Below are 493,924 nucleotides of genomic sequence, written 5' to 3'. Positions count from 1 at the left end.
TAGGCGAGGTGGCGGGATGGTGAGGTATGTGAAGCATGGGCTGGACTGCATGGAACTTCAGGTTGGGGATGGCAAAATTGAGAGCCTCTGGGTAAAGATTAAGGGACGAACAAATAAAGGGGATGTTGTTGTGGGAATCTATTACAGACCACCCAGCCAGGATGACAACACTGATGAATTACTCTTTGCAGAACTAAGAGATGCCTCGAGATCAACTCCCCCAGTCCTTATGGGAGATTTCAGCTCGCCAGACATCAACTGGGATCACCACATGGCCGACACGAGCAAGTCCAGGAGGTTCATAAAGCACCTAGATGATAACTTCTTGGTGCAGGTACTAAGGGAGCCAACTAGGAAAGGTGCCCTCCCAGAACTGCTGCTGGAAAACAGAGAGAGTCTTGTGGGAGACGTGGCAATTGGCGGCCGTATCTGTCATAGTGACCATGAAGTGGTTGAGTTTAGAATTTATGGTGACAGAAGGAAAACTGCCACCAAAACTTCAGCCCTGGATATGGGGAAAGCAGACTTCAGGCTGCTCAGGGAACTAGTCAGCAAGGTGCCCTGGGAAACTGCTTTTGAAGGCACTGGCATCCATCACTGCTGGTCAATCTCTAAGCACTGCCTCCTAAAAGCACAAGATTGGGCGATTCCAAAATATTGGAAGTCAGGCAGGTGGGGCAGAAGGCAGTCCTGGCTGACCAGGGATCTTCTACTGGAGTTTAGATGGAAAAAAGAAATGTACGGCTGCTGGAAGGAGGGTCAGGTGATGAGGAAGGAATACAGGGATGCTGTTCGTGTTTGTAGGGAGAAAATTCGTGGGGCCAAAGCCCAACTAGAGTTGAAGCTGGCCATGTCTGTGAGAGACAATAAAAAAGGTTTTTTTAGATATGTTAACAGAAAAAGGAAAACCAAAGAAAGCATAGGTCCGCTACTTGATGGGGAAGGCCTCCTCACAGACAATGACATAGGCTAAGCAGATATGTTTAATGCCTTCTTCACCTCTGTCTTCAATGCTGATGATAGGCTTTGGGACCCAGGGTGCCCTGAGCGAGAGGACCATAACGGTGGGAGTGACAAACTCCCAACCAACCCCGTACGTGTGCGGGATTTGCTGCTCCACCTGGATCCATACAAGTCCATGGGTCCTGATGGGATTCATTCCAGGATGCTTAGAGAGCTGGCTGATGTCATCGCAGGACCTCTCTCAATTATTTTTCAGTGATCTTGGGAATCTGGAGAGGTCCCAGTAGACTGGAAGCTGGGAAATGTTGTGCCAATTTTCAAGAAGGGTAAGAAAGAAGACCCTGGCAATTGTAGGCCTGTCAGTCTCATGTCAGTGCCTGGTAAAATTATGGAGAAGATGATCCTTGAAGTTACTGAGGTGCACCTGGGGGACAGTGCAGTCATTGGTCCCAGCCAACATGGGTTCATGAGGGGTAGGTCCTGCCTAACAAATTTGATTTCCTTCTATGACAAGATCACCCATCTAGTTGACCAAGGGAAACCAGCTGATGTGACCTTTTTGGACTTCAGCAAGGCTTTTGACATGGTTTCCCATAGGATCCTACTGGACAAAATGTCCAGCAACTTAACAAAAACATCATATGATGGGTGAGCAATTGGCTGATGGGCAGGGCTCAAAGAGTTCTGGTTAATGGGGCCACATCTGGCTGGTGGTACTAGTAGGGTACCTCAAGGCTCCATTTTAGGGCCAGTCCTCTTCAATGTCTTTATTAATGATTTGGATGTAGGACTGGAAGGTGTTTTGGGCAAATTTACTGACAACACCAAACTTGGAGGAGTTGTGGACTCTGGTGAGGGTGGAAAGGCCTTGCAGAGAGTCCTGGACAGATTGGAGAGCTGGGCGATCACCAACCAGATGAAGTTTAACAAGAGCAAGTGCTGGGTCCTGCACCTGGGACAGGGCAACCCTGGCTATATGTACAGACTGGGCGATGAGACGCTGGAGAGCAGCCCTGCAGAGAGGGATCTGGGGGTTGTGGTTGACAGCAAGTTGAATATGAGCCAGCAGTGTGGCCTGGCAGCCAGGAGGGCCAACTGTATCCTGGGGCACATCAAGTACAGCATTGCTAGTTGGTCGAGGAATGTGATTGTCCCCCTCTACTCTGCGCTGGTGCTGCCTCGAGTACTGTGTGCAGTTCTGGGCACCACAATACAAGAAGGACATTAAACTGCTGGGGAGTGTCCAGAGGAGGGCGATGAAGATGGTGAAGGGCCTAGAGGGAAAGACGGATGAGAAGCAGCTGAGGGCACTGGGCCTGTTCAGCCTGGAGAAGAGGAGGCTGAAGGGGGATCTCATTGCTGTCTACAACTTCCTCGCGAGGGGGAGTGGAGAGGCAGGTGACCTATTCTCTGTAAACACTAGTGATAGGACCCACGGGAATGGTGTTAAGCTGAGGCAGGGGAAGTTCAGGCTGGACATCAGGAAGAGTTCCTTCACCGAGAGGGTGGTTGCACACTGGAACAGGCTCCCCAGGGAAGTGGTCACTGCACCGAGCCTGCCTGAATTTAAAAAGCGATTGGACTGTGCACTTAGTCACATGGTCTAAACTTTTGGGCAGACCTGTGTGGTGCCAGGAGTTGGACTTGATGATCCTTATGGGTCCCTTCCAACTAGGGATATTCTATGATTCTATGAACCATGTAAACAGCAAAAGGAAGACTAGGGATAATGTGGATCACTTGCTGAAGGAGGGGGTCTCCTGGTAATGGGAGATGCCGAGAAGGCGGAGATACTGAATGCTTTCTTTGCTTTGGTCTTTGCTTCAATAACTCCTGCCTGGGACTCCTCGACCCTGGAGGGAGAAGAAAGTCTGGGAAGTAGAAATCTCCCCCCTTGTTGACAAGGGAGTGGTTTGGGAGGGTCTGAGTGGGCTAAACGCACATAAATCCATGGCTCCCGATGAGATGCATCCACGTGTGCTAAGGGAATTGACAGAGGTGATTGCCGAACCGCTATCATCTTTGAAAGGTCCTGGAGAACAGGAGAGGTGCCTGAAGATTGGAGGATAGCCAATGTCACTCCGGTCTTCAAGAAGGGCAAGAAGGAGGATCCAGCCAGTCAGTCTCACCTCTGCCCCTGGAAAAGCTTGTTCTGGATGCCATCTCCAAGCAATTGGAAGAGAAGAAGGTTATAAGGAGTAGTCAGCATGGATTTACCAAGGGGAAGTCCTGCTTGACCAACCTTGTTGCCTTCTATGATGGCATCACCAGCTGGGTGGATGAGGGGAGAGTAGTGGATGTCATCTACCTTGACTTTAGCAAGGCTTTTGATACTGTCTCCCAGGACATCCTGATAGCAAAGCTGAGAAGGAGTGGGATACATGAGTGGACAGTAAGGTGGGTTGAGAATTGGCTGACTGGCCAAGCTCAGAGGGTGGTGATCGGTGGAGCAGAGTCTGGCTGGAGGCCTGTGACTAGCGGTGTTCCCCAGGGGTCAGTGCTGGGTCCAGTCTTGTTTGACATCTTCATCAACGACCTTGATGAGGGAATAGTGTCCACCCTCAATAAGTACGCCAACGATACAAAGCTGGGAGGAGTGGCTGACACGCCAGAAGGCTGTGCTGCCATTCAGCGAGACCTGGACCGGCTGGAGAGATGGGCAGGAAGAAACCAAATGAGGTTTAATAAGAGCAAGAGTAGAGGCCTGCATCTCGGAAGGAACAACCACATGTATCAGTACAGGCTGGGGGATGACCTGCTGGAGAGTTCTGAGGAGAAGGACCTGGAGGGTCCTGGTGGGTGACAGGCTGACCATGAGCCAGCAGTGTGCCCTGGTGGCCAAGAGGGCTAATGGGATCCTGGCGTGCATTAAAAGGAGTGTGGCCAGCAGGTCAAGGGAGGTGATCCTCCCCCTCTACTCTGCCCAGGTCAGGCCTCACCTGGAGTACTGTGTCCAGTTCTGGGCACCCCAGTACAAAAAAGACAGCGATCTCCTGGAAAGAGTCCAGCGGAGGGCCACAAAGATGATACGGGGCCTGGAACATCTTCCTTTTAAGGAAAGGCTGAGACACCTGGGTCTGTTCAGGCTTGAGAAAAGAAGACAGAGGGGATCTCATCAATGTATATAAATACCTGAGGTGTGGGGGACTGAGGGATTTGGCCAACCTTTTTTCAGTGGTTTGTGGGGACAGGACAAGGGGCAATGGCCACAAAATGGGTCACAGGAAGTTCCGCACCAACATGCGAAAGAATTTCTTCATGTGAGTGTGACAGAGCACTGGAACAGGCTGCCCAGGGAGGTTGTGGAGTCTCCTTCTCTGGAGATATTCAAGGCCCGTCTGGATGCCTACCTGTGCAGCCTGCTCTAAGGAACTTGCTTTGGCAGGGGGGTTGGACCTAATGATCTTTCGAGGTCTCTTCCAACCCTTTCAATTCTGTGATTTTGACCTGTAAGAAAGTGCTGCTTAGGGGATGATCTAGGGCACTGAAATAAACACAAGAACTTCTCTGAGCAGGAAATGTCCCTTATAGCTGGTTTGCAGAAATGTAGCCCCACAAATCATGCACTGGGAGGATTCACACATTGCCTCTTTATATTCAATTTTTTCATCTAAGCTTCCCTTAAAGTATCCTTAATGACTTCGTCCTGAAAACATACCTTAATGAGTGTTAGCAGTCTAAAATCAACTTGGATAGAGCTAGTAAGATACTGGAAACTAATCAGAGATTAGAGATCATCTCCTGCAATTTAGATGAGCGGGGAGATGGAATCCACTGAGTAAACAGAGCCAAGGATACAGTCTAGACACAACAGTTTCCAACCAACACATCACCTTCTCTTAATAGCCTGTAGGGTCTTTAGACAGCTAAGTCGTATTGCTACTTTAAGTAACTGGATAAGCAGATTTCCTTTGCGTTTCCACTGCCTGCAGCCTCATCCAGCAATAGGCAGCTGCTAGCAACAGACTGCTTTTGCATATAAATGTATGTCCTGAGATTCTTGTTTGCTGTTTATGGATATTGGCCTTGCTGATTTCTGGTTTTGCAGTTCTCCCCCTTATCCCCCACAAATCTCCACAGTGGACAATTGAGAAGTTTCCCTGTTCAGAGGGCATTGTCCTGAAGTTAGGACATGCTCTTTATCAGGAAGACAACAAGTAATTAAAGGACTACAATGACTTACACGCAGTAGCGGTTCTACTTTGCATGATGGTATCACATGCCCTCACCAGTGTACTCTGGTACTTTAGAGTTATTGCCAGAGACAGCCACATATCAGGCTGACTACTAACAAAAGCAGTTAAGGCCTGGAAAACACATGGCTGCTCCCATGCAGTGCAGAACACAAGGCAGCAGATGCTATGGGATTCAGTTTGGGGCAACCTGAAGGGCTCTGCACTGCCTTGCTTGGAAACAAGGTACAGGCACCACCTTCCTTCCCTCTGTCTGCAGAAACACATGCTGTTTTTATTATGCCCCCTATTTTCCACAGCATTACTCAACAATAATGGTTTCATCCTGACTGTTCTAAGCCAGCACTGGAATTCACTTTATTAACAGGAAGACATTTTGAAGACCCCAAGAGACATCCCTCCCTCTAGTGGCCCATGTGTCTTTCAAAACTGGCTCAGCAAACAACTCAAGTAAAGCAATGATGGGTGAGGAATCCAGTGCTCATCTACTTTCAAACAGAGCACCGTTGACAGAATTTCTTTATTAAGTAAAACCACTAGCAGACAAGCTTTTCTATAACACTGCAAATTCTTACCTAAAGAAAGAGTAGTTAAGGAAAAAAAATACTCTTCCCAGTATTCCATGACCTTTTTCATACTCACTTCTCAAATTCTCTTGAATAATGTATTGATTGATTTACAGGCTACTAGTTGCTAAAGGAACCCATAGAGTGGTTTTGTTCTGGCTTCAAGTTCTAATCCAGATCTCTGCTCTGACTGGCAGTTGTTGCAGGACAAACAAGTATCAGTTTGCAGGGCCATCTTTTTCACCAGCGTTACCAAATACAGATGTATTACAGTATTTATTGAAGTGCAGCCTGTCATTCATCTGGAAGAAACCCCACCACTTGAGTAGCTCTCTTCCAGAGAGAGGCTGAGACTAACTCCTCTAGAACAGGGGTAGTCCGCTAGTCGATTTTTTCAGGATTCCTGGGTATGGACCATTTTTTAACCTTTCTTGCTACTTAAATATTGATGCAAAGATCAGAGAATCTATTAACGTCATTTGCTGGGTCCATCTAAAAGAACAACCTTCTAGTTCACATGGTGGACAGCTACCAACACAAGTGTAGTGCCTCCTCTTTCATGGAGTTCAATGTTCCATTGCGATATCAAAGACTTGTCCTTCCATACTTCCATGTTTCCCTGATTGGGAGAGGGACCACAAAAACAGCTACAACTAAATCCCCTCTTTGAGGTGCACGGCCAGTCTTCCTGCAACCATGGCTGCAGAATTGAGTTAATCTAAGCTTGGAGAATTGAGCCTAGATTGTTTTTTTTTTGTTTGTTTCTGTTTTGTTCTGCATAATCACAGCAAAGATGATTTAAAATAAACCAAAATATTTTTTTTTATCAGTCCCTGAATGAATTTCAGAACTGTGATGTCACATTTCACAGGTGAAAGGCATTCTAAAATAACAGACCAAATTTGAGCACACATTACTGGCTTCATTTTAAAACATTGTGCATTTTGCTTATTTAAGAAAATGCATGATCCTCTTTTACCTACAATTTTAGACCTCAAGCCAACAGCTGTCATTTTGTTTTAGTCATGATCATCCCAGAACAAGTCACAGTATTTATTAAGTCAGTTAACATGGCTTATGGCAGAAATTTAAAAGAAGAAATAATATCTCTTGAAGTAATCAGATGGTTAATTACAAGAGGATCACATACATCACCATTAAGTTACACTTTAACTTCCACCAAAAAAAAACAAAAAAACCCACAGGACTTCTTAGCATAAAATTACATTTGCTTTAGAAAAACATACATAAAACAACGTTGGTATATTTTATTTCAAAAGAGTGTTGTATCAACTCTCTAGCAATACAGTTTAAGACTTGTTCATAAAGAGATCTATCACAGGCATGTAACAAAAATTAATGCATGCCAAAAAGTATAAATCCTGGTTTGATATTTTTTTGTATCAACTGGAAAACAGTAGGCATGGAGCATCCGGAAAGGAAACAAGAAAATATTCATCTTAAGAATTTTTGGTCTGGCAACTTCTATGTTGCTGTGCATTTGGGACATGCTCCTGACTACACCAAATAAAGATGTATGGAGAGTCTTTGGAGGATGGCAGATCCTTACTGCAATAATACACATGACCCTCTAAGAACATTTCCATTTTGCTAGCAACAGCAGCACAGTAGAGCAACATTGAGTGACCCTGTAAATCAACCCCAAACACATGAAAAGCAACAGTAGTCTGAACTGTTCCCCAAATTAATCTATAAAAGGCCCGTCATGTTCTTTAACTTGCTAAATACCAATCTCATGCACACTTCCACATAATGCCACTGAGCCACTTTAACCAAGGGTGTCACACAAATTCTGTACACTAAAGCCATCCAGGAGGATTAAGGGAAAGAATTGCTGTCTAAAACTCAAATAATCTCTTCTGCCCTATACTGTAAGATTAGAATAGTACAGTCTGCAACATTGCAGCACATTAGGTGAGCTCTTACACAGGCTATAAACAGGGTATGGTTTTACAGCAGTGTACGCTGCCTACATAATCTCTCCTTACTGGAAGGTTTCTGAGTACATTATGCATCTTTAGGGCAACTGCAAACTGATTGTAATCAGGTTGACAGAATAGGATAAATGCAGAACTGATTTTTGTTTAATATTTAAAACTTAAGCTTCAACAAGGGTTCATGATTTCAAGTTTTATAATGGGCTTAGATAAATTTAGAACCAAGCTCTCAAGGAAGTTTAATTACAGCTTTTAAAGATACACAAACAGGAATGGCAATGTTAGTGGTCATTCAGTCCAGGAGAATCTAAGTTAATAAAGCAGATTTAAGACAAACTTAAGTCCTACTAAGTTTTTCCACTTTTCTCCCCCACCTCCCCCCAGCCCCTGCCCCCAGGAGTTCACCAGAATAAAATGCTTTTTTCTTTTTTCTTTTTTTTTTTTTGCAAAGAACGTGTACAATTTGGCAGACCACAGGTGAAGGTCAAGTCTCTGATAATTTACACAACTAGAAAGTTTACATACTTAAGTCACCACATCTCATCTGCTACAAGTACTGACTGCTGCCAGTTTGAGAAGCAATTGTCTCATTGCTCACAGCTGCATTAAATAGGCTCTAAAAAGACAATTCAAATTGATGCAACAGCTTACTCCAGTTTATTAGCTGAAAGCCAGCTGCAAAAGCCTAACATACCTATGTAAATCAAGGCTATGAATTTGAAACAACAATCCATTCACACAACCAGAGCTAGTGATTAAGCCTAAATATCATTCAGGCAGTGCTGGAGATTTGGAGTACACATGCCAACAAAAAGATACAACCACTTTGTCATCCAAGCTTGCACACTCTCAATCCTTATCACTGGGTTTTAGAAGTATTTTCTATTACTAGCTCCCTTTTCCTGTCTCAAATATTATGGGTGACACACTATCTTATTTTCTAACTTATTTTGAAATATGTGAAAAGTTTGAAAACCGCCTTCACCATGGAAACACGTATTGCATTAATTCTTTTCTGAAGTCCCGTGTTTTTCAGCATTCTTGAAACATCAGCCTGTATTTCAAATAGGCTGAGCTCTGAGAAAGAATTTCTAGTATTACACAATAGAATATGAAACTGTAGAGGCTTTTCCTCTGTAAAATGCAGATTTATAACTAACCTTGAGCCCAATCTCAAGACACTACTCTTATTTAAAAAACATACAAGTTTCTCTTTCCCCCTCTAAAAGATGAGGTTTTGTTCACTGCCACAAATCCCATCTATTTAAACTCAAAATGTACTGTTTGTTCTCTCAATTTTGACCTTCAAAGTCAAAACACAAAACCCTACCACTACAGCACAAAAATCAAGCTCCCTATCAACTCAAGATTCCTCCTATCAGAAAGGACTTTCAAATGAAGGGAAAGTTTTTTTTTTTTTTTCTTATTTCAAGTAGAATGACTACAGAGAAATGACTCAAGCTTCAGCAATAAAAGTTAATGGAACATCATCTGAAATGAAGACTGACTCGGTAACATGTGAGACTTGTTAATAATTTGTTAATCTCCAGCTCAAAAACCCACTAGAAGAATTCATGTAGTAACACTGAAATAGCAGACTACTGCTTTTTTTTTTTTTTTCCTATTGGGCAGGAGAACAAGCTTTAAGTGTCTTTCTGGTATTTGATAAAATGGAGATCAGTAAGTGCTATGTATCCCCAAAGGATTAATCATTTTAATACTCATGAATCTGGACTAGGCAAACCTGTGGTACAATGACTTTATTCTACTAATGTGTTAAGACTAGCATAAGATTTCAGTTGTGTGCGCTGACATTTTGTTTTGCTTTCCTTCCTCATCCTGAGTACATTATACCTTAAGAGTTTACTGTTTTCTCCAACACCCCGCTTCTGGAACAGTACAAAGTGTAACACCAGGAAAAAATTGTGGAGTGACTGGACACTGGATTCTTACAAGTAGAATTACCTAGACAAGAGTACAAAGTTGTCATATGAATGCTCTATAATGGTTCTCTAATTGTTGTTAGCGACATAAGATTTCATATCTAAATTAATTAAATGAATTAAAATGAGTTAAAATTTAGCATTTGTCTAGAAAGGCAAGTCTCTGAACTTGAAAGAGTATGGATACAGGCAGTAAAAACTAATGTTTTGCACATTTCCTGACTACTTAGGTAGTCACATTTTTCCTGAATAAGCTGCTAATAAGTTTCAGTAGTAGAGAAATCTTTCTTCCTTTACAAGGAATACATGACACTACAAGGCTTTTTTTTTTTTTTTTAATTAAAAATAAATAAATAAATAAATAAAGAAAGAACTCCCCACTATTCTTATGGTTTGCCAGCTCAGTGTTGTTTCAGCTGTTTCAGAGAAAATTTCCATGTCTACCTCACAATGAAGAAAGGAGCCTCATGTTTGACCAGGTAAAAATCATTTCATTCTGTTAAGAGTCTTATCTTGCAAGAATACCAAACACTGACAGCTAACTAAAATTAGATGAGGAGCTTGGTTTAAAAAGTATTATAACTTCAAATAACACCAAATTAATTACTTGCTAGAAAAGTAGCCCAAATCATCTTTCTGTAATAACACCCAAACCCCACAGCAATAAATCTCCATGTTAACCATTAATCACAGTAAGGCTTTTCAAACTTGGAAAAAACTTTAGTGTGGAGCCTGTTCCCTCCTTTACTTCTGCAACTAACACTACCAGCTAATTAAAGTATTGTACTTGCCAACATTAAATGCTCAGTCATTGCAGAAGCCAATTCAAGATCCTTCTCCTTCGCTCACTAGCAGAAGAGATACAAAATTCTATGTACTTCCTTCAAATCTTTTGGCAGTAGCATCTAAGACCTAGATGTTTAACATGCTCTCAGTAACAGCAGCTTTAAGTATTTCAGCTTATGTTAGTCCTATTATACTTAACACTACTACTACACAGTCACTGTAGTAAGTTTTGGAAAGAAGACTCAGTTACTCAGCAAACAATGTCTTACTACACTGCTACCTAGATATGCCTACACAAGAGACTTAAAGCTCTCGTTTTACCGCTACAGCATATGATCGCATCAAGCTAGTCTACTAATTAGCTAATACTTCATCACATAGATTTGCCAATTTATTCAATAAGCAGTGAGATGTACTTGCCACAAATCAGTTTTAGCCATCCTGTAGCAAGGCTACTATACTAGTTTTATACTTAAGCTCAAGCATTTCAAGATATTCCAGAAAATACATGAATAAACTTATATTTTTTAAGCAATACATACTATTTTAAGACAACCCACGCAAGTAAGTCAGATGAAGAGTGAAACTGAACAATCATCACTAAAACATTTCCATTGGAAATGTGCTGAAGTTCACAATTGTCTTCATTACCACCTTACTGAAGTTTTCTTATGTGTTTCTAGTCTACATACCATACATTTCACACAGTCATACAAATCTGAACCAGATTTTAAACATTCAGGTAACAGGGAAGTCCATTCACTGCAAAGATTCATTTTTCACAGAAGAGCCAGGCTAGGTAAGACCAAATACTGCAGGATTCTTCACAGGAGTACAGGTATTTTAGAAACCATGAACTTTCAGTTGTTCTTCCTTGACAATGCCAATCTAAAGGAAAAAACCAACATATTTCAGTAAAGCTTACATGTTTATAGAGTGTTGTGATATCAAATTACCACAATCTTGTACTTTGATCAAAAAAACTGAAATACAGTATATCCTCAAGAAAGCAGCGTTCTGTTTCCAAAACATTTCTGGTTCACACAGAATTTACTATTCAAAAAATATAATTTTCTTAGATACTGCATTTGTTCTGTAGTCCTAGCAATTACTCTTTGGCAGTTTAGAAACTCTCCACCATGGTTTACACCAGTAAGTGAGTGGTGATTGCTTCTTTCCTCTGTAGTAGTTTCAGTCTCAAAATTACTGTTTGCAAACACTTCATTTTACAAATAAAGAACCTGAACTGTACTTCAAGAAAACAGGTTGTATGTTGTAGTGCGGTAAATGCACTCTAAGGCACTTTGATTCTTGTAGGATGAGAGTAAACCTCCAATAAGTGATTCAAGTGTCAATTTACTTTTTGGCTGCAAGCATAAAGGAAGAGCGGACATCTGCTCAATTAACATCAGTGGTCACCTGTTACACCATTGCTTCCACACAGGTTCAGAATATTGCAAGATGATTATCTTTACTCTCTCACCTCCAAAAGGAATTGGCAAATATTCTTCCTCTGGTCACCTTGAAGCTGGATAACTTCACCGTATTCAGGATGTTCAATCACAGTACCATTACAAGCAAATTTCTAGAAAGAGACATTCATGTTTTAAGACACTGAATGTACATTATGATTTTGCTTAGAAAGTCTTTTCTGCTTTTCTTTTTCTGAATCTTGTCACAGAAGCTGCTTGCTAAATACTGATGTCAAGCAAGGCAAAGGCGTGATCTGGTCTACACTAGTTTTGAGAGTAAATGGAGTATGTTTGGTAATGCTTACAGAGACTAACCAAGCTGCAGATAGTAAATTCAAGTAAAGATAGGATTAGCCACCATGAAGGAGGAACTAGCCAATGCTCATTACAAGAATGAAAAACAAAGGCTTAAGATACAGTCTTTCAACTCTGCATTACTTTAAAATATTTTCATACTACTACAAGAATGATCTCTACTTCAACAGTAACCCAACAATGAAAGAAGCTGGAATGCAAAAATAGTTCTACTTTGAACTGATCTTATACTTCACATCAACACCCAGAATATTTTTTACTTAATTCTTTATAGGATAGAAATCTTTAGCTTTTTAGCATGAAGCAATGTCACTGGACACCAAGAGGAGTTTTGAGAAAGACAGAGAAAGGGATCAAGCTGAATATGGAAGTGATGTGCACAGGCAAGAATGAGATAAAACAACTGTTTTGTTATTTAGCATTAATAACTATCATTCTCCTTTATATAGTACCTTTATTCTTAAAATCAAATCAAGAACTTCACCTTTTTGAAGGCTTTCACAAGTTTCTTCTTGTCATAGTCATCTGCAATTCCCTGAACAGTTGTTAGTGTCTTTCTTCCGTTTCGCTGTTGGATCCTTATATGAATGTAATCCTCAGTCCCTGCTGGGAGTAAGTCGTCACCCTTTGTTGCATCAGCAAAGGGGTCTGCAAAAAGAAAAAGTTTTTTTTAATCCCCATGCAAGATAAACTCAAGCTATCAGACAAGTTCCTCACCTCCCAAAGGTTGGTCTTTAGGGGGTAACTTTGCCATTTTCTCACATTTTAAAACACATTCTACTTTCTTCTACATCTGTATTATCCCTTACCTAGCCTACTAACTCACCACAGTGCTCTCATGCATCTAGCTTCTTTAATACCTTCCTGAACATGGACAATTGCCAGCTACAGTATTGATTGACTGCACTATTTCTTGTAAGCCATGAATCATGAAGCTCTGCACCTGAAAAATGGTTTTTAAAGAACGTTAAGTGCACATAATGTTTTAGACAGCCATATACTTTTTAAGTAAAATACAGTTTGCAGGGAGAGGTTATATCTTTTATCAGATAATTGGTTTAGAAAAATAAAAGAGCTCTTGCAAACACGCTCAGTTCAGGAATCAAGTTCCGGAATCTTACTCTCTTGACAGCTACCGCACTACCAGCTTAAGCCATGAATGTAATTTGTAACTCATAACCTAAACAAAACACAGCAACAGACATTAACAGATGACTACAGCTGTTTCTAAACCAGCACTGTTCAGTCAGTCAGTAGTTTTAGGCCATAAGTGTAACACAGTTCACTTATACTTCAACTACAGAAAGGTCCGTTCTCAAATGCTTCCAAGCTTAAATATACCTAACATTTAAAACTGGAAGGCATTGAAAAATAAAGGTTTCCAAGTTATGCTTCTTGTTTCTCCACAAAAGCTTATTTAATATTGACGCTATTCTACCTAGAAGTTTCCTAATCAGTAGGTCCTCCAAATAAACCTTGAAGAATGAACTGCTTTAAGTTGTTGGATTTTTGTTTTGTTTAACTTGGTATTAACATACCAAATAATTTTTGGATACTAGTCAGAACCATATTGAAGAACCTCATCTACAGGAAACACAGGTTCAACATTTGTGCAAGTTACGACTTCCTGAACTTCCATCCAAAACACAAATCTAAGAACACCAATCAAGTTTTGCCATTCACTTAAAACAAACATACCAAAAGAATACAACTTCAGCAAAAAAAAAAGGAACGGAATTAATATTTCAAAGAAAAGGTAGACGAAAAAGGGAGCCTTGACACAAAGGTGGCTTGGCAGAGTTTAAGCTTAGGTTGGAGATTAGCCAACACTGTAGGAGTTTACACTGGATAACTCAAAAGAAATCCTGTGGGCTAAACTCCCAAATGATGATTTACATAACCTCCTAATATGTCTCCTACGTGCACAAAGCCAGAGTTAAAACAATAAAAGCTTGACAACATTATCTTACAAAGTCTTTTTTTGCTTGCTTTTGTTATCTATAGATGAGGAAGTTGGAGAACCACAGCCCAGTAAGGTAAACTTCCATACTAATACAAGAGAAATAACCTACCACCCATACAGCTCAATCTGTGCAAATAGTATCATAGGTAGGGCATATCATGTTTTGGGGCATTAGCAAGGAAAAGGCAGTCTTGCAGTAAAGCAAGGCGCTTTTTTAATTGGAGCAGAGGCAGTAAGCAGAAAATCCCCTTCCCTGACACCATACCCGGCCTCCCTCTGCCCACCTAGACGTTAAGACCTTGGGGGCTGCAGCCATCAGCGAGTCCTGCTCGGGGTGCTCCCACACACCCAGGCAAGCGACGGGCCGGGGAACAGGAGCGGGGCGGCGTAGGCTCCCCTTACCGAAGGACTGGAGGTTCTGGATAGAGGACATGCGATTCTGCGGCGGGACGCTGGCACAGCGTGGAAAAGGCCGCAGCTGGCTCCGTTCCCGTCACGGCTCCAGCTCCGCAGCGCTGCCGGAGGTGAGGAGCAAGGAGGGGAGGAGCAGCGAGAGGAAAGGGAGGGGTAACGCATCTGCGAGGGAGGCGAAGGGGGGGGAGGACTAAACGCGAGAGCTAGGAGGAGAGGAGTGGTGACAGCCGCTTGTCCATAGCACACCGCCCCACAGCATGGTCAAGGGGCAGCAGCCGCCGCGTCTCCCCCTGAGACCACGGGCAACTGGAAATAACTTGCCTGGACACCCACTTCCACACAGTATAAGCCCTTGGTCACAGAAGCTTCTCATTATTGAGGCTAACTTTTGGGGTGCCCCCATGGGGTTCCCTTTGCTGTCCGGTTGCCTCTGTTTTGTGTGCTGCTGTTTCTTGGGTCTGTGTTCTCTGTGTTTCCAAGCTGGGCTGACCTTCCAAGCTGTCCTCGAATCGGGGTGAAAGAAAAAATTTCACCTTATCACTCCCCATTCAGACAATTTGGGAATAAAACCTCTTCTTCAGGTATGTCTTCCTGGACAAAAAGATGTTCAGTGCTAGGGGTGTGTTGGGGGAGACAGTCAGCACCACACAAAGCACCAGTGTCTCCTCACGTGCTTCTTCCCTTGTTGGGACTGCAGTGGTAAAAGCTTGCATTTAAACCTCTGCCTTGAAAAAACGTGCTTGCATTACAAAGCTTGACAGTCTTCAGGAGGTGATTAATGGCTTTGCAGATGTACAATAACCTAGTTGCATTGGCATGCCTGCCAGGATATTTCTCCCTTCCTCCTTCCCTCCATCTCTCCCTCCCTCCCTGCAAAATGCAGGGAGGTTTTCCTCTTTCCCCTGGGGGAAGCAGGATGATTTGTCATGTATCAAACCCTCTACCTACCTTGTGCTGCCATCAGTGAAGCCTTTCACTGCAATATGGCTTGCAGAGAAGGGTTGTCTAAGTCTTACCCAGGTGGCTGCAAAGGGCAATATGGGGACAGCAATGGGAGGATGGGGAGATGCTTCAGTCACAGAGGTGTGCTGCAAATTTGAACAGTGTATGTGTATTGAGGATGCCAAGCTAGTCACAGAGAGACCTTCTGGGCAGATTGACCAAGCTCAAGACACCTGTTATATATGGAGTGGTAATTCGTGTCGAGAAGATGGTTGATATTAAGAAAGAAGGGGGAGAGTTGGGAGCGTGGCCATGGGTGTCAGAAAGCCCGTGGTTGATGAGAACATCAGACTCTTAACAATGAGGCCATCATGAATGTAAAAGAGTTTAGAGGGAACAAAGAAGGGTGATTCAGGAGACTCCATGCAGTCTTGGGTTTCTTGTTCTCCAGGCCTTAAGGCATGGAAGTTTCTGGGTGTTTGCTGTTGTTACATGCAAAGTTGTTTGACCAATGGAAAGTTGTTTTTGAAAAGGACTGCTGTGGGGTAAAGGGTAGAAGAGGGGAGCCTGCCCTCAAGATAAAAAAAAAAAAGGCAACACGATGAAGTTATGTGTAAAGAAGCAGGAAAAAAGGATTGAAGGGGAACAGGCTAGCAGGATGGAGACCAGGACGGGAACAGGCACATTGATTGCCACATGAAGATAGGTTCGGCCAAACTCAGCAAACTGCTCAGAAAAGCTCGTACAGAAAGTCGCTGGAAATAGGCACACCGGAGCTGGAAAGAAGCTCAAGCTGAGAGAAGCGGACCCGCGCACACAACTGCCCCTCGCTGGTAAGCAGTTGCGCATTATGGAGAATCATACGTCCTTAGAAACAAAGACTGTCCTGGTAACCTTACAGCTTATTCTCCTTATTAACAATCAGACAGTTTATGAGCCTCAAATATGGGACCAAACTGAGGTCAAGGTGTGGGACTCTGCTACTAAAAACGACAAGGTTGCAGTGGAACTGCTGGGCACCTGGCGAGCAATCTCTGAGGCCTTAAAGAGCCCTGTGGGACCACAGTCAGAAACGTGTGGTTTGCCAGATAGTGAGGGAACTGCGGGCTCCTTTACTGATCCGACTGCTACGCCATGGGCCCCTCTGCTGCTACAGCCATCGAAGGCCTTTGCTGTTCTGCCCCCTGCTGACCTGGACGTGCCTTTTGACCCAGGCCCTATTGGCCTTGAAAAGGAGATGGATATGCTTTTCTTCGATCCGGGAAGAACGGGATACGTAAGGTCCAAAGACTGAGTTGCTTGACAACTTAAAGCAAGACATATTGTTCAACAGGAATGGAAAATGGAGACTTGTTAGTAATCAAGAAAAGGAATGGAAATTGGAGACTGTTAAGTCATGGAACTTAAAGGATTGTTTGTTACCTTTCCTGATTGTAGGTATGTATAGGCATACTTGGGTTTAGTATGTAAAAGCAATGTTAAGTTGTCAAGCAACTCTGGCCACGCTCCCAAATCTCCCCCTTCTTTATTAATATCAACCATCTTCTCGACACGATTTGCCACTCCATATATAACATGATGAAACTTTTTCCCAGCAGCAAAGCAGGCCTCCTGTTTTGCTCTTCCTTTTTTCCTTTTTTCCCTTTTTCTTCCAGCCCATAGTTTCTTTACCTTGTCTGGACAACTACCACTGTCTCTGTAAGGCATCATGATGAAATAGATCAGCAAACTGATTGGGGTTATAAAAACAAACTCAGAGTTTAGAACCTCAACTCCACTTCACTTGCATAATACTGCAGCAGTTCTGCTGGGACAACCAAAGAGGATGGGGGCTGGGACAGGCTGTGGATGAGAGGACAGTGGATCTTCAGACACAAAACGAAAGCCTAAGTGTGCAGGCTTAGGTGAGTTCTTTGCTCACTGCAGAAATCCTTGTACTTTGAACCTTTATACATTTTAAATAGTTTTGTACTTGTAGTTCTTAGTAGGGTTAACCCAGGCTCATGGGCTCATGGTGCATCTGTGAGATTTATTGTACAGTTTACAAATGAGAGATTTGGTGTCTGGGAAACAACAAAGCTGCTTTATAAGCCAAGAAGGTGTGACTTCGTTGTCCTGACAAAATCAGACCAGTTCTTAAGTGCAAACCTTGACAGCTACAGAGGGAACGGAAACAAATCCTGATTGCATCTTGGCATGCAGTGGGTGACAATTAAAACAAGGGCCATGTCAGGCATGCTTATTGTTCCCTTGGCAGCCAGCCTTAGCATCCATGTGCTTTGGTGTGCGGTCTCTGCAAGGTTGTGCCAATGCAAAGAGCTCTCTCTCTCAGCTGCCCTCCTCAGAGGGAGCTGCAGGTCTCTATGTCATATCCATCACTTAGGTCTGACACAAACATTGTCTTTGCCACCACCTTGCACCAGGTTTTGGTCACTGTGGGTAGAGACAGGTGGCATCCTGCTGGAGATGTGCTGCTTGTCCTGCTTTTGCCCTCTTGGCAGCTGTCCTGAGGTCCCTTGCCTTCACTGAGTCCTCTCCATGGCCTTGAGCAGCCACTGCTGTGGCTGTGAAAATCTTGGTAGTGAAGGCTTCCAGCTGCATCTGGCTGTGGAGGCGTTGTTGCTTAGGGTTAAACTTCAGATTGCAGCTAATTTTTCTAGATACATCTATTTGATATCAGTGCTTAAGCAATGGTCTGGGACCAATACTCTTGCTATTCCATGACTAATATAGAACTTGGCAACTATTCTGCAGAAAAAGAACATCTTTTCTAATTATCCTGATCATGGCTTCAAACTATTTAGGTGTAATGGTTGCAAGACGTGGTTATTAATAGCAATTAGAGCTTTCCTTTGACAGTATTGCAGTTCATCTGTCAAATGGTATGTGAATCACTGAAGGTTATTTATGACTGGATCAGCTGCAAGGATGAAATCCAGGGGCTCACTGGCATGCAGGTGAAAAATGCGACACAACGGAGCCATCAAGTACACTTTTGCACACAATGCCATGGTAATTCAAAACCCCACCTTTACTGAGTACCCCCAGAAGTACTTCAGCTGCCCTTCAGGAGTAACAAGTAAGCCAGACAGTTGGGAGAAATATTGTTCTTCCAGAGAATTGTTGTGTTGGAAATTTGAGCCTGAAATAGCACAAGAGCTATGTGTCAGGAAAGAAGAAGTAAACCAAGTGGTAAGGGCTAAAGCCTTGCTTTAAGTACGATTCTGAATGATATCTGTCATGGCATGTGTACACATAAGGATGCCCTTACCTTAAGCTCCCTTCAATCATCTCTGTAATAAGTGGAATGAACAACACTGGGGTTTTTGTTTGTTTGTTTGTGTATATATGTACACACATATATATATACACACTTTCATGTGCAGCACCCTAATACTGATTTTTTTATTTCTTAGGAGCCTTTACAAAAACCAAAGGTCTGTTAATTTAACCGGGGTTTGCTCATGTAGGCAGATCCCCTGGACATGGTCCTGTGTTCTGCCTTACCAGGCCATAGCAGGCCCTGTGCCGACTGTCCTTTTGCTACAGCCTGGAAACCCAGACAATTATTGCTTGAAGTATGCAGTGTTCAAACATCAGTTTAAGTTGCCTGACAAAGCAATTGTGCATGGAATGTGCAAATAGCAGATAGCAGCACTTATCCTGTATTCCATCAATGCAACTACTTTATACATAAATTCATCTCTACTCCAGTACCAGAAGTATGCCTGTTCTGGCCTAATATTGATAATCTGAAAATAATGACCAAGTGCTGGAATACAGTGCTGGATCCCTCAAGACAGGCCAAATTACTTCCATCCTTTATTTCTTGAATTGTACTCTTCCTTGCTCCTGCTACATGGGTCTACCTACTATAGCCAGCCACATTTGTCAGTCATGCATATCTAAGTGCTATGCTGAAGGCTGTGTAATGCTTCTAGCAGAGAGGAAGAATAGAAAAAGTTTCAGAAGAAATCTTCCCTCTATCTAGACTGTCAGCGATGTGGTTTTGAAAGTGGATGTAACCATGCCAAATCCGGCTTGAATTTTTCCATCTGCACTCTAAAACTGATACAAAGCCTCCACAGTGTGCTAAGGAAGGGCTTAGGGAACTTGATCGATGCCCTGATCTGTAGCCCATGCCTGAGCTGCCCAGCTGCTGACAGTTGTTCCAGTAAGCCTATGATAACTGGTAGAACTGTGCAAAGCTGGCACTGTGGTGGTGGTAAACACTTGGATATGCACTCCAACTTGTTAGGGAGCTGGCTTATACGCAGTTTGGTTTAGCTTTAGGTACATGTTTAGATTTTGAGATACACATGCTTTTGTTTGAACCTAGTGGAGGTTCATTTGTTGCTCTGTGATGAGCAAAAGGCTAATTTCTGTCTTAACCACTAGATGGTCCTGTTTCTCAAAGAAAAAAATTGCTCCAAAATAAAACCTGTCTTGGCTTTTCTCTAATTCTGAATAATGTTAGAAGAGAAGAGCTTCAGTGTAAATCCAGACATAATTAATGGTCACACCTTGTTGCTTGACTTGACATGGTTTTCAGAATAGACTGAATACAACTTTCCATGAATCCTCCAAACTCAATTAGTGCAATCACTGATAAAATATTTCCTGGTTAGTCAGGTAAGAATTCCCAGCTCCAGACAGCACAAGTCTCAAATCTCTCCCTCTCATTCAAATATAAGCAAGATCAGAATGGCCATATTTTATCACTTCATTCCAAACACAGAAGTAATTTTCTACCTCAGTATGAAGGCTGGGCAGATTCATGTAGAAGTTCAACATTGTGGTATTTTTGAACTATTCTCATGCTGGTATGTGAAACAATGAGAGTGGTGGGCTGGAAAAAAAAAAAGTTTGTGTTTCTTTATCCAACTGCATTGAATGCCTTTGCTGTGGTGGTTTTCATGTTTAGTTTGTGTGCATGTGCCCAACTTCTCAGTAAACACAGAAGAAAGAAGGAGGTAGTAACAACTCTGCCCCTTCACTGCATGCCCCTTCACTGTCCTCTAGATGATCTTCCCAGTTCATGCTTTCATCACCTCCTTTCCCTTGATCATTCTTTTCCAGTTCCTCCTAATTATGAATGTTTTTGCATTTCTGTGCTGTCTTGCTTTCCTGAGCCAAAGCATATGTCTTGCTATGAACAGCATATCTAAATAAAATAAGAACACAACTTCCTGAAAAGACTCTGAGAAGTCAGGATGATTTATTTGAAGCTTCTCAGTGCCATACATAGCACTAAAATAGTTTGGTTGTGGCCTGCTGGAAAGAGATGACAACTTACAGTCAATGAAGATGGAGTAAAATAGTACTTTGGTAAGAGAAATGCCTGATGAGGCTCATTTAAATAGACTGTCTCATAGCTGGGGACAGTGGATCTCCGTTGCCCAGAACATACAGTAACCTTTCATGAAGGCAGAATGACCAAAAGCAAAAATGAAAAATAAATGCTTGAAACTGGCAAGTGGTGCATCCAGAATAGATGCATGGATTTGATCCTTCTTGTAGCAGGGAGAGAGCTGTGAAATCCCTGGCACGTGATGTGGATACTGAGAATTAACATGGGTTCAAGAGGCAACTCTGAAAGATAAAGTAATCCATTAAGGGCTACCTGCTACAAAAACATACTAGGCTTAGGAAGTCTCTGAATCACAAATCTCTGTGGCCTGGGAGTGTGTTCTTGTGGGGAACATCAAAATATACTGCCTTGTTTGCAGAGTCTTCCCTAGATGTTCTCTGTGGGCCACCATCAAAAGCCAGATACTGCAGCAGATGAACCTTGGGCCTGAGTGAAAGCAGCTGGGCATATTAGAGCATTTTAAATGCTGGCTCTTCTAATAATGATTTTTCTTTGTATGGCATATTATTTTTCAGGCATCATTTACCAATAAGCATATCATATTTACATGAAGATTTTATTTTACATGGTCATGTAGGCATCAATCAGTAAAAATTATTAGTGCTATTGAAAGTCTCACATCACAATGGTAGCAAGACTAGAAAGAGTAAAAGGGATGAGTTTGCCTTTTACTTCTGTTTTAAGATGATATAATCACTTAGCAAAACAAGAACAGATGCTATACATCCTGAAGAGAAAAAAGTCACTCCAGCAATTGCCCACTAGAGATCAAGAAAGGACACCTACATTTTCTGGTCCAAATAAACATGTAGAGTCATAAGGGAAAAGAGCTACGATGCAAAACAATGAAGGTTTTTACTTACGAAGATAGACCCTCCATGCATGCACATAATTAGCACAATGGAGGCACGGCTATGGACTGGTTCTTGGATGCAGATTGATTTTTTTAAGTAGTGAGTGTTTGCAAGGTTCAAAGGGAACATGCTAAAAGGAGGTTGCTGAAGAAAGAATGTATATTGATTGTGTTAGCTGTAGAAAGACCTCTTGTGCTGTCATGGACTTGAAGTGCTCTTCATATGTTGCTATTGTGATCCTAAGTAGTCTGAGTAAACTCTTGAAAACTTGGATAAGGGAGACACTTCTTTTAGCTGTTACTAAGTAGAATTTGGAGAAAAGAGTATTTCTTAGGCTTCTTTACTGTGTGTATTCATACACAGGGCTGTAGAGAAAACTACTACACATAAGGGAGAAATTTATTTTAACTCCTATATTAGTGATCACCCCCTCCCCTGGATGGTGGTGGTGGGGTCACCTTGATGCCTTGATACTGAGTAAGATCAGGGCAAAACAGAATTTCAGTCATGCTTCCTTGTACAAGTACCTCACAGATTACACTCTCCCCGCCCCACAAATAAATAAAAAATAAAAAAATTACTAATTTCTTTTGGGAGGTGGTTGCAGTGAAAAAGTGTCATTTATACTTTGAGGTTTCCTCAGATGGAGGTGTCTTTGTAGGAAAACTAAATGACAGATCTGCTATTGAACTCCCACTTTGTTCTGTTGGCATTGCAGTATCTCCTACTTGGTCTCAGTTTATGGACTGAGTCATGTCTCAGGGCCAAGTCTTTTAAGCACAGCTTTACAAACTGTTTCTTCAGGTGTTCATTCTCATTAGGAGCTGAGCATGACCCTGAATCTGCAACAGAGCCCGCGGTCTCCAGACAGCCCCATGGCCCTTCACATTTCAGCCTCTCCACAGAGTCGCAACAGAGGAGTGAAATACCTGCCAGGGTGAATGCTGCTCTTCTACAAAACCTCACAGTAAATACAGTCATAGCTGTTAAAGCTGCGGGATCTGTAACAGCGAGAACTAAGAGTACAAATGCAGTATGGCTTGCGATATTAGCCTCATGCTGATGAAACTTTGCCACAACTCTTGTAAGCATGTGCTTGGACACAAAGCTGAGCCTGATGGTGTTTGATCAGTTGCTTGGGTAGATCAGTTGCTTGGGTGCTTTGTTGCTGAGGGGCCTCACGTGCACAGGGGTGAGCTGGCCCCAGCTGCAGGTCAGGATGAGAGCTGAGGACTCACGCAAAAAGGGGAGGTGGGACAGCAGCCAGAGAAGCATGGGCAGGGAGCCAGGTTCTGCCCTGTGCTGAGTGTGGCAGCCAGCACTGTCCCAGCCTGCCTGTGGCCCCCTGCTCTCCGCTCTCATCTTGGTGTGCTGGGGGGCCTCAGCGAGATGTCCTTCCAGGCCCCCGCCTCCCTGTGGTGCCGCCCTCAGCTCTTGCTCCCTGCCCTGATCAATAGCTTTCTAAGGGAGCCTCACTTCTCTTCCCCTCCCTTTTGTGAATTTAATTTTTTCTCACTAGCACTGCTGACGTCCTCCTGGCCCACCTCTTGACTCCCCCCGCCTTCAAGCCCACATCTCTGCACTATAAAAACCATGAGCCCCCAGCAACCACCCTGCTTCTGCTCAGAGCAGCGGCTACCTGAGGAACTGCCTTGGTGCAAACAGGTGAGTGACAGCTAGCTGCTTTGGCACTTGTCCTAGCTCTTTCCTGCTGGATTTCCTTGTTTTAATTTTTATTTTTTGCTTTTGCTTCTCTACATTAATGTACATAGCTGTGCTCTGTGCTCAGTCCCATGCACTTTTCCCCAGTTTTGGCAGTGAAGGAGGCAGTGCCTAGAAAACCTGTGGACAGTTTCGTGCCTCTGCAGGGAGAGCACAGGCTGGAGCCTGCAGCACAGTGGTGATGCGAGCCTGATCCCAGGCCTGGAGTCACCCTAGGTTTGAGCTCTTGTGGAGGTTTCCAACACTGCTTTCAAACCTGAAGACCAGTTGGATTTGCACAGGAAAAGCGTAACACAGTTGCTGGTCTTGAGTAAGATGCTATTTTAGGGTTTAGAGAGTTAATAGCACCTTGTCTTCTGAGGATATCCACTGTAGGTTTAGACCAGATGGACCTGTAGTACAACTCAAGTTCAGGGTGCTTTGAGCCAGTGTGCCCGGAGGGAGGGCCAGGCTGCCTCCCACTGCCTGTGTGGGGCATATCCACAGAAAGTTATGATGCTGACAGGGCCAGAGGTGCTGGAGATACTTGCTGTACTCCAAGGCTGCTGGAAAGCAACATTTCTTTGATATCCTCAGCTGGGAATAGCATGGTCAGAGCTGACAAACAGGACCTAGGTGCAATGGCTTCCTTAATGGCTTAGCTGGAAATACAAATGAGTCGTTTCACTGTAATTTTGCCAGTTACTTAAACAAGCTGTAACCTTCTCTGATGTTGATTGAAGTTACTGGACTGCTGTCACAGTTATTGCTCAGCCAAAGTTTAAAGGCTCTTTCTGAACAGGGACCAAGCAGAACCAGCAAGCTGACTGAGTTGGCAGTGGTGCTAACTTCATGCTGCACTCCACGAACAAAATTGTTCCTGAACCTTTTCATTGTGTCAAGTTTTGTTAAAACTGGTAAATTTTTAAAACTTTTTTGGTGATTATTTGATGGTTGGAAAGGGAGACCAGGCAAAAAGACTACACAAGGTCTTAGTTTTCCAATTTTCCCTTTAGAAGAAAGCTGGTGAGCTGTGGGCTCAGGCAGGTCTGGATCTGAGGAGACCAGAGACCATCTCCCAGCCCTGTTGCTTCTCAGGGGCAATGCAAAGGCCTGTGAGCAGGTAACCAGAGTTTTGTACTTCTCCTTCATGCCTACTGACAGGGTGGAGCTGGAGTTGGAGATGCTCAGCATCATTTGGGGTCAAGTTTGTGGCAGCATCTGTGCCTATGTTTCTCCCCATACAAGCAGGGGTAGAACAATTAGGAAGAGGAAAAATAGGGAGGATAAGAGGTACCGAGTCCCCCGATTATGGCATGACATGTTACTTAGTGAAGAGCAGTGAGCACCATGTGCTTCACTGAAACCCCAGCCAGGTCAAGGAGCTGAACAAAAAGTTTGATAAACAACAGCACTCTAGTAAGTGGCCTGAATGGCTGATTTAGGTACAGGACCCCCTGACGGAGACTGAGACACAGCATTGCTTAGGAAATTTTTGTCTTTTATTACCAGTGAGCTCAACATCAGGTCTTCCATTCAATCACTCAGTTCCCAGAAAAGCTAGACACAAAACCATACAGCAAGTAATCTGGAAATCCTGTCTACAGCCATCTAAGGACACAGGAGAAATTCCTCAAAAATCTTAATTTTGTCTCACTGAGTTTAAAGCATTGCTAAACATGGAGCAACAAGAGAAAACTGAAACTGAAGCCAGAATGCATCCCATGTGGTTTTACATGCTAAGATCATTTAGTTCTGATTGCCTTGAGATATTAAATAAAAAAAATAAATAATTTACAGTTCAGTTAAAATTACTGGTTGAAATCACTTTCCACCTAGCTGCCTTCTAAGTAACTGCCAGTGTGGGGAAGGAAAAAAAACAACACAACCAACCAACCAACCAAAAAAAACCCACCTTCACTGAATACTAGGGCTTAAAGAGCTTTTAGACTGCATTTTAATGAAAGATATAGACAGATTTTTCATGTGCTCTTTAGTTGCTATTGCTGTGTTCTTGGGAGCATCTTCCATCAAAAGATTCTCATTCCTGCTATGCCCACACTGAAAGCGAGCTAAAATTTTAGCATTACAATGTCAGGCAACAACGGGGGAAAAATCCCGCCCTTACACAGCATGCAGCTTCTGTGTGGGTATAGTCAAAAGTACTTCCTGTAGCTCTTTGCCTGTATATCTACTCTTAAGCTAATACTTAAGCAAGCAGGGCTTCTACTGACTTCTGTATGCAGAGGCTCCAGACTGTAAAATATGGCCAGATTTTGCACATTACAAGGTAGACTCCTAGCATTACAGCTGGGATGTAGCTTGCCCAAAATGTCACATAGACAGGATGTGGTGATAACCAGAGCCCAGGATCCTTTACTTCCTGGATGCTGTTTGCTTGACTAGGCACAGTCCTCTCTTGGGGATTTCTCATCTGGTTGTATCTGGATGCATTAAGAGGACTGGGACATCTAACAGTGGAAATCATAACTGGAAATCATACTTTTGCATGCTGTCTGTGAAAGGATGAGCTGACAGGAGAGAAACATTCATTTTCAGTAAATCTTTCTAATGCACTTAGTTTTAAAGAGATTGTGTAAATAGCAAATGTTAAATGTATTTCCAACTGTGGAAAGGATGATAAGAGATAATGGCTAAAACACACTCTGATGGCCAATGCCCATGGCTGTACGGAGGGGCACACAGAAAGTCAGCAAACAGCAAGCTCAGGGCCAGGATTCAAGTGCCATGTAAAGCTGTGCCATAGATTTTTATGGATGATGGGGGAAAAGCTCAAGTTGCAAAACTTACCTCAATAGATGTTTCACTGTACAGTCTTTGCCTTTAAACAGAAATACCCAGGACATTCCCAGTGTCTGGGTTTCAGAGGACTTAAGTCATGAAATGGCTCTGATAGGAACACACTGTTAAAATTAACACCTTCCTTCACCTTGAGGGCTTTAACTCATTTGTGTTCCCTATGCCCATTTTTCTCTTCACAGCCTTCCTACCACCACTCCACCATGTGGCATCTGATCTTGTGGACACCACGCACCCAGTGGTCACCAAAGCACTTAAAGTTGGTCACTGTCTACATGCTGGTGCTCTTGGTATCTCTCAGCTTTGCTTCAGGACACAGCAGGCCATTTAAACATCAGATAGACAACAGAAGTAAGTATGAGTCTCACCTGACGTAATGTGATGGACCCCTATATGATGACCTCGTGGCCTCTGGTGCATCAAGGGATCAGGGTCACACTGTCAGGCAAAGATCAGCAGCAAATCCACGTGGGTGTTTCCATGATAATGGATGGATAAAGGGTGGTGTGGAATCCTGTTCTTCAATTTACATTAACTTAATCTCTGCCTCATGACGCTTAATTTGCCAAGGAAAATACTGCAATTTTTTATAAATACCAGAGGAGACACCAATTTACAAAAGACTGACAAAGAAAATGCAAAGCAGTACACATAGACTATTTAAGCATCTAATTTTCAGCTATGTTCTGCAGATCTGTGGCAGGTCATGGCTACTTCTAAGAAGTAACAAAGCAGCATGTGCCATTAGCTTAAATTTGCTTTACAGGGATCTTCATGGCTGTCTGGAATTACAAGTTGTCTGAAAGTCAAAATACAAGTGGTTGAAGCATACTCATTGAGATATACTGTGAAGAACGGCACTTGCCCAGATGAAGGATAATTTTGTATGTCCTAAGGAAATGTTAACACACAATACAAAATATTTTTGAGAGAATCTGGATCATGATATCTCACCTTCCCTCCAAGGTGCAATGGGTGATGATTGAACATGGAGTGGGAGAGAGTTGGGTGTGGGGAGTAAGGCACGTGGGTTCTCAGTGGCACATCTTTCCCCTTTCAAAGACAATTAGAGATGTGGGGAGCCTTGGTTTAGGTACTTGAGTGAAAAATATGAAATGGCTTAGGTTTTGGTGAGCAGTGGGATGTTAAACACTGTGCTGAAACACTTACAGGGTGTATGGAGAAATTTACAACTGAAGTGGATTTTTTGTTTTGTTTTGTTTTCTGTGTTAAAGCAGAGATACGCCCAGGTGAAAATACTGCTGCCTTGCTTGAGACTTTCATGTGACTTGGATACTGTATGATGCGCTTAAATTGAGATCTATTTCCTATTCCTGACACCCCATTGGCTTTGGAATGATTTGGCTTTCCTTGGGGAAGCTTCACCTTTGCATATTTTTCCTGCCACTATATCTTAGTCTTCTAATACAGCTATACCCTTTCCACACCTGCTGTAGAATTACACCAGGCTGTAAAATAAACCAAGTATGAGTATATTTCATATGCATTAAAAGGAAAAAAAAGTCATCCATGAAAACAATTGAAGGAGAATTAGGTTTGTATGTGTACCTCTAGCACAGGAACCCTCCTTGCAATCCAATGGAGTTGTTAGTCTTTAGAGATGGTACACAGAGCAGAAATGGATGCTGCAAAGTAGGACCTTCAGGATTTTGGGCACCTTAGAGGGGACAGTTTAAAAGTGGCAGACCAGGGAACTGCTGTGGTGTTCCTGGATGTAGGCTGCTTTGTAACCTCTTCCAGAATTGCAAGTTATGCAGACCAGACAGATGAAAATTATTTTTGCATCTGAATGCTCTTTCTTTAGGTTCAACATTTGGCAAGTGACCCTCACAGGCACCAGAAAGTTGTGTCTGACTGCAGCCTTTCCCCTTGGCTTTTCTCCTGGGCTACTAATAAACTGTTTAACACCCTTGAGGTGTTCAGGAAGTGCTGCCTTTACATACAGTAGTAGATGCTTCACCCAGTGCTTTGAATTCCAGGTCCCCAGATTGATCCTTTTTGGTATGTGGGTCGTGGCGTTCGCCCCATCGGTCGGTTTGGGAAGAGGCAGCTGAGAAGCAGCCGTGGCAGCTTGAGGCCCATGAACAGGCACCTGGATTTCATCTTGAACACCATGTGGGAACAAAAAGTGTTGGATGCAGAGGACAGTGACTGGTGATGTCTGTGTCCTGAGGTGGTGACCTAACTTCTGCTGTCTGAATTGCCCCTCCCCTGCACATCAGACCTCTACTTCTGCTTTTGTCTAGCAATCCCATACTTCTCCTCTTTCTGCTTCTTGTGCAAGTTCCTTCAAAAAGAAACACATTTGGGGTGCAGGTAAAAGAAAATGTGTTGACGCTAGCACTGAATGCAAACATAGCTTTTAAAAGGGCTTCTTCCCTCTTACATCCTCACCAGTCCCTTTCCTGAGCTGTAAAGATGCTAAGCACTGTAACATTAGGTTTAACCAAAAAACAAACAGCTTCTGTGCTGGGATTTAAACTCTGCAGTGTTAAACATATCATGAAACCTTCCTGTCACATTTCACAGTCAATGGCTATTGGTATGTAAAAATAAAAAACAATAGTTGGAAGAAAGAAAAAAGACTCTCACTAATTTTTAATGTACCTTCATTAATGGCATGAAAAGCTGGTCCTCTGTATGTACACGTTATAGAGATTGTTAACATCCACTTCCAGGAATGCATCCCTAAGCAACCCATTGGCCTTTTATGATTCTTCCCATGCTTCTGGAGAGATACGTTAATGAATAAAAAGGAGCTTCTGTCAGAGATAAGTATTTTCACCCTGCTGAATGTCAGAAAATGAGGAAAAAATTGGCTAATTAAACTCTTCAGAGTCATTTTGTGCTTACTGCATGTAATCGTGTATCATTATCCAAAACGGTTAAGGGCCTAAACTATCTGATACCCTTTAAAACAACGTTGCTGTTTTTAAGTACACTATCTGATCAAGCTGAAGCCATTCTTTGAGGATCACAAGCAATGTACAAACTACCACATTAGTCCACATCAATAAGCCTTGGGTTGTGGCTTAACTGTCATATTTGCCACAGTAATTAACTTTGTTATACTCATTTTATAAGAAGTGTTATTTGCAATATGTTTAGTTTTGACTGATTACTACTACCAGCAAGAATATTCAAATGCAGTTTAATCTATGGCTTATATCCAAAAAGATAGCTTACATTTTAGCTAATGAATGATGGTTAAATCCAGGCCATGAATCATAATGCAAATTAGAATGAACTTGCATTTCTAGTTGTGCTTTGCTACAACTACTACTAAAATTTGCTAGTGGTTGAATTAATTATAACAGATAATTCAACCCCTTTTTTTTCTGTTTGTGAGTGGTCTGTCAACAAGGAGTGGATTTTTATATAATAAGGTAGTTATTACTATTTATAATACAACATATCTGCTTACCCAAAGTGTTACTTACTTAAAAAACATTAGTTTAAATGAACACCCTCATGGTGTAGAAACTAAGCTGATAAAAATATATACATTATCACTTGTCTTATGAGGCTCTGAAAATACCAGACTAAGATTATTGGCAGGGCTGTTGCTCAGTTTATCCTTTGGTAGCAATCCCAGTGAGTTACAGAATTTCTGCTTGCTTGAGATTGTATTTCACCCCACAGGCATGACGGTCTGGAGAAGACACCATCAAATATTCTTAGCAGGATCCCTCTTGCCCCAACCCAGTCAAAAACAACCTGAACCAAGTGTGTTAATGCATATTCCTCCTCTCAACTGAACCAGGTGCCTCTGGATTTGCCCATCTCCCATGTTTAACAGAGAATGGGTGGTTTGTGATGTGGCACTACCTGAAGAGCTGTGTGCAGCAGCATAGTCAGCATGTTTCTTGACCAAAAAGGCACATAAATCCATACCACAGAGGAGAATGTCTGTGTTTTCTTTATGAATTAAGTCCTTGAAAAAGGCATTCTTTTCATAAATTGCTTTTACTCTTTTATAATTTTCTTGACAATAATTCTTGGTGAGTATGCTGATAACAACAACAAGGCAAACTTAATATTCACTCAGACTTAATCAAATAGATCATATAGTCTTCATTTTACCCATTAAAATATTTTCATTTATAAAAATTAATCTAAATATAAATATTAACACTAAAGATTGAAATCACTTGATGACAAAATAATTCTTCGTGTGCTATATGTTTTTATGATTTTTTAAACAGTAAATTATATCTTTGCACATATTTGGCACAATAAACGTTTGTAAAAATTCAAATGCCTTATAGCAGGTAGGATTTTTTTCTTTTTTCTGTTTTCTTTTTGCAATGCCTACACAGTACACATTTTTCTGTCAAAGAAGACTGAATATTTTAACATTGTAACATGATAATAGTTGCTTTTCATGCCTCTTAAGGAAAACAACCTATTCCAAACTTTGTTGGCTTATTTAAATCACACTAACAAAACAAAAGCCAAAGAGTTATTCTATTAAAATTAGTAATTTCTGCATTGATATTACATACACAACATTAGTTATTATTATTAGATGAATATGTAGACCAACCACCATTAATGACATAACACGCATACCTGCATAAACCAGAACCTGGGAATGTATTGTGTACATATACAAGAACAGTCAAGGGAGGAGGAGGAGACTGAATAAAAGAAAATTCTTAAGCATCCTACTCTGTTTAATCTCCTTTACTGGGTTGCATAAATAAATAAAATCTATCATATATATATATATATATATATATTTATATATTAAACAAAGCGGGCCAAATTCTGCCCTCACATCTGTACAAACCAGTTCCAGAGAACTAGTATTGTGTGAGAGTAAGAGAAGGCATAATTTCACCCAGAATAAACATATCGAGTCAGACCTTCGGCAGATGGAAATTCATCAAAGAGATAGAGCGAGACTTGTGTCTTCTAGCTGAGAAGATGGCTGTATATTTTCTGACAGTTCCTTACATACAGCTGGACATCAGCATGCTGACAAACTTGGCTTCAAATGTAGGTGACAGATTTGTAACTGGAACTGTTTTCTCAACCATACCATCCTGCTATCCTTTACCAACCCCACCTGACCCCCAAGCCCCAGTGTAGTCAGGAGATTTGCCGAGTTTTGCTCATACTTGCCCAAGCACTAGCATGTCATGTCCCAGGGTCGCAGGGGACCATGTTCCTGCCTGCTGTCAAGTAATGTGGGTGCTCTGCTAGCTGGGAACCTGGGGAAAGAAGCAGCTCTCCTCCGCTGGTACCTGCTGCTCTCAAGAAAGCTCATTGCCAGCTCTGAAAATCAGATTACTGTCTTCTGAGGGGACTGAAAATTTGGAACAAACTGAGACCAGTCTCATTTTTTTTTTCAGTGTTTCATGTCTTGAGCTCTCTGTATGCTTTAACAGCAATTAAAAAAAAAAAAAAAAAAAAGCCATGAAGTCAGCCAGGTGCAATCTCAGAGCCCCCTATCTAGTACCAGCAAAAGATAAAACATCTCACAGAATGGAGTTGTTCTCTGGCCCAAGACTCCTTAGTGCTGACGGGGAACTTACCAGCTCATGCCCTCCTTCACAGCATGATTTCACATCAGTCCAGAATGCATTTGGGTACTTGCACTGCGTTTGATGTAGAATATCAAAATCACCTCCTCAAACTACCTCCTTTGTATTTCCCAGAGCAAAAGGTACCACAAATTGGCAAGGCCCTCCCCCAGAAGGGTCAGAGGAACACTCTGTAAACGGCATCTTCGTTCCTGGGCCTTCCAGGGTTTGGCTCCCCTTTTGAGGGTCTCCAGAAATGAAAGAAGAAATTTCACTGTTCACAATCTGATTCAGAGTGGTCCAATGACAGTGGGGTGCACATGGCACCAGTGACAAGCCCCAGCTACTCTACGATGGCTACAGACTAGTAAAGGAAAAGACTTCTGCGCTACATTTGTCCCCTTCTCAGAAAAGGAAGCAACCAAAGGGAATCTCTTATAGTTTGCAGCCACCCTGCAGCCATCAGCCAGTCAGCAGAGATCTCATCCACAATGCTTTTACTTTCTTTTTCCAATAAAGATTTGGTCAGAATTTATTCTCAACTACAGCATGGTTAGATGCCATCAAGGGGACAATGATACCAAGAAGAATGAGACAAAGGTGTCACAACAGTGTTCAGATGCATCCAGATGCTGGGATTGTAACTCAACAGACATCTGGTCCACATGTGCTGCTTACAAACAATTCATGGCTCAGCATGACATCCACATTCCCCCCTGCCACCACCTGTAAAATACCTAGCTCTGGAGCTAGAACATTAACTCTGCCAAATTATTTTCAGGGAACAGAGAAGTCTTTGCATATCACATCTCCTCCTACCAACCTTGTCAAAACTTCCACCGGCTCCTGGAGAGCAGAGCTAGGTACACAGATTCTCCACTCCTACCAAGTAGCTGAAAAGCAGCACACACTGCACAGAGTTGTTCTTATTGCTCGACAAGACAGATGCCTACATGAACATTAAGAGGCCAGAAAATGTGGATCACAGGTCTGCTTTGTTCATTCTTTTTGAATGAAATATTGGCCTATAATTATGATTGAGAGTACAAAAACATACTGCAATTTAAAGATGACATACTTTAGTACAATCAATGGGGAGAAAAAGTGCATCTTAAAATGTGGAGCCTTGCTTTTGAAACTCAGCATCCTTTCTAGAGTCTTGTGAGAACTTTAAGGCAGAGTTTCCTTTAGCAGACCACAATGCTGAAGACTTGGACAGCTTTCTCAGTGAGGTATCCGAACGAAGCCCTATAACTGAGGCATTGTGGGTTCTTGAGGGTCCATTTTCAGCTGGACTGACACAATGGCTGTTAAGTAAAGGCACTCTAGTGTACAGCCTTAGGCAGTGTGTTATTGGCAGTAGAGAAGTGTAAGTTTAGTACATCACAGCAGATCCTATAGCAGGTTCCTAAAACAGAGAGGGACAGGAAAGAAAGAAACATGAGTGAAACACAAAACAAGGTTGCTGAAGGGAGCCAGATCCTTCCCTTTCTCACCTCCCTGCATGTTTTACACATATCTAGTGGTAGACCACTTAGTCATCTTTTCTTCTTATGTGTCTACATCTGCTCTAGAAGAAGTGATTGACAGCTGTACAGTGAAACCTACTTGTTCAAATCCTTCTGGGTCAACGTGTAGCCTGTCTCCTCCTGAAATTTCACTTATGCTAGCTTTAAACTTTTCTCAACAATCACTAAGATTCGAGGTGAATCTCACCTGCAGAATTATGCTGTGAAATTGGTACTGGGAGGGTCTGAACTGCAGGTCCACTCATTTATTTCTTAGTTTTAAATAAGGATAGCACATGCCTGTAGACCTGGCAGCTGTGATACATTACTACAGGCTAACATTCTGGAACACACAGATGCTACATGCTGCTATAGTCAGCTTCCAGGACACGGGATGCATTTGTTCAGAGTTACCTCAACAGTCTCTATTCTTTTTCCTCCACCTACTAAGAGAAATTTTGTGAAGATGCTGAAACATATCTGCATACGCTGATACCTCTATATTTCTACTTACTGCTTTTAACAGCATTTTTGAAAACATTTATTACGATTTTACCATTAAGTCCTTGGCAGTGCTTTTCCTCTCTTTAGCCCTTTGCGTTAGAGATCCTTGAAGCATGAGGTTTCTATTAAATGTTCTGACAGTGGTAATTGGAGAACCATCTTTTTTTTCACCTGCAAAAAATACAAAAATTGAGATTTTTCACCTAACAGATTGAAGCGAATGTAATAATAATCTTGAAAAGTCACAGCTTCTGGAGAGAAAAAACTTCCCCTCAGACATGTAAGACAAGCTCATTTTAAGTTACATGAAAAACAGCAGGCTGTGCACCTCAAAGTTTACTAAAGTTTGAGGTCGTGTCAATCTTTAGAATTACACAAGAGTAAAACAAGTTGAAGCAGGCCCCAGAATTGTCACAGATAATGCACTGAAGGTTTAGAAAAGAAAAAAGAAAAAAGAAAAAGAAAAAGAAAATGAAAAGGAAAACTGTATTAAAAAAAAAAAAAAACAAAACACACACACACACAAAAACAACTCACAGCCATACCCTAACATACCAGCAACATTACTGAGCCAGATAACATGGACTGAGTTCAGTAGGCATAGTCTTTAAGAAAGCGGCTGTGGGCTGTGGAGAGTGGCAAGTGGCTAGTCGTAGTTAGCACTGTGACTGCTTGGCCCTTGCAGCCTAAACCTGGCCACACCTCAGCAGTGGCCTAACTTTTACAGGACAAGCATTTAGCAGTCCTCATTTGCTTTTCCCAACCTTCTGTTCTTTTTCTGTTAATTTGCCACTGTCACATTTTCCACTAAAATAGGAAGTGGTGATGTTTTATGTGCCAAATGTATGTTTTGTTTTTGCAAATGCAATGGGAAATGAGGAAGCTAGACACATCTGTTCATTTTATAACTTCATCATTCCCCTACTCTGTTGAACTGTACATTGCATTGAAACTTATGAAGAGCGACTATAAATTTATCACATGTAACAAGTGCACCTTTTATTGGTGGAGCCGGAAGTTTCCTCCTCTGCTGTCTTGATGTGTCTATTGTATGCATCTGTAAACAACACATATGCATTACTCAACTCCATTACAGAAAAAGAGGTAAGATTTCCCCAATGTATTTTTGAATACTACATAATGTTCTGGCACCTGATTTGTTTGCTTTTGATCCCGTTTCCTTGTCAGGCGAACACATGGAGCCACATTCAAGCCTGCAACAGTGAGAGCTGATATTCTGCTCTCAATATCTGAAATCTTCAAAGAAAATAAGAGACAGAGACAGACAGATGGGGAGGGGGAAAAAGAAGTTTTAAAATTACTATGGATGCCACTACTAAAACATATCCTTCCCCCCACTCAAATCTTCTTTAATTAAAAAAATATAAACAGATAGCTGTTTCCTTCATCAATTCTGACACTTTGCTCTCCTTCGCTCTCTATTCTTTAGTCCTAATGTCAAAGAGGGGTTAATTTGTTAGTAAAGATGAAGTACAAGAACATTCCAACCTACCATATGACTCCAATGAAGAGGCATTTTGTTCCTTGTGAGGAAACAAAGAAAGCAGAGAAACCCCTGCCTGCCATCTCCCAGTAACTACTAGCTATGTAATTCCATGTTCATTCAAGCATGTGTTTTTCAAAGGCTGTATTTAAGCAATTACTTTGTGGAACACATTTCCTAATTCAAAATTAATTTCATGCACGCACAAGGTATATCCTCTGTCTCAAAATCCAAATGTTTGATCTTGAATATTTGTTATAATTTGAATGTACATGTACGTCAAACAAACACAGACATGCAAGTACACACTGTGTAAAAACACTCAAAGAAAAACAAGTTGCTAGGTAAAACAAAAGGCCAAGGAAACAAACAGCTGGGGAGAAGCTATACTGAGGCAGAGACTAGCAGATAGAAGTGTCACCAAAAGGGAAAGAAGTGTCAGAGAAGTCAGACTTCAGCTGCACATATAATCAGACTCCTGATTCACGACGACACCTGAAGCTGGTCACGCTGCAGATGTATCAGTTGCATGTTACCTTCTTTGTCACCCTACTCTCATAGGTCAGGTCTCTCCCCTCCTCATTTCTCATCTCCATTAATATATGTAACATAAATTAGTAACCAAGGCCAACAAGATGCCGCTGCCAGGTTGCCATCTATTTCATCAATGCACTTCTGACATCAGGAAGGTGTCAGACTTTCAGATCTTTGCTCAATCCTAGTTTGAATATGCTGTCACTGAAAAAAATAAACAGGTACATCCCTGTTAATGCCTGGCATAGGCATGTCAGAGTGCATCATGTGGTACAGACTGGTCAGTAAGCCACTGCTGCTAGCCATATGTGGAGGTCATTATTCCCTTGCAGTCTGACAGCCTTACATCATCCAGCTTTCTGCACCAGGTCATGAAGTTCTGTTCAGAGCCCCAGACTTTCTGGAGCCTACTAGGGAGAAACTAGACCACTGCACACATGAGCAATTGTCTTTTGGCTGGGATGTGTACTGCTCAGCAGCTAAATCCAAGGCAGACTTGCAAGTTCTGGGTTCTGCCTTTGGTCTTTTTTGGTAGATTGGTACTGACACTGGCTTCTTTTGCCTCTACAGTCTGCTGAGTAGAAGAACTACCTAAGACCATATCTGCAGTCAGACAACAGGCATGCACACGACAGAGCACACCATGCAAGCTGCCTGGGAACAAGGAGCAGGTACAGTATTAGTACTACAGTAACATGCTGTTGTCTGAAAATTAGCTGGGGGAAGAAACAATTGCAGTACATCTGGCTGTACCGAGTGACACATCTCAGTTATACTTTGCTCAGCTCCTGTGATGCAGCTGTGTATCCTTGGATCATGAGTTTGCTGAGATACAAAATAATATTACAACTAAGCGTGCACAGACAAAAGGTAAGCACAAGGGAAGTCAGTGTGAAACTGCAGGTGGGGAGGAGCTGCCGTCCTCACCTGAAGCTCTGCGTGATGAACCTGGGCAGCTGCTGTGGCCACCTGATCCTCCAGCTCGGCCAGCTCTGACTCTGCTGTAATGCTGTTGATTTTGCGTGCTGCGTCCTCCAGGCTGGTCAGCTGCCCCTCCAGCCCATACACCGTGACAGCTGTCAGATACACCTGCAGGGCCCAGGAGGGAGAGCTGTCAGTGATTTCTGTTTTGTGAGCATGGAGGTTTGAGCAGACTGCATTGTCCATGTCACCTCACCACAAAACAGAATTATTCCATATACACCAGAAAATTAAAAAAAAAAAAAAAAAAAAAAAAAGAATGCTGAAAAGTTACCTTTTTTTTTTTTTTTTTTTTTGGTATTCAATTTCATAACATAAATACTGCAATTAAAGACTGTCACACTGTTTGCAAGCACACTCAAGACTCCAGTCAATCAAAAAATCTGTGAGAATAACTGTTCATCAGCATATTGATACAAACTTCTTACACTATACGTGTGCTTATTGTATGCACAATGGAGTTTTCCACTGCACCCTGCACTCACCCAATTATACAGCAGCCCAAATCCTTTACATCTCCTGGCCCTTTGGAGTGAATCTGTGGAGGGTCAATAGGCTTATTTGGGCTGCGTAAGAATAACAGACTCTACTTCTCTGAAATTAAAGAATATCTCAACCCATCTGCAATACCTCTGATCACTGGGGGTGAAGGTTTCATTTCACATTCAGCTACTCAGCAATAATTCATGATAAATTGTGTTTTATGTGTTTCTTTTATTTCACAAAGAAATCTAAGATACAGCTGGATGAAGGTCCCTAGTTTATAGAAAATGCTAATTTTCACACAGAATCACAGAATCATCTAGGTTGGAAGAGACCTCCAAGATCACCGAGTCCACTCTGACCTAACACTAACAAGTCCTCCACTAAACCATATCACTAAGTGCTACATCTAAACGTCTTTTAAAGACCTCCAGGGATGGTGACTCAACCACTTCCCTGGGCAGCCTATTCCAATGCCTAACAACCTTTTCAGTAAAGAAGTTCTTCCTAATATTCAACCTAAACCTCCCCTGGTGCAACTTTAGCCCATTCTCCCTCATCCTATCACCAGGCACGTGGGAGAATAGACCAAACGCCACTTCGTTACAGCCTTCTTTAAGGTACCTGTAGAGAGCAATAAGGTCGCCCCTGAGCCTCCTCTTCTCCAGGCTGAACAACCCCAGATCCTTCAGCCGCTCCTCATAAGACTTGTTCTCAAGACCCGTCACCAGCTTCACTGCCCTTCTCTGGACGTGCTCGAGCACCTCAATGTCCTTCTTGTGAGGGGCCCAATTTCAAATATTATCTTTTGATAACTGTGTTTAAAATTGTGCTACTTATGTGAAAATACTGCACCTTCTGCCTGTTTACAAGATTGTCAAGAGACTGTTTCCATGAAGCTGGTAACAGGACAGTAGAAATAAATCTATATTCTGATTTTCCCCACTGGCAGCATCACTTACTCCAATACCAATAAAGGCTGCAGTGCTACAAAACTACCATGAATATTCTGTGGCAGACTTTATGGGTCAAGGGGCAGGAAAACAGGATCTGAACAAGATCCTTGAGCACATACCTTCACTTCATATGTTTTCCACTCAAGTCATCATATCTGCCCATAATTCCTAGCCCCTGCAATCCACTGGTAACAAGTGTTCAAATAATTTCTGGCCATGCTGTAACTTCATGGATCAAAAGTGGTAGAGAATTACTATTATTTTTATTGTTTTATTGATGTTTAATTGCTTGCAATAGGTTTTTTGTTTGGTTGGTTTTGTGTGTTTGTTTGTTTTTCTTATTTGTATTACTGGTTTCAGGGCATATATATATATATACAAGGTATATACATTTTGTTCCTGTACATGACTTTGCTAAGAAGCAGATTCACTATGTCTTGTATGAACTGCATCTTGTTAGATGACAACGTAACTTCAAGCATGAAATTCTTGAAAAGTGTACCTAGGACAAATAAATCATTTGATTTAACATCTTTGCTGAAGTACTTGGAGACACAGGTAGTTAACATTCTGATTTAAATAGAAATGTTCCTACTTTGTGGGTTTAAATTATTCTTTCCGTTCAAATCAGTGAAGGTTCTTTTTTGATTTCTCTATCATATCTAAGTGTCAGAGAAAGAAGAAAGAAGAGCACTATGATCACAAACCTCTAGGAAGATGAACGAAAGATGCATTTAAATGCTATGCCAAAATTCTCTTCACAATAATTTGGATATTTCACAAGCAAAAATAAATAAATAAATAAAACAGAACAATAAAAAAATGTGGCAAGAGGTGAACAATATTTTTGTAACTTAAGAACCCCCATATTTGTTACATTTTGGTTTAACTTAACATTTTCTGTCTAGATTTAAATAGAAGGTTTTTCTTAAGATTCTCTTTACCTGAACAATCATTGCAGTTCAAGCAGCAATGGTGTACTTGCAGGTCTCCACGAAATTATACCCTTTTGAATTACACCCATTAACAATCAGATTCAGGAGACTTATTTTACCAACATTTAGGCATGCATAGCTTCTACTAACACCCACCAGACCTAGTGCTGGGACAGGTGGCCCCTACATTCTCCCCACTGATGCATGTACAATCAACAAAACACTGAGAACAAGAATGAACGCAGTAAGGTGTCTGTCTACATGTGCACCCAGATCCTCTTTCACAATTTGCTGCAAAGAAGATACACTGCATGCAGGTATGCCCCCATCGGCATTGGGAAAAAATATGGATTCCTGGATTTCTAAAGGTTTTTTAAATTTACACATTGACTGTGGTGATGAAATCATGAAACCATGCAGTTTTGTCATGTACTTCAAATCCTGTGTGGATTTGTGTGGACAAAGATAGTGTGGGGACACAACAAGGCTGATCCAACTGGATGCCTTATGAATTATGCAGGCCACTGAGAGAAGATAAATCAGCTATATGCTGCAAGCAGGGAAACACCACAGAAAGAAATGCTCTGCATCAGTAACCAGTGAGGAATGCTTGGCCCAAATGAACAACTAGGGGTCACAGCACCATAGACGTCAAATAGTCACAAAGACACAAAGGATTGCTGGAGCTTGAGTGCAGAAAAATCGCACATCACACAGTTCTCCACAGAAAAAAAATAAATGTGGTAGAACCTCTCTGAAAATTGCTTTCTTTCTGAGGAATCCAGGCTGTTGTGGGAGTGGGTTTTTGTGAAGGAAACTGGTTTTATCCCCCGAGAGAAGATTCTGTCTTTGAAAATTTTCTAGGGACTAAAGACAAACATGATCTATTTTCTTGAATTGATCAGGATGTTATAATAGGACAGCCTGGATTCTTGTAAGATTTTTAAAAGTTCCTAACAAAGAGAAAAATCACAGAAATGTAATCAGTTCAATGTGGGAAGAGGAGAAAATCGGAAATTACAAGTGTACCAACTCCATTAAGTGGATGCATGAAAATTTACAATGAGTAGTGGCTTCCCTCTCTGATTCAGCATTACACTTTTCCCTGCAGATGACAGGTACTCATGAAAAAGGACAGAAGATTCAGATGTGGCTGAACAGAAATGTTTAACTCAGCTTCTCTAGCCTGCTGTTTTTAATAGCACAGTGGGCAGCTCTGGCTCCCTGGGTACTCATCTCAGTATACTGGGAAAGCATGGGTGGAGGAAGAGGTCCTCCATTTCTTCTCCAGGTGATTTGGAAAATGCTTTCCCTGCCTGCCCTTAAAATAATCAGACTGTGCTGGGACTTGGAGACATGTGGTTTCAGCAAGGCATGGCACACCAGCACAGCCACATGGATTCAGAGGGCTTAAAATAATTTTTAAGGTAGGGGTTCTGAAATAAGTTCTAAAATTCAGCACATACAACGCTTCTCCTCCTTCAAATATTTTAAAGTACACATTAAAACAAAAAAACAAAACCACAGCAAAATATCAAGCAGCTGAGCACCTCTTTGAAATAAGATCTTTTGTTCTCTCTGTGTATTGAATTAATAACATGGGATCCATTCTCAACACACACTGATGATACCTACCTGAGCACTCTCTCTTTTCAATTGTTTCACACACACACATACACGGATTCACATTCTTACGTTTTCTTCCAGTGTAGTGAGCTGCTCATCAAGTCTGATGGGGTCTGTCCCCAGTGGGAATGTCCCTCTTCCCTTGTCCTGAGCATCATCTGGGAAATCACAGGGACTGGTGGATTCTGCAATCAGTTCCTCTGTGGCATTGATGACTTTCAGGACCTCTGTAGATATGTTGCAGAGCGAGACAGCAGAGTACTTCTGTTTTGTTACAAGAGCAAAGAAAACAGCATTAAATTAGCACAGAGAGGTATTATGCAACATGGCTTAGCTTAAAGCTGTCGCTTTAAAAATGCTAACGTATCATACAGTTGGCTAGTTGCTGAGGAATCTACTTTTTCTCCCTCCCTTTTCAACACATGCACACTGATACAGCATACAAAATAACATACACACACAATTATTCCACAACACTAGTTCTACTAGAGGGCTGGTCCAAAACTTATGTCAAAGGAACCTACATATATCCAGCTTTAAAACCCAAGTGAGCTAGATACAGGTATTTTTGCAATAGCTTTTAGACGTTTTTTTTCACCACATTAATCTTTTTGGGGTCCTGCCAAACAGATGTGAAATCACCTGTCTCCATACAGGAGCTATCACATTGCAGCTGTGTACAAGGCAGATAAATCTTCAGACTTTTAGAAGCCCCGTGAGGACAGCAGTTTACATAGAAGATTGCGAGGAATTATATGATGGCCTCAAAAACGAAAGGTTGAGATACAGGCATGTACACGTTTGCATCCCATTTTTTAAAAAAATCAATTAACCAGTATTTAAAAGTATTTATGAAATAACTTACATCAAGTACCAAGGAAGAGCATGCAGTTTTATCCATGTTAAAAAAACAAACAACAACAACAAAAAAAAACACACAAAATACCCCAACAACACAACTGTAAGACTTCTGTTTTTTTAATCAATGTGCAATTTTTAATCAAATTGTGATTTGTTACTACCTATCCCAATTCTGATGATTCTTACAGAGCTTTAGCTTTCAGGACAACCCCTTTGAGGGCAGTAAAATTTTACCTGATGTTCCCTCAAGCATCAATTTCAACATCTGAACTATACAGCTTTGAGATCAAGCCAGAGCCTGTTGAAGTCAATACAAACACTTACAGAATTTACGTGCAACACTTTCAATGTTGCTTTCCCTAAAAGAAAGTGTGGGAAGTTCAGACCAAAATTTAATTAATTCCTCAAACATGCAAATACTTATGCATGTGACTGAGGGATCCACCCATCTGTATATTTTCCCCAAAACAAAATATCTGTAGAATCAAAAATGAGGAAACAGTGTTTGTATTCTACACAGTAAATCATACAGTATGGAAAAGTGTAACTGGTGAAATATGTCTTTAACTACAAATGCACATCACATAAATATATTTATCAATATCCCAGCTGGCTTCCCTAGCATGATATAGGAGAAATAACATTCCATTCCTTCATACAGACTCTACTGGATTTAACTGGAAAACCTCTTGTATTATGTATTTCCTTTAGTTTTCTGTTCATTTTAATGTTAGATAAGACTTTTACTGAAAAACTACTTCTTTAGCAGTGTGTGCTCAGTTGTATATCAGTACATTAAGGCATCTTTAGCACTGTTATTTCTCTGGATTACAAGACATAATTAGATACATGAGATTAAAGAGAATGAGAACAAAGCAAATACAGTATGCTACTGCATACAGATCTTTAGCTTGTTAGGACAGCTAACGCAGATCTGAACAAGGAAGCCTAGGGCTCTCTTAAGGAGAACAAATACTTGAATCCCACAAATAGACTACTGTTTTTTCCATTTATTTTCACAAGTGCCAATTAGGCTAAAAACAGATCAATAATTTTATACGATGGCGGAGGAAATCAATGTTACTTTGTTTTATTCTTTGCTTTTACAAGTGCCTAATTCTTATTCTATTCTATCAGTAGTGAACAAAAAAGGATAAAGGCCAGACACTACATTTTCATCATGTACATTTCCGTCATTATTTTTGTTGATGTATGTTCTCCATTTCAAGAACTGCAGCCCCAGTTCAGTGTTTATTACTTTTAACTTTATTATTATTATTTTTTGTAGCTAATGATGGATTTCCAAGGAAGATTAAATTAAACTACAAAAAGATTTTCTTACAGCAGACTATAAGAATCCATACTGGCATTTATTACAGAATCACAGATTCATCTAGGTTGGAAGAGACCTCCAAGATCACTGAATCCACTCTCTGACCTAACACTAACAAGTCCTCCACTAAACCATATCACTAAGTGCCACATCTAAACGTCTTTTAAAGACCTCCAGGGATGGTGACTCCACCACTTTCCTGGGCAGCCTATTCCAATGCCTCACAATCTTTTCAGTAAAAAAAGTTCTTCCTAATATCCAACCTAAACCTCCCCTGGCCCTACTTTAGCCCATTCTCCCTTGTCTTGTCACCAGGCATGTAGGAGAACAGACCAACCCCCACCTCGCTACAGCCTTCTTTAAGGAATCTATAGAGTGTGATAAGGTTTTCCCTGAGCCTCCTCTTTTCCAGGCTGAACAATTCCAGCTCCCTCAGCTGTTCCTCACAAGACTTGTTCTCCAGACCCCTCGCCAGCTTTGTTGCCTTTCTCTGGACTCACTCAAACACCTCTATATTCTTCTTGCAGCGAGGGGCCCAAAAGAGTGGCCAGCCTTCCTGGACTCTTCTGCCCTTCAGAACCACCTCCCAAGGGACTCTACCAACCAGTGTCCTGAACAGCTCAAAGTCTGCCCTCCGGAAGTCCAATACAGCAGTTTACTGGTCCCCCCTCCTGACTTCGCCAAGAATAGAGAACTCTACCATTTCATGGTCACTCTGCCCAAGACAGCTCCTGACCACCACATCTCCCACCAGCCCTTCCCTGTTTGTGAACAGGTCTAGTGGGGCACCTCCCCTGGTAGGCTTGCTAACTAGCTGAGTCAGGAAACTTCCACTCTCTCCAGAAACCTCCTAGCCTGCTTCTTCTGAGCAGTATTGCATTTCCAGGATATGTCTGTGAAGTTGAAGTCTTCCATGAGGACAAGAGCTGACAATTTTGCAACTTCTGCCAGCTACCTATAGAATTCCTCATCTGTCTCCTCATCCTGGTTTGGCGGTCTATAATAGACCCCCACCAGGGTGCTTGCCTTGTCGGCCTTGCTGCTGATCCTAACCCATTGGGAATCAACCTTATCATTCCCAGTCTCAGTTTTGAGTTCAACAACAACAAAACACTCTAATATTGAGAGCCACACTTCCACACCTTCCATGCTGCCGGTCCCTTCTGAAGAGCCTATAGCCAGTCATTGCAGCACTCCAGTCATGGGAGTGGTCCCACCATGTTTCCATGATGGCAACCAAGTCATAGCCTGCCTGCTGCACGATGGCTTCCAGCTCCTCCTGTTTGTTGCCCACAGTGAGTGCATTAGTGTAGATGCACTTCAGCTGGGCCTTTGCCATCTCCCCCAACCCTGACATTTTTCCCCTGGCACACCTCTAACGAGACTTATTTCATCCTCCTCCCCCTTCCTACCTAGTTTTAGAGACCAATTACTGCTGAACACAGTTATTGTTTTCCTGGTAAAGTGTTCTGCGACAGGAAGCTTTATTAAATCAAGATTTTGAGTAAAATACCCTTCCTTCTTAGTACGTAATGGACAGAGAAAGAAAAGTTCAGCAAGTAAGAAATGTTATTTTTAGCTTTTCTAGATTTCTACTAAGTTCTTAGTGCAGATGCTGCTTGGTTTTTAAGACTGAAGATTAAGATTTGCTTCACATCAAATGTTGTACATGGCAGCTATATAAACGCTCATAAAATGTTTGTCTCTGTGAAAACACCTTGATTCTAGTCTGCAGGCATCTAGACACAGGAGTCAAAGAGTTAAAGCTTTTTTTTACGCTTGTGAAACATCTGCTTTTATAGCATAACAAAGATATGGCACTAAACACTGTAAAAAAATAAAATGGCCAGAAGAAGTGATTTTCCTTAGAGTACATCTGAAGAGTACATCTCACAAAACTGAAGAGTACAAGCAGTATCTTGGAATTATTTAAATTCAAACTTTGTGTAAGTTTTCTACTAAAAGATAGTTGGAAATCAGTTTTACTTTGGGCTGCGTACTTATAGAAGTGAAATGAGATTAAGGACTGCCTGAGGGAGGCAAAGAGTTCAGGCATTTTCAAAATGAAAAAACACACAAACAAAAAAGCTACTCAATTAATGTTTTTGTCTCATACGTTTCTATCTCTTCAGCAAATGTCAAAAGCTGTTCAAACTGCTTATATTCCAAAATGGCCAGTTTGCAAACCTAGTGGGGTAATCTAGAGAAAATTATTTGAGATATGTAAAGGGAAATAGAGAAAGAGAAAAAAAAGTGTTATCCTGGAGTTTTAGTCTTTCACAATCCTCTCCCCTCCCCAGACACCCACGTCAAACTAAGAAGTTAGAAGGTTTTGTGAAAACAACCTAAAATTCACAGACGCGCACACAATATCATGCTGGTAGGTGAACATTTCAAATTGCTATAAAGACCTTTGGCTGTCTAATTTGATTTTGCCTTTGCAAGAAAGGTCACTGTTAACACCTATAAGTGATTCAAAGAGACAGCTGACATGCCATGATTGAGTCTCTCCCATCCATCTCGTCAAGCAATGAACTAATATGAATGGGGGACACAAAAAGCAATCTCTGTTACAAATAGCTATCACAGAAAAAGCACAGCCATTGTTCTTGAAACACTGGGATGCATCCTGATTTCATCTGTGCTACCATGCTGCTCAAATTAAATTGATGCAGTTGATCCAAAATTGAATGTATATACTGATTATGAGAATTTATTTTCTACTGAATTTGAGATTAAGAGTTTAATGGAATGAAGAAAACATATATATGTATATCTAATGATAATTCCTAACCAGGCTTACAAATACATTAGACACAATCAAAATGAGAAGTTCAGGTTCCTGAGTTCTTGTTGGAACAGTTTTAAAAATGATGAAATACTAAAAAAGTATGTGTGTGTGCAAACACATATACATACATGTGTGCCTGTATACATTGAATACAAGAAAAAGCATCTTATAAAACATCTTTACTGTCATTTCTATGTGTGGTTGGACAGATGGAAAGGATTCCTGTTTTGCTTAAGAGAATGTTTCAGTGTTCTAAACTACCTATCACTGACCTTTAGCCACTTTCCCTCTCTGATGCTGTCTCTCTTTTCCCTGATTATGCTGCCAGAATTTATTTGTTTTTTAATTAGGGATGCTACACTGGAAAGTGTTTTTTACAACAGTGTTTGCATTATTGTGCAAAGGATGATGAGCAATGGAAGTAAAGCAGATTTATAATCCTGAAGCAACATAAGTGTCCAAACTGCCAAGAGTAGGTGAACATTAAGTACATGTATGTAACTCAGAAGCCTATGACATCTCCACATCATTTCTTTTGCATGAAGATTATTTACTTTACTGTTCAATAGAGAACAGCTGATATCAACAGTTAGATCCAGAAACCGGGCAAGGGAAGCTTTCCATCACTAACAGCCCTGGCAGTATCGCCCATGTCCTTGGTGACCTCTAGTGCAGTCATTTTCAGCTCCAGTCTCAAACTGTTCTGTCATGCTCTCAGTTGTGTGCCTGTTTCTCAGTCAATAGCCCTCATCCTTGCATGAGGAATTGAGAGGGACTGGGCAGAAGCTCTGCTTTGCCTTTTCATCTTTTCAGAGTAAGTGGACTGAATCCAGACTTGACAAAAAAACAGAACCAAAACACAACCCTGCCTTTCCCCTTCTCCCAGCACCCGTGGGAGTTCATAGTACAGCCTTGAGAAGGCCCTGAAAAGCCCACCAAAAGTCCATCTTCTGTACAGGCAAGCAAGATCTGGGACACTGGTCAAGTCACAGCATGGGACAAACAAAGCCATCAATTCTCGACCATCAACTGCAGTCATCAAGCCTGAACTTCAAAAGATCATTTGACCTAAAAGTATGTCCTAGCTAATCAATACCACAAAGACTGGGAAAGAAAGCTAAAATTTCCTTTGATAATTGATTGAAGAAAAGTGTACTATGAAAAGACATGCTATTACAAAATGACTCACAGGCGTAAGTTTTCTTGCCTTGACTTTGACGTCAATAACTTCATTTATGTGTCCTCATTTAGAAAATGAAAGTTAAATTACCTCACAGCCAAATTACCTTATCAGGTATTATTCTGTCTTTTTGGTTGTGACAGGTAATTCTCAATACTACATTTTAACTAATGAATTCAGTCCACTGTGTTAATATAGTTACAGATTCTAATTTTAATAATTTGCAATGTCTTGTTTATAAAACCAAGGTTCCCATACTTGTGAGGAAGAAAATTATTTTCCAGTGGTTATAATATTATGGTCCAAGTTGGAAATGGAAATATTCAAGTCTTAAAATCTGCACAGGATTCTGTATGAGTATCTACAGGATGATGATGTTGCACAAACGGAAAAATATTTTTTCTTTAAAATCATCTTTGATATTTTTACTAAAGAAAAAAATAAAAGATCTAAAAGGCAATTAAAAAATACAGGACAGAACTTGACTCAAAGATTATGGAAAAAAGAAAAGACTGAGGGGGTTATGCGTTTTGCTGAATTAAGCATCAACCTTTGACACAAAAAAAGTGATTCCTTTTTTTATGGCTGAGAGAATGCTACAAAATTAATTTGCTTAGTACTACATAAGAGATACTAAAATAGCATGCATTTTAAAATACAAGGTAAGCATGTATTTGCTCAGTAAATAAAATGAAAACCTGTTCTAAAAACCTGATTCCAATAAGCTAAGACTCAAATAGCACAGAATATGAAACCTCATCCCACCAAGAAGAATGATAAGCAATAGACACTATCAGCAATGTGAGAAAGTCCCTGTGCACTGTCAAAAACCTCTACAATGAATTAAGGGTTTTGTTTTGTTCAAGGGTTTTGTTCATTTTTTAAATCGGGTGTTAACAAAGAGTTTTGGAGACCACCATGGTCAGAAACTGCTAAAGACATATTGCTGAAATATTTTTTTTTCCTTCCAAATCTCTCAATATAGGTGAGTACATCAGAATATGAAGACCGTATACCATATATTTATCTTCTGTTCTTCTTAATTGATCAATACAAATTATCATAACGAATCCAAATAAGAGAACCAGTCTGCTCCACTTTATGCTCTGGCATAAAGTCTGGCATAAAGGTCTGGCCTTGATGAGGAAATCATTTTCTGTAATGCTTATTGAATCTGGCCAAGAGCTTTGGTTTTTCAGGCCTGACATTTCTAGGAAAATAATTTGAGTTTGAGAATTTTGCTTGGGAAATGTGGAAACCATCAATATCACTTTACAAGATCTCTTACTATGTAAGAGATGTCAAAAGACACAGACAAAATAAAGTGCTCTCACCTGCTGCAATACAGTGGATAAAAACTGCAGCTTTAAATGAAGATCAAAAGTCTTTTGTTTTTCCTCGATAGTGGAAAAGCAGTTAAATAAAAAGGCAGAAAAGTTATGTTAACATCTACAGAGGTTAATATCCACATAGGTTCAGACTTAGAAGTTTGGGATGGACAGCAAGGATAAAGAAACTACCAAATATAAAATACCATAAAGTTTAGATATTAGCTTTACTACCAAGGTATTTAAAACAAAGCAATACCTATTATAATTTTGTTTGTAGGATTCAAAATAACCAATCTCATAAAGGCAGTTTTTGCAAATGATACATCGTTTTTTATAAAATGAAGCAGATGGGAAATACTGATTTCCACCATGACAAAACAAAGCAGCACTAGCAACAGAAGGAAACTTTTACAGTGGTGTTAAGAAAATGAAAAGCTAGCCATCCCTTCAATTTTTGGATGCTGCATATGTTTCCAGTTACAAAATGGTGTGTACCTCACTAGTGCCAGATGCTTACATCTGAAGCACCTGGGTGAACTGAGATATCTTGTGCCAAATCACTTCCTATTGCTTGCCACTGTCCTTCACCTGGAGTTCACTGTCCCAAGATGAACAAACAAAATCCTTCACACTACCACTCTCCAGTGTCAAGTCAGTAGGTTTACCTTAACCTCCCCCTAACTTAAGTCTATTTAAACTCATGTGGTTTTACCTCGAAGCAATGACACAACTACAGTTGTATTATAGGCTGTGCTGTGACAGGTATCACCTAAGTGAGTAGTAGCATTTTCTTGAGTGTCTTCCAGCTATATCTGATAGAACTCATCTGTCACTGCCATGTCTCTTGGCTGCTTATAAAAAAAAAAAAAAAAAAAAAAAAAAATAATCACTTTTTTTGTTGTTGTTACAGTCTATTTTTCCTACCATTCTGTTAAAGCAGCTTATGCTAATCTTCACTGATTTTCTGTTTCTGGCTGTACCTGTAAAATGGCTTTTACATTTTCTTGGTAAGTAAATAAGACTTTGGTAGTCAGACATCTGAATGAGATCCCCATTTCATGCATATTGGACAAAGCTGGCTTGGGCAAGCATGCACATAGATAAGTATCAAATTTGAAACTATGGGAATCCTGTTTACAAAAGTGCTGCAATCCCTGTGTGAAGCCAGCTGAAATCTTACATATTCTTCACTCCTACAGGTAGATTCTTAAACACAGGCAGACAAGGTACAATTGGAAACAATTTAAAGTACCTGAGGACTTTCAAACAAAGCTGATGGATGTGATACACGTACAGTACCTAGAAGATAATGTCTCCTCTGAACTAGTAGCTTATGACCCTGTAGGATATACTAGGACATCTCAGGTGGCACAATTGCATTGAGCTCAGAAGGTGTCAGAGTTGGAGGAATGCAAACATCACCAACAATGATTTAAAACTTAAAAAAAAAAAAGCCATTAAAAATGCTCTTGAAACAACTATGTTGCCTGAAACCAGACTCATATTCTGACAAAACAAACTCAGGATCAATTTAATTTTCCATAGTAAAGATCAATAAGTAATAGCAAGTATCTGGGAGAAATCTCTTGAATGGGATTTGTGTCCAGCAAATCCCCAGTTCAAAACAGAACATATCTTTGACTGCTTCGTTGAACTGAGAATTTAAAACTTTAGATCCATAATCCAATATGAAGATTGAAGTCTCATACCTCTTTTAGAAGAAAAAAAAAAACAACAAACAAAAAACCACCAAAACGCTATTTCACATTGTTTTGCAAAAAGATCTTTACTGTCATTCAAAATCACGTTTGTAGGTTGGTTGCAGTTCATAAACTTTAACCATCATATTACAATGCTGCCTGTTTTCAGTTTTCAATTCCAGACTTTGGAATACTGCCCAGATAATTAACATCATAATAAAAGCCATCATCCACCAACATACATGAATTATTTTGAGAATATTGCATGTAAATATGTGAAACAGCAAATATCTACTGAGATACTGAGAAGATACACAAGCATCTTCTGTCAGCCCAGGAAGATGGCCTTGCATTATACTGCTCAGGTTTATTAGCATAGTAATAGCGATGTAGTAAAGCTAATATGCTATTAAATTTCTTGATCAGGTGAGCCACAGAGTTCTGTTTCTTTGGGAATTTTTACTCAATCATTTCCAAAGCTTTCAGGCATACAAAGCTGGATGGCAGTTAACCTGCCCAGACAAACCAACCAACCAAGACATCTAGCAGTTTGTCAGAAAGTTTTCAGTTCAGAAAGCTGCAAGATAACCACCACAAAAACTACCACATTATCTTCTATGAGGATGGTGTAGGCACTGGAGTAAACTATTCATGGAAACCCAGCCAGAAAGAGGCGTAGGCTCTCTCTCGTTGTTATAGCACCACTGTTATAACATTGCAGCCACTTGTACTGGGATGCTGCAACAGCTCTGTGGTACACAGGAGGGATTCACCATGTGGTGCACTTCCAAAGCCAACAAGCAGCTTCAGACCTCTAACTAACAGGCAACCTGCCTGAAAGAAAATGAGACTGCAGTTGAGTGAAACCTCTCACACTTGCAAGAACAAATGTTTCCTCCTGCCACAGCCTGCAATTCTTTGGAAAAAAACAGCACTTTTGCAGCTACATCAAGATCATGAACATATTCTCCAGCAACCAAGTCCCATAAGTTCTCTTTCACTGAATCTCCCTCAGTGAGCCCTGGGCATTCCAGGCATAGCCACCAGCACACACCTCAGGGAGTTGGCTGTCTTTTCTGCTGTGGAAACATGCACTCACATCCACAGCTACCAGCTATTCCTCACACTGGAGAGAGGTGCCAGGCAGATTTTCTAGAAAATGTCAATCTCATCATACTGGTAGTTGAGAAGTCCTAATTCACCTGGGAAGAAATGTAAGATGTACTCTCTCAAAACAAAGAACATGGGACTCTGGCACAAATACACATGAAGATGGTGCTTGTAGCTCATACTTTACCCAAAATAAAGCTTTATAAAACCTAAGATGAGCAAAATGTTTCCAGAAAATGAAGGCATAAATATTGTATGGGAAGAATATTTATGCTATTATTCATATGATCAATGAACTTGAAGGAGCAGGATCACTTGAAGGAGCACTTGGGGAGCAGGATCTCACTGCTACGTAACAAACTTACTCACAGGTTGCTGTTGAGAAAAGAATAGTTGTGTGCCTAGTCACGTAATAATGTCAACAGAACACAGGATTTAAACAAAAAGTTCCTAAGCCTTGGTTGTAAGATTTTATGAGCAGAAGTAAGTGCAGAAATGGATTAAAGGAAATTCCTCAAGCACACAGCAAGTTGTGAGCAGCAAATTAGTGCAACAAGGACAGAAACTGAACATTAGTACCAAAATTTATCTTCCTAATTTTTGTACCTTAAGAAAGAAGTACAAAATGAAAGCAACCAAAGCCAGGGGCCCAAGTGAGGTTTTAACAACTATTTCAGTGTTTATGCTACATGGGAAAATTTGTAAAATTTGCAAGAGCTAGTCTGTTTTTTAAACAGTATCTCTATGTGTTGAGGGATTTTTTGAAACAGCAAAAATCCCATGGCTTGCTGTAGCTGAGCAAACCAAGCTACCAGGGCAACTATGAGAAGTTCCCATGACAGTGTTCCCACATCGCCCAATTGAGGAATTCAGAAAAATATGGTTACCAGTAGCTGGCTTCAAGGACAAGGTCTACGTGACTGCTAATCACAAGGGGGTTGTTTTCTTGTAGTTGTTTGTCTGAGTGGTTTTGACCAATAATCTTGTGTGAGACACTATCCGCCCCTGTTAAGTTCACTATAAAAGTTAGGCTATTCGGGCAATAAGATGGAGCATGATCTGACTCTACTGATGTCTGTTGTGCTTTCGGCCGTGCTTTCTGCAATATCTATGGCTTAGTATCCAATAAAGTAGTCACAGTGATAGACTGCATTCAAAATGCCACATTTATGTAGGCTCTGCTAAAATTGTTTTCTAGAATGTAATTCTGTGGTGTACCATGAAATATAGACCTGGCTTGTTCATCTTCATTAAAAAAATAGAAGGAAAGAGGAGAGAGCAAGAGCTAAATATACCCCATTTATCATGCTTGGCATTCTCAGGATTAGTCATTAAGATACTGCTGAGGGGATTCAGATTTTTCTTTTTTCTTTAAGTGTTTGGTTAGTGCTTTAACGAGAAAAAAAAAAAAGAAAAAAAAAAGCAAGGCACAAAAAATATGTAAATCACTGTGCTAGTCCAAGTTGCTTCACTAATAGAACAGTTGCACAACATGAACATGGTTTGTTCACACCTGAAATCTAGAGAAGCTGCAAGCTAACTCCAGCCTGAGCATTCAGGACCCCATAGCCTTTCATTACACAGCTGGAAAAAGCGGGCTTTTCAGGAATCTGCAACCTCCTCAAAGACCACAAATTGCTTCTGTAGCATAATAAGCACAAAACATTATCTGTAAAGCAAGCCTGCTGTAGGCTTATATTTGCTTTAGAGAGCTGTGAATCTCCAGAAGAACATTTTAGGCAACCATAGGCTTAGAAGTGTTGAAGATGGTTGTGCTGAAAGTCTAGAAGGGTTTACATCTAAAGCATAATACTAATCGGTGTTAATACCTGCCTAAATCCTCAAATATCCCACATGACCTAAACAAGTATCTCAAAGCAAATATTTTCAACCTTCTATCTCAAACAAGTTTTTAGTTATACAGTTCAAAAACTCGGCTTAAGGGGAGAACTGAGAACCCATAACTTCACACTGAAAACCCAATTTCAGCTAACTCCCCACTGAAGACTCAAGCTGTGCCAATTCTTCCCATTGACAAAAGTCTTAATGTAATATATAGCCTATAAAAGTATCAGCTCAGTGCAACTACGTGAGATGCCTACTTTCCACCGAAAACCAGAAATACAGATTTTTAAAGGTGCAGACATGTAGAAGTCAGATCTTCATGACCAACAGGTATCCTATTTTCAGTGATTCAGTGGAAGAGTTTTTTTTTTTTATTATTCTTTTTTATTCTGTGGTCAGGTATATTGTAACAAAAAATTCTTTGTGATTTAAGGTTGCTAATGTGTTCCAGTATAAAGCCAGAGAATAGAAAACTAACAGCTAACAAAGACAATCAGCACTGCTAAAATATAAGCAGGATGGCTAAAATACAAGCAGGATAGCTAAAATACAGTATTTAATCTGTGTTCAGGAGCTCAAAGCAGACTGTGGGCAAATGAGCTCCCATTATAATTGCTCAGAATTAGAGCTTCTGTAAACTTAATTTGAAACTCAATGCCCCTATCAGAAGTCTGTGTCTCTGCCTGAGAATGTTAAATGTCATTCTGAAAGATCAATTCCCTACACATGTATTCTTCAGAAATTGGGCTTTTTAAAGAGACAGCATACTGGGACATTTGGCTTTTTGAGGCATCTAAAATTACTGGTTCCCTGAAGGTAAGTTTTCTATGCTTGTCTCCATCGAGATATGTCATACACTCATTTTAAAGGTATTGCATGTTTATATATGATTTTACTTTTGGTTAGTTCTGAAGTGGTTAGGCAAATGTACCAGATGATATTTGAAGGTTCCTTCCAACTGACCGATTCAATTCGATTTGATTCGTTTTGATTCTATTCTGTTCTGTTCTTCTGTTCTCTATTCTGTTCTGTTCTGTTCTACTCTACTCTATCCTAATGAATTTAGGTATGTCTTCATATTTTAGGTTACCATAGCCACACCTGGTATTATACACCATCACCTTCTTCAATATTTCATTGTAAGATGCTGGACAGCCACCTTCCCAAAGAGAAGGCACACATCAGAAGATTTAAATCACCTTTAAAGACAACTGTCAGGGATAAGAACAAAAGCAGGCTGTTTGTTTTTCTACATCTGAAGCAATTTCTGCTGTCAATTCCTCTAAAGCCATGACCATGAATAGTACTGGGATATTTTGGTTTCTTCATTGTAGACAAGAAGAATATATACTGCAATTAGGAATGACTAAGACTTTTTTTTTTTTTTTTCCCCCAACCAAAACCAATAAAGAATTAAAACTCCAGGCATTCACTTTTTTTGCTGAACATAGTGTTCCTCTTCTTTTTTTAAACTTAAGGAAACTATACTAAGAAAAAATATATTAAGCTTTGCATTATTTCAAATGTTGAATTTATATAAAATTAGAGGAGGAAAAGCAACTAATATTACTTTGTAGATGCATGCGGATGAATAAATACACCACAAAACACAGACAATGGACAAGGAATAAATTTAGATTTTGCATGTCTTGCTCAATTCGTTTTAGATCATGAATCTGAGTGGACTTCAGCCAATCTCCTCCTGATACCTTTTTCTTGGTATTTTTCTTAACAAATACCTAGAGGTCTGGCTATAGGATGTGAAAATCTCACCTGTGTAACATAAGTGCTTAGCCCTAATACTGTCACCAGAGGCAAAAGTTTCCAAAGACCTGCAGAGCGAGTGCCAATTTACTCAGTTTAGCCATTTCTTTTGTTCCTGATGATTACATAACTGGGGAACTTCATCAAGTTGTTTTAAGCCAAAAATCTACTGCTTGCATTCAGAGAAATAGAAAACACAGCTGAAGACTTTAGGCCAAACAATGAAGATCGAACAGCAGCTACCTTGAGTGTATGGTAGGTAAGAATATACACAAGCATAGGTTTGAGGCAGTCCATAGGAGCAAAGGGCTTGAAGCCACATCCACAGACTGTCTTAGGTGAAGGCACTCTCCATCCTTCCTGCTGAAAATGGGACATTAACCTTGGGCAACAAAGTCATTTGTGTTTCAAACCTTGCTCCCAAAAGGGGCTTTTATTTCATTCAGAGATGGTCAACATGTCCACACAAGAAGACCGGTGCTGCCTCTTGCTAGTCAAGCACTCTTATGCCTCAGATCTACTTAGGCTTGTTCTTGTCTGCTGTGTGTACACCACTCAACTCTTAGGGTCTCGACTGCAAAGCTCAGCTTTGAGCAAGAGTTGGACAACTTTGTAAAGGAAATCTATTCATTTGAAAGGTAAGGTATTTTATTCAAATGATATAAAGAACTAATACACCAGGATGTGGAAGCAGGATCAGCTGGCCCAGATGTATTACAGAGACACTGTCCAAGCATGTAGGAATGGTAAGAATGGTGCCAAAAAAGTCAAAAGCCACCTGTAGTTGAATCTGGTGAGGAACACAAAGGGCAAGAAGAATGGCTTCTACAGATAAACCACCAGCAAAAGGCAGATAAGGGAAATTGACCCATTACTGCAGAGACCTGGTGACACAGGACAAGGAAAAAGCTACGCTATTCAGTGTCACCTTCATCTCAGTTTATACGTAAGATTTGCTCTCAGTAATTCCAGGCCCCTGAAACCCATGAGAAAGTCTGGGGCAATGAAAACTAACCCTTAGTAGAGGAAGAACAGGCTAGCAAACATTTTAATGAATGTGACATGTGCATGTCCTTGGGACCTGATAGGGATGCACTCTCAGGAGCTGTGGAACTGGTCCCTGTTTAAGTGAGACCACTTTTTTTAACTTAAGATTTTAAAGATTGTGGCAATCTGGGGATGGTTCCTGAGAGCTGATTTAGGAGCAAATACTCCTTGAAGCCATTTCCAAACATAAGAAAGATGAGAAGGTGACTTATGAAAGGGACATCATGCCTAGTCAACCTGATAGCTTTCTATAATGAAATGACTACTTCACTGGACGTGGGGAGAGCACTGAATGTTGTTTATTTTGTTTTTAATGAGTCTTTCAAAGCTGTCTTCCATAACATCTGCATAGACGAATTGAGCAAGTAGGGACTGAATATGTGGACAGTGAGGTGGGTTAAAATTTCCTGAACTGCTGGTCTGAAAGTGTTATCAGAGGCTTGAAGTCCAGTTGGAGGTCAGTCACTAGTGATGTATCCCAGTGGCTAGTACTATTTAACATCATCATTATTGACAGAAGCAATGAGACAGAGTATATCCTAAACTGAGAATAGTGGTTCATACCTGAGATGGTTTTGTTCCCATGCAGAGGGACCTCGACAGGCTAGAGAAATGGGCTGATAGGAATCTCATAAAGTTCAACAAAAAGAAATGCAAAGTTCTGCACATGGGGAAGAATTATCCCAGTACATGCCAGAGACTATCTGGCTGGGAAACAGCTTGGCAGAAAAAGAAACAGGGTTCCTGGTGAACACCAGGTTGAATGTGCCCCTGTAGAAAAGAAGGCCACCAGCATCCAACAGACCAGGTGAAGAGATCATTTCCTTCTATATAAAACACATTAAATTTAGCTCATCTTTGGTTTACAAAGACAGACCAGCAATATCAAATTATTCAGAAATACATAGGCTAGCTAAGTATGACATGACAGAATTAAAGTCTAGAAGTAAAGACTTAATAGGACTTTCTGAAATTCTCCTCTATGGTGAAATGAGCACAAAAAATGGCTGAATACCACATTCCAGTACACTGTATGATATGAAGAGAAATTCAGAAGCAGGAAAGGAAGAGAGCAGGTGTTAGGTGGAGTGACACTTTAAGTCAAGACAACTTACTGTAGGGTGAAATGGTGTGAATGGAAGATCTCATTCATTATCACAACTGACACTGGATTACTGTTTCACCAGAATACATTACTACTGGCAGAAACCTATTAGCTTACAATGTAACAGGGCCATAAAGTTTTAGGGAAGCACAAAATATTCCAACAGAGAAGCAAAAGAAGAATCTATGATATCACAGAATCACAACATCGTCTAGGTTGGAAGAGACCTCAAGATCATCAAGTCCAACCTCTGACCTAACACTAACAAGTCCTCCACTAAACCATATCACTAAGTGCTACATCTAAACGTCTTTTAAAGACCTCCAGGGATGGTGACTCCACCACTTCCCTGGGCAGCCCATTCCAATGCCTCACAACCCTTTCAGTAAAGAAGTTCTTCCTAATATCTGACCTAAACCTCCCCTGGCACAACTTTAGCCCATTTTCCCTCATCCTATCACCAGGCACGTGGGAGAATAGACCAATCCCCACCTTGCTACAGCCTCCTTTAAGGTACCTGTAGAGAGCGATAAGGTTGCCCCTGAGCCTCCTCTTTTCCAGGCTGAACAATTCCAGTTCCCTCAACCGTTCCTCATAAGACTTGTTCTCCAGACCCTTCACCAGCTTCGCTGATCTTCTCTGGACTTGCTCGAGCACCTCCATGTCCTTCTTGTAGTGAGGGGTCCAAATCTGAACACAGTACTTGAGGTGCGGCCTTACCAGAGTGGAGTACAAGGGGACAATCCCTTCCCGAGCCCTGCTGGCCACACTGCTTCTTATACAAGCCAGGATGCTGTTGGCCTTCTTGGCCACCTGAGCACACTGCTGGCTCCTATTCAGCCAACTATCAACCAATACTCCCAGGTCCTTCTCTACCTGGCAGCTTTCCAACCACTCATCTCCCAGCCTGTAGTTCTGCTTGGGGTTGTTGTGCCCCAGGTGGAGGACCCGGCACTTGGCCTTGTTGAACTTCATACAGTTGTCCTCAGCCCATTGGTCCAGCCTATCCAGATCCTCCTGCAGAGCCTTCCTACCCTCGAGCAGATCGACACACGCACCTAACTTGGTGTCATCTGCAAACTTACTGAGGGTGCACTCGATCTCCTCATCCAGATCATCAAGAAAGATATTAAGGAGGACTGGCCCCAGTACTGAGCCCAGGGGGACGCCACTAGTGACCGGCCTCCAGCTGGACTTGACTCCATTCACCACAACTCTTTGGGTCTGGCTATACAGCCAGTTTTTAGCCCAACGAAGCATATGCCAGTCCAAGCCAAGAGCAGCCACTTTCTTGAGGAGAATGTTGTGGGGCACAGTGTCAAAGGCCTTACTGAAGTCAAGGTAGACCACATCCACAGCCTTTCCCTCATTCACCCAGCATGTCACTTTGTCATAGGAGATCAGGTTCGTCAAGCAGGACCTGCCTTTCATAAACTCATGCTGTCTGGGCCTGATTGCCTGGTTGTCCTGCAAGTGCCGCGTGACAACACTCAAGATATCTGCTCCATGAACTTCCCTGGGTCTACCCTCCAGCCCTTCTTGTAGATGGGCATCAAGTTTGCTATCCGCCAGTAGACCGGGACCTCCCCTGATAGCCAGGTCTGCCAATAAATGATGGAAAGCGGCTTGGCCAGCTCCTTCGCCAGTTCTCTCAGTATCCTCGGGTGGATCCCATCCAGCCTCATCGATTTGTGTACATCCAAGTGCTGTAGCAGGTCGCCAACCATTTCCTAGTGGGTTACGAGGGCCACATTCTGCTCCCTCTACCTTTCTACCAACTCAGGGTGCTGGGTAACCAGAGAACAACTACTCTTGCTGCTAAAGACTGAGGCAAAGAAGGCATTAAGCACCTCAGCCTTTTCCTCATCTCTCGTCACCAAGTTTCCCTCTGCATCCAGTAAAGGATGGAGATTCTCCTTAGTCCTCCTTTTTGAGTTGATGTATTTATAAAAACATTTTCTGTTATCTTTAACAGCAGTAGCCAGTTTGAGCTCCAGATTAGCTTTGGCCTTTCTAATTTTGTCCCTGCACAGCCTCGCAACATCCTTATAGTCTTCCTGAGTGGCCCATCCTCTTCCAAAGATTATAAACCCTCTTTTTTTCTCCTAAGCTCAAGCCACAACTCTCTGTTCAGCCAGGCTGGTCTTATTTTGCGCTGGCTCATCTTTAGGCACGTTGGGACAGACAGCTCCTGAGCCATTAAGATTTCCTTCTTGAAGAGTGCCCAGTCTTCCTGGACTCAGAAACACCTCCCAAGCGACTCTACCAACCAGTGTCCTGAACAGCTCAAAGCCAGCCCTCCGGAAGTCCAATACAGCAGTTTTACTGGTCCCCTTCTTGACTTTGCCAAGAATGGAGAACTCTACCATTTCATGGTCACTCTGTCCAAGACAGCTCCCGACCACCACATCTCTCACCAGTCCTTCCCTGTTTGTGAACAGAAGGTCTAGTGGGGCACCTCCCCTGGTAGGCTCACTAACTAGCTGAGTCAGGAAGTTATCTTCCACGTTTTCCAGAAACCTCCTATACTGTTTTCTCTGGGCTGTGTTGTGCTTCCAGGATATATCTGGGAAGTTGAAGTCCCTCTCGAGAACAAGTGCTGACGATTTCACAAATTGTGCCAGCTGCCTGTAGAATTTCTCATCAGTCTCCTCATCCTGGTTTGGCGGTCTAAAACAGACCCCCACCAGGATGCTTGCTTTGTCAGCCTTCCCGCTGATCCTAACCCATAGGGAATCAACCTTATCATTCCCAGTCTTGAGTTCCACAACATCAAAACACTCTAATATAGAGAGCCACACCACCACACCTTCCATGCTGCCTGTCCCTTCTGAAGAGACTATAGCCAGACATTGCAGCACTCCAGTCATGGGAGTGGTCCCACCATGTTTCCATGATGGCAACCAAGTCATAGCCTGCCTGCTTGCACGATGGCTTCCAGCTCCTCTTGTTTGTTACCCATGGTGCGTGCATTAGTGCATTCAGCTGGGCCATTGCCTTCTCTCCCAGCCTTGCCATTGTTCTCCATGGCACACCTCCAACAAGCCTTATTTCAGCCCTGTCCCCCTTCTTACCTAGTTTAAAGCCCTCTCAATGAGCCCTGCCAGCTCATGGGCTAGGATCCATTTTCCCCTTAGAGATAGGTGGGACCCGTCTGCAGCCATCAGGCCAGGTGCCAAGTGAAGTCAAAAAAAACAAAATTTCTGTGTTGGCACCAGCCTCTGAGACACATGTTTATCAGGTGGGCTCTCCGTGTCCTCTCTGTACCCCTCCCTGCCACTGTACAGATGGATGGAAACAGCATCAGAATGACCTAAAAAATACTAAAAACAGGGGAGCAAATAAAAAACAATAACAAAAACAAAAATCTTAAACCTTGCTTGCTGATTAGTAAGGAGAAAAAAAGGAGATCTGAACATGCCTTTAAATAAAAATATACAAGTACATTCACAGTTAGTATAAACAGACATAGTTTCTTTAGTATCAATCAGTTAACATGTTTATTACAGAAACTAAGTTCACTGCTTTAGAGTTAATGCTGTAGGCTCACAGGAAGAAGCCCACACCTTAATTGAAGTTTTACTTGCACAAGTATTGCAGGCTCAGACCCAGTTTAAAGGACCTACTTTTTTTCAATCAACTATGTTTCATTCTCTAACCACAAGCATCTATTTCTGGATTCTAACTTTTACAGTATTGAGCTCACTCCCCTATAATGACCACTTACCTTCTTTAACTCTTCCTGGATACTTTTCTCATTTTCTTCTGAGGACAAACTCTCCTTTTGGTTTTCAGGATCTGTTCTAGGTTCAGACTCTTGTTCTTCACCAGATGTTTCCTTGTCATTCATTTTAGCTTCAAGCTGAAATAACCTGGTTTTAAGCTCCTCTTCCATAAGGTCAGGCTTGATATTACAATGCTGATCCTCACTGCTTATATCTGTTTCTGATAAATCATCAAAATCCTACAAAGAAATTGGAAGAACAGTAATAATTACTGTATAGGTACAGCAGGAAAACAAGCAACTTCCTAGAAAAGGGTAGGTAAGATCACTCTGAAGAGAAGCTAGAAAGAAAGCAAAGTATGCTGATAAAATGTTACCGCATCTTTATAGAAGGCCAGTAAACCCACACCTGTTGGGTAATATTTATCATTCCTGGCTACTTTTATATTATATAGAAAGGAACTATCGAAATCATTACGTATCTGTATGCAGCTAATAAAACAAAAGCATAAATGGCGATTCTTGTTCTCAGTACTGCATTTCCATCACTCTCAGTTATGGTGCATATAAAGAAACTGAAGTGTGGGAATGAAATCACTTATCCATGACAACCTGACAGTTGTGTCCACTTTCCAGCTGAAAGCTGTGCTCAAATTCCCTGCCAGTTTGTCTTGAGCATTATCCTTATTTTCTTATGATTACTAGAAACAAGTTTTTAAAAAATCTTTCCTTTTTTAAGTGACAGATTTTCAGCTTTCCCAGTGAACATTTACATAGGTGGATCCACTACAGCTACAATTATTCTCCAAACACCAGCCTCCTTAGAACAATTTCAATCTCCAGGAACACCTTCTTTTCTTACTTTTGGATCCTTAAAGGTGGGAAGTAGTCAGATGCTTGGTTAAATATGGTTGGTGCTACAGACTTGACCATGACAAGTCCTTTACTTTGCAGGCCGAATAGAAGAAAAACAAAATCCTTTTACAAGTCTGTCTGGCCTGTTGCCTGCCCAATATTTAATGATGTGGAAAAGTTTTTTTTTTTTTTTTTTTTTTTTTTTTTTTCCTTGCAGGAAATCTAAAAGTGCCTGATGACTGTATCAAAAACTAATGTCTGGATATGTACCAACTCATTTTCTGGATCTGTGCTGTCTGATTAAGACCCAGTTTCCTACTACAGTTCATGGAGGGAGAGAGCATCTCCCAGAACTACATAGCCTATAACATTAACTGCTTTCTGGAAATGCTATTCTTCCTCTGCTGACTGCTAAGAGAGAGCTCAGAATAATTGGACACTTTGTTCAGTGCTTCAACCAAGTGCATAAAGTAAGGTGGAATGTGACGGGTTTCAGAAGTGACAAATTCTTTGACACAGAGTGCAATCATGACAAAAACACGCAGGAGGAGGCTGTAAAGAATGCAACCTAGGGCCCAGAAGTGGCAGGCACATTGCAGCAGGTCTAAGATGGTGATTTGAAGCAATTCTCGGATAAGAAATTATTCCTATTTGCCCGGAAATTATTCCTATTTGTCATATGCTCTCCTACTGTGACAGGACCAGATTTGTCTGGAGAGACTAAAAGCTCTGTTTTCTTTATCATTCATTTGGAAACACATAAACAGGAGATTTGCTTTGCACAGCTACTCTCTCTGCAGGCTTAGCAGTCATAGTTATGGACAGTACAATTACCTCCAATTCTCACAGGAAATGTTAACTGACAACTTCCTCAGAAACTCTACCTGCTCAAGTGTTCTTAATGGATCGACATGTCATGTTTGTAGTGTCAGCATTCATCTCTCACACGGTAAACTATACTGTATTGTCTAGAACTTTCACAGATTTTTGGACTATTTTTTTCTGCAGTTATCTGTAAATCAATTACACAACTAGATTATAGCTTTATAGCTCACTTTCAAAATGTGGAAGGCCCTTTTAGAAAATCAGGATTTGAAAATACATGGCAAGCCATTTTAAAAGGGGAACCACAGGCTCATGTCATCATTTATTTTTTTCCTGTACAATCAGCTTTTGCTGAGTAAAAGGCCTTTTCTTTCAAATGAACTTCCAAACTGTTTTGAGTAAGATCAAGAACAAGATTTCAAATCAGTGAGTTTCCACTTTGGTTTTATAATATGTTATGATATACTTCTACTACGTGACTGGTACATTTTCAACATTTTAGTAAAAAAAAAATAGGATCAATATATTTTTTTTTCAGATATACCTTGCATTTCACACAACAATTCATTACACTCCCCTCCAACAATTTGGTAATGAAACATACATGTTTCTAAATTACAATAAAATCTGAAAGTTGTTGCTGAATCCATCTGTCCATCAATTTGGAGAAAAACAATCATAACTTAGAGACTTTACAGGACAGAAAGCACAGCTAAATGGTGCACTTGTATTTTAGGAGAGAATACAGTTTAGTGGAGATATATTGTATTAAAGTTGAGATATGTATTATTAGTTATCTGGTCTCAGGTTATTACTAGAATCCCCTTTTATTTAAATGAGGTACTTGCATTTATTTAATAGGTACCTCCAAAGACCTACTCTCCCATCTACCAAATCATGTGGTTTAGGATTATGAGATTTGCTAGTGAGTTCTAACAGCTCTGCACCATGAATGTGGGCTTCCTCTAGCAATGTCTAGACAGAAAGAGTTCACTTTGGGGCTGAGTCTGCAAGGGAGAGAAAACAAAACAAAACAAAGCAAAACAAACAAACACCATCATTCAATGCAGACGTTTGAGCAGATCAAACTTGCAAAAACAAAAGTTTAGTAATCTTGTTTAAATAAGCTGGGTACTAGCAGAGCAGTGAGGAAGGCTGTCAGTCTAGAGATGTAGTTTTCTTACATTTCTACCTCATTGCTGTACCATGCAAGAAGTGCACAGTTCCTCTAGGGGCCTGAAAAAAACGCTTGTCTCCCAGATCACACATGGCAGCACCTGTTAGGTCGATTTTCACTGCCTCTACCCAAAGTTCAGCAAAATCACCTGGAGTCTACCAGCTGGCCTGATGGGGTGAAGGCCTGATGGGACAATATTGCTAAGCTGTGAGGCTTCAGTAGGATGTAAAATCAAAAACATAATTTCCTAGGCAAGGGGAGCTCATATGCTGCTGAAAGAATTGTCCTTCACCCTGTTGTAACAAGTCATGAAGGCTGGGCAAAAGGCTCTGTGTGCTACAGATGATGTAGGAGAGAGACTGGACCATGCTGGAGACAGGGGGAAGGAAGACAGGAAGGCAGACAGGAAAGCAGGGATTCTTCTTTGGGCATCAACAGGTGACACTGTCACTGATACATTCCAGTTCTAGCTTGTGTTTTAACATATGTAAAGGAATGTTCCTAATTCATTAGAAGGGAAATAGCTTTTTGCTATCTTTTTTTTTTTTTTTTTCCCCTACATTTTTATGATGATATATTTTCACGATACATTTTTGCTACATTTTCACAAGTGAAAGTCATGAGCTACCTTGTCATCCCTGGGGTTGTTCTGTGTTAACTACATGTGTGTTACTGAATACACATCTTTTCCTGGGGGAGGGAGGGGGGAAAGAGGGGGGGGGATGAACTTACCTTGAAGGTATTTATTTTATTACAGCTGGATTCAGATATGTCTTATTATTCATCTTTCTGCTTGTAGTAGTTACATTTGCGAGAATTATTAGTTCCTGCTTACATGCAGAGATAATGATATCCTATAATGCTATACTTTGCTGTTTTAGTTATGGGTAGGCTGCTTGGCTTGTGTGTTGAGATTTTCAGGTGGTGGCAGTGAACTGTTTGTGATGAGATGAATTAACAGATTAAAAAATGCATTAAAAGCTGTGACAATAAATAAAAATAATAAATACATTGAAATTAATTTTTATTTATTTAATAGATGCTATCTTAAACTTCCTGTTTCTTTACTGGTCACTCTTTTGCTCTATTTGTTAAGATTAACAACATCCTTGTGTTTGTAGAAATCATTGTGTAAATTCCCATTTGCATCTATCAGAAGCAAATAACACTAACACCTGAAAACAAGAATAAAGGGACACTAGTTTATCTGGAAAGAGCTTCAGTGAGGACATGGCAGACTGACACAGCCACAAAAGTCACTAAAAGTAAATCAAATGTTTCTAATGCAAGCCTAAATCCTTCAGGAGGCAATGAGATATGAAATACACCTTTCCTAATGCACACTGGACAAATCCTTGTGTACAAATGGCTGATAACTCAATGTAATCTTAGTGAACTCAAAGCCTCAAAATAAGCCAAGCAAGCAAAGTACTGGCTAGTTCACTCTAGACACAAGTCTCTGCTACATCATGGACAGAAAGCTCCAAACTGAAACAGGAAACAGAGATTAGAAACTCCAGTTTTTAGAAGATGACACAAATTGTGAGGTTTGCAGGCAGTTTCTCAGTGAGTCAGTGTAATTTCAGGACAGCTATTTTCAATAAATAAATACAAAGCGCCATCCCGTGGGGACTGGCAGTCCAGCAGCGCTCACCCCTTACCTGGCTGCAGGGCAGCAGGGTTAAGACAGCTGTAATTAACAGGTAGAGTCTTCTGATAAAAGAAGCTAACTCATAACGAGGACACTTCTTTCACTGGAAGCAATTAAGTGACTCCACTTTCCATCAGATATATAAAAATTACAGCTACAATAAGCAGCATATCCTGCTCTCGAAAATGTAATGAAAGCCAATAAAACAACAATAGTAATGATGAAAGCAGACAGAGATTGATGGTTTGAGTGGCTATTTCTTGTAAAAAAAATAACAATTTGGAAAATAATTATCATTAAAATCAGAGAAGATAGTTTTAAGGTTGCACATCTCAATCTATGTTCCCCAGGAATTTGTTTCCTGTGCTACATAAGCAATCAGAAACTTGCTACTGTAGGATTTTGTTTTTATCAGGACATTTTTAATGTCCTGCTCTACCTGCATCATGATGGTGTTTACAGCCTATCTACAGAAAACCCACTAAATCAGGTTGCTCTTTTACCTATCATAAAGCGGCAAAATGTCTCCCATAACTCAGCACATCTTGATATCTGTTTTCAGGTTTTACTTTTTAAGACACTGCAGACTTCAGACTATAAATTTTCTGTCATACATAAAGTCAACATTCTAGTTTTGAGTCTGAAACACATCTTAAGACATGCCATAGCATTTTTCTAATCTAGGTACTAAATCTGGATTAAATACATATATATATATATATATTTAGATTTAGTAAATTTAGAAAAGTATACATATATATATAAGATTTATTATATTATTAATATATTATATTATTAATATTATATATATATATATAGCATTTAGAAAAAAAAATATATATACTTTTTAATAGAAATTCAGTTATGAGCTATGAAATGATTGTGATTGTTCCAGAATGTTACTGCTAACATCTCTCCAGATTTGGAGCAGGGAGAGAGGAAAGGGCCACTTTCATTTTAGCGTGTCTCAGGGAGCCACAATCACAAAATCAATCTTCACTATTTGAAAAAATATAAAAGAAAACCCAATGTTTAGATGGCTAAACTGAAATCTACAATGCTGATGAAAACACAGTGGTTAAGAAGTTATCCCGTTATCATTATAATGCAGTAAAGTAAGGAAAAAATAACTTTCTTCACTGTCATTTACATATGATCAGCTGTTCATTGTCTGATGTCTTGATGCAACATGGTTTAGGAGAACATTGTGTGTGGTTTCAGTAAATTCTTACTAATCTCAGCATGTGAAAATCTACAATGGGCTTAACGTCACACAATGAAGCTTCCTTAAATTTACAGTCTGCAGTTTACCACATGTATGATATTACTTTGTGCAAACTGTTCATATCTAGGGCTCTCTCTGCTTCAGTCTACGTTTTACCTAGATTAATACATTACTTTGGGGACTACACAAGATCCTGACATCTCTTTAATCTCATTTTTTCTAAGCAATACAAATTATGCCTGGTTAATTTAGAATAATACCTCAAATCACATTCCTTATGGTCTTAATCATTTTAATTGCTTCCTAGAATTTCTCACCTAGCAACATCCTTGCTATAAATTGTACTGACCAGTCCATTCCTGCTTCGACCAGTGCTTTCCCTACCAGGGGCTGGAGGAACAGATGGCTGCTGGCAGGCACCAAGTGTCACATCAGCCACCGGGGTCTGTGTGTGCATCTAAACACAAATGAAATGCATGCACACCCACCCATATTATTATACATAAACTTCCTAATGAGAATTTAATTGCTTTGAAAACATGGAACCAGAGTGCCACTGCCTGCTCCACTGTGGCTGAGGGAGCAGGAGAGCAGGAACAGTATCTTTTTGACTAAGGTAAAAAGGAGAATGGCTCAGAATCCCAAGCCTTGCATTTTGAGCACAACATCTCTGAGCAGCAGTGAAGATACAAAGCAACTCACAAGAGAGTTGGAAAGAACTATCACTTTCTGCACCAGCTTGCTCTTTGAAATATACACTGATCTGCTAAAGGGTGCAGGCACAGCCTGGAAGCACCCTGCCTCTCTATTCTCTCCTGGAGGGGACCTAACCTGTTGTAGGCTTATGTGGAAAGGGGTTTGGTACCGGGGGGCTGCAGGGATGCTCTCTGTGAGCAGAGCCCAGCAGCTTCCCCATGTCAGATCAGAGCCAGCTTCAGCTGGCTCCGAAAGCGACTCACCGCTGGCCAGAGATGAGCCAGGAAGTGATGTTCGTTGGGCCTCTGGGAGAGCAGACTTAAGAAAGGGGAAAAAAACTGCTGCACAATAGTATCTAGGAGAGAGGAGTGAGAAAACGTGAGCGAAACAATTCAACAGACCCCAAGGTTAATGCAGAAGGAAGGCAGGAGGTGCTCTAGGCACAGAGCAGGAGTTCCCCTGTGGCTTTTTTCCCCCCATTTTATTTTATTTTATTTTATTTTATTTTATTTTATTTTATTTTATTTTATTTTATTTTATTTTAGTTATTTTGCTAGAAGTTTGCTTCTAGTTCTCACTGCTCTAGTCTGTTAGTGATAGGCAATGAATTACACTAATCTCCCTATGTTGAGTCTGCTTTGCCCATGACAATAATTGTTGAGCAATCTCCCTGTCTTTATCTCAACCCCCGAGCCCTTTCCATTGTATTTTTTCCCCCTCTTTCTCTGAGGAGGGGGAGTGAGAGAGGGATTGTGGTAGAGTTCAGTTGCCCAACAGGGTGAAACCACCACACCTGTGAGCAATGCTCATCTGTACTCTGCAGAGCAGTAGTATGTAGAAAGCCGCAATATGAATATAAGCACACACATACAGAACATACACAAATATGCAAAGCCAGAAATGGAAATACATTTCTGTGTACAAAACATGGTCTTTGTACAATCCCAGAAAAGTTCTGTTACTCTGTCTGATGTTCTAAGAAGTCTTTAATGGCCACTGATTTGTTGTTGGAGCACAGTATCATATCTAAGTCCCCCTCAACAGCAGTAGATCATAAATGTATGAGGACATGACTATAAACGAGTCAGTATAGAACACCCACACCTGTCTCCTAAAAGCAGAAGGAATAGATACAGAATTAACTATAGTTTACCCAGCATTAAAAACCTGCTTGAATCCTGTAACCCTAACCTTGACTTATGATCAACTGTGCTGATGTTTTTCAATGGGAGATATAGGCTAGTAGCACAAGCAAAGAGTAACAATTCCAGACATTCTACAATTGCTTAGACAACTTTAAAGATTGGATCGGGTTGCTTGTTGTCTTCTCCCTATGCCTCTGACTACATTTAGCTCCTTGCTTCAGGTTCAACGTTTTTGTACTACAGCAGTGGTCCAGCTACAGGATGTAAGAGGAGTAAGATATGGGAAATGGAATTGAACAAGTATTTAGTGTTCTCCCAGAGTTAGAAGTGTGTTTGCACTGCTGAAAAATTCTGGGGGACAACTGGATCCCTTACATACTATCAGTCCATAGCCTGGAAAAATCCTTGTAAAGAAGATTTACTTTCTGGTTATCTCATAATCGTTGTTTAAAATAAATGTTTGGGGACTGCTTTGCTATCTTAAACATCTATGGTCAGTTTTTCCAAATTTGAGCACCTTTTTTTTTTTTTTTTTAATAAATTGTCTATTTATTTAAATCAAAGTAGTTTGTAAACACTCACTAAAGCACTTTAGAATTGAAACGATCAAGTGATCAATTAAAAGCAGACATCATTTGGACCGTATTTCAAAAACATTCCTTTCTGAATTTCTGCTGCTCATTGTCTTTATCCCATACTATGACAACAGCATACCAGAGATTCCCAGGTATATGAATTACTTCTTATTCCAACAACAAAGGTGTTAGAATAAACAAAAAAGTCAACAGGTAATTACTCAATATTTGCTAGCTGTTTACAAACCCTGCCTTTTTACTTTTTTTAAAAAACACTGTATTTTACAGTATTAACAATGTCATTGATCAGATGGAAGTGGCATATCTAAGAAAGAAACAAAGCCTGTTCATGATACACTTTACCTTTGGTTCTTCTTGGTTATGAGGCATGAGGAGGACAAAGCTTGCAAGAACACTGCACCTTCCACTCACAACTCACATGCTATTGCCAGCATGGCTTGATTAGTTTTGCCCTGCTATTTTTGAGATTGCATTCAGAAAGATCAAACACAATTACCTGACTTAAATTCTTCATGTTGGCTTTTGTGTGTTTTTTTGCTTCCCATTTCTCTTCAGATATTTTGTTCTTCCTCCACCTTCTTGATTTCTTTTCTAAATCATAGTGGATTTCTTCAGTCTCGCTGGTATCCGAATATTCCAAGCTGGTTGCCTGTGGATTGAAATTTACATCCAGTTCTCCATGGAAATGCTTTTTTTCTGTTCTGGGCACATCACTCTGAGTTCTGCTTTGTAACCAGAGAAGTTTGCTAGGTCCTTTAGCTTCCTGGGAAGAGTTTACTGAAGATGTTTCAGAATCAGAGAACAGTGTCTCAGTATTGGTATATAACCCAGAGGAAGGTGAGGTTACTGCCTGGTACTGATCATTACCATAAACCCACTCAGAATCATACTGGGAACGGGTATAATAGAAATCATCTGGTAATTGCCGAGGTCTTCGACGCAGCTTGTTCAAGGCCACATTCCAGTCATAGTCATCCTCGCTGTCTGAGCCCATCTCATCATACGTGGACACAACACTGGATTCATTCTCCAAAGCTTCAAATACTTGACTCTTTGGTTTGGCGAGCATTCGAGGACGAGGCAAAGTAACATTCTGCAAAGCCACCCAGTTTCCATCAGTGCTTTGTAAAACAGGAGAAGGGTCTAAGAAAATGAAAGAATAACAAACTCTTTAATTACCACTATGTTATCACAGTGTGTAAAGCTCATTCTGCTCGCCAATTTGCAATCAATTGGCTGCAAATTGGAAGGTTCGGCAAAACTAATGAACACATGAATGCACTGTTGCTACTATGAATTCTCTCATTCTCTGAGCTATGCTACTATATGTTTACTCAGAAGTCACCATTCAAAGTCATGGTGATGACAACTACAAATGTGAGAATGTTTGGAACAAGGCTTTTTTTTTCTGAAAGAATTTTTAGGAAAGAATGAAGAAACATCAATACACATAAATCCCATGCTTCGCATACGTCTGATTCTGTATGCAGTTTTGGTGCCCCATCTTGAAAAGGAAAGGTAGAAAAGGATCTGAGAATAGCAACAAAGTGTGAGCCAGGTTCTGAAATAGCTTCCTTTTAAGGAATGATTAAATCTGGAGGAGAGCAGACCAAGATTCATGCTAGAAAAGATGGGGGAATCTCCTTCGATCTAACTACCATCAAGTAAAACTAGTGAAATCTAGGATCAAAACAAACACAAGAAAAAAAGCGAAAAAAAAAAAGAAAAAAAAGAAACAAAAAGAGGGATGCAACGAGTACCAGACCCGTGGAGCTTCTTGCCAAGGGTGTTATGGATACTGGTAATTAATCTGCAATAAAATGGAGATGGCTATGGACATGCAGGAAGAATCCACTGAAGGTCACTAAATACATCAAAACAGTTCCAGCTGAGGCATACTCTTTATTGTAATAACTGATATAGGAGAGAAAAGAAAAAAGAGGACTTGCTATCAAGCATGAGAATCTTTCTCCTGCATGAGAAGCTTTCTTGTGTTTTCTAGCTATGCTCACTAATCTCAGTACAGGATTCTCTTGAGAGAAAGAAGACCTTCTTTCCTTAAAAACATTTCTCCTTTCAAACAAAGCAACCAGCTTTGGAAGATATAAATCTCCAACAAAAATTGAATTCAGCTACAGTACATTACACAAACATCATGCAGTGGAGGGCCATACTGTTATGTTTGTTTTTTTTTCTCTCCCAAAACACATCCCCTTATTTTGCTTAGCAGCTACACATAAGAATCAGTCTAACATCCTCAGTTAACTGAAGAAAGGACAGGATAAGACTTGATTACATCTTAGAACGTAAGCAGGACAGAAAAGCAAGCTGCTGAGAATTTGTTTGAAAATACCTGGTTCAGTTTTATCCCAACTTCAACTAATGTCAAATGGTTCCTTCCTGATTTTTCAAAACAAAGTCACTTATTTGAAAGAATGGATTTTGTACACAGCTCTTTGGGTATACATTATAATTTATACATGTGAAAATGAAAATAGATTTTAATAAGTCTCATTGTGAAACTATTGCTAAAGGAGAAAAAAAGCACAATTCAGGATTTGGCTCTTGAGTCATCATTTAAACCAGTGCAAATTGTAATCAAAATGAATTGTGAACAGCTACATGACAAAAAAATGAATTGTGAACAGGCTACATGACTAAAAATGCCCACTAACGTTACCACTCCAGACACTTGGTGGAGACTTCTTGCATTTTCTGCAGCCTAATACAGAACTATTTACTACTGCATAGGTGAGATCTTATTTACACATATTAACACACTCAGCTATTTAACGTAAGAAAGAAGCAGAGCAAATCCTCTGAGTAGAGCACCTGAAACTGGGTCAATTTGCCTTTCTGCTATAATTAAGCGACTGTGAAGTACTAAATTGCTGAACAGTTGAATTCAATGGAATTTAAGTGGGTTCTTAAATTTAAGCACCCTGGTTTACTGAAAATAGGCCTTCAGCTAAAATGCCCAGAACAACATTTCTGACAGGAGGTTGAATGAAGAGTTCACTAAGTAAAGCATACTTAGTTTAGTCAGATTTTAATACTACTTTACTATCACTTCATTTCCAGGGGGAGGAGACTATTCACACTGTCTAATTTCCAGCCTCCCAAGTTCTGCATTACAGCAACATGAATCAAATTGATGGGTAGCCTTGTCAGGGATTGCAGAGATCAGATGATCTCTACAGCTGCTACAAGAAAGGGCACAGGAATGAGCAGCCCTGTGTCATGGGAGAACAACAGCAAGAGGTACGTCAGCTCTGCTGTTCCCCATCACTTGGAGCCAGGGGCTGCTGCTAAAATGAGCAGTTCATTGTTTCCCATTGTGTCAACATGATCATTAGCACACCTGTGAGGATGACAGCTAACCAGCTCTTTTGCGCAGCAGTTGCCTAATGTGGCTTCATGAACAGTAAAGCCAGAACAGGAAAAGCAGAAGAAATTGGACCCCCCAAGAGCAAGGACCAGCTTTCTCAATGACAGCCTGTACTTAACAGCATCTTGAAGTAAGCAGGGAACTGCATTGTAATCCAGGGTGCTGGCTGAGTAATGGAGCTGACTTATTATGTTACTCCATACATTGTCCACATTCACATACATATCTAATGCACACAAAGAGAGAGGACATTGGTCTAGGGAAGCTGACGGTCTGTGAAGTTCCTACCCGTACAGCTTCCTGAACGCGTGCAGAAACAGCTGTTTTCAAGGCTGCAAAGCACGCTGTGCTGGTGAATTCATCAGGGCTGAAAATAAAGGTGTGAAGGGGAATCTTGAATTATTTCACTGTTTGGTTCACTATGTAACCTCAAAAACAATTAACTTGTGTAACAGAAGGGAGACTGTGGGCATATGCAGACTCCTTCAACCGAGGACAAGTAACTAGGCAAAAAAAAAAAAAAAAAAAAGCAGGCCCCTTAAGCTCTTGTGTCTTAGAAGCTCTGAAACACATCCAAGTTAGATACCTAATGTTTCCTAAAATTCCCAAATCAACTTCCCAAATGCCCAAATTTTGAAAATTTCCTTGGAAAAATGCAATGGTATGATAGGCAATGATACAGCCCAATGCAACATGACACACAGCATCGCCAAATTCCCAGACATTTTTATATGTGACATCTGCAATCACAGATGTCAACAGAAATTTTGTGAGCAAAGTTCTTGCTTTAAGTCTTACTTACTCCACATGGGTGTGAGAACCAAAAAAAGGTTCTCACTCGTACTAGGTTCATACTCGTACTAGAAATATTTACTTGTTTCATTTAGCCTGTCCACGCTTTTCCAGCTGGGTAATGCAGAGAGCTTGCGTTCCTTCTGTTTCCTGAATTGTCCTTTCTGCTGCCTCCAAAGAGCCTCAGACACAGATGATGCAGGGTCTAGTCCTTTACTGGGTGTATCTTCACTAGCCAGGGAAAATGCAGACTGAGACCTCTGTGGGAATAAAAATCAATGAGCATAATATTAAGATAGAAATATTTAGTTAACTCTTCAATTACTATGAGCATGGAAGTGTGGGGACTGCTAGCATCCAGAAATGGAATTTAAGTGGAACTTAATGAAACTTGATAATCTTTAAGGTCCCTTCCAACCTGAGCCATTCTATGATTCGATGACAGTTTCAGTGCTAGATTGCATGCTTATGTGCATTTCTGATGTTATGCAAGGAGGCAGGAACTTGTTTGTACTACAAGGGACCAGATGGAAAGAAGTAATTAAAGTGTAGCTGTTCTGAATATGCTTGATGAGGGCTGATATCTAACCGTTCCCAATTCAAGCTATCCAGAAAGAGATCCCATTGTGGTGAGACATGATGATCTATTGTTGGCTCAACAGGCCATCTGTTGTAACAATTTTCAGAAGTTAAAAATTAAGAAGAAAAAGCAAACAAACAGCCTGTTCCCCAGAAATAAAATTTCAACTCAACTAATTTTAAAGCTGAATTATTTTGTTTGCTAGGATATGCATATCACACAATATGCTGGACAGTTTTATAAAATCTTGCTAATGCATTCAACATAGCCTACAATTGCACATCTATTTCCAGTAAGGTCACATTTCAAGCAAAAATGAAATAAAATACTGTTGTGATTGGTTAATGAGCCCTATTAAAGGGCCCTATAAAGGGTTTCCCTTTGGATCCACATAGATACATCAGATATTTTAGTTTTGATTTAGGGATCACTTTTTAATTTTTTTATTATTATTATTTTTTGATTTGGGATCAGTTGCAGAAGTCATATTTAAATTTGGCCAGTTTTTAAAAAATGGTGAAAGCTGGCAGTGCCCTACTGATTTCAGGAGAATTCACTCTTACATGTCATATCATCTATGTAATTTTAGAGACATGGCTACAGCAGATTGACTCAAGTTTTATTATCTGTCTGACACTATTTTGCTGTAGCACAATTTATTTATTTTTAATTAATAATTTTGCTTTTGATGACTATATGTTTAGGCATCTTGTAAGGCAAAAGAGATCACTTTTTGAAATGTCAATTAGCCTTTCCCCCCTTAACTTCTTACCACTCAAAAACTCTTTCTAGGCCTTCCTTGCAAGGTCATTTGCCTGTATACACTAGGGTTTCATTAAGAAGTATGCTTTCAAGTAGCTCAGCTTCTTTACGCAGGCCACATTGGCACTCTCAAAACTTTGTACATTTTAACTCATGTTCAAATTACAAATAATTAACTAAAACTGTTATTCTCAGAAGGGCCAGTTTTTGCCTGCATCAGAGCTCTGCTTTGCACTGTTGCTGATGAGGAGAAGGATAGCTTGACTTTGAGGTATTTTCAAGTCCCTTCTACTCCCATGTCAGCATAAGCATTGCTGCAAGTCCTGCTGGCTTGAGAGCAACACTTACACACCGCTCTTCTGGCTGTAACTCCTCCCATCTGAAATGCTCCTATATGGAACCTATGCATCATGTCAGAAGATTTAATTAACTGCAAATCTTCTGTTATCTTTGGCTCAGCAGCATGATTTCATAACAGATTCAGTAAAATGAAACATAGCCATGCACTAGGGTTTAGTTTGGCTTCTGAACTCTGGAGGAAGAGCCAGTATTATTGTCCTAGAATCAAATATTTTACAAACTCAATGACCACACATCTTGGTGAAACCTGTCAATGCAAAGACAGCTCCTAATGTGATGCATAGGAATGTTTGCTTTCAAATTTGGTGACATGAACAAATAAGAATCACCTCACAGTCCTGTATAGTTTTATTTTGTGGAGTCTTTCAAGTGAATCACTTTTACTTTCATAAACTTCACCTATAGTCAGGTATATATTCAGGCTATTACAAACCTCCAACCAAATAAGTAATCAAGATCACCTAAATCCTCTCTAACCCTGTAAAAGGGTTAATAATGTAACAATATAGACAGGTCAATAAACTATATCACTATAGAATTTGCTCCTTTTACTTTGTTTTCCTCCTGTTATACAACTTGGTGAAAAGCAGGATATATGGACAATATAAATAATTCTCCCACAAAGCAGCTGCCTAAACTATGATAAAGCTGAACTTTGCTGTGACTGACTTCACTTAGTTATAAAAAAGGACTACCAAACTTCACATTCTTACAATCAATTAGGTCCACTTCATGCCTGTCATATACTCTGATATTTTTGTGTTTAAGTTGTCACGTACTGAGAGCAGCAAGTGGTTGTGTCTGTCCCTATCTGCACAGGACGAAGAACATTCCCTTAAGTGAATATTTTTGCCACCTATGTGGCAAACACGAATGGACAAGAAGAACTGCTGAAGAACCCAGAAGGAATACCCTACAGTAATAGTTTAATCACTATTATCTCTTTTCCCTTATTACTTAAAGAACTAAATCAGAAGGAGGAGAAAAAAAGTCATGAAAACCTTAAGTAGTCTGTGTAATGATAACCTGGGCTTAGATAATGAAAGCAACATGTTTTTTCTTATTTATGTAAAATCTGTAGGTTTGACAACTTTTCTGGTGTTTTGTTTAAATGACAGCTTCTCGCCTGCCTACTCAACATTTCATAAACATCACAGTAAAGGTTGCATCATGGCAATGGCACTGTTTGCACTTAGCCCTCAGATATCTTGAGATCTGCTAACAGCTTAACTATGATAATGCAGAACTTGGCATGGGCTGCAAATACCATGGAAGGAGCTCAGCAAATCCTGCCCTAAGACCTCTGCTTCTGCAGCATCACTGAAAGAAGGAACCTGAGCAACTTAAAGCTCGCTTGGAGGCATCTGCACTGTGGGGTAGATACATCTTTCAGATGGATTAGAAAATACACAATAGCATGAAGGATTTTAAAAGGGAGAAGGCTATCACGAGGGACCTGATGGACAAAAAGCACTGAAAGACAGAAGCACAGCAAAGACACTGTCCCATGTGGTGATGGAGCCTAGGACCTCAAATACATTGGATGCTTATAGAAGACCAATTGATTCTTTTGAGATTCTTCAGGTCAGGTCAGAGGGAAACTGTTGTCCACAGTTTCTATCAACTTACTGTGGACAGCACAGAAACAATATGCCAAACTATTGCTAATTCCCAGGAAAATTCCTCCAAATGCAAGAAGGTGCCTCTAAGAGTTGGCTTGAAGCCTGCTTCATCCTTTTCTATGCCTTATGTGAATCTTTGATAAAATGTGTCTTGGATTGCTCTGCTAGAAGTACAACCTCTTCTCACTGAAGATGGTTCAATGTCACAGAAGGCTTGAGGAAAGAAGAGTAATGCCATGCTATGACAGCTGACTGCATCCCAGCATTCAGATTCTGAAAAAGAGTAAAAAGATGCTACTGAGGAAGCTGTTGAACTAACACTTTTCACTGCTACTTTTGCAGTTCCATGTAGTTGTTTTATCTGGAGAGATTAAAAAGATCAGAAATTGTAATTACTAATAAGCTGCAATTGAGTTGTAAATAAAAGAAGAGGGCTGGGCTATCTCTTGTTCTGAAAGTCAGTTTTAGGTAAGGATGGAAGGACAAATAATAGAATTGTTTTACTCAGACAAATAACCGCATGAAGTTCAATAAGAGCAAGTGCCGGGTCCTGCACCTGGGACGGGGAAACCCTGGCTGCACGTACAGACTGGGCGATGAGACGCTGGAGAGCAGCCTAGAAGAGAGGGATCTGGGGGTCGTGGTAGACAGCAAGTTGAATATGAGCCAGCAGTGTGCCCTGGCAGCCAGGAGGGCCAACCGTGTCCTGGGGTGCATCAAGCACAGCATCGCTAGTAGGTCGAGGGAGGTGATTGTCCCGCTCTACTCTGTGCTGGTGCGGCCTCACCTCGAGTACTGTGTGCAGTTCTGGGCACCACAGTATAAAAAGGACATGAAACTGTTGGAGAGTGTCCAGAGGAGGGCTACGAAGATGGTGAAAGGCCTGGAGGGGAAGACGTACGAGGAACGGCTGAGGGCACTGGGCCTGTTCAGCCTGGAGCAGAGGAGGCTGAGGGGAGACCTCATCGCAGTCTACAACTTCCTCGTAAGGGGGTGTCGAGAGGCAGGTGACCTTTTCTCCATTAACACCAGCGACAGGACCCGCGGGAACGGGGTTAAGCTGAGGCAGGGGAAGTTTAGACTTGATATCAGGAAGGGGTTCTTCACAGAGAGAGTGGTTGCACACTGGAACAGGCTCCCCAGGGAAGTGGTCACTGCACCGAGCCTGACTGAATTTAAGAAGAGATTGGACTGTGCACTTAGTCACATGGTCTGAACTTGGGTAGACCTGTGCGATGTCAAGAGTTGGACTTGATGATCCTTAAGGGTCCCTTCCAACTCAGGATATTCTATGATTCTATGATATTCTATGAAATATGGGTGGAGAGGAAGTGTAAATATTAACTCCTGATAGCAGTTCAAATGACTGGTACAACCACAGGTAACCCTGATAACTATACAAAAAAGGACAGTCAATACCCAAGACTGGGGCAGGAATATGACAGAAACATGTCTTGACATGAGAAAAAATTCGTCTACAGTGGCATAGACATGCCCATTTTATTTATTATTTATTCATTCATTTATTTATTTATTTTCAAAGCACAAAAGAAAATGTCTATGAGTTCACCTCTAATGAATTACTGGCCTGACAGGTGACTGTATTTGAAGAACAAATGACTCAAGACCTCCTTTGTTGTTTTTTCATAATTAAGAGAAGAGACAAAATAGAAATTTAGTCATCTGGGTTGAGGTTACACAGGAAAAGCTCTAATCTTGATTGGCACATTTGCATCACCTTCAGCTCAGTTGGCACTGCTAACTCAGCAGCCATACAGCGATAGTTGCATGGCCTTCTGCGTGGGCCCATGTAGATGCCTGCTGACTGCACTGCTATGCTTACTCCTGGCAGACAGCAGAAGTGTATATTACTATGTTGCATTTGTGCCTGCCTTCTTCCTGGAGATAACAGCCCGTCTGTAGATGCACATGTGATGCTTTTCATATTGGAAGCATTAAACTTGAGGTAACAGGACTGAGAAGCCTACCTGGTGCTTCATGTAGCTGCATGTGGAGGCAGAAAGGAGATAGAGGTAATGCCAGCTACACTGATAGGCTCTTGGATCAGCTGGCATTGGAAAAAGGGCATTTACTGAGTGAATGGAGGAATCGTAGCCTAGAATATTTATCAATTACCTACAAACTTGGACAGAAACAAGATCTCAAGCAGACAAACCAATCTAGTGCTTTTGCCTGAAGCATACAAATAATACAGTAACCTAAATACAATTTTCAAAAGGAGACAAAAATGTAGGAGCTCTGGTCCTGATTTATAAAAACACAAGAAGTCCAGACCCTTCCCTCCTAGTTGAAAACACTGATACTTTTTCTAACCAGAAGTTTTGGTTTCTCAGAGAGAAAACCAAAACCAAAACCAAACAATCATACACTTGTCAGCCAAATGGTATTTTAGTTGTATTTATTTGTGATGAATTACAAAGCTGCCCTGCCCTCTATGTTTGCAGTCAGACACTAAAGTCCAACTGTTAGTACCTGCAATAAATTAGTATATCAGGAGATGGCACTGCAACCAGACAGGTTGTTTGCTATACTCCTGGCACGTTTCCTTCTTGGAGATGCATGCTGCATACCAGATTGCTGTGCAGTACAGCAAAGTTTGCAAAATACAGTTACAGTATTGATAGGCGTTTTCCAACACTTTAGTTAGATGAGTTGCCCACTGAATCCTGCCTAATGGCATCTGCCGTGAGATATTTTGTTTATTTTTAAAAAAGAAATTCCAAACACATTATTTTTCTACCCTACCTCTTCAGGCAATTTCTGGTGCATAGTTTTAACATCTTGATGGAGAGAACTCAGCCTTCATTTTGTATTGGGGTAGCACTAAAAGGAATAATTTTTGCATGTACAATCTCATTTCACTGCTGTCCTATGTAATTTCTGAAGATCAGAGAAGGATTGGATAAAAAGTAACCAGATATGAAGATATGTGTTATTTAACAAATAAAAATATTTCATCTTCTGAACAATTTACAAGCTTCTGGCCACTGGATTGATAAAACCAGAACAAGTAACCTAAGGGAAGAACATCTATTTATAAAATACATTTGTGAATATGGAAATCTATTGATTATTTACCTTGAACATCTCTTACAATAAACTATAATATACTTATTTTGAGATAATATACTTATACTTATTTTGTTCTAATTCTTCCCCAAAAGATGAAAAAGTATAATCAGTGGGTAATTCCTTTTGCTTTTAAACAGAAGCCAAAGTAGTAATACAATATAGATCCCCAAAGCAATTGGTTGAATTCTACAAAGAATATTCTGGATCATGCATGTTTTTCTCCTCACTTCTCTCCCATTTCCCCCTATTTCTTTGGTCTTGTGTAATTAGTAAAACCTAAATTTATTCTGCACTTATTTACAGTAGATAAAGGACTGTTTTAAACCACTGGTGCCACAAGGCAGCTGCAGAGCCACTGTGACAGGAGCTGTTGCAAGCATCAACACAGGGGTTGAGAGCAGTGAAGGCACCCGTGGATCTGAGCAGCAGAGCCCTGTGTGCTGTGCAAGCTCCAGCTTGTGGGGAAGCTCTTAAGTTGGGCTTTGGAAATTCCTGTTTTTATTCAGCAGTGAAGCCTAAAATTGACAGCACAAACACAGGTGATTTAGGTACAAATATAACCATCCCCTCTCCTCACCTGCAAATTTTACAGCTACACCTGTTAGTGGTGCAGCAAAAAACTATCACCCACTTCTCATCTGTGCTCTATAAATACAGTCAGTGCATAGATGGAACCAGCAGGTCCCACCCACCTGAGCAAATACTGTAGCAATCCTTAAACATCAACAGCTAATGCATCCTTTGGTAAGTAAACTCCCACACCAGGAAGACAGGATGAGCCTGAGAACGGTGACACTCTGCCACAGCATATTTATCTCTGCTCAAATGTATGCAGTCCAGACATTTAGCAGTGGGAGTGAAATACCAAGGGTTTCAAGCATCTGTTCCTTAGTTAATCTTGTATGTGGCAAAGTGTCTGTTAACAACTCTATGGCTTCTGAAAAGGGGCAAGAACAGGCAGACAAAGGGGAGATTTTCATACTCAATTGAAAGAAAACTCCCTTCATGCTTTGTTCCAAACCCTGCTTAGGGTATCATACTATCCTGAAATGCCACCTCAAGAAGTAGCTTTGTGCCTGAGCCATCAGGGCAAATCCTTGAATAACAGACTGGGAGAAAGCAAAACTGCTCTCTCTCTTGTAAAAGGCTCAGAACATCCATCCCTCCAGGGTCTGCCCAAGATGACTTGTTTGCTAATGACAGAGGAGACATAGCTTGGCTACGTGTTAGGTAGGTTTTCCATCCTTTCACTATCTGCTTAGACAGATACTCCCTTTAACATTCCTATAACAGGAGTTCAAAAGTAATGCTCAGTTAATCAGGGATAGGTCCATCAGCAAAACAAATTGCACAGCTGCATAAGAACATGTAGAGCCACATTCGGGTGTGCATTTGTTTTGGTTCAGCCTAGATTAGCTGACCTTGAGGGCCTGGAGATTATAAGGAGAGAGACAGGAGATTATTCCCCAACAACCCCATTGATGCAGGGTATGCAAGCAGCTCTAGACATTATTACACAGAAGTATAATCCGGTGTTTGATGGATTTTTTTTTTCCAAATAAGAAAACTCTATTGCTTTTAGTGCAAAGGATTTGTAAGCTAGTAGTAAGGCATATTTAAATATTGGTACCGTAAGATGAGTACAGACATTCTTTTTGTACTTATGGAATTAACAATTTGGGAAAGTGGTAGGATGCTTAAAATAGCATAGTTCAATCAATGTTATGGATGTATGTGAGCAAGTCTGTAGAAGTTTCTGGTAAATCAATTACTACAAGCTCTGACAGGAATAGACAGATGTAACAATGCAACTGTAATCTAAACAGTACCTTTGCAGTAACTGACCTTTTTTAGGTCAGTTGTTATTACTTATCACCAATTCTTCAGTGGCTCACTCCTCCTGGACTTTTAATGTTCTATTATGTCTCTTTAAGAAAACAAACAAAAAAACAGCAGTGCAGATGCTTCCTGGTGACATAATACCATTCATTTGGGGACACTTGAGAGCTTAGTTAGCATCCTGTGATGACAGTATCATTGTATTATTTACAGATGAGAAAGTAGAGAAACTGAAAAGGACAGATACCTGTTCTGGTGTAGGGCAATATAATTATAAGTTGGTACTAGTCTACTCCACTGGAAGAGTGGATGTGTATAAAAGCATAGGTGAAACGGCATTTTCATCTCAAGTCTAGTTGCAGCCTCACACATAAACTCACATTTTCTTCAAGGGAATACACTTTACTGAACACAATTAATCTTTTTTTTCTTTAATTTCTAGGTTGCTCAACCTTTCATGTCCCTTTCTGACCCTCATTTACAAAGTTGTGATCAAAAAAGCACCCATCACAGAGGATCAATGCATGTCCTAGTCAAACAACTCCTTGACATAGAAAGCCCTAAGTGTTCCATGTTTATTTGCTTCTCTCTGTGACAACATACACCCTGTTTTCATCTAAAAATATAGTAAGATTTGCCAGACAGCCTCTCTCTGAGCATCACAAGTTTTAAATAAGACATTAAAGCTTTGTGATACCCAACAGTGTGTTAGGATAGCATCTTTAAAAAAATAAATAAACAAAGGAACCATATATGATCTATATTCTTCAGAAAATAACTCTGTAGAATGGCTACATTTCTCTGTCCCTCTCCTATTCCCTTTCATACCTTAAAACCCATCTTGGCTTGCTGGCAGTAAATATAACGCATTTAGGCCTGCATGGGCTTGAACATATATCTAGCATCCAAAACTGTCTTTTTGGATGTTTGTCAAGTGCATGAATAGTACTATACAACTGAGAATGAGTAATCTTCTGCAAAAGCTGCATCTCAAACAAATTCTACTTTAAAATAATTCTACAAATACTACTTTAAAAGAACAATGCTGTTGAGACTTACAGTGTATGTTTAGCCACCTGAAACCTTAAAAACTGATAATAACTGCCGAGTGAGGATTGCTAAGGCCTATCCTTTGATTGTTGTAGCCTACCCTTCTGCTATAGTGGAAGGTGGGAAATTAACAAGATTGCTATGGCCAACACTGTCTTGATCTGAAATGCATAATGTGTCATATAGTAAGGTAACTCTAGATCATTTTTCCAGTGAGACTATAGTGTTACACCTGCAAAACCAGCAGATTTTGTAGCGTGCAAAGTACTTAGAGAAAGCTGGATCGCCTCAAAATAAGTAAGAATAAAAAAAAGACCCATTATTTCTAAAGTACCAAGAGCTTTTCCGTCTCAAAGTTTATTATTCTTTCTTGTTCTGTGATAGGCTGTGCAGAGAAAATGGTGCTGCAGCTGGCTTTTGCTGGAAGGAAACAAGACAGTACATAACTCGTGAGGATATGGCTGATGGGTTTTCTGGATAAATGAACACCTGCCTTACTGGAAGTAGGTCTCAGCAACACGTTCTGTGCAAGTTTCTGATCCCGGCTTTTGCATAAAAGCTAAAAGCTCCACCTATGACATGATATATTTGTTAATTAGAAATAAATATGATGCTTCTGATGCGAATCATTGACAGGTAAGAACTGATGTCTGCTGGCATAAACTTCTACAGTGTTATGCCTCCCTCATCTGAAAGCAGCTCTCCTGCTGCATCATGAAACTGCTAAACAGGACTCCTCCTTAAAAATGTTTTACTTCAGATATTTGTTTGGGACAAACCTACAAAGGTACAGAGCATCACAAAACCTTCAGGGATTTCCAAAGCAATGTAGGACCTTAGGCTTTAAACCAAATCAAAAGAAAGAAAAGAAAAAAAACAACTTGCAGTACACAGTGGACGTTATAATCAGGTTAACCAGTAAATTTCTGCTTCCCTTGAGGGGCATCATAATGTGTGTTTAATGAAATTCTCCTTTTCCCTATATCCCTAGCTGTTTTAAATACTATAAATTATGGATGAGCTATTATAATATTATTTATCTATCTATTATATTATTTATCTATGCAATCTTTTAGCTGTAAAATAAAGACTGTTAATACAGAACTTAAAGCACACCAGGATACCTGCACTCCATCAGTGTTTAAATGGGATACAATACTCCAACTGCTCATCTGCTCTCACTGGCAGTGATGTATGAGAAGAAATGGAGTGAGAAAGCACAGAATCATCTGTTCATTGCATTAAGTTCCTCCTATCCCAACACTATACAGCCTTTGCTTATTGGTAATGAGAAACAGATGGTGCCATCCATCTCTTTTTATGAGATGGAGAAATAAAATATTCAGCCATGCTAAAAAAAAAAAAGGTTTATTTTATTTATTTATTTTTTTTAGCATGGGGAAGGGATCTTAAAGAAATTGAAAAGATAAAAAAGGAAAAGACAACAACTTCAGTACTGCAGTTAATCAATCAATAATACATTTCAGGGAGATACAAGGGGGGGGGGGGGGGGGTGTGAGCTCATTAATGCAAAGATCAATAGATTTTGTTCTAATTAAGCAAGTCTCACACAGTTGGTCTGCTGGTGCTGTGATGTTCCTAGCTTCCAAAGCTCAAGTTTTCTGCATACAGCATCTACTTCATACTACAAAGAGGTAGAATAACTTATCTAATGGTCATTTCAAAGCAAGTGATTTTGAATGAGCAGAGAGGTAATGCAGGGCTTCCAGAGCTCACTGGAATTTTCTGGCTGATGTGGATGAGCTGCACATAAATAGCTGTGATTAGAAGAAAATTATTTGGCAGCTGTAACCACACTGTTAGTCATCTGGGATTACTACAGATCCCCCCACACTGTTAGCTAGTGTCTGATAATACAATGCAATGCAATAAGGCACTTTCCCATGCCTTTCTGTCTTTCTGTTTTATTATTCATTTATTCTTCCCTTATGTTTAATCTATACTGCTTTTGCTTGCTTCTAGTAATAAGTTGTTTGCCAAGTTACAAAAAAAAGCCTCACACAGACAGAGCTCTACTTAAATAATCCTTATGGGGAAACAGGTTAATGTAAATAACTCCAGCCTCTGGAGTTATTTATCTATCTATTTATTTATCTATTTATTTATCTATCTTGGATAGATCTGAAAGAAAAAATAAACTTTTATTTTTCTTCCCTTAGGGTTGTTGTGGCTGACCTCTGCTCAACTAAGGCAACAAACACATACAGCTCAATGGTAGGATGTGTACATGAAAATTGAGGGTTTGCATTATTTGGTGTCATCAGTTAGGAAATGTGAAAACTTCACTTGTTGTAGTGGAGCCCATGAAGATTTTCTGTCACACATTTGGACTCAAGAGCTCCAAAATCCTCCTACAAGGCTGTAAGGAGCTTTTCCTGGGAAGTGCATCTGGGCATAGTTATAACTGCTTCTCTAGAATAGTTTTTGTTTTGGAAAGGAAAAGTATTGCAATAATTTTGACAGAAAAGGTAACTTTCTCAAATGATAAACAGAAGAGAAATTGATGCAATTCAGTCCTACAAATCTACTGACAGATGCATGCTTACCATTCATAGCTGTATGAAGGCAAAGTTGAAATGAAAGCAAGCTTAGAAAAAAGAATTTGGATTGTTCCATTGCTGCTGCTGAACATCAAACAGGCAGTAACTGCTTTATACTTGCTCTGTACAAGTTGCCTTTCAGTACACTTTCCTAGCAGGCTAACATAACTGCATCAACATCAGCTACTGGGCTTATTCTAGTTTTCCGAGGATGTCTAGTTATGCTCATTCCTCTCTATTTAAAACAAAGCAAAAATAAACACATGCATACTTCAAAGGACAAAAACAAACAATAAATCAACACTAGCAAAGCAAAATGTAGAAACTGCATTTATGGAAGGGTTTACAGAATTTGGAGCACTTGGTTTAATGGAAGACGAACCAAAATGTGACAAATCTGGAAAAAGAAACTTTTCAGAGGTACAGTTTTTATAAACCACTTAGCACACCTGAATCTCTCATATTGACTGATAGCTGCAGAAGTTTTGAAGCTGTTCTTTGCAGCTGTTCTCACCTTAGCATGAACATTTTCCACGGGTCTACCTGTGGATGTCTACCTCCACAAAGTTTACAGTTTCTCAAATGAAAGGAGAACCTCCCTCTGGTGAAAATTTGAGACTCAAACTTGTTATTTCGGAACAGAATTTCAAAACGTGTTGGGTTCAAGTTTAACTCTCCAAACTCAAAATAGCAACAGGCTTCTGATGTAATAACTGAGGATATGAAAAGTGTGTTCCCCTAGGCTCTGTCCTTAAACTCCAGAAAGAAAGCTTGGTTGTGTCAGAGAGAAAATCAACTCTCCCTCTCCTGGCTCCTATGTACTACAAGCAAGTTGCCTAGGAGCAAAGCACTTAAACATGCTTACTCTGACTTGTGATAGCTCAGTAAACAGCCACAGCTTAAAGGCATTAGTCCTCCAGTTTAGAAATAGATGGGGGAAGATACTCCCTTACATATCTCAGTAGTTCTGGCTCACAGTCTTAGATTCTGGTGTAAATCTATTTTCACTGGCAGCATAAGCTAGCATACTAAACTGGGGCTAAGGCACAACGCACATTCAATTCTGATGGCTTTGCTCTGGGGGAAAGCACACATGAGTGCAATAGCAGGACATCTGGGAGCAGCAGCTTAAACAAGTGTATCAAAATTCACTGGAACTCATCTGCCACTGTCTTTGTTCTACTATTGTGAAACAGCCTATCCAAGCCTATGGCTTATTTTCACTTATTTTCCCTTGCTGCTCTTCTTAAAATGTTACTAATGCAGCTTGTCAGATTTTCTTCAGCTTTATAAGCAGGAACTAAAGGCACTGTACTGAGAAATAAGTGAGAGGAGGAAGAAACACTCTTCAGTGAAAGGCATAAATGGTGCTCTAAAGTTTTTACTTCTTTGTTATTGTGGTATTGACTGTTTTCTTTAAGATGGCTAAGGTACAAAATATGATTTACAGAAATCTAACACTGTACAAAAGAAGACATAACATTCAGCAAAAATCTAAATTAAATCTAAGTAAGCATAAAAACTTTTAGGGAATAAACACTGAGGCATGGCATCCTGTTAGCTTTCAAATCAAGCAGCAAGACTGCTTGTATTATGATCTTAGTTCTCCCTTGTATTATGATCTCATTTCTCCCTAACACACTCACCAATGCAAGTCAATGTCTCTGATGTACTTCCATAGCCCATGATGTGCTATGGAAATCAAGCAACTGAGCATTATGTTTTGCTGTTCTCTGCAAATCTATATGTACCCTTTCTAGGAGGCAGTAAGTATAGTAATCCAGGATTTCAATATTCCAGTTTTGTGCATCAGAAAGCATCAATATTTGTATTTAGTCACTTACCCATAATGTGTAGGATCCCCTGCGACTCCCTGGAAAAGTCAGCATACTCTGATCCGAAACAGCAATGGATGCCAGGCCACTGCTCCTGGATGGTGGCCATTCAAAGTCAGCTTCAGCCTGCTCGGTTTTGTTTTTCTGCTTCTTTATAATCTGTAAGTTTGGGGTAGGTGGGGTGGGAGCACAGGAGACAGAGAGAGAGAGAAAAAAAAGTACTTTTTTTTTTTTATTTTATTTTTAGAACATCACATTAACTCTGTGTCAAGGCAAACTACCTAGAAAGAACACTGGAGTTTCCCTTTGCTTTTTTCACAGTTCATGCAGGGATGATTCTGACAAGCTGCTTGCAGGTTTCTCATCTAATGTCACACTGCTTGCAAGCATATAAGCAGCAATACAATAAATCATAATCTGTGCCTGTAGGATTATTAGAGGTGAATTAAATAAGCATGGAAAAATGTTGCTACTGTAACACTTTAAACATTAGCAGCATCTAATGTCAAGTATTTTCTCAGATAAAGAATGCTTGCAAAGAAACATAAAATACAATATATGAGGGGAATTTCAAAGGCTCCCATGACATCTAGACATATTTCTACTGAAAACAAAGAGGTTTTAGGTGTCTAGACACTATTTTTGTTTTTGCAAATCTACACTGTTTTGAGAGAGACATCATATAAATTACCTACCACCCTACACTGACAGATTATTTCCTGCTACACTTGATTTCCACAACTTTCCTGGCTCCTGTTTAAAACATATACAGGGTATTATTCTACAGCATAAAAGATCTCCTTAGGCAACTTTTGATAAAAGTATTAGCAATTCAAGTTTAGCTGATACAGACTTTGGACATTTGGATTATCTCCTGATAAGGAGAATGGATCTTCTAATATCCCTGTTAAAAAAGAAGACAGATCATTTCCCACTGAGCATATATAGATGTGATAATGAGCTTAGTTCACATGGAGGCAGACTGAATAAGCAGAGTGGTTGCTTCACTGATCCCTAAAACTCAGAATCACTCTGTTCATGTCTGGTCTTGCCTTGCTCCAGCCTGTCCAGACAAACTCAAGGGGTATTTGTTCCCACTAGCCCTCCATTTTGGCCCTGCATCTGAGCCAACTGCAGCTTTACAGTCAGAAGACCAAGCTTCCCCAAAAATGCTACACAAATCAGGGTTCTGTGTATTTTGCATCTCTCTCATAGAATCCTTAACAGAATTGTACTTTAATGATTAATGTTTTCTTCTTATGTTTTCTAGATGCAGAGTTCAGTAGAGTTGGTACAGTCAAATGCCTGCTCCTTTATAGTGGAAAAACTTTGTGCCTTTTGGGAACTGAAGTATATACATAAAATCCTAGTAAGGAGGGTCCTCGTTTTCCCAGCAAGCATATCACAGACCTGAAGGAGTCTTACGTCTCAGCTCTGAGGGTGTAGGCCATCAATTTAGGCACTGGATTAAGCTTATTTATAGATTAATCTCTCTGTCAGATACAGTTGATTAAGCCTAGATTGTTCTAGTTCAAGTTGCAACTTGTCATTTACTGTGTACTTACTACAATAGTGTCATCGTCTTCTCTGTTAGCAGAACCACAGCTCACCAGACTAAAGAACTATGTTTTGGCTACTGAACAACCTATGGAAAAAATGCCTGCCATACCTTCTGCATGATGGTTGTGGCCAGCTCTTCTATGAGGTCCTCCTTGTGTTCTTGCAAGTAGCAAGCCTCGTTCTGCTTGTCCTGCATGAAGACAGTTATCTGTAGATGCTAAGATCACATAAAAATGGCCTTTCCACGGAAATTGTATAGATCAGAAGGTGGGTAATATGCTGTACTGTGGGAAGAAATTGCAGGTACTTACATCATGCATCACCTTCTGAAACACAGCATACATCTTGAATGCAAATTTGTAAAACTCATACCTAACTCTGCAGGTGATGCACACTTCGTCACTTTTTTTTTCCTTTCTCTTTTGTATCTACCTGTTTTCATACTACTACCCGAATTAAAAACATGATTGTTCTGTTCAAATTAACAAAATGTGTTAGAAAATGTTACCAGACTGTCACTGTAGGTCTCTGCCTTAGAAATAGCTTCTTCCACTGCTTCCTCTGCAACACGTAAGGCCACAGCAAGGGTATCCATCATGCTGTGTCCTAGGTGAGGAAAAAATTGAAATCACTGTGTTCATTATATACATGTATTTTGCATAAAGAACTGCAAAATTCAGACCAATATTCTGGACATATTTTCAAATCTCAGTTTGTTCACGGCTAAATTTATTTCCTCAATCCATAACCACGCATAGCAAAATAAACACCTTAAGAGAGAGCAATATATCTCAATTTCTATTTAACTTGTTAAATTTAGATATTAAACATGATAAAACACAGTATTTCTAAGCTGTTTATCTTAGAATCCAGAAAAATAGTTAGGAGGAAGTCATAGGAGAAAAATCCATAAGCTTCCTATAAACACCAAGAGGATATCAGAAAAAGAATGAAAAAAATATAGGAAAGAAAGAGAGAAGTAGCAAATAATGAACATTAAGACAATCATGTTAGAATAAGCATGTAATATTTGGGCTAGTAAAAGCAAGAAATCTGAGCAAGGTTCATGTGAACACAGAGGATTTTTAGTATCTTGCTAAACATTTTAGCTAAAAGACTATTGGATCTGTAAACAAGACTTATCAACACTCTAGGCTATTTGTCCAGTAAGTCAGAGTGTAAGGACTGAGTTTTAATTGAATGAGTTTTTAGCAGTGTACCTTCTGTCTGTCTGTAGAATGTAGAGTCACTGCCACAAATGCTTCCTTCATTTTCAAAGCTCCCTTCAAGAAAACCTCCGTCTGCTCAAAAAAAAAAAAAAAAAAAGACAGTACCATGAGTTAGTATAAGAAATATCCATTCACAGCAAGGATATTATTAGATTAGAATATTCTCTTAAGGTACAGTGGCACCACACACAAAGAGGGATAACCATATATTTCCTCCTACCTTTTTGTATAAAGCATGATTGCAGCCATTTTTGCCAAAAAAAAAAAACACCACACTGCTTTTATATGAAAGCCCTAGAAAATTAATTGTACTGTAAACGAGAGAAGAAGCTACTAGAACATAAAACTTACATGGTGAAAGTTAAGTTTGCGGAATTTGCTTTTAATATGGCATTTGGGGTTGAAATTGATTATATATTTTAAAGGGCAACACTGTATAAATAAGCTAAAACCTAGACATGTATACTGGCATATATCTTCAAATGGAACAAAAGATTTACCTAATAGTCACATGAAGAGTAGAAGAAAGTTATCAATGACATTTAGACTCAAAGGCCTTCCTCAGAAAAGTCTCATAGATCAAGCACATGCCACTCCAACTCGCCATTGCACTGTTCACAGTTCCACTCAGGGACAAATTCAGTTAGAATACGGCTTGAGGAAAGACAACGCATTATAGTAAAGTTCTGAAGGATCCATCCCCACAATTTTTAAGTCCTCTGTCCTATTTCCATTCTGACTGGTATGAACATTCTTGCCTTTACATGTATTTGTGTATTGGCTGTTAAAGAATCTTCTCTAGAAAAATGAATTGATTGCAGAGACAGCAGAAAGACTAATATATCAGAATTTAATGCATTACTCATTTCTTCCTAGAAGTTTTTATGCCAATATTCATAAGAAACACCTAGGATTTTCACTCAGGATTAGAGAGTCCACTTACCATCATATAACTTCAGAAAAAGACAAATTAAATACTACATAAAAATTGCAGTTGTTGTAGAAATTTTGAAGGAATTATATTAGAAAAGTATCTGGTCTAATAAAGCCAGTGAAATCTCAAACATTCAGCCAGTTGTGCTTTGATTAATTCACTAAAATTACCACTCTGACACAAAATACCATTTCTTCTAATCTATTTTACATCTTCAATTACTATTACAGGGTTTTTAACACAATAGTTCAGGAAGGATTGTGTCTCTTCATTTAAAAGGGTGCCACCAACACAGCATCATTTAACCATTTACAAACATAATCAAAATAAAATGTGGCCTGTTTGAAATCTTTAAGAAAGCAAAGCCTTAAGTGAGGACAATCTAAATTTTGGTCAACTTGCATATATAGAATGTATCCAATGTTAACAAAATTTTGCTTCAAATGCCATGAAATATGTTCTTAAGCCAAATGTTGAATGCAAGATTATTTTCTTATCAATTGCCTACTCAGAACTACGATAAATTCTGGGACATGGACTAGAATGCAAACTGCAATTTACTTTATGGACTGAAGATCACAATTCTGCTGTTAGAAGCAGTGGCATAATTATCAGTGGCATAATTAAAATTAAATATTCTTTGAATTATTAAAACAACTCTCTAAGGCACTTCACCTCTTTTTCTCTCTCTACTATGATATTTCTGAAAAAAAATATAACCTTTAAGTTATTTTTTGAAATAATCTCAGAATTTTCATTGGTTTAGCTCGTGTGTTAAAGTAGGTAAACTAATAAGACATGAACACAGCTGTTCTTACCTATTACATCAGGACAAGCTCCGCTTTCCAGTCTATGCTTCTTGTATAAGTTCTTCAGGACTTTGGCACTTCCAAAACACTTAAAGCGGCTCTTCACATTATTATAGTACCAATCCAGAGACTGGGTCCTCAGGAGCCTAAAACGAAAAATAAACAACATATTTGGAATGATTCTACAATAAATAAACTTAACTGTTTACTGTCCATTTATATCAAAAGAGATCCTTACAGCGTTAGAGCATAAAAATACTAACTTCTGAATAGTTCTTCAGAGTTTGTATCTTTTATGTGTCTGGTACTAGAACAAAAAGTAAAGGCAATTACTGAGCAAATATCTGCTTGGCATTACTCAAAGTTTTGTTTTGTTTTGACTATTATCAAAACAGTTGGTCTCCCCTGTTACATTACAATTCCAACACTACAGCCTTTTGAAAAGCATAAACAAGCTTTGGAACTGCACAGGAAGGTTTTAAAAATAGCCTTTATTTCCACAGATTAAGACATAATGCAAGAACATTAGCCCACTAGTACACTCAAAAATAAATTTTTCCTAAAAGTATTATCACTGCTTTTATTTATGGAAAACACTACGTTGAGGACCTCAAAGCAGAATGAGAAAGAGAAGCAGGCAGACAACTTTTGGGAGGTTGTTCTCACAACTGCGGTTTGGTCTGTTACATCCAGCAATAAGCATCACTGATGTTAATAACCTAACCTACTAGATCTGTCCCCAGAGCTCACACACTTTTAGAAAGCCATGAGATACTGTTCAGCTCTGTATTCTTTTCTACCTGGCAGAGGGCACTCACTTCACCTCTTCAGTGGTTGGTGGTGGAGCATACGACATATGCCCAGGAAACATAACCACAGGTTACTGCAGGGAAAGCCACAGCACACCCACGTGTTTCCTATAGAAGGTGACAATGGATCCTAAGCATCGAAGCTCTAAGGTCCTACCTGTAAATTAAAGCTGATTTACCCAGATGCCTGCAGGAAGGAGAAATAAGCTTGAGCCAGCAAATGAGAGCTAATTCTGTGCATTCTCTTTCCTGTCTGAGCCCATTTGTTCCTCTGCATACTGCCACAGTTGTTTATTTTTAGTTAATTTACTGCACTTACAAGTGCAGGAACCAAGATATTTTGATATGACATGAAAACAATACAGGCTACTGTCCTGGTTTCAGTTAGGATAGAGTTAATTTTCCTCCTAGTAGTTGGTAAGGTGCTATGTTTTGGATTAGGATGAGAGGAGTGCTGATAACATGCTGATGTTTTAATTGTTGCAGAGCAGTGCTTGCACTAAGCCAAGGACTTTTCAGCTTCTCGCTCTGTCTTGCCAGCGGGCAGGCTAGGGGTGCAGCTGGAGCTGGGATGGGACAGACCCAGGACAGCTGACCCAAACTGGCCAAAGGGGTATTCCATACCATGTGACCTCATGCTGAACAATATATAGGGGTGGCTAACCAGGGTGGGGGGGCCGGCTGCTTGGGGCATTGGTCAGCGGGTGGTGAGCAACTGCATTGTGCATCACTTGTTTTGTACACATTATTATTTATTATTAATATTATTGTTATTATTATTTTCCTGCTTTAATAAACTGTCTCTATCTCAGCCCCCGGGCCTCACTTTGCCATTTCTCTCCCCCAGAGAGGGAGGGGGGAGGGTGAGCGAATGGCTGTGTGGTGCTTAGCTGCCAGACAGGTTAAACCACAACAGCTATGAAGGCAATTCCCCCCTTGTACTAATTACTAAAATAGAGGTCTTAAACCTAGAAAGCCCATGAGCTTGTTATGTAATTAAGCAGAAATGATGCAGAAGAACTTAGAAATCAAAATGCTAAGGTTAGTGACCAGTGTCAATATGCTAACCCCTGCAGAAATTATGTTACTGTCAGTAGTGCTGGACTCTCATCACTTCCATGCTTGAAGAAATTCAACGATTTAACTCCATTTATTAAATCTGGGGCCTTGGGTAAAAAAGCAAAACACAAAACCCAGTCTAACCTTTAGATTTTTCTTCAGGGACTCTGGACTTTTCTTTATAACATGAAAAGCATATAAAAATCCACAGTTTTTGTTTAACATATGCCATTTCACAAGGAAATAAAGTCTCACCTTTTGTGAAACTAACAGTGTAGTTCTTACTCAGCACTAACCTTTAAGAGATGCTCAATAGAGACCAAGTATGCAGAGCAGAGGTTTCAGCTAAGTGCTTCCAGTAAATCTCTGGATTTTTTGATTGTCAGTATGGTTAAACAGGAATATCTGCTTCATGTAAAGCAGAACATCATGATCTAGTCCATTCCTCTGTCACCACTGGAGAGTGTTTAGTAGCAAACAACAGCAGTGATAAGAAATGTGTGCCTGTGGTGCTTAGGGACATGGTCTAGTGGTGGACTTGGTATTGTTATGCGATGGCTTGACTATGATCTTACAGGTCTTTTCCAACCTAAATGATTCTATGATTCTATGCATAGGTCTGTCTGTGAAGTGGAAGATTTCTGAATTCCTGCAACTCTGCCACTAAGGAACCAGTTATGATCAGGAATCAGGTCCAGAGCAGGGCTTGGCAGCTGGCACATCAATGAATCCATGAATGGAGGCAAGTTGCTCTGCAGTTTTTTGGTGTTTTGAGAGCCTACCTCCTTTGTTGGCAGGAACAAAGGCAGGACAGGCGAGGGTAGGCGAGGTGGTGGGGTGGCGATGTATGTAAAGCAGGGGCTGGACTGTGTGGAACTCCAGGTCGGCGATGGCAAAGTTGAGAGCCTCTGGGTAAGGATCAAGGGACGAACGAATAAAGGGGATGTCGTTGTGGGAATCTATTACAGACCGCCTGGCCAGGACGATAGCACCGATAACTTATTCTTTACAGAACTAAGAGAGGCCTCGAGATTAACTCCCCTTGTCCTTATGGGGGACTTCAACTTGCCAGACGTTAACTGGGAGTGCCACACGGCTGACACGAGCAAGTCCAGGAGGTTCATGAAGCACCTAGATGATAACTTCTTGGTGCAGGTGCTAACGGAGCCAACTAGGAAAGGTGCCCTCCTAGACCTGTTGCTAGAAAACAGAGAGGGTCTGGTGGGAGATGTGGTGATTGGTGGCCGCCTCGGTCATAGCGACCATGAAGTGGTTGAGTTCAAAATTTACGGTGACAGAAGGAGAAGTGCCACCAAAACCTCATCCCTAGATATGGGGAAGGCGGACTTCAGGCTGCTCGGGGAACTAGTCAGCAAGGTCCCCTGGGAAGCTGCTCTTGAAGGCCTTGATGTCCACCAGTGCTGGTCACTCTTTAAGCGATGCCTCCTAGAAGCACAAGATCAGGCAATTCCTAAATATCGCAAGTCAGGCAGGCGTGGCAGGAGGGCGGCGTGGCTGACCAGCAACATTCTTATGGAGATTAGGCGGAAACAGAGAGTGTTTCGCTACTGGAAGGAGGGCCAGGTGACATGGAAAGAATACAGGGATGCTGTTCGTGTCTGTAGGAAGAAAATTCGTGTGGCTAAAGCACACCTAGAGTTGAAGCTGGCTGTGTCTGTGAGAGAAAATAAAAAGTTTTTTTTTAGATATGTGAATGGAAAAAGGAGAACTAAAGAATACATAGGGCCGCTCCTTGATAGGGAAGGTCTTCTCACAGACGATGACATAGGCAAAGCAGAGACGCTTAACGCCTTCTTTGCCTCTGTCTTCAATGCCGATGATGGGCTTCGGGACCCAGGGTGCCCCGAGCTGGAGGACCGGGACGGTGGGGATGACAAACTCCCAACCGACCCTGAACGTGTGCGGGATCTGCTACTCCACCTGAATCCCTACAAGTCCATGGGTCCGGATGGGATTCATCCCCGGGTGCTGAAGGAGCTGGCGGACGTCATCGCGGAACCTCTCTCAATTATTTTTCAACGATCCTGGGAGTCTGGAGAGGTCCCGGTAGACTGGAAGCTGGCAAATGTTGTGCCGATTTTCAAGAAGGGTCAGAAAGAAGACCCTAGCAATTACAGGCCTGTCAGTCTCACATCAGTGCCTGGTAAAATCATGGAGAAGATGGTTCTCGAACGTATTGAGGCGCACCTGGGGGACAATGCAGTCATTGGTCCCAGCCAGCATGGGTTTGTGAAGGGTAGGTCCTGCCTAACTAACCTGATTTCCTTTTATGATAAGATCACCCGTATGGTGGACCAAGGGAAACCAGCTGATGTGATTTTTTTGGACTTCAGCAAGGCTTTTGACACGGTTTCCCATAGGATCCTACTGGACAAAATGTCCACCATACAGCTAAATAAAAACATCATACGATGGGTGAGCAATTGGCTAACGGGCAGGGCCCAAAGGGTTATGGTAAATGGGGCTGCGTCAGGCTGGCGGGCGGTCACCAGTGGGGTCCCTCAAGGCTCCATTTTAGGGCCGGTACTTTTCAATATTTTTATAAACGATCTGGATGTAGGAATAGAAGGTATTTTGAGCAAGTTTGCTGATGACACCAAACTTGGAGGAGTTGTGGACTCGAATGAGGGTGGAAAGGCCTTGCAGAGGGATCTGGATAGGTTGGAGAGCTGGGCGATCGCCAACCGCATGAAGTTCAATAAGAGCAAGTGCCGGGTCCTGCACCTGGGACGGGGAAACCCTGGCTGCACGTACAGACTGGCCGACGAGACGCTGGAGAGCAGCCTAGAAGAGAGGGATCTGGGGGTCGTGGTAGACAACAAGTTGAATATGAGCCGGCAGTGTGCCCTGGCAGCCAGGAGGGCCAACCGTGTCCTGGGGTGCATCAAGCACGGCATCGCTAGTAGGTCGAGGGAGGTGATTGTCCTGCTCTACTCTGCGCTGGTGCGGCCTCACCTCGAGTACTGTGTGCAGTTCTGGGCACCACAGTATAAAAAGGACATGAAACTGTTGGAGAGTGTCCAGAGGAGGGCTACGAAGATGGTGAAAGGCCTGGAGGGGAAGACGTACGAGGAACGGCTGAGGGCACTGGGCCTGTTCAGCCTGGAGAAGAGGAGGCTAAGGGGAGACCTCATCGCAGTCTACAACTTCCTCGTAAGGGGGTGTCGAGAGGCAGGAGACCTTTTCTCCATTAACACCAGCGACAGGACCCGCGGGAACGGAGTTAAGCTGAGGCAGGGGAAGTTTAGGCTGGACATCAGGAAGGGGTTCTTCACAGAGAGAGTGGTTGCACACTGGAACAGGCTCCCCAGGGAAGTGGTCACTGCACCGAGCCTGACTGAATTTAAGAAGAGATTGGACTGTGCACTTAGTCACATGGTCTGAACTTGGGTAGACCTGTGCGGTGTCAAGAGTTGGACTTGATGATCCTTAAGGGTCCCTTCCAACTCAGGATATTCTATGATTCTATGATTCTATGAACTGTGTGCTTTCATGTAAACTGTACCAGAAGGGAACAAACACTGTCTTCTGCTTGCTGAATTTGATTCCACTTAATTCCATTTTGTCCACTCATTTTCTGCATGTGCTAGGAGCATAATATATCAGTCAATATCATGGAGTCACAATCATTACTATTGATATAACTAAATTTGGATAACTGGGCTGGAAGAGGCTTAGCAAGAGGTATTAGCCAGGAAAAATGCTCTTCTGCCCCATATTTTTTCCCCATGTTACTAAGTTTTCCTGGGTCTTATCAATGCTGTTTTTGTAAGAACAGAAAGCTAATAGCACTGTTTTCTTAAAAGGATGATATGGTGCTTTGCAGCTAACACAATTTAAAGGTAGGCTCTGTATTTGTAATAAGAACATTTTCCATACTTGAACATTGGGAGAGTAAAATTGATAAGAGATTACACATCTCAAAGAAACAATGAAAGAAGACATGCTTGCTTTTTTATACTAGCTAATCTGGTATAAACAACAGGGTTGGGAATTTTTTTAAACTTCCTCTTTTCTGCAGGATTAACACTTTGTGAGTAATCTAATTATCTCATGCTTCTCTCTTATATGTTGGAGAGCTACCAACAGCTCCAAATCTATGATTCTGTCCTGCATACATTTTACAGGAGATTGTAAAGTCTCTTCTAAAGCTTTTCAGCCTCTTAACTTTCAAGTAAGTCACAATGTGCCTGCTGACTCTTCCTGGGAAGAAAGGATTTGGAGAACAGAGCAGTTCTTGTTATAGATACTAAAATAAAGGGCCCACTCAAAAGAAAAATAAAAGCATTTTACCCTTGTTTCAAAATCCTTTAATATTGACCTCTATTTTAAAGTCATGCAAAAGAACAGCAAAGGCTGTTCCATGAGGCCAGAGTAATGAAAGACTATGCCACTACTAGCATTAAATTGTAAAAATTTAACGCTTCCCTTATGACCACTAATAGAATGTGTGCAAGTTCTCTCCACAAAATAAAATTCACACAGAAAGGATATTAATTGTATGCATTTTAAAGAAGCAGGAATAGTTGAAGCTATTTCTCTTTATTTCCGTGCCACAAAGACTGCTATGTCTTTATTTTTAAATACCCTTAAATGCTAAGGACAGTCTTTGTGTTACATAATATTACCATGTAGCTGAGTTACATTTTGACATACTTTTCGCAGTGGGGAATACTGTGATTTTAAAATTCTGCTTTACTGGAATGTGTGAAAGCTAAGCAGACACTTGTGCTTTAATAACAGAAAAACTTGAATGAGTATTAAAAGCCCCAGCCTTTTTTTTTAGTGTACCAATTTGTTTGCTTTAATCAAGTAGCACCACAGGAGTAATGGATAAACTCATGCAAAATTTTTATAAGCAGGAATATTCCATGAAGTTTTCAATACATTTCTCACCTCCAGCTCTCAACCACTCAATTTTTAGGCTTCTCCTGAGGAAAAGAGTACACCAGCTGTGCTGGGGAGTGAGGACATGAACCATATCTGTCCTTATTAGTGGTGATCACAGGAAAATCATGTGAAAGACTCCACTTGTGATTTCAAGCATTCACTAATCAATTCAGAGGATATTGTTTAGCAACTTATTTACCACTTTATTTTTTTCTTCTAAAATGTGAGGTTTTATCTGGTCTGAAGGCTGTAGGAAGCTTCTGCAGTAGATTTTCTCTAAAAGGTAGTACCAATGTAATGTTCACGACCTTAATCTCTACTTATAATGCAAGGTAAACTACAAGGAAGCAGTTTTTAATGACATTTTTCCATGAACTTTGTGAGAAGTTTTCTCTCAAAGTAATTCAGAAGAACTTGTCTCTTTTTGACAGGAAAAATTGTTCCTTCAAATCATTTCTTCTTGTTTAGCTCATTCCTCCCCTCCCCTTACTAGTCCAGCACTGCATTTACTAGTAACAGATTTAGGGACATGGATGTGATTTTCATTATTAACTCCATTTTCAAGGGCTTATAACATTGTGATGAAATTTTCCCTGTGGTTCTTACTTCATAAAATAATAAAGAAATAATGAAAAGGATCCAACAGCAGACCTACGGAAGTGATATCAGCCATATAGAAGATCTTCATAAACCAGCTGCTAAATATTCTTGAATGGGTATCTGCACTGGTCAGCCCAGAAACACAGACACACAGCAGCAATTTCTCAGGCAGCTGATGATCAACTCACACCAAATCAAGCTCACAAGAAGCCAAATAAAACAGCTGCTGAAAATAACTTCAAATAACTTCTACCTGGGGGGAAGGATTTTAAGAATTGTTACTCTGTGCTTCTCGTGCTGTGTCCACTTACAGCAGAGGTCTCCATGTAGTATATACAATGTCAGATCTCTCCTGACTTGTGTTTAGCAATGGTCTGGATTCAGTCAGGAAGGGAGTTGCTTTACAAGTCTTGCACATTTTCATTTTTGTGGATATGGTATTTTTTTTTTTTTACATTAAGTAATCAAAACTAAAAAATAAAAATAAAAAAAGGCAAAACTGAAACAAAATGAAACAAACCATAAAAAAATACAACAAACACGAACAAATCCAGCTTTGAAATACAGAACAGGACTATCCAGAGACCAGAACTGCTGCTCTGTGGGAAATTCCAATAGCAATGCAACCATGTCAAATCAAAAAAACAATCAAAGTTAAAATGGCAATCACAGAACCTCATACACCGACTCTATCCTTCTACTGTCCTCACACAGGAAATGAAGCTCAAGATCCTCATTTCCATTTCCCAGGCACTACATGGTCTCAGCCTGAGGCCCAGAGAAACAATTAAGATTTAGCCTGTCACTTCTTATTTAACCAGTTTTAGAATAAACTTGCTTCAAACTCAGCATCCTGTAGTATTCTTTCTGTGCCAACAGCAATATTTCTTTCTTTTTACTTTTTTTTTTTCCTTGCACTGATATTTTAGGGCTTATAATGTACTGGAACTAAAGTGTTTCGGTTTCTTTCAGTTTCAGTGAAATCAAACTTAATTCTAGGTTAAAAATCAAATATACTACCAGGGTAAAGAATACAACTTCATTTTCTCTTCCTTCAGGATGGACCATTACTGTAGTACACAAGCACAGCACATATGAGTATCCTGCCAACGCTTAGTTCCCCAAAAATCAGACTTAAAAACATAAATTGAGAAAATTCAGCTCCCAAGGTCCTGAACATGAACTTCTAGACATCAGATTGAGGCCAAGCTCCTGTCATTCCAAAGAAGGATATTATATTTGCACATACCCTGTCTGTGAAAGGCAGCTTGTTCACACCTCAAGAACAACACCTGCTAAACACGAAGCCCAAAATGCTGCTGTTAACTCTTTATGACACTTCCTTCCCAAACTTAACATTGAAAACCTATTTCCTTATTTCTGTTTTCCCTTTCTTTTCATTAGAAAGTGCTTCTCTTTACGCAGCTGATTAATATTACCAGTCAGCCCTGATGAAAATTAAGTAAGATGCCACTGGATATTTGAAACCAAATTGAAAGAAGTTCAAATCCAAATGCTTGTCTAAAGCTGGAAAGCTCATATTCCCAAGATGGAACGCTTGACTTTTTAGCTTCAAAAAGCTTTTTATGAGGGTATCTTAAATTACAGGATACATTCATTCTATTTGCGTACGATCTACAGGATTTATTTTATGATGTGGAAATCACAAATATACAAATAAAAATGTTGCTACTGAAACAAACCTTCCCCCATAAACAAAAGGAAAGATTTCACTTTATTGGAATGCATTTTCCCCTAGAAATTTCATTTCAGGCAAAATTCTGTATTTTTGTTTTTCCCCTATCTTACTTTGCTGTAAAATACACTTCAGTATCTCAACATTTTTTCAAAGGGGAGAAATTTTGTATCCTGGTCACCCCTGTACTGGATATTTTTAAGGCAAATAACAAGAATTAATCAATATGCATCATTAGCAAATTTATTACACTCATATGCATGCAACATGCTAAAGCAAACATTACAAATGTATTCTTTGTATCTATCCATTGAAGTAAGGCAAATTTCAAACAAAAAAAAATCATAAATAAACTTCAGAATGCAGAGAGCAAGATCAAAACACTCTCAGGAAAATCTGATCATTGAACTTTGCATTAATACTAATGAAATGAAATTATTTTCAGTCCAAATATAACAACTAAAACATAACAGATACCAAATGAAACTATAGAACATTAAGCAATTTTGATTAGTTATCTAAATTACCTAAGTGAAGGATTTTCTTTCTGCAAACTTCATTTTTAATCCACAGATTCTTGAAAAACAGCTGAACAAAAAATAAGCGAGGTCGATGCAGCATAAAAATTTTCACAGAAGAGATGCAAACTCCACTCCATCAGAAAAAAATACCAGAGGATAAACCATGCAAATTAATTCTGTAATCCTGATTAGAAAAATACCCAGGGCTTTTAATATAGAGCTAAAGAACACCAAAAAGACAACAATCCTCTGCTTTAAGGTCTGTTTCTGCTCTTGTGTTGGGAGAAAGCTGTGAACAAGCTGCTGTGAAATGCCAGCAAAGATGAGAAGAAACATCACCATGTAAATTCAAAGAGAAAACAGAGCTCATTTCAAGATTATTTAAAGAAAGAAATTTTAAAAATAAAATAAGCCAAAAACCCTAAAACTTTGATGGGTAGTGAAGAGATGCAATTTCTCATCTTTTGTAGCGGTACTCTCTCCCTGCAAGCCCAACTTGTGCTAAACTAGGCTGTACAGCCTTCTTCTGGGAATTAAGTGCACAATGACTCCACCACCTGCTCCCTGAGATTACATGTATTTGTAGCTTTTCAACTCCACAAGCCACACTACAGCTTAAGAAACATGCTGTTCAACTGGAGGCACTGCTTTCTTATATATATACATATACATATACATATATATATATATATATATATATATGTATGTATGTATCAGTATATATAATGTATTATATTCACAGCAGGACCATAACACATCCAAATCCAAGTCTCACAAGCTCCTGAGCTGGGGGATATAAAGAAAGCATTTCCTTGCCACCCACCCAGCCATGGCAAGGAGGAAAAATGAGACGGAGTGATGCTGCACTCCCCAGAAAGCAAAGCACCCAGACACAGTTTGGATAGTTATCCTGCACAGTTCAAGCAAAAAGATTTTCTTGAATTACAGTGGGAAATGGGCTAGATGGGAATAGCTGGCTAGTCCTAGAAAGAACAGCTCAGCCACCAACTGCACCTCAGCAGCTCTTCCCAGCATGGACCAAGAGCATGACTTGGGCAAGACTGAGGTGAGGGTATCAGATGCTGTGCAATGGTGCTGTCTGTTACTGCATGCCAGTGAGCGTCCTGAACATAAAGTGTGTGCCTACTGAGCTTTTTACCATTCTTTGCCTTTAGCTTTCTCTGTTTTGTGCTACTTGTGAGTAGAGCTCTCTGATTAAGATGTAAAAACACAGGACATTTTTTTTTTTTTAAATATAATTTCTTTTTTCAAACCAACTCAAGTCACCACATTTAAAATGCACATTTTTCCCTTGTGTGTTGTACCTTGTTGCACAGAAAATATTTTTAGTTGGAAGCTTTATTATGCAAGCTGTCCAGCAGTCTGACAAAGCTAAATTCCAGCTTACAGCTGAAAACCGTAGGAAAAATTCCAAAGCCTTTAGAAATTATACAAATGAGACTTTAATCCCAGCTGGCCTCACTAACATCTGGGCACACATACAAATATACTTTTCATATGGATTTTCTGCTATTTGAATAATGAAAAATAGAAAAAGAAAAAAAAAAAAAACACCTCTATTTTTGTAAATAGTTGTATCACAATGATAAAAAGAAAACAGTACTATAAGTACAGATTAGCCATACTGTCAGAGTAATAAAGCTGTTTCTGTAAAACAGCCCCACTCAGAGCTCTTGGGTAATATTGAACTGCTCTCTGGAGCAGAATTCGCTTCTTTAACCATCAAAAAGCTTCAAGGCCAAACAATCCTCCTGTCTTCTACAGGGCCAGCTTATGCTGTTCTGCACAAGGGCAGGTGGTATCCTCACAGGGCCAGCCAGTTTTGATAAGATGCAGAAATGCGTATGTGATATCAGCATGTTTGTTTTAAGTTTAATCAAGAGCCATCAAGAAAAATGTAAGAAACTAGAAGAAAGGATATGAACAGGAGAGGTTAAAGCAGGTAGAGGCTGCAAAGCCACCTAGACATGCAGCAAAGATGACTATGTGCAATGGATTGTCAAGTCCCATAGTGCTGGCTTGCAACTGCTGGCAGTGAGTAGAGCACAAAAATCACAGCCCTTCTCAGCTAGATCCATGGTGTTCATTCAAGAAGAGCAATCACAACAAGGATTTTGCTCAAAAAGCACACCAAGGATTGCTGAGTTCCCATAACACTGAGATGGAAATGCATCCAAAGTGGCTGTTATTTGACCAAGATCTCTCTTCTTTCTCTTGCCTTATTTGCTTTAGTTTCATTAAAAGAGGTTTTCATGTTTTGCTAAGGAAAGGCCAATGAGGCGTTTTGTGGCATTTTTTTTCCAACTATGCTGCTTATGGCCTAAACAAAGGGACTTACTGTCAATCCATTGTATACAAGGCTGCATACAGTATACATTTTTGCATTAAGACACAGTTGTTTCACCTGATAGTAGCAGAGAAAGTCTCAGTGCAGTAAAAGGAGGAATCCTGTGTGTGGTGGCCACAGGGAGAGACAGAGACAGAAGAAGCTACCTGTCTTACCCTCATCTCCCATCAAAGGGGAGAGAATATGGGTCTCTTCTCAAGCTGAACTCATCCCATAAAGAAAAGAAACTTGACCACATTTTGGGGAAGCAATCCCTGCTACTAGGATTTCCAGCTGAGCAAGCTGGTTGCACTGGGAACTGCTGCCTGCTGGTGTGGCTCGTGGTGCAGCCTGCCAAATGGCAGCCGAGCCCAAGAGGGTCAGACACTGAGGGGTGTGTGTGTGACTCTCCTTCTGTGCATCTAAGGCGGGAGCCTTACAGGAACAAATTAAACCATCATTTCTCTCTGCACATGCACAGTTCTTCTGTCAAAAGGCTGTCGAGTAACTCTCAAGCTCTCAGAGAAAGTTTCTTGTAATTCTTTCTCCATTCTTTTATTTTTTTTTTCCTTAGGAAAACATGAAGGTGGGACAAATGATTCACTTGCATTGCTGAAGATAAATTTGGGGAGTACTGGGGCAGTCAGTCAGTACAAGGTGGTGCATTAGGGGTATCTTCAGTGTACCTGCTGCTCCATTAGCGTACCGACCTTATTTTAGGAGGTGAGAATAAGAGAAATCACCAGCCATTATGCAACACATCCAGGGACAGGAAAAAGCCTATTATATAAAATGTGAAAATATTATCACATGATTGATGTCATTCTTTACTTGCCCTATTAGAAAGACAGGGCAGATGCTGAAGTGGATTCTATTACATACATATCCATGGGAAAATCATTTAATGACAAATTTTTAAGGATAGCGCTATGGACAGTGCAAGCATGTTTTCATCCAAATGATGTACAGCTTTGTAGAGAGACCTCTCAACCTCCCTCTGTCCCACCTTACAAGAGAGCTCTAGCCAGGTCACACAACAAAGACAAGATTTGAGGTGGATGCATGCACATAGGATCCTGGGACAGGCACATAGCTGGTCACACGATGCAGAGGGACAAAGCTTTTGTGGGGTAGCATTGCAACCTTGGTAGATTACCAATTTGAATCCTGCCTAAGGTTCATGGTGCATGAAGAGGTCTTGCATGTACACTTGTGGGATTGCATTAAGACAGGAGCCACAGCACCTGCAGCTTTCGGTATACTAGGCAGAACAGGTCTGAAAAAGCTGGAGAATACCAGTCTTATATGAGACAGAATTATTTGACATGAAACAGAACAGTTGAGAAAGATAGACTATTGTGATTTGTTTTCAACCAAGGCAAAAGACAGCCTGCCTTTAGAATGATGACAAACAAACGACTACTTGCTCAGGACACTATAAATGGAGAGTAGAAATCAGAAGAATAAGAAATACAGAGCTGTGCTGTCCAAGGCCAGAAACTTCAACCAATGCCTCTGCAAGCATGTTTTAGAAATCACAGAATACTCTAGCTTGGAAGAGACCTCAAGATCATCGAGTCCAACCTCTGACCTAACACTAACAAGTCCTCCACTAAACCATATCGCTAAGTTCAACATCTAAACGTCTTTTAAAGACCTCCAGGGATGGTGACTCAACCACTTCCCTGGGCAGCCTGTTCCACTGCCTCACACCCCTTTCAGAAAAGAAGTTCTTCCAACTTAAAACACCCGTGGTGCAACTTTAGCCTGTTTCCCCTCGTCCTGTCACCAGGCACGTGGGAGAATAGACCAACCCCCACCTCACTACAGCCTCCTTTAATGTACTTATAAAGAGCGATAAGGTCACCCCTGAGACTCCTTTTCTCCAGGCTGAAAAATTGAAGAGTGGCCAGCCTTCCTGGACTCCTCTGCCTTTCAGAACAACTCCCCAAGGGACTCTACCAACCAGGGTCCTGAACAGCTCAAAGTCGGTCCCCTGGAAGTCCAATACAGCAGTTTTACTGGTCCCCTTCCTGGCTTCTCCAAGAATGGAGAACTCTACCATTTCATAGTCACTCTGTCCAAGACAGTTTCCAACCATCACATCTCCCACCAGTCCTTCCCCATTTGTGAACAGAAGGTCTAGCTGGGCACCTCCCCTAGTAGGCTCACTAACCAGCTGCGTCAGGAAGCTATCTTCCACGCTCTCCAAAAACCTCCTATACTGCTTTCTCTGGGCTGTGTTGTGCTTCCAGATTATATCTTGGAAGTTGAAGTCCCCCACAAGAAAAAGTGCTGATGATTTTCCAACTTTTGTCAGCTGCCTGTAGAATTCCTCATCAGTCTCCTCATCCTGGTTCAGTGGTCTATAACAGACCCCCACCAGGATGCTTCCCTTGTTGGCCTTCCCGCTGATTCTAACCCATAGGGAATCAATCTTATCATTCCCAGCCTCAAGTTCCACAACACCAAAACTCTTTCTGATATAGAGAGCCACACCACCACACCTTCCATGCTGCCTGTCCTTTCTGAAGAGCCTGTAGTCAGACATTGCAGCACTCCAGTCATGAGAATGGTCTCACCATGTTTCTGTGATGGCAACCATGTCATAGCCTGCCTGCTGCATGATTGCTTCCAGCTCCTCCTGTTTGTTACCCATGCTGCGTGCATTAGTGTAGATGCACTTCAGCTGGGCTATTGCTTTCTCTCCCAGCCTTGCCATTGTTACCCCTGGCACAGCTCTAACAAGCCTTGTTTCAGTGCTGTCCCCCTTCTTACCTAGTTTAAAGCCCTCTCAATGAGCCTCGCCAGCTCCTGGCCTAGGATCCGTTTTCCCCTTAGAGATAGGGACCCATCTGTGGCCATCAGGCCGGGTACCAAGTAAAGCACCCCATGGTCAAAAAAAAAAATTTCTGTGTTGGCACCAGCCTCTGAGCCATGTGGTTATCAGGTGGGCTTTCCGTGTCCTCTCTGTACCCCTCCCTGCCACCAGAGGGATGGACGAAAATACCATCTGTACTCCCGCTGCATCCACTAACAGTCCCAGTCCCCTAAAGTCCCCTTTGATGGTCTTCAGGCTTCTCTCTTCAGTGTCATCACTGCCAGCCTGGACTATTAAAAGAGGATAATAGTCAGAGGGGCGAACCAGGTTGGGAAGCTTTCTGGCAATGTCCCTGACCCTGACCCCAGGGAGGCAGCAGGCTTCCCTACGGGTAGAGTCAGGCTGACAAACAGGTTCCTCTGTTCCCCTGAGAAGGGAGTCGCCCACAACAATCACCCTTCTTTCTGTCCTGGTGGAGGCAGTCCTTAGGCGTGGAGTCGACTTCCTCACCCTAGGCATCCTCGTGGGTAGACTTTCTACCTCTAATATCTCTACCTCTTTCTACCTTTAAATACTACAAATGTTTTCACTAACACAACTTCTATTCCTCAAAATAAGTTTAAAATTACTTTGGACCTAGAAAAACATTAAAAGAGTCATATAAGTGAAATACAGAACAGATTATTATCCAACATGACAGATTAGTCTATATGTGTAATGAAAAGCGGAGTGTCAAAAATGATTCTTCTAGTTATGAAGCAAAAGATGTATATATTGTCTACTCAAGGTTGTTTGCCCTCACTGAGTTTTCTTTCAGTTATGATGAACTTTCACACATACACCAAACCAAACCAACCAACCAACCAAAAAAAAACAACAACACATTATTTTTTTTCAGAAGTTCTCTTCCAAAATAGGTAGAGACCACAGGGTAGAAACAGTGGGAAATGAGAAAAAAAATCAGGAAAAAAAAAACCAACAACAATCCTGACTTGAGTTTCAAGATGAAAAATATAAAACCTTCTTTTCTCCTTCCCCCCCAAAGTAAGAGGTTGTACCAATATAAAGCAGTAGGAAAATCTATTTACTCTCAGCATATTGAGGAAAATAATAGAAAGATCTACATTCACGGACACTTGACTCCTAGAATGAATCATACCATGAGTGATGACAGCTTAGTACTACTGTTAAAAAATATTTGGATTTTATATGTCTAATCCATCTACAATATTAGTGACATAAGACAATCTGAGATAATATTAAATACTCCACTAGTTGCAACAATAGGAATATTTACTGAGTATACCTAAAATAGGACCACATGTAGGGAACATAAAAGATTTTTCAGAAAAAAAAAAAAAAGTCCAGAAAGAGAATTAAAACCAAGAACTTCTTAAATTACTAGTAACAAAAGTATTTTTTGGATCAGAACCAACTACTAAATTCTGTGATCCAATTCCTAATCTTTGGACAAGTAATTTTTTAAGAAACTAGGTGTCACAATTCTACAGTTGGTGAAGAAACTAATAAAAATATTTGATATATATCCTGCTTCATGCTTCATTTTTATTTAGAATTTTATTACTCTCTACAATAATCCACTACATACCATATATCACAGTTACTAAAACATATTTACTCATGGACATTAGTGCGACTACCTGAGAGCAATTAAAATATTTGAAAGGAAACCCACTAAGTCTCAGCAAGTAAATAAAAGAAATGACTAAATATCCTTTAAAGCCAGTTTATAGGTAAAAAAAAAAAAAAAAAAGAGACACTGAAAGACTTGCTTCTAGTTACTTTGGAAATCTAGCATGTTTAGACAGGAATTCAGATAACTGCCTCCAACCTGACTCTAAAGATGGTGTTTTTGACTCAAGCTGACCCATCTCCCCTCTGAGGTGTAAAAATTTTTGTAAAAGCTCTGCTTTTTTTATCTGCAATTTGTTTGGATTAAATATTTTATATGAAATATTTGTGTCAAAGAGAAAAGGAAACCAACACTCTCAAAATCTTTAGGCTTTTTTTTTTTTTAGGCTTTTCAGTAACTCTGAACAAGATCAAAGGGTTGAGTAAGTCAGCGTGACAACGCATGCAATCATCTTCCAAATCCAGTAGACAATTAGCATATCTGAATTTGGAAACAACCTTTAGCCAAGGATTTTGCAGATTGTTTTGTGAAGATATATGGCAAGAATTATAAATGGCTGTATATGTAATGACAGATACAAACTTGAAAAGTGATCATGTGCATTAAGCTTATTTAGCACTATTTTTATTACAACAGCTACATTTCTTTACTCAGAAACTTATCAAAGAAATAACACATTCACACTTTGCAGGCAAGGATCCACAAATATATATAATGTATCTCAGCCAGCTCCTGCTGTACAGGTTCCTTTGTGCAACTCTGCACTCCCTGTGGCCCCAACACTGTCTGGCTTTATTCTTGGAGGAATTTGGATGGCACAGAAACCTACATGCCCACACCTACAGGCTTCCTCACAGTTTCTCACGCTTCCTCACTCAGAAAAGACTGTAATTGCTCAAGAGCCCAATTATCAACAGGGCAACACTTGTAAAAATATTTTTGGCCAAGGTGATAAAAAATACTCTGCATTCACAGAGACATCACAGCAGCAGGAGTCAGGTCCACTTAGTTGAATGCTTTTAGTTTTATTCCCTTTATAATAAAAATCATCTCTCTATGTTTGGGTTTACTGAAAGCAATTGAAATCTAGTCTAACTGAAAGCTCCACAAAGTAGGAGATTGCAGGAGAAAAGGGAGTTGTTTCTTCACCTGACATCATCCTCAGATCCAATGTCTCCTCTGAATTCACCTGTGGCATGTTAGCACCAAGGGAAAATTGTGACTGACCAACTTCATTGCCTTCTACGATGGCATCACCAGCTGGGTAGATGGGGGGGAGAGTAGTGGATGTCATCTACCTTGACTTTAGCAAGGCTTTTGATACTGTCTCCCAGGACATCCTGATAGCAAAGCTGAGAAAGTGTGGGATAGACGAGTGGACAGTAAGGTGGGTTGAGAACTGGCTGACTGGCCAAGCTCAGAGGGTGGTGATTGGTGGCGCAGAATCCGGCTGGAGACCTGTGACTAGCGGTGTTCCCCAGGGGTTGGTGCTGGGTCTGGTCTTGTTTGACGTCTTCATCGACAACCTTGATGAGGGAATAGTGTCCACCCTCAATAAGTACGCCAATGATACAAAGCTGGGAGGAGTGGCTGACATGCCAGAAGGCTGTGCTACCATTCAGCAAGACCTGGACCGGCTGGAGAGATGGGCAGGAAGAAACCAAATGAGATTTAATACGAGCAAATGTAGAGTCCTGCACCTGGGAAGGAACAACCACATGTATCAGTACAGGCTGGGGGATGACCTGCTGGAGAGTTCTGAGGAGAAGGACCTGGAGGGTCCTGGTGGGTGACAGGCTGACCATGAGCCAGCACTGTGCCCTGGTGGCCAAGAGGGCTAATGGGATCCTGGCGTGCATTAAAAGGAGCATGGCCAGCAGGTCAAGGGAGGTGATCCTCCCCCTCTACTCTGCCCAGGTCAGGCCTCACCTGGAGTACTGTGTCCAGTTCTGGGCTCCCCAGTACAAAAAAGACAGGGACCTCTTGGAAAGAGTCCAGCGGAGGGCCACAAAGATGATACGGGGCCTGGAACATCTTCCCTATGAGGAAAGGCTGAGAAATCTGGCTCTGTTCAGCCTTGAGAAAATGAGACTGAGAGGGGATCTCAACACTGTGTATAAATACCTGAGGTGTGGGGGACTGAGGGATTTGGCCAACCTTTTTTCAGTGGTTTGTGGGGACAGGACAAGGGGCAATGGCCACAAAATGGATCACAGGAAGTTCCGCACCAACATGTGAAAGAACTTCTTCATGGTGAGAGTGATGGAGCACTGGAACAGGCTGCCCAGGAAGGCTGTTGAGACTCCTTCTCTAGAGATATTCAAGGCCCGTCTGGATGCCTACCTGAGCAATCTGCTCTAGGGAACCTGTTTTGGCAAGGGGGTTGGACCAGATGATCTTGAAGTCCCTTCCAACCGCTTCAGTTCTGTGATTCTGTAATATGGCATAATGAGGGACAATACAGTCACAGGGCATATTTTATGCAGCACCTTAGGACTGCAGTAGATCTATGGAGGCTGCTTTGGAGGTACAGAAGTCTTGCATTCCAGACAACTCTGCCAAGCCAAGATACTGCAGTGATTATTACCTGTTTCAGTTGGGTTATGTCCAAATTACCTGTCACTCTGGGGCTGCGTTTACCGGTAACTTAGCACAATGATGAAACTTAATTTGTAGAGGGACATGTTTCTTCATGGGGAAGCTCATTTCTGTTAGCCAAACCTCTGATACCAATGGAGTAGTATGTTGCTGCCTTTGGGATTGAGTCATTTTAGTAGAAGGACAGGGAGGATGAGGAGAATATTGAAAGTTTTTTTCAACATTAAGTCTTCAAACACATCATAACCCAATTTGTACGGATGCCAGCCACTCCTTTTGGCAGACTGCAGGATGTGTTATTGTATTCTACAGACAATTTGTTGACTCTAATTAGCAATTTGAGAATAGAGTAAGAAGAAAAGAAAAATAAAGAATTGAGAGCACAGTGCCAGTTACTACAGCAGGACACACACTCTTTCATTATTATTTTTCTAAATGTCATTGAACAATGGTCACATCCAGCTGTTTCTTCATAAGCAACTATGCATACAAGTGGCCCCTATTACATCTGACACCGGCTGAGTAAACGCTTGCTCTCCTTTCTGTGTAAGCATCCTTTGTGATTTCTTGGGGGAACTCCAACATGCAGCCTAGCAGATAAAAGCAGACATCAACAAATACATGTTTGTTTGTTGTTGTTGTTGTTTTTTCTTCATATCCCTTATGCTCTATGTTTCAACTTGATAGCAATGACCTGGGTGTTTTGCTATTCAACATGGCTTAAAACACAGATCAAATTCAAGTTCACCATGTTGCAGGTTATCTGGTCCTCTTAAAAAACTTACACAAACATTTTCAACTTTTTCTCTAGTAATAAGTGTAACAAACTGGTGGTGTCAACACACCAAATAACCGTAAAACCCCCAATATATCTGCACAGTCACTATGTTCTCTCATATGAACCCCCATGTTTATGTGATATATTCTCTGACATGAACCACCAAAGCATTTCCACCAAAAATCCCTAAGAACCTGCAGATATTGACAGATCAATTTTTCAAGGTTTAAAAAAATAAAAGGCAAAAGAGAAGACTGTGATGATTACTGCAAAGAAAAGACAAGAAGTGCATATATTTTATTTCTTCCCCTCACACCCAGGCACCTTTCAGAGATCCTTAGACAAAAAAATGCAGTGGCAGATGTAATCTTTTCTGATGCTTCCTATATACCATCTTTAAACCTTTCCTTTGCAAATGCATCTTTTGGTCCCTTTTGCCCAATTTATCCTATCTGGAGAGATTAATTTTTCTTGCAGATAAAGAATTGATAGTTCATCACATCTCTTCAGCAATAAAGCTGGACGCAGGGACTCATACTGCCTGCAAATGGCTTGTTTTGCCTGACTGGGAAGAAACAGCCAAAAACATGAAAAGTCCTCAGCTGGCCTTTACTTCTCATGTATTGAACTTTTGGCTTATGACTACATGTCTCCCCTGGGGCTTTCTCCAAAGCCTGACTTCTGAGATCAGGCAGTGTTTCACTGTGGGAGTAGCAGACAGTTCCATGATCTCTCACAGCTCAACGGATACTCCCATCTCTCTTCGAGCCTTCTGGTAGAAGATCTGGGTAACACTGCTTGGTGAGCTCTGGCTACAAAGAAACAGTATCCAGGAAAGCAGACTCTCCTCTCCTGTAGGTATCACAGATAACATGTCTCATTTGAGATAATGCAAAAGGAATTCTTTCAGATATTTTTGAAGGGCATTTTGTAAACTCTTCCCTTTGCAGATGATGGGGATGTGGGGTGGCAATCCATGCACATAAGAAAGATGGGTAAAACACTTTGGTTTCTACATCAGTCATAAGAGATTATCTTCACTATGGTCAGAACTGACATCTATACCTTTGCCAATGTCCTTCAGACCTTCCTCCCACCATCTTTCCTGTTTAATGCAGTGTCTACTCTTACACGTGCAAAAATATAAATAGAACAACTCTCCCTACTTCCACCATTGCCTTTCCTCTTTTCTCAAAACCCTAAGGTTTCGGTAAAGACAGCTTCTATCACAGCTTTTGTTGTTGGCTGAGTACAGAGCACTTCAGTGGCACAGGAGGCTACAAGATACTCATCCCTGCTGGAGCAAGTTTTCATTATTTCTTTCTCAGCAAAAGCAAGTATATCTTAAGCAGATGCCTTCAAAAGAAATGGAGAAGGAGTGAGCTGAAGACTTGCAATGGCTTTGGCAAGAACTGCCATTAAAATATCAGTAACAGCCATGAGCATTCGCCCACAGCACTACCTAGCATGTTAAAAACATAGAGAATGCACAAGTAATACAAAGTTTAATGATACTCTTTATAGTAACTGATCAAGACTGTATTTTGAAAATGTATGTTCCTAGTGAAAGATGACATTTGATTTGGAAACTGTAACTCCGGACAGTGAGGCATGAATATTTGGCTGCTAAGCCATTAGTATCTCTTTCAAGAAGAAACCGTTCCCAAGGTGTATAATATTTGTATTGAAATGTTCAAATTTCCATTATGACAGTAGGACTAGATACAGAACACTCACAAATCTAGAGCAACTAAAGACACTACATGAATATAGTGTGCAGGGTTCCTCTCTTTTCTCCTAACCTTTCCCTTCACCCTCTTCTAATAATCGTGTTAGGTCAAGAGTTGCATGTTTGTACTCCAGACAGTCACTGTCTAGTGTATCTGCTGGTTTTACCTACTGGGCTAGCTCACAGATCTCTGGCATGCCGAGCAAGTGACAGGCACTGGCTGGCTGGTGTACAGCAACCAAGCATCCATTAGATGGTCTATCTAAATGGATAGGCTGCCCATTTTAGCCATCAAGTCTAGGTTAGCCAGAGCGTGTGACTGCTCTTCCTGAGCCTGCTAGCCAGAGGTTATAAATCTAGCAAGAACTTGTTCCTGTGGTGGGGACAAGACAGGCGACATAAGGCAGTACTGGAGGTAGAAATGCAAGGAAGAGTGACAGATCCAAACCAAGTTAGCTTGCTTTTGCTTGTTGTGCATCTTTGCTCTGAAAAATTTAGGGCAAACCAGGACTGAACATTTTTACAATTTGCCAGTGTCACCACAAGCTACAGCAATGTACTAGAACTATTGCAAAAGATGAGAATACTACAAACCATACAAAAAAAAATCCCTTTCCTTGAGGAGAAAACACAGTGAGTGTCACTAACAATCACCTAAGACTTGCAAAAATTTGCATGCCTGTATGTGTCTGTTTTAAAAGCTCTGTTAATATGTGAATACCTCAGCTTCACTAGGGAGATAGCAAAGAATATGTGTTTACTACATAAAAGAGATGAGACCTAACAGTCTGACACAAAGGATGAAACAAACAAACAAACAAACAAAACCTCTGAAAGACCTGCATTATTTTCTGCAATTTTGGGGATTTCCTTACATGACAAAGTCATAATGCTTAATGCTTCCACCTCAGCCTAGCTCTAGCCCTGACACAGACTCACTTGGCCACACTGATGGCAAGTTATTGATGTAAAAGTATAATGCTTTATCTGGAGAAGTGTCTGAGGGCTGAGGTAGTCTGGGTTACCTGTGTTGCACTTCTTCCTTCATACTCTCATCATCATTGGTCCAACTCTTTTGCAGTCTAGCTCAGAGAGAGGTAAGCAAAAATCCCAAATTCTTCCTCAAAACAAAATTCCTATATGAAGTCTTATTTTTTTGCATAACTCACACTATGCCAATTTCACATGAACACTATCCCACCAACACCTTAAGCTTAGCAAAACCTCATATAATTAAATGCTGCCTCCCACCTTGGCTTCAGCAGATGAATCTTCTTATGTTTACATATACTCTCCTTACCTACTAAATTTCAAAGCAAAAATAAAAATGTGAAGATCATCTGTTTCCAAAAAGTTTCTCCACTTAAGGACCTACTTAAATTTTTCCACTTAGGATCTTGGACAGCAGCTTCTTGTTCACACTTAGGATGCTGGCATGAGAATTAGCCAGGGGTGACCAAGTAAACCAGCTGCTTATTGTTCAAGTGAGACCTCCTAATGTGCTGGCTGGACCAGATTGCCTTCCAGTGTCAGCATGTTGGTAGTATCCTTCAGAAACACAGAAGAAAACAAATAAAAACTATCAACCATCTAATGCAGGTAACAAAGAAAAAAATAGATTTTATGTAAGTGTAGTCCAATGGTGTTCCAAGTTAAAATGGTCAGAAAAACTGTAAAAGTAAAAGACAGCAACAATTTTTTCCTAATTTTTTTAGAGAAAGGTGGATTGACTGCACTTGATATAGAAGTGATTCTGTCAAGTACAGAATGTTAAAAACAACCTGCAGATTTAAGTGGATTAAGGTATTTCAGAAGGTTTGAGAGAAACTACATAGAATTAGCATCTTTGAGGAGCACTTTATAAAGACATATCTCAGAATACTTGCAGGAAGAGAACTAGTGTGAGAAAGTATGCATTTCAGTTCAGTTCAATGAGAGGTCAGAGAGGTCATTAATTGCCCCAATATGTTAAATGTCATTTCTGTGCTTTATGTCAGTCAGGCAGTTCAGTATAGCATTAGGACCATTATTATTTCATGATATTTGATAGGAAGTGGTTTGTAGCAGCTGCTTCTGAAATTAATTCCTAAATTCTCCACTGAATCATTTGGATAATTTGTCAGGCATTTGTGGTTTCACTAATCAATAGCAGATAAACCTAAGCTACATTGGCTGGGCTTTAATATAAAAGTAAAGATTCTTGTTCATATGCAGGTCCAAGGAAGGTTAATGAGTCATAAATATACAACACAGAAGACTAAGGATGTTCTGTGTTACAGACGGCCCTCTGACCCAGACACCAAGACATATTACCAAGATACCAAGACAACACATGTAACAGATAATATTAAAGGGCTTTATTCTTAACATGTATTTTAGGATTAGGAAGTGTAATCACAAGATTGCACCCACCTACGTCTCACATATTTGAATTAGCCCTAGAATGCTTATTCAGATTAATTCAGTATCAACTTTAGGGAAAAAAAATATGGAGGACTAACCTAAATGTTATGAGGTGTATAATAAAAAACTTAATGTTAACTAATCTTTCTGTACTCCACTTATTAGATTTTCAGTGCAATCAGAATTTAAGTTTGACAGTTTACAGAACTTATACAGGCAAAAATGAAATACTGAACTTAAAGTAGGATGACTGTGCTACTGAAGAAAAATTTCCAAGCATTTGTTCTGTAGATATTTCTTCCAAAAGGTGTAAATCTCTGCTGCATCAGAGAAAAGGCATTCCAAAAAGAACCTACAAGATTTCTGTAGAAGAATCACATCTTTAAACTCTTCTGATTAAAAGGTACTTTTAATGTCAAACTGCTTATTATTGTACTGTCAATTTGTTCATCCTTTGCTATTCACAGAATTTGGCTAGTTGAAGTAGATGGGTCAGCTTTATTTTTGGAAATAAATAGTTTCTAGAATCCTGAGGATTTATACCCAAAACGAGCAGGTATTTTTCCCCATTAGAAAGTAACACAAAATATTTGGATGAAGAAATGCTCTGGTAAAAAAGTTATGTGCCAGTTTACCCTCTTTACATTAGCATCTTCGTTAGCACTGACACTATTTCAAATCTTTCTTGGTGGTGTTATGCTTACGACTGGATTCCTAGAACGGCACAACTTTCCTCTGCATTGACAGCTGTAAGAAGATGCTGCTGTAGCTGTAAAATTCACTTCTCAGACTTTTACTGGAGCCTTCGATAAGTAATAACACACCCAAAACTGTTGTGCAAAAAGGAAAAGTGACCGCCACAAATTCCAAAGGCTGCCAGTAGTGCAATTCTGGAGAGAGGTACTTTCTCCAGAAAACATGTTAAAATCTGCACTGGGGTGGCAGCAACTACTCAGAAAGGCACTTAGACCTGCATTGGAGGTTCATGACTATTATTACTGTTTACAGTAACCTCAGTAAACTCAGAAATAAGGGTAAAGGGCATTCTTAGCTTTCAGTACAACAAGGCCTAATGAATTCTTTATCATTTAGCACACCACCTTCTTTTTTTCTATCAGAAACATCCATTTAAAAGTCTTCACTAACACTAACACTAATTTTCAATTTATGAACAAGCTAAGTGACATGACTGTTGGAGCGTTTGAAGATAACATTGCTGTTTCAAATGAAGCTGCCTTTCTACCAGAGTGGCGCTTGTTCTCAGAGGTTCAGGAACACCACTTCTCCTTTTTAGCCTCAGGCTCTTAGGCCTGCCTGTTCTCTGTTCTTCTCTCTCTCTCTTTTTTTTTTTTTTTTTTTTTTTTTTTATGCCACAGTGAGGCTGCACAGAGAGCTGCTCCATGGATAATGGGACTTCTCCAGGCAAGAAGCAACCTACCCTAAGGCCTGCAGAAATAAAAGGGCATCTCTGACTTCAGGAAAATTCACCCAGTAAGCACAGGTGATGCACGACATGTGAAAGTCAGGATCACCACTCAGGTACTCTCAGTGTTCCCGTAGATTCATACACAGATTCTGGGTTAAAAACCATGCTGCTCTGAGCACCGTGGAGTACAGCTCAGGTACACCACGTGATTTCCAGGTAAAGCAGCACATAAATCAATTGCAAGCTTTTTTTAGTTTCCAAGACATGCATAATGCTTCAGCAGCATCAACATGACCAGATGGCCAGTGTCATTCAGGAACCACACTGAAATCCTACAGAAATATATAAAAGGACAGAGATGTTGAAAAGTATAAGTGTTTGGGTTTGTATTCATCAGTGTCCTCAAACAATGATGCACAAAAGGGGACAAATTTACATGAACTGAACCCCACTTCTTCCATAATTCTATTGATACTCAGAGCAGATCATGGTTTTCTACGAGATTGAAAACACCAGCACAGCTGGGAAGTCTGCCCTGGCATGACTAATCTCATCTTAGTTTCTTGCACTGACATGCATGATATTTGTTCTAACACTGCTGACCTAATAGGTTTGTAACAGTGTGGTTGCAAAGCAGAAAGGGATGTGGAGTCAACACTCATATCCACACATCTGCACCAAACAGGACAACATGTCCCCAGCCATAGTGACACAGCAGGTCACTCAGAAAGACGGAAACCCAGGTTCCTTTGACCCCTTACTCCATCTATTTATTACCTGATCATCTGACATTTGCTAAAAAATGTAGCCTGGCAAATGCTAACAGAAGGGAAGAAGTAGAGAAGATTGTGCCTACATAGATGGGCTCACAGACACAGTGTTGTCTTTGCAGGAGCCCAGCCAAGTCATTCACCAGCTCTGTAATATTGCTGGCATAACAGGAGAAGGAGGGGGCAGACAAGCAAATCCACTAAAAATGACTCAGACAGAGTCGTTATCAAATGACTCAGAATAACAAGTGAATAATAGGGCTTATGAAAGTACAGACACTGTTGGATGAAGTCATTCATATGACTTGTGTTTCCCAGTGACGCAAGAAGCAAATGAACTGAGGACTATTGACAATGTACGATTTCTATCTTGCACTCTGCAAAACAATTTAGAGGATGTTTTCAGAGAAAGTCTGAACCATAGATAAAAAGTGACATGAGATAGCTGGGGAAGAAAGAGAAACAGACTAAGCTGAGGTTTTTTGCACTTTTCTCCCCAGAGTCATGAAAACAAAATGGATTGCTAAAAGCTTATCAAACAGAGCTCATTCTTCAGTCGCACTGCTTATTTGTCCAGAGAACTGGAGAAGTTTTCTGCGTGACTGAAAGGCTGTCTGGAAGCCTAGCTTCTCAAAGCTAAGTATCTTTCACCTGCCACCATGGAGCACCTTTCTCTATCAGCCAGACATAGTCTGGCATGACCAGCAACTGAAACCCAGGCTAGTACTTTCCACAGACCTCAAGGTAATTACACAGAACACAAGAATTAAAGGTCTGTTTGACATCCCAGCACATCATCCAGTGTCTATGCCAGGAGAATTGACTATACTCAAGTTTTTTGTGGCACATATAGGTGTAGTAATAGTTATTCCCATAGTATTTTATTCACACAATGGCACTTATATCACTATTCCAATGCAGTAAAACAATCTTAACCTCGGGATATGGTTTAGTGGGGACTGTTAGCATTAGGTCAGAGGTTGGACTCGATGATCTTGAGGTCTCTTCCAACCTAGAAATTCTGTGATTCTGTGATTCTGTGTGACTTCTTTATCTGCAGATCTGGAAGCCTGATGAGCAAGTATCCCAAATCTTATCTGCATTTTATAGATGGGATACAAGAGTGATAAGCACACAATGGAGTGCTTTAATGGTAGTTAAAATCTCTTTGGCATGTAGCATACAATTGAAATGGTCACTCATTGGTCACATCAAAAGAGTAAAGTCACCACAAACACTCAGCACTTCAATATACCTTAATCGTTGATCCCCTTGCTTTGCATTTCTCATGTCTGACAAAACTAAGTTCCTTCCAATTCAAAAGCATTCAGAGTCATATGAAAACCATACTGAGTGACAAGAGATAAGGAACAAATGATAAATAGTTCAGATTGAAAAAAAGATTATGCAGGTGAGCAGAGGCAATCTCACCATCTTCCAACATGGAACAGAACAAGGCCTGTGAAGCAGAAGCAGCTTGCTTCCCTGACATACATAAAATCTGGGGCACCTACTTTGTCTCTGGATGGAAGCCTCTTCAGAAACCATTGGTGCTACTTTCACTTAGCTTGATTGTCCCTCAGGAAGTCAGGAAGGAAGAGAGGGTTAAGTACACACATTGTCCTGGCTTACTTTGTGTGAACTCCTCCATGGGACAACTGCAGAAAGAATTACACAAAATTTCCAATGAACTATGTGTTACACTGGTAAAATAACGGTAGATTTAGAACTTTCTAGTATGAAATAATACTAAATGAATGCCTTAATCTTTCCCCCAAAAGGCAACTTTTTGGATAATGTTTGTCACCACTTTTAGCTATTAAGGATCTCTTGGCACTTTATGGGAGTGTTAAACCTTGTGTTACTGCTGAAAACTTACTTTATGAACTCTATTTTGTCTACCTGAACACCTCCTCTAACTGAGGCATTCTCTGAGAGACTTTTTATCTCATCATTGTAACCTAGATCAGAGAAATGACACGTAAGATCTGATGGACTACTTACTAAAATGTTCTTCTCATTTGACTTCATGGATTTTGATAGAGACTCTTTTTCATGAAATGTTTGTGATTAATTTGTTATTTCACTTGTCTAAACAGAGGACATACCATTTTTCTAAAGCTACTTTTCCCCCACAGAGATGCGATTTTTCTTTTCATTAAATATGATGATAGCCAAAGTAGGACAAAAGCTATAGCAGCAGCTCGAATGATACTGAAAAGGCAACAAGTATGCCAAGCTCATTACAAACATTAAGAAATGTAAGAAAGTTACAAACTTTCTCTGGTCTAATGGAAGAATTGTATTTGCTTAGAAACTGCAAATCTTTTTTGTCCATCCCTCATGTGATATTAAAAACAACACTCCTCCCTCCATCTGAATACCCACAGGCTTATAGACTGACTCAGCAGATAGAGATCCTAGACCCTTCTTCCTCTTTTATCTGGGTTTAATTAAAACAACAACACAGGAATACTTCTTTCCTCTTACACTAATTACATAAGAGTTATGAAATACAAGGAGGCCATACTAATATCTGAAACAAAATCAGTATTCCCACTTCCATTCAAGTCTTCTTGTGATGTGGCTTTTGAGTTGATGTGATTAGTAGCACAAAAAAATCAGCTTCAGCCTTCTCCCTAAAAACACTTGTTTGCTGTTGTAATGCTTACAGCAGGGTCAAGTTACTGAGCTACTGTAATTCTGTGGATTAAGATAATTAACTCCACAATTTTTGAAGAATGACAACTTCTGAAAGCTGGGCAGGAAAGTGGACAGAAATACCTCACCAGTTCCCATGCGAATTTTAAATTCAATCATTATGTTACAGATTTTCCACGCTGGATCTGTTCTGGAGTTACAGGCAGGTCTCTTAACTCACCAACAGAAGAAGTGCTATAAAGCAAGCCAGGATTTCTTCTGAATTACCCAAACAACTTATTATCAGCACTGCAAAATACCATACAGATCTGCTTCATGCAACTTGAGTGCATTTGAAGCAATATTCCTGATAAGAAAGTGCAGCACCAGCTTTAAGCTCCAATTGCTACACTCCATGCTTCCTTCATTCCTCATCTTTAATCATTTCTGTATCTCTTTAGAAAGATTTATTCCAAGGCATATTTAAAGGTTATTAATCTATTCTCACCAGAAAGCCAATGTACTCATAAATTGTTTCACAGAACATAAGTCACTTTTGTTGGTCACAAACTCTTCCTTCCTTGAATTATGCTGTAGAGTTCACTGGCCTCTGTAAGCATTCAGAAAAATTGGGAGCTGTTGGTAATGCAAGTCTTGAATTAACTTCTAGCAAAGCATTACTTCCCCAAATCCTCAAAACTCAACTAAGTGCTTCTGCACCACTTACTGGAAACTGTGTTGTTTGTTGACAAGGTGGTGCTCAGTCCCTTCCTTTCGGGCCTTTCTAACAGGCTGTGAGAAGGAGACCCTGAGAAGGCCAGCAGGGCTTGGCAGCTGTGATGGGCTACAGCACTATGCTCTGATGGGGAAAAGCTGAAAGCCACTGAGGAAAGAGTCAAGGTGCTCTGCCAAAAAACAGCAACCTCTTGTGTCAAGGCATGAGCCGTGGCTCTTACATTTCAAACATGGTAAAGGAATGAGAGCTTAAACTAAAAAGCATAAAAACACTGACCTACTGCAGAGGTTAGGTTGCTCCCAACATGTATGTGCTGTCCCGGGTCACTCAGCCCAATGGCAACTGCAGAATTTGGTCTGCTTTAAAAACAAACAAGCAAAACCCCAAAGTTTGTTGGTTTTGTTTGCTTGTTTGTTTGTTTTCCTTGCAGAGTAGGCACAATGATCAAATCTGAGCACTGTAATATTTTCAGCTCTGCATGTCTCAAAAGGAGATTTTTCATTTACATAAATTCTAAACAATTAAAAAAAAAAAGACAAACTTCAGGATTACTTATTCTTTTTAGAGATAATACACTTACTGATAGTTTGTTTAAGATTTTGCAGGCCAAAGAGGAGGCTGGAGTATTCAATAATTGTAATTAGATGTATGTAGCTCTTCTAATTAAATTGATATTCTAATTAAATTCTAATTAATTCCAATTAAATAGATAAATCTAACAAACACAGGTAACTTTTTTTTTTTTTTTTAAATTCTTGTTAAAAACAATTCATAAAATTTTAATTTTCTGTGTCGATAAACTGAAGGTGGAGGGAAGGGGCAGGACAACATAGGCTGCATTTAAAAGTAGGATGAAGCAATAATAGTTGCCACTTCGGATATTACCAACCAGAATCTCAATGGGAACAAATCAGGTTCAATTTAAGAAGTTTAATGAAGCTTGTGTAAGGAAAGTAGCCTGAGTTACATATAGACAGCATCAGACACAAAAAAAGCAATGTTATCTCTAATTCTAAACAATGATTTCTTCTAGGAAAGCTCAACCTGCATTGCAGCAGTGGGGAAATACTATGAACTGTTTTTAGAAAGGGGAACACCAGGACATAGGGGGCTACGTGGATCCAGGCAAGATTTACAGCTGCAATATTACAGACACCACTTAACAGCCTTTTATCAGCATTATCAAGTTGCTTCCTAATACTTTCTATATTTTATTTTAACTACAATTTTAATCTTGCTGAATTCTTTAAAAAAACACAAACAAACAAACCCTAAAATCAAATATCCTCAAATTGTTTTAATTAGAGATATGGAGAATTTTTCTCTAACTGCTACAATTTTACATATATTTTATGGTCAGAGAATGTAGAAAACGTTGAAGAATGATGATAATTACTGTCATATTTTGCCCAGATACTTTATACTCTCCCTTGGAGATTAAATGGATTTTTCATTTTTGTTGCAAGTGATTATTATTTTCTTAATATAGTGGACATTGAGGCCATGCAATTATATGGTAGTTGTTACCATTACAGGAGCCTTGTGTAGCAACAAATATTTCTGAACTAAGCTTGTGAAAGAAGACATTAATTCTTATAAAATTCATTTGTTCATTGTCTAAAGGAAATTAGCAACTCATTGCTATTTTCTGCTCACCCCTAATCTTTCTGGAAAAAAAATAAAAATAAAAAATCCCCCTATTCACCAAAGGAAAGCATTTTAGAGGGATTGGAGTGACTAGAACCATAGTGCCTAAAAATATTCAGCCTAGTTATTCTGCCAAAGTGAAGGAAATGCCAGTAGGGACATTGAAATTGCAGAATGAAAATCTATTTACATGTCATTCTTGCATGTATTTTTACCTTTTCATCTACCTAGTCACATGCTGCAGCTGGAATACAGCCCTCAACAAGCCCTTTGCGGTGCAAACAGTAAACACTTGCACTTCAGAAGGTGGTAGGAATTTTGCAATGGAGTTTAACATTGTAAAATGAGGCCATTAATGAGAATGTCATATACAATGGTGCATTTCTGTCTGTCATCAGCCACATCATAACAGTAACTAATAAAACGATAGAAATGCTTTTGATCGTTCATTTATGATTAACTCTTCTTGCATTGTGAAACTGTCTATTGTGATACATCAAGGCACTATCAAAATGGCTCTGTGACTAAGCATTGAGTTATATCTCACCTAACCTCAGTGCAGAAGGCATCTTTGTGTTCTGTATCATTCATGAACTTAACGGGAGCAGTACAACAAAGCTAATTGTATTCTTGGCATCCTTCTTCAGTGATTGCTTATTCTCCATTTCTTCACATTTATTATCCAGCTCTTACAAATGAAATTAATTAACAGGTTTTCATCTTGTCAACTATTGGGAAATGGCTATTATGTATGAAATAAGATTTTGTATGTAGCCAGCTGGATGAGTCTTTCTCCTACCACTTGCACCATTAGAACGACTGCTTTTTTATGTCTTTTTTCACATACAAATATACAAAGAGGTACATGGTGGTAGGATTTGTATTTTATTATATGAACACACACAAATAGTCTGCTGGTTGCATCAGCAGACAATAAGCATCATCTAATATATTAAATAATCCTTTTTGCATTTTTTTAACTTGTTTGTACATAGTGAAAAGACTATTTTATCAGTTGGAGACATAGTGGAACTCCCTCTAAAGTAGAATAAATCTTTTAAAATGCCGTCAGGTAACCATTTTGTTCTGGACAAGAATCCACCAGTGTACAAAAGCAAACACTATGGTATGGTGTTCTGTGATTTTATCCAGAGAGGTTTCTGGTTGTTCAGTGCTTTCCTAAAGGAGAAAGCATGAGGAAAGCCTGAAATATTTCTGATATTTCTTTGTAGATAGCAGAAAAGTGTACAAACATTTTTATTTATTTATTTTTAAAGCATCTCCACCACTTGCTATTTTACTAGTAGTTAAGGACTATTTGTATCAGTAATTGTCTTTTAAATACAATGCCAGGCTGGGGTAACTTTGTATCAATTTTAAGATTTCCCAGCAGATCTTCTTTCTTTGTTTTCAAATAATTTTTTCCTAATGATGTTTAAGCCACAAATCCACCTTTATTATTTTTAATAATAATAATAATAATAATAATAACAACAACAACAATAATAATAATAATTCATTGGTAATATTATGCTCACTGAATAATATATATGTATGTTTTTTAATTAGGAAAACTAATCTATATGAGTAATTTCTTGGAGCAACGGGTTACCTAATTGTGGACTTCCACCTCCTGCTCTTACCGCTAGGGCAGAACCAAGGTCAGAAGACCAGATCCACCTCAATGTGGAATTGTCAGCATTTCCAAGTGCAAGCTGTGTAGTCTTTCCCTCTTCTCACTAGACTTCTCTAGAAAAAATCACAAAATTATACCCAGAAGTTTGAAGAGATCTGCAGAGAGCCCAAGAGCAAAGGATCAGCAAGGAGAACTTTATAGAGCAGAAGGGGGCAAGGTCCAGCTGCTCCTTAGAAGAGATTGGGGAATGGCATGTTAACAGTGAGCTGAACCACGGGTGCTTGTGCCTTGCATGTAACCAAACGCTAAGGAGAGATTCCTACAAATCACTGAACAGCCACACAGACACTAAAAGCGGAAGAGGTGAGAGTGTGTGAAGTGGCAGACCTGAACCCAAAGACACCTGCCCACACCCTGCACTGCAGGGAACTCCCAAGACATTTCCAGGATAAATGTTTGTAGCTCATCAGCAACTGAATCTGACACCTTAGTTTTCCATATGCTGTTTTAACTTTGTCTAGCAGCCTCCTCTCTGTACCACTGTGCCTCCCTTTTTGTTCTTTCCTGCATCAAACATTCACCTGACAACTCAGACATTCAGAAAGTATGTCAGTGCATGTAATTAAAACAACTGAAATCTGGTGCATGTTACCCTGCACCTGCAGAACTGCTTGTAAAAGTGTGACAAAGGCAACATTTTAGTCATGCCTGCTGCTGCATCCTCATATTTAGTTTCTTGTTTAAGAGACTGAAAACCCATTTTGTAGTGTGAGCTACAAAATCAGAGCAATACTCTGGCAGGTGTGCTAAGTGTTACTTCACCAACAACTTGGCCCAGAGGGTGAGCAGGTTGCTCCAAACCCCCATACCTTGCCTGCAGCTCCCACCCAGCAACCTAAGCTTCATACGGACAAGCAAGTGGCTGTCCCACCCTGTTGGGCAGTCCCTCTGTGGCTAACACAGGCACTTGGCTTGCTCATGCCCTGCCTTGATCTTGTCTGCACTACAGGCTTTCAGGAGCTACAAAGACTTGTCTGGTTTCTATGGCTCTCCCTTAGCATTCTTCCTGTGCTCTCTTTAGCAGCTTATATGTATTTTTCCATCGTAAGGACTTTCTCTTCTAACTGCAGAAGTATTAGCAGGGATTGGAGAAAATTCCCACCAGTCTCCTAGCAAAGGAGGAATTTAGGACAGAAAACAACCCTAAACTGGTTATCAAAGGATGGAGCTCCACACAAGCATTATTATTAAAAAAAATGGGATCTCAGGGCTAGGGTCTCCTTAATATCATCAGATCTTTGCAGCTAATTCTCCTACTGACAGCCACAGCTATGCTTTCAATTGCCTCTAGAATTACAATGACCAATTATTCATACAGCTGTATTTTCTATGAACAGCATAGAGAAAGACTGATAGTAGTAGATCATCTCCTAAACACAGAGAGCAAAGATGGGAACAACTCTGCAGCAATGAGCTCAAAGTACAGTTTGTAATTGCTCTGTATCAGTTTTAATTTATTATACTTGCAAGAGAGACAATTGCATCCTTTAAAGCTGCCACCACTACGGAAGTGTTTATAGACAAGCAGGAATATGCTTCACCGTGACCCAAATGAGATGATTATTTGAGCATGACTAACTTCTTTTTTTTTCCTATCCATCCTACAACAAAAATAAATATTCAAGATTTTGAAGCTGCTGTGGCTGCCAAGGCAAAACACAGAAGGGAGAACTATCGTCCCAATACCTATACTTAAGTATATGCAGTGTAATGATGCTTCAGCTTCTGCTCACTTTAGAAGTTATGATACCCTCTATGCTAGTGGGATAACATATCATTGCTCCATCATCACAACACAGATGCTGTGGTGCATCTGAGAAGATTTCACATTGATGCCTGTAAACCTCATGTTATGACTGCAGCAGCATAAAACAGTGTTTAGTGTTAATGCTGCTTTTCTGAAACACATTTAAAAGGCATTAAGAGAGAACATCTCCAGAAGTGCTAAAGAATCTTTGTCAAAACACTGTCAAGACAAAAAGAAAAAAAAAAAAAGCAATGCTGAAGGAAACCTGTCCTACCTCTGTTACAAAGAATATCATTGATCATCAAAGCGGATGATTAAATCCATCAGCTATTTGCATCTAAGAGCTCTCAGCATATCTATCTGGCCAAGAAAACTACTGCTGTGATTGTGTCCACTTCCCTGTGCAAACCTCACAACACTGCACTGCTTGGGATTTCAGCAGTGCCAGTAAACACTGAGTATACATTTGTATTTACTCACTAATTTGAAAAGTAAAATTATTTTATTCACATATACCTCTATGTTTCCTTTTTTTTTTTTTTTTTTAAAGTCTGCATTTCGGGACAAAGCTATTTCAAAACATCTTTTAAAGTCATTACAAATGTAATGATAAATCAAAACCTCTTTAGGAAAAACAAAGCTCCCCCTAGCTAATTCAGTAAATGCTGTGCAGAGATGCATTTGTCACAAGTTCAAGAAAATGAAACTTTAAAATTTCTCTGCATCTCAGTCTCCAAAATTGAAAGATACTCTCAGACCTGTGATTAAATCAAGCATTAATGTTATGAACTGAAATAATTGAATTGCAAAGACAGTGATGCACAACACAACAAATGAAGTCATCTCATTTTAATATCATGCAAGACAAAGATACGGGTATCATCAGTACAAATGATAAGAAATAAAGCAATAAGCAGATTTACCTGGAGTAGTTACTGTGTTCTAGTTCTGCTCTGTTTCATACTCCTTTCAGGACAATCACCCCTAAAGTATATTTCCTGCTTTGTACTAATATTTTATTCATGACATGTGTGTTCCTCATCATTAAGTGAAGAACTGCAATGTTTTCAGATGGAAGGCAGAGGGAGGGGGAACAAAAATCCCCCCATTCCCAGCCCTTGAAAATACCTCTCGTGATGCAGGTGGACGGGAAGATTCTGCTGAAGAGAAGGCGCAGTGCGTGCAGCTCCTCTCAGCAGTACTTCTCTCCACAGCAAATGCAGCTCACTCGCAGTGGAACAGCCTGCAGTAGAATAATAAGAGAATTTCTCAAGTGCTAGTGTAAGCAAGGGAGGGGGGTGTGAGGGAAAGCAAGGAAAGAAAATGCTCAAGAAGCAGCTTCTCCCTTCACAGCTCAGGCATGCTGCATGTCCCTGGGGTCTTCTGAGGACAGGCACACAAAAGATTTCAAGGGTCTGAGATACACTATGTGAGATCTAATGCAGACAGCTAGCTAAAATAACCAAGGTTAGGAAATGCAAAATAGTAGGTTTCCAATAGCAACATCAACACCTCCCTGTTGTAGCTCTTGTAATGTGATGTACATTTTAAGACAAACAGCAATATTGTGAGATAATATCTTTGGCCTGAAATCTAGTTGTAGAATCAGTTGTGCTCTGGTACCCCTCCCCAAGACTCATTTCTCACTGTTTTTCTTGTTTGAATTTACAGATATCATTTTCCCTACTGTATTTTCTCTCTGATGCTGAATAAACAACTTAGACATTAAACTTCAAAGGCACTTAGATCTGTTTGCAGCCCATTGCTGGATGGTAACTGAGGTGACCATAGAGAGGTGACCATACAAAACTATTTTGTATGTACAAGCCACCAACAAATCTACACAGCACACATTCTAAAAACAAAAAGAAAAACAGTTTCTTATCAGATCCATGCAAGGCTCATCCAATCATCATGCAACTGGGGTACGAGAGACCTGCTGAGCCTCTTTGTGGAGGAGGGGTATTCATCTGGTGTTCCCTTCTGCGGCTTCCGTCCAGCCCCAGAAGGCACTTTTCTGGGGCCAAATCCTAGGTGTTCCCTACACCTAATCTCACAGTTAGCCCCAGTTCTCTGCAAATGGCACCTTTTGCACAGGAACTGAAAGTCTCATATGCATATTGCTTAGAGATAGAAGAGTTTTGTTTGTTTGTTTGTTTGTTTTTAAGGAACTAATTCAAATTACTACAGCCTCTCTTGTCCTTGCTTACTTTAATTATCAGCTCTAAGCAATATGAACTCAGTTCTCCCTCACCCACAACCCATGTTGTTTAAAAAAACAACATTATTTATGATTATTTTTTAAAATCATTGTTCTGCTAATAGTATTCACAATGATATAGTAATGACTACACTTTGTAATCTAGTAACAATAGCTCAGAGAAGTTACTCTCAAGGAGAATTTTCATCCCAATGTGGTTTATATATGATAATTGTTACGCAGATTAAAAACCCACTGACACATCCTATTATAATACTTGCCTACATTGTACATGGATTTGGTGAAATCATCACACTCATATAATGCTTTGGGAGAAGAGCATGTCCCAGCCTGTCTGAGAGCAGCACACATAGTTGCTAGGATGAGAAATGAGATATGCTCTCATGACAGATCCCTATCCTCCACTCTGGGGGGTGGGTGTTTACTAAAATGGTATGGACAGTGGATGGCAGCAGGTTATCATTTCTTTCCTACATTACATAATCAGTACTGTCAATCCCAGCCTTTCAAAAACTCAGAGTTTAAGAAGCAGAATAAACAGATGTGTTTTTACTTATCATTTCAATATGATAAGATATCCATATTCCTTTAAGATTCATATTTTCTGCTCTAAAAAGCTGAGCATTGCAACTATTTTTAAAAGGGAGACCTCAGATTTCCACCACTGTGTAAACTGAAGCTTTAAGGGAAATCACGACAAGATCCATAATAAAATGATGATTGTCAGCAACCTCATGTAGTATGCAAAGATGAAATCCCCTAACAACATGAAGTTGTCACTAAGCTCAAACTGTTGACAACTTAGTAGGAAGGAACAGCAAGTAACACAAGCTAGATTGTGCGTGTTGTGTTAGTGAACAGAGTACAGTTGTGACACTTCTGGAGGGGAAAGGGGAAGTGGGTTGTACTTGGCAGGGGAGGGAGGCACAAATGTCAGTCCAAGTGGCAGTGCCCTATGTATTGTACTGAAAGTGTCTGCTCTGGTGAGTACCATGTCAACAAGGCAAATGCAGTTACTGAAAGACTTTCAAAACAAGAGCATTCCCTCAAGGCTGACTGCAGAGGCCCTCTAACAAGCCAGGAAATGAAACATCATTACCTTGTAGCACTTACCTCTCCAATAGCTAGTTAATGATGTGCACCCTGGTTTGCTTTTACATGCAAACCCAAGACATGGATCCAACCAGTGCAAAGAGAAGACAACACTGTATATTCTCTCTCTCATCTCATGCAGATCTTGATCTCAGACAAAATATAATCTCTTTTGCTTTTCCAGACTTCACATGGCAATGCAGACACACCAGCCAGGGCTACAGGTACCTTGAAATTTTCTGTGTGGTTGAAAGCTGTTGCGTGAGCTTATCTGGCAGATATGCAGGGCTGACTGGCTGGCAGAGCCAGCTGACTGGCTGATGTGCTATCTGATCACATCTTACCCTTTGGCCACCCACACAAGCACAGGTCATGCCACACTCCTGCATGTGTGACAACAGTGTTACAGAGCAGGAACAACACCTGTATGAGTTCTAGTAAAAGCACTGGGGACAGAATGGGTTTGGCACATCAAAAACAGAAGAGCCTGGCAGTTTTAGCTATTTTCCTGTTGTACATTAGTAACACAATGGCCAGGAACTTCCATCTCTTTGTGAAGATTAGGTTCCTCGGATCTGTATATCAGAGACAAATCTTAGTACTCATGTGAATCACTATTGTTATATTATGGGAGACCCTGAGACTTCAGATGAAACCCAGGGAACTGTACAAACAAGATGCATTCCTTGCCTAGGGGAGCTAATCATCTAAATGAAAATGACAGACAGAGTTGGAGGGGGAGCACAGAGAGGTGAAAGCAATTTGCCCAAGGCCTGTCAGCCAGCCAGTGAGTGAACCAAAATTGATGCTGACCCCTTGATTGTCGTCCCACTGTCCTCTCCACTAGACTGAATCTCCTATGGTGGATGTGACATTAAATTTGTATTTCTATTTTACTGCTGTAATTTTAAAAAATAAATCACGATGGCAACATCTCTGTACTGAGTTGCTGTAATCAAGGCCACATAGGCACATTTTAAAACAAAAACACCAGGAACTTTTGCTAAGAGAAGAAAGCAAAGCCCTTGGACACTGGGTCTAGAAAACACGTCCTGATTACCAACTACTCCTCTGCTGTTAAGTATAAGGACAATTTCAGTTTTGAAGGCTTTCGGCATCAATAACTTTTCCAGTGCAAGAAGTCCAGCTGATGAATGCAGCTAAGGGCAGATGCCATTTGTGGTGGTTTTACTCTGGTGGCCGAGCTCCACCACAATTGCTTTCTCACTCCCCTCCTCAAAGACGAACGGGGAGAAAATATGATGATAAAGGGCTCAAGGGTTGAGATAAGGACAGAGAGATCACGCCGTAATTATCATGATGGGCAAAACAGACTCAGAATATGGAGATAGTAAGATTTATTACCTATTACTAACAAGCTAGAGAAACGAGAAACAAAGGAAAGAAACCAAAAGTACCTTCCCCCCATCCGCCCTCTTCTACCTCCTCCCCCAAAGTGGCGCAGAGGAATGAGGGAATGTGGGTTATGGTCAGTCTATAGCGCTTCTTCTCTGTCTCTCCTTCTTGGTCACTCTTGTCCCCTGTGCTGTGGGGTCTCTCCCACGGGATGCAGTCCTTGCTGAACTGATCTGGTGTGGGCTTCCCACAGGCAGCAGCTCTTCAAGAACTGCTCCAGATATGGGTCCGTACCATGGGGTCCATTTCTCAGGAGCAAACTGCTCCAACCTGGGTCCCCCACGGGCAGCAGCTCCTGCCAGGTCACCTGCTCCTGCGTAGTCTCCTCTCCATGGGCTACAGGTCCGGCCTGGAATCTGCTCCGGCAAGGGTCTTCCACAGGTGGCAGCCTCCATCGGTGCAGGTCCACCTGCTCCACCATGGTACTCCATGGGCTGCAGGGGGACAGCCTGCTTCACAATGGTCCTCACCACAGGCTGCAGGGGACTTCTGCTCCAGCGCCTGGAGCACCTCTCCCCCTCCTTGTTCACTGCCTTGGTGCCTGCAAGGCTGTTCCTCACTCCTCTCACTCTCCCAGCTGCTGTGTGGCGCAGCGTTTTTTTTTCCTCTGTCTTAAATATGCTCTCACAGAGGCGCAAATCAACATCACTTGTTGACTCAGCTCTGGTCAGCAGTGGGGCCTTTACCTAACATGGGGCAGTTTCTAGATCCTTCTCACAGAAGCCACCCCTATAGCCCCCTGCTACCAAAACCTTGCCATATAAACCCACTACACCATTGGGAACCTAGAAAGCATCTGGCCTTGCAGAAGGGTTAAAAGAACAGGAAGGATTTAGGATTTTAAGCGTGTTTTAAAGTGTCTCTCAAACTGGCTCCTGAGCTGAACTTGGCGCTGCCAAACCTGGACTATTGCAGGTGACTGATCAAGATCCTGGTGTCTTCTGTACACCACTCCCAACTGCAAGGTTTTCATATCCTTTAAATGGCACTTTTGGAACATAGAACATGGCAAAGATTTCCATAAGACTAACACCTATGTTTATAAAGGCTGTACCAGTGTTACTTCAGGCATTACAGATGCAAAACCGGACTTCTACCAGTGTGTAACCAAAGCAGTTTTTCAAAAAACCCTAATATGTAACATAATGCTTGCAGGCCTCTGCAGGAGAAACAGAACGAAAAAATCACTTAACCTGTGTTTCATCACAAGCACAATTCATTCTGAGTACATCAACATTTTACCCCACTCATTTTGTAACAAAACCACAGAGAACTCTTCCAAGCATCTTTTTAAACACACAGCTTCTTTTGTGCACAACCTTAGTCCTCCAAACTGGAAGACAACAAATGTCTCTCCATTCTTCAAGAATGGCAAGGAGGTGGACACAGGGAACTATAAGTTGGTCAACAAGATGAAAGCACTAGAGCATCTTTCATATGAGGAGAAGCTGAGAGGGCTGTTCAGCCTGGATACGGAAAGCTTATGGGAGATCTTACCAGTATGTATAAATATCTGATGAGAAGAAATGAAAAATAGGGAGCCATACTCTTCTCAGTAATGCCCAGTGACAGGACAAGAGGCAGTGGGCACAAATTAAAACATGTGGAACTCTATCTGATCTGAAAAAAAAACACTTTTTTTTTTTTTCTTTCTCATTTTGAGAATGGTCAAACCCCAGCACAGGCTGTCTATAGAGGTTGTGGAGTCTTCATCCCTGGGAATACTCATAACTTGACTGGACACGGTCCTGGGCAACCTGCTGTAGTTGAACCTGCTTGAGCAGGGGCATTGGACAAAATGATCTCAAGATGTTCCTTCCTATCTGAATGATTCCATGATTTGCCAAAGCTTCAGTCAGTACACAAACAGTAGTTAGCTTGCAATGATCAAACTACAATGACTGTAAGCATATGGAAACATCTCTTCTTGGTGTATTTTTTTCCCCTTCTGCTAGCAGCAGATCACATCAAATTAAAGGATTTAATGCTACTTTTAAGACTTAAATTCACTCCTTAATAAGCAATGGTAATTCACCGTTATATCTCGTACCGTTCATACAACTGCTGTGCATATTCCAGCACTTCCAGCCTTTTGGCATATGAACTACCTTCAATTGCCTCATTACCACTGACAGTGAAAATGTATAAATGAACTCAAATTGAAGGCAAGTACACAATCATGACTTCATTATAATAAACAGAGGATACTATTTTAACAATCACATTGGACAGAATAAAAAAATAAAATGAGAATGAAACAAACCAATTTTAAAAGAAATTGCAGTCTACTATAAATAGCAGAAAGACTGAGTTTTACATGCTGATATGTGTCAGAACACCTTACTTTAAGTAAAGGTAAGAAGATAACATAAATATTTTGTTTAGCAATGTTAGAAACATTGTAATGTTCTTAAGCAACAAGCAGACAAATTTCAACACATAATTAAATATGGATCCTTTGCAATTTTTCTTCTCTTGGGAAAAAAAAAAGCATAGGAAATCTGCTTTTTTGATGTATTAAAATTTTCATTATTCTTAGACTGACTTAATTTAGAAACTAGCAGTTCCAGATGTCTGTTACATGGATTTCAGTCTACTTCTGATATAACTAAATATAAAACATCTTTGAAGGTAGAAGGCAGAAAAACAAACAAACAAACAAAACAAAACAAAACAAAACAAAAAAAAAAAACACAAAACAACACATAACCACATTTCCAAAGGTATCTTGGGATATAGTTCTTTTCAATAATGTAAGAAGAAACAGAATGATGTCAGAAATTCAATTATACAAAATACTTATGCATAGAATTTATTATAATTTCTCAAATAAAATAAGCTACAGATAAAGGTTTTACAGAACTCTGTGCATAGGCTATTCTGTATTTTGAGGAAGAACTGTGTCTTTCCATATATTTGGATAATACTATTTAGTTCATGGGTGCTTTTAGAAAACAATAGTAAAATAAGTATCTCTGGATGCAACTTCTTTCATGAGAATTCTCTTCTCATTTAAATCAGAAAGAGGATTAAAGACTTGCTGCATTGGAAAAAATAAATTTCCTATATTTGTAGCTACGCACTGCATTCTTAATTTTTAATACAACTTCTGCAGCAACACTTGGCTTTACTTTTTAAAATTAAAGACATTAAAATTCCTAAATGTATACAAAGGACTTAGTGTGGTTTTAGAGAAATTAATCCTACTGACAAAAAAGCAGTACTTATAGAACTACTTTAAATCTCTGTAGTTTTGAAATACAGTTCTAAAAGAGAACTCTATGGGGCTTGGAAATTAAGATAGACTGGAGAAGGGCGAGACTTTCAATTAACATGGCAATGCAAACAGTTATAAGTTCTCATTTCTTGTTTGGATATTACCTATTTAAGGCTGACATCTACAAGCCATATGCTAAGATTCATCCCTGAACTTTGGCACAGAAACTGGTTCAATAGTCAGCTTCTAAAACCAGTGGCTATGGCAACACCAGCTTCCTGTTGTACTCCTCACAGCACAACAACATTTCAGAATACAATGTTGTCAGAGTAGAGTAAAAAACATCCTCAAACTCAGGAAGTGTATGTAGTGCAATTCTCTGTAAAAATAAATAAATAAATAAAAAACAAACAAACTAACAAACAAAAACTCTAATAAGGTGGCAAACTTTGAAAAAGGAAGATTTCCAAAACAGCTTAAGTTCATTCACAGATTCATAATAAAGTAAGAAAACTGAAGTTCTGGTTCCCCTTCTCTAGGTTCTAAAATCTCTCATGTACTTAATTTGCACAGAGATGTTAGTGCAGTATAAATCATATTCAGAAAATCTGCAGAAGCCGCACAATTTGCCATTTTCAGGTCAACACTGTTGTGTAACCAATCAAAGCAAGAGGCTTCTTTAAAAAAAAAAATTACTAAATTTTGTTTCTCTTATGGTTCCAGGTGGAATGTCTGCTATGCCTATGGTGAGTTGATTGGGAAAGTTTGCAAAGAAACGGGCACATTTGCTTCCACTGAAATATACTTTTTTAGGATCTGCAGATATGTGGCATTCTGTGGGAATAGCAGGTTGCAACAAAACAAAAAAGCAGTTATGCTAGGAAAAAATCCATTCTGCCACCAAGGTGGGAGAAATTTGGATGACTGGTTGAAGACTTCACAGCAGTCATTCCAGTAGATTTTTCACATTGATAAATATACTCTGTTCTACCTGTAAGTGAACTGTTTTGCCCAGTAGTGCAGGAAGCTATTAAGAAGATGGTCACAGCTTCCCAAAGGAAGTATCAGATGTGGGAATGGTGCAACAATTTAAAACAGGATTTTTACAATGTTGAAGTTCCTATTTATGTTTGTTCTGGTAGAACAGTGCAAGGTGCTTAAGAAAACCCCTTGCTCTTTTAGGTGTAATGTTCAAAGAGGCCATTGAGAAACTGAATTGGAAGGTTTTTCTTTATATATTTCTAAAACTGCAGGCCTACTTTGCATTTAAACTGTTAAATCCAGTGGCTCCCAAATAATCAACAAACATGTCTGCAAGTTGAAGAAATACGGCTCAGAATGTTCCTGATCATTATTTAAAATGCTCATTCATTGTGCATTTATTGCATCAAAATTGCTCTCTTGGGTCTGGCAGTAGTATAAATATGCATTTATGTAGGAAATGTTTCATTAGGTACTATTAACATGAACCTTCCATGTACACATACATATATGCAAATATTTATCATATCTTCACATACTGGTACTATACAAATTAAAAAAGAAAAAGAAAAAAAAAACAAACACCAGCAACAACAACAAACAAACAAACAAACAAACAAAAAACTCAATATATTTTACTTTAGGGTAGTATTGATCTTGTGCTCTTGGATTAAACTTCCTTAGAAAAAGATGATTGCAGCATATAGACAGTAAAATTTAAAGAGAAGTTAGCAGTACTTTTAATTAAAACTTCAATATAGTCCGCTGTTTGCAATGTCACCTTTCAAGTCAGAAAGACAATCTTCCCCCCTACTAAATTTTCCCTTGCATGATTAACTCTTAATTGATCATCAGGAGCAGTAAAATAATTCTGAGTTCAGCCTGGATTGCAATGACAAGAAAAACCACAGCATGTTCACACCGTCAAATAATCCCCAGCTCTGTGTTAATTAAGGCTTTAATTTGCTTTTCAGGCTCTGAAGAAAGATTCCACAGGGGGCTGGGTGGGGAGGAAGATAACTCCCCCGGAAAGACGAGGGAAACCAGCAACAGTTTTCTGCCACATCTCCTGTAGGACTTCTGTAGCAGGTCTGTCACTGTTAGGACCCTACTATGCCCCACAACAAAAAGCAGCGGGAGGAAATACCTCTGCACAGAAAAGCCAGCAATCTGTCAGCATGGGGAACAATCCAGGAGATACAAGTTAAGCTTGCTGAACTACTGAAGGATAGCTCTTACATGGAGCACATGAATGGCTGCATGGCAGTGACATGCTCCAGACTTCTGAGCAGTCTTTGCTGTAGCAAAATCAGCAGGTCTTCCTGCCACACAGAGCAGCACTACAGGGATGATATTATACATTACATCCACACACAAACTCAATATATCTATATAAATCTATATAAATATATATACACACACTGGTCACCTCCTTTACAGATTAGAGACATGAGTGCTTTCGTAGAGTACATCTTACTCCTCTGGAACTGTGCAATAGGAACAGGTCCATGATCTCCACTACGTTAATGGACACAAGGAAAAAAAGAGCTGAGAACTGAAGTAACACTCTTGCTTCTTCCTGTTTCCCAGTATCTGCTGGTTTCTTAATGCTTTTCAGCAAATGAAACTGCATTGCAAAAACTGGTACAGTTACAAAAGAAAGTGATAGGGCTGCAAGGCTGTAAAACACAGTTGTATGGAGTCTCACTTGCTGAAACCATCTGCTAAAATGTAGGGGAAGAGGAGCATGCCCTGTACGGCAATTATCTTCTAAACCCAAAAGAGGCACAATGATCAGAAGAAGATTTATTAACATCAGCTATGGAAATATACAGAAATAACTGGAAGTACTAATCAGTGATAGCAAGTGTATTCCTATTAAGTTAGCTAATTACATGACTGTCAGGAGGTGGGCAGGCAAGGTCTGAAGTATAGCATAATCTGGCTTGTCATTTGCTGTTCCAGTTATGATTACCTGACACATCTCCATCTGTTGCTCATTAGTCGGATAAACTTGAGCTCCTTTGAATTACATGTGCTATGGACTTGTCTTAGTTTAAATATTTTGAAAAAAAAAATAAAATCATAATAATTCTGCAGTTTCTAAGAATGAGGCTAAAGAACAGCATCGCATGCCTTCCACATGTCTGAAAAAAATAATCTTGTGATCTTTGAGATGGTTGGCACTTGAATGCAGTGGAGGATAACATCTTAAATGGACACAAGGAATTCTGTGCTTCACCATGAAAATTCACAAAATTTGGCAAAAGTATGTCATTTTGTGAAATCATAGTTAAGTTTACAGGAGACTTAGCAGAGCTGTGTGACTTAGCTGCCCCTCAGATACCCCATGCTCCTCCACACCTACATGTGTGAATATACTACACCAGTGAAAAATCAGGTAATTTGTGAACACACTTTCAATTAAAAAACATGTTTATTAAATGCTCACTAAAGCAAAGACAGGAGTGGAGCCTGAGTCATTTGCTGTTGATAGATCTCTGTGAAACAGACTGACAAAGCATCCCATTTCCCTCTCGCGTAGTCTTCCAAAGGATAACAGCCTGCTACTCCTCTTGCCTTGAGTGCCAAAGACATGCAGTATTTGCTGAAAGATGCTGGCCTTGCTAAAGATGCACATAGCTCTGAGTCTAGTGGCACATGGGGAAGACTTTATTTATTTCTTTATTTGTTCGTTTGTTTATTTATTGACAGAAAGAGTACAGAAGCTTGGAGTTGGAATCCCATGCAGGAACGTAAACTGTGTCTCCAGCTTATTGACCACATTACTGACAGCTTCTGAGGCAAATGAAGCAAGTGTTTAATTTTCATCCACTAGATAGTTCTTTTTTACTCCCACAGTAAGGCAGATGTGCTGTGGATAAACTGGTAAGAAATCACAAACTGAAGAAATATATAATGGTCATGTCTGAGCCATCACTTCACAGTCTCTTTAATCATTGCATCACAAAACTTTTATGTGCTTACCATTGCAACTTAAATGCCCTTTAAATATCTGTGTGTGTCACTGTGGTAACTATACCATCAGATTGTCTTTAAATAATCCCAATTATTTTATTTTGGTAGCCTTCAAGCTTTTACAGAATGTTAGAAATATTTAAAGAACTGAAAAGCTAAGAAGAACTAGATCACCATTAATGCAAAGAATAAAACTACTGTATTAGCTGATAAAATATAACAGCAGTAAAAATATCCAAGACCACTACAATCTATCTGAAGTGTATATTTTCTCAACAATTGCCACCTCTTTTATTTCTAGGTAAAGGTAGAAAACAGGAAAGCAGAAAAGTGATGTTATCATGGAAATGTTTGACACCAAAGGGCTCTAGAAAAATGGCTCAAGTTTAAAATAGCAGGTATCAAGTGTAAGGACTAATCATCTCCAGAAATGAAGGATTTTTTTTTCCCCTGATATAATTTAAATACATAGTTACAGTTCTTCAGCCTTAGTCTCACATTGCATTTGAGAGTCTGTAGCAGTAAACTCATGCTAAAAAAATCATAACAAAATCAAAAAAATCAAATTTGTGCCAACTATCACAAGAAAAACTGACATTAACTTCCATCTCTAATAGATGCAGTTACACAACTGCAAAGCAGGATTACTCAAGCAATTAAAATCTATAACCATTACATCTGCTAAGTGTACACCTCTGGTGAATGCACAAGGTTCACAAATTCCAGGTTAGATTTTAAATACTTTTAAAGAACATTTTTCATTTCTACTCAGACTGTACTATGACACAGCAAAAGTTATGGTTCATTTGGGAATGCAACATGAACATGTCTGTACTGCACACTTCAGGGATAGTTTAAATGCAACGTCACCATCTTCACAAGAAAGGGCTAAGATTTAGTCCCTGTAAGAGATCAGTAACATGCCTTTTAAAAGACATCTGTCCTGCTGAACAGAAGAGTAGTGGAAGTCACCTTGAGAGAGGGAAGGGATTTAAACAGTTTGTGACACTGAAAGATTATGTTTTCATTCCCTGTTGAGAAAGCAGCTTTCAGATATAGAGAATGGTGGAAAAATTATGACTGAAGAGTATATTCTCAAAATATACTCAACTGCAAATGGTTTCAGTGATTTAGTGTAATAGGAAGTATAAACAGCCTACCCTGTTCTGCTATTACTTTATACTATGGACAGAAATTATTTAGAAATTAGATTAAATTAAAATTAATCAAGATACTTATAAAATATTCAGAATATTTACTTCAATCCCTAAATATATTTGTTAGTCCTAGGAGTAATATGAAGTGTCCTTCTTGTGAAGTATCCCTCTTACGATGCTCTGCTTCAAATATTAAATTAATTTTAATATTAATTATGGAAGCACAAACAGCACTGGCATAATAACATCAAGTAACATTTCACAGATGATGTTAGTGAATATTTATTTACATAAACTAAAACAGGACCACATAATAATACCAGATATCTGCATACTGACTGTAGAAGTCAGATTTGGTTTCAGTGTTTTTCCATGACTCTGACAGCACCACTGTGGATTTTTAAACACTCCAACTTAGCATCTCTTGTGTGCTTTTTGTACCAAGGCCGAACAGTCTGTAAACACACAGAAAAGCCATTTACATGTGGAGCTTTTACACACAACTGAACTCATGGCATCAAAGGAAATGCAGAACCTGCAAGGACTTCTCACAGAGACTTTGAACTATGTAAAAGACTGGAAGCATTGTATAATCCAACTTTCAGTGTAAACTTATGAGAACAAGAATAATTTGGGACAAAACAACCAGAAATTGCAGAAATTGTAATAAAGGCATAACAGCAGAAAGCCAGGCAACACACCCTCACTGGAAGAGTTTGTTATCACTTTGAAAAAAAAGAATTTTTCCTTTGCAAAACCACACAAACAGCACAACATTCCATGAAACTTCAGGCTCTTTTTTTTTTTTTTTTTTTTTTTTTTTTTTTTTTTTATTAGTTATAAAGGCAGCACTCTCAATAAATCCCAACAGTAGGGATAATGGCAAAGTCATTTTACTTGATAACATCAAGATCATTTTGCTTTATGAAGACACTCAGAGGCAGTAACTGCTACATTTATTCTGAGAGCAGTGTTCAGACTGGAGATAAATCTGTCGAAGCATCTGGAGACAATTATTTAGCAAGAATTAAAAGCAGAACAGACCTGTGAGATTCGCATCTGAGGGGAAATCTCTCTGGAAATGATGGTCTGCCAGGGCCTTGCAACCTGAGGCATTAAAGATTTTGTATATGGGAATTGGTTCCAGAAAGCATTTGACTCCTTCTAAGAAGGCATTGCACTAGCAAAACTACTTGTTTTAAATGAAGAAAGGTGAAGATTTTCTGCCTGTCGTATAAATTACAGGGATTAGGAGAAATCACGGGGCAGCAATAATGCTATTTAGCATTTGGTTCCCCACCTCAACCCTCTTTGGTTTTGCTGCAGTATGCTACTGCAGGAAGAAGACATTTTTAGCTTCACAGAACTATGGCAGGACAGTTCAGCTTTCTAGCCCAGCATCACAGAAACTTCTTACTACTAAGGAGAGAGTCACAGTTAAGAGCATTCCCATAAGAAGCTGATTTTTTCCCCACCAGATATTGTTTCTTTACTGCCATAAATAAATAGCTGAATGTGGGAGGTGCTGCCTATACTGCTTAACTAGCAATTGCCAGAGCACTGTTGCAGAATGATCCAGATCTTACAAATGAAGGGCATCATTCATTTTGCTACATGCTGACTTTATCTTCCATGGTTTCTAGCGGTGAAAATTGTAACATGCAGTTTTTTTCTACTATTCCTACTAAATGTAAAGGACTTTCAGAATCCCAGTTCTCACTAAGTTCTTACTCCTGCCCCCAGATGCATCATCATCCTTGAAAAACTCTCCAGCTGGACCCAGAGAAGGGTGAGGAGATTCTGCTATTTGTATTAGGATGCCCACAGCTGATTCCATGAACAGGATTTGCTATGATTTAAGAAATCACATCTCTATGGACGAGGTTAATCATGGAAAATCTCATTAGAAGAAAATAGTTATAGTTTATATATCAGCTGCCCGTTTTCAACCCAATCAGCTAGCATCAGATGCCAATCTTAACCAGCCTGTTAATTGGGATGAATGTCAATTCTGGTCTACATGGTAATTAGGAGAATTACTGTGTTTAGATTCTTTCTCACTATTAAATAAAAAAATAAAACCGTGAAATCTAGAATCTAAAGACAGTATGGAGGAAGTGTTCCTCCTCACTAAATGCAAGGCTCATTTTTATTTCTTTCTGATCAAGACCCCATTTTCCATCTGTTATGTTAGCAACTAAGGGAATTTGCCAGCAAGCTCTCCTCACAATTCACTTGAAAATCATTTGGACAGGAAATGCTGCTTTTCCTACAGAACTCTGATGTTCAATTGCATTGCCTTGACCATAGAAAAAAACACCACTGCAGTAACAGCAGTAATTAAAAGTAGTAAAAATCCGGTTTGGATCTGATGGCAGAAACCTCAGATCTGATTCCCCTTGTTACAGCAGACATGGGAGCAAATTCTAACCATTTTGTTACCTTTTTGATTCAGTATGAACCTGGGGGATTACACAGTTCTCCAGCAAAACTGAGTGACTTACACTCTTCTAACCTGAAAAATCCTTCTTCAATTTCATATTCTTGCACAGGCTGCAGAGCAAGCATGAAAACAGTAAAGCTAACAAAGAAAAGTTGACTGTTACATTCTGATAGATGAGACTCTGAACTGATTCTTGCAGAGGGCTTGGAAGGAGAAGTTTTGAAAAGTCTCACCTGGTTGTCTGGATGGCATAGCTACGGTTCCTTACTAACACACCATAAAATTATCAGATCCTTCCAGAACCTCCGTTTCCCTTATGGTTCCCTCACATCAATGGTTTTAATTGGACACTCCGGGTCTGTACAATCTCAAGTTGAACAACAGTTATACAAAGGTTATACACATTGTATCAAGGTAGGGATTACTCTCTCTAAATAAAGCCAAAAAGGCAAAGGCAGGTTGGTCTGGTCACCAGGCAGCAAGTAAGGTATGTGTAGGAAGCAGGCTCTAGGTCCACTGCCTGCTTCTTCACCTAATGAATTCAGGCACCTACAGAGGAAGAAAAAAAATCCTCTATACACTGTACAAAAACAAAGAAAAAACCCAAACAACAATCTGCAAGCCTTTCTATATGACTTTTATATAAGACATGGAAAGACATGAAAGAAACACTCTTTTCCTCTGTGGCAAAATTGTTGTATTCATTTTCTACCTTTATATATACACTAAAACTGTGTTTTGAATTTGAAGTTCTTCTGCCCTTCATAAACTATTTAAAGACATTTGAAATGCACAGAATCAGCATCAGCAATTATTCAGAAAAATGGAAGTGTCCAAATAATTGTGGAAGCCACAATGATGCCTTTATAACCTAAATGAAAAGTATGCAAATATCAGAAAGCTCACGAGATTCAGCACAGTCCTGAAGCTTTGTCAATCAAGATTACATAAATTCACTTTCTATTTTAAAAAAGTAATTCTGAGAACTAACACTTTTCAGCCTCAGTAATGCTGGGACAGCAACTTTCTTTGTGATACAGAAAGGGTAGAAGTGTGCATGGTGTATCTATGTCCTTTTAAAAATGGAAAAGTACATTTGAACTGAAAAAAGCATAATCTTTGTGTGACAAGAATTAACTAAGGTTTTGCAAAGGCTAAACTACGTATTGAAAGGCACCCAGTTGTAAGAAGCTAGAGTTCAGAAATGGTGCTGATTTCTGCTTGGATTCTAGTAGCAGTCATCATCTGTACCCAAGATTTGGGCAGGATTCAGAGGCGGTTCTTCCCTGAGAATCTCTATACTAAAACATAAATTTGCCACCATTATCTATTATATTTCCCCAATAAAGAATTAGGGCATACAAAGTTTAACGCAGCTGCCTTTAGACAGAGATGGTCTGAAGGAAAACTGGGAGCTAAGTCCGGGCTTGCAGAATTTCAAAGTGGTAATTACATCATTTGACTCCTTAGCATCATCAAGTGCATCTGAGCAATTGAAATGTCAAACACTGCCAAACCTGGAACAAGCCTTGAAAAGTTTACATATATGCTCATTTAACATTTACATATATGCTCATTTAACATAATGCTCTGTATCCCTTTTAGAAGTCAGCAGATTTAAATAAAGCCCCCAAAGAGCCTGGAGGGCTGGAGTCCTTGCTACCTCAGATAAAAGAGGATTTCTATCCTGAAATCCTACTACTGTAGCTTAGTCCAGGCTGATCACTTGAGAAGTTCACTTGGTATCCATTAATTCCACTATCAAAAGTGAGCTATCACTAACAGCAAGTATCACAAAAGTGATACTATGACTACAGTGAGCTCAGCAAAGTGCATGGCTTCAGGTTTATCTCTGCATTTTTCCTAAGATCCTTATTTGCAAAGAAAAACCATGAAATAACTTTTGAGTATCCAGCTTTCAGACATTTACAGTTAACTAAATACCACAGAGTTTGTGGTCATCTTTCAGTCTTCTACAGGACATAGGCTACCAGCTCAGACAGACCAAGAATATGGCTCCAGTCACGTCCCATAGTCTCCCTGTATCTAAACTGGTGAGTTGACTTCACAAGTAGAACCCTGGGTTCAAAGAATTGTGAGCAGCAGTACAAGGTCCAAATGGCAGCCAGTTACCATGGACTCATATTTAGGCCAACCATGTTAAATGTCTTTATTTATTTGAATGATGGGATGATGTGCACTCTGCCAGTTTGCAGGCAAAACCAACTGGGGAAAGCAGTAAATACGTGGGATGGCAGGGCTTGCTATTCAGAGGGACCTGGACATGCTGGAGAAATGCACTGACTGGAAGATCATATTGTTCAAGAAGAGCAGGAGCAAGGGTTTGCATCTCAGGAGGAACAACCCAGGCAACAGCACAAGTTGGGCACTGAAGGGCTGGATGGATGCTGGTGGACAACAAATTGAGCACAAGTCAGCATCATGCCTCAGAGAGGCTGAGGGAGAGGTGTTTGTGTGGCCTCTTGGGCTATCAAAGGCTTGGGGTGTCAAACTGCTGCCCACAACAACCTTAGAAGAGGGCTTGGAGAAGGCAGCACCCAGTTCTCCTCAGAGGTGACCAGGGATGGGCAAGAGGCAGAGAACACACGAAAGCATTGGAAATACTGATTGGATAGCTGCTAGCTACACCCCATCCGCCAATTTTTATTTTTATTTTTATTTTAAGCTATTCATGAAGCTGGCATATTGCATCATCACAGCCAGCTAGCTATGCAACTGAATTTCCGGTTTTGCTGTATGTATTTATAGTAAGTATTGCAGTATGTTAGTGTACAGCACATGTGAGGCAGGTATCTGTCAAACAATTTGCAAATTATATACTGGAAGTGTTGTTCAGGATCCTGAACATTGCTCTCCAGAGTTACTGATCTTTTATGGAGATTTGTGCTGTTTAATTGCAAGTTGGGAATTACGACAACACATCACATGACTAATTTTTCAAACTATAATTGTACTATTCCCCTCAACCTCCTCCTCATACTTATCCTATCAATCTCCTTTCACTTTTCACTTTTTGTTAACAAGTAAAAAACATCAAAAGTGGAAAATATGGCACTTAAATGCACTACACAGGACAGACACAAGAGATCTATGCTTTTGCAGGTCTGAAAAACAGCCTTCACTACTCAAACTCTTCGTAAGACTGTTTGGAAACCTGGTGTTTCCTGAGAATTTTCAATCTCTAATAATAATTTTATTGATGAGAAACAAGAAAATGTATTGCCACACACTATGTTTAGGAGAAACAAACTCATTTGTTAAGTATCTTTTCCATGTGAGAGGTCTAGTTTCTATACTCTGAGAATCTAGTTCATGGAGCAAAGGTAATGCCAACAAATTCTAAATTATTAACCTCAAATTCCATTACTTCCAACAGCCCTCTGATCCTAGAGGCAAAACACAAACAGGCATTTTGACAAAGTTCATGGAGTTTAAGACTTAAAGGAAACAATTGCAACATTTGTTGTTTTTTTTAGTTTGTTTTTGTTTGTCTGTTTAAGACAAACAGAATGCAACTGAATTACTCCCCTCCAAAAATGAATAGCTCAAGACTTCCAAAGCACAGAAGACAGAGGCATTCAAAATGTCATTCATGGTGGGCACTTCTTCACAGTACAACACTCTATAGTTCTTTTCCCCTCTGGACAATTTCCAAAAACATTTTTGATCAGATATATATGCACTGCCATCATAGAGAGACACCTGGATATCTGTGAGTTTGCAGGATGATGGAACCATGTCATAAACATCTTTGCCTCTAACTCTTATCATGCCTGAGATTGAAAGTGCTTTTGAGAACTGCAGCTATCTGAGATACAGAGAACCTAAGAAGTCCCCTAGATTATGAAACACTTGCAAACACATCCGTGGGGCAATTACGACTACTGATGCAATTTCTACCATTCTTTACAAGGATTTCTTCTATCACATAAGCATTCATTCAAGCTTCCATGCTCCAGTTTCTACTCTACCCGCCACAATATTGACACTCTGAAAAAAAACAAAAACAAACAAACAAACAAAACAACAACAACAACAACAAAACACCAAATACAAAGCAAATTTGTCATCAGCAAATTGAAGGCAGCGTGAACTATGCTGTCTTCATTATCCTGTTAACCTGTATAACCTCACACTATGGCAGACGATGGAACAGAATATTTACTAAATGAACTAAGTCTTTCATTCACTGCTAATTATCTCCTGGAAGCCTAATGAAAAGAGAAGGAAGTGTCTCTCAAGCTGAGGCCTGGAAAAGTATCTGTTAGTCTGCACATCAATGGGCAAAAGCAGGGATGAGACCTAAAAGAATCAGTGAGGACATCTGGCTTGTAGCTGTTGCCAAAGGACATCACTCACCAAATTCCAACAAGCTTTGCTGCATAGTAAATTTGAAATCAAATTGATAAGGGCAATCACCACTACAACCAGAGCAGCAAAGGCTATCTCATTACCTTACAAAATTTACCTCCCCAAAATAAGCAAGATCTCTTGGTCACAAAATATCCCCTAGATAACAGGACAATAAAAACAGCTCCAGAAATGTGCCAGCAGTTTGCTGTTGGCATTCAACAATACAGAGACAAAAGTCAAACCATAAAACCATATCACATTAATTCCCTGAAAGTTACCAGTTTAAAATATTTTGGAGGACTATGGGGAGAATAAAAGAGATATTTTAAAATAAAATATTAAATACTGGGAAACTAACTGATCCACCTGATTCTGAGGAAAGCTTTTAATCTCGGCTCCCATGTTTCAGGGGACTGTTCGTTTGTAAAATTTCCATGTTGGACCTCATAATTTTCCAGACAAAACAAGTGTGCCATCTGTGAAGAACTTCCATTTTTCACTAACACAGTTTTCTGATGAAAGTATTTCATCAAGGAAGTTCTTAAGCACACTGTAAATCCAACAGTAATATGGAAATGAACAGGAAGCATTCTTTTGCTATGATCAAACAGCAGATTTAAAAGTATCTTGCTTTTAGAAAACTTTTATTTAGGCACTCTGTCAATATCCAATCTTCATCTCTAAAGCAGTTTCTGCAAAAAAAGATACAACGACCTGAAATAAAGGCAGATGCAAACTCAAAAACAGCTTTGTGTCACAGATTGTTTTCCCCCTACATTAAAATTATTTTATTTGTGGATACAAAATAAACACAAGGGTTGCCTACTAATTGCTAAGCTAAAATGATGTTTGCCTGAATAGCTGTAGCACAAGATGCAGATATGTGCAACAGGAAAAAGTAGGAAACGTGTTTACAATACAGGTACTTTTGACAGGCATAACCACTTATTTCACCATCTACAATTGTAGGGTCATATTTTGAAAGCAGATAGGGTGGAAGATGCAAGAGACATAATTAACTCCAATAGCCATACACTTGTCCCAGTATCTGGAGAAAGACCTTAGAAACACCTGACTGCAGAAAAGATATGCTACTACAAAAAAAGTACAAAAAGCCATATACTTAATTTTGCATACAAGTTTAGTAACCACTCCTTGTCTTTGGCAGAAAGACACGGCAATTGCATTTTCCACCTTTTTTTACACCTAGGTCACAGAAGCAGGATAAATTCCTGCCTTACAAAATGCATAATTTCTTAGTCTCATAGATTCATATTAAAGATAATAAGTGGTATGTGCTTCAGTATCTATTTCAAGTGAGAGGTGTGTCTGAAGAATAACAGCATATGAGGGATTTACTTATCGGTGTCGTTGAGCTTTTAAAAAATGACAAATTAAATTTTCATGTTAACTTCTTTGGTAACAGAAGAAACTTTTAAGATATTGTTCCTAATAGCAAAGCACACTAGCTATGGAAAAGACACATTTATTATTGCCAGTCACACCTAGTGGCTACTAATCTGGAGAATTTCCAATTTTATCACCAGGAAAAGAAAACTTGTGCAAACCACAGCATTTATAATGCTCTAAGTGCACCCACACATAATTGGTTAGCTGTTCACAGTTAACAGGATAAATCTCCATGAGTATAGAAACTACACAAATGGAAATAATGTCCTATTACTGATAAATCAGCAAAGAACCCCACTGTCTGGCACCAAGTATTAATCCAGAGGGCAGAGCAACTGTGTCTGGAATCTACTTAGCCACAAACACTTAATAATACACGTATGTACAGACTGCTGCCCAAACACATCATTGTATGTGTGTCTAACTAGAATACATTGTACAAAGCTTCTGAAGAACCAGAAATGCACTACACACAAATTGAAAACTTGACACCGATAGTATACAATTTTATCATAACATACTTAGAAATTAGAAAGATACACATGAGCAAAACAAATAAACAAACAAAAACCAAAACACTAGAATGTTAATAAAGGCCTTCAGAGATAAATCTAAACCAGAATGTATTAGCAGAAAGTGTTGCAGAACTGAAAAACTGGGAAAATGAAGAAAGGTTCTGCAGTTCCTCACAGCAACATTGCTAGAAAGCCATTTCCAAGTATTGAGATTCTATGCTGAGACGAATTTTGTAATACCTAAAAGATGCATCAAAAGAAGAGATGCACTTTAAAGAGTACAAACACTTTTTTTTTTTCCACCCCCCATTGGCTTACAGATGAGCTTACTGCCTTTAGAAGAAGCGAAGACTGTAACATTTTGGCCCCATTTTCTACAAATGTTTTATGTTTCAAATCCTGACCTGCATTATTTGCTCTCTGCTAAATGTTTAATGTAGATCTCCATTTTGGAAGATGAATACCAATTTCCACTGAACATGTAGCTCCAGTAGGGTCATGCCTTGAGAGATTAACTAAACATACCAGATTTTCTTCAGTGTCAAGACCACCCCCATGTAGAAATCTACCAGGAAACTACAGCCTGCAGAAGTTGATGCGACTCTTTTAGAGGAAGCTTATAGAGAAAATGATGATCTAAAGGTAAGGACACAGCTCTCAGAAGTGTTTTAAATTCAAACCCAAGTGACTCTTAGGCAATGCATTACTCTCCAAAATAAAACAAAACAAACAAAAAACATCTCCAAGTCTTTGGTCCTGGTTCCCAAATCATAAAGGAATTTTAAAGATTTTTTTTGCATGTATATATAGACACAAAGCAGCTTTCAATTCACCTAATTAGAGTTTCAAGCTCTAATATATGAGGTTAACCGTCTTTAAAAAACCAATTACTTCTAGGAATGCTTTATAGCCTTTTGTACAGTAAGAAACTGCTTCCAACATAAGAATGGTATGACATATTCCAAATAAAAGCTAGAAGTGAAACTCAGGGTATTCCAGCATTGCTCTAGAGTGGAAGAGAAGAGCACAAGCAGGTCATTAAGGAAAATCTGAACTGAAAGTGTTCATACTTTCCCAGTTCAACTAAGCCCTTTCTACCTAGCAGAGAATTACAAGATTAATTCTTACATAATTAAAGAAATATAGGGGGGGGGGAGGGGGGAGAGTGAACAACCTGAAAGTGCAGTCCTCTGAGATGTTTCTAGCTCAGTATCTAATAGTGTAGTAAGACATTCAGAGAAGTAGCAGCTAAACAAAGAGCTATGTTTACTACTAGTGTTATCTTATTATAGGAAAAAATAAAAGACATAAGAAAAAGAGGACATCTGGAGGAATAGGAGGGCATAGTCCATGCTCCCTCCTTCTATGTCACTGAGAAAGGGACTGGAACTGACAACAAACTCTGGCATTTCCCCCCAAGTTTTTCCCTGGGAGAAATACTGAGTGGTAGTTCAAAACAATACCCCCTCAAATAAACCAAACACACACAAAAAAACAAGCCAAACCACCTCAGCAGCTTCCAGGGAATCCTCGCCCCAGCTTCCCCTGCAGGGACGTGTAAGTCACATGGTCCAGTAAACCAGGGCATAAAATTATTAGCATCAGTGTTAGTTAATTTATTTACTGAAAAATAACTCAAACTGAGTCCCATGTTTCATAAATGAGGAAAATGTTTGTAAACACGTTACAATTGAGAGAAGTGGAGGAAAGAGGTGTCATGAAATGGTTAAATAAATAAAGCAGAATTGAACACTGTCTCTGCAGCGCTCTGTGCTGCTGGAAAAGAGACTCCTGCCATTCTTCTCTTGCCTCGGCAGGGGTTGGTTGGTGTAGGTTTCCCTACGGAAATGTCAGAGGAGGATCAGATGCTCCTGGGGAATACATTCTCCTTTCAGCTCAAAGGCTGGCATCTGGAAACAGAGTCATTCACCCAGGATCCCTATGATCTTAAGCCCTATGCAAAAGGGCACACACTTCATTCACAGATATGATATGAAAACTTAAGATTCAAGTGGGTGTTGATCAGAAGCAAGCAGAAGGAGTGGCTGGTAAGCACAGAAATATTGTACAACATTGGAAAAGGACACAGCTCTTGTCTTGATGCTCCAGCCATCTCAGTCATATTTGCTCAGCTGTTTTACTTACCAATGTTCAAAATTAAACTATGAGGAATTGATCAAATTCATCTATGCTTCTCATCCAAGTAAAGAAGTCAGAGATGATACTATGATACTGCAGCTGAGGCTGCTTTTGGTACCTGGCCTACAATGCAGACAAGAAAGATTATCAGAGTCATCCTCCAAGGAGTGTTCCCTTTCCCACTGTTATGTTTGCTTGGATTAGCTTTGGTTTTCTGGTGCTGTCTTTAAAAGTGTTGGCTATATTATCCTCAAAAGAGTGAAACAAGTAAACCACTGATACCATCTGTAAACAGAGGCCTGACAGCATATTCTTAACAAATGTTAAGAATTATAACAGGTTGCACTACTGTTTTGTACAGTTATTTGCAAAAGTAAGCCCAAAGCATTCCAGCATTTGGAAAAGCACTCCAAAACACATTCACAGATGGATGATCTAGTCACCAATATTCTTCTTTCCATGCCCCACCTATCAACGGGATTTGCTGGAAAATTACTAACTACACGCAGGTTAGGTTAGTTACCTAGACATTCACATTCAAGATCACAGACATGTACAAGCTAAGTCCAATTAGTGTTTGTTGATTCATCAGATCAACTAAACAAACCTGGGAAATGCAACAGGTAACCAAACATTCTTAGAACAAATTAACCCCTAGAAAAACAGGTACATCACGTCTCAGGGACAAATCAACCTCATCATAAACAGGTACTTTGTGTCCCCTACTGACAAAAAGCGTAGGTCAGGCCAGAGCTGCTTTATACAGGCTGTTGAACAATAGGTCCCTACCTTGTTTGCTGGCAGACACTGCAAATCCAAGCCTTCTCCTTCTTCTGGTAAGAGCTGCAGCTCTTGCAGATGTTGTACTTGCAATCTCGGCACTGTCGCTTGCTGTTGATAAGAAAGGTGAAAGGGGAACAGCAGCGAATACAGCAGTGCTCATTGAACTTCTGCTGCTTGGAAAGGATGTTGCATTTGTTACCCTCTTCATCCAACTTCTGCTTCATTTCACTGGAACAAAAAACAAAAGAACAGATATAAATCTCTTTGCCTTTTTCCTCTTTCAATATTCTCACGTGATACTATTTAAATAACTTCTGCAGGTGTAAAACAAATGTCAGAAATGCATATTCTAAATCCAGAATTGGGAAGCTAAAGCTCCTATATTCTCTGGAGTCACATGTGACTGGTCCATGTAAACTCTGCTGTGAGTCAGAGCAAACAATTTTGGTTCACACAGCTCCAGTAGCACTCTTCAACACCAGACTGCTTCTCTACCTACTCCAGCTGTCACTCCCTTGTGACATCTGACAATTCGCTTTCAGAGCACTTCGCAAATCAAAAACCATGCTATGAAAGTCAAAAGACTTGGTGTACAGTAATAAAAAAAAAAAAAACTCTGTTCAATAGTTTTGAAAACAAACGTGCTAAGTTTTCTGAGTTCTAATTCATGGAGTCATATTATGCATAATAGCTCAGTCAAGGAAGCTAATAGCATATTTCTTTCCAGAGTTTAAAAAAACAAACAAACAAAAAAACCAAACAACTAAACCAGGACCAATACTGAGCCAACTGCCAACTGCCTGTGACAAGGTTTGCAGACCTCTATTGCAGACCTCTAGAAGGTCTGTATTTCAGCAAAAGAGCTCATTTATTAAAAAAATAAAAAAAAAAAAGAGAGAGAGAAAAAAAAAGAGAAAAAAAAAAAAAGAAAAAAAAACGATTTTATGTGTGGTATTTATTAATTTGCTATCTCCCATTTTATAGTGCTTTTGATATTTTCCAAATTAAGCAATATATTACATGATATGAGTAATGAAAAAGTCAGAATGAACAGTTGTGTGAGTGGATAGTTTCTGGCATTTACAACTAGTATCTGCATTAAAAGAAAACAGCATTCATGAAAAACATGTTAGCAAAAGCCTAGAACAACAGTGTAACTATAAATATATCAATTTTCTTCTGTTTTTCAGAGTTAGTAGTAGCTAACTGGCGGCTAGCAAAAGTGATGCCCATCTACAAGAAGGGCCGGAGGGCAGACCTGGGAAACTACAGGCCGATCAGTTTGACCTCAGTGCCAGGGAAGCTCATGGAGCAGATCCTCTTGAGAGTCATCACGCAGCACTTGCAGGGCAAGCAGGCGATCAGGCCCAGTCAGCATGGGTTTATGAAAGGCAGGTCCTGCTTGACGAACCTGATCTCCTTCTATGACAAAGTGACGCACTTAGTGGATGAGGGAAAGGCTGTGGATGTGGTCTACCTTGACTTCAGCAAGGCTTTTGACACCGTCTCCCACAGCATTCTCCTCAAGAAACTGGCTGCTCTTGACTTGGACTGGCGCACGCTTCGTTGGGTTAGAAATTGGCTGGATAGCCAAGCCCAAAGAGTCGTGGTAAATGGAGTCAAGTCCAGTTGGAGGCCAGTCACTAGTGGCATTCCCCAGGGCTCGGTGCTGGGGCTGGTCCTCTTTAATATCTTCATTGATGATCTGGACGAGGGCATTGAGTGCACCCTCAGTAAGTTTGCAGATGACACCAAGCTATGCACGTGTGTCGATCTGCTCGAGGGTAGGAAGGCTCTGCAGGAGGATCTGGATAGGCTGCACCGATGGGCTGAGGTCAACTGCATGAAGTTCAACAAGGCCAAGTGCTGGGTCCTGCACTTGGGGCGCAATAACCCCAAGCAGAGCTACAGGCTGGGAGATGAGTGGTTGGAGAGCTGCCTGGCAGAGAAGGACCTGGGAGTGATGGTGGATAGTTGGCTGAATATGAGCCAGCAGTGTGCTCAGGTGGCCAAGAAGGCCAACAGCATCCTGGCTTGTATAAGAAGCAGTGTGACCAGCAGGGCTAGGGAGGTGATTGTTCCCCTATACTCGGCTCTGGTGAGGTTGCACCTCGAGTACTGTGTTCAGTTCTGGGCCCCTCGCTACAAGAAGGACATCGAGGTGCTTGAGTGGGTCCAGAGAAGGGTGATGAAGCTGGTGAGGGGCCTGGAGAACAAGTCCTACGAGGAGAGGCTGAGGGATCTGGCCTTGTTTAGCCTGAAGAAAAGGAGGCTCAGGGGTGACCTTATTGCTCTTTACAGATACCTTAAAGGAGGCTGTAGAGAGGTGGGGGTTGGTCTATTCTCCCACGTGCCTGGGAGAATAGGACGAGGGGGAATGGGCTTAAGTTGCGCCAGGGGAGTTTTAGGTTGGATGTTAAGAAGAACTTCTTTACCAAAAGGGTTGTTAGACATTGGAACAGGCTGCCCAGGGAAGTGGTGGAGTCACCATCCCTGGATGTCTTTAAAAGATGTTTAGATGTAGAGTTTAGGGATATGGTTTAGTGGGGACTGTTAGTGTTAGGTCAAAGGTTGGACTCGATGATCTTGAGGTCTCTTCCAACCTAGAAATTCTGTGATTCTGTGATTCTGTAACTTACTATTTCTAAGCACTGATTAGAACCACTTATAAGGCTAGAGTAATAGAAATGGTGCTGCCTATGTATTAACTGATGATATTGTCCCATTAAATTGTTTTAAATTGTTGTCCAAACCTTGCCTTTGCCACTTAATTCAAAAGGCCTACAATGACAGAGTTGCCTTCAAAAATCAATGTTAAAGATTCAGTGACTACTGTGCATTCAAACTGAAAAGGAACAGTGTTGACTTTTCTCTTATTTAAATGGTTATAAAGCAGGAATGGATATAGCAGGGGTGATGTGCACACTAGAAAAAGTAAAAGCAGCATCCATGCACATAGGGAGATGAAGGAATTGGGCCGAACGGATAAGATTTTTAAAAAGCATCCAGAACTGATGTAGTAATGTTCTGCCTAAAATCAATAACAATTTTTAATATTGACTGACAGCAAGCCTGCTATGAAAGCCGCTACATCCGAAGCACTCACCATGTGGCCACCGTCAGTATGAAAACCATCAAGAAAATTGCATCAGAATTAGACACATGTAAAGTGAACCGAGTAGCATGCAACTACCATCAGCAGTCTGATCAGATAATGATGTATTAGGAGTTTAGGATAACTTATTTTTATATATAGGTAAGGCTAAGTGAGGTACACAAATAAAAACCTATTTCAGTACTTCATTACTATTATTATTTTGAACAAGGCTTTGCAACAAGCGTGTAGAGTCTAAATGGATCCTGTATTACCCTAGCAACATACACACCTGCCTAGACTGATGCTGAACAAATTCTCACTGAAAGAAAGATGTATATTTCACCTTTAACGAATAAAGTTATCCTTCTACAGTCTGGGATAGCATTGTGAAAAATAATTGGTTACCTATACAAAAAAGTATCATGGATTCTGATGACAATTTCTTTCTAAAAAGAAAGAAATCCACAACTGTGGTGATAATGTCTTTGTTTTTTGTTTTTGTTTTGTTTTGTTTTACATTTGCAAACAGTTCTGATAGTGAGAAAAGAGTTGCTTTAACATCTTTGTATCTCTTATTAAATACCATAAAATAAATGTGGTGAATAACAAGCTGAGAAAACTGAATACTAGTCACAGTTGAACAAATTCCACTGCTGATAGAACCAGAAAAATGCCAACATGCTTGACACTTAGCCTTGTCTTAAAAACACGTATCAGACAATGAACTTGCTACATAGAGAACAGAGTCAATCAGCACCAAGTTCAGATGTAGCTCACTTGCCATGGACTGATACCTTGTTTCATGTATCAGGCTCTATCCTAATCTGTTAATAATTTTCTTACTTCAGGACATGAAGGATTTGTCCTCTATTATTCTATAGATGCGGTACTAGGGGCTCTTAAGGAAGATTTCCTTTTCTGTTGCTGTCAGTCAGTGTCTATCATCAATGGGAAATGACTTGACATATCAGAGTGTAGTTAAATGAAATAAATACACTGGTATTTTAAAAAATTCTTCTCACCCTGTAAACCTGTAAATTGTCAAGAGACTGTATTTAACCCCATTTTCTTTTGTAACATTGGATATCACAGGAGCACAGACTGTGTACTTCATCTAGCTGTTAAGACTTTGAAATCTGGGTGCAAGGGGAGCAGAGAGGGAGAAGCAGGTCTGAAATTTCAGAGCAGGTATTCTGGGGAGCTCTGATGACATCGGATATCTCTGTGTGAAAGTTGAAATTATCTTTTCCAACAAGCAGTGCCGTGAGTACAGACTGCTTTGTCCTCCTGTTCTAATAATGCCACATGGAACACATGGAAATAAATCTGTTTCAACACTTTTTTCTCACTTTTCTTTCTATTCTGCCCTTCTAGCTCAGTTAAGAGACTGCTTTGCAGACAGGTGGGGTGTTCTGAGGTGAAATGATTCATTAGTATTTGGGACAAGCACTTCTTCTGCAGGTTCAGGACCTTCAGGTTAAATCCTGGGTTTATATTATATCCATACCAATGTTTACCACTGGGCAGTGTGAATGTTAAAAGTTAACACAGATCCAAAGAGCAACTGGAAAAAGTAATAGAAGAAAAATGTGTCCTGAGTTAGTATATACAGAGATACCTTCTCTGGATTAGAAAAATCCTGGTATACTGGATACTCTGAATACTCTAGATTTCTAGAGTATTCAGAGAAGCAGTACTATGTTTGGTTGTCTATTACCCTTTGGCTTTATCTTCTCTTAATTACCCATTAGGCAGTTTTAGACTGCCAGTAGATTCTCCCTTAGTCTTCATAACATTGAAGAAACACAGCTCCCTCAGCCTTTTGGTGCATGTCATATGCTCCAGTTCCTAACCATCTCTGTGGTTATAGTGGTGAGGCTTATGCTCCAGTTTGGCAATGCCTTACTTGCACTGGGACACCTAATGCTGTACACAGTACTCCAGATACAGACTCAAAAGTACTAAAAAAAGCAGAATGATCACTTGCCTCAACCCACTGACCACTGCTACAAGGACTCACTGCTTTAAATTCACTGTCCATCAGGAATCAAACGGTTCCCTTCAGCAGAGCTGATCGCTGGACAGTCAGGCCCAAGCCCATTCTACTGCAAAATGCAAGATTGGTATTGCTTTTTCAGGAAGTTCCCAGCAACCCATTTCTCTCGAGATTGACCTTGGAAGGCTGGAGTAGCCCCATCTACCAGTATGTCAACCCTTCCAACCAACTCTGTGTCATCTGTGGACCTGAAGAAAGTGGACTGCATCTCAAAGCCCAGAACATTAATGGAGTCATTAAACCAAATTAATCCCACTATCAGTCCCCAAAAAGTAATGCTTGTAACCAGTTAGGCACTGACCACTACTATCTGAGCTTACTCATCCAGCCAGTTTTCATCTATTTATTTCATAATTTCTTCTTTGTATATAATATTCTCCCCAATCTGACTACCAATCTTTACGCTTTGATTAATATTTTATTATTTTGTGATATCTTTCTGTTAGATTACAAACATGTAACACTACATTGTACTACCCCATGAAAAATGTCAACAACCTAGCAAAACTGTATTAGTTTTACCACCTTTCTCAAATTCCTACTCTTTTTTATAGTTCCAACATCTTATATAGTGATTCATGTTTATACAAACATTTACTACATTCCCATCTATCTCATTTCCTCTCAATAAATGTCATTTTGCTCTCCCTAAAAGTGTATTTCTCACTGCCTACGTGGTATTGACATTCTATAACTAGAATGCCAATATTTCTTGCATATCTTAGGTAATTATGGCAGAATTTTAGAAATGCAAAACATATCCATAAATATCAAGAAGTCTACGGAATTGCACTCTATCAACAGCAGAAACTACTTTTGGGAAGCAGTTATTGATTTGTCCTGCTAAACTCCACAGTCTAGCAGCTATCCCTTCTCTACCATCCATTAAGGGTTAACCTACATATTAAGCAGACCAAGTGTCTAAAAGCCTCTCAAATACATTATTTCTACATCAGTCACTGCCTCTATTTACCATTTCACAGATCAGGATAGTGCATTTTGTCAAATATCTAATCCTGACTTTTTTCTCCTTGTTGCAATTGAGTGGGAAAAAAAAAAAAGTTTAATAGAGTTAATTCCTGGGTACATCTAATTTTAAAGGGATAAAAACTGAATTTCTGACCACGTTGACCAACTTCCTCCTTCTTCAAGTATTTCATTGTGTATTCATGACCACTAAAAGAAAGTAAATATTAAAACAAATACTTTACAGTGGTAGCATTTATCTACACTCCTCCCTGCAATTTGTCATGCTGTGCCTCTTGCCTGTCTCTCTCACTAGGAAATTTCATGTTTGTCCTGTCAGCTCCTGACTTGCAGTAGAAAGTCATTTGAGGTTAATGGCCTTCATGTATCCCATTTGGTTGTACCCGAACAATAAATACAGACTAGCATTCTTAAGACTGAAATATTGTTCAGTGTAAACAGAGCAAAGAAAAATTAATGAAAATATTAACATTTACACACTTTTCCATCACAAACATGATACCTTCTCTGCATTTCTAATGGCATCTGTGAGTCTACCTTTGATATGAATCCATATTTAAGCCTGTATCAACTTGTACCATTTTCTTTAAGAACAGAAAGGCCCCTACTACATTAAACAGTTCTTCTTCCAGTGCTCCTTTCACAGTGTAATCCAGTTCAACCTTACAAAATCTGATTCATAGCCTGGCTAGTGTACAGTGGGACAGTAACTCATACATCTCTGATAAACTCAGAGTATTCACCGTGAGTCATCATTCCCTTTTCCTGGTGGGATTTCAAACAACACAGACCTACTAACATTTGTGCTAGAACCAGTGTTGTTGCTGAGTTAATATTATTTACTTCTCTTTGCATCAGAAAATGAAGGGAGTTCTCCTTGACCCTTCCCAAGGAATGTGCAGCAGAATAAACAAGGCTATGTAGCAGAATAAGCAGCAGAGCTTGCTACAGAAGCAGGCTTTACAGTGTGAGAAACGATAACATCAGAGGGCTGTGTGTGTGGTGTTAGAAAACAACACAAAGGCCACATCACATGCAGATGAGATGAGTAATACTTCATATGTGGGAGTCTTCTGCCTCAAGAGGCTGGTGATCAAATCTGCCCATCATGACTGCTGCCTTCTCCCGAGAGCACCACTGGCCACTCCAGAAACCTAGTGGGATGGGAGCCGGGAGAGACATTTTATCTGCCAGCACTGGGAAGCACATAATGCAACACAGGCAAATCCATGCAGTTTTACCCACAGAAAACTCCACGGAGTATTTTTCTACTTCCTGCAAGAGCCACAGAAACTGTACTATGCAACAAGAAGAAAGCAGGTGTTACTAAATGCTCTGGGCCATTCAGACAAGCAGGCATTTCCTTTAGGTGAAACTCCTATGCAGTCCTAGGAAGCACACCAGACTCATACTAAGTAAGGTGACAAAGAAAGAAGAAAAAGAAAGAAAAGCCTCAAAGCAAGATATTCTACATAGGATCTGCAATTTAAATATATATTTTTTAGTAAATTTAATCCTATAAATAATGATTTTCTTGAGTATAGGAATTGCCTGCAACAGCCATGTGGGGTTTTATTTGTTTTAAAGACCAAGACTTGCAAGTTTAAATTTACCATATACCTTTATTGTACACAAGACAGTACTTCGGCAGACAAAAGAATCTGTTCTCACAGAAAACAATTTACGTTTAACATAAATTACCCCAGAGTGTTTTACAGTAGCAGTATTAACACCTCATAGAAGTAATAGTGTGCCCCTTACAACAAAACAAACAAATCTCTGCAGAGGAGCAGGAAAATATCTACAGCACCCCCACCTCACCATTCAAACACGCATTTAAGGTAGTTCTTTAAAAAACATAGATATTGCTATAGTAACAGCAGTATTTACCCAAAGACCTAATCTTCATTCAACCTGTTATAAATGAAGATACAACTCAATCTGAATTTAGTAATATTTATAAAAGGCAAGTAAACAGCGCTGGGAGCATGGGGAGTCTATGCTCTACCAACACACACCCATGAACATCAAACTTTCTAAGTATACAGAACACTGCTTTTATATACTAAACCCAAGCATGCATATACATATGTACAATCAGAAAAAGTATCAGTTGTAACATATCAATTGAAACATAAACATGGCAAAGTTTTCCAAATTCTGGCAAGTATTTAACAAACAATCCTTTAAGTATATTACTATTAATGTCCATTACTGGGGGAGCATCGTTGGAGTTGGTAATCCTGATTGAAGTGCTCCCATATCTTAAATGACTTCATTAATTTTTCTCAGATAATATACAGTCTCCATTTTCCATTCATTTTCTTGATTACAAACACCGGAGAATTCCAGGGCTAGTCATGGGAACAATTGTCTTGCTCTAAGTTGTTAAGCAACTCGGCATTCAGGCCTTATGTATCCTATTCTTCATGGATTGAAGGGAAACATTTCCATCTCCTTTTCAAGGCCAATAGGGACTGGGTCAAAAGGCACGTCCAGGTCAACAGGGGGTGGAACAGCAAAAGCCTTTGATGGCTGTAGCAGCAGAGGGGCCCATGGCGTAGCAGAAGGATCGGTGGACGAGCCTGCAGCTCCCTCATTATCTGGCAAACCACACATTTCTGACTGTGGTCCCACATGGCTCTTTAAGGCCTCAGAGATTGCTCGCCAGGTGCCGAGCAATCCCACCACAACCTTGTCGTTTTTCATAGCAGAGTCCCATACCTTGACCTCAATTTGGTCCCATATTTCAGGCTCATAAACTAAACCATATCACTAAGTGCTACATCTAAACGTCTTTTAAAGACCTCCAGGGATGGTGACTCCAGTACTTCCCTGGGCAGCCCATTCCAGTGCCTAACAACCCCTCCAGTGAAGAAGTTCTTCCTAATATCCAACCTAAACCTCCCCTAGTGTAACTTTAGTCTATTCCCCCTTGTCCTGTTGCCAGGCACGTGGGAGAATAGACCAATCACCACCTCGTTACAGCCTCCTTTAATGTACCTATAGAGTACGATAATGTTGCCCCTGAACCTCCTCTTCTCCAGGGTGAACAATCTCAGCTCCCTCAGCTATCCAGATCCTCCTGCAGAGCCTTCCTACCCTCAAGCAGATCGACACATGCACCTAACTTGGTGTCATCTGCTAACTTAGTGAGGGTGCACTTGATCCCCTCATCCAGATCATCAATAAAGATATTAAAGATACTGAGCCCTGGGGGATGCCACTAGTGACCAGCCTCCAACTGGATTTAACTCCATTCACCACAAATCTTTGGGCTTGGCTAAACAGGCAGTTTTTAACCCAATGAAGCATATGTCAGTCCAAGCCAAGAGCAGCCAGTTTATTGAGGAGAATGTTGTGGGGAACAGTGTCAAAGGCCTTACTGAAGTCAAGGTAGACCACATACACAGCCTTTCCCTCATCCACCCAGCATGTCCCTTTGTCATAGAAGGAGATCAGGTTTGTCAAGCAGGACCTGCCTTTCATAAACCCATGCTGACTGGGCCTGATTGCCTGGTTGTCCTGCAAGTGCTGCGTGATGACATTCAAGATAATCTGCTCCATGAGCTTCCCTGGCACTGAGGTCAAACTGACAGACCTGTAGTTCCCTGGGTCTACCCTCCAGCCCTTCTTGTAGACAGGCATCACTTTTGCTAGCCGCCAGTCGACTGGGACCTCCCCCGATAGCCAGGACTGCTGATAAATGATGGATAGGGGCTTGGCCAGCTCCTCCACCAGTTCTCTCAGTATCCTTGGGTGGATCCCATCCAGCCTCATCGACTTGCATACATCCAAGTGCTATAGCAGGTCGCAACCATTTCCTGGAGGGTTATGAGGGCTACATTCTGCTCTCCATCCCCTTCCACCAGTGAAGGGTACAGGGTATCTAGAGAACGACTGCTCTTGCCACTAAAGACTGAGGCACAGAAGGCATTAAGCACCCCAGCCTTCTCCTCATCTCTCATCACTAAGTTTCCCTCCGCATCCAGTAAAGGATGGAGATTCTCCTCAGTCCTCCATTTAATGCTGATGTATTTATAAAAACATTTTTTGTTATCTTTAACAGCACTATCCGGTTTGAGCTCCAGATGAGCTTTGGCCATTTTCCCTCTTTATAAGCAACGGATAGGAGATCTCATTCATGCAGAGCTCATAGCACTGTCAGACCCCAGGCTCAGTTCACTCATTTTGCTCAGACCATCTGGCTGTGTCTGAATGAGCAGATAAGTCAGCATACCAGAGGCAGAGCAGTAGACTGAACCAGACAGTGCTGAGGGCCTGCACTAACACTGTACATGGTTCTGTAGGTTTGCTTCAAGGAAGATGGTCTGATTCCATGGATTAAATATTCCCATCTTGCTCACAGTTCAAAGCTAATGCAGGGTGTGATTCACATTGTATTCAAGATGGATATGCTTAGTGGGGTTGAGTTTATAACCAAACAGGGCACTTTTAGAGAGCACCTAGAGGTAAGCTTTGGCTTGGTTTCTTCCAGAAGGCATCTAGTTTGTGTATACCAAAGCTAACCTATGAAGTAAACCATGGTGCAATAAATAAGGATAAGTAGATTCACTCCAAAACTGCATTACTGCTCTTAACTAATATAACAAAAAATAGTCACAGACAACTAGAAGAGCCTCTTACAACACAGGTACTTTCAGCAGTTCATTTTTCACCTACAATTTTGCCTGTAACAGCATTGTCTGAATTTGGAAAACCACACACACAGCTAAGTTTTATACATTTCTACATCTATATCACTGAGAGTTAACAGAGATGCAAGATGTTGATGTATAATTATACATAAGAAACAAGAAGTAGTTTCTGATTAGAAATGATTTTTGTTCTAAAAAAAATAAATCAGTTGTACACAATACTAGTGCATGGGTTTTTGAAAATGTTCCTTGTAACAGCATTAGAAATCCAATGTATAATAGACTCACTTTATTTCAAGATATATCCTTGGATTGCTATACTTAAAATTTAGCTTTATACAGCACCGCTAATAAGAACTTAATTTGCACCAGTTATTTTGAAATACCTTTAAACATAACTGATCTAATTCTCCATATCACTGCATCAGTTCATGCTGGTGTTACTCCACAAATTCCATCAGTGCTGTGATATGGTGAGGCAGATAGGGTGATGGAGCAAGGAATCAAATGTCCATATTTTGTACCTACAGCCTGAAATGCAACCAGAAGAAGGTCGGACTGTCAGCTTTCATTCGGTAGTAGAAAGTGAGTTCAGAGCAACCTATGGGTTTTCTATGGAAAAAAATGTCATTTTCTCAGGCTTTACTGCTGCTTTAAGATTTGTGCGCTTCAGTCAACTCCTCCTTCCCCTCATCATGTTTCCAAATTAAACCAAAGCTCCTCTTTGTATATGTAAATCTCCCAAGTTCAGCTGCTGGACTGGGCAACCAGGCACAGTCCTCTTCTAAAACCCACTCTGTAGAGTTGGGCTGATGTACAATCACCTGAGTTACAAATCACAGCTGCTTCTCATGTGTGACAGTCAGTGATTTAAAAAGTTAAATACACCTAAAGGGGAACTGTTGGTTTAAAGGCGACAATTCATTCTTATAAACAAACATTTATTTTCAAAAATAAAGAAAAAAAAGAATAACATGAAACACTAATGTCCTGGTTTCAGTTAGCACAGAATTAATTTTCTTCCTAGTAGCTGGTGGAATGCTGTGTTTTGGCTTAGGATGAGAAGAGTGCTGATAACACCCCGATGCTTTAATTGTTGCAGAGCAGTGCTTATACTAAGCCAAGGACATCTCAGCCTTTTGCTCTGTCCTGCCAACGGGCAGGCTGGGGGTGCAGTAAGAGCTGGGAGGGGACAGACCCAGGACAGGTGACCCAAACTAGCCAAAGGGGTATTCCATACCATCTGAAGTCATGCTAAACAATATATAGGGGTGGCTAGCCGGGGGGAGGGGGCCGGACTGCTCGGGGTTAGGCTGGGCATCGGTCAGCGAGTGGTGAGCAATTGCATTGTGCATCACTTGTTTGTACATACTATTATTACTTTCGTATTATCACCATTGTATCATTATTGTTATTATTGTTATTATTATTTTGTTATTATTATTTTCCTGTCTTATTAAACTGTCTTTATCTCAACTCACGGGCTTCACTTTCCATTTCTCTCCCCCGTCCCAGAGAGGGAGGGGGGAGGGTGAGCGAACGGCTGCGTGGTGTTTAGCTGCCGGCCGGGTTAAACCACGACAACTAATCGTTCAAAAATAACTTGCTTACAAAAGCACTGACATCTCCACAAATGCAGGACTACAAAATTCACAGTGGTCACATAAGTGGTCACAAGGGTATTTCTCTGTAACTGAAATATCTGTTCATTTATTATAAATAATCAAGTGAATTTAATTAAACTCCAAGTCTAGAAAGCTCTGCCAAAGGGAATTCTTACTAATTTAATACTAGAATTCTAATACTAGAATTACAGTTCTGACAAAATAAGTACTTTTAAATAACCAAATTACTCAAAGCAGTTTTACAGATTTAGTTGCATGTGAAAAAGCTAAGGAGTGACCAGCTTGATTCTTAGAGGTTAAGGCAAAAGCAAGAAGAAATCTCCTTCAAAACTGTCCTAAAAATGTGTAAGAACTTAACCAAGATTTTACTGCTCAGACAAGGTAAAAGGCATAACTATATTTTGCATGAATATTCCATATTGATTAAGGAGGCACTGGGGAGGCATTGGGGAGGCAAGGACAATCCCCAGACAAGGACTGTATATCTCGAAACAAGACACTGGAACTCATGATAAGGAAGCGGCAGACGGACAGAGAAACTAATGTAAGGACTATAAATCTCAAAACTGGACATTGGAATTCATTATAAAGATACAACAAACGGAAGAATTAGCAACAACCAGCTCTTGCAATTAAGAAACATGCCAACTCAGCAGATTCCTGACCAAAGGTGAAAAGTACAGTGTGAGGAAGACTCGGGGTCCTCCTCCCAAAGACCCCTGCCCACGTCCCAAAGACCCCTGCCCACAGTTCTTGGGAGGCTCTACGAAGGCACAAGGTGCCAAAAGGCTAATTAGCATGAGAAGCAAGGGAAGGCGGGGATAGGTAATGAATATGCATAGGCGCTTGTAGAATATTGATAGATTGATTGTATAAATTCAAGACTGCTTTCCGCTTTGGGTATGCACGATAGGTGGAGAGATCCCCCGTGCATCCAGCGCTGCAATAAAGAATATACCACTTCAAGGAATTTCGGCTTCGATCTTTGAATCACTACCCTTATGATTTGCTTTAGATCTCCTAATACACGGGGCAGTTATGTCATGTAACAGAAAACCAAACCTAATGATCAAAATGTGATTACTAGTCATTCTGCAATGAAGCTTCCCGTTCTTTTAAAGTCATAAGAATAAGCTACTTCTTCTTCTTCCCTGCACATTCCCTTCATCAAAGAAACCATTAACGCTAATAATATCATCACTGCCATCTGAACTGATATTAATGGGATAGTTTACACTCCAAAATATAATTTCAGCTTTTGTTTTTTTGCAAATTCAGGCAAACATGACTGAATTGGTTAGGTTCTAACCATGTTTTCCAAAGCTTTTTCCATTATGCAGTCAGATTTATTTTCCCCATGATAGTATGAACTACTAAACTAGCATCCAAATGTTTTGCTCAGATTTTCAAAATCAGAAGGAGACATACCTGCAGGAAATTTTTATACAAAAATACTCACGTCCTAATAAAATGCCCAAAGTACTTCAGAAAGAAGGAATCTACTGTAGTTAATTTACAGAACGACATCTACTCAGGAGCTGTCAAATGACTGGAATAAAATACAACCATGTATTCATGAAACATCCCAAAGTCTTCCAGAACTGATGAATAATAGCAATATTGAACATTGCACTGCTATTTTTTCATTACAAAGTAATTCACTTTAGAAGTCATTAGACAATTTCAGATTATTTAAAATGAGATGCTGAGCTGCTGCTACTGTTTTGTAAGCCTTTGATTCCTGACTTCAGCCTGTAGTTATGCAATTCTGCAAAAACAGATCCCTCTGGTTTCCAAGAATAGTTTTACTGCGTATACAATTAACTAAGCAAGAACCCAGTGGTTCTGCACATGATGTAATGCTCTTTATTATTTCACCTCTAAACCTGATCATTTCACCAATAAACCTCATTAGCTGAGGTCCTGTACAACACCAAGAAAACAGACTGCAAGCAACAGTTTGCTTGTGTTCTTGATTGTGTACCATAATGTTCTGTGAGAAACACTCCATAGCCAATAACTTAGGCTCAGGCGAGGATCTCAGTGGAGTAGTAATTTATTCGCGATTGCAATGGTGGGCGCCCCACAAGCAGGAGAGAGCGCATCTACTAGTTCCAAAACACAGTTTATATACCTTTTGATGGCAGGACCCTCCCCTGTTTCCCCACTGAGTGGGTAATCCAGGTTCACAATCTATCTGATGCTTCACAAACAATGCATGGCCTTCAGTTGCCGGCCTGTTAAATTTCAAATTTCTTTTGACATTTTTACTGCTTGAAGTGGTAATGTTTCTTCACTTATCTGACTTGACTTGACACCGTGATTTTCACCTAATTGTCCTAAGGAGTCTGGTTGTCTGCATTTTACAAGGTCGCCTGCTAAACTTTCTTATCACTGTAAGCATATCTCAGTACCACATTCCCTCCTTCTAAACAATGTAACTCTGCAAAAACAACATTTCTATTACCACAGTTCTGCTACATTACCTGCTGTAGAAAATTAAATTATGTGCTTACTAAATGAATTTTCTCACCTGCCAACACTGGAAAGAAAGCTGTTACATGAAAGAAGTTTATTTACATCATAGTTTATAATTAAGCACAGTTTGACAAAAGATACTGCAATTACTGTTTTATTGACTTTAATTAACAAAATAAAACAGCAAGTGTATGTACTACTACTAAGTATCCTATGACTTAATTCAGTAATATTTGCTCTGCTTTTTGATCTTGCAAGCATGCAACATAATTATTTTTAATTTATTTGTTAAAGTTTTGGGCTTAAATGCAGTTATAATATAAATTTCCATTAATCCAATCTGGTACATTTTGGACTGATTTCCTGTAATGCTACAGGAAACTTCACCACCTGAAGGGATTGAGAAATTTTTGCTAGAACAGAGTTACAAGCAGAGCAGTTACAGAGCTCCAGCAGCCTTGTACAGTACGTGCCAAGTGTACACAACAGCTTGTCAAACAGGGAAGAAGATGGAGGTGTTTGCAAGCAATGTGAGTTCTACATAAAAACTCTCAGACCATCCTCCATAGCAGGATATCCCCTCGTGACATACCTGACATAAAATTCTTATATGATGACAATGTGAATCAAATTAGAAATACAGAAGTTTGAATTGTAAAGGTCTGTGTAAGCTCACAAAAAGAAGGCAGAAAAACTGAGAAGTCATATGTGGCACACCAGGACAGAACTGCTTCATTTCAGAAGTATGAAAAATTACACGAATACCAGTAAAAGGGTTGGACAAGGCTGCAGTTTTTTAATTATTATTAATTTATTTTTACAAAACCAGTTGACAACTCATTTCTAAACAGACTCACATTTAGAGAATTAGCATATTGGGGATGCTAGGACATTGCACTCATTCAGTGAACATGAAAACTGGTTCTCAGACACATTTTTGAATTTTTCATTTTTCAAGGAGTTTTTGAGTGTGTAATAAACAGCTCCACCTACTGTCCCAGAAACAGGAAAAACATTTCCCAAATCTTTGTTTCCCAGGCTGCAGGAACTATAAGAGACCTCCCACAATCCACCTTTTAACCTGCCCCTTTGTAATGAAGGGCTACATCTATATCAGAGCAAAAATGAGAAAAGGCAGTCATGAAATTTCTCACTTTGAAGTTCTTCAGATCTCCTCTGTGCAGCTGAAGGTCCAGCCAGAAAAAGCATAAGGAACCCACTGAGAAGCAGACCCTCCCATTCCACTCCTGACACAGCTCTCAAAAGAAAAAGGAGAGCCATTCCCCAGCAGGTCCCCCTTTCTTGACGTCTTGCAAGAATAGCAGTGTCTTCCTGCCACCATCTTTCTCCCAGTAAGAAAAAAAAATATATATATAACTGAAAAACACTGAAAAGCATTACCTAGGCCAAATCAAAGCTTAACACAATCTGTTGCAGATTTTTTTTCCTGAATTTTGAACATGTAAGCTTCTTGAGTGCAATAGCGAGTATCTAGAAAAAGGAAAAGACAGGCAGCTTGAGCATGACATCTTCGGCATGACATGAGAAACAACACTGTACCAAACCCTATGACAACAAAGTGAAAAATTCATCAGTTCCTACACTCTCAATGTGGCTCAGCTTTTTTGGTGCACTGGTCAGACTTTTACTCACACCAACCGTAGTTTACAAGGAGAGTTTCACTCAGTCAGTTATAAATAGGGAGGATGGACAACATGATCTCCAGAAGTCCCTTCCAACATCAACCATTCTGTAAGTCTTAGAAATAGTAAAGAAGGAAAGATTATGCACTTTTCTTTCAAGAATCAGAAAAACATTTAAATCCTACAGTATGTGGTACACATTAAAACATAACAGATAATCTTTGAGACTGTGTCCCCAGACTATGGTTTGTAACTCATAAGAGTCCTCAAAGGTTCACAGAATCATAGAATCATAGAATATCCTGAGTTGGAAGGGATATTGTAATCATAAGGATCAAGTCCAACTCCTGGCACCACACAGGTCTACCCAAAAGTTTAGACCATGTGACTAAGTGCATAGTCCAATTGCTTTTTAAATTCAGACAGGCTTGGTGCAGTGACTACATCCCTCGGGGGCCTGTTCCAGTGTGCAACCACCCTCTCGGTGAAGAACCTCTTCCTGATGTCCAGCCTAAACTTCCCCTGCCTCAGCTTAACATCGCTCCCACGGGTCCTATCACTGGTGTTTACAGAGAATAGGTCACCTGCCTCTTCACTCCCCCTCGTGAGGAAGCTGTAGACCATGATGAGGTCCCTCCTCAGCCTCCTCTTCTCCAGGCTGAACAGGCCCAGTGACCTCAGCCGCTCCTCATATATCTACAGGTTCTCCATGTAAGCAAAAGTAACAGTTTGTTTAACAGTGTTTAAATAAATAAATAAGTTAAATTAAATAACCAGTAACTTAATATATAGAAAATTAACCCAGATGCTACTTATATGCTCTATTGGACAGACAGAAGTTGTATGATCCAAATTCTGCAAGTACAGACCACCTGTAACTTCTACTCTAAGAAGCAGACTTTTAGCATCTTAGAAAAGAAACAGAGCTAACAAGTTCAAGAAAAAAAAGAAGAGCACATCTTGTCTGGCTGATTACTTGGTAATCATCTTGAGACTGCTCTGTGGCAGTGTACTGGCAGCATTTACCACCATCACCCTAGGGTGGGATGATGACCCTGGATTTGTAAGTAACACCATCTCTTTGCAATTACTGCATACTAAAGATAGAAAAATGCAGAAAATAAAAATGTTTGGACAGTTTTTTTTTTTTTTTTTTTTTTTTTTTTTAACCATATAAAACTAGGATGATTCAAATAAATTACACTGAAGTTAATTTTGCTGAGAGAAACTTTTGCTCATTTGACAGCCAACTGTCAGGAACTGATCATAAAACACCTATTTTAGTAGGAAGAGTTGTGCTAGGAATTTGAGAACAACCCAACTTCATTTGCTTTCTCTGGGCTACACCAAAGTAATAATGTTAAAGGAGAGAGGTGTGCAGAGCAGAAGTCACCGTAGCAGCATATGGCTTCTCTTTCAAACAGTCCTGCTGTCTTCCCCTGAATGTTCAAGTTAGATCATTAGTCACACTGCTTTACCATGATTTCCAGTGCTTTTGTAAATGTCACCTGACAAATTTGAAGTCATCAAATGCAAGGCTTATGGCTCACAATGCAAACCTGCAATGAATCTGCTAAGATCCTCATCCTAGTGATACTTCTGGCTCACTCTGACTATACTCTGCTTTTAACTCCAAAATTTAGTATCTGTTACTGTATCAAGTAGATGGCACTACAAGCTTTGGCTGAGTAACAGTGGAGCACGCACTCAGTAGAAGTATATTCTAATATACACAGGAGGATGTGTAAACTAACAGTATAACCTAACCCTTCTAGAGAAAAACAGCGCCTTCTTAACTTCTGCAAGGGCTACTAACCAGACAGATATGTGAGGCTACTGGCAGCATACAGCTGCCCAGAGGGGCTTGCAAAAACAGAAATTTGCAAGATACAGATTATCATTTTTCATAAATATAGTATATAACGGTATAAAATAAGTATTAAAACTTCTTCTATAAGGAGGAATTTATATTAAATACCTGGTATCAAAGGATTATTTTCTTTAATTATTAGGATAGCCCAGAGCAATGTGTCCATTTCAAAGACATTACAACTTTTCCCATTCCTCAGCAGCAAAAATCATGGCTGGATGAAGCCTAGTTTCACCTCAGACTTCCACAAGGACTGTCCCACTTTATGTTATACCTTGCCATGTCAGCACATCCCTTACCTGCCATTATTTACCCCCTGTGAAGAGAGCTGGGACACAAAAGCATTGAATGTGCTGGTAGCTGGAGGCTGCACATCTTGCTTTGCATTCAACAAAATACCTACCAAGAGGACTTCAAGCCCCCCATGAAGCTAGACCAGTAAATGCTTTGGTGCACCTAGAGTAAATTTCATGTAGTTTCTGCTACCTTGCAAACAGGTGTACCTGAGTTAGCTCTAAATTCAGGCACCACCTAAGATGATATAACTGCAGTGAAGGTGCGGCTTTTCTGCTTTATCTTGTTTTGATTTCCATATCCAACGAGACAGAAAAGTTACAGTTATTTATTCACATATGCCTCTTGATATTTATGTCATTGACCACTGCAAGACTAAAGTTCAACAAATTCAGATAAAAGAGAGGCAATTTAATAACAGCTCTTGGAAAAGCAGAAAAGGATTTGTACATTTGCATTGATATGGTTTGATGATTAAGTTTCCTTAATATGTGCTGTGAATCTAAACTATGGCCTCTACTACTGCAGATTAAGCAAACGAACTGTCCTCCTTTAGAAAAGGAGGATCAGAAAACACTCAAGACCTGGCAGCACACTGTACCGATGTCCAGCAAGTAAGTTTAGTCAATCTCTCTTACAGCCTTTTGAACTGTGTGATAAATGAAATCAAAGTTTTAGCATCACTGTAATGAAAGTTATTAATTCAAACAAAATAGTAGTCATGCTTTGCTTGTCTCTTGGTTTGAATATATTTGTTTTCTTATGGATGAGCCAGGTAAATCCTTCATTTCTTAACAGGTGTAAGCCACAAAATCCTGTAATATCCTAGAAAACACCAGGTGTCTAAAAGCCAGTGAAACTGTCTGACTCACACAGTATCCTTAAAATCACATTATTTCCTCTATTTTCTGTAATACCCTCTTTTACTCAGTACAATAAAGCAGTTCAGTAAAGGTGCCTTCACACTGAATTCAAGTTAGTGTTCTATGAGAGATTTTAATATAATTTTATGACAAAGCTATCTGTCTGAAACAGATTTAGTGTTTACACCTATGAAGGGCTTTTATTCTCAAATATTGTAACATGATTAACTGAATATTTCTAACATTCTCAAAAATGGAAAAATATAAGAAAAAAGTGGGGGAAAGGACAAACACGTGTATAAAATAATTCACTTTGTTATTGGCATCTTTATTATGAAGACACAGTGAAAGTTATTGTGCTGAAAAAAGTAGCAGTAGCTGTACCAGTGCCAAGCCTCCAGGGCTCCATGTCCTAATACCTAAAAATCCTGAGTTTATTGATTTCCAAGGAGAGAAAAAAGTTCACAGCTAAGAATCAAAGTCACATCTTTGTCTTCAACATTTTTTAAACAATGCATTTGTGTTAATTTAACAGTCTACATTCAACATAAAATATAGAATTAAAGAAAAAAAAAAAAAAAGAAAAACACCTGAGCATGGGAAGACCACTCTGGCTGCATCTAGATATGCATCCTAAGAAGGGCCAGAGTACAGGTTAATCAAATTTCAGATTAGGTCCGCTGGAGCGTCAGGGTGAATTTCAAGGTTTCCCCAACAAGAGAATCATTCCTGATTCAGAAAAACACAACTCCTCTCTTTTTTTCCCAAATCCTCAGAAATATTATAAGGATATTTTAGAAAGCAGTAAGAAAATTAAATTCACTGCTTTGATACACACACAAGATGGAAATTTGAGCCAGTAGTGTGTTTGAGCTAAAAATTCAGCTGAGTGACTCATTATTGAAAGAGTTAGTTTTCCCTGCACTTCTTCCATATTATTTATAATCTTCTGCAGTGTTAAGAGTTTAAATAAAAGCACACCCTCAGAGCAACTCCAATTATACAGAAAAATTGAGTAGGATAAACTTTCCACACAGTCCACTTATAACTCAAGTATATTTGCATGAAGAGAACGATGACCAATCATTACTAACTCACTTTGGTTCCTGCTGGTAGAAAAACATCCAGTGAAACCAAGATCTACTTTAGACTAATAGGAATTACTGTTAACAAGCAACACTCTGGACTCTTTGCCCTCTTAACTTGAAATCCCATCTGCCTTGGTTGAAATGAAATGAAACACTCATATTTTGCTCACTACATTTGCAGATCTCAAGCAGGTTTATACAGGTGATGGCCCTCAAGCTCTTCTCTAGCCCCAGAGAGCAGAATCCCCATGAAGACTCAGCCTTCACACATCCTTCAGAGTGAACCTGCAATGTAACACAAATGAATACAGTGCAACTTTTACCAAGGGGGGGGGGGAAATGAACAGATGATGCGCAATGAGCAGCTTTTAAAGAGAAGGGAAAAGTCAAACTGCTTCCATCTTCTTCATGATTCTATGGTTATGCTCGAACCTTTTCAACCCTGTATTCCTTTGGGTTGGCAGGCATGTTCTATCATGGCAGGACTGACTGCTCATTTAGGTGGAGCAACTAGGGCTAGCAGAATTAGAAAAGAATGCTCTCTCATAATACGCAAGTTGTCAAAGGCCTTGTATCTTATGTTGCTGTTCTTCTATCTCCCTCCCAACAGCAGAGAACAGTGTTTAACAGACATCAGGATTACAAGTTGATAGACATTATTGTAACCACCCATCAACAAATACTAAAGCCAACTCATGGAGAACAGTGTCTGAGAAGAAAAACTAATGCCATTTCCAACCAGTACCTTGATCTTTCACTTCAAACATGAAAATACAGGTGATTCAAATGGACAAGCACAAGTCTCTGGACAGACTGAAGTGTCCAGTAACTCCTGCAGTTAAATGTTGTCAGTGAAGTTGTGACTTGGTGCTTACACTTGCCTTTTCTTTGCTCTCAGTCATGCAATTGCTCTGATCAAATATTTGTAAATATATAGGATTTGGCACAGGGCCTCAGTTACAATCCTTAAATGCAGAGAACACACACACACACACACACACACAAAAGACCAAGAGGAATTGTAACATATAACATCTCACATGAAACAGCAAGCAGATTCAGAATATGATTTTATACAGTATCAACTCTGCATGAAAACAGAAAATGGAAAATATGAGATAATAAGATTTTTTCAAAATAGTCTAATATACACATACGTATATGAACTAATATAAAATAGATGATATTTTAAACACCAGAAAAATTCTAACTTTCAAAATGTTGCTTATCTGGGGGGAAAAAAAAGCTTTCAGCAATGTGAGTCAGTGAAGATATTCAGTGGGTATATATAAACACAGTTGAAAGCACCTATAAGGAGTCAGTTGACAACAGCTTTTGTGAACTCTTTGCTTAGACTAGACAGACCAACTGCCTGGGAAAGGCCAGTCCACAGATTACTAACAATAATGGCCAATAGTCACTGATACTATGAAGTTCTGTCATGAAACAAACATGATTTACATCCTATCATTGTGTTTCAGAATACAGGCAAACACTGCTTGTACTTCCCAGATTAAACAAACAGTATGAAAATATCAGGACATACTTTTGTTTCTAACACAGGTTAGGTAAGAAAACATTGTTACTCATGTCATGCTGGATACCCCAAAGTATCACCTGGCTAATTTACAATATCAAGACATTTTATTACTGAAGCCTTAGCTGCAATTCCCTGCAACCTTGGCTGCTGCAGCTGCACAAAGAATGAAAAGATAAGTTGAAACAAAACAGACTAAATTAAATGTTTCCTAATTTGTTCATAGTTCTTCATATTTCATTAAACTAAACTCTAAACCTTTGTGGCTGACAGAAAAAAAAAACAAAAAACAGAGCGTAAGTAGTTGTTGTGAAAATGGGGTGTTGTTTTTTCTTTGATAATATGGCCAAACAGTAGCTGAGCACCTTGTATTCACCCACTTTTATTTATTTATATATTATTTTTAACTAGAAGAAACATTTTATTCAAGATTCAAAGCACAGAATTTAAAACAACTTTTTAATACTAATTCTTTCAGTAATCTTCAGTGCCCTACTTCTTGTCTTTTGTTCCAGTAAGAGACCAGGTGACTAAAATGTGCTTCAAGCAACTAAAGCAGAAAACTGGACACCTGAGATATTTCTCTTAGTGCTCCATGTGACAGAAAATTCTAATTTTTAGGATATGTTTCATGGAGGTAACCAGACAACCTAGGTAATACATGAAGAGCCAAGGTAAACTGGGCAGGGAAGGGTCCACATGAGATCACTTAGACCATACTTCACACCCAAGGCAAAATCACATACATCTATATATCTTCTGGCAAATATTTCCTTATTCTTAAAACATTTTCTTAAATGGAGATCCTTCAGTCTTTGTGAGTAAGCATTGCAGGGCCTCACTGACCTCAGGGTTTAAGGGCTCTACAACATTTACACTTGCTCCATTTTAAAGCCATTAATTCATATCCAGTAGTTTAGCCCCTGTCTTTTTATACAAACCTTTTTATTTTTTAAGTGTATATGGTACAATTTAGTCTATCCAAACTCTGAAGTATAATATCTACAAACTATTCCAGACTCAATCCAGAATTTAGTGCATGCAATATTTATTTCACCTAATTCAGGTTTCTCTGTCAATGCTGGTCAATAAGCAATCAGGATAACAGCTAGAGGAGCTGTACGTTTATTGAATGACAGCTTCCTCGCCTTTCAAAGTACATCAGAGATCTTCAAATGGGGAGCACATAAGAGGACATGGGAAGACCACACACACCTTTGTTTTCTATTTTAACAGACTTTGACCTTCATTCATTAGTCCACCTTTCTCAAGTGACTGTTATGGATCATTCATCCTTTTCTGAGAAGTTCAAGCCTTTCACACTTATTCTAAGTAGCAACTAAAACAAGTTTTTACCTACTGAAAATAAATAAATAAAATAAATAAATAAATAGACACATGCAAGGAGCAGCTTATATGTCTTACAAGATAGTTTCCCAGGCCAGCTTAACTCACTATAAGTGCTTTCCATATTTCTGTTAGAATTATAATTAGATCCAAAATGCATGCACCCCTTACAACATGCCACCCTGGCTTTCTCCCACTTAGTGAAGTCTGCAGTGGAAAGGTAAACACACAATAATATGAGTCCACTTATTTTCCATACAAAGGCTAGTAGTACATGATAAACATTTTAATGTGGTTGGTATTAGGACAATTTAACCTTTTTGACTCAAGCATATATTATACACATACAAACCCCAGATTAACAAGGCTAATCTTTTTTTAAGAAAGAAATGAGATGGTCTACTACAAATTCATGTAATACTTCTACACTATTAAGAAATACTTAAATTATTTGAAATCCAATAAATCTTTCTAAAACTAGACTTCATTACTTCTACTATTCTACTACACAACCGTGAAATTAGCCTTTGTCCTGTTTTTATGTACTCTGAGGATATTGCTTTCCATTTTGTATTATGTACCCCCCTGACTCACTTATTTGATCAGCCTCTGAGCACAGAATGAAAACATTTCCTGAGTAGATCACACAAATTGGATTATTCTGAAACAATTTCATCCAAACTGAAAAAAAAAAAAACAACAGCTGTGTAAGAGGATAGGTTGCAGAAACTCAGTGTAAAAGAGCAGGTACATGTGAAAGCTTTCATCTAAGGAGAAAATAGTTTAGGTTTAACAAAATGGGTAAAAACAACCACAAGTTATTGAAATCTGATGCAGAAGAGAATGTCAGGAAAATGGATATAACCAAAATCATTACAATTTAAGTTAGTGATGTGGAATCCATCTTAGAGCAATGGAATCCTCACAACTATCAACAGTCTTAAATAATCACAAATAGTAGCTAAAGATCTCTCTAAAACTGCTAATTCCTATTCATTCAAAGTAATCAGAGTTTTCAGGAAAAGCTGTAATATCCTAACTAATTAAAATAAAATATGAAGATGTGTCCACATTAGGTTACTACATTCAAGAGAAGTCTCAAAATCCCTTTAGTGGAGGGACCATTTTTTCTGCCCTGAATACGGCTTCAGATGAAACTGGAGCATGATGTTTTGTATTGCACCACATGCAATTAGGCTTTAACACTTGGATGTATGAAGTAAACTTATCTTTTATTCTTTGTAATTCATGTTTTCCTGTATTCTGTCTTGGTCTTCTGAGCTTGAATAAAACTTGCCTTAATGGTCTTAATGCTACCTACATGTAAATAGTTGTCGTACACAATATAAGTCAAAAATATATTTTGTTTTTAATTGAGCTAAAACATCTGGCTATAAATTCGCAAAAATGAAGTGTTCTTCCTTCATTTCTTAGGTATGTAATTACTCACAACAGCTTCAGTTAAGTGAATTTCAACAGATAAGGTCAAATCGTAAAGGCCTAATTAATTTAAAAAATACTCAGCAGGATAAACTAAGATCTCCTTGGGGATTTAAAGAACCTGAAAGTACTAATTAAGAATGAGAATAAGACATGTTAACCTAAATTGATTGAATTTTTGCATACATTTGCATTCTAGTTGGAACCCACTCAAAATATTTCATCAAGTTCTAGTTCAAAAGTAAGCCAAGAATGTTGAAAATCTGCAAAGAAATTATTATTTTTCCCATTCTGTTTATCTTCATTTTTAATTCAAGGGAAATTCTCAATATTTTATCTGTATATACAAGAGAGAGTAGGATTGCTAGCTATTTTTAACCAATGTTCATTGTTTTCTAGTTTTACAATACAGTGGAATTCATTTCTATAACAGAAGAAAATGTCTATATGAAATTCAGACCTTTTGGAAGTAAAGAACAAAGAAACAAAAAATAATATATGAAAGGGATATACTTGAAAGCCACAGATTTATTTAAATACTATATTGAAAAGAATCTGACTGGTTGATTTCAAGATACTGATTTCTTCTACTTTCATCCAAAAATAAAGCATGTAAGTAGCATACATTCGCATAGTGCATTCATAAGCACACAACAGTACGCATAGAATTCTAACAAACCTGAATACTTAGAAAAGTTTGAGGGTCAAACAAATCTGAACAGAAAACTAAATTGTTAAACTCCTTTATGCAAGTTACAAAAATACTCAAAGTTTTATTTGACTTCAGAATTTTATGGTTCATTATTTTCAACATTTTGGCTCAGCTACATGAAGAGAGTTTTATGATATTGACTGCCAGTGAATAAAGTGGGATAAAAAAATATCAAGATTCATTCAGCCATCACCTGTTCCACAGTGAAAAATGAACAGGACTACACAATATATATAGTTCTACCTTGTATGTAAAGGACATGTGATACAATGTCACATTGCTCTGTCAAAAGAAGCAGATAAAACAGTAAATATAATTAACTGCATTTTTTTCTGCTGTATGGATTTCTAGTCCCCCAAATTATGGAAAATTAATTATGATATAATAGAATACCACATCTTAGAAGCGGCGTAAAAATATTACTGCTTAAATAACAGCAGAGTTTGGAACTTTAAGTCTTTAGGTTTGGTTTGGTTTGCTTTTGGAGAATCCAGTATTATTTCCCATATCCATTATTTCCCTAGGCACTCAGGACTCATGGAGCTCCAGGTTGAAGCTCTAGACCAGTTTTGTCACAAAGAAATGAACAAATTTCTCAAATTTGTTTAGATGAAGCGTTTCTGGTGAGATTCTGACTTCTTGCTTTTCAAATTGCTTGGGCAAAACAAGTCTTGTTTTGCTACCAACAAGCACTTAATGGATAGACTTCCTACCTGTCCTAACTGGATTCAGTTAGGACACAGTTAATTTTCCTCCTAGTAGCTGGTAGGGTGCTATGTTTTGGATTAGGATGAGAAGAGTGCTGATAACATGCTGATGTTTTAATTGTTGCAGAGCAGTGTTTACACCAAGCCAATGACTTTTCAGCTCCTCACTCTGTCCTGCCAGCAGGCAGGCTGGGGGTGCAGCAGGAGCTGGGATGGGACAGACCCAGGATAGCTGACCCAAACTGGCCAAAGGGGCCACCTGACGTCATGCTGAACAATATATAGGAGTCGCTAGCTGGGGTGGGGGGGCCAGCTGCTCAGGGTTAGGCTGGGCATTGTTCAGAGGGTGGTAAGTAATTGCATTGTGCATCACTTGTTTCATACACATTATTAGTAGTAGTACTATTATCATAATTATTGTTGTTATTATTATTTTTTTTTCCTGTCTTAATAAACTGTCTTTATCTCAGCTCACAGGCTTCACTTTCCCATTTCTCTCCCCCATCCCAGGGAGGGAGGGTGGAGGGTGAGCGAATGGCTGTGTGGTGTTTAGCTGCCGGCCGGGTTAAAACACAACACAGCCATCACCAAAATAAGAGAATGTACTTTCAAGAAATAGGATATTTTACTTTTAACAAATAAAAAATAAGCCTTAGGGCTTGCATAAATCATCTCCCAGATACAGTTTTACAGTGTTCCTTTATCAAATATCTCACAAGCATACACAGATTTTTTTTCTGAAAATCTGTACTTTCATTAAAAGTGTCTTCTTTAAATAAAAATACACTCTAACCCTGGTTTTCTGACTATTTGGGGCTGACAAACAGCAGAGGCTGTAATTTCTATGCAAATTAGCAAAGAATCAATAGCATCTGGTCAAAGACTATAACTCTCAGAAATGAACCCTTAGCTATTGTTTACTTAAAGCACCATTAAAGTAGTTCCATTTAGTTCATTTTATGAGTTCACTTATTATTATTATTTTAAATGAACAGCTCACGATTTGCATTTGGGATCGTTTTAAAAGGCTGAAAGTGATAGGCAGACAAGGGAATAAACAGTAAATAAGTAGATTGCAGAGAGAGGGCAGCACAACAACCAACCACCAAAGCAGATGAGGGAAATTAAGGAGGCTCTAGATTCACGGAGACTGTCACCTGTCAATAACCTTTCCCTATTTTAAATGGGAATGTTTTCACATTAACTTCTTTCATATCAGCTGAGCTAGCAGCAGCATATACACACGCCAATGAGGTCTCCTAACCAACAAACTGCCTGGGTCTCCAAAAGGCTAGCCCAGCTCCAGAAATGAATTCCACCTGGGAAACTGATAACAGTCTGGATAATCCTGAAAGTGGTATTATCTGACTTGGCTTTAGCATCCAGCTTTGTTAGATGGTTATTATATTTTGCACAGCATTTGATTGCTGCACAGTTTCTGGACATGCAGTTAAACACTGCAGCGCACAGCAGCACAGTGTAGCATGTTTAATGCTACACTGGCTTCTTATAAATTGCGGAGGTCACAATGACCCTTCTAAGAAACAGTTGGAATAAGGCTTCTTAACCCTTCAAGCACCACCTTCAACCTCCATTGCCTCACTGGAAGTACAGGGTTATTAAAAATAATAAGAGTTATTTTTCAAGCAAGATCCCCAGGCTTGGATTTTGGCCAAGCTATAATAAGTGAAGGATGCAAGAGCAAAGGGTGAACAAATCGACTGTTCACCTCCTTGCAGCTGCAGGCACCGTGTACAGAAACTCCAGACTTTTATAAATTATGCAAACTTGAAATGAGGCCGCTAGCAATCTACTAGCTACTGAAAGGCGATTCATTCTTCTAATGCATTGATCAGCCCAGAGGATGCTCCTAGATTTAAGGATATGGAAGTCACTTGCTCTGAAACAGAGAGGAATACCCAGGTAGGCAACACCATTCAATGTACAGAAGGTCTTGAATCTAGCTCCAAAGTCAAAAGAGCTGCAATCACTTGGTAGAAAATGCAATGTATAATGAGCATGGTGAGTTACAGGGGATTCTGCTCCTTTAAGGAAAGGAGCAGTTACTAAAACACAGACAGTATTAATTCTATAGCAAGAAGCATCCCATTTTGTTGCTAGAAAACAGAGAGGGTCTGGTGGGAGATGTGGTGATTGGTGGCCGCCTCGGTCATAGCGACCATGAAGTGGTTGAGTTCAAAATTTACGGTGACAGAAGGAAAAGTGCCACCAAAACCTCATCCCTAGATATGGGGAAGGCGGACTTCAGGCTGCTCAGGGAACTAGTCAGCAAGGTCCCCTGGGAAGCTGCTCTTGAAGGCCTTGATGTCCACCAGTGCTGGTCACTCTTTAAGCGATGCCTCCTAGAAGCACAAGATCAGGCAATTCCTAAATATCGCAAGTCAGGCAGGCGTGGCAGGAGGCCGGCGTGGCTGACCAGGAACATTCTTATGGAGATTAGGCGGAAACAGAGAGTGTTTCGCTACTGGAAGGAGGGTCAGGTGACATGGAAAGAATACAGGGATGCTGTTCGTGTCTGTAGGAAGAAAATTCGTGTGGCTAAAGCACACCTAGAGTTGAAGCTGGCTGTGTCTGTGAGAGAAAATAAAAAGGGTTTTTTTAGATATGTGAATGGAAAAAGGAGAACTAAAGAATACATAGGGCCGCTCCTTGACAGGGAAGGTCTTCTCACAGACGATGACATAGGCAAAGCAGAGACGCTTAACGCCTTCTTTGCCTCTGTCTTCAATGCCGATGATGGGCTTCAGGACCCAGGGTGCCCCGAGCTGGAGGACCGGGACGGTGGGGATGACAAACTCCCAACCGACCCTGAACGTGTGCGGGATCTGCTACTCCACCTGGATCCCTACAAGTCCATGGGTCCGGATGGGATTCATCCCCGGGTGCTGAAGGAGCTGGCGGATGTCATCGCGGAACCTCTCTCAATTATTTTTCAACGATCCTGGGAGTCTGGAGAGGTCTGGAGTAGACTGGAAGCTGGCAAATGTTGTGCCGATTTTCAAGAAGGGTCAGAAAGAAGACCCTAGCAATTACAGGCCTGTCAGTCTCACATCAGTGCCTGGTAAAATCATGGAGAAGATGGTTCTCGAACGTATTGAGGCGCACCTGGGGGACAATGCAGTCATTGGTCCCAGCCAGCATGGGTTTGTGAAGGGTAGGTCCTGCCTAACTAACCTGATTTCCTTTTATGATAAGATCACCCGTATGGTGGACCAAGGCAAACCAGCTGATGTGATTTTTTTGGACTTCAGCAAGGCTTTTGACACGGTTTCCCATAGGATCCTACTGGACAAAATGTCCACCATACAGCTAAATAAAAACATCATACGATGGGTGAGCAATTGGCTAACGGGCAGGGCCCAAAGGGTTATGGTGAATGGGGCTGCGTCAGGCTGGCGGGCGGTCACCAGTGGGGTCCCTCAAGGCTCCATTTTAGGGCCGGTACTTTTCAATATTTTTATAAACGATCTGGATGTAGGAATAGAAGGCATTTTGAGCAAGTTTGCTGATGACACCAAACTTGGAGGAGTTGTGGACTCGAATGAGGGTGGAAAGGCCTTGCAGAGGGATCTGGATAGGTTGGAGAGCTGGGCGATCACCAACTGCATGAAGTTCAATAAGAGCAAGTGCCGGGTCCTGCACCTGGGACGGGGAAACCCTGGCTGCACGTACAGACTGGGCGATGAGACGCTGGAGAGCAGCCTAGAAGAGAGGGATCTGGGGGTCGTGGTAGACAACAAGTTGAATATGAGCCGGCAGTGTGCCCTGGCAGCCAGGAGGGCCAACCGTGTCCTGGGGTGCATCAAGCACGGCATCGCTAGTAGGTCGAGGGAGGTGATTGTCCCGCTCTACTCTGCGCTGGTGCGGCCTCACCTCGAGTACTGTGTGCAGTTCTGGGCACCACAGTATAAAAAGGACATGAAACTGTTGGAGAGTGTCCAGAGGAGGGCTACGAAGATGGTGAAAGGCCTGGAGGGGAAGACGTACGAGGAACGGCTGAGGGCACTGGGCCTGTTCAGCCTGGAGAAGAGGAGGCTGAGAGGAGACCTCATCGCAGTCTACAACTTCCTCGTAAGGGGGTGTCGAGAGGCAGGAGACCTTTTCTCCATTAACACCAGCGACAGGACCCGCGGGAACGCGGTTAAGCTGAGGCAGGGGAAGTTTAGACTTGACATCAGGAGGGGGTTCTTCACAGAGAGAGTGGTTGCACACTGGAACAGGCTCCCCAGGGAAGTGGTCACTGCACCGAGCCTGTCTGAATTTAAGAAGAGATTGGACTGTGCACTTAGTCACATGGTCTGAACTTGGGTAGACCTGTGCGGTGTCAAGAGTTGGACTTGATGATCCTTAAGGGTCCCTTCCAACTCAGGATATTCTATGATTCTATGATTCTATGATTTCTCAAGCTTGAAATCAGTACTAAGAGAATCCTGTTTCAATTACTACATGAGATTGTGATGTATGGAGTAATAATTAGTGTCAAGAAGATGGTTGATATTAATAAAGGGGGAGATGTGGGAATGTGGCCATGGGGGTCGGCAAGCCCCGTGGTTGATGAGAACATCAGACTCTTAACGATGAGGCCATGAGGAACGTAAAAGAGTTTAGAGGGAATGAAGAAGGGTGATTCAGGAGACTCCATGCAGTCTTGGGTTTCTTGTTCTCCAGCCATCATGGCATGGAAGTGTCTGGGTGTTTGCTGTTGCTGTTACATGCAAAGTTGTTTGATCAATGAAAAGTTGTTTTTAAAAAGGACTGCTGTGGGGAGAAGGGTGTAAGAGCAGAGCCTGTCCTCAAGATGAAAAAGGCAACACAATATCACGAAGTTGTATCATCAATAAAGAAGTAGAAAGAAGGAATGAATAGGGACAGGGTAGCAGAACAGAGACCAGGACCGGAACAGGCACTTTGATCGCCTCATGAAGATAGGTTCGGCCAGAATCAGCAAACTGCTCAGAGAAGCTCATACAGAATGTCACTGAAAATAGGCACAACAGAGCTGGGAAGAAGGTCAAGGTGAGAGAAGTGGACCCGCGCACACAACTGCCCCTCACTGATCAGCAGTTGCGCATTATGGGGAATCATACATCCTTAGGAACAAAGACTATCCTGGTAACCTTACAGCTTATTCTCCTTATTAACAATCGGACAGTTTATGAGCCTGAAATATGGGACCAAATTGAGGTCAAGGTGTGGGACTCTGCAACTAAAAACGACAAGGTTGCAGTGGGATTGCTCGGCACCTGGCAAGCATTCTCTGAGGCCTTAAAGAGCCCTGTGGGACCACAGTCAGAAATGTGTGGTTTGCCAGATAGTGAGGGAGCTGCGAGCTTGTTTACTGATCTGACTGCTACGCCATGGGCCCCTCTGCTGCATTGGCGGCCTTTGCTGTTCTGCCCCCTGGTGACCTGGACGTGCCTTTTTACCCAGGCCCTATTGGCCATGAAAGGGAGATGGATATGTTTGTCTTCGGTCTGGGAAGATTAGCATATATAAGGCCCGAGTTGCTTAACAACTTAGAGCAAGACAATTGTTCCCACGACTAGCCCTGGAATTCTCTGGTGTTTGTAATCAGGAAAATGAATGGAAAATGGAGGCTGTTATAACTCATGGAAGATATGGGAGCACTTCAACCAGGCCAACTATGCTCCCAGTCATGGACATTGATAGTAATAGACTTAAAGGATTGTTTGTTGCCTTTTCTGATTGTGCATATGTATAGGCATACTCGGGTTTAGTATGTAAAAGCAATGTTCTATATATCTAGAATGTTTGATGTTTGTGTGTGCGTGTTGGTAGAGCATAGACTCCCCGCGCACCCAGCGCTGTTTACTTGTCTTTTATAAATATTACTAAATTCAGATTGAGTTGAGACTTCATTTATAACAAGATGATGTGCAGCCTCCACCCCCCCGACATGCCTTTAGAGACCCTCTGAATGAAATTCAGGGAGTAACTACAGCAAAATTGGAGATACAAAAAAAAAAAAAAAGAAACAAGCCTTAAAAGTTTTTGGTATCTGATGAATCAGAGGAGTCCAACAAGTGCTCTGAGATTTTACAGGCTTTGCCTGAATGCTTAAGTGCACAAATGCATTGGCTTCAGGTCACTTTTGTACTGCTGAAAGGATAACTTCTCTGCTGTATATATCAAAATATATCATGCATATTTCATTAGCCTCCTAAAAGCAGATTCAGCTTCCTAGGAGAAGATTACAAAAATAACAAGTAAGGACCCAAGACTTCCATATATTTATTGACATTACTAACTGCTGCTTTAAAATCTGGACAATCTATAATAACTTACATACTAGCTGGCTCTGAGTTGACTCCATGATTAAGTCATTGTAATTTATGTCTCTTAACTAAATATAAAGTGAATGGGAAATATCTGCTTATCGCTGCAAGGGATGCTTTCATTTTAAACTACAGTCAAGTCAGATATTTCTTTCAAGAAAGTTCAATCCATAATAGTTTAAGCATCTTTATTAAAAAAAAAAAAAAAAAAAAAGAAAAGTGTATATGTTTATTAATTTTAAGACTGTACTGTCACCTGTAGAAAAAAAGAAAAGAAAAGAAAAAAAATGACAAACACAAATAGGCTATTCATTCCCTGGCCTACTGATGAACTTCTATAATACTTTCTCTATGTGCTGAGAAGTATTTAAAAAGTGTAAGAACTTTCATTATTGTGAAACAAACATTGAACAGGTTCATTGAACAGGTCTGTTGCTTTTGAAAGCACTGCTCGTCAGAATTAACATTATACATCCAAACATTTCTATGTTGTTTTGTTTTGTTTTGCTTTGTTTTTTTTTTTTCTTCAGCACATACATCCTGAAAGTATATCATTTTTGAGGTGAAAGAAATGGAATTGTCGAAAAAAAATATAGCTGCTCCCTCGTCTTTTTATAGGCAAGGGAGGAACCAAGCAATACACAGATTTGAGGTATCTGAAGGGTTCTGCCCCTCACAGCACATCAGTCATACACTGACCTCTTCACCTGCATGGTTTTCTTCTCCATTCAAAAATAAGCACCTAAGTAAAGCCTTCATCTCACTTCAAAAATAAACAGTTGCACAAACAAGCATTAGGATTGTGACTACATAGTAGCGACAAACATTGAGCAGATAGGAAAGAAATCATCTTACTACTACAGGCAATGTCTCACACTGAGATAAACAGAAATGGTTGGTAAATTTTGTTCAATTTGATGCCTTTAAACAGCAATACCAACCATTGGGTTTTCTTCACAAAAACTGAATACAGTAAAACAATGAAATTTGTTTTTACATTTGAAAAGCAACCACTGTTTTGAAATGGCAACATAAGAAGTTTATTACTTACATTTCACACTACTAATAATTCAGACACATCGCAAAGTAATAGCAGCACAGTCTTCTTTACACTGGGCATATGATTTTCCCTGCTTTTCAGATGGCACAGTATATAATTTCAATGTATTTTGCTTGCATTTCAGAGGCTTTGTAGTCAATATGCTGAAGTGGCAGAAGATACGGTTGACCAATTTCAAATAACATTCCAGGATGGTATAATATAGAGTTATTTTAAAGGTTATATTCTGAACCCCCTCCAGATTTCAAAATATGAAAGACATCAAGCATGACTTGGACTCATCACTTAAGATTCTTTCACACTAATGTATAAATGGCTGTAATAATGTTTACTGCAGTTAACTTAATAATGTGTTTGCAAATGGATGCAGAAACCTGTCTGTTTAGAAATATTTTCTTTCATCTTGGTCACTCTTCTCTTTGTGATAATAAAAGCTACCCCAATTTCATAAATGAAGCATAGTTTACTCCTAGTGTGAGTTACAGTTGTGAGAAAAACAAACTATTTCAGTATAATAAATGAAAAGTGAGATAAAAGGTGAAATCAAATTGTCAGACTAGTCTTTAATTTTCATTGGAATAGTGGTATTGGAAAATTTGTGTTTTGGTGCATTTTGTATATGCAGTTGTATTTTTGTCTTTGAAATCTGCAAAGTTTAACTACCATCAAAAATAAACCTGGTTAGTGTAATGAAATAACCATATTTCATTAGATGATTCAACTGAGACCCAGCAGCAAACTTAAAATGTTTCTCTCTTCTAAGATAAAAACAGTCTAGGCTCAGCCCTGACAAATCAAATTAAAATTCAGCACAATACAATAACAAGTCTCTGCTATTTCATCTTTCTTGCACAATTCTCTAATGAGCAATGCTGAAAATCTCCCTTGAAAATAACAGGGACTAAAGCACATCCATTATGTAGCTCTGGCTTTTGTGTACAATAATCAGTTTATCCACTGAATAAGCTATTTCATTTGAACTTCTTTATTCCAGCATAACTTTCCCTTAATAAAGTAATCCCCTACACACCCAACTTCTATCCATTACTGTCAGTGTTTTAGAGGCTTGATGGTATAAGCAAAACTAACTTTGATACTTTTAATTTCTGCTAATTTTCTGTCCTGACCTCTCTTCTCCAGTTCCAACTGCCAGAAATCTAATAACCAAAAAAAAAAAAAAAAAAAAAAAGCATCCATCCATCTGAAACAAAAGAGTAGTGCAATCTACTGGGACTTTCTGCATACTTGTCTGCAATGCAAGACAAGAATATACTGGAAACTGCTGCCTAAAGAGAAAAGCAACAAAACGGGGTGAGGAGGTAGGCGGGTGGAACTTTGTCCTGAAACATAGGACTTTTAAATTTGCTTTTGTGAACAGAACAAGTTTACAGTTTATAAGAAAGGATCTGATCATTGGAAATCTTAATTTTTTAAAATAAGTTGATGATAAGATTTTAGAAAAAGTATTAAGAGTATTGCAGTGACAGATATTGTAATGGGATGTAAATGTAAAAAATCATCAAATTATAAACAGCCATGAAACAGACATTTAGCTTAAGTCCAAAACACAACAAAACATGAATGACAAGCTACATGTAACAAAAGCACCAACTCTCTAGACCTTATCAGGAAGCATAAAAGGCAGAATGAGTAGGTCAAAGAATGCAGAAATTATCCATATCAAGGATCCATACTATAAGGAAATATACTACAGATTTCTATCCAACACTGGCAGCATACCCAGTCTGGAGACAGAAAAGTGATCCAGTGAAGACAGAGGAAAGCATTCACTCCTGACATGAGGACTGGCTACCAGCATACTCCCGAACTGGACATGGTGTAGCTGTGCCCCTTCACCCTCAGAGGATGTGTAACCTTCCAGCTGCTATCCACACTCCCCAGACATCCTACCGAGCACTGGGAGGAAAACCAAACAAGACAAGACAAAGAAAACAGGAACGGATCTGTAGATGACCAAAAGAAGGGGGTTAATACAATAGACATGAAACACAGCAAACAAAGTGTGAGAATTTCAAACCCTTTTAGAAGCAAAAGCAATATCCAACACCTTTGATTCAGAGCAGCAGGACAGACTGCTTTTGGAAGATATGTGAAGGACATTTTTTACAGAACAGAAAAAGTTCAAGAAATGAAGTCTGGCATAATTGGCAGAATTACAACAGGAATCAATCCTAGTTAGCTGTAAGTAAGGGGCACTATTACTAGAAACTTTGAAAAATAGAGGACGAGAAGTCTGACTTAGGTGACTGCAGAAAATCAAACTGATGAAGGAATTGACAAGCCAAGTGATCAGCTTAAAGGTTGAAGCATGCAAGGATTCAGGTATTGCGATTAGACAGACTGAAATCAAACTGTATGCAATGACCAAGGCAAGGACTACAGTTCTGAAGGCAGATAGACAAAAAAGATTCAGTGTGGCAACTCAATCAGGTGGCATCACGTGCCTGTATCTTTTGTTACAGCCCAGAGACTGGGCCCTAAAGGTAGGTGTCAAGGATGACACTTGGCTTGCAGGGTCAAAGTGACAGGCAAGATGATGAATTAATCCTCTGCAATGAAAAAGGTAGTGGAAAAAGCCAGGTAAGCAAAGCTTAGGAGCAATAGTTTAGCTACAAATAGGTAGTAAGAGTCCCATGTTTTTCACCACCACCACCCCAAACTCCATCCCCCTTGCTTGAGAAAGGGAGAGAGAGATAGGCTAGAGGTTGAGTTTGTACCAAAAAGGAGATAAATGTAGGGTAGGATGAATCAACTCACTACCAGTAGAAAGACAGCCATCCTCCAATAAGACATATCAGATCAAAGATCCAGGAACAGATCTTGTGGGATGCACAAGAAAAAATGGAACCCTAGAATACAGGTAATGACTATATAGCAACAGTGTTGCTTATAATAATAAAAAGAAAAAACAATTAATCCTGCACGTACTGGAACCCACACCTTTGAACCTTTCTACTTTCTGTTCTTCAAATAAAGAGTTTGAAATGCAGGCAAAAGGTGGCACAAAAATGGTAACACTATAATGCTTCTGTTCCTCCCCCTCCCCCACACACACTTTTTAAAGATTTAATTGTAGCACTAAAAGGCCATTTTAAAACTGATTTATTTTTTTTCTTGTGGATCTCAATCATGCTAAATAATATTTTTATCAGATTAAAAGGGGCATAAGGGACATTTACAGCAATGCATTTCAGTCAAACTAATAGTTACAGGAATGGGTTGACCAAAGCAAAAAACCTCTTCATTAATTCTTACAAAGGAAAAAGAAAAGCTTATTTCCAGTCCAAGAAACCATTTGTTTCTGTGTGTTGTTTGTTTGTTTGTTTTTAATTTATGAATATTAACAAACAGGACATTTTATTTATGAACAGTACGAGACAGGCCAACTTAATGGTTGACATCACTGGAGAAGCTCTGTTCAAGTAATCCACATGAAAAATTAATCCTCCCAAACTATAACTTAATAAATCCCTGTATACATTACATTAAACAACCACACAGAGATATCTAAGCTTGTGTTCATATCATGTCGCAGCTTCAGAAAAACTCAGGGCAAAGAAAATGCTCAGAGGCAATCCATTTCAGGTTGACTACTGTCTGACTGCATATTTGCAAAAACAAATATACTCTGTAGGAGTTGTAGAATAATTAAGTGCCCAGATGCCCATTCAGTTCTTATCCTCTGGCAAGCTTGATCACTCCCATGCTATTTGCTACATGGGCACATTTCCACAGGGCTCTAGACTAGGACCGGCAAGTCACTGCATGAGCACAGGGCAACTACTTCGTCATTGCCTTTTATATCTGAATTTGAACTTGTGATCTCAAGGTAAAAAGCTTCATATCCTGGCAATGCCCTAAAATTATTTAGCTTTTTAAACACAGGAACACTAATGCAAATCACATAGGCAGAGGAAAAAAATGGAGGAAGGAGTCTGAAGTCTTTGCCATGACATTTTTAACACACTATGTTGTACCTTTCAGCTTTTCAGCTTCTCTGTTAATATTCTTGTGATACCCACTGCTCTCATCTTAGGGTAATACAGGCGATGTACACAACCTATCTTTTTTGGCTTGCAAGACAGGAGAACATATGTCTCATTTTACTTATTATCATGGAGTATAATCCTGCTTAATTGTTGTGTTTTTTTTTTTTTTTGTTGTTGTTGTTTGTTTGTTTTGTTTTGTTTTTAACATTGTATATCTTTATTAATGGCAATTTAGCTTTGTCAATAGTTTCATTATTAAAGAGTGAAAAATTATATTATTCTAAACTTCTATATTTTGCAATTAATTTTAATAGGCAGTGTTCTTAATTATGTGTTTTATGTAACTCAGTTCTCAGAATGAAGGAACATAAGTACATATGTAGCCCCCCGTATAATTACTGTCTTTTATTCTGCCATGGTACATGCAACAACATTACAAAATAGGATGCTACCCTTTAATTTTGTACTTTCCCATGATACTTATCTAGAGTGTAACATCATGTAGCTATTTAACACTGCTGCTTGACCTCTACTACAGTGGACCTCAAAAAATTCCACTGGGTTGCATATTTTTCTTATGATGCATCATTACTTACTTACTAGTCTACTAGTCTTACTAACTACCTTGCAAGACACTGCTGCCTTTAGATACTACCACAGACACCACAATTACAGGATAATACTACTTCACTGTGTAGATGATGGAGCCCTGACACAGGTTGCCCAAAGAGGTGGTGGGCTCTCCCTCCTTGGGGATCTACAAAAGCCGCCTGGATGTGGTCTTGAGCCACCAGCTGTAGGTGGCTCTGCTTGAGCAAGGGGGATGGACAAAACAATCTCTAGTGGCCCCTTCCAACATCGGCCATTCAGCAATTCTAAAGAACATTGAGCCTATTATTTTGAAGTCTTACAGAGTCATCTTGACCATGCATAGGAATTTAATAAAAGTTACTTCTGACAAAAAAATAAATAGCCTGTCAGCTGAACAGAACTGAAGAATAAACACCATGATATAACACCATGCTTAATTAATTTTCTTTTCTATCAAAACATCAGGATGCTTTGTGGAACAGTCATCACTGGGAGATGAGTGGTTGGAAAGCTGCCAGGTGGAGAAGGACCTGGGAGTATTGGTTGATAGTCGGCTGAATAGGAGCCAGCAGTGTGCTCAGGTGGCCAAGAAGGCCAACAGCATCCTGGCTTGTATAAGAAACAGTATGACCAGCAGGTCTAGGGAAGTGATTGTCCCCCTGTACTCAGCTCTGGTGAGGCCGCACCTTGAGTACTGTGTTCAGTTTTGGGCCCCTTGCTACAAAAAGGACATCGAGGTGCTCAAGCGAGTCCAGAGAAGGGCAACGAAGCTGGTGAGGGATCTGGAGAAAAAGTCCTATGAGGAGCGGCTGAGGGAACTGGAATTGTTCAGCCTGGAGAAGAGGAGGCTCAGGGGTGACCTTATTGCTCTCTGTAGGTACATTAAAGGAGGCTGTAGCGAGGTGGGGGTTGGTCTATTCTCCCACGTGCCTCGTGACAGGACAAGGGGGAATGGGCTAAAGTTGGGCCAGGGGCGTTTTAGGTTGGATATTAGGAAGAACTTCTTTACCAAAAGGGTTGCTAGGCATTGGAATGGGCTGCCCAGGGAAGTGGTGGAGTCACCATCCCTGGAGGTCTTTAGAAGATGTTTAGATGTCGAACTTAGTGATATGGTTTAGTGGAGGACTGGTTAGTGTTAGACCAGAGGTTGGACTTGATGATGTTGAGGTCTCTTCCAACCTAGACAATTCTGTGATTCTGTGATAATGATCTATTACTTTGCAACATAACATTACACACTTACACCCAGATAAACAGAAAAATTACGTTGTCTGATGTGTCCAATGATTAACTAAGAATACACCGTCACTGCTTCCAGTTCAAAAACATAACTACAAATTATACCTATACATATTAAATTTCTTCTATATGCATGGAATACTGAAATTAGCCTTTGTTCCTACTTAATTTTAAAATTCAGAAACTATCTTTGTAAAATCAGAACAAAGAGACCACTAAGCTTCTGCCAATAGAAGCAACCATGTGCTATGGGATATGAAGCATCAATATCCACAAATGTTTCCAAGAGAGACAGCATACTCTTGACACACCCAGTCTTGGGATTATTTGAATTCTCTTATTAATAAGAAACAATGTGGATCTGTCTGCAATTATTAGATCAGTACAAAACAGTTTTCACAGACTGCAATATTTTTAATGTGGCTTTAGTCCATTTCAAGATAGTGTAAGGACTTGGCAAAAATCATGAGATTGCATTGAGTTAGGCTGCAGTTTGGGGATGAAAAAAGTTAGACTCCCACTGAGAGAGTGTTAGTTTTCTTCAGCTAAAACGGAAAGCTTGCCTATTCTGCAGCTTGCCTATTCTGCAGCTGGTTGATAACATTGGCGGGCCAGGCAGTAAGCACATGCTAGCGCAGGCTACAGGCAGACTGACAGGGACCTGCACTTACCAGGATGGAGGACAGGCTGCCTCTGTTCACAGAGCACTTTCTGTACGCTCCTTTGTCATTCTAGGGGAAGTTGTTTTGATGCTATTTTTAGCTGTATATCCAAATTAGTATTGAATGAACTGGAGTAAGAGGATGTATCCATGGGGCAGTCTGCCCCAAAGTACATTCACCGTAGCCTTCCACTGCAGTATGCATTGCTGCTGTTCTGCTCTCCCAACCCCATGCTGGTCCTAGCCACAAAGCAGAGAGTGGTTATTGCTGCTAAGAGCAGCATAATACGCTATGCATTATACATCGCAGTGTTCACATGCGCACATGTTCCCTTTCCTAGCTCAATGGTCTAAAATACTCTAGTAAACAGCCAGGCACCAAACACCTCAGCTAAGCATCATTTTCCCCATGCATGCATTCACAAGACAAATTAACTCATTCTTTGTGAGTTTCCTTACCATTTCCTAACTCCACACACTGTTCCCCTTGAAGAAGCATTCATCCCAAGGAAAAAAGCAAGTTTACAAATCTCAAAATAAGATTAAATAAAAAACTGGTTAGTGTTAGCAACCCTCTATAAGCTGCAGACTGTCATGTCAAGTCACACACATACTCAATCCACTACAGGACACACATGGTTGGTGTTTTGGATTCAAGCACTGAGGAATGAACCTCAGTGCATAACCTCACTTAACCTTAAACACAGTGAAAACTGCAGCCTTGAAAAATAACATAATTTATTACACTGCACACTGCATAGTAAAAGCAAACAAACATATAAAAAAAATCATTTTGAGTCAGCAAAAGTTCAAAGGCAGTGTGATTCAACTAGGTAAGTAATAAGAAACAAAACCAGAAACTTTGATTTTCGTAAGAACCATGGAAAATATCAGGACTTTGCAGAAAACATGTAATTTGCATCCATTAAATATGAAAATATTAATGAATATGTTACTGAAAACCTTGGAGAAGTGCTCCCTGTTAACTCCAAAACAAATGGAAACCAGCACAGAATTTGCCAAGCAAATCCTAATAACCACTCTTCAAAACTGACACTAACAAATTCCCACTATTACTGTAGAAAGAGTTTTTTTTTTTTTTTTTTTTTGTAAACATCATTTTGCATGTTGCAGTACTAAATTAATTTAAGAGAAGATACTCTTATCCAAAAGGGCTTTTCATTGTGTGTTCTACTATTCATGCCTGTATTTTTTCCATGAAAATACTCCTAGCTATTTCATATCATGTATGACACAGATGTGGTTAAAATAAATTCCAAGATACACATACAAGACAAGACATAATTCATTCCGCTTATTCCCTCTCCACAATTTCCATTCATATCCATAATTTCAGATGCCCTAATTTATGCCATCTGCCAAGTGCCAAAAATAACCTGCTATCCCAGCTATGCCTGCACCACTTAAACCTCCAAATAGCACTATGAAAGGAAGATCACGCACTGATTGCTGGGCCAGAAGAATAATGGAAAACCAGTTTAATGTAGGCAGGTACATAAACCAGCACATCACAGTTAAAACAGCTGATTCACAGTTGTTTTACTGGAAATACACATATGTTTATGAGAGTTGTGACAGAATGCAAGAAGTATTTGCTTGGAAAATGCTGATTACCAGAGCTAAATTCATTGCCTACCCCAATGATCTTGAGAAAAACCCTGACGTTATGAGACAGTGTCTATTGGTAACACCTCAGAGGAATGCCACCGAAATTTTCTCTCCTCAAAGGGTTTGAGGAGAGAAAGAGGAGAGATAAAGGACATAAGCTTTCCAAGTCTTGGCAGAGGCTACAGAGAGCTCATGCCATGCATCTGCCTTTAGCTCATTAGCTGCAGAAATGGGAGCATTTCCTACCTTTGTCCTTCTTTTCCTCGTGTTCCTCTTGTGAGGTTTTTAAGGGAGCAAGTTGGTGCTCCAAAAACAGTGGTTGCCCACCCCACCCCATTAGCCCCTTAGTAACTAATTTTTTTCTTCTTTCTTCTTAAGCATTGGTTAGTGTGCCTGTAATATTTTAACCCGGAAATTTTATTTACATGATACAGAAGTAACTAGATGTCGTTATCACAAACAAAAAAAATTATCTGTAATTAACTGTATTCTTACACAAAACACTTACACGGATTTCTTCTTTCTCCAGTCAGCACCTGGCTACTTTGTGATTGAGTAGGGACTCAGTACTCAGAATCTTATTTAACAAATCTTGCAGAGCTACGAAATACTGTTAAATACCTTTCCTGTTTGGATCCCATTCATTCCATTTGGATTCAGTGCAACATCATGCTACCTAGTCCCAAAGGTGAAGTCTTTGAGAACAGACACTGAATGAATTTACTGGAAAACCATTAAAGCTCTTTGCCTTGCACTGCTCAAAAACAGTGCTTTCTAATATACAGAACTACATCACTATAACCAGTACAACAGGGTAAAATTAGAATGAGAAACTTTAAGTTATCCACAGAAGGGTGTGTGTGTGTGCGCGTGTATGTGTGGAGGGGTGGTACATCTGGCGGGCTGTACTCCAGTTGACTGAAAAAATCTCAGATTGACAGTATTGATGTACAGATTGCTAAAGACAGAAAAGACAGGAAAAGATGCCAGAAAGGTTACTGTCTCTGGAGGCAGGGAGGTGGAGAATGCTGCCCCACATTCAGAGCCATGCCAACCTCTAAAACATTTTGAAATAACTCATATTTTGAAGCATTATGGACATTCAGCTAAAGACCAACAGAATTCACCAGTCAAGTCTAGACAAATTATCCTGATCCTGAAATAACGGTGTAGCATAATAAAGAGTAGAATATGTTGTTCTCATACTGACAGTGTCTTTTCAAATTAAAATTTGAGTCGAGCATTAGTGCACTTTTTTTCTTCTCCTTTAGAAAAAAAACAAAGCCACTCCATTATTTATATTTAATCAATCATTTAAACACATCCACTGTGTCTATTTATAATTCCAATGTTTAAAACTAAATATAGTGTTCTGGTTACTTCTTGTGTTTTTCAAGTACCATACGATAACATCTGAAAGTTTATTTAAAAAACAAAACAAAACAAAACAAAACAACAACAACAAAAAAAACCAAACAACTCAATAGTATCTATAAAACTAGAAACAAGCACCTCACAACCTTAGCACAGTGATGCTGACTGCTAGGACTCCCAGACCCAGTTTGTGTCCAGTGGTCTCCAGGTAGGGTACAGCACTGGAGAGCAAAAAGGAAGCCCCCAGGAAGCACACAGAGTGGGGCAGGAGGAGAAAAGATAACCAGGGAGAGGCCATAATATGACTGTAGTCAACTGATGCTAGCTGCTTCTTTCCCCACTGACTCACTTAGCCTTAATATTTTTATCTCCAATCTTCTTGGGGACCAGTATTTCCACTCAGCTGTACACCCCAACTTTTTGAGAGCAACAGAGATGGTTCCCTATTTCCCAGAAGATAGTTTGAAGAAAATTTTGAAGCATTTTGAAGAAAATGTTGTCTCCAGAGCCCTTGTATTTGGGATACTGCAGCAACAACAGGGGAAAAATATGAAAGACCACAGAGTCAAGTTGTGTGCTGGGCAGGACTGCTCTGATGTTGTCTCTAGCTCCTGATCAGGGCTCAACTCCTCAGACCTCTCTATGGGTTTCCCAGATCCCTCCCAGATCTGAAAGGACTGGGCACCTGCTCCTCTTGGGAAAGGAGCAACCTGGCTCAGCTTTCTGAAGACACTGCACATGATTCTGGCACTCCTGCCATGCCCTCTCTGAGCACAGACACACATTTTCCCCCATCATTACCATTTCTAGCTGTTCACTGTTCCTTTCAGTGCCTTGCTAAGAAAACTCCCTCACTTATTCTCATGCTTCACACATTACAGACTCACCATTTTCCCCATGGGTTCAATGGAGTAAGAAGTGACTACAATGAGATCCATGTTGTTTGATGTGCAACACGCATGAGTCTGACCTTCTCAATGTACTAAATACTGAAAGAAATAACCACACCGGTGGCAGAGGCAGGAGAGAAAGCCCCCAACTAACACTTTTGCAAGCATAAGTCACACCCTGAACCCACTCTAAATATTTATTCAAAGCCACAGCAATCATGAAGGATTTTTAGCCTCGCTCTTCACTCAGTCTGCTCTCCAAGTGAGAATCAGATGAAATGAAAGCAAATAACAAGAAAACTAAACAAAACACTAGAGTATCCCATATTTAAGTTGACAGCATCAGCTGAAATAAGCCTGCCTTTTCTAATGTGGTCATTGCTTTAATGATACTGCTTGAATCCCTTTTGGCCTTAGTTAAAGCATCTTCATATTCAGTCATCTCTAAAGAGGCCATCCACATCCTGAGATCAAGAAACAGGAGCTCATCTGAATGTTGGGCATGAAAAAAGGTAACTGACTTCCTATCACCTTAACAGCACATTACGGCTGCCATTAGATCAAAACATGTTTGCAACTGAACACCAAAGTGAGGCTATACACGGTGCACAAAGAAAAGGAGACTGCTGGCAACACTGCATGTCTGCTTGGTAGTTGTGCATATCCTGACTGACAGTATCCATCTCACAGAGGGGTTCACTCTTCTTTCTAATCAGTAATGGATGACACTAAATTCCCTTTAAGTAATTATGCCCACCTGAATTAGTTGTAAAGATGGATTTCACACCACTAGATAACCAACTACCTGCTCTCAACATTGTGCCTGCATGCCCAAACAGTTCTTCAAACACTCCAAGTTCTGCTCCTTGCTTTTCTGACCTGATGCAGTGCATGTTATTTGTTGTATTCTCACGAATCACCCTCCTGAATGGCTGTTGGATCCCTGTCTCTACCTGCAGTGATAACTGCCACCCAACCAGCCCCTGCTCCAAAACACAGTCCATGCAGAGTTCAAGGTGCAAGCAGACCAGAACAGAGGAAGCCAATGTTACAAGGAGGGAAGTTACATTAGAAAGGTTAAATTCACAAATTTATTCTCTCAGATTATAAGAATGTTTATTTAAGATTCAGTGCATTAAAACAAAACAAAACAAAACAAAACACTGTTGCCAACTGCTTATAACTCACGTTTCAATCTGGATGGACAAATCTTCATAATGATTTTGTAAACAAAGAATTACTGCTGCTGTCATATTCCAACCTGAGTAATATTGATTACCAAACCATGATGATCTGTGATTGAGTAAAAGGGTTGAATAACTTCCTAGTTGAATTTTTCTTCACTTCTCAGTGAGGTAAGAAACAATTAAAGGAAGGAAATGCTTAGGCACAGCATTTCAGAAGTCAGAAGCAGTTCTCGTAAAGCACAAGAATAGTACAATTCAAAACAAGGAAAGCCACACACAACTACAGGTCAAAAAGTTGAAAGCATTAAAGGGGAAAACTGAAAACATTAACAGCCTAGAAGGTCAAAAATAAATAAATAAATAAATAAATCAGAATCAATTAGAACAGACCCAAGAAAAAATACAAGAACGAAGTGAAATTTGACAGGGCATCAAAACACCAGGACAAAGGGATATATTCAGTACAATGATGAACCTTCTGCTGTTCAATGCACTAAGAGTTTATGTCTAGTAGAAAGGCTCGGACACAACCCTATTTACTACTATGTCTCCTTTAATTCTCATCCAAAATAGTCTTCTGGTATTTTCAAATGGGCATCTCAACTAGGCTTTCTTTCCATTTCCTTCTCCTCTTTAGCTCCCCAGTTTAGCAACTACAATCTAACAACATTCCAGTAAATATCAACCAAGATACTTGAAACTAAAATGAACACTTAAAAATGAAGTAATGCTATGCGGAAACCAAAACAATATCAAACGGAGACAGTCTAGATGTCAGACTTGACTGTAGCTCTTTTCAGAGAAAATATGCTAAATAACCAGAAGGCATCTTTGCTTTTTCCAGATTATAATTTGCCATAAATACAGATCTGAATCTGGTACAAGCTATATGAAATTGTACAACTTTTACAGCTATGCATACTAATAACATGCAAACTTCATCAATAACTAAGTTTCTTATCTGGAAGAAGAGCTTATCAGTTCAATGTAAGGAAGACTTAGAAGATAAGTTTGTAAAAAATAAGGTTACATGGAAATACGTTACAGGCAAAATGGCTGTGCTGCAATCACATTGCCCTCCAGTAATGCTTCTTGCTTATTATGGATTAAAATAAATGAATACATTTTTGTTTTTGTTTGTTTTTAGTATTACCTGTGATGCACTTTTAAAGTTGGCCTTGGAAAATCTGGTTTGGCTTTCATCATTGTGTTTCTATATATATAATGGCAAAGTTCCTTTTTATTTTCTTCAGTGGATGTGGCTGTCAGTTTTTGAAGGATGCCTTTCATTCTGCCCTTCCTCTTCCTCCCCCCCCCCCCCTTTTTTTTTTTTTAATAATTTTTTGGTCTTTTCAGACTTTCCTTTACTTGATGGGACATATTTACTTGAGTCTACAGCTTTCATCCTGCCTCCAAGTGTCTTCACTTTTAGCTGTTCTTTTTGTTTTGTACCATAAAATAATTTTTGTCATTCAAAACACTAGAATACAAGACAAAAACAAACAAACAAACAAACAAACAAAACCACCACCACCACCAACAACAACAAAAAAGACAAAAACAACAAAAGAGAGATACAACAGTGCCACCACCTCTTCTGTTGAAATTGCTTTGCAAACAAAAAGAGGTCTTTCTGTTCAGCAGCTATCATTATTCAGTCTCTGGCAAAAGATGCACGATATCTAGGAAAAAATAAATAGTAAAAATCAGAGACACTTAAGTTGTCAATGTAACTAAGAAATTAAGAACTAAATGAGAAAGATTATACAGGTAGTTTCAAGCATCAATTTTCTTTTCAAAAGTATATTATGTATATTTCTCTGTAGCTAAATTTGGCAATAAATCCCTTGAAAAGCCTGAAAAAAAAATAATATTGCTAACTGTGAGTCATTGTGTAGAAAAAACAAACAAGTAAGCAAGCCAAACATAGGTAGGCTTGGTAGTGTTTTGCTTCATTAGGTAAAACACAGGAGGACCATTTTCTACACACTAAATTTGTACTTATTTATTAAAGGTTTGGGACCATGTACATATCAGTGTCTTTTTAATTTACCATTTTGAATTCCATATTTGCATCAAGTCTTCCAGTTTATTCACCCTTCTTACTTCTATGATCTCTAGGGCTCAGCCTTGCCCCATAAACTTCCCAATACTTGTTCGGCACAAATAGTTCTGTTAAATCATAGGAGACATAGCTCCCAAAGGACAGCTCCTCTGACACTCTCAGTAGAACCCAACTGCTTTTAGTGACCAAGAAATAATAAAGTGAACAATAAACAACTCTATCCAACCCAAACTCAAGGACTACATTTTCCTTATTTTCACTTTCTGTAGATAATAGCTTTTGCAATATGTCTTTCTCATACTGTACATTCATATTTCAGGGTGATCTTCTGCCAGATTTTGAGATGTTTAACATCTTAAAATTCTGTTCCATATAAATAAAAATATAATTGCTAACACTGAATTAATTAGGCCTAAAAGTGACTTAGATTAATGCTTTGTATCATGTGAACATTTTTCACAGTCAGCTGCTGTGAAGAGTATTGTAGCATCATATGCAGAGGATTATGATGTCATGCTGGACACGATCAGGAGTGGATGGTTTTATAAGAAACATTGATCCTGCTTTCATGGGAAAGACAAGAGCATATTTTTCATTTGCTTTCCAGAATGCAGTAACAGGAATATTTTCTAGAAAATATATATTTTTTTAATTAAAAAATGTAAAAAGTGCATAACAAAACAAATCCAAAGGATATACAACTACTGAAAAGCTCCTACTGGTAAAGAAAGACAGATTTACTGAACTATATATTTGCCATCAGCTCACTGTGACTTTTTGTGCTGTGCTTACAAAGAGGTCCCTTGATTTAATCCTCATGTAACAGTGCATCATATACCAGAGCACACTGAGCCAGTGCAATAGCTCTTACACTTCTCTCCTTAGCACACTAGAACATCCCTGCCTAAAACAGAACTATTCTCCAAGAAACTGCTCAAACAGGAAGGTCCTAACTTAAAGGACTAAATAGTTTTTATTAGCAAGTTTATTACTAGAAGCTGTTTCAGAAAGAATGCTTTTTTTTTTTTTTTTTTTTTTTTTTTTTTTTTGTGTGTGTGTGTGTAATACACTTAAACTTAAAATATAAAAACTTTAGGAGAATGGAGAAATGCTGCAGTGTCCAGTGTCCTGAGGCCTGTCTGCCCTGTCCCAAGCTCTCCTCCTTCCTCCCCCCCCCTCGCTTCTTGGTACATTTTTCTTTAAAATGAAGTCCTTAATAAAAGAAGAAAAGGAGCTAATTGAGGTCTGGAAGCTTTTCCATTTTCTCAGACATTTTTCCTCAAGGAAAAATTCCTCTCAGCAACATTCCTCAAGGACTGTCTACCCATATCATCCTGAAAAGTTAGTCCTCTGTGTCCTCACTGAGGAGCTGCATCACTGTGACTTGCTTTTCAGAAATTCACAGCTCTGGCCATTCTTATGACACCTGTTGAGGGATTTTTGAAACAGCAAAGATCCCATGGCTTGCTGCAACCGAGCAAACCAAGCTACCAGGACAACTATGAGAAGTTCCCATGACAGTGTTCCCACATCGCCCAATTGAGGAATTTAGAAAAATATTGTTGCCAGCAGCTGGCTTCAAGGACAAGTTCTACATGGCTGCTAATCACAAGGGGGTTGTTTTCTTGCAGGTGGGGTTGTTTTCTTGCAGTTGTTTGTCTGAGTGCTTTTGACCAATAATCTTGTGTGAGACACTATCCGCCCCTGTTAAGTTTGCTATAAAAGTCAGGCTATTCGGGTAATAATGAAGAAGAGCATGATCTGACCATACTAGTGTCTGTTGTGTTTTCAGCTGTTCTTCCTGCAACATATGGCGCCTGAACAGGCTGAGACCTGCAGAGGCTGAGAGACATTGAGAGACCTGACAGATGCTGAGAGACACTGAGAGACCTGAGAGACTTCAGAGACATGGAGAGCCCTGAGAGACATGGAGAGACCTGACAGAAGCTGAAAGACCTGAGAGACACTGAGAAACTCCAAGCACCGACCCAGACACAGATAATTGTGGTGAGACGCGGAGAGAAATCGTGGTGAGACGCGGAGATTGATTGATAGAGATCACAGTGAGACGTGGGAACAAAGGAATTGTGGTAAAATGCGGAGATTGATAGAGATTGCGTTGAGATGCAGAGATTGACTGATTGATACGGATTGCGGTGAGACACAGGAACAAAGGAATCGCGGTGAGATGCGGGAAAGTGACATAATCGTGGTGAGACGCGGGACATCTGGGATCGAGTTGCTATGGGAGACCAGAGGCGTCAGTGAACAATAGCAGACGACCCTCGCTGTGTGGCGAGTTGGCATACAGCAGAGGGGTGGAGATCACGACCCTGCAGCCCGTCTGATGTAACCATAGAGGAGGAAGCGGCTGTGCAGCTTCTCTCTAGCATTCTCTCTAAGAGAGGCGTATCTTGCAATGTAAAAAAGATCATATCCTTGGTACACTGGGCCCAGAAGGAGGGTTTGCTAAAGGAAATCCTTCTAATTTTTAGCCCAGATGAGTGGTAGCTCGTAGAAGATCATTTAAGGGATACAACCATCACAACTGGAAAGTTTGATAAAGATCTATGTATGACCTGGCATGAGGTGCTTAACACGCTGTGCGGTATAAAAACCGAACGGCAGTTGGCTATGGCGGCGGCGCAAGCTTTCTCAGTACCGTCGGGGACTGACAGACCGCCGAGTACGAAACCTGAGACCTCAGGAACGCAGCTGACACGATTTTTATCGTCGGTTCCTGCACCCACCCTGGTTCAGGGTATGACCTCTCCAATAAATCAATCAGTGGCGGAAATAACTGAGGGACTATTGGAGCAGAGTGCTAATGGCAAGTGGGGGCTGCCCTCCCCACCCCCCGCGCTGGAAAATCTTGATAAAGCTGTGCTGCCAGCATCTGTGCCACTGCCAGGCAGCAATAAATCCACTCGGGATGCTTCACCAATGAGAGGTGCAGCAGCAGCTTGCGAAAATCGACCTTCACTGAAGGAGCTGATGGGTACAGTGCAAGGAAAAGAAGACCTGATTAACAGACTGCAGACTCAGCTAGCAAAACAGAAACCGCTGAGGACTGAGGAAGTCAAAATTGTTCAAGAGAAAGCTGCCAAGATCAAAGAGTGGGTAACATTTAAGCTGAGAGAGCTTGAGCTAGAAAACTACCACCTGAAAAACTGTAATCAGAGGCTGACGGAGCAAATTGAAGCCCTTCAGTTTACATTGCAAGGTATGACCAGCATTTCTCCCTTTAAATCTCTTTGGAGCTGTGATTTTCTGAAGTCCAGAGCACCACAGGCTTCTTTACCTGAGAAGATAGACCAGAAATCTATGCTTCTTGCACCTGGTTTCAGGCAGCTATGTCAAACAAGACCTACCAAACATGTCTTCTCTACAACAAGCATCGTCCTTGCCAAGGAAACCTTCACTGAGGATGGAGAGGACAAATCTCTGCTTTCTCAGAACACACTGAAGCTCATGTCTGACCCATCAAGCTGGAATCTCTCTGCAGAGAAAGACATATTTTCAACCATAAGCTCTGAACACAGGTTAGGGTGCTCTGATCCCTCCAGGTGCTCTGGACCCTCCAGCTGAGCCCACAAAAATCCTTGAGGCTTAGACTTTCTGGTCTTCACTAGAGGGAAACCATTGCACTGTGAGCACCTTGCAACAAGTGTCTTTGGACGGAGCCGGCTCCTCTGATGATCTGAGTGCCAGGTTCCATTCCCACCACCTGGATTCCACTTCCTCAGGAGAAATAATGAGCATGCTTGAGGGCACCCTCCAGACTGCTGGGCCACCCCTGGCCATGTCAACGTCGGCTGTTACAGCAGGTTCCATCTGTCCAAGGAGGGACAGGTGCTCCAATGTCATATATGATGACATATATGATGACATATATGATGACATAGAGGGGCATAGGCATGCTACATCCTTGGCCTGCCCTATTATTATCGACCCTGCGCAAGGCACTGGGTTGTGGCAGCCACATGATTGCAAGCTTCTACAACAAGCTCAAAAAATGCTTTTGGACTATGGATTACAATGACTAAATGATTTTGGACTATGGGTTACAATCCCAGGCAGCTCGTCAGATAATTCAATGGATTTTTCAGGCAAAACCAATGTGTCCACTTGACTGTCGAAACTTGGCGCGCTTATTGTTAACTCCTTCCCCATTGTTATTGTTTGAAAGGGAATGGTTGCAGTTACCACAGGGGGAAGTGGGTCAACTGCGTCAGCTGGGGAACCCCCTGTATGGGATTACTGCAGAGATGTAAAAGGGAACGGTCCTTATCTCAATACCCAGATTCAGTTGCAGTTCCCTGCGATTATTCACCAAACAGCTGTGCCGCTCGCACTGAGGGCTCTTCTTAGTCTCCCAGGGGAAAAGAAAGCACCTCCATTTACCTCTGTAGAACAGGCCCCTGGGGAACCATATGCTAAGTTTATTGATCAGTCCAGGCAACCAGATGTGGTGGAACAGAATTGTCAAAGATTTGCTTTTATGGTACCTTCCATTAACAAACAGGCCCTGGCAAAGCGCTATGAATGGCTAGTGCTTCTACAGGGGATGAGGAATCCCCCTACATTATGTCAGTTATATGTGGCCTGGGCACTACAACCAATTTGGACACATGGTGTGACGTAATTATTTACCGTTATATGGATAACATTTGGTTTGGTAGGCCAGAATGCTTCCAGGTTTCAGATTTAAAGTTTATTTGGGATACTTTGGAAGCAAAAGGGTTGAAGATAGCCCCACAGAAGGTTCAACAGAAACAGCCATGGCTATACTTGGGATGGAAAATATCAGACTCTACTATTCGTCCCCAGATAGGTGATATAACTATGATATTACATAAATTGATAAATGTATGAATGTTCCTGGATAATATTCAGTGGGGTTGCCACATTGTACGGATTACTAATGACAACTTAGCTATATTACTACCTTCATTGTGGTGCAGGAGTGCAGAGCCACAGATTACACTAACAAAAGACCAACACCGGGCTCTTTCACAAATAGGTTGTAACGTTGCAGCCGGCACTGCTTGCAGACGTATAGCAGATGTTGCACTCTCTTTCCTAATTAGTGATCATGTGTCTCATCCATTTGTGGTGATTGGTCAGTGGCAAAAAGAAAAGGGGGAGAGTAAGGGGCGACAAAGACAGAAACAGTACCAGGAGGATGCACTGACACTAACAGCACGGGTAATAGGAGTAGCATAAGTGACACAGGTGATGGCAAGGGTGGAATGATAGGGCAGCATTTTCGAGTTCTGGAATGGATTTTCCTACAGATTCAGCCAAAAACAAGTGTTCCATATTCTCCACGGGCCAAGTGATGGTTGAACGATCATGTCAGGTTTTTAAGGAACAATTAGTGAGTTTAAAAGAGAACAAGAACAACAATGAGTGATCGCCCGAGGCATTGGTTGTCTTGAATCACTTATGTTTGACTAGGAACCAAGAAGACCCTCCTGCAAGTATTCTTTTTCAAACAATAAATATAGCAGCACCAAATGTGTTACCACAAATAAGAATGAATTAACGACATCCTGCTACAGGAACTTGGAAAGGGCCATACGGGTACAGAAATACAGTTAACACCTGTGATTACAATGACACTGCTAGGCACGGTTTAGGGGCTTATGGCACGGAGACAAGGGGTAGCAACGATAGTGTTTAGAACAACCGTACAGCTATGGCCTTACCTCCTGATGTTTTTCTGATTTGTGGGGATAGGGCCTGGCAAGGTATCCCTGCAAATGCTATTGGAGGTCCATGTTACTTAGATAAACTCACTATATTTGCTCCTAGCTTGTCGCAGTTGCATGAGATCACCAGACAGAAATGGGCATTGCTCGCATCGGATTGCAATGATAATGTTGAATTGCTTGGTGTTGCAGCTAGAGCGGCATTGGCAATTTTTGTGCCAGGAGTGGCATCTGCGGCCGCACTTAACAACTTAGAAAAATTGGTATGCTGGGCCAAGAAGCAAGCCCATGCCACAACAGAGATATTTGAGGAGATGTTACCAGATCAAAATAGTCTGCGACATGCGCTCTTACAGGATCGAGCTGCTATTGACTTCTTGCTCTTGGCTCAAGGGCATGGGTGTGAGGACTTTGAGGGAATGTGCTGTTTGAACCTTTCTGATCATAATGAGTCAATTCACAAATCCATTACTTTCCTGAAAGAGCACATGAGAAAGATTCAATATGGTATCAATTCTTTTCATCAATGGCTCACTGATTTGTTTGAAATGATGCACAGATGGTTACTGGGATTAATCAAAGAGGGATTAAGGATTCTGTTTGTTGTGGTGTTAATCATCATTGTGTGTTGTATTGTAATGAATGTGGTTAAAGGGTTACTTGCAAAACTGTTACATCAGGCTTGGTTTGCTCAAAAAGAAAAAGGGGAAATTGTTGAGGGATTTTTGAAACAGCAAATATCCTTTGTTCCTTTCCCAAAAATCCTTTGTTCCTTTTCCTTCCTTCTTTCTGCTTCTTTACTGATGATATAACTTCATCACATTGTGTTGCCTTTTTTTTTTCATCTTGAGGGCAGGCTCCCCTCTCATACCCTTCTCTCCACAGAAGTCCTTTTCAAAAACAACTTCTCATTGGTAAACAACTTTGCATATAACAGCAACAGCAAACACCCAGAAACTTCCATGCCTTAATGGCTGGAGAACAAGAAACCGAGACTGCATGGAGTCTCCTGAATCACCCTTCTTCATTCCCTCTAAACTCTTTTACATTCCTCATGGCCTCATCGTTAAGAGTCTAATGTTGTCATTAACCACGGGGCTTGCCAACCCCCATGGCCACATTCCCACATCTCCCCCTTCTTTATTAATATCAACCATCTTCTTGACACAAATTACCATTCCATATATAACATCATCAATGTCTATAAATACCTGAAAGGAGGGTGCAAAGAGGGCAGAGCCAGGCTCTTTCCAGATTGATTTAAAGTCATCAATTATTAACCTTTTATGGAAAAAAATCTGAAAATAAGTGTACCAAAGCATCTTCCCTAATGCTCTGACGCATTCAATCAAAGCTTTTGGAGCAGCCCCACAACATGTCTAGTGGATGGCTTCATGTGAAATTAATGAGAAATTTCGTTTGACCACCCAAAACATGTTGTTTACAGTCAAACCCTTTAGTATCTATCTCAATTTGTATGTGATACACTATTCTACAAGTGTTCTCTGATTACAATGCCCAAGATTTTTTAGGAAAAAAATAGTTAGAAATATTTCTGAAGCCTCAGATTGTATGCAACACATGTTTTTTGTAATTACAGGATCTCTCTCTTCACTGAGCTAGTATCATACACCAGATCTGTTGTTCGGGCACTGTGTGTTTTCAACTCTCAAGACTAGGTAGCATCCCTGGCTTCATTTATTGAGCATAATGCATGGAAAAGATGATGATGAGAAAACTGTATTTATTTTTATTTATTTTTACTTCCAATTAAAAACTGAATCATTGGGATTGCAAATTAGAGAGTGATTGATTAAGAATGAATATGTGCTATATTTGCGATGTACTGCACCTGTGCTGCGCTTAGGCCTCCAGATAACAGGAGCCCCTCGGACCCCAAGAACCAGATCAAAACAACCTTAAGGCCCAGATTGTGAACAACACCTCAGAGAGCATGAGCAAAGAGATGAAGTGAAAAGTTCAGCCCTGATGATGACATCTTACTTTACCACACGACCCTCAGCGCCCACCACCACAAGGCACTGAGCAAGCGCAGACAAGAGGAATTTATGGAAATGACTTGTTGTAGCTAATTTTAATACTAAGCGGGGACAGGTTATGCCTATGTATAGGTGTATCGGGAAACTTCATGCATATGTAACTCTTTACTGCATATAACCATGGCAAGTTGCCACGTTAGGTGCGCAGAACTTTGGTGGGACTGCCCCCCGTGCTGCCCAGCAGTGAATAAACATACCTAAATTTACAATCATACTGATTGTGAAGTCAGCTTTCCATGAGTCAAAACGACTGAGAATTTCATTGGAAAATAAATAAATAAATAAATAAATAAAGCAGCATAGCTTGCACGTCATGCTTGCACAGCTAAACAAGCATCAGGAAACTAATGAATTCATACAGAACGTGTCGTAAATACTGTATCAGGAGACAGCTTTTTATTACATTATCTCATGCTGTGGCTTCAACATACTCTTAAGGTCTCCCACAGACATACAGAGTCCTTATCTTCAGGATATTTTTGAATCCTGAAGCAGATACTTCTAGCATGAAGTTTTCCTTACTTTTCATGCTATTGTCAGGAGTTATTGCTATCAGAAGTCTTGACTAAATTCCACTACATAGCCTAGTAATATATACATATATTCACTAAGTTATCAGTTTTGCTTACAACAGAAGTGTTCCCAACACTCATTAGTTTAAGAGTTTGAGCCTGAACTAAAGATCTCCTCCAAGGACCTGAGAAAAAAAAAATGGAACTCTCAAGCTGGCTAACCACCTCATGCTGCCTTCATTTAACTTTGAGTGTTTCCCAGCATCTGGGAGGTGGAAGGACTAAAGACGTTTTTTAAGATGGAAAGGCTTTTGTTTAAAAAAAATTTAAAAAAAAGAAAGAAAAGAACAAAACAAAACAAAACAAAACAAAACATTTAGCACAACACAAAGAGAAAACCTGCAATAACAGAGTTATTGTTTATGACCAGTGCCCCAGTGCCCCAGGAACATGCACCTAATAAGTGAGATTTTTTTTTTCTGTTATCTGATGAGAATTGTCTTTAATAAAACCAATCTAGCCTTACTGAATAATACATGCCAGCTTCAGACAGAACAAAAGAACAGTTACTCACTAAAAAATGACTTCTAGGAGGGAAAAAAGGCACATCCATACTCAGATCTGCTTCCTGATACTTTCAGTCAGAAAGATAGCCATTTGCGCATATATTTAAAAATTACCCCAGAAAAATCACCTACTCTTGTTGAGCCAACATTGCCAAGAAGCAGCACAAGCCACTGTGATATGCTTCTGCTGCCAGAGCTACTCCTTCAAAAGCACAAGGCAGGAGGGTTTCTGCAGCACTGTACTCAAACAGGCCTTCACCTGGGTCTTACTACACCACAGAAGCAACAGGTCAGGGATGTTGTGAATCAAGTCAGAGAGAACCGTAGGAACACACAAACAACTAGCCTTAACTTAAGCTGTAAAAATAGCTCTAGCCACAACCAAGAAGACAAGAAACGCAAGACTTGAAACAAATGTGGAATGAAACCCACTCAGTGAAAAGGTGGTTGGCAGCTACAGCCCAAGCAGCTACCTTGGGAACTATTTATACCTCCGACTGAGCTGTGGTTGCATTTTCAACACAGGGCTTAACAAACTGACCGGATAAATGTTCTACTGGAAGTATATGAAGGTTAAATGTCCATCAAACAAATTACTGTACCTCTGCCTGCTGTGAATTACTGCAGCAGTCACTTCAGTTTACTAGAAAGACTACAAATTATTCTGACAGTCTTTGCTATCCTTTAAAACATGTTTCAAGCATTATGGTAAAAACAAAAGGTTCAAAATTTAGTGGAAGAGCTATGAAGCAAACTCAGAACTCATGTCCTCCATCTGTTGGTCAGCAATAGCTTCTAATTTAGCTCTGAATTGTATTGTAATTACCTTTTACAGAGGTACTTGTACCAAGGCATAGAACCTGTCCCAAGCAGATTTTAAAAGGAACAACATATACACTTATAGGCAGCCTGTCACTCATAATATATCTGTTCTGAAAGCAGGGACTGGACGATTCGGGTTCATAGGGATCAGTGAAACACTACATGTCAGGCCCAGAGAACACTGTACTTGAAAGCCATTAGTTGAGGGTGGAGTCTGTCAAACACAGAAGATAAGGCAGCTCTGGAAGATTTTATCAATGCCTCTGAGCAAACAATAATAGAACCCAGTTGGGAGTGAACTTGTGGGTATGTATGTGTCAGCAACCAACTTCAAACCTTAGAAACAATATGGAAAATGTAACACCACATTAAACAGAGCACAGATAACATGAACTTCAAATGTATTTTATTTACGTACACACACACCTTGCTTTTTGAAAAGGATACCACAATTGACAGATGGAAAACGACAAGTTCAATGCAGTGACCAACTTGAGCTATGACAAATCTGATAAAATCCTCACTGAGATCAGAAGTACACATACACAAGAACAGTCCCCCCAAAAATATGACATCTTAGAATTTTAGACTTCTTTATAACGCAATGGAAACGATGCAAGACCAGCTCCATTTACTGTCTTTATGATTTTGAAAACAGGAAAGCATGTTGATGCAGTAAATGTTTAAACTGAAGAAAAAATCAAAAAACTAAAAACATAGTTTTCAATAAGATATTATATAAGAAGTCATCACAATAGCAAAATAGGATGGAACTGAAGAGGGTAGCAAAACAGACAAAAAATGACTTTCAGTTCATAGTTGGTCTCAGCACCACCACCACACTGAAAGAAAGAAAGAAAAAAAAAAAAACAAAAAACAAAAAACACACACAAAACTTTCGCACCTCTTTATGTGTATTACCCCCACTTTTTGACCCAAATTCTAGCTGTTAGCACCAGTACTATGTCAAAGCTAGACACACAGGATGTTCCTGAGGGATAAATTTGTATGCAACACTAACCTGACCTGCCTTGTTTTTTCCTTGCATAGCTTAACACAGCCAAACTTATTTGTCCTTCTGTGCTCATTATTCCAGAGAAACTGTTCTGGCTTGACAAGTTCTCCCTTCCTACCAGTAACCTCCATTCTGATTTTATTATTTTTTAAGCTGCATATCCAGGTTGGCAATGAACACAGAAAATACTTTTTTATATATTACTTCATTAAAATAAAAATAGAGCTGATAGCTCATTGACATATATTTCTTTAACACATAAAAGAGAAACACAAAGTTTAAAAGCATTAGGCCCACTGTTGTAACATGAAAACAGCATGAGCCAAGGCAGCAATAATAGCCTTCTTGTGCTCTGCTGAGAGGGTCCATATAGGATTAAAGCTGACAAATCTCCATGGGTGCATGGTTCCAGAGAATGCATGTCTTAAACTTCTGGCTTTTATTAATACTACAAACAGCAAATGGAAGAACAAACCTTTGTTAAAGCAGATACACAAGTTATTTCAAGAAATGCCAGTATTCCAACTCAAATCCATGAAGCTAAAGAAACACTCTCAGGAAGGCTGAGGCTGGAGATCAGGTCACTGTACACAGCTAATCCTTTCTAAGCAGAGGTCTTTGCCCTCTACGGTCTTTGTACCCACAGAACGAACCACAGTGCTTTCCTCAGATCAAGTATGCACTCGGCTAAGTTTGCAAGTCTATTAGAAAAGGATCAGCTTTATTTCCCAGGGTGCTTAAATTGGCTCTCAGCTTCTCCACAATCTACTGCAAACTTGTCCACTTTCAAATTCCTGTATGAAGGGTAGGTAACTGGATGGGCAACCTCCAAGGAATGGCATAGTTCAGAGCCAGACAGAGTTGCCACTATCAGAGTGTGACCGAAGACCCACAAAAACAAACCATGCTGGATTGGTGCAAAAACCACGAAAACTAACAGAACAGCCAACTTCACACTGAAGTGCAACACTCCCTTTAGACTGTATTAGAGCTGCTCTTGCACTACAGTAAGAAAGAGACACCTTGCTCATGGACACATGTTCAGCCCTCTTTCTTTCTGCTCCTAGACTCACGCCAAAAAGCACCAGAAAGAAAAGCTGCAAACCCAAAGCAAGCAGGAGGGGGGCACGGAGCAAGAGCACACACAGATTAATCAGAAACAGCTAACAGTGAGACATATGAATCAAATATGATTTTTCTGAAGAACTTCTGAGCATCCGAAGACATAAAGACAAAGTGGTAGTGCTGTAGTAACAATCAGAAATGTTCAATGGAAATAAAAGCAATTATGCTGACATCTTTAAAGTGAAATAATTTTTTTTGTGAAATACTATACCGCAGCAAGTACAAAACTCTCCCAGAATGATTTTTATAGGAAGGGATGCTGTCAGAAATCTGATTTAAAAATCAGTTGTGGGGAATGGGGAAAACAACTCTGATTAAGCTTATTGCCCCCAAACAAAGTAACCTTTTTTAATTCTGTCAGATTAGTGCCTCTGTACCCTGTGGTCCCTCAAGTAGTATTAAACCCATTACAGGGGATTTTACAGATCTTATGTAACCCTGAAAAATTTATCCCTGCCAGGTACATGTGATGCACATTTGAAAACAAAACAAAAACAAAAACAAAAACAAAACAAAAAAAGGCTACTATAACACACTAGACCCCATTTATCACTGCATTATCTTGGGGTAAAACCATAGTCCACCAAATTAAAAGACTTTCCTGATACAATGCAGAGGTTTGTCCCTCCAGGTGAATGAGTAGAAGATGAGTACAGCTGTCAGAGTTAGTTATATTAATGAACAGAATTTTGTATACACTGCTTGCAACGATAAACATTTTGAAAAACCATCAACTGTGTTTTACCATTTATATTCAGAAGACCCATGTTCACTTTCATTAAGTCAGGACTAGGTTACTTAAAATTGTGACACATTTCTACTTACATAAGAACAAGATAATACAAATAACAAGACGGGAAACTTGCTTTATGTGAAGATGAAAGATGAAAGAAAGACTCCTAAGAATCAGGCCTACTTGCCTAAAGACATGTCCAATAAGTACAGCTCCAAATAGTCCAAGGGACGAGTAACACGGTTTTTACATACAGGGTAGAGAATGCTACCATAAGAATTAAAGAGGAAGATTAATAACTCTTGCCTTCCAGAAAACAAATAAAATGAAGTTTGTACTTATCATTTTAACCATAAGCATTTGAAAAATTATTCACTGAAGGGCAGGCTATATTTCTAAAACCTGGGCTGACAATAATGTGTGATTGAATTTCTCCCTTCCAAACAGCTATAGGGAAGCATCATTTACACAGAATTGTTTGGTTCTCAGCTGCAAGCCCCTTTCTTATAAGTTCTTTCCACATGCTATTGACAGGACTGCATCTATTCTGGAGCACAGTAAAATACAACAACAGATCTGCTCACCTCCATAATCAATAGAGTCACATTTGTACTGCCCCATGAGGACAGATATACTCTTTTCATCCTTGAGTCTATATGTCACTCAGTAGGGCCTGGTACTACTGCACAGCCTTACTGACAGCATGGCTCAGCTAGCTTCAGTGCCCAGAGGAGGAATTCCCCCAAACAAGAGCAACAAAGTATGCTGCCTAGCTGAGCAAATACCACCCTCATCTTCCACTAAGTGCAACTATTAATTGATCTGTAAGGAAAAACAAAAGCCTTGGAAGGACGTCTGAGCATCTGGCAACTAATGCAAACCTCTCTTTTGCAAGTGTTCTCAACTTGCTGTCACTAGGAAGAGACAGGTAGGAGATAAGCAGACTCTCCCATATCTTCATTACTAGGAATTATTTTCCCAAATTGTTTATGATTTTTTGTTCTCTTTAGAGTTCAGGTTTAATGAACCAATGCCAGATCAACTGGCTTGAACTACAGGAAGATGTGTTTGAGTAGATGGGTCTGTGATTTCTCTCTGGAACAGTGTCTTGGGGTAGGAGGTTGGTCCATTTCCTGTTTCTGTTAGGATGGAAAATTGGCCCTGGCAATGCTTCAAGAACACTCAGGTGGATGCTTATGCACTGCCAGAGCAGTAAGGAGACATTAGCTACCATGTACTGAGTTGTGAACCATTTCTTTATATAAGAAGATAAACTTCTTCAAACATTATTTGTGGTTAAGGACAAAGACTTCAGCCTCCTAAAGTTTCCTTCACATTCTCTCTCTATAGATGAGCAATATAGCTTTGACAATATTATCCCCTAGACAGGTAAGTACCCTGACATCTATCTACAGGGGACAACAGCTACACAGAATGTTGAACCATGGCCTTACTGCCAGATGCTGATACAGTAACTATAATGCATTGCTATGATTGGTAAATAAGTGTTTATTGTTTGATTTTTTTTTTCTTTTTTTTTTTTTTCCTGGAATAGTCAGAGGTTTACTCTGGAGACATAAACATTACATTTATCCAAAGCATGAATATAGGAAGCCTTCAACTGCAAACAGTGGGAAGGTAATACTACCGTCCTTCCATATCAGAAAGGGAGTGGGAAGAAAAAGAAAGGAGGAAGAGCATTCTCTTTTGGTCTACAAAAACAGGAAAAAGATGAAAACATGGCACTTCCTCCATCTCTTACTACTTAACCTTAAATAAGGGAAAATTAATTATTTTATAGCCTAAATTTAATCATAAAGTAAAATATATGATCAAATGAGAAATTCATACAGTAAATAAATTGAGACACTTTCAACCACAAGTCATAGAATTGTAGAATGGTTTGGGCTAGATGGGACCTTAAAGACTGTATAATTCCAACCCCCCTGCCACAGGCAGGGATACGTCCCACCAGACCATGTTGCTCAAAGCCCCATCCAGCCAGGCCTTGAACACCTCCAGGGATGGGGCATCCACAGTTTCTCTTGGCAACCTGTTCCAGTGCCTCATTGCCTGCACAGTGAAGAATTTCTCCCTCATATCTAATTTAAACCAGACGTTTTTAGTTTAAAGCCATTATCCCTTGTCCAATCGCTACACTCCTGTAGGTCCCCTTTAGGTACTAGAAGGCTGCTATAAGGTCTCCCCAGAGCCTTCTCTTTTCCAGGCTGAACAACCCCAAAGTCACCATTTGTAACTTTCTCTACTGCAATTTATTGCACAGTGTGCAAACAAATATTTTACCGAGGCAATTGGCTCCGGGGCAGACGTGTACTGCAGCAGAATGGGTGATCGACATGGGCAGTGCTTTTTTGCGGCACCAAGGCCACTTGAGGCAGCCGAGGGAGCCACCAGGGCCCAGCAGCCCTCTCAAGGGAGGCTGAAGAGGCGTAGGCAGAGCCAGCAGTGCCCCTTTCCCTGACGTACAAAGGCAGCCCCTGTGGAGCGCAGCAACCAGGGTGGGCAAACAGGGTGTGGTGGATCAGTCAGGGCATGGCAGGGCAGTTCGCTCAGGCAGGGCAGAACATTCCACCCTGCTCACATGAACAACACATCTACTGGCTGTCTACCTATGGGTAAACTGCCATGGTCTCCACTAGGCGGAGAGCTCTTTCTAGAAAGTCTGTGGCGACCCAGATGGAGTTCTCGCTCAAAAATGTGGCAGTTCAGATCCCTGGATGCACGGAGTGTCTGAGCCTGTTGCTGCCATCTGAGGACGGCAGAGGCACCGCGTGTGTGAGGTGTGAGCAGGTGGATGACCTGCTCAGCCTGGTGGCAGAGCTCGAGGAGGTGGAGAGATTGAGGGCCGTCAGGGAATGTGAGTGGGCAACAGACTGGTGGAGAAATTCCCTGCAAGGCCTGAAGGAAGGACACTGCGGTGAGACACCCCAAACAGGGGTGGACCCCCTGCCCTGTCAAGCAGAGAGAGGGGACCTAGGAAATAAGGAATAAAGGAAAATAAGGAATGCCAGGTCCCTCCTTGGCATTGCAGGCAACCCACCTCCCTACCAGCCCTGCCTTCTCAGGTGCCCTGACACAACAGGTTTGAGGACCTGGAGCTTGAGAGACCGGTGGGTAGGGATGAAGTGAAAAGTCTACCCAGGAGGATGTCTGGGGCAAGGAAGTCAACTCCATGGCTCAAGACTGCCTCCACTAAGAAAGAAAGAAGGGTGATCATTGTAGGCAACTCCCTTCTCTGGGGAACAGAGGGCCTGACCCTACCCGTAGGGAAGTCTGCTGCCTCTCTGGGGCCAGGGTTAGGGACATTGCCAGAAAGCTTCTCAACCTGGTTTGCTCCTCTGACTACTGTCCTCTTTTGATAGTCCAGGCTGGCAGAGATGATATTGAAGAGAGAAGCCTGAAGGCTATCAAACGGGACTTCAGGGGACTGGGATGAAAAGTAGATGGAGTGGGAGTACAGGTGGTATTTTCGTCCATCCCTACAGTGGCAGGGAGAGGTACAGGGAGAGGTACGGAGAGGACCCAGAAAACACACTTGATAAACATGTGGCTCAGAGGCTGGTGCCAACACAGGAATTCTGGTTTTTTTTTTTTTTTTTTTTTTTTTTGGTTGGTTGGTTGGTTGGTTGGTTGGTTTGTTTTGTTTGTTTGTTTTGAGCAGTGCGCTTTACTCAGCACCTGGACTGCTAACTGCAGATGGGTCCCACCTGTCTCTAAGGGGAAAACAGATACTAGCCAAGAGCTGGCAGGGCTCACTGAGAAAGCTTTAAACTAGGTAAGAAGGGGGACAGAGATGAAAAAAGTCTTGTTAGATGTGTGCCAGAGGGAACAATGTCAGGGTGGGGGAGAAGGCAATGACCAAACAAGTGCATCTACATTAGTGCACACACCATGGACAACAAACAGGAGGAGCTGGAAGCCATTGTGCAGCAGGCAGGCTATGTCTTGGTTGCCGTCACTGGAATGTGGTGGGACCACTGCCATGACTGGAGTGCTGCAATGACTGGCTATAGGCTCTTCAGAATGCACAGCCAGCACAGAAGGGGTGGTGGGGTGGCTCTCTATATTAGAGTGTGTTTTGATGTTGTGGAACTCGAGACTGGGAATTATAAGGTTGAGTCCCTATGGGTTAGGATCAGCAGGAAGGCTGACAAGGCAAGCATCCTGGTGGGGGTCTGTTACAGACCACCAAACCAGGATGAGATGGATGTGGAATTCTACAGGCAGCTGGCAAAAGTTGCAAAATCGTCGGCTCTTGTCTTCATGGGGAACTTCAACTTCCCAGATATATCCTGGAAGCACAATACAGCTCAGAGGAGGCAGTTTATGAGGTTTCTGGAGAGTGTAGAAGATAGTTTCCTGATGGAGCTACTTAGTGAGCCTACCCGGGGAGATGCCCCGCTAGACCTTCTGTTCACAAACAGGGAAGGACTGGCGGGAGATGTGGTGGTTGGTGTGGTCTGTACTCAAAGCAGCTATGCCAAAAGCTTACTGGTACCCTTTTGGATCCTTGAAGTACCCTCTCTTGAGATAGTCTATGCCAACGATGCATGGAGCCTCTGGGCCAGTCACAATGGGATGCTTTTGCCACTCATTCCCAGTTAGACTCACTTCAGCTTCCAATACAGTTAGTTGTTGGGATTGCCCTGTCACTCCAGAGATACAGGTGAGTTCTGTCCCTTGGTAGCCTGATGGAATTAAGGTACGTTGTGTGCCAGTGTCCACTAGAGTATTGTACTCTTGTGGTTCCGATGTGCCAAGCCATTGCATCTACTCAGTCCAATAAATCCGGTTATCCCTCTCCTCTACCTGGCCAGAGGCATGGCCTCTCTAGTCCTGTTTGGAGTGTCTGCCACTTAATTCTTGCAAATGAGAAGCAGAGGTCCCTTCATCAGGGTAAAGAATAACATCAGCTCTTCTACTGCCTCTGGGGAACTGCTCAACAGAAACTGGAGCAGCATTTTTCTTAGGAGCCCCTCTTCTTGCTGCTGTATCACCTTTCAGTTCACATACCCGAGCAGCTAGGGTTGAAGTAGCTCCCATGGGATGAAGTAGCTCCATCCCATTTCCTCATATCTTCCCCGTGGTCACGCAGATAAAACTACAAGGTGTGTGTCTTGGGTACTCTCTCTCTTGAGCAGGAAAATACTGATTCTTAGTGGCTGAAATATCACTCCATCTGGATGAGGACAGATATGCTCATTCTACAAGGTGGTCAAGTCTTTTGGACAGTTTCTCCACAGCTGAGACACAGGCCCATAGTGGAGCAGAGAGATTGTCTTCATATTTTTGAAGCTGGCAGGACAGATTATACACTATTGGTCCCATCCCCTCATCCCAGTTAATTACTGCCAGCATACTGGCATGTGCTGATGGTACACTCTGTACAAATTTACGCCACATGGATGTTGTGCTCTGGACTTCATTGGGATCTTGAGGTGTCTGGGCATTGTCCAAATCACTATAAATCATCTTCAGCACAGCTAATTCCTGCAGATGCTGGAGACCTTTATTCACAGTGGCCCACTTGCCTACTTGATATATAATATCTTCCTTATGGGGATACCTTTCCTTCACAGTTGCCAGGAGTCACCTCCAGAGGCTGAGAACCTGTGTCCCTCTCCCAATTACTTTGTCAATTACCATTTCTCTAGAGAGGGATCCCCACTGCTTGGCTTCATTGCCTTCTAATTGTTGGCTGTTGGCCCCAGCATCCCAGCATTGAAGCAGCCAGGTGAGGATGTGTTCACCTGGGCGTCGACCATAATCCTTTCATATTTCTCGCAACTCACTCAGGGAGAGGGATCAAGTGGGTTCTGATTCCTTTATGATTTCCATCTCTTCTTCCTGCTGTTTTTGTGATGGCTCTGCTTTAAAGGTGCCTGCCTTTTCCCCTTTTCCCTCCTTCTTAGGAGAGTCTTCTTCCCTTACTAAACGAGCTGACTTCCGTTTCCATTGTTTTGACTTGACTATGGGGTGACTGATACCATAGTCGGTTGGTCCTTTGGGTCAGCCACAGTGTGTGTTATCTAGTCATCAGACACAGAGACTTCCTCCCTCTCTTCAAGGTGCTGGATGATGTTAAACAGTGTTTGATAGGAGTAAGCCAGGACCCAGCACAATGCTGCAAGCTGTTGTTCTCCAGCATTATCAGGGTCAGGATACACGACTCTCAAACATTCTATCAGGTTTTTAGGATTTTGCACTTGTTCAGGGGTGAAGTTCAAAACTATTGGAGGAGACATCCATGACAGATACCTGCCTATATCCTCCCAAACACCTTGCCACCTGCCAGAAGCCTGTTTTGAGACAGATTCCCAGGTAAGCTTTCTAAACAATCGGCTAATCTTAGAGAGAAGAGGAAACCCATTATTCAGAATTAGAAATAGCAATATATGGGTTACACATGGATATTCAAAATACTCAAAAACTGTTGTAATTAGCCCACTGTGAAAGAAGGAGGAGGTAAGATTCCTGATATTATTCATAAACTGACATCCAGATGATGAAAGGAAGGCAGTGTAGTTCTGAATATTCTCTAAAAGATTTTCCATGAGAGAGAGTTTCCATGAGACCCAAATGATAACAGTGCAGAGCCTGAATGCCAGATTAAACTCAAGGCCAGTGCTTGGCAGCACAGTGTATTAAAAAAAAAAAAAACGAACACAGATTGTAGCACATTCTCGGATTGGATACAGAGAACATGACATGGATTGCACAACATATGATCAAACAAGCCAATAGTAACAGGACATGAACATGGTGACTAGCAAGTAAGTGTGTTAGTTGTAAGCGTTTTAATCAATCCTATTGTTATCTCAACCTGCCGTGCCCCACGTTGGGCGCCAAAAAGGACTGTGGTGGTTTTACCATGCTAGGCAGCTACACACCACAATCGTTCTCTCACTCTCCCTCCTTAGATGAGAAGGAAAAGAAATAAAGTAAAGAACAACTCATGAGTTGAGATCAGAGTAATTTAATTAAAGGGAAAAAAATAATAATTATTATTAAGGAGAGGAGCGGTTTGTCCCCATGTACCCAAAGACGAGCCAGCACGAAAGAAGACCAGCCTGGCTGAACAGAGAGTTGTGGCTTGAGCTTAGGAGAAAAAAGAGGGTTTATGATCTTTGGAAAAGAGGGCGGGCCACTCAGGAGGATTATAAGTATGTTGTAAGGATGTGCAGGGACAAAATTAGAAAGGCCAAAGCTCATCTGGATCTTAATTTGGCTACTGCTGTTAAAGACAACAGAAAATGTTTTTATGAATACATGAACACAAAAAAGAAGACTAAGGAGAGTCTCCGTCCTTTACTGGATGCAGGGGGAAGCTTAGTGATGAAAGATGAGGAAAAGGCTGAGGTGCTTAATGCCTTCTTTGCCTCGCTCTTTAGCGGCAAGAGCAGTTGTTCTCTAGATACCCTGTACCCTGCGCTGGTGGAATGGGATGGGGAGCAGAATGTGACCCTCATAACCCACCAGGAAATGGTTGGCAACCTGCTACAGCACTTAGATGTACACAAGTCGATGGGGCCAGATGGGATCCACCCAAGGGTACTGAGAGAACTGGTGGAAGAACTGTCCAAGCCACTTTCCATCATTTATCAGCAGTCCTAGATAAGAGGGGAGGTCCCAGTTGACTGGCGGCTAGCAAATGTGATGCCCATCTACAAGAAGGGCCGGAAGGTAGACTAAGGAAATTATAGGCTTTTTAGTTTGACCTCAGTGCCAGGGAAGCAGCTCATGGAGCAGCTTATCTTGAGTGTCATCACGCGGCACTTGCAGGACAACCAGGCAATCAGGCCCAGTCAGCATGGGTTTATGAAAGGCAGGTCCTGCTTGATTAACCTGATCTCCTTTTATGACAAAGTGACACGCTGGGTGAATGAGGGAAAGGCTGTGGATGTGGTCTACCTTGACTTCAGTAAGGCTTTTGGCACCGTTTCCCATCTGTTGATATTACTGGAAACCAGCTACAGAAAGGGGAAGACTGAGTATCATCCACTGTATTTTTACTTGTGATCAATTAAAATCTGCCTTTCAAGGTACAATGTAATCTTTATCATTACTTTATCATTAACATTCCATTGCCAATTGTAAATAGATGGGCAAAAGACAACTCAAGTTGTCTTTTAAGTAATTCCAAGTTTCTCCAACTGCTAAAGATTTATGTCCATAACTAAAGCTACAGACTTTGTCATGGAAGATTCATTTTATCTATCAGGCACAGAAAGTAATATTTTATTTTATTCTCATCCAAGGTAAGTGAAAACATGAAGACAGCTGTAAATAAGAGCTCTAAGGAAAGGTTCAGTATGCCTAGAATTTTTAACTTCTGAGGTGTTATGTCATCAGGGTGTGTTCCTTGGATGATGGTTCCAGAAATGTTAACTTGAACTGAAACTGAACAAAAGTCTCTATTTTTATTTTAAAAAAGACTCTCTCACAGTCATATTTGTTTGATGAAAATCAGTATACAACTTCTTATTCCTCAGAAGCCCTGAAGACACATCATTGCTAAATGGAAAAGCAGATAGTTTTATTACTTCTTGTGCAATATCTTACAATAAATAAATAAATAAATCTGATTACTCACAATCACACAAACCTAGCAGCAATGAAAAGGTTGCACAAACAATACTTCCATCTTACCAATGCTGCAAGGACTTTAAAAGGGCAGTAAGGCATGAAATTGAAAGAAAGCTCAACTTTTAAAGTAGTGGTCAAATTCATAGTTAGTATTAAGGGGACATGGAACACATTTGGTAAGAGAACACCAAGAAGCAGTAGATATGGGACAAAGCATTTTTACATTTTATCTTTCTGAACTACAAATACATTAAAGGGTCTCATTCAGCCAAATACAATCATACCCACTGCACCTCACTAAGTCTCAGTCAAAAACTGTTAAGTTACCTCCTTCCATTCCTCAAACAAGGACATTCAGAATTTTAGGACTGTATTCTGGCATCATGGAAAGAAACCTTCTGCAGCCCCAGCGCTCTGTACCAGCAGCCTGGAGTATAGCAGTACCAGTGGCTTTTCTGCTTTCTAAGATAGCTGCTTGCCATAAAAGTATCCTCGTGGAGTGCCACTGTGCCAGGTTCCCATTCCAGGGAGTTTTTTTCACAAAATCACGAGAACAAATAGACACTCCACCAAATGATTCCCGCCAGGAATCCAATCAGCTTTTATTAACATACTATCAGTGCTAAGTGTGAGCTTTGTTTAAAAATGTATTTACATTGCCTTTTCTGAGATCAATAACAGAGACAGTAATTATATAACTCAAATGTTCTGTAATGAACAATGCTGTGGTTTATTATGGCCATAGAAATAGATTTTTTACTGTCTCCAGCTCTAAAATTGTAACAGTATGTACAATCTTCTAAATATTTGCTTACCCATTAAAGCAAACCTTAAATATTTTTCCAGGAAGGCTATTATGTGCGATGAATACAAATTAGTCAATAACAGCTCACAAGCCAGGTAAGAAAATGTTACCACAGTTTAAAGCTTTGCAAAGCAGTGAAATACTTTAAAACAAAAGGAGTTGAAAAAAAGAGAATTGTTACAGTATGTATACCCATGTACGTATCAGGACATACATCTATTCAGCACTTGAATAGATAAGGCTTCCTCTGAAATCTTCTATAGAGAACTAAGATCCCTAAAATCAAAATCTTCCAAGACATTTATGACATGTACCACAGTACCTTGATTTTGAGATCTACATGACTCTACACAATGAGAGAGGATAGGCAAATCATCCCATTATGATTCCCTGTTTCATGCTTATTTATTTTTAACTCAGCTTTCTAATTTAGGTTCCTCTCTCTGCTACAGAGAGTATTTTAAATGGAAGTAATGGTTCAAATGAACCAGTAAAGTTTATTATGTAGTCACAGGCTTATTATTAACACAGAAAAAGTCTGTGCTCCACTGCTACCAGACAGTTACCTCTGAAGTCAGTACAACTCATTAGAAAATGTGCAAGTAATGTGGGTCCTTCTGAAATAGGTTTCATGGTTTTTGATCTATAGCCAAGGAGCTCTACTGGCAACTATTAAGAGATGTAAAGGAACAAAGGTATTATTTACTCAACCCTTTATTAAATTTCACGTTTTCAGGGAAGACCAGACCCCTCACTAACAATAAAGGACAAGAATTTATCTGTTCCCTAAGAAAAATCACTCAAATAGAAAAAGAGAGGCCTGTGAAGCTCTTTGTATCCTCAAGCTTTTCTTCTGCCTTCCCGAATCCCCCCAAAAGCCATAATCATAAATGGTTTTTAACATATTCAAACATAAGATATCTGGTGATGTTTTACTCAGAACATGGCACCATTCAAATTTAACTGCTGGTAATCTGTGACACATTTTCTAGCTGCAGATTATCTGTGGAGAACCTGTTTGTTTTTCCAAGATTGGAAGCATACCAAAAAATAAAAATAAAAAAACACAGTGCTTGTGATTTCTGTCACATGATTTCTGACAGCTTCACAAAAGCTAATATCCATTAGCATCTCAACAACAAACTGTTTCAGTCTGGTTTACTACATGACACATGTACAATGTAGGATGGGAAATATGACCAGGTTCCCAAAATGCGGAAGACTTAGGGCTTCATTATTTACTTTTTACTATTCAGAAGACAGAGGCTAAGCCTTGACTTTAAGTCCTCTGTGCTATCCGCCGCTACCTAAAGTTGAAGGTGTTTGCTTGTAAGTGAAGAAAAAATTTATAATACTGAAGAGAAGTTTTATCCATGCAAGGCTAACTGAACTAGATTCATAAGTCATACTAGAAGCAGCAAAATCATGAAAACATAAGATAAAATGAACATCAGCATCTGATTTCACTGGATAACAGTAGCTTCTGTGATATTCTTTCTTACTGCAGGATTCCTCTCTTTTCCTAATCTTCGTTGTTTCAGATAATCTCAATTACCATTAAAAAGTGTTGTTTGCTTCAGAATTTTACAAATCAAGGGTAAACACTACCATGTTGAGAGTGTTAAATATGGAGACAAAGACACACTGAAATGTTCTGCCAAATTTCTGAAGTTACTCTTCTGTGGCATTTGGTAAATACTGGGATTAGACTTTTTTCCCCCTCTGAATCAAAAAGGCATCATAGCTCTTTCCAAAATACCTCCCTGTTCACACATGCTACAATTATGCATTGCTCAACATGCTAGTAGTACTTAATGCTCATGTTAATTACTGATGCTAAAACATCAATCTCTGCAATACCGAGATATCATTTCTGATCATACAAAGATCATCATTTCTGCTGAAAGGGATGATACCAGACAGTCACATTCTCCTCCTGCAACACTGCCCTCTCTGCTGATTTATTCAAAGGTGGTGTTGGGCTGTTGTTGCGAAGTGGTCTACTGCAAGACAACACAACTGCTGAACCCCAACAGCTTCAACTGTCATTCCCAGTAGAGGTCAGTACTGCCTCTGAGGCACACCTTACTTAACACAGATACATCATGCCTGGGAGTGAGGGGAATTTTCAAGCAACATACATGTCATACAATGTGCCAATGCTATCAACTTAATCAGGGACAAGTAGATCAAAATAAAGCACTACAAAAAAAGTAAACAAAGTGAATTTCTCTTATCAGATGATGATACAGTTGCTGTCTTCTTCAAACTGAGTCCTAAATTGATTAAATAAGCTTCTGCATGTTTTTACATAACCAAAGGGCAGAAAGTCTTTAGAGCGCTTGAGCTACTTCCTCAACTGATTAAAGACAAATGAAATCTGAGAGAATTGCTGACCAGGTGAACGCTCTTAGAGCCTCATGGACTGTGCTAAGAACTAGAATAGTGTGGGGGTTTTTTTTGTTTGTTTGTTTGTTTTGAAAGAAAAAATATGTATTTTCACAAAATCACAGCACTGAAGAAGTTGGAAGGGACCTCGAAAAATCATTGGGTACAACCCCCCTGCCAAAGCAGGTTCCTTAGAGCAGGCTGTCCAGGTAGGCATCCAGATGGGCCTTGAATATCTCCAGAGAAGGAGACTCCACAACCTCCCTGGGCAGCCTGTTCCAGTGCTCCGTCACACTCACATGAAGAAATTCTTTCCCATGTTGGTGCGGAACTTCCTGTGACCCATTTTGTGGCCATTGCCCCTTGTCCTGTACCCACAAACCACTGAAAAGAGGTTGGCCAAATCCCTCTGTCTCCCACACCTCAGGTATTTATACACATTGAGGTCCCATCTCAGTCTTCTTTTCTCCAGGCTGAACAGATCCAGGTCTTTCAGCATTACCTCATAAGAAAGATGCTCCAGGCCCCGTATCATCTTTGTGGCCCTCCGCTGGACTCTTTCCAGGAGATCCCTGACTTTTTTGTACCAGGGAGCCCAGAATTGGACACAGTACTCCAAGTGAGGCCTAACCAGGGCAGAGTAGAGGGTGAGGATCACTTCCCTTGACCTGCTGGCTACACTCCTTTTAATGCACGCCATGATCCCATTAGCCCTCTTGGCCACCAGGGCACAATGCTGGCTCATGGTCACCCTGTCACCCACCAGGACCCCCAGGTCCTTCTCCGCAGAGCTCCTCTCCAGCAGGTCGTCCCCCAGCCTGTACAGATACATGTGGTTGTTCCTTCCCAGGTGCTCCACACTTGCTCTTATTAAACCTCATTTGGTTTCTTCCTGCCCATCTCTCCAGCTGGTCCAGGTCTCGCTGAATGGCAGCACAGCCTTCTGGCGTGTCAGCCACTCCTCCCAGCTTTGTGTCATTGGCGTACTTGCTGAGGGTAGACACTATTCCCTCATCAAGGTCGTCGATGAAGATGTCGAACAAGACTGGACCCAGCACCAACCCCTGGGGAACACCGCTAGTCACAGGTCTCCAGCCGGACTCCGAGCTGCTGATCACCACCCTCTGAGCTTGGCTAGTCAGCCAGTTCTCAACCCACCTTGCTGTCCGCTTGTCTATATCACACTTTCTCAGTTTTGCTATCAGGATGTCCTGGGAGACAGTATCAAAAGCCTTGCTAAAGTCAAGGTAGATGACATCTACCACTCTCCCCCCATCTACCCAGCTGGTGATGCCATCATAGAAGGCAACAAGGTTGGTTGAGCACGACTTCCCCTTGGTGAATCCATGCTGACTACTCCTCATAACCTTCTTCTCTTCCAATTGCTTGGAGATGGCATCCAGAACAAGCTGTTCCAGGGACAGAGGTGAGACTGACTGGCCTGTAGTTTCTCGGATCCTCCTTCTTGCCCTTCTTGAAGACTTCTTGGCTATCCTCCAATCTTCAGGCACCTCTCCTGTTCTCCAGGACCTTTCAAAGATGATAGAGAGCGGTTGAGTGATCACTTCTGCCAACTCCCTTAGCACACGTGGATGCATCCCTTCGGGACCCATTTGTGTGCATTGTGCCCACTCAGACGCTCCCAAACCACTCCCTTGTCAATAAGGGGGGAGATCTCCACTTCCCAGAGTCTTTCTCCTCCCTCCAGGGTCGAGAAGTCCCGGGGGGAAGTCCTTGAGCCAAAGACTGAAGCAAAGAAAGCATTCAGTATCTCCGCCTTCTCAGCATCTCCCATTACCAGGACACCCCCCTCATTCAGCAAGGGACCCACATTATCCCTAGTCTTCCTTTTACTGTTTACATACTTTAAAAAAACCTTCTTATTATCTTTTATCTCTTTTGCAAGCCACATCTCTAGGTGGGCTCTTTAGCTTTCCTTGTCGCGTCCCTGCAGGCCCTGACAACATTTCTATACTCCTCCCAAGAGGACAGCCCCTTTTTCCGCATTTCATAGACCTTCCTCTTCTTTTGATCTTATTGATGAGCTCCTTGCTCATCCATGCAGGTTTCCTGCCCCCCTTCCCCAACTTCCTACTCTTAGGGATGCACCTATCCTGGGCTTGGAAGAAGTGCTGCTTAAATGTAGCCTGTTAGTAAGGACAAGGTCCAGGAGCACCCCCTGCCTCGTTGGCTCCTCCACCACCTGTGTCAGAAAATCATCTTCAATGAATTGTAGGAACTGTTTGGACTGCACATGCCTGGCCAAGTTGCTTACCCAAGAAATGTCTGGAAAACTGAAGTCCCTCGTGAGAACCAGTGCTCGTGATTGTGAGGCTACTACCAGCTGCTTGTAGAAGGCCTCATCGACCTCCTCCTCCTGATCTGGTGACCCGTAATACACGCCCACAACAGTGTCCCCCATACCAGCCCAGCCCTTAATTCTCACCCAATTTTCACCTTTTCCATACTTACTTATATTCTGAACACAACAAAATAAAACTAACAGTCTGCAACTGAATTAAGTGTACTGAAAATGAGAAGAATTTAAAGATTGTTCCTGCTTAAACCCGATATAAAACATTAGAAGTACATTTTCCAGAAGTTACTTACAGACTACTAGATTACTCTAAGCCAGGAAAACCTGTTATAGCTGGCTCACCAATGTGCCATCCAAAAGACTATTTTACACTATTCTAAGTGTACTAATGTTAATTCAATCTAAATGCATAGTCTGTCTGAAAGTGAGCCGCTTGAGAGACTCTGAAGTAGTTTTTCAAATTTCAAGTTTTAGCTCTCCAAAGATGCAAAGACAAGCCCATGTTCACACAAAACAAGGTGCATGTTTGACTTGCTATAAATCTCTTATTCCCAAGGCTGTCAGTCCTCTTCCATTTTCTTACCTGTTCTAGCACTCTGAAGGCACTAGCTGACAGTGTTGTTGTGAAGGCACTTTGACAGTGTTGTTGTGCTGATTATACAAAGTTAAATATAAAACTAACAATGAATTTTTAAATTGCAAAAGAAATTAAAGTCCAGATAGCAGAAGGAAAACCAACCATTAGGCTACTGTACTGTGCCTGGTAAAGCACAGACAATCCACTAGCTCTAGACTGATATATAAACTGCTTAAGAGTTCTGTTTTGAACTTAAATCCACTCTTGCTTTCACACAGACTTAACTGTCTATCACGGAACAAAGCTGTTCACTGGGTAACTAGGTTTTATGTTATCATTAAATAAATGTTTTCAAGAGCAGGAATGGGTAAAATATGAAAGGGGAAACTATGATAAATTCACAGTAATTTTAATTAATGGTAAAATGAAATTTGTCTTCATCTAGATGACTAATCAACTATACTTGAAATGTAAACTTACATTCTACTCCGACTAAGTGCCTCTACCTGTAATAGCAGAATAGTCATACAGCGACATTAAATATTTATGAGGCATATAGAAACTTCAAATGATATCTTACAGCTTGAAATAGATTTGTTCACTAGTGACAGTATCATTTAGATTACAGTCTCCTATCTAATGAGATACTATGCGTCTGTCATAGAAGTATTTGTCTGTTTTCCTATTAGTTCATAACCCATTAAAATGAAGTTTTCAAGATGTATAATCACAGTTAACAGCTTCCCATCAAATGAAGCAACATTAATTCCAAAGACAGTTTCATTCTTCTGTGTGACCAAGAAAGATAGCCACAGGTTTCCTTCCAGGATGCTTTACAGCCTAGATGCAGTTACAAAGACCTTAAACATATTTTCAAAATTCCTTCTCAAAACACACTTTTTTTTAAAAATTATTATTATAAAGAAAAGTAAGAAAAAAAGAGGGAGATCAAACTCATCACTTCATGCAGATTCAAAACCGTAAAAACTATGATAGTGGCAATAGTACAGAACCACCCTCCTGTTAATGAACAGACTTTCTATTGATATGCATTGGTTCCATGCTTTCTAGTGTTATGCTCAGAGCAAAACCCAAAAGTCTTGATTCATTGATGAAAAATAACGAGTGTAGGGGGAGAAGAGAACATGCCATTGGCATGTCATCAGCAAACATCATTGACAATGTTACAGAAGCCAAGTGATAGAGATTGTTGTTCCATCTCACTCAAAGTGTTTCTGAACAGCAGAAAGGTTGCTCAAATCTCTGCCACCTCTAACAAGCTTCTCTGCTATGTTCTTTTTGACTTTATACATTTTTTTTGCTTTTATTTGCATAGAGATTTATGTATTTTTCTTCATTGAATTTGGATAGTAGTCAAGAGTAAAAATAGTAAGATTATTTTAGTATTTTAAATTTTAGTAAGTACCATAAAGGAAACAGAAAAATAAAGCCCATTTGAGTTCACAAAGTTTTCCTGAAAGCAGATAAGTCATAACTAACAGGAGAACCAAAGAATGAAAGTAATAAAGACAGAAACATAAGCAAATATATTGACCAGTAATAACTCCAGTCAAATATAAAGGAACAGGCCATTTCACAATCTTATTTGATATGCAGTTCGAAGACTTTTTGTAGCCTCAGACACAGAGGTTACCACATCTGTGGTTCCACACCATCTGCAAATATGATTAATAGTATATTAACAAATTACCCTAAGTTCAATTACAATGAGAAGTATTAATCTATAGTAACTGTCCATATGCATACTCCTACCCCAAAGTAAACATGAAGCTCCATACCTTATCCCTCATGGGTAAATTACAATTACCTCACATTTATCATGGGGTAGAAACATATACTCAGGTAGTACCCATTACAACAATGTTTTGTGATACATTAATTTTCATACCATCCTCAGCTGATACAACAGCTGATGTTTGCATGTCTAAAATATTACAAGTGTCAAGTGTGAAGTGTTAGTTTATGCTATTTAAAAAAATAATTTTCACAAAGGTATCAAAAGCCAATACATTTTATTTCATGTGTTCAACCAACAAAATGTACCTACAGTAACAAAGCATCTCTGAAGACATTTCTGAAACAACATTTTGGAAGCGTTGAAGTGTGTGGGAAAATCACAAATGTCAAAACATGTATGCCACATTTTTCATTGAGGCAAAAATATTCACCAATTTTGTTTAGAAAGAAAAATGCTGAGAATTTTGCCATTTGTAAAAAAAAAAAAAAAAAAAAAAAAAAAAAAGATAATCTCCCTTTAATATACCCCTTACTCTGGTCAGCTCTGTACTGTTCCCAAAGTTGTCTAGCAGTCCTTTGAACTCACATAAACACAGAACATGTTTACAAACAATAAAAATTGAGCTTCCCCATAACTAAATGTTGTGAGATTTCTGGAAAGCAAGCAGATCGCAGTTTGTAACAGTTCATTTTGAAATGTGATAGAATGGTGAAGAATCGAGCAGTTCTATCAAACTTTAACTTCCAAAGCAGCTGTCTTTCCATGAACTTCTCATGACATAGGCTCCTAGAGTCAGGACAGGTTTCTAAGAACTGGTGTCCCATTCATTCCAAAGCTCATTTCTAACACAGAGCATTAAGTAAGAAGCTGCATGTGACAACTAAAAGTTGTAAAGAACTTGAAGGATGAAGTATTAGGCAAAAACAAAGTCACCATGTCAAATTTGTTAAAATTTATTTTCACCTCCACTGATTCAATAACTTCGGGAAGATCCTGTCTCACTCTCCCTAATCTTCAGCATAGTGAACGGTGACATAAATCACTTGTTTCGCTCATTCTAATACAGTGGTTTTACCTTCTTTAGGTGTTTCTTCTACATCCTACTCATTTGTTTGCCATGCACATTCTGACAGGCTTTCAGTTCCTCATAGGCTTTGGAAAGGATATGTTAAGAAATATTCAAAATTCATCTTTTCACAGCTAAAACCACTGTCAATAGGAGACAGCCCTACTCTGATTTGAGTGCATGAAAGCAACTCAACATCGTCTCTTCCACTCTGACATCTCCCTGGGCAACTACTTACATGTGTTCTTGGTTCTGCTGTCAACCAAAGGCAGAAGAATTGGCCATAAGAAAAGACCAGGGCTTTTCTATGAACAAAAAATGAATGAATGGAGATTCTTTGAGTCTTATCACAAAATAATAAAAGTTCAAATTGTTGCAAAAAATAAAAAGTTAACAAAGGCAATGATTGTCCCTTGATTCACCACAGTAGTTGCTCTGAACTGAAACATCAGTGAATACGTTTTAAGGACAATATTACTTTCCTTAAATATATTATCTCTAAAATATGGAAGTACTTTTTAAGAATGGTTACTGTTTTGTAGGTGGAAGGAAGTCTTTTACTTTTCCAGATATGATGGTTTCATAAATATTTCAAATTGACAAACTTCATAATGATGAGCACTTTCTGATTTGCTTGAAAACCAAAGGCAAGTATATTTAAGATAGGAAGCCATACAGCTTCAGACAGATCCACAAACAGATTAATGTGCCACAGGACAGGTCTACAACATGTTGCTATAGAAACTCATAAAAACAAAGTTCCATCTAGCATCAAAAAAATGCATTTTAAATATACCACTTCTTCCACAACTAAACTTGGTACTTGCTGCTTCCAGTTGGTGAACATTTTATGGAAATGGATTTTGAGCATTTATGTATCAAGAAGTCTAGTAAGGAGATTAAGTCATCAGTTACAATATGTGTCACTTGTTTTCATGTTTATTTATATTTTACTGTAACTTAAGTAAATATTGAAAGTTTTATTACTATAGTAACACCTGAATAGAGAAACCAACAAATAAAGTAGACTTAGGTCCTGTGTAAATAAGTACTGTAAGTTGAACAAGACTTTGACCCATAAAGCTATTTATTTATTTATTTATTTTAATCCAGGTTTTATCCCTGAACTAGATAAAAACACTCCTTCAAAAAAGCCATAGGTTTCATACAATGTATCCACTGAACCTTGATGCATTACACCAGATATAGGCCTTTTAATCACTTCTGTAATTGCAGCAGCAATCTCTATTTTATTTCATGCACTACAGTAACAGCTATTAGATATCATAAAAAACAAGCCCATGAAGTTACGAGGATCCAGTAGCTGGATCCCCACTCCACAGTATTTATTTGGCTTTTCCAGATTTGGATCTAATCACCCTTCCAAAGTGCAGATGCCTTGTCCAGAACTTCCTCCTCTGGAAAAACCCCTGAAATTCAGCTGCCTGGGACCTGACACATGTGCTCTTCAACATTCTCCCCAGCTCTGTAACAACTGATTTCCCAGAAGGTCATCTTTGCAAGTACTATTGTTTTCAGTTTTCATCTTCAGGAACATCAGATTCTGTATAAGTGACTTATTTCCCTTTCATAAAACCTTATTTACTACTTTAGATAGCCCAACACATACACTAATCAAGCTATTTGGTGCATCTTTCTAATAACCTTCCTGGTTGCTCAAAATAAATTAGGCATCTCACTGGAAGAATTATTCTCCAGCACTCTGCTTCATTTAGTGTCCATGAGGTCATACTACCTTTCCATCTTTCTACTAAGAAAACAAGTTTCCTTTACCAAAAGGCTGAATGTTCCCAGTGATTACATGATAGAATATGGGTTTTTCCCTCTCTTAGGAAAATTATCCACCCAGCAGTGCTTAGTGGAGACTAGAAAATTATAATTTTTGGTTCACATATTAGCATTTTGTTCCAGTATAGAGATAAACAGATGACAAACCCATAGCAGACAAGCTCAACTTTCAACACGATGTTTGCCCAGATCCAGATAACCTCTAAAGGATCACAGAATCACCAAATCATCTAGGTTGGAAGAGACCTCCCAGATCACCGAGTCCAACCTCTGACCTAACACTAACTGGTCTTCCACTAAACCGTATCACTAAGCTCTACATCTAAACATCTTTTAAAGACCTCCATGGGATCAAAAGGTTGGAGTTCAGGGGACAATGGGAGACAGAACTCAAGAGGTCCAGAAGGTTCATCTTCATGCCCAAAGCGGGATCTAGAAACTGATGGTATTCAGATAGAGCCTTGAATAACCCATCCTTAAAACCTTTAACACTGACTATGTGTTAAAAGGTTTTCTTCAACTTCAACAACCTCTTCCCTCATCAGATTCCATATACTATCTCATGAACATTTGTGCATTTTTCCCATGAACTAACAATGAGCTCTAATAAAGAAGTTTCCAATAAATTAAAGCTGAGTAGCATATTAAAAAAGATTAATAATCTTGTTTCTTCAGAAAAAAAAGCTGAAACACTTTCTCTGCAAAAGACAATATATAATATTTTCAACAACTATTTTCACCATGATTAGATTGTATAGAAATTATATAGACAATACTCCATACTCAAGAGAACATCCCTGGCTGCCAGTGCAGGGCTGCTCAGGTAAGAGATTAATCCTAATGTTAAGTTACATTTAACACCTTAGACTCCTCATACAGAAGATACTGAAGATTAAATATTGGTTTTACATTATTGCCATTCATTACCACTAGGCATGCTCACTCCTTTTAGCTGAACTATGGCTGTTAATTTGACTAGTCATCACCTGTGACAATGACCAAATTACCACAAAAAGCTTGCAATAAATTTTATTAACTCTCAGCAAAAACTCTCTTTTTATTAAATGCATGCCAACAGACCATTCAAATTTGGCACAGATCGAACAAGCATCTCTAAAATTCACTAAAATTAGGCTTCTTCCTTTTTGCACCATTTCATAAAGATCATCTCATATTTATTCACCCTTTGTTCACTAGCATTTCCTCTCAGACAAAGCTGCATTTGTAAACACAATTAAAACAGAATACAAAATTCCCATCTGGAATTGTCTGTATTAAAACACTTGGCATAAAATTCAAGAAAGACAGCTTGGGGAATGAGGTCCTGTATTTGCCAGCTTGTTGAGCAGTTCTGGCCACACGTTCCCTAGAGCAACCAAATGGCATTCAAATAACAACAACAGACATTGTGGGCTACCACTACAGTCAAGAGCAATGGAGAGCACAAGTAAGCATGTCCAAGTGAGTGGTACAAAGCTGCTTTTAGAGATACCTATGCATAAGCTGCTCTTTTTAGAAATACAATGGTATTTAATTCTTAATTAGGCTACATAAATATGGACCTGTAACTTCAGCAACTAAAAGCTCTTTGCTACTAATTCTAGACTCTTTCCAGAGCCCTGATTTCTCTTCAGTAAAGCACAGGCTAGATCCTACCCTGCAGTCAGCTGCAGTCACATTCTCTGATTGTAGGTGGAGCAGGTACCACTGCTGAGCCAGCGGAACCAACCCACTCTTTGAACTAGGACCATCAGGTGTTAGAGCAGGGAGCTGCTAGAGCTTTGCTAGAGCAAACCACAGAAAGAAGAGCTGCAGAATCCCAACTCAACACCGCTGCACTGCACATTAACAGCCATGTTGTATCACTGCTGAGATACCTACTTCCTTGCATAATTCCAAATACAGCATAATTTGCCTGCAAGCAGCACATGGGATCAATGTTTCTTGAAATTAATGACAAGTGCCAGTTTCTAAATGCATTTTAAAGTCCTTACTGACTTTGCAGCCAAAGCAACCATTATCCATTATCTGTCTTTTTTTCAGAATTAATCCAGGTCATTAACGATTTCTTGACAAGCAACTTATCCTGACCCAAGAATACTGTTAAGGGATTTCTGTTAAAACATTAAGTATCACTGTTTAGAGAGGGCTACAAAATAACAGTATATAGCATCTAGTAAACAGATGAAGTTAATGATGACTCTTAACTCTGTCAACCTGCATTACCTCAGAAAAAGGTTTCTTTACATTTTGGAACATTATGTAGCAAATTTAGTGATAATCTATAAATAAAAATGTCTTGCTCTTAATCTTGTTACTGAACCTTTACGTCCATGAAACAGTGGTACTGCCCTAGATATATTTAATTTTGTCTTAAAAGCCAAAGCAGTAGCAAAATAACATATTAAGTTGCAGCTACAATTCTGATGAATCATTCGTTGTGCTCAAAAATAAATTTAGATAGATGAGTGCTAAGCTTGTGACAGCTCAGTACAGCCTTGCATTGGAGAAGTGTGCAGCTGTGTTAACTTGAGAATAGCAAAGATCATCATCCTTCCTCAAAGGACTAAATTGTTCCAAGCTTTTTTTTTTTTTTTTTTTTACCATGAGAACACATTTGTCAGGACAGCCCACAAATAAGTGCTAACCATTTTCCTTAGCACTGCATGGGGCCTTGCTCTTGGAGCTAATGGGAAGAAACAGATATGAAGTGGTATGTTACAGCCTCCTTCACCAGATCCCTTGAGGAGTTAATGAGCAGGCACAGGAAGCAGAACTGTGCCTACCTGCTAGAAGATATCAGAATTCTGGACAAGAATGTTCTTTGTGGTCTGCCCATGCTGTTCACTGGGGCAAAGGGCAGGCAGACTGACCTTAGGAAATCCCTTCTGACAACAGGTATTGATCAGCAGTTCACTTGCTGGAACTCTGAAGCCTGTGGAGAAGACGAGACCAATCTCCTACTCCCCTCTCCCCAGGAAAACAGCTTTAAAATGGCTTTGTTTGGACTGGAGGGGAGGAGGAAAGAAGGACAGCTTTGTTTTGTTTTTATTCAGGTATTTGATAATCTGCCACAGGAAGAAGGAACAAGAACTGATAAGCTGAATCAACAGATAGCTACCCAAATGTCAAACTTGGTATTTTGCCTGTTTGATATGACTCATATGGACAATATTTCTATTAACAGAGGTTAGGAGGAGTATAAAATTTTATCCACGACAAGACCCATGACACATACTGTGCATACACTGAAGCCTACTGTAGTCTCACAAGAAAAAGCATTGAACTGGTTTCTCAGTTTTGTCAGGTATGAGCATTTGTACCCTAAGAAGCCTCTTCACAGTCCTACTCATGCTCCAGTGAGCTACAGTGTGAAAGGGACAGAGAGGAAAAAGTATGTAAAAAAAGCAACACCTGATTTAAAAGGTTTCATCTTCTTCTACACAAGGCTCTATTCTAGGCCCTTACCAATTATGGGTAAAAGAAAATCGGAACAACCAGAATATAGAAGGCCTTCCAGTAAGCACGTATGTGTAATGTTTTCTGCAAGTAAAGCAATACTGGAGATTTGATCACGGACCAGTGAAATTCATCTTTACTACAGCTGAAAATGTAACTGCATTGTAACAGCAAAGCTGATTTTCACCAGCTAGCTATGACATACAGTATCAGGCACAACATGGCACTGTGTTCTGCCTGTGAGTGACAGTCAACTGACAACACTTCTCTCATGCTGTCCTGGTGACCCCACGTAACGTACGAGTTGCTTAACATGCTTATGACAACATGTCCATGTGGTACCAGAAGGTCAGTAATTTTTCCTTGTAATTCTGTTTTCCCATATGATTAAGACCAGTTGTTTAAACCAGGCAGACCCATGCCCTCACCCCCACAGAAACATTTTCCACCCATGCCCCATGCAAGTTTCCATAGTTTACCATGAAAATACCACCCCAGACATAGCTGATTTAGTATTCAATATGGGGATGGGAACTTCTGTCATTAAACGCTTATAGAAATACTGCTTATGTGGCTTAGCCCATGGCCTCCTGAAGCAAAGTAGGTAGAGTATCAGCACTGAGTTTCCTGCCTCACTGAATCCCTTCAACCCCTGCCCGCTTTCCCACCCGTCTAACTTTTTTCCCCCTTTACAGTTCTTCTGAACAGTAAATTCAGTATCAGCGCAGCACCTATCCTTCAATCTGTCCACATGGACAAAACATAACAAGTTAGGAACTGCTCCAAGCAGTAAGAAAATCCATCACTTTTTTCTTGTAAATTATTATTTTACTTTTAAAAACATTCTTACTTCACAGCAGCCCTGACCTGGAACAAATGGGCTAGCACATTGATAAATATAACAGTACCATAAAAACAAAACCAATGTGGGAATATATTTTGCCCACAGTGGAAGAGACCATAGATGACCAGAGATCACCTTCCTGGATGATCTGGAAGATTGTTGCCTTTTGTTTCCATTTACTGCTAGTGCATTCAATCTCATTTACACAACTGTTTGTGTAAAGAGGCCTATCTCACAAACATTTGGCTTTCTAAGCTCTAATAAGCTCTTCTGTGCTGTTTCTTTTCAAAAAGCAAACTGCAGACATGACACAGAAATCATACAGAGCAAAACATTAAAGGTTCAATCACACAGAGCAAAACATTAGAGGTTCAACCCTCATAACAGTCCAATCTTCCTCTTTGCTCACTCAGATACATGAAGTCTGAAATTCAAGATTAAAAATAGATTGTCCATGAGAAAACAAACCATTAGCATGTGCAGCAAATTTATTCTAAAAGCAAATTATAATAATTAGTATCCCAGTAGCCAACTGTAGTAGCCTGTAGAGCTTCTACGGTAGAGGTGAAGTACACAAAGCTGTACTACCACAACCCAGTAAAAAGCATGTATGCTAAGCAACTCAAACTGATCACCTACCTAATTTTGCCAGATCTGCCTGGTTTGCCTACTTCTGATTCACAGAAAAACAGGACCATCTATTTACAAGACTGTGTTATAATTTTAGCCTCAGTGACTGTGGATGATTACACCAACACTAAAGTAAATAAAAACATAGCACTACTGCCAAAGAACCATCACAATTGAAATAGAAAGATTATGGGTGAACAAGCAACAAAGAATAGTAAATATTCTTGATCTGATATCAGGCTGAGAGCCACAGGGGATAAAAAAACCAAACCAAAACAAAACAAACAAAACAAAACAAAAGCAAAAACAAAAACAAACAAACAACAACAACAAAAAAAACCACTTTGCACTGACAGGAAACAGCAAGGCATAACAAATCAACCACACTAATCACTAACTATATGAAGTTATCTTATTGTTATCTTCCTATTTTTACTTTTTTTAATCCACAAAATATACAGGAGCCAGTCTGGTAACACCAACACAAAGTGAGGAGAAAAATTTAAACTAGAGAACCACTACTAAAATTTCTCACTGTAGAGACTCAACTTTCTGCTTTGCAGCAGAAAATGCAAATGATGAGTGTGTCTTCTTGCATGTTTCATTTCATTTCAGTATTTACATAGCACCCATGTGAAGGATGACAAAATTTATATTACTGTATTACTGGGAGGAGAGCTTCAGTGTGCACAGGTTTTATTCATAAAAATATAAAAACAAGACCAAAACAAAAAAAAAACAACAAACAATCAAGAAAGGCCTTTGACTCCCCCCAAACTCAACTCTCATGAAGTTGCAGTGTTGCTTCAGTTCTTCTCAAAAGATGTATAAAGTCAAACTTCCCCAGGCTCTGAACTACTGCCTATGCTTTAGAAAGATAACAAATTTGATTAGCAGCACATCTATGAAAGTACTCAGACAGAAATATGCAATTGTCTCCACACATTCATTATATCATTTTGTCTATAGAATACATAAAAATAAATTAACATGTAACCAGTTGCAATGCTGTAGAAGACGTTGGTGTCTAGCTCTGAAACAGCTGCCTTAAAAGCACCTGCTGGGAGTAAAGATAAATTTCAGTTCCTGTGGCGTGTTATTTGACTCTTCAGCTCCTGCTAGCAAAGCAAGACCATCTATCAAGGCTTTCTGATCAACTTTCTGTGGGCATGCCTTACATCCTCCCCTGTCCTTCTCTCACTAGAGGATCTAGTTGTATAGAAGAGGAAAGATGCCCAGTGCTTGCTAGCTGCTGTATGCTTGCTCCCGGTAAGATAAAAAAGACACACAAATGAGGCAAGAGAAAGCCCCTGTAACTCACTCTCCTTAACCTGTCTCTATAATATCTCTCGGCTTTATTGTGAAGGACTAAAAAATAAATAAATAAAATTTCAATAAATAAATAAGTACAACCCATGACAAAACAGACAAGAAAACCCTTCTGAATGCCTTCTTCATCCAGTCTTTCTTCCCAGCAACAAGCTTGCACTACCAATCCAAGCAAGAAGTCTTACAGCACATTGAAAATTAATCAGGCCTATGATGCAAGTCTTCTCTTGTTACTGATGTACCAAGTAGTTTCAGAAAATAATAGAAAATACGTGACAACGAGAGGATTTCCCTCAGTTCATCATTGCACATAACATATACACCTAGTTTCACATTAATTTCAGTCATCTTCCTGCTCTGCTGACTTCAGAATGGTGGTATATAATAAAGAAACAGGTATCTGTTATGAGTAGTATAAGAGAATGTGCATTTGCTAACTAAAATATAAAATACCACGATGTGTTCAAAGAAGGTATTAAACAAAAAAGAGAATTCAAGAATATATTGTTGAAACTACAGGAAAAGTAATGCATCCAATTCCTGTCTCCGCCAGTAGCCCCCCTTGTCACACACTGAAGTTCCAGGGCCGAAAGTTTCATTTACTTTCTTCTGGGTTGTTTCTGCTTGCAATCATTTTGTGTTTACTGAAAGCAAAGTTAAGTTATCAGTATAATGGATAGCACCCTACTGTTTATTTTTGGGGAAAGAGATGGGTTGAGTTTCTTCACCTTCAGATGTTTGCATATAGACAAAGTATCTGAATAGAAGAAAAGCATGCCAAAACAGCTGTGTTCTTCAGCTTCTCCACAGAACAGGTTGTAATGGTCCAGAACAACTAATAATTCTAACCACGTTTTAAATCTTACCTCAGCCTTTCTTCTTCTTTCTTACGAAGGCTGAAATCTCGCTGAACCACCTGCAGCACATGCTCAGCTTCTTCATCAGTCAAGCCAGAAAGATCCAGTTTTCTCCCCATTATATACTCTGCACTGGATGTGAACAACTATGAGGAATATCTGAAAACAAAACCAGCAACAAAACACAACATAAATTGAAAGTACTGATATTTTTCCCCGAGTGTGTTAAAATCACAGGTACATCTCTGCAACACAAAGTTTCTGCCATAAATATTAGAGAAGAAAATGATTCGCTGCAGAACTGTTTTTTTTTTTTTTAACATCCTATGTGTTGAGAGTAATCACCCTCAAATTTAAAATGAAATGCAAGAGATCTATTATTTGTGATATTAAATATTGAAAGAAGACTGTAATATTGCCCTCAATGAGAAATACATTAAAATGACTGAACTGAAATTAGGTTTAGAAATTTCTTAAGATTTTATGCCAGCAGTTTGCAAAACTTTGCAAAATGCAACCCCTGAAGCTGTGCATGAACCAAGAACAAATTATTCTATAGCAATCACAAGTGTTTGTACTACCAACTAAGGATCAGGAATTATTTTAAAACACCATAAAAAAAAAAAAAAAAAGAGTAAGTGTAGATATTTCAAACACTTTTCCCAGAGCTACTGGAAAGATTTAGATGTACCTAGCACCACAGTATCATTATTTCCCCTTCCTGTGAAAGGCAACTGGATAAAAAAGTGGTCAATGTTATGTGTGAATAGAAGGTATTATGAAGTTTTAATTAGAGCTTTAGACCATTTATGAATTAATGAATTATCATCAATTTGTTCCAATTTATTTTCTCATGATCTAATTGTGTTGAAAATTAGTAAATTCAGCTCTGAGAATTAATTTCTACAATTTGATTTATAGAGTTATTTGAGTAATCATAAAGGTATCCATCTCCACATTAAGTTACAGTTTCAGAAACAGCACAGTTTTCATAGTTCTTTTATGAGTTCCTCACAATGTAGATATAATAATTAAGAATAAAAGTTCTTATACTGTACCAAAGAGGTAAATATTACTTAGCATCAAGTAAGTGTTCCAAATAATAAAGTGATATATACAAAATATAGTCTATTGGTACAGACTAGCAGTCTGTGATTCACCTGTCACTGCTGACTGCCAACATATATTAGATGGGGAAAATTTACACCTAAGTTCTGCGATACACGTGCAGCCCCTCTACCTCTGATTTCTATGGGTTGGCGAGGACTTGATCTCAAGTCTATTTAGAATCACCAGATACTATAAATAAAACACATGAAAATCAGTATGTAAATAGAAGACTCAGTCTGCATCCCAATATGCCATTAACCTCTAAAGAACTTGGTTTTTGCTTTGTTTTGTTTCCTCCAGGAAATTATTTTTCTTCACATTGTCAAATCACCTCTGATCTAGGAGTATCACAGGAGTATATAAATATTTATAAACAATGCTCAAATATCTTTTTCAGTAGATCCAGATTATGCAATGGAAATATACAATGGCAAACTCCCTATAGAAAGAGTTACCAGGAAAACAAGTCCCACCAAATAGTTTCTCAGCCTAAAATAACTTCTAGCCTTAATTGAAATTACTTGAATGAGGCTGTTCAGATGTTTGCCTTCATTACTAGTACTTCTTTACTAAGTATCAGTTTGAATTCAAAAGTTAAGCTCTCAGAGAAATTACAGTGAATAATATGATTCCCTAGAAAACTTCTCAACAAATTAACACATTGTAACAAAAAAGCCTAGGCTTACAATACTTGATTGTGTATTGTTTGTATAATACTCTAAACTCAGTACTACTTACAGTCTGGTTTAAATCTAATTAAAACTTCCACATTGAAGACATTTCTTGAAATTAGCCCCTTCTAAACAAACAAAAGAGACAAACCAAAATAAAATGTTTTTAAGAAGTGCAAATAACATTTCTGCATTTTAAGACAGACAAGGGCATCAACACAAGAAATGAAGACAAGTAACACATTTCCTTGTCACTCATATGAGAGCTAAATTGTTTGGGGTTGCAGTCAGCAGAAGATTAGCAGTACATGAGGGTGGGAGGAAAAACCCACAAACCACCTTCCCCACCCCCCTTTTTTTTTTTTTTTTAAGTACTTAAAACAGATCCTATGTATGGAAGAGAGCCAAATGACAAAGTTAATTATACAAATGACCGTAGTGATTATTGTAGAACAGAGATACCTATTTTACTTTAATGCTGCAGTGAAGCATTAAAGCACTAGCAAGGTTAGGGTTAGGGGTTAACCCTAACCCCACACTAGCAAGACTGCAGCTGGACTCTGTGTTCACTTCTGGGCTCCCAAGCACAAGCAAGATAGGGACTTACTGGCTCAAACTCAGCACATAGCCACAGAGATGTTGAAGGGCTGAAGCACCCTACATGTGAGGAGAGGCTGGAGTGCTAGGACTGTTCAGCCTGGAGAAGAGATGTTTCAAGGGGGCTTATAGCGTGCATCTGGAAGACATCCCTCCAATACCCTGGTGCTGCAGACAAGAATGCCCTACATATTCCACTTACAAGCAAATTTGCATTGAGATTTCAAGCAATTTGACAATGCAGTATCCTTTTTGATTTGAGATGTTGTTCCTATGCATTAATAAAATGTGATACTGGAGGAGCCAATCTCATAAACTCATTCAACCCAGCTACTTGCAACTGAAATATTTCACATAAAATACCTTTCCCTCGCCTGTTCTCAGTTTTAGAGTTCACCAAACTGAACACTAGAGCTTTCCTACTTTGCTCAGCTACTTTACTACTTCAGGTATTTTTCTAGGTAGAAAATTGTGAAGAAAAAGCACGCTAGCAATTATATCTTTGACTCTGTCACCAACCAGCACATCTTTATGAGTCCTGACACCAGTAGACTGTTGGGACTTAAGTAATCCTACTCAATCTGTCTTGTCATTATAGTTGGGCATTATGTCAGTTTCTGCAGAAGCCTTCTAGAACCATAAGAAATCTTTTTTCTAACCCTAAAGGTGAAGATTTTGACCATTTAACATGTACAAGACAGAAGACAAGCACTTTCTACACAGCAGAGATCCTTCACTGTAGTCCATATTTAAAATAATCATATTAAAAATTTTGTTTAATGTATGTCCCAAAGAAGTAATAACATTGAAACAAATGTAGTATAATAACCTTTTGCTGACAATGTAAATGTCCTACAATATATAACATCTAAAGCATATTAAGGCACACACTTTATTTGCTGACAAAAATAAGCCCCAGGTGTTGAAAGTGTAAGGAAGTTCTTGGTTTTGGAATTATCTCAACACAATTGAGCAAAACAGACTTTATCCAAAAGAAATCATTTAAAGAACACTACTGTCCAAAGTCACTTCAACCACAGCTAGTACATCATTAAACCTAAGATGAGGCATAATCATAATTGATCAGAAATTTCTTAATTTTTTAAGACTCCAATAAAGTCTAGATGCTGCAGTAAACAGCACTAGGCATATTCTTTCCTTTTCACTGGAAACAAACTAATGTCCCAAAATAATGAGATGGGAAAACAAACTCATTGGAAATACAAAGCCACCTCTTCAGCTGAAAAATAAAGTATGGTCAAGCTGACTTCAACATGAGGACTTGTATCTGGTGTGCCACAGCTTAAATCAGACATAAAACAAAGATCTCATGAAAGAGGATGTTATTCTTTATGTCCAAAATGATTTTAACTGAGATTTACTGCACATATTTCCTGGTCTATAACCAAGCTAAAAAATTATCTTCCTTTCGGCCTTGCAGTAATCTTACATGAGATTTAGATGACTGAAGAACTTGCAAGTCCCTCAGCAATGTTAGGTTTGTTTCACTGGGGATAGGGGTAAAGCAGCAGGTTTTGAAAGGAACCATGAAGTTCTTTTGTTTCCTCCTAGAAGTGTTCCCTATTAATGCAAGTTATCACTATAACTGTGTGTTATTTGTTTAAGAGTACTGGAACATACTATAGTAAGGGAAATAGTAAATCTTAAAGGTCAAAGGTTAGCACTGTGTTTTTCTACATGTCAACCTTTTTATGAAATAAATAGGAGTTTCATATTCTTCTTGCTCCCGTATCTTATATTAGCTTAAGTACTGAGTATGAAGTACAAAAGCTCTACTAAAATCACATTTTATTTTAAAAAGACTGGCATCTCTCACCTGTAGGCAAGAGCCAGACAAAGGCAGAACACAGCATATTAAACTGTTTCTAAAAACTAGAAAACTACTTTGTTTAAATAGTAAATAAATGTTTTTACAGGATGAAGACCAGATATTAAATTGGAGGACTTCATTTCTGTCATCTACATTTGACAGATTAAAAGAAAAGATGAATGCCATTACAAAAAAAATAATCTTCATAATAAATCATGGTCATTTTATACCTATGAACCAAACCTACAGCTGATACACAAGCATAAACACCAGTGGAAATTCAAACGTGATATAACAGCCAAATTCCTTGACCAGAATAATCTTCTCACTGGCAACAGTGAACTCCTAAAGGAGAGACTGATCCAAGATGTGGCCCTACACTTGAGAAAGATCACAGCTCTCCTGGCATATATTTTTAGCATGTATTTCACTGTCATTTGCTTTCTAGTTCCTGTATACTCTCATTTCACTTCAGTCTCATCTTCCACTGTTTATGTTAAATTTAGGCAAACAACGTTCAGCCTTATTTTCTCTAGTTAGCAGCAACTGTCTTATGAAAGAGCGTGTAGTAGTGATGATCAGTCTGACAGCATTCTGGCTGTGAGAGACAGATTGTTACTTCTCCCAAAACGAGGAAGACAGCTTAGCAAGAAAGACAAAATTGGAGCAGTAATGCGCTGAGACACAATTGTACCTTAGATGATTGGCCTCTCTTCCACATGCCTTCCATGCAAAGCATGAAATGCAGCTCATTACCCTAACGGACTGTCAACAAGCCCCAGGTGAATAACCACAGGTCTGGGAGAAAGCCAGCATGCGGAGTTAGGTAGGGCATGCAACTGGTCTCAAAGAGCCCAACACATTTAGATGTTTGTACAGCTCTAAGCAGGAGACAGCAAGAGCTTCCTGCTGGGTGCCTGACCCACACAGTGGGACCCTAAGCTCCCCGCACAGAGAACAGCAGGCTGCTCAATGGGGCTGTTTCCTTTCTTCTACCCTCCCACCAAAACCCACACGATGGCACGCACACACAAACACAACCAGCACACAGGTCTTCACACTGCACTTTCTAAGCTTGACCTAACAGGAGAAAAATACTAAACAAACAGCTCATTTACATTCCTGCCTCTCTCCTGAGCATTAGCATTAGAGTGAGGACTGCAGAAATGCACTTACCCACCTGGGTTGCACCGTGCATGCCACAACCTTCTCCCATGACACCTGTCAGTCTCAGCATCACACAATCAATGGCCATGCAGTGAGCTACAGAGATCGCAGGGAGATGAAAGAAAGAGCAGATCCTCCTTTGTTCCTTCACAGAACTGATGGCAGTTTGTATCTTGTTTTAAAAGACAGAGAAGATGGGAGAATTTGCCTTATCTGTGTGACAGTAATACGTGGAAAAAGGCTCAGGTTCAATGCCACATTGAGCCAAGGAATGTTCAAATAGATACTCTTCCACAGGGAGGGAAATAAATATCTAATCTTGAGAGGTTAAACAGAAGCATTTTCCACCTTGTATGCTTTTAACTCTGCAAAAAGTAATATAAAACTCATTCATGAAGAAAGGCATATGAGAGAACACAAGTCAGAATATCCCCATGCAGATCCGTGTTTCAGATGCTAACATCCCATCTTCTGGAAGGCCTAAGGAAACTGAATGATAAAGAAGGTCCAATACCATATAAGCTGGAGAGTGGCACGTGACAAACATAATTTAAAGTTAAACACTTTCTCTAGTACCACAGAAATCACTATTTCAAAGAACAGATACATATGAGCAACCTACAGAAAAAAAAAATCAATAAGCTAGCCAAGAAAGCATAGATCCATGAAGGCAATTCTTATAAGTTCAAGATACCAAACCACCGTTACTATATAAGGCAGTGGTAAGATCTCTCATCTGATTTATTCATAACTTTAATCTAGGGAAGGAAACACTGAAAGGAAAAGTGAAGCTTTTGTAAGACCTCAAACAGCTCTGGAAGCACCACACATTTCATATCTGCATAGGAATTTAATTTTGCATTTTAATAAAACAGGAAAATCATTATAATAAATTATGAATCTCATCATAACTTGAAACCTATATAAGTTACAAAAGTAAACAATTAAATGTATTGTTCACTACCAAAATATCTAGACCAACCAATAAACACACCACAGATATACTTTGAATATCCTACATGATAAAATGGACTTTGCCCCCACACCATATGTTATTTTAACTGACACCTTACACCCCTCTTACTAAATATCATTCATTTGAATATCCTTAAATTTTAACCAAGAACTGATCTTTGACTGAGAGAATCTTTTTGTAGGACTGGAATCAGAAATTTGGGTTTTCAGGGGTAAGAAAATACTTCCAGCAGCAGCTGCCACATTAATACAGTGTTCTCTAATAGTGCCAGATGTGAAAACAAATTTAATACAGTAAATCATGACTAATTCAAACCACTAACAGGAAAACCCACTGCAAATTACTGCATTTTACAGATTAGCAAGTAAATGAACAAAGTAAAAAAACAACAACAACAAAAAACCACATCATAAGGCTGTGCCTTCTGCATTCACCCTGACATCTGCAAAGTGCTTCTAGCCCTGATTTATGCTATAGCAAACAAGAATGCTAAGAGTTATGGCAGAGCAGAGTGACATCTGTAAAGCCACATGTCCCAGTTCACTGAGATTTGGTGATGAGCTGCAGTTGGTCGACACATAACTTATGCACCACACATGGAAAAAAGGTTTTCAGAAGCAGGCTGTCTTTGAATTTTTTAGATAAACATTTGTTAAGAGATATAAAACAAGAGTAAAATAAAACCAGAGCTGTAAAGAGCCTCTGAAAACTGAACTGGAGGCTGGGTTAATCTTTCAGGTGGGAGCATTAATGGTTTAGTTTGTCACCACAGATTTGACACTGGGACCTAAGCACAGTGTGGAGTAGAAGAGACATTGGCTTTGGACGTGAGCTTGGCTACTCTTACACATTAACATGGCACAATGTGGAATTACCCTGTTATCTGGCCAGAAAGTACACGCCTGAACTTCTCAAGTTTATACAAACAAAGAACATTTACGTTCAAGTATAAGACCCAGTCAGGCATTTGCTGGAGTCAAAGACCAACTTCACAGTCATGTTTTGACTCCTGGCTCACTCATATTTGACTCCAAACTGGAGCAGCCATGCTGTTTAGATTAGGGAACCAAAAGAGTTCATCCTCTTACATGCTTAGAGAATCAGCCAGACAGCACATAGACACCTTTATTCCATCCTTCTTGGGTCTCACAGTGACTATTATCTGGTCAACTTAACAATTACATTATTAAGCCACCACCTTTAGGGGCAAGCTGGGATACCTCTATACCCAATTAACTTGCTTTTTTTCTCTTTTACTCCCCCTGCCCCCTTTTTTTTATTGATCCCTTTATCAAGGTCTACTCTCAAAATTGTAAGCAGCATTACCAGTACACTGAAAAAGCACACTTCTACATGAACACCAGCTTTTCAAATACCTAGAAAATTACAGTTTCTAGTCCCCTATGTTAGCTTCTCCAAATTTTTAGATTATCCTGTATCCTTCATGGGTCTTATGGATCTTGATAAAACATTGACACCAGTTTCCCAATTGAAAGCATATTCTTACGTATTTTTCAGCTACCACAACTACGTAGCATATTTCTACAGAAGAGGCGCAGACCACTTAATCACACATAAAATCCAAGTCCACAGTATTTCCTCCATTGATTGCCCTCTTTTTGAACTGTGATATTAACTACTAACTTGGAAGAGGAATCTAAAGCCTTATCATTAAATGTTAGAATAGAAAGGGGAAGGAGGAAGGATAATCAGCCTGACCTTCCTCTAGAGCTGAATTGGTTTCTTCATGATTTGGGACTCAATCTATTTCTTTTATTCTTTTGTTAATCAACATACAGACAAGTTTTGGCACTGACTTTTAGATCAAACCTGACATAGATTGTAGAAGACAAAGTGTATCTTTTAGAATCCTTCTGAAAGCTCTTTCAATTGCTTTTAAAATCTGGTGTTGTTCCAATTCATCCACAAGAGTTGTTAACTTAAAACCTATTTGTGGTCTGTCATACAGATGTCAAAGCACTTAGGACTGCTAGTTGTCAGTGTTGAAAGAACGGCACACTAAGCAGTCTTGGGGATGACCAGTGAAGGGGGGAGGGATCGGTTCTCTTGGCAGAGGGGCATGGAATAAACCTCTTGCAAGATTTACAATGGTTAGAAAAGAACGTACGCTGTGCAACTTGAGGTATTCCAGGACAGTATTACCTATATGTCTGTCAACAGCACTTAAATCATATGCTGAGCATCCATACCACAGCAATTAGCAATAATGGCACAACCCACCAGCACTTTTCTATTTGAACTGCATTGTGCCACAGCATCCTGTTCACACAGCCCAAAAAGGGAGAGAAGAAAATTGTGTTAAAGTGACCTTTTGTATCAGAGGTAATGCCTAATGAGCAAAGAAGTTCTTCTTGTATTAGTTTCAGAGATGATAAAACACCTCATTGCAAGAGCAGAACAGATAACTTTTTATTAAATTTACTCCTCAAGCTGTAAACATGTTTTGCTTTCTTTTCTTTCCAGAAGAAAAACAACAGATTATGTCCTGTCTTCTCCAGGAACAGAAAGTTAGATTACAACAGCAGATCTACATCTTATTCTGCATGCAAGGGGGCTGACAGTGTTGGTAAGGGAGTGTTTTGTTATTAAAGAAGAAAAGCATACAACGATTTCAGGTGTTTTCCTGGCTTCAGGGCTTATTCAAACCAGTAGGAACGTAATGGACTTCAACAACCTTTGCACAAGGCTCTACATTTCCGACTGCAACAACAAGAGACTCATGTCTCATTTCCTACAGTAAACTACCTCAGCACCCTTTGAACAGACTTAATGCAGACAGTTTCTGGATCGAGTCAGTTACCTGCTTATTTTTCTCCATCAACAAGCAGTATCTGTTTCTGGATGCTACCCTGCAACAGAAGATTTTTTTGGAACTGCTGTTCCAAAAGTTCTGTGCAGCACAACTTGAGCTTGGGTCTTCAGCAGGTAGGGCAAGCTAGAGCCTCCCTGCCTGCCAGCCAATATCAGCAGAAGTCAAAAAAACTACTTAATTGATTACCACGAGTCAACTTCAGACAACGCCAATGAAAACGTCTCATTTGAAAGATTAATCTCCACAGTGTTTTTTTCATCCACTCCAGTAGGCGATATTTTATTTCAAGGTGTACTTTGCCTTGGACAATCCAAAATTAATTTCTTGCAGTAATATTTTATCTTAAAACAATCAGGAGATAACTGCAATAATCTGAACATCAAACATCAATTTTAGTTTTTCTTTTATGACCATCAATAGGTAAAAAAAAAAAGCACACAGGTAATAGGAAGTAAAAGGAAGTCTTGTTTCCTTGAACTTGCTCAGGAGCTAGTGGGTCAGTACAAATTTGCACAACAAAGGTTTTTGTTAGCATGACATTCTTCAGAAATAAATTTTAAAAATAAGAAATAGAGAAATCAGAATTGCCCTGCTGTTGAACTGTAATGCATATTGGTCCAGAAAATTAACGTGTTCCTAGAATGATATTTATAAGAATTTAAAAGCCTGTGCTTACAATAATGCTGAAGTTAGGCTATGACCAGTCAAGACATTATGGTCCTTATACTCTACTAATACTACACTAATGCTGTTAGGTGATTCATTGCTGCTTTCCACTACAGTGTTTATTCATTTGTTTTCAGGACATAGAAATTTGAAGAACTTTATTTACTGAAAATAAAGTTACAGAAAAATACTATGCTTTTTTTTTTTTAAGCATTCTTAAAAAACAAAGAAACACGGTAACACAAATTTCTACTGAAAGTTAACTAGCAAACAGGTCATAATCACCAGTTTACACCACATGAATGACAGATCCTAATAGCGTGGGTGTCACATGTAAGGTGTCAAATTGAGGTCTCCTCTCAATAAAGTTTGGAGATATGTATCTTTGCCCAATCTCACAAAGATATGCATAAAACGAGACCATGTCTTGAAATCTTCTTTAGCCCTCCTACTAAATTTCCTGTTTATACTATATATCGGCCAAGTTTCTTTGATAATTTGAGCAACAATGCAGGGTGCTTCCCTCCACTTTGCAACGCAGCAGTTACCATCCTCCTCAAGTCCAATAAGTTTCTTCTGAAAGTACACTGTTCCAAATCTATAAATATAAAAAGCTTGAGGCTGAGGGTAGTTTATTTTCTGTCTCTCAGCGGTTCAGTAGTAAGCCAGAAGCCTTTATCATCTCTATGTATTTATCTAGTAATTAACCTACGTGGACCCAAAACAAAAGCAAATACAGCACTCTACATAAAGTTGAGTTAGTTCACTCAATCAATGGGTTTTCCTGAAGAGAAAAATTGTCCCTATGGATCTCTGCTTGACTTGTTTCTTTCTACTTATCCAACTCTCTGAGGGCAAGTTAAGGCAGTTTACACTGCCAAACTGCAGTTTCTAATCTGATAACAATAGGTCATGTTAATGTTGGCAGCAACACAAAGGAGTCACATTGTCATACAGTTGTGCTGTTTATGAACAATAGCCCTTTTGGTATATACAGCCTTTCTTCAGCATCAGCCAAGCATTGTTCGGGACTTTTTTACTTGTTTAAGTACAAGTTCTTCAAGTGTTCTGTTTACTGTGACTATGAAGTCAGAAAGATGAATTTTTACCATGCTCATAAAGTTGGGTACACCCTAAATAACCAAAAAGCCTGGTTGAGTAATCAACTGTCAATACACTCAGCTATATTCATCAGGTTAGGCTGGAAGCAGGAAACGAACTCAGGAAAATAAATAGAAGTTTTAATTTTGCTTTTGTCTTGCTCTAGAGTATGATCGTGTATCACCCCTAGATAGCACTAGTTAGGACGAAGGCAGTCTGTTAAAAAGCATTAACCTGTCTGAAAGGATGGTATTGTGTCACATGAATCGGAAGCAGCTTCAAGATGCAAGTCCTGTAACAGAGGCAGAGCTCTTCATGAAGCATCTCTCATCATGGGGGCAACTGGGGTGGAATCAACTTCTGAGAGTTCTCACAGGCAATTCATGTATTGCAGCTGTTGAAAATGATACTCTACTGTTTGTGTCTGCTGCATGCGTTGTGCCAAGCTATCTAACAAATTCCACAGGAAGGCTACAGAATTGCTGCATACATTTTTGTATCAGCACATGTGTACTGATGCCTTAAGCCTGAGTGTTCAATCTGGTACCTAAGTAATGATGGGTAAAGCAGGAGGCTGAAAGACCCAGTAGAAGATAACCTTCTCAAGCAGATGATGCTGTAACAGAGCTACATGAAGAGCTAGAAGGGACCAGCAAGCACTATGGTTTGACAGTTAGCCACAGGGACAGTCAGTGGTTTCAATGCAGCTCACAGTGAACCGGTACCACCATTAATAAGCGAGTGAAAAAAACCAAACACCTGTCTAGCCTGATGACCGCTCCCTCAAAGTCAGAGAAACATCTGGTAATACAAGAACCAAACAATCTTTCCCTCCTTTCTCTCTCTAGCCTTCCAGAAAAGGGTTATCAGAGGAATGAGTAAAAGCCTTTATTCCCAAATCCTTGCTGTGCCTATTCTAAAGAACTCCAGGCTCCAGAGCATGACAGCTACCCACATCTTCAGAAAAGCAGGAAACAGTGGAACGGCACATATAAGGCTAAAACCCAACATCTGTCAACATACATATCGCCAGACATGGCTAACATTCCCGGGAACATGCTTCAGGAGGGATGCACGCGCATTCCAAGGCATTTTATGACCGAACACGGTTACATTAAACTGAAACCCAACACAAACCACAGCATACCACGTAGCCCTACTTAATTAGATTCCCCACAAAGAGTCAGCCTAAGCCATATGGTATTTTCCTCGTGAGTTGCGATAAACTGACCTTGATACTAGGAAAACGCATGCTCTTCACCCCGAGGCATACATTACCAGCGCGGAGTCCCGCGATGCTCCGGCAGGGAGGGGAGGCAGGCACAGCGCCCCCGCCGCGCCGCACCCACACCCTCGGTGCTCTCGGAGAAGTTAACGAAGAGTAAAATCCCCCGTTAACAAAAACAACAACGCCGCGCTCCAGCAGCCGTTCCGCCGGCAGAGCGCCGCGGACAGCCGGCTGGCGATGCAAGCGAGCCGGCTCCTTCCCTGTACGCGCATCCCCGAGCGCCGGTGCCCGCAGGAAGGCAGGGCGGTGGCAAGGACCCCTGGGGGGGCGTCCGGCCTGCGGTACTCACCCGGGGGCTGCAGCAAGATGGAACACTGGCACAGTGCCACGTCGGCGGGGCTGCGGACCCCTGGAGGGGGGGTATGGGGAATCGCCGGGCACGGGCACGGGCACGGGCACGGGCACGGGCACGGGCACGGGCACCCCGCTCCGGGGAGAAGCCGCAGCCGCTGCTGCTGTGCGGCCGCGCGGCTCACCGACACCTGCCCGGGCGCCGCCGCCGCCGCCAATGGCCGGGCGGGGGCCGGGCGGGAGGCGGGGTGGAGGCGGGGGGACCGGGGTAGGGGGGGGAGCGGGCGCCGCAGGGAGGGGCTGGGTGCCGGGTACCGGGTACAGGGATGGAGGCCGCGAGTGCGGGGCAGGGAGGGTCCCCGCAAGTTCCGCAGCACTGCTGGGGTCTGTGAGCCGCATCGCTGGGGGATCCGCGCACCGCGCCCACCTTCCAGGTTGCTCAAGGTTCCTTCCCTCTAGCTCCAGCGTGTGCCCAGGGATCAGCAGCGATCCTGGCCATGTCGTAGCGTGGTTTCTCAACCCTTGCCCTGTCCTGCCACAAACACGCGTTCGAAATGACCGCAGAGGGTCATCTTGGCGGCTTGCCCGCAGCGAGAGAGCTTCTTCGCCAAATAAAGCAGGGGAAGGCAAGCAGATGCTGCCAGGTGGTTCTTGTTTGAGCCTTTCTGTGAGTACCGCACGCAGGCCGTGCGTGGAGATGTCTTCTGAAAATGAGGCCAGAGGTACAAACCGACAGAGGCGCTGCCGTAGGGATTCGGTGCTCTGGAGAATCCTAATGAAGATATGCCATCGTCATCCATTCAAGTGATCAGTGCGTCACTGCTGTAGTGCGACCGTGCGTTTTACACATCTGGTATCACTGCAGATTGCACTGCATTGGGCTGATTACTTTTCCTGTGGTGTTATTTTTCACCTCTGTTCTTCATGCTTGCTTAACTTCATTTTAAAATAGCTGCAGCTGTTCACTGCGAGGTACATTTTTATTTGATCTCAGTTGAAGCACTTTGTCAAGACGTATTCAATTAATCTTGGCAGTTTTTCAAGGAAAATATTTTCTAGGAGAATATTTTTGTTTATATTAATTTCATTGTATTATAAATAGACTGTTTTATCAAACGTTTATTTCTATGTTAACTTACACTTCTATGTTAGTAAAGCAAGTGCCACTCTGTGAGACAGACACCATGTTCATTTTCAAAAGTGCTTGTAAAAATATGTCAGGAATTGTTCTGAATCAGATAGTGTTTTGTATTTCACAAACATAAATGTAACAAGTACCTATTTGTGTATTACCCAAGCAGAAAAACAACAACGAAAAATGTTACTTCTTTGAATAAAAGATAGAAAAGGAAAAAATCATCTTCAACAATAACATTTTTCAGGAACAATATGACATGGGAACAAATCAGGAACTGACTAAAACTAAAGGTCAGTCATTGCCTTTTTCAGAATAGTAATCAATAATATGCACCAAGCATTATTTAATAATTGAAAAAATATCTGGGTAGAAATCCATCTACAATCTTATACTTCTAGCTGAATCACTGAAATAGCTATGTTTTAAAAACAGCCATTAACATCAAATAAATATAATGCCCATGACTATATAACCATTAGATCAAACAGGAGAAACTCTGTGACTACTCCTCACACTCATGCTAGTAAGCCAATATTAATGTTGAGTTCAAGAATAATGTTTCACCCTCACCTCAGTATTGTACAATTAGATACATGCAAGTTTATAACTTGTACTATTTTATGTTCTACTGCACTGGAGGCAAAGTGTTAGAATAGATGATCATATATTCCCTACTAGTATAGTAACCAGTAGGTTTTTTCTATGCACTCCATACATTAATCCATTGGGAAGTTATTAACTTACACCACACTTAACCAGTCATTAACTGACAGAATGCAACTAAGAGAAGGGGAAGAGAAAAGCAAAGCGTAAGTGAAGGAATACTGTAATAGTCTTAGGTTGGTATGCTGGACCTCTCTCTTTGCCTGTTGGATGTCCTGTTTGTCTTCATAAACTGGTTTTGATGTCTCACACTTCAAAAGAAAGCAACTTCTCTGCATTGGTAGCAAGTATTTTCTGATGGATGTCAGTCATGTTAAAAACCACAAACACCTGCTGAATAAAATAACCTTTTCACCTTTATACAAAAAATTTATAAGGGTTTGATGAGTGAAACTGAGCAAACCAGACTTTTGCTAGAGTCATGTAAGATGCAGCCATTAAATAATTAGAATATGTATCTAAATAAGGACACAGAATAAACAGAATTCTAAGGAAGAGAATCTCTGAAGCCAAAGATGAGGTCCAAGTGATAGCAGAGGAATTTTGCCCTGTGAACAAAATGTGTTTCACCCCTTTGCACCCAGAATGAAGGAACATGAAGATAAGGAGAGGGAATTCTGTAAAGAGGAGCAGGGCATAGAAGGGTACAAGGGATACCAGAAACAATGAGGTGGTCATCAGGGAAAGGGGAATGCATTGTATGTTTATATCACTTTCTATAGCTCTGAAATTCCCAGTTCTCCTTACCTTCACAACTGAGTTATGTTGCAGGTCATGCAATCTTTTGAGGGACAATAACCTCCATAAGGAGAGGACTGAAGAAGTGGTCAAAGCCCCCAGTATGCATCTGTAGTACAACAACCACTGTTGTAGTACAACAGTGCTATCTGTATAAGCTGTAGCATGGAAAAATCTTGTAAAAAAATAGTTTATCTAGTAATAATGGGGTGCAGCACAAGAAAATAAGTATTTTATTCGTGGTAAGATTCTCCTGTCAGAAGCTTTTTTATGAGGAAAAAAAAAGTAATCCAAATGTAGATTGAAATAAACTGTTGTTTTTTCCTTGGAAAGCTCTGAACTATGTTTGGTGTTGGCATAAGCTACACATGGACATGGGGCCACAGTGACCAACACACTATTCCTGAGTCTATCCCCAAGCTGCACTGCCTGAGCAACAGGCTGTCCGTCTTTTGCTGAACAGCATACAATTATAACAAAACCTGCAAATAAATGGGGTTAGGAGGGAATAAAATTTGCACTGTTATCACTCAGAGGATATACAGTGGGATGCAAAAAGACAGTGTTAGCAAATGCATTCACACTGCATTATATGTTATATACCATATTATATTATATGGACTTTGTTGACAATCACAGAATACTCCAGGCATGTAGGAAGGTCTCTTCTCTGAAAAAAAAAATATATATTATTAAAAAAAAAATAATTGCATACAAAGAGTTCTGAAAACCAAAAGGCTGTGTCTAAACTGGAGGGGAAAGGCACTTCAGCTCCTGGATTCAGGAAGAGGAGGTTGCCCCATCCCACACGAAGAGAAGAGCTGGGAGCAGAGCAAAGTCTTCTTCCTGTGTGTCCCCTGTCTGAAAAAACTCAGGGACTGGAAGGAAACTGTATTGGCATCTGGCCCTGACCTGTGGCCCAGCATGTGACCACTGACCTCAGAGGAACTTTCTGATTTGCATTTATTTCAGTGAGACAGGGGCCAGGTTTTTGGACTTCCTGGCATTGTTCATATCTCTAATAAGAAAAAGGGTCCCAAACTTGCAAAGTTTGCTTTCTGAGTGTCCCCAGCCTTTGTGACAAAGGTAAACTTTCTTATGCAAACAGAGTAAGGAAACTGGAATTGGGACAGTACCTGTTAGACAGGGACAAGTCACTGTGTCAGCCACAGGGACCAATTATGAATTTATGATAGCCCATTGCTATCTCAGGGCAGAATATAAATAAAATAATAAGTGATTAAGCCACTCTTGCTTACAACAGATCTGTTAAGACCTCAAAGTATTTCCGTAAAATGTAGTGAGCAATAAATTGATAGTAATAACTTGGATGCCATTGTAACCTTTTACTTTATGGTATCTAAGAACTGCATAAATACAAATAATTTTATAAAGTATGCAACATGGTGTACTAGGATAATTCAATTAAACCAGTTAAGTAATTCCATGGGCTTAAGTAAAGCCATGGGCAAATAGGAAAAAAAGTGAAATAGAATAGAATAGACAAATTAGAATAGACAAATTTTTAAAAATATATAATACATACAGCATACACTTTCATAGGGCACTTTACAATGGCTTTTCTTCAGATATGCCCACAGTCATGTTCCCTGCCCTATGAGTCTCACAGTGTGAGTGTGAACAGAGAAAAAGAAAAGATGAGAGAAGACAGAATTAAGATTATATATTTTAGTAAAGAAGACAGCTTGTAGAAGTTTTCCTATTGAACCAGCAGCAGAACTTAGGCAAGGTAACACTTTGAAAAGAAACAAGTATACCAGAGTCTCAAAACTGGGATGAGAACAGAAAGAGACAAGCTGTAACTGACAGAGCAAAATGATTTGTTGTGATCAGCAGTGGTGTAAAGAGGTGAGTGGTTGTGATGGTGTCATTTTGTTTTTTTCTCTGTGGTCAGCTAAGACTTAACAACAGGAATAGGAGTTAGCAAGAGAGATGGCAGAGCAACAAAAATGGTGGTAAGAGCTACCCATGATTATAGGAAAGAAGAATCAGTATGGGAAAAAAGGTTTTGGAAGAGAACAGAATGCTGATGGTACCTCTGTTACAGTAGATTTCCTCATTCATATGGAGTGTATAAATGAAATCTTGAAGGTGTCTTGAGGGAACATGTTGCATGCAGTGAAATGAAGGCTCCGTTAATGCTCTTCCCTTATGTCTGCCAGCATAAGGGAGATGACAAGATTCAGCTCTTATATTTCTGCAACTGAAAAAGAAATTTCTTAGAAAGTTGTGCTGGGTTCTCTAATTTCCCTGAAGAATGTACTTCATTTTGTGATGGTGGCTGAAATACACAAGGCAAGTGTCCTTCATCCACAGGGGTTTGTTATACTCATCCTTATCTTCAGTTAGTCCCACCTTTCCTGCAGTAACTCCCTCTTGCTCATCAATGCAGGGACAAGCAGCAGCACAGGGGAAGAGGGCCACTGAAGTTTTTCTTTGGAGCTTAATTTATAGCCTGTGCAAAGCGGCGCTGAGGGTGTGGTAGAATCTTTTGTACAATTCAGTGTTGTTTTGTTTACAATTTAAAAGAGAGAGAGAGAAAGCTGCATGGTGGCCAGGAGAAGAATAAGGAAAAAAAAAAAAAAAAAGCCTTCAGCTAGCCAGGAAAATATTTGTAAAATATTTGTATTTATCTTAAGTCAGCTTTGACTTCACAGAGTCAAACAGTAACTAAATGGGAGCCAGTATTAGTTCCTCCTCATTGTTCCTCCTGTGCTTATAGGTATTTTATTTCAACCTTTTTTTTTTTTTTTTTGGTTTGTTTCATTTTGTTTTGTTTCTTTGTAGCAGAATCAACAGGTGGCTGTAACATTTTGGGTCAAAACAAAAACATTTCAAAACTCTTTCCCTGACTGCCTAGACTACTGGTTCAATTCCCTAGCAGTGTCAAATTGCTCATTTGATTTAAGTGTAGATTTTTTTTTCCACCTTTGATGCCAGACTACAGTCAAGTAGGTTATTTTTCATAGAAAGACATACTAAATGCTCTTCATATTCAAATAAGCGGAGCTTTTTCATTATTTGAAATTATTTGAAATTCTAGAAGCTGTCATCATCCCAACTGCCTTTGGCTAAAGCTGCTAAATGTAGGTGGTGGTGTTAGAGGATTTTCTTCCCCCATATAGTAACTCCATACAATCTATCTACAGGTGCAAAGATTATACACTGTATAATCCCCTGTTTATATTTAACAAGCAAAATCAATGCAGCAATGTACCAAATCCATATCAACAGCCTTAAAATCCTAAACAGTACAAAAACAGTGAATTCCCTTAAGCAAGATTAGTGAAAATTAAAATATATTAATTTATTAGATTTTAGTACATGTTGAGTAATTTTCAGAAATTCTTGTGTGAGGTAAAGCCTAATCCTGACAGTAAATTCTGTGTGGGAATAGAGTCAATAAAACCAGCTGAGCAGAGTTTTCCAACCTTTTATTTGGGCTATATAGAATGTAACTACTTCTCAGATGCAGAGAAAAGGTGAGCTTGCTCATTTTTTTCTTTCTCATTAGGCCATTGAATGAAATTAGGTAGGTTTTCATGCACGCAAGTATTTATACAATTATAAAACTTTTATGTACCTATCTTATATATGTGTTCTGTGATATTCATCTTTTCAGAATTATTACCATGTAGTTGGTGAAAATGGGTTTGGTAAACAGTAAAAATGCCTGGTGACAGTGGGGCAAGCTTTTTTTGAACAACACAGTCTAGTTTATGAACGTTGCTGAGCCAGGAACACAGACTATATTAATTAGATGCACTGAGAGGTAAGATATACCCAGCTGTATTAACAACAGCTACGGAGAAACTTGTCTTCACAGAGCATCTATCAGAGAGAGTTATTAAAACAAAAATGATCAAGAAAAAATGATTTCTGTGATTACTTTTGCATTTAGTTAACTTCTTTGTCACCAAACCCCAAGTTTAGAGACAAATACATAGCAGCAATAGTTATGTCACTTAAAAGATGGTTGCATGCCATAATCCCTTTGCAGGAAAGAATTGAGTCAAAGTATTATGAAAGTAAATGTGTCACATGCTAGCACATGTAATGACATTATTGTTTGACATACCCTTGCACAACTGCTCATATGCCCCGATTATGCTCTCAGTATGCTTTGTGCTGGGCTCTTTACAAACCCATAGAAAATACATTGTTTTTGTTTCAAAGAGCTTACCCCATGAATGCTCTAATACCCCTGGCTGGATTATGTATAATCAGTTTGTTCCTTGGTGTTTTCTTACACACAAAAAAAATTCTTCTTACTTGACTTAACCCCAGAATAGCATGGGACATACTGGAGCAGGATTATATTTGTTGCAAGCTGCTGAAATGACTGTGTGGTTTTATGCAAATCAGATCATCCTGGGACTGTCCTAGATCCACAGGAGGTTCTTCTGTTTTTCTGCCTGCCCTGGGACCTCATATTAGCTGTTATGCTTTCCCATCTTGTTTTAAAGTTATTGCGTCTGACAAGACCATGCCAGTTTTTTTCACCTTAGCTAAGTCCTTATTGAGGGCTACAGACATGGCACAAATACATCCTTGTGCAAGGCTACAAATCTCTCTGAGAGGTTTGTTCCTCCTTTAACTTTGCCAAAATTATCAGTATCTTACTGCAAAACAGATTTCAGGAGTTTCTCATTTTTTATAATTCATATAAGAACCACCTTTCCAGTTTGGAAACAAGTATACGAGCACTTCCGTACACCCAGGATCAAATCAAATATACCCTCTTTCCCTGATCAGCTCTAAAACTAACAGGGTGTGTCATTCTAGACAAATATTTATATACTGAACTTCATTTCCTTGTTCAAGTTCCTGGTGAATATATACAAATACAGTCACTGAGATTTTAAAATCTGAAATACCCACATCTATTAATTAATTAGGAATTTAAGGGGAGAGACTGGTCTCTAATTGTAAAGCTCAAATAGTTTAATTTCCTATGGGTGCCAATTACCGTTCTCCTCAGTGACATTTCTACTGTATGCCATGGGGTAATGAAGAAAACTGAGTAAAGAGTACAAATAAGATATCTGTGCAGTATTAATAAAGTCAATAAAAATTATACAAAATGATGTGTACTGAAGTAGGGTCTAGAATGGAGAATGTTTGTCTCATTTTTCACGTGGTGCTGTCAGGACTAGAAGGCTCTGCAGCCAAGTCTTAATCCAATGGTCTTTCTGATAAAATCATCCTTTCTTTCCTGACTTCTACTTTGGAGGCCCTCAGCTGATTTCTTGTAGTCATCCTTATGAAGGATTACTCAGATGTCTTTGCTGTTGGCTGAGGAGACAACTCAAGGACCAGAAAGATGCCTGTGACTCCTCATAGCAGGGCACAGCAGGACTGACAGCTGGTTGTCCTAGGAGAAAGAGCATGGACCGTGACAGTGTAGAAAATAAAAACAAAAACAAAATTCACCCCAAAACAAATGGACAAAAAAAAAAAACAACAGTGCTGATTACTTTAAACACACATGGGCAGTAGTATGGCCATAAATGGCAGCCTTTTGCAAATGGCCATCCTGGGTGGGTGTTTTCCGTGCATCAGTACCAATGATGTGCTGCACATTGCTACCACCCAATAAGTGAAAAACCATGGTTGTCTGGATCCTCCCTGAATGCAAAACCATCCAGATCAGGCCTCCATGGGCATGAGCAGTTAAGCTGTTACAGCTCAATTGCTTGATGGCTTAATTCCTGGAACAGCAAATGGGACACAGCTCATACTGGAAACTTCATCCCTTTGGATTTCAGTGCTCCTGGCTCTGTACTTTTATGTACTTATGTCCGAATACTGAAGCTGGAGTCATTCTGACATGCAATTTGAAACACAGCCCCACTCTCCTGTTCCCAAGTGCAGATAAGTGAGGAATTTTTTCTCCTTTAATTATGCTGTCTTAGGTGAAGGTCATTAATTCTTCTTCTTCTTTGAAATTGTTATGGAATGTAATCATTGGGAAAACAAACAAACAAACAAACAAATAAAAACCAACTCTATATCTACTGCTAAGGTAGAAAAGAAGAGACAATAAAGTTTCCACAGCAACTGTTAGTGGTCACCAAATGTAGATCCCAAGTAGTACGTGACTTCATTACTTTTAAACCATTCATTGGTCTATATTAAACAACATTAACAGGAATAGATTCAGTTACAGTTTTAATACCAAATCCCAGTTGATGTACTTGATGTAAATAGCTTTACTGCAAGGTATAATTCTTTCACACACTAAAACAAACAAACAAACAAACAAACAAACAAACAAAACAGCACAGCAAATAAGTTGTTACTTCAATGTTGCTCTAAAACATTAGCTTTTATATCTGATATTCATTCATTTCATTCACAGCAATATTGCCCTTTCTTGCAACTTAATCTTACCTCTACTGGATTCATAAATAAACAAAAAAAAAAATCCAGATCAAGTACCAAGAAATGAAAAGTGCTCTATCCTTGATGGTATTATTGAGGTTCTTCATTTAATGAAAGTAGATATTTTGACAATGAAGAAGTGAAAGGGGAATGCAAACGGACAGGCAGAGAATATTCAGGATCCCTGTAGCTCCCAGATGCAGCTTTATCTTTGAAGTGAGTTCTGTGAATGAGAGGTGGTGTGAATAAGGATGAATTCTTGATAAAGAGGAAGACAGAAAAGCATAGGATTTTACCAGCTGTATGAAAAACGAAAATAAAATACCCTGTTGAGAAAGTCTAATTCAGGAGCAGGACATTTGTACCAGTTTTTCTGGTCAGCTATAGTACCTGAATATCCTTTCCTACTTATAGAGAAAATTATAAAGAAGCAGCTACACACATGCATGGAAGCTGATAAATCTAGGATGTATCTGGAACACAGGAAAAGGAAAAAGGGACATGTTATGAGACGGTACGTTATAACGGTACCTTTAGTGGTGGACTTTAGTACTAGGTTAAAGATTAGACTAGATGATCTTAGAGGTCTTTTCCACCCTGAATGATTCTATGATTATATAGTAAGTGATGGGAGAGAAGACAGCAAAGTAAGAAAATAAACTCATACATTTCTGACTTCCTTTTGTGTGGCTGTGATTGTTGTTACTTTGCAGGACTACTATTCATATATAGGATTACTTAGATTTATTATTTAAAATAAAAGTTAAGTGAATGGTTGTCTTTACCAATACAAGGACAAAGCAACAGCAACATGGTTCAGGTACTTGTTGAAATAAGCTTATCTAGGAGAAGCTGAACACAAGAAAGATAAAATTGTGAAGATGTTTGGAGAAAAAATACCCTAAAGACATTTTCAAGAGCTGGCAGTGCAAGTGAAGAGTGAACTCTCATTTCACAGGACTCACATGTCATTTTTGGTGAGACCCCTCTGCCTATACTGTACCACACCTATAATAGATGAGACCAGTGATTTCATAGCAAAAATAACTTCATTGGGAAATATGAGCGAATTGCTTTCTAATTTTTATGACTACATTTAGTATTTTGCTTATTATTGTTTTATTATTTTGAAGATTTTTAAATGGTTTCCTGTGACATTATATCTTACACACACATTCAGAGAATTAATCTGGTTGAGTTGCATCAAGTATTTCATACGTAAAAATACTTTATTTTTACCTATCTGAATATTCAAGTGTACTTTTCATCTACCAACTACTAAAAGTCTGCTCCTCAAATGAAATAATCCTTTTTACCCTTTCAGGATAGGAACATATATACCTACTATTCATTAACTTTTTTAATAAATGAAATAATAAAGGACATCAGTAAAGGATCCAGCAGTAAACTGAGCAACTGTTCTTGCATTCTAACTATGAGGATAAATTACATTTTTTTTCCACAATAAATCTTCATGAGAACCAGTTATTTATGTCTTTGGCCTGCTTTCTTTCTCTACTGGTCTGAAGCAGAACCTTTCCAACAGGAAATTTCAAGACCTTTCATATTAAAATTTGACCTTTGTATTTGTAGGACAGCAAAGAAAGCATAATGTCCTCCCAGAGCTCATTCTTTGCAGTACTAGTGAATCATGTGCCACAGTAGTTCATGAGCAAGTGACAAAAAGAATAGACATCCTCAATGCTCTGGCCATATTTATGATAATTCTTAAAATACCTCAGCTCTGTAGGGATTTGAGCTTGATGATTTACACAATAGCACAAGAGTTAATCATGAATCCATGATTGATCTGTCATCCTGATCCTCATTCAAGTGATAAGCGCAGTTGTTGGTTGAAGTTTCCTCTCTGCTAAGCAAAATGGAACCCAGGGATGAAAAAAGATGGGGGACAACTGTCATGAATATACCATATTGTAAAAACATCACCATATCTCCGAGCTTTGGAGTTCCTTGCTAATGAGATGTCAGCCTGGGTGAAGGTTGCATTCACAGAATCACAGAATCACAGAATTTCTAGGTTGGAGGAGACCTCAAGATCATCAAGTCCAACCTCTGACCTAACACTAACAGTCCCCATTAAACCATATCCCTAAGCTCTACATCTAAACATCTTTTAAAGACTTCCAGGGATGGTGACTCCACCACTTCCCTGGGCAGCCTGTTCCAATGTCTAACAACCCTTTCGGTAAAGAAGTTCTTCTAACATCCAACCTAAAACTCCCCTGGCGCAACTTAAGCCCATTCCCCCTCGTCCTATTCTCCCAGGCATGTGGGAGAATAGACCAACCCCCACCTCGCTACAGCCTCCTTTAAGGTATCTGTAAAGAGCAATAAGGTCACCCCTGAGCCTCCTTTTCTCCAGGCTGAACAAGCCCAGATCCCTCAGCCTCTCCTTGTAGGACTTGTTCTCCAGGCCCCTCACCAGCTTCGTCGCCCTTCTCTGGACCCGCTCAAGCACCTCGATATCCTTCTTGTAGTGAGGGGCCCAGAACTGAACACAGTACTCGAGGTGCGGCCTCACCAGAGCCGAGTACAGGGGGACAATCACCTCCCTAGCCCTGCTGGTCACACTGCTTCTTATACAAGCCAGGATGCTGTTGGCCTTCTTGGCCACCTGAGCACACTGCTGGCTCCTATTCAGCCGACTATCAACCATCACTCCCAGGTCCTTCTCTGCCAGGCAGCTCTCCAACCGCTCATCTCCCAGCCTGTAGCTCTGCTTGGGGTTATTGCACCCCAGGTGGAGGACCTGGCACTTGGCCTTGTTAAACTTCATGCAGTTGACCTCAGCCCATCGGTGCAGCCTATCCAGATCCTCCTGCAGAGCCTTCCTACCTTCAAGCAGATTGACACACGTGCATAGCTTGGTGTCATCTGCAAACTTACTGAGGGTGCACTCAATGCCCTCATCCAGATAATCGATGAAGAAATGGTGTTCAAATAGTGTTGTCACTATGTTCCTTCTCAAACATGTTTCTCTCTCATTGGGCAGCCACATGGTGAGCTAGCCCGAGGAACCTGTCTGGCCAAAAACTGTCTTCCCATATAACTCTCAAAATAGTCATTTTTAGCCAGCAACTTGCACTTCAATCAGCTTACCGTGACAGTGAATCTCCAGCTGGTGTTCTGAAATCTCAACATTCTCTGTCTTTCCTTAATATAGCAGTAATTTGACTTACCACATTTCCTGCGCTCTTGTTCCAGAAGGAGATGATCACTCTCTCCCTGGTTTTCTAACTTTGCTTTGTGTCTAAGAGATGCCCTTTAATATACAGTGCCAATACAGGTAAGCGTGCTAACACTGAAGTTCGCCTAACTGCTTTGCTGGGTCAGGCACAAGTGCATTTCCCCAGGACACAGGGGAACAGGCCAGTATAGAACATGCTCAGATAAAGATATGCTGGACATCCACCTTCCCTGTACCATTTCCTCTAACCTACAGAAGAAATACTGATTTTTAGGATGACTCATTGACAAGTTTTTACCTCACTGTTTGCAGTGAGGTAAAATTGATGAAGGTTCCAGTTACAGCCTTCCTCCATCCACAGCAAGATAACCAGATGATTTCCTTCAGAGCTGAGCTCTCCAAGGGGCCAGCTTGGACTGCTGCTGCTCCCCAGCCAGCCCAGCAGCATTACAGATTTCCTTTGCATCAGGCTGCTGAGGTTTGTGCTCCTGGAGCAGGAACCCACTGTGTTTGCACAAACAGCAGATCAGGGAGAGCAGATCCACAGGAGAAGGTTCCCGCATCAACAGCACAGATTCATTTCTGCACTACAAATTTCTTTACTTTTGCTGGTACAACCTCAGCAAAGCCTGTTATTCAGGGCCTATAAAAATAATGGCTTTTTTTTTTTTTTTCTTACCACAAGCTGTTAGCTTGCAGCTGGGGGGGGACGGGGAGGGAGTAGGGTGATTACCAAAAGTAAACGTAAAAAAAAATCACAGCTTGTAAGCACAGTTATGTTTGATGACAATGTGAAATGCTTGCTGAGGAGCTGAGAGAAAAGGAAGAAGAACAGATACTTGTCAGTGTTTAAAGGTATACAATCTTGCTTTCAAAGGAGAAGAGACTGCTAAGATAGAAGAAAGAAGCCAAGCTCAGCATCAAGGATGACTGAGCAAGTGTTTAAAGCTAATCACAATTTGGAAAGACGTCCAGGAGTTGTGAGGCAGGAAAAAAATAGAGAAGTGCCACGTGGCCAAGAATAGTAGAGAAACACTTAGGAAACAATCCATAAGTAGCACAACTGGGCAGTAGGAGAGCAGGTCTCATAATGCTGGTAACTTGTAAATTAAATTTCTGCTGTTGCATTAAACAGAATTAATTAAACCTGAAGAGTAGCTACCATACCCTCCTGGTTTTACCTCACAGCTGTATAAATTATACCCATACCAAGATTGCCTAGGTTGAATTAATGATTGGTATTTGAGAGTTTCCTTGAAAATCATTATAAACCCCTGCATTCTTCCTCACTACTTTATCTGAAGAAAGCAGTGACATCTCCCAGCGAAGTGCCTAGGCTTTGTAGGAAGACATTTAGCTTCCTGTTCCCTTTAATACATTTGATATGAAGTCATCTATCTCTTTGTGCTCGGATGAGACAGGTGGGCAAGAAAGCAAGAGGAGCAGGCTCTGCTTCTCAACATGTCCCCACAAAAAAGGGCAGTTGTTCAATATACAAGGAAAGGACAGGGCTTTGCCACGAAACAGGTAGGAGAAAAGAGGACTGTAGTGGCTGCCAAATATCCCAGACAATGAGGACCTAAGTCTTTGATTTCTAGACCAGCACTGGCCATGTTAAAGCTTCAGGTTATACTCGTGTAGTCCTGCCAGTGCTTAAATAGAGCACCTGGGCACTGTCTGCACAGGGATGATAACCACCATCATCACCACTGCTGCCACCGCCCAAGGTTACATACGAGCACAGCAGGTCTTATCAGGATCCAGCTGAGAGAAGAAAAGGGAAAAAGAAAAGGCTAGCTGGGCCCAGGGAAGGGACATGTGAGGATCATGCTGAGACATGTCTGTGGGAGCAGGAGGACTAGCAAGCTGCTAAGCCATAGAAGTGGTAATTGTTGCTCAGACAATTGGCACATGATGAAAACGCACCCAGAGCTTCCTACTTGGCTGCTATTTGCTCATTTCTCTTCATCCAATTAGAGACATTTGATCCTAACAGTTTAACATCACTCTGATTTCTGGTGGCTGGAAGAACCTACTTCTTCTCACCAACTTAACCAGTGACTGCTGTTTGGTAGCTCAGCCTGAACAAACTTCTGCTCAGACTGCATAACTCAAGCCTGAACTATGGAACTTACTTGGACTTCATGCCTGCCCAACCATGGGGTTTCAATGCCATCTGCTCCAGCCCCAAATTGGCACATCCACAATTCATATCTGTGTGCTCCTGCCACAGAGAGGGCAATGAGACAGCAAAATCCTTTGTGGTCCAGACCCTCAGCTTGTCCCCTGGTATGCCCGAGCCCAGTGCTCTCGGTGTGCTGCAGCCTCTTCTTACTCCTTTTCCTCCAGCCTGCCTTGCTTTGGCCAATTCCCCTAAAACAATTCTGAGTGGAATCATGGAGCCTTGAGAAAACATGGCAAGCAGGTGGAGGATGAAATAAAACTGATTGCACTTTGGAGAATGGCTCAAAGCTGCTTGCTATTGGCACCTGATGGTGCACGTCATGTTTGCTGTCTGCTTACTTCTTGAATTCCCTTTAAAAGTTATTCCAGTCAGGGGAAAATAGAAGTGACGAACAGTGCTGATAGGCTCATGCTCTAAAGAGAATAGGGGCAAACTCCTCTGTGAGGTGTTAAAAATAGATGTGCTGTAAAGGGTACAGAAGGGTACATACCAAATTTCTTTCCCCCACATGCTGCTTCTGCAGGCACTTTAAATGCTGGCAGTGTCATCACATGATTTGCTGTATGTATTTAATGAGGATGGCAAGGCACATTGCTATGCAGCTGTCAAAATGCAATGATTTCATGCTTTGGGATCATTATCTAATCTGCTCCTCCAATATAGCAAAAAAAAAAAAAAAATCATACAGCTTTTGCCTTAATTACTTACACAGCTTCCAGACATTTGCAGTAGAAAAATTAACATATCGTCAGCTGCTGCAGATCAATTTGGTGTATGACAGACTACAAAACAGAGTGGGGATATGACAGTGTTTGGCTAGGCATTTTCCCACCTGAGTTATCCTCCCAAGCTTCCTGGAAAGAGCTATCATATTCACATTCCTAATGTTGTTATTGTCTTCATCATTAAAATAGTAGGAATGACTTGTGGAAAACAGACTTCTCAACCTGCAAGGCTGTAAAGTATGTATGTTTATTCTGCGCTGGGCAGCACAGCGGGTAGTCCCACCACAACTGTGTGCACCCACTACAGTAGTTCATCTTGTATTTATACAGAAGGGGCTAAACAGGTAAGGGATTGCCTATACATATTCATAACCTCTCCCCGAAAGGGTGGTCTTTATTACAATGAGTTCCAGGAAATCATTTCCATTGTCTCCACCCTGTCCTGATTAGTTCATAATACCTACAGAAATCCCTTATCTTCCAGAGCCCTCCTTTCTCAGTACTGATTAGTTTACAGTACCTATAGATATCCCTTTAGCATCCATTTCTTACTTCAGGAGCAGTACATGAAATCACAAACTTTTTAACCAAGTAAGCACAAAATTAAAATGAAATTATGTTTTCTTTCTACAGTTTTCCTCAGTGGCAGTTTAGTGCAGTCTTTTACAAAAAGTCTTGGCTTGGTTAGAAAGATCAGATTTATCAAGACAGTTGCAGTTAATTATAAGGTGTCTCTATTACCTCTAAAGGCTACTGAAAAGAAATTGCATATTCAGCTCTGCCTACCAAGACAGGCATTCACAATTATGTGGAGATGATATCCATCCCATTTAAATAACTTTTTATCATGGATTAGTGGAAGGCTGTAAAAGGACAATTAAATTTCTTATTGGCAGTAAGATAAAGACAATGGTTGTGATAGGAATTCAGTAACATTGTATTTGGGTAGTTATTTTGCAGTGAAAATATGTCAGTGGAAAATGGAAAATACTCCAATTACTAAGCACTTAGCTAATACATACTAAAAATGAGAAATATTCCCAGGAAATTTAGGGTGTTGCTTTAAGAAATTCATACTGGATTCAATAATTAGCAGTAACCAGTGCATTGTACTGTAAAGGGAATTTTGATTTCAGCACCTTAATCATAGGCTGAAAAATAAAAGAGATCTTACTGAGAAACTCCAACTAGCATGAACTTTGCAGAGAACGACAGAAGCGTTCTCCCCAGGACTTTGGTAATACTAAGCTGATTTACTCAGCATTGAATTTGCCCTACCTGCATATCTGTGGTGGTTTTACTCAGGTGTTCAGCTTATCTCCACCACAACTGCTCTTTCACTTCCCCTTCTCGAAGGGAAAGGGAGAGAGAAATTCAATGCAAAGGACTCAGGGGTTGAGATAAGGACAGGGAGATCACTCGACAATTAACGTGATGAGCAAAACAGACTTAGCATAGGGAGATAGTAATATTTATTGCCTTTTACTAACAAGCTAGAGAAGTGAGAAACAAAGGAAAGAAAACAGAAATGCCTTCCCCCCATCCACCTACTTCCACCTCCTCCTCCCAAGTGGCACAGGGGAACAGGGGAATGAAGGTTGTTGTCAAACTATAGCGCTTCGTCTCCGCTGCTCCTTCTTGGTCACTCTCTTCCCCTGTGTCATAGGATCCCTCCTGCAGGTCACAGTCCTTCCCAAACTGATCCTGCGTGGGCTTCCCATAGGCAGCAGCTCTTCCAGAACTGCTCCAGATATGGGTCCGTACCACGGGGTCCAATCCTCAGGAGCAAACTGCTCTAGCACAGGTCCCCCACGGGCAGCAGCTCCTGCCAGGTCACCTGCTCCTGTGTGGTCTCCTCTCCATGGGATACAGGTCTGGCCCAGAATCTGCTCCAGCGGTGGTCCTCCACAGGCCGCAGCCTCCGTCGGTGCAGGTCCACCTGCTCCACTGTGGTCTCCTCCACTGGCTGCAGTGTGGAACCCTGCTGCATCATGGTACTCCATGGGCTGCAGGGGCACATCCTGCTTCACCATGATCCTCACCACAGGCCGCAAGGGACTTCCGCTCCAGCACTTGCAGCACCTCTCCCCCGCCTTCTTCACTGACCTTGGCACGTGCAAGGCTGTTCCTCACTCTTCTCACTCTCCCAGCTGCTATATGGCACAGTGCTTTTTTCCGCCCTGTCTTAAATATGCTCTCACAGAGGCGCAAAACAACATCGCTTATTGGCTCGGCTCTGGTCAGCAGTGGGGCCCTTACCTAACATGGGGCAGCTTCTAGATTCTTCTCACAGAAGCCACCCTATGCCCCCCTCCTACCAAAACTTTGCCTCAAAAACGCACTACAGTACCACATTCAGCCCCAGATCTGGGTTGCTTTTAGTGGATTTCTAGTGTTTATATTACTTCTGAGAAGTAGCAGAAGTATAGTCTTACTATAACATTTTTCCTTATTTCACATATTTTTTCAAAAAATTATGACCAGGCATTTGGAATCCAAAAGCAATCAGACTTTCTGGAAGTAAAAAGCAAGATTGACGTGGGCAATCAAAGAAACATAATTTTTTTTTGCTTTAAGAGCAATCACATGTTATTTAGCACTCTCTAGGCTCTGTTTCACATTCAGTTCTTCAGTGAAATCTAATGAGAAAAAGGTAAATAGTTTGTTCTATAGACCTGATCGCTACCCACAGATACATCCAGCATATCAGTGGAGTTAACCTGGTTCAAGTAAGAGATGTCTTCTACTTTGATGCTACATACAATCCAAGAAGAAACAATCCAAGTTCCCTCACCTGACTCATGTTACAATTGAACCACATCTTGTAGTGCTGTAGAACAGCAGATGACATCTAGAAGAGGAAATGAATGATTCCTTTTACCGGTGCTCATGTGAGAAACACTCTGTAGCCAATAACATAGGCTCAGGCGAGGATCTCAGTGAAGCAGCAACTTTATTCACGATTGCAATGGGAGGTGTCCCACAAGCAGGAGCGCACCTACTAGTCACGTAGTTCTGTATATATACTTTATTTCTCAATGACCAGGACCCTCCCCTGTTTCCCCATTGACTGGGTAATCCAGGTTCACAACCTATTCAATGCTTCACAGACAATAAATGGCCTTCAGTTGCAGGCCTGTTAAATTTCAAATTTCTTGCATAAAGACACTCAAGAAGTGTCTACACTCATTCTAATGGAAATTGCCCCCCTCCCCACCAACTACCAAAAATGAAACGACAATTCCAACAAAATATTCAGAGAAAAGCAAGTATCAGCAGGGTGGCATTTTTGACTCATCTCCATATTCTGTTGTAATAAGACAGGGATTCCTTTCAGCTTTGGAAACTTCAAACATCAGCTGGGAACAAAGCAAATGAACTAAACAAAGCAAGTGATGTTATCTCAGTTATCTTCTATTTACAGGATGAAACATGACATTATTTTTGCTCAGGGCCATTTACTATCCAGAAGAAATAGTAGCATTGCACACCGCAAACTGGTACCATAATGAATCTGGAAAAAGAAATAAAATTACCCAACATCTGCCTGAAGCCAGTGCTATTTGTCCATTTAAACCCTTTCTAGCAACAATTTCTAGCTGAAATGTCTTCAACACCATATTTTTTTCCTAGCTACATCTCATTCTTGTTTTGCACTTTCCCTTGATAAACTTCTTGTAGTTATTCAGAGGCAATTTAATAACCAAATATTATTGAACATGCTTTCCCTAAAATTGTGACAATAAATTCCCAGTTTAATTTATTGTGTAGTTTATTTTTGCTGCGGAAACACACATCCCTTTTATTTCTCTCTGAAGTCATACCTTTACAAATTTCCCTTTTCTTCCTTCACTTCTTCAGAGAAGCTTAACCACCCACAGGTTATATTTTTTCCTGCAGGAACACCTCTCCGCTGCTTGTTCAGTTGTGATTGATTCAGTGTTAGCAGACACCTTGTTCTTAGAAAGAGACTTTTGGTCCCTCTAAAACTAAGCACACAGAACAGGGTGCAGCATCCCTCTCATTGTGTTGCTCTCTGCACCATTCTCCTTTCCTCTTAGGAGTGGATCCTCTTTGTACAGAAGCAGCAAGTGGGTGCATTTGCATGATTTCCCCCCACTAAATTTACATTCTAGCCTCTCCATCGATCAGACAGGCCTTTGGTCCTAAATCAGGACCTGGCTCTTACCTGTTTTTATTGTCAGTGTGGAGCAGCCAGGTAATTTCCATTATTTAGATTCTTTGGATAACATGTCCCAGGGAGCAATCACCCCATGGTCAAGCACACAGCCTCTCTTCCAGGATCTCCTCCTCTACATTTCTCTTGAAAAACTGTTGTAATTACATACTGGCAAAGTTCCTCATGCATGTTAAGTCACTGCTCAGGTACATGAGTCTGCGTGTGTTCTTGGTGAAGTGACCTGTCAGTCTTAAATAATCTAGATGATATAGATGTGTTTGTCATCTCTGAAACAGATATGAATGCAAACAAAGCTCCAGGAAAAAAAAAAAAAAAAAAAAAAAAAAGAAGGGAGAAGGGGGGAAGCAGATTTCTATCAATGCTTGAAAGGACAGGGAGCATCGTCATCATCTAGGACTCCTCCATGGAATACAGAAGTCCACAGGAAGCCCCTTCCAAAACCACAGGGTTGCTGAAGTCTTAACTGATTAGCCACTCGAGGTGAGAACAGGGGAGGGCACTTTGAATGGGGTGCCAAGAGGATTTTTCTCAGCCTTTTGCTCTGTGTTTTCCCTTTTCCTCAACAAGTGATGAATGAGAACAGAGGACCAAGGGCATAGAAGGAGCTCCCTGCTCAGGTGATTTCCCCAAGCCCATGGACTCTTTTGCTGGCACTGGAAAAAGTACTAGATGGATTGATCCAATTTGTGTGATGCAGGGGCTGTGTGATGGGTTGATTTTCAGTTTGTGTTATACAAGGTCATTCTTCAGAACAGAAATCCTCAAGGGGTCTTTAGGACCTGCAGATATTTTTTTAATCTGATTTTTTTTTTTTTTTTTTACATAGACCATTTGTGGAGACACTGTGATCACTGCCCATGCAGTGTACCTACAGATGCCTGTAAAAATATTACAGATGCCTGTTAAAAGCTCCTTTTTGCTGATTGTTTCATGTCTGTTGTAAACAGAGACATCAGTAAAGCTAGGGTTGTGAGAATGCAGGGTTGTATTAAGCAGCCTTGAAGCAGCCCTCAGAAACCTGTCAGACCCTGCCTAGCCCATATGGAGATTTATTTTTTCCTGTAACAGCAATTATCTAATGACCATGTAGGTAGCTATTACCTGCCTACTTGGTATTGCAACATTGTTTGATGCAACAGCTGTTGTTATATAGATCTTGTAACTGATAAGGGGAATATTTTGTTATTGTTCGTATAATGATTGGCCTATGATCATAAAATAAAATGGAGCTTTGAGAAATACAGGGACAGAACTGTATAGGAGGTCCCAGGGCTATAAACAACTCATTAGTGGTCCATTACTGGCCATCAGACAAATGAAACCTTGAGAGCTCAGTATAACCAGCTTAGAGACTAACAAAGAGAGCAAAGAACATATTTAACATGCATGGAATATTCCATGGATAGTAAAGTTGGATCTAATGTGGATGTGCAGACCATTGAAGAAAGAGAAATGTGAAGACTGTGTCAGCAAACATAAAAACCCCAATAAAACCATCCTAAGTTGAGAAGGAAGGAAACGACATCAGTAGCATACTCCTCTAGATGAAGGATCTGGCGTGCTGAGGATTTGACATATACCTCCAGATTGAAAATGTCAACACTAACATCCAGGTGGTCAGTGGAAAAATGTACATAACATCAGAGGGAGGAGCAGAAAGCTGGCATACATATCATTTCGATAAATCATTCTGAAACCTGGGTGCAGTAAATTAGGAACAATTGCCTGGTTTTATAGATGCAGAAAACAGATGCATAAAGCATTTCAAAACACTTTCATGAGTTGCAAGGGAAACACAGCTGTACTAGACTCAGGAAACATTCCTTGTTCTTTTGAGTGTCAGTCTGGCTGTTTAAACACACATTTTTTTCCACCCCAATATATCTCAGTTTAGAATTCCCTCTGTTCTGAAGAGCTTAAATAACATTTTCAACCTTTCTTTTGCCAAACTTCCTCTGTCAAGCTGTATTCTGTGGAAAAATAGATAGGGACTGAGATTTGGATGTGAGACATTCCTTCTGTACTGGGTCATGTGGAAACTTCAAATCCAAATACCCTATCTCAGAGTGAATTCAGATATGGATCAGATGGCTGAAACAAGTCTCCCATTGCAGCGTGCTTGAGAGTGTTTGCAACATTCTGTATCAATGGTGACCAGTGTGCAAAGCAGCACCTAGGAATCAAGTAAATGAACTAAGAAGAGGTAGGAACAGCAAATGGCACTGAGCATAATAGCACTCCAACATGAAGTTAGTGCTCCATATTCAAATGATACAACAGATGAAGATGATCCTCTATTTTTTTAGTGAGTGTTCACCTGTTACATCTCTAGCCACAGCTTCAGTTTCAGAAGACAGAACAGTTCCTGACTTCTGCTTATCTGTTAGGTGCCCACATAAGATGCTGCACTGAAGCCAAGTTAGAAGTAATGGCAGATGCCTCTCTCAACATGCTCCAAATTGTCCATGCTTCTGGCTGTTCAAACAGCACAGCTAAGGGAGGGAAGAGCTGCTGGGTAGGGACTGCACATAGCAACTCTGGAGGACACAAGCTCTTTGTTCTTCTTCCACCAGTAGAGGAAAGTAGCTCTGAAAGGTCAAAGAAAATGTCAAACCATGTCCCAGTTTGCTTCTGCAGCAACCTCAAGCCTGATGGAGATGCAGGTGCTCATTTTCTTCCTTGTGGGAGAACACCCAGCAGAGCATCTTCTGCCAGCTGTCCCTACTCTGGGCTGTTTAAAGATCAGGGATGTCTGGAGATGGGAAGATGTGTGGCCCTGTGCAGGTTTTCACTTAAGTTTGGATTTCCTGGATCACAGAAGAGCCTGAAATACATCACACATCTGTATACATGTAACGCATCATTGTCATTGTCTTAGCCTTTGCTCTGTGTTTACCTGGAACAGCCACTCTACTCATTCTAGAGGAGGGAGTTAGTGACCATGGTCAGAACTGGCCTTCTGCGGATCAAGGCTTAGGGTCATTTACTTTTCCCTGCACAAGCTTGTTTTGTTTTATTTTGGTTTGCTTTGTTTTGCTTTTAATGAGAAAAGACTATGCCTAATGGCTCAGGTACAGTAGGAACAAGTCAGTTACTACAGTTCTCACACTGCAAAGGAAGGCTGACCTAATCATCTCCCTTTAATGCTCAAAGATCACTACTCAGAGGGGCCATTCATTTCCTTACTTAATGGGGAACTAGGAAGAAGAGCTTAATATATGGTTTCTATGGAAATGAATAGCTTATATAGATTCAGTGGAACCAAGTCTGTTCTTTATCCTGGAACCTAAATTTGGCTGTATCAGGGCAGCAAACAGTTTTAATTCAATTTGAGTGGACGTTATGTCTTACACCTGTGCCAGAGCCTTCAACCTTAGCCTTAGCAGCATAATTTCTCATATTATTATTCTTATGTGAACAACATGATTTGTGCTCTCCTGAGCAGTGAAGAAAGAGAAGGCGATCTGGACTGAACAAGTCTGTATCCTTCTGTAAAGCCACTTCCCATTTTCATGTGAAGGGATTTATTTAGGCTGCCCAGGGAAGTGATTGAGTCATCATCCCTGGAGGTCTTTAAAAGACATTTAGATTTAGAGATTAGTGATATGATTTAGTGGAGGACTTGTTAGTGTTAGGTCAGAGGTTGGACTAGATGATCTTGGAGGTCTCTTCCAACCTAGATGATTCTGTGATTCTATATTCAGCCTCAAGTACAAAGTACAGTGGAGTCAGCTGGTGTCTCTCCACAGTCTGCACAGAATTACTCCTTTACACTTCCACTCTTCCCCTTACCTCCTTTTTAAAGCTTTGCCCATTCCCACAGATGGATCTGTCCCTTTATCAGGCCAGTGCTCAGGTGGTTGGAACCTCCTCCCAAATACGTAGTAACAGCCTGTTCCCATTCAGTCCACTTGAGCAAATCAACAAGCAACAACATGCAGTTGGGTCACTTTCCGGGGCCAGGCTGTTGCTAACCACCCCTTAAGCTGGTTGTGTTGCTGCAGCCTGGCAAAGGCTTTCCTCCACCTCTCGAGCCAATGCAGAGCAGAAGCTGCAGAAGTCTACCATGGAAAGTACACACACAACATTTCTTGTACAATGCCTTCTTCCAGTAAACATTTCTAATAACATCTGGACGTTGTGCTGCCTGCTCAACTTGGAAGAAAAGTGGCTGCATATCAAAATTAACTAGCAGACTAGATATGAAAAAAAAAAAAATTACTAAAAGCCCTTGGAAGGAAATAGGTTATTCCACAGTAGCTTTTCCTGGGTTATGTTCCAAAGTTTTTAGCTTAAGATAAATAGGAGGCATAATTTCCCATTTTGCCAGTATATACTCCCAAGAATGCTACATTCACTATTTTATGTGCTGACAAAGGTTAAAACAACAGGTTAAAATAGAGTTATGGGATCTTCATAGATTGCTGTCAAATAAATGTAAGGTTACACATGTTTGAAACCAGTCTTACCTTATGTATTTTTTATTACCAGTACTATTTTAGAGGAAGCAGCAGGACCATTTTATGTGGGAAAGGAATTTGCAGGTGGCTTTGCACTGTTTCACATGTCCCTGAATTAGAGATAATGAGGAAATAAGTGGTAGAAACTAAAACTTGAGAAAGGTTGAGATAAATTAACCTGGCTGCAGTGTTAAAGATGAGCTTTGGGCAGTGGTGAATTGCTGGCTGGCTCGAGGCACGTGTCTGAGGGTCTCTAACCAATTGTATGACCAATTTGGGTGCGTGGACAGTGTATGGGGTTATGGGGAAAGTATATGTAGTGAAGAAAAATGGCAATAGTTCAAGAGCCTTCAGGAGTCTGTGTCTTTCATCCCTTCAGTTCTATAAAGAAAGCACCCCCCTACTCCACTAAACAGGTATGGCCAGGCATGCTACAGAGACCGACTAATGGGAACACTCACCAGCTTGAAATGACAGACAACACAAAGGACAGAGATGTTTATCATGGTTTGACTAGGTTTTCATATAATATTTCCCCTCCTACTTCTTAAATCCACAATGCTCTCATGTTCAATGGCTATGGATGTGCAGCATGTTACAGTTGATTAGGGAAACCAGTCCCACCTATAGAGAGCATTCTTGCCATGCAGCTTCAAAAGCAGCTTCAAAAGCACTGTGTGGTACCAGCAGGACAAGGCTCCAGTGCTACGAGTTGGTCCCCATGAACAGGTTATGGTGTCCAAACCCATCCACCTCCCAGATTACTTCTGTGGGAGTAACAGGAAAGAAGGAAGAAATTCTCTTTGGTCAGTGCAAATACTCCCCATCTCCATACATTCAGGGTCTTTTGGCATCTACTCAGGAGCAATGGATTTTGGCTTAACAGCATTTGCTGCAGGAAGTTGCAGTTTGGGTTTGCAATGGCAGAAAAAAAGAATGAAATGTTAATTTGCATTTCTAATTTCTGTGATTTAAAGGAAATGCTGTATAACTTCAAATTCTAAAATTAGCTCTAGAAAGCCTGAAATGTTATTCCTGTTAATCAAAATGGTCCAAATGAAATTTTCTACCTGGAAGCATTAATGAGAGAATAATGAAATCAGTGTTCACAGACAACCAGCCTGAAATCTGACATTAATATAGACATACACACAGTGAAAGATGATATTAAAAACCTCACTAGGAGAGAGAAAATTAAAAGTTTTACATTTTGGGAAAGCACAGTGTAGTAAGAAATGACCTGTTCACTTCATTCCTCTTTTCTAGTTCATTCCAGCAATTTCTAGAATTTACAAAGATGTGAAAAATAATTTATTCAAGGGTGGGATAAAAACTCATCTTTTTTAAAATGGCTTTCCTCATTTGGGCAAATTAAAAATTTTGAAATTTTCAGCCTTTAACTTCCAATGTTTCCACTTCATTTTGTACCATGGACTTAACCTATGCCTCCCCACAGATCTGATACAATTCTTCAGTAATGATTGCTTATAAAATCCTGAAAAATCATTGCACAAAGTCTTCATAGTAAAAACCTGTCCCCAAATAATTGCTACAGTATTCTCCAGTAACAGGTGAATGATTTTTAGAAGATTAAATCTCAAATTATATTTTTATATAAAATATCACCATTTGTTCCAACCTCAGTTTCTACCATGAAAGAGCAAATGTACTGTGTTCCTAGGGTAAACTGATAAATATATGCTATCACTTATCTGTACTCAACTTAGGCAACTTTAAAAATATTTTTAGTATTAATGTGGCAAAAATTAAACACTAGAAATATATATAAATAACACATTTGCTTAATTACCTACATTATATTTAAAACATGTAATTTACCTATGTAAGGACTTAAGTTTATCTACCCCACTAAGATTTGACCTTTAATACTATAACACTGTAAGAAAATAATATTCTTAGCTCCTTTTAGTTAGCAATGAAATCAGAGTGGATGTCTGACCCTATAAACTCTTTGGTTTGTTTTTCACACAACACCAGGAGAAGAAAGATGTGAGGCTTCTCCAGCCCTGAAAGGGCTGTTTCCTGTCCAGAAGCTTCCTTAATAATGTGTGAACATGCTGAAAAATATATAAAAAAAATAAATGCAAAATATAAAAAATATACTGCTGAAAAGCAGATCTTTTTCTTAACGATTTGGCAAGGTTGCTTTAAACATCAGATGGATCAAAAATAATAATAATTTGAAGGAAAGTGGTATCTTGTTCTGCTGGTTCCTCACAATCTTTTTTTCTGTCTCACACACACCTACACTTCTCCAGTCATGTGCTGAATGCTGCTCTCAGTAGGACTTGGGAGCACCTAGTACTTCCCATGAAATGAGCCTAGTAATATGCTCTGTAGTGATCCTTCTTTCACTGGCTCTAGGTAGGAGGGGGTTCTTTTGTTTAGCTAGGATGCAAGGAGCCCCTAACCTCATCTTTGAGTAACCATGTGCAACGCATGGGGTGGGCTGTAAACAAGTGGTGGAAATCCCTCTGACACTGGTGATGCAGACTGGCTCTGTTGTGTGCTGAGCCCAGGCTCACTGTCCCTGTGTCCACTTTCTAGCTCCTCTGGCAAAGTCATGCATGCTTGAGCCTGGCAGGTCAAAGTGACTCTAATTGTGCCTGTCTTAAATAGCAAATCCTCTTCCAACCTGTCTATTTTTATAATGTCACATTTTCTATATTGCTGACCTTTTCCCTTTCTGAGGTTTCTATCTGGCTTGACATGGGGCAAAACAGAGTCCCAGACTTTGTGAAGGAGGGCAATGCAGCATCTCTGTGTTGACCTGTGTTTTGGAAATGCAGTGCAGCTGCCTGCTTCATATTACTGATTGAAGGGCTAAATTGCAAGTCTGCCTGGCAGCAAAACACAAGTGGATGGCATAGTCAAATGTTGAGGGAAACTGGTGCACTTAAATTGTGAAGTATCCCTTACACAGCTGGCAGATCAGCCTAGTGCAGGACTAGCCTGCTGACCAAAATAAATTTATCAAAACAGTGATTCAATGCTTTCAAGCAAAGCAAGCCACTTTTTTTTTAATTTGTTTTATTTTATTAGCAGAAAATCTCTCCAAGCTTCTATAGGCTCATGTCACTTGAACATTTCCTACAAGGATTTAAACTGATGGAGCTACCTGAAGCCTGTGGGGTGGTGTACAGAAAGCTTGCTGTACTTACTTCTTCTGAGAGCCCTTCAATGTCTTCATGGCCAAAAGAGAGCAAGCTCTCATGGCAAAATAGATGCCTTGCCACCTGACTTGTCACTCCTCTGAGATTATAAGTGATGTGAATACAGGGGAACAGCACTGCTCCTGCCCTTTAGGTCCACTGATGGCTATTCCCCTGAAGTTAGAGAGCAGAAATAGAGTAGACCTTTATTGCTTGAGGCAAGAGATAATAAACATACAAGATTGCCAAGATGATACTTTCAAGTTCTTTGAATTTTATTTTATTTTATTTAACACAAATGACCCTTAAGTTCCACCTTGTCCCCAGCACAGTGACAATCAGTTCCAAGCACTGCATGCAACATGCTTACCCTCATGTTGTGCTAGGTAATGGTAATGGTCACCACCACTAGATATCATCACCACTACTTAGGTAGTGGTTTTGCACCTCAAACTTCTGCTATTTCCCTCAAGAGTCAAGATAAACATGCTTTCAAGTGTTTTTGCCAATAAACTGCATGTACTGAAGGTATTCTAGGGCGAGGAGGTCGACTCCACGCATCAGGACTGCCTCCACCACGAAAGACAGGAGGGTGATTGTTGTGGGAGACTCTGTCCTTAGGGGAACAGAGGGCCCTATTTGTCGGCCTGACCCTACCCATAGGGAAGTCTGCTGCCTCCCTGGGGCCAGGGTCAGGGACGTTGCCAAGAAAGTCAAGCACCTGGTATGGCCCACTGACTACTACCCGCTACTGGTCTTTCAGGCTGGTAGCGATGAAGTAGCAAAGAGAAGTCCGAAGGCGATCAAAAGAGACTTTAGGGATTTGGGGCGACAACTTAGAGGTTCAGGTGCGCAGGTTGTGTTTGCCTCTGTCCTTCCGATAGGGGGGATCGAAGCTGAAAGGTGTGCTGTTCGCATAAACTCGTGGCTTCGAGACTGTTGTGACCGGCAGAACTTTGGGTTCTTTGATCACGGGAAGGTCTATGCTACACCGGGCCTGATGGCACCGAATGGGATGGGCCTCTCTCGGAGAGGGGTAAGGATCTTTGGTCAGGAGTTGGCAGGGCTGATAGATAGGGCTTTAAACTAGAGTCGAAGGGGGAAGGGGCTAAAACCAGGCACGCTGGTGAAGACCCAAGGGATGGTACGCTAGAATCAGAGGGGCTGTGTGCCAGTGAGGTCCTTCGGTTAGATCCACAAGGTGCTGAGTGTAAGGAGACGCACCTGAAATGCTTCTACACGAACGCACGCAGTATGAGGAATAAAATGGATGAGCTAGAAGTCCTGGCCCAGTCCCGCAACTATGACATCATCGGCATAAGCGAAACCTGGTGGGATGAGTCCTGTGACTGGGGTGTTGCGATAGATGGTTACAGGCTCTTCAGGAGGGACAGGCAGGGTAGGCGAGGTGGTGGGGTGGCAATGTATGTGAAGGAGGGGCTGGACTGTGTGGAACTCCAGGTCGGCGATGGCAAAGTTGAGAGCCTCTGGGTAAGGATCAAGGGACGAACGAATAAAGGGGATGTCGTTGTGGGAGTCTATTACAGACCGCCTGGCCAGGACGATAGCGCCGATAAATTATTCTTTACAGAACTAAGAGAGGCCTCGAGATTAACTCTCCTTGTCCTTATGGGGGACTTCAACTTGCCAGACGTTAACTGGGAGTGCCACACGGCTGACACGAGCAAGTCCAGGAGGTTCACGAAGCACCTAGATGATAACTTCTTGGTGCAGGTGCTAACGGAGCCAACTAGGAAAGGTGCCCTCCTAGACCTGTTGCTAGAAAACAGAGAGGGTCTGGTGGGAGATGTGGTGATTGGTGGCCGCCTCGGTCATAGTGACCATGAAGTGGTTGAGTTCAAAATTTACGGTGACAGAAGGAGAAGTGCCACCAAAACCTCATCCCTAGATATGGGGAAGGCGGACTTCAGGCTGCTCAGGGAACTAGTCAGCAAGGTCCCCTGGGAAGCTGCTCTTGAAGGTCTTGATGTCCACCAGTGCTGGTCATTCTTTAAGCGATGCCTCCTAGAAGCACAAGATCAGGCAATTCCTAAATATCGCAAGTCAGGCAGGCGCGGCAGGAGGCCGGCGTGGCTGACCAGGAACATTCTTATGGAGATTAGGCGGAAACAGAGAGTGTTTCGCTACTGGAAGGAGGGCCAGGTGACATGGAAAGAATACAGGGATGCTGTTCGTGTCTGTAGGAAGAAAATTCGTGTGGCTAAAGCACACCTAGAGTTGAAGCTGGCTGTGTCTGTGAGAGAAAATAAAAAGGGTTTTTTTAGATATGTGAATGGAAAAAGGAGAACTAAAGAATACATAGGGCCGCTCCTTGATAGGGAAGGTCTTCTCACAGACGATGACATAGGGAAAGCAGAGACGCTTAACGCCTTCTTTGCCTCTGTCTTCAATGCCGATGATGGGCTTCGGGACCCAGGGTGCCCTGAGCTGGATGACCGGGACGGTGGGGATGACAAACTCCCAACCGACCCTGAACGTGTGCGGGATCTGCTACTCCACCTGGATCCCTACAAGTCCATGGGTCCAGATGGGATTCATCCCCGGGTGCTGAAGGAGCTGGCGGATGTCATCGCGGAACCTCTCTCAATTATTTTTCAACAATCCTGGGAGTCTGGAGAGGTCCCGGTAGACTGGAAGCTGGCAAATGTTGTGCCGATTTTCAAGAAGGGTCAGAAAGAAGACCCTAGCAATTACAGGCCTGTCAGTCTCACGTCAGTGCCTGGTAAAATCATGGAGAAGATGGTTCTCGAACGTATTGAGGCGCACCTGGGGGACAAAGCAGTCATTGGTCCCAGCCAGCATGGGTTTGTGAAGGGTAGGTCCTGCCTAACTAACCTGATTTCCTTTTATGATAAGATCACCCGTATGGTGGACCAAGGGAAACCAGCTGATGTGATTTTTTTGGACTTCAGCAAGGCTTTTGACACGGTTTCCCATAGGATCCTACTGGACAAAATGTCCACCATACAGCTAAATAAAAACATCATACGATGGGTGAGCAATTGGCTAACGGGCAGGGCCCAAAGGGTTATGGTGAATGGCGCTGCGTCAGGCTGGCGGGCGGTCACCAGTGGGGTCCCTCAAGGCTCCATTTTAGGGCCGGTACTTTTCAATATTTTTATAAACGATCTGGATGTAGGAATAGAAGGTATTTTGAGCAAGTTTGCTGATGACACCAAACTTGGAGGAGTTGTGGACTCTGTTGAGGGTGGAAAGGCCTTGCAGAGGGATCTGGATAGGTTGGAGAGCTGGGCGATCGCCAACTGCATGAAGTTCAATAAGAGCAAGTGCCAGGTCCTGCACCTGGGACGGGGAAACCCTGGCTGCACATACAGACTGGCCGACGAGACGCTGGAGAGCAGCCTAGAAGAGAGGGATCTGGGGGTCGTGGTAGACAGCAAGTTGAATATGAGCCGGCAGTGTGCCCTGGCAGCCAGGAGGGCCAACCGTGTCCTGGGGTGCATCAAGCACGGCATCGCTAGTAGGTCGAGGGAGGTGATTGTCCCGCTCTACTCTGCGCTGGTGCGACCTCACCTCGAGTACTGTGTGCAGTTCTGGGCACCACAGTATAAAAAGGACATGAAACTGTTGGAGAGTGTCCAGAGGAGGGCTACGAAGATGGTGAAAGGCCTGGAGGGGAAGACGTACGAGGAACGGCTGAGGGCACTGGGCCTGTTCAGCCTGGAGAAGAGGAGGCTGAGGGGAGACCTCATCGCAGTCTACAACTTCCTCGTAAGGGGGTGTCGAGAGGCAGGAGACCTTTTCTCCATTAACACCAGCGACAGGACCCGCGGGAACGGGGTTAAGCTGAGGCAGGGGAAGTTTAGACTTGATATCAGGAGGGGGTTCTTCACAGAGAGAGTGGTTGCACACTGGAACAGGCTCCCCAGGGAAGTGGTCACTGCACCGAGCCTGACTGAATTTAAGAAGAGATTGGACTGTGCACTTAGTCACATGGTCTGAACTTTTGGGTAAACGTGTGCGGTGTCAAGAGTTGGACTTGATGATCCTTAAGGGTCCCTTCCAACTCAGGATATTCTATGATTCTATGATTCTATGATTCTATTCCTTAGACAGCATTTCTGCTTACCAATTAGCCCTTTGGGTTTTGTGCAGATAATTGAGACAACAAAAGTTCTGTTTTTAATTGGGTCTTTTTACTGTGCAAACCAAGTTGCAATTGTGGGATCTTGGACCATCCTTTCTATGCTTTCAAGCTCCTCCACCAGCACACACCGAAAGATGTTTCCTGTTTCCACCTTCCCACTGTGATTTTCAAAGATATCACCTGGATTTTGTTTTCTGAATCAGAAGGTTCCACTAGAATAATACCTTATTTAACTTCCACAGTGCCCTGCAGTACAAGTGACAGATTGTAGTGGGACAAATACATCCAAAGGCATTATTCTGAAAAGTAAATCTTGTAAATTTACCAAATTCAGAAGTCTGAGGCACAGAGAGGAGTTAAATTGTGATTTCCAGTAGTCCTGGATGGATGCCCTGGGGCCATTCATACACAAGTGGTTCTGCAAATCAAGCATTTGCCTTCTTTTGCCTTGACATCTCCCTCATCCTGTTATTATCTGATTGAGCAAAGACTTGCTCTCCATCTTTTTTATCAGTTCCCTTTAAGTAAAGAAAAGTTGCAATGAGGTCAGCCCGGAGCCTTCTCTTTTGTAGGCTGAACATCCCCAGTTCTCTCAGCCTTTCTTCGTAGAAGAGTTGCTCCAGCCCCTTGATCAACTTTGTGGCCCTCCTCTGGACCTGCTCTAACAGCCCCACATCCTTCTTGTGCTGAGGATCCCAAACCTGGATGCAGCACTCCAGGTGGGGCCTCACAAGGGCAGAGCAGAGGGGCACAATCCCCTCCCTTGACCTGCTGGCCACCCGTCTGTTGATGCAACCCAGGATGCAGTTGGCCTTCTGGGCTGCAAGCACACACTGCTGGCTCATATCAAGCTTTTCATCCCCAAGTCCTTCTCTGCAGGTCTGCTCTCAATGAGTTCTTCTGGTCTGTCCTTACGTCCGGGATTGCCCCAGCCCAGGTGCGGCACCTTGCACTTGGACTTGTTGAACCTGATTAGGTTCACATGGACCCACTTCTCAAGCTTGTCCAGGTCCTTTTGGATGGCTTCCCTTCCTTCTGGTGTATCAACTGCACTACCCAGCTTGGTGTCATCTGCAAATTTGCCGAGGGTGCACTCAATCCCACTGTTGTTGTTATTGATAAAGATATTAAACAGTACTGGTTCCAGACAGACCCCTGAAGGTCACCACTCATCACCGGCCTCCACTTGGACATAGAGTCATTGACCACTACTCTTTGGGTGTGACCTTCAAGCCAACTCCTTATCCACTGAATGGATAATGGATAATTGCTCTACCCATCAAATCCTTATCTCTCCAATTTGGAGAACAAATTGTCATGTGGGACTATGTCAAAGGCCTTGCAGAAGTCCAGGTAGATGACATCAGTCAGTCTTCCTTTGTCAATTGATGCAGTCACTCAATCACAGAAGGCCACCAGACTGGTCAGGCATGATGTGCCCTTGGTGAAGCCATGCTGGCTGCCTTGGATCACCTCTTTGTCTTGCATGTGCCTTGACAGTACTTCCAGGAGGATCTTTTCCATGATCTTTCCAGGCAGAATAGTGAGGCTTACCAGTCTGTTGTTCCCTGAGTCTTCCTTTCTATCCTTTTTAAAAATGGGAGTGATGTTTCCCTTTTTCCACTCACCAGGGATGTCACCTGACTGGATTTTTCAAATATGATGGAGACAGGCTTGGTGGCTACATCAGCCAATTCCTTCAGGACTCTGGGATGCATGTCATCAGACCCCACCGACTTGTAGTTGTACTATCTCCAAATTTCCCAGAATGAGGCTGTTCTTAGAAGTTAAAGGAGACAGATGATTTTGGGGTGCATGGCTCTCTCACAGCCTGTGAAAACACAGAGGGGGATCCAGGAGGATCCAGACCCTTGTCTACAAGCAAAGCCTCACAGCTTTTTAGAGGTTCTGGTGGCTTTCACCACCACTGGTCCATTTGGTTTCACACACGAAGTGTGAGACTCACCATTTCTTCCCTACCTCACTATGATTCTGTGAAAAACATGTATCTATGTCATGCTACAAAGCAAGAACTCCACTATCCCCAAGCCCAATGGGATGACAGCTGCCAGTCATTGGACAGAAGAAGAACTCTCCCTCATGGCCACTTCCCAGACAGGCTCTCAAAGCCATTCTAGGCAGCTGCTGAGGTAGCAGCTAGGTAGCTGAGCCAATTTTCACCTCTGCAGCCATTATCTCAGAGCAGAAATGTGGCATCACCCTATAACACAACATGAAGTATTCTGTTGTTGAAGTAGAGCCTCTGTCTTGGTTGCCTATGTTTGCTGAAGTGGTAATCTGAATAAGAGAATCTGTAAAACACTTTTTCAATATTAATCCAGAATGCTGAATCAGAGTGGGAAAGTCAGCCTCTCACTGCTTAGAAATGGATATGCTTACCTCCTTACATTTTCCTCTGGGGCTAAAACAGATGTTTCTTGCTAATGAGATTGCTGAGATTTAATGCAATTTAATATATCCACACACATACATGTAGAACTGAGCAAGGGAAAAAAGCAGTAAAAACAGTGTGATGACTCAAGAAAGAACTATGATTTCTGAGACAACTATTTCTAGGACCACTGTTTTGTTTTTACTTTTTTTTTCCCTGCCTCCAGAAAGATTTAAATTGCTTCATTAAAACATGCCAGTCTTTTGTGTACTTCAAAATCATTGGTCTTTGTGTGAAGATTGTTTGTTGGCTGATGTTTGTCCCCATCCAGACTTCAGCACCAGCTCATATTGTCCTGGGACACACATGTCAGGATGGCACAACTATCATAAAACTTCCTATTCTCTCTACAGGGAAGTACAGAAGAAACCCATGTAGACATGGGAAACAGGAAAGCTACCCCTACTGTCTTCCCTCCCATGAAATCCAGAGATGTTTCTATCAGCAGGGCTCTGGAGGAACACTTCAGGATGTAAGGTTTTACTGCCACCTTTTAGGGCCCAGAAGGCGCTGGGGTATATCTGACAGACTGAGAAGCACACAAGCTTGGCATCATCACCACACAAGCTTGGCATCATCATACCTGGAAAGAATGACATGTTTAACTGCTCTCCAACCCTTCCTAATTCCAGAGCATATTTAATAATCTGAGCCAATGGTTTTAGGGCCAAATTAAATGACAAAGGTGACAGAAAGGTCCATTGATGCTTCCTTAAATAGAACAAATTTTTCTAACCTGTCACAGTAGATAAATATGAAGGCTTTAGACTAGCAAAAGAGCCATAAAGATCAAATGGGGATGAGGGTAGGGGAAAACTAACGTTTATTTAATCCCATGAAATCTACTGTGAGATGATCTTTAAAATTTGATCTTTAAAGTTATTTGAGGTGGTTTTAGGTATTAAATGAGGGAGTAGCTGTCAGACTCCTGTCTCTACTACCTTGCCCAAAGCCCTACACCAGTCCCCTGCAACTGGGCCAGGAGCTAGGCAATGACCACAAGACCAGCAGCTGTCTCCTCTCTGCCCTTTCCTGGCCAGGAACAAGATCCTTGGAGTGGGAGAAGGACAGTATGGTCCCAGGGCACTGCCAGGATGGGAGGAGACACAAGGACACCACCACAGCAAATGTATGGCTGTTCATGTCCCTCTTTACATCCATCACCTCACCTAACACTATGTCATCATCATGACTGAGAAAATGTTGAAACTAAAAGGGAGCATGCAAGCTAAAAAAAAAAAAAAAGGAAATAATGCAGGAAATGCTATTGCCCTTATTGATGCAATATGAAGGACACAGATTTAAGCTGTGTACATGCTGAGCTCATGGTGAGGGTTGATTTTTCTTGCTTCTCCAAGGCTACTTAGTCCAGAGGACACACGGGCTAAGCAACTCAGATCTCCTTATGCTGCTCAACAGTCCTTTTACAAATCCCTTTTCTCATTTTACTCTGGACAATGCATCTTAATATTTAGAGGAAGTCCCAATTCTATTAACAAATAACAATAATGACTAATGCCACTGTTTGGAAGACTGTTTCTGTGCCCACAAACTGTAGCCTCAGCGGATCGCTGAACAAGAGGTTTGCAATTATTGACTGAAAAGACAAGTCAAAATCAAAGGCACAGAGCTCAAATCCTCAGTGTGTTGTGTTTATGTAAATACCTAAATAAAATAATCAACAGCACAATTCTAAGAGGTGAGGAGGAGTGGGATAGATTGGGTCTCTGTGATGAGAAGACATCTAGAAACCTTAAAACCTGAAGCAGCAAACATCAAAGTGCCTTGAGAGTGATTGATTTGGGTTCTCCAATCACTTTGTGTTTCATTGTACATGACATTTCTGCTTTTATGTTTTTGAATAGTGGAGGCAAGGCCCCCCTGGGCTAAAGGTTAAAGGAACCAATGGCTGGAAAATGCAGTTGCTGAGAGAGCTTCTGATAGGTGTTTGGACTGCCCTAAACCTAGCCGGCTGGATAAGGGCTGGGACATGAGATTAAGGCTCTTTGGAGCACAGTCAATTCAGATATTTAGCTGAACAAATCTCTGGGGATGTCTTTTGTTCATTTATCTCCACTCTGCAGCTTCTGAGATATCAACTTTTAGGCATTTTTTCTTTCCCCACCTCTGTGCCGTTTCCTTACTACAGCTCCCACATGTAGCAAACACACAGGGGTACTGAGTGACAATGGGGCCATCTTCAGGACCATCTTCCCCCCAGGGAAGGGTTATCAGTGTCCTTTCTACCTTGGGAAAAAGACTAAGAAGAAACCTGCATCTACATTTATGAGGACTTGTTCTGCCCAAGTGGAAACCATATGCTCTTTGGGTAAATGCAAATCAAACAACAATTTGCCCTCTGTCACAGGCAAATTTGGATGCTGAAGGAGCCTTTTCTCCACACCACAGAACACTTCTCACCTTTCTTTTTCAGCTTGCTTTTGGGTACTGATTCCTTTTCTCAGTTGGCCTCAGGAACACACAGTCTCATGTCATGGCCAGGAGGATAGCCCCTTGTAACTGTTTGACACTTTTCAGGAGTTTGCTTAGGGGAGAATAGGGTAAGGTTGCAAATGTTCTGCCCTTGGTTTTGCTCATTAAAGAGAAGAAATGGGACACTTTTTTCTCTGCAAAGTTAATCAGCATCAGTTTTTTGGACGTGTGGCTAAATGAGAAAGGCCAGAATATAACTTCAGAAGTCACACACGCTGATGTCACCTTGTGGAGGTCACCTAAGAAGTCAATTTAGCCAATATCTTGCTGCGCAAGAGAGTTGCCATTTCTTAGCCCTGCTAACTAACTTGGCCTGTGTGAAAACATGTGGTAATGCAATTGAGCTCTGGATATTTTATGCACAATTTGGACATTTTCAAAATTAAGTTACCATTATTTAGCATCTAGTTATTTATGTCCCTGGAGGAAAGCTTTTATTAGTATCGGGTGAAGGTATTCATATTTTAATGGCAATAGAATAAATTACCCAACTAATAGTTCATAAAATGATCTTCCCAGCTTGCCTTGAATAATAGCGCAAAAATAATATAATGAAAAAAGCTTTACAAGACCTTGATCAAACTTCATCCTTCAGGGCTAAGGAACCTCATTTTCCTGCATATAGATATGGTTCATTCAGTTCTACAGGATTACATACTACGTGAAGACATCAATATTTTCTGTAGAATTAAGCAAAGCAATTAAATAGCTACTTTATTGCTGCACTGTAGGAGTTGGAAAGGATCATTTATTTGGGATACATTGTCCATCTCTAATCATGGATCACCTGGACCTACGGTACACCTGCTGTGAATGAATGCTTCCCTCTGCACCAGTCCAGGTTGCTCCAGGGGCACTGCCACACCTAGGTCAGGCTTTAAATTTCCTTTACATATGCTTTTTTCTATATGAAGGAATGTAAAGTGAAGTATAGAAGACAAAACCACTTCCCTTTTCAACCATTTGTTAGGGAACAGCAACAACAAAGTGGTTTAACAAAACAAGAACAACTAAATTCATCCCCAGGTAGTCTAAAGAAGCAGGTTTGCTCTACTTCTGAGGTCCTGATATGAAGGAAGTTCCTCCCAGCAACATTTAAATTAGTGCCACCGATGGACTTCAGAGAAATGCCTGTTCAGTCTATGTGAATACTTTAAGCTGAAACATATGGCATCATGGGGAAGATGTAATAAAGCAGGGAGAGAAAATGAGCAGATCCTCCAGAAGGCTCTCTGCATGGTGTAACTAACACAGGTCTCTCAAAGTACTCATATGCGTCATGCAAGACAAGCAGCAATAGACATGCTTAGATTTGTCATTGTACAGATGTCCTCTGTATTGACTTGTTAGGATTTGGTGACGAGTCCCAGTGAGCAGACCCTCATGCAGCAGTTTGTTGTTGGTGTGATGTTTTACAGAGACTGACAGCAGAAGTGGGCTTGATCTGCTGTGTGCATTGCAGGCTGTTATATAAATTATATAAATCCTGATAAAGCAAAGATTTTACATGTATTCATGTAGACTGAGCAGCTCAAAAGTTGAAAAAAGAAAAAAAAAAGATAGTGCAAAGCCAATGCCCAATATCTCTGAAGACGTTATTTGGTGCTTCTGCCACTGCTCACACAATAGGGGCTGACACAATTAGACTTTTATGCACTTGTGCTATGAACTGAGGTTATTACAACTTCAGAGTTCATGGAGTAGTTAAATTACTTTCCGAGCGTCACATAGCTCATGTTTATCAGAAGTCAGAAGGGAAGCCAGATGCTCTCATTGCCACCCAATACTCCAGGCTCTAATAGCTAGATTTTGTGTTTCCCAGTAGTTTACTACCTTGTGCTACGTAAATGTAAAAGCATTTCATCCTATATTATATGTGGGAAAGGAAGCAGAAATGTGAATGGTTGCCGTTGTTTTGCTTTGATTTATTACTTTACAGCCTCAGCTGAAGATCAAAGATGCTCTAGAGAGAAATATTTCCTTAGGTTGTTGTAATGTGCACATCTCTGCTCAATGCTAAACTGAGTCACAGGGACGTAGGCAGGGAACATTCCCTTTCCTCACCAGAATAATTTATACCTTTAATTCAGTAGTTATAACCAACAACCCAAAAGGTATTGTTGCTTCTATCCACTGACAGCAATTTTTCATTCAACCAGCATCAAATTTGAAATTCAATAAAAACAATTATACTTTGTAGTTCCCTGCATGGCTTATTGTATTTACTCTGAAAGGAACGTCTCTGTCCATTAGATGCATACTCCTATCTTTCTTCAAAATGTCAGATAGACAACACTAATTTTATGGCATTTCACCCCATCTGTCTATATCTTTTAGAAAAAGTTTTGCACTTCATGTATTTTCATCTTATATCCAAGTCCAAGGCCATATCATTCTTCAGATAATTATTGTTACTGTTTCTTTCAGATTATATAATTCTTTTCCATGTCTATCTAGCTAGTTTAATAGGTTTTATATTGATTAAACAGAATATACTATACTACTGCTAATTTTACTTCTAACAGTGAGTTTCATACCAGGGCAAATAATAAACAAAAGAAACAAAAACACAACATAAACAAATGAACAAACAAACAACTAAAACCGGCATGAATGTCTATTCATAAAGTAATTTACTTTTCCATTAATTTTATGTTCTCCCTTAACCCTTTGCTATTACTGGAGATCTTTTTTTAGTTTGAATTAACTCTGTTCTTTTGCACCCAGATTCATCTTTGGCTTAGTTCCCAAGCAGTGTTGGTAGCTGAGGTACTTCATAGGCTTAAAGACAACTTCTGGCAGACTGCTGACCAGAAGGGCAGTGCATGTCCTACCAAGTAAGGAAAAATATGTCATTTGCTGGGTCAGAAAGTGCTCAAAAATTATGCTGTTTACTTGTGCTTTCTGTCAGTCTACAATGGAAGAGAAAAAATATCATCTCCAAAACAAATAATAAGAGGTAGCAATAATAATAAAACTAACAAGAACCTGTAAAAAGATTGTCCTTAACATATGTGGGTAAATGCTTTGTCAGCTACTGTCTGTGACTGTGCCCTCCCCCCCCCCCCCCCCCCCTTTTATTTTCCTAATTGCTTGAAAATATAACATGTAGCTGTATACCATTTGTGAAAGTGTTTAGTGATTTCACTAACCTGAAACAGATCTCTTGGACTTACAGCCTCAAAGTCACACCTCTCAGCTCTTAGGTTTGGGGGGAGAATAACACTACTCTGCCACTCTTACCCTAATACTACAAATAGGTATATTTGTAGTATAACAGAGAGAGAAGAATCTTAACTCTGCTCTCCCCTCCCCCCCCCCCCCCCCATGCCAGCCTCCTTCCTTCAGACCCACCACCACTCAGAAGTTCCTCACAGGCTTACCTAGCAGCTTTCAATTTTTCAGCAGAGATTTTGGATGAGTATCCCAAGCACTGCCCTCCCTGCCACCAGCCCCTACCGCTAGTCCTTCTCACTATTTCCGAGGCAGGGATCCCACATGGTCTTGCAAGCTGCGACCTTCCTATCTTCAGAAACAGAGTGACTAACACTTGTTAGGCTACAAGACACCAAAAAGGAGCAAAGCAGGTGGAGGGCTGTTTTTCCTTGCCCCTGTGCAGCCAGCAAGCTATCCCTTGAAGGTGAACACATTTTTTCCTTACATTGAAAATCTTTACAGTGATGCGACAAACATGCAGAGCATTAATCCAATGTTATTTCCCATCTGCATTGCTGAAACGCAAAGGAGCACCACACCAGATGGCTGTTTCACTAGGAACTGTGCTAACATGAAGTGCAAAGAGAGTTCCTGTCCTCGAATATGTCAAGAAATAGCACATTGAGATGGAAGGATGTTGGTGCAGGCAGAAACCAGTAATCTTGGCATTCCAGCAGATTAACTGTTGGCAGGTTCAGATATCTTAGTCATTTACAAGCAGTATGGAAGATCTGCTTTGATTTGAAAGATGCTGCTCATGGCTGTTAGGTAGCACAAAGGCAAAACAGTGCAGACAACATTGGAATGCTCCATGCTTGTCATCCTGTACCCAGGACAGCTAGGAAAATTCAGCTCTTGGTGCTTGTAACACTGGGATAATCAGAATCATAGAAATATTTAGGCAGGAAAAGACTTTCAAGATCCCCATGTCTAACCATTAGCCTGACCTACTGAGTCCCATCAGCAAACCATGTCCCTGGTCTCATTGGATTGTTCTTGATCCATATAAAAAAACCAGGCCCGATTTTCTTCCATTATTTCTATGTTATTCTGCAGTAATGTAACTTCACTGACTACGGGAGAAGCTTACTAGTAAATATACAGAAACTGTAACTGTGTCCACTAAGATTGCAGTAATGTTTAAAGTTAATAGCAAGTTTCCAATTAACTTTAGTCTATCCAAAGGAAAGGGCTCTAACTGCACTCCCTCCAAAGCACAATCTGAACCCGGATGTATTTGGGTTCAATCCCAGTCTTTTTCCTCTTGGCTCCAACATCTCACTGCATTTCATTGCCTTTGGGCCAAAAAGTGCTACATCATTTCCCACAATTCTTACAGCTCTTTGATGACTCTTAGGAGAGTTTGATTTATTGTATTAAATACATTAACAACATCTGAAACACAGTGCTTCTCACTGCCAAAATCATGCCCTAAAACAAGAATGAAACAACTCCAGGGGGAACCTCAGGATAAAAATACTCTATGCTATCTTTCAAAAAATACCCTACATATTCCATTCTTTCCTGCAAAATAATTTCAGGACAGGAATTCCATTGCATTGTGACGTAACACAGACATGACAAACCCATCTGTGGTAGAAAATCAGCCTAGGAAAACAAGGCAAAATGTAGAAGGAATTATGTATTTGTCCTTGCCTTAAATGTCCATTTTCTGGCAGACTTAAACTTACTGCAAATTATTACAATAATTTGGAGGTATTCAGCAGCTTTATCTGCATTAAACTCCCAGAAGGATACATGGCAAAACTACAGCAAAGATAAGGATATTTTATGGGTGACCAGCAGTGAGCTGTCCACATCCTATGTGTACAAGATAATTTAAAATTCTGAAAGAAATTCTGATCAAAGTATTGATTGTGAGTGCTTTAAATATTATAATTAAATCATATTTTTTCTTCTCTTATGAAGTGGAAAAGTGTTGTCACTTCAAAATCCTTTGTTTTGTGCAGTAAATTTCCAGTAGAAATTGGTCCAAGATGTAAATTTTTGCATTTGTATTCACCCTGCAGACAGCTAAAATCTTCTAAAATGTTCACCTCCTATGAATATTCAGTTTACAAAAATTCAGACATTTTTCAGTCGCAGGCCAATAATTCTAAAAACTTATTCAGCAGAAGTGCTGAAATATATATAATTGAGCAAATATCTTTCTTTCCAGCTACCTGCTTGGAAAACTCCTCTAACTGCAAATAAAATTGTGAAAAACATCTTTAAACATTTGATCTAGTGAGAACTTCTATCAGGACTGGTAGAGGAGAAATATTGCAGAAGACAGCAACCAGTATATATGCAGGCTATTAAAGACTTTGTTTTCCCCTGGAAAGGAACCCAGAAATGACAAGCTTGTGCTTTAAATCTCACTAAACATTGACATTTGTAACTAGAGATTAAAACAATGGTAAAGTGGTGGTAAATCACAGAGGAGCTCTGGGTAACTTTGCAATAGTAGCTAGCAGGGAACAACAAGTGCCTGTAGCACGGAGTGAGGGCAGGTGAGAAAGCTGGTGGACCAGATGTGTTTCCAAAACCTCTGAGGGCACTAAAGGAAAGTACCATTAATTGCAGTAGGGAACATCATGCTAACTTTGCAGATATTGCTGCTGCAAGCATTTACCTTTCCTCAGGCACCACTGTGCTATCAGTCTTTGGGTTCTTCTCTACTGCTGCCTGCAGTTAGGAAGTCCCATCCTGCTCCCACTGCTCAGTTCCACAGCTGAACTGTCAAAAACTATGTATAACTGTACTTAAGTTAATTTAACTTTAAGTGTACTTTAAGTTAACTTTAAATTACTAACTTATGGTTACCAGTAAAATGCTTGAATTGCACATTGTAAAATATCATCATTCACTCTAATCTGACAAGGTATTTTTTTCCCAGTGTAGTAGGATGTCCAAAGTTTTCTGGAGGTCACCTGGAGCACTGGGAGCTGGTGGCTTCTGGATGCAGTAAAAGGCAGAAGTACACGCTGATAAAGGAGCTGACAAAGCAAAAGCCAAAATGCTATTAATATGCATCAGAAAAGGCATTTCCAGGTGGCAAAGAAAATTATTAAAGCTCCTGCACAAGCAATTTCTGCTGCCTCATCTAGGGTACAGTCCACATCCCTTGGCACTTTGAAATGTCTAAGAGAATTCAGACCAAGTTAGAATAAAGCCTATGAGGATAACAAATGGAGACAATTTTATTGGGGAACTGTATTAAGGGGTAAGATATTGTGGTCCCAGATCCCTTCCAATCCTGTGCTCCTGCATTTAAAGCATTGTTATTTTGCAGCATCCATCTGAGACAGTAACTTCATGACAGAAATAATTAATTCTTAAGAATGAGGTGACAAATGATAGGATTGAACTATTGGAAACAATACTTTCTTCTCAGAAGCTCACTCTTCTGCATACAAAAGTCAGAGATTTCAAGGATGGTACTAAATGTGCTGTGGGAATGATTCCCCTGTTCCTCTCTGACTGCCTGAAGTAGAGAGAAGCTCTAAGCACAAATTCACAGGATAATGTATTATTCAGATACAAAATGAAGATCCACTAATAAACTTTTTAACATCAAAGGGTAATGTTACCAGTAGACTGCAAGCAAGTTGCTGTGATTATGGAGTCTGTGAAGCAACAGACTTAAATATATATATATATATATATATATATATATATGTTTTCCAGGGTGGCTTTGTCTGTTTGTTCCCATTTTGCAAACTGTGTGGTAAATTCCCATAGAAAAGATGAAGACCAAACAACAAGAAAAGGCCTATTTCTTAATTATGAGCTGCAACATGATCTCTGCTTCTCCAAACTGGCTGTATCAGAGCCATGTGCCAATGCAATATGGCGACACACTGGCTGGTTGGACCTACTCTGATCACATGCATGAGGCTCTTCATGAGCAGACAATTGAGAAGTACTACCTGAAACAGCTGGAACAGATGACATAAATGGTGTACCCCTCTAGATAAGATTTTCAGGGTTACTGCAGCTGGAGTTAATTCATATTTGCTATCTATCTGAAGGACTGCAAGAAGGTGGGGGGACCATCCTGAGCTAAACAAAGTGCTTTATTCCCATGACTTGGAATTTGCACTAAGATACAGGTGTTGGGTTAAGACTTAACATGGGTTAAGTGTTTTTACATGAAGAAACAAAAGAGATGACAAGAGAAAGAAATCTGTCACAGCTGCTGAGTACAAGAGAAAAAAAGCCCATGGGGAGCTAGGGACAGAAACCTGAACTATTTAGGTTTCCTTCCAGTGACTAACTCCTCTTCATTACTCTGAGCTCTGACTTCATGATATATCAGTGACAATAGCTGCAGTTAGCTACTCTTGGATTCAGTCTTTGAAAACCTCCATGCCTCTTTGGATTCTGCTATGTTCAACCTGTATATTATCATATGCTGTGTGTAATCACATTTATTAATTTATCTGGGAAAACCTGTCATCAAAATAGATAGTTAGTACCTGGTTCTTTCCCCAGGGACCAGAAATGACAGTGTTCCGTGATACTGCACCTATCTTTCCCTGTTAGCTAGATCCCCACAACTCACAATACATACATTTCTTCAAGACAGGTAAATATGCCAGAGTGGGCCAATTTTATGAATGTTTCTAGAATCAAAGTAAACAAATTAGTATTTTAAGAGGGTGTTTGATATATTGTTATTTTTTTGATGCTGCTGTAGGCAGAGATGTCTGTATTTCTTATTGTCAATACACTATCCTCTTGGATTCAACATGGAGAACAGACAGCACAGCTAGGCCCAAGATACACTTTGTTAAGCACTTTACATGTCAGATGAAACATTATTTGAGATATCAAAGGAGACAGTAGCTGCTCAAAAGAGATCCCCACATGAATCAGGAAGAGTAAACAGATGGACCCAGGGAACCTGACATGTGTAGCCCATTTATTGCCTAAAGATTGTGTACTGCTGAAGTACTTTTCTTTTGAATAATCCATCTTTTGCTGAAAGACTATGAATTTCAGCATCCACTGCAACAGCTCCAAAAGGAGCAGAACAGCAGGTACTGTTGTACAGCACGTCTCAAGGGAAACAAAGGAAACACAATGAGAATTTGGCAAATATGGAGGAAAGTCTGAGAATTGAGTGAAATCCTAAGAAAAGTTTCAAATTTGAAAGGGAAGTATTTCCTCATTCCAGAGGGTCAGAGGTGCACAGTAATAGAGATCTCTCTGGTTCACCATGAGTGAGCCTTTCTAGTGTCTTTCCAGATTGTTTTAAACACCATTTGCCTCATCTGTGCCTTTCTGTATTATCATAAAATCATACTGAGCACCCTCATTAATGGTCAGGTTTTGATGTATTTTTGTTCTAAGATATAAACTTTTGTTCTGTGAACCTTCTTGGAACGCTCTTTCCTTACACTTTCTATCTTCTGTTACATCCAGGCTAAGAGATTGACAGGATAAGATGTTACAGTTGCTTGCAAGCTTTATAATATTTAAACATATGAGATTTCAACAACCAAGATTGAAGTATGAGATATTCTTGCTATTTGTTAAACAAGTCTAGCTGAGTGTTTATCTACCCAGCATTTTGCACAAATTTCAGACCCTACCTTATTTTGTTTTCCAAGTGTGTGTATATCACCACATGTGTGAGATCTTTGCCTTTGCTTTTGTTCTTTATTAGTATGAAATTAAAATCAGCCAGTTCAATGCTCACAAAGGCTTCCCCACTGATGACAAGGGAAAATGGTGCAGTAGACTCTTCTGTAGGTTGGTCTTGATAATGTGTTTCAACACCACTCTATGAGGATACTCTTCCTGATGGAGGAGAGGAGAGCAGATATTCCAGACCTTGTCCTGTCTGCTTAATATGCCAATAAATCAAGATTTATTGTTGACCTAGTTCACTAGGACAGATCAATGGAGCTGCAAGTAATGAGCATGGGCATGAAGGAGCTCTCATCACAAAAGGCTGAAAGCTTTTGTGTGAATCTAGCTCTCCCACTGAACTAGCTCACATGCCAGTGGCACATCGGGGATTCACATCCAGAGAGAGCCAGAAGACATCCTAACACAGTTCTGCTATCACCACTGGCACATTGCTGATTATAGGAAAACAGGCTCAGCTGGAAACTTGTCAAGATACTTGTCTCCACTCTTCAGCCCAACTTGGATTCCCATTTCTGTATTAATTTTTAATGTGTGGTACAACATTTGACAGACAGGTCAGCAGTAGTCCTTCATCAGAAAACTCAGTAGCTTCCTTCTTGTCTTGTTGATATCCACCCTACCTTGACCACTGAGAGTTGTCACCAAGACATCATCATTCTTGCAGATCACCTTACTGAATCACCAAGATGAGGAACTCTGGGAACTTTTAAACTGTTTTGTTGCCTGTTCAGTTCAGTTCAGTTTCACTTAATTAAAAGACAACCGACAACTGAAAAGATATATATAATATATATATATATATAAAATCCATTCCCTTTAAATATAATTAACTCCTTTAATGCTACCTGTGCATTGCTCAGTGTGGGACTAGGGGTGTGTGGCCTCAGTTTTGTTCTCTGAGTGAATTGTGGGGAACACAGGCATTTACAATTTGATCTAAGATCCATTTTCCTGAAAGTGCAATAGTTCTAAACATACAACACTTGATTTTGGGAAGGCTACACAATGATTGGTTATTATGGTGCCTGTAGGAAAACAAAACAAAACAAAATGGCTACTTGACTAAACATGTTTCGTTTCCAAAAAGCCTTTTCCAGAATATTCTGTTCTGCAGACAATGTAGTGACCCCCTGCACCACTAGTCATGTTTTATTTATTACTTTTAGATATTCCTTGAACAAATAGCTGAAACCATATGCTCAGTAATAAGATTATTATTTTTATGCCCAGTTTTAGGATGTAGGTATGTCATTCGTAGAGCAGGGGATGAGGAAAGCTACAGTAACAATGGTACAACCGAAACAAATTTATTTCAGTGCCTGTTGTCTGTCATAGCAGAGCCTGCAGACACTTGGTCCCTTCTTTCAAGGAACGTATTTACAAAGTCTTAAATCACATGAAAACGTTCATTTTTGCAGCCTATTCTATGAAAATATCAGTGGATTGCAGAATTCAGGGAAACACTTTTAATGCAATCAGGAACCCATGAATTAGGATTTCACTGGAGCCCCAGAAAGCTTCCAGATGAAGTTTATGACTCAGGCCAAAACCAAGTTAATCTCTACTTTTAGAGCTCATACTAGTAAGCATTTCTGGATTTAGAGTAAAAGTTTGGATTCTAGTTGCAATTGGGGATTAAAGATGAGATGAGGAAGCCTAGATTTAGCCTTATCCCTTTGGAGTCCTGTCATTCCATTCTGCAAACTGGTAGGTGCTTGCTAGGGTGAGCTCTAAACCCAGTCAGCACCGTCATGCAGATCTACTCCACCTAGTGAGCCCTCCTCCCCCCCCCATCTTGTCTCAAAATGAAACTCATCCTAACCTGCCATTTCCACTCTACAACTGGAAAGACAATCATTAGTATAGCCAGTTCAATTATATGTGAAACCACTCGTTCCTCCTCCAGTCCTTCAAGCATGGATTCCAGCCTGAACCCCAACTTTATTTTTGGACTTGGCTGTACCCCACAAGACCTGACCAGTATCTGCCCTGCACATGCTTTACCTCTCCTCTGCCTTTTGCTAATGTCCCATTTCTGAGCTACAGTAAAGCACACAGGCATGCTTCCCCCTTCATGAGTCTCTAAGTGATTTAAAAAGGACATCAGCTAAAAATTCATTTAGGGGAACAAAAAGAAAGTGTCTGACTCATGGGTAGGCTGACAAACCTTAGGAAGGTTTTCTCCTAAGAACTGAAATTCCTGGTTTAGTTTCTTGCCAAGTGAAATTAATGCCAGCTACAATTGCCCATGAGTCATTGATCTACCTCTGCACTGTGGCCACTTGGGTGCATTTGGCCTGTTTTAGCCATGCCAGTTTTCTTTGTTAGGTTGAATGGCTTTTATATTGTCTAGTGATGCACTGCATATCACTGAAAAAGTCTCTGGAACCCAGTGTTAGTTAAGTGCCTGCAATCATGTCCTTTTTCCTTTCTTTTATTTTTGTTATTCTTTTTTTTTTTTTTTTTTAAACATCTGAGCTATTTTTGAGCTGAACAGAGGGCTGAATGCTATAATGTCTTCCTTCCTGTGAATTCACCACTTATCTGATTACTGAATATTGCAATAAATTATGCCCCCTACAATAATTTTACATAACCTGCTGAGGATGGAGCATAGAAAAGGTACTGCAATTACAATAGGAAGATTACACCAAAAATAGTTTACTTGCAAGATATTTTTTGATCTTTTAGCACTTTTTTTTTAAATACAAGTGGAACATTATTATTCTTACTTTCATTCCATTATTCTTTTTTTTTTCAGAGATGAAAAGTACATATATCTATATATATACAACACATACATGTAAACCTCTGCAGATATCTGTATCTAGTTCCTCTCACCATGGCTGGAATCAAGCAAGGTAGAAAGCAAAATCAACTAAATGTGATCAAATCAGCTAAGATTTGGTCTCAGATTAGGCAGAACTTGGGACACCCCATGTGAACCCCTCTTGCACTTTTCTGCTTTGATCTCAGATGATACGGAAATCCCTTTTCCTCTTGCTGCCTCCTGAGGGTGGAATTACAATTATATATGGTGAGATCAATCGATATGCTTTGTTTACATGTGTTGCAATCCCAAGTCTTTGATGCAAAAATCCCTCTATTCTTTCTCTGAGGAAATCCATCTAGAATGACAGCAAGCACTTCTGTACCCTGGTCTCTGCTCCTTACTCTTGCAACTCTGGCCAGGGCTGCTCTGATATAGAGCAGCATATTTTTAGCAGCACTGGTTTATGCGTTGTGATGAAAAGCAACTGCAGGCAGACTGTAGGGTCCTTGGTAATCCAAGGAGAAAGAGCTGGAAACCCAACTCTTTAATTTCTGTTGGCTTGTGGTTATATCTGTTTTCTTTAATACAAAATTCCTGTTTACAACAGATTGCAAATACATAGAATATAGGAATTATATGGCAGATCAAAGCTCCTAAATACATTGCTGTAAGTTTCCACTGGAAATAATATTGAGAATAGAAAACAAGCTCTCAGGTGTCTGAAATTAAATTGGATTAAATCCAGATGGTACCAGAAAGTTGATACAGTCTTGATTTTAGATTTCCACAGTTGAGGGTGCCTTGTCTGCCAAAGTTAGAAAGGACCAGTATTTGGCTTAGGTCTGCATATGAAACTATCCCCTTTTATTTCCCTAAAAGTCATACATCCAAATGTGTGGAGTCTACCACTAATGAAAACAGAGCTCTTCCATCCATAAGGGCACACCAGGTTCATGGGTGGGATGACAAAGAAGTCCTCAGTGACCCCAGCTCAGGAGGACATCACTGTACGAGGTGACTGGAGGCACCATATCAGCTTTGAATGAAACAAAGTTGAAAGCAATTCAGCTATGCTCATGTGACATTGCACAGACTTGTCATGAGCTTAGAGTAGCCCATGGACACAGCTTCTGCACTAGATCTGGTACCTCTACATGTTTTGGTGTTGTCCTGTGTGGTGATATCACAGAGGGATGAAGCTGCCTGAGGGATGTCTACAGAAGAGCAGATGTCTCCAAAGACCCTTAATACAGCAGTCACCCACCTTACCAGGGTCAGTACTATGGCAAGAGAGGCAATGAGCAGCACAGTTGTGAATTTAAATCTGTCCGCTTTAAACGTGAATCAGAATCCATTTATTAATAAATAAATAAATAAAAATCCTTAACAGAGAAAAGGTCAACTTCAGTCGATAAAATGGCTGCTGAAAACATTTCAGCCATCACCATTGTGGGAATGTTCTCACAGACTTTTAGTGGTATTTGTGAACTTAGTCCTCTTCTGTGATGTTAAAATAGTTATGAGTCTCCCTTCCTAATTACTGAACATCTGAAAGAGCAGAAAATACAGCAAATACTAAAAAAAAAAAAAAAAGAACTGACAAACCAACAGAAAAAAAATAATAATCAACTGCTTGGAAATTCAAACACTGAGGAGCAATAAAGAAATTAGATGAGTGATGCTATTTATGATTTTAATTACTATAAACTAATTCAGCTGCATCTTGATAAATGGGAACTGCCTTGCCTTGTTCTAGCAAAATACAAGCTTACCCAATCCTTGGGAAGACTGTGGAGAAGAGAGACAAAGCAGAAACATGAATTAAAAACTTGGTTTAAGGAAACTGTAGAGAAAGCATAAACCTGATTCTTACAGCTGTGTGCTTCAGGGAGGGTTTGGGCATTTCCACCCCTTCCATGAAGCCACATGCCCATAACAAGATTTCAGAGCTTTGCTGCCACATTGCAGGATAAGAAGCAGCCAGGAGAATCATGTCAAACAAATTACTGCCCAAGTAAATCACAGACAAAAGCCCAAAGCCGTATCTTTTTTTATAATAGCATGATAATCCTGCCTGCTAGAAAACAATGTCATTGGAAATGCTTATCTCTCAAAGCAGTTCTACGTATCAATTTATATTTCAGGCACAATCTTGCAATTAAATTTATGGGCTTAAAATACTTGTTTTCCACTCCTTCCATTTCTCTGTCCTCCAAGATTAACAAAAACTCCTCTGTGCCAGAAAATTAATCACACTACAAAACTAAAGCACTTACTGAAGCTGCAGCACACTAAAATTGCCATTAAAACTCAATATTCCTATTTTCTCTCTTTAATTTTATGGTGCTGTTTGCAGCAGTCTCTCCTCTAAGTATATGCAGCACTGCAAGAAATACCTTAATAAACGCTGAACTACAGTGGGTATTGACTGTGCCACTAGATTGCTGCTTGTGTCAACAACAGAGCCCTTGTCTGGTGGCTTTTTATGTCTACAGTGCTCAAACACACACACACTAGTTCATATAAGATTCACCAACATCCCCTAAACTGTCCCACCTGCCTGTGTTGACTGATGTTTTGCTGCAGAGGACGAGCAGGGAATATGGTTACTGCACACAGATGCATCTGTACTTCTTGCTGTAATATGAACCTTGACAGTGCCAGCTGCTCTGTTATGGCCCTCCCCTCAAAAACAAACAAACAAACAAAATCATTAGTCTTCTTCCGTTCTGATCCTTAGCTTCTTTGGAGAGAACTGTCTGATCCAGCAAATAGTGACAAATTACGTGACAAAATCTGCCCTCCCACCCCCATAGCCTGGGGCAATGTCCTCTGGAAATTCATAACCCCATCTCCTCAGGGGTCTCTCCTTTAATTTAATTTTTCTATTTTGTTGTTGTTTGGAGTAAATAAAATATTTTGTCAGACCCTATTTTATACCAGTTCTGCAAAGGTAATGACTTGCGGAAAGCTGACTCCGCAATCAGTATGATTGTAAAGTTAGGTATGTTTATTCAGTGCTCGGCAGCACGGGGGGCAGTCCCACCAAAGTTATGCACACCTAACGTGGCAACTTGCCATGGTTATATGCAGTAAAGAGTTACATATGCATGAAGTTTCCCAATACACTTATACATAGGCATAACCTGTCCCCGCTTAGTATTAAAATTAGCTACAAGTCATTTCCATAAATTCCTCTTGTCTGCGCTTGCTCAGTGCCTTGTGGTGGTGGGCGCTGAGGGTCGTGGGGTAAAGTAAGATGTCTTCATCAGGGCTGAACTTTTCACTTCATCTCTTTGCACATGCTCTCTGAGGCGTTGTTCACAATCTGGGCCTTAAGGTTGTTTTGATCTGGTTCTTGGGGTCCGAGGGGCTCCTGTTATCTGGAGGCCTAAGCGTAGCACAGGCACAGTACATCGCAAATATAGCACATATTCATTCTTAATCAATCGCTCTCTAATTTCTAATTCCATGTTTCAGTAACACTATAGACCAAGAGACAACTTGTCCTTGCACTTAGTGTAGAAATAAGATGGCATCCTGAGTTTATATAGAAAATAATGGAAATGTTTCATAGTTTTGGACAATTAGAACAAATATACAGATAGAACTGCTGAAACATACTGCTGAACAACCAAAAGCTAAGCCCTAGTATGGTAGCAGAAGAATACACCATGGTACCTTGTTCCTAGCCATCTCATGTCATATTCAACAATGAAACATAACAAGAAAGGAAAACTGCAGCTTTACACAAACATGAACATTGGCCCTCTCAAGGATTGGTGTGATCCCCTGGGAGTCCACAATAAGGCAGGAATCCTATCAACAAATCACTTCAAACCCTGCAGACACTGAGTCAGCTATTACATTAAATACTGAAAGGAGCATTCAGGCCCATGCACCTCTGACTTGCAACTGAATTATGCATGATTTTAAGCATGCAGAATGATCCCTGGCTGCATTAAGAATCCCTTTATGTAGCTTAAGTTTAAGCAATAGGGTCTTAACCTGCGGGTAAAAAAGCTTTGAACTAAGCCCCTCTAAAAGGCACCTCGATATTGGCTTGATGAACTCGCTGAAGGCAGAGCTTCGAAGTAGGACTCTCCACCACATCCTGCTCTCACCCTGAGGTGCAGAATCAAGGAGGCAGATCAAAGGCACAGCAGGATGTACAGCCCTGGAGATTCATCTCTCCCCATGGGAGATGTGGGAATTCATCAGGGCTCTGGCAAACTCAGTACCCCTCTGGGAAAAACCTCTGTCATGTCACTTAAAGCACCTTCTTGCCTTGCACCACCCTGACTTAAGTGTGCAAAGGGAAAGATGATGAAACTGAAAATGAAACCTGCTTCTTTAGCACACACAGATCCCTGATGCTTGCTTACAAAATAATTGTGTTAATAATCTTGTAATAATCTTGTAGCTACTTTGCTCACATGGCATAGAATAGCAAATCAATCCAAGCTTTCAGATCTGGAAGACAATCTCCAGCACTCAACTGTTCTGTTTAAATATACATCAACAGTGTTCTCTCATTACCAGCATCCTTTATTGCTACACAAAACACTTTTCCTTGCACAGTCCAGCTGTGCATTTTTTGTCATATGTGTGTGAGACATAGTGGATTGTGTAATACTCTTCCAATCAACCATAGTTAGCCAGTTGGCTTCCTCATAATATCCTGTGTTAAAAGATAACCCGAACCACAGAGGTATTTTTTGTTACGTCCATAGCAGCATTATCTGACATGTTTTGCTCTTGTGCGCACGCTGTCTTTTCCAGCTTTACCAAATGCTTCAGGTTCTGAACAAGGAATCCAGGACTCATCAAGGCATTTTTTCCTGTATGTAACATCAAGACTAGAGCAATCTTTCCTGGAAAACAAGGCATGTGAGTCCCCACTTGGTGATGGACCTCCAGGGTCTTGCTGCCCACATGAGCTAGAAACCAGAGCAATGCAGGGAGGATGCTATGATGGGTGAGTGGTGATGTGGGTGAACAAAAACTAAGGTGAAACTAAACTGGTTTTGCATGCAAACATAAATCAGCACTCTCTGATGGGAGAAATATTGCAAAGGGAAAACAGAGATCCTACTTGGTGTGTTGGTCTGTGCTTGGGCTTATAAGCAGAGTTACAAGAAGGGTCTGAGGCTCTGTCCTGGGATGGAGAGTCTCAGCTGTGCAGCAAGAAAACGACATCAAGATGACTGAGGACCCCTCTACCCACCCATCCATATACAGCAGTCCCATCCTCTATCTTTCACTCTTTTCCTAAGGAGCACCTATATTTCCCTTGGTGATACTTGATATAGTTTGTTTTATTTTTAAAGTGTCTATCAAAAAAGAACAGCAAAGCAATATGGTTTTGTCTGAGACTTTTCTTACTCGTCTGTAGGTTTATATACTTGTGTGTGCATATCTGCAATAACAAGAAAAGGGAAATGAATTAGTTGACTGTTACCTTCATTCCCTGTGCACATGTACATGTTTTGCATTTTATGTAATTAATTCCTTCAGATATCTGGTTTTGCACAGAAATAAGATCTGGAGCCAAAATGCCCTTTTGTTAGCACTGACAAACCAGCTACACAAAGGAGCTAACAGCTGAATACCACATTCCTTCAGAATGTACAAGTTGCTATTAAACAAGCTCTGTCACAGGTGGCTATAAGTTTAGGGCTTCCCTTATTTATTTTCATTGCTTCAAACTTTGCGGATTCATTTTCATTCTTCCTCAGGGAACCACATTTTAAATCTCTCTCGAGGTGTGACACAGCTTTGGAGTCATTCTTCAGCGAGACAATAGCTTCTTGTCTGACCCTGCTCTTTTGGCTCTCCAGCACATCCCTACCTTTCCTTGCCTTCACAGTGAACTTCTTCAGGTTTGCTTTGATGATCTTGCTTTAGATGTGGGTACACAAAGATTCAGTCACCATAGCTCCAAATCTGAAGCTGTTTGGTGAGCATAGCGAGGATAATGAATGTGTTGGCTTGTACTCACATCCCTACTCCTAACTCTCTGCTCCTTTCCCACCCCTTGCAGGGCAGAGGAAAGCACACTGGTGGTACCTTGTCTGCTGCCCACTGGATTCCCAATACCACCTTCTCTGCTGGGACTTTGAGAAGCCAGACTACTTTCGTAGGACAGGGAACATATTTCTTTCTCTTCTTCATGTGCCTGACAAGGTGGCATAAGGTCAAATCATAACCTTACCGCTAAGTCTTCTCTAAATAAGACTAAGTTCAGATTCTTTTAATAAACCCAAATACGGCCAAGGAGAAATCTCTCTTTTTTTTTTTTTTTTTTTTTTTTCCTTAAGTAATTCAAGGTAGATCCCAGGAAAAAAAAAAAAATGCTGTTTGAACATTTTCCAGGCTAGTTTATGGCTTTGGGCACCCAACATAGAGCTGTTTAAGAGGTGCTGGTTTTCAGAATGGGCTTAGTACCCATCTTTTTCTGAAAATCCTACTCTTAAAAGTGCCTCTCAAGAAGGAAGACATAAAAACACCAACCTGACCTGTATACTAAGAATCCCAGTGTTGGTGTGACACAGTCTTCTGTGCCCAAACTAGATGCTCAGAGACAAAAACAATTTCTAAAATAGTCCACAAGCCATCAAAATGGGTTGGCCTGTTCTCCCACATGACTGGTGACAGAACGAGGGGGAATGGGCTTAAGTTGCGCCAGGGGAGTTTTAGGTTAGATGTTAGGAAGAACTTCTTTACCGTAAGGGTTGTTAGACACTGGAACAGGCTGCCCAGGGAGGTGGTGGAGTCACCATCCCTGGAAGTCTTTAAAAGATGTTTAGATGTAGAGCTTAGGGATATGGTTTAGTGGGGACTGTTAGTGTTAGGTCAGAGGTTGGACTCGATGATCTTGAGGTCTCTTCCAACCTAGAAATTCTGTGATTCTGTGAAAATAGCCTATGACAGAACACACTACCACAGAAAACGCTAGGATCAGAGCCCTGAATACCAGAGACTTTTACTTAGTGTCTTGGTTCTGGCTAGGATAGTTAATTTGCCTCCTAGTAGCTAGTATGGTGCTGTGTTTGGGATTTAAGATGAGAATAGTGCTGATTACACACTGATAAAAACACCATGCTCTGCATTGTTGCAGAACACTGCTTACACTAAGCCAAGGACTTCTCAGCTTCTCACACCACCCTGCCAATGGGCAGGCTAGGGGTGCAGCAGGAATTGGGAGGGGACAGAACCAGAACAGTTGACCTGAACTGGCTAAAGAGGTATTCCATGCAATATGGCAATGCACTGAACAATTAATATAGGGTGGATGGCCATGGGGGTGGGGGAACCTGATGAGAATGAGGACACACACTCCAAGATAGTCGAGACCTGGAGACCCTTTATTGTTCCAATCCAAATCTTATATAGCTTCTGACCCAGCTACACGTGCTGCATGTGGCTAGCACGCATTGTTACAGACTTCTGATTGGTGCATTCCTTTTGATCACGCATAGCCCACTATACGCCCGTCTGAGCCTAGCAACTTCTTCTTACTGGTTCCCACTCCCTCTTATTCCACCTGGTTACCGCTCTGTGCCCTTGAGTAACCTTCTTCTTAACCCTTAGTACATCGCCATATCAATCAGCTCCAGTTTATCACCGAATGGGTCACCCATAGGAACCGGCTGCTCAGGGATAGGCTGGGCATTGGTCAGCAATTAATTGCTTTGTGCATCATTTGTTTTCTTGTTTTGTAGAAATTATTAGTAGTACTATTATCATTATTATTGTTGTTTTCCTTTCTTTTCTGTCCTAATAAAGTGTCTCTATCGCAACCCCCAAGCTTTTTTATTTATTTTTCCTTTTTTTTTTTTTTTTTTTTTTTTTTTTTTTTTTTACCCCAATTCTTTCCTCCATCCCATGGCAGGGTAGGGGGAGAAAGGGTGAGCGAATGGCTGAGTGGTGCTTAGCTGCTAGGTTAAACCACTATCCTTAGTCACAGCTCTGCTTTAGCAGAAGCAGCAGTAAAATGCACTTCACAAAACTGGTGTATCATATGCAAGCAGCAGTAAAATGCACTTCACAAAACTGGTGTATCATATGCATGCATTTCATTTCAGCTGTTATGAAATCTATTAATAAGAGGATGAGAAGATCTTCAGACACAGTTTCACAGATTGATTGGGGTCCAGTGCTTTGCTCCTGACCTCCTGGATATGCAGCTTTTGGACATAAAATATTCTTGATCAACATGCTTTTTCCATGAGCAGGGTGAATTCTTAATAGGATTGTAATTTTTCTTATTTAGGCACTGCCATCCATGCATCTCTTAGTCAGAATACTAGTCAGGTGGAAAGTGTTTAAGACAAAAACTTGAGCATAAAAGCAGTGACTATTTCCAGCCAGTCAGCAAATTTCAGTTAATAGTTGGTAACTTCTGGTCTATATTTCAAGCAACCCACTGACTGTGGTGAACATAACATTTCAACATAGTTATCTGGAGTTTTTTTTTTTGGCTTTTCTTTTTTAACTCTGAAGGAATTATACCTAAGTTTTCAATATGTTTTAAAGTTCAGATGAGATAAAAATGGCCAAGATCAACACTGGAAGTTTAGAGAGATTACTGAAAGCCTTCTTAGGATTTCAAGTAATATTAATAGTTATTATCCTTGTTTAAACTCCGTCAATGAGCATGACTCATCCCTTTTCCCTGAAACCATTTCAAATTTTTGAATCTTGTCAGTGTTGAGGGGCATACTGTCTATCTACTCTGCTTTGTTTATGGATGGGATGTTTGGATTAAGAAGAGACCTGCATGGGTAATTATACAGAAAAGCATGTGCCAGCCAGAAATACCAGCTAAATCAGTGACAAACTGTAGACTATGTGGCTGTATCAGGATGACACCAAACACAAATGCTCTTTTCATGAGGGTTTGATTTCCAATGCCTGTGATTAGGGAACTGGATATTGCATATCTTGGACTTCGCAAGGCCTTTGACATTGTCTCCTATAGTCTCTTTATAACCATCCTGGTGTGCTATCACATGGATAAGTGGAATACAAAGTGGATGTAAATCTGGACTGCCAGCCTCAAAGGGCTGTGATCAGCAGCATAAAACCCAGCAAGCAGCCCATTGATACTTGGGCCAATATTGTGTATCACTCTCATTAATATCAGAACAGGGAAGTGACATGATATCTCAGAGAGTTCATCGCTGTGGGGAGTGACAGTTGTACTGGACAGTTAGGCAGCTATTCTGAGAGTTGGACAGGGAGGGGAAGAGGGTAAGCAGGAACATCATGAAGTCCTGCACAGGCAAATGTGCACAGGAAAAAGTCCTGTGTCTAGGATGCAGTAACCCCCTGCAGCGGCACCAGCTATATCTGACTGTCTGGCAAGCAGAGGTCAGTCTTGATCTGGCCTCCTAGACTGTGTGGTTTGAATGCCACAGCTGGAGGTGTGGTCAGGTCCTGGAACAGCCTTCTCAGGGCATCAGCCCAGCAAGCTACCTTCTGCAGCAGAGCTCACAAAGAGCGGAAACAACATTCAGGAAGCTAGACTTCCCACATGCAAGCCAAGCTGATGTGGAAAGAGTTGCTGATTGGCATAAATTACACTATGAGCATGACTTTCCATTCTTCCCAAGAAGAGAACAAATATATATAGGAGAAGAGTGGAGGTGCTATGCCATTGCTGTCCCAATGACATAACTTCACAACTACATAATTTAACTTTTTAACTTCATAACTACATAATTTGCTTTCCTCTCATCTTTAAACACCAGGATAAAAGATTTTACTGATGGCTTCAGTATTTTTCTTGCTTTGTGACTCCTCTAAAAATGGAGTAACTCGAGCAAGTGTATATCCCCTTGTTATTTACTGCTACCAATTTAAAATGCTTTTGTGATATTTCAGAGAACTCATCTTTTACAACCTCTTCCTCTATCTGTGTAGCAGTTTGTTTGTTTCATTACTTGCCATGCCAAATATACTACTTCAAAATACAGTTAAAATTTACTCAAAATTACATTACTCTTTTCTTATTAACACTAATATATAGTGAGAGAAAACTATTATTATAAACACAAGCATATTGAGAACTATTTTTATACAAGCAGTTAGATAAGGCTTAGCTTCACACATTTTTGTGCAGAAATCACATTCTGGTATGGAAAAATACTTTATTTTGCATTCAGAAGAACTGAGTATTTGGCTGCAGATGAAATGCAGTTTTGTTTTGTAAGCAGAGGTTATTAATTATCAGATTTGCCCATGGCTATTTCACTGGAGGTAGGAATATAAATATATTCATATTTACTGGTGCTTTAAAGAGAGTTTCAGGTCATGCTGACACAGATAAATTAAGTCATTTTTTTTTTTAATTAATTGCTGTAAACACAGAGAGCCTTATAGAAAGTTCTCAGTTAAATTGTCTGTCATGGAAATATACAGAAACCTCCTCCTTTAAAAAAAAAAAAAAGAAAAAAGAAAAAAGAAAGAAAGAAAGAAAGAAAGAAAGAAAGAAAGAAAGAAAGAAAGAAAGAAAGAAAGAAAGAAAGAAAGAAAGAAAGAAAGAAAGAAAGAAAGAAAGAAAGAAAGAAAGAAAGAAAAAGAAAAGTGAATTTTGAATTATTTTCCAGCAGACATTTTTAATTTTTACCATCACATACTTGCTTTGCCTCCAGTCCTCCTCCCCCAAGCTGGGTTGTAAGGGAGCTAGCTGGTAGTAGTTCCCCTTTAAGTGACCAGTGTACAGCAATTGTGTTTCAAACAGGAAGTCCACAGAAATGTTCCGGAGAAACAAAATGCTAACAAGATTCCTTGGATACAGAGAAGTAAAAATAACTCCTGCAGGTGTGAATGGTGCATTGCACACCACATGCACTGAGGAGAACAGTGAGGAGAGACCTTTCCCTTGCCATTGCCAGTGCTGCTGCACTTCCCCACAGAGCTGCAAGTCACTGCCTATTATTTGTAATTAATGTTGGTGCTGTTGCAACACCTACAGGCTCTTGTGAGGAATGACAGCATCCGGGCACTGAGCAAAAAGCCTGTCCTTTTCCCCTGGGGCTTGTTTGAGATGTGTGGTGACCATTGGGCAGCCTGGAGGATGAGTGTAGGGTGTCCACACAGCATGTGCCTACAGTAAGCTGTAGCAAGCTGTTACCTGGATTTGTGCAAAGGGCTCAAGCAGATGGTGCATGTCTCTTCTCTTGGGGCCTCCTCTGGCTGCTCCTGGTGTGTCTGTGTGGTGGTTTTACCGTACTGGGCAGCTAAACCCCACAACCGCTCTCTCACTCCCCCTCCTTTAGATGAGGAGGGGGAGAAGTAAAGCGAACAACTCACGGGTTGAGATAAGGATAATTTAATTAAAGGGAAATAATTATAATAATTAAACAAAGACTACCATGAACTAACAATTTAACTAAGGGGAAAATAAAAAGGGAAAGGGGAGAGGGAGGGGTAAAAAAGGAAAATAAAAAGAAGGGAGGAAAACAAACAAACAAAATAAATGAAGGCTATATGGAAGTGCAGAGGAAAGAAATTACTCTCTACTTCCCACAAATGAGCGATGATTGACCACGTCCTTGAAGCAAGGCCTCAACGCACGCAGCCGGTGTTCGAGAGGAGGACCGACGTCTTCCAAACGAGAGCCCACCCCTCCCCTCTTCTTCCTGTTTCCACCTTTTATTGCTGAGTGTGACATCACATGGTATGGAATATCCCTTTGATTGGTTTAGGCCAGCTGCCCTAGTGATGTTTCTCTCCTCACCTTTTGCCCACCCCCTAGGAGGGTTAGAGAAAGGCCTAATACTGTGCCACTGCTGCTCAGCAGCAGACACAACACTGGTGTGATAACACTGCTGTTCCAGCTACAAGTACAGAGTACGGCACTGTATGGGCTGCTGCTGGGAAAGTTAACATTCCAGCCAGACCCAATACAGTCTGGCTCATGGTGCCCATGGCTTCTCCAGCATGGAGATGCTTGTCCTCCCAAGGATGCTGCTCTGATGACAAGCAGGTATTGGGTGCCTTTGGTCCTCAGCACCTCCCTTGCGGGTCGATGGCAGAACCTCAAAGACTCGCAGCCCACCAGCAGCACCTCAATACCTTGTGCCCCACCAGAAGGACCTTGATGCCTTGACTGCAACCAGAGGGATCTCAACATCTCATGTGCCACCAGAAGGACATTGACATCTTGCATGCCACCAGAATGACCTCAATGCCACACCTTCCACCAGTAATACCTCCATATCTCACGTTCTAGCAGTGGGACCTCAATCTCTCAAGTGCCACCAGCCAGACTCAACGCAGGCTGGATGCTCAGGCACTTATGGCCAGCTGCCTTTTGTGAGGCCACAGTGAATCTGGGGTGACATCACAAAGGTCTCAGGATGCCCCTGATGGAAGCACTTACAGAAGTAACCTGACTGTCATGGGAAGATGCTGACATGAAATGGCTGCTCAAATTGTCAGGAATAATGTCTGCCAGGCTGGGGTCCAGGCTGGGAGCTCAGCCTTTTGCCTGGGAACTGTGCCTGGGAGTCAAGGACATCCTTGACATTCAGCTGGACACCTAAGCACTGGAGACATCCTGAAGAGACTATCAATGAGGACACAACAAGAATTTGAGGAACAACTTATCACCTGGGAAGGTGAAAAAGCCCCCCAAAAAAGTGAAATTGGCCCAAGAAATTGGGAACATGCATGAGAAATCAAAAGTTGTTTAAAGAATATCAGGAACATTGTTACCTATTGGCTGTCTCAGGAAGACAATAGAAATGAACAGCATCTTTCTCAGTTACCTGAAATGGTGGTGTCCTACACCATCTTATGTCTCTGTGGAATAAAAAGGACCTCTTTTTTTACCCAAAACAGAGATACTTTCTTTGAGAAATCCCCCATGTTGCACATGCTCCTCCCTTTCTTTCTAGTAGCTGGGTTGTATTTCAGGTTTCTCTTTTTTTTCCCCTCCTTAAACTGGTTGAAGTTTTGCTGGAAGGTCACATTAACTGATTGTAGTGGGTTTACGTGGCAAGGTTTGGTAGCAGGGGGCCATAGGGGTGGTTTCTGTGAGAAAGATCTAGAAGCCGCCCCATGTTTGGGAAGGGCCCCGTTGTTTTCCAGATATGAGCCAATAAGCGATGTCGTTTTGCGCCTCTGTGAGAGCATATTTAAGACAGGGAAAAAAACGCTGCGACACACAGCAGCCGGGAGAGTCAAGGGAGTGAGAAACAGCCTTGCAGGTGCCAAGGTCAGTGTAGAAGGAGGGGGAGAGGTGCTCCAGGCGCCGGAGCAGAAGTCCCCTGCGGCCTGTGGTGAGGACCATGGTGAAGAAGGATGTCCCCCTGCAGCCCATGGAGTACCACAGTGGAGCAGGGTTTCACGCTGCAGCCCGTGGAGGAGACCACGGTGGAGCAGGTGGCCCTGCACCGACGGAGGCTGCCGCCTGTGGAAGACCCCTGCCGGAGCAGATTCCGGGCCGGACCTGTAGCCCGTGGAGAGGAGACCACGCAGGAGCAGGTGATCTGGCAGGAGCTGCTGCCCGTAGGGGAGCCAGGTTGGAGCAGTTTGCTCCTGAGGGATGGACCCCGTGGTACGGACCCATATCTGGAGCAGTTCTGGAAGAGCTGCTGCCTGTGGGAAGCCCACGCCGGATCAGTTCGTCAAGGACTGCATCCCGTGGGTGGGACCCCACAGCACAGGGGACGAGAGTGACCGAGAAGGAGCGGCAGAGAAGAAGTGCTGTAGACTGACCATAACCCCCATTCCCCCGTTCCCCTGCGCCGCTCGGGGGGAGGAGGTGGAAGAGGGTGGATGGGGGGGGAGGCACTTTTGGTTTCTTTCCTTTGTTTCTCACTTCTCTAGCTTGTTAGTAATGAGCAATAAATCTTACTATCTGTCTTCTTATGCTGAGTCTGGTTTGCCCGTTACACTAATTATTGCGTGATTTTCTCGTCCTTATCTCAATCCTTGAGCCCCTTTCACATATTTTCTCCCCATTCCTCTTTGAGGAGGGGGAGTGAGAGAGCGGCTGTGGTGGAGCTCGGCTGCCCACTCGAGCGGAACCACGACACTGATTTAAACCCATTGTTGTGATCTCTATGCACCCATGGGCCAGGTAAACCCCTTTTGTATCATGACAGCACCTGGGAGCTGCCCAAGCCTCAGAGACAGAGTCTGTGCTTGCAAAGCCAACTGGCAGCCTACTTCACACCTTCCCAACTGATCGGGCCTGTTTCAGTGATCCTGCTTTAGCTCAGGTCTGTGCCCAACTGTCAGACTTACAGAGGGGCTGGGGATGGAAGGAACCTGAAGGTCTTCTGCTTCAACCCCCTGCTCAAGCAGGACCACCTAGAGCCGGACAACTGGGCACCACTGACAAGAGCCTGGTTCTGTCTTCTTTCCATCCTCCCTTCAGGCATTTCTAGACATCGATATGTTCTGTATTAGGATGAAAAGGGTGTTGATAACACACCGATGTTTTAATTGTTGCAGAGCAGTGCTTACACCAAGCCTGTTTCAGCTTCTCGCTCTGTCCTGCCAGTGGTGCAGCAGGAGCTGGGAGGGGACAGACCCAGGACAGCTGACCCAAACTGGCCAAAGGGGTATTCCATACCATCTGACATCATGCTGAACAATATATAGGGGTTGCTATCCAGGGTGAGGGGGCTGGCTGCCTGGGGATAGGCTGGGCATCGGTCAGCGGGTGGTGAGCAATTGCATTGTACATCACTTGTTTTGTACACATTATTATTAGTAGTACTATTATCATTATTATTATTATTATTCCTGTCTTAATAAACTGTCTTTATCTCAACTCACAGGCTTCATTTTCCTGTTTCTCTCCCCCATCCCAGAGAAGGAGGTGGGAGGGTGAGCAAACAGCTGCGTGGTGTTTAGTTGCTGGCTAGGTTAAACTACAACAAATCCGCATGATTTTTTTTTCTCTTTACACATTGGCAGGACTCCTGCATGCTAATAAGACAGCATTGGGCACTTGCCTAACCAGTCACTGTCTCTGTATTAATTCAGAGTCTTGATACTCTAGGCAACACCTCCAGCTGTTTGCTGGAGGCCAGCTGGCTAGACCTGCAAAATTTTGGGGGAGGGAGAAAACATCACTACCATAATGTCAGAAAGCACTGCCTCTGAAAGACAGTCCTTGATTTCATCCATTTATTACCTCTAACTCTACAGAGAAAACAGATAGATGTTTTAGATTCTAATCTCTGCAATGAATGAGAAATAATAGTAGCAAAATAAATGTTTCCAGGTAGAAGAAAGGAAAACCCTAATTTCTTAAACTATGTTAGATAAGAATGAAACAAGTGGGCTTTATCATCTTTAAATATCACTGTAGTGACTTAAAATAAGTGATAAAATGGTTCCAGGCTCAGTTCTCTGTCCCCTGCAATGGGGTAGGACAGAGCTGATCTCTTCTGCAAGGCCTGTTTGAAAGCATATGACAAGAAGACTAGTGGAAGAGAGGTTGACTACCACTGAAGGACACCTGAGATTTAAATCTGTACTTCAATTTCCATGGTCCTGTTTTACCTGATTGCACTGAACTGGAATTGGAGAATGTTTGAACATTAAATCAAGTGCTTCATTCAACTTAAAATAAAAATAAGTGTTACTAATATTTATTTAGCTCTAGTAAAGTTAGAGTGAAGATAGAACAATGTAAAATGGATTTGAGTTGAAAACAAGATCGTGCATTCAATGCAGGAAACACACCTCAGATGGGCACAGTCTCATGGTCACCACTGCACTCCAGATCCAAGTTCAACCCTTTGCTGTTTCTCTAGGTTCCCCAGAGTTCTCATGAAGTTCATTTACTCTGTGCACAGGCTTTCCTCCTATAGATGGGAACCCTTCTTCTCCCACTCCTTGGCAACTCTTATCTGTCCAGATTGTGATTTGCATTTTTCAAAGTTGAAAAAACCTCTTGTGGCATCACAATGATTCCTTTAAGACACACAAAACCATGCATGTCATCTCTCTGATGTTATATGGAAGCTTGAAGAAGAAGAAAAAAAAAAAAGATATTTGGAATACCTTTCCAGGGACAGAGGTGAGACTGACTGGCCTGTAGTTTCCCGGATCCTCCTTCCTGCCCTTCTTGAAGACTGGAACGACATTGGCTATTCTCCAGTCTTCAGGCACCTCACCCGTTCTCCAGGACCTTTCAAAGGTGATAGAGAGCAGTTCGGTGATCACATGTGCCAGCTCCCTTAGCACACATGGATGTATCGCATCGGGACTCATGGATTTGTGTGTGTTGAGCCCACTCAGATGCTCCTGAACCACTCCCATGTCCACCGTGGGGAGCCCTCCATTTCCCAGACCCTTTGTCCTATTGCCAGGGGTGAGGAGTCCCGGGGGAGTGTCCCTGAAGCAAAGACTGAAGCAAAGAAAGCATTCAGTATCTCTGCCTTCTCAGCGTCTCCCGTGACCAGGACCCGCAAGGGACCCACATTATCCCTAGTCTTCCACTTGCTGTTTACATACTTGAAAAAAACGTTCTTATTATCCTTTATCTCTTACTCAAGCCTCATCTGTAGGTGAGCTTTAGCCTTCCTTGTCACGTCCCTGCAGGCCTTGACAACACTTCTATACTCCTCCCAAGAGGACAGGCCCTTTTACCACATTTTATAGACTGTCCTCTTCCTTTTGATCTTATTGATGAGCTCCTTGCTCATCCACGCGGGTTTTCTGCCCCCCTTCCCCGATTTCCTATTCTTTGGGATACACCGATCCTGAGCATGTGCATAATATCCTGAGCATTAATACTGGCTGTGCTGTTCTTCCTCTGCCTGTGATGCTATTCTTTCACTTGCTCATAACAAGGTTAAATCAGAAATTAAAGGTGGCTTGACAAGGTGTAGAAAGACAATATAATTTTACTGGCACTGAATACGAACACCCGAAATACACACATATATGCTCCAAGAAACTGGGATCTCAGAACATGAATGTTGAAGAAAATTTGGTTTTAATATGACAGCTTTTTGTCTTCCAAGGAAGATTAACACTGAATTGATGATTAACATGGGAAATAAATTAATTGTCAGCACTTCACAATACTTCTTGGACACCCTGGCTTTGGAAACTTGTTCTTTTAAAAGCTACTCTTCAGATAACTTCTGAATGAGAATCTAATTATCCTTCCCAATCCTCTGATCCATTGGGAAGAAGGGAGTTAATTATCTTTCAGTTTTATTTAGGAATAAGATCACAATGAGCAGCAAGAAACAGAAACATATCAACCATAGTAGGAAATAGCAATTAATATAAAATTTTTTAAATGCTCTACTTTCCATAATGCAAAAAGCAGTAAGTGATGCAAACCCCTAAAGCAGGCAGACTTCTTTTAATTTTGTTTAATTTAAGTTTGCTTTCTAAACATCTGTGTGCTGCTGTGAGATGAATATCTGAACCACTAAATAACTGCAGTTAGATATTATGTAAAAAGATTCATATCTACCATTACCTAGTGCTTTTCCCCCAAAAGGATTGCACTGAATTTACAGTCTGTGGATGCAATACAATACATAAAAATGCAACACACCATCTATCACTGAAATGCAGAACCAGTTCAGACATGAAACATGACAGTTATTTAACAACAGCAATGTGCTTAATTAATGTTTAAGACAAGAAGTTATTAAATCCTATTATGGATATTTGGGTAGGCAGAATGCCGTTGAAGGGAAACTTTTATGTTTTCTGCTGTTCTTAAAAAGCAAATAAACTACTGAGAGAGTGCAGTACAAGTGGTCAAGAGTTCAATTCAGATTTTAATCTGAGAGTTAGAACTTTCAAGAATCAGGTGGAATAATCTTGAAGGGTGAAACCTATAGTAGCTACAATGGTTAAGAGACCTGCATTGAACTTGCTTCTTGACACTTCTCGTCACTTCCCATTCCCCTTACAGAGCATCTTACCCAACCCTGGGACTTGGGGAGGAGGTCAGGATTGGTCCCTAAATCCTTAGGAAGGCAGCAAATGTTTTAGAGGCCAGAAGTATTTGAAAACAAGGATTGAGAGGCTACCACACAATACACCCATGTCCTGTGAGTAGATCACACACTCTTCAGCAAAAGCAAAGCCAATGATCCACCAAAGGGAAATAAAAATGAAGCAGCTTTAAACTTGTATTTTGGTGTTATTCAAGGACAATCCCAAAAACTGATATTGTGACTCTCATTAACATGACACATGAAAAGGCAATGAGAACAGAAGACAAGCTTCAAAACCAGCACAGATACAGAAATGTCTATTGACTTTTGGCTATGTGCAAAAAGATCCAGCAACCACCAGAATGGTTTAATGCCCCATCCTTGGTAGTGTTCAAGGCCAGGCTGGATGAGGCTTTGGGCAAGCTGGACTAGTGGGAGTTGTCCCTGTCCATGTCAGGTGGGCTAGAGCTAGATGACAATATTTAAGGTCCCTTCCAACCCAAACCATTCTGTGATTCTATGGATTAAAACTATAAAACTTTGATTTTGGATGAGCCACACATGCTTGCATATTGGTTGAGTTCAACCAGCAACACAGGGCATACCACAGATCCAGCATCTGAGCCTTGGTTGAATAGAAACACGAATGGTTTAATTCAATTTGCAATTACTATGATTTTAATCAAAGAGAGAACCCTGTACCTATGCATACTTTCTTAAATCTATACAAATCTAGGGTGTCATTTCAACTGACAGTCCATCACTGCCTGTTTTGGGGAAATAGGGAAGTTATTACACATTTTAAAATAACTGACAGTCAGCAGTCAGAGAAACCCCAAATCCCTCTGAGGGCTGGAGACAGATACACATGAAGTGGAGGTTGCAGACACGACTGACATGTCAGTCAATCCCTTTCCTGACTAAAAGCATCAACTCTCATTGAAGTTTGTTTCCCTTATTATTACAGGCACTTGCAGACTTAGGATCACGAATGTATCTACAGTACAGAAGATATGCCCCCAGCAATTATCATACACTGTGCTATGGTGTCACATGCAATTAGGGTTGCTCCTTCAACACATCAGACAGGTGCACTTCCTGCTGAGAATTATTTTTCATCTCTCAGCAACATGAAGACAATCAGAAAAGACAAATAGAGAAAGCAGCTAAAGCAAATGGGGGTTGAATTCACAGTGCCTGAGAAAGTGGAGAAGCTGAAGAAAAAGACATGCAAGTTAAAGGAGGAGAAATGTCCTTACTCCGAACCTGGGAAAACTGAGGATGGCTTCTTCCAAAAGTAACTGAGGGTGAGCACAGGACACTTAGATGGGTGTTCAGAAATGCTCCTACAGCATGTCCAGCAATTTCCTGTGGGGAGAGGAGCATAGGGTTGGAGAGGGGCAGAGACAATCTGTCACAGTGGTGACATCTTCCTGCATGCAGCCCCAGGTTTGCTGTTTCCTTCAGTCAAACACACTTTTTCTGCCAGCATAACGTAAAGCTCTTGGGGTTTCTGCTACTTCTGCATTCCTCCTTGGACAAACCACCTCTCTGCTGGGCTGTTTGCAGTTCTGTGAACCCACATCAGCAATATTTGGTGCTTGTACAACATTTTTGGGAAAACAAGTCGGTGCCTTGCTGGTCTCAGCAGTGTCCTCGTAGGAGCTGGCAGCACAGCACTGCTGGGGAAGCACTGCACAGCCAAGTGGGTCTTCCAGAGGGCTAGGGAGAGGCAAACACTTTCCCAATAAGACAAGACCATAGATAAGGGCTCGAGTAAGCTAATATGGAAATAATTGTGTGACTGCTGCATGTACACTGAACAGCTATGAGTATTTCACAGGCTTCTCCTGGTATCAGCAAACATCTGATTAGATTTATCAAGTTTCTTCTTCCAAATAAAGCTTTCTTCCACATAAAATGATATAGATTTAAACTAAAACCTCTCCACATCTGGATTGCATGGACTAGTTTGGAGCCTGATCCCATGGCTGCTCTAACCACTGTTCCCCTTCACCACTTTTACACAGCTAGAAGGTCATGTGAATCTATCCATTTCCCTCAAAAAACGGGAACAGGATCCTGACTGTGTGAAGATCTTTCATTTTAAAGACAAATTCAAACCATCTCTGACCTCACCAGAGTTTGTCATGTTCAGATGAGAAATAATAGAAATGTTCAGCTGCCTAGGAGATATCACCCTTCAACCTCTCCAATGTTTTAACTACCACTAGTACAATACAAGCAGCATACAAAGTAAAAATAAAGACCTTTCTTGTGACTTTAACAGTTCAAATTACAATCTTTGTAGGAAGAAAATTTCATGGTATTCTAATGTGTAAATTCATGCATTTGAGAGATGGGTCAAGAGAGCAATCCATCTGGCACCTAAAAAATATTGTGACAAATTTGACACTCTTTATAGATCCTTTTGAATTGTTTCCTACAATCCAGACAAATAGATTTAAAGGTCACTGAAAAGGCAAAATGTATTTGTGTCTGGTTTGCTTCCTTATGCTTCATGTTGGCCTAAGAATGTGAGATATTTTACTTTTGCCTTTGGGGGAGGAAAGTGAAGACAATGTTGCTGGAGGATGGAGAGGCATATGTCTTGGAAATTGAAGGCAAGTCATTCAGTTTTCCCTGGAAACTGTGACTAACCAGAAACTAGCAAAAGCTACGAGCATGAACATTGAGTGACTGAGACAAGACCTGTTTTTTATTTAGGATATTATTTACTTTTGTTAGTGTCAATTTAACTTCATGATTTTTTATTTTTTATTTTTCCCAAGAACAGGCAGTCTCCCTTCCCCATGGAGATCCCAGTGAGTGCCATTCCCAGAAGAATCAATAATGCTGCCAGCATTAAAATTAAGGTAGTACACTGAATTTCATGTAACGAAGCAGAATAGACCTTTCCACTTCAGACAGTGTTAATGCATTTAAAGGAGGCAAAGTAAAGGTACAAACATTTTTAGCCACATTAATGACTTCTGCAAAGGAGTTGGTGGTGGTCATCCATACATAGGTTGCTTGCTGTCAGCCAGAGAGCAAACCTGTCAAGGAGGGTACATTTTCAGTGAAGCCTACAACTCCCAAAGCTTTCTCAGACACTGCTAGCCATAGCAGTAAGTTGTCAAAGGGATATTCTAAAATCCCATGTATGTCACTAAATCTTTCCATACCCTAATAGCTATGTTGATGCAGACTTCTCTTGCTGAACTCAGATTTGGAGACCAAGCTCTGTGAAACTGGATTTTGAGCCCTGTCACATATTAAACTAGCTTGTAAAACAGATAACATCCTCATATCATCAACTCCTCCTGTCCACACCTTTCCAACTCTACAGAAAGTTTCTGGCAAGGAGAAAAGATCCAACACATAGAAATACAGCAAAGTATTCTGAAATAGCATGTTGTTGGGGAGGAGGTGAGGGTATCCACAGCTTGCAACATTGCTGCAGAGGAAAGATCCACCATCCCACGCTGCCTGAGCAAGAGCTATGCTTGGAAGTCTATAAGGAGAGTTTAACCAATCACCTGCACGTAATGGAAGTGCATCAGCTGTTTGGCAGCCTGGCATCCTCCTGATCAAACTAGAGTCTTGCATGGGGCTTTTTTTATGGGCAGAGTGCCAAATCTCTACACAGAGTGCTGGCTTGGTATTTTCAGAGCTCAGGGCCTGGATTCAAGTGTTAAGCAAGCTGGTAGAATTTTGTATGTGGTGCTGCTTTACTGTACTTTCTGATATGAGAGAACAGACTGCTGCCCATTTAGACATAGTTTTTAGGTGAACAATTTAGTGAACCCGAAAAAAGGATTTTCCATTTGGAGCATGAAGGGATCCATATTTTTATCAATAAAGGAGGGGTACACTTCTTAAAAGAACAGAAGTTTTAATGTGTAAGACAATTCAAATATTAATAGAATGGGAAAGCTTCTCTCTTATGTCTCATCAATGAACTAATGGCTCCAGAGTTTCTAGATCATGCTTTAGAAACACCATATTCAAGCTACTGATGGAGATGAGTTTTTGGATTAGATGAACCACTGTCCTGATCTAGCAAAGCAATTTCTAAATGCCTATGTTCAATTCTCTTCTCTAACTCTTATCATCTGTCATACGTACAGCAATCTAACTTTACCTGTGTAGCTTGCAGTGAAGGAGTTTCACATACATTTTCACCAGCTACATGCAAGAAAAGGGATATCCAGATCCAAGACTCTTAAGGAGTACAACCCCAGAATCTCCGAGCTTAACTCCTGGCCCTATAATGTTGTTGTCTGAGTTCTAATGGATGACGATAGAGGTAAAGTTTCATTCATGGTCAATAAGTATAACTATATTTGCGTGGTTTACATCACCATGTTGTGAACTTGCCTGCTTTTACCCAGGAACACAGAAACTGATGTATCCTTTCAATCACTTGCTCAAAAATTGCTCAAACTTTACAAATCCCCAAGTTTTCCATTAAAAATTACGCTTCCAAGTGTTAAGGGAAACAACTAAGCTGTACTTTCTTATTTGCCAAATACAGAGTCAGGTACTGCCATCTGTGATAGTTCTTCAGCAAGGGCAGTTTTTGACAAAGATACGCACTCCCTGTCAGCAAGGATACAGAGCTCTTGGTGGCAAAGTCATCCAGGAATATGAGTATCTACACTCACACCTGACTTTAACAAAAACCTAGATTTCCATGATCTACTGTATGCTGCCTTCTATAATAAAATATGTAATATATATTTTAATCATATTGAAGCCTCTTCCATTCACACATGAGAAAGTGAATAGTTAACCTGAACCAAGAGGTTTGAGAAAAAGATGGTTGAAGTGGATCAAAGTTAAGCCTTTTGTTCTTTACAGGTAAAGAATTCTAACATAACATTAGCATAAGAAAACTTTAGAGGCTACAGGCCACTTGGGGGACAAAATAAACTAATGAGCCCAAATCTGATCTATATCCCAGCAAATGCAAGTTTATGCTTTGCTCTGCCACACTCTGATGCTTCAGGACTCTTGTCATCTTTATAATGTGGATATCTTTTATATCTTTTATAGGATATTATGCCAATATATCATCTTAAAATGTCTTAAAAATGTAACTTTAAGAAGTGGTGCCTTGGGCTACTCATTCCCCCAATTAAACCAGAAAAGTAGAGGAGACTATCACAGCGATGGATTACTGTCAAAATGTGAAATGAGTGATGTTTTTAGATGTAGTAACATGGGGAGAAAAACAAACAAAAAAAAAAACTGTCTATGGCTCTAGGCAGCCTGCCCATTACCAGAAAACACAAAAGGGATAAAGAGCAAGTTTAAGTTCCTAAACTGGGGTAATAAACTTTCAGATACCCCGATAAGAGCTCTCCATCCCAGATCCTCACTCCCACGAATGGGTGAGCAGGAAAGGTTGTGTTTGTTTCCCTGGAATTAGATAGGCCAAGCAAGTTTCAACATAATGACAAAGGTAGTGTCATCTGCTGGTTAAGACACAGAATCAAGCCCTGATGCCACAGAATCAAGCCCTACCAACTCTGTTATAAGCCCACCCAGTGCTCTTCAGGAAGTCAGTGTTTCTACTTACACACTTGTCTACTGAGGCTATTGGCTTGTCAGGGAAAAGGCTGTCATCTTGCAACCTAGATGATCTTGTGATTCAGTGACATCAGTATGCCCCATGCCTCTGCTGACCTTGGTCTCCTTGCCATAATAGCATCTGAAAAATCTTCCTTCAGGTTGACCTTCTGCAATGAATCCATATGATGGTTAAAAGTACTGCAACACCCAGTGGACAGAGTTTTGATATACCACAATGCATTTATTCTTAGATTCATTGCTTATATAGTGGTACTATCTACTAAGCATTAAAGATGGACCACACAGAAGAGGAGACTGGCCTGTGTATTCTTCCATGGGCTTGCTTGGTTGCAGCCACTGTTCCTGCTGCAGCTGCAGTTACTTATTTTTCCAGCTTTGGGAGGCCTTCACTAACACCTCATCTCTTTGGCAAGGCCAGGACCACAAAGATGCCTCAAAGAATGGTGATTACCTCAGGAAGTTTTCTGATGGATGAAATGACTCACTGAAATTTTAGCCTTCAACACTGAACTAAAATCTAATGAGAAAAGCTTAGAAGGGAAAATAAATGTTTATTTCACTGCAGAGAAGGCCTTCATGTTGCACAGAAAATGAATGAATTATACTCTGCTTATCTTGAACTATCCATGGATATGCCATTTATCAATAGATAATGCAATTTATTCTTCTGACATTTGCCAGTGACTCTCAAGAGTTTTGATAATAAGACCTTTACTGTCAGACTCTAATTTTGTTTAGTTTGTCTGCTTAGTGGAGGTATGTAGAGAAAGAAGGATTTAGCTCATATTTCTAAATTGACAAACCTCAGTTAAATATTATTAACAATACAGTGAAAATAAATACTGCTGGCTCTAGAAGGGTGGAAAAGTCAGAGAGAGAGAGAGAGAGACCATGAAAAAAGCTTTCTTACCACTATATATACTCTGATGACGATGAGCCTATATCTGTGAACAATAGGAAACATAGTTACTAACTTGCACACAGAATACAGGGGACAGTGCTAACAAGCTGCTAAGGATGAAGACTCTGGCTGCCTTTGGATATTTGCTTATGCATGCGCCCTCTCTGTAGGTTAGCATTACTAGCTGAATTTCATCAAAGTTACAAGAAAGCCAAGCAGTCAACCAATCAATCCACATCTGCATCTCAACTTCAAAATCTATTGTCTAAATGGCAGAAATGAATTGTACTAATAGTCAGTTCAATGTGCCTCAAATCACTTTTTTTAGAGTGACACATCCTTTATTTGCTTGACCCAGACAGAAATTAGGATAGGGACGTAGAGCTTGTAAAGCCACACACAAAAGTTGAGAAGTAAAAATCCCAAAGTGCTTGTCAATGTTATAGCTTCTTGGTTATACTTGAATTTTCCATTAGGTGTACTTGGATTTGACATGGTAAACCAAGGTCTACTCTGCTACCCTAGTCTACAACTCATGCTGAAGCTGCAATTGGAGGGAGATATGCATCCTTTGATGTGCATCCTACCGGAACAATTAAAATAATGAGGAAAAGTACATACCTGTATAACCTAACTGGTACTGCTTTCTTTTCTATGAATTATAAATTTCTATATAATACAGACATGCAAATCAAGTCTGGCCCTTAAAAGCTTTTGCTTTCCTTTCATTGTAATATCTGAGCATGCCTTTTTCTAGCAGACCAAAAGCATGGTTTTATGGCTAACAAAAGCACTGAACAAAACCAGTGGAGGATTACTTTGGGAGACAACCAAGTCAGTGACCAAATAAAATGCAATTTCATTTGTTATGGTTCAAAAATATGCAATGTTAGCCCAGTATAAAGATTTTCCAACTCAGAAAAAATCAGCGAAGTTTTAAAAAACATTTGCTGAAAAATATGGTCAGCAGTATGGGAATATAAATGTTGTTTTTGCAGAGTTACATTGTTTAGAGGGAAGGAATGTGGTACTGAGATATGCTTACAGTGATAAGAAAGCTTAAGCAGGCAACCTTGTAAAATGCAGACAACCAGACTCCTTAGGACAATTAGGTGAAAATCACGGTGTTAAGTCAGATAAGTGAAGAAACATTACCACTTCAAACAGTAAAAATGGCAAAAGGAAATTGAAATTTAACAGGCCGGTGACTGAAGGCCATGCATTGTTTGTGAAGCATCAGATAGATTGTGAACCTGGATTACCCACTCAGTGGGGAAACGGGAGAGTCCTGTCATCAAAAAGTATATAAACTGTTTGTCATCTCTCAGGACCTGTGGGTTGTCGGCTCAAACCCCACCTTTGGAATTCCCCATTCACCACCATCACTCAAGAAACCGGGTCCTGATTCGGACCTGGAAAGAGTCAACTATGGCCTGAATGGGAAGGACAATTACTAACCACTGAAACAGCCATAAGAACTGTGGAAAAAGGTTGAACGCACTATACTCAAGTGAAGGCATCCATCGACCCTAGTACCTGGGAAGCTGTTCCTACAGAAGACTTGTTGGAATTTGAAATCGAAGAGAAAAATCTCATAGTGGACTCTGAGTAGGATAAAAGCTTACAATTGTAAACTAACATTTTATTTTCACGGGTAACTAATGAGTGTGACTTGCAATTGAGAGAAAGGAGTAGCCTATAGCGAATCAAAGTGCTCCCAAGGGGTTTTTGTTCTAGCAGGAGTGTACATTTTATTCTTTGTATTAATAATTATTTGGAAACCTAAGGGTTAAAAATAATGACAGGGAAAAATCAATATTTAATTTTGTTTCTGGTGATTGTAGGCCTCAGAGGAGTTCCTGGTCAATTGGCAACTTGGAAAAGGCATGACCAGATAATAGCAAAGACGGGATACCCCATCAAAAAATGGGCAAATGTGACAGAGGGTTACGTACCACAATCCATCATGTTTGATGCTTGTGAGGTGTTAGCTTGTAGAGATTTAAATGCCCAACGACAATTGAGCAGAGAGAACAAATAACTGGAAGAGATCCAACAGACAGATTGAGAATAACTGTATGGAAATGATCCTCTATTGCAACCAAAGATAGGGAGGAGAAAACAGGATGCCCTCTCTGAAATGCAGCAGTTGTCACAGTTAAAGAAATAAAAGAACTTGGGCAAACTTCAGAGATTGAAACAGGGTATGGGGATGTGAATGCCTTGATAGAATGGGTCAAATATACTGTTCAGTCTCAACCATAGCAATTGCTATGCTTGTGTCTCAGGATGACCAATTCTGTGCCCTTCCCATTGGGGTGGACCAAGGATTCCCAGGCAATGGAATAGTTACATTGTTTAGAGGGAAGAAATGTAGTATTGAACAGTGATAAGAAAACTTAGCAGGCGACCTTGTAAAATGCAGACAACCAGACTCCTTAGAAAAATCAGGTAAAATCCCGATGTCAGATCAGATAAGTGAAGAAACATTGCCACTTCAAACAGTAGAAAAGTCAAAAGAAATTTGAAATTTAACAGGCCAGCAACTGAAGGCCATTGTCTGTGAAGCATTGGATAGGTTGTGAACCTGGATTACCCAATCAAATAAAGTATATAAACTGTACTGTATGACTAATAGGTGTGTTCCTGCTTGTGGGACGCCATTGCAATCGCAAATAAAATTGCTACTTCACTGAGATCCTCACCTGAGCCTAAGTTATTGGCTACAGAGTGTTACTCACAAATACTAGTAGCTTGTGTCTTTAAGAGCAGCTGTGAACAGAATTTGATGAAATAGTAAACAAAACCAATTGGCCTTTTGAACAAAAACTACAATCTACTCCCCCTTGTATGTACCACACCAAGCAATACACTGCAAATAAAAGGAGTTACTATAGAGTCCTCAAGACACTACTGAAATCTCAAAAAAGTCTTATTCTCTGTATAAATTCGGGTAATCACATCGAATGCCATGAAGTCAAACCTAGTTGTACTTCTTAAGAACAGTAGAGAGACAGCTTTATGTTAATAACTCAATCTAAAGCAGTAATCAGAGAACAGTTAAGGTTGGAAGGGACCTCTGGAGGCCATCTAGTAGAATCCAGCTGTTCAAGAAGGGACACCTAGCAAAGGCTGCCCAGGACAATGTCCAGCTTTGGAACATTTCCAAAGAGGCAGACTCCACAGCCTCTCTGAACAACCTGCAATAGTGTTTGGCCACCCATCTTAGTGAAGCTTCTTTTCTCAGTTTGGCTCTCCCAGGTGTTTTGCTTTAGGATTTCCTCTTTCCTGAGTCCTTCTGCACTTTATCTTATCAGTCCTTATTGTCTCCTTGCTTGCAACCATGTTTAACAAAAAGTCAGTTGGGTCACCCCACCTGCCTGTGAGAGGTGGTCTCAAATTATATCCTGTGATGACATTACCTATAAATTTGAAGATCAGAAAATCCACATAATTATTTACTTTGCACTGTCAGTGAACTCTAGTGAAAATATAAATGTTCAAATCAGATTCTTACTGGAGTCCAGACACATGTATCATACAGGCCTGTTAAACATTTTCTCAGATTACATTGCATTTTTTCACTATGTCTCTTGTCTTGAAGCATTTTAAAAACTTTTTTTTTTTTTTTTTTCCACTGTACTTTGGAAACATGAATACCTCTCCAGGTGGAGTCATCACAAACCTCTCCACCTGGAGAGGTTTCCAAACCTCTCCAGGTGGAGTCAGCTTCAATAAGACAGAAAGGTAGAATCTAGGGTCATGGGAAAAGAACTAAGCAATGACATGAACTAGAAGATGAGAAAGGTCACATTAAAATTATGAAAGTTGAGCTAATGTACTGAAAAGCTACTTTTAAGAATGATAAACCTTGGAAGAATTAGTACAAAGTTAAAGCAGCAGCATCTAAGGTGGCAACTTCTGAGCCAGGCAGATATATTTCAATGTTGTATACATGGCTTTTGTAGATGCAATAATCTTTCTGTGGAGGAATGGTTAAGTGAAGTAGGGCATGTGGATGTTGGGCAGTTCGGAGGCAATGGGCTAGTGAAGTACTGTACTCAACTCATATGAGCCTGGGCATGTACGCAGCTGGCTGAGAGCCAATCAGGCTCAAGGACGCGATGCCCTTGGGTGATCGGGGGAAAGTCCCTAAGGCGGGACAGTAGCTAAAAGAAGGAGGAACTGACTGAAAAGCCCGGGAAGTGTTAGCCAATCCTGAGCTTAGTTTCTGCAATATGTATGAGTTGATTATGTTCGAACTAGATAAAAGGCGACTGAGCTATCCATTAAAGTTGAAGTTCACTGTTCACTCATATTGAGCGTTTGTGTCTTCCTTCCGTCGACAACAAATTGGCACCTGAACAGGGACCGGTCTGAATGGGATTTGGACACTGCTGGCAGTGATCCTGGGCCACGGTTGGACAGAATAAGGGAGGAACCGGTCCTGCAACGCAGCCCAGGAGGTGGAAGGGACAAGAATCCCCGCACCCGCGTCGGGAAGGTGAAAGGGACTTGGAGTCCCCGCACCCGGGAGAGGATCCCGCCGGTGACGCGTTGCCGAGGTCTGAAAGGTGAAAGGGACGAAAACTTGGAGCCCCGCACCCGCAGCTCGGAAGGTGGAAGGGAGTCCCCACACCCGGGATGAGCCTATATAGGGTCCCGCCGGAAAAGCGCCGCCGAGGTCTTTGCAAAGGCTGCAACCGACGTATATAAAGGTATGAAAAGATAAGCGGCGTATTATTTGCTCAAATGCTTTTTAGAAAAGTGGAGCGTTTTAGATATAGATTGTAGAAAAAGATTTGCCAGGGTTATTAGTATATGGGATAGCTAAGGGTTGTTTTACAAATCCTGATACAGTTTTTTGAACAAACAGAGTGGCGTAAATTTGGAAATAAATTGTTTGATGATGTTAGGAACGATATTAAGTTTGCTGGGAGATTTGATGAGGCCATGGAGAGCAGTGGCTAATGCATTAGCCACACATAAAGATGAACAAAGAGTTGCCGCTGCTGCAACAGAGTGGTTAGGACCACCAAGAAGGGTTAATAATGTTAATCCACAGCAAATAAATATGGAAGGAACAGATTGCCCATTGCCACCTTCCGTTAGAACTTTTACTATTACACAGGGGGTCTCGGGAATTTTGGGGGTGCCTGTGACAATGTCCTCTGTAGCAGAGGAGGAGCTCTCACTACCAACAGCTCCAACTGCTCCAATAGAAAGTGAGAAAGGAGCAAGTGAAAGGACCAGTGCTAACTCATTTCTATCAAATATGAATCCCTTCACAACGGGAGTGCAGGGAAGAGAAGGTCTATGGAGGCAAATAGCAAATGAGGCACTGCGTGAAGGGAATTATGAAACGGCAGCACAGTTAACACAAGCTTTTCCGGTAGTATACTCGCCACCAGATGCACAGGGGAATGTGACCGGTAATATGACAAATTTAGACTGGAAACTATTAACTCAATTACGATCTACCGTAAATGATTCTGGTTTAAAGGGGGAACCTACTCGGCAAATGTTAGATTATATTTGGGGAACTAATATATTGCTCCCCGGGGACATACGTGGTATAATGAAGCTGATCCTAACACAACATCAACAGCTTCTTTTTAATGCTCATTGGCAAAGTGTTTGTCAAGAGGCAGTAGCTGCGATAAGGGCACCTGGAGATCCGTTGTATGGTGTCACGTTGGAGGAATTGATGGGACTCGGACCATATTATAGATTAGAGACACAAGCGTTGCTGGGTCCAGACAAAGCTAAAGAATCAATGAGATTGGCTCGAAGAGCCTTGGACCAAATTAGAGAGCCAGGGGGGATACTGATTAAGGAGGTATTGGGGAGGCATTGGGGAGGCAAGGACAATCCCCAGACATGGACTGTGTATCTCGAAACAAGACACTGGAACTCATGATAAGGAAGCGGCAGACGGACAGAGAAACAAATGTAAGGACTATAAATCTCAAAACTGGACATTGGAATTCATTATAAAGATACAACAAACGGAAGAATTAGCAACAACCAGCTCTCGCAATTAAGAAACGTGCCAATTCAGCAGATTTCTGACCAAAGGTGAAAAGTACACTGTGAGGAAGACTCGGGGTCTTCCTCCCAAAGACCCCTGCCCACGTCCCAAAGACCCCTGCCCACAATTCTTGGAAGGCTCTACGCAGGCGCAAGGTGCCAAAAGGCTAATTAGCATGAGAAGCGAGGGAAGGCGGGGAATGGTAATGCATATGTATAGGTGCTTGTAGAATATTGATAGATTGATTGTATAAATTCAAGACTGCTTTCTGCTTTGGGTATGCACGATAGGTGGAGAGATCCCCCGTGCATCCAGCGCTGCAATAAAGAATATACCACTTAAAGGAATTTCGGCTTCGATCTTTGAATCAATACCATCCTATATGGGCATCAAGCAAGGAAGGGAGGAACCATTTGGGTTGTTTATTGATCGAGTAGCAAACGCAATACAAGCGGCTGGGGTACCTGATTATCTAAAGGGCACTATTCTAAAGCAGTGTGCAATTCAAAACTGCAACCCTTCAACTCGTAGTATATTAGCTACGTTACCGGGAACTTGGACAATTGAGGAGGGTTTAGAAAGGATGGCTCAGGTACCCGTGGGTCCGCAGGCTATGTTGGTAGATGTAATAAAACAACTAGGGAATAGCATGAAAGAACAGGCACAGGTATTCAGAGAGACTGCACAGCAATTGCAGAATCAAGTATTCGCTGCCCTTGCTCCTTTGCAAATGCCCGGAGGCCGTCCTACTGGCCGAGGGTCTTCACTGCAACCGCGTTGTTTTCGCTGTGGGATCACCGGACATAGGAAACGAGAGTGCAAAACGAGATCAGTGTGGTGTCAGAACTGCCAATCCAATACGCATAACACAGCGATCTGTCGGTATGGTGCGTTGGGAAACGGCCAGAGCAGCGGGAAGGACCGCCCCGCGACGACACAAAAAGCGGCGTTTACCACAGCGGCTGGAACGACACCGTTTACCTCCGACCAGCCACCAGAGGGAGTCTCGGCTTGGATTTGACAACAGCAGTAGATGTAGTGCTATTGGACTCTAAACCCACCAGAGTAGGAACAGGAGTTATGGGACCAGTTATTGTCAATGGTGAAACTGTGGGAGCTTTATTGATCGGAAGATCGTCTGCTACCTTGAATGGATTACAAATATTGGTTGGACTTACAGATAAAGACTATTGTGGGGAAATACAGATTATAGTTTCTGCAATGTTTCCTTCAATGCATGTGCCGCAGAATACAAAGATAGCTCAATTAATTCCGTTGCCACACCTTGCGGCATCTCTACCACCGATGGTCAATAAGGACCGAGGACTCGGAGCATTTGGCTCCACAGGAAAAATGGCGTTATTAACGCTTGGCATGCAGCAGAGACCACGACAGAAAATCACAGTATGTTTAAAGGATGAGAAACTGCAAATTGAGGCATTGTTGGACACTGGCGCAGATGTGACAATAATCAGTGCGCAAAGTTGGCCACCGCATTGGCCTACATTCGAATCCAGTACCACTGTAGCAGGAGTAGGAGGTATAACTATTGCTCGTCGATCACCAGTACTGCAATGGACAATAGGTGACAAAGTTGTAAAATGCAGTGTATCTGTCTTACCGTTGCCAGATGGAGTACAAGCACTGATAGGGAGAGACATTCTTGCTCAGATGGGAATGGTTCTTACGTCAGACCACCATTTATAGGTATTGCTTGGACTCTCCCAATCCCACTAAAATGGAAAACTGATGAACCTGTGTGGGTTGAGCAGTGGCCACTAAAACGGGAAAGTCTAATACATGCTCACGGACTAGTACAAGAGCAGTGTCAACAAGGGCACCTAAGACTGTCAACAAGCCCTTGGAATACTCCAATTTTTGTGATTCCCAAGAAATCGGGGAAATATCGTTTACTTCATGACCTGCGAGCGGTTAATAATCAAATGTGTACCATGGGAGCACTGCAACCTGGTCTACCTAATCCTGCTATGATACCAGAGGGTTGGCATTTATTGATTGTGTATCTGAAAGACTGTTTTTTCACAATAGCCCTCCATGAAAATGACAAACAGAGGTTTGCCTTTACTCTCCCGGCAATAAATCGTGAAGGTCCAGATCAAAGATTTGAATGGACTGTATTACCCCAGGGAATGCGTAATTCACCTATGTTATGTCAGCTTTATGTTGACGCAGCTCTGCAACTGATTCGACGAAAATGGCCAGAGACAATAATCTATCATTACATGGATGATATTTTGTTAGCCCAGAAGGAACCGTTTTCTCTACAACAGAAAAATGACTTAACACTGACCTTAAAACAAATGGGACTCGTACTTGCACCAGAAAAGGTTCAGGAGACAAGTCCCTGGAAGTTTTTGGGTTGGAAAATTACAGATTCCACCATTCAGCCTCAAAAACTTACAGTCCAATCGGATATCAAAACTCTTAATGATGCTCAAAAACTGCTGGGAGATTTACAATGGATCAGGCCAGTAGTCGGGATTCCGAATGAACTGTTAAATCCCCTTCGGCCGTTATTAAAAGGAACTGATCCTGCTTCAAAAGTGACACTATCAGAAAAACAACAAGAAATACTACAACAAATCGCATCTTTGATCACAACGAGTGTCACGCATCGACGTATATCTGACAAGCCACTCGATCTTACCGTTCTATGTGGCTCAAAATGCCTGATGGGTGCCATAACACAGAAAAAAATAAAAATGGGGGAGAAGGGAGGAGAAACTGTGGTATTAGAATGGATAGCTCCTCCATTACAACCTCGACGAACAATTCAAGAAAAAATTGCAACATTAGCAGAATTAGTAAAGAAGGGGAGGAATCGAATATTGCAAGTGGATGGGGTTCCTCCAAATATTATCTGGTTACCCATGAAGCCAGGCGATTTGGAATGGTATATACAAAACTCTGAAGAGTTACAAGCTGCACTACTACAGGATGGCACTACTATAGTAGCAAAAACGTTACAATCAACTGCTCTGACATGGATGGAAAACCAGGGATGGATAACTAAGCCAAAACGATCGTCTATCCCACTTAAGAATGCAGTGACAGTTTTCACTGACGCAGGAAAACGTTCTCGAACTGCTGCAGTGACTTGGAAGGATGAGCATGGTTGGAAACATCAAATTTTACAAGCCCAAGATAAAGACTCATTACAGACACTAGAACTTCTTGCAGTAGTATGGGCATTTATAAAATGGAGAGATGTTCCGTTAAATGTGGTATCTGATTCCTTATATGTAGTAGGCATAGCAAATCGTATAGAAGATTCAGCCTTGAGAGACTTAAAAAATGAACGGCTGTCAGAATTAATAATCAGTCTACAGATCGCCATAGCTCAAAGAAGTGAACCGTACGCAGTAATACACATAAGGAGTCATCAGTGGGAAGAAGGCCTGGGAGAAGGCAACGCTCGAGCGGACCGACTAGTTGCCGCAACAGCTACTGAAGCACCACTGTCACCCTTTTGCAGAGCTCGGGAGGCTCATGCTATTTTTCACCAGAACGCTAAAGGACTTGCGCGGGCTTACAAACTGTCTAGAGCTGATGCGCAGGCGATAGTAAAAGCTTGCCCAACGTGTAGTCATTACAATTTGGGTGTGGGAATCGGAATCGGAACAAACCCGAGAGGGATTAAAACCAACGAAGTGTGGCAAATGGACGTCACTCATGTCACAGCATTTGGCAGATTGAGATATCTGCATGTAACGATAGACACTTACAGTCACATGATTTGGGCTACACCGCAGCCTGGGGAAAAAGTTCGGGATGTACGACGTCATCTTGCCAGTTGTTTTGCAGTAATGGGAGTACCACAAACCATAAAGACAGATAATGGTCCAGCCTATGTTAGTGGGCCACTTAAGCGATTTATGGAACTGTGGGACATTAAGCATATAACTGGTATTCCACATTCACCAACTGGTCAAGCTATAGTAGAAAGAGCTAATGGAACAGTTGAGCAGTATTTGGAAAAGTTTAAAGACATTACAGATATTAGAGAGAGGGTGGATAAAACCTTATTTGTTCTCAATCATTTGTGTGTATTTGGAGATGATGAGGAACCACCTGCGACACGTCATTACATTAAGTCTGAAAATGATAATAAATGTATTATGAGAGTACGGTACCGAGATATGAAAATGGGACAATGGCTGGGGCCTGCTGACATGATTTATATAGGGCGAGGTTATGTGTGTATCTCTTCCCCTACAGGGCCAACCTGGGTGCCTAGTTGATGTGTTAAACCAGCCATTGAAGAAAAGTCATCAAGTACATATAACAGCAACCATGGCTGATCTAACGGCACAAGGGATTCTGGTTGCGTTATCTTTGACAATGACGGTTGGACGTAATAGTGCCATCCTAAGCAAAATCAATCCTCAAACCAATATGTGGGTCACTTGGGCAAATCAAACCGGACAAAGTTCATTTTGCCTATTCCTCGCTTCTGCGTCTGATCCTTTCGTTGAAATGGTTAAGGGATCATACGCAAAAAATTGTAGTACAAGATAGTTGGTTTGAAGGTTGGTTTAAATCTGGTTTTGGGAACATGGGTGGATGTTTTTTCTTAGTCAAAGAGGGACTTCGCTTTCTACTTATAATTATATTGATTATAGTTGCTGCATGTATAATCTTTAACTGCCTAACTAAGAAACTAGAGCAACTCACAAAGAAGGTATTTGTAGCGCAAAATAAAAACGGGGGAATTGTGGAGGAATGGTTAAGTGAAGTAGGGCATGTGGATGTTGAGCAGTTCGGAGGCAATGGGCTAGTGAAGTACCGTACTCAACTCATATGAGCCTGGGCACGTACGCAGCTGGCTGAGAGCCAATCAGGCTCAAGGACACGATGCCCTTGGGTGATCGGGGGAAAGTCCCTAAGGCGGGACAGTAGCTAAAAGAAGGAGGAACTGACTGAAAAGCCCGGGAAGTGTTAGCCAATCCTGAGCTTAGTTTCTGCAATATGTATGAGTTGATTATGTTCGAACTAGATAAAAGGCGACTGAGCTATCCATTAAAGTTGAAGTTCACTGTTCACTCATATTGAGCGTCTGTGTCTTCCTTCCGTCGACAACATCTTTCCATGCTAATAGCTTGTCTAAGATGGTCGCCAAAATGAAACTTGGATAGCGTAGTATTGGTTTTGTTTGGACATCTGCTGCTACTGCTCTTATTTACATGTTGCTGTTAAATTTTTGACTTGTTTGCAGTAAATGTTATTGTTATTGAAGGTTTGAAGCGTATGTGTCATTTTTGTGGAATTAAGCAATGAAAAACATAAAGCTTGTTGATGCACTTGGAAATAAGCAGTTAAATCAGCTATTTTACTTCTGTGTATTGCCAAAAAAATATGGGTATTGATGAAGTAAGATATAGTCTTCTGAGTCCTGAGACATGAAAGAAGGTTCGATGTATACAAACCAGTTGAATTTGACTGCTTTCCTTCTGCAGTGTTAATAGGACAGACAGAAGGCTTGACTTTGACTGATTAGCCAAGAAAAAAAGAATTTATATGTTGCTGAAAAGACTTATTAATCTGTCAGATGGAAAAGAAAATATGCCATTGAAACACATTTTGGGGCCATATACAGTGAAATCATAAATGAAGTCAAGCCTACTTTTATACTGGATAGACTAGGACAATGTGTATCTTTGTGTAGTATTTCCACAAGAAAAAAGAAAAAAAGAAAAAGAAATCTCTTTTGAGCTATACCCTGGCTTGTGTCAGCACTGACAGATGTGTGAGAATGGTGAGAAGTGAAGGTGAGACATTACACTTATGAATAAATCATCAACAGAGGCCCAGCCACTGAAGTTACAACCCCACACTACAGAGAATGAGTGGAGTACATGTACAATCAACTTCCCAGCTCAACAACTGCTACCAGTGGATAGCGGTATCACATCTGTACTACCACTGACTCCTGCCAGCCTCCCACCCACAGAGAACAACTACCAGGACACATGCATCTTTCCAGCTTCAGGAAGAGGACACTGAGCACCATGTAGCAGTCCCACCAAGCCATGGTTTGAGAAACTTCCTAACAAAGAAGCCTACACCCAGTGACAGTGCTTCCGTAGAATATGCCCACACTGTAAGCAAGACTCTTCCATTTCTTCTGTAAAAGGACACACCAGAAAGGTTTGACTCTGGTCCACCGAAGCATGGTCTTGTTTGTTCTAACAAAACCACTTGGGTTCAAATGTACCTTTAAAATACACTCAGGACTTATGGGACAGACGAGTTCCCAAGGACTTCCCAAGGAGAGACAAGTTATGTTCTAGCAGGGTGCCACATTTCTTCCAGTTCTGATATCTGGTCCAAGGTAGCAAATTTCTGCAGTGCACAATTCCTACGGTTTCCTTTGCATCTCTAGAAAATCATCTTTTTTCCCCACTCCTTGTTTTTGCCAATGACCTCAGTTTTGCTCTCCAATGTGAACGTAAAATCTATGTGATCTGAAGGTCCATCACTAAGAACCTGATACTTACCTCATGAAATATAACTTTATCTGAACTCTGCTGCTGTTGAAAAGTGCTAGGAACTGCTCTGTAATACACTGGCTTGCCCTCTGAAAAATCCTCTTTTCCTGTCTTGACTCTATTATAGAGCTTGTTTTACAAGGCTTAATTTACCTTCTACAGATAATCCCATATTAGCAAAGTCTATGAGGAGTACCCAAAGTTATCCTGGGCCTGAAGAGATGCAGCCAAGTCCGCTTCTGCAAAGTCACTAACCACCTGTGCATCACTAGCAGGAGACTGTGAGGGTCACTCTGCCTTAACCATACTGACCAGTGGATCTACCACATGATGCTATCTAGGGTGAGTTTCATGAAGATTTAGAGGAGACTTACACTGTTGTTTAAAAGATACATTTAGGCTATAATTTGTCTCAGTTATTTACACTTCCATTCCATGGTTGCCTATGTCTGAGCAAGTGTCTGAGGATGCACCTTATGGTCAGCAGAGAAAGAAAGAAATTTCAGTGTCACAATACCTGGCGTGTGTGATATCTGCATGGTGGCAAGGTTGAATCCTATCTCTGAAGTACCCGTCTCTCTTTGCTAACTAGAAGTGGAGCCAAAGATGACTAGCTCAGATATAAATGTCAAAAATAAGAGGTAGCTAGACTCAATATGAGTTAGCTAAACTCAAATGTCCTACAATTGCCTTACAATACACATCATACACTACTGAGTTCAATTGTCTCCCGCTTATGATTTGTTTAATCATTGTAGAGATAGATTCATTAATTCTTAGTATTTAGAGGCTCTTTTTGACCAGTAAGTGTATAGAACTTCAGTGTTGTATCAAAAAATGCTCATCACCAACTAGAAAGCTTTGTCATTAATAATATAATTACTTTTGCAAAACTACTTCTTGGTAAGTTTACATAGCTAAACAAAATCCACAAATACACATGCCTTCAAAAAGCATCGTTAGATCCTGCCAAGTAAAGTGGTGTCGGTAGCTAAAATTTTAGATCATAAATTTGACAAGTGGGCAAAAAACTGAGAAGTTATAGCTTGCAGATTCAATAAAGCATTGTGTCTGCAGGCAAAAACAACAAGGGGAGAATGCTGTATTAAAAGTTAGAAGTCCTGGAAAGCAGAGAGGAAGATAATTTGAAACTAAACCCTATGAATAGCTTGAACAGAAACAGCAAAGCAGATGAAGATTGACTCTAAGAGGCTAGCTTGGAGATATGTCAAAACTGATGCTGAATAACCTTTGAAATACTTTGCTCTCACAAGGCATTGTTATAAATGGCGATACAACTCAATCTGAATTTAGTAATATTTATAAAAGGCAAGTAAACAGCGCTGGGTACGCAGAGAGTCTATGCCCTACCAACACGCACACACTAACATCGAACTTTCTAAATATACAGAACATTACTTTTACATATTAAACCTGAGTATGCCTATCCATATGTACAATCAGAAAAGGTATCAATTGAAACATAAACATGGCAAAGTTTTCCAAATTCTGCGAAGTGTTTAACAAACAATCCTTTAAGTCTATTACTATTAATGTCGTGGGAACAATATGTCTTCCTTTAAGCTGTCAATCAACTCGGCCTTCGGGCTTATGTATCCTATTCTTCTCAGATCGAAGAAAAACATATCCATCTCCTTTTCAAGGCCAATAGGGCCCAGGGGGGGGACAGGCCTCAGAGATTGCTCGCCAGGCGCTGAGCAATCCCACTGCAACCTTGTCGTTTTTAGTTGCAGAGTCCCATACCTTGACCTCAGTTTGGTCCCACATTTCAGGCTCATAAACTGCCTGGTTGTTAATAAAGAGAATAAGCTGTAAGGTTACTGGGACAGTCTTTATTTCTAAGGACGTATGATTCTCCATAATGCGCAACTGCTTACCAGCAAGGGCCAGTTGTGTGCACAGGTCCGTTTCTCTCATCTTGAGCTTCTTTCCAGCTCCAGTGCCACCTATTTCCAGCGACTTTATGTATGAGCTTCTTTGAGTGGTTTGCTGAGTTTGGCCAAACCTATCTTCATGAGGCGATCAATGTGCCTGTTCCTGTCCTGGTCCCTGTTCTGCTAACCTGTCCCTATTCATTCCTTTTTCCTATTTCTTTATTGATGACATAACTTCATTATATCATGTTACCTTTTTTCATCTTGAGAACAGGCTCCCCTCTTATACCCTTCTTTATTAACATCAACCATCTTCTTGACACAAATTATTACTCCATGTATCACAGCATGATATCAGAAGGAAAAAAAAAAAGGGAGAAAAAAACACAGAACAACAACAAATCTGTAAACATGGGAGATATCTTGAGGAGGAAGAATCAGCAATCTGTGAGGAGAAGGAAGAAGCTCCGAGTAGGGGTGACAGGATTTCACAGCTGAGCACAGCTGAATGTTGGTAGGACATTTCCTTCACAATTTATATCTGCATAAGCTTTAAGGTGAGACAGGTGAAACACTTTGTTTCTTGAAAACAGACTTCATAAGGCAGATAGTTACTAAGAGAATAAACAGCTGACTCTTTCCACAAGGAAAGCTGACTCCTTGTGGGGAAAAAAAAATAAAATGCAACTCCAGAGTTCACCATCCATCCTTTCAGAGGACAGAAAAGTCTGGAGAAGACAAGAGAAGGCATATCTGCTCCCTATAAAGGGAACACGGTGAGGGGGATATCACCCATGGGCTCAGACATAGGAGGGAAACTGCTGGACAATAGTGCACTTCAAAGCAGTTTTGACTTCTCTAGTGGTCACAAAAAAAGTCAGCTATAAGAAATGTGAGTGCTACAGAAAGTCAAAGGATGGTACTGGCAACAGATCTGTTGATAGAGAGTAAAGCATGGTCTCAACTGAGAGATGCCTAGGTACTGCTTGTGTTCCTAGTGTTATAAATGAAGTCTCAACTCAATCTGAATTTAGTAATATTTATAAAACAAATATTTATAAAAGGTATAAAAGGCAAGTGAACAGCGCTGGGTGTGCGGGGAGTCTACGCTCCAACACGCACGCATGAACATCAAATATTCTAAATATATAGAAAATCGCTTTTACATACTAAACCTGAGTACGCCTATACATACGTACAATCAGAAAAGGCAACAATCCTTTAAGTTATACAATCAGAAAAGGTAACAATCCTTTAAATTCCATGACTTAACAGTCTCCATTTTCCATTCAATTTCTTGATTACAAACAACAGTCTCCATTTTCCATTCCTTTTGAACAATATGTCTTACGTTAAGTTGTTGAGCAACTCAGTCTTCAGGCCTTATGTATCCTGTTCTTCCTGGGTCGAAGAAAAGCATATCCATCTCCTTTTCAAGGCCAATAAGGTCTGGGTCAAAAGGCATGTTCAGGTCACCAGGGGGCAGAACAGCAAAAGCCTTTGATGGCTGTAGCAGCAGAGGGGCCCATGGCATAGCAGTCAGATCAGTAAAGGAGCCCGCAGTTCCCTCACTGTCTGGTAAACCACACGTTTGTGATTGTGGTCCCACATGGCTCTTTAAGGCCTCAGAGACTGCTCGCTAGGTGCTGAGTAATCCCACTGCAACCCTGTCATTTTTAGTAGCAGAGTCCCACACCTTGACATTAATTTGGCACCATATTTCAGGATCATAAAGTGTCTGTTTGTTAATAAGGTGTAACCATACAGAATAAGCTGTATGGTTACCAGGAAGTCTTTGTTTCTAAGGACGTACCATTCCCCATAATGCACAACTGCTTACCAGCGAGGGGCAGTTGTGTTCGCGGGTCCGCTTCTCTCAGCTTGAGCTTCTTTCCAGCTCCAGTGCACCCATTTCCAGCAACTTTCTGTACAAGCTTCTCCTGACTCTGGCACAATATGGTGCTTCTGACCATAGTCAGAGACTGTTAATATTGTTGTTTTCAAAAGAAGTGTTGGCTCTAACCAGTTTGCATTTTCACCCCACTCTATTCAGTAAGGAAAAGTCTTAATAATGATGTTACAAATTTCTGGATAAAAAGACTACAGATTAATGAAAAACAAACAAACAAAAAAATGTATTTCTGCTTAGAAACCTCTAGCAGGAGGAACACATTCTTATTCAATGCATAGCAACAAAAAGGAATAGATAGTGTAACTGGTGAAATGCTATGTAAAGGTGAAGTGTTGTTGCTGGTCTCAAGCATGCTGCAGCATCTAAAGCTTTATGAAAAGCCAGGTTCATGAAACCAAAGGTGGGATGTAAAAACTGTAAACATAGTTAAACACAAATCTGGGTAAGAGAAGACCACATTTCTGCCATCATTGATCTCCTTGAGCTCATGGTTTAGCACAATTCAAACAATTTCCCTGTCAAAACAAGAATAAAGCAATGTTTCTCCTAGGGCACAACTCACTTCTAGTTCCCCTTAGAAATTAAAAAAGTAGAAGAGCAGCAGTATTCTGGTAACTTAAAGTAACACACAATGGAAACTCTTTTAGCATAACTTAACTAGATAAAGCTTGAGTCTTAGACAAACCCTAGAGGGACACCAAGTATAGCAGGTCAAAAGGAAAGCCATCAAATCCTTTTTATATGCATAAAGACACAAGCTTTAGAGAAGTCTCTTTAAATATTACATAAATCCAAAGAAAACACACAGCCTTGTGCTTGGGAATACTGGGAAAGCATTCAGGGTAGAAAAAATCAGGTGAAATCAGAATTTCTCTCTGACAGAAATAATGCCAACATCCTTTTTGTGAAGATTAGGAGGGATTTCAGATCCTCCCCCAAACTTGTGTTTTAGACTATATGCTTTAGACTAAGTAACCTAAGTGGCCCCTTCTTCCTGCCCTCACAGCTCACAGCTGACAAGAATATGGCATTTTTCCAGTTATAAGAGCACTTAGGCTGAAGGCACCTGAGAAGTTCTCTAGTCTATTCCCCTGCTCAAAATGGGTTCCAGATTGGGTTCACACCAGGCTGCTTAAGACTTAGTCAGTTTTGGTCCTAATTAATACAAGCAGATTACTCGCTGCCTCTTCAATGGAAAAAATCCTGATATTGTCAAGACTCCTGCAGTCATACAATACAATCACAAAACAGAAGGCATGGTATTAAGCTAAAAGGATGACTGTACATTGACAGTGAAAATGAGAGTTTGCTAATAAAGTGGTCCTGGAACAAGCAAAAATGAAAAACAAAATCCATTCTGCCTTCCACATAGGTGGTTAATTTTATCAGCAGAAGTTTGTCTTCCTTAAATGACTTATCTTTCAATCATTTGCATTTGTATCTTTATAACAATTAGCTTCAGCTCAAACCCAAATCAAGCTCAATCAGCAGTGATTTAACAAATGAAGTCCATGTGAGATATGTCTCTGATCATAGTAGTACCCTAAGAACTGGGCCAATGTCCATCTACATGCTAAAGTTCATTAGGCTAAATTTAATTTAATTATGACAATAATTTATTAATTAATTTAATTGAGATCCTTGCCTGAGCCTATGTTATTGGCTACAGAGTGTTTCTCACACTACTCAGTATGCTCGTTAGTACTCCCACTTCACACAGAAAGTCACCATATCTGAAGAGAAGTTACTGATATAGGCACCCCTGCAGACAGCCGTGTGGTGGTGAATATGAGAATCAGGATCTCAAAAAGATTCAGGCAGAAGGCAAAATTATATTTGTATTTGTCCCTTGTAAAAGAAACAAGTGACTGGTGTTACAAGTTGCCCCCTTAATTAATTTTCAAAGAGCATTGCATTAATAATAGAAAGGAATTTATTGAGTAAGCAACAGCAAGCAAAACAGCGCTGGGTGGCCGGGGAGTCTCAGCTCTGCCAACGGCGTGCACCTCACCCCCGCCAGGGTCCCTTTTTATATCTTGTTAATTCCAGGATTACGCAGAACCTCCTGGTATATTCTGCGACTGCGCACACTGTTGCTAGGGGGTCATCTCTGTCCCTCTGGTGGTCATGAAGATGAAGGCCATGGTCTTCCTCAGCGTTGTGGTTCAACTTCTTTTTTTATTTGGTCATGTTGGCCCAGCGTGAGGTAGGAAGGCAGGATGTTGATACACTAGTTTAGTAATTTATCAGGAGATGGTTACATGAGCTTTGCAGCAGGGTCTTTGAACAAAAGAGTCAACTGAGATGCAGAAGGAGAGAAGAGGAGGGGGTTCTCTTTTTTGTTACATTAAGCAAAAGAATTTTCATAGTGTCTAGCCAAGCATTATATAGCTCCTTACTTCAGCAGGGAGTTTTCGCAACTCCCGCTCCTCAAACAGAACTCCTTGTTTTTATAATACAAAAGACAATGAACAAATATTTATTGTGTATTACAACTGGCCCAAGGAACTGTGCGCAGAAGAGGGCAGAGAGGTGCCTCCTTTTCACCTGCACTTCTACACTTCTGGTCCTTCAATTCCTCTGTGTCTCTTAAAAACATGCAGCAGGGCACCACTTTAATTATAGAATCATAAAATCATAGAATATCCCGAGTTGGAAGGGACCCATAAGGATCATTGAGTCCAACTCCTGGTACTACACTGGTCTACCCAAAAGTTTAGACCATGTGACTAAGTGCACAGTCCAATCGCTTTTTAAATTCAGACAGGCTTGGTGAAGTGACTACTTCCCTCGGGGGCCTGTTCCAGTGTGCAACCACCCTCTCGGTGAAGAACCTCTTCCTGATGTCCAGCCTGAACTTCCCCTGCCTCAGCTTAACACCATTCCCTCGGGTCCTATCACTGCTGTTTACAGAGAATAGGTCACCTGCCTTTCCACTCCCCCTCACGAGGAAGTTGTAGACAGCAATGAGGTCCCCTTCAGCCTCCTCTTCTCCAGGCTGAACAGGCCCAGTGCCCTCAGCCACTCCTCATACGTCTTCCCCTCTAAGCCCTTCACCATCTTCATCGCCCTCCTCTGGACACTCCCCAATAGTTTAATGTCCTTTTTGTACTGCAGTGCCCAGACCTGCACACAGTACTCGAGGTGAGGCAGCACCAGTGCAGAGTAGAGCAGGACAATTCCTTCCCTTGACCAACTAGCGATGCTGTACTTGATGCGCCCCAGGATACAGTTGGCCTTCCTGGCTGCCAGGGCTCATATTCAACTTGCTGTCAACTACAGCTCCTAGATCCCTCTCTGCAGGGCTGCTCTCCAGCATCTCATTGCCCAGTCTGTTCATATAGCTAGGGTTGCCCCGTCCCAGGTGAATGATATATATTTTTATATAAAAATAAACAAAATCTTGGTCTGGAGTTTTGGTGGGGCTTGTTTGTTTGTTTTCAAATGTTGTAATGTTTCACTGAGAAAAAACAGCCTTTTTTTCTATTCAGTTTCTCAGCTGTCTTAAAGAGAATTATCCCACAGATTCTAGTTATGAAGATGTCCATCCTCCCAAACAACCACTACACATGTTGAGGATTTGCTTCCAAGGCCATAGCCAAACATCACTCATTGATGGGAAGTAGAGAATATTTTTTCCTTTTTGCTTCTGCATGTTATTTGCTTGTTTTATTTTATCTTTTTGTTCTTCCTCATTTATTAAATTGTCCTTATCTAAACCTGTGAGCTGCTTTTTTTCTTTTTTCTTTTCTTTTTTCTTTTTTTTTTCTTTCTTTTTTTTTTTTTTTTCTTTTCCATGCTGTTTTCTCCTCCTCTTCCTTTCAGGAGGGGGAGGGAGAAAGCAGCGTAGTCGAGTTCAGTTGGCCATCAGTGTGAAACCACCACACTGTAGCATGATGTAAATGTACCAGAAGATTGCTTAAGATGCCTATTGATTGTATTCCTTTTCCCCAAACAAACTGCTTCTGTTCTGTCTTAACTCGTTTTTAAGCAATGTGAGTTTTGTGCAATATCTTGATGTCATTTTTATGTTTCATTTTATTCCTTGTTGAGGGATTTTTGAAACAGTAAAGATCCCATATAAGGTCATATGCAGATAGTACCACGGCTTTCGTCTCAACCAGTGGGTCGCACTGTATACACTGATGCAGGTGCGGCAAGTAGGAAGGCTGTGTGTGTGTGGTACGAGAATGGAAGTTGGGAGAAATACATAATTCCAAAGGAGACAGGGGATTCATTACAAACATTGGCATTGTCTGCAGTTGTTTGAGCTTGTCAGTGCTGGATGCATGAGCCGATTAATTTAGTCTCAGGCTCTCTGTATGTTGTCAACATGGTAAAACGGATAGGGGATGCCTTGATATGGCAAACTAAGAGGGACAGATTTTTATTTCTGCAGCTGCGAGATGCCATTCAGGGGAGAACTGCACCTTACCGTGTTATCCATATGCATAGTCATCAGTTCTCGATTGGGTTAGCAGAAGGTAATTCACAAGCAGACAAATTGGTGAGTATTGATACTTTTTCAAGATTTACATGTATATGGGCAACGGTGCATGGGGCAGAAAAAGCACACCTTGTGTGTAGACATCTGATGGTGTGTGTTGCCATTATGAGAGTGCCACAGCAGATCAAGATGGACGATGGTCCAGCATATGTTAGCAAAAGGGTTAGAAAATTTATGAAAATGTGGGGAGTAAAGCATATCACAGGTATTCCATTTTCTCCCACAGGCCAAGTGATGGTCAAATGATCACATCAGGTCTTAAAGGAACAATTGGTGAGATTAAAAGAGAACAAGAACATCGATGAGCGATTGTGCAAAGCATTGGTTGTCTTGAATCATTTATGTTTGACTAGGGACCGAGAAGACCCTCCTGCAAGTATTCATTTTCAAACAATAAATATAGCAGCACCAAATGTGTTACCACAAATAAGAATGAATTAACGACATCCTGCTACAGGAACTTGGAAAGGGCCATACGGGTACAGAAATACAGTTAACACCTGTGATTACAATGACACTGCTAGGCACGGTTTAGGGGCTTATGGCACGGAGACAAGGGGTAGCAACGATAGTGTTTAGAACAACCGTACAGCTATGGCCTTACCTCCTGATGTTTTTCTGATTTGTGGGGATAGGGCCTGGCAAGGTATCCCTGCAAATGCTATTGGAGGTCCATGTTACTTAGATAAACTCACTATATTTGCTCCTAGCTTGTCGCAGTTGCATGAGATCACCAGACAGAAATGGGCATTGCTCGCATCGGATTGCAATGATAATGTTGAATTGCTTGGTGTTGCAGCTAGAGCGGCATTGGCAATTTTTGTGCCAGGAGTGGCATCTGCGGCCGCACTTAACAACTTAGAAAAATTGGTATGCTGGGCCAAGAAGCAAGCCCATGCCACAACAGAGATATTTGAGGAGATGTTACCAGATCAAAATAGTCTGCGACATGCGCTCTTACAGGATCGAGCTGCTATTGACTTCTTGCTCTTGGCTCAAGGGCATGGGTGTGAGGACTTTGAGGGAATGTGCTGTTTGAACCTTTCTGATCATAATGAGTCAATTCACAAATCCATTACTTTCCTGAAAGAGCACATGAGAAAGATTCAATATGGTATCAATTCTTTTCATCAATGGCTCACTGATTTGTTTGAAATGATGCACAGATGGTTACTGGGATTAATCAAAGAGGGATTAAGGATTCTGTTTGTTGTGGTGTTAATCATCATTGTGTGTTGTATAGTAATAAATGTGGTTAAAGGGTTACTTGCAAAACTGTTACATCAGGCTTGGTTTGCTCAAAAAGAAAAAGGGGAAATTGTTGAGGGATTTTTGAAACAGCAAGGAGGCCATGACTTGCTGCAGCTGAGCAAACCAAGCTACCAGGACGACTATGCGAAGTTCCTATGACAGTGTTCCCACATTGCCCGACTGAGGAATTTAGAAAGATATTGTTGCCAGCAGCTGGCTTCAAGGACTGGATCTACGTGACAAGGGGGTTGTTTTCTTGCAGTTGTTTGTCTGGGTGCTTTTGACAAAAAATCTTGTGTGAGACACTATCCACCCCTGTTAAGTTTGCTATAAAAGTCAGGCTATTCGGATAATAAAGGAGAGCATGATCTGACCATACTAGCGTCTGTCGTGTTTTCGGCCATTCTTCCTGCAACAATTCCTTATAAAAACTTAACTGGAAAGCCAAAAAAAAAAAAAAAAAGTCAAAGCATTTCATTAATACAGATTTATGTTTCTAATGATGGCACAAGACTATGTTGTTTTGTTTTCCAATAGAAATTATCTGTGTAGCAAGGCCTTGAGATAATTTTGAACAGAGACTCCCAGTCCCTGCTCCCTGTCTCTCACCTCCTCCCTTCTCATACGTACTCCTCCCTTCACATGTACTTCTGACTCTGCACATGCTTTATGGCAAGACCCCTCAAAGTCCTGTGCATCACTGAGCCCAGGATTTAGCAGAAGCTTTACAGTTATTTGGCACAAATCTGTGGCTGGTGTAACTTGTCAGTGACTTGAGGAAGTCTCTAAAACTTTAAGAGCCTATAGTAGAGCCCTTCTGGGAGCTTTGTGCAATTTAGAAAGAAAAAAGAAGCACGTATGATCCTCTTGCTATGAATGGATTATCAGGAAACTTTCCCTCAGTCTTTCTCTCTCTCTCTCTCTATCTCTGTATATACATATATATATATATATATAGGATGAGGGGGAACAGGCTAAAGTCGGGCCAGGGGTGTTTTAGGTTGGATATTAGGAAGAACTTCTTTACTGAGAGGGTTATTAGGCATTGGAATGGGCTGCCCAGGGAAGTGGTTGAGTCACCATCCCTACAGGTCTTTAAAAGACGTTTAGATGTTGAACTTAGGGATATGGTTTAGTGGAGGACTTGTTAGTGTTAGGTCAGAGGTTGGACTCAAAGATCTTGAGGTCTCTTCCAACCTAGACAATTCTGTGATTCTGTGATTCTGTGAAGCCAGAAGATATCTGTCCAGCCTGACACAGCTCCAGGACCTGCCAGGGCACACCCTCACCTTTTTTTTTTTTTTTTAATTGCTTTAATTCTCCATGACAGGCCACCTGAATTAGCAGTCCTCTGGCAGTAATTGTTCTTTAGCTAAAATACAGACCAACTGCATGTTCAGAGCTTGCTATGATCCTTTCCAGGAAAATCTCAGCTACACCTTCAGGCATGATGTGAACAAAAGCCAAAAAGAGAACACTGTGAAATAATAACAAGAAAGAAAGCGAAAGAGTGATGGCTCTGCCTCTGAGGACCTTGTGCTCCCCACCTTGGCTTGAGATTATTCAGATAAAGGTTATTTTCATGGGTAAAAGCACAAGGTGGCAAGACACTGAGCTGAACACCCCAAACACCATAAGATTAGTCTCACACATGTTCTTTCAGTGAGACCAAATGGTCCCTGAAAGTAACTAATGCCCATGGTACATAAACAGCATAGGATATATGTTTGGCACCTCCAGCCACAGTCAAGGCCAACCATTCTGCCTGGGAGACAGAGGACTTTTTTAAATTTTCAGAAATTGCAAACAGCTGAGAAATTTCTTTGCCAGATTATGTTAAATAAATGAGACTGTTACCCACATATTTACAGCAAGTGCTGCAGATGAGCCCTTACACTATGAGCATTTCCCTGATGCCTTAACTGAGGTCACTCCAGACTCCTATACCAAAGTTCAGAGCAACATTGCAGCATCGCGGGGACTGTGTGAGAGCAAGGATGACCTCTGCATCCATATATGGTCAGGTTTAACATGTATCCCAGGCTGCATTTCCATGCTTTGGTCTGTTTTTTGTTTGTTTGTTTGTTTGTTTGTTTGTTTTTTCAAAATAAAATGCATATTTTGGTCAACAAATTGGATCACAACTGTGCCTGATCCAATTCTATCAAGCATGTCTGAGAGACCCTGGAAAACATGATTATTTTCCTTCCCAAAAGTATGTAGCTTTCCTTAACCATCAGTCCCACAGAACTGAGTGCTGGGAAGTGATCTCTAACTTTTAAATATCTGTCTCAGATATAACATTAGAGTTGGCTCTTACGATTCTCAACTTTTAGGCTCTGATCAAAATATCCACACACAGTTCAGGTATTTCTGTTATTATTGAAAAACCTTCTCAAGTCAAGATTATTTATAGATGAGATGAATATTGAATAAATGTAATCCACAGATTAATTAGCTAAAGCCCTATGTTAATAAGAAAGCAAGCAAGAAAGAAACACTATCTCATTAAGCATTTAGGAGCATGTTGTATGTGCCTCCAGGATTCAGTTACCCTCTCTCCATAACACAACTGCTTTTTATTTAACACTTGGAGGTGTGTGAGAAGTCTAATGTCCTTGTATGTTAAAGCTTGAAACAGCCAAATTATGTAGCATTAGTCAACAATGTGAAGAGAAACAAACTAAATAGTATAGGACCAGAAAATTAGTGATAGAACTCCATAAATTGCTCATGCTATGGATAAAATCCCGATATTTACATAAGTAATAGCTGGATTCATGATTGTGCGTTACTTATTCATACCTTGTGTGGAGTAACTCTGAGGTAACAGACTAATGCATTAATCCCTCTTCATCTATAATCCTAAGAAATCATAAAACCAGCAAGACACTTTACCCTCTCAGGAAAATCAAACTCATAGCTGAGGATGATAATATATTTGATGATGAAGTTTGGCAGTGTTTCCCCACTGTACAGGTATGTGAGCCCAGGTCAGTCCTAACCCAAACTGTTTCAGGATCTGTCTGATACATGGAAGTTCCTCCTGTGCAACCTCTCTCAGAACACAGATGTCTTGTTGCTCTCTCAGGCCTGCCATGATGGGTGTTTGTTGCAATGTTTTTTGTATATACTTGCTTTAATGAAGCAATCTTCAAAGAAAGAAAAGCACCAAAAGGGCATGAAACAAAGTGTATTTTTCCAACTTCACATATAGCATTTTTATAGACTGTCTCAGCTTTTTTTTCATGAGTAGTTCAGCTTTATACATAAACAGTATTTTTTTTTCACTCTTCCTGTCTTTGACCAACATTCTTTGCTGTCCAGCCTACCTGAAATGCACTACAAATGCCACACATGCAAAATAGCACAGAGGTACAGGAAGATCTCCTTCAGCCAGATTCTGGGGTAAAATTACAGATCTCTAAGCACTTATCAAAAACCACGTCAAACCTTACCACTGCAAGGTTCCCCAGGCTCACCTGCCCATCCTGTCTGCTGCATCCCACTATCTGGCACTGCCTGGTCTTCCTCTGCCTCTCCCCCCAAGGATATGCTTCACAAGGGTCAAAGACCTTGAGGTTTGTTATCATTCTCATGTGGCTGTAGGTGGACTGTTGCTTCTGGAGGAGGAAGGCAACACCAGCTGGAGTGGTTATTTTGTTTATGCTGATGTGAGACTCTCAGGCAAAGGAGACTGATGTATAATATAATACACCAAATCTGAAAAGCAATGTTGGGATCTCACCTTACCGGCAAACACTCAGTCAGACATTTTAATAATCTTTTTTATTAGGACATAATTTCCCACCATTATGTACCTCCCTCTTCTCCACATGAGCAAGCCTGATGAAGTTGGCAGTGTGAAAGATAATGATGCTTCCTTATAAAAAAGAGAGAATGCTGACACCAAACCTCTAAGAGTGCTGTTTGGTTATGGTCAACTCTGCTATGTTTGACATTGTAGGTGCAGTGAATGTAAAGCCACATCAATAGAGAGCTTATTGCAAATAAATTGAGCAACTAAACAGCCATGTTCATGCATTTCCTCACATTAAATACAGCTAATATTTGTGCTCTTTCCTGTACTCTGGGACCCCTCATTAACACCGTGTATCTAACACACCTCTATGGTGTGGTGGGATCTCATCCTCTGTGCAGTGAGGGGCACAATGTGGGGGCCACAGATTTCCTCTGAGTTTGTTGTGCCCAATACACCTATAACTGCCATGAAAACACTGCAACCTTGCCATCACATCTATAAGCTGGAGTACATATTATAACATCAGAGGGCAGGCATTTTGGCTCAGCACAGGAGGCAGCAGTAGTACCTGGTCATGTACTTGCATGTGTTAGCAGCTCTTCTGGGGTCACTGTGTTTCACATGAATGGCTATGCAGATCTCAAAGACACAGTGAACCACAGTAAAATGTTTCTGCAGTCTGTAACACCTTCCAAAAATCATGTAACCAGTATCTGTGGGGATGCAAAGTCACATCAGTACTCCTGCAGCCCATGGTTGCCCCATTTCAGATGAATGATGAATGACTGCCCATATGGCAGGGCAGAAACCAGGACACTCAATTCACTCCTTCCTGAAGCGTTCTGAATACCTCCAGCAATGAGATGCCCACATGAATATACCTTGAGAATGCAAGCAGCAGCTAGGTGCACCTTGCTGAAGAAGTAGCGTGCCCTAAATCAGAAGCAGCATCAGCACCAGAACAGTCCTGCAGGATTGTGATGGGCATCTGCACCCCTTTCATATCTTAATCTGAACAGAGCAGTTGGTTCTCCAGAAACATGATTTTCAGTTAACAAGGGAATTGAAGTTCCCTTTAGGAAAGGGATGATTAGGTCAGAGCCCTGAGGCATTTGAAGTGGTTTGCAGAATACCTGGTCCAGTAGCCTCCAGCAGCTGCAAGTTGGCCTGGAGCAGTATTAATTCAATGGTCCAGTGATCACATCTGCAAACATTTTTCAGCCTACTGCAACAGGTAGAGTTACAGGTGAAACTTATTCACTGGGAAGACCTTCAAACACTTCAGCACCAGTCAGACCCACAGGTGTGGGGAAGCATGTTGGAAATTCCCTGTGTAATGAACTTGTAGAGTCAGAGCAGTTAATAATGTACGGACACATATATTATAAATTATAAATAATATATATATATAATTAAAAATGTAATGCATTATGTATTTAGCTCAGGCTAAACTGAGCTGAAGTCAAAGGTAGATCAAGCAATCCATGGGATCGGGCTTAAAATACTCAGAAGGTGTCTGTGGACCAAAATTCAGAAAAAAAAAAAAGAGATCTCCCATCTAGGCTGGCACCTCCTAGAAACCCAGGGTTGGGGATGCATCGATTTGAGTGAAAGCTAAAGCTGTTGCTGAATCCTTCTCCTGAAGCAAGCTGCTGGGGCAGACACTGTGGATTTTAAAACAGAGATAATTCAGACAAACCTATCACTGGAGGCTCAGCCCATCGAAAGACACAAGCTGCAGGATGCAACACAATACTTTGCAGTACGAAAGAACCTTCCAAATGAGGGTCTCGCATTAATTAATTAAGCCTCGAAGCACCTAGAAGGAAAATCTATCCCATTTTACCAGCAAGCACAATGAGTCTGCAGAGGTCACACAGAGCAGAAGGAGGGAAAGAAAAAGAGAGGCCGGCATCCTGACTGCTGGCTCCCTACTGCCTCTATTTGTTCCTGAGACCCCTACAGAGGACACAGATGGCGGACAACAAGACTGCCAAGAGGCACCACACTAAGATGTTTCCTGTGGTGCAAGAGAAGGACTAACATGGCTATACAGATTGAGGCAGGTCAGTAAAGAATATGGCATTAAGACAGATGATACTTTCAAAGTCTGCAGCCGTATGCTTATGTCAGAACCAGACGTGACTTGTCCCTGTGTTTCATACGATATCACCAAGCATCTACCATGGGGCTTTCCTTCATGTTTAAATCATGAAATGCAACATAATGCCAGCAGCTGCCTTTCAGAGGGAGAGAGAAAAAGAAAGGAAAGCATTTGGGTGGGCTGAGGCAGAGCTGTGCTCCTCTCTGCCTTCCCTGCCCGCATGGCTTACACGCAGGAGCCCAACCACAGCTGGATGTGCCCATCTGCCCACAATGCTAAGAGAAGGAGCACATGGGTGCTGCAAGAAAGAGTAACCTGCTTATGATCAAGGTGCACAGCAGCTTTGGTATCCATGCAAAAGACAGAGGCTGTCATGGGGAAGAAAAAGAAATGCACGTTACAGGTCATCATGGAAGATGGTTGGTATCACTGTGAGGTCATTTCAGTTCAGATGCTGCCACACACTTAGCAAAATGTTTCAGGACTTCCCAACTGTACCATGTTTTATCTTTCAAAGACTGTGCAATTTCTGTTTGCTCATGCAAGGAATTTCTGTCTATTTGCTAAACAAAAGGGAGTATTAAGAGCATCACTGTAGGAAACGAATATTATGTGTAATCAATAAGGGATGTTCTGCCAAGCTCAGCTTGCACTTAAGGATCCGCTGTGTAAAGCATCATGTGTAAGTCCCAGCAATAAGTGCAATTACTCTTCATTCTTTGTCTTGCAGCTGGAATAGAGATTGATGGACAAGTCGAGAGTGACACACAGAGTGAAGGTAATGTAGAGATTAAACAATATGGTCTTGTTTTAAATCCAGGAGGTGATATCTTTCCTTTTTCTCTCTGGGTTGTGACATGCTCTACAATGGGAAGCATTTTGTGAGCTACTTGTAAGCACAGAGATTTTTCCCTTGAGGTTTGATTTATGATAGCAATATATAAAACAGCAAGCTTAAGCAGCCTCTTCATCCATGCTCCTAGAGTGGGAGGCTGCTGTAGCCCTTGTCCCTCTGCAGCCATCTCAAGTATAACAGGTATTCCAGTAAAGCATCACCCTGTGAATGCTTTGTATTGTGCTGAGGTCCTGTTTGCTTTCCCTGCAATGCATGCTGCTATAATACATTGGTGTCTTGATTAACTCTGACCACAAGAAGATAAAAATGAAAATGGATTGAAGACAGTCTAATAAGGAGAAATAGCTAAGGGGTAGGATTATACCACTAAATAGAGACAGCTAAGACTTATGATTGTAACAACACTGGGTAGATGATACAAGTGTCTAGACAACTGAAAAAATGGTTCACAACCATGTCTGTACGGTCTATACTATCCATAAAATGTGAGAAAGTAATTAGCTAAAAGACTATGATTTTTTTATTAATATATCTACCTTTCCCATACAGGCAAAGAAGGAAATAAGATAAAAGTAATAGATGAATGGTCCACATTTACCCTAGTATTTGATAGGTTGCAAATTACAACTGTGATGGTTGGCTGCACAAAATGAACATTTTCTCAAAGAGCATAGTTGGTCCTTTGATCTAGATCATTGTCTGAAATTCAGCTGAGATGGAACATTACATAGTAAGTGAAACCTACCTAATGACTCTCAAGAAATGAGTTGAGAAGTTCTTTTTAATTTCCAAAGTCAAGTATGATTACCATCTCCTATTTTTTCTGACTAGCAAGCAAAAACTATTTGCTTGTTATTAATTTCTATCTTTTAATGAAAAGAAAAATACAAATACTAATATCCTCTTTGCTTCCATTTTCCTCTCCTCTTAGGCTGTTCATCTTTGCCTATGAATCCCACTCCAGCACAATTTCCTTCTTCCATTATAATTTCTTCAACCCTGGGAAAAAAAATCCATGCCAAAACTACAAGCTTCATTTTTCATGAGAACCCTATATTCATCAGTCAGATTGTGGACAATTAGAAGTGAAAAGAACCTGAAAAACTTTACTATTGTTTTTAATGCACTTGGTGGCATAAGGGATGGAGGGGCTTGGAGTTTTTAAAATGTTATTTTCCCCTTTTCCATGATATTCTGCAATTAAAAACATGTTTCATTTCAATCCTTTAAACTGGAGACACTTCTTAACCTGGACAAATGAGATTCTTATTTGAAATGCCAGTGAGAATAAAATGTGTATCAAAGATTACCCGTTCTTCTTTCCTTGTGTGGATATAGACCTATATATATTCTTATAGAAGTAAAACCTGGTGCTGCCTAAGCACTACCTTTTCTATATATAAATAGAAGACCTCTGTACCAAGTTTAAAGAAGTAAAGAGCTTTCAAGGACATTGCAACAAGCAGCACATTGCATACTGTTCAAATGACTGCAGTTTCTGTTTCTGCTGCTCTGGAGTCTTTACAGGGCAGGAAGATATCAGTTTATGCTCTCTGATGGATGGGCTTTTGCTTTTGTAACTAAGCTCCAAGTTTCTCATAGTTACACATCAGCTGCTGATGTGCTAAAATGGGCCTTGCTATCTTAAATAGTTGCATACCAAAGTGCTGTATTTGGCTCTTGGTCAGGGCATAATGCAAAACCCAATCAGGTCAACAGGAATCTGCTCATTGCCATCCCTCAGGTTTGCAGCAGGCATCCTGCTGGCACTTTTCTAATGAATCTTTACTGTGCCAATCCAATATGGAAAGCTAAGTGTTTTCCAAAGTGTTTTTGTTTGTTTGTTTTTTATTTTATTTTGCTTTGTTTTGTCTTAATCCGTTGCAGAAGATGAAGGAAAGGAGAAGACATCTAAGAAACAGCCTCGCAGGGAAACTGTCAGAGCAAGTAGACTTGAAAGAAAAAAGCCACAGAGAGACAAAGAAGATGAAAGCAAAGAGGAACACAATTGTCCCCGACAAAACAGAGCTTCGAGGAGAAAAACACACCAAAAGAAAAATGGTGATGGAAAAAAGGCAGAAGTAAAAGAGAGAGACAAAAAGGCTTCTACTAAAGATCAGAAGAATTCAGAAAATAAAGAAAAAAAAACAAATAAAAAAGGAAAAGAGGGGGAGAACAAACAGAAGAAAGGCAGGAAAAACAGGTAATTTGATGATCCTTGTAGCATGCCAGGTGACAGATGTGCAGCTGTATGGACACACCTTGAGTTTGCGGCATATGGGTCAGAACTACATATACATTATTGCTCTTCCAAAAAAGATACAAGGGCAAAAAACATTAACATAAATTGCCATGCAATCAAACTTTTTCCAAAGTTTTCTTTCATTAAAGAAATGTCTCCCTCTGGAGAGCAGCCCTGCAGAGAGGGATCTAGGGGTTGTAGTTGACAGCAAGTTGAATATGAGCCAGCGGTGTGCCCTGGCAGCCAGGAAGGCCAACTGTATCCTGGGGTGCATCAAGCACAGCATCGTTAATCAGTCGAGGGAAGGGATTGTCCCACTCTACGCTGGTGTGGCCTCACCTTGAATACTGTGTGCAGTTCTGGGCACTGCAGTACAAAAAGGACATTAAACTGTTGGGGAGTGTCCAGAGGAGAGCAACGAAGATGGTGAAGGGCTTAGAGGGGAAGACGTATGAGGAGTGGCTGAGGGCACTGGGCCTGTTCAGCCTGGAGAAGAGGAGGCTGAAGGGGACCTCATTGCTGTCTACAACTTCCTCGTGAGGGGGAGTGGAAAGGCAGGTGACCTATTCTCTGTAAACAGCAGTGATAGGACCCGAGGGAATGGTGTTAAGCTGAGGCAGGGGAAGTTCAGGCTGGACATCAGGAAGAGGTTCTTCACCGAGAGGGTGGTTGCACACTGGAACAGGCCCCCGAGGGAAGTAGTCACTTCACCAAGCCTGTCTGAATTTAAAAAGCGATTGGACTGTGCACTTAGTCACATGGTCTAAACTTTTGGGTAGACCAGTGTAGTACCAGGAGTTGGACTCAATGATCCTTATGGGTCCCTTCCAACTCGGGATATTCTATGATTCTATTACTGCTTCTCAGCCCAAATTCTTCAGATCCAGGCATGTTCTCCAGGTTGGTCTATGGAAATGTTAAAATTAAAAGGAATCTGTCATGTTTTCAAGCCTCATCCTTGTTAAATCTTGTCACAGGCATGAAAAACATTTATCCAGAGCCAGTTGTTGCACTAGGCAGTGCTTCTATAGCTGGAACATGGTCCAAAGCACTATGTTGGTTGAGTTATGGTGGAATGCAATCAGCTCTTGATCAACCATACTGGTGCATGCTCAGGGGGCACTGCCCCTCAGTTTATCTTGCTCCATGAGATCTGGAGATTTCAGTATACAAACACGCAAAGGACTTCCCATGAAGCTAGCCACCCTTTCCTCCAGACAGCAGTCTCCGTGGGGTACAGGCTGTTACTGGCAGGCCAGCTGATGGTTGTGCACATTGCCCCAGGACCCATGGGGGCCAGAGTCAACATGCCCACCCCACCCATGAGAGCTTCCCTCTAACTATGGTGAATTTTTCAATTTTGTGCTGTTAATTTCATGTCTTCCAGTACTTCCTCTGAGTCTTCTAACTCATTTGATGAGGAATCGCTGTCAGAGGAAGAGCTTGCGGTGCTGATGGAGCAGGTAGAGCAAAGGAAAAAACTGATTTCTGCCATGAGAAACAAGCCCTGGCGAATGGTGAAGAAGCTCTCAGTGCTCAGGTACCAAGAACCTTCACCCCTGGAGTCTTCACCAGCTGTCAGCTGCATTTTGCCTTTCCTAGAAACTACATTTTTTGCTGCTGTTACTATAACTCCTCAGCCTCAGAAAAAGTGACCAGCTGAACCTGGCCAGTCCATTTGAGCTCAGAGGATCAGAGTTAAAATGTGGAATTTGATTTTCAGTCTCTGTAACCAGAGAACAGACAAGGTGCAAATCTGTTCAACTGATATCCACCACCAGGTCATTCTACACTTGTATTTAAAACCAAGTGACTCACTTCTGTCAGTCTACTTGTTAAAGCAAAGTCTGTGCCCTGCTTTGCTTATTCATGCCCATTGCTAGACAGAAATCAAAGTGGCAAGGTGTCATATTACTTCAGACTTCCTAAGATGGTGTGGCTTGGAAAAAAATAGTGTATTATTTGCTAAGGTTTGTGGGGCACAGATAACTTTGCTGCCCACAGGCCAACAGGGAAAGGGCTCATTTTAAACCATTCCTATGTCAAGGCAAATCCCAGATCTTTGGTTAAAAAACACACGAAACCTCCTTTATCCCAAGAAGAATTTCAACTTCAAAAATAGCATTGTAAGGTGCATACAACCCCCTATGGATGTGGGTGATGTCCCCACTCTGCTTTTGCCAAATGGCTGCTCAGAGGTGCCATAATAGGGCTGTGAAGGTGTACAGTCCCTGTGTGCCTTTGTTACTCCTTTACACCCTGAAGACCAATACCTGCTCTATCTTCCCTTAGCATCAGGAGCCTTGAACACCTCCAAATATTTCTAAAAATCTGATTGTAGCTCTGTACAGGAAAACTGCATTAAAGCAGCATTTCTATCTCACAAGTACACTATGATCCTGAGATCATTACAAATAAAATTTTATGACCCTCAGATTCTGGAGTTCTGCAATAAAAGGAAAAAGAGCAAAGCAATATTATTTCTGACATATTTTCCCTTTGGGGTAGGACCAGGGTGAAAATTATACCCAGTATCACATACCTTTGTCCTTTCTTGTTATCCCTGGACCACTGCAATCATTTCTACCTTCTAAGAAACCTAAATGAAATTGTCTCTATGGAGTTGTTTGTGGAAGGAAATTCTGCATCTTCTTGGAGTTTGTTTCACTAGAAAATATAATTTTCTTCTTGACCAATGCACGAGGGGAGAGAAAGTATCATAGTCATGCTAGGTTCAAAGAAGCAGAGGTGTAAAGCTAAGGAGCCCCTTTGTTCTTTCAGTAATACATGCTTGTTTATTTTCCAATTAGGGAGGCACAAGCTTTTGTTGAGAAGTTTGAAGGAGCCCTGGGAAAAGGGAAGGGCAAAAAGTTGTATGCATATAAGATGATGATGGCAAAAGTAAGTATGGAAATGACAGCAGAGAAAAGCACGGAAACTGTTTATTTATTCAGCATACTTTTGGTAGATTATTAACTCATAATTGACAAAAGGGATACTAGGATGTCAGGATAAAATTTCCTGTCCATGTTCAAAAAAATACTAGCCAGCTTCAATTCTATTATGATTATTGAAAGAGCAGAGGAAAATTTCCCCCTACCTTAATCTCATTGTCACCTTCCCTGGAGTAAGGAGGGATTTGGATGAACAGCAAAAAGTACAGTTTTCTGGTTTTGATCTCCAGAAACCTTGAAGTGTGAGACAAGGCACCCCTAAAGACACAAGAGGCCATTCCTCTTGCACTGCCCTATGGACTCCTGTAAAACATCATCCTCCTAGTTAATGACAAGATAACAGGGGAGCATTGATGGTGTTTTAAGACTGAGGTTGGTTACCAAGTTGCATGTTGTCATGGGTGTTATATTGAGAAGTGAAAACCAGAGCCAGACCTGAGCTGATGCAATCAATGGGAATTTAGATGCTGGTCTGATAAGGAAGGATGCAAGCTCTGTATTTTATTAAATTAAATTTTGTTTTAAAGAGTTATCTCTGCATCAGTTCTTTCAGTCCAGAGCTAGGGCTGAATTTTCCACCCCTCTATAACATGGCAAAATCATTGGACAACTGTAGTTTTCTAAAAGCCTGGGAAGGGTTAAAATTCAGATAATGAATGTGAACACCTGGGGGATGAGGGGCTTTGGAGATTAAGTTAGTTTCTGAAATAGTCCAAAACATCAGACCTAGAATTTCCATCTCTAGACCAGAGATTTTGATTTGGTCTTCAGGACTTTACACCCACTTCTAGCAGTGCTGCAAAACCTTGGCATGAGAAAGTCCTACAGACAAAGCAGCCTCGCACTTTGCACCTCTCTACTCACAGCCATATTATCTTGTTTCAGAAATGGGTGAAATTTAAGAGAGACTTTGACAATTTTAAAACACAGTGCATACCCTGGGAGATGAAGATAAAAGAAGTGGAAAGTAAGTGGAAGTTTCTCTGTGCTGTGTGATGGCAGTGAGACATTTTTTAAGGCAGTTTTGCATTCATTCAAACCATGCTCCAGTTCCCCTGGTCTCTGCTCACCCCAGGCACCAGTAACACACAAGGAGCACATACCCTGGGCAGCACTGATCTTTGGCTTCTCCACCAGCAGTGGGAACAATTGGGAGGGTCTTCAGCAATATATGAGGGAAGATCTATGGGGTAGATGGGTCTAGGTCTTGCTGAGGACAGCTTAGTTCCCCCCTTCCCGCCCCCCCCCAACTCCTAACCATTAAGTATCTTCTGCTTTAAGGTCACTTTGGCTCCTCAGTTGCTTCCTACTTCATATTTCTGCGATGGATGTACGGTGTAAATCTTGTCCTTTTTGGTTTAATATTTGGATTGGTTATAATTCCAGAGGTAAGTGCTTAATTCTCTCTGTAATATCATACCCATTGCTTAACATTAATGTGAGATTGTTGGCTCAAATAAGGATTTGTAACTGGCAGTGCTTTAGGAAAACGAAATGTGTAGGATCTATTGCTTACAGAGAACAACTTCTAAGGATGTTACTGATACAAGAGCAAAAGTCGCATTGAAATCAGTAGACCTAAAAGGCTGCTGAAGATCCTGCCCATCCAGCAGCTCACATAGGAACTCAGAGACCTCGCATTAAGCTATTTTCCTGTTTTTACTAAAGTGAAAAACACAACCTAGGTACAGGTTCATGCCCATAAGTGCCATAAAAAATGGACTGTGCTCTTAAACAGATTGAGAAAACCCCAATGACATTATGGGACATTTCCAAATGTTTTCTTCACCTCTCTGTATTGTATGAATCACAGCAAAGATAATGAAGTAGGTTCACATATAACTTCCTACATAATTATGAAGGACCAGAGCCATCAGCTGCAATGCAATCCTCACCAGATTTGATGAGTCTAGCTTTGACAAACATGCCATTGCATGAGCTTTCACAGGCTCAAGGATAAGGTCATGCTGGAAAAACTGCCAAGGTTTCTGATGGATAGTACCAATACCTTGGGCTCAGGAGCCCATTTGGGCCCTCCAAGGGCCATGGCTTCAGATCAATGAGCACAGGAGATTCTTGAAAAGGAACAATCAAGAGAAGTAACAAATGATGTCCCGAGCACTTTGCCAAATAATGTTTGTTTGGGAATTATCCCTTTTCTGTATTTCTAGTTCAGATGATTCACAAGGATGAGCTATATATCTAGTTTTTGCATTTCTTGCTGTACTTGGAGAAGGAAAAGGATTTAATAGCCAACTTTATATGGTCATTTATTGAAGAATTTTTTAATGTAGCCATTATACCTCTGGCTAAATTACTCTGTACAGTCTTTAAAGGCTGTACCATACACAGACAGTGGCATCTGTTCTGTTCAACACAGATTTTTATGGAGCAAAATTGCAGCATAGAGTCTCTCTTGAGGACTATGCTTTTGTTCTCCTTGATGGGATTGTTTGCACTATCAAAAGCAAAAGCTCTGTTTCCTCCCAGAATGAAGAGACATAGCCATTAGCACTGAAAAATACAAATGTGGTTTGTGTGTTTTTGTTTGTTTGTTTTGCGAACTATGTGTATGGTAGAAGACTAAACAACTTTGTATAATTTGTTTTTGATGTATGCATAAAATTACTCATTGTTACTGAGCTGTTACAATATGGAGAGTAGCTAGGCGATAAACATTTAGTCACAAATGATTTTGACATTAATGAGATAGCCCTAAAAATAAGTGATAGATGATATGCTAGGACCTTTCTAGGCTAGGAATGCTGACATATTTTGGTACGGACACCAGAGTCTGCTGGTAAATATGTTATTAACTCTCCATAGCCCTTGACGTTCTCTGTGTGGACTTCAGTAGCTGTGGGACTTGCTGCAAGGACTGCTATGCATGGTGTCATCAGGAGAGGCTGTGCTATGAAAACTATTCTTCGTGTCATTTTGTCATATGCTTCTTGCCCAAACCTAACTGCCCTTCACCTCACCTTGAGACCATTTTTCAATTCAAGACTGTATAATACAGAATCTACTGCAAGCTTAACCCAGTGCTATTGACTTCTCTCAAAGGAAGTCCTGAATAAATAGATAAAACTAATCCCTTTATTGCATTAGACCCATGAAATTCAAAAAAAGAAGCCTCTTGCTAAACCAAGGACATTGAAACTGGAGCTGCTCATGGAGGAATCTAATTCATTAGCAAAATATTTCCTGTTTAATGAATGTTACCAAGGAAAGGGAACTCCTCTAGTTATTCAGGTGAAATTAATTCTAAATACTTTACACTGCTGTTCAGGTACTAATAAAATACATATTAAAAATCAACCAAAAGCAACTCACTAAGGAACATAAACAACAAACAAACAAACTGGAGAACAGTTTCTGGAGAACAAGTCCTACGAGGAGCGGCTGAAGGAGCTGGGCTTGTTCAGCCTGGAGAAGAGGAGGCTCAGGGGTGACCTTATCGCTCTCTACAGATACCTTAAAGGAGGCTGTAGTGAGGTGGGGGTTGGCCTGTTCTCCCACGTGCCTGGTGACAGGACGAGGGGGAATGGGCTAAAGTTGCGCCAGGGGAGGTTTAGGTTAGATGTTAGGAAGAACTTCTTTACTGAAAGGTTTGTTAGACACTGGAACAGGCTGCCCAGGGAGGTGGTGGAGTCACCATCCCTGGAAGTCTTCAAAAGACGTTTAGATGTAGAGCTTAGGGATATGGTTTAGTGGGGACTGTTAGTGTTAGGTTAGAGGTTGGACTCGATGATCTTGAGGTCTCTTCCAACCTAGAAATTCTGTGATTCTGTGATTCTGTGAAACAAAAACTACAGCGTGTTATACATCACACACATCTCTCTTATTAATGCTCACCAGGTCCTGATGGGAATGCCATATGGGAGCATGCCAAGAAAAACTGTACCCCGGGCTGAACAAGCAACAGCTATGGATTTTTCTGTTCTTTGGGATTTTGAGGTAAGTACAGGGGTGTTAATCATAACAGATTAGTAGATCAGTTTAATACATAATAAAACCCTTCAGAAGTTAGTGAAGCTACATGGATGAATTTATCTTGAGGTAAACCAAAAATTAACCTTTTTCTTCTAAAAGATGAAGAGATGCCCGCACCCATGAGTGCCATAGTGCAGATGCCATAGTGCAGATCCCCAGAGATTCCTGGCCAAAATAGCATATGTGTATTAAGACATATGCATATGGATTTGAATCCTTCCATCTACAAATGTGCTTCTTGGCATATCTCATATGTGTTTGTATACACACGTGTATATTTCTTGCTTTATCAGGAACAAAGCAAATGCACTTTTAGTCCAAATGGGATGTGTCACATCCTAACAGAGCTGGCTAACACCACCCAAAATGTGCTTTCTGGGGTTAATGAGGTGCAATGGGGCAAAATAAAATCCACTAAGGCCAGTGGAGTTGTACAGCTCCATGCTGAGGGAAGTCAAAGCAGATTTAGGAACCCCATGCCCTTTAATCTACACAATAATTTTACTAATGAAACACCAGAGCTGATGTTACATTTTTGCACGCACATTAGTAGAAGCCAGTGACAATGTAAATTGCCCAATCATGAGCTTGGTACAACTTACTTACATCACTTTCACAGAGTTGCCCTATGAACTCAGGCAAAAAATCTTTTTCCAAGGAAAAAGACCCCAATTAACACATTTCTGCTTTATCTTTAGCTTGCATAGAACAAATATTGCATCTGTATCAACTCACTATCATAAACATAGAATTTTATCCTGAAAAAGCAAAGTCTTTAGTATGAACAAGAGACATTTGACTTTTGACTGAAAAGGCAGCCACAATGAAGAAGAAAAACAAGAGCTGCTCCAACCCAGCAATCCAGAAAGGAAATGCAAGCAGAACTCCTGGTTGGTAGGCAGGGAACATCTTCCCATACCACAGACTTGGCTCACAGCCTTGGGAAGAGATTTATCCTCTCACCCCTACCATCCTCATGGGCCAGACATGAAGGGATGCTGCTGCAAGCAGTATCTTGGGATCTGAGTTTAAAAGCTGCTGCTTCTAGAAGCAATTATGAAATGCTTGTTGGTGCTTGCCCACACATTGCGTGTATGGGACCCAGTCCTTCTGTAATAAACACCATCAAAACTTTGTTAAAACAAACAAATTGACAAGCTAATGTAAACCAGGCAATTTAAACTAGTTTATTAACAAAGCTTCAAGTACTGATGCATCAAGAAAGCTGACAGGGACAGACTTGTGTTCACCACCCATTTTCTGATGAGGATCCCATTATCACAGAATCACAGAATCATCTAGGTTGGAAGAGACCTCCAAGATCACCTAGTCCAACCTCTGACCTAACACTAACAAGTCCTCCACTAAACCATATCACTAAGTGCTACATCTAAACATCTTTTAAAGACCTCCGGGGATGGTGACTCAACCACTTTCCTAGGCAGCCTATTCCAGTGCCTAACAACTCTTTCAGTAAAGAAGTTCTTCCTCATATCTGACCTAAACCTCCCCTGGCTAACTTTAGCCCATTCCCCCTCATCCTGTCACCAGCCACGTGGGAGAACAGACCAAGACCCACCTCGCTACAGCTTCCTTTAAGGTACCTCTAGAGGGCGATAAGGTCGCCCCTGAGCCTCCTCTTCTCCAGGATGAACAACCCCATCTCCCTCAGCCACTCCTCATAGGACTTGTTCTCCAGACCCCTCACCAGCTTCATTGCCCTTCTCTGGTCTTGCTCGAGCACCTCGATGTCCTTCTCATAGCAAGTGGCCCAAAACTGGACACAAGGGCCCAAAACTGTACTCGGGGTGTGGTATCATCAGAGCTGAGTACAGGGGGACAATCACTTCCCTAGCCCTGCTGGCCACACTGCTTCTTATACAAGCCAGGATGCTGTTGGCCTTCTTGGCCACCTGAGCACAGTGCTGGCTCATATTCAGCCGACTATCAACCAATACTCCCAGGTCCTTCTCTGCCAGGCAGCTCTCCAACCACTCATCTCCCAGGCTGTAGCTCTGCTTGGGGTTATTGCATCCCAGGTGCAGGACCTGTTACTTGGCCTTGTTGAACTTCATACAGTTGGCCTCAGTGCATCGGTGCAGCCTATCCAGATCCTCCTGCAGAGCCTTCCTACCCTCAAGCAGACCAACACATGCACCTAACTTGGTGTCATCTGCAAACTTACTGAGGGTGCACTCAATGCCCTCATCCAGATCATTGATAAAGATATTAAAGAGAACTGGCCCTAGTACTGAGCCCTGGGGGACTCCACTAGTGACTAGCCTCCAGCTGGATTTGACTCCATTCACCACAACTCTTTGGGCCTGTCTACCCAGCCAGTTTTTAACCCAATTAAGCGTACATCAGTCCAAACCAAGTTTCTTGAGGAGAATGCTGTGGGAAACGGTGTCAAAAGCCTTACTGAAGTCAAGGTAAACCACATCCACAGCCTTTCCCTCATCCACTGAGCATGTCACTTTGTCGTAGAAGGAGATCAGGTTTGTCAAACAGGACCTGCCTTTCATAAACCCATTTTGACTGGGCCTGATCACTTGGTTGCCGTGCAAGTGCTGTGTGATGACACTCAAGATAATCTGCTCCATTTTGTTTCCTTTTTCCAGCCTTTTCACCTGCTTGTCAGAATCCAAAATCCACCAGTCAGGGTTCAATTAGCAACATTTCAAATAAGTTGTTTGTAGCAAACAAAAACCTCATCTGACCAACATGATGGAAGAATACAAGAAGCATCATTTAAATTAGCACCTCCCTACTTAAAAAGAAAACAAAAAACAAACAAACAAAAAAAACCAAACACAAACAAACAAGCAAAACAACAACCAACAACAAAAAACAAACAGGTGTGTTGCTGAACCACAGCTGTAGGTTTTCTCTAGTAGAAAATAAACCATGCACATCACATTCACATCAGTAGTTTTCTTTTTGCTGAGGCTGTGCTATCATATCAAAGATGAGCTACCAACACTTGCCAGTCTCCTGCCTTTGGCTTGGTAAATAAACCTACATCACCCTTCTTTCATCAAGAGCTTGATCCTGTGGGTCTCTGCCAAACAATGCCAGCCACCCACCTGGCAAGCTTGTGAAACAATGTCCAGCTATGGGGCAACAACGTAAAACTGCCCTCTGCAGCCAGATGTTGAACAAAGCCCTTCACAGAGGCTTGTCCTTTGAAAATGAATGGATGTCCAGTGTGTTCCACAGGAGAGGTGCAGTGGGGGACATATTTCAGAGCAGGGGTAAAACAATGAGGCAATACTGTGAGCCTAAAAAATACATTTTAAGAGAGGAGTTAGGGGAAAAGCATGCTTTGACAGGAAGGAGGTCACATCATGGATTCCTAGAGGAGCAGAAAGGAATAAATCTCACTTGGATACCAGACACCATGCCTCACAAATGGAGTTTAAAGAGTATACTGGATAAGGTGCAGAGAGAAACTAATTTGTCAGTCCCCACAATTTGATGAATCAATAAGATGAAAGTTTGGGATTCCAATCTGAGAAAAAAAAATGTCACTAGTGCCTTCCAGAAACATAATCTTCATGTTTTATGTTTTATTTTTTTTCATTGCATTTACCCAGTACATGCTATAAATAACATGATCCAAACCCCAAGCCAATGTGCTGTGGGTCTGCCAGCCACAGGCTTGCTGCATTACCCCAAGTTGCAGCCTGCAGCACCAGAAGAAAAACACACAAAGCTATCCTGTACCTGTGGCACTGTTCTTTGTGCAGGACAGATGTGCAGCTGATGTTGCACCCAGGGATGTCCCTAAACTAGACCCAGTGCACAGCCTTTGATATGGTTTTCAAGTGCTGTCTCAATTTTGCCTTTTTCCAAAACCTTGATTGGAAGGGAGCTTGCTCAATTATCATGGGCAGACTGATTAACTACACTTAACTTATGAGCTGAAAGGCACAATATACAATGATACACGTACAAGGTAAGAGAAAAATAGGGAGATCAAGTTAGGAGAACTGCATGTTTGCTGGATGCCCCACAGTTTGCAAGTAAAAAATAGGTCTACTTGAGACAAAGTAGCTGTTGTTGTCTGAGCTCTGCTTTTCACAGAAATGTGAAAATACTTTGTGAATACTTTGATATTAGTCTTTAGTTATATTTGCTCTGCAGGTAGGAGGAAGTAAAAGGAGCTAAATCCACAGGGTACCAAGCACCAACTGCATCTTAGCTGATAGGAAAAGTTTCATATCATGGTGGAAAGCCCCTTTACTACAGCATTTCTATCATGAGTGTTTGATACTGACTTAGAGAAGTAGGAGGGTTACGCCACAAAGAACAGTAAGAAGTTTTTTCTGGTAAGGATGAAACAGTGATAGATAAAAAAATGCATTTTAGATTTGAGCCAGTATCTTCTGACACAATCCCTTTCTTCCCTCTTGTAAAAGGATAAGTGCATTGATGGTTTTCAAAAATGACAAGGCAGCAAACAGCCCAGAGTGAGACACTAAAATAATTGCCAAGCTGATTTTCCTTGTTTAAAATTTTCAGTTTTCACCATGAACCTTTTTCCTACAGAGGAACAGCCACATGGCTTACACAAAGGTTTGTGTTTGCTTTTCCTCTAGGGGTACATCAAGTACTCAGCACTCTTCTATGGCTACTACAACAACCAGCGGACCATTGGCTGGTTGAAATATCGGCTACCAATGGCATATTTCATGGTTGGGATCAGTGTGTTTGGCTACAGTCTGATGGTTGTTATAAGATCGTAAGTAAGGCCAGTGTTTCCTAGCTGGGTTCCCAAATCTGGGTTCCCTCCTTCATGTGAACATGAAGGAGGATTTTACCTGCAATAGGTTTCAAAGCTTCCTTTTCACATGCTTTCACTGATTAAAATAAATAAATAAATAAAATAAAATGTGGAAAGCCACTGTGAGCCCCACAGCTATCATGTCACACTGTGAAGACCGTCTGCAAAGCCAAAAATAAAACTCCCGGCCTCTCTCTGGAGGTCACACCATGCAAAGGTTATCCTTCCCTTACAAGAAAGGATAAGCCAATGTATTTGTATTGCGATTGAAATAGACTCTATTGCTATGCAGCAGAAAGAATCTCTTGAGTCTTTGACTGGAGTGGGGCATGGGGATTTACTGTATTTTTACTATGAAAAGGCAGCATCTGTTGTCTCATACAAGGATTTCAGGGATCAAATAACACAGAGGAAACAATAGAAGCCATATCTGCTCCTGTGCTGATTAAGAATAATGCCTATCCTCTCCTTGAATGATTTGCTGCAAGCTCTTTTGCTCCAACATTGTGCAGCTACCAAAAATATCACTAAAATGCTGTGTTGCAATGACTGTACTGGGCAGCACCAGTGCTTTTTGACTAAATTTAACTACCTAAAGATAGCCATTATCATTTACTCTGCCATAAGGCCCAGAAACACTAAATAGTCATTCATCATGCACAAGGTGGTGGAAGCAATCCCTTGCCTGCTTTCATCATCTATTCTAGTTTTTCTATATGTTATGGGTTTTATTATAAGGCCTGTATAGCCCTAACAGTCACACCCAAGCCCCATGAAAGACCACCCTGATTTCCTTCCTCACCAACCAGATGCTCCAGCAAAGCTCAAGGATGTGTGGTGGCTCTGTGAAACACTTGGCCTGACCTTGTCACTGTGCATACCCTTACACAGGATGGCACGCAATGCCAATGAGAGTACAGCAGATGGGGATGATGACAACTTCATTTTCAGCTGGAAAATGTTCACAAGCTGGGACTACCTCATTGGCAACCCAGAGACTGCAGACAACAAGTTCGCATCCATCACCACCAGCTTCAAGGTAACCCCTAACTGGCATTTCTCTGCCTCTGGGGATGCTCCCAGCGCCTTCCATTGCAGAGGTTTAAAAGGACAACTGAGTATCTGTACAGAATCTCTCAAAATGAACAGGGTATGACACTGAATCACAGCAGGTCTAGCTCCAATGCCCTGGATCACCCCAGGCCCCTTTTTAGGATTTGGAAAACCAGATGAGTATTGTTTTCCTCTGGAGCACTAAGTAGGAAAAAATAGCTGCTGTGGTCATGTGAGAACCTAACCATCTCCATCACTTCTCCATCACCTGTTTCTCCTTGGCACCAGGCAGAATATAAACTGTAGGAACCCAATGCCATTGCATGCCCAATGTTTGGGGCAGCAGGAGCAGCAGAGGGGACAGGTGGGACACAAGTCACCCTGCAGCATGAAGCCAAGGCCATACACACAGGGGGCCACCACGTCTTCATTACTCTTCTCCCATCACCCCTGAGTTCAGGGCAAGTTTCTGCCCACAGCCATCCCCCTCCTGGGGCAGTGTTTACTCTGTGACTCAAAGCACAAGAGAAGGCAGCAGCTTCACAGGGTGGCAATTTCTACAGCTTTTCCCTCCAAAATATCTTGTCTCTTCTGTTCCTCTGCCCCAGTCATGACAACATCTCATCCACAAAAGCTAAAACCCTCTTGAAGACTCAGTAAAACTGCCCTGTGTTTCTTGTAACATCCCAGATCCCAGGGCTGTGCCACAGAGCCTGTTGTCAACACCACAAAGCCCACACCTCAGGCTCTCTGAACACAGTAGGTTTAAGTGTCCCATTTGGAGCCTATCTTAAAACTTCAGCAAAGAAGTTGAGGGATTTCTTCATTTCCATTTCAATGTCCACAAGCTCTCTGTGACCCACTACAGCTGTTGTCTGCACTACTGAAAAGTTCGTACTTCCAAGACAATTTCGCTGCTTAGCTGATGACACACATGTAAGTATGGGGGTAATACGTACATACAGAAATAGACAAAGCTTACCTGCTATTAAAGTTATGTTGCATAGCGTGAGAAATCCTATCTCCAGCATGCTGGAAGAATACAAACTGATTCCACTAATATCAGTGGATAATAACAGATTTGTAGTTATTTAATCATAAATTCTGGGCTAACCTAACCTCAGAGAAGTTCAAAGAAAACAACTCTAAGACAATTTAATAGATTTTTTTTTTTTAATTTTGGAATCCAAGTAAAAACAAAATGTGGAGGACAGTGAGGATTTCTCCAATGAAAAACAGAAACTAAGTGCAGAAAAAAAAAAAAAGTAAAATCTTTTTCTGACAAAAAATTTGCTCTTAAAGCCTACTTTCAAAGGGCTTTACTTTTTTTTTGTATTATTTTTAATTGACAAAGTTTGTAAAAAACAAAACAGTTTTATTTGAAACTGTAAAAAAAATAAATCCAAAACTATTTTTGGTTAACAGAAATTTCTATATAATGTTCTGCCTTTGGGCTACTAGGAGCTCCATTAACCAAAAACTGTTTCAAAAATTAAAAAATTACAAATAAAAAGTAAACAAAATACTCCACAAATTGGACTGAGTTTTGCGATTATAAAACACATACAAAGCAAGGCCAAATATATTGAGCATCTGCTGAAGGATGGAAGAACTTTTCCAACAATAACTCACCCCACACTTTCTTTTACACATTCATACCAGATTGGGTAAGGAAAAAGCAATAAATAAAAAAGCCACCAGTCAGCATGTAGCTGCTCGATCTGAAAAGTAATTTCATCCAGTTTAACCTCGTTCAGAGCTAACACTTCGTGTAAAATCCCAGAGAAAGGGAATTTAATAGCAGTATTGCACACAGATAAAACCAGAAGGCTCTTTGCTAAAATGCACAAACCAATTCTTGGACTGTAAAAGAGCTAAAGCTTGGGATACTGAGCAGGAATTAGCCACAGAAAAAAAATTACACATAGAGTGAAGAAAAAGCCTAGCTACTGTGGATTTCAAAGGCTTGATCGGTTTTCTTTTTGGGAAGATGAGTTGCAAGAGGTGACCTGATGACAGTGTGCAACCACCTGTCCAGGAGCTAGCAGTGACATCCAAAAGGCCTTGCAACCCAGCTGTAGACTCGGCTGGGAGACGTTTTATTTTAGAGCCTCATTCCTCCACCTTATTGCCATGGGATGTGTCTGCCACTTTGTGTCTTCCAGGCAAAATGAGATGCCTTCATGGAGCTTTGTTTGAGCTTAATGCAAAGTACCATGTTCAATATAGCCATCAGAATTACATTTTATAAAGTAGAAAACTATCTGATATTGCCTTAGGCTCAGTGCTACAACTTACTTGCTCCAATTCTGTGAGTATCTCTGTTTTTGTTTTTTGTTTTTTGTTTTGTTTTGTTTTGTTTTGTTTTGTTTTGTTTTCTTTCCAGGAATCTATCGTGGATGAGCAAGAAAGCAACAAAGATGAGAACATCCACCTGAGGAGGTTCCTGCGTGTTCTGGCCAACATCCTCATCATATGCTGCTTGTGTGGGAGTGGCTACCTCATTTACTTTGTGGTGAAACGCTCCCAGACATTTTCAAAAATGCAAAATGTTGGGTGGTATGAAAGGAATGAGGTATGGAAACTTTCCTTCCAGTTTTCTGATGTAATAACTTTCCTTGTACATCAGCATAATCATTGCCACAGCCAAAATGGATGGCATCCAAAGTAGAGGGATTCCCCACCATGGTCCAAAAGTCCTTCTGTGACTTTGTACTTGTGTTAGTCAGGAATCACAGTGGTCTCACAGAGAGTTTTCAGGGCAAATTAACAGCTCCTGTAGGCAGGGGAAAATGCTCTCACAATAAATTGCATTAAGACTCAATGGGCCTTCAGTACTTACATCGTCATTTTTTAAAACACCAACCTCAAGTTATATATTAATGCTCAAAAATTCTGTTGTACTAGATAGCTGAGTGTTGAAAATGTCCTTTATCAGACATGAAGTTAAACTCAGATCTTTTTAATTCCTTCTGAGTAATGGGAATAAGATTTCATAATCGGTAGAAAAAAGTCAGTTGTCAAAAATATTTGTCTTATTTTGGAATGAACCGTTCAAAGTCGAAGCTCTCCCCACACTCACACAAAATTATTTCTATCTATTGAAATGCTTAATTTCAATGTGTACTCCATTACCATGTATCTAAATATCAAAGGGAAATCAAATTCAAACCTATGCATTTTCATAATTCTCTCAGAAAACATTAGCAAAATAACTCACAAAATGCTTTGATTTATTTAGTCAACTTTTCCCAAAGTGAAAACAAAACAAACAAACAAACAAAAAAAATCTAGTGACTGATACTTTCCTGGTAATATCTTAAGATCTGCATATATACAATTCTGGGTACTGTTCCTCTTTCTGGATACAGAAGTAAAAAACAAGAGACCCGTGAGTCAGAACCTGCTGGTGGCTGTCCAGACACAGTCTTCTGCAGGCCAACAGGCACTAGATAGCTGTAAAAATAAGACAGTGTTTACAAACCATACCTGAGCTAATGCTGACACATCAATGATCTCACTGACCACAGCAACCCAATACTTTGCCCCATATAGAGGAATAAATATGAGACGGGGACGTATTTTCTTGGGCTGCAACAGAGTCCTTGATCCATTTCCATTCACATCCATAATTGCGTATTGCAAAAGGTTATGTGCCAAATATGGCAAATAAACATTAGCATTGACTGACTGCTTTTTAACCTAAGTCTTTTGTTTACTCTAAAACTAAAGTAATAAATGAGGAGCTGATGCAGGCAATAGTATGAGTGACTTAAAAAACTAAATATGCATGAGCTTGGACTGACAGGGAACACACTCTGCAGAGCTCATCCCTTTGAGATAATAATAAAAGTGCTCTTGCAGGAGCAAGCCCTGCAGTCCAGCTGTGCTGTCAGCACACTAAGCCAAGGAGCTGAGCTCATTTTGGCTCCCTCCTAATCATAAAACCTTCAAGAATCTCCAGCCAGTTGCTGACAGGTTGCTGGTAGCTCCTGCTCTGCTCCACATGTCCCTTGATCCAAACCTTATTGCTGTAACTGGCCTCTGTTAGCAGGGAAGAGCAGAAACTAATTTAGTGGAACACTATTACATAACACAACTTTCTCTCTATTATGTGCTGCTTCCACTTTTGCTACCCTGCTTTAATGGAAAGTCATTTGCTGATGTTAAAGAGATTTGTCAACTTGCACCCCAGTGAAAATGGTCATCGTGCACACTTAATTTTGGTCACAACTCACAATAAGGTAGTTTCTGTTGTTGCTGTTAGCAGTAACCTTTTCCTTGTTTGGCAGGTTGAAATTGTGATGTCCTTGCTGGGAATGTTTTGCCCCCCCTTGTTTGAAACTATCGCTGCACTTGAAAATTACCATCCGCGTATCGGGTTGAAGTGGCAGCTGGGACGCATCTTTGCCCTCTTCTTGGGGAACCTCTACACATTCCTGTTGGCCTTGATGGATGATGTCAATGAAAAAGTAAGGGCTGAGATGAAAAGCTAAGTGCACTAACATTTTTTGGAGCCAAGGGTGAGTGCAGCACATCTCCATAGCTACCAGGGGCAATCCCACACTTTGCAGCAAGTGCCCCCCACCCCTCCCCAGTGCTCTCAAGCATTTTAAGCATCAATCTGTCCCAGACTGAGGTTGATATGGATTCTGGGAACAGAGCTCCCTGCTGCTGAGTAGAGGTCAGGGACTCAAGGGAGAACTTCTAGGTCTGTCTATTATTGTCATCTAAAATCACAGAATATTAGGATAATTTTTTTTTTTTTTCTATCTGACACTATTTGCAATTTCTATTAATGCAGTCCCCAAGGGTGTGATTTATAACCCTTTTTCCATGCCCTCTCCTCTTTAGCACTATCCTGGTAGTACGCAGCAGGCAGATAACAGCAGGAAAGGACAAATGTCTAACTGATCTATAGAAAAAAATGACCCTGATTTAAGCTGAGAAGAATAGGAGGAATCAGGGAGACTTGTTCAGTCCTGAAAATGATGAACAAAGCAAAGAAGGAGGACTGCACAGAGGCTCCTCTTCCATGAACACTAGCAGCAGCCATGCTCTTTGCTCTTCCTGGCCCTCAAACCATGTTTCATTTTGTTGGAGGTCTGGCTTCTCCATGTGCAGGGAGCTGGCTGCTGATTCCCCAAAACTCATGGTGCCCCCAAGCTTCTTTTGATCTGGAGGGGCTGCTCCCTGACACCCGGGGAAAGGGAGCAAGGTTCTGTGCTATTCTTTTTTCCAGTGCTGTCACAAATCTGTTTTAAGCAGTTTCTTGTATTAGGGATGGTAGCTGGTAGAGAGGGGAACCCATTGGCACCCTCTGTGGTCCCCATATCCTTACATTTTTGGCTGAGATATCTCTCTGTTGCAGCTGGATGAAGAAGATGTTGTGAAGAACATCACACGCTGGATGCTGCTTGGCCACCACAACTCATCCATGGGGAACAGCAGTGCTGACACCCCACCTCCCCTTGATCCTGCAGATGTGCCCAGGGGACCCTGCTGGGAGACAACTGTCGGCATTGTAAGAAACTTGTTATGCAGTAAGTCTCTGGGATGATTTGGGTGTTGTTTTTGTGTTTTTGTTTTTATCGTTAATGTTTTTAGCATTTCCAGGATTTAAGTTTTACTTGTAAAAGACATCTCCTTTCCCAGCTCTCACATAGCAGTACCAAGGCAAGATAAATTCACCACTGTTTTCAAGCTATGGCTGTGAAAACTCCCAACACACACAGACCTCCAACACTTTCTTCAAAAGAGTAAAAAAGTCCAGGTAGCCTATGGCCATGCCTACATCATACCTTGGTTCAGATGATGACAGCACCTTTGAAATAAACCTGTCTTCTCCAATCATTGTTGCATTTGATTTGCATTGCAGAGAGCTTTTGGAGCACACAGATTTCCCAAGGAAACTCCTGACACATCCCAACCACTAATGCACCATGAGGCCAGGGGACGAGGGCAGAGCTAGATGAAGATAACCCACCCTGAGATGCATGGAAGGGTGGTCTTTAAGTCCTCAGCACCACAACTTTCACCCCACCAACCTACCCTTCAACTCTCTTGCTTTGGGCAGCTTTCATCATGCACCAAAGTTTTGTAGTTCTTCAGAACAGTGAAATACCTGCAAGAACAGCTCACAAATGTAAACCACAGTAGCACAGATTTCTGTGACAGCACTGTCAAAATTACCTTCGTCTGCATGTTTTACAGCTTTATTGCAGCGTTAGCATTCTGCTTCCATTTTATGTGCTGCCACAACATTTAGCGCAGTCAATAATACTAGCAACAACTATCAGGGCTAATAGTTGTAAGGGAGTTTGTTATTCCCAAGCACAAAACTGAAGTTCTGGCACTGCCAAGTGGCTGAAAACCAGTAGGGAGATTACTCACAGCATGAAGTTCTGAAGGTTACTGTCATGTAGAGGGAGATAGATTAATAAATAAAATGCCCTCCCAGAATGAGCTACTGAAATTATTGGAGCTAAATATTTTGTTTGTGTTTTAAATTGCAGGAGTTTGTAAGGCTCACAGTGTCCGATATCCTGGTGACCTACGTAACCATCCTGGTGGGAGATTTTATTCGAGCTTGCTTTGTCAGATTTGTGAATTACTGTTGGTGCTGGGACCTAGAGGCTGGATTTGTAAGTCAATGTCTTGTAGCTGAGAAGCTGAAGAAGCAGGGCCATTTGTTCAAATATGACACAGATTGATTTTGAATGATTGATTCTGGTCTTGTTTGATAATTTAAGCTGTGTAGGCAGTCTCTGCATCACTACTCATCACTACTACTTTTCACCCCGGAAACACAGTTATCTTTCCCACCTCAGGAATTTAAATGATGAAGTTGAGTTGAAAAAAAATTGACCTGATGTACATTCAGTTGTTATAACCTCAAATAATTAGGCCCTTCTATACTCATCTCTTCTCAAAGGTCTTCTTTGATCTTCATTGCCTGTCCTGGAGGCAGTAAGATGTTTTACTCATAGCACAGTCTTCTGATCTATTCTGAAGGTTGGTGTTACTTTTGCTGCAGTGGAGTAAAGAGCTCTTCTTTCCCTTATCATGTATGCATAACACACAGAACTCTTTGGTATTCATAAAGGCAACATTACAAAGCCGCCAGCACTGGAGCTGCACAAATACAGAGCAAAACTGTGAAAAAAAAGGTTCATTTTTTCACTTAAGTGACAAAAACAGATTGATTCAGACAGAATCAGGTATCAAATTGGGTCAAAAGCAGACATACTACACAGGATATTTCAAACATATGAGGGCATCACCCATCATCTTTCAGAATTGTGTTCTGTATTGAAATGCAAATATTTTTTCAAGAAAACAGAAAAAACTTTACATAGTATAAGCGGCTAAATTGGACCTGAGTTTTTATGCAGAAAAGCATATACTCATAGAACAGTAGTGTCATCACTGACAAATCTACCAGAATAATAACTTATGAAGTGACAAATACTGCCAATAGATTAGACCTGCCTGTTCTGGACTTACCACCTTTAGCACCCACGTTAGAAGGACTGGTCCACAGAAAACAATATTTTAACTATTATCTAGAACAGGGCAAAATGTCACCTCTCACTGACCAGGTAATATATTCCTTCATGTTCCTCTCCCCTAGGCTCTCCACTTCTGTTCTGCAGCAGCCTGCTGCTACAAGACATACAGATATGGATATATCTGGTGTAGCATTTGTCCTCCAGATCATCATTATGACTGTTTAAACATTCAATATTTTACCAGAATAAAACTGCAAATCAGCAGCCAGATACATCAGCTGAAGTATAAAGTCGAGTCCTGTGCCATGGCTCCTCTGTACACAATTGACTTTGCTAACTGAGAGAACATATAAACACCATGCAACTCTAAGCACCTCCATACGTTTGTCCAATTTTAAGCAAGCCAAGAGAGAAGCAGCCCACAGCCCAGCTGCTGGTTATTCAAGCAGTGCACACACAGTGGGAGCCCTCCCAGAAATCACTTTATATCAAATTTAAATAAGTATTTTTATGCCCAGCAGCAACAGCAAGCAATAGCGGGTACCTCTAGCAAAAACAAACACTTTCTCTTCCCATGCAGCCCTCCTATGCAGAGTTCGACATCAGCGGCAATGTTTTGGGTTTGGTCTTCAACCAAGGAATGATTTGGTAAGATATTTCCCTTCTTTGTTTTTGCATTATTGAAAAAAAGACCCACAGTGTAGTCAGAAGACTTCCAAGCCAGCTAGAATAGCATTTGGGATTTGGTTTCTCTGATTGCTGGACGTTCTGCTCTTGTCTACTAAAGTAGAAAACTCAAAATGCCAGCTTAGTTGTCAAAGAACTGTTATCAACTGAAACAAAGAACAGTCTTGCAAACCCGGCCATAGTCTCACTTTAATAAAATCATTTTTTCATAAAAATGTACTTCATCCTTTCAAGATGGCTCACGTGCTGGGGGAAGAGATCAGAAGAGGCTTGGGAGCAAGTTGCTGTGAGCTTACTTGTGAGCACAAGGCTGGCCCTGGAGTCAGCTGAGCATGTCAGGCAAGAGAGTACATCCCAAAATTGCCCCAATGGAGGGCAAACAAAGGCTGATCATATGACAGAATGAGAGTCAACAGGCAACCACACAAAATCCCACACCTCCTCTGGGAGTGAGGTTTCTTTTGCTGGGATTTAATGATCTTCTACTACAACATCTCTGCAGACTCAAGAATGTCACTCCCTTCTGGGTTCCTTTACTTGACATATTCCAAGCTATCCCCAGACAATTTTTGTCACAAACTGCAAGTCTTTCCTTACAACCACTGAGGTCTGAAATCTGTCTGGTCTTCAGTTTATGGTCACTGTACATTAACATGGATGCAGGCAACTTCTCTTCCAGAAAGACAAGATAGATAGCACAAGCCTTCCCGCTCGGACTTTAGTTGTGGGTAAGCTTTCCACAACATTAGCAACATTTTTTCTTCTTTTGAAAATAAAAACCCTTCCAGTCTGTCAAAAACAAACAAACAAACAAACTTTTCCTCTCCTTTCCCTTTCAGGATGGGATCCTTCTATGCGCCAGGGCTCGTGGGTATAAACGTGCTGCGCTTATTAACCTCCATGTATTTTCAGTGCTGGGCTGTCATGAGTAGCAATGTCCCTCATGAACGAGTATTCAAAGCATCCAAGTCTAACAACTTTTACATGGGACTTTTACTGTTAATCCTGTTCCTCAGTCTCCTGCCTGTGGCCTACACCATCATGTCCTTGCCTCCTTCCTTTGACTGTGGACCATTCAGGTACTAACAAAACACCAATAATGCATGGTTTTGGCTTTGCTACAAAGGATTAATTTCATGAAGTTTGAAGGCCTGGTCTCCAGCAAAGATGGTATACATGTAATACTTCTCCATTTTCTTTCTTGTTAAATCCCTAGTTATGTGAAGGACACACCCAGTCTGCTAGGGGTGCTGGGTCTCCACTGAGCATGTCTGCTTTTCTCTGGAAGGCTCTACGAACCCAGCTTTTTTCCTCCCTCCTCTGATACCTGATTGATGGTGCTTCCCCAACACACAGTGATGGAGAAGCATCAGAGGACAGCAGGGGTGGGACACCTGGGGTGCAGCCCCCAGGAAAAAAGCAACAGGAGCAGCCCTAAGGCTCTCATCAACGTTATGGTAGCAAAATTAGAGTCTAAAACCTCCTAAGACCTTCCATAGAGCCAAGAAATCCCACAGCATGAACTGTGTTGCATTTTTGATGGAAAATAGCAGGAAATTCATAGGTCTGAGCCAGAGGAGTTGTTGCTTTTAAAAAGAAAAGCCTTTTTTTTCCTTCCCTTCTCTCTGAAATTAGCACTGTTCAGAGGATTCAGTGGACTGGATTAACATGCCAATAATGTCTAATCTGATTGAGTAACACCATTTCCTAGGCCCACTGAGTCTGACACAGCAAAGAAACAGATTGGAATAAATTGTTATCCATCTGCTGATTGAGAACGACATCAGAAAGCTAAAAGACTTGGGGAGAAGGCAAGAGACCAGAATTCCATCTGTTAAGTAACAAGGATAGGTGTCAACAGGCAATATCCGAACATCTGTCAGGAAACTTGTTGCCTGCATGCTATCACTAAGAGATGACTCACCTGAAATCAGAGCACTATTTTAATTCCCAATCACACCTTCAAAATCTACTCAGCCTGGTTCACTCCCCTCAGCATAACTTTCCACCCATAACTTGACTGAAAACTTAACTCTCCTAGGTTTAAGGCAGCCAATGAAGTTGGAGTCCTGCTTAGCCACTTGGACTTTATTGACTTTTGTTATAAAGAAGGAATCCAATGCCTTCCTGAGCAGAATATGAAGGGACTGCAAGATCTCGCAAGGAAGCAAACTTAAAGATGAGGAATAGCACTCATGGGGCTGAATTAATAGATACTGAGGAAGAAGGTCGATATGCAATCTAGCCCAATTTTTACAGATTTGTGCTACTTTCACACAGAACACTCTCATCTATTTTATCAATCCAATTTGAAATGACTCTTTCACTGAGTTTCCTATTAAGCAATAATCACAACTTGTTATTTTTGTCCTTACTTAACAGCTCTTCAAGTTGATTCATTATTTCAGAAAGCTGGAATTTGCATATGGAAAATTACGTCTACTATGAGAAGGCTGCATTTAATAAGAAATTGATCAGAAATGTATAGTTACTGCAATCTGTAGGTTTTTATACATTTCAGGATGGCAAATAGGCAGAATTCATAAAGGATCTGCACATTGAAATAAACATACTATCTTTTGGGGCAAGCTGGTTTAACAGAGATTATTTGTATAACTAAAGAAGGGAGAGAGGGGAATGGACTACAATGTAATTTGAAATTAAGTTATTTTAAGTAGAACTTTTACTTCAAAATCCTTGCTGGCCAACAGCAAGATCATGCTCACTGGCAGAGAGGAAACATACTACTTATCATCATTAAGTATCCCTCCAGGAGTTCTCTACACACATTAACTGAATATTTCTCTTTCCAGTGGAAAGAAAAGGATGTATGAAGTCATTCAAGAGACTATTGAGCTTGATTTCCCTCTTTTTATTGCCAAGATCTTCAGCTACGTGGCAAACCCAGGACTGATCATTCCTGCAATTCTACTCATGGTGTAAGTTTTCCTTGCAATATTACATGCCCATCTTGCAGGGATGAAAGGAGGTTGAAAAAATTGCTGTAACTTTAGCAAGGTACATCTACTGAGATAATGGCCTGGATGAAAGCAGCCACACTCCTTGTTGCCTCCCACCCCTCTCTGACCCCCCCTCCCCAGCCCTTGCCCGACCCAATTTCCCCAAATTTAATTTCCTAACCCAATTAAACACAACCTTGTAGATGAAACACATTGCTGACATAGACCTCGTGGTAGTCACAGCTTCCATCTCTAAAATTTTCAGTAGCTCATAGGAACTAAATGGACAGTCTCAGCCTGGTACCTTGTGGAGAAGCAATTTCTGTCACAGCTGGTGGTATTTACAGCACTGCCAATACATGGCATTCAAAAATTACTTGTTCCAAAAATATGTGTTTTTTTCTTTTATTTTTTTTTTCCAAATAATATATCTGAAATTTGTTTCAGTAGCATCAGATCATTTCAGCTTTGGAGCCACATTTGAAACCATGGTTGATCCTCAGTTCCTTCAGCAGCCTGACCAGGGCAGTTCTCATTTACTTGTATTTTTAAAAGATATTTTTGGCATTACTCTTGAGGTTTTCAGGGCTATCGAAATGAGTGGAAAAGCTGTGGCCAAAGTTTACAGACAGCTTTGAACATGCTAGGCTAAACAGATGGAGATGTGGAGAGGGTCAGGGAGCGTATTACACAGGCTTGCCTCTCTTACACTTCCTTTGGCATATGTGCACGTTGGAGATGGGCCTCTGGTCTGGTCTACTTCTCTTGGGCACTGTGATCCTTTGTTTTTACTAGGTTACACTGAAGATAATGCTATTGAATTAAATCAAATACAAGTTTATGTGTTAATGGAATTTCTTATAGGAACAGACTGAGAAAAATCCCAATTAAACTGAAAATCAACCAGCATCCCTCTACTTGCCTTAAACTCCTTACTAATGTTAACCTAAATAAAAATGATCAGTTACTGTAACTGGTGCAGACAAAAGAATACTTGGAAAAATCAGATCTGATGCACACAGAAGACAGTCTCATGTCACATCCCCAGTACAGCCAAGCATATTATTGAATTATTAGCTCTAGTCCTGTAGGCTTCACAGATGCTACTGCTGATATGAAGTGCAGATATGACTGCAAAACTAATCCAGCCCAAATGAATAACCTTTACAAAAGAGCTGCAAATCATTTTTTGCGGCTTTGATGCAAACCCTCCAAAAAGGTGTCATGAGAATGGTAGAATGTTGAAAATAACATTTTGGTCAGTGACAATCTCCTGCCCTTTACTCCACTGACAGCTGGGATAGTGAACAGTATGAATCCCATTTACCTGCTGAAGACATTCCTTTCATCATCCCTTTTCCAGGAGGAGGGCTACTCCTCACTCCCACACAACAGTCTTCCATGGATCCATCTCTCCTTAAAACATCATTTGGTCTCCGCCCTGATTCCCTTTGCAAAAAGAGATACCACTACATGTCCACATTACCTAAAACATCCTTGCTTCCCACCCAGCTACACTATCTGTGCAGCTTTTGGGGATATTAAATATTCGTGACTTCCAGTTGTGTGGCTACTGAAAGGGTCACAGCCATTAAAAAAAAAAAAAAAGAAAAAAAAAAAAGAAAGCTGATGCTTCCACTGTGCCTAAATAAGTCAGACCTACAGTCTGCTGCTAGTAGCTCCTGCTTGTCCTGACAGCATCAGATGCATGGTGTAAGTACTGCATGTAAAGTGTAAGTACTACATGCATGTAAACTTTTCTTGAAAAAGTTCCAGACAGAATTACAGCCACCATACAGGTACTTTTTCTAAGGATTTTTCTCATTTTTGAAACTTTTCAGTTGAGAGAATCCCATTTAATGCATGATCTTTGTACATCTACAAAAGCCATACACCACTAGCTAGAAGACAGGCAATACACAGAGAGAGAGAAACTTAGGTTTACATCTCTTTCACCATTTTCTCTGGACTGTAAGTCATATGTAAGACCCTCATTTCTTGCCTTCTCTCTAAAAGCTTATGTTATGGTACAAGTAGCCTCAAAGGATTATGGAGGTGTTATATTTCCTAAGCAATCAGTTTCAGAGTGTAGAAGTTAAAAAAAAAAATCACATCCTTATAGAAGAACAAAAATAACAACTCTAAAACGCTTTGTTGGGACAGAGAGCCTAAATCACCAAGATCACCAAGACTGAGTTTTGGTTTAATTCTAGGCAAAGGGAAATAAATGTATTTCCTCCAGACAGACCTCTGAAAAAAGTCTCCAGAAAAGCCATCCAGAGTATCCCCTTCCAATCTCTCACCTGGAAACCAATATGACGGTAAATGGTGCCTTGTTGTGCTTAGAGTCAGACAGAATCACAGGATCACAGAATTGTCTAGGTTGGAAGAGACCTCAAGATCATCGAGTCCAACCTCTGACCTAACACTAACAAGTCCTCCACTAAACCATATCACTAAATGCAACATCTAAATGTCTTTTAAAGACACTGTACTAAAATCCTCTAGCCTCATTTGATGATGCTGAGCTTGGGCCATATGTTGTGTTTGTGAACTGTCAGGAACTATTTTTTAGACAAAAGTTTGTTGTTTTTTTTGTTTGCTTGTTTTTTGTTTTTTTGTTTTTTTTTTTTTTTTTTTTTGGTCTGCCGTTTTCTTTCTTTCTTTCTTTCTTTCTTTCTTTCTTTCTTTTTTTAATATTAGATTTTTAATTTTTTTCTTTTAAACAAAACAAAGCACAATAGCAGTGAACTGAATGGATTGTGCTTTTTCCCAGGAATGGTCCAGAGTCACTAAGCAGATGATGTTTATAATTAAGGAGAATAAAAGCTCTCTACAAAAGCAGGAGGAGACGTTTTTGACAACCTAAATATTATCAGGTGGTAGTGAGACAGCCCCAGACACTTGGGCTTGTTCTGAAGCATGCCACTCTCTGCACACCAAAGACCGGCTGTCAGCAGCATACCCCCTCAGAACCCACTTGCCTTTCAGTGCCCACAAGCTTGGCTGGTTTCTCCCTTTGCTTTGGCATGTCCTTTTTGCAGAGGAAGAAATCAAAACAAAAGCCTGCTCCCACCTGGTTCCTGCTTGTTCTCTGTTCCCATCTCTGCTCACTTGCAACTGGCAGACTGTGAGTTGAGCAATGCACTTTTCAGGAGAGGGTGCAGGTCTTTGTTCTGTCATGTATTTCCTGGTTTCCTATTTGTTTTTCTGAGCTCCTTAACTAATCTGTTTTGTCTCCTGTAAGACATAGCATAAAGCCACATGTTTTATCAGCTGTATTGATTTTCCTCCAGAGAACAAGCTGAATGAGCTCACCATCAACAAAGGACCTAAGGGCCATGGCTGGTGTAGAGGAAGACAGACAAGGCAGAGGCAGGCAGGCTGTTTTTCTTTTATTTAAGCAGAGCTGATCTGTTAGACTGGTTCAGCCCACCTTAACTGCCTTTGCCACAAGGCAGCTTGAGTTTTTCCTAAGCCTTGAATCTTTTAAGGTAGCTTGGAGACAGCCAGTGAGAAAAGTAGATGTGAGGAGGTAGGTAAAACTTAAATGGTGAACTTGAGCCCTTATCCCCACCAAGTGAATTTGACACTGGCCTGCATAACGTCCTTGTTTCTAGGTTGGAGACACATGGATTTGAGGGACGGACCACTCAGTAGATAAGGAATTAATTGAATGGTTGCACACAAAGAACTGCAATCAACAACTACATCCAGGTGGAGACCAGTGATGAGTAGTGTCTCTCAGGGGTCTGTACAGGGACTGGAAATATTTAACATCTTTGTTGGTGACATGGACAGTAGGACTGAGTGCACCCTCAGGAAGTTTACTGATGACACCAAGCTGTGTGGTACAGCTGACATGCTGGAGGGAAGGGGTGCCATCCAGAGGAACCTGGACAGGCTTGAGAGGTGGGCCTGTGCGAACCTCATGAAGTTCGACAAGGCCAAACACAAGATCCTGCACTAGGACCAGGGCAATCCTAAGCAGAAATACAGGCTGAGTGGAGAATGGACTGAGAGCACCTCTAAGGTACAGGGACTATGGGGTGTTGGGTTCAAAGAAGTTCAGCATGAGCTGGCAATGGGCAGAAGCCCTCAAAGCCAACCATATCCTGGGCTGCATCCAAAGAAGTGTGACCAGCAGGCTGAGGGAGGTGATTCTACCACTCTACTTTTGTGAGAGCCCACATGGAATACTGAATTCAGCTCTGAAGCCCCCAGCATAAGAGGGACATGGACCTGCTGGAGCAAATCCAGAGGAGGACCATGAGGATGATTGATCAGAGGGCTGGAGGACCTCTCCTATGAAGACAGGCTGAGAGAGTTGGGGTTGCTCAGCCTGGAGAAAAGAATGCTCTGGGAGACCTTATAGCAGGATTCTATACTTAAAAGGGGCCTACAAGAAAGCTGGAGAGGGACTCTATCAGGGAGTGTAGTAAGAGGACAAGGGATAATGGTTTTAAATTAAAAGTGAGGAGATTTAGACTAGATATAAGAAAGAAAATGTTGCTGATGGTGGTGAAGCACTGGAACAGTTTGCCCAGAGAAGCTGTGGATGTCCCATCTCTGGAAGTGTTCAAAGCCAGGTTGGATTGGGCTTTGAGCAATCTGGTCTAGTGGAAGGTGTCCCTGCCCATGACAGAGCGGTTGGAACTAGGTGATCTTTAAGGTCCCTTCCAACTCAAACCATTCTGTGATTCTGTAAGTGGCAGTGAAATCCAGGCTCAGGAATCAAGTCTAATTAAGTCCCATAGGTAGTCCTCCCTGGGATATTTAGGTGCACATAGGCCCACTATATGGGTTGCGATGGGTCCTAAATAAAGTCAGTTTGGATTTTTAAGCTTCACCTGGTGCTCTTAGGAAAGCAGCACGTCCATGAATTTTATGCTTCCTCTCTATGAAGCTTTCTCTCTCCCCGATCCTAACACTACAGCAACATTTGTTTTTGTAGCCTTGCTATCTATTACCTAAATGCTGTGTCTGAAGCATATCAGCGCGCCAACGCAGAGCTGAAGAAGAAAATGCAAATGGTAAGTACTTGCCCTGCCAAGCCATGTTTGAAATACCATGTACTTCAAGTTTGATGTAGATGTATGCTTTTAAATTACTTTTCATTCAGATCACATTAGTGACACAAGGGGAGGATGCATTTAATGGTTGTTCATTCCACTCTGATAACATTTAATGGCTAACTGCAAAAAGTGGCCACATCCCATAATAGATTGCTATTTTATACATCAGAACTACAGTGAGTGTTCCCATAAACTGCACTTTCCACCTACAAAAATAAGTTACCTCAAAGTTCAAGTAATGTTTTGGAGCCTGAGATTTCCCAGGGACAATGATAAGTCTATCAAAACAGTAGCCTGATTTCACACAAGCTGAAGAGCAAAGAGCCCTAAATAACAACATGGCAATAATGTTTCATACCAGTAATTATCAAAGCACTTTACAAAGGAGGCTGGTATCTGTCTTTGTTATATAGACGGGAAAACCAAGATGTAGACAGATGAGGTGACTAGAATTTGCAGGGTAGGATTTGGACCTTTTGTTACTCAGAATTGAGGGAGGTTGCAACATGCAGAGGACTATGATGCAAAGATGCCTGAACTAACATGAATCAGGTCTGGAAGCAGAACATCTGCTGAACTGGAGCTAGCTCTGCTCAGATAATTAGCCTCAACGAGAAACAGCAGAGCTATGACCAAGAATGCTACCAGAGCTGTGCTGGTCTGGTGGTAGCAGTCTCCCTCAGAGTTGCTGGACCCTGCCAGAGACTGTTGCATGGCAACCCACTGAGCTCAGCAAGATTTGCTGTGGTTGTCCAAATGACTGCCAGGTTTGTCCAAGGGGACAGAGGCCTCCCTGTGGGTTGGAACCTCTCAGCTGTATTTAGGCCATGAGTCACTTTGGACACTGTGGCTCCATCATGCAATACCTTCCATTGGGGATCAAACTCTTGGGATGAGGGGTGGAGCTGGAGTGACATCCATCTGGGTTTTCTCTTTGCATAAGAGAGGGAAGCCTATTCTTTCCTTGTCCCTACCTCTTCTTTCCTGTCCAGAGCAGGAAGAGCTCCCTGTTTTTCCTCTCTCTCTGTAATCCAGATGGAAATCTTTTGAAGACCTAAATACACACACACACACACAAACAAACAACAAAGATAGCCTTATACTACTCTTCATCACCATGCTGTTGTGCCTTCCTCCCTTCTTCCTCATCCACTGTTGGTTTTTGTTTGTTTGTTTTTTAATCACTGGTACTCCTACCTACCACCTAAAATGCAACTTTGAAACAAACCAAAACTCCCATGGGGACAAATGGACAGCTGCAGAAACCCAAAGGTCTGGTAGATATAAACCACATTATCAGAAAGTGCTTTGCCCTAACAGGAGCAGAGCCATCTCTTCTAAGGTTCTTGGTCCTGCCTGGGGTGTACTTTCTTTCCATAAAAAGTTTTTAACCCTAGGTCACTGGACCAAGGTTCAGCAACACTTTGAACTTGGCAAATACATTACTTTCCTAACAACAAAACCACATAGCCAGGCCAAGTATGACATCAGGCCACCATTTCACAGATTAGATCTTCACTTTCAAACTAAACCAAATGATTTTCATTGATGCAGCAACGTGAAGAGGATAAAAACAAGAGAAACAACAAAACCAACAATAATTCCATGATGCAAGATCTGGAGGATTTACTTGCACCAAGTACAAAGATTGAAATCTATCCCAAACAAGCAGAAGGTAAAAATTAAACAACTCCTACAACCTTCCTGATAAGAACCCCTTTGTCATCCAATGGTGACTGGGAAGGATTGAGAAAATGGGGTAATACAAGGCTGAAAGGAATCAGATAAGTATAACTGCACAGTTTTTGTCCAATTACAGAAGTCCATGATCCACCCAGGAAAGGCATGTTTTTAGACTAGAGTGTGTGTCACACAGGCTTATCAAGGCATGGGGGTTGCACACAAAATTTTTTATTCAAATCTCAACTACTAGTCATGCCAGTCATGAAACCAACAACCCATTAAAAGAATGAAGTTTCAACATTGTTTCTGGACTGATGAATTAAGCCAGGTGTGACTTTTTTTTCCTCTTTTACAAATCAAGGTTTTCATTGAAAAACTTGTAATGAATGAGATGGAAGCTTTTTATATGACTGCTTTGGTCCTAGGTAAAATAAACATATGTGGTAAATTCTGATGAGCGGGTCCCTGGCTGGTCAGAAATGTGCAGGAAACAGCACTGGTACCAGAGTCAGGGCAGTCTTTAAAAAGAGTGAAGACAAATACTCCATTCTCTGCCTTGGACCTGCCAAAGCCTCCTGCTCTCATTTGTAAAAAACTGTGCAGCACATGCAAAAGGTTTTGTATTTATATCAATGCAGATGAGAAAAGTAAATTAGTACCATCATAACCACCTTGCATTTAGATGGATAGCTGTTTCTTAGAGAGGCCAAAATGAACTGGAAATTTTGGACCAACCCAGTACAGATTCCTCCTGGAAGCAGATCCACAGCATTCATTTAAATTGAAATAGTTTTTGCAGCATTGTGGGTGCATTGAAAATAAAGACTATAATCAGCAATTGTCTGTGACCACCACATGGGCCACATATACCAGCACAGTTAGGAGGACTTAAGTCTTTTAAATTCATCAGTGAGAACCAGCAAAGAGGACTTACTGGCTCTTATCCAGGGACTAACTGCCTTATTTATGGTTTCCTCATTCAGATGCTCAAGTGTGCTCAAGACACGGGTTATTGCATGCAGAAAAAACAGCATGCACTGGGGAAAAGAAAGAAAAGCACTGTTTGCTTTCAGGAAAATAACAGTCATAATCTTTACTCTAGGTAAGAAAATAGAGTCTCCTGATCAAGTCATCCCTTTTGGGAAACAAGGAAAAGCAGAAGTCCCGAATGGCGGCCCAATGTCTGGTGGGAGAAGAGCAGTGCTCATCCCGCCACCACACTTGCTTGTGACACGGCCACCGACACCAGGCATCTGGGCACCTTACTCTTATGCTGACAAGCCTTGGCCAGGGGCGCACCCACTGGGACTGGTCCCTGGAAGGGGGAGAGGACATCCATGCTACTCACATGCTGCTCAATAAGCTCAGCAACGTTGTTCCTGTTTGACATTAAAATAGAGGTGTTGCATGAACAAGAGTAGTTTTTGCAAGAAATGACTACTGTATGTTGGTCCACTGATGATGATCTGTATCTACCCAACACTGATTCTATCTAAAAATGTTTTGTTTAAAAAAAAAAAAAGTTCTTAGAAGTTGCAACCCTTTATTGCTTGTTTTGATCATAAAGGGAATGGGAGAGGGTTGGACTGGAACTCTGTCATAGCGTTGCTAAATTACTATGTAGAAAATGACCTTGTGGCCACTAACAGCTGCATGGTGAACACACTTGGTGGAGTGAGCATCTGTCAGACCCTTTAAATATTTCTTCAGTTAATAAAAACAATGAGTTTACCTGTCAGTTCAACAAAGATTTTTTGCTGTCCCTACCTGAGGAATTAAGTAGTCTATAAAAGTGAGTATCCCTTTCCAGCTGCATGGCAGCCAGTACTGGGAATAAAGGTCTCCTAACAGAGCAGCACAAAAGGAGACTGTCAGCTGTATTGTCCTTCTTGATAGCTTTGCTCCTGTCTATGCACTCCAAACTTTCAGTCTTTTGTTTCAGCTCTGCTGTGCAACACTTTCTCCACCATTTTCTCCGGGTTCTCACTGTGCTCCTCTTTACAGTCTTCTCACAGTAGCTTCATTATTTCAATTCCTAGATATGACTTCTGATTTAGTTAGATTACCCAGCACAGTTGAGAGACTAAAATTGCCTGATTACATGACAAAGCCTTTCTTTGTCTCTGGAGCATGGGCACTTTATCTCTGCTGCTCCCTCAAGATCACTCCTTCTAGATCACTAGAGTTCTAGATCACACATAGGTCTGTACCACAGGGTACATCCATCAGGAGCAAACTGCTCCAGCATGCATTCCCCACAGGTGGCAGCTTCCTTCAGACCCCCTGCTCCTGTGTGGGCTCCTTTGCAAGGGCTGCAGTGCCAGCCCGGGGCCTCCTCCTGCTCTCCATGGGCCTCCTCCAGGCCACATCCACCTACTCCATCAGGGTCTCCTCCATGGGCTACAGCATGGAGATCTGCTCTGCCATGGGACCCATGGGCTGCTGTGGGAGTATCGCCATGACGCCATGGGGGTCAAGAAGCTCTGTGGTTGGTGATGACATCGGCCTCAAGGATGAAGCCATGAGGAATGTAAACAAGTTAGAAGGAACAAAGTATGGTGATTCAGGAGACCCCTTGCTGTCTCAAACTGCTTGTTCTCCAACCCTTAAGACATGGAAGTTGCTAAATGTTTGCTGTTGCTGGGCAAAGTTGTTAACCAACAAATAGCTAGTGGGAAAGACTGCCTGTAGAGATAATGGTATAAGAAGGGAGCTTGTCCTCAATAAAATTGTTGAAGATATTGATCCCTAAAGATATCCTGGTGTCCACGTGGTAATTCACTACAGGCTGCAAGGGGACAACCTGCTTCACCATGGTCCTCTCTACAGGCTATGGGGAAACTTCTGCCCCAGCGCCTGAAGCAACCTCCTCCCCCTCCTTCACTGACCTCGGTGCCTGCAAGGCTGTTTCTCACTCCTTTCACTCTCCCAGCTGCTGGGTGGCAGCAGGTTTTTTTTTCCTTTCTTAAATATGCTCTCATGGGGGCAGAAACAACACCACTTACTGGCTCGGATCTGGCCAGCAGCAGGGCTCTTATCTAACATGGGGTAGCTTATGGATTCTTCTTACAAGAAGCCGCCCATATGGCCCCCAGCTACCAAAACCTTGCCACATAAACCTACTACAGTGACCAGCCAGAGTGTTGAAAGATTGACCATCTGCTCAATGTTACTGAGGAACTGGAATTGATTAATATAAAATAAAGAAAAAAAAATGAAACCACACACAAAAACAAACAAACAAACAAACAACAACAACAACAACAAAAAACCAACAGTGCACCCTTGCACCCTCTGCTCCACAAGAAAAAAAAAAGATGCAAAAACAAAAAACTCAATAAATCCTAATAAACTCCCACATCACCACCTTCACACCATCAACACAAATGAATAAAAATATGAGAAAAAATATTTAAAAAACAAACAAACAACAAAAAAACCACCAACCCCTCCACAACAATAAAAAACAATAATGAAACATACCACATGAGACAGGAAACAAGATGAAGGAGAGCGTGGAAGATAGTTTTCTGACGCAGCTGGTTAGTGGAGGTGCCGTGCTAGATCTTCTCTTCACAAACAGAGAAGGACTGGTGGGAGATGTGGTGGTCAGGAGCTGTCTTGGGCAGAGTTGAAAACACTACAGCAAAACCACTACCAAGCATCCAAAGTCCACTGCAAAAATCCAAAACTAAATCTGAGAGAAAACCCTACAGAAAAGCTACCACCAAATACCAAAATTCCAATGCAAAATCCATGGAAAATTTTGGAAAATTGTAGGGGATAACACAAAAAAACAAAACAAACAAAAAACAAACAATAACAACAACAAAAAAAAACACTGCAAAATCCAACAGAAAAATCATAGAAAAAAAATAGTGAAAAGCCACTACAAAAGCCCCAGAAGCCAAAGCAAGATCCAAGGGAAAAGCTTTGTAAAATCCAAGGGAAAAACCTGAACAGAAAAGGCACCACCAATCCCCCAACAATCCATATCAAAATCCACAGGAATAAATTAGAGAAAAACCTACAAGGCCACAACTAAACCCCAAAAAGTACAAAGCCAAAACCAAAAAGAAATATAGTCTTCTTTAGGTACTGGAAGGTTGCTCTCAGGACTCCCCTGAACTTTCTCTTCTCTGGGCTGAACAACCCCAACTCCCTCAGCCTGTCCCCATAGGAGAGGTGCTCCAGCCCCTTGATCACCTTCATGGCCCTTCTCTGGACTTGTTGCAACACATCCACATCCTTTTTGTGCTAGGGGCCACAGAGCTGAATGCAGTCCTCCAGATGGGGTCTCACAAGAGCAGAACAGAGTGGAACAATCACCTCCCTCACCCTGCTGGCCACGCTTCTTTTGATGCAGCCCAGGACATGGTTGGCTTTCTGGGCTGCAAATGCACAGTGCTGTTTCATGTTCATCTTCTCATCAGCAAACACCCCCAGGTCTTCCTCAGGCCACTCTCAATACATTCTCTTCCCAGCCTGCGTTTGTGCTTGGGATTGTCCCAACCCAGATGCAGGACATAGCACTTGGCCTTGTTGAACTTCATGAGGTTCACACAGGCACACCTCTCAAGCTTGTCCAGGTCCCTCTAGATAGCATCCCTTCCCTCCAGTGTGTCGACCACACCACACAGCTTGATGTCATCAGCAAACTTGCTGAGGGTGCACTTGATCCCACCACCCATGTCACCAACAAAGGATTTAACAGTGTCAGTCCCAGTACTAACCCTTGAGGGGTTATCAATCATTACTGATCTCCACGTGAACACTGGGCCATTGACTGCAACTCTTTAAGTGAGAAGAACTGTAGGAGGACAGGTGCCATAGCTCCTAACCATAGCTACTGTGTGAAATGTGGGAAGTGCAGCCCTCTCTGCCTCCTGTCCCAAGAGTCTAACTGGGCAGCACTGAGATTTGTTCTAGTTATGTGTGCAGAGCCCAGCACTGTATGGGACTGCTGCAGAGAAAGTTAACTCCATCCCAGCCAGATCCAGTACAGTGGCAAGTGCAGCTCAGGCTGCTAAGAAAGCATGAAAGCTACAGTGTACAGAATGTGCAGGTCAACTAAGGACAACACTGCTATCAAAAGTTATTCACCAAATGTGCTTGTAGCTACACCCTGTGAGCAAAGCAAATAGGGTGAACTATGGAGATATGGAGATTCACATCAAAAGATTCACTTGCCGAGGCGATCGGCTCCGGGGGCAGACACGTTCTGCAGCGGAGCAGGGGATCGGACAGGCAGGGCTATTTTTTTCCGGCATCGAGCCCACTCGAGGGAGCCGCCAGGGCCCTGCAGCCCTCGCGAGGGAGGTGAACGAGGCATAGGCAGAGCCAGCAGCGCCCCCTCCCCGGCCGTTCAAAAGCCGCCCCTGGGGAGCACAGCGAGCAGGGCGGGGCACGTCAGAGGGGAGTAGCGCGGCAGTTCGCGCAGGCAGGGTGAGCAGGAAGGACAGAGCGTCTCCCCCCCCTCCCGCCCATACGAACACCTCCTCTAACGGCGGTCTACTGCTAGCTAGTCTGCAACGGTCTCCACCAGGCACAGTGCTCTCTCTAGGAAGTCTGCACACACCCAGACCGACTGCCCGCCCAAAACTGTGGCAGTTCAGGTCTCTGGATGCGGGGAGTGCCTGAGCCTGTCGCTACCACCTGCGGGGGGGCAGAGAGACTGTGTGCATGAGGTGCAAGCAGGTGGACGACCTGGTCTGCCTCGTGGCAGAACTCAAGGAGGAGGTCGAGAGATTGAGGGATATCAGGGAGAGTGAGCAGGAGACAGACTTGCGGAGCGACTCCCTACAGGGCCTGAAGGACAGGTACCAGGGTGAGACACCCCAAATAGGGGTGGACCCCCCGCCCTGTTGCTGTCGGGCAGAGGGAGGGGACCTAGGAGTTGAGGAGGAATGGAGACAGGTCCCTGCTCGACATGGCAGGCAATGCCTCCCCTACTGGCCCCACCTTCCCAGGTGCCCTTACGCAACAGGTTTGAGGCCCTGAAGCTTGAGAGACCAGTAGTTGAGGAAGAGGTAGAAAGTCTACCCAGGAGGATGCCTAGGGTGAGGAAGTCGACTCCACGCCTAAGGACTGCCTCCACCAGGACAGAAAGAAGGGTGATTGTTGTGGGTGACTCCCTTCTCAGGGGAACAGAGGAACCTATTTGTTGACCCAACCCTACCCGTAGGGAAGTCTGCTGCCTCCCTGGGGCCAGGGTCAGGGACATTGCCAGAAAGCTTCCCAACCTGGTTCACCCCTCTGACTATTATCCTCTTTTAATAGTCCAGGCGGGCAGTGATGACACTGAAGAGAGAAGCCTGAAGACCATCAAATGGGACTTTAAGGGACTGGGACAGTTAGTGGATGGAGCGGGAGTACAGATGGTATTTTCGTCCATCCCTCTGGTGGCAGGGAGGGGTACAGAGAGGACACGGAAAGCTCACCTGATAACCACATGGCTCAGAGGCTGGTGCCAACACAGAAATATTGTTTTTTTTGACCATGGGGTGCTTTACTTGGCACCCAGCCTGATGGCCACAGACAGGTCCCTATCTCTAAGGGGAAAACGGATCCTAGGCCAAGAGCTGGCGGGGCTCATTGAGAGGGCTTTAAACTAGGTAAGAAGGGGGACAGCACTGAAACAAGGCTTGTTAGAGCTGTGCCAGAGGTAGCAATGGCAAGGCTGGGAGAGAAGGCAATGGCCCAACTGAAGTGCATCTACACTAATGCACGCAGCATGGGTAACAAACAGAAGCTGGAACCCATCATGCAGCAGGCAGGCTACGACTTGGTTGCCATCACGAAAATGTGGTGGGACCAGTCATGACTGGAGTGCTGCAATGTCTGGCTATAGGCTCTTCAGAAAGGACAGGCAGCATGGAAGGGATGGTGGTGTGGCTCTCTATATAAGAGAGAGTTTTCATGACATGGAACTTGAGGCTGGGAAGGATAAGGTTGAGTTCCTATGGGTTAGGATCAGCGGGAAGGCCAACAAGGGAAGCATCCTGGTGGGGATCTGTTATAGAACCGCTGAACGAGGATGAGGAGATTGATGAGGAGTTCCACAGGCAGCTGACAAAAGTTGCAAAATCTTCAGTGCTTGTTCTTGTGGGGGACTTCAACTTCCCAGATATATCCTGGAAGCACAACACAACCCAGAGAAAGCAGTCTAGGAGGTTTCTGGAGAGTGTGGAAGACAGCTTCCTGACTCAGCTGGTTAGTGAGCCTACCAGGGGAGGTGCCCCGCTAGACCTCCTTTTCACAAACAGGGAACGACTGGTGGGAGATGTGGTGGTTGGAAGCTGCCTTGGGCAGAGTGACCATGAAATGGTAGAGTTCTCCATTCTTGGAGAAGCCAGGAAGGGGACCAGTAAAACCACTGTATTGGACTTTCGGAGGGCCGACTTCAAGCTGTTCAGGACACTGGTTGACAGAGTCCCTTGGGAGGCGGTTCTGAAGGGCAGAGGAGTCCAGGAAAGCTGGGCACTCCTCAGGAAGGAAATCTTAATGGCGCAGGAGCAGTCTGTCCCCACGTGCCCAAAGATGAGCCAGCAGGGAAGAAGACTGGCCTGTCTGAACAGAGAATTGTGGCTTGAGCTTAGGAGAAAAAAGGATAGGTTGGAAAAGAGGGCGGGCCACTCGGGAGGACTATAAGGATGTTGCGAGGCAGTGCAGGGACAAAATTAGAAAGGCCAAAGCTCATCTGGAGCTCAATCTGGCTACTGCCATTAAAGACAACAAGAAGTTTTTACAAATACATCAACACAAAATGGATGACTAAGGAGAATCTCCATCCTTTACTGGATGCGGGGGGGGGGGGGAGGGGACTGAATTTAGTTACAAAAGATGAGGAAAAGGCAGAGGTGCTTAATGCCTTCTTTGCCTCAGTCTTTAGCAGCAAAACCAGTTGCTCTCTGGATACACAGTACACTGAACTGGCGGAAGGGGATGGGGAGCAGAATGTGACCCTCACTATCCACGAGGAAATAGTTGGCGATCTGCTACGGCACTTGGATATACGCAAGTCAATGGGGCCAGATTGGATCCACCCGAGGATACTGAGAGAACTGGTGGAGGAGCTGGCCAAGCCAGCTATCATCTATCAACAGTCCTGGCTACTGCGGGAGGTCCCAGTTGACTGGCAGCTAGCAAATGTGACGCCCAGCTACAAGAAGGGCCAGAGGGTAGACCTGGGAAACTATAGGCCTGTCAGTTTGACCTCAGTGCCAGGGAAGCTCATGGAGCAGATTACCTTGAGTGTCATCACACGGCACTTACAGGGCAACCAGGTGATCAGGCCCAGTCAAATCCGGTTAGAGGCTGGTCACTAGTGGCATTCCCCAGGGCTCGGTACTGGGGCTGGTCCTCTTTAGTATCTTTATCAATGATCTGGACGAGGGGATCGAGTGCACCCTCAGTAAGTTTGCAGATGACACCAAGTTAGGTGCGTGCGTCGATCTGCTCGAGGGTAGGAAGGCTCTGCAGGAGGATCTGGATAGGCTGCACCGATGGGCTGAGGTCAACTGCATGAGGTTCAACAAGGCCAAGTGCCGGGTCCTGCACCTGGAGCACAATAACCCCAAGCAGAGCTACAGGCTGGGAGATGAGTGGTTGGAAAGCTGCCTGGCAGAGAAGGACCTGGGAGTATTGTTTGATAGTCGGCTGAATATGAGCCAGCAGTGTGCTCAGGTGGCCAAGAAGGCCAACAGCATCCTGGCTTGTATCAGAAACAGTGTGGCCAGCAGGGCTACGGAAGGGATTGTCCCCCTGTACTCAGCTCAGGTGAGGCTGCACCTTGAGTACTGTGTTCAGTTTCGGGCCCCTCACTACAAAAAGGACATGGAGGTGCTCAAGCGAGTCCAGAGAAGGGCAACAAAGCTGGTGAGGTGTCTGGAGAACAAGTCCTATGAGGAGTGGCTGAGGGAGCTGGAGAAAAGGAGGCTCAGGGGCTACCTTATTGCTCTTTTTAAGTACATTAAAGGAGGTTGTAGCAAGGATTTCCTGTTCAGGTCCCTTGTCTAAGTCTGCTTAATGGCTAAACCAGCTTTTGGGAGAACTATTTTCTTCCCTTCCTCAAAAATTTCTGATGTGTTGCCCCACAGTGATGTCAACATAGTGCATGTGTTATGGCATTTCACCCTGTTCCAGGGCAGTCTGCAAATGATAGGTCTGTGTTTCAAGTGGACTGGACACCTCCAAGGGAAACCAAATCATGGTCTGCACTGTACTGCCAAAGGGATCAAGAAATAACACAGTAGCACTATCAGCTGGGGTACACAACTTTGTTTCCTTTGACTCCAGTTCATAATGAAGTTCTGACATGTCTGACACAGCAGCACTCAGCAGTGGTATGACTTCATTCAGGCCATGATAGTTGACTTTTAGTCTCCACTCAGCTGTTTGCTCACACCCCCACCACTGTGGGATGGGGGACAAAACTGGAAAGTATAAGAACTCCTGGGTTCAGATAAAGACAGTTTAAGAGGGAAGAAAGAAAACTAGGAGTAAACAAAGTAAGTGATACACAATGCAATTTGTTCATCAATGCCTAGTCAGTCCCTAAGCAAAAGCACACACACACACCAGTTCTCCCAGTTCTATTGTTCAGCACAACACCATATCATGGGACATCCTTCTGGCCAGTTTGGGTTACCTGTCCTGAGTATGTCCCCTCCCAGCTCCTGGTGCACCATCACTGTCAGCGCAGCATGAGAATCTGAAACATCCTTGACTTAGCGTAAGCCCTGCTCGGTATTATGAACTTACTCTAAATCCAAAACACCATACCAGCTACTATGAAGATAATTAACTCCATCCCAGCCAAAACCAGTACAGGACAATAGTGGCAGTGGTATATAGCTGAACAGATCATTCTGACTTTCCTGAAGGTGGGTTAGATTCCTTCTTTTTGGCAGTCATCATGAACTTTCTTGGGTTGCCATGACCTTTCAAAAACAATAGAGAACAGCTCTGCAGTCACACCTACCATCTTCTCTGCTCTCATATGCCTCCTGTTTAGTCTTGGGGGCTTGAGCTAAACACCCCTCTCCACCCCCCCCCCAAACTACATTCTGTTACCTTCCTGCCCCACTGACAGGATCAAGGAGACCTGGGTCCTCAGGCTCTTCGTCTTCGCTTCTTGAGTGCGGCAGAACCCCTCGAGAGACCTCCCCTGGCCACAGTCCCTGCTGACCACAGGGTATCAGGTCAGGTTGGCAGATAGGTGCCTCCTCCCCTTCACCCCCCCCACCCCAGAAGGAGTGTCCCCAGTGCCTACCTTTTCTTTTGCGTTGCTGCTGGAGACTCTTGGTTCAGGCTCCGGCATTTCTAGCATCTTCCTCAAAAGCAGCTTCCTCTTCTCCTGTTACCAGGGCACAATACCTGTTCTGCAATTGCAGATGTGCATGCCCAAGCTTCTAGCTCTCCCCTTCACAGGGATCTCTATTCACCATTCTTCGATGTGCATTCTCTGGCCATCACTGTTTCTTTGTACCATGGGGCTTGGGCTTTCTTGCCTTGGCAAGGTCTTTGAGAAGACCATATTGCTCTCCTGTAATGTCAGATGTACCAGCTTCTTGCCCCTTCCCACTGCCTGTACAGAGCCCTGACTTCATGTGAGTTGCACCCCACTATCCTCTCACTCCCCAGCCCCTCTGCACCAGCTCCCTACCAGCCTCCAATCACCACCCAGCACACAGCCCAACAGCAGCCCTCATCCTGTGAATCCCAGCTCCTCCATCTCTCCTCCCTCAGCTGCTTGACCAAGTCATTGCAGACACATCTCTGCAGACACCCTCATGCATGCACATCCTTGGCATGGAAGCTTTTGACCAGCAGCCTGGCCAGCTCACAGCTGTTACTAACACCTTCCAAGTAAGTCTCAGGACAATAAATAGTACTGATAGAATTTGCACTCCTTCGGCTCCTCTGTTGAAGCTTCATCCAGCATTTTAAGATATATCCAGAAGAACACACCTTGACCATGGACTATGACCCACACCACTCAGTATAGTATTCTACATTTGACATGCCAACAGGGAGTAGAAGAAAAAGACATACCAAGCAGCACTCACACAAAGCAGGATGTGTATTAAACAAAATTTTATTCTCACAGTACAGTGGCTCTGAAGTTAAGACCACTCTGTGGCAGTCCCAACCCACTCTGTTGCCTGGGCAGTGGGAGCTGCTGACCAGTCCTCAGTGGCAGGCTGGGCACTCCAGTCCTCTGCAAATGAAAGTGCAACAAAATTCTCAATGCACACCTGCTCTTTTCACCCACTAAACCACATTACAGACTCTACCACTCTTTGTGCATGCAAGTGGAAGTACACATGGAAACTACCCAGTGCTCTTTTAATGACCCCAATAGCTTATTGTACATTTCCAGGAACACTGAGCCAAGGCAGGCTCAAGTCTGCCTTAAAAATATATATATTTAATGTCTAGAGACAGTCAGTGCTGGAAAACACTTGCATAGAACCATCCAATGAGCACCATGTTTTCCCTACAAAATACTGAAGTGAGACTTGCTTAAGACAGGCAAATCAGCACACCACCACTGTGCACAGCCTGCAGCTCGTCACACAGTGAAGACTCATTTCTTTCTCCCTAGACCCATGGACATCCCCACCCCCAAACTGACCTGTAGGGAACTGCTGTATCGGCACAGATGGGACTTGCACTCCCTCAGACCAATCTGCAACCTCAGGCTGAGGAGGAGCAGTGAATTCAGGAGCTGGGGCCGTCCATTCAGTTTGGAACTCCTCCTTCGTAACAGCTTTCTCAGCAGCAGCCTGCTCCTCCTTCTCAATCTGCAATGGAAGGGCATAGCTGACATCTCCCAGAAACATCTCACCACCCACACTAACACTCAGCAGTCAGTAAGCACCAACTAACAGACAATTAACTACCACCTGAAGTGTCCAGTTCATTATATTGGGAAAGTCTGTCCTCAATGGCACAGGACCATAGTCAGGAGTACAAGCAGCACACCTCATACTGGCACAATACTTTCCACAGGTCTCCTACCTCCTCAGGATCCCTGTAGAAGTACAAGTCAGGCATGACTTCCCATGGATGTTCACGGGAGATGGTGCCACGCATGCGCAGGACCTCCCGAGCCAGCATCCACCACATCAGACCCACTGAATGGGCTCCCTGAACAGGGTAAGAAAGTTAGGTTAAGCTCTGCTTCAAAACTAAGCCTTTACAAGAGTAAGAGACTAGGGAGCAACCAAGATTCTTCCTGGCAAGAGAAAGGCATTGTTTGCTAATGCCTGACAGACCTGTTATGCACTTGGACTCAGGACATGGCAACTTCAAATTCATAGCAGCATTATCACAACACTGCAGTCACCAACATCTGAATTAGCCTGATAATCAATTCTCCTGCCCAATGTCACAAGTGTTATCCACAAGACAGGGATTATGCTTATCATTTACACTAGTACAAAGAAACGAAGAAACTTAAACAAATCTTACACATATAGTCAGATTTGGCTTACATTAGCTTTGGTTAATAACAATGTTTAAATAGGGATCAAAAAGTTTCCTAATTCCTTAACCTTTACCTTTCAGGTGGTTTCTGGTATGGCAATATTTCACATCAGTTTCATCATAAATTGACACGGTTTTTCTTTCTTATCAATGAACTGTGGCAAGATTGACTACCAAGCTCTTCATTGGGCCAAAAAGACCCTCCGGCTGTCAGTAAGTCCAGCCAGGTTACTGTAGCACACGCCCTATGCTTGAGAGCTCCTTGGCCAGAAGTTAGCCTCAGCTCCAAGCTCCAATTGTGTGCCATTCACCTCCTCCCCCGACCCACCTGCTGGCTTGCCAGTAACCTTAATTAGCTAATCACTTTGGGAACATTCCAGATACAACCCCAACCTTCCCCTACAAAAACACATTCATCTTGCATCCCAGTGCATGTTTAGAGAAAGCAGCTTTCAGTGCTTCAAATCACTAACCTTATTGTTGCAGGGGATGGCAATATCCACATAGCGTAGTGGGGAGTCAGTGTTGCACAGCGCAATGGTGGGGATGTTGACATAAGATGCCTCCGTCAGTGGCTGATGATCAGCCCTGGGGTCCGTAACAACCAGGAGTCGTGGTTCACGGAAAGCTGCCTGGATCTGATTTGTGAAGGTACCAGGGGTAAAGCGTCCAGCAATAGGAGTAGCCCCAGTGGCAGCAGCAAACTTCAGAACAGCACGCTGCAAAACAGACCACAAATGTGAAGCAGGATATTCAATTTCAAACAACTTGCCCTGGTGTGCTGTCAGTGAACACATTAACTTCTTTCAGTTCTTGTGCAACCAAGGCTCAGGCACTAATTTAAAAGCACTTAAAAATACCTACAACACCAAAAGAAGGAGTTAAGATCACATCCACCAGCAATTCTGGAAGTCAATATACAGAACAAAAGCTTCCCCAACCTAAATTAGTTGCATGTTCTACCCCAAAATTAAGTCTCAAAAACAAATCATGGAAAGCATAGGCATAAAATGGCTTTATAAAACCATCTACACTTGAAAATACCTTCCAGATCATGTAGTTCAACCATCAGTCTGACCTACAAAGTCCTGTAACTAGACCAGGCCCCTGGTCACATTAATCCATAAGAAAAATGATTTTACATCAACTACTCCTACATCCATTTACTATCCAGTAGTGTAACTTCACTGACTACAGGACACTAGTAAATATAGGCAGACTAACCGCATCTACTAAGACTACGGTTGCAGTCATCTGCAACAGCTTTCAATCTCCCAGGCATCAGCCGGCAGGACATGTGGCAGGGCCTACTATTAAATCCCAATCATTGAGGGAGCTCCTCTCCTGGCATTACCAAAAACCCTGCCATCTGGTTTGCTGTAGCACACTTCCGACACTTGAGAGCTCATTGGCCAGAAGCTGACCTGAGCATCAAGCTTTAACAGTGTGCAGGTCAAGTAAATAGGAACTCGTGCTTTGCTTCTGTAAATCTGTTCATCATCTTCCCCTACATTTGTGGCACCACATGGATTACTCCAAAGAAAATAAGCGCACAGGTAAACCTCAGCACCAATTAGATTTATTGGAAGGGTGCAATGCATCCCCTGCTAGGAAAACAGTTTTTATGCTAAAAATCTGAAGTGATAAATTAAAAAAAAATATGTTACTATTTCCTGTTCAACAACAATTATTTCTTCTTTGAAAACCTTTCTATCACATACTTTTTGTCCCCAAAAAGCCATGCTGATGACTCAAGGAATGAATGGGTGACTGGGGGTGCAGAGGACTGACTACTAATACACTGGAAACCCAACAGGATATAATCAAAGGAAGATAAAAAAAACATAAGTAAACTCCTCACATCCTCCCTGAAACCTATGGGAACTGGGGACAAGGGGGAACCCTCCGTGGAACTGTTCTACATTTCAAGCATAACACATGAGGAATGCTTCTTAAACAGTGTTACTAGTGCAGAAGTTTGAATTTTCCACTTTCATAATCAAGCTGCCACTGGCATGCCATGATGCATGTCAAAAGAGTCCTGCTCCCAGGACTGAAGGCCTTATCACCAGCAAAGAATGCCCATACCTGTCCAGTATTCCTGGAAGAGATAACGCTCACATCAGCTGGGTTCTCAATAGCAACAATGGCACGGGCTGCCAGGAGAAGTTTTTCCCAGGTCCTCTTCAGATTGATGATGTAAATACCTATGGGTGACAAAAGGATTTAAAGTAACCATCAAACAAGTTTCTAACTCAAGATAGCACTCTTCTGCTAATAAGTTTGTCACATGACTGCATTTACTTCAAAACTCTAGATAGTTGAAAGCTGTGCAAAGAAAAATTTTACCATATAGGTTTAAGATAGCATGCTCCAGCACCTACCAGTACAGACCAGGACCTGGCAAGAGTTGCAGCATTTTAACATGCTGCAGCTCATCTTGCAGCTGAGTTTTGTCAGCTCAGTGCTAACAAGAAGTAAAAATTACTGCTGTGACACTAAAATAATTTTGTTATCATAGTAATGACCATAATCGAGCACTGAATCATTTACTGAGTTCTAAAATCAGTGTTTTGTTGTACTTCTTTGAGTAACATGACTTAACTACTAAGGATTACCATACTTTTACCATACTTTTAAGGCCATCAACTACCAGGAAGCTCAAGCATTGGCACTTGCCATGTTTCCCCAGCTCTGCCCACCAAATCTCTGCAGCCGCCCAGACTGGCTGTGCCTAAAGCCTGCCTCCCACCCCTGGGCTCTACCATCGCTCTTCCTCTTGTAGATGTACTGCTCCATCTGGAAATCAAGGTTAGTGCCTCCCAGGTGGGTCCCGGCAGCGAGGAATTTGAGGACATCCTCCTCCTTCATCTGCAGGACATCAAGACCTCCGGACATTGTGGGGTTTCCCTCTGGAAGCGACGACAGGGAACCTGCGGGCACAAGCACCCCGTTTCACGCATCGCACGCGCCCAGGCCGCCATCATGGCCGCCATCTTGGCGCCCTCGGCCTCCCCTCCCCCCCGCCCCTCCCGGCGGGCCCCGACCTCTCCCGAGGGCCAGGCCCAGCGCGGGGGGGGGGGGGGGGGGGGACGCAGACAGAGAATCACCGCGCCCCGGCCGCCCCCGATCCCCAGAACCCCAGACCCGGGACCCACGCGGCCAACGCCGTGTGGAGGCCTCAGCAGGCGCCGAAAGAAAAGGACGGCCTGTGTCGCGCCATGCTTATATATAGCCCTGTGCCGGCCAATGGGGAGCGCCGCGCCCCCCGGAAGGGCGGGGCTCCGCCGGTTGCTACGGAAGGAGGCGCCTAGCGACTGGGGGAGGCCTGCGCGTGGCAGGGCGGGCTGCCTGCCTGCCTGCCTGCCTGCCTGCCTGCCTGCCTGCCTGCCTGCCTGGGCTACCCGGAAACCAGGGGCAGGACAGGACAGGACAGGACAGGACAGGACAGGACAGGAGAGCGCTTTTGCCGCTGCTTCCGCAGGGTTTTCATCGCTAAAGCAGGCTGGCCAGAATCACAGAATTTCTGGGTTGGAAGACACCTCGAGATCATCGAGTCCAACCTCTGACCTAACGCTAACAGTCCTCCACTAAACCATAGCCCTAAGCTCTACATCTAAACGTCTAAATCCTCACTCCAAAAAGGAACAACAGGTCTTCTGATTTTATGAGCTACTTTTTTTTTTTTTTCTTTTTTTTTTTTGGGGGGTGGTGGTGGTGGTGCAAGAGTATTCAGATAAATCACATGATGTTGGCTTCATTGTATCAAGCTCCCTTTGATAAGCACTTGAGATCGTACTTGTCACATTACTTACCGCGTCTGTTATTTGGGACAGAAACTAAAAAGGAGGTGGTTCAATAGGCAGGGGAGAATTCTCAGTCAGATTTTGCTTTAGCACGTCAGCTGGGTGCAGCTGGCTCTTCCTACAGCACATTCCTCTGCCTCCCTTAAAGATGGAGTGAACAGCACAAGGGGTCGAATGGTACCTTTGTTTCTGATGGAAGTAATGCCTTGCCTGTTGTTCTGTGCAACAATTCCCCTTTCCTCATTAAAAATCAGCTTGTGTTTTTTTGTTCAAAGGACAGTTTGTATAAAATAGGGTTGGCCTTTGCCCTGCTGAGACTCATATTGATTTACCAAGCAGTGCTCTTCCTGGTATTGCTGGTGGTTTGCTGCTTGCTCAGCTCCTCCTTGCAGGTTTCCCTCAGTGATTGCTTTAGGGATACTACAAAGCTCCACCAAATATAGCAACCAGCAGATGTTTCCATCACTGTACCACCATCTACTGATCAGCCGAATCAATAAAAGATTTGCATTATTCTACTACTGCAGTTGGGAAGTGTTTAAAAACTCCAAAAATGGTTCTCCTTGCTTGTGCAACAAAATTGCAGATTGCTACAGCAAAAGAATACTTTGTCCACCTTGTGAGGCTGCACAATTTGTAACTGCTGCACCTGCCCTCCCGTGACAAATACCTTATTGTATGGTGTCATGCTTATGGCTAGCAAATGCTTTAGTGACACGCTGCAGCTAAAACAGCGGGTGTGAAACATGAATTGCCTGACTGCTGTGCATGAAGCATATTGTAATACGGTCACTGCAGCGCTACAGAGCTTAACATCATAGGAAATTGTCCTTCGTTCCTAGCACGGAATAGCTCTCATGTTATCCTTTGCAGTTTTTCTTCCACCACCACTGTAAATGTTTTCTGTAGCAAGTCTGTGCACATAGCAACCACATTTTTGAGTTGAACTTGATCTTTATGAACTTTTGAATGAGAACGATGACATTTATCACCCGTTAATTTATGCTTGCTGTTGTTACAACATTATGTTACACAAGTATGTATTTTAGGATCACAGTGTGAATATTATGTTTCTAATGTGAGTATTTGAAGGGGAGAAGTATATTAAAAACGATTGTGAAATTGTAAGTTGGGAGCATCCTCTTCAAAGTACACTGTGTTTTTTGTTTGTTTGTTTGTTTTTCTAGGAGAAAATTTAAGGTTTCTTTTGACCTCTTGAAATGATGAGAAAACAAAGATTTACATTGACACTTTAGAATTCTGCTTTCCTGTTGAACGTGAAATTCAAGGTTTTATGGTTATTTGATAAATTATATTTAGCTTCTAAATTGCTTACAGTGGGAGGCAGCCTCTAAGAGGCTACAGCATCTTTTCTACTTTCCCCTTCCTTCTCTCCTCATTAGCACTGTCAAGTGCTACAACACGGTGTTGTATGCTGTGGGAGAGTTTACACAGCCCTGTTCTACTTTTTAAAGTACCAAGGTTGTTGCTATCTTTTAGAGAAATTACAATAAAAGTAGGTTAAACTGAAATTTGACTCACACATTCTGTTCTGCAGTGGACATTAACATGATAATTTCACATCTGAAGTTTATTGGGTTTGGTTTTTGTTTGTTTGCTTTTAAGAAGGAGCAGAAAGTGATCAGACTTCACATGCTTCATCATCTTTCTCCTCTTTGTTCTTTTCAGGGAGCATACAAAAGCCTGAGATTGGCATTTCTTAGAAAAAAAATAAAAGAAGTGATATTTACTTTGTTATGCTTGTGTAAATCATTGTCATTGTCCAGATCTAGCTACATTTCTGGATTATGCTGGCACTATTGCCAGTGTCTTCTGCAAGTGATAGTCAATGTTTGTGCCTTTCTAATAAGAATGCTCCTTTAGTTTTCTCTCATCTACTTCAACCTAATACAACTATAGCAGCATGACTGGGCACTGAAGCTCCTGATAACCGTTTTGCAATGACTGCACACTGAGTCATTCTGGAGGAGATTATCTAAATTGCAGGTTTGAACACAATTTCCCATATGTTCTTCAATTTTTCTAAAATGAAAACTTCCTGTTTTAGTGAGCAGCAATTTGTTTATTTATTGTCAATCGTTTCATCATGCAGAGCCCTAATCTGCAGGTCAGGAGCTGGCACTCATGCTGTACTTTCTCCTTTCTGTATGCTTGTTAGATGATCGTAATTAGCAAAATTACCAGATTATACTATTTTTAGGAGAATAATTCACACATTTGCCACATGGTGGTGACAAAGTTAAGTAAAACAAAACTCAACAGATATATGAGCTCTCCCTAAGCAAGAACACGAACCTTTACATAGGTGCTTTATAGACAACAGACTTCTATCAAACTTTGACAAATGAAAAATGACCTTCTGGGGCTATGTACGTGTTTCTCCTAACAGACACATGAATGATATTGGCTGGGATGAAGGGAGGTGTTAGTGTGGTGTGTGCAGTCCATTTACTTTGGAGAAATCTTTGGCTCAATAAAACTTAAAAAAAAAAAAGTATTAAGTGTAGTTGAACGCAATGATTGGAAGTTTAATAATAAATATTACAGTATATCTGATGTTATCAAAGGAAAAATGCCAGTAAGCATCCCAGACTTCTCTGCAATCTCTAACACAACATTTTCATGTAGTTATACCTTGCACCTTTTTTGGTGAACAAGCTCTTCTGGCTGGAAGAGCTCATGCTCTGTGGCCTATGAGAGGCCTTGGAAGGGTCATACTAAAGCTTGACAGTGAAGTATTTTTAATTATCATCTTAAGCAACCTGAAAGTTTATTTTTAGCTGCAGGCCTAGACACTTTAAAATAAATCTCCATCATTAACGGGCACGTCCCTCAAGTGTACCTCTCTTAGCATGTATTTTATATCATGTCTTTCCTGTCACCATTCACACTAAACTTTGTTACATAATTATATGCAGAGCATGACAGATATTGCTTTTTAAAAATTGAGTTAGCTTTAAAATATTCCTTTTCAGAGTGAAAATTCCCACAGTTTAGTCACCTGATCTGATTACAAAGATATTGAAGCTGATATTAAACATAATCAGTTTGACTGTAAAGGATAAAGATGTTCCTATTTCTGTTACACAAACTTAATTTTAAAAGCAACCTCTTCCTAACCTGGTACGCCCCTCTGATTATTATCCTCTTCTGATAGTCCAGGCGGGCAGCGATGACTTTGAAGACAGAAGCCTGAAGGCAATCAAAAGAGGCTTTAGGGGGCTGGGACGGTTAGTGTACGGAGCAGGAGTGCAGGTAGTGTTTTCGTCCATCCCTACGGTGACAGGGAGGGGTACGGAGAGGACAAGGAAAGCCCACCTGTTAAACACGTGGCTCCGGGGCTGGTGCCAACGCAGAGATCTTGGGTTTTTCGACCATGGGGCAGTTTATTCAGCACCTGGTCTGATGGCCGTAGATGGGTCCCTATCCTTTAGGGGAAAAAGGATCCTGGGCCAGGAGCTGGCGGGACTCATTGATAGGGCTTTAAACTAGGTAAGAAGGGGGATGGGGGTGAAGCAAGGATTGTTGGAGCTGTGCCAGGGGGAACAATGGCAAGGCCGGAGGATAAGGTAATGGCCCAGCTGAATTGCATCTACACCAATGCACGCAGCATGGGTAACAAACAGGAGGAGCTGGAAGCCATCGTGCAGCGGGCAGGCTACGACTTGGTTGCCATCACGGAAACGTGGTGGGACCAGTCTCATGACTGGAGTGCTGCGATGCCTGGCTATAGGCTCTTCAGAAGGGACAGGCAGCACAGAAGGGGTGGCGGTGTGGCTCTCTATATTAGAGAGTCTTTCGATGTTGTAGAACTCGAGGCTAGGAATGACAAGATCGAGTCCCTTTGGGTTAGGATCGGCAGGGACAACAAGGCTAGTGTCCTGGTCGGGGTCTGCTATAGACTGCCGAACCAGGATGAGGAGACGGATGAGGAGTTCTACAGGCAGCTGACAGAAGTTGCGAAATCTTCAGTGCTTGTACTCGTGGGGGACTTCAACTTCCCTGACATTTCCTGGAAGCACAACACAGCCCAGAGGAAGCAGTCTAGGAGGTTTCTGGAGAAAGTGGAAGATAGCTTCCTGACGCAGCTGATTAGTGAACCTACCAGGGGTGGTGCCCTGCTAGATCTTCTCTTCACAAACAGAGAAGGACTGGTGGAGGATGTGATTGTCGGGAGCTGTCTTGGGCAGAGTGACCACGAAATGGTGGAGTTCACTATTCTTGGCGAGGCCAGGAAGGGAACCAGTAAAACCACTGTATTGGACTTTCGGAGAGCTGACTTTGGGCTGCTCAGGACACTAGTTGGTGGAATCCCTTGGGAGGCGGTTCTGAAGGGCAGAGGGGTCCAGGAAGGCTGGGCGCTCTTCAAGAGGCAAATCCTAATGGCGCAGGAGCGGTCTGTTCCCATGTGCCCAAAGATGAGCCAGCGGGGAAGAAGACCAGCCTGGCTCAACAGAGAACTGTGGCTTGAGCTTAGGAGAAAAAAGAGGGTTTATAATCTTTGGAAAAGTGGGCAGGCCACTAGGGAGGACTATAAGGATGTAGCGAGGCTGTGCAGGGACAAAATTAGGAAGGCCAAAGCTCATCTGGAGCTCAATCTGGCTACTGCCGTTAAAGATAACAAAAAACGCTTTTATAAATACATCAACAGAAAAAGGAGGACTAAGGAGAATCTCCATCCTTTACTGGATGTGGGGGGAAACTTAGTTACAAGAGATGAGGAAAAGGCGGAGGTGCTCAATGCCTTCTTTGCCTCAGTCTTTAGCAGCAATACCGGTTGTTCTCTGGATACCCAGAACCCTGAGCTGGTGGAAGGGGATGGGGAGCAGGATGTGGCCCTCACCATCCATGAAGAACTGATTGGTGACCTGCTACTGCACTTGGATGTGCACAAGTCGATGGGGCCGGATGGGATCCACCCAAGGGTACTGAGAGAACTGGCAGAGGAGCTGGCCAAGCCCCTATCCATCATTTATCAGCAGTCCTGGCTATCGGGAGAGGTCCCAGCTGACTGGCGGCTAGCGAATGTGACGCCCATCTACAAGAAGGGCCGGAGGGCTGACCCAGGGAACTACAGGCCTGTCAGTTTGACCTCAGTACCAGGAAAGCTCATGGAGCAGATCCTCTTGGGAGTCATCATGCGGCACTTGAAGGGCAAGCAGGCGATCAGGCTCAGTCAGCATGGGTTTATGGAAGGCAGGTCCTGCTTGATGAACCTGATCTCCTTCTATGACAAAGTGACGCGCTGGGTGGATGAGGGAAATGCTGTGGATGTGGTCTACCTTGACTTCAGCAAGGCTTTTGACACCGTCTCCCACAGCATTCTCCTCAAGAAACTGGCTGCTCTTGGCTTGGACTTGCGCACGATTCGTTGGGTTAGAAACTGGCTGGATAGCCGGGCCCAAAGAGTTGTGGTAAATGGAGTCAAGTCCAGTTGGAGGCCGGTCACTAGTGGCGTCCCCCAGGGCTCGGTGCTGGGGCCGGTCCTCTTTAACATCTTCTTCAATGATCTGGACGAGGGCATTGAGTGCACCCTCAGTAAGTTTGCAGATGACACCAAGTTAGGTGCGTGCGTCGATCTGCTCGAGGGTAGGAAGGCTCTGCAGGAGGATCTGGATAGGCTGCACCGATGGGCTGAGGTCAACTGCATGAGGTTCAACAAGGCCAAGTGCCGGGTCCTGCACCTGGGGCGCAATAACCCCAAGCAGAGCTACAGGCTGGGAGATGAGTGGTTGGAGAGCTGCCTGGCAGAGAAGGACCTGGGAGTGATGGTGGACAGTCGGCTGAATAGGAGCCAGCAGTGTGCTCAGGTGGCCAAGAAGGCCAACGGCATCCTGGCTTGTATCAGAAACAGCGTGACCAGCAGGGCTGGGGAGGTGATCATCCCCCTGTACTCGGCTCTGGTGAGGCCGCACCTCAAGTACTGTGTTCAGTTTTGGGCCCCTCGCTACAAGAAGGACATCAAGGTGCTTGAGTGGGTCCAAAGAAGGGCGACGAAGCTGGTGAGGGGCCTGGAGAACAAGTCCTATGAGGAGCGGCTGAAGGAGCTGGGCTTGTTCAGCCTGGAGAAAAGGAGGCTCAGGGGCGACCTTATCGCTCTCTACAGATACCTTAAAGGAGGCTGTAGAGAGGTGGGGGTTGGCCTGTTCTCCCACGTGCCTGGTGACAGGACGAGGGGGAATGGGCTAAAGTTGCGCCAGGGGAGTTTTAGGTTAGATGTTAGGAAGAACTTCTTTACTGAAAGGGTTGTGAGGCATTGGAACAGGATGCCCAGGGAGGTGGTGGAGTCACCATCCCTGGATGTCTTTAAAAGACGTTTAGATGTAGAGCTTAGGGATATGGTTTAGTGGGGACTGTTAGTGTTAGGTTAGAGGTTGGACTCGATGATCTTGAGGTCTCTTCCAACCTAGAAATTCTGTGATTCTGTGATTCTGTGAAACTAGGCCCTGAGCTGGTTCAACCACAGTTGTTTATATACAGTTGTTGAACACTGTGGCTTGATGGCATACAAGGTGGGCTTGTTGTTCATTCTTGCAGAAGGGTGGTAGAAAAGGGAGGAGAAAACACATGGTATAAGGCAAGTAGGAAACACTACAGAATAAGGCCTTGTGTGCTCCCCCCCTGTACATCAGCACTCGTAGTGCACACCACACAAACCGCTGAGTTGGAAAACTGCAACAGATACTCCTCCTTTTAGAACAGTCACTTTTGACCTAATAGATTATCATGCTTATAATTGTTTTGGCAATCTATAAAAATGTACCTGCTGTAGTTGTGAAATATTCTCAGCCTTCCCAAAAACTGTTACCTTGGAGTTTCTGGGACTTACAGACTGATCCCTGTACATGTGTTCCTCAGAGCACGTGTACCTGGTCAGGTCTGTCTGCAGGGTGTGAACTCAGGACTCCTATAGGAAGAGTTTAAAACTGATCTAATGGGTAAATGAATGTCAGAAATGCAGACAAAAGCATTAAAGTGGCAGTAGGAAATAAGTAACACTAGCACAGAGTTCATTGAGGAAAAAATTGTAAATTTTTTGAGAATAATGCTATGGATAAATTAAAAGATTTCAAATATGGTAGGAAATAGTAGCCCACTGGTCAGTTTGTATTAGATAAAACTGCACTGAAAGCTTTCACAGAGTATTGTGAGCAGGAATCTCTAGATAAAATTTTGTAAGAAATAGTCCTTACCACCCTTATGTGCACCAGAGCTTTCCCCCTCTTTTGTTTTCATGTGTTTGAGGATAGGTTATATTCATTTTGCTCTTCTCCCAGCCATGTTCTCTTCCTCCAACTACCCATTTCTCTCTCTTGACCCTTATTTTTTACTTGACAGTCATAATCCCATGCCAGTGTCACGTGGATTAGAGCAATCTCCCTGATTCCTCCCTTTCACCTCCCCTCCATCATGGCACCTGCCTGCACTGCGTCCCCAGGCTAGAGGTGAACAGGCAGGACTGAGACCAGGCTGCAGGGCCTGGCTGGGACCTGTGAACTGCCATAACCCCCAAAACTGCCATAACCGCCGCCCAGAGTCTGGCAGCAGCTGTAGGGACAGATGTCAGCACTGCCAGGTGGGGTGCTGGGGGCATCGCTCAGCTCCTTTCTTCGGCATCTATGCGTGAAACCAGACCGCAGCGGGGGCAAAAAAAGCTTGCGGCCTTGTCAGTGCTATGTGTGAAGTTGTAAGGGGCATGATGGCTAGTAGAAAATAATATGGCAACATATGCAGTCAAAATGGCTTTTTATTTTTTTTTTATTTATTTTTTTTGTGACTTTCAGAAATACCTGGGAGGTTGCATGTGAAACATTCCTGAAATGAACTGTGTCATTTTCATCTGCTGAGAACAACTCCAACCTGGTCTGTTAATGTTCTACTTAGAAAAAAAAAAAAGTATTTATTTTATATATACATATCTATAAGGTATAAAATATACTAACAACTGCTGTTTTTTTTGAGAACTGGTCCCAAGAGAGTTTAAAATTGTTCTAGTCAGTTTTGGTTACATGTGCAGTCTGAGCAGCGCAGTGCAGTAAGATCTATTGGAGGCTTTTGTAGCGTGACTGTTTCAGAAACACAGAGGTGGAGGACACCTGTATAATTTGTACTATATATATGCAGTATAGAGAGTCTGCAGAACTTCAGCTCTTACTCTTTGTATGTCAATGTTTGTTTAAAGAAATTAAATACCTTCCGCATAAGTCCTTTGTAGTAAAACCACTGGTTGTGCATTCAGAGGTTTAGCAATTATGATATAACACACAGTAAAATCTGTGAAAACCAGGAAAGTAAGAAGTACAGAGAAACATCAAATACCATATCTGGAAATGGGGTATGCCTCCAGCAGCAACTTTAATACTCCTTCAACAGTTCCGCAATAGGGAAGAAACACAACAATTATTATAGCTCTATGAGCAACAGCAGCCTTGCACTCAGCCACCTAACCTCTCTATCTAGTAACAACTAAAATAGACTAGACTAGATCTAACTAGTAACAACTAAAATAGAAACAGTAAGTCTACAGTATATGAAAGCTCTCTAGAACACAGTGATTTTAAATGATGTTACAAAATAAATTACTGTGAGAAACCTTTTGGGGATGGGACATGCCTCTCTCAGAGAGGGGTAAGGATTTTGGCTTTCAAGTTAGCAGGGCTGATAGATAGGGCTTTAAACAAAAGTTGAAGGGGGAAGAGGATAAAACCAGGAATTCCAGTGATGAGCTAAGGGATGGTGCACTAGAATCAGAGGGACTGTGTGCTAGTGAGGTCCTTCGGTCAGCTCCACAAGGTGCTGTGTGTAGGGAAATGTATTTGAAGTGCTTCTACACAAATACACGCAGTATGAGAAATAAAATGGATGAGCTAGAAGTCTTGGCCCAGTCCCACAGCTACAACATCATCAGCATAAACAAAACCTGGTGGGATGAGGCCTGTGGCTGGTGTGCTGCAATAGATGGTTACAGGCTCTTCAGGAGGGACAGGCAGGGTAGGCAAGGTGGCGGGGTGGCGATGTATGTGCAGCATGGGATGGACTACATGGAACTTCAGGTTGTGGATGGCAAAGTTGAGAGCCTCTGGGTAAGGATCAAGGGATGAACAAATAAAGGGGATGTCGTGGGAATCTATTACAGACCACCCAGCCAGGACGACAACACCGATGAATTATTCTCTGCAGAACTAAGAGATGCCTCAAGATCAACTCTCCTTGTCCTTATGGGGGACTTCAACTTGCCAGACATCAACTGGGATCACCACACGGCTGACATGAGCAAGTCCAGGAGGTTCGTAAAGCACCTAGATGATAACTTCTTGGTGCAGGTGCTAAGGGAGCCAACTAGGAAAGATGTCCTCCTTGATCTGTTGCTGGAAAACAGAGAGAGTCTTGTGGGAGACATGGCAATTGGCGGCCGTCTCGGTCATAGTGACTATGAAGTGGTTGAGTTCAGAATTTATGGTGACAGAAGGAAAACTGACACCAAAACTTCAGCCCTGGTATGGGAAAAGCAGACTTCAGGCTGCTCAGGGAACTAGTCAGCAAGGTCCCCTGGGAAGCTGCTTTTGAAGGCATTGTCATCCATCACTGCTGGTCAGTCTCTAAGCACTGCCTTCTAAAAGCACAAGACCAGGCAATTCCAAAATATCAGAAGGCAGGCAGGTGGGGCAGAAGGCCGTCCTGGCTGACCAGGGATCTTCTACTGGTCTTTAGATGGAAAAGGGTACGGCTGCTGGAAGGAGGGTCAGGCGACAGGGAAAGAATACAAGGACACTGTTCATGTTTGTAGGGAGAATATCTGTGGTGCCAAAGCCCAACTAGAGTTGAAGCTGGCCATGTCTGTGAGAGACAATAAAAAGCTTTTTATAGATATGTTAACAGAAAAAGGAGAACCAATGAAAACATAGGTCCTCTACTTGACGGGGAAGGTCTCTTCACAGACAATGACATAGGCAAGGCAGAGACATTTAATGCCTTCTACACCTCTGTCTTCAATGCTGATGATGGGCTTTGGGACCCAGGGTGCCCTGAGTGGGTGGACCAAGGTGGTGGGAATGACAAACTCCCAACCGACCCTGAACATGTGCAGGATTTGCTGCTCCACCTGGATCCATACAAGTCCATGGGTCCGGATGGGATCCATCCCAGGGTGCTTGGAGAGCTGGCTGGAGTCATCGTGGGACCTCTCTCAATTATTTTTCAATGACCTTGAGAATCTGGAGAGGTGCCAGTAGACTGGAAGCTGGCAAATGTTGTGCCAATTTTCAAGAAGGGTAAGAAAGAAGACCCTGGCAATTACAGGCCTGTCAGTCTCACGTCAGTGCCTGGTAAAATTATGGAGAAGGTGATTCTTGAAGTGATTGAGGCGCACCTGGGGGACAATGCAGTCATTGGTCCCAGCCAACATGGGTTCATGAGGGGTAGGTCCTGCCTAACAAATTTGATTTCCTTCTATGACAAGATCACCCATCTAGTTGACCAAGGGAAACCAGCTGATGTGACCTTTTTGGACTTCAGCAAGGCTTTTGACATGGTTTCCCATAGGATCCTGCTGGACAAAATGTCCAGCATACAACTTAACAAAATCATCATACAATGGGTGAGCAATTGGCTGACGGGCAGGGCTCAAAGGGTTGTGGTTAATGGGGCCACATCTGGCTGGTGGATGGTCACTAGTAGGGTACCTCAAGGCTCCATTTTAGGGCCAGTCCTCTTCAATGTCTTTATCAATGATTTGGATGTAGGACTGGAAGGTGATTTGAGCAAATTTGCCGACAACACCAAACTAGGAGGAGTTGTGGACTCTGATGAGGGTGGAAAGGCCTTGCAGAGGGACCGGGACAGATTGGAGAGCTGGGCGATCACCAACTGCATGAAGTTTAACAAGAGCAAGTGCCAGGTCCTGCACTTGGGACAGGGCAACCCTGGCTATACGTATAGACTGGGCAATGAGACACTGGAGAGCAGCCCTGCAGAGAGGGATCTGGGGGTTGTGGTTGACAGCAAGTTGAATATGAGCCAGCAGTGTGGCCTGGCAGCCAGGAGGGCCAACTGTATCCTGGGGTGCATCAAGCATGGCATCGCTAGTTGGTCAAGGGATGTGATTGTCCCCCTCTACTCTGTGCTGGTGAGGCCTCACCTCGAGTACTGTGTGCAGGTCTGGGCACTGCAGTACAAAAAGGACATTAAACTGTTGCGGAGTGTCCAGAGGATGGCGACGAAGATGGTGAAGGGCCTAGAGGGGAAGACGTATGAGGAGTGGCTGAGGGCACTGGGCCTGTTCAGCCTGGAGAAGAGGAGGCTGAAGGGGACCTCATTGCTGTCTACAACTTCCTCGCGAGGGGGAATGGAGAGGCAGGTGACCTATTCTCTGTAAACACCAGTGATAGGGCCCACAAGAATGGTGTTAAACTGAGGCAGGGGAAGTTTATGCTGGACATCAGGAAGAGGTTCTTCACTGAGAGGGTGGTTGCACACTGAAACGGGCCCCTGAGGGAAGTAGTCACTTCACCAAGCCTGTCTGAATTTAAAAAGCAATTGGACTGTGCACTTAGTCACATGGTCTAAACTTTTGGGTAGACCTGTGCGGTGCCAGGAGTTGGAGCTGATGATCCTTATGGGTCCCTTCCAACTTGGGATATTCTATTCTATGATTTTAACCTAATGAAACTTGATTTAAAAAACAAAAATGCAAAGCTGTACTTTAGGCTAAATAGTAAATGTAAAACTTGCTCATAGTGTTTTTGGAGGTGACTGAAATGCTTTGAAATTCTGATGCACAGTATTTCTGAAGGGTTACACAAACAGAAAAGCATGATTGTTTGGTCAGGTGAAAAAAGGCAGCAGTTTTGGCTTCCAAATACTTGCTTGTTTATGAAGGGCTGTCTGTTTCAAATGTGTAATTGACTCAAGATGCAGAAATTTGAAGCAGAGAAAATATGCCCTGTATTCATACGTGCTGATGTGCTGAAAAAACAGCCAACAAATGCAGCAGTTTTCATAGAATGGTGCAAAAAAGGAGGCCTCAGCTAAATTCTTGCTGCTATAAGCAGTTTTGTTAAAGCAGGGAAAGAACAGCTTTTCTAGTCCATATAAGAGTTGTGTTTGTTGCTGTTTAAACTGATCTCCAGCTCTTGTTCATAACCTGCTTTAAGTCAGCTCTGCATGTTTCTCATGTGACAGAGAATGAAACTCAGCTTGGTGCTGCAGTTAATTTTCTCCTTCACCAGCTGGTGCATTCTCTCATAAGGGTAATGTCTTCATAAGCTAGTGTGGGCTGTTCTAATAAAATCCAGTGGAGCTGTTCTTCACTTTGATTTTCTTGAGTGTCAGGATGAGCAGACAACTTATGTACAGTTTTATGTTGTTTTTTTGTGCAGAGCTACAGTGCAGGAAGGATCTGTGGCCAGATGCCAGTGGGAGGAAGATGACATACCAGCTGGATGGTGAGTTCTGAAACTAAGTCATGAAATACTGCAGTGGTTTAGGAGAAGTGACAGACTCTACCAAGGGGAAAGGAAACTGCTTACAGCATTACAGAGCACACCAAAACCTAATCGTGGTTTTAAGATGTATTTATACTCAGTTACTCTAGATTGTAAGAGTTTGTAACAGAATGCCACTGGGGCTGGATTATTTCCCATTAAACCTAGGCTTAATTCAGGTCTTTTTTATGATCTCAAAATGAATGTTATCAATGTGTGTTGCAGGAAGCACAGCCGAAAGCACGACAGACAAACAACTACAAGAAAACAACCCCATCTGCAAGAAAACAATGTCCTTGTGATTAGCAGTCACATAGACTTTGTCCTTGAAGCCAGCTACTGGTAACAATATTTTTCTGAATTCCTCAATTGGGTGATGTGGGAACACTGTCATGGGAACTTCTCATAGTTGCCCTGGTAGCTTGGTTTGCTCAGCTACAGCAAGCCATGGGATTTTTGCTGTTTCAAAAATCCCTCAACAAATGTGGCTGATCAGATGTGCTAATGTGATTTTTCTATCTCTTGATAGATTGGTTTATCAGGCAAGGCTGAAATGGCACATCTGGGAAGATGGAATATGGGACATACTAAGCATGTTTGCATGTGATGCTAAATTAGGAGAAGCTGTTGACTCCTCTGAGGGCAGAGAAGTCTTGATAGGTTATAATACTGGACACTTGCCAGTTGTATGAGATTTAACAAGAGCAAGTGCCAAATTCTGCACCTGGGACGGGATGATCCTGGATATATGCACAGACTGGAGGATGAGAGGCTAGAGAACAGCCCTGCAGAGAGGAATCTGTGGGCTCTGGTCAACAGCAAAATTAATATGAGTTAACATGTGCTCTGCAAGCCAAATGGCCAACAGTACCCTGGAATGCATCAGGCACAGCACTGCTAGCTGGTTGAGGGAAGGGACTGTCCCACTCTGCTCTGCACTGGTGCAGCCTCATCTTGAGTACTGCGCGTAGTTCAGGGTGCCACAATATAAGAAGGATGTAAAACTACTATTGTCCAAAGGAGGGAAACAAAGTTGTTGAAGGGTCTAGAGTGAAAGAGATAGGACCCGATGAAATGGCACAAAGCTGTGTCAGGGGAAATTCAGATGAGATGTTAGGAGAAGGCTCTTCACTAAGAGCATGTTCAAGCACTGGAACAGGCTCCCCAGGAAAGCAAGTGGTCATGGCACCAAGCCTGCCAGAGTTCAAGAACTGCTTGGACAATGTTCTCAGACATATGGTTTGATTCTTAGGTAATCCTGTGCTGAGCCAGGATTTGGACTCGATGATCCATGTGGGTCCAGTGCAATTCACAGAATCACTCTATGGTTCTGCATCTGGGACTGTTTTGGACCATCCAGTCAGTAACAGCAAGGCCCTGACATCTTGGAGAAAGCCCTTTGTAGGACCCCTGTTAAGGAGTCCAGGATGCACGAAGGACCGCTGAGAGTGATCCCTGGGTACAAGGAACAGCCTTTCTGTCTAGCAAGCAAAATGGCATGTGGGAGTGAACCCACAGAAAGTGGCTTTCAGCCTACGGTCATCCTGCAGCAGCAAGGAGTCTTGGAGTAGGCAGGTGTAGGGAAGCATCACAGAGTTACTACCAATCTTCGAGTAGTGCAAGAACTTCAAGGAGGTTCCTGGGGTGGCTACAAAGCCCCAGAAAGACCGTCTCCCCAACGGCCAGCCCAGGCTGTGAAAGAAAGCAGCAGCCCTTGCCAGGAGAGGTCTGTGAGCAAGGGGCCTGTAACAAGCCCCCCAGTGGTGGGAAAGCCACTGAGCTGCTGTGCAGACATCTGCTGCCCAAAGAGGTCCTGTGAAGAGTGGATCGACTGGTGCATCTGGGCAGAACATGAGAGAGGCTCAGTAAGAAAGACCTTTGGGCAGTATCTTTGCCATGGGACATGCCTGTGGGTGTCATATAGGGAATGGTGTGGAGCCTGTGGAGTTTGATCCTCCAGAAGACAAAACCAAGAACACAGATACGCAGCCACCTCCTGTGAAGCTGTATGCGTCAATGTTGCATTTGGGATTCCCCCAACAAAGAGAAGTGGGAGCCCTACCAAGAGGACTAGGGCTTCTCTGGTGCCTTGGCCCTGTGCCTTGAAAGGGCTCCAGTCCCCTACCAGAAGGCAGTTGAGGCAGGGTGAGGAAATGGGAAGTGAAGGTATTAACTTACATGTACCTGGCCTGTGCAAGGCTTCCCTGCAACAGAGTTCCTGAGTTACAGGTGTTGTGTGAGCCCATCTTCCCTGTCCCACATTGCCCCAGTCATCATCAAATCAATAGGTGGAACTGATTAACCTCAGTGAAGAGGATAGAGATGCTAGCCAGGGGGATCCCAGGCACAAAAGGCAGCAACAGTGTGCCATAAGGATGTGGCTTCACAGTACTTCAGCCCTGCCCCATCAACATCCTGCAGCTGAGGCAGGGTGAGGAAGAGGGAAATGCTGCCAGAAAGGTTGGCCAGCTTACAGTCTTCCCCTCGTCAATAAAGGATATAATATCTTTAAGAAATTGTGTGAGGCCTTTTCCATCTCATGTTATTCCCCCTGTCCTCGGAGCATGTTTTCTGTACTAAGCCCACAGGGAGAAGGAAGGGAGGGCCCTTGCTTCCCTTGGGCTGTTGCAGCAGGGAGCAGAAGCAGCTGGTGGAGGGCCACCAAGGTCAGGGTGGCTCTGGAAGTGATTTTCTAAAAGTTGTTCTTATCTGAAGCAATATATTATCTTCATTACTCTCACTTCAGATTTCTGTGACCACACCTTATTACTACTTCTTGGTTTTTCTTATCCTCCTCCAGCAAAGGTTCACAAAACCATACAGTAGCAGGCTTAGCAGACATTAATACATGCTGGTTTAGCAGACTGTCCAGTGTACAGCCCAGGTGAACTACAGATCGCTCCAGGTACAAGTTGAGTCAAGCAAATGGGACATGACACCACAGTGGGTGAGAATCTGCTATGCGATCCTGTCTGCTAGCTTTGCTGCAGCATAGTGGCCCTCAGCCAGAGAACAGCATAGCCTCTTGGTTAATTTGCAATTTTATAAGCATGCACACTATAAACATTTATCAGAAATACATGTCGTTGATAACCACAGTATCTAATACTGGAGACAGCAGTCTGATTTTCCAAACACCATGGAATGTATTTTCAGCACATGTAAAAGTTACTCCTTAGTACGTGGCTTTTTTTCTTTTAAAACTCTGGATAAGATGATGTATGTACTTTTGCAATTTCAGAAGAGAAAAATGGTTTTACAGTTGAATGATCTTTACTGAAGTTACAACTGGCATCTGCTAAACCCAGAGCAGTATCATCTTTGTGAATTCCATCTTCACTTGTATTTCAAAGGTTTGTTATTTCTTTCGTGGTTTGGGGAAAACAGACTTCAGCAAATCCTTATTTCCAGTTCTACAAAAGTTGCAGAGGTCTCCTTGTTAACCTTTTATTTTGCCGGTTTCTTAAGCAGACACCATAGGTTAATGTTCTATTACAAGAATAGTGTCTTTAACGGTTCCTCTTCTATCTTTCCCACCCTCCACAGGGTTAGGGAGCTTGTCCCTTATCTCTCCTCACAGCTGCAGCAGCTGGCAGCAGAGTGAACAGAAATGCCTCTACACTGGATGTGGGTCTCCAAGGCAGCAGGAGCTCTGGGGAGCCCTGCATGCAAGAGGTGGTGCAGCCTATCCACTACTGCATCCCAGGGTCATGCTTTGGTAAGAGATCAGCAATGCCCTTGCACTATGCCTCACAGTGAAAATGAAGTCACAAGCACAATTTTTGGTCCTCTGTTGAGATCAGACTGCCTAATTAGTGAAGAGCTGGTTTGCAGGAGATTAAAAAGTTAGTTTCTACTCAGAGTGCTCAAAACACCACTGTCCTAAAGGCTGATATTTCAACATCTGTTAGTGAGATTCACTTTCTATCCGCCTTAGCACACAACAGACAGGCAGAGAAAGCTGTGAGGAAGACAAGAGTCCCCACTGCTGTGTATTCTTTTTCATTTAAGTAATGCAAATTCAGCTTGCATTAGCACAGTCTGTTTATTGTGCCCTAGAGAAAGAGAATACACATGGCTTCATATTACTCTGAACTCACCCAACAATTCTGTTCTCTTGGAGAAAAAGCCTAATAAAGAAAAAGTAGTTTCCCATCCCATCTCTTTGCTTTTTACGTTTCTGTTTTGCTGTTTTTAGGGTTTTTTTTTGGAAGAAATAGAGGGGATGACATTGATAATTCTGGCAACCCAGCTTTTAATAGAAATATATACTTTATCACAAATATTTTTTGTAGACATACACTCAAAACACTCAAACCTATACAATGTTCAAAACCTCCAGTTCTGTTTTAAACAGTACAAGAGAAAAAAAATATGACCACCACAGGCAGAACAGAAATAACATGAAACAAATAAATAACCAGGCTATTTCTCTTGTGTCTTTACAAGAGAGTTAGATACTGACTGCCTCAATGTGTTAGCCAGTTGCATTCTTATACCACAGTTGCAGGGGCAAACAAAGCCAACACACACTCACTAAGAGTGCATTGCCAGCAACTGAGGTCACCCAGAGAGGGATCTGACTGTGATCTTGCCATAATAGAAAAAGGCTCACACTTTATCACACCACCTTCTCCAAAGCCATCTTAGCTTAGATTTTGTAAATGATTATCTAATGGGATTGTTAGTGCTGAATTGTTGGGGCGATGGAGGTAGGTGATTCATTACCTGCCTCTGGGACTGTCTTTGGTTTTTGTGTTTAGGTTGTACAGTGACCATTTTTTGTTAGAAGCATACAACCTCACGAGCAGCATAGCTAAACACTCACCACAACTATTGAAAAGTAACTTCAACTAATCAGTTTAGAAACAATGTGTGTTTTTTTTTGAAAAAGGAAAAGGGTGAAAAAATGAGCTGAGAAAGACTTGTATCCGTCCGATACAGCTTTCAGATCATGAAGTAGAAAGAACTTCAAACTTCCCCTTCCCCTATATGTAAGGGAAGTGACAAAAGAAATAAAAACAAACAAACCTGTACCACAAAACTCACTATTCCCAGCTTGTGTGTAGAGAAGTCTTTGGATTTGCAGCACTAAGGGTTGATGAAGTGCAGTGCAGTTTAGATTCTCTATTTGTAGAGGTCCAAGGAGCCCCAACTAGTTCACAAGTGAAAGACATACACCTTTTCACTCCACTGCAACTAAGAGCCTCCTCATTCTCTATGAAGTTAAGGGAATAGAAGAGCTTTCCAAAAGAAAAAAAGCTAATACTTCTTTAGGGCAGTAGATTTTAAGACCCCAGCAGGTCTGCATAGATTCTCTAGTTCCTCCTTTGTTACTTTACCAGGCAGGAATATAGAGCACAAAAGCCACCAAAGCAGCCCTGCATTTCAGATTTCTGATGAGGACATCACTTAATACAAGATTTATCACCTGGCACTCTTTGCTCACATGCCTCATTAAGCTTCTATCTGCACAAGCTGCATATTACTTTGCAATTGCTTAATCAGCAGCTAAAATACTTGTGAAACATCTTGCAGGCAACCCCACGTGCAGCCCTTGACTGCCACAACACAAGGTGAACAACAGATCTACCTCACGCACCAGACTCGGAAACCCCAAATAAATTCAGGCTTTGACCCCATGCATAGCAGAATAAAGGACTCTGCCAGGTCAGTAATCTAGACTTGGTTTTTCAGCTCTGTCAGCAGTACTCAGGGTAACAAACAGCAACATGTGCAGTCACCACTGTTTCACGTGCACTTGAGTTCAAGTCACTATGGGTAAGAGGGACTACAAAAAGGGGAACTGCTTTTATTCAGGATTTGGCAAATGATCCAGCCACTCACCTAACAATCTGCCACCTTCACAATCTGACTGACAGGAATGATTTGATGGAGTGCTCTATTCTTAACATGCACACATGCACTCAGGACCCTTCACCAGCATTCTTGGAGACTCATGCATAGTGTAGTGCCAGCCCACTCAAAAATGGGCTAAGACTAAAAACAGGCAGCCCCTTCCAAGCATCTAGCATGTCCTTAAACTTTCCATTGACTTCACTTTCACGTCAGTCATCAAAGCTTCTTGCGGCTGGAATCTATTGAAGAACATCTTTTACAACCCACATCCCCTCTGTTCTTGTGGTCAGGAGACTGCCAGAGCAGGCACTGCTTATGCAAGTTGAATTTTAAGTATTAAGAACGATACATCAAACCAGTTCATACAAGTAAAGTGTGCCACATCTTCATATTTAGAGACACCTACTCTGTTTTTAAAGTGAATTTTAACACCACTAGATATTTAATAAAAAACAATGCTATGTTTTCTGCAAGGTACACTACAGAACAGGATACATACTTCCACGCCTAGCTTTTTGACGACACCAGCAAAGCTGCAAATTCAGCCAGCCCATAAAAGTACAAGTGAAGAGGGGAGCAGGCTGTACCTAAGATTGGAAAGCATATGCTATTAGCTCTGGAGTAGAAATGAGGAAAAAGGCACAGTTGATGAAAAAAAGTGTACTTGATCACCAAGCTTAAACTCAGGAATACTGAAACATGAATAGATGAACCTGCTAAGAGAAAACAATAATCTCAGAATCTGCCCAGAGTTTGTGTGGAACATAAATAGAATTAAAAGTTCCCTACCAAACACTCAGACACCTCAAACTTTGGCGAAAGCTTGCAGAAAAAAACACAGCCTTTTCTTTCCCAAACTAAAGATATTCCACATGCAATCAGTAATGGCTTCTGAGAGAAATCTGAAGTGTACGTATCTGTATCTGCTTCCATTATTCATTTATGCACTAGGAGCCGTGATCCTAAAAGCTACATCTAAGGACCAGCTCATGCGGAATGTAGATCAGGGATCAAACAAATAATAGGAAGCAAATACGTCTCTAGTACAACTGGATTAAAAAAAAAAGTATTCCTGGTGTAACCAATCATCAGGAAAAGTGTTTTTCAGGGAACAAGTAGAATGTTGGTAGCAACTAGCATGCTCTCTACTTTTGCTTTGAAGTGTCTTATGCTTCTTAATTCTAGTGCAAATGCTGCTGTAGCTGCAGAAGCATATATGAAGTGTTAAGATACTCAGTTACACAGTGGCATATGACACAGCAAGGAGGCTTTAGTTACCTTCTCTGTTATCAAGCACAGTACAAAAATGATGACAGAGCTTTCCTTCAGCACTTCATTCTCTTCCACCCACTCCTGCATTATAAACCTCAAGAGACACATCCAGTCTCCTGATGTGGTCTGCAGTGTTCCCCTGTGAGAACAAAGCGTATGAGGAAGGAGGATCTACAGCAGACGGTGGATCACAGTGGCCTTACTGGCCAGACCAGCAAGGAACAGGCTGGCAGATTCTGCAATCAGCATTGCCCTTGCTGTTATCTCCTCAAACACTTTTTGTTCAGCAATTTCTCATTGCATTAAGGTGGTGAGCACAGAGCTAGCTTTAAAACAGGCTTCTCTAAGCACAGATACCAGGCTGCAGAAACCCTGCCATTTCCCAAGGAAGCCTGCAAGTACAGTCCTTCTGGAATGAATTGATCAAATGAAGCAAAGATTCAACTCTTGTTTCCCCTACTTGCCAAAAGGCTTAATCCTCTCTCCGAAGGACTTTCTTCCTCCCAGCTGAGTAAGGCTTATTCCTCTGTGCAACTGGGAACTGCCCAGTGCCAGCTGATCACAGCAAGCAGGAAAAGGAGTGAAGCTGTTCAGTTTTAGCGCAAGTCAGTCAAGATTTCAAGCCCATTTTTTCCATCATCTGTTCATATACAGTCCATGCCATTGCTGCCATCAAAGTACGCCTGAGGGCACGGGGCACTCCACCTCGGAAAAAGCCGACCAGCCCAAAGTCCTGCAACAGGAGATAAACAGAAACCCGTTACTATCTGCCTCCAGCATTTTAACTTCTCATATTACATGGAACAGCCCAGGATGTATTTCAGCTCTGATCCAAATCAGCCTCTGAAAGATCCAGGCTTAAATTGAATTCAACCTTTAGGAAGAACCCATAGCACCATGCACTTGCAGGGCTGCTGCTGAAGAAGGAAGGGGAAGGGTGTGTTAGGATGACAAACAATGGGGAAAGCCACATTGAAGCCTGAAAAAGAGAAGGTGAGGGAGTAACAATTTCAAGCCACTTGAGGAAAGTGACTTGTTCTAGTTTAAAAATCATTCATATTTACAAAAATAATTTAAGACTTAAAATTGAAGTTTATAAGTACTGAATAAGAAAAAAAAATCTGATACAAGGAAGTGAACTACATACAAAAAAAAAAATCAAAACATATTCCCGTTTAGGATTAGAGTTCAATTTGGAAACAGAGTAAAGCTGCCTTCTGAGGGCAGGAAGGGGAAGGTGGATTTTGAGTACATCTCTATGCCATTCCTTGGATACAGACTTGAATATTTATTTCTCTTTTAGTGTCTTTTAATATTTCTCTTTTAAGGGAAAATAATTGATTTTTTTCACTGGCTTATCTCTAAAATTGCCATTTAATGCCACTTACTAAAGAAGCCCTTTGTTTCAGTGTGATAACTACAGATGTGCCTGCACTGATAAGCCAGAGGTGACAGCAGCTGCAAGCAGAGCTCCACCAAGCTTACATACAGAGCTAAAATGAAATGATCCAAGTGCTTTCCATCACTACCAGTGTAAGAATCAAGGCATAACAGACAGAACTTAAGCATAATCATTCACTAGTTGGAAACATGAAGCAAGTTTGTGTGGAGAGATACTTGCTGCAATACGCCAACCTTTGTGCTCTAAGCTTACTCTCCAATTCCCATTTTTTGTAATTCTGTGAAAAGAAAAAAAAAAAGATAATGGACTGGGGAATGGCAAGAATAATCAGGGAGCAAGTTCACAGCCTTGTAATCTGTCCAAGAAGAGCAAAAAAATATCTGATAGCAATAATGGCCTCACTTATTACAAGGAAAACCAAGGAATAATGGACTGAAGACTCTGACAGCTTTCAAGTCATCAAAAACATTACTTCTCCAGCTACTTTCCTGAGCAGACCATAAGCCAGTGACAAGAAATTCAGCCTCAGTCTCCCGCAGCATGATCCATCTCATCTTCTGAAAACGCTCATGCTAATTAGCCTGATTGTAAGAACTCAATAAGCAGTCACATTTGTTCACCTACTTTAAAAGGCAAAAACTTTCTTAGCATGGCTGTGCTTCAAGCAAGGAAATGAGAAGCAAGGCTGCATTTGCACTAGCTAGAAGGGATTCAGCTCACCTTGTAGATGAAGGCAATGGCCTGGCTTGTCCTGCAGTACTTTTCAGGGGATAGCTGCATGTGTGTTTTGATGACATCAGCAGGCTGTGTTGTCAGTGAAGCCAAGATTCCTGCAAAGATCCCACAGCCAAAATTCATCAAGGGCATGAGCACTGGATCCAGCTGGTCTGCAGCAGAGCAAAGGCAACTCACTCAGACACAAAACAGGCTACATTGCATGACAAACTGAAAAGCTACTGAATGAGGGTATCAATAGCAGAGTCCAAGACAAAATCCATGCAGGGCAGAAAAGACCTTGGAAGGGAAGGTTAAAGTTAAGACTAAAGATAAAAGACAAAGTTACTTAACTTAAAGACAAGTTAAAGATAAGACTGCACAAAGAGCTCACTGCTGAGGAACTGAATTTAATTGGAGCTCAGGTAAGGAAAAGATGTCTAAGTCTTGTCCCTGCCAGTTCTAACACCAGAGAAATGCCAGTGTAGTGGAAACTAATCAGTATATAAGACAACCACCTGGATAAAACACTGCTGAACACATCCTCTCAGTTCTTCACTAACCTAACTTAAGCATCATTTACTTATATTAAGCATCAGTCTTCATAACCAATTAATTCAGGGTCAATTTCCATTTCTATACTGACCTGAGCTATAAGTCTACAGTTCTCTTTAAGTAAGAGGCAAACATCTCACCTGAAGTCCTACAAGAGACTAATTTAGCTGCGGAGGTTGAGTGCAATAGGCAGAGCAGGGAATCATAGGGCAAGATGCAAGAAAAGTAGTATCTTCTGTTACGGCCTCCAAAGTTCAGCCTTACCCTGAGGTGTGAGTTTTTTGGTCTGCGTGTAGAACATCAGGTAGATCCCAGAGAATGGTGCATCCCGCAGCAGTGTTGCGGTGAGCCCACTGAACATGCCACGAGCCCCTTCTGTCTGGTAAATATTCTTCAGAGCTGCATATACACTCCTATAGCCAAACCTTCCACTCTGTAGAGGCAGATAAAATTCTGTCATCCACATGCCAGGAACAGGCTAAGGAGCTCTGCTCTCAGCCTGAGGTAACCATGTTCAAACCAACAATGCTATGTGCTTCATGTAATACCTAAGATGGCAGTAGAGAGGATAGCCCAAGGCAAAAATTTCATTCCACCTGCCTCTGCCTTTAAAACAGTCTTCCAAGAAGGTAACTTAAAAAGGGCCCTACAACTGCAAAGACACTACATGCAAACAGAACTTCAAAATCTCTGGGTGAATTCTGTTTCATCTTACACTTCTTTCCTAAACACCAGTGGTATGACTTGGCACAATGCATGAACCAGGATGAAATCGGGACTACATCTCTGGCTGTATCTGAGGACCAGCAACCTTCTCCAGATACAAGAACTTCTTTGTCATCATGAGGAAGGGGTGTGACACCATTAACAAGGAATTAATTAGAAAGTCAACTAACCTCATACCGGGTCTTCACTACAGTTACCGGCAACATGCAAATCCCTGATATTGCACGTGCAGTGGCACCCAGAAAGACAGACTCCAGGGCTGTGGGTGAACGGTCCACTAGAAGATTTTGCTTCATTGTGTACAGAGTGCTGAAGTAAATCCCAACCCCAGGAATGCATCTTGCAAAAGACTTCAAAGAAACGACACCAAAGAAAGACAGAAAAAGCACACATAAGACAAAATGTACTACAGAACATTTCAGGAGCTATTAAATCTGTTGGGAAGCTTTATGAAAAAGAATCACTACAAGATCATTAAAGCTAAGAAAAGAAAACAAAGAAAAGTAATTAATGCCACTGAGAGGTAAGAGATTCAACTGATGCCAGGATTTAACGCACTCCTCATCTGCAATTTTCTAGCAACAAGGTATTCCAAAGCGAAACTAGGTTCTGCAGTTGCCACACCACGTTTGTAGAGTTATTCAAGCATTCAGCTGCTCAGCCTTGCAAATCAACAATGGCTACTAGGACCAAACCAGCGGAACTCACAACATTAACCATTAACTCCTTAAAATTGGATTTAACTATCTACCTATCACATGATTTCACTTGAATCATACAAGAGCTGGCCACTTGAATCCAGCCCTTAGTTATTAAAAAACGGTAGGTCTATTTATGTGTGTGTTTTTGCGATGAGGGTTAAAACAGCCACTTACTGGCGAGACACCTTTCCAGAGCCCCAGAAGACTCTCGGTACGAACCACCCTGAAGAGCAGCGTCACCATCCCAACGCGGCCGGACCTGAAAGGAAGACAAGACAGGCGCTGCAGCGAGGGGCTGCTTCTGCCCTCAGCCCTACAGGCTCCCAGTCACTCTTTGCAGACCCCATCCTGTCCCAGAAGGACCCTCAGTCCCTGCAGGACACCCCCGAGCACCGAGCCCCGGCCGGGCTGGGGCACGCCCCCCCCCGCCCCCGATTGGCCCCTTACCCGCCCGCGGGGGGCTGCAGAGTCTGCAGGCGGGTCTTCAGCAGGTCGAGGGGCTGGAAAAGGAGCGTGGAGCAGGTGCCGCTGATGGAGCCGCAGATGAAGGCCTTCAGTACGGGATGCATCTGGAGGGGGAGGGGAGGCGGCCGGTTAACGTCCCGTCACGGGGAGCCGCGCGAACCCAGCGCACCGCGCCCGGGACAGAGGCGCGCCATTACCTCCACTTCTCGCCCCGGCATCCCCGAGCCGCTCCACAACCAGTCAGCGCCACGGACAGGAGTGACGCAACGGGCGCGCCCCCGCCGCGGGCCAATCCCAGCCAAGGCGGGGGGCGCGCGGCCCGCCAAGTGCGGCTGCGCGGCCGCTAAGCGCTGGCGTGCCGGGGGCGCGCTTGCCGTGACACGTGACCGGCATGGGCGGGTGCGCACCTTGCGGCCCCGCCTTCGTGCGACAACGTGAAAAGCAGGGGGAGTGTGTTTAAGTCGGTGGCTGGGATGTGGTTTGGGCCCCGTTTCCTGGCCTTCTGGTGCCCAGACAACGTGCTGTGGCAGTTAGAGGTTCACAGAATTGTTATCCCCCTACGCCATTGTCATGCACTAAACCATATCACAGAATCACAGAATTTCTAGGTTGGAAGAGACCTCAAGATCATCGAGTCCAACCTCTGACCTAACACTAACAGTCCCCACTAAACCATATCCCTAAGCTCTACATCTATACGTCTTTTAAAGACTTCCAGGGATGGTGACTCCACCACTTCCCTGGGCAGCCCATTCCAATGCCTAACAACCCTTTTGGTGAAGAAGTTCTTCCTAACATCCAACCTAAAACTCCCCTGGTGCAACTTAAGCCCATTCCCCCTCGTCCTGTCACCAGGCACGTGGGAGAATAGACCAACCCCCACCTCACTACAGCCTCCTTTAAGGTATCTGTAAAGAGCAGTAAGGTCGCCCCTGAGCCTCCTCTTCTCCAGGCTGAATAAGCCCAGCTCCCTCAGCCGCTCCTTGTAGGACTCCTCACCAGCTTCATCGACCCACATCCAACCTTTCCTTGAATGCCCCCAGGGACAGTGACGCCACCACCTCCCTGGGCAACCCAATCCAATGCCTGACTTCTCTTCCTGAGAAGAAATTCCTCCCCATTTTTAATCCAACACCCCCTCCCCCTCTGCCCCCCACAGCAAAATATTTGGCCCAGCAGGCTTTGCAAGGCACGGGCACAGGAAAATTGAGCAATAACGAAGTGTTGCTTTCATTTCTTACCCCCCCCCCCCCCCCCCCCCCGCTCCCTCCCGCTGGATGTCCTGTTCTGGTAGCACCTGAAGACACCATCATCCTCCCACCACTGGAGCACCCAAGCAGTGGGACACCAACATGAGCCTCAGCTCTTGGGAGCCAAAGGCTTTCAAGAAGTTGAGAAGCTGAAGGTGGCTGCAGAGCCAGCTGATCCTTTTCCACAAAGCAGGAGGAGACGTGGCCAAAGGCTGTTGGCTTTCAGCCTGCAGCCCCCTGTGTATTTTCAGCTGATCACGGTGGTGAGCCCCAGGGTGGTTCCGGCTGTGCAGCTCTGAATGTCTCTTGGACGAACCTGGGAGTCCCATGCCAACATGCAGCCCATAGCCTGCCCTGTGGAGGCTCCAAATGGCTCCCAGCTGTCCTGAATCATCAAAAGACCCTCAAAGGCTCAGGAGATGCCCCTAGGTGGCTCACAGGTGGTGTGAAGCTCAACCTTCATGCTCCTCTTCAGCTGCCAGACCTCTCCAGCTCCACTTTCCCAATCCTATGAATTCCTGGCTTCCTCTTGACACATCCTGACTCCTTTTCTCTCGTGCATGCTGCTGCAAAAGGCCTGGTGACAAAGTGCAGCCCTTCCTGCTGTACTGGAGCGTTGATGGGTGGCCTGGGGAAAAGAAGCAGAAAAGCAATGGAAGTGTTGAGCGAATGAGAAATGTTTCTTTAGCATGGGGTTGTAAGTGATATGGTGCAAAGTTTCAGGCTGGAAAAGTGGTCAGGGGCAGGAATACTAGTGCTGGACAAAATTTACATAGTAAATAAATTCAGAGAGAACCTCTTTTCCACATTGCCCTGTTGTGGTCTTTTTGGAGGAGTACCAGATTGGAGTGAAAGAAAGCTATGTTCAGCTACTAACTTATGGCATCCTGAACTTGTTATGGGATCACATGTATCATGCCTAATTAATCAACAGATATATAAGGAGGATGGCTTGGAGATATGCATTGTTTTGAAAAGATCCTTTGGGTGATTTCCTTTGGTGTCTTTCTGTTGTGCTGAGCTTCTATCATCAGGGCACTTACAGGGATGTCTTGTTCTTAGGAATTAGTTCATACTTTCACCACAGCTGTTTGCACCTGGCTTGGCTTTTACTTTGAAGACACAATAAATATACAATACATAACAATACAACAACAAAAATACAACACATCAACACAATTCAATACAACAACAACATAAACAATATGTTTAACTGATCATTTACAGGATTGAGCTTAACAATTCTGGTAAGGCTGACAAACCCGAATGATGTATTTGAAATGTTTTTGTGTGGAGCTCTTGTGTGGAGCTGAGGGGGGTGTGTCTGGCTTCTCTTACTCCCTGTCCATGGGTGTAGCCACAAAAGATATCTGTGTTGCCTCCTGATGCAAACGAGAGACTGCAGTTGTAGTGGCCAAATAGGTCACATCCCAAGAAAGAGCTTTTCCAGGCTGAAACCCTGGCAGTAACCACAATCTCCCATTCCCTGACTTGCTGTGGAGCTGGAAGAGTTTTGCTCCCTTAAATAAATTTCATGATGAACAAGGAGGTGAACCAGCACCACTGGTCACACATATCTCTGCAATGATGATTTCTGTGCCTTGCCTGTGAAGAAAAACCCAGCAGAGGGAGCCTTGTTCCTTCATGTCACTGCCCTGCAGAGATGCAAGACCACTCTGTTTGGTGGTTTTCCAGCCACTGGTGGGAGACATTTATCCTTCCTCATTACAAAGGTCAGAAGCAGAAATTACCTGCATGGTCCAGGTCTGGACTGCTCCCTGCTCAGGAGTGTCTGCAGCTGGGGGTACCCAGGCCCCACTGGCTTAAGCTAGAGGATGGCTCTGCCAGCACCCATGGGCCTTCCTGCCCCAGGACCCTGCATCATGGTACTGTCATGGCCCCAGACTTCCCCAGTTTCAGAATTTCCGATGTTAGACAGGAACAGGAAGGTGAAGTGCTGTTGATCCTGCTGCAGGACAGGAGTGTCCCTGCAGAGCTAGGTACTGCTTTGAGGCAAGTGGGAGAGGAGATCCCCAGCAAGATCATCTCTAGTACCAGCATGCCTGCAAAACCACCTCCTGCCAGAGCCCTCGGGACTGGGACTGAGGAGTGGACATCTCTCTTCTGGGGTGGGTCTGTGTGGCTTTTTGATGAGCGTCACCCTGGGGTGACACAGATGTAGTTGGTCTGGCCATGGCCAGGGAGATGGACCATGATGTGTCTGGATCTCTGTGCACGCCATGCTATGAGGGCTGCAGTACTCCTGACCAGGAGACCGCTTCACACCAAGGTGCCAGTGACCCAGACAGCAGTTGCCCTTTGTGGACTCACGGTGTGGCCCCAGCTCATAGTAACAGAGGAGCATGTGGGCAGCTCCCACTTGGTACCACTGATTACACCAACCATATGGCCTTGCCTTTGTCAAAAAGTGCAGCAAGAAGTTTCTATGAGAAAATCCTTTCTGTTTGCTGGTAGAAATGATGAATAGAGATGTTTTCTTGCAAGCAAGTCATGTAACAGCTTGAATGATGACAGATGGGATCTGTGCAGTGTGTTGTGGAAAAATACATCTAGTGTCCATCTAATGCTGAACACATGCAGGGTTCCCGAAACTGAAAGGGAAATACGATTTATTTGCTACCTATATTCTTCTTTTTATTCTGCCTTATTAAAACAGCTCTTTTATTAAGCCATTTGTTGCCTGACCTTTCTTACTGAGATCCAGAGAGAGCCCTGCCCCATCTCTCTTGCCCCTGTCACCCTAATGCTGAATATTTGGTATTATGGTCAGGATTCGGAGAAAAATACCATTATAGAAGAGGGCTAGTGAATAACTGAGCACTGGCACAGGCTGCTGAGAGAGGTTATAGAGTCTCCTCCTTGGAGATCTTCAAAAGCCTCCTCAGTGTGGTCTGTGGCAACCCACACGAGGTATCCTTGTTTGAGCAGTGGGGTTGGACCAGGTGACTTCCGGAGGACCCTTCCAAACTCAAAACAAAAATCCTGATTCTGGGATTCCTTGAAATTAGAGAGGAGGAAAATCTCAAATGGGTGCTGCACACAGGCATGGGGGCTGGTTACTCAGGTGACCCCACAGTGAGCAGGGAAGCTGAGAAGGATATACCCCAGTGCCCACATCTGAGGATGTTGACAGATGTTCAGAGAAGCACAGCACTGACATGGAAGTAGATGCTGTGAGGAAGGGGAGGATAAATGTGGCTGCCTTGCAGTGAGCATGGACAGAGACTTGAGGAGGCCACACAGGCTGATGCTGAACAAACCACAGCCCCTACAGATTCCTGTTGGTAGATGCTCAGCCATGGCCGTGTCCTTTCCTTCAACCCTCCCTGTGCTCACCAGCACATGCTGCTGGTGATAAAGCATCTGGAGATCAAGATTTCTGCTTCATCTCTTTTCTGAGCACTGATTTCCATTACCCCCTCGCTCCCCTTCATTCCCCACCACCTCACTCCACCTGTGCACCACAGAGTGGGCACGAGCAGCAGCATTTCAGCAGCTCTACTCCAAAAGATTTGCGAAACTCTTCCCATGAGCCCCAAGCAGGGGATTATGTACAGACATTTTTGCTGATGCTGCCAAAGTTGTAGTTTCAAGTTAAGAAAGCCTTTTCAGGCTCTTGAAGGAGGAAATGAAAACTCACCATCAAAGGCCCCCTGTCTGCATGACCTGGGGTCTCTGAGCAGCTTGTTTTCCACACTGGGACAGGTTCCTGCAGGACACCCAGCACCTGCGTCAGTTCAAACACCACAGAAAACCTGGTCCTGTGTTGCCCAGACTCAATGAGATGCATCCCCTGAGCAAGACATATAGTGTGAGTACCTGAGTTGTCACCTTTAGTCCCAGCTCCTGCCTGTGAATTTCTCTTTCCTCCTGCACTGAGTTACCTGTGCACTTCGCAGTTCCACTGAAGTCTCAGTTCTTCTAGGAGCTGCTTATTTCTTGTGGTTGAGCAGTCTGCCATCTACATTTAGGAGATGAGATGTACAGAGCTGCCTGAGCAGCCAAATTCATGTAGTTGGTTGTCACCTCTTTTCATACATTGCACGATTCTTGGGTACCTTCTGTACTACCATCACTGATGGATGTGTTAAACCTGAAAATGAGTAATATAGATAACACTTCAACACTACCAGTCACTCCTATGAGAAATGTTCTGTCTTCAGCTATTACAAGAGTTAATACCCAGGAGACCTTGGCTGTCAGGCAGGCTATCATATACCTACAGATTGACTCACACACAATACTTCCATCTAATGTGACATTGCCCACTCTGGCTATCAAAAGGCATAAGTGAAATATTTGCAGATTTTCTAGGTGCTTGTGCTCAGAGATTTATCACTTTAGTTTCTTGTGGGTGAGACAATTGTTCACACCAACATTGCACTGACAACCATGATCTGAACCATTAGATCAGCTGCAAAGCACATCAGACTTCCATGGCACATCCCAACAAGCCGTGTTGGGTCAGGATGGGTCCCCAGCAGGTATCTTGCAGAGTTGGTGGAAATCCAATCTTGTTCAGGGCTTTACTGAATTGCTGGTCTCTGAGAGCATCCTGCAGAATGGGTGTTTTCAGAAGGAAGTGTGATATGATCATTTCACTTGACTATTTCTCTGGTGGGTGCAGGGTGGGCAGAGGGCCCTTCCAAGGAAAACCATCCAGGCAAACATGGTGTCCTTCACCATCGTTGACTAACAGCAGTGCCAGGCAATCTCCAATAGACATCTTCACCAGAAGTTTTTGGTGTGCAGGAGCAGCAGTGCTGCTTCTCCTCTCATGATGATGTGGGGCTGTGGCACAGGAGCTGCTGGTGAGATGAGGCACCTCACCTATGCGTGGAACAAATTGCAGATCTCTTACCATTGACGTTCCTATTCCTGTGAAATGGCAGAGTGATCATCCAGTAGATAAGTTAAATATTTCCGTTTCAGTATGTGTAAACTAAAGACATAGAACTCATTGGTTTGTGGTTTTACACACCTTAATGTAACATTTGTCACACAGAGGAAGAGGCAGTTTGAGACTGCTGGCTGTTAGGGTATAGACCTTGCCAGTGACTTGGTATTGAAAGCAAAGTACTGCCAGTATATATGTATGAAGATATATTCACCTCTCAGATTTCTTTTACATAAAACAAAATTTCCTGGCATTCTTTCACGCAGTGTTGGATTATGGACGACAGCCTGGGGAGCCTGCTGTCCAGCAGAGACCTGGAGGACTTGCTGGTGAGTTGCTCCCTGGCTGCTGCCCTGCGAGCTGAGCCCTGGGGCACACCTGAGGGGCCCAGGTTTGTGACTGGGATATGTGGGGCTTTGCTACTGGGAGAGGCCATGCTGGTGGGGACAGTGAGGGTGTGGTCACAGTTCCCAGAAAGCTGAGTGTGTGAAAGCATCTCCCACTGAACAGGTTGCATGTGTTAGGGCTGACTGTCCCCTGGGGCAGGGCTGGCCCTAGGAGTGTCCAGGGGGTTCCCTGTGCTGGGGATGTGCCCTCACCGCTCTTGCTGCACTGGGCTGGCCATGGTAGTTGTGGCTGTGGGGGCTTTGAAGCCGTCGGCACCCATCCATCCCCATTAGCCATGCAAAGGCCTTAACAAAATACAGAATTGAGCCCCAAAACCTCTACTGGGGCTCTCAGCACCCTGGCTGTGCCCATTTGGTTGCTGGTTTGGTGATGCTTCCTGGGTCTCTCACACCACCTGCTCAGTGGCATGGGGCAGGCATAGGGCTGGGCACCCCCAAGGAGCTGTGAGGGGATGCTGGTACCCCCTCCCCGCCCCGGCTTACCACAGCATTTCTGCCCTTGCCCCTCTGGTGCAAGAGCCTCACCCCTGCAGGGCAGGACTGGCCACATATGTTCCTTCCTCTTTTGCATCCTCTGACCTGGCCAAGGCACACCTGATTTTTCCTTGTGCGTGTGGTGTGAGATGAACTCTGCCAAGTATATTTACTAAGAGCATAAATTGGGATTATGGCCTCATGAGCTTCAATGTCCTTGAACAGGTGGATTATCAATCAACAGTTAACTCCTCCGCATCCTATGATGACATCTTCCTCTACTCTGAACTGAACATTGACTGTGAACTTGAAACTATTCCAGCATTTGCACAGATTTTTTTTCCAGTGCTGTACACTGTGTTGTTTGTTACCGGCCTTGTGGGAAATGCTTTGGTCGTTTGGGTCCTATTGGCCTTCAAGAAAGTCAGGGCCATGACTGACATCTATCTGCTGAACCTTGCCATCTCTGACCTCCTCTTTGTCTTCTCTCTCCCCTTCTTGGTTCAGTACTCCCTGGTGAGCCAGTGGACTTTTGGCAATGCCATGTGTAAAATTGTCAGCTCAGCTTACTTCATTGGTTTCTACAGCAGCTCCTTCTTCATAACCATCATGAGCATCGACAGGTACTTGGCCATTGTGCGGTCTGTGTATGCTCTGCGGGTGCGCACGTCCGCCCACGGGGTCATCGCAAGCCTGGCCCTTTGGGCAGTCGCCATTTTAGCATCAGCGCCAGACCTCATTTTCTTCCAGGAAATGGATGACAGCAACAGGACCGTGTGCCTGCCTCACTATCCTGGTAGTGACAACAGCTGGAAGATTTTCAGCAATTTTGAAGTCAATGTCCTGGGGTGGCTGATCCCGGTGGGCATCCTCATTTTCTGCTATCACAACATCTTGAAAAACCTGCAACGGTGTCACACTCGCAACAAGTATAAAGCAATGAAGCTGGTTTTCATTGTCGTCACAGTGTTCTTCCTTTTCTGGACCCCCGTCAATGTCGTGCTCTTCCTGGACTCCATGAGGAGCATGCACATCATCGACGACTGCCAGGCAAGCCAAAAGCTCGACCTAGCCCTGGAGCTGGCTGAGGCGCTCTCCTTCGTCCACTGCTGCCTCAACCCCATCATCTACGCCTTTGTGGGTGAGAAGTTCAAGAAGTATCTCTGCGAGGCTTTTGGCAAATATGCACGTTTTCTCTTGACCTGCAACAACTACAGTGTGTTCCACAGGCACAAACTGGACAGGCAGTCCTCTGTGCACATGGGGTCCTCGCAGTCATCTTTTGTAGGTAGTGTCTTGTAGAGCTGCAAGACAAAAGCTCCCATACTTCATGCATGACTTGAAGTTGAGCAGTCCTCCCGGTGATTCAGTTAATAAGTCTTCTTGTTGCCTTAGTGTAGGAGGTTTAGGTGCAGTGGCCCATTACCAAATTGTGACTAGGAAATCCCGCAATCCTAGAGCAAGCTGCAGTGCACCTTGCTCCATGATATGCTGTAATACCATTCTGAGCAGATACCTGCATGGATGCAATTCTTCTGAAATACTTCTCTGTTGTTAGGAAATGTGAATGAGAGCTTCATACACTGAAATTAATCTGACAGTGATGTAGTTTTTGTGGTTTTCATGTTGCTTTGGGAAGTGGGTTTCAGCATAATGCTAGAGAAAGCCAGATATGGACTGTTTTCATACTCCGTGATGCCATTTTAGGTCTTACTGGATGGTGGATCATCCTTATCTGTGAGATGTCTACCTATCCTCAGTGTTCTTTTCTACCTAACTGTTCTTTAAGGCTCCTTTCAACCCCAAACATTCTGTGGTCTTCCCAGTGCTAAAGAGGCAGTCTTACAGCTCAAAGTTGAAATATGTTGAGTAATCTGCCTTTTCCCTCCTGAAAAAGTTTCCTAGATCTAGCAGCAGTGTCCTCATCTATTCAGACTTTTGCTGTGCAGAGCATAGGTGGAGGCATTAGACAAAGACTCTGCCTTTCTAACAGAGACCATTAACCTGTCAGAGGCGGGATGCTGATAAAGCAATATATGCGTGCAGCCATATATATATGTGTGTATATATATATATATATATATATGTATATGTATTTGTACTTCTGAGAGTCTGTCCCTGAAATGCAGAGAGACATAATGGATGGAAAGACAGTTGAGACATGCACATGAGAGTAATGTATAACTTTCCCTGCCATTTTCCCTTTTTATGAACAGAATGTAATACTCCTTTTCAGGAAAATCTTTCTACCACTTGGCTGCCTCTTTCTAGGACGAAAGTATCTCCAGGAGTAAGGGTGACATGGCTTGAGGTGAAGTGGGTGCAGAGCACACACCCAAACTCACAGCCACCTTCTAGATGAGATGTAATTTGGTTAGCATACTCTCACCATGTTTATCACCATGCGCCTTCCCTGCCACTCCTGTAAGAGAGAGGTTGAGTTCCTCTAATTTGGAAAACATTACAGACATACCATGAATATACAGGAAGGCACAGTGGGTCGTTAAGATCAGCCTCTTGCACGGAAGCCTGTAAAGAGAGTAACATTGTGTATATGCACATTTCCTCCAGGAACAGAGCTTTTATCCACTTCACTCCTTTGTATTCTGCATTTTACAAACACCACCAGTGAATCAAAAGAATATATATATATATATTAGGTTTAAATTTGAACATGAATATCTATTACTTTTGTGTCTGTTTTAAGATTACACACTGAAGCCAGAATGGGAGAACACCTGACTATTTAATGTGCTACTGTCATTGTGACTTCCCTTTAACCTGTGTCATCTCAGCAAAAAGAAGGATAATGATTGGGATGCAAAGCTAAGTATCAGACGTGAGGGGGACCAATATTAAAATTGTGGTAGGCACCTTTTAAGCAAAGGTGTGACCATAAATAAAGTCTGTGCAGAATGGCCCAGCCCCTGGCAGTTGGGTGCTTTTCTTGGGACAAGCAGCTGTTGGAACAGATGCCTACAATTTGGCATCATCCTCAAGCTGCCTGGACTTAGGGCTCCAACTTGAGCAGATGCAGATAGATGCTTCCTGCTCTCCTGTGCTCCCAGTGCCCCACAAACAACAGCAGGGCAGAAGACACTCCACAGCTTGTCCCATCAGAAAAAGAAGAGGAGCTCTGAGACCTGTAGGTGACATGGGGCAGGTCCTGCTGGCTGCACAGCCTCCGGATGTGGGTCTCACCTCCTCCCCCTTCCCAGCAAGGCAGCAGCAACAGTTTGAAGCATCTGGGCTGCAAGGAGGTGCTGAGGTTGGCCCAGCTCAGGCTCCTGATGCAGCTGCTGCAGAGGAGGAAGGCAGCAGCCCCAGGCAGGAAATCCTTCATGCTGCAGAAAACACCTACTGCCTCCTCAGGAGAAGGCTTTGAAAATGGCACTGAGGCAGCAGCAAAAGGAAGATGCCCTTTAAATGCTACTGAGAACTAGGAAAGTGAAAGGCTTTGAAAAGAAGTCCCTTTTCTCACGTTCAACTTTATTTCTAAATGCATAAAATATGAAAATACGCACTTGAACTTTTCTGTTGTAAGACTGTGCTGAAGAACATGTCTATTAAAACAGCAGAACAGTGAAAGCAGCAGGAAAAATTGTCATGTCTCACACAGAATCACAGAATTGTCTAGGTTGAAAGAGCCCTCCAAGATCACCTAGTTCAACCTCTGACCTAATACTATCAAGTTCTCCACTAAAATATATCACTAAGCTCTACATCTAAGCGTCTTTTAAAGACCTCCAGGGATGGTGACTCCACCACTTCCCTGGGCAGCCCATTCCAATGCCTAACAACCCTCTCAGTAAAGAAGTTCTTCCTAATATCCAACCTAAACCTCCCCTGGTGCAACTTAAGCCCATTCCCCCTCGTCCTGTCACCAGGCACGTGGGAGAACAGACCAACCCCCACCTCGCTACAGCCTCCTTTAAGGTATCTGTAAAGAGCAATACGGTCACCCCTGAGCCTCCTTTTCTCCAGGCTGAACAAGCCCAGCTCCTTCAGCCGCTCCTCGTAGGACTTGTTCTCCAGACCCCTCACCAGCTTCATCGCCCTTCTATGGACCCGCACAAGCACCTCAATGTCCTTCTTGTAGCGAGGGGTCCAAAACTGAACACAGTACTTGAGGTGCGGCCTCACCAGAGCCGAGTACAGGGGGACGATCACCTCCCCAGCCCTGCTGGTCATACTGTTTCTTATGCAAGCCAGGATGCTGTTGGCCTTCTTGGCCACCTGAGCACACTGCTGGCTCCTATTCAGCCGACTGTCCACCATCACTCCCAGGTCCTTCTCTGCCAGGCAGCTTTCCAACCACTCATCTCCCAGCCTGTAGCTCTGCTTGGGGTTGTTGTACCCCAGGTGCAGGACCCGGCACTTGGCCTTGTTGAACTTCATGCAGTCTCGGGTATAACAAACTGAGGAGACCTGGCCATGGGGAGGGGGGGGACGGGGGGGAAAACGGAGGGAGCAGAAGAGCAGAAACACGATCCCAATCCCAAAGGTTTCCTCACAGCAAGCATCCTTCCAAGGCTGAGGATAAGGAGCTGTATGCATGCAATGAGACACTGAGCCAGCGAAGCATTCCCTTTTCAAAACACCAAGAGTTTTGGTGAGAGCTGATCCTATAATACTTGTCATCTGCCAGCTCCCCCACACAGCATAACATCTTCTCAACTCAGTTGCTGGTGTCCTCAAGCATTACACCTCAATTGTCATCAGAAATTAAAATTTTAAATACAGAAAAATGAGCCCACTTATGCTAGACTGTGACACACGCAGCTAGGGAGGATGCTTTCCAAGAGGAGCAAAGTGAACCAGCTCACCCTGATGAGGACAGGTTGTTGGAGGAAGCAAAGGTATTTTGGATGCTTGAGTTCTTTCAGCACTCATGTGTCTCACTTGAGATTATTCTTAACACCCTTTATCATTAATGAAGTAACAGGAACTAGAGATTTCTTCAGTCCCTGTGGTACATTTTTGTCACAGGATGACACAAATGACTGAGAGTAACCCAAATGAATACTGCACAGATCAAAAAGTTCACTGTCACATTAGAGTATAACCCACAATTACAGCACATCCCAGAACCAAGAAAATCTGAACACTCCCCCACCACACACACCCCTGACCCTGTTGTCCTCTTCTGATGTGCTTCTGTTCTGCATCAGAGCCTCACTGTAGGCTGTGCACATCTTATTTTGGTGACCTTGCCTAACCTACACCTCCACACAACCTTTTCAGGACTCTGTGGAGTAACACAACTCCTCAGTTTGTATTTTTGACTATTACTGGAAAATGCTCTCTGGGAGTACAGCCTAAGTACTGATCACGAATATTGCTGAGCTTCAGAAAATGCCTGATGTAGTCCAGGAGAGGTAGGAATGATTTTCTGTAAAGCTTAGAGACACATCCTTCAGAAAAAAAAAAATTAAAAAAAAAAAAAATATATATATATATGTGTGTGTGTGTGTGTGTGTGTGTGTTGTTCTTCATCTAAATGTCTTGGATCCCCATTAGGCCACAGGTTAACTTGCCACTCTTGAAAAATCTTCTAAAAGGAAATTCTCCATCCTGCATTTGCACGAGTAAGGGGTTGCTCCATGCTATCAAATTTGCTGGCCATTTCAGTCTGACTGCAAAACTTGAAATGACAGTGCAAAGAAGGTGCGTTGACCTAATTTTGCAGAAAAATGGAAAAATGCAAAAAAATGTTAGGGTTTCTTCAGATTACTTTTGCATTTACTTGTGTCAGTGTGCAAAAGGGGAAGGGGAAAAAGTGGAAATGGAGGGCATGTGTTCAACAAACCAGGAAGCTCCCCTGTGACTGCAGGGATGTTTTTTTCCAATCCATGCTGCAGTCCCTGCAGATGCCCATTCTCTGACCTCACTCTTCTCTGGATATCACAGAGGTGATGCTGGGGAGCTGCTCTGGAGGGTTGGCAGGGTGGGAGCATAGGCAGTGAGAAGGGATGAAATAACTTTGCATTTCTTGTTATTCTGCAGTCTTGAGGGTACTCCTATTTTCCTGCAGTGAACTGGTAATGGAAATTAAATGACTGTGCCAGCTACTGGGGGAAGAGCTGTGGGGGTAACCACTGCAGTGCAAGGAAGATTTTTGTCTGCATGTCAGTAGTGCAGAATCCTCTGTTGCATCACTTCTGGAGGAAGCAAGCCATGAAATCCTACAGTAGTGTACAGACACCAACATGTACACCACTGTGGGGATGCAGAATTTGTTTCCATCTCCTGTGCTTCCAACAAGGTGCAATCTAGGGGGCTCATGCTGCAAAGTTTCAGGGGTGAGAAATTGTTGATGCTGTCCTTCTGCCCACCACCCTTTGTCTTTAACCTTAATATCTGTGAATCCTGTTCTTGGGCACATACAAAGAAAAAAGCCTGGCAGCCAGGAGGGCCAACCATGTCCTGGGGTGCATCAAGCACGGCATCGCTAGTAGGTCGAGGGAGGTGATTGTCCCGCTCTACTCTGCGCTGGTGCGGCCTCACCTCGAGTACTGTGTGCAGTTCTGGGCACCACAGTATAAAAAGGACATGAAACTGTTGGAGAGTGTCCAGAGGAGGGCTACGAAGATGGTGAAAGGCCTGGAGGGGAAGACGTACGAGGAACGGCTGAGGGCACTGGGCCTGTTCAGCCTGGAGAAGAGGAGGCTGAGGGGAGACCTCATCGCAGTCTACAGCTTCCTCGTAAGGGGGTGTCAAGAGGCAGGAGACCTTTTCTCCGTTAACACCAGCGACAGGACCCGCGGGAACGGGGTTAAGCTGAGGCAGGGGAAGTTTAGGCTTGACATCAGGAGGAAGTTCTTCACAGAGAGAGTGGTTGCACACTGGAACAGGCTCCCCAGGGAAGTGGTCACTGCACCGAGCCTGACTGAATTTAAGAAGAGATTGGACTGTGCACTTAGTCACATGGTCTGAACTTTTGGGTAGACCTGTGCGGTGTCAAGAGTTGGACTTGATGATCCTTAAGGGTCCCTTCCAACTCAGGATATTCTATGATTCTATGATTCTATGACCATGAGTGGTGAGGCACCTGAATGGCAGGAGCTGCACTGCAGGAGTGACATCAAGGAATCAGTTAAACGTTTTCCTTTATTCACAGTCTTTGCTTTATGATTTGTGGAATGTGTCATGGCCCACATGAAAGAACATTTGGTTTTTGCACATGCAGTGTTACCAGACTGTTCTTGGAAAAAAAAAAAAAAAAAGTATCTTGCAGATTGCAAATACTAACACACATTAAAATAATAAACCCTATCTGAAAAAGATCAGTGGCTGAACAGAATTGTCTTTTGTGTTTTGTTGGTTCTTCTCCAGGAATTAACCCCAGTATGCGTGGGGATACTGCAAGGGTAGGCTCTTATTGTGAATTAAATTGCTAGAAAAAAAAGATAATAAGATAATCTGCTCTCAGCCTCTTTTTCCCAGGGAGAAGGGGAAGAGGGAGGGAGAGAGAGGAGGTAGAGAAGAGGTAGCTGGAGGGATAGTCAGTTGTGTAAAACTGCTTGGGATAGAAGAAAAAAGCATAGGCTGAAAGAATCAGTGACAGGACAAGGAAGTTCCTCAGGTTCTGGGATTGTGCAATTACACTACATACAGTATTGTTGCGAAGCACGGACGAAAGCACGACAGACACCAGCAGAGTCAGATCATGCTTCACCATCTTTATTGCCCAAATAGCCCAACTTTTATAGTGAATTTTACAGGGGTGGACAGTGTTTCACACAAGATTATTGGTCAAAAGCACTCAGACAAACCGTTAAGAAAATAACACCACCTTTTGATTAGAAGTTAGGAAAACAACCCCCTTTGTGCTTAACGGTCACGTAGGCCTAGTCCTTGAGGCCAGCTGCTGATAACAATATTTTCTGAGTTCCTTAATTGGGTGATGTGGGAGTTATTGCCGTGGGAGCTTCTCATAGTTACTCTGGCAGCTTGGTTTGCTCAGCTACAGCAGGCCATGAGATTTCTAAGGCCTACCCCTGGTTGCTTATGACCACGTCCTGTATGCCAATTCCCAACACAGTATCTTTATTATAAAACTCCAAATAGGGTCATACCTTGAAGGGAGAAATAGACCAGGGCCACAAACTTCAGAACATTGCATTTATCTATCAATGTTTGTGTATGTGTATATATACATATTCGTATATACATACATATTCACACACACACACATATTTAATATATATATATATACATATATATGTGATTATATTTTATATGTACACATGTATATGTATATGCATGGTTAACCATTCACATATATATCATTCATTTGCAGTTACCAAGCTCAAACAGCAGAAGGGAATGTCTCAAGAAGCTCATATGAGTGCATCACTTGTTTAAAGTGTTCAGAAAGCCCGTCTGGGTTTTAGGCAACTCTGAAGTGTCTGGCCACTCACACCAGTCTGTGCCATCTGGTTTAGATACCACCTGAGTTACAGGCTCTTGGTGTATTTCCCCATTTGTCTTCTCTCCATCCTGTTGCAGGCTTTTAGCAGAACAACCACCCCTCAGCTCATGGGTCAGGGCTGTGCTGAGAGCAACCACCTCCTTGGACACCTCTAGCACATCTCCAGGAAGTTTTTACATATGACCTTTACCAATCTCTCAGCTTACATTCGGTGTTTTCCACTCTTCGGTCTCTTTTTCCTAGTAACTATTTCTCCACTCATACCCAGGGCACTCATTCATTTCCATCAGGGTTTTTTTCTTAAGACTCCCACAGTGTCATTTCTCAGCTGTGACTTTTAAACCCTTCCAGCCCAGTATCTGCAGGTCCTGGTAGCAAAGAACTTAGGCAGATAGGGAGGCAGGGTCATACCTAGATATTCTTCCATCTTCATGTTAACAAAACCCAGGCATAAAGTTAATTTATTTGTTGCTTGACTAACTGATTGTTTACTAAGCTCTTTCTGGGCTGGGAATGTTGTTTAGATATCAGATAGAAGCCAGACCATGGAGTGATTCTTTAAATGTGGGGACCGTTTCCCTCCCAAAAGCATGTTCCCCCTCCCGTGTTGAGTCCAGTCCCCACCGACAGAGAAAATCCACTCTGTTTTAATTCCCTGTGCCATTACCATTGTCTATGCGCATAATTAATGTGCAAACCACTTTCCTTGGAGGGGAGTTAGTTGTTTTAATGGACACATCTGGCATCTTTCCTACACACAGACAATGCAGCCAGCTCTGAGAGCAGTCCAGGACTAACTGCCTCCCCCAGGGGAGCAGCTCACTCAGAAGCCAGGAAGAATTAAATAAGCAATCCAGAAAAAAAGTATTACGCCTTTGTTTTGTTAACATCAGAAGTATTTAGGTGTAACCTTGACACCCTGTCTGCAAAGACAGACTGCCTCTTCCTTGTACTTTGATGCACAGTTTCATGATTTTATTAGAGATATTTGAGGACCATGCATCCTGTGCTGGAGGTGCTGGGTGCACCTTTCTGTACTACTAAGGCAGTGATGAGTCTGCTGGCAAAATTGGCCTCCTTTTCACAAGGAAGGTAGAGAAGTATTTCAGAAGAATTGCATCCATGCAGGTATGAGGGGGAATGGGCTTAAGTTGCGCCAGGGGAGTTTTAGGTTAGATGTTAGGAAGAACTTCTTTACTGAAAGGGTTGTTAGGCACTGGAACAGGCTGCCCAGGGAGGTGATGGAGTCACCATCCCTGGAAGTCTTTAAAAGACGTTTAGATGTAGAGCTTAGGGATATGGTTTAGTGGGGACTGTTGGTGTTAGGTTAGAGGTTGGACTCGATGATCTTGAGGTCTCTTCCAGCTTAGAAATTCTGTGATTCTGTGATTCTGTGATCTGCTCAGAATGGTATTACAGCATATCATGGAGCAAGGTGCACTGCAGCTTGCTCTAGGATTGCGGGATTTCCTAGTCACAATTTGGTAATGGGCCACTGCACCTAAACCTCCTACACTAAGGCAACAAGAAGACTTATTAACTGAATCACCGGGAGGACTGCTCAACTTCAAGTCATGCATGAAGTATGGGAGCTTTTGTCTTGCAGCTCTACAAGACACTACCTACAAAAGATGACTGCGAGGACCCCATGTGCACAGAGGACTGCCTGTCCAGTTTGTGCCTGTGGAACACACTGTAGTTGTTGCAGGTCAAGAGAAAACGTGCATATTTGCCAAAAGCCTCGCAGAGATACTTCTTGAACTTCTCACCCACAAAGGCGTAGATGATGGGGTTGAGGCAGCAGTGGACGAAGGAGAGCGCCTCAGCCAGCTCCAGGGCTAGGTCGAGCTTTTGGCTTGCCTGGCAGTCGTCGATGATGTGCATGCTCCTCATGGAGTCCAGGAAGAGCACGACATTGACGGGGGTCCAGAAAAGGAAGAACACTGTGACGACAATGAAAACCAGCTTCATTGCTTTATACTTGTTGCGAGTGTGACACCGTTGCAGGTTTTTCAAGATGTTGTGATAGCAGAAAATGAGGATGCCCACCGGGATCAGCCACCCCAGGACATTGACTTCAAAATTGCTGAAAATCTTCCAGCTGTTGTCACTACCAGGATAGTGAGGCAGGCACACGGTCCTGTTGCTGTCATCCATTTCCTGGAAGAAAATGAGGTCTGGCGCTGATGCTAAAATGGCGACTGCCCAAAGGGCCAGGCTTGCGATGACCCCGTGGGCGGACGTGCGCACCTGCAGAGCATACACAGACCGCACAATGGCCAAGTACCTGTCGATGCTCATGATGGTTATGAAGAAGGAGCTGCTGTAGAAACCAATGAAGTAAGCTGAGCTGACAATTTTACACATGGCATTGCCAAAAGTCCACTGGCTCACCAGGGAGTACTGAACCAAGAAGGGGAGAGAGAAGACAAAGAGGAGGTCAGAGATGGCAAGGTTCAGCAGATAGATGTCAGTCATGGCCCTGACTTTCTTGAAGGCCAATAGGACCCAAACGACCAAAGCATTTCCCACAAGGCCGGTAACAAACAACACAGTGTACAGCACTGGAAAAATCATAGATGTAAAGTATTTACTATGTTCTGTGGTGCAAGTGGAAGCCATTTCAGGATAGTAGTAGTCCTCATAATAATTTGAAGAGGAATTTGGTGCTGGTGACATGGCATCTGTTGTCCTGTGAAATGAGTTGTAGATATTATACAACGGAGAGGAGTTAAGAGTTGTTGAAAGGTAATCCATAGTGAGAGGAACCTATTCGGAATAAATAACTTAATCAGTTAATAAGCCTAAAAACTGTCTAATGTTAGTCTGAACTAAGCTTTTGCAAGAGGATATAATTTAGATACACAGAGATAAGGCCAGGCAAAAAAAGTACAATAGCAGCAAGCAAAAGCAGCTCACTGCTGCTTCCAGTGCCATACTGTCACCCCATATAGGGGACTACATCATGAGCTGCATGTACAGAAGGAAACCAACCAAACTTTCTGGCAGCTGACAGTCTCAGGATAATTCTTTTCTATGCATTCTTTCACATTCACATAAACTTCCTATTCTGAAAATCATAGCATTGCTTTTCCTGCTTCCATGAAAACAAGGATGGAGAAATATCTGGAAAAGAAGTTCCTCTCTCCTGCACATGCTTTGCAGCTGCAGAAAGCTAGAGCTGTATGATTGCCCTGACCGAAAGCCCCTGTGGAGTTAGTGCACATCCACAGCATGCAGCTGGAACAAACCACTGTGTCCGAGTCAGAGGATGAAAAGAGGAAGGAACATATGTGGCCAGTCCTGCCCTGCAGGGGTGAGGCTCTTGCACCAGAGGGGCAAGGGCAGAAATGCTGTGGTAAGCCGGGGCGGGGAGGGGATACCAGCATCCCCTCACAGCTCCTTGGGGGTGCCCAGCCCTATGCCTGCCCCATGCCACTGAGCAGGTGGTGTGAGAGACCCAGGAAGCATCACCAAACCAGCAACCAAATGGGCACAGCCAGGGTGCTGAGAGCCCCAGTAGAGGTTTTGGGGCTCAATTCTGTATTTTGTTAAGGCCTTTGCATGGCTAATGGGGATGGATGGGTGCCGATGGCTTCAAAGCCCCCACAGCCACAACTACCATGGCCAGCCCAGTGCAGCAAGAGCGGTGAGGGCACATCCCCAGCACAGGGAACCCCCTGGACACTCCTAGGGCCAGCCCTGCCCCAGGGGACAGTCAGCCCTGACACATGTAACCTGTTCAGTGGGAGATGCTTTCACACACTCAGCTTTCTGGGAACTGTGACCACACCCTCACTGTCCCCACCAGCATGGCCTCTCCCAGTAGCAAAGCCCCACATATCCCAGTCACAAACCTGGGCCCCTCAGGTGTGCCCCAGGGCTCAGCTCGCAGGGCAGCAGCCAGGGAGCAACTCACCAGCAAGTCCTCCAGGTCTCCGCCGGACAGCAGGCTCCCCAGGCTGTCACCTGCAGTCTCTGTGTAGGAAGAAATACCAAAATCAATGCCTCTGTAGATTATAGACACCCGAGACTTGAATATACACACTTATGTATACTTGAGTATACACACTTATGTTTCAATGCCTAGTCACTGACAAGGTCTTCACTCTAACAGCAGACAGTCGAAAATTGCCTCTTCCTTTATTCTTTACCTGTGTATTGCAATAAAGACCCATGCTGACCACAAGCCAATGAGGTTGGTTTCTTTAGATGATTGTCATACAAAACCAGCAACCTCAGCTTCAGCTTGAAACAGTGCTTTAGTCAGCAGAGGTAGAAACGTCATTGGAAGAGATCTGCAATTTTCCCCACACGTCTGCAAGTTGCCCATGTCTCTCAGCAGGTGCCCCTTTCTCAGTGGTAGCTCCAAGTCACCAGGAAAGAGGAAAAGAGGAAGACATGCTGCTGCTCCTGGATTTGTGGAGGAGATGTACAGCCCTGTGTTTTGCAATTATTATTGCAAATGAACTCAATTTTCTTAGGAGGTATCAACCCCAAAGGAAAGTTCAGTCTGAGGGGTCACATCATTTGCCCTTGAGACACGTATCTAGTGGAATAGCTCCCAGACAGTATGGGAAAGTCTCAGAAACACTCCTTTCTGGACACCATCGCCAGCCAGAAGTGCTGCTTTGCCTCCTTTTTGCTGTGATAATATCCATGTATGTCCAGAGATCAGAACTGGTAAAAACATGAGAAAAATAAAAGAAATTTTAATGAGAGGCATTTATTTGTGTGACACACCTCTCTTGGCTGAAAGATGCTCCTGCACAGGAATGTATCTTCATGACCACAGAAAACTCAGAATACCCCAGTAACTGGGTCTTGTCCAGGATAATCCTGTGTTATTTTCATCCTTTTGAAAGTGCTGCTTTAGTCTACCAGTAGTGAAACACAATGAAATTACTAATTATTCTGGGATGGTCACCTTCCAAACAAGGACATAGGTAAAGCAGAGATGTTTAATGCCTTTTTCTCCTTTGTCTTGAACACCGCTGATAGGCTTCAGGACCCAGAGCTCCATGAGATAGAGGACTGTGACAGTGGAAATGATAAACTCTGAACAGACCTTGAACATGTGCGGGATTTGCTGCTCCACCTGGATCCATACAAGTCCATAGGTCCGGATGGGATCCATCCCAGGGTGCTTGGAGAGCTGGCTGGAGTCATCGTGGGACCTCTCTCAATTATTTTTCAATGACCTTGAGAATCTGGAGAGGTGCCAGTAGACTGGAAGCTGGCAAATGTTGTGCCAATTTTCAAGAAGGGTAAGAAAGAAGACCCTGGCAATTACAGGCCTGTCAGTCTCACGTCAGTGCCTGGTAAAATTATGGAGAAGGTGATTCTTGAAGTGATTGAGGCGCACCTGGGGGACAATGCAGTCATTGGTCCCAGCCAACATGGGTTCATGAGGGGTAGGTCCTGCCTAACAAATTTGATTTCCTTCTATGACAAGATCACCCATCTAGTTGACCAAGGGAAACCAGCTGATGTGACCTTTTTGGACTTCAGCAAGGCTTTTGACATGGTTTCCCATAGGATCCTGCTGGACAAAATGTCCAGCATACAACTTAACAAAATCATCATACAATGGGTGAGCAATTGGCTGACGGGCAGGGCTCAAAGGGTTGTGGTTAATGGGGCCACATCTGGCTGGTGGATGGTCACTAGTAGGGTACCTCAAGGCTCCATTTTAGGGCCAGTCCTCTTCAATGTCTTTATCAATGATTTGGATGTAGGACTGGAAGGTGATTTGAGCAAATTTGCTGACAACACCAAACTAGGAGGAGTTGTGGACTCTGATGAGGGTGGAAAGGCCTTGCAGAGAGACCGGGACAGATTGGAATGCTGGGCAATCACCAGCCTCATGAAGTTTAGCAAGAGCAAGTGCCGGGTCCTGCACCTGGGACAGGGCAACCCTGGCTATACGTATAGACTGGGCAATGAGATGCTGGAGAGCAGCCCTGCAGAGAGGGATCTGGGGGTTGTGGTTGACAGCAAGTTGAATATGAGCCAGCAGTGTGGCCTGGCAGCCAGGAGGGCCAACTGTATCCTGGGGTGCATCAAGCATGGCATCGCTAGTTGGTCAAGGGATGTGATTGTCCCCCTCTACTCTGTGCTGGTGAGGCCTCACCTCGAGTACTGTGTGCAGGTCTGGGCACTGCAGTACAAAAAGGACATTAAACTGTTGCGGAGTGTCCAGAGGATGGCGACAAAGATGGTGAAGGGCCTAGAGGGGAAGACGTATGAGGAGCGGCTGAGGGCACTGGGCCTGTTCAGCCTGCAGAAGAGGAGGCTGAGGGGGGACCTCATTGCTGTATACAACTTCCTCATGATGGGGAGTGGAGAGGCAGGTGACCTATTCTCTGTAAACACCAGTGATAGGACCTGCGGGAATGGTGTTAAACTGAGGCAGGAGACTTTCAGGCCGGTTATGAGGAAGAGGTTCTTCACTGAGAGAGTTGTCACACACTGGAACAGGCTCCCCAGTGAGATAGTCACAGCACCAAGCCTGTCAGAGTTTAAGAAGTGTTAGGACTGTGCACTTAGTCATATGGTCTGAATTTTTCGGTAGAACTGTGTGGTGCTAGGAGTTGGACTAGATGATCCTTATGGGTCCCTTCCAACTTGGGATATTCTAAGATTCTGTGATTCTATGAGATCCAGAATAGATCACAACAGAAAAATAAATAAATAAATAGGAAAAAAAAAAGTGACTTGAACTATTCTGTCCAAATGTAAAAAAAAAAAAAAAAAGTTTGGGAAATAGAAGGTCTATTCTAAAATATCCTTGGTCTGAAGAAGTCCATTGTAACTGTGAAATGCAGACTGGCACACATTTTTTTGTTAACATTCATATCAGAGCTATTCCTGGACATATGCTTTGCAGTTTGGCCAAAAAATGCTGGCCACAGCAAAGTTGTGATGAACCATGCCAGTTCTGATACACAACTTTTTACGTGACTTACTTTTTGCATAAATCTGTGTTTCTGTTCACTCAGCTAAAATGCCAAAATGTACAGAGCTGCGTCACAGAAATCCCCATTCAGAGTAATGGTGTCATATTTTGGGTTCCAACAGACTCTGCTGACTCATGCATCTGCTGAGGTGTTGTCTGTAGCCAACACCACTCTTATCTCAGAGCTGGCAGGACTTGCTGCCTGGGTACAATGTGCTTTTTGGCTATTTGATGCAGTCAGAGAGTGCTACTGTAACTCTGGCATGAACAGATGCATCAGACCCCATGCAGGACAAGACACCTCATTAAACGCTATTTTTCCTCACCATGCCCTGACATCCAGACACACTTCCCACTGACATTAATATGCAGACATCACAAAGACGTTTATTCACACACCTTTTCTTCAGCTGGCACTCTCCAAGGATGCTCAGTGTCTCTGTAATCCTCCATCCATATGCTTTGGTTTGCAGAAGGTAAAACATGAGTTTTGAAAGAAAAGGGCACTCAGGCACCACAACCAGCTGAGGTCTTGATGTCACACCTGCTACTGTTTGCTGCCCAGTTATTCATTCCTGTACTTGAGGATCCTGCAGGTACAGGAGGGCTTCTGAACAAGGCCAAGTGGTGCTCTTTCCTCTACAGAAAACAAATAAACAAAACAAACAAACAAAAAAACAACAACAAAAAAACAACAGGCTGTTAACTGATGAAGAGCAGCAAGGATAATCACTCCTCAAAGCCCTAACCATTGCTTCAAGATAAAGGTGATCTTTCTAACAAATGTGAGCGTGGTGCCAAGGTGTGGTACTCACATGTGAAACAAACTGCAGGGGTGAAGCAAAGCCTGTGCTCTGGCTTTGCCAAAGAGAGGTAGCAAATTAAGAACAGAGTGGAGCAGGGCAGGTCTCTGCACACCTCTCCATTTCCTAACAGCACTCTCTCTAAGCCAGCACCAAGACCATCATGGTGTGAATAGGCTTCTCTGAATTTCAAAGACATGACAGTCCTCTCTGAAGCATGGTGGCTGCCATGGAGGATCAGCCTCGCTCATTCCTGAAGCTGAACATTGATGCTGAGCTTACTGACTGGCTGCTGTGGAGGCTGTTTCAGAAAAATGTGATCAATCATGATCTGAGGGGAAATGCCCATTTAGTACCAATCTCCCAAAACAGTATCCAGTCCGTGTCAAAGGCTGAGCAGGTCTTGGCCGACCAGCAGATAGGGTTGTGGCAGTTTTCAAGAGGGGGATCCTTTCTGCACGGATCTGGGCAGCATTAGAAAAAATGTCTATGCATAACCCCCTGTTCAGGGCTTATGGGCAGAGTTTCCTAGATCTTTTGGAGCAGAGCTGCTGAAATGATGCCTCTTGTGCCTGCTCTCGGGGCTCACTGGTGCACAGTCCCTTGGGCGAGGAGGACAGGACCAAAGGGAAGCAAGGGGGCAATGTAAATCAGTGCTTGGCTCAGAAAAGAGCTCCAGCAGAAACCTTGATCTCTGGCTGCAGATGAGAGAGCAGCATGTGCACAGGTGAGCACAGGGACAAGCAGAGGGAAAGGACACAGACATGGCTGAGCATCTACCAACAGGAATCTGTAGAGGCTGTGCTTCGTTCATCATCAGCCTTCAGCGTAGCACCTGGCGAAGCAACAAGTCACAGACATCAGTAAGCATTTTCCAAGTCACTGGCACAAAGCAGTGCTTTTCTGCATGAAAGGTGATTGAGGAAACAGGTCTTGGCCCCAGCAACTCAGCTGTGGAAGCAGGGAGAGAGCAGAGAGCAAGGCTGGGTGGCCTCCCTGGGTTTCTGTCCAAGGTAGCTGCATTCATTCTCCCCTTGCTCATAGCAGCTGCTTTCTCTGGGTTCTGTGTAGCACCATTGGTCCTCAGTGTCCACACCAGAGCCTGTCTCCAGAGGTGCTGAGTACGAGGGCACCCATCAGCCTTCAGCTCTGCCTCACAGGTGTCCTGAGCAACATGAGGAATGGAGAAAGGGAGGAAAGGAAGGCAAGACAGGGAAAGGAATTTTATCTTTGCAGTATTCTGAATGAGAAGTTGATGAATTGCAGCTGTGAATCCTGTGAACCTGTTCCTCCAACCTGGGTGAGCCCAGCAGAGAAGGGATGTGACTGCCCAGCTGATGGCTCAACTGATCATTATTTTGGGTCTGTCAGCTTTGCAGCCAACACCCACAAGCAGCACAGCTTTGGCAATGCTCTCCACTGATGGGTATTACTCTGGTAGAACCTGAAGTTTGTGTCACACATGTCACAGCAACTGTCCCAGGGATGAGGACACCTCTCCAGGAGGCGTGGCCAGGCCTCCATCACCTTCACAGGGCAGTAGCGCACTGTCTCCCCCCCCCCCGGCAGCTGGAGGCTAGTGATCAGCTCAGGAGCACAGCTATGGTCACCAAGGCATGAGCAAGAGTTTCACATCAATCTGTTTCAATGCTCTTATCCCCTTGGTGTCTGATGTGGGGATACATGTTCCTCTTCATGTCCAATTCCTGTTTGGGCCACACTCCTTCTGCTTGCAGAAAGTGTGCAAGCTTTGAGTGCAAGTGTGTCAGTTTTCTGTGGCTCTTCCCTTCAGGGAAATTTCTGCCTCTCCATCTTCGAATGAAGAAGAATATCTGTGTCTCCTGCCGGTGGTTAGGAAGCCCCCAAGCCGAGTAGTCTCCTTGTGTCTCTGCAGGGCAGCGACATGGGGGAACGAGGCTCCCTCTGCTGGGCTCTCCTGCAGAGGCAAGGCACGGAAATCGGATTGTGTGTGAGGTGTGTGTGAAGTTCACTCCTCAGAGCAATCATTCAGAGATGCTTTTACTGTGTCTTCAAAGTGGAAACCAAACATGTCATGGTTTAAAGTCAAATTTAGTTGGAGGAACAAAACACCCCTGGCAGTGCTTTTCACAGTCAAGGTCAAAACAGGGCTGTATCCATTTCTGTGAGACTTTGAACCATAATGCTATTTTATCACCAAGGTTCGGATGCTTGCAAGTTTGCATGGACATTTTTGTTCCCTTATGTTCAGTGTCCATGTAGACACTGTACTCTCCACAGTAGCCCTTTTTCTTCTTATTTACAAGGAATTAAATCCTCAAGGGCCATTGATGCAATGCCAAATCCTTGTTCCGGTGCTGCGGCACTGGGAGTGAGGAGGGCGTCAGTTCCCCTGGTTTCCCCAGGCAATGGCCAGGGCACCTCAGGGAAGCCCTGCCCTCAAGAGCTGAGACAGCCCCTTTCTCCAGAAAGCCGCCACTGTCAGGCACCTTCCTGTGCCTTGTAGATGGAAGACAGTGTGCTCCAGCTAGCCCTTCCCAGGAAAATCTCTCTAGTTATGAGGGTTGCAATGTCTGTTTCTTCCCAGCTTTTTCCCCAAATAAAAGTCTTCCCAGGAGCTTTCTCAGACTTTATCTCTGAGCTGTGCCTTGAGTGCCAGAGGGTGAACAGAGGTAGAAGATGGAAAGCAGAGATATTTCTTCACGTTGCAATTGTCATTCAGGCTGTATTCATTCCACACATATTCATGTTACACTAGAAATACACACTATGATAATGAGTAATGCTCTTAACTAGGGCTATCATTAACAGCAGAGTACAACAGAAGTCTTTTCTGTTTCCAAAGAAGATCTGTTGAGGATGTGTGTGAGTCAACCTGATTTGATGCCTTCCCATTAGGGCTTGTAGTGATTATCCCATTTGGCAAACTTCTTTTCTTCATGAAGGTGGTAGCCTGCTCCTGGCTTGCTTGGTTTCACTTCAGTGCTGGGCAGTGTGGGAGGGAAAGGGCTGGCCACAGCCTTCAGAGAAACCTATCAGCATGGAGGTCCTGTCCCTACCAACTGCTTCCACCCAGAGGCAAGCAGTGGCTGGAGTAATCTCTCCTGCTGTAATGTGAGCAGTTCTGACCCTATTTGCAAGATTTTTTAATGCAAAGAGCAACATCGGAGATGCTGTCTCAGGTACCACCGACTAAGCCCCGGGAGCCAGTACCAGCCAGGATATTGGATCATCCATGCCTTTTCTTTAAGACTCATTTGCAGGTGTAGGCTAGGCAGGATGCAGCCTTACGTCATCCCTGTGAGGAAAATCACAGAATGGTTTGGGTTGGAAATGACTTTAAAGACCATCTAATTCCACACCCCCTGCCATGGGCAGGGACACCTCCCACTAGACCAGGTTGTCCAAAGCCCCATCCACAGTGGACTTGAAAACTGCTAGGCTTGGGGCATCCACAGCTTCTTTGGGCAACCTGTCCCGGTGCCTCACCACCCTCTGAGATTTTTTTTTTTTTTTTTCCAAATATCTAATCTAAATCTACCCTCTTTTAGTGCAAAGCCATCATTCCTTGTCCTATTGCTACACTTCCTGAAAAAGAGTCCCTCTCCTGCAGGCCCCCTTTAGGTACTGGAAGGACACTATAAGGTCTCCTGAGAGCCTTCTCTTCTCCAGGCAGAACAACCCCCAGTTCCTCAGCTTGTTTTCATAGGAAAGGTACTCAGCTCCTTGATCATGCTCATGGCCCTCCACTGGACTCTTTCTAATACTTCCATGTTCTTCTTGTGCTGGAGGCCCCAGAGCTGAATGTAGAGCTCTAGGTGGGATCTCATGAGGACAGAGCAGAGGCAGAGAATCACCTCCCTCACCTTGCTGGCCACTCTTCTTTTGATGCAGCCCCTTATACAGTCTCTGGGCTGAAAGTGCACATTGTCAGCTCAGGTCAAGTTTCTTGTCAGCCAACACCCCCAGGTCCTTCTCCTCAGGGTTGCTCTCCATTCTCTGCCCAGCCTGTGTTTGTGCTTGAACGTTGGAGACAGTTTTAGATTTTGGTTTCCTCTCAAGCCCAGTGCACTTTCTGCAGGGTACATGGATGGATTAGTGCTGCTGGGAGAACTTCAAACCATCACTGACATTGAAGAAGCTATAATTTGCCTTTCTGAATCTGGCCGTTCTCACAATGAGAACCTTTTCTTAATGCTGAATACCAGAAAATATCTTTTTGAAAGTTGAAAGTTTGTGATTTTGGCAGTCACACCGCTAAAAGAGAACTGCTATTTTTGGTGTGTGTGGAGAAACCAACCTTGAGTCTTTTGATGTTTTCCTGAAAGAAAAAAAAAAGCACAGTTTCTTACCTCTATTTATGAAGAAGGGGCAGGTTGGGGCTGCTAGCACTTGCCAGAGAAAAAGGTCAGATTTGAAAATCCGCTACTTTGACCCTTTGCTACTCCCTAACCTTTAAACTTTATTTTCAGAAACTTAACCTTGCTGCTCTTTGCTAGCACCTAGGTCTGGGTTCCCTGATTATTTCCATGTATGCTTGATCTGACCTACTTGGATGACATCACTTGCATAGTTCAGTCGGCGCTGTGTTCAATCTGCATCATGTTTCTATACAATCATTGGAGATGTAACCCTAATTAAAACCCAGTTAGACAAGTGATATGAGGAGAGGAGAGGAGAGGAGAGGAGAGGAGAGGAGAGGAGAGGAGAGGAGAGGAGAGGAGAGGAGAGGAGAGGAGAGGAGAGGAGAGGAGAGGAGAGGAGAGGAGAGGAGAGGAGAGGAGAGGAGAGGAGAGGAGAGGAGAGGAGAGGAGAGGAGAGGAGAGGAGAGGAGAGGAGAGGAGAGGAGAGGAGAGGAGAGGAGAGGAGAGGAGAGGAGAGGAGAGGAGAGGAGAGGAGAGGAGAGGAGAGGAGAGGAGAGGAGAGGAGAGGAGAGGAGAGGAGAGGAGAGGGGAGGGGAGGGGAGGGGAGGGGAGGGGAGGGGAGGGGAGGGGAGGGGAGGGGAGGAGAGGGGAGGGGAGGGGAGGGAGGGGAGGGGAGGGGAGGGGAGGGGAGGGGAGGGGAGGGGAGGGGAGGGGAGGGGAGGGGAGGGGAGGGGAGGGGAGGGGAGGGCAGGGGAGGGGAGGGCAGGGGAGGGCAGGGGAGGGCAGGGGAGGGGAGGGCAGGGGAGGGGAGGGCAGGGGAGGGGAGGGCAGGGGAGGGGAGGGGAGGGGAGGGGAGGGGAGGGGAGGGGAGGGCAGGGGAGGGGAGGGCAGGGGAGGGGAGGGGAGGGCAGGGGAGGGGAGGGCAGGGGAGGGGAGGGCAGGGGAGGGGAGGGCAGGGGAGGGAGGAAAAGGACAAACAAGAACAACAACAACAAAACCTCATGCAGTTGGCAGAAATAAGAGGATTAAATTTATACAAGAGTGTTTGCCTGGTAGCTTGCTGCATCAGTCAGTGAGCAAACAGCTCAGACCACCTGGGAGATGCTCTCCACCTCAAAACCCCATCCAGGTCTGGCAGTACAGGGGGTGCCTGGGACCAAGTTTGCATGGTCCCAGCCAACATGCTGAGCATCCTGTGTGTCTCCTCCCATGTGTCACAGATTCAGGCTCCAGCAGTACTACAGGGTGCAGAAAGGTCTCAAAACTGAGTCATGTCACTGCACCAGCATTTCAAATTCCCATGGCACCTAAGGCAGGGACAGTACCTGGAGGTGTTTGTAGGAGTGTCCTCCTGCGTGTGTTCGAGGATCTTGGCAGTAGTACATCCCCTAGGTGGAGGCGGTGCCTTGCATCTCCACAATAACACAGCACACAGCTTCCTGTCACAGTGCCTGGAAATGTGCCATTCATCCCAGCTGGGGTGCACTGCACTGTGCACTAAACCACGACTGCAGGCACACCCTTAGCACAGCCCTGAGCATCTTGAGTGCCCTGGTCTGGGGACAGAAAGGCTCCTTGATTAATGCTAAAACTTTAAGCTATCATACTCCTCCCGTCCAGTAGTCTGCAGGGAGATGTTATGCTCAAAACCTTATTTGTGGGCAAAGAAGCAGCAAGCATAGGTAAAGTCAAGAATTTATTGTGAGTGTAATGCCAGTCTCAAGGCCTCCTGCGCCTGCACCCTTGCGTCCACAAGGCTCGTGGCCCCTGCTTGTCATACCAGACCTGTATTTCTCTACACTACACCACTGTGACAGCTCTAAACCACCTCTTTCTGCATAGAATAACTGCTCATTACTATCTGTACAAAAGTGTAGTTGTACCACAAAGATAAACAAAAGTAAAAGAAATTAGCCATAGACACCTAGTCAATTAGAGGAAGTGCTGCAACTGCTAAACCAAGTAAAAGAAAGCTGACAGAAGGTAAGCTGAAAGTCCAGGCAAAGTAGACCTGACAAGCCTTGGTACAAACTCAGTACAAACCTTATGACCAGTGACTCGCACTGGTAATTTTGGGGCTGCAGTGGTTACCAGGGGCCAGTGTGCAGGTGAACCCTCTGCAGCAAAAGTACCACCACACTGTCCATGCTCCCAGTCACCACCCAAGCTCCCCCCGGCCCCTGGCATCTGAGACCATCCCCAGGTCTGAGGCTTGGTCTTTTCCATCCCCTGGTGCAGTCCTGGGAGACCTGCACTCTCAACAACAAAGGCCAGAATTTGGATGAAATGCCCCCAGCACCGTGCACCTGGTTGGGGTGAAGATGAGAAGATCCCAAGGGATTACTTCTCTCCTCTGCAGTCCTTCTGTAGGCACTTCTGCCCCTCTGACTGGCCATATCCTGCTTCACTATTTCACAACATAACAGAAGGACCATAGTGGGTACATTAATATTCTCAGCTCAGCCCTGAAGCTCAGCCCAGGAAGCTGCCCTGCTTCATAGTTCAGGTTTCATAGGACAGGCAGAAGCACTAGAGAAGAGGAAATACACATTTGAAAACCATCAGGCTCGGCCTGAAGAAAACATCGGTTTTCAACGCAACTATGAATTAAGGTAAGAGACAAGTATATTTCACCTATACTTTGCCACAGCAGGATGATAAGATTGTTGTGTCATGAACTTTGGGAAGCTCTTCACTGCTTAACTCTGGGAATCTAAGTGATACTTACTTTGGGTATAGATGAAGTGGTGGAAATGTTTATGAACTGTGCAAGTAGAAAGGGGAACAGTTTTAATAGTCAAAGCAGACCAGGACAAAGACATTTTATTTGGTAGCTGTTTTTTGTGGCATCTTGTAGTGAGAGGAATATTCACCCCTACTAGAAGTCCTCAAGGTTAAAGCAAAACCTGACAGGTAAATAGTGTGTAGCATCAGCATAAAAGGATGGACCAAGAGGATAAAGCCCTTCTACTTCATTAGATTTTTATTTTTTTTGGATGTCTGCAGGGATTTCACAAACACTGTGCTTGACAGCACTGGCAGGCACTTGCCAGCACTGCTTGCTTTTGGTTTAGGACAGCGAACCACCACCACAAACATCAATGATGATCAAAAACAGCCTAATACAGTATTTTGGTAGAGATGATAGCTAGTGTCTAATGTGGACAGACTGGGTAATGATATGACAGAAATCCCAAAACTCGAGAAACCAACTTTCTTTATGACCACATTACTTAATTTCTCTGTGATTCAGCCTCTTTCTGTGGGAAGGATGTTGCACAAAGGTGTCTGATCATTTTGGTGAGACATTTTGGTAATAAAGTTGCAGCAGCCTATTAAGTACTTGTGTGATATAAATATAGATGCATAAACAGTGGCTCCCAAAATCTGGTCTGCTCTTGCAAGCTCTGTGCAGAGGCAATGCAGGCGGAGGCAGTGAACTGGGCAACAGAATAAAAAAAAAAAAAAAGAGAGCACCTGAAATGAATTACAAAAGTTTGGGCAGTGAAGAAAAAGTCCAAAAGGAGGAGGAAAAGGCTAAAGTTGGACAAAGTGAATAGGAGAACAAACGGTGAACTGGGAGGTTGGCCAGAGGATAATGCAATCTTGCCAGGGATAATTTCATCTGGACACAGTCAAGGGATAATGTGCACTGCCCTCTATAAGGAGGATTATAGAAGATGATTTAACAGATCTCCCATTTCTGGAGAGCATTCTCAGGTTTCTCAAGGATGCCATGGCGATGTGATATTATTAATAACAAAAAGCAAGGGGCAGGAAGTAAATAGGTGCAGCAATAAAGGTGGCAGGAGGATGGAATCAGTGGTAACTACAAACAAGCATAAACAGGGCACACTGCTATTAACAATTGTCTGTTTTTGATGTTCCTTCAACAGAAAACACAAACAAAATTTGAATGCTACTTAAGAAAGGAAGGCCTGGGGAAAAGAAATACCGAGGGAAAGCAGGTAAGGGAAAACACAGGCAAAACGCTCAAGTATGCATGTAAAAAATAGAGAAACAGCATTATGAGCAACTGTCTAAATGGAAACGCCAAATAGGGAAACTACCAGGCTAGAGGAAATGTTTGTGAAGCAAATTTTTCAAGAAAAATGTGATCCTGGCCACCATCATCCAGCCAGATGACCACCCCAGACTGGCTCTGCAGTGGGCAGCTCTTGGAGGAATCTCTTCCCTCTTCAGCTCTGCCACTGCCCTTGGGGGCACCTTGGGTAGCCACTAGCAGCCTCCATCACAGTGCTGCACTGCTTTTGCAGGGATATAAGTGTGGTTCTTCCAGCCAACACAGCTAACTGGGTGCATTCAGTATGAGTCTTACACATTTCTCACACTTTCCCATCCTGTGGCAGGTCCCTGGAGACTGGACACTGCCTGGAAGCTATCTCAGGTTGCAAAAGTGCTGTATAGCACCCTAACGCCCATATCCATGGATCTGGTCCTAGCATCAAGACCACAAAATCACGACCCTGAGAGGCATGTGTGAAAAATTCAGAACCGTTTTTTGGTGATTTTTGAACCTGTTTTAGGATGCATGGTCTACACAGGATCACACTGTCAGGTCATATTCTCCTAAGTGCTTAAAAAGTGCTTAAGTCATTTCTGAAACTGATATTTAGGGCTGTGAGCTCTGTATGGCCAGATTTCTAAAGGTACTTGTGCTACCAGAGGTTCAGACTGATGCCTTGTGGTGTTTTCAAAAGCACCCCAGTGCTTAGCTCCCATTGAGAAGAATTATTTGAATCAGTAATGGCATACCAGGAAAATGCCTTGATATGCTTATCTGCAACTTCACTTGCTCAAGAGCATTTACAAGTCATGTCCTGAAAGCTGAGCCCATATCCTGCTCCATTAAGGCCATGTTCATTTATGTTGCTATCTAAAGAATAACAGCAATAACAAGATCAAGAAAATCACCTGAGTTTTTGTAGAGAAACCTAAGGATACAGCAGGAACAAAAGACCCTCTGAATGGCTTTGAGTAAATTTGAAGAGAAAGATGTCATGGAGCAGGTGGGACCCATGGCACCCTATCTGCCTGGCCACAGACTCAGGGACACTTTGTCTTCCCTGGTGTTGAGAAGGAGCTTAAAGCATTACAAGACTTACAGCTTTTATTATAAATACAGCAATAACCACAGGGGCAAGCTGCCATGGCACCACCAAACCACACACAGCCTCAGTGGTTTTGTCCCTCCTGGGCAGCTTGCAGCAAGTCTTCCTGATGGAACAGAAAAAAAAGCTAATGAGGGGATGTGGCTGGGGGCAGGATGCCTTGTTGGGACCAGGGCTCAGTCCAATTTGTTGTGAAGTTAACACAAACATCCCAAATGAGACCCCTGGGCTGTCCAGCTGGGTGGGACCACAGTATAAGCATCTCCAGCTCTTGTTCAAAATTATACTTCTGTGGTTGCTCTGAAGCACAGGTAGTAAAGCCTTCACCACTGGCAGACAGTAATAGCTCCACATTTCTGTTCTTTGCTCTTTCTTTTTCATTCTTTCTTTCTTTCTTTCTTTCTTTCTTTCTTTCTTTCTTTCTTTCTTTCTTTCTCTCTTTCTCTCTTTCTCTCTTTCTCTTCCTTTCTTTCTTTCTTTCTTTCTTTCTTTCTTTCTTTCTTTCTTTCTTTCTTTCTTTCTTTCTTTCTTTCTTTCTTTCTTTCTTTCTTTCTTTCTTTCTTTCTTTCTTTCTTTCTTTCTTTCTTTCTTTCTTTCTTTCTTATCATAATATATATCATCCTGATGCAATGGACTAAGCTGCCCTAAAGTTATCTCCAGGTTAGCACCACTCTCAGAGCATATTTGAGAAAGCACTTTTCAGTGCTACAAAACCTTAGGTGAAGATGGCAGAAATCCTGGACTCTATACTATTTCCTCCTGTCCAATCCAAAACTGATCTTTTCAAACATATATATTTTTTACCTATAATTATTGGTTTAAATTTATAGGTTTACATGCTTCTCACCTCCAGCCAGTGTTTCTAATTTAAAATTGTAGAAGCTAGTGCTTTTAATTAATTTGTGATGGTGGTGTGGTGGTGTAAAAACTGTAGAACTGATACAGGGAAGGAGCTTTTTTTTTTTTTTGCTTTTTTTTTTTCTTTCTCTTTGACCTAAATGTCTGTGTAAAGGGACTACAAACTTCTGCAATATTCAGGCTTACATTTGTCTTCATCAGAAGTGGTTTGATCAGCTTCCATTTCCAAGGCTTTTATTTTTTACTTAAAATGCCCTGATTTTTGGAAAACACTCAGCATTCTTCCTCTTGAGTTGGAAAATCTAATAATGCAGTGGCCTAGATCGCTACTTGTTTTTAAAAATCTTAGCCTCAAAGTCTTGGGGGAATCTCCATAAAGCACCCAAACTGATAAGCAATTAACAAGCTTGCAGAACTCTGCCTGGCCACAAAAATGGTCCAGCTGACCTGAGAATAAATCACTGAAAAAAATCACAGAATCACAGAATTTCTAGGTTGGAAGAGACCTCAAGATCATCGAGTCCAACCTCTGACCTAACACTAACAGTCCCCACTAAACCATATCCCTAAGCTCTACATCTAAACGTCTTTTAAAGACTTCCAGGGATGGTGACTCCACCACTTCCCTGGGCAGCCCATTCCAATGTCTAACAACCCTTTCGGTAAAGAAGTTCTTCCTAACATCCAGCCTAAAACTCCCCTGGCGCAACTTAAGCCCATTCCCCCTCGTCCTGTCACCAGGCATGTGGGAGAACAGACCAACCCCCACCTCGCTACAGCCTCCTTTAAGGTACCTGTAAAGAGCGATAAGGTCGCCCCTGAGCCTCCTTTTCTCCAGGCTGAACAAGCCCAGCTCCTTCAGCCGCTCCTCGTAGGACTTGTTCTCCAGGCCCCTCACCAGCTTCATCGCCCTTCTCTGGACCCGCACAAGCACCTCAATGTCCTTCTTGTAGCGAGGGGTCCAAAACTGAACACAGTACTTGAGGTGCGGCCTCACCAGAGCCGAGTACAGGGGGACGATCACCTCCCCAGCCCTGCTGGTCATACTGTTTCTTATGCAAGCCAGGATGCTGTTGGCCTTCTTGGCCACCTGAGCACACTGCTGGCTCCTATTCAGCTGACTATCAACCATCACTCCCAGGTCCTTCTCTGCCAGGCAGCTTTCCAACCACTCATCTCCCAGCCTGTAGCTCTGCTTGGGGTTATTGCGCCCCAGGTGCAGGACCCGGCACTTGGCCTTGTTAAACTGCATGCAGTTGACCTCAGCCCATCGGTGCAGCCTATCCAGATCCTCCTGCAGAGCCTTCCTACCCTCAAGCAGATCGACACACGCACCCAGCTTGGTGTCATCTGCAAAATTAATGAGGGTGCACTCAATGCCCTCATCCAGATCATTGAAGAAGGTATTAAAGAGGACCGGCCCCAGCACTGAGCCCTGGGGAATGCCACTAGTGACTGGCCTCCAACTAGACTTGACTCCATTCACCATGACTCTTTGGGCCCGGCTATCCAGCCAGTTTCTAACCCAACGAAGCGTGCGCAAGTCCAAGCCAAGAGCAGCCAGTTTCTTGAGGAGAATGCTGTGGGAAACGGTGTCAAAAGCCTTGCTGAAGTCAAGGTAGACCACATCCACAGCCTTTCCCTCGTCCACCCAGCGTGTCACTTTGTCATAGAAGGAGATCAGGTTCGTCAAGCAGGACCTGCCTTTCATAAACCCATGCTGACTGGGCCTGATTGCCGGCTTGCCCTGCAAGTGCTGCGTGATGACTCTCAGGAGAATCTGCTCGATGAGCTTCCCTGGCACTGAGGTCAAACTGACAGGCCTGTAGTTTCCCGGGTCTGCCCTCTGGCCCTTCTTGTAGATGGGCGTCATGTTTGCTAGCCACCAGTCAACTGGGACCTCCCCCGATAGCCAGGACTGTTGATAAATGATGGAAAGTGGCTTGGCCAGCTCCTCTGCCAGTTCTCTCAGTACCCTTGGGTGGATCCCATCTGGCCCCATCGACTTGTGCACATCCAAGTGCCGTAGCAGGTCACCAACCAGTTCTTCGTAGATAGTGAGGGCCACATCCTGCTCCCCATCCTCTTCCACCAGCTCAGGGTACTGGGTATCCAGAGAACAACCGGTATTGCCGCTAAAGACTGAGGCGAAAAAAGAAAAAAAGAAAAAAAAAAAAAAGGAAATATCAAAGAAAGAAATTTCCTCACCTTAATCAGAGAAGGAGTGTGGGAGCAGGGAGCAAGGATGCATCTGAGATTGTCCCAATGGCTTGTTTGCTCTGCTTCTCTTCCCATCAGAGGCTATAGGACTTTATCCAGGCTCCCTGTGCTGTGCTCCTCCACTGCATCTGGCTAAAGCCTGATTCCCAGACTGATGACTTCTCTTGATGTGGAGGCCCTCAGATGTACAACAGTCCCCTTTTCCCGCTTGAAGTGCCAGTCACGCACCTTTCGCTGTTAAATACGTATATCTGATTTCTAGCTTTTGTGTTTCTAATGTGAACTGCCCCGTGTTAGTTAGATTAGCAAGACTGTTAACAAGAGCAAAAGTGATACAATTTTCACTTCAATACACTTTCTTTCCAGACGTTCAGCAGGCAACAGTGAATTTTTCACTGAGGACTTTCCTCAGATGATTCATCACCTGGGTGGCTATGCCTTTTCTATACTCTCTTCACCTCTTATAAGCTCGGACACCTGAAGTATGCCTACAGCCCTAGTAGCGAGCTCTACAATGGTAAAATCTTCCCTCCTTTGCTCCTTCCCATGTAGTACAGCTGTGAACACCCAAAGATTGCATCAGCTTTTTGTACTGAAACATCTAGCTGGGCACTCAGTTTCAGTGTCTGCCCATGTTTGCTTCAGGGTTTCCTGGTGGATGCACCCCATGCTCAAGGCATGGTCTGTGGTGTTCAGCCCACCTGCATATAACTTTTGGCTACAATAAAAGCCAAGGTGAATCATCTCAGAAACCCCAGATGACTCAGAGCTGGCTGAATCTCTGTGCAATTCTCTAGCATTTTAATCACTTCACTCTGCTAGCTCTGATTCCCAGTTCGCTTTCAGACCACTGAAGCGTTTTTGAGTCTGTACTCATGGTTCCCACAGAGATTTTACAAGCAATATATCCAGTTCAGTAGAGCTTCCCTCACTGACAACTGTTTTTTGAGATCTGAGAGCTAATCAGGTCAAGTTCCATTGTAATGCTTTATGGGGTTTATGTTACTTTGGGCTGGAGACAGCGTCATTCAGATCAGCAGGCAATGCCAGCCAAAGCTGCAAATCTCCAACATAACAACTTTTATCAACCTTGTCATCAAACCAAGGTTTTTTTTTGTGTGTTTTTTTTTTTTTTTTTTTTTTAATAAAGCCACACAGCAGCATTAGCTACACTCTCACCCTTTACTCCCTTTACTCTTTAAATTTTATTTTGCCCAGGATAAGCATTAGCTTGCACCACCTGTTCTATCTTGCTTCCTTCTTTTGAGTATTGGCATTGTGACAGCTCTAGCCATCACTTGTAGAAAGTGTCCCTATTTCAGGACTGGATGAAAGGCTCAATTTAAAGGAAGTGCATCTGCTGCAATGGGCCTACTTTGGGCCCTAGCTAGCAATCATGACACCAAGAAGTTTCAGAGACCATCCCCAAAGGACAGAGCTGCCCAGCTCTGAAGCTAAAACAACCAGTTGGGTGTAAGACTAGAAACAAGGCCCCAGCTCTGGTTTGCGCATTGCCTGCACATCTGCGCTTTGTCCTGGGTGTCCTCTAAACCACAGTTAGAGGTGTCTGCAGCAGCTTGGTGAGTGCATGGTGGATGTGTGGCACTGGGTTGGTTAAGAGTTTCACCAGGACTAGTGAAGAGTAAGACTTCTAGTGCTAGTAAGACTTTTAGCCCACTTCCCTCCTGCTTATTTCTACCTAGATCTTGTTAGTTCCCTTAAATTTCATGTGTGTGTATGCTAGAAGTGCCACCAACAGCTATGACACTTCATTTGGAGGTAGCCAAGGGCATCCCCATGGTCTTAGTGAGAATCACTGGCAGGTGGAAGGTTGATGGGTGTAGCTATGACTGCACACAGACAACAGTGCTTTTACTTGGGCAGGGTGGTGGCAGCTCAGATCTAAAGGTGACAAAGGCAAATGCACCCATGGGGTTTCACACGGGTCCCCACAAAGCCTGCCAGCTTCCCTGGGCCAGCATCAGGCTGAATTGCCAGTATGCAGCTCAAGCCTCCTGGGCTGAAAACATGCCCTGTTTGCACAAGAAAAGCAAGTTAAGTCAACCTCACCCAGAAGTGCTGACTAAGGTGTGAAAATCTTCTTGAGATTTGAACACTTTATCAGCATATTGTGCAAATCTGAAGTGTGACCCTCTGGCAGAAATCTGTTTGGCTTTATTTGTTGGCTGCAGAGGCATCATGAAAAGCCCAAGTGCTTGCAGACCTGGCTTGTTGGCAGAAAAGCTTGTAACATGGCATTAGGCTGATAATGAGTAAGATCAGATGTGCAGACAGGATTTTGCTCTTGTGTCACCCGGCTTGATGCCGGGGGTGTTTGAAGGCTGAAATGCAATTTCTGTCGTTTAGGGAGTTTGCGACTCTCTCACAATTTCACTTCCCTATGTGTTACATATAGCATACACGACACAGATTGTCTGGGAATAGCTGTGTTGAGAAATAGGGTTTTCATCCTGCCTACTATTGTCTTTTAGGCAACTATAAGCATTACTAAAAGCAGAAGTCTTTGTTGGGTGTAGGGTGCAAAGCTGCTGGGGAAATGGGGAGAGAGAGAAAAGTGGTTGTAGAGCTCCATGAGAAGCAGAAGTGAATCTACTATTTCCTGTATTCAGCAAAGGAAAATGCCTAGCTGAGTAACATTGCAGCCACACCATCCTTACTTGGTATCCTCTGCAGTCTTCAGTTAACTTTTTCCCTTATTTAAACATTTATCATAAACACAAGAGAGAAAATTGATTTTAGTCGGACAGTGAGATATCACATGCACGGGGTGGGCTCTGCAAGGCTGACAGAGGACACCTGGCCAGGAAGGATGAAGGGTGGGCAGAGTTCGGATCCTCACTCCAGAGTGCAATAAAGTTTTATTGCAAGATGCTTATCTGACATGTTTGTTTGTTTGTTTGTTTTTGTGAGACCTTTGGTTGGTTGCAGCCCACCTGTTGGGTAATATCAGCTTAAACTGAGGAAAGTGGTATCAGAGGTGCTAAATTTTCAAAAAGAACTGACTATATTGGGTATGCAGAATGAGTAGCAGTGGGAGGATATGAATGTGCAGTTGGATAGATACCAAATCTATCAGATAGAGAGTGAACAAGACACAGACTGTGACAGCAGATTCGGATGCTGCCAATATCCCCTCCTGCTGCTGTATGTGCTACATGGGATCTCACCCTTTCCATCAGCAGAGGTTCCATGGGTTTTGCAACCACCCATTTGGAGGTAGAGGAAATAACTTGCTACTGTAGAAATAAATTATCTCCACCAATGAGCTCACTGAAAAGCACTTCAAGAAAAATCCTGGCCCAAGTTCCTCTTTACTTCAGTAAGGCCAGGATTTCATTCTGCACCTCTGTGTGAGTGCTCTTGCATGAAGAATTGTCCCATTCTAAGCTCAGTTTTTTCTTCAGGCAATGCCTGTGGAAGCAGCCTGTGCAGAAGGCTGCCAGCCCTGAGGACTGTTCTGCGGCAGAAGCTGCATTTCCTTGCAAGTGTAAGGAAATACCTTTCCTTACAATACCTTTTGTGTGTCCAACACAACTTATCAGCATGTACGAACTCATACAGAAACCCCCCAGAGGAACAAGCTACCTTTCTGGACATGAAATCAGGGAGCAAGCATGGGAATGATGAGCATAACTGTTGTCCCTCTGAGAGGAGCCAGTGAAACAGTGGAAGCTCCCTCTCTCCAAATGATTAATTTTGAAATTTCTGAATTTCTGTCTGAAACAGGAGCTCACACAGCAGAAATGCTGGGGCACTTTGCAGCAGCATTGTAGCCTCTGTCCTGATTTGTCACAGAATCAAGTTAGGAAGGGAATTCTGGAGGTCTCTGGGCCAAAGACCCACCCAGAGCAGGGCCAGCCAAGTTTCAGACATTTCCAGGAATGGAAATCCCACAACGTCCCTGAAGCCCTGTTCTCGTGTTTGACCACCCTCACAGTGAAAATATTTTCCAGCTAGTAAGTAACATGGCCATTGCCTCTTATTCCTCTGAGAAAAATTCCCTGCTTCACCTTTACACCTTCTCACTAGGTAGCTGCAGACAGGAATACCTAGTGAGAAGATTGGGACCTTGGGTCCTCTAGCCCTCTCTTGTTAAGGCTGATCAAACCCACCACTCATCTTCCTCTAATATGCCAGGTGCTCCGTCCCCTGACCATTCTGGTAGCCACTTGCTACTGCTCCCAGTACATCAGTGAAGAACCAGCTGTGGAGCACACCAACCCACGGGGCAGGAAGGACACTCTGGCACTGTGCAGATGGGTGCAGTAAAATCTCTAGCAGGGAGCAAGGTGGGCTGTCTTAGTGACTCATATTCAGCATGAGAGCCTTTGGTGCATCCCTGACACTTCTTTCCATTTTAAAGGGACCTGCTGCAGGCATTTGGTCTATGAAGAGTTGAAAGAAAATGTCAGGATGAGAAGGTGGAAAATGCTGGGCTGTTTGGATTTTATACTATGTCTCCTGCTCATTTCTGTATCCCTCTACATGGTAGATAAAGCAATGTCTGGGCAGACACAAGAAGAGATGGGCAACCTCTCACCCGTCTCTGTAGGCAACACTGATTAGCTGCCTCACCAGTAGAAAATTAAAATCTTGCTTTACTATTCCCATCAGCTTTTTCTCCAGCACCTAGCTAGGCCTTTCCTCTTCATTTCCCTATAATTGTGCACATTTCCAGGAGCAGACAGACTAAACTGGTCTACAAGCAAGGAGCCGGATGGTCTTGCAGACAGGCTCAGCTCCCTGTTGAAGATGCAGTGAGAGCTGCCCAGCCTGTGGGTGTGCCTGCCGGATGCATACAGCCCCCCCCCGCACCATTCTCATGCGCTGAAACTGCCAGCGCTGAGACAGCCCTTCTTCTAGCTCATTTTTCCTGTGCAAAACCACAAACATTATTTTCTAATGACTGTGGGCACTTCTCATTTAAATTTTGGAGAAAACAACTATGCTTTGAACTTTCAGAACAAGATATCTTATAACGGAGAGTATGTGTTGCCAACTGGCACAAAAAAAAAAAAAAATCCTTTGAGAAATGACTACAAAACAAGAGGTCAGAACTTCACAGCCCACGCTACAAACAGCACTCTAGCAGTGAAGTGTTAGGAGAAAATGTATGTAGAGTAAGAAGAGCCATCCACAGGGGAGTTTGTTGTAGTTACCAGTACATCATATGAAACTTCTTGGGCAAGGGCTCTAACATACTTTTTACTTCATACTTAGCACTGCAAGGCTTATTTAAACAGAGGCTGTGGAAGTTATTGTGCTCAGTGAAACATGGGCATGTAAGCTGGGATTCCACACGCTTTGCTCCAAGGGTCAATAGTTAAAGACCATTGGTGTCTACCACTGTGCCTCTGCTCTCCTTGCAGTCAAAGGGGGTTTCATCAACACGATCAGGAGAGTCCAGAAAGCAGTCCGTCTATCTTGTCTTAAAACAGACTTCGTCCAACCTGCATTGGATCAGATGCACTGCTCTTCACTGGCTGTATCTCCCAGTAGCAGGAGATGTAAAGCATCCCTATTAGATACAGCTTAGGGTCACTAAACTGAATCCCACCTTTGTATCAATGGGGGTTCTTGTAAGAGAATCACAACACTGTGACCAAGGGGTAGTTATTAGGTGCAGCTTTGTTAACACTGACCTTTTCTTTCAGTTTCAGCTTTAACAGGTGTTTTGGCCATGCGGTCATGGCCCTGGGCTTCTGCACAGCACATCACATTCAATTTCCCTTCATTTCCTACAGAGAGCACAAATAATGGATACTTACAAGTTCTTTACCCAAGCCAAGGAGCAGACCTAATGCAATAACATATGCACTCCTCTAGCAATTTTGATTCCCTGCTTACAAAAGTCTTTACAGAGACTTAATGTCACATCCCAAGGGAGCGCAGAGGAATGGTGTGTGCCCCAAGTTTTTGGATCTGCAAACAAGTGAGCCCAGAGATCATGCATCATCACCTTATACACTGTCTGGGTGAAGTCTAACCTTGAGCTAATGAGCCCTGGCTCCAATCTGACTACCTTGCACTCAAGGCAGAAGCACTCACATTATGCTTTGGTGCTTGAGGAAAAGTGTCAATACAGTTTCTCTTCATTTGATATAAGAGGATTTTTTTAAAAACTCATCAAAACTCATCAATCTTTGCTTCTGCCACATAAACATGCATTTGCTCAGGCGTGGCCAAGCTGGGCATCTTACCGCACTTCCACCCTGGGGTTAACATCTGGGGTTATGCTCAGCTCTAGTTGATACTGACAGGCATCTCATGCTGATCAGCAGCTACATTTAGATTATCACTTCCTGAATACTGCCCAGCCAACTGGGAGAGTGTCCACACTTCTCATGCTGTAATGCACTCCTTGCAGAGCTCAACTATTCAGATGTCACTTTGCTGCTACTCTGCTCCTCATTTGCTGAGAAGGGTCTTATTCAACAGCCTTTAACATTCTCACTTATTTCTTCTTATACTAAAGAGCTAATTTTCAGTGAAGTACATATAACAGAAGAGTCTAGACTTATTTTAGTAATCTACCATCACCTCCACAGTCATACAACTCTCACTAGCCAAAATTGTGACATAATCCCAAAGCAAGTGTGTTGGTGAGGTTTCTCAGTATTACACCATAGCAGATGCTGGCTCTCTCTCTAACAATTTTCTCTTTTCCCTTGTCATTCATGTTGTCTCTAGCCAGAAAATTCATCATGGCAGAAGCATTCCCAGAAGTGACAACTGAATACGCTTACGATGAATATGCTTTTACCTGTGATAAAACTGACATCCAAGAATTTGGGAAAATATTTCTGCTGATATTTTACATTGTTGTGTTTGCTCTTGGCCTCATGGGGAATCTCATGGTGGTTTTTGCCATTTTGAGAGCAGGAAGTAAAAAAAGCATCACTGACATTTATCTTCTAAACTTGGCTGTCTCGGACCTTCTCTTTGTGGTCTCCCTCCCCTTCTGGGCTTCCAATACAGTGCGGGGGTGGACCCTTGGGACTATCCCATGCACAGTTGTTTCTTCACTGTATTATATCGGTTTCTTTGGGGGAATGTTTTTTATCACGGTGATCAGTATCGACAGATATTTGGCTATTGTCCGGGCAACGTACTCTCTGAAATCCAGAACCATGAAGCAGGGCTTTCTGATAACCTGCGGAATATGGGCAACAGCAGTTTTAGTTTCAGTGCCACATTTTGTGTTTTCCCAGCTGTTAGAAAATGACTGCATTCCTGTGTTCCCCCAGGAGCTGGAGAACATCTGGCCAGTATTCTGCAATGTGGAACTGAACACCATAGGCTTTCTCATCCCAGTCTGTATCATATGCTATTGCTACTGTGGGATCATCAAAACCCTGCTGTCCTGCAAAAATCAGAAAAAAACACGAGCCATAAAACTGACCTTGGTTGTGGTAGTTGTGTTTTTTCTCTTTTGGTCCCCTTACAATGTGCTGATTTTTCTTGAGACTTTAAAGCATTATGAGTTATTTGTAAACTGCCAACAAATTAAATCACTGGACTACGCAATGCACCTGACTGAAACCGTTGCTTTCAGTCACTGCTGCCTCAATCCTCTTATCTATGCCTTTGCTGGGGAAAAATTCAGGAAATACCTTTACAGTGTTTGCTTAAAGTACTGCCCATGCCTGTGCTTCTGTGGGCCCTGCAGTCGCTACCAGGTCAGCTCTTCAGCTAGCTATGCAGAAAGCGCTGTGAACAGCAACATTACCCTAAACACCAGTGACCAGGATGGAACTGTCTTCCTCTGAAGTGAGAATGCCTCCTGTAAAGAATAAATATATGTAAATGTATGTAAATAGCCTTCTGCAGGGCTACCCATCACTGAGAGATTGCCATCACCAATGGGAAAAGACCTATGACAGCACTGAACTACTGACATGCCTCTGGTTAAAGATTAAATATTCTAAAATAGTGAATATTTTAAAAACAAAAGCAGTACTATATGTCAAGGCTGAACGGTGAATTGAATCAAGAGAGAGAAAGAGGATAAGTAGAAGCAAAAGCAGCACCCTCTGCCCAGAACAGAGATGGAGAAGAATTTAAAGGTAGGGAAATTGTTACACAGTTTTGCCATCAACAGTTTTGTGTGTATATATACCTGAAGTGCAAATGTTCATAGACCTAAACTCCTGTTTTAGGGAAAGAGAGATTTCTTTAATGAGTGGTATCTGACTGTTAGCAAAGGGGAATACTTTTGTTACTGTATATTGAGTTATATCTATATGGAAGTGATTTTGGGGTTATTGACTGCAACAAATGCTTTACCTGTGCTTTCATACCTAATAAAATCCTACTGTTAAAATAAATTAAAGAAAAAAAAGAAAAGTGTTCTTTCTGAATATGCATTTCATTCCAACAGTACACTCAGTGTTCATAGCATGCAATTACCAGAGCAAGGACTGTCCTGAAGGGTTCGGGACCTGACCCAGAGCTAATCAGTGCCAGCAGGCAACTCTCCTGATATCTGTGGGCAGAATATGGGAGAACCAGTTACTCAGCACCTCCCCAAGTGCTCTGCTGAGCGAGGGCCTGCATGAGCACATGCTGGGACAACTGGAATTGGAGGTATGGGCTGGGGTGTCATTGTATTTGGCCATCGTTTGCAGTACTTGGTAAGTGCACACTTCATATGCAAGCTCTGCTTGCCCTACCTTGGAAACACCAACTGCGTCTGTATTATCACAAAAACAGCTTTGGGACAAAATAACTACTAATCCATGCTGTCTGCCACAACCTTTCTCAGACTTCATGGCCTCCCTCAACACAGTTCATTTTCCCATGGAGACCTTCATGCGTACCCAGATTCAATGTGTTGCCGAGGACATATTTACTATGTGCACACAACAGCCCCCAAAAATCCTTTTTTTTTTTTACTCTTGCAGTGACAATACTTTGGGGGTGTAAAACATCAATCAGACAAGACAATTGAGTGTCCTTTACCTGGACCTCCCTGGAAAGCTCCTGCCATTATCTGCTGCAAGGACGAGAGGGATATTATAGGACCTGTGGGCTGGAATTAAGCGTATGAAAAAAGGATTGTTGCTGCCTGGAAAGCTGAGATCACCATACAACCAAAAATCAAGGACCAGTCTTACAAAATGAGTCCATACCAATGGGAACTATGTTTATACATCAAGGGAACTGACAAAAATACCAGATGTGATGAAACGTTCTCGCTTACTGAGTAACAAAAAAAAGTTTTTCCTGAGTATTCGTGGGAGGAGTAGGCCCTGTCTTTCTGGACCTCAACGACACCATGTTTTTAAGAAAGCCTCGAGGAAAGCCTTTCCATTCAGTAACTGAGTAATTTTCCCCATACATTAATTAAACAAATATTATTGTTATTATTTTTTAATTATTTTATTTATATATTATTTATTTATTATTATTATTTTTGCTACTGAATATTTACCGCAATCTACAGCATAATAGTGCCTTTTCATAACATGTCCTATATTAGGTGTAAAAATATCGTACACACTCAACTTCTAAAATTTCAGCTGTAAGTAAGTGGATTTCCAGACTCCAGACCTCTTGGATAAGATTAAGTGTAGCTTAAGCATCACTTGAAATTAAAGTACTTTTCCAAGTTCAGTCTGTCTAGGCAAAGAGACTACCTGCCCCCACCCCCAAGCAAGTGATTCCTTGTGGTGTTTTTAAGAAATGCTAAGTGCAGACAGAAAGAGGAAGGTACTTGAGACTAAACAAGAAGTCATCTGCATGAAATCAGCCTGAAGAGGGTTTATCACTAGACGACTGAGTACTGCAATCTTTTTTTTTTTTTTTTCCTTCTTTCCTTTATTTTTCAGGTAATGGTGAGCTGCTGAGTGGGAAGAGTAAAAGGTGGTTTTAAATATGACCCATGCACCACCTCCAGAATGAAAAGGCCACGCCTGAGCTTTTGGCCAGCTCTCTAGGAAAGTCCCAGTCTTTCTACAAAAATCCTGCACATCACCAGCATGGTACATTGCAGCATACACGCCTTGAAGATGTGTCATCCCCAGTAGCGCAGACTTGCTACTGTGGGTCAAACTGCTTTGACAAGCCTGGTCTCTCTGCAATCCACACTGTGCAAACTGCATGTGCAAAAATCCCTCACTCCAGAGCTCCTGCTGACAACCTGCACTTTTTCTGTCTTCTTTAAGACACAGTGCAATGCAGGGATTTCAAGGATTGTCAGCGTAACATCATTTTTTATGCCATGTATTCACAAGTTGTTATATAGAATTTGCTATTTATGTGCAAGGCCCATTTGCTCAATTTTTGAGCATCTGTGTGCGGTTAATAGCATCAAGAGGGTTTCCAGACATTGGTCTCTGCAACACAGAACTGTTGTAATTTCTTCTCAGAGCAGAAGTGGCAAATATTTGAAAACTTGTTATAAACCAGAATAATCAGTTCTGTTTGGTTTGCATTCACAGGAAGAGCTCTGTTGCAATTGCCCTTTAAAATGTTCCAGCCTACATGAACCACATCAGTTCCCTAGGTTTCTGCTCATAGAAACACTGAATCACAGAACTGTCTAGGTTAGGAGAGACCTCCAAGATCACCTAGTTCAACCTCTGACCTAACACTAACAAGTCCTCCACTAAGCCATATCACTAAGTTCAATATCTAAACGTCTTTTAAAGACCTCCAGGGATGGTGACTCCACCACTTCCCTGGGCAGCCCATTCCAATGCCTAACAACCCTATCAGTAAAGTTCTTCCTAATATCCAACCTAAAACTCCCCTGGTGCAACTTTAGCCCTTCCTCCCTCGTCCTGTCACCAGGCATGTGGGAGAACAGACCAACCCCCACCTCACTACAGCCTCCTTTAAGGTACCTCTAGAGAGCGATAAGGTCTCCCCTGAGCCTCTTCTTCTCCAGGCTGAACAAGCCCAGCTCCTTCAGCCGCTCCTCATAAGACTTGTTCTCCAGACCCCTCACCAGCTTCATCGCCCTTCTCTGGAATCACTCGAGCACCTCCATGTCCTTCTTGTAGCGAGGGGCCCAAAACTGAACACACTCTTTGGGCCTGGCTATCCAGCCAGTTTTTAACCCAATGAAGTGTACGCCAGACCAAGCCATGAGCAGCCAGTTTCTTGAGGAGAATGCAGTGGGAAACGGTATCAAAAGCCTTACTGAAGTCAAGGTAGACCACATCCACAGCCTTTCCCTCATCCACCAAGCATGTCACTTTGTCATAGAAGGAGATCAGGTTCGTCAAGCAGGATCTGCTTTTCATAAATTCATGCTGACTGGACCTGATTGCCTGGTTGCCCTGTAAGTGCCATGTGATGACACTCAAGATAATCTGCTCCATGAACTTCCCGGGCACTGAGGTCAAACTGACAGGTCCATAGTTCCCTGGCTTTACCCTCCAGCCCTTCTTGTAGATGGGCGTCATGTTTGCTAGCTGCCAGTCAACTGGGACCTTCCCCGATAGCCAGGACTGCCGATAAATGATGGAAAGAATCATCTTATACATTGCGCTCCTGGAGGTATTCTTTACACCATTTGAGCCTGAATGAAAGCCCGCTGGTGTCACTTTAAGTCCCTCTATTGAACTTTCAGTTAACTGCAGCCTTTATTCAGAGACACAACTTCTCTAGAAAAGCCTCTGCAGCAGGAAACTGGTGTTATCACACTACCCATCTCTATAGTTCAGTCACCAACCAATTAGCCCGTAGATCTAAACATTGGGATATGCAGGCAATGGAGAGAAGCTGCAGGTCCCCTACAAGAATCATAGAATCATAGAACCATAGAATGGGCGAATTGTTCACCCATTGTATGATGTTTTTGTGAAGTTGTATGCTGGACATTTTGTCCAGCAGGATCCTATGGGAAACCATGTCAAAAGCCTTGCTGAAGTCCAAAAAGGTCACATCAGCTGGTTTCCCTTGGTCAACTAGATGGGTGATCTTGTCATAGAAGGAAATCAAATTTGTTAGGCAGGACCTACCCCTCATGAACCCATGTTGGCTGGGACCAATGACTGCATTGTCCCCCAGGTGCGCCTCAATAACTTCAAGAATCACCTTCTCCATAATTTTACCAGGCACTGACGTGAGACTGACAGGCCTGTAATTGCCAGGGTCTTCTTTCTTACCCTTCTTGAAAATTGGCACATTTGCCAGCTTCCTCAGAGAGGGCAGAGTACACCTCCACGAGTCAATTTCCCTCTCTGACTCCCTGATGCTCCTGAGCCTGCTCACCTCCTCCTGAAGCTCCTCTACCTGGCTGAGCAGCTCTTCGACCTGGGCACACCTCCCACAAGCATACCCCTCACTGCTGCTGTCGGATACTGACAGAAGACTCGGACACACCCTGCAGCCCAAGACCTGGACGGCGCTGTGTTTCCCCGAGCCCTGCATCTGAGCAGCCACATCGGTGACTGCAGCTGGAGAGGCCACAAGAGATGCGGAGGCCATGTTTTTCTGCCTGGTTGACACCATGGTCAGGCTTCTTGCAAGCAGGCTACCAGTACCAGTACCGAAGGCAGAGACCACTGCAGAGGAGCATCGAGCAGCCCTGCCCGCGCGAACTGCCGTGCCCCGCCCTGTTTGCCCGTCCTGGTCGCCGCGCTCCCCAGGGGCGGCTTTTGAACGGCCGGGGAGGGGGCGCTGCTGGCTCCACCCGCACTTTGTCAGCTTCCCTCGTGAGGGCTGCCGGGCCTTGGTGGCTCCCTCAAGTGGGCTCGAGTGGCGTGGATGCCAAAAAAAAAGTCCTGCCCGCCTCCACTCCCCGCTCAACTGCAGCACGCGTCTGCCCCGGAGCGGATCGCCTCGGCAAGTGGCCACTTAAAAAAAACCCCTTATCTCTTTTGCAAGCCTCATCTCTAGGTGGGCTTTAGCCTTCCTTGTCTCATCCATGCAGGCCCTGACAACATTTCTATACTCCTCCCAAGAGGACAGGCCCTTTTTACACATTTCATAGTCCTTACTCTTCCTTTTGATCTTATCAATGAGCTCCTTGCTCATCCACGCAGGTTTCCTGCCCTCCTTCCCCAATTTCCTACTCTTAGGGATGCACCAATCCTGAGTTTGGAAGAAGTGCTGTTTAAATGTAGCCCAGCTCTCACATGCACACTTGCCCTCTAGCAACCTAGCCCATGAGATACTCCCAGGCAGGTCCTGGAAGAGGTCGAAGTTGACTCTCCGACAGTCCAGGGTTGCAATCCTGCTTTTAGCCTTACTTCTTCCACCAAGTTCTATCTGGAACTCCACCATCTCATGGTCGCTGCATCCCAAGCTGCCCCCAACCTTCACATCCCTAACAAGCCCATCCCTGTTGTTAAGGACAAGGTCCAGGAGCACACCCCGTCTCGTCGGCTCCTCCACCACCTGTGTCAGAAAATTATCTTAAGCACATTGAAGGAACTGTTTGGACTGCGTGTGCCTGGCCAAGTTGCTTACCCAACAGATGTCTGGATAATTGAATTTCCCCATGAGAACCTGTGCCCGTGATCATGAGGCTACTACCAGCTGCTAGTAGAAGGCCTCATCGACCTCCTCCTCCTGATCTGGTGACCTGTAGTACACCCCCACAACAGTGTCCCCCATACCAGCCCACCCCTTAATTCTCACCCATAAGCTCTCCACTTGTCCATCACCCTCCCCCAGGTGGAGCTGGGTACAATCTTATTGCTCCCTCTGTGAGATCCCCTCACAGTAGACACAGTGTGGGTTACACAAGCTTTTGACAAGGCTGGTGCAACTGGTGCTGCTCTTGAAAGTGCCAGAAATGTGCAGTCTGTGTCAGTGCCACAGGCTGGGCCACGCAGCTGTGCTTACCAAGTAGCACAGCTGTGTGTTGGAAACAGCAAAGATGGTGAAAACAATCAATTGCAACTTCTACCTTCTGTAGTGGTTTAGTTATCTGCCAAAGTAGTTGCTGGGAGCAAAGGGGTTGACTTTTTTCACAGTCCCCACACAGGCATGGATCAAGAGGAATTGTCCTAAAGTCATGAGAATTGGACTGATGATATGTTCCAGATCACATCCCATAGAGATGGTCCTGGCAAAGCATCCACTGGTTTTTATTTTTCAAAAATTAATTTGACTTTTTTTTTTTTTTTTTTTGGGGGGGGGGGGTACAAAAAATAATTTCAAAACCAGGTTTGTAGCAACCAAAAATTGTGTGCATCCAAAAAGCCTTTGTTGATTAAGAACAAATAAAATCTGTATGTGTTTATTGAAAAGTGTTCAATATTGACAGCTGATGTGTCTGAAGTAGCATTTTGCACTGCAGAAATGTGAGCTGACTTCTGTGGTGTGTGTTTTGCTGTCCACTTTAATTTGGGCCTCAGCTGGCATAGCTCCATAAGCTCTGACCAAAAGATCTAGTAAAATCACCATCTTGCCTCTTTCTCCACCTTCTCCACACTGTTTTTTCACATGACCTGATTTAAATACTTGGTTTGGGACATAAAAATCCTTGGCATGTATTTAAGCACTTCTTTTAATTTGATGTTTTCTTCTGAGAATATATTCCACATTTCCTCTTGCCATCAAAGAGACACCGTACTTTTTTGGATTCTCTGAAGGGGCCAGGTATGAATTAGTACATGAAGTCTTTTGTTCCCCTGCCACATGAAGAATCAAGCAGTCAAAATTTACATGGAGAAATCCAGAGCAGATACAGACTGTACAGTCTATAGACTGTACACTGAACTCCATGAAAGATGGAGTACACAGAGTCTGTTTTTAAGATGCTAGTAAGGAGCTAGCCTATATGTTTTCTGCATCTTTGGTGTGAATTATTATTAGATGGGTGTGTAGTACATTTTCTGTCATCCTATTTGGCTGTTCCCTGGCTATGCTCTGGAGCAAGTCTGCCTGCTCTTCCAGTAAGGAAGCAGAGGCACAATGGGCAGACTTGCTGCTGCTTCAGCTTTGTTCCCACAGGCAATAGGAACATGACTCCTTCAAGCTATTCAACAGCACAGACTCAAGTCTGACCTCAAGCCAGGCTACAAGGTGTTCCGTATGGAGCTGCCATTCCCTCTGCTCCCCTGCCTGCACCTGTCAGTTGTGTCTTGCCATACAGATAAGATCTCCAGGTCAAGACCCATGTCTTTGTCCTGTGTAGGTGAAACAACCAAGAACAGTGGCTATGATTCACCATGGAACTGACATGCAAACATAATGAGTAAATGAGCAGTCAAAGCTAAGAATAAATTGATCCAACTGTGAGGAATGTTTTAACAATTCGTGTCCATAAAGAACAATTCTGTTTGAATCCTGTCTGCCTCTGGGCCCTGCACTGGCAATTTAATTCTTGAACCACAGATGCAGTGTGTCCCAGTCTCCCCCTCATTCTAGTCAATTTACCACGTCTTCAGAAAACACTCCTTAAATTTATGAACCTGTTTGCTTTTGTTATTCCGGACTTCTATTTCTAACAGTTACAGCCTTTTTTCCTGTCTTCTTCGAGATTAACTTAACACTGCTATAGATGTGTCTGTGAATGGCTGGGGAAGAATGTTTTAATTACTCGTGAAGCGTCAAATAAGAAAGCTGTTTGTGTTTGATGTCAGGGAGTTTCAGAACAACTGATAACAACTAGTGACTGTTATGGGATACTATGTGGATCTTTGGTATCTGGCCAGGGGGCCAAGAGATTAAGAGGAAGGAAAAAGAAGCTGAAGGACGGTTGGGAGACAAGACCTGCAGAAAGTGTTCTATAAACTTGGAATTGTGCCGAGTGAGTACAAAGGTGAGAGGAAGACTACGAGCCTTCAGCATGAAAGACCCCTACAGACCCCCAGAGTAGACGGATGCGTATGCTCCAGTAGGAGGGACTGGACCCCGGAAGCTAATTATAATAATCTATTTTTTTTTAGAAGTAGTAATGAATATGTATTAGTCTAGGAGCATAAAAATCAGCTGCTTGATGTAACTGGTGTGCGTCCTGGTGGAGCGGAGACTCCCGGTGCACCCAGCACTGTTTGCTTACCTCTATTCCTTTATATTCTTTTAATAAATCCTATTTTTTTATTTAATCCTAATTTGAATCCTGAGCCATTTATAACACAACTATGCAAAGCAACTTGCTTACTCTGTTTCCTTCAACGTGTTTCAGCCTTGCTGATGACTTTCTCTCTTTCCACATGCTTTTTCGTAGTGATGAAATACCTTTATCCTGCACATATACTGTGTTCCAGCATGAAATACTGTCTGTCAGTTTCACTTCTCTGGTATCACTTTATGAAATTAATGCTAATGTACGTAAGCTAAGGACTGGGCCTTAGGGACTATAATGCATTAATCCTACAAAATATGACTTTCTTTTTCCCCAGTCTATATTGCAACTGTCCCCTAAGCCATTGGCTTATTTAAGGTATGTAGGTTCGTGTCCATTGTGTGCAATAAATGTGATTGAAGTGACTGACAACAAATAGTTATTATAAGATCACAGGGAAAAAAAAAAAAAAAAGTTTCTGGGAGGAGACAGTAGACTCCTAGCTTTTTTTTTTTTTTCAAAAATAATTAAATAACCAGCCTCTATCAAACCAACCCGTTTTGTCAGCTTGAAATATATTTTAAGTAATGTTTATGTAAATGATCAGCTTGTTATTTCCAGTCTGTATCTCTAGATGGCACTGGAAGACAGCACATGCTGAGCATGGTGCCACTGAAGCCAGGAGAAATGACTGCAAAATTTAGATAGGTTTAGATAGAATGCAGAGGGGGAAACTTTGCTAAAATTCACAGGTGGTTGCAGGAATAACCTTTGTGAAACTGTACTCCATAAGGAACTTCTTCTACCTGAGAGGGATAGGAAGAGAAATCTGTCCTCTGATGTACCCCTTCCCTATGGCTACTGCCCACCATCTCCTAGCTCAGTGCATGCTTGCTGCAGTGCCCTGCACATGATGCGCAAGGAAGAGAGTCTCAGAGCACCACCTCAGAGAAAAGAAAGGACTCTACTGGTAGAGAAAGGAAATGACATAAATGTTTTTATTACAGGTTAGAGTCAACTAATGGCACAGTACCATGGAAAGAGGCAGACTGTGCATCTCCATGAGTTTTTGCCACCCCTGACAGCAAGCCAGTTCTGGGATGTAAACTGCCAGGAAATTACTTGGCTACTGGAAGGAAAGAGTTGCCTGTCCAATTAGTGCTCTTGGGTTTGCAGGCTCAGAGAAGTGCTGGTGTTGGGAACTGGGTTGCTGGACTGAGGTGGAGGAGAGGAGCTCAGTGCAGTTCAGGGGAATGGGAGCAACTGCATGCCAGACCCATCTGCCAACAGGAAAGAGTTGTAAGGAGACAGCATTACAGAAGCAGTCAAAACCATGGCAGATGTCAGCAGAGGCCCCACTAAGGATCAGAGGTTTGTGTGGCTGACAGCCCTCCCCATTGCCACCCCAGGCTGCTGGACTCTTAAGGGTATTTGAGAATTTTAGTGTATTTGAGTGGACCTGGGTCTGGACAGTGCCTGAGGGGCCCATTCCTTTCCCAAGGCTGTAAAAGCCTGTAAAAGTAGCCCGTTAAAGATGGGGTCCTTGAATAGTCACAGCACTTTGGATTTCAGTGGGTATTTGCTCATTAAAAAGGAGTCTGGAACCAGTTTCTAACATCTGTAAATGGCTTTTATTAAAACTGTCATAGAAGAGAAAAATGTTCAGATTTGATGAGTTGGACAGTACTCCTAGGACTTTGGCAGAGAAAGCATAAAAGCTATCACCATGTGGTCTTTTAGGAAGCTTGTTTTTGTGTTTTTTTTTTTTTTTTTTTTTTTTTTTTTTTTTTTTTTTTCCGGAGCTGAAATTGTACAGAGTGATTTCTACTTCAGCACTTGATTTAGAAGCTGCTATGAATCAGTAGCAGTCTTTTTCTTGACCTTAGCAATATTCAGGTGAATAAATAGAGTTTTGAAAAATCAAAACCTCCCTTTTGTATATTAACTTTTTATTTTATTTTATTTTTTATTTTTAGGGTTGCCGGGCCCTGGCGGCTCCCTTGGCTGCCTCGAGTGACCTCGGTGCCGAAAAAAGCCCTGCCCGCCTCGTCCCCTCGCTCCGCTGCAGCACGAGTCTGCCCCGGAGCTGATCGTCTCGGCAAGATTCACAGGATCAAAAGTGTTTTCGGAGGTAGCTTTGCATTTTATCAGATTTCTAATATTCATGTCATTTCTTAACCATCCCCAAACACCCTTCCCCCAGTTGTTCTCTTTACAGAAAGAGTAGCCTTTTTTTTTTCTTTTTTCAGAGGCAGGGTTGGAAAGGAGTTGTCAAAACACAATACTCATCTGCTTGCCTTCTTCCTTTGCTACCTCCTTCAAACCATGATCCTTCGTCCCCCCTCCTGCAGCAAAAGCAGAGTGCCAAAGTGACCTCCTGCTAGTGTCACAGTGGTGCACAAGGCACCACTGAAATCCAGGCTTGAGGCACAGGGCTGGCTCTACATGCCTGCAGGGGCCTTTCCTGAGGAACCACTGAGCTAGTTGGAAAGGCACAGGGTTGGCATTTGTATATTGACAGAATGCTAGAGGCAAGAAAGGGGTGATGGAATAGGGTGGAAGGGAAGAGCTTGGTCATCTCTGCCCTTCATACGTATTCTGAAAACGTAAAATGAATGTTTCCTGGACTGAATAAATACATCTCTTCAGCATTAATGAAATACTTAAGTGTAAATAAAGTTTCACTGTCCACCCCCACCAAAGAGACCACATAATAACAGAAATAATTCTGCATAGCATAAGACTTCATTGGATGAAACAGCTTGATATCTATTTCTGTATGTATTTCTGTGTATCGTAACCCACATTTCTCAGAGCTGAGTAACTGAGGAACAGTTACTGGTAGTTTAGCAATAACGTTTAATGAGCTGAAAAAATGATCTGTTTGTAGGAGGATTAATAGCCCTCTGCACATTAACCTCATGTGGGTTGGTTAGTGAAAATAAAAAAATGTCTTACAGCATTGTCCTGCAGCATTCAGTCTTCAACTTTCAGGGTGTGTTGAAGTTTACCTCCCCATCTAGGCTTGGAGTTTGTTGCCAGCTGGGGAAATGGCAGAAAGAATGGACTTAAAGGGAGTGTTCCCCAGCATTGACACTGCAGGTGCAGTCTGTAGTCCCTGTTGTGGTATGGAAAGAGCGGTTGATATCACCATCCACCACCACCACACCACAAAATACCTTTTGGAAATGTGCATGTATAATTGTTATAGCAAAGCATGTGATCTACAGACAGCATGGCATGACAACTCCAGGAATTTGCTCTCCATCATTAAATAGAACTTCATCTTATGATTTTGCATAGGCTGAAGCATTGAAGGCTTTCATTTCCATGCCCAGGGAACGTAAAAAGCCACCTCTGTTGCAGAATTCACCAATAAAAGAGAGAGATTATTAAATCTGGAAGGGAACTGAATGACCTATTTCTAGGTTTGCACAATGAACACCTTTGATCATTTCTCTGCATGATGACTTTTCTGCAACATACTAAATAAAAAGTTGGTCTGGCAAGAGGGAAGAAATATGACTGTGGTGTAATGATCACACGGACACCAGGGTTTCTTTAGGGATCAATAACTTCAACAACCACTTTATTGAGGACAGGCTCACTTCTTATACCACTGTCTCTACCAGCGGTACTTTCCCACTAGCTATTCATTGGTTAACAACTTTGCCCAGCAACAACAAACGTTTAGCAACTTCCATGTCTTAATGGTTTGAGAACAAGCAGTTTGAGACAGCAAGGCATCTTGTGTATCATCCTTCTTTGCTCCTTCTAACTTGTTTACATTCCTCATGACTTCATCATAAGGAGTCCAATGTTATCACCAACCATGAAGCTTGTCAAGCCCCATGACAATACTCTCACATATAACAGTAGAAAAATGGACATCAGAAGGGCTTCTTCCCGACCAGTAAACCCATCAGTAGATCTCCAGTAAACATATCTGGAAAAGCTGAGCCCACACTCCATCATTCAAAGTTTTTGCCCATTAATTGAAACCCAAATTCTCTTTCAGAGCAATGGATGCAACATTGGACTAAAAACAAACCAAACCAAAACAAAACAAAACACAACTGTTTTAGGTTCCCAGATAATTCATTTCTACAGCTAGTGGTGGATGTGATATTGGTCTGTTGCAACATTTCTTTAATCGGCCCAATTCTGGCCTATATTCCTGCCAGGGTTTAGTGCAGTTTCCTTTCTACATGTCTTAATTTCTGTAGCTTTGTGTTCTCAGTTATTGCTAAGTAAAATTAGACTGCAACTTAATTAAAACAAAATCAGCAGTTCTGGTCAATTAGAATGAGCCTTAAGTGCCATGCAAATCTATTACAGTAGACAACAATGCTGAAAATAAGCACTTTGAAGTCTCTAGAAAAAGGACACCCCTGTGCCTGTGCAGTCCCATCCAGGCAGTTTAAATTCAGCATATGCAAGATACAGGCATGCACTTTCCCTGCCCTTTGCTAAGATGTGGGATACCTGAGCCCAGTTCTCTTCTTTGCCAAAGGCAAGGATTTTATGGTCTGTTGTCTTTGGTGGCTGTACCAGATGACATTTTCTTCTGCCATGAAAAAGGAAACACCAGGTTCTGGAGCCAGAAAATACTGAAAATGATGGCCAGACCCTGGTACCTCAGCAAACACAGTGCACTTGACCTGCTTGCACTAGCTGATGGTCGCAGGGGTCACTGGCATTTGCAGGGCCCACAGACTGCGGGTAACACTGCAAAGAGCTGAGCAGAAATTAGCTGGCATGTTCCTGTGCCAGGGCAGGGGAGTTGCCTTGAATCTGGTGTCCTGCTGCCACTACGTAGTTCAAAGAGTCAGTGATCTAATGGTGCTACTCCATTATACTGTAACAGCAGGAAGTTATGCAGACTGCATAGACGTTAGATGGCAGTGAAAACTGCGCTTTTCAGGAGCTCATTCAGGCAGAAATATGAATCAGCCAGGCCACAGTGGGGGAACCTGTTTGTGGAGTGAACCTGTTTAAGTTTCTCTTAAAGGCCTGCCACTGCTAGCAGGTCTCTGTGAAACAGTGCACTGCTAGGAATTGTAAGCACACCAGAACAATTGCCTGAGACCACCATGGACTAATTGCTGAAGCAAGATCATTTTAATTAGGAATCTAATAAAAATTAGTCATCCTATAAAACTATATGGAAGGACTCGGGGGATATTTTAAAGTGGTCATGGAATGCTGGTGGTAATTTGCTGCAGATGCAATGTCCTCAGGCAGGGTTATGGGTGCATGCTCCTCTGGAATTGTAGGGGCTTTGAAATTTCCCTCTGTATAAAAGGGATGCTTATTGAATTACTGTTATGGTTGTATGGTATAATGATATCTGGTCCAGGTGCATTACTGTAGCGCCCTCAGGTTGAAGTTTTACTGAGACTTTGAAAAACAGATACACTAAAATAGAAGGGCAACTGTGTCATATGGTCTGCCTTATACATGGGGAAAGGCTTCTGAGCAGATTAAAAAAAAATAAAAATCTTTCAATACTGTATAAGCCATTTGTTCACTTAGCCACAGCAGCACAGCAGAGCTAACAAAACCAAATGACTCAGAGTTTAGTTGCCATGCTAGTAAGCCTTGTAGTGCCTCTTAGGGTTTCTCTTTGGTTTTAAGTCAAAACGTCTTGCAAAGGCAAATGAGTACAGAAGATTTTGATTCTTTTGTTTACCCATTTTTGTTTTAGTCCCTCTGCTTGAATGAATGAATTCTTGATTGAATTTAACTACCTGGAGGCTAAGGCATAGGCATAGCACTGAGATACCCCAGTTTCACAAGCTACTGCATGTAAATTAAAAAAGGATACTTTTCCCTGTAGTTATAGGGCCCAATGACTATGTCTGATCTAGTTTATGCCATGCCTTGAAGCCTGGACATGTATTTCAGTTTAGCTGAAATGTGGTGCCTTACTAAGTTGCAGTCTCATGATCATGCATCTGAGTTTCCAAAGAAGAGGAGAAAATCAGACATGAAATCCCTCTGAGAAATTTTGATTGTTGTTTGCATTTTTTTAAAAGTCTACTTATAAGTCTATAGTGCCCACTGTGATGGGTATATGGCCATAGAGGTTGAGAGAAAGAGGGAGGATCAGAGGAGAATCTGCTTCTGAGATGGGCTCAAGTTTATGTGGGCCTCTGATTCCCTGCCCAAGAGCTCAGCATAGCCTCTTTGAGCGGTCCTGCCAGACTGAGGCTTCTATCTGGTTGTTCTAGGTGGGGAGATTTTGTTCAGCCCAGACAATGTCATCTACCCTCCCAGCTGTCCAATCAAGATCTCAAAACAAAGTAATTCAAGGTTTGTTTTAGGGATTGAGAAGTTTGGAAGCACTTCACATAGGAGAACCTTTTACACTGCCAAACACATTATCTGGCTAAAAGGTTTCAAAGCTCTTTTTCCAGAGGGCTATCACACAAGTTTTTGTGTGGTCACTCACCTCTGGCAGTCCATTTTCAGTACAGTTCAGCAGGAATTTTAATCTGTCTGTTCGTGCTTGGGACAGCATTTGCTGTTAAAGAACACACACAGAAACGGGCATTTGAACACTCAGATGCTGCAGTTTTATAGGAAAACAAGCCTTGAAAGATTGTTACCAATGAATTCATGACTTGTTCAGGGTAGTGAAAGGTTTTTAGCTGTTTGGCCCTTAGTGAACTAGATGGGAGTAAGAAAGCTTGCAACATTTGAAAATCAAACCTTCAGGTTTTTCCTCTGAACCCAGTGCTTCAAGCTGCTCAGACAAGGCAGTTGCAGAAATGCACTTTTATACCTGCCGAAAAGCCCTACAATGGGTAGCCAGAATGACCAGATGGTGATGCAGTTTGTGCAGTGTCCCTTGGGGAACACAACTGGTTGACACAAACCAAGGACTTGCAGGCTCCTCTTATCATTGCTGTGAGGTTCTGGGTGCCTTTGTGACAAGTCTCTGCCTGAACCCAATCTCAGAATGAAACAGGGTGAGATTTGTAAGAACCACACAAATAAATGAGGCATGCAACTATTGTCAGTAATCAGTCTACATAACATATGGATTTTAAAAATTCAGTGTTGCCTATTGTGTTGGAGAGCTCCAAACTGAACATGTACTTCTACTTTTGTTTAGCCATAAGAATTTTTAACTCATCAAAATTTCTCTTAGGAGAAATCCCTGAATTTAACATACTGTTTTCTGTCACTGAAGTGCTGGTTAATTTATGTTTGCCTTGTTATTATGTTTTCCTCAAGTACCCCATTAAAACATACTCAAGTGGTAATTAGCTTCCTGTGTTATTACTCTGGTTTCAAGCAGCATAAGTCAAAGTCTTCCTTTCTCAGCTAGACCCATTTCTTTATGGTAGAAAACTGTTTCATTATCCTTAGGTATTGCAGCAGGACAACTATGATAAATAAGAGTGCATATATGGGAATGGCATAGACATTAAATATTAATGTTAATCAAAAATGTAGCAGCAGGAAGCAAAAATAATGGCAATTTTTAGTCATAGGTGTCCTGGCGTTGTTTTGTAGAACAAGTATTTCTGGTACCTATACTTCAGGTGTCCCTTTTGTCTTAATGAGACTCTTTTTGCTAAGAACTAAGTGTTATGGGCAATGTAAGCAGAGAATAAAAGTTAGTCCTTGCCTGAAGGGCTTCCATTCTTACTGGATATAATGAAAAAAAAAGGGGGGGGGGGGGAGAGAAGCATACAATTTACAGGCAGAAGATTAGGAAATGAGTTACTAAAAAATGAGTCACTAAAAATGGAACTACTTAATATAAAAACTTACACTGAGATCTCTTTGCTCCAGTGTTTTCCTCTTAAGTCCATATTATCATGACAGGCATTTAAAAGTGCATGCACTCAATAGAATGACTGTACAGCTCTCCCATCCAGGAATCAGAGTTGAGGCAGACGTCTTCTCTTGTTTAAATGTGTACAATAGCCACCAAGTGTGTTTTAATATAGACAGTAGTAAGTGGCTCTTTCCAAAGGATTATAACAGAACAAATATTTAGGAGGCCACATTGATTCATTACCGGCTTCCGGTGAGATGATGTATGAAGGGAACATGAAGATCAATAAGACAAGCCAAATGAAAGAGCTTGAGATAAGCAGCAGGAGACGGAAGAAATCAATGCCATCCAGCCACTGTGATGGCAAAACAGAGTCTAGAAGAGATCATATTAAACTCATAAGTCACATATTTCAAATACCTACCTGTAACATCATCTATGACAATATACCTGCAACAGGGATTGGTGTCAGTATATTCTTATAATTAACTGCAGCGAAATTCTTAAGATTCCTAGTCAACTTCTTCTACTACAGACTACCACAGTAAGTTCATGTCCGTGACAAGACGTGTTCCAGAATAACCTTTATATGTTTAGCATAGGAAGATTTATTGATAGAAGATCAAATATTAACCTGCCTTTCATAACTTGGAAAAAATAAGCCACATCAGGAATAAAGACATTGACTATTACCCTATTGTTAGCTGTTGGTGTACACAGATATTTATCTGTGCACAGATAAATTTATCTGAAGACTTTTTCTCAACTTCTTTTGCATTTATTCCTCACTTTAATTCTACTGAGAAAGTGTACAACTTGGTGATGTGAGAGAGTGAAGGCTCTTCTTATTTATTTTCCAACTTAGGATTGTATCACGCAGTACATTCTCCATATCCAACTGTAAATACATAATGTGGACTGTATTTTTTCCCAGTATTTCCTCACTGACCGTGAGTTCTCTAACTTGTTCAACCACTTCTAGATCCATGCCAAAGCCTTTCAAGGGCATCCTTTCACCGTTGTGGTATTAGAATTTATTAAATTCTGTTGGTATATTGAAACCTCTCCTTAAATAATTTTTGGACAAATCAAACATAGGCAAACCATGGTTAAGCTGAGCTTAAAAATGTATGAGATGGAGGCAAAGGAGTTATAATACAATTTTAACAACAAGGAACTGCTCCACAGCCCAATGAAATAGCTTAACTAAGGCTAAACCCACAGAAACCTTTGCACCAGCTGTCCAGGAGGCTTGCTGTTGTAGAGCTGAGGTGTTTTACTAGCACTGTAAAGAAGTTAGAGACCTTTGCCCATATGGAGGTATCTTCTAGTGAACAGGAAATCCTGAGGACATCACCATTTTTGCACAGGTCTGCCACTGACTTTTTTTTTTTTCACCTTTTTACAGTTTCTGAAATCAGAGTTCAACCTTCATTTCTTCTGACTGTTCCATAATCTGTAACATCTCCAGCCATTTATAATTTTTTAAAAATTACTCCAACCTATGGTTTAACAGCTGAAACTAGTGAAATGCCCTGAAAATGAAGATGTTGTCTTCCTAGAGCCTTGCAACAGAGGAATAACAGAATTCCTCATGTTTATTATTTTCTTCTCCTGAAGTCTGTAACTGCACAGTTTTATGCCTGGTTTATTTCTAATATCAAGCACTTTTAGTGTTTTTCCCTCCCCTTGAAATCTAGCTGGCACTTCTTCCTCCTGAAATGTATTACCTTGTATTTTTCTCCACTGAGCAATATTTTAGTGCCTAGACATAACTTCTCTGTAACAGGTCCCTCTCTGCTGCCTTTGTTCCAAACATCAGAGGAATAAGTGCTCTTCTGCACTAAGGTTCCTATCTGGAGATGCACCGAAATTTTCTTTGGAGCTCACCTTTCAGAACTTAGAGGAAGTCTGGCTGTAGTAGGCTAGTGTCTCTACAGCAATGTTTGAGGTGCCTCCCTCTCTCCCCCCCCCTCCTTTTTTTTTTTTGAATTTGTAATGCAAAGTACTGGCAGACATATTCATCTTTGTGCATCTTTTGCATTGCTTATTCTTCATTTATTTACTGTTTATGTGCTTACAGTCATTAACTTCCTAAGGAAAACAAAGACATGCTTGCAACATTACTTTAGAGTACTTGATTTCTCTGGGGGCAGGTTTGTTAAGTTTCTTTGCATTCCGAGTTTACATGTATCTCTTAGGGGAGAAAATATGTAAGATAAATTTTGTTGATGTAACTGTCCACAAAAATGGGATTTCTGGCTTCAAGCACGCAGCTACCAGGAATCATATTTCCTAATGCAACAACTTGGTTTTCAAAAAAACATAGAAAAGTATATTCCTGCTGGATTTTTGGTTTTCAATGAGAGATCATAAATTTTGAGAGAATACATTTTATGAAAAAATGGTACTGCATAATAACCTTTGTGAATAATTAGATTGTACCTTAAACCCTTTCTTTTGATGAAAACTTTTCAAGGAGACACAGTTTTCCATGCAACGTATCAGTGAGGGTATTTTTGAGGAATTCATTGCCATTACAGGTTTGATCCCTTTTCCTTTTGTGTTAGGATGCTATTTCATTGTCCAGTTGACAACATTTCCAAATATCACCAGCAAATTGTCTTCCTGTAGTTATAGACTGATTAAAATTGCCTTTTTGGTATGTATATGTAAAAATAATAATTTGCCTAAGCAAGAAGAAAAGCATCAGCCATTCCAAACAGTTCTTTAAAATTGCTTTTCCTTTCTCAACTGCCTGAATAATGCAGTTCCTCACATTTTCACTGCTCTAAACACAGCTGCATTCCAAAGCTGCATTCATTTCATCTGAGTTACTTTGAAGTGGTGCACCCTAAGAATGGGACAGTACCAGTGAGACATGAGGAAAAAATTGGGATCATTTCCACCAGCAAATGCTCACCATTTGGCAGTGGAGCTGAGATGTAGCATTTATAGGAAAGATAGTGAGAAGAGATCTTCTTTGGAGAAGGTGCATCTTTGTGTACGTGTCTCAACTAAACTCATCTCCTGGTGACATCTGTAAATCTAACTATGCCAGATTCAGTATGAGAGAACAATATGAAAGTCAGCTAATCTTGTCTTTCTGTTCAATGGGGACTGCATGGTCTCCATGTATTTTAGGCAATTGTCTAACAGTAAGGGGAATAAAACTTTGCCTTGCTATTTTATGCACCAGAAGTCAGCTATTAGTGATTCAGTATTTGCAGTCTCCCATCTCATGCTGGAAATTTACAGGAAATGAGCGAAGTCAAAACCCACCCCTGTTTCTATCACAGTAAAAGTAAGACATCCCTCACTTCCTTCTCCTACCTTACCAATGCATCACTTACTGGAGACTGAGAGGATGGCAGAAGTGATTCAGTGTTCCCAGCAAAAATTATCTTTTCAAGAATAACTTTTGAGTGTGAATCTCCTCACAGGAGCTGTCAGAAAATAATTCATTGGCCTTAAAAGAAGACATCCCTCAACCAATCCTTATGCACATACAGGGTCTGCAGTCTCCTTAATCTTGCTGGGTTTTTCAATACTTCAAAGATAGCTGAGACATGGCAGAGCCAAGATCCCGAAGCTTTTAGGCCAACCAGCAGGACTAAACAGAGGCAGATAGGGAAGTGTCCGAAGTCTGAGTCCACGAAGCTCAGAAAATCATAGAATCATAGAATATCCTGAGTTGGAAGGGACCCTTAAGGATCATCAAGTCCTTTGTTAATAGCTTGGTTGGTTGCCAGAAATGTCTTCATTGTAAAAATCTGACCCCACAGTCAGTATATCTAGTATTTCTAGTCAGTATCTCTAGTATTTTGACAAATTTGTGTTTTGCTGTCTACATTAACAAGTGGCCTGAGTCCGGAGTCACTCGGAGACATTTGTACAGGGTGGAACAAGAGCTCCTCGCAGTCTCACAGAGTCTCAGAGTCTCACAAAGTCTCACAGAGGCCAAACAACCAAAAGATCAGTTGCTTTCATTCCCTTTCCAGAGGTCTAGTGTTTTTGCTTATCAGAAACACATACATTTGTTCATGACTTTATTATCAAATAGTACAGAAAAGGGCTTTCTCTGAGGCTCTTAACAGAGCAGAAGAGGCCCCACTCATCAAAATTAGGACTGTGAATCATATTTTTTCCTCCTGACTCAGGTGCAACATATTTTATGCCTTCAGACCCTGGGGCTTTCTGCCCTTGCAGGCCTTCCTGTGGCACCAGCAGCTGCACAAACACCTTCTGCTCAGTGTGTGCAGCACTTCACAGCTACCCTGACTGCTAGGGAAGGAGGTGAGTATCGCCTAACAAAAATACTGTTTTCAGGATAAAAGGATATTGCCTGCTGTGGTACAAAGGGGCACTATTGTGTTAACTGTGGTAGAGCCAGGAAACCAGAAGACTCCAAACTTTCATCAGTCGTACCATGTTTGAAATTTCTTGGGGGCTCTTCAGCACACCAAAGTTTTGCCATCTCTTCAAGCACCTCTTTGTGCTTTCTGTTAGGTCCTAGGCAAACACACAGGTCCAATACTCCAGCATCCATAGGTTTTTCCATCTCTTCATTAAAGGTGTCTTAAGGCTGCAGTGTGCATTTACCTCATGGGAAATGCAGGTGGGCTGTTATGCCAGCTGTACAGCTCTTTTGCATCAGCACAGCAATGCAGGTAGCATAGAGTACACTGCTGAAAGCAGGTTAGAAAACTTTTGGCACCTACTCTTTGTGCCTAAAACGATTTGGTTGAAAAATAAAGGTCTGCTGCATCCATACATTCTGTGGGCAAACCTGCATCCTTCCACAGAGGACAACATTGTATACGTAATATACTAAATCTTATGATTTAGTTGCTCCTGCAACGGAGTTACGTGCAGGCTGTTCCACTCTTTCTTTGAAACATCAGCAAATGTGGAGGTCAAACAGGATAAAATTCCCTCTACTTGGCCAAATCACAGTGGTACTCCTTGAGCACTGTGTCCACTTAGGCAAGTTTCAGTGATGCTGCCATGCCTCTTTGGACTTTTGTGCTGCCCGATGAGAATCTGAAAATTGTATTCAGGCAAATCTTTAAAATCAATAACCCCTCCTAAGAAGCCCTAGGAAAGAAATGCTGTTGATAGTATGTTACTTCAAATATGCCATTGTTCTTGATCTTTTCTTTCTCTTTCTGAAACAATCTTTTATTTTCCACAGTCCTTAAATTAGATCTCACAGGGATGCGGGCTCCAGAAGTGTGAAAATTAATACACAAGCAATTGAATTTGAAAACAAAACAAAACAAAAACAAAACTACAGCAATGGAGCAGGAAAGAAGTCACTGGCATTAAAACCAGAACTATGCAAATTAGGTCATAAACTCTCAACCAAATTTAGGAAATTTTCTGATCTTTAATTCACTTCCCTCTGCCATCAGAATCCTTCTTCTTTTTCCCCCAGGGTGAAAGTCCACCATTAAATAATGGATGCGTAAATAATGGATGCATAAACTCCTCTATCTATTTCCTCCTCTAAATAAAACTTTATAGCAAATAACAAAGCGAAGCAAGAATTGAAGACAAGAAGAGACTACAGTGATGTCAAACGACAAACAAAGCCAGGGCTTGACAGATTAATTTCATTCTCCAAATTACACTGATCTTCTTTGCAGGGTCATTCGATGCATCTTTGTTTTAGATTGAAGTGTCCTACACATAAAGAAAGGGGGAAAAGGAACTTGGTCTGAAGTACATAGCATTTTTACTTTTGTTTTATAAGCAGTTGGCCACTTAAAATACTTGCCTGCAGAATCAGTAAAGCTATCACGGTACTATTAACATTCAAGCCCTCTAAACAGAAAAATAAGGCCACTAAGGTGCAACAAAACACAGTGGCCTTCAGGGAACACAGCAAAATGTGTTTTATTAAATCAAGGGAAAATTGCCATGTCCCAGGGTAGCAGGTGAGCTATGAAATTTTGACTTTTGGATATTACTGCTGTGTACCTTTATTTATCAACCCAAAGCAGTTCCAGTGATCGACACTGCAGCCTCCACTGTGCTGCTGAGGGAGGTACAGCTCAATGCTGGGATTGCCCTGCTCAGAGCAGACCTTTGTGGCTCCTGGAGAAGGTCTTCCCTTGTCCCTGCAGCAGAGCCTCTCAGTGCTGGAGTCACTGGTATGAAAAAAAATCTCGCCTATATAGATATTCACATTCATGTAGATCTATACTGTCTATATCTATATAGATATATTTACAGCTGTAAGTGTGGTTAACTACCTAGAAATGTTAAATGGCAAAGTCAAATAGCTATAAATTGGAAAAAGCCATAATAAAAGCTTCCGTTGTCATCATTTGTTTTTTCATGGATACGCATTATGACATAACCAGATATTTAGCATTTTGTACACTGGACTCTTTTTTTGTTGTTGTTTACAGACACATCACTAGAGGAATGCAGTGGTGGAGGAGGGGAATTGCTGTCTCTTTGGCAATAGAGCACTATTCAGAGCAGTGCTATAACCATTCATTTTGTCCCCTGGAGGATCTCTATATATCTCAGCTGTAATTAAAAGTTGTAATTGATAGATGACTAAGGACTGTATCATAAAAAATGACTTGACCTTCCTAGTGTAGATTATTAGATTACCGAAGATAAATAGGCACTTTCCAATAAGACTCTTCTCCTCTTCCAGATTATTCCTGACAGTTCCTTTAATGAAAATGTCAAGATGTCTCTGTCAAATGCCTTTGAATTAAGAAGACACATTATCATGTTTTGCAAATTGTTATCAAATTACACTCATCAAAGGGGTATTTTCCTTCAGTGATTGTTTCCTTCACAGCAATGCATAACAAAAACCTTAGAGATGGATGTACTTGTGCAGCAGATTTTGTGTCATGTTGTCAAATTCCATTAATATTCCCGTGGCTCACCTGTGCTTCTGAAATACCTGCAGTATTACTTACATATCTGTACTATTATATATTGTACTTCTCTAACACGTATTAACTGTGCACGCTGTAGACCTTGAAAGAGTCATTAGAATTATAGGCACTTCACAGGGGGCTGAAGGCTCTATTGTCATTCATTATACAAAGGGCTTAATTAAAGAACTGCTGAAGGAAATGGTTTAAGAGCCTCTTGAAAATGATTGAATAGAAGGAGTCCTTCATTACCAGACTGATTCTGCTACACCAGAACAATATCTATATTTTTATTTCTAAGCACAGCATGAATATCAAACCTTGCTAATTTGTAACATTTTCACAGCCTGTCTTATGATAGATAGTTATAGATGCATAACAAAATATATATATATACGCTGTGTGAGCTAGCTATGTAGATTATATATAAATTTCACAAAAATATGCATACATATAGATACAGAGTATTAATTAGAGCCCTACTTCAGTGTTGTAGAATTGCAGGAATATTTCAGTTTTCATATTTAAAAGATTCCTGGCCATTATAGTCAGGAAAAGAACCCAACTATTCTTTCTCTGCCCGTAAAGAATAAGAAAGGGGGAACAGAGACCAAATAAAAGAATACATTTTCCTTCTTTTCCTTTTTATGTCTCAGAAGCTGTAGATCAATCCCTCAGTTTTTTAAAAGTTTGCACATACAGAAGTCAGTATGCAGCACTGGTTCTCAGCAGCAGATTTTGCGATTTACAGTCTGTAATCTCTTCAGCTTTTAGCAAGGAACCCAGGAAAAATGAACTCAAAGTAACAGTTATAACACTGATAAAGATAAGGGGAACAGTAAGGAAAAGGGTGTGTGTGTTTTGCTTTTTTTTTAAGTCTATAGCAAAGTGGAAGAGGAAGATTTGCCATCCGATGCCTAAGGAAAAAAAAAAAAAAAAAAAGGAGATTATCAAATCCAGCATGTTAACTTGGAAGCACTTTTTTAAGTGAGGACAGGGATAGTGCTCTCTCTTCCCATCTGGTGTTCATGTGTATCACTTGGCAGGGAGACATTGTATTGGGTTTATGTGGCAAGGGTTTGGTAACACAGGGCTGCAGGGTCAGCCTCTGTGAGCAGAGCCCAGCAGCTGCCCCATGTCAGATCAGTGCCAGCTCCAGCCAGCTCCAAAAGGGACCCACTGCTTGTCAGAGCCAAGCCAGGGAGTAACGCTGGCTGGGAAAGCAAATTTAAGGAAGGGGAAAAAGAAAACTGCTCTGCAATAGCAGCTGGTAGAGCAATTACCATCCCTGCAGCCCCCAAGGTCAGTGCAGAAGGAGGGCAGGAGGTACTCCAGGCATGGAGCAGAAATTCCCCTGAGGCCTATGGAGAGGCCCCTGGTGGAGCAGGCTGTCCCCCTGCAGCCCATGGGTCCCACATGGAGCAGATCTCCACGCTGCAGCCCGTGGAGGAGCCCCTGGTGGAGCAGGTGGATGTGGCCCATTGAGAGCCCCCGCAGGGGCAGGCCCTGGGCCAGAGCTGCTGCCTGTGGAGAGGAGCCCACACAAGAGCTGGGGGTCTGGGGGGAGCTGCTGCCTGTGGGGGACACATATTGGAGCAGTTTGCTCCTGGAGGATGGACCCCATGGTATGGAGCCATGTGGGAGCAGTTCTTGAAGAGCTGCTGCCTATGGGCAGCCCACACAGGATCAGTTCAGGAAGGACAGCATCCCGTGGGAGGGACCCCATGTGCAGCAGGGGCAGAGGAGACAAAGCATCAGGGACTGACCACAGCTCCTATTCCTAGTTCCCCTGCACTGATCAAGCGGAGGAGGTGGAAGAGGGAGGGTGGGAGGGGAAGGTTTTTTTTAGTTTGCTTTTAGTTTCTCACTGTGCTAGTCCACTAGTGATAGGTACTAATCTCCCTATGCTGAGTGTTTTGCCTATGACAATAACTGGTGAGTGATCGCCCTGTCCTTATCTCAACCCTTGAGACCTTTCCATTGTATTTTCTCCTCCTCTTCCTTGTAGAAGGGGAGTGAGAGTGGGGTTGTGGTGGAGTTCAGCTGCCCGGCAGGGTGAAAGCATCAGACACTCATCCACCTGGGATTCACAGCTTTTAACACCTTAATGGTGTCAGGATCCTAAAACCAGTTCTCATTTATAAAACACAACCAAAACACCAAGGAGTAGCTACAGTGACCATTTTTATTTTGCAGCTCTGGGTTTTGCATAAGACAGTTCAGCTTGGTTAGTGGTGAACTCAGGATCACTTCCCTCCACAGTGTACATCTTGCCCCAATATGCTAAAGTGCCTATTTTTGCCCTAGTCTGGCTATCTGCTACTGACTGGCATGGAGAAAAATGAGAGAATCAAGCACCATTCTCTGCTGACAATGTCAAAAATGCTTGTGTGTTTATTTTTAAATAATAATATATACATGCTAACGACTGCAGAATTTTCAGTAAATATGAATATAAAAGTCACCATTTCAACTTGATCAGTGGGGTCTCATATAGTCTTTTGTGAGACACTGTGACTCAGTCCCGGAATAAATGCTATTTTACTGCATTTTGAAGAGACAGGTTTATAAACCATTTCTCATCATTCTCCCTTTATTTTTTTCATGTCTTTCAAAGCATTGAGGAATACATTATTTCTGTAGTACCTGCAGCCACTCTGCCAGCATCCCAGCAGCACAAAGCATACATATGTATGTATGCTGAGTGGAAAATTCCACTGAATGGGAGCTCTCACAGTACTCTTCCAGGCTTATATTGGCTTCTACAAGACAGGGTAGTGAAGATATTTACTTTTAATACATCAGGTGCTTAGCTTGTGGAGTATGTTTGTCAACTGTCATCAATTCCTGTCTTCTCTTTATATTCCATGGGAAAGCTGTGTGTGAAGATTGGCAGGACTCCTAACTGATATATGTCTTTATCTATGAATAAGGAGCCCTGGTGTATTCCTTGACACCTACTGCCAGAGGTTTGGTTTAACTTCCTCATTCAGCTATTGTTGTAGTCAAGAGATTACTCCCTGCTCCACTTTGCCTGCTTATCCCACACTCCCTGCCAGTAACAATTCACATGATCATTCCCTAACATACAAGGATCACTGTACCAAACACTGACAGATAAAAATGAGCTTTTGGATGGAAAAGGCACAGCTGAGACTGTACACGTCCCCAGGAAGGGATACTCTGTCGCAGCGATGGTGGGTGATGCAGTGCTGCTCGAGGTATTATGTCCAGCTGGCCCAACCACAGGCAGGTTGAGCACTCATGGATGCGGGCGTGTGCTTGCTCTCCCCATGTAACTGACATTGCTTTGTTAGTCATTTTTGTTTTACAGACTTGAGGAAATTCCACAGCTGGGGAGGGGAAAGGCAGCAAATGAATCCTGTGTTAGAGGAATAGTAACATGAGACATATGCACAAACTACTAGAAATACCAAGTTAGTCTGTAGAAGTGTGACATGATCTTTCTATGCACATGAACAGCAATGTGCATTTGAATTTTCTGATTGGTGGCAATCACTCTGCAGAATCCCTGTCCTATATAAATGAATACAGGCTGAAGAATAAGAGGAAGCGAATGCCTTCCTTTAAAGAAGTCCGTGATACATACTACACAGTAATCATAATAATGCC

At 41.7% G+C, this 493,924-nt stretch overlaps 8 protein-coding genes and 2 non-coding genes across 25 annotated transcripts; 3 read left to right on the top strand and 7 right to left on the bottom strand.

Moving 5' to 3' along the window:
- Positions 1–6,761: 6,761 nt before the first annotated feature.
- EIF1B (eukaryotic translation initiation factor 1B) lies at positions 6,762–14,701 on the bottom strand. Its single transcript, XM_068670574.1, has 4 exons — positions 14,562–14,701; positions 12,681–12,844; positions 11,893–11,994; positions 6,762–11,297 (listed from the first exon to the last, which is right to left on the bottom strand). The coding sequence occupies exons 1-4, from the start codon at positions 14,590–14,592 to the stop codon at positions 11,253–11,255; spliced, it is 342 nt and encodes a 113-aa protein (XP_068526675.1). The 5' UTR covers positions 14,593–14,701; the 3' UTR covers positions 6,762–11,252.
- A 15,528-nt stretch (positions 14,702–30,229) lies between these two features.
- MYRIP (myosin VIIA and Rab interacting protein) lies at positions 30,230–250,047 on the bottom strand. 10 transcript variants are annotated; one of them, XM_068670553.1, is made up of 17 exons: positions 249,909–250,047; positions 236,960–237,109; positions 150,538–150,759; positions 91,226–91,362; positions 89,465–89,545; positions 88,753–88,850; positions 88,354–88,434; positions 86,694–86,843; positions 73,065–73,242; positions 69,299–69,945; positions 60,636–60,872; positions 40,911–41,105; positions 36,788–36,949; positions 34,975–35,079; positions 34,819–34,879; positions 33,875–33,993; positions 30,230–33,218 (listed from the first exon to the last, which is right to left on the bottom strand). In XM_068670553.1, exons 2-17 carry the CDS (start codon positions 237,067–237,069, stop codon positions 33,186–33,188), a joined length of 2,616 nt encoding a protein of 871 aa, XP_068526654.1. In that variant the 5' UTR covers positions 237,070–237,109; positions 249,909–250,047; the 3' UTR covers positions 30,230–33,185. The 10 variants fall into 10 exon arrangements, with proteins under 10 accessions (XP_068526654.1, XP_068526653.1, XP_068526655.1 ...); XM_068670552.1 differs by lacking the exon at positions 249,909–250,047 and adding an exon at positions 249,480–249,583; XM_068670554.1 differs by lacking the exon at positions 249,909–250,047 and adding an exon at positions 249,134–249,265.
- Positions 250,048–349,884: 99,837 nt separating this feature from the next.
- Positions 349,885–384,752, top strand: TMC2 (transmembrane channel like 2). Its single transcript, XM_068670562.1, has 20 exons — positions 349,885–349,930; positions 350,242–350,289; positions 352,255–352,570; positions 353,997–354,149; positions 355,420–355,510; positions 356,449–356,530; positions 356,845–356,951; positions 359,422–359,520; positions 364,158–364,300; positions 365,234–365,381; positions 367,782–367,970; positions 369,688–369,867; positions 370,767–370,919; positions 371,911–372,039; positions 373,487–373,554; positions 374,433–374,672; positions 376,407–376,532; positions 381,508–381,586; positions 383,183–383,303; positions 384,414–384,752. The coding sequence occupies exons 1-20, from the start codon at positions 349,885–349,887 to the stop codon at positions 384,671–384,673; spliced, it is 2,778 nt and encodes a 925-aa protein (XP_068526663.1). The 3' UTR covers positions 384,674–384,752.
- Positions 384,753–394,393: 9,641 nt separating this feature from the next.
- RPSA (ribosomal protein SA) lies at positions 394,394–399,117 on the bottom strand. Its single transcript, XM_068670551.1, has 7 exons — positions 398,962–399,117; positions 398,569–398,736; positions 397,892–398,010; positions 396,277–396,522; positions 395,336–395,464; positions 394,950–395,118; positions 394,394–394,532 (listed from the first exon to the last, which is right to left on the bottom strand). The coding sequence occupies exons 2-7, from the start codon at positions 398,699–398,701 to the stop codon at positions 394,438–394,440; spliced, it is 891 nt and encodes a 296-aa protein (XP_068526652.1). The 5' UTR covers positions 398,702–398,736; positions 398,962–399,117; the 3' UTR covers positions 394,394–394,437.
- LOC137852841 (small nucleolar RNA SNORA62/SNORA6 family) lies at positions 395,957–396,110 on the bottom strand. Its single transcript, XR_011094068.1, has one exon. It is a non-coding gene; the product is annotated as a small nucleolar RNA SNORA62/SNORA6 family (small nucleolar RNA).
- Positions 397,097–397,256, bottom strand: LOC137852840 (small nucleolar RNA SNORA62/SNORA6 family). Its single transcript, XR_011094067.1, has one exon. It is a non-coding gene; the product is annotated as a small nucleolar RNA SNORA62/SNORA6 family (small nucleolar RNA).
- Positions 399,118–405,948: 6,831 nt separating the features above from the next.
- Positions 405,949–424,163, bottom strand: SLC25A38 (solute carrier family 25 member 38). Of its 6 annotated transcripts, none has more exons than XM_068670550.1 (7): positions 424,004–424,163; positions 423,789–423,910; positions 423,516–423,600; positions 422,811–422,990; positions 422,179–422,347; positions 421,366–421,475; positions 405,949–408,998 (listed from the first exon to the last, which is right to left on the bottom strand). In XM_068670550.1, exons 1-7 carry the CDS (start codon positions 424,022–424,024, stop codon positions 408,957–408,959), a joined length of 729 nt encoding a protein of 242 aa, XP_068526651.1. In that variant the 5' UTR covers positions 424,025–424,163; the 3' UTR covers positions 405,949–408,956. The 6 variants fall into 6 exon arrangements, with proteins under 6 accessions (XP_068526651.1, XP_068526650.1, XP_068526646.1 ...); XM_068670549.1 differs by having other exon boundaries at positions 405,964–408,998; positions 421,366–421,532; positions 424,004–424,162; XM_068670545.1 differs by lacking the exon at positions 405,949–408,998 and adding an exon at positions 416,348–419,976 and having other exon boundaries at positions 421,366–421,532; positions 424,004–424,162.
- A 5,942-nt stretch (positions 424,164–430,105) lies between these two features.
- On the top strand, positions 430,106–438,056 carry LOC137850501 (C-C chemokine receptor type 8-like). The gene is made up of 2 exons (XM_068670544.1): positions 430,106–430,303; positions 431,081–438,056. The coding sequence occupies exons 1-2, from the start codon at positions 430,250–430,252 to the stop codon at positions 432,155–432,157; spliced, it is 1,131 nt and encodes a 376-aa protein (XP_068526645.1). The 5' UTR covers positions 430,106–430,249; the 3' UTR covers positions 432,158–438,056.
- Positions 438,057–438,108: 52 nt separating this feature from the next.
- Positions 438,109–448,573, bottom strand: LOC137850500 (C-C chemokine receptor type 8-like). 2 transcript variants are annotated; one of them, XM_068670541.1, is made up of 4 exons: positions 447,063–448,573; positions 446,647–446,886; positions 443,209–443,267; positions 438,109–442,058 (listed from the first exon to the last, which is right to left on the bottom strand). In XM_068670541.1, the coding sequence occupies exon 4, from the start codon at positions 442,044–442,046 to the stop codon at positions 440,898–440,900; it is 1,149 nt and encodes a 382-aa protein (XP_068526642.1). In that variant the 5' UTR covers positions 442,047–442,058; positions 443,209–443,267; positions 446,647–446,886; positions 447,063–448,573; the 3' UTR covers positions 438,109–440,897. The 2 variants fall into 2 exon arrangements, with proteins under 2 accessions (XP_068526642.1, XP_068526644.1); XM_068670543.1 differs by lacking the exons at positions 446,647–446,886; positions 447,063–448,573 and having other exon boundaries at positions 443,209–444,329.
- A 5,277-nt stretch (positions 448,574–453,850) lies between these two features.
- On the top strand, positions 453,851–467,976 carry CX3CR1 (C-X3-C motif chemokine receptor 1). Its single transcript, XM_068670540.1, has 3 exons — positions 453,851–454,005; positions 455,290–455,361; positions 466,315–467,976. Exons 2-3 carry the CDS (start codon positions 455,310–455,312, stop codon positions 467,391–467,393), a joined length of 1,131 nt encoding a protein of 376 aa, XP_068526641.1. The 5' UTR covers positions 453,851–454,005; positions 455,290–455,309; the 3' UTR covers positions 467,394–467,976.
- The last annotated feature ends 25,948 nt before the right edge of the window (positions 467,977–493,924 follow it).

The sequence above is a fragment of the Anas acuta genome, chromosome 2 (genome assembly GCF_963932015.1).
Source record: "Anas acuta chromosome 2, bAnaAcu1.1, whole genome shotgun sequence".
In the NCBI taxonomy this organism is placed as follows: Eukaryota; Metazoa; Chordata; class Aves; order Anseriformes; family Anatidae; genus Anas; species Anas acuta.
The sequence above is the reverse complement of the archived record's forward strand: the minus strand, read 5'-3'. Positions and strand labels throughout refer to the sequence as shown.

Excerpts from the sequence above, each read along its gene's own strand:
- SLC25A38 (XM_068670545.1), bottom strand. The coding sequence starts at position 424,024 with ATGCCGGGGCGAGAAGTGGAG. Across the intron at positions 423,601-423,788 it reads CTGCAGCCCCCCGCGGGCGG|GTCCGGCCGCGTTGGGATGG; the intron begins GTAAGGGGCCAA and ends TCTTCCTTTCAG. Across the intron at positions 422,991-423,515 it reads TCTGGAAAGGTGTCTCGCCA|TCTTTTGCAAGATGCATTCC; the intron begins GTAAGTGGCTGT and ends GTTTCTTTGAAG.
- TMC2 (XM_068670562.1), top strand. The coding sequence starts at position 349,885 with ATGGGGAAGAAAAAGAAATGCACGTTACAGGTCATCATGGAAGATG. Across the intron at positions 365,382-367,781 it reads CCATCACCACCAGCTTCAAG|GAATCTATCGTGGATGAGCA; the intron begins GTAACCCCTAAC and ends TTTTCTTTCCAG. Across the intron at positions 370,920-371,910 it reads GGGAGACAACTGTCGGCATT|GAGTTTGTAAGGCTCACAGT; the intron begins GTAAGAAACTTG and ends TTTAAATTGCAG.
- CX3CR1 (XM_068670540.1), top strand. The coding sequence starts at position 455,310 with ATGCTACTTAAGAAAGGAAGGCCTGGGGAAAAGAAATACCGAGGGAAA. Across the intron at positions 455,362-466,314 it reads GAAATACCGAGGGAAAGCAG|CCAGAAAATTCATCATGGCA; the intron begins GTAAGGGAAAAC and ends TGTTGTCTCTAG.
- RPSA (XM_068670551.1), bottom strand. The coding sequence starts at position 398,701 with ATGTCCGGAGGTCTTGATGTCCTGCAGATGAAGGAGGAGGATGTCCTC. Across the intron at positions 398,011-398,568 it reads CTACAAGAGGAAGAGCGATG|GTATTTACATCATCAATCTG; the intron begins GTAGAGCCCAGG and ends TGTCACCCATAG. Across the intron at positions 395,119-395,335 it reads TCTACAGGGATCCTGAGGAG|ATTGAGAAGGAGGAGCAGGC; the intron begins GTAGGAGACCTG and ends CTTCCATTGCAG.
- LOC137850501 (XM_068670544.1), top strand. The coding sequence starts at position 430,250 with ATGGACGACAGCCTGGGGAGCCTGCTGTCCAGCAGAGACCTGGAGGAC. Across the intron at positions 430,304-431,080 it reads GAGACCTGGAGGACTTGCTG|GTGGATTATCAATCAACAGT; the intron begins GTGAGTTGCTCC and ends GTCCTTGAACAG.
- MYRIP (XM_068670553.1), bottom strand. The coding sequence starts at position 237,069 with ATGGGGAGAAAACTGGATCTTTCTGGCTTGACTGATGAAGAAGCTGAG. Across the intron at positions 89,546-91,225 it reads AGCTTGTCCTGATGTAATAG|ACGGAGGTTTTCTTGAAGGG; the intron begins GTAAGAACAGCT and ends TTTTTTGAGCAG. Across the intron at positions 88,435-88,752 it reads AGACCTACAGTGACAGTCTG|GACAAGCAGAACGAGGCTTG; the intron begins GTAACATTTTCT and ends GTCTTCATGCAG.
- EIF1B (XM_068670574.1), bottom strand. The coding sequence starts at position 14,592 with ATGTCCTCTATCCAGAACCTCCAGTCCTTCG. Across the intron at positions 12,845-14,561 it reads CCAGAACCTCCAGTCCTTCG|ACCCCTTTGCTGATGCAACA; the intron begins GTAAGGGGAGCC and ends TTCTTTTTGCAG. Across the intron at positions 11,995-12,680 it reads TTGTGAAAGCCTTCAAAAAG|AAATTTGCTTGTAATGGTAC; the intron begins GTGAAGTTCTTG and ends GTCTCTTTCTAG.
- LOC137850500 (XM_068670541.1), bottom strand. The coding sequence starts at position 442,046 with ATGGATTACCTTTCAACAACTCTTAACTCCTCTCCGTTGTATAATATC.